Source organism: Scyliorhinus torazame, chromosome 2 (genome assembly GCF_047496885.1).
Source record: "Scyliorhinus torazame isolate Kashiwa2021f chromosome 2, sScyTor2.1, whole genome shotgun sequence".
Classification (NCBI taxonomy): domain Eukaryota; kingdom Metazoa; phylum Chordata; class Chondrichthyes; order Carcharhiniformes; family Scyliorhinidae; genus Scyliorhinus; species Scyliorhinus torazame.
In genome coordinates, this window is record NC_092708.1 from 229978839 (window position 1) to 230454324 (window position 475486).

The following is a 475486-nucleotide window of genomic DNA, read 5'->3' on the forward strand; positions in this document are numbered from 1 at the left end:
AAATGGTTGAATAACATCAACTGAGAGAAGGTGGAAAGTATTTTTTTTTTAATAAACATTTTATTGAGGTATTTTTTTGGCATTGTAACAGCAGCAATATAAACAATGTACATGAAAATATAAACACAGTGCAAATACCACCTCCCTCCCCAACAGATCCCACCATTAATTAACCCCCTACGCTAACCTACCCCCTCCCCCCTCCTTCCCCGCCCTCTGCTGACGATTAATTCTCCGCGAAGAAGTCGATGAACGGTTGCCACCTCCGGGCGAACTCTAACAGTGACCCTCTCAAGGCAAACTTAATTTTCTCCAAACAGAGAAAGCTAGCCATGTCCGATAGCCAGGTCTCCGACTTCGGGGGCCTTGAGTCCCTCCATGCTAGTAATATCGGCCTCCGGGCTACCAGGGAAGTAAAGGCCAGAACGTCTGCCTCTTTCTCCTCCTGGATTCCCGGATCCTGCGACACTCCGAAACTCGCCACCTCTGGGCTCAATGCCACCCTTGTTTTTAATACCTTGGACATGACGTCAGTAAACCCCTGCCAAAATCCCCTCAGCTTTGGACATGCCCATAACATGTGGACATGGTTTGCTGGTCCTCCCATACATTTTACGCATCTGTCTTCCACCCCAAAGAATCTGCTCATCCGGGCCACTGTCATGTGGGCCCGGTGAACGACCTTGAATTGAATCAGGCTGAATCTGGCACAAGTTGCGGTCGCATTGACTCTACTCAACGGGTCCGCCCAGATGCCCTCCTCTATCTCTCCCCCCAGCTCCTCCTCCCACTTTCGCTTCAGTTCCTCAGTCTGCGTCTCCTCTGATCCCATAAGTTCCTTGTAAATGTCAGAAACACTCCCCTCACCACCTATCTATCCTCTGGAAACTACCCTATCCTAAATCCCCCTTAGCGGCAGGAGTGGTAAGGTTGATACCTGTCTACGCAGAAAGTCCCGCACCTGCAGATAATGAAATTTGTTCCCCCCACCAATGCAAACTTCTTCTCCAGCGCCCTCATACTCAGAAAGCTCCCCTCTATAAAAAAGTCCCCAATCCTCTCAATCCCCACTCTCCGCCAAATTCGGAACCCCGCATCCATCCTCCCCGTGGCAAACCAGTGATTATCGCAGATTGGGGACCAGACCGAAGCTCCCACTGCTCCCACATATCTCCTCCATTGCCCCCAGACTCGCAAGGCCACAACCACCACGGGGCTGGTGGAGTACCGCGCCAGCGGGAATGGCAGAGGCGCAGTTACCAGCGCCCGCAAACTTGTGCCCTTGCAAGAAGCCGCCTCTATACACACCCATGCCGACCCCCCCCCCCCCCCCGCCACCACCAGCCACTTCCTAATCATGGCTCTGTTAGCCACCCAGTAATAATTGCTAAAGTTCGGCAGCGCCAGCTCTCCCTCTCCCCGACTCTGCTCAAGCATTACCCTCCTCGCTCGCGGGGACTTGCCCCCCCCCCCGCCCCATACAAAGCCCGCAATAACTTTATTGGCCCGCTTAAAATAGGACCGCGGAATGAAGGTGGGGAGACATTGAAATACAACCAGGAATCTCGGGAGGACCGTCATTTTCACAGGTTGGACTCTCCCAGCTAGAGACAACGGGAGCGCATCCGATCTCCGGAAATCATCTTTCATCTGATCCACCAACCGGGCCAAGTTCAGTTTATGTAGCCGGTCCCAATCCCGCGCCACTTGGATACCTAGGTATCTGAAACTGTCCCCTACCAATCTAAACGGCAGTTCCCCCAGTCACCTCTCCTGACCCCTCGCCTGGACCGCAAACATCTCGCTCTTCCCCATATTAAGCTTGTACCCCAAAAATCAGCTGAATTCCCCAAAAATTCCCATGATTTCTTCCATCCCCTCAATTGGATCTGAAACATACAGAAGCAGGTCATCCGCATACAGCGAGACTCTATGCTTCACCCCCCCACTGGACCAGCCCCTTCCAGCCCCTTGAGGCCCTCAGAGCAATTGCCAGCGGCTCTATAGCCAGCGCAATCAGCAGTGGGGAGAGGGGGCATCCCTGTCACGTCCCCCGGTTCAGTCTAAAATAGTCCGAAGTCGTCCTGTTCGTCGGTACACTTGCCACACGAGCCTGGTACAGCAACCTGACCCAGTCAATAAAGCCCCTCCCAAATCCGAACCGCCCCAGAATCCCCCATAAATAATCCCACTCAACCCGGTCAAAAGCTTTTTCCGCATCCATCGTGACCACTACCTCCACCTCCCTACTTTCCGGGGGCATCATGATCATGTTTAACAGCCTTCTTACATTGGCCACCAGCTGCCTGCCCTTAACGAACCCCGCCTGATCCTCCACGATGACATTCGGTACACAATCCTCAATCCTGGAGGCCAAAATTCTGGCCAACAGTTTGGCGTCTACGTTCAACAGGTAAATCGGCCTGTAAGACCCACATAGCTCCGGGTTCTTGTCCCGTTTCAAGATAAGCAAAATCGTGACCTGTGACATCGCCTTGGGCAGAACCCCTCTTTCCCTTGCCTCATTAAACAACTTCATCAGCACCGGTCCCAATATCACGGAGAACTTTTTGTAGAACTCCGCTGGTTGCCCATCCGGGCCCGGGGCCTTACCCGACTACATGGCCTTCAAGCCCTCCACTATCTCCTCCAACCCGATCGGGGGCCCCCAGCCCTTCTACCAGCTCCCCGTCCACCTTCGGGAAAGTCAGCCCCTCCAGGAAGTGCCTCATCCCCTCCGGCCCCGCAGGGGGTTCCGACCTGTACAGCCTGCTATAGAAATCCCCGAACGCCTTACTCACCCCCGCCGAATCCACAACCAAGTTCCCATCCCCGTCAATAACTTTCCCTATCTCTCTAGCCGCCTCCCACTTTCTGAGCTGCTGTGCAAGCATCCTGCTAGCCTTCTCACCATGCTCGTAGATCGCCCCCTCGCCTTTCTGAGCTGCTCCACTGCCCTCCCTGTGGTTAACAAGCCAAACCCCGCCTTTAGCCTCCGCCATTCCCTTAAAAGCCCTATCTCTGGAGTCTCCGCGTACCTCCTGTCGACTTGTAGAATCTCTTTTACCAGTCGGTCCGTCTCTGCCCTGTCCGTCCTGTCCCTGTGAGCTCGGATCGAGATCAGCTCTCCTCTCACCACTGCCTTCAGCATTTCCCAGTACTTCCCCCGTATCGTTTACCTGCAGGTAATTTTGTATGCATTTCCTCAACGTCTCGCACACAGCTTCGTCCGCCAATAGCCCTACATCTAACCTCCAGTGCGGGCGTTGATTGCTATCTTTACTAACCTGCAGGTCAACCCAGTGTGGAGCATGGTCCGAGATTGTGATCGCCGAGTACCCCGTGTCCACCACCCCTGCCAGCAAGGCCCTACCCAAAACAAAGAACTCGATCCGAGAGTATACCTTATGCACATGGGAGTAGAAGGAGAACTCCTTCACCCTCGTCTGCCTAAATCCCCATGGATCCACCACCACCACCCCCCCCCCCCCCCCCCCCCCCATCTGCTCCATGTACCCTTTCAGTTCCTTTGCCATTTCTGGCACCTTGCCCGTTTTCGAGCATAACCGATCCAGACCGGGATCAATAACTGTATTAAAGTCCCCTCCCATGACCAGCCGGTGCGAGTCCAGGTCCGGTATCTTCCCCAACATCTTCTTTATAAATTCCACGTCATCCCAATTTGGCACATATACATTAACCAGCACTACCTTCATCCCCTCCAGCTTACCACTAACCATAATATATTGACCCCCAACATCCGAAACTATTCTTCTCACCTCAAATATCACCCGCTTATTAATCAAGATCGCAACCCCTCTAGTCTTTGTGTCCAGCCCCGAGTGGAAGACCTGACTGACCCAGCCTTCCCTCAATGTAACCTGGTCCACTACTCTAAAGTGCGTCTCCTGCAACATTACCACGTCCGCCCTCAGTCCCCTCAGATGCGCGGACACACGTGCCCTCTTAACCGGCCCATTTAACCCTCGAACATTCCAGGTGATCAGCCTAGTTGGGGGGCATAGTGACCCCCCCCCCCCTCCGCCGATCAGACATCCCCTTTCTTGGGCCCGCCTCCAGCCCATGCATCGCGCCTCCTCCGGCCCGCCCCCCCCCCCGGCAGCCCCAGCCACCGACCTCCACTCTGTCCCTCAACCGAAGTCCCTCCCTTGTCAGCAAAACAACTAACCCCCTCCCCCCCTAGCAGCACCACCCTAAAACCTAACCCATACAATAAACTAAACATATGCACACCCCCCACTGCGCTTCCGTGAGCTAGCTCACCCAGCTGGCTTGGTGGCCCCTGCCCCCGGCGCCAAAATGCCTCCCACCTATTGTTCTCTCACTCCCCTCCCCCGGCTCATACAAACAAATTCCCTCATCTAATGATCCCACACAATCACCCAACCGAAAGAAAAACACCGAAACCCAAACAAGCACGTCTCCATCCCACAAAAGTGCACATCAAAGAAAAAGGCATTGCCAACATTCACCAAAAAGACAGCCCGAAAACGAAAAAACCTTTTCCGCCCCTTCTTAAACAGAACTCAAAAACAGAAGAGAAAAAAAAACAATATGAGCCAACAAGTTGCATCAAAGTTCGAGAGTTCTCAGCCCACCACCAGTCCTTTTCTTTACGCGAAGTCCAGCGCCTCTTCGGGCAACTCGAAATAATGATGCTGGTCCTCATATGTGACCCAGAGACGAGCGGGATACAACAGTCCAAACTTCACCTGTTTCTTGAAGAAGATTGACTTAACTTGGTTGAAGCCTGCCCTTTTCCTCGCCACCTCCACACTCAGGTCCTGGTACACCCGCAGGATACTGTTGTCCCATTTACTGTTGTCCCGATCGCTTGGCCCACTGAAGAATACATTCCTTGTCCGGGAACCTGTGGAATCTCACCACCATTGCCCTCAGAGGGTCCCCCGTTCGCGGCTTCCTCGCAAGTGCTCTGTGCGCCCTGTCCACCTCCAAGGGTCGGGAGAATGTCCCCTCCCCCAGCAGCTTCTCAAACATATCCGCTACGTATGCCCCAACATCAGCTCCCTCAGACCCCTCCGGGAGCCCGACAATTCTTAAGTTCTGCCGGCGGGACCTATTCTCTAGGTCCTCCACCTTCTCCAGAAGTCTTTTCTGCTGGTCCCGCAGCATCCCCACCTCCAGCTCCACAGCAGTTTGATGCTCCTCCTGCTCAGCCAGCGCCTTCTCAACCTTCTGGATCGCCTGATCCTGGGCGTCCAATCTGTGCTCCAGCCGATCAATCGACTCTTTAATCGGGTCCAGGCAGTCCCGTTTCTGCCTGGCAAGGCCGTCCTGGATGACCTGCATCAACTGCTCCGCCGATCGCTGGGCCGACACCCCAGGGGTCCAGTCCTCGGCCATGCTGTCTCCTGCTGCAGCTTCAGCACAGCCCTTGCCTATCTTTCTATTTCTGACTTTTCGTGCACTTCTGGTTCTTTTCTCCATACACCGATATGTGGAAACGATGCCCAATTGCCTCAGCCTTCGACTTTACAGCTTAAAACCGGAAAAACGTCAGGGGGAAAGGTCCAAATATCTGACCAGAGTGGAAGCCACCAAATGTGCGACTTACTCCTTCATAGCCGACACCGGAAGCAGAAGGTGGAAAGTATTGACTAATAGCCAGAGCAAAGCTGTCAGAAATCAAATCTCATTTAAATTCAGGCAGTTTGATCAAGCTAGAAAAATCTGGCAAGAATTCAGTGAGATGATCGTGGTGACTCTACATTTAAGTCCCATTGATTCTGCTTTGTGGTGTGCACACCTCATGTGATTTCATTAGTTTCAGCTGGGAACAGCTCGACAGAGTTTCATATCGAGCAATCTCTGCATTTAAAATAGAAATCTGGTCAATCTCTTACAGTACTTTTGGGAAGAAAAATCTTTGCAGGGTCTTAACTCTGTCTGAGCGACAGAAAGCAAAGAAGGGAATTGCTATTTTAAAAACGGCGGATAGGTTTTTGTGAAGTATAAGCCTTGAACAATCTAAAACATTCTCGACTGTGTTTACAATATTACATTACTGTCATATTTCATCTTCTGGTCTGAAGCACGATGCAGTTTTTTAATCTATCACAATCCAACTCTTGGTGTATAAGGTTTCAGTTTGTTTTTCTGTCCTTTGTGTTTTCCAATGTATTAGGAAATATTAACCATGTTACCTTGCAATACAGTCTCCCTGCTCCTTGTGTAACCATGCTATGTGAATTTATATTGTCTTGTACGGTTCACATTTTCTGCTATAAAATAGAAATATTCAAATCTCCATTTGTAGTATTCTCAGCAAGCCTCTAAAGAGCTCAGTTTGTTTTAATTTCAATCTTACTGCATCTAATTGTCCATCCATGCTTTCCTCATCATGCTGATTTAATGCAGATTACTCTCCAGTGTTTGCTAATTTGCTGCGCTGCCTCAGATTACTGTGCCCTATATTTGCAGGGGAAACTGATAAAGGGCACAGAGATCCTTCTGAACAAAATGGCAGGACCTCATTGTCCTTGTTTTCCTTTGGTTTCCTGTCTGTCGATGGATATATTACTGTAGCTGACAGTTTACCAAGGGAGAAAATCAACGAAGGCTGGCCACAGCCACAAGTGCTTGGGTAGATACCTGGCAATGAGGAGGGCAAGGTCTTTGAGTGCTTGAGGCATGGGGAGGTTGGCAATCTGGGTTTGTGGGAAGTGGAAAAGGCTGAAATCAGCTGGAGAAGGGAAGGCCAGTGATCATTGCAAAGTGGGAGAGAGAGGGGGACCTCAATGGTGGGGGAGAGGCTGAAGGTTTTCTTGAAGGGCCAGAGAGTGTACAAACCTGCTTCCTCCATGTCATCTGAACATATGAATTTACGAACAAGGAGCAGGAGTCGACCATTCAGCCCCTTGAGTCCGCTCCACCATTTAATAAGGTCATGTCTGAGCTAATAGAAACCTCAAATCTCAATCCTGCCTATCCCCAATAATCTATCACCCCCTTGCTTACCAAGAATCTATCCACCTCTGCCTGAAAAAATTAGAAGAATTTGCTTTCACCACCTTTTCTAACTAGATTTTCTAATTAGAGGAAACAGCCTCTCTACATCCACCCTGTCAATAACCCTCAGGATCTTATATGCTTGAGGGCAGCACGGTGGCATAGTGGTTAGCATTGCTGCCTCACGGCGCCGAGGTCCCAGGTTCAATCCTGGCTCTGAGTCACTGTCCGTGTGGAGTTTGCACATTCTCCCCATGTTTGCGTGGGTTTTGCCCCCACAACCCAAAAATGTGCAAGCTAGGTGGATTGGCCACGCTAAATTGCCCCTTAATTGGAAAAAATGAATTGGGCATTCTAAATTTTTTTTTTAATGATCTTATATGTTTTAATCAAGTCAACTCTTACTCTTCTAAACACCAGTGGACACAAGCCTAACCTCTCCAACCATTCCTCATAAGACCATCAGCCCATTCCTGGTAGTAAACCTTCTCTAACTGCTTTGAATGCATTTATATCCTTCCTTAAATAAGGTGACAATAGCCTATACATTACTCCAGATGTGGTCTCACTAGTGCTTTGTATAATTGAAGCATAACCTCCCTAATTTTGTCTTTAATTCCCCTCATAATAAATTATAACATTCTATTAACTTTCCTAATTCTTACTGTACCTGTATACCGGCCTTTTGTGATTTATGCACTAGGACACCCAGATCCCTCTGCACCTCAGAGCTCTGCAGCCTCTCACCATTTAGATAATATGCTTCTCTTTTATTTTTCGTGCCAAAATGGACAATTTCACATTTTCCCACACTATACTCCATTTGCCAGATCTTTGCCCAGTCACTAAGCCTGTCTATATCCCGTACCAGCCTCCCCGAACAGGCGCCGGAATGTGGTGACTAGGGGCTTTTCACAGTAACTTCATTTGAAGCCTACTTGTGACAATAAGCGATTTTCATTTCATTTCATTTTTCCTTTTGTAGCCTCCTTATGTCCTTTTCACAACTTACGTTCCTATCTACCTTTTGCATTGCCTGCAAATTTGACAACCATCTCATCCTCCCTTCATCCAGCTAATTTATATAAATTGTAAACAGTTGAGATCTCAGAATTGATCCTTATGGCTCGTTACATCTTGCCAACCAGGAAATTACTCATTTATGTCTACTCTCTGTTTCCTGTTAGCCAACCAATCTATCCATGCCAATATGTTATCCACTATACCACAGGCTTTTATTTTCCACAATAACCTTTGATATGGCACTTTATCAAATTCCTTCTGTAAATGTTAGTACAGTACTCCACTGCTTCCCCTTTATCCACAGCACATGTTACTTCCTCAAAGAACTCCAATAAATTGGTTAAACCTGATTACCTTGAACTTATCCAAGTGACCTGCTACAGCTTCTTTAATAATAGCTTCTAACATTATGCCTGTGGCAGATGTTAAATTAACTGGCCTTTAGTTCCCCACTCTCTGTCTCCATCTTGAATAATGGAGTTACATTTACTATCTTCCAATCTAATGGGACCTTCCCTGAATCTGGGGAGTTACAGAAAATTAAAACCAATTCATCAACTGTCTCACGAGACACTTCCTTTAAGGCCCTAGGATGAAGTCCATCAGGAGTCTGGCATTTGTCATTAGTATTATCACTGGAATCTGGAAAGCAGAGCCTTGACATTCAACCCCCGTGATGGCAGAAATGGTGTTAAAAATGAGAAACATTGGGAACATTAGATATTAGGTCACCGTAGTGCTGAATAAGGCACTTTCTGCCAGGCACCCTGATCCCAGGGAAAGCACGCAGCAGCTGTAAAATTTAAATCAGACTTCCAATTCCGCAATGAGAGTCTGGTTAAATATGTTAATGAAATGCCCGGCCTTTCTACATCATTAAAATCCCAAAATATTGCCCCCATACAGACAGCAATAGACATGCATGTGGTGGTTGGGGAAACATTCCCAATTTCTCTCATTTTTAAACACACTCCTGCCATCATGGGGGTTGACTACTACCGGTTCTAGTTTCTAGATTCCAGCATTAAAACTAAATATTCTTTTTGCTGCTAAAACCCTCATCCCTGCCTTTTTTATCTCTGGGCCTGACTATTCCAATACTCTCCCATGTTCCAGCCAGTCCGATCTTCCACCTTGAGCTCTGCTACCTGGGCCTTAACTCTCACCAAGTGCCATCCACTGATCATCTCTCTGCTCGCTGAGCTGGATCGATTCCTCATCCAGCAACACCTTGATTTTAAAATTCTCATCACTGTGTTCAAATCCTCCATGGCCTCATCCCTTCCTACCTCTGTAACCGCCACCAGACTTGCAACCCTCCCAGATCTCTGCGCTCCTCCGATTCTTTTATTTTTCTTTCTATAAATTTAGAGTACCCAATGTTTTTTTCGAATTAAGGGCCAATTTAGCGTGATCAATCCACCTACCCTACACATCTTTGGAGTTGTGGGGGTGAGACCCACGAAGACACAGAGGGAATGTTTAAACTCCACACGGACAGTGGCCCAAGGCCGGGATCGAACCCTGGTCCACAGCACCGTGAGGCAGCAGTGCTACCCACGGCACCACTGTGCCACCCCAGCGCTCCTCCAATTCTGATCACACCCGTGAATCACCTCACTGCTGGTGATGTGGCCTTCAGCTGCCGAGGCCCTAAGCTTGCAGGGAGGTTTATCATGGGCCTTTAACGCCCTAGAATATTGTATTAGTTTTGGTCAACATACTTCAGGAAGGATGTGAAGGTTCTTGAAAGCATGTAGAGGAGATTTGAAGGAATGCCAGAGATGAGGGGATTTTAGCTACAAGGTTCACGTGGAAAAGCTGGGATTTGTTCCCATTGGAGCAAAGGTGGTCTGTCAAATCTGTCAGAGGTGTATAAGAGTATGACAGGTTTGGATAAGGTAGACAAAGAAAATCTGTTCCAATCAGCTGATTGTACAATGACTGGGCCATTCAGATTTAAGGTTTTTGGATGAGATACAGAGGGAATGTGGGGAAGGATGCTTTTATGCAGAGACCTGGAACTCACTGCCTATGAGAGAGGGGGGTACAGTCGAGATAATCGATGATTTCAAAAGGAAACTTGATGGGTACTTGAAAGGAATTAAGTAACAGGGCGATAGGGATACAGCAGGGAAATTAGATTGTCTGGATTGTTGTAAAGAGCCAGTATAGACTTGATGGGCTGAATTACCTCCTCCTGTGCCTTTAATGACACAGTTGGCTGGGTTTTACACTCCCCCACTAGTGGGTTTGGAAGTGGGGGGGGGGGGGGCAATGGGACTGTGCACAGTTGGGGGGTCTGTCACATGGGCACCTTTAACTCTGGGAGCTGGTGACATGAAAGAGGGACATTATTTGCTAGCTCCTATAGGTGCTATGCACCTCCGGGGCCTGGTCCAGCACCCACTCACTACCAGCCTGCCAGCCTCCTTGAGACATATCTTGTGGCATCTGTGCCTTCCACACCCTCTGGCAAGCCAACAAGACACAGGTTTTGCTTTCTGGACCTGTATCCTGCTCTTCCGTGTGGTGATATGCCTATGAGTAGTTTTGTACATAATTAATAATGTGACATCCAACCAGTTGGTGGCGTCAGACATCGGTCATATGACGGTCATAGTAAGGCATACATCATGACAGTCGCACATGGGTAGTTGCAGGAGAGTTCACGGAACTCACATAGTAACTTTGTCTGTATAATATTCTGTTTGTTATCTTTCCACATGTTCATCAATAAATCATTGTTCTAGTTAAGTCACCAGATGTTCAGTGTGCATCATTGCAATGGCAAGGTCACAGAGTACAACATGGTACCAGGTGTGCAGAAAATTTAAAGGTAGCAACAGAAAAGACAAGGCGAAACAAGCTGAAGAACAAAAAGAGAAGATTCTTCCACCGGCTTGGTGAACTACGGCCATCTGCAACTTAATGCAGTAAACGACTGTGAAGTTAGAGATGCAAGGTTTAAAGGCACCTCACCAGCTTCTATTCTCAGGTGCCATTTAAAAAAATTGGAGTTCTTTTAAGCAGCAATTTGAATTCTATATTGTAGCCCTTGGCTCACAGGCACAGCCTGACAAGAGGCTTATTGTGTTGATGCTCATGGTAGGAGCTCCTCAAGCAACAGAATTATACAATACCTTTGCCTGCGACAGCAAAGAGGAAAGCAAGAGCTACGATGAGGTGATAACGTACTTGGATCAGTATTGCCTCTGAAAAAATACAAAGCATCTGACCGTTACACATTTAGTACACGTACTCAGAAAGAAGAGCTTCAGTCAGAAAACCATACCATGATGTGCTATGCAAGTGAGCTGGCTGCACAGCAGATCAGCACGCTCAACCAAAAACATTTTGGTGTCAACGTGGAAGAAGATGCCAGCACCATCAGCACTGTGACACAGTTCAATAAAATACGTGGAGCGGGATACTCCGGTATCCGCCGGGCGGGCCGTACCAGCACCAAAGAGTGGCGTGAACCACTCTGGCGTCGGGCCGTCCGGAAGGTGCGGAATCCTCCACACCTTCGGGGGCTAGGCCGGCGCTGGAATGATTGGCGCTGCGCCAACCACTGACAAAGGGCCTCCACCGGCCGGCGCGAGTTGGCGCATGCGCAGGAACGCCAGCGTGTTCCCAGAACCGCTGGCATGATTCCTGCGCATGCCATGGCAGAGCCTTACACAGGCCGGCACGGAGGGAAAGAGTGCGCCCACCGCACAGGCCTGCTCGCAAATCGGTGGGCCCCGATCGCGGGCCAGGCCACCGTGTGGGCCCCTGGGGCCTGATCCCCCCGCACCCCCTCCCGAGGACTCCGCAGGCCGCCCTCAGAGCCAGGTCCCGCCAGTACAGACCTTGTGTAATTCACGCCGGCGGGACTGGACGAAAACGGGCGGCTGCTCGGCCCATCGGGGACCGGAGAATCGCCGGGGGGGGGGCCACTGCCAATGACCCCCGACCGGCGTGGCGTGATCCCCGCCCCTGCCAAAAAACCGGCGCCGGAGAATTCGGCAGCCAGCATTGGAGCGGCGGGGTGAGATTCATGCCGCCCCCCGGCGATTCTCCGACCCGGCGGGGGGTCGGAGAATCCCGCCCCCCCCGTCTCAGTGTGGGTGGCCATTTTAAGCAGCCGACCGAGTCCTCCATCTTATGACAGAAATGTGGCAATCGACATGGTCCACGGCAATGTCCAGTATATGGAAAAGTATACTCCAGGTGCGGTCGTACAATTCATTTTGAGAAACGTTTTTCACGTCCTACAGTAGATCTAATCAGATCAGTCGACGCAGTTGATATGCCTCCGGAAGAACAGTTTTTCACTGATCTGATTTCAACCAAGGACCAGATGAGTCGACCATGAATAGTGAAAAAGCATTTCTGAACAATCGTGACAATAGTAATGGCAAACCTGATGCCATTGAAATCAAATGGACAACTCTGGTCCAGGCGGAGGACGACAAATCAGATGAAGAGATGGAAGAGCCAAAGAGAATTCCAGACTTCTAGTTAACAGCCTTCCAGAAGGTGTATATACTCAGTGATATGATACAGGAGCATGATGAGCCTACATTAAAGCATCTATAAGATGTGAATTTTCAGAGCTTGAACAGCCAATGAGCTTCACTCTGGAGTTTAAGTTTGAGCCAAATGAATATTTTACAACTGAGGTAATTATACCAGCTAGAATCACGGCCTTACAAGCTCGAATTCTCATTCTTTGATGAACCAGAAACCGTGGGATGCACAGGGTACCAGATCGACTTGAAGAAAGAAAAAAATGTCACACTGAAAACCATTAAAAAGAAGCGGAAGCATAAGGGTCGGAGTACTTGTAAAACAGTTACGAAAACTGTACCAAATTACTCTTTCTTCAATTTCTTCAGTCCTCCTGAAGTTCCACAGCATGGAGTGTTAAATGAAAGTTCTACAGCAAGACTCGCTGCTGACTTTGAAATCGGTCGCCTCCTGCGTGAAGACATAATTCCATGTGCAATGTCGTACTTTACAGGAGAAGCCATTGCAGATGATAGTGACTCCAATGATGATTACTGCGATGATATTTGCGAAGACCATGAATACGATGAAGAAAGTAAAGGCTCAGAGGGTGAGCCAGATGAGGACGACTATGAAATGTTAGTCAGGTTGTTTCGCGGGAGAGATGGTAAACTAAATGAGGAAACCTGTGAAGCGCTATTCCGGTGGTTTGGCGGGAATGACGAGGTGATCACAAGGGACGCCCAGTCTGTGCAGAACACCGAGTGTGAAAGCTCTAAGATGGCCTTTGCAGAGACTGAAAGTGAGATTGCAGGAGCAGACACCTCGGGTGAAAACGACTCAGCTGCGGACAAACTAATAATGGAAGATATAATACCCATTCTGGAGAAACTGGATCCAGAGGCATAGGGTGAATCAGCTCAGGCCTATAAAATGGTTCCGGTAGTGGACTCCCCAATACTTGAGGCCACTCCACCAAAACGGTGAGTTAGAGGAGCAGATAGCTGTATCTGCATGGAGCTCCACAACAACAGGTGATACTTATACCATGTTACCAGACGTATGCAGTTCCACAAAGTGGGAAGATATGTATATAATATTACAAGACGAGGATGAGCCATTTCTTGGTTCCTCAGGAAAAGATGACCCATGCATTATCATTTTGAGTGATGAGGACTCATCATTTGGGCTCAAACACAGGATGAAGGAACAACACCCAACGTTGGGGATGTGGATCCAACCCAGGTACCAGTGTGCGAGGCTCTGCAGCCCGCTACTGAAGGTGTACACTTGACCATGACCGTACAGTCCCTCAGAGATATGCAAACACGGGACGTCTCAGCAGACGAGCCACAGGCAACTGCTCCCATGGTGCAGGCCAATGGCAAGACGGGTGCGACCAAAGCCAAGCGGAAAAAGAGGAGCAGTCACAAAATCAGTCACAAAATCGCCCTCACAAAAAAAAAGAGGAAGAGAAGGAGAGACACCTTGAGTCCCGCCTATGACACCAAACAAGAAGACATCGGCAATGTGGCGACAGGCCAGAAAGTACATGATGAGACAGCGGCAAAAAGCATTGCATAACAAAACGAAAAAGGTGGTGACGCAGAAGCTGGTGACACAGGCATGGCCAGCAAGGATACCGGTCTTCAGGACGCATCGTGTTAAAAGGCGAAGGCAAAAAAGTCCTGCGCAGAAACCAATCTTCAAGAAGCAAAAGTGGCGTCAGGAAGCTGATAAGAACCATGAAGATCAATGGGGTGATCCTGTCAGAGATGCACAATGAACTGTGCACCAGGGACACATTCAGGCAAATCATATTAACTGAAGCACAGTTGAATCTGTATATACATATATTGTATATTTTAAAGGATAATACAAATCATGCTTTTTGTATATAAATATTAAAATCTCCAAAGGAAGAGGGATGTCGTGATATACCTGTGAATATTTTTGTACATAGTTAGTAATGTGACCTCCAACCAGTTGGTGGTGTCAGACATCGGTCACGTGACGTGAGACACTCGCCAGTTTGGAGAAAGGCGTACAAGAGGACAGTCGTACATAGGGTAGTTCCAGGAGAGTTCACTGAACTCACATAGTAACTTAGTATAGTATTCTGTAACACAGTAAGACATCTTACAACACCAGGTTAAAGTCCAACAGGTTTGTTTCAAATCACTAGCTTTCGGAGCGCTGCTCCTTCCTCAGCTGAATGGCCTCAATGGCCTTTGACTGATCTTCATGCATCTCCTTTCGCTGCTGGTGGAACACCTCTCTAATAAACACCATCGACTGCTCCATCTTTTCCAACTTGTGACAACCCTTCCCTCTCTGCCATCTTTCCAATTGCTGATGCGCCGCTGGTCTCCTCCTTCTTCTGCCTGGTCTGATAACCAGCAGACTTGCCACTCCCGGGGGGAACTTCTCCTCCACATCTTCAGCTACACTTTCCTGTCAGAATTCCCCCATTTTTGGGTAAAAAGAGCTCAAACCAATGCCTTCGAGCCGGAGTTGCACTGTGTGCGACCACTCACTGCTTGGCCGCCCCCGGAAGTCCGCTCGCTCTCAAATATTTAAGCATGGCATCGGGATCAACATAAATCACAACTTTGGCTCCTCTTATTTTCCCAAGTCCTTCCTGGAAAACATCAGGGTACTTGCTGATGACATCATACAGTCTCCCCACGCCCAGCCTGAATGATTCCAACCAGTTCAACCTGATTACTGGAATCAATCTCTCCCATTAGGCTTGGTCCTTGCCCCGCGCAACAATAAGTGGGAGTCGGGCTGGTTGCTGCCTGTGAATCACTGGGGTCATTCTGGTTCCCTTTATTCATAATGTTTCCCCCATGTAGGTGGCTAGTCTGGCCTTCGTGTCTTCTAAGCTCAACAGTTGAATACCAGTTTTGAGGTTATCATATGTCTGTTCATTGATAACGGAGACTGTAGTTCTCATGTCCACCTCCATTTTCAATGGATCACCATTTACCACCAGTTCCACCATCACTGGGTCGACCTTAATTGTACTCGTGCGGTTTAGTTGTATTGTCACTGTTTCTGGAAGTGGGTGTACCTGCATGGTACAGGTTTGTACAGGCCTTAGCTTCTTCCCTGAACAGCACACGTTTCGTCCATTCCTATAACTTTGCCTTGGCTATGCCCTTTGGCTGTGCTTGCAATAGCCCATCATCTGGCATCTGCAGCCTTCCGGAACATGTTCCCTAGCATTCTTGAGTCATCATTGCATTTCCATGACTGCCGGGTAATGAGAGTTGAGCTCCGATGCTGCATGGACGATCAGACATCTTACTTACACAAATGCCCTCAGTTGAGGAATGGTCACTGTTATACGAGGCACCTCCCACTAACCGGAAGACATTTCTTTCTGATGCCCCTTGTAATTCCTAAGCCCCTTTTTCTGCGCTGTCCAGTGATTGAGCTATTTCAATGTGTTTTTTTAAATCCAGGTTGAGTTCCGTCAATAATCTATTTTGAGTTGTCAAGTTGTTTATTCCACATACCAATCTGTCTCGCAACTTGGCGTTCAGGAGTGGTCCGAATTCACAATGTTCTGCCAGTTTTCATCACATGGCCAAATATCCAGTGACAATTTCCCCTGAGGTTGTCCCTGCTATGTTGAAACAATATCTCTGGAATAAATCAGAGGGCTTTGGATCATGATGGTTTCTTACCAAGTCTACTAATTTGTTAAAAGTCTTTGAGTCAGGGGCATCTGGATAGGTCAGATATTTTGTCGCGCTGAATGTCAGGACCCATCATGTCAGTAAGATAACTCTCTGTTTCTCAACTCTCTCAATATCATATGCCTGGAAGAATTAACAAATATGCTCTGTGTACTGGGCCCAGTCTTCTCCACTTATACCAAAGGGTTCAAGTTTACCAAAAAGAGGCATTTTTGGTCCTTACTGGAGAAGCCATTTGTCCTTGACATTGAAGGTTGATTGGAGAAAAAAAAAATGTGTTTACTCCTCGTCGCCAATGTAATATTTTCACCAAGGCCAGTCTTCTAATACCATATCCTTTTATTTACTAACAGAAATGTCAGCAACCATGGCTTCCAGCATTCAAATCCAAGCCCGAGACCAATGGAATGATGGCCTGGGTGGAAACAGTGGGTTTTAAACTCCCTTTGCTTGTTTCCCATTGGGTGAGCTCCTGCCGCTTTGACCGTATTCAACAGGAATGTTCATGCTCCACGAAGTCCACAGGGAGATCCATTGATGATCCCTAGTGTCCTTCATGGCCACCACAACACAGCTCCAATGAAGTGGATCCCAGACTTTGAGGTAAGCCCATGGTCTTGCCAAGGCCAGGTTGGCAGGGCCCAGTGAGGGAGGCAAGTGACTAGGTTTGAGAGGCCAGCAGGGGAAAGTAAAGCACGTGTAGAGGAGAGAACATGTGGGGTGGGTCCCTAAGGCAGAAGTCGAGAGCGGGGGAGCCGTCAAGGGCGCAATTGTGAGGCTTCATAAATTTGTGGAGAAGGAGAAGATCCTGTGCTGGGCCAGGGAGAGGTGGAACTGAGAATGGGAGGGGAACAGGCTTTGAATCTATCAGGACACTGGAGCACCAGGTTCAACATGGCCAAAGCAGTTCTATACCGAAGGCAGATCTGGTTTGGGGTACTGTACCCAGCGAAACTGTAGGTGACTTTTGAAAGCCAGAAGTACTAGTTTGAAACCCAAGAGGAGGCCAATTATTTCATTAGAGACCATAAACTGGGGAGAACTGAGTGCTGATGGGAGACAGAGGGGCTGGAAGAACAGAGATCGAAAGATGCGGGTATTGTGGGAACCGGAGGGTGGGCGGGCTTTGGCTCAGGTTGGGGGGGGCTGATTTTGCCATTGTGATTGTTTGCTAAGGGGCAACAAGTATGTAAGGGGGCAACTGCGTGAACCCCTCCCTGTCATTTGTGGTGTTTTTTCTTTTTGGAGGGTGTGACCTGTGGTTTTGGATCTGTCTTTGTTTATGGGTGGAGTTCACGGGAGCCATTTGCACAGACCAATGAGGGAAAGGTGGGGAGGGTTGGAGGAGGGATAGGAGGAGCCTTCGGGCAGGAGCTGCCACTCCTGGCAGATAATGCTTGTGAACAGAAGTGTGGTGGGGGAGGTGGCCGCAGGGCTTGGTCAAGTGGGGGAGGGGATGAGGGGTTGGGGGGGAGGGGCGTGCGACATGGCAGTGTTGGAGAATGACTGGTGTCATGGGCGGAGAAGGGGGCCATCTTGGATGGGCCCGGTTTAGGGCATAATTACAGGAGGCCGGTGAACAAGCCTCAGTTCATTGCGCACTTGAGGAGCCTGAAGGCGGGGATGGTCTTTCAAAAGGAGTCACATCTCCGGGTGAAGGATCAGGTCAGGTTGAGAAAGGAATGGAAGGGTCAGGTATTTCACTCGGGTTTCAATTCAAAGTCGCGGGGGTGGGGGGACGTTCTGCTGAGCAAAGGGACCGGGTTTGTAGAGGCCAAGGAAGTACGGGACCCGGGTGGGAGGTATGTGATAGTGAGCGGGGCGTAGGAAGGGACACTGGTGGTGTTAGTGAATGTTTATGCACAAATTGCGACAACGTGGGGTTTGTGAAGGGGTTGCTGGGAATGATTTTGGACCTGGGCACACATCAGTTGATTACGGGGGGGTGGGGTGATTTTAATTACATCCTGGAACCGAGAGAGGATAGGTCAAGCCCTAAGTCAATGGGAAGGTTGAGGATGGCAAAGGAGCTGGAGGATTGTGGTAAACCACTGTTGCACCTGTATTAGGTGATGTAAGGTGGGACCTGTACTACAGGTTCGCCGGTAGTCCCTGCCTGCTGGCTCCGCCCAGTAGGTGGAGTATAAATCTGCGTGTCCTCCATTCAGCAGCCATTTCGCCAGCTGCTGTGGGAGGCCACACATTTTAGAGCAATAAAGCCTCAATTGTATCCAACTCTAGTCTTTGTTCAATTGATCGTGTCTCAATTTATTGCTCTAAGATTTTCGAAAAGATGGACCTCCGAATCAAACCAGATCCCCTGCAGCTGGATCCGCAATCAAGCAACGCCAAAAAGGACTTGAATCACTGACTAGCTTGCTGCGAGGCGTACATCAACTCAGCGACCACCCCTGTTCCAGAGGCTCAGAGGATACAGATCATGTACTCAAGGTTGAGCTCCAACATGTTTCCGCTGATCCAGGACGCCCCGAACTACGCCGACGCCATGGCGCTTCTCAAATAAAACTACGCACAGAAAACGAACACGCTCTTCGCCAGGCACGTACTCGCCACTTGCTCCCAACTCCCTGGTGAGTCCATAGAAAACTTCTGGCGGGCCCAAATCCCACTCGTCCGGGACTGTGACTGTCAGGCCGTTACGGCCACCGAACATTCCAACCTTCTTATGCGGGACGCGTTCGTAACGGGGATTGAGTCGGACCTCATACGCCAAAGACTGTTAGAAGGGGCCACGCTCGACCTAGCTGAAACAAAGAAGCTAGCGCTCTCCATGACGGTTGCCTCACGTAACATTCAGGCCTACCCCGCCAGCCACGCGGCCCACACCTCCTACCCCTCATGGACCCCACAGGCGGCCGCCCCAGCGGGGGCCTTACCCAGCCAGTATGCCTGCGCCACACGCCAGCCCCAATGTTACTTCTACGGCCAACAGAAACACCCTCGCCAATGCTGCCCGGCCCGCGCTGCCCTTTGCAAGGCTTGCGGCAAAAAGGAGCACTTTGCAGCGGTGTGCCAGGCCGCACAGTCGCCGCTATCGCCCCCACCCCCCTAGCCTACGCACAATGGGCGCCGCCATCTTCATCTCCCCGGACTACGCGCGGCCAGTGGGCGCTGCCATATTCACCTCCCCGGACCACACGCGGCCAGTGGGCGCCGCCATCTTCATCTCCTGGGGCCACGCGCTGCCAGTGGGCACCGCCATCTTCGCCCCCTCAGTCCATGTGCGGCCCATGGGCGCTGCCATCTTGTCCAACCCCCGCAACGTGCGGCCCATGGGCACCGTCATATTGTCCCCCGCAGGATCTTCAGGCGCCGCCATCTTGTCTCCCCCACGGGACATGGACACGGACAGCATTCCAGGACCTGGGCCCCCCCAGGCTCCCATCATCTGACGTCAGCGACGACCGACCACCACTCGCCTCAGTGACGATCGACCAGTCTCGTCCGCACAACCTGGCCACCGCACCGACCAGTGTGACCTCTTGCCTGCTGGACTCCGGGAGCACCAAAAGCTTCATACATCCGGATACGGTAAGGCGCTGCTCCCTCGTGGTACACCCCGCCAACCAAAGAATCTCCCTGGCCTCCGGATCCCATTCCGTCACGTTCCGGGGGTTCTGCACGGTCACACTCATGGTCCAGGGCGTAGAATTCAGCGGCTTCCACCTTTACGTCCTCCATAACCTCTGCACTGCCCTACTACTCGGCCTGGACTTCCAGTGTAACCTCCAGAGCCTAACCCTCAAATTTGGTGGGCCCCTACCACCCCTCACTGTGTGCGGCCTCGTGACCCTAAAGGTCGATCTGCCTTCCCTCTTCGCCAATCTAACCCCGGATTGCAAACCCGTCGTCACCAGGAGCAGACGGTACAGCACCCAGGACAGGACCTTCATCAGGTCCGAGGTCCAGCGGCTGCTTCGGGAAGGCATCATCGAGGCCAGCAACAGCCACTGGAGAGCCCAAGTTGTAGTCGTTAAAACTGGGGAGAAACACAGAATGGTCGTGGACTACAGCCAGACCATCAATCGGTACTCGCAGCTCGACATGTACCCCCTCCCACACATATCTGATATGGTCAATCAGATTGCACAGTACCGGGTTTTCTCAATGGTAGACCTCAAATCCACCTACCACAAGCTCCCCATTCGTAAATCAGACCGTCCATACACCGCTTTCGAGGCGGACGGTCGTCTCTATCACTTTCTCAGGGTTCCCTTTGACGTCACTAACGGGGTCTCGGTCTTCCAAAGGGAGATGGACCGAATGGTCGACCGGCACGGTTTGCGGGCCACCTTCCCATACCTAGACAACATCACCATCTGCGGCCATGACCAGCAGGACCACGATGCCAACCTTGCCAAATTTCTCCACACCGCCACTCTTCTCAACCTCACATACAACAAGGAGAAGTGCGTGTTTAGCACGACCCACTTAGCCATACTCGGCTATGTGGTCCAGAACAGCGTTCCGTGGCCCGATCCCGACCGCATGTGCCCCCTCATGGAGCTTCCCCTCCCCCACTGCCCCAAGACCCTCAAACGCTGCTTGGGGTTCTTCTCGTAATACGCCCAGTGGGTCCCAAACTATACGGACAAGGCCCGCCCACTCATTCAGTCCATCCATTTTCCCCCGATGGCCGAGGCTCAACAGGCCTTCGCCCGTATCAGAGTCGATATCGCCAAGGCCGGGATGCACGCAGTAGACGAGACACTGCCCTTTCAAGTAGAGAGCGATGCATCGGACGTCGCCCTAGCCGCCACCCTCAATCAGGCAGGCAGACCCGTGGCATTCTTCTCCCGCACACTTCATGCCTCAGAAATTCGGCACTCATCCATCGAAAAAGAGGCCCAAGCTATCGTTGAAGCTGTGCGGCATTGGAGGCATTACCTGGCAGCAGGAGATTCACTCTCCTCACTGACCAACGGTTGGTAGCCTTCAGGTTCAATAACACACAGCGGGGCAAGATCAAAAACGATAAAATCTTGCGGTGGAGGATCGAGCTCTCCACCTATAATTACGAGATTTTGTATCGACCCGGCAAACTCAACAAGCCCCCAGATGCCCTATCCCGAGGTACATGTGCCAGCACACAAGTTGACCGACTCCGGGCCCTGCACGACAGCCTTTGTCACCCGGGAGTCACACGGTTGTACCATTTCATAAAGACCCGCAACCTGCCCTACTCCGTCGAGGAAGTACGGAAAATCACCAGGGACTGCCAGGTCTGTGCGGAATGCAATCTGCACTTCTACCGGCCGGACCGTGCGCGTCTGGTGAAGGCCTCCCGCCCCTTTGAATGCTTCAGCGTGGATTTCAAAGGCCCCCCCCCCCCCCCCTCCACCGACCAAAACACGTATAGTCCCAGTGTGGTCTATGAGTACTCCAGGTTCCCCTTCACCATCCCATGCCCCGACATGACGTCTGCCACCGTCATCAAAGCCCTAAACACTATCTTCGCTCTGTTCGGTTTCCCCGCCTATATCCACAGTGACAGGGGATCCTCATTCATGAGCAATGAGCTGCGTCAGTTCCTGCTCAGCAGGGCTTTCGCCTCCAGCAGGACGACCAGCTATAACCCCCGGGGAAACGGGCAGGTGGAGAGGAAGAATGGGACGGTATAGAGGGCTGTCCAACTGGCCCTACGGTCCAGGAACCTCCCAGCCTCTCACTGGCAGGAGGTCGTCCCTGATGCACTCCACTCCATTCAGTCACTGCTGTGCATCGCTACTAAACAACACACCCCATGAACGTCTTTTTGCCTTCTCCAGGAAGTCCACATCCGGGGTGTCGCTCCCGACTTGGCTCGCAGCTCCAGGACCAGACCTGCTCCGTAGGCACGTCCGCCGCCACAAGGCGGACCCATTGGTGGAAAGGGTGCAATTGCTCCATGCCAACCCCCAGGATGCCTACGTGGCATACCCCGATGGCCGCCAAGATTCTATCTCCCTCAGGGACCTGGCACCAGAAGGTTCCACGCACACACCTCTCCAGCCCGGCGCCACCCTCCCCTCCCCCGGTGCTCCCAGCATTAACCCCACCAGGACCATCCGTCCTTCCCCTGCCCACGCCCGAGGATGAAGAGGATTTTGGCACGCACCCGGAGTCACCGAACATCAGGCCAGCATTGACATTGCCGCCACCGCTACGTCGCTCCCAGCGGAACATCAAGGCACCAGACCGGTTAAATCTCTAACAGGCCCCGGACTTCAAAAGACATTTTTTCTTCTGATCAAATACTGTAAATATAAATTCATTGCTGTATATAGTTCTCCACCACCCCCGCCGGACTCAATTTTAACAGGGGGTAAACCACTGTTGCACCTGTATTAGGTGATGTAAGGTAGGACCTGTTTACAGGTTCGCCGGTAGTCCGTGCCTGCTGGCTCCGCCCAGTAGGCGGAGTATAAATATGCGTGTCCTCCATTCAGCAGCCATTTCGCCAGCTGCTGTGGGAGGCCACACATCTTCGAGCAATAAAGCCTAAGTTGTATCCAACTCTAGTCTTTGTTCAATTGATCGTGCCTCAAGGACTTATGGGAAGGATGGGAATGGTGGATCCATGGAGATTTAGAAACCCGGGGGAGGGGGAGTACTCTTTCTTCTTGCACCTGTACAAGATGTACTCCAGAATTGACTTTTTTGTAGTGAGTCGAGCAGTATTGGTGGCGGTGATGGGGACAGAGTATGCGAGAATCATGATCTCAGACTATGCGCTGCACTGGCTGGAGGTTAGACTTAGCTCAAGGCAGGAGCAGAGGCCAGGATGGAGGTTAGTCTCGGGTCTTCTAGCAGACAAGGGGTTCTGTGAGAAGGTGCAGTTGGTGATCAGAGACTATGTGGAGTTGAATCAGAATGGGGAGGTATTTTCGGAGGCATTGAAGACGGAGGTTCGGGGGAGGGCATCTTGTTCAAGGCCCACAGAGATAGAAGGAGGTAGGAGGAGTATGGACGGTTGTTAGGTGAGATAGTCGAGATGGACAGGAAATATTCGAGAGCTCCCACCAAAGAGGGATTGGTGGAGAGAAAGAGGTTACAGGGGAAGGCTGATGACGAGGAAGGCAGTTGGGCAGCTACGGAGGGCACGAGGGGGGTGCAGTATGAATATGGACAGAAGGTGAGCCATATGCTAGCCCATCAGTTATGGAGACAGGCGGCGTCCAAGGAAATTCTGAGGGTACGGATAGGGAAAGGGGAGATAGTATCGGAGCCGGGGAAGATTAACAAGGCGTTCAAGGAGTACTATGAGAAGTTATATAGGGCTGAACCAGGTGGTGAGAAAGGGGATATGTGGCGTTTTATGAATGAGCTGGAATTCCCAAGTTAGATTAGGAGAGGATGCAGGAGCTGGAGGAACCGCTAGGGCTGAGAGAGGTGATAGATAGCATAAAAGGGATGAAGTCAGGGAAGGCCCTGAGGCCGGACGTTTATCTGATGGAATTCTACAAGGAATTCATGATGGAGTTGGCACCACATTTACTGGGGATGTTTAGTGAGGCGCTGGAGAAGGGGGACCTGTCAGAGACACTCACCCAGGCATCATTCACGCTAATCCCGAAGAAGGGGAAGGACCTGTTGGAGTGTGGGTCATACAGGCCCATATCACTGTTGAACACGATGTGAAAGTGTTGGCTAAGTTAGTGGCAGAGGGGATGGAAGGATGCGTTTTGGGGGTGCAGAAGACCAAACGGGTTTTGTAAAGGGCAAGCAACTTTCCAGCAACATTAGGCGGTTGGTAAATGTAATCATGACAGATGTCGAAGGGACGGGTACCGGAGGTGGTGATCTCTATGGACACAGAGAAAGCTTTTGACTAGGTGGAGTAGCGGTATCTATTTGCGATTTTGAGAAGGTTTTGGTTTGGGTCGAAGTTTGGATGTTGCCCCAGTGGCGAGTGTACAGATAAACGAGATGAGTTCAGGAAGCTTCGGGTTGCACAGGGGAATGAGGCAGGGATGTCCGCTGTCACCGCTGCTGTTCATGCTGGCGATAAAGCCCTTGGCGATGGCCCTTAGGGGGTCAGTAGAGTGGCAGGGGATTGTGAGGGGGAGTAGGGAACACCGGGTGTCACTGTATGCAGGTGACCTGTTGCTGTTCGTATCAGACCCATTGCAGAGTATGGGGAGAATTATGGACATACTAGAGTGGTTCCGGCCTTCTCGGGCTATAGGCTGAATGTTGGAAAGAGTGAGGTGTTTCCAGTGAGTCGGGGAGCTAATCTTGTGTGTTGCCATTTAGGGTAGCCAGGGACAGGTTTAGGTATTTGGGGGTTCAGGTAACAGGGGAGTGGGTGAAGATGTACAAATGGAACCTGACAAAGTTGGTGGAGGAGGTTCGGGAGAACTTTAGTAGATGGGATACGTTACACCTGACACTGGTGGGGAGGATCCAACGTTCTGCCAATGTTCTTGCTTATATTCCAGACCCTCCCGATCTTTGTTCCAAAGGCCTTTTTCTGGAAACTGAATGCAGTGATCTTGGAGTTTATATGGGCAGGGTAGGGACCTAGGGTGAAGAGAGCCCTGCTACAGAGGCAGCGGCAGAAAGGGGCATCGGCGTTACCGAACCCGCTGCACTACTACTGGGCGGCAAATGTGGAGAAGGTGTGGTGGTGGTGGGAAGGAGGGGGGGTTAGAGTGGGTTAGGATGGAGGAGGAGTCTTGTTGGGAGTCCAGTCTGAGGTCCATGGTAACAACGGCATCTCCACTGGCACCGAGGAGGTACATGGAGAACCTTGTGGTACAGTCCACGATTAGAGTGTGGAAGCAGTTGCGGAGGCACTTTAGGATGGAGGGGCTGCCAGTGCTGACACCGCTGTGTGGGAACCATGGGTTTAAGCCGGGGAGACGGTGGCATGTATAGGAGATGGAGAGAGCTGGGGGTGGTGAGGGCGATGTGAAGTGAGGTGATGTGCAGGGTGAATTCGACCTCCTCGTGTGCGAGGATGAGATTGATTCTGTTTAAGGTGGTGCATAGCATGCATATGACTTGGGCGAGGATGAGTGGGTTCTTCCAGGGGAGCCGAGTGTGGAAAGTGTAGGTGAAGATAAGCAAATCACGCGTATCTGTTCTGGGACTGCGATAAGTTGGAAAGATACTGGGAGGGAGTGTTTGGGGCGTTATTAAAGGTTGTGGGGTAAAGGCCGGGCCGAACCCTATGGTGGTGATTTTTGGGGTGTTGGAAATGCTGGAGCTGATGAAGGGGAGGAAGGCTGATATTGTGGCCTTCACTTGTCTCGTTGCCCAGTGAAGAATTCTGTTGGAATGGCGATCGACAACTCCACCGGGGTTGGCGGCCTGGCCGGGGGACCTGTATGGCTTTCTCTGGCTGAAAAAGAACAAGTTCGAATTGAGGGGATCAGTGGAGGGCTTTGCGATACAGTAGGGACTGTTCATGACCATGTTTGAGGGATTGTTTGTCACGGTGGGCTCGGGGGTTGGGGAGGACAGAGAGCAGGGGTGAAAACCGGGGTGGGGGGGGGGGGAAACTTGCACAAACCGTGAACTTTAAGATGTGGAGAATCTTTTCTGATTTATTTATGTTTTTGTACCTTTGAATATGTTTGGAATAAAATATATTTTTAAAAATACATATATTTTAGAGCCGTTTCCATATTCCCTATTAAAATAGGTGGAAACTGAACTTGGGCATCTGGAAAATCTATGCATAATAAGGCCCGTAGAGTTTGCAGGGTGGGCAGCGCCTGCCGTCCCTGTCCTTAAACCAGACAAATTGGTCCGCCTCTGTGAAGATTAAAAGCTAACGGTTAATCGGGGTTCCAAGCCATAGAGATACCCCATGCCTCATTAGTAGGTTGCCAGATGTTCATTAAGTTGGATATGAGCCACTCCTACCTTGAACTTGAATTAGATGAGCCTTCCTGGAAGTATGTTACAATCAACACACTCAAGGGCTTATATGAGTACACTCGCTTGCCCTTTGGGGTTTCATCAGCATGCGCCGTATTCCATGGAGAATATATTCCAAGGATTATCCAAAGTGGTGGTGTACTTGGATGACATCCTGGCCACGGGGGCTTCAGATCAAGAGCACCGGGCAAAACTAGAAGAGGTCTTGCAGAGACTCTCGGGAGCTGGGGTACACCTGAAGAAAGGAAAATGTGTTTTTCAAGTAAATGAAGTGACCTACTTGGGCTATTGAGTGGATAAGAATAGTTTACATCTAGTAGAGGACAAGGTAAAGGCCATCAAGGAAGCACCAACTCCAAGAAATACCACAGTTAAAATCATCCCTGGAATTAATAAATTCTTACAGGAAGTTCACCCTGAATTTGGCCTCCTTACTGATCCCCTTGCCTACACTACTATGGAAATACCAAAGATGGCCTTGGGAGGCACCATAGGTGGAGGCTTTCAATAAAGTGAAACAACAATTGGAAAGACGGAACAAAATTGTCTATCGCATAAGCATCCAGGACCTTTTTGGTTGCTGAGCAGAGGTATTCTTAAATTGAGAAAGAGGGCTTGGCGGTTGTGTTTGGTGTAAAAAAGTTCTACCAATACATCTACAGTAGGTGTTTTATATCTGTAACCTGTCTCAAGTCCTCATTGGGATTTTTTAAAGAGGAAAAGGTAACTCCCCTGTTGCCTCTGCCCAGATACAGGGTTGGGCCCTGTTATTTGCAGCAGCTGATGAATATCTTTTCCAGCACCGCTCTGGAACCCGGACAGCTTACGCCAATTCATTGAGTCGCCTTCCGCTGCCCATTGGTCTGTCTCCTTTACCAGCATTGGAAGAGGTTGCGATGAACCAACATTTTTTAGAGACTTTTACGGTGACCACAATTTAATTAAGGCTTGGATGCAAAAGGATCCAATTCTGTTTCAACTTAAGTAAATGATCCTGAATGGTGGATTCCGAGGACAACCCTCAGAAGAAATGTAACCCTATCTGACAAAGGTGAGCTCAGTGTTGAGGATGGTATCATTCTCTGGGGATCCTGAGTAGGTGACATCCACCATGATATCCAATACTTATGGAACAATATACTGGTCACCCTGGAGTGTCAAAATTGTAAATGCTTGCCAGGAGCTACGTCTGGTGGCTCGACATCGACTCAGACATCATGGTCTTGGTGAGACAATGCGATCTCTGCTCGGAGAATCCCAAACTCCCTCTCTCAGCCTCCCTACATCAATGGGAGTGGCCAGGCAGGCTGTGGATGCGAGTGCACGTGGACTTTGCTGGGCCTTTTATGGGTTCCATGTTTTTGACCCTGGTAGCTGCACACTCCAATTGGTTGAAGATAGACCTCACGAGCTCCACTACCTCCCACGCTACAATCGAGAAATTCCGACAGAGTTCATGCACGCACAAAATACCAGACATCCTGGTTTCCGATAATGGCTCTGCCTTCACCAGTGGTGAGTTCCAAAGCTTCATGCTATCCAATGGCATCAGACACATTAGAACAGCAACATATCACCTGTCATCAGATGGGCTGGCAGAACGGGCGGTGCAGAGTTTTAAAACTGGCATCAAGATACAACCTGTGGCATCCAGACAGACCAACTTGGCATGGTTAGTATTCAATTACAGGACCACTCCTAACACAACAACAGGAATCACCCCAGAATCTTTGTTCGAGACTATGCCAACCATTCCCAAATGTGGCGGGGAGGGCGGAGTCTCAACAAGAGAACCAGAAAAGAAATCTGCAGGAACAAAAAGAACATTCAAAATGGTCGATCAGGTTTACGTGATGAGCTTTCGAGATGGCCCCAGCTGGATCCCTGGGATCCGAATGGAGAAAACGGGACCAGTGTCGTACAATGTGAAGGTCCAGAGTAAGGTCATAAAGAAACACTTGGACCACCTTCGTGACAGGGTGTGTCCCCCCGAGCAAGCATCGTTACCGGCCATGGAGGTGGCCACTGTCAGTACCAGGCAACAGGTCAAAGCTGACCCAATGTCAGTCCCTTCCGGATAACAGGGACACAGACTCTGAGATGGACGCAGAGGAAGCTGGCGCCCTGACTGAAGCAGACCCCGAAGAGGAACCTGCGTCTATAAGCCTTTGGTGCTCCCTCCGGTAACAAAGGTCCCCAATTCGTTTCACATCACCAGATCCGGGCCACAGACCGATCGCCAAGCGGCAGAGGGGAATAAATCTCCCCGTGGGCTTCATGGAGTAAGAACCTCCCTATCGAGCGGCAACATGCTTGCTCAACGGGAAGTGAGCAGCGGGAGTTTAAAACCCACTGCTTCAACACAGGCCCGTCTATACGTCCACATGTTTGGCTAACAGCAAATTACTGCGGATGCTGGAACCTGAAACCAAAATGAAAATGCTGGAAAATCTCAGCAGGTCTGACAGCATCTGTAGGGAGAGAAAAGAGCTAACGTTTCGAGTCCAATGACTCTTTGTCAAAGCTAACAGACAGAGAAAGTGGGAAATATTTATACTGTGGAGTGAGAATGAAAGATGAGTCACAGCCAGAGAAACCCAGGGAAAGGGAGCATAGCCACGTGTTTGGACTTGTGCACAGTAAGTCATGGCTGCCCTCTTTTCCGTTATGTAATTAAAAGAGTATGGGTGTCAGAAGACTGACCCTGACAGGAATGTTTCTTTTTTACACGTGCAATGTCTCAGGTGAGTTTTATTTTTTTAAATGAACATTTTATTGAGGTATTTATGGTTTTACAACAACGACAAAATAAACAATGTACATGAGTCTATAAACATAGTGCAAAAAGCCTGCTTCCTCCCTTACAGGTCCCACCTTTATTAACCCCCTACTCGAAGCTAAACTAACCCCTCCCACCCCTCCCCTTCTGCTGACGATTAATTTTCTGCAAAGAAATCAACGAACGGTTACCACATCCGGGTGAACCCTAACAGTGACCCTCTCAAGGCGAACTTGATTTTCTCCAAACAGAGAAAGCTAGCCATGTCAGACAGCCAGGTCTCTGACTTTGGGGGCTTTGAGTCCCTCCAAGCTAATAATAGCCGTCTCTGGGCTACCAGGGAAGCAAAGGCCAGAAGACTGCCTCTTTCTTCTCCTGGATTCCCGGATCTTCCGACACCCCGAAAATCGCCACCTCCGGACTCGGTGCCACCCTTGTTTTTAACACCGTGGACATGACATCCGCAAACCCCTGCCAGAATCCCCTAAGCTTCGGACATGCCCAGAACATGTGGACATGGTTCGCTGGCCATCCCGCACACCTTGCACACCTATCTTCTACCCCAAAGAACCTGCTCATGCGGGCCACTGTCATGTGAGCCCGGTGAATGACCTTAAACTGTATCAGGCTGAGCCTGACTCTACTCAACTCAACGCATACGCCCAGAGACCATCCTCTATCTCTCCTCCTAACTCCTCTTCCCACTTGCGCTTCAGCTCCTCAGTCTGCGTATCCTCTGACCCCATGAGTTCCTTATAGATGTCAGAGACCTTCCCTTCTCCCACCCACACTCTGGAAACTACCCTATCCTGTATCCCCCTTGGTGGTAGGAGCGAGAAGGTTGAGAACTGCCTACGTAGGAAGTACCGCACCTGCAGGTACCTGAATTTGTTTCCCCTTGCCAATCCAAATTTCTCCTCCAGCTCCCTCAAGCTAGGAAAACTCCCCTCTATAAACATACCCCCCATCCTCTCAATCCCTGCCCTCTGCCATCTCCGAACCCCCCCATCCATCCTTCCTGTTATGATATAATGAGATACAGACAGGCAATAACAGACACCCAGTACAGCCAATAAACACACAGGACAGAACACAACCAATCACCAGACAGAACACTAGAAGGTGGTCTCCCACTATAAAACACACGAGGCATCAACACTCTGCCTCTTTCCACTGGTGACAACTGGAGTGACAGTCAGAGTGTATATATCATTTAGCACCTTCAACACGTGGCTCAGAGCTAGTCTGGTCTAGTTAGTTATAGTGAGCACGCTTAGATTAGTAGAGTGTCAAACCCACAGCGAACTGTGTGCACTGCTTAACAAGTTCAATAAAGCATATTGAACCAACACCAAAGTTTGGAGTCTACTTTCAAGTACAACTGCATCCAGTTGCAGTCCGTGTTACCCCTGGGTGATTAACACGACATGGTACCAGTAGTCTACTATCCCTAAGTGGCTTACCTCGAGTGATTCCATGACGACCAGCCAGTGCCTTCCAGCGGCATGGAGAAGATCCGGGCCCCTCCACAGCTACGGATCTCCGGCAATCTCGGCACCAACTGGCGGGTCTTCAAGCAAAGGTTCCTTCTCTACATTGAGGCCTCAGGCCTCGAGGATGCGTCCGATGCCAGAAAAATCGCGCTGCTCCTATCAACTACGGGGGACCAAGCCATCCAGATTTTCAACTCGCTTAATTTTACCGACGGCCAGGACAAGACCAAATTCAAGACCGTTTTGGAGAAGTTCGACAGTCACTGTGAAGTCGAAACAAATGAGACCTTTGAGCGCTATATCTTCCAGCAACGCCTTCAGGGTAAGGATGAACCGTTCCAATCCTTTCTAACTCCTCTCCGTATATTAGCGCAGTCCTGCAATTATGGTGCAACCGCTGATTCCATGATCAGGGATCAGATCGTGTTTGGGGTGCACTCCGATTCCTTGCGGGAGCAACTCCTCAAAATTAAGCACATGACCCTGCCAGTCACAATTGAGACGTGTATAGTGCATGAGCGTGCGAGAAATCGGTACTCCCGTTTCAAACCTGCAGAACGCAAAAAACTTGCCTCCCACGAGGCAGAGAGTGTACAGGCCATCGCCCGGATACAGCACCTCAGTATCGATGATAGCAGCCATTTCACGCGCTTTTCCCGGGGCCCCATGCATGCGCAACACGAACGTGAGAACGAAGCGGCCGAAAACCAAACTGCTCCGGTGCGAACGTCGGCTGACCGCACCGCGCATGTGCGACGACGCACGGAGCGTAACGCCATCAACATCATGACGTGCCCGAACTTCGGCACCACCCACTTAAAGCGGCAATGCCCTGCAAAAGGCAGGCAATGTTTAAATTGCGGGAAGCCTGGACATTATGCATGTCTGCACCACCAGACGAGGGCCAGCGATCCCAATTCCAACGCAGCGCGTTCGATGTGTACAGCAAGGTTTACTGGATTCTGATCCTGGTAGCTCTATGGAGCCAGAGGACGACTGCCTGGAGTCCCCGTATCATGTGGGCACCATCACTACATGTGAGTATGCCTCCTCAAATTCAGCAAGACGCCTATCTATCCTCAATGTGGATTCCGCGGACGAATGGCGTGCTGTCATACAAGTTAATCAATGCTGCATCCAGTTCAAGCTGGACACTGGTGCTTCTGCCAATCTCATCTCTCAAGTTGATTTTGACCGCATTAAAAATCAACCCAAAATTCTTCCGCCAGTCTGCCAGCTCCTCGATTATAATGGCAATGCCATAACTGCACTAGGATCTTGTCATCTACTTGTCTCCAACGAGACCATCAATATCACACTGCGATTCAAAATCGGCAAGCGTGATAAGGCATCCCTGCTTGGTGCCCATGCATGCCAGCTACTCAACCTCGTACAGCGAGTCCATGCAATGTCTTCTTCCAATGTGGATTTTCAGGCTGACATTGATGACATCCTTGCTCAATATCCAGAGTGTTTGATGAAATGGGCACTCTGCCATACTGATCCTACTCAGGCCTGATGCCACGCCTGTAATCCATGCACCACACCGGGTGCCGGCTCCTCTGACGGAACGTTTAAAGGCACAGCTACAGGAGCTTCAAGACCAGGGCATCATCTGCAAAGTGACGGAACTGTCTGACTGGGTCAGCTCGATGGTCTGTGTGAAGAAGCCCTCAGGAGAGTTGCGGATAGGCATAGATCCCAAAGATCTTAACCAGAACATAATGCGGGTACACAACCCGATCCTGAAGCGGGAGGAACTGACCAGTGAGATGGCACACACCAAATTCTTCACGAAGCTAGATGCATCGCATGGTTTCTGGCAGATACAACTGGACGAGTCCAGCAGGAAACTCTGCACGTTCAACACAGCTTTTGGCAGGTACTGTTATAACCGTATGCCGTTCGGTATTGTCTCAGCCTCTGAAATCTTCCACAAGATCATGGAGCAGATGATGGAGGGCATTGAGTGTGTGCGTGTCTACGTAGATGATGTAATCATATGGTCCACGACGCCCGAGAAACACATATCTCGTCTCAAACAAGTCTTTCGAAGTGTCCATGCAAACGGCCTCAAGCTGAACAAGGCCAAGTGCTCCTTTGGCATGTCAATCATCGTTCTTGGGCGACCAGATATCCCAGCAGGGTGTGCGACCAGATTCAGACAAGGTGAAGGCCATTAACCCCATGAAGACTCCGGAAGACAAGAAGTTTACTACGCTTCCTCGGAATGGTGAACTTCTTGGGAAAATTAATTCCCAACTTGGCCTCACACACCACGGCTCTCAGGCAACTGGTGAAGAAGTCCACTGCATTCCAGTGGCTACCCACACATCAAGCAGAGTGGCTCGAGCTCAAAGCAAAGCTCACCACTGCTCCGGTACTAGCGTATTTTGACCCGGGCAGGGAAACAAAAATCTCCACGGACGCAAGCCAGGACGGCATTGGTGCGGTGCTCCTCCAGAGGGATGACTCCTCGTTTGGGGCTCCAGTTGCTTATGCATCAAGGGCCATGACTCCTACTGAACAGAGGTACGCCCAAATAGAAAAAGAGTGCCTGGGCCTCCTAACCGGCATTGTAAAGCTCCATGACTACGTCTATGGTCTGCCTACATTCACAGTAGAGACTGACCACAGACCCTTGGTCCATATCATTCATAAGGACTTGAATGACATGACGCCCAGACTTCAGTCCTTTTTCATTCGACTCCGAAGGTACGATTTTGAGTTAGTATACACACCAGGCAAGGAGCTGCTAATTGCGGATGCCCTGTCCCGCTCCATCACCTCACCCTGTGAACAGGTTGACTTCATCCACCAGATTGAGGCACAGGTGCAGCTGTGTGCCAGCAACCTCCCGGTCTCAGATGAAAGAGTGATCAGCATTCGTGAAGAGACTGCCAAAGACCCTCTTCTGCAGTGTGTAATGCACCACCTCGCAAATGGCTGGCAAAAAGGGCAATGCCCTCAGTTCTTTAATGTGAAGGACGACCTGCGTCGAGGGGATCCTCCTCAAGCTAGATCGTATTGTTATTCCTCACAGTCTGCAGAGCTTAGTGCTCAAACAAATCCACAAGGGACACCTAGGTGTTGAAATGTGTAGACGCAGAGCCCGGCAGGCTGTCTATTGGCCTGGAATAAGCCAGGACATATCCAATATGGTCCTCAATTGTGCGACCTGCTAGCATGTCCAGCCTGCTCACCCAAAAGAAACACTCCAACAACACGGGATCGTGACCTCTCCGTGGTCCAAGGTGGGAATCGACATTTTTCACACCAACGGGCGTGACTATGTGATCATCATAGATTACTTCTCAAATTACCTGGAAGTTGTGAAGCTGTCAGACCTCACATCAAGGACTGTCATCAAGGCCTGCAAGGATACATTTGCCAGGCATGATATTCCACTCACTGCCATGGGTGACAATGGTCCCTGCTTCCACAGCCAAGAGTGGTCCAATTTCGCCAAGTCGTACCAATTCAACCACATTACCTCAAGCCCACACTACCCGCAGTCCAACGGGAAGGTTGAGAAAGGGGTCCATATAGTGAAGCAACTGCTCTGCAAGGCTGCGGACTCTGCTTCTGACTTCAACCTTGCGCTTTTGGCGTACAGGGCAACCCCTCTGTCCACCGGTATGTCTCCTGCTCAACTCCTCATGAATAGAGACCTGCGGACGACTGTTCCAGCCATACACTTACCAGACTTGGATCACCTCCCAGTGCTGCAAAAGGTGCAGCAGCTCAGGAACCGGCAAATGCTGACGTACAATGTTCATGCTACTGAATTGCCTGTGCTATCTCCAGAAGGTGCTGTTCAGATTAAGCTACCTGATGGAGGCTGGTCAGCTCCAGCTGTTGTTCGACCGGCTGCCCCCAGATCGTTTGTGGTTCTTGTGGCTGATAGCTCCATTGTCAGGTGCAACAGAAGGGCACTGCGCAAAGTTGCCTGCCCACCACCAAATGATACTTTTCCATATGTTGTTGTGCCTCCTCCGGACACCTCTCACCATGAGGCCACCAATCTGGCAGCAATCCCGCCTGTCAAGGTGCCGTCGTCCCCACCTCCACCTCACAGGCGGTCGACAAGGGTCAGACGCAAGTCCCAAAGATTGGACTCCTAGACATTTCTGTTGTAATTGTTGTTCTGTATCTGCACGCTAGACACCTCTTATGTATATATTCATCCACTCGCTTTCATCCACTCGCCATTTAATGTAAATAGTTCTACATGTAAATACGATCGCATATGCTCCAAGCAACCAACATTTTTTTTTTTTTAAAAGGGGGAGATGTCATGATATGCATTCATGTACATAATGAGATACAGACAGGCAGTGACTGACACCCAGTACAGCCAATCAACACACAGGACAGAACACAACCAATCACCAGGCAGAACACTAGAGGGTGGTCTCCCACTATAAAACACACAAGGCATCAACACTCTGCCTCTTTCCACTGGTGACAACTGTAGTGACAGTCAGGATGTATATATCAGTTAGCGCCTTCTACACGTAGCTCAGAGCTAGTCTGGTCTAGTTCATTATAGTAAGCACGTTTAGATTAGTAAAGTTTCAAATCCACAGCAAACTGTGTGCACTGCTTAACAAGTTCAATAAAGCGTATTTAACCAACACCAAAGTTTGGAGTCTACTTTCAAGTACAACTGCATCCAGTTGCAGTCCGTGTTACCCCAGGGTGATTAACACAACACTTCCCAGGGCAAAAAGACCGTGGAATAAAGATGGGGAGACACTGGAACACAAACAGGAATCTCGGAAGGACCAACATTTTCACCGTCTGCACCCTCCCAGCTAATGACAACGGGAGCCCGTCCCACCTCCGAAAATCGTCCTTCATTTGGTCGACTAGTCGGGCCAGATTAAGTTTGTGGAACCATTCCCATTCCTGCCCCACTTGGATCCTTAGATACCTAAAGCTTCCCCCTACCACTCTAAACGGCAGCTCCCCCAGCCGCCTCTCCTGTCCCCTTGCCTGGACCGCAAACATCTCGCTTTTCCCCATATTTCGTTTGTACCCAGAAAACCGGCCAAATTTCCCCAGAATCCTCATGATTTCTTCCATCCCCTCACTGGGTCTGAAACATACAGGAGCAGGTCGTCTGCGTAAAGCGAGACTCTGTGTTCCGCTCCCCCCCGGACCAACCCCTTCCAGCCCCTTGAGGCTCTTTGTGCAATTGCCAATGGCTCTATAGCTAACGTGAACAACAGTGGGGAGAGGGGCCATCCCTCTCTCGTCCCCCGGTGTAGCCTAAAATAGTCTGATGTTGTCCTATTCGTCCGTACGTTTGCCACAGGAGCCTGATACAGCAACCTGACCCAGTCAATAAAGCCCCGCCCAAATCCGAACCATCCCAATACCTCCCACAGATAATCCCATTCTCCCCGATCAAAAGCCTTCTCTGCGTCCATTGCGACCACTACCTCCCTACCTTCTGGGGGCATCATGATCGCATTAAACAACCTTCTTACATTGGCCACCAACTGCCTTCCCTTAACCAATCCCGTCTGGTCCTCCCCAATCACGTCCGGAACACAATCTTCAATCCAAGAAGACAACATTTTGGCCAGCAGTTTGGCGTCCACATTCAATAGGCATATCGGCTTGTAGGACCCACACAGCTCCGGATCCTTATCCCGCTTCAGGATCAGCAAGATTGTGGCCTGTGACATCGTCGAGGGAAGCACCCCTCTCTCCCTAGCTTCATTGAATGTCCTCATCAACAGCGGCCCCAATATCCCAGAGAACATTTTCTAAAACTCCACTGGGTACCCATCCGGCCCCATGGCTTTACCCGACTGCATGGCCTTCAGTCCCTCCGCTATCTCTTCGATCCCAATCGGGGCCCCCAGCCTTTCTACCAGCTCCCCGCCTACCTTCGGGAAATTCAGCCCCCCTAGGAAGTGCCTCATCCCCTCCGGCACAGATGGGGGTTCCGCCCTGTGCAGCCTACCATAAAACTCCTCAAACGCCTTATTCACCCCTGCTGAGTCTCCCACCAGGGTTCTATCTCCATCCTTTACTTTCCCTATCTCCCTGGCTGCCTCCCTCTTTCTAACCTGCTGTGCAAGCATTCTGCTGGCCTTCTCTCCATGCTCATAGATCGTCCCCCTCGTCTTTCTCAGCTGCTCCACCGCCCTCCCTGTGGTTAGCAAGCTGAACTCCGCCTGTAGCCTCCGCCGTTCCCTTAAAAGCCCTTCCTCTGGGATCTCCGCATACCTCCTGTCGACCTGTAGTATCTCCTTTACCAGTCGGTCCGTCTCTGCCCTGTCTACCTTCTCCCTGTGGGCCCGTATTGAGATCAGCTCCCCTCTAACCACTGCCTTCAATGCCTCCCAGACCACCGCTGCCGAAATTTCCCCTGTGCCGTTGACCTCCAGGTAGTTCTGAATACATTTCCTCAACCGCCCGCACACCTCTTTGTCCGCTAAAAGTCCCACGTCTAACCTCCAGTGCGGGCGCTGGTTACTGTCTTTACTAACCTGTAGGTCAACCCAGTGCAGGGCATGGTCTGAGATTGCGAACATCGAGTACCCCATGTCCACCACCCCCGTCAATAGAGCCGTGCTCAGAATAAAGAAATCAATCTGGAAACTACTCTTCCCGCCTCAAACACCACTCGCTTGTTGATCAGAATCGCGACCCCTCTAGCCTTCGAGTCCAGTCCCGAGTGAAAAATCTTTCTGACCCAACCTTTCCTTAGTCTAATCTGATCATCTACTCTAAGATGCGTCTCCTGCAGCATTACCACGTCCGCCTTCAGTCCTCTCAAAATGCGCGAACACGCGTGTCCTCTTGACCGGCCCATTGAGCCCTCTTACATTCCAGGTGACCAGTCTAGTTGGGGGTCTCATGGCCCCCCCCTTCGCCGATCAGCCATCCCCTCTCTTGGGCCAGTCGCAAGCCCATGCCCCATGCCTCCACCGGCCCGCCCCCAGGCAATCTCCGCTCCCGACCTCCTCTCTGTCCCTCAGCAAAAGTCCCTCCCTCATCAGCAGAACATTTTTCCCCCTCCCCCCTTGTAACAGCACAAAGTAAATCAACCCCTTTGATAAGTCTAACATCTGCTCACCCCCCACTCCGCTTCTGTAAGCTAGCCCGCCCAGCTAGCTTGGTGGCCCTCGCCCCTGGCGCCAGACATTCTCCCACCTATTGTTCCCTCCCCACCCTCCCCCCCCCGCTCATACATACATATTCAAATGAAACACAATCCCAACACAATTGCCCTACAGAGAAAAAAAAAAAGTTGAACAAAGAAAAGATCAAGCAAAAGATCCAGCATCTGAGCAAACACACCTCCATCCCCCAACAGTGCAAATGCAAACTTTAACTCACTCAGCTCTGCAACTGGCCCCAGATCAATACAGAAGGCATTACAAATAACGTCCGCAAAATGAAAAACAAGAAACTTTTTTTAAACATAAACGTTGCAGCAAAGTTCAAAGTTCTCAGTCTGACACCAGTCCTTTCCTTTTCACGAAGTCCAGCGCTTCCTCAGGCGACTCAAAATAGAAATGTTGTTCCTCATATGTGACCCAGAGGCAGGTCGGATACAACAGCCCGAACTTCACCTTTTTCTTGTAAAGGGTCGACCTGATCTGGTTAAACCCCGCTCTTCTCCTGGCCACCTCCGCACTCAGGTCCTGATAGATCCGCAGGATACTGTTGTCCCATTTACAGCTCCGTGTCTGCTTGGCCCACTGTAAAATACGCTCCTTATCCAAATATCTGTGGAATCGCACCACCATTGCCCTCGGGGGGTCTCCCATTCGCGGCTTCCTCGTGAGGGCTCTGTGAGCCCTGTCCACCTCCAAGGGTCAGGGGAATGCCCCATCCCCCAGCAGCTTCTCGAACATGGCCGCTATGTACCCTGACGAGAATGTAATAGAGTGTCTGTAGTCCCAGTATTGGCAACCAGCCCCAATGACATTGCCAGGATGAGGGAGCTGCCAGCCAGCCAACTGTCGGCAGCACCCTGGGGTGGTAGTTCCTCCCGAGATAAAGGCGGGTGTCCACCTCCAGCCACTCGATGCCGCTTGCCATGTTAAATGACTGGAGGACAACCTCCGGCAGAAGGAGCAGATTGCACTCCCCCCCCATCCCTTGGGATATCACTTGAAAAGAGAATATGCTAATTGCTATGTAGTGTTGCTCGTTTTAGCCTTAGTTTAATTGCTCTTGTTCTATCACCTTTGCTCTTGAGTCGCCAGGTATCTTTCTGATACCGCCACGTGGTTCAAGTCCGAGTAATGATCAATAATCCAACACACCGCTTAGTAAGAGTTAAATCAACGCACATTTATTATATAAAGTAATCAATACTTATACAGTAAATCTATTTCTAAGCTACTTCCTACAACTAACAGGCCAATACTTAACTTTGGAAATGGCCCACCAGGTCAGGGAAACAAATGGCCTTTCATATGGGTTCTGAGCCTGCGGGATTCAAAGCTGGTACAGGTCGATAGTCAGGAGTGCCTATCTCGTAGCGAGCATTGGAGTAAGACTTACTGTTTCTTGCGGCTGTTGTAGAAGGTCAGCAGAAGGGTCTCGAAGGGTGCGGAGAGGAGAATAAGGGTGCAGAAGGGCCGATTTGAACTTGGACTCTATTCTTATAGTCCCCAGGGGCTTCCCGCCTTTCGGGGCGGACCCTGTACCTGGTTTCAAGTGATTGGACTTCGTCGCAATCACTTGGTTCAATATTCTCCAATGCTGGAGCGATTCCTTGATCGATGGGCGGTTTTGGGGTGGTCATTCACCTCTCTTTTGTGTAGGCTCCTGCTGGCGCCGAAAAGTCTGGGTTGGCTTTGTGTGTCTAATTTGTTGCACATTGTTCCTGGGGATTGCTAATTTATATTCAGATGGCTGGTGTGTTGTTATGTTGATGGCTGCAGGTATCGATTCTGTCTGGCCTCCCCAGAGGCGAATACACAGTTTTGCCTGCAGTTGCCTGATTGAGTCCTGTTAGCTGATTTTCCCATCAGCCTCTTCCGTTTGCCATTTTAAACCGGGGTTTGGCCATTCTAATCGTGAGTCAGCCATTTTAACTGGCTACAGTAGCCAGGATGTAGACCCTTGTCATCAGCAGACATTGTTCAGACGAGCTTTCAAATTAGCTAGCAACGTGTGGCGTGAAGGAATTGCAACTTGCAGTTCCGGTTCGTAATAGTTGATGAAACGTTCCAGTGAAACCATCCACTGAGCAATCCTGTGCCACATCTTCAAATAAATGGAATCTATATTTAGTCTACCAGACCTGTGTGAGATTGGTAGGCTTGTATTAAGCAAATATAGAAATACAACACTCCCAACATTTTAGTCAGTGGGCGGGAACCATTAATCCCCTTAAATCCAATGCCCTAACTCTATTCCCCCTCCCCTCAAGCTCATTGCCTTTACTTTCCCTATCTTTCAGTCATTTGTCCTATTATCTCAGTGTCAAATCTCAGTGTTCCTGTGAAGAATCTTTGGATAGTTTACTATGTTAAAGGGCTGCTGATTAAGTTTATATTCTCCATTCTCAATCTATGAGAAGGTGAACTTGCAGCTACGAAAGCTGCCACAGTTCTGTTCTGGAACAGCTCAAGAAAGGCTTTCACATTTAATGCATTCATCATTTAAGAATAGGAATCTGGACAATCTCTTATAGTGCATTAACTTTTTGAAAGCCCTTGTAGGATTGGCTGCAGAGAGTTTACAGTGTGCATGATGTGTCACTGTATCAAAAACTGCACAAGACGATAGTGAGAGCAATTACAATAGCCTAACATTCCATGGAGCAGTGTGACTTCTCCGCCAATCTTACCCAGCCCTGAGACCACTTTAAAGTTGCATGCTCGAGTTCAGTAGCACAACTCTCATGTAAAATGTGTACTAATGCTGGAGGGGGTCAGACTTAGAAATTATGATTGAAGCCGTTGAAAAACCAAGAATGCTTGGGGCTTACCGCCTCAGGACAGTGAATGACACCGTGAGGTGATTGTCAGGAAGCTCATAGTGATTTTATGTCACTTTTGAAGCATGTCTCCTAGGGGAGTTCCTGGCAGAGATCCCCAAAGAATAGAGGCTGAACTTGTTCTAGTGCAAGGGGTTCTCCTCAGCTGAGTTTAGTAGATTGGCACATTCCAAGGACCAGGAATGTGTGCTGAAGGATGTACTAAAACTTGCGGGTTGCTGTTGCAAAGGTGCCATGGGGAAAGGTCATCATCTAAGGTCTTTTAGCCAGAGTGTACCAAGAGGCTGGAAACTGTGTCAAGCCCCTTCGGCTATATGCCTGACATGGAATGTATATTGCCAATATCAAGGCTTACAATTGTACTGAGGTGCCTTATGCTGTACGGAGAAAATTTACATTTCATTGCACTTTCAGCAATATTCAATTTGAGATGTTTTGAAATGAAATCTTGTGAATAAGATATATTTTTGGAAAAACAGAAAGGAGGCTGTAATCAACAGCACAGAATTACATTGAGGTCGAGCTGTGGCTGCTACTTGATGAGATGCAGAAGAGGTGGTAATGACTGCTGGCTGCTCATGGGGGAAAGTTCATGCAGTTATATTCCATGCGGAGGGAGATGGCAGTGTCCCTCACTGAGAATGATGGGAAAGGTACCACATTGGCCACTCTCCCATTCCTTTCTTCCTGGGGCCCCATGGGCAGTGATATACTTTTTGACATCTAAAATTAATAGCTGCTTACATAGCCTTTCACACTGATCTGTAGTTAAGAGGTGCCCTAATGCAAGATCTTACAACATGCTTTGCCATTTCCCCTGACTGTAATTACTTGCAAGCGGAACTTTGCAAACCCCCTCCCTTGCTTTATGAAGTTTAGAGGAGCAGATCTCATATTACAATGTTTGTAAGATCATTCTGTTTTGGAACTGATTGTTTAATTTGAGGCAAAATGGAAGGCTGAAGGGGGTCATGTGATCTGCACTGAATTCGGTTGACAAGAAGCTTGGGTGCTTTGATTGTTAAAGTGGGCCCCAGGTCATGTTATTGGGTAAAGGTGTGATATATTCACACCCATAAACAATGACCATGGCAGTTGTGCTGACAGTGGATAGACTGTTAGTCTCTAGTCCCAGGGAGTTGTTAGGAATGTCAGGATTTATAAACAATTACACTTTAAACTGTTTATTTAATTCCAAGATAGAATGGAGTTAGGGGTCTGAAGGATGGCTGATTAGTATTCTACCTGGATACAAAGCCCATGTGATTCATATTGCCATGGTGATAGACTTAGAGGGGGAAAGTCCATTAGAAACCATTGTATGATAGGATTGCAGGTTTTCCTAAGATATTTCTAAACTTCCAGTTTGGCAGCTAAGTTGCCACATTTATCACCACTGGCAATATGGCAGGGCAGTAGGAGGACATGGGGCACCCTTACTGACACCTCATCCTGCCTATTTTGCCATCCCTCTTGTCTCCCTGCCCAAAATTAATGGGCTGCTAAAATTCAGCCCAAAGTTTCAGGTAATCAACTTTCATCAGAACTGATGTTTGATAGGATGATTCTCGTGGATAATGATGAAGACAATGATAGTGAGAATGCCCCAAGAGGTTGAAGACAAGGTCACACAGGAGTTTCAGAAATAAAACTTTCCTTATTCAGGTCATTAATGGAGCATGCAACAGCTTCATCAGGAACTATATTAGCTGCACCTGCTTCTCACAATATCCATGCCCCCCGCACCCCCACCTGAATTTCTCCATTGTCTTGTTTCCTCCTCCTTCTCACTTAAAATGGCAAACGAAGGACAGTCATTGGGAAACCCATACCTAGTCTTTAGAACACTCTGTATTGTGGACAGAAATACCCCAATGAAATCACAGCCCATCAGGCAGCTCAAGACTAGTCAGCATTGTCTAGGTGAGATACCAAAAAAGAACACTCCGGAAATTTCTTTCTCAACTTCAGTTTTGTCCAATCTTCAGGCTTGCATGCTTGACACCTTTCCCAGTCTTGGCAAAAAGTACATCACGGTTATCTCATTCTTATTTAACCCCTTTGCACTGTCAATATAACTAAGGTTTTAGCATAACCCTGCTGCTGGTCTCATGTTTGTGAATTTACGTTGGTTCTTTGTGACATTAAGGATAGATCATGGACATAACACACCCATCGCAAACCAAAACACTTCAGGATTTGTTGGAAATGTTTCCCATCGCAGTTCGGAAACCTGAAGGTAGAAATTCACTTGGGGCGAGAGTGTGGAATGGGCAATATCGTACGAGTAGCCCTTTTTATTTTATGTTCAATCCCTGAGGCGGGATTTTACGCTCCCCCCACGGTGTGTTTTGTGGTGATGGGGTCTTTTGGTCCTGTTGCTATCAACGGGACTTCCCATTGTTCACACCCTCCGCCGCTGGGGAACACGCATTTGCCGTTGGCGGGCCAAGAAGATCCCGCCAGCGGGTACAGCCAGAAAATCCCACTCCTAGTTTTCAGTCTCATTGCAGTCAATGGAATTAAATATCAGAATTGTGTATAACCAGCAGCAGATCCAATCACATTTGTTTTGTGCTCCTTCCAGCATGAATGACTACTCCCTGAAGTTGCTGTTGCAATATTTAAACATGAAGAATGCATGAGAAACAACAAATCAATTCCACCATAGTCAATGTGCCTTGTTTTGCAAGTAGGCCAAAATATTACTTTACATCTAAAAATCCATGGACAGTATCGCTATTTTCAATTTTATTAGTTCCAGGTGTATTTCTAGTTCACTAAGTAATAGTGCTCAGACTGTTCAAGAAATAAGAAAATGAACAAGGGGCCCAAGACAATTTCCCACTGCCAGAAGTATTTTATGAGCGACACAGTGGGCTGCATTATTACTATTGGAAAAGCAAAGTGAGCTTTTCATCCTCTATGGGCCAAAAATTGATGCCAGTGAGATAGGTCATCAAATTAAAATCATCTGGTAGATATTGTATATTGAACAGACAACTGATAATATTTTTAAAAGGAAAGAAAAATAGGGCAAGGCACCAAAATGACTTTATTCTCAAGTATTAATTTCTGCTTATTTTCCTACTGCTTTATTTTGCAGTATTCATCCTAAATATACTCCTCTGCATAATCACTGCTTTATTTTTATTGAGGGCTAGAACATTCACTGGTAATATCCACTTCACAGCCAACTTTCAGCTTTTCAGATAAGTATTCAGACAGTGAGAAGGTTTTGATTGTTAACATAAACTAACTAAAGACACAGTGCTGGCTGAACAAAGTGACTGAGGGTAAAGGTTAACCTGCATTGCTATCAAGAGGTGTGGATCACCATTTCTCAGTTATACTTCATGAGCTGTGTGTGGTGCCACCCTGCCCCTCCTTTGGGTGCACTTTCCACTTCTTCATGAACAGGTAGCTTCACATTTTTTTATTTGGACCAAATTCAATACAGCAGTTGGCTTTCCAACCAGAAGCATCATCTCCAGACTGCTGAATTCAAAAATGTGGGCTGGGACTGGGGGGGTTGTAATTGTAAAAAATTCATGGAGTGTCAACCCAGGAGTCTTAACTGCAAAGGCCTGACAACAATGAACTCTCATTATGATGCAGCCTGAGTAAGAAGGGTAGGTATTAGCCGAGACTGTCCCTCATGCAGAAAGTAATTGTGCCCTCTAACAATCTTGAAACTCATGCCCATCAAACTAATGGGCCCTCATGTGTTAACCCTTAATAATGTCAGCTGCCCACATTCTCAAAGTCAAAGAGAGTGGTGATAACTCATGGTTCATGGATAAACACTTGGGTGCACGGGGTTGAGAGGAATTGTTTTTGTATAAGGGCAAGACCCAAGTGCCTCCCATTGAGGATCTATTAGCCCTGAAGGTGGACAGAACCGTCCAGCTGATCCTGCCCATGAGGAAGACCAGGAGGAATTGGAGAAAGAGGCCAGAGAGGATCCAGAGGATGGAGGTCAGGCAGGGGGTGAGGGTTTGCATGGGTAGAAGGACCATGGCTGCCCTCATTGCATCCCACTTCACACTGTAAGAACACTGTGTTTTCCGACAGCTCATTCACACTATAGGAACACCATATTTTCTGACATATTTTCACAAAGGCCATGTTAATCCCTGCACAACCACAGAAGGAGGGTCGCAGTTAACCTTAATCATTAGGGTGCTGGGCCTGCGGGGCCCTTGTACCTGCTGATCAGAAAATACAGGAGGGTGATGATGATTCAGTGAGGAAAGCTCTGTGATGCTCCTCAGCTACTGCTTATGTCCAACTCCTGTCCGTCTGTTACCAGCAGGCTGACCCCCTGGCTCATGGGGATCAAAGGATATGGGTGGGAAGGTGAGATTAGGTTATTTCATTGGATGATCAGCTATGATCTTAGTGAATGGCGGAGCAGGCTCAAAGGGTCAAATGGCTTCCTCCTGCTCCTATTTTCTATGTTTCTATGTGCAAGTGAGATTTGGTCCTAATCCTTTTGTTGCACAGCATTAAAGGGGATTAGGGGCAAGGGTCTAGGGCTGACTGATTAATGCACAAGTCCTTTCACAAATTATGTTATTTGCACTTTGAGTGGGCCAGTTTGCCTGACTTTGAGGGCCTGTGTGAAGGACTGTGTCCAGATGGGGTGAGGCATTATCCAACTGGGAGGAGGGTCAATGACAGTGAGACCTTAAGATCTGAAGAACAAGAGTTTTATATGCGATAACATGTGCATTTGTTATGATGTGGCGATGCCGGCGTTGGACAGGGGTGAGCACAGGAAGAAGCCTTACAGCGCCAGGTTAATCACCTGAGGAAGGAGCAGTGCTCCGAAAGCTAGTGATTCGAAACAAACCTGTTGGACTTTAACCTGGTGTCATGTACATTTGTGACATTGGAAAAAAAACTCCGGTTATCTGTGACTAATGTAACCCATGCCCACTCTATGTCCCTACAATTCCTAAGCCTTGAGAACCCTCCCACTATGTTTAGGTGTATTCCCAGGATGCACATCAGATGTGGGGGCAGCATGCTGCCTTCCACATCCTGTTACCTCAGATGCCCTTGGCAGGCACCTTCTGGAGGGTAGGGACACAAAGGGCCCTGGTCCCGTCTTGTGTGGCACTGGTGTTGCTGCATCACACTGTTCAGCCCACTGCCCCTGATGTGGGCCGGTATCGGGAGTGGGGGAATCCAGAAGGGCTGGTCATGCCTATGGTCTCCTGGGTAGAAGCCCCTGGGAGGTAGTTCAGAACTTCCTCCTCCCTCTGGGTGCTCATGGGTCCCTGGGTCCCTACCATTGTCTGGACCATGGTGTTGAACCCCTCAACCATGGTCCTCAGGGGTTCACAGTCGTGGATCTGAACTCTTGCCCAAGGCTTTCCATTGCAGCCACCAGCCTTTCAGTATTGGCCTGGGTGCGATGCATCATTGGTAATATCTCCTGTGATGGAGTCTTTGAGAGCCCTCAATCCAGCAGTCACAGGAATGTCACTTGACAACCCTTCCTGGCATTCCCGGCTCTGCCATTGCATCCCCAGCAGTTGAGGGATGAACATGTCCAGAGGCACAGGTGAGTCCTGGGATTCAGCAGACCTCCGAAAGTCCAGTGCATGGGACATTCGTTCCTCCTGCTGATGTGCATCAGAAACAGTATGGAGCACACCAGAAAGAGACCCAGAAACCTGCCTGCCAAGTTCACCCACCAAGGTGTGCACCTCTGTGATGGTGGATGGTGCGTGTGATAGCTGTGATGCTTGATCCATGTCCTCCTCTGAGATCTCCTCTGAAATGCTGTTGAGGGTGGCCTGGGGAAGGGGGGGGGGGGGGGGTGGTTTGCATACTGTTGGTTGATGGGCTGGGCTCCCCATTTGATGTTCCTGCAAGGTATTGGACATGGTTTTAGTGCATGGCCTCATCAAGGGTTTGGACAACAAAACACTCATTGAAACTGATCATCTGGATGAAGATGTAGGGTTCCTCACTTTTCTCCCGCAGGTCAACCTCGCTCTCAGTGCAGACTTGCTCCTGGTCCTCTTCTTCTTCCGACACTGCACTCTCATCCTCTTGGTCAGGCTGCTGGTACTGACCAGTCCTGCCACTGTCTCCAGGCGTGATTCATGACCTTGCTGGTGGATCTCCTGCCAGTTTGAGATGGATCGTTGCCCTTCTCTCCTCCACAGCATCCAACATTTCGTGTGAGCCACCCTCTTGGTGAATCATAGAGCTGGCTTCTTGGCTGCCATCCTCCAGGCTTGACGGTGAGCAAGTGGTGTGGGGCCATTTAAATGCAGCGCCCCCTTGACTGAAGTGCTCAGATGAATCCCCCGCCCCAGGGGCGGGCGCATCAGACGCTTTGAGCCTCAGGCGCGGTGTTTCTCACGTGGGGGAAAATAATTTTTTTAAGTGCCTAAAGATTGCAATCTAGACATGCCGCTAGGTCTGACAGGATTCACGGTGATTTTTTACACCAAAAGCGACACTTTGTCATTTTCTGGGAAAATTCCGCCCATGTAGTCTGAAATCCTATGCTTTGACATTCAGCATTGCCGTCGAGCAAACTTTATTGCTTCATGTCAAATGATTGCCAATTCTAATATTGCACTTAACCATAATATTTACCTCGCAAAAGGATTGTAGCGGATGTTCGATGCACATTAATCTATATGACCATATGTTTAAAAATTGTTCTTGTGATGTGATGCTGGCAAGACCTCATTTATTACTTTCTTGTGGTTTTTCTGTGAAGTTGATGGTGGATTTGCTCTGGACTTCCTGTAGTTCTTGTTGTGATGGCACTCTCACAATGATATTGGCTAGGCCGTTCCAGGGGATTGATCCAGCAAGAGCGAGGGAGTGACAATAAATATCCAAATCAGGATTGTGCGTGACTTGATTTTTAGAATAAGAATTATTGTCACGTGTACCGAGAAACAGTGAAAAGACTGCGTACAGTCCAGGCAGATCGTTCCATATACGAAAAACATACAACATACGATAAATACACAATGTAAATATTGGATGAAGCACTCGGAGTGTTGTTGCACACAGTAGAGAAGATCTGTGAAGAGATCAGTTCAGTCCATAAGAGGGTCATGCAGGAGTCTGGTAACAGCGGTGAAGAAGTTGTTTTTGAATCTGTTAGCGTGTTTTCTCAGACTTTTGTACCTTTTGCCCATGGAAGAGATTGGAAGAGAGAATGCACCACGTGGAAGGGGTCTTCGATTATGCTGTCCACTTTCCCAAGGCAGTGGGAGGTGTAGACAGAGGCAATAGATAGGAGGTGGGCTTGCGTGATGGACTGGACTGTGTTCACGACTCTCTGTAGTTTCTTATGGTCTTGGGCCGAGCAATTGCCATACCAGGCTGTGATGCAGCCGGATAGGATGCTTTCTGTGGTGCATGTGTAAAAATTGGTAAGAGTCAATGTGGACATGCTGAATTTCCTTAGTTTCCTGAGGACGTATAGGCGCTGTTGTGCTTTCTTGGTCATATCATCGATGTGGGTGGACCAGGACAGATTATTGGTGATGTTTATACCTAGAAATTTGAAGCTTTCAACCATCTCCATCTCTGCACCACTGTCACAGACAGGGGTGTGTACAAAGTCAATGACCAGTTCCTTAGTTTTGTTGGCATTGAGGGAGAGATTGTTATCATTACACCATGCCACTTGGTTCTCTATCTCCCTCCTGTACTGGTTGTTTGAGATCCGACCCACTACGGTCTTGTCATCAGCAAACTTGTAGATGGAGTTGGAACCAAATTTTGCCACACAGTCGTGTGTGTACAGACAGTATAGTAGAGGACTAAATATGCAGCTTTGCGGGGTCCAGGTATTGAGGACTATCATGGAGGAGGTGTTGTTGTTTATCCTTACTGATTGTGGTCTATGGGTCAGGAAGTCGAGGATCCAGTTGCAGAATGAGGAGCCAAGTCCTAAATTTTGGAAGTGATGTCTTGCTGCCCTTGTCCTTCTCAGTGGTAGAGGTCACAGTAGATAGAGATGGCATTGAAGTGGCATTAGTGAATTGCTATAATGCATGATGCAGAATATAAATATGGCATTCATAGCGTATCAATGGTAGGGGGGATGGAAATTGTGTCTGGTGGCAGAAGCATTGAAAAATAAATTTTTCTGTCCAGCTACGTGAGTGTTATTGTGATGGCACCATTCTAACAAGTGCTTCATCACTTTTCTCGCTTGAATCTTGTAGATGTTGTGAGAAAGTAAGCCATGTGTTGCTCTGTATCCAGCCTCGACCTTCTCTTGTGGTTACCGTGATCATATGCCTGTTCTGTTCAGGTTCAGGTTAATGGTCACTCCCGTGATGTCAACGGGGCACCAGTGATTTTGGAGACAGTGGGGCCAGGGGAGCTGCCTGGATTTGCTCTCGATTGAGACAGTCATTACCTGTGGAAGCTGGTCATTATGATGTGAATGTTACCTGACACTTGTCAGCCCAAGGCTGGATCTTATCCAGGTCTTGCTGTAGGCTGACAGGGCAGTTTTATTATCAGAGGAGTTATTAATGGAGCTGAACACTGTAGAATTGTCAGCGAACAGCCTCACTCTTGACAAAATAAATCATAAGTAATAATTATATTATGTCGAGCTTAGGTTTTAAAAGCCTCAAAATTGTGGGAGAAAGGAAGGCATGAGGGAGCTAAAGAGTTGCGTAATGTTGAGATCCTGGAATGCATTAGTGTAGAAGACATTGTGGCGAGACTTCATCATTAATGACTCAATTATATGCAATTGGAGGGCAGGACTTACAACAGCTTCCCTTCAAAATGCTTTGGTGCATGACTATGTTGTGACTGTTTAGTAAGGTAAGCTAAGCAGGGGGAAGATAATATTCAGTTTTATTGTTCTTCTTTTAGATATTATACCTAGCCTAGTAATAGTGACTCCTGCAATAGAGATCAAGAGGCCAGGTATAAGGATAGTCAAAGTTGGGGTAGAAGCAGAGAGGGGGTTCAAATTTAAAAAAAGGCATGTTTGAAAGCATTAATCAAAGACAGTTGGACAAGTGGGTAGAAACGAGTGTACTGGGAAGGTAATAAAAAGGTGTAAAATAATAAAAGACCATTCGCCTTGTTAGGTTTATTTCACCTGAAGGATTAGGTTGAAGGTAGCTTGATACATTGATTTTTTTTCAGTCTCACCACTCAAATTCCACTTATTGTTTCATCCAAGATTTATGTTTATACCTAACTTGTACCTTCTTCGAGCAGAACTCTATCGAGCTTCACTTACAGAAAAACGGTGCTGTCTTGGTATTGTGCTATCTCGTAAATGATCCTGCAAGTCTGTGACTTTAAACCAGCGGAAGGTATCTTTGTATTTCTGTGGTTTAGGGATGTCTAAGTTTGCCCTTTCGTCTCACATTATAGATTTAGTTCAAATATTTTTCATTACATTTGATCTCCGCCCACAATAAAAGTGATGTATATCTTCTATCACAGGGAATGTAGCCAGAAGAGGTGAAGGTTAAGAAAAATTCAGAGCCAAATGTGAACACTTTCAGTTAATTCATCAATAACTGAATTTATGGGGCAGCACGGGGGCGCAGTGGGTTAGCCCTGTTGCTTCACGGCGCTGAGGTCCCAGGTTCGATCCCGGCTCTGGGTCACTGTCTGTGTGGAGTTTGCACATTCTCCCCATGTTTGCGTGAGTTTCGCCCCCACAACACAAAGATGTGCAGGGTAGGTGGATTGGCCACGCTAAATTGCCCCTTAATTGGAAAAAAAATAATTGGGTACTCTAAATATATTTTTTAAAATAACTGAATTTATGTCAATGGATTATCTCTCAAAAGTACTCTTTTCACATTCCATGCTGCCATTTACCATATCTTGTTTTGCTTTCCTGACACCACGGCAGTTAGCTCGGAAGTTGATTTAGTCTGTGGTTAGAACCACAGCAATGTAGGTAAGAATGTTTTTAAGGTTCTTGACAGATGACTAATGGGGCTTTCTGCGTACTCTTGTAGGAAGTCGAATTCCTGGCAGTACAATGGACAAGGGGATTCATGGCAGGATATTATTTCTTAACAATTCGAACTGCGAATGATTCAAATGCATAACACAATGGAAGTTGCCTTATGTGGATACAATGGCATTTCACCTAGCTCACGTTCGCTTTTGCATCCATTTAGATGGAATAACTATTCCACTCTAACTATTGTAATATGTCAGCATTAATTATCCTGGTTTCAGACACTAGCAGTTGTTAACTTCAACTGAGGGATCAATAGAAGCTGCTAACATAGTTAAATAGAATGCAATTTCTGTATGTAGACAATGAATATGTCATTTCACTTTTAAAATAAAATGCTCAGTCGAATTTGGTTGCAGGAAATATTGATTATACCCTGCTCTTCTAAGGAAAACAGGGGATGCATCTGTTTTTAAAGCAAATTTATCACCCGATCACTGAATTGTGGGAACGAGTATGTCTGTGTTAGGAATGTTAATATGGTCACCCGATCATCTTATTTGTGCCTACATGGTGTCCATAACTATTTGGCCACTTGGTAGAACTTAAGTAGCCCAGTCACCTGCCTGTTTTAGAAGGCAGAATTATTTCAATATTTAAACAGGTGTTCATGTTGACAGGAACCCATTGTAATTTAGCCACTTAGGGGCTGGGTGAGGGAGCTGACCAAGAAGCTGAGCAGTACAGAAAGCAAACAGAGTAATTTAAAAGGGCATTGAAATGGATTATTGTGAATGGCTGCTGGAAACAGCCTGAGCCAGGTTTCCCTGGCTTCTTTGAAGGGCGTGCAGGCCTCTGCGCTTTTTGGAGTCCTTATGACAATGATAAGTTCTTCCAGCACTTATCTGAGTGGCGAAGGAAGTAGATCAGCAGCAGAAAGAGAAACAGCAGAGAGGCCAAGCTGTTTCTCAGGAAGCTGCAGGGAGAATGACAGGATGGGGGCAGGGGAAGGTACCCTCCAATCTGGGTGCACAGATATCAGGCCACTTAGCTCAATGGGGAGCAATGTTTTGGGAGTTTCTGATTCAGCAGCAATACTGAAGCCTGACAAGGACTCTGCCCTGAGACACAGCAAGGTGCTTCCTGCTGTTGCCAGGCCTGCTGCCTATGGAAACACATTCGTGCCTGCTTTTCGGAGGGAGTGCTACAGTGCTGCCTTTGAACAACAGATCCCCGTTCTTGCGTTTTTTCCAAGAGGTCCGACCAGTGTGTGGATGGCTGCTTAGTGACCAGAACTACCTACCAATTACCTGGTTGATGAACAACTTGAACTGTCAAAGAGCAATAGCGATTCACTCAAACCCCTGTTTCCATAACCCCCTCCAAAACCCTATCAATCTAACCCAGTCCTTCCATGACAATATGCCCAGAGTAATTTGGTTCAGGCAATTCCTGAGATTGCACAGATAGAATGGAAAAGAAGTCAAGCGACGGTGCTGTTGGGGTAGTAATTGTCTTCCAATTCAAATAGCTGATGAACCACTTAACTATATACACACATTGAAATCTTAATGAATACAGTTGTGAAGTCTGTTAGACTGAAACTAAATAACTTCAGGGATGCCGTGCATGCAAAACACCTTCTAGATTCACGCTGTCCGATCCAACGCTTCGGTTGTGTGATGTCCGACCAGACGCAAAGAGGGTCCAGCGCACAGATGTCGGAGGGTTCTTTGGACTTTGGAGGGAGGGATGTTATAACTCACAAGTACCTTAGGGGTAGGAACAATTAATTTCCCCGTGGACCATATGAGCACCCCCGTTAAGAGGGTGGGGGACCTCTAAACAATCTCTAGTTGTATGATATATAAAGCCGGATAGTTTGGCACCGGTGAGACAGAACCAGTTAGGATCTATCGTGTGACGTATATAAAAGTTATTTTAAATAAACTAAGTTCCTTTGAACTACTCTGTGTGGACTCTTTTGTGGCCTTATAAAGCTTAATATCAAGTTTTGCTTTGTTGACCTCTGCTGCTGAGAAACACAAATAGATTTCTGGAATGGTAGAATGACACCTTCCTGTATAAAAGAAGAAATGAAGGCAACAAGAGGTTGTGAGCGTGACTCAGCAGTTTTAAAATTAAGTCCGGTTTGGGCACGTTTGCCGACGTGTTTCTTGGCGGCTGTATTGCCGTGATTCACCCCGCTATCCTCTGGCACTTTGCCAGTTTTCTGGGCCTCGGGGAGTTTCTCCCAGCTGAGGCCACACTTTAGTCGATTTCTTGCAATGGTGAGCTCAGCTCACCAGCAAGAATGGCTCCTCGCAGGTGGGGGAGCCACTTTGACCGGCTGCTCCAACCTCTGCACCCCCTTTTCAGGAAAGCTCCCCCTTCACCCCCTCAACCTTCTTGAGGCATCTGAAACCCCATCCCCTACCGCCCCTCTAACCAGCATGGCCTCCCCCAGGCCCGACACCTGGCAATGCCAACCTGGTGGCCAGGTACTGCCAGGGTGCCCAGATGGCACTGCTAGGATGCCAGGCTTCATTGCTAAGGTACCCGGATGTACTAGGCTGCTACCCTGTCCTATTCCCAACCACCCTGGGGTCTCTTATGGCCTGTGAGACCCCCCCCCCAATGTGATGTTACCCCTGGTCCAAGTTTGTGGAAACCAGTGATAAATGGCACCCGAATGAGGTCTCACAGACACAGTAGTTGATTCCCAGGCGCCGAGTGAAAGTGCCGACTGTGTATTTAAATGAGCCTCATGGCTCATTTAAATATACTGATCTGGATCATGGTCAGTGAGGGTGAGATCCAGATCGTGCCAGGGTGGAGTGACTTGGGTGACTCACAATCGGCTCGACGCAGAGCCCGATGTGGGGCTCTCACGATATTCACCCGTTGCACCCGGCTCAGTGCCGGACGAAACTCAGTGGCTGAATTGTGCCCCAGATCTCGGGAGGTTTGACAAAAATGACATGATTTTGTGAAGTGCAAAAAGAATATTGCAGAATATATACAAAAACAATTGAAAGTAATGATGTTAGCAGTATGTGGAATATTGCTGTAAAGGTTTACTGACACTGTAGAAAATTTCAGGGTTATGCAAATTAAGCAAGCAATAATGGGGAACTTTATTTACTGCAGGAATAAACATCCATGGGGAAAAGCACAAAGGATGTACCTTGTTGCACTTTTTTGGGGGACATAAAAATGGCGATACAGGGGCCTGTTTTGGAGACCAACATCCGAGGCCCAAGGGCAGCTGTAAATCACCTAATGCCTCTTCTAGGTGATATTCAGGACAAAAAGATTTGTCTGACACAACTTCAAACAGCATCAAGGATGGGTGAACGATTCTTTCCTTATATAGAATGAATGTGTGTTCTGAGTTGTTGTATGTTGCTAACTTTTGGTTGGTTCAATTTGCTCTGTTTTATAACCTTTGCCCTGGAGTCGCCAGGTATCTTTATGATACCGCCACGAGGTTCAAGTTCAAGTACTGATCAATAACTCAACACACCAATTAGTAAGATTCAAATCAAAACACATTTATTATACACAGAATATCACTACTCATGCATAAGCTCTACTTTCTAGACTATTCTCTATCACTAAAAGGCCTATACTTAGCTTCGGAATTGGCCCACCAGGTCAGTGGAACAAATGGCCTTTCGTTCGATCTGAGTCTGCAGGATTCAAAAGCTGGTATGGACTGGTAGCTAGGAGCGCCTATCTCGTAGCGTGCATTGATTGGAGACTTACTTGGTTGATGCGGCAGCTTGGGCAGTTCACTCGCAAGGGTTGATTCGCTGCTGAGTGACCCTGCCAAGAAGGACGATTTGAACTTGGGGACTCTACTTTATAGTCCCCAGGGGCTTCCCGCCCTTCGGGGTGGACCCTGTACCTGGTTCCAAGTGATTGGACAGTGTTCCGATCGCTTGGATCGATTTCTCCAATACTGGAGCTGTTCCCTGATCGCTGGGCGGTCCCTAGGTGTCCGTTGGCCTTCCTTTGTCTTGGCTCCTGCCGGCACCGAGGAGTCTGGCTTGGCCTTATTCACCTTAAGTGTTTCAATTGTGCCTGGGGATCGCTCATTAATATGCCGATGGCTGCTGGTTTCAGTGCTGTCTGGGCTTTTACAAATTCTAATACACAGGATTTCTGCACTTGCTGGTTTTTACCTGTGTTGGCTGAATTTCCCTGCAGCCTTTGTGGATCTCCATGTTAAGTAGGGAAGTGGCCAACCCAGGTGGCTATATGTGGATGCAGAGGAGCCTGGAGCTGATGGTATATGTGTGGCGGTAAAAGGAATGTTGTGCTCTGGATTGTCAGTGCAGTGGTGGATATTTCATTTCATAGAATTTACAGTGCAGAAGGAGGCCACTCGGCCCATCGAGTCTGCACTGGCTCTTGTAAAGAGCACCCTACCCAAGGTCCACACCTTCACCCTATCCCCATAACCCAGTAACCCCACCCAACACTAAGGGCAATTTTGGACACTAAGGGCAATTTTAAAAATCATGGCCAAACCACCTAACCTGCATATCTTTGGACTGTGGGAGGAAACCGGAGCACCCGGAGGAAACCCACGCACACACGGGGAGGATGTGCAGACTCCGCACAGACAGTGACCCAAGCCAGAATCAAACCTGGGACCCTTGAGCTGTGAAGCAATTGTGCTATCCACAATGCTACCGTGCTGCCCCCGAATTTGGATATGGCAGTCAAGACTAGATTTCCTATGTTAAGAACCCCGCTGATGTTACCTGTGAGAGTTTCTCAAAACCCTGAAGTATAACTTGAAACATGGTTCTTTGTGGTGTATATTTGTTTGGAATAATGTGAGGAACACTGTACAACCCAGTTAGGAACCAGTCCAGTCACTGTGTAAACAATAAATGAAGAATATGTATTCAAGTAAGAGAAAAGAAAAAACACAGGACAAAAGACTAATATACACTCTGACACTTAACTATATGACTAACTAAACACACCGTTTTATCTGAAGCTACCTCTTGTTCCCAAAGTGAACCCATGTTCCCTGATCTCACTTAATATACCATTTTTCCCAAGCAACATTCAATTTTAGAAACCCTATAAAGATCAGATCCAGCTAATATTTACCACCCAGTACTGCTTAGGTCTGGGAAAACATCTCTTCCTGGTTCAGTGGAGGCACAAAACTGTGTCTTACAGAGGACAATATCTGCAATCTGCTGTGGCTCTAAATGTGAGATGGAACAGACCCCATGGCTTGGATCATAGATGGAACAGGCTGTCTGACTGTTGGATGGAGCACTAGCCTCCTTCCACAATGAGGGTGCTAGCAGTTACACTGTTCAGTCTCTTTGATGTTCCCCCTGTGGATTCTGCTGTCTACCTCACTCAAATTCCTTGCTTTCTTTAGCCCCACTGATCTTTGGTAAACAATGTTTCTGATATGACCATTCGCACCGCAATGTCTCTAAAGTCCTGCTAATCTTGTTGCTGGGCAAATCATATCTCATCATTCCTCTAGATGCCTGCGAGTGTTCTTACTTTCTGTTATTTTATTTTCATCTCAAATCCACTGTTAATCTCGTTAACTTCCCACCTTCCTGACACCTATATGAGAATGGTAGGTTTGATTTGGTACTTCACACTGATATTCAGCTTCAATCTCAATAAAACTAAATGTGAGATGGAACAGACCCCATGGATTTGCCCAGCAACAAGATTAGCAGGACTTTAGAGACATTGCGGTGCGAATGGTCATATCAGAAACATTGTTTACCAAAGATCAGTGGGGCTAAAGAAAGCAATGGACAGCACGGTAGCATTGTGGATAGCACAAATGCTTCACAGCTCCAGGGTCCCAGGTTCGATTCCGGCTTGTGTCACTGTCTGTGCGGAGTCTGCACATCCTCCCCGTGTGTGCGTGGGTTTCCTCCGGGTGCTCCGGTTTCCTCCCACAGTCCAAAGATGTGCGGGTTAGGTGGATTGGCCATGCTAAATTGCCCATAGTGTCCAAAATTGCCCTTAGTGTTGGGTGGGGTTGCTGGGTTGTTGGGATAGGGTGGAGGTGTGGACCTTGGGTAGGGTGCTCTTTCCAAGAGCCGGTGCAGACTCGATGGGCTGAATGGCCTCCTTCTGCACTGTAAATTCTATGAAAACCAAACTGAACAGCACCAATTTACCCTGCTACCCCAGTCACCTCCTTCATTGTCCAACCAGTAACAAGTTGAAAAAATGTTCATAAATGTACTGTTTTCATGAAATAATTGAACTTGGTGCTGCATTAATAGTTTGAATTAGAAAATTATATTACTCTAAATTTGGGTTCATTCAGAAAGATTCAGGGAAAACCAAATTCCTTTGAATCTTATTGGTTCAATTTTTTCGCTAATCTATATATGGAGTTTGGTCACAGATCAGCCATGATCTCGTTAAATAGTGGAATAGGCTCAGGTGGCTGAATGGCCTACTCCTGTTCTTATATCTCATCTGCATTTTGTGTTTTGTGTGATTACTGGTTTCATATTTCGAAAGACCCAATCATAAGAGTCTTCAACATTTGTCCCAGGATAAAAGGAGGTAGGTCTTTGCCTGTGATTACATAAGTGCTCAACAAAAACAATATTCTGCATTTCTATAGTGCATTTAGTGTAGTTAAATGCCTCAAGATGCTTCACAGGAACTCAGACAAAATTTGACACCATACAACAGAACGGATATCTGGACAGGTCACTTAAAGTTTGGTTAAAGAGGTAGGTTTATATGGAATGTCTCAAAAGAGAAAGTGAGGTCGAGAACATTTGCGGTTTAGGGAGGAAATCTCAATGCTATGGATTTAGGCAGCTGAAGGCTGCCATTGCTCGACTGATTAAAACTGGTGATGCTCAAGAGACCAGGATTGGAGGAGTGCTGATCTCTTGGAGAATTGCATGGCTGGAGGGGACCTTGAAAGCCTTGAAGATGGGCAGCACGGTAGCAGAGTGGTTAGCACAATTGCTTCACAGCTCAAGGGTCCCAGGTTCGATTCCCAGCTTGGGTCACTGTCTGTGCAGAGACTGCACGTTCTCCCCGGGTCTGCGTGGGTTTCCTCCGGGTGCTCTGGTTTCCTCCCACAGTCCAAAGATGTGCAGGTTAGGTGGATTGGCCATGCTAAATTGCCCTTAGTGTCCAAAATTGCCCTTAGTGTTGGGTGGGGTCACTGGGTTATGGGGCTAAGGTGGAGGTGTGGACTTGGGTAGGGTATTCTTTCCAAGAGCCGGTGCAGACTTGATGGGCTGAATGGCCTCCTTCTGCACTGTAAATTCTATGATAAGATGAGGCCTTGAAGGGATTTACAAACAAGGATGGGAACTTTACAATCAAGGTATTGCCGGACTGGGTACCAATGTAGGTAAGAAAGCAGGACATTGATAGACAAGCAGAACTCAGTGGGAAATAGGATATAGACGGCAGAGTTTTGGATGAGCTGAAATCTACAGATGGTGCAAGATGGCAGGTCAGCTAAGAGGACATGTTCAGTCCATCATGTCAGTCTTCATTTATAAGGTACCTGGATCTGCATCTGAAATGCTGTTCCCTGCAAGGCTACAGACCAGGTGCTGGAAGATGGGATTAGATTAGGCGGCTAGTTTTTCATTGTTTATTTTTTTCGGCTGGCACAGACCAGATAGTCTGAATGGCCTCTTTCTGTGCCGTTCTGTTTCATTGGAGGTAGAAATAAAAACAAATTAACTTGGAGAACTCTCGTTCATCTTCTCTTAGCCAAATAAAGATGAGTAGCTGGAAGTTGTTTGCCTGCCTTTTAAGGTGGGGAATCGAAGGAAACGTGAAATTAGGAATTTGACATCAAACTGAGACCGCTAAAAGACACAGTGCATCACATAGTGGCTGCATTGCAAATGCAAGCGTTACATTCCCAAATTTTAGAAAGGGACAATACTTTTCTAACATTACAGATTTCATTGACCCGTGAGCAGGATTCTGCAGCTGCATTGAATAATGTGAAATAGAAAAAAAATGCTGGAAGCACTCAGCAGGTCAGGGAGCATCTGTGGAGAGAGAAACAGAGTTACAGATCAATGAATTTTCAGAATTCTGACAAAGGATCATTGACCTGGACTGTTAACTCAGTTTCTTTCTCCACAGATGCTGCCTGGCCTGCTGAGTATTTTCAGTTTCTTTCTGATTTTATTTCCGGCCATCTCTAGTACACTGCTTTTGTTCCATTGGAATTATTTGTACTGAGCTCTATTGTCCTTGATCTAAGCGTGGTTCAAATGGGCAGCATATCTTGGGTGCTGTCCACGAACATTAGTGCCTGCAGCATATTCGGCATCAATATGCTGACTAATCTCCTAGATGGGTTCAACTAGGTTTTAACCATGGGAAGGGTTTGTTGGAGGCAAGTCTCTTACAACACTGTGGCTTTCTTGCTTTTATTCTTGTGCATTGACCTTTCTTTTTCACTGAGCAGCATTTACTGCTTGCTTTATAAAGTAAACTAGCGCAGCAGATGAAAGGTTTATATTGAACTCATGCCTTAGAGTCAGCATGCAGAATATAGGTAATCAATTCATTCAAATTGAAAGTTGAAAATAATGAAAAAGTCTATTGACAGACAGTCAGTTTTTAGGATCATATCTGCTAAACGATGTCACAATATTTTTGCCAACTATATTTTTCTCAAATGTTGCAGAGTGCTGAAGATGGCACCATTTTCATTTTAAACCTGTTTTAAAATTATAAATTGATATAAACGATATTGCTTACTCGGTTGTTTTTTTTGCACTCCATTACCCAAATGAACAATTGTAAGAGGGGGTAAGCCTGTGTAGATAGGACAACAGGCAGTAGTTGTCTGGGTTTATGATGAGAGCCTTTAGTAGCCTGTGATGTCAATCACCTCATTATAAAACTAGTAATCTGCAGGAAGCCTGGCATTGAAAGGTACAGCACATCCCATAACACCCTGCCCTGACTGAGATGATTGCAGCTTTTTCTTAAAAGTGATTATTAAGAGACTGAAGAGCACAACTGAATGCTTTATGAATATTTCATGTAAATGAAAGAACCGGGAGGAAATAGCACTTACTGGAGGGGCTCCTTGATTGATACAAGAGTGGCACTAAACACCTTTGACTTTGAAGGGTTTTAAACTCCTGTTTTCTCAATGACTGTTTCAAGGGCTTCAGCTAATGGTGAAATAAAGTTGCATTGAGGTGAAGAGCTCTTCATTATCAGCCAGCATCAAACAAAAGCATGGATCTAAAACTTGCTCCAATGAAACCGAACACAAAGGGTTCAGCATTGCTTTGGGAAAAGTCCCCATAAATCAAATAAAGCAGTTCGGGACTTTCTGTGTTGGACTAACCATCATTTTATCTTTGTATGATCTATTCTGTTTATTATCTGTTCCCCTAATTGTATACAGACAGGAATGGTGTTCGTGGGCAAGACCAGTTTTATCTGCAATGATGTGTGAAGTGTATAAGGAAACAACATCTTTTCTCGCACAGCTTATCTTCCCCAGTGACCACTGATGTCTGCTCTTGTAAATATACACATCTTTGTTGAAATCTGCCTTGAAACTCTTTAATAAGGTGACCTTGAAATATGAGCAGTTTGGGTTTTGAGAAAATTAGCAGCAAAGTGTATTTCGATATTGTTAGATGGGCGTGAACTGCCAATCAAGAGAGTGGAAATAATCAGTACTGCAGTGTGCTTCATTGTCTAAATCTCTCATGCAGCCTGTCATAGTGTCATTTCAGGCTTAACAAGGAGACCTTTTAAAAGGTCTCACAGACAAGAGAAATGTGTGCCTTGTTGAAGACCTCCCAAGCCTTGCAGACTACAAGTCTCAGAGCATGATAACCCTCTGCAACTAACAATTTCTTTGCCTGCAGTCAGTATCTTCTTGTTTTTACCTGTTGTACACTGATCAAATACAAAACTTAGTTATCAACTAAAATGCCCAAATTGAATTTGCCATTTTCGCCTAATTGTAGAATACAAAAGGGTTATCTGAGAATCCATTCTAACTGGGATTAAAATGATCAATTGGAGCACAAGAAGGTGCAACTTGATATTTCAAGTCTTAAAAGTACAGTTTCAGTCTCTGGCAAAATGAGCAGACAGGGGCAAGATTTTAAGGTATAATTTTATAATCGGTAATTATATAGGCGATAGTAAATGTTTTCACAAGTGTTTATTTTCTCGCAAGGTGAAAGGAGTGCTATTTTCATGCATTGTGATTTTGTTATAATAAGGCTGCAGGAACGAAAATAACTGTGCATTGGCTATGTATGGCCTGTATTCAATTATTGGTGCATTAATGAGACGCAAAATAGGTTCTTTTACAAGCAAATTTGTCATCTTCTACAATTTCGAGCTGTATTTGACATAATTGTTAGGTGACAGTGTCACCTTTCACAGCATGATCGGATTTTCTTACTTTTTTTTGAATATTCAGGAACTGCTTTTGTTGCAGTTATAAAATGGATATAATGTGATGTTGGACTTTGGACACCATTCAAAGGGAAAGCACGGGTCATAGAACTGTGCATGCAGCTGAATTTTGATCAGCTGCTAAGAAGGAACTTGACTGTTTTACGTCTGTGCAGATCCAAAGGCTTATGTATATGAGACAAAATAAAGTGACTGAAGATCAATGACCATTTGAAGAAAGAAATGTTGGACATAGTGGTAAATATTTGCATCCGAGGTTTCAGTGGATCAGGTGAAGGAACAAGATTTAGCTTGCTGTGTAAATGCACTGGACACCTTCAGAATAAGTGATAACCATATTAAACTCAAGGCCAAAGTGGTGGAGGACTTTTGCATAAGATGTCACTGGGATTTTCAAAGTCTTCTCAGCACTGGTTATGACAGATAACGGAGGCAGGGACCAAATCTTGTTGAGTTGTGATACTGAGCTAGAAACGGAGTGATTTCACGAGAAGAGGTAAGCAATGGTGGTGCACAATCATATGAAGAGTACCAGATGTGGAAACATATGTTTCTGCGGCAATAATCAAATGAATGCACTCTGCCTCCAATTCCATTTCCACTATAGCTGTGCAAAAGTAATCCCTTTATTCTAATTTGCTCCAGCCTCCACACAAATCTGCTTGTAAAGTCATGTACAATTGTGCTCAACTTTATATGTTTGTCTGTTACATCTGCACAAATGTATGAATGTAGGTATACATGAAATATTAACTGTTTTTAACTAATGACTGCATAATAATAATCTTTATTAGTGTCACAAGTAGGCTTTCATTGACACTGCAATCCCCGGGGGGCGGGGTGAATCCCGCCCCGCCACTCCGATGCCGGCTGCCGTATACTCCGGCGCCGGATTTCGGGCAGGGATGGGGATCACGCCACGCTGGTCGAGGGCCATTGCCAGCGGTCCCCCCGGCAATTCTCCGGACCCCGATGGGCCGAGCAGCTGTCGATTTCTGGCCAGTCCCACCGGCGTGGATTGGACATGATCCCACATGGCGGGACATGGCTGGTAGGCCGGCTGGTGTGGTCCTCGGGGGAACGCGGGGGGATCCGACCCTGGGGGGGGGGGGGGGGCATGGTGGCATGGACTGTGATCGGGGCCCACTGATCCGTGGGCGGCCCCTGTAGGGCTCCGCCACGGCCGACGCAGAGATGACACCCCCCTCTGCATGCGCCAGAATACGCCGGCCAGACTGCGCATGCGCTGAACCATGACGGTGGTTCTGCACATCATAGAATATAAAGTGCAGAAGGAGGCCATTTGGCCCATCGAGTCTGCACCGGCTCTTGGAAAGAGCACCCTACCCAAGGTCAACACCGCCACCCTATCCCCATAACCCAGCAACCCCACCCAACACTAAGGGCAATTTTGGACACTAAGGGCAATTTATCATGGCCAATCCACCTAATCTGCACATCTTTGGACTGTGGGAGGAAACCGGAGCACCCGGAGGAAACCCACGCACACACGGGGAGGATGTGCAGACTCCGCACAGACAGTGACCCAAGCCGGAATCGAACCTGGGACCCTGGAGCTGTGAAGCAATTGTGCTATCCACAATGCTACCGTGCTGCCCCTAACGGCATGCGCTAACTCGCCCAGTTCCTTCGGCGCCGGCTCACGCGCCGCCAACCACTCCGCCGCCGGCCTAGCCCCCGGAAGTGCGGAGAATTCTGCAACTTCCGGTTGGCCAGGCGCCAGAGTGGTTTGCGCTGTTTTTTACGCCAGCGTCGGGCCACCTCGCTGATCCGGGATAATCCCGCCTCTGATGTCTCACTACACTGAGGAGTTCCGGCGAGCGGAGCTCCTCGCTCCTCGGTGTAGAAAACGGAGCTATGTTCGACCTCGGCCGTTATAGCTAACCGTTATAGTTACAGCGAACTGTCTCATGTTGTTAATGAAAAACAATAGGTAATAAGGCGGCATGATGGCACAGTGGTTAGCACTGCTGCTTCACAATGGGGCAGCACGGTAGCATTGTGGATAGCTCAATTGCTTCACAGCTCCAGGGTCCAGGTTCGATTCTGGCTTGGGTCACTGCCTGTGCGGAGTCTGCAGATCCTCCCCGTGTGTGCGTGGGTTTCCTCCGGGTGCTCCGGTTTCCTCCCACAGTCCAAAGATGTGCAGGTTAGGTGGATTGGCCATGATAAATTGCCCTTAGTGTCCAAAATTGCCCTTAGTGTTGGGTGGGGTTGCTGGGTTATGAGGATAGGGTGGAGGTGTTGACCTTGGGTAGGGTGCTCTTTCCAAGAGCCGGTGCAGACCCAATGGGCCGAATGGCCTCCTTCTGCACTGTAAATTCTATGATGATCAATGCTAGGGACCCGGGTTCAATTCCTGCCTTGGGTCACTGTCTGTGTGGAGTTTGAGCATTTTCCCTGTGACTGCGTGGGTTTCCGCAGGGTGCTCCAGTTTCCTCCCAAGTCCAAAGATGTGCTAAATTGCCGTTGGTGTCCTAAAAGGTCGGGTGGGGTTACGGGTTACGGAGATAGGATGGAAGTGTGGCTTGGGTAGGGTGCTCTTTACAGGGGCCGGTGCAGACTTGATGGGCCGACTGGCCTCCTTCTGCACTGTAAATGCGATGATAAATGTATAGAATGCAATAATTTTCCCAATAGAATTTACAGCTGATATAGTTTCCAACTTTCCTAAACATCTAAGACATAATGTCCAACACAAGTAAATAGGCCCATAGCATACCTGCTGTTACTGCAATTATTTCTTTCCGCCTAATGGAATTGTAATAAGATATTTTGTAAGCAAGGTGCTGCAACCCAAGTTGGGTTGCATGATGTTCCATCTGCACTTCCTATACATCCAGAAATTCATAGCATGAGTCAGAATTTTCAAACAGGCTGTTGCAGTCATCTTTATTCCTATTCTGGAAAAGGATTGGTGAATAAGCTGAAGATATAAACAGTAACAATGTTGATTATGCGCCGCAACTCAGTCAGAAGACCTCCAGTATGACCTGTGACAGTTTTGATAAAAGGTCCCACGCGATCCATCACCACCATCTCTCTCAGGTGCTGATCGATATGATGTGCACTCCCAGCATATTCTGTTTGTATTGTGGATTTCTGGCATTATTTTACTGCAAATACTTCCTTTGCTGCATTCTGTGCTGAGATGTTACAGAAACTGGTCAAATGGGCGATTCCGTTTTATCCTCACTCCCAATCCTGTATTGTGTTGATCAATATTTCTCCTGCATCATTGGAAGAAATGGTTGAGTGACACGATGATTCAACATCCCTCACTGCGAGTTCCTTCCAAGTCTCCACCAAATCATGTGAATACACAAAGTTGATTTGGACTGGTGCTTACACTTAAAATAATAGACTCGGGCGTTCATCTGTTTCCAATTTTTAGCCTCCTTTTTCTCAAGCCAGAGACAGGAACCTCCCATGTCAACAGGTTTTAAATTTAGGTTTTTAAACAAAAATGTACAACTTATTTACAAAGTCTGTTTCTTGTCATTGTTTTATTTTATGTATTAATAATTTACAGCATGTGCTTTAATTTGCCTCAGCTCCCACTTGGCCTGATGGTATTACAATCATAGAATCCCCACAGTGCAGAAGGAGGCCATTCAGCCCATTAAGTCTGCATCGACCTTCTGAAAAAGCATCCTATCTAGGCCCACGTCCCCACCCTATCCACGTAACCTAATAACCCAACGTAACCTTTTGAACACTAAGGAGCAATTTAATATGGCCAATCCATCTAGCCAGTACATCGTTGGACTGTGGGAGGAATCTGGAGCACTCGGAGGAGAGACACGCATACATGGGGAGAACGTGTGTGATAGTCACCACTGTTGTATTATATTGTATATACTGCACTGCATATGAGGGTATTACGGTAAGGCCCCTGAACTACAGGTACGGGGGTAGATCCCTGCCTGCTGGCTCCGCCCAGTAAGCAGAGTATAAATGTGTGTGCTCTCCGAACTGCAGCCATTTCAGCAGCAGCTGTAGGAGGCCACACATCTCTGTGTAATAAAGCCTCGATTACTCTCTACTCTTGTCTTGTCGTAATTGATAGTGCATCAATTTATTACACAGAGATTTTACAAAGATGGATCTCCGCATTAAGCCGGATCACCTCTAGCTGCATCCTCGCTGCTGACCTCACGAACCAGCTGGCCAACCCACTGAGCTAAATGGAAGCCTCCAGCTGCATCCTCAAGCAGACAACGCCAAAAAGGACTTTGCACATTGGCTAGCTTGTTTTGAAGCGTACATCGGATCTGCGACAGACCCAATCCCAGAAGCACAGAAGCTCCAGATTCTGTACACGCGGCTGAGCTCCGATGTCTTTCCCCTCATCCAGGACACACCTACCTTCGCAGAGGCCATGGCGCTACTGAAGGAGAACTACGCTCAGCAGACCAACAAGATCTATTCCAGGCACCTCCTGTCCACGCGGCACCAACTTCCCGGTGAGTCTGTGGAAGATTTCTGGCGTGCCCTGCTCGCCCTGGTGAGAGACTGTGACTGCCAGGCCGTTTCGAGACGCGTTCGTTACGGGCATAGGGTCTGACTACATCCGCCAGCGCTTCTTAGAAGGGGCTACGCTTGACCTCGCGGCGACCAAGAAACTAGCGCTCTCGCTCACAGTCACCTCACGCAACGTACGGGCGTATGCCCCCGACTGCACAGCCCACCCCTCCTGGGCATTGTGGACCCCGCCAGCGGCCACCCCATCGTGGACCCCATCAGCGACGGCCCCCAGCCAACCCCACGCCTGCACCGCGCGGCAGCCAACCAACCCCGGGGGACCCAAGTGCTACTTCTGCGGACAGACAAAACACCCCCGGCAGCGCTGCCTGGCGCGGAGAGCACTCTGCAAGGCCTGCGGCAAGAAAGGACATTTCGTTGCAGTGTGCCAGGCCCGCTCAATCGCCGCTATTGTCCCCGCACCACCTGCGTGCAGCCAGGGGGCGCTGCCATCTTGCTCCCCTCACAACACGTGCGGTCCGTGGGTGCCGCCATCTTGCTTGCCTCACAACCAAGGGGCGTAGCCATCTTGTCTGCCCCAGGACACGTGCGGCCCGAGGGTGCCGCCATCTTGCCTGCCTCAGGACATCTGCAGCCCGTGGGCGCTGCCATCTTCCCCGCCTCAGGACCCCTGCACGTCAGGCACCTCATCGGGCCGCTCATCGCCTGCAACCGCCGACGATCAGCCGCGTCTCGCCTCTGCCACGATCGACCAGTCCCGACCGCACAACCTCACGACCACGTCGACAAAGGTGAAGGTCGACGGACATGAGATATTCTGCCTTCTGGACTCCGGGAGCACTGAGAGCTTCATCCACCCCGATACAGTAAGGCGCTGCTCCCTCGCGGTACACCCCGCTAACCAATGAATCTCCCTGGCCTGCGGATCCCACTCCATGGCGATCCGGAGGTACTGCATCGCCACCTTCACCATCCAGGGTGTAGATTCCAACGGCTTCCGGCTCTACGGCTTCCCAACCTCTGCGCTGCCTTGCTACTCGGCCTGGACTTCTAGTGCAACCTCCAGAGCCTAACCCTGAAATTTGTCGGGCCCCTACCACCCCTTACTGTCTGTGGCCTCACGACCCTTAAGGTCGACCGCCTTCTTTGTTTGCAAACCTCACCCCGGATTGCAAACCCGTCGCCACCAGGAGCAGACGGTACAACACCCAGGACAGGACCTTCAACAGGTCTGAGGTCCAGCGGCTGCTGCGGGAAGGTATCATCGAGACCAGCAACAGCCCGTGGAGAGCCCAAGTGGTAGTGGTGAAAATGGGGGAGAAAAACAGGATGGTCGTTTATTGCAGTCAGACCATCAATCGGTACACGCAGCTCGACGAGTACCCCCTCCCACGCATATCTGATATGGTCAATCAGATTGCACAGTACCGGGTCTTCTCGACAGTGGACCTGAAATCTGCCTACCACCAGCTCCCCATTCGCAAGGCGGAGCGCCAGTACAGCGCGATTGAAGCGGACGGCCGCCTTTACCATTTCCTTAGGGTTCCCTTCGGCGTCACTAACGGGGGCTCGATCTTCCAACAGCAGATGGACCGAATGATTGACCGGTACGGACTGTGGGCCACTTTCCCGTACCTGGATAACGTCACCATCTGCGGCCACGACCAGCAGGACCACGACGCTAACCTTTCCATATTTCTCCACACCGCCAAACTCCTCAACCTAACCTACAACAAGGAGAAGTGTTCAGCACAAACCGATTAGCCATCCTCGGCTATGTGGTTCAGAACAGAGTTCGAGGGCCCGACTCCGATCGCATGTGCCCCCTCATGGATCTCCCCCTTCCCCACTGCCCCAAGGCCCTCAAACGATGCCTGGGGTACTTTTCGTACTACGCCCAGTGGGTCCCTAATTATGCGGACAAGGCCCGCCCAGTCACCCACTCCACCGTTTTCTCACTGACGGCCGACGCTTACCAGGCCTTCAACCGTATCAAGGCCGACATCGCCAAGGGCGCGATGCACGCAGTCGATGAGACACTCCCCTTGCAAGTCGAAAGCGATGCATCAGACGTCGCTCTGGCCACCACCCTCAACCAGGCAGGCCCGTGGCATTCTATTCCCGCACCTCCATGCCTCCAAAATTCGGCACTCCTCCATCGAAAAGGAGGCCCAAGCTATCGTTGAAGCTGTGCAGCACTGGAGGCATTACCTGGCCGGCAGGAGATTCACTCTCCTCACAGACCAATGGTCGGTTGCCTTCATGTTTAACAACACACAGCGGGGTAAGATCAAAAATGATAAGATCTTGAGGTGGAGGATCGAGCTCTCCACCTTTAATTACGAGATTTTGTATTGCCCCGGTAAGCTCAACGAGCCCCCCCCCCCGATGCCCTGTCCTGAGGTACATGTTCCAGCGCACAAGTGGACCGACTCCGGACCCTGCACGACGATCTCTGTCACCCAGGGGTCACCCGCTTTTATCACTTCATTAAGGCCCACAATCTGCCGTACTCCATCGAGGAAGTCAGGGCTGTCACCAGAGACTGCCAGGTCTGCGCGGAATGTAAACCGCACTTCTACTGGCCAGACCGTGTGCACCTGGTGAAGGCCTCCCGCTCCTTTGAACGCCTCAGCATGGATTTCAAAGGGCCCCTCCCCTCCACCGACCGCAACACGTATTTTCTCAATGTGATCGACGAATATTCCAGATTTCCCTTCGCCATCCCATGCCCCGACATGACGTCTGCCACCGTCATCAAAGCCCTCAACACCATCTTCGCTCTGTTCGGTTTCCCCGCCTACGTCCACAGCGACCGGGGATCCTCATTTATGAGCGATGAGCTGCGCCAGTACCTGCTCAACAGGGGCATTGCCTCGAGCAGGACGACCAGCTACAACCCCCGGTGGAGTGGGAGAATGGGACGGTCTGGAAGGCCGTCCAGCTAGCCCTGCGGTCCAGAAATCTCCCGGCCTCCCGCTGGCAGGAGATCCTCCCCGACGCACTTCACTCCATTCGGTCTCTCCTGTGCACGGCGACTAAGGAAACCCCCCATGAACGTCTCTTTGCCTTCCCCAGGAAGTCCACCTCCGGGGTTTCACTCCCAACGTGGCTGGCAGCTCCAGGACCTGTTCTCCTCCGCAAGCACGTGCGGCTCCACAAGGCGGACCCGTTGGTTGAGAGGGTACAGCTACTCCACGCAAACCCGCAGTACGCCTAAGTAGCGTACCCCGACGGTGCCAAGACAGGGACCTGGCACCAGCTGCCCACCCCCCCCCCATCCCCTCTATCCCGGCGCCACCCTCCTTCCCCCAACGCACCCCCCACAGCTCCCGCTCCAGGACAGTCCTTCCTCCCCTTGTTCCCACCCGGGGATGAAGAGGATGTTGACACGCTCCCGGAGTCACCGATGACCGAGCCGACGCCTGACTCGCCACCAGCACTGCGGCGCTCTCAACGGTGGATCAAGGCACCCGACAGTCTAAATTTGTAACCTTCTCTGGAATTTTAATGACGACCTGTATGTAAATAGTTTTCCACCACCCCCGCTGGACTCATTTTTAACAATGGGTGAATGTGGTAGTCACCACTGTTGTATTTTATTGTATATACTGCACTGCATACGAGTGTATTACGGTAAGGCCCCTGTACTACAGGTACGGGGGTAGATCCCTGCCTGCTGGTTCCGCCCAGTAGGCGGAGTATAAATGTGTGTGCTCTCTGAACTGCAGCCATTTCGGCAGCAGCTGTAGGAGGCCACTCATCTCTGTTTAATAAATCCTCGATTACTCTCTACTCTCGTCTCGTCATAATTGATAGGGCATCAACGTGTAAACTCCACGCAGTCACCCAAGGCCGGAATTGAACCCGGGACCTAAGCACTGTGAGGCAGCAGTGCTAACCACTGTGCCATTACACCGCCCTATTATTAACTATTGTTTTTCATTAACAACTTGAGACGATGTTGATCAACAAACGAGTGGCATTCGAGGCAGGGGGAACCGTGTCAGACTAAGGGGGGCAGGTACGTAATGGTGAGTGGGAAGCTGGAGGGGGTGCGGGTGATACTTGTGAACATATATGCTCTGAATTGGGCGATGTGGAATTTATGAGGCGGGTTTTAGGTAAGATCTCAGACTTAGAGTCACATAGCCTGATCATGGGAGGGGACTACAACACAGTCATTAATCTGGAATGGGACCGGTCAAAATCCAGGACATGGAGGAGGCCAGCTGCGGAAAAGGACTTGAAGGGGTTTATGGAACAGATGGGGGGAGTAGACCCATGGAGGTTTGCACAGCCAAGGGCGAAGGAGTTTTTCTTTTTCTCACATGTTCACAAGGTATACTCTCGCATCAACCTTTTTATTCTGAGCAGGGCGCTAATACCGGAGGTGGTGGATACTGAGTACTCTGCATTCGCAGTGTCGGATCATGCCCCACATTGGGTGGATCTACAGGTTATTGTGGAGAGAGGGCAAAGCCCACTGTGGACACTGGATCTGGGGTTGCTAGCGGATGAAGCGATCTGTGGGCGGGTTAACAAGTCCATCCAGAACTAACTGGGCACAAATGATGCGGGGGAGGTCTCCACAGCGACGGTTTGGGAAGCTCTGAAGGCAGTGGTCAGAGGGGAATTAATCTCGATACGGGCCCGCAGAGAAAAGGTAGAATGGGCTGAGAGGGATAGGTTAGTGGAGGAGATACTCCAGGTGGACAGGAGATACTCGGAGGGCCCGGATGTGGGGCTACTCAGGGAGCGGCGGAGGTTACAGGCGGAGTTTGGCCTGTTGACCACAGGGAAAGCGGTGGAACAGTTGAGGAATGCAAGATGGGCGATTTATGAGTATTGGGAAAAGGCAAGCAGAATGTTGGCGCACCATCTCAGGAATAGGGAGGCGGCCAGGGAGACAGGTAAAGTAAAGAGTAGAGGCGGGAATACTGTCCTGGACCCAGCGGGGGTGAACGAGGTGTTTAAGGACTTCTGTAGTAAATTATATGAGTTGGAACCCCTGGCTGGGGTGGAGGGGATGAGGCAGTTTTTGGATCAATTGTGGTTTCCGAGGGTAGATGAGGATCTGCAGGAAGGGCTGGGAGCCCCAATTGAGATTAAAGAAATAATCAAGGGGCTGGAGGGCATGCAGTCGGGCAAGGCCCTGGGGCCTGATGGCTACCCGGTGGAATTTTATAAGAGGTTTTCAGAGATATTGAGCCCACTGGTGGTGAGGACATTTAATGAAGCAAGAGAGAAGGGAGTCCTTCGTCCAACAATTTCGCAGGCCTCGATCTCATTGATCCTGAAACGGGAGAAGGATCCGGAGCAATGAAGGTCATACAGGCCAATTTCTCTACTGAATGTGGACGCCAAACTGCTGGCTAAGATACAGGCCACAAGTATAGAGGACTGTGTCCCGGGGGTGATAGGGGAAGACCAGACGGGATTTGTAAAGGGCAGGCAACTCAAGGCCAATGTTCAAAGGCTTTTGAATGTTATTATGATGCCCTCAGAACGAGGGGAGGTGGAGGTAGTGGTAGCGATGGATGCGGAGAAGTCTTTTGATCGGGTGGAGTGGAATTACCTGTGGGAGGTGCTGGGAAGGTTTGGGTTTGGTGAGGGCTTTATCGACTGGGTGCGATTGCTCTATCAGGCACCAGTAGTGAGTGTGCGTACGAACCAGCTGAGTTCAGGGTACTTTAAGCTACACCAAGGGACAAGGCAAGGGTGCCCCTCTCCCCGCGACTGTTTGCTCTGGCCGTAGAGCCATTGGCCATGGCGTTAAGAGCCTCTAGGAACTGGAAAGGGCTTGTTTGGGGGAGGGGGGGGGGGGGAGTACCGGGTCTCGCTTTACGCAGATGACCTACTCTTGTACATTTCAGACTCATTGCAGGGGATGGGGGAAGTAATGCGAATCTTGGGGGAATTTGGCAATTTTCAGGGTATAAATTGAACATGGGGAAAAGTGAGATGTTCGCGATCCAGGCAAGAGGACAGGAGAAGCGACTGGGGAGCTGCCGCTTAGAATGGTAGGGAAGAGCTTTCGATATCTGGGAATCCAGGTGGCCTGGGAATGGGAGGCACTGCACAAGTTAAATCTATCCCGGCTGGTAGAACAAATGGAAGGGGACTTTCAGAGATGGGACATGCTCCCGCTATCACTGGCGAGGAGGGTACAGACCGTGAAAACGACGGTCCTCCCCAGATTTCTATTGGTCTTTCAGTGCCTCCCCACCTTCATCCCAAAGGCCTTTTTCAAGCGGGTGAATAAGGTTATTTTGGGCTTTGTGTGGGTGGGTAAAACCCCGCGAGTGAAGAAAGTGTTGCTGGAGTGCAGTTGGTGGGGGGGGTGGGGGGGTTGGTGCTGCCGAACTTCTACAATTACTACTGGGTGGCTAACATAGCCATGATTAGGAAGCGGGTAGTGGGGGAGGGGGAGGCATTTGAGTGGATGGAGGCAGCGTCGTGCAAAGACACCAGTTTGGGAGCACCGATAACGGCACCTCTTCCGTTCTCGCCGGCCCGATACTCCACAGGTCAGGTGGTGGTGACGGCTTTGAGAATCTGGGGGCAATGGAGGAGATATAAGAGAGTGGAGGGAGCATCGGTTTGGACCCCGGTTTATAATAATCATCTGTTTGTACCGGGTAGTCTAGATGGTGGTTTCCGGAGATAGAAAAGGGAGAAATTAGAAGGATGGGGGATCTATTTATAGAAGGCTTGAAAGCCTTGGAGGATAAATTTGAATTGCCAGCAGGGAATGGGTTTAGGTATGTGCAGGTGCGAGACTTGCTGAGAAAACAGGTGCCGGCCTTTCCACTGCTGCCGCCATGGGGGATACAGGACAGAATAGTCTCCAGTACCTGGATGGGAGAGGGGAAGGTATCGGATATTTACCAGGAGCTTTCAGAGGCGGAGGAAACTCCGGTGGAGGAGCTTTCGGGCAAGTGGGAGGACGAGCTAGGAGGAACGATAGAGGCGGGTCTATGGGCGGATGCCCTAAGCAGGGTTAATACCTCCTCTTCGTGTGCCAGACTTAGCCTGATACAATTTAAGGTAGTCCACCGGGCACACATGACAGTGGTGAGGATGAGCAAGTTTTTCGGGGTAGAGGGTAGGTGTGTGAGGTGCGCGGGAAGCCCAGCAAATCATGTCCACGTGTTTTGGGCATGCCCGAAGCTTAGAGGGTTTTGGCAGGGTTTAGCTAAGGCAATGTCCACAGTACTAAAAACACAGGTGGTGCCAAGTCCGGAGGTAGCGATCTTTGGAGTGTCGGAAGATCCGGGAGTTCAGGGGGCGAAAGAGGCCGACATCCTGGCCGTTGCCTCCCTGGTAGCCCGGAGACGGATCTTATTAATGTGGAGGGACTCGAAGCCCCCGAGTGTAGAGACCTGGGTTAGTGACATGGCTGGGTTTCTCAGTCTTGAGAAAATAAAGTTTGCCTCAAGAGGGTCAATGTTAGGGTTTTCCCGGAGGTGGCAGCCGTTGGTCGACTTTCTTGGGGGAAATTAAAATGTCAGCAGATGCAGAATTCCAAGGGGAGGGGGGGAGAAGGCCGGATTGTTGTTTTATGGTTGGGGTCTGTGAAGATTGGGATGGGGGGGAAATGTCTATTATACCATGTTGATGTCATTGTTAATGTTAATTTATAAATATTTTCAAGTACCTTAATAAAAATATTTGTTTTTAAAAAATTGAGACAGTTCGCTATAACTTATGTGCCACAGATTTAAAGAAACTTTTAAATATATAATCTAAATGACATGATTGCAGAAACCATTAGGTGAGAACTAATAGTAATTTACTAATTTTATAAGAATACTAATGAAACATTACATACTTACACATAGATTGGAGCAGTCAAACTTGAACACTTTTACCAAAGGAACTGTTAATTCGTGATGAATCTCATCAGAATATTAATCAGTTTCAATTGTCCCAGCTTTCTAAAATTCTACCTATAATAATGACTAAAGCAACAGCCTCGAAGTAGACAAGGGCGGGATTCTTCGGTTCCCCAGCTGTGTGTCTCTCGGCTGCACGTCGTTCCCTAGCAGCGGGATTCTCTGCTCCCAGTGCTTGTCAATGGGATTTCCCATTGTGGCCACCCTACGCACTCAGGAAAGCCGCAGGCGGGGTTGGACTGCTGGCGGGAACAAAGAATCCTGACGTCAGAGAATTCCAGCCAAAGAATCCAAAAACTTTCCACCACTAGGGCGTCCCTCATTTCTGGACTAATTGCCAGAGATTAATTGGTATGATTATTCGGCAACTCCATTGTGAGGACCAAGCTGGATGAAAAAGGATGGACACGGTTTTCATCATCTTACTATCTTACTACATGGAAATATATTAGTTTACGATAACAATTTTATAATGAATGAAAACTAGGACAGATTAGTAGTTCACTGTTTGAAAAGATACGCAAGTTGCCTACATACTTCCGATGAAAGGGACACCGACCTTCTGCAGTGAAACGGGTGCTCAGCAAGATAAGAAATCATGGTGTTGCCATGTTGCACTGCAACATTTCCAGAATAGCTGTTCTGGCAGGGCAGTCAAAACATACCTCATCCCCACAGGGGGGTAATTGAGACGAGGCTCATCCCCACAGGGGGGTAATTGAGACGAGGCTCATCCTCACAGCGGGGGGTATTTGAGACGAGGCTCATCCCCACAGAGGGGGGTAATTGAGACGAGGCTCATCCCCACAGGGGGGTAATTGAGACGAGGCTCATCCCCACAGGGGGGTAATTGAGACGAGGCTCATCCCCACAGTGGGGGTAATTGAGATGAGGCTCATCCCCACAGGGGTGTGTGTGGTATTATCAGGTATTACTGTACCTGAGGGGCTGAAGTGCCATTGGTTAAACCTAGGGGTTTTACCATTGGCTGTAGAGTATGGTAGCTCTGCCCCGATAGGCGGGGTATAAGAACCCGTGCCTTCCCAGCAGCCATCATTCTGTACCTGAGCTGCTGGGGAACACTTCTAGCTTATTAAAGCCTTCAGTTGTACTACAACCTCATTTTAGTAGTTATTGATCGTGCATCAATTTAATAAGCTAGAATTAAGTAGAAAGGATGGACCTCCGAATCAAGCCGGAGTGTCTGCAACTCAGTCCCCACGTGACAAACTCAGCGGCCATCTTTAAGCACTGGCTGGCGTGTTTTAAAGGCTACCTGGAGACGGCTGAAGGCACACCCTCGGGGAAGCAGAAACTGCACGTCCTGCACTCAAGGGTAAGCCCAGAGATCTACATCCTCATCGAGGAGGCAGAAGATTTTGATGCAGCAATCAAACTTTTAAAAGGACACTATATTCGCCCAGTAAATCAGGTCTACACTCGTCACCTGCTTGCAACAAGACGACAAAACCCCGGGGAATCGTTGGAGGAATTCTACCGCGCACTATTGGTCCTGGGCAGAAACTGTGGCTGCCCGCAAGTTTCGGCGAGCGAGCACATGGAACTCCTAGTCAAGGACGCCTTTGTAGCAGGTATGAGCTCTTCAGAAATCCGCCAGCGTCTTTTAGAGAAAGACACCCTGGGACGTAGGGCGGCACGGGCCCTTGCAGGGTCCATGGACGTTGCCTGCAAGAATGCCCGATCCTACGTGCCCGACCATCCGGCGGCCCCCTGGGCAGCGTGGAATCCCACAGCGGCCGCCCCAGAGACCTTCCCCGCTTCCCCGCAGGCCTGCGCTGTAAGGCGGCCCGCCAACCCCGATGGACCCTGCTGCTTCTTTTGTGGGCAGGAAAAACACCCCCCGCCAGCGCTGCCCGGCCCGCACATCCATCTGCAGGGGGTGCGGCAAAAAGGGCCATTTTGTGAGGGTCTGCCAGGCACGAACGGTGGCCACGGTCTCCAGCAGTGACTCCGGATTGCCACAGCGAATGTCTCCAGGGGCCCCTGGCGGGCAGCGGTCACCGCCACCCCCGTATCCCAGGCCCACGTGCGGATCCCGGGCGCCGCCATCTTGTCCCTCGGACACCACGCTGGATGGATGGGCGCCGCCATTTTGTCCACCCCCGACCACCATGTGCGACCAATGGGAAACGCTTTCTTGGATGCCCCAGGACCCCAGCTCAGTCGACCACACACTGCCTGAACAAAATCCACAACTACTGCGTCTGGCCTCGGTGACCCTGGACCAAACTCGACCTCGAACACTCTCAACAGCAACGACGACCGACTTCATCAACGGCCACGAGACATCCTGCCTGATCGACTCTCGGAGCACGGAGAGCTTTGTACACCCCGACACAGTAAGGCGCTGTTCCCTCTTTATCCACCCTGTTAATCAAAGAATCTCCCTAGCCTCTGGTTCTCACTCTGTAGAGATAAAGGGGTTCTGTTTAGCAAACCTCACAATCCATGGAAGGGAATTCAAAAATTTCCGCCTTTACGTCCTCCCCCACCTCTGCGCGGCTACACTCCTGGGTTTAGACTTCCAGTGTAACATGCAAAGTCTGACCTTCCAATTCGGCGGCCCTATACCCCCCCTTACTGTCTGCGGCCTCGTGACCCTTAAGGTCGACCCGCCTTCCCTGTTTGCGAACCTCACCCCGGATTGCAAACCCGTCGCCACCAGGAGCGGACGGTACAGTGCCCAGGACCGGACCTTCATCAAGTCTGAGGTCCAAAGGTTACTGAGGGAAGGGGTCATTGAAGCCAGCAACAGTCCTTGGAGAGCTCAAGTAGTGGTGGTAAAGACCGGGGAGAAGCATAGGATGGTCATCGACTACAGTCAAACCATCAACAGGTTTACGCAGCTGGACGCGTACCCTCTCTCCCGCATATCCGACCTGGTAAACAGGATTGCGCACTATAAGGTCTTCTCCATGGTGGACCTCAAGTCCGCCTACCACCAGCTACCCCTCTGTACTAGTGACCGCAAATACACTGCTTTCGAGGCAGACGGGCGGCTCTATCACTTCCCTTCGGTGTCACTAACGGGGTCTCGGTCTTCCAGCGCGAGATGGACCGAATGGTTGACGGGTACGGTCTACGGGCAACGTTCCCGTATCTCGATAATGTCACCATCAGCGGCCACGACCAGCAGGACCACGACACCAACCTCCGAAAATTTCTCCAGACCACTAAAATCCTTAACCTAACATACAATAAGGATAAAAGCGTATTTAGCACCGACCGCTTAGCCATCCTCGGCTACGTAGTGCGAAATGGAGTTATAGGCCCTGACCCTGAACGCATGCGCCCCCTTATGGAGTCCCCCCTCCCTCACTGCCCCAAGGCCCTGAAGCGCTGCCTAGGGTTTTTCAGTTACTACGCCCAGTGGGTCCCCAACTATGCAGACAAAGCCGGTACCCTGATCCAATCCACAACTTTCCCCCTGTCGATAGAGGCCCGCCAGGCCTTCAGCCGCATCAAAGCAGACATTGCAAAGGCCACGATGCACGCCATCGACTAGTCCCTCCCCTTCCAGGTCGAGAGCGATGCGTCCGACGTAGCTCTGGCGGCCACCCTCAACCAAGCGGACAGACCCGTGGCCTTCTTCTCCCGTACCCTCCATGCTTCCGAAATTCGCCACTCCTCAGTCGAGAAGGAGGCCCAGGCCATAGTAGAAGCTGTGCCACATTGGAGGCATTACCTGGCCGGCAGGAGATTCACTCTCCTCACTGACCAACGGTCGGTGGCATTCATGTTCAATAATGCACAGCGGGGCAAGGTAAAAACGACAAGATCTTGAGGTGGAGCATCAAACTCTCCACCTACAACTACGAGATCTTGTATCGTCCCGGGAAGCTAAACGAGCCTCCTGACACCCTGTCCCGCGGCACATGTGCCACCGCACAAGTGGACCGCCTCTGAGCCCTCCACGAGGACCTCTGCCACCTGGGGGTCACTCGCTTTTTCCATTTCGTTAAAACCCGCAACCTGCCCTACTCCATCGAGGAGGTCAGGACAGCCACCAGGGACTGCCAAATCTGCGCGGAGTGCAAACCGCACTTCTACCGGCCAGAGAGAGCACACCTGATCAAGGCTTCCCGTCCCTTTGAACGCCTCAGCATGGACTTCAAAGGCCCCCTCTCCTCCACCGACCACAACACATATTTCCTGAACATGATTGACGAGTACTCCCGATTCCCATTCGCCATCCCCTGCCCCGACATGACCGCAACCACTGTCATCAAGGCCCTCCATAGTATCTTTGCACTGTTCGGTTTCCCCGCTTACATACACAGTGATAGGGGGTCCTCCTTTATGAGCGACGAACTGCGTCAATTTCTGCTCAGCAAGGGCATCGCCTCGAGCAGGACGACCAGTTACAACCCCCGGGGAAACGGACAGGTAGAGAAGGAGAACTGAACGGTCTGGAAGACCGTTCTACTGACCCTACGGTCCAGGTACCTCCCAGTCTCCCGCTGGCAAGAAGTCCTCCAGGATGCCCTCCACTCCATCCGGTCACTGCTTTGTACGATCACCAATCAGACACCTCACGAACATCTCCTTGTCTTTCCCAGGAAGTCCTCCTCCGGGACCACGCTCCCGACTTGGCTGGCAACACCCGGACCCATCCTGCTCCGAAAACACGTGCATGCGCACAAGTCGGACCCGTTGGTCGAGAGAGTTCATCTGCTACACGCTAACCCTCAATACGCCTACGTGGCGTTCCCTGACGGCAGACAAGATACGGTCTCCCTACAGGACCTGGCGCCCGCCGGAACCCCATGTACATCCCAGCCACCAGTTCCACACCCCCCCTCCACCGCAGCACCTTACAGGAGGATCAGTCCTCCCGCCGCCCCTGCCTAGGCCCCCTCCATCCACCAACGCCCCCTACAGGCACCCCCTTCCCGTTTTTTCCAGCAGCGCCGTCTAGGGGTGACGAAGCTGCCATGGAGATCGAAGCCATGCTCCTGGAGATGCAGATTCCCAAGCCCCCACCGGAGTCACCACCGAGGCTCAGACGATCACAGAGAACGACCAGGGCACCCGACCGACTGATTGCAACATTTTAACTGATCTGTAAATATTAAACACTGAATGTACATGTCTGACATGCTTGTAAATAATCACTAAACACTGTAAGGAGGTATCACGGTACCTCCATAACTGATTATACTATGTTGTTACATTTTGTAGTTGCTAACCACTACCCCAGCCGGACTAGGGGGTGAATGTGGTATTATCAGGTATTACGGTACCTGAGAGGCTGAAGAGCCATTGGTTAAACCTAGGGGTTTTACCATAGGCTGTAGAGTATGGTAGCTCCGCCCCAATAGGCGGGGTATAAGAACCCCTGCCGTCCCAGCAGCCCTCATTCTGTACCTGAGCTGCTGGGGAACACTTCTAGTTTATTAAAGCCTTCAGTTGTACTACAACCTCGGTTTAGTAGTTATTGATCGTGCATCGGGGGTAATTGAGACGAGGCTCATCCCAACAGTGGGGGTAATTGAGACGAGGCTCATCCCCACAGGGTGGGTAATTGAGATGAGGCTCACCACCACAGTGGGGGTAATTGAGACGAGGCTCATCCTCACTGTGGGGGGTAATTGAGAAGATATCCTTTTCCACAGTGGGGGTAATTGAGACAAGGTCCTTTTCCACAGTGGGGGTAATTGAGACAAGGTCCAATTCCACAGTGGGGGTAATTGAGTAGAGGCCCTTTTCCACAATGGGGTAATTGAGACAATGTCCTTTTCCACAGTGGGAGTAACTGAGATGAGGCCCTTTTCCACAGTGGGGGTAACTGACACAAGGCCCTTTTCCACAGTGGGGGTAACTGAGACAAGGTCCTTTTCCACAGGAGGGGTAATTGAGACAAGGTCCTATCTTCGAGGAGCCGGTCCTGTTGGCCAGGAAATCTACTGAAGTGTGGCCTCGGCAGGGCGAAACTCCCCAAGGCCAAAGAAAACCTGCAGGCCGAGAAATACCCTGCCAAACACGCTGAAAGCGGACTTTGTTTTCTGCCCGCTGAATCACACCCTTGATGCTGCGGAAGTAAGTCAGGCATTGATGATTCAGGCATTGGTGATTCTAAGTAGAGACGGTATTTTGGATCTTGTACAGTCTTGTTACACTGGCTCAGTACTTAGAGTAGCATGGCAGTAAGACATTGTCCCAGTGATATCGCATCAAATACATGTCTATAAATATAACCTTACCAACACAGCTCTTGCAATTTGATTTAAACCTGATTCAAGACCCTCAAAAGGGTCCCACAGCAGCTTTATTGGATGAGCAGAAATTGGATAAATATTGCAGGAGAACTGCAGAAGTATTGGGAATCCTGGTGCACATGTTGTGGAAATTTCCAAGTCATTACCTCTGTACTGGCATTGGAAATTCCTGGAGGACTTGGCATGAATTCATGTCCTATATAAGCTTGCCTTGATGATTTTGGGAGACTTGCCTTTTCTAATCAGGCTTCAACAAAGGAAGGCTTTGACTTTGTCTGCAATGATAGCACACTATATGCTGAATTTATTACCGCAGAACAGACAAGTGTAATTGGGCAGTTGGTGGTCTTTGTTTTCTGATACAAGCCTTTCCCTCTTGTCTCGTAAAGCAAATATCGCTGGAGGAACTTGGAGGCCATTGTGACTCCTCCCCAGGCTCACCTTTAATTCCTTTCCCTCATCTCAGCAAATTCCATCTTTATAGCAAGTCGTTTGAACTTGTGTCCTAAGACCTCTCCCCATGTGGTCTCTCAGCTGAAACCATTTCAATCCTTTTTTTGAGGATTTCCCTTTTGCTCCACTCTCTCAATTTATGATTTGTGGCTTTTTTCCGTCTGTGGACCGCTAGCAGTTTTGCACCGTTTATTTACTTCATTTCTGGGGGTTAGAATTATACTTTTTTTCCGTTTCTATTTTATGGTCGATGATTATGTTGCCAAACATGCCTGTTATAAAAATGTCAAATTTCAGTGACAGCTTTAAATAAAACAAACAATCTGCAGATCCAAACCCTGCAGGCAACCATATCACATTTGTTTGATTGGTCTGATTCAGTCTAGGCGAAGACTCACTCCTTCCTGCAATCAATAAATCACTTAGTCATGCGTCACGTTTTGCTTTAAAAACAAATGTATGCAGATTTACACAATGTGGACCAATTTGGAAAACATTCTGATTAACTCTGTCAGACTAGTTCTGGATCAAACCTGGAACCAGTGCCTCAGGTGGTGAAGTGCAATAAGGTGGCACACTCATATGCCAGATACTGCGCCACCCCTGTCAAGGGCACTAACCTATATTTAGAATTGAATGTGTCGAACTCCAGACAGCACTCTCATAGATTTCTGTCTTCACTTCCATTTTAAGTTTTGTACTTGATTTTTAAAAAAATCACATTTGTACTGGCATTTTGTGACTGAAACAAACACGATGGAAATATAACTGAAGATGAATTAGAGCTCAGTTTGGACTCTTATTCATTAATTGATAAAGAAAACACATCTTCCAAGTTTGCTCTATAAATGTCTGACGCTGCTGTCTTTCAGCATCAATACATTCACAAAACGTACATTATCTGCTATTTCAAACAGAGGACAAAATTACGTAATGTAGAAATATGAAACATTTCATCAATTTAATCTTTCTCCCCTGAATAAACTTGACTGTTGTAATCCTGTGATATTACAAGGTATTGTGAGCAATGTAGCAGTTCCCAATGGGTTAATATCGGCATGTTTATTTCCAGTTTCGTTTGCTGCAGGAGTGGAAAGGGCCATTAGGGATTGTTTGGTTTAAATGTATTTCAGAAAGAGCTTCATGTCATTCTGAATTGTCCCTATCACATGGTGCAGCCAGCTGACGTGTCTGCACTGTTTGCACTGTGTTTGGATTTACAGTAACTGATTTAATTATATCTCAAAGTATACGGAGTGGAACCACTTAATGGGGAATTGTTTGTCCTGATCAAATTTCACCATAACAGGAATTCACTGCAGCAAGAGCAGATTCATTGAGAATTAGTGTTAAATTAATGAACAGGAAAAGCATACGCTTCTGCTTTGTAAAAGATCCTGGGCCCCATCTAGAATATCTAACTCTGGACCCCCACATGGTACAAGACATAGAGGCCCTGACATAGGTTCTGAGGATTGATACATCTTTATTGATACGTGATATAAAGAGCCTTGACCATCACCGTAAGCTTGGAAAAATGAGTTGTTTTTTTCACATGCATGCTTGTTACATAAGTGTAAAATGGAATTAGCTGTCAGGAGGTTTATGTTTTTCACACAAGAGGATAATTGACCTTGAGACCATGCAGTTGGTGAGTTGTACTGTGGGCACCGAATGTTCAAAAGTAGCAGGAAAAGCTCATGTGGAGGCGTGGGGGGGGGGGGGGGGGGGGGGTGTAATAAGACCCCCAAGGCCAGGCTTCATACTAACTCTAATTTATTTGGGTAACAGTCTGGGTCTTGACTGTAGGATTTAAACTCCTACCAAATAGTTCCTATTGGGCGAGTGTCCGCCCACTCAATAGGGGAAGTCTATCGACGATGCCCAGTGGCCTGATGGTCATCATAACATATCTCCTCCCTCAAGTCCGTTTCACCATTGAGGCTTCCATGGTGAGGAGGTCTCCTCTGTTTCTTCACACACGGCCTCAAGTCTGTGGCAGACAGAGCGGGATTGGGAGGTGTGAAGCGGATTGGCGATCTTCACCTCTTCCGGGAATGCCTAAGAGTCACTGACGTGTGTTCTTCTTTAGTATTGGCTATCGGGGGAACCTCCAATTTCTCAGGCTCCATATCTGAACCCGAGTCCTCACAATCGGGAGAGACGGGTACAGGGTTCCTACGGGTGGTAACCCTGTGCCAGTGAAAACCACCGCAGGGGTCAGAGGCAATGTCTCAATGGAGGCATGCTCCCTACTTCTGAGGTGGCCCAGCTGCTTCCTCAGAACTTTGTCTTGGATCGTCACCATATACGGTACAGTTCCCATTTTTTCTAATATGGCTCCAGGGACCCAACTGGTGCCATCTTCGAGACTCTGTACATAGGCTGTGTCACCAGTCTTAAACATTGTGGCATTGTGATTTTCCTGTTGCGACTTCACCATCCCTGCCAAATTCATAAATAACAAGCTTAACCTGGTGCGAAGCTGTCATCCCATCAATAGTTCTGCTGGGGCGACACCCGTCATGGTTTGGGGAGTGGTTCTGCAATCAAATAACAACTGTGCCAACTTAGTCTCCATAGATGTGGCCTGTTGCGGTTATAGAGGCCATGCGATATACCTCCATCCACTTGAAATGCGTATCTACCAATATAGGAACATAGAACCATAATACGCGTATTGCTGAGTCCGGCAACATTGCCATGATTGTGCCTTGGGCGGTGCTTTTTGTAATCCCATAGCTGGCACTTGCATTCCTCCAGAGTGGTTTCTCCGGTATACTTGGGGTTATCATGTGGTTTCCTCAACTGCCAGGGAGACACTGCAGTGTTTTGGTTAGGCAATGGACAACTCCCATAGGCATCTTGAAATGATAAATGAAAATCACTTATTGTCACAAGTAGGCTTCAAATGAAGTTACTGTGAAAAGCCCCTAGTCGCCACATTCCTGCGCCTGTTCGGGGAGGCTGGTACGGGAATTGAACCATGCTACTGGCCTGCCTTGGTCTGCTTTAAAACCCAGCTATTTAGCCCAGTGTGCTAAACCAGCCCCTTCATCTAAAGTGTGGGCCTTCTTGTGCGAGGCACCGTCCCCCAACCTGAGGACACTACTGTCCGATGCCCCTTGTAGTTCTTGAGCCCCTTTCCCAGTGTTCTGCAGGGGCAGGTCTATCTTGATGGTCTTTATCAGGTCCAGATTAGGCTCTGCTAGTAACTTCTTTTGAATGATAACATTATTTATTCCACACACCATTCTATCGCATAGCATCTTGGTCAGGGATGGACCACATTTGAGGAATTACACCAATTTTCACAACCTACTGAGGAATTCATTGGCAGAGGGCGGGATTCTCCCAACGGGACTCTAAGTGCCGACGCCGGAGTAAAAACCGGAGTGTTTTACTCCGGCATCGGTGCCCGTTCCCAGACCCCTATTCTCCCCCCTCCGTGGGGCTAGCAGGGGCGTCGTGCGATTTACGGGGGTGGGGCCTCGGTGCGGCGTCAGAGTCCCAGCGCCGCGTAAAAGACGGTGCCTTGGGTCCCGCGCATGTGCATGGGCCGGCGGCAACTAGCGCATGCGCGGTGACCGTCCTCCACCAGGCCGCCCACACAAACATGGCGGTTGGATCCAGGCTCGCCGGTGGAAGAAAGGAGGCCCGCCGACAGAGAGGCCGGTCCTCTCGCGTACCAGGCCACTCGGAGCCCCCTCCCGGGAACGGAGCCCCCCTCCCCCCCTCCTCCCCTCCCCACAGGCCGCCCACCAAGCCTTCGCGAAGAGTACCCGCCTGCAGCGACCAGGTGTGGACGGCACCATCGGGACTAGGCCGTTTACGCGCTGCTGCTTGGCCCTTCCGGGCCAGAGAATCGCTGCTCGTTGTTTGCGGCGGTTCTCCGAGCAGCCCGGCGCAATTCGCGCGGCGCTGGTTTCGGGGGGGGGGGGGGAGAGTCGCGTGCGGGGGTCGGGGCGGCGTGGAGCGATTCGCGCGGCGCCCCGGCGATTCTCCCACCCAGCGGGGGGGGGGGGGGGGGGGGGAGAATACCGCCCAGTATCTTTGGAAGATGATTGATGGTTTTGTGTCATAGCTATTTCACACTAGCTTGTCAAATGTTTTTGAGTCGTGGCATCTGGGTAGGTTAGGCTTTTTATTATGGTGAACATTGAGTATCCGTAACCTGTCAGAAGGATTGCTTTCTGCTCTCATCTCCCACAATGCTATTAGCCTGAAATAAATAACGCATACACCCAGTATACTAGGCCTAGTCTTCTCCATTAATATTGTACGGCTGGAGTTTACCGAAAAAAACGCATTTTGCAATGCTTACTGGAAAGCTGTTTGTTTAACTCTGAAGGCTGCACGGGAATCTTGTTTATACTCATTGTCGCCAAAGTAATAACTCTGCCAAGACCAAGCTTCATACAAACTCTTGTTTATTTGAACAACAAAATTGGTGGTGTACAATGCTTGCATCCCAGCCCGGGGACCATCAGGAATGCCAGTCGGTGTCTGGGCTGCGGGTTCTAAACTCCGGCAGAATGGTTCCAATTGGGTGAGCTCTGCCCGCTCAATAGGGTAACTCTTAATCCACAAGCCCCACGGGGAGACTTAGCGACGATCCCCTGCAGTCTTCGTGGTCGTCAGAACAGGGCCCAACTGATATTGTTGTATATTAACCGAAAGTGGAATGTTGGCAGATGTAACTTGTGGTTATTACATGGAACTCATTTTTTGTCACCACTTGCCTTGGTCAAAATGGATTTTGCTGAATTTTTCTTTCCATGAAATGCCCACAGATTCTCAAGATATTTTTGCATCTCCCAGGGCATTGCATGGCTGGTGGAAGGTGGGGAGTTCTTAATGGTCGTGCTACCTCCAGTTGCCTTCTGGAGTAACTCTGTTCAGTTTTCATCACCACGTTCTCACGAAAGATATGGGGCGGTATTCTCCACCCCTCTGCCGGGTGGGAGAATCGCCGGGGCGCCGCGTGAATCGTGCCACGTCACCCTGACCCCCGCACGCGATTCTCCCCCCCGCCCCCCGAAACCAGCGCCACACGAATCGCGCCGGGCCACTCGGAGAATCGCCACAAACGGCAAGCGGCGATTCTCCGACCCGGATGGGCCGAGCGGCCGCACGTAAATGGCCTGGTCTGCCGGCGCCATCCACACCTGGTCGCTGCCGGCGGGTACTCGGTGCGAAGGCGTGGGGGGCGGCCTGTGGGGCAGGGGGGCTCCGTTCCCAGGATGCCCTCCAGAGTGGCCTGGTACGCGATGAGGACCAACCGGTCGGCGGGCCGGCCTCTCAGTCGGCGGGCCTCCTTTCTTCCACCGGCGAGCCTGGATCCATCCGCCATGTTTGTGCGGGGTGGCCTGGGGTAGGACGGCCACCGCGCATGCACTAGTTGGCGCTGGCCCAGCTGCGCATGCGCGGGACCGAAGGCGCCGCGTAAAAGACGCCGCGCCAGGTCTCTGACGCCGCGCCGAGGCCCCGCCCACATAAATCGCGCAATGCCCCTGCCACCCCCACGGAGGGGGGAAAATAAGGGTCTGGGAACGGGCGCCGACGCCGGATTAAAACACTTAGACTCCCGTTGGGAGAATCCCGCCCATGAAAACAAAAAGTGCTGGAAACACTCTGCAGGTCAGGCAACATCTGGAGAGAGAGAGACACAGGGTTAATGGAATTTCTAGTTGATGATATCAGAATTGAAGTTGGGTCGAAAGTCGAGAGGTTTTAACCAGTAGAAGAGGGGAGGGGGCAGGAAGAAGAAAAGGGAAGGTCTGTGAGATGATGGAGGACAGAAGAGATTAACCAAGGAACAATTACATGATGCAAAAGCTAAAGAGAGAGGTAATGGGTATAGTAAAGAAATAAAAGCCCATCTGATAGATAGCAGCTGAGTGCAACATGAAGCGATAAAGAAAGAAGATGCTTCCTGACCTGCTGAGTTTTGTTTTGTTTTTATTACAGTTTTCAGTACCTGCAGAATTTTGCTTTTGCAACAGAAATACGTGTCGGCCTCAGAGAAATAGCAGTTCAGGTTCCCGGAATGATACTGAGCTTAAGAATAGCACTGGTTGCATAAATATAATTTCTAAAGCATAGAGCGAGAAGTTTGAGTCATCTAAACGAATGCCATGATTTAATGGCCTCATTGTGCATGACTTGATGACGTGACAAGGCCAGTCTCTCGCGAGATTCGTGGCGCTCGGGACATCTTGTTAGATCTTCCGAGACGTCGCAATCTAGATCTTGCCCTCACTGGCCGAGATCCAGATGAACATATTGAAATGAGCCATTGAGCTAATTTAAATATGTACACTGGATTCTCCTGAGGCCTGGGAAAAAACAGCCTCGCCTGGGAGACCTTGCCATGACGCTGTTTAGTACTGGTCCACACAAACGTGGACCAGGTTCAATGCCACCTGAGGAGGGTCTCCCAAGCTATTGGAGGCTCTTCGGGTGGTTGGCCTCTCGATAAGGTAGTACCTTGGCACTCCTGCTGCACCTTAGCACCTTGGCACTGCCACTTGGGCACTCTGGCAGTGCCAGCCTAGCACTGCCAGGATACCTAGGTGGCACTGCCAGACTGGAAGGGGCACTACCAGGGTGCCAGGATGGCAGTTCCAAGGTGCCCTGGTGCCAGGTTGTCCGTGCCAGGGTTGGGCCCAGGATTGCCCTGCCCTTAAGAGGGGTGATGAGGGGTGACTGGAGGACCTCCTAAGAGGTAAGCTGGGGCAGTGAGGGGAGGTCCAGAGGCCGAAGTGTGGTGACTGAAGGGGGTCGGGCGATTGGTGCATTTAAAAATGGCGCCCTAATCTCTTCCTGCATTGGTGAGCTGAGATCGTCAGTGCAGGAAATTAAGTAAGTACGACCTCAGCAGGGTGTTCCCCGCAAAGGCCAAAACAAATGGCAGAGTCCCGTTAGATAGCAGGGTCATCCTCGACACTGCAGGTGCCGAGAAACATCCCGATAAACACGCCCAAAGGGGGACTCTTTTTTTAATTAAATCATACCCGAAGTGTTGAACCCTTCAAGTCAAAGGGACATGAGGTAGAGACAGTGAATCTATTTGTGGCATAAAGTCCACAGAGAAGGGGCAAAGGAAATGGAGTTAGACCATTCAGGGGAAACAGTTTTCCAAACAAAGGGCTGCGGAAATCTGGAACTCTCCGTCCTCAAGGCAGCGGATGTTGGGGGCCAATTGAAATTTTCAAGATTGAGAGCAATGCACTTTTGTTACAAACGCCTATAAAAGCATTTGAATTGAAGACACGGGGAAGCCATGTCAACACCATATAATGTGCAATACATTATTCCGCTGCTCAGCTGACTCTGCTTGGAGTTGACCTGTCCCTTTAAGAGTTTATAATCCTAATTGTTGTAAATAAGTGGAAGCAGGAAATCAATTAGAGTTTAATTGCAGCACTGAAGGGAGTTTGCAGATTGGCAGGTGCCCTCCAAATTTGAATTCCTGGTCGACTTCCTCCACTGACAATTAGTCACCTCCAATTAATCTTTACAGGCAATGACTGGGTTTCTTTTTTTTAAAACATTGTTCAGTTGTGACTTGATGGTGATTGAAGCACTCAAATCTATCATAAAAATAGACATGTAGACACACATTCACATGGTATAAAAGCAGATTCATTCTGAAATCTAGCTTCCAATATGTATTAACAATCTGTGAACATCCCATTGCTGCCAGAGGCAAGCCCTAATCCTGGGAAACTCTCACATCAGTAGGGATCTGGATGCTTGAGGAGTCCTGGAGGTGGAAAAATCCTTGATGCAATGCACATGATTCCTGTTTATGTCACCTGTTCTTCCTGATGATATAATAGGGTTGATGAGCATACAATGAACATCAACAGGTACCTATTCCCAGTCTCCTTCCATGCCCAGTAGGTGCTGCAGTGGTCGGAGTGCTTTATTGACCCCTTTAAACACATTTTGATTTGATGTTTGGCAAGTTTCCATTGCTCTTTGTTTTGTTTGGGCAATGTCCCAACCAGGAGCAGCCCCTTTTATTTTGTCCATCAGCTTGTTTCTGTTAGTATATTAAATTCTACCCTGTTTCTCTGGGTTTCTGCGGCTATGACTCATCTTTCATTTTCACTCCACTAAGTATAAATATTTCCCACTTTCTCTGTCTTATAGGTTTGACAAAGGGTCATCTAGACTCGAAACATTAGCTCTTTTCTCTCCCCACAGATGCTACCAGACCTGCTGAGATTTTCCAGCATTTTCTCTTGTGGTAGTATATTAAATTGATTGGCCCCAAAATAATACATACTGTCAATCTTCAGTTAACTGAAACTGAAGGATTGAGAGAAACCTCACACCAATAGAAATTGTCATGAGAATGTCGCTTTAAGAAATGTTTGGCTGCTTGTGTTACAGCAGTGATGTCAGAGAGTGGGTGGAGCTGAGCTCTGGTTCTGCTTTTTAGTTTCACTTTGAGAAAAGCTTGGGTGTGACTGTGTCTTTTTGGTTTTGCTTTCAGAGCTGGATAGCTGCAGTCACAGCTAGAAGGTGTATGAATCTCTCTCTGTAATTTAGAGACTGTAAATCGATCCTTTGGTGATTTAAAACGAATAACTGCTCGCAATAGTGACTTTAACCTGCTATGCTTCTGTTTAAAGGTTTGTTAAGTCTTCTGGGTGTTAAAAGGACAGTTTACAGATTACTTAGTGTTGTATTCTTTGGGGGGTGTATTTGATTTACTGGTTGCTAAGATGTTCACTGTTTGTTTTAGAAAGGTTAACTTGAGTTCATAGAATAAACATTGTTTTGCTGTTTAAAAAAATACTTGTCCATTTCTGAAGTACCACTTTGTAGAGTGGGCCCTGTGCTCCCCATACCACAATCTATTAAAAGTTGTGGGTCAGGTGAACTCTATGATACACTTTGGGGTTCTCTAAACCCTGGCCCATAACAAAATGGACCGAATCTTTTAAAAGTAGCATTTGGCAGATAATTAGGCAAATAACACTAATTGTGTGGATTTGTTTCTGAAACTGTTGCATTGTGTTCTGTAAATTGCTTAAAATTGTAGAGTTTCAACAGAAACAGTCATTATAACAGAATTTGTGTATAGAGTCTGGCGATGATTCTGCTAATAGTGAGTAGCAGTATTTCAGCTGCAGGAAGCTTTCATAGAATCTACAGTGCAGAAGGAGGCCATTCAGTCCATTGAGTCTGCACCGGCCCTTGGAAAGAGAACCCTACTCAAGCCCACGCCTCCAACCTAACCCCGTAACTCCACTTAACCTTTTTGGACACTAAGGGCAATTTAGCATAGCCAAACCACCTAACCTGCACATCTTTGGACTGTGGGAGGAAACCGGAGCACCCGGAGGAAATCCACGCAGACACGGGGAGAATGTGCAGACTCCGCACAGATAGTGACCCAAGTCGGGAATTGAACCTGGGACCCTGGAGCTGTGAAGCAACTGTGCTAGTCACTGTGCCACCGTGCTCCCTCCTATACTCTGAATGTGAGGTGTCTGTCTGTCATGGCTCAATGGATATCACTTATTGAATCTGAAAGTTTTTGATTTATGTCCCATTTGAGTGAGTACTTCTCTGTTGGCGATGCTGTCTTTTGAATGAGATATTAAACCAAGACTCTGGGCCCATTAGCACGTGTTTCTTGGCCATTCGCTGGCAGTGTGATTCGCTGCTCCTAAAAGCCACCCCATGTTGCCGGGAAACCCATGGGTGAGGGTGCGCTGCCAGAGGGATCAGAGAATCCCGCCACCAGCGAATGGCTGAAGAATTCCGGCCTCTACCTGTCCTATTGGTTGAATGTAAAAGACTTCTCTAGTGGTCCTGAGGTTGTGATAGGTGCTTCAGAAATGCAAGCCTTACTTCTTTCCCACTAACTCTTGACAACGTTAGCTGGGCCCATGCTGGGGGAAACCCGTGGGTGCTGTCTTGATGTACCTGCACAATTATGTCATGAGGACCTCCAGAGTCTTCCTTAAAATTTGCACTTGGTAATTTCAGCTTTGCCCCAAAACCTGGGCTTGAAGGTAATCTTTTTGCCCAGAGCTGTAGCAGTGTTCTCCTGGATGTCTCTCTTATTGATATTGATGTTACACCTTCGCAAAGCACGAGAACCAGGGACACCAACAATAATTGGCTGCTCTGTGATATTATGAGCTGTTTGGGGCAAATGTGCCCTTCATCTCATGATTTCTGAGTTACAGCAGATCCCTTCAGCTACCTGCGACAACTTTGCAGGTGTGAGGGCAGCTTGGTCCTTATGTTGGCATCTTCAAAGTAGGTATTTGAGAGGTTGGCTGGAAAGGTCACAAGGGCTGTTACCAGAAGTTTGGCTAATATCTTGACCATGATATGGAGATGCCGGCGTTGGACTGGGGTGAGCACAGTAAGAAGTCTTACAACACCAGGTTAAAGTCCACCAGGTTTGTTTCGAATCACTAGCTTTCGGAGCGTCGCTCCTTCATCAGGCAAAAGGTGGAATTCACCTGAGGAAGGAGTGACGCTCCGAAAACTAGTGATTCAAAACAAACATGTTGGGCTTTAACCTGGTGTTGTAAGACTTCTTACTCATATCCTATGACAGCCATGTCACTTATATTGATGTCTGGATCTGAATACTCACTAACCAGGGGAGGACGGTGATGATGGCATCAATTGAACCTTATAAACCTTGAGAGGTCATATGCAGAGTCCCTTGCAAGCTAGCTGTTTACAGTCCTCTTCAAACAGTACTCTCACAAGTGGTTGAGTTATCCATGTGTGATTTATTGCTTGTTCTGGAAGCTTCTCTATTAGGATATATGAGGAATATTCCACTCCCCCCCCCCCCCCCCCCCCCCGCACTTCTCTGCAGGAATATTCCAACCCCCCCACCCCAGTGTATCTGAGATGTTGCCAGCTGGATTTGCATGGCCTGTGCTCCTCTCCATATATTAATTAATTGATCTTGTAATTTAGTACTGAGACATTGGGCAGGAGCTTCTCAACTCAGTCTCTGCCAGAAAGGAGAGATCATTTTTGTGTCATGAACCCAATTTCCTAATGGAAAGGCTTTGATGAGGTTCTTTCCCACTATTAGCAAAAGCATCTGGCTCCCCAACCAATTAGGGCGGGTGAGAAGACTGACATGTCTATTTTGTTAAAGGAAGGATATCCGATGAAACAAATGAATGCATGAGTTCCACAAACTGCAGAAGCAGGGGTAAAGGAGAGGAGATCTGGGAAGGCTGCCACCTGGCCTCTCACTCTTACTGATGGTCCTGACATGGGATCAAAGGAACTGAAGTGAGGTGAGTTCTCCCAAGAATGGGGGATAGAGAACAGCTTCTTCAACCAAGCAAGTGTGAATGGAAGTAAGCAGCAAGAGTGTGCTCTCTCCAACCAGGAAAGAGTGCACCTATAGGATCCATCACCTCCGGAGGCTATGAATGGCTATAACACCTTTTCAGTATTCTCCTTCACAACACTCCTTAGATCTGTACACCTTGTAGCTCCACTTATTCGCCCCTCTGTTGGCACCTCACATTCCTGTCCAAAAAACCAAGACTCCGACTCAAACCCAGCATATTCCCCATTTGTACCTCATGCCTCAGCATGCTGCTGGTGTCCTTCCCTGCTCTCTATACAAACCCGTTACGGAGACTCAGGCCTTTCTGCTTTCTCTCCTGAGAGGAGAAGAGAGGTCACAACCTAGTGAGAGACAGAGACCTGGACTGTGGGACGAAACTGGAGCTCCCGGAGGAAACCTATGCAGAACATGGAGAATGTGCAGATTCCACACAGACAGTCATCCAAGGTTGGAATCGAATCCAGGTCCCCGGAGCTGTGAGGCAGCAGTACTAACCACTGTGCCGCCCTTCTGCCTGTAGAAAATGTGTTGAGGGTCTCGCCTCCTTCCAACTAGATCTCAGTGTCTATCTTCTCTGTCTGTGGAGGGACATGAGGCTGAGGCAAGGGTAGCTGGTACTGCTTGTTGTGTTCAGTGTTCGATATCTAACAAGGAATTCTTAGAACAGCTTGTGACTTGTCCAAACCAGGATCTGTATTAATACACACGTGGTAAGGTAACGATCTGATGCAGAACCGGTTATCATGGGATTTCTTTATACCCCCCTGGAACTACCCATGTGCACGACTGTCCTCATGTACATCTTTATAACCATCTGAGGGTCACCGGATCCGCCCTCACTTATGTGCATGGCCAATCCACCTAACTCGCACATCTTTGGACTGTGGGAGGAAACCGGAGCACCCGGAGGAAACCCACGCACACACGGGGTGAACGTGCAGACTCCGCACAGACAGTGACCCAATCCGGGAATCGAACCTGGGTCCCTGGCGCTGTGAAGCAACAGTGCTAACCGCTGTGGTACTGTGCTGGCCCTAAACTTCTTTCTTTTTCTCTTCTTGCCACAACGCTGTTTGCTGCTTCTCCATGTGTTTCCTTTTTCTTGTGTCTCTGGTCTGTCAGCCATGACCTCATTTTCTCCTTTTTTACTTTTGTCAGTGGGATGAGCTAGCTCTCCCAGTCTTCTCCTCTTCCTCTTCTGACAATGGGTTTATGAAGTGTTTTGTGTTTATGTTGAAGCTTGGCAGCCCTTGGTGCGGTGCTGGTCTGCACCCTATGCTCGGAGGTTTGCAGAGTTTCTGGTGGATTCCGAGGCGCTGATCTGTCATCACTGGGCTGTGTGACCCCGGCCACTTCTGCGGCCTCAACAGGATGTTGGAGTGCCTTGCTTTCTGGTGCCTGGGTGGAGGTTAAATCTACGGCAACAGGTGCCGCCCCTTCTTGGCTGGCTGGATCATCGCTCAATGGCTCCTCTTCACCCGAAATAACTATGCTAACACTCTCTGGTCGTGATGATGCAGGCTTTGGGCCATCATGGTCTTGTTTGAAAATATGAGTGATCCGTTGAGCTGCATAGCGAGATTGTCATCAGCTCCTCCACTGTTTCACTCTCAGAGTTGTCACTCTCTTCAACATTGCTATCATCATATTCATCATGGGTGTCTTCCCAGTCATCCACAGTATCCGCGAGGATCAGGGAGCCAACTACCGGAATAATTTCAGAGGTCTGAAACGATTCACCAAGTACCTCTGGAGCACGCTTCCTTAAGATTGGCACGATGCCATCTGTTTCTAGCTTGTTAAGTGGCTGGTCCTCTGTGGTATCAACAACTGCGATCTCCGTTTTTATTTTGGAGTGCACCAGCTCAGGGCTCCTGCTCTTCTCTCAGATTCCAGCACGGTCTGGGCGTCCCCCGTGACCATCTTATCATTCCTTCCAAACCACCTGAGCAATGCTTGGGCCTTTTCATTCAACCCGTCCTTGCTCCTGCGAAAGAGATCTACGATAGTTCATACTGGTCTTCATCTCGCTCACCTTCCACACCATTACTTTCCTCAATCTTCAAAGTCATCATATATATCTTCATAGTACCCATCATTGGATTCAGCATTGTCTGCAATGATTGCACCTGTAAAATACAACATTGCACACTGAATTATGTGTTCATGCAGGAGGCCGCCAAGTTCAAAATCAGCATTGAGTTTGGCTGCCGAACGTTTGCTTAACGTTTCACGCTGTGGAACTTCAGGAGGACTGAAGAAATTAAAGATTCATTGGGTACAGTATTTGTGACTGTTCTGGGAGTGCTTTGAACTTTGTGCTTCGGTTCAGTTTTAATTGTTTTCAACGTGACATTTTTGCCCTCCCTCCAGTCGATCTTACAGCCTGTGCACCCCATAATTTCTGGTTCATCAAAGAATGATTCCAGCAGCCGCTAATCCATCTGATATACTTTCGTGATCACCTTTATTTGTGAAATATTCATTGGGCTCGAACCTAAATTCCAGAGTGAAGATCCTCGGTTTCTCAAGCTCTGAACATTTAACATTCACATCTTGCAGATGCTATAATATGGGCTTGCATGCTCCTGTATCATGCCACTGAGCACATGCACATTCTTGAAGACTGTTAACCAGAATTGCAGAATGCTCGCTGGCGTTCCGTCTCTGTCTGATTTGTCATCCTCCACCAGGATTTCTTCTGAATCCTCATCAAATGTGCACACTCTGATATCTTGTAGGATTCTGTAGTATTCAGCTGGCCACCCGTCTTCTGGGACACACAGTCGCTCAACAAATTTTAGGGATTCACATGAGTCCGCTCCGATGATGGACTCAGGACTCGATGTCCATATCTACAAAATGAAACAGTAACATGTGACTCATGTCATCCACGGAGAGCTCGAGTTCACATTCACCGAAGTCTCCATCTTTTTTGTACCGTAATATACCGGCAGTCCCGGCCAATCAGCGACTTTCAGCTACGTGTTCAGCTTGTGAAAGCGAACCGACTGAGGAAGTTGGCCCTCATTTTAATGTCAAAGTTGCATCGTAATAATGAGTTATTTAGGAACACCATCAATTTCCATCTGGTTTTGATGGTTTCTGGCGAGTTCTTACGAGCTTCATTCTTTTTTGAAATTGTGTCTTCCTCATTTTTGTTTGGACTCTTCTGGTCTTTGGTTGCAATGAGATCGATGAAGAACTGTTCGTCCTGATGTATCTCATCAGCCACATTTACTGATCTTATTTGGTCCATTGTAGGATGCACAAAACAGTATTTCGCAAAATAAGCAATATGGCCGCACCTGGAACAAACTTTTCCAAAGGCCGGACATTGCCGTGAGCCAAGTAGAGTGCCAAACTTTTGGCACAAGATGGCGGCTCCTGTCGTCTGTTTAAAATGGTCACCCGCACTGAGACCACATTTCTTCATGATGTACGCCACAGCACTAATGGCCCTGGCGTCTTCCTCTGTGTTGGCGCAAAATGTTTTTGAGCAGAGTATGCTGATTTGCTGTGCAGCTACCTCGCTCACCTGTCAAAATCTTTATTGCTTGTTCCAGCACCAAATCATCTTCCAGCAGCAACCTCTCACGTAGCTTATCATTTGATACACCAAAGACAATTTGGTCGCGGATCATAGAAGATTTCAGGCTACTGAAGTTGCATGACTGGGCCTTCAGCCTCAAGCCAGTGATAAAAATGTCAAACGATTCACCAGGTTTTTGGGTACGCGTACGGAACATGTATCTCTCAAATTTCTCATTCTTTTTGGGGGAGCAATGCCGATCAAAGTACCGAATGACTTCATATCTCTTGCCATCCTCCTCATTGTCAAAAGCAAAAGTATTACACAGTTCAATTGCTTGTGGACCTGCCACCGTTAGCAGTAACGCTATTCACCTTTCATCAGGCTGTGCCTGCAGGCCAAGGACTGAAATATGGAGGTTAAACTGCTGCTTGAAGAGCCGCAGTTTTCATCTACATTACCAGAAATCTGAAGCTGGTGGGGGGCTTTCAGCCCTTCCATCTCGAGCTTCTGTGTCTTCTACTATGTTGAGTCACCAGGTCGGTCCTTTCACCGAATTCTAACTTTGTCACTGCCGTTGTTATAATCTTCAGCACTCTGGTACCATGTTGTGCTCGATGTCTAGCAAGGAATCCACAAAAGAGCTTGTGACTTGTCCAAACCAGGATCTTAATACACACGTGGTAAGGGAACAATCTGATACAAAGCAAGTTATCATGGAGTTTCTTTATACTCCCCTGGAACTACCCCTAGTGCACGACTGTCCTCAGGGACGTCTTATAACCATCTGAGGATCACTGGATCTGCCCTCACTTATATGTGAGTGTCTTGTCACATGACCACGGTCTCCAGACTGCATGGCGTGTCTGTACCGCCATCTGCTGCTTGGAGGTTGCTCCACCACTCATCTATAATATTGTTTACAGGCATATCGCCACATGCTGATGGTGCCCCTGCTCCTGCTGGTGCTCCTGCTGCTGGTGTGGTTGCTCCTGCTGGTGTGGCTCCTGCTGGTGCAGCTTTTGCCCTTGCCCCTCACCAGAGTTGGAAGGTAGAACTACTAAACTGCTCCCACATCATGATGAAGGCTGGCAGCATGGAGCTGATAGATCCAAGTGCCATTCAAAAGTTGGGTATTACTTGTGCAGCAGTGAAAGCACTCCCCCCGAGAGAAAATGTGCTTTCAAGAACAGTCTCTCCATGAACATGGCTGGAGCTCTTCACTCTAACTGATCGAAACCTTCCCAGCTTCAATATCGAAGTGCATTTGCAACTGTGACCTTGGCTAAATTCAGACACAGAATGGGCTGTTGGGGAAAAAAGGAATTCATATTAACATGGGTCTCAGTTGACTTTTTGATGAGCTCAGTTACTCGGACCCTAGGGGGCTGCCCACTGAACTCTGAAACCATACTGAAGATAACTGGAGGAGAATGGAATGACTTTGGGATCCTGGCTGGGAAAATTGTTGCCAGTCATGATGAGCAAAAGTCCTTCTTCACCTTCCTTTGCTATCTTATACATTTTGGGCTCACATATCTAACTCCAACTGGCATACCATTTTTCATTGTACTCTCAGCTTTAAAACTGTTAAGGGGCATGTAATGGAATATATATAAAATAAAGGCCACTTACTTAGTTATCACTGAATAACAGGAAGAATCATACAATACCATACTCCAGTACCAATAAAAATCCCAGAAATCCATTTAATTAAAATATGCATTGATTTATTCAGTTGAACATTATCCCTTGCATGGAAGAAAAGATGCATTGTGATCAATATCACTGGAGATCTGCAAGTATTCAATAAACTGCCATTTGTCATTGTTGAAGCCATTGAACTCTCATGATACAATTCCCTACCTTTGGTTTAATTTATTCCAACATGGAGTGCTCATACATGGCATCCATACGCTCGGACTTTTCCCACTTCAATTGCTATTGATCCATCAGGAAGGAGAGATGTTAAATAACTTGTTGCTCTGATCCACCAACCAACCATCTCTTGGACCAACAAGAGGAATCTAATTTCCTGAACTGGTTTAATGGGCTACTCTCTGGGATTGTGAACACAATCCCGATTGATATTCATAGTTCAACATTAGATTAAAAGTTCCAAGGAGCAGGTGTTATCTTACCCTTGGAATTTGTTAATTGGTATGAGGCAGTTACTTTCATCAGTTAGATTTAGAGGTATTATAGTGAGAAGCGAGAACAATAATTGGCTGCTGGAACAATCGTTGGATAAATCCTTATATTGAAACAAGCAAGGGTGTTGCTGGCAAAGCTGTTGCAATTATAAAATTGGTAAATGTGTGGCAGATAGTTTGAAGAGCTTGTCCACAAACTTTGTTCTTCTTCACAAGCATGTGCTTGGTGAGAGTTAGATAGTTGTCATGTAGTTCCATTCTGGCAAAATAAAGACTTATTTTCCAGGATCACTACTTTTTAGGTTCATTTATGTAACACAAGGTAAGAGCTGCCATTGGCTTTGCTACTTGGTGATTGAGTCTGCCTGATATTTTCCTATTGTGGCATACAGCGATATATCTTAACAATGCAATTCATTATTATTAAATAAGTAAATGCTTGCTATTCGTTCATTAGGGAAAATGTAATCAGGCTGTAATGCTCACTGTAATTCTAGTGGTGGTAATAATGGCAATGCTGTCTTAAATGTTGCTCAGACAAAAGTACCAGTGGGAAAATGTAATCCATGATGTTGAACAGATTAATTCTTTTACAGTCATAAATTAGTAAATGAAGATTAAAATCACAGTGGTTTACAAGATGAACAATTATTTGCGGTGGCTAAGTTTTAATAGGTATTGGTCTCTAGATAACCTTATTGTAAAGATCACTTTCCCCTCCTGCCTTCTCTACAACCTTTGCATGACTTGCTAAAGGTTTATAGATCCACTTTACTGCATTTTGCTTTCAAATGCTCTGGGAAAGCCTTCACACACTGATCGCTGTCGATGAATTTCAAAATGCATGGGTGAGGTTATCCAGCACTGACTCATTGCCTCTGTCAGTCTCCTGCTTCCCTTGTTAATGCAGGAAGCTGCTGATGTCAACTCTACCGAAGGAATATATTGATTTCAATACGCCTTCTTTTAGACAGGTCCAACCAAATGGCTTGCAGTTTTTTTTTAAGACAAACTCTTCTAATTAAAAGCCCAATAAATTAATTTAATACAAAGTAATAAATAAATGAACTGTAGCCTCTGTTTCTCTGTTATGGCAGATACATCATTTAGAAAATCACTTCAGTTCACTGAAGCCAAGTTAAGGTGGAGCGGCTCAGTAACTTTCTCTTTCTGTCATATTAACCCAGTCTTCTTTTGAATGATTTTCTAATTCCTCAATCTCCCTTTGGTCACACCACTTGCTCCTCTATGGTCACCTCTGAGAAGATTAACCCTTTCATTAGAAAGCCTGACCAGGGTCAAACTGCTGCTTGGCTTCAGAACTCTTGCTTCCTTTGATCTATCAAGGAAGGAGAAATTATTAGCAAATTCTAAGCCTTCCCATGTGATCAGTTTTTTGTAAATTTGTAAAAATTATTCCTAATCCTATTATGTGGCCCAGGCCAAACTTGCACTAAATATATGAGACCTTTGTTATGCAGCAGCAAGATGATAAAGGAATTCGGAGTCTTGTCTCATTCCGAGTTATGGGAAGCTGGACACTTCATCAGCATTCACTAATCCTTTGCCACAGCCAACACCTTTGATGAATGCTTTCATTTATGACCATTGATGCTACTCACTTAATATTGCAAGGCAAAAAAGTAACACTTTTTCTTCGGTTTGTAATAGATTTTAATGCACTTATATACAGTATCATCTAATAATGAAAGCTTCTGTAAGATACCTGTACGCTCATTATTCAGCCGGGTACCTTTATAATCACAGATAGGAAAATTAGAATTTTGCATCTCCCAACTCTCTTTTCAACACAGACACCTTGCAGACAAAAGTCACTGTCTTAACCCAAATTCTAGCTGACAATGCGTATCAGCCCTTGCTATTTTCACTCATTGTTGTGCCAATCTTGTATCTACCCACGGACATTTTTTCAAAGAAAGAGTAGATTTCCTAGAGACACTGCCCCACGCAACTTCCACAGCTTTTACTACAGAGAAAGGAAAACCTGTATCTTTTCTCTCCTGTTTTAGAACTGCCACTGAGTGGGTCACTCTTGCTGATTAAACCAGCCTTTCACAATTAAGACAGTGTGTCTACGTTTACTGTTTGTTTGCAAAGAAAAAACCCTTTCAAAAGAAAAGGTGAGCTTCTTATTTCTAAATTGTTCATACCACTTTTATTATAACATTTTGTTGGCAGTGGGAGAATGCAATGAGGATCTAATCTACTGAAGCCTTTTGTAAAATCCTGCAATATAATTCATCAAATATTTTCTTGCCGGGGATGGTGGATAACAGAATGTGGGGAAGCTGCTTGAGCTGGAAGGTAGTATTTTTGAGTTTTATTTAAAACGGGAAAATGTAACAGATATACAATTTGCATAATTTAAGCGAGGACTCTAGAAAGATGTCTAGAAAAGCTTCTTTTTACGTAAAGAGAAAGGTCTGTCTGGCAATTATTGCTTAACCCAAGACAGTCAGAGGAATAGTGAATATCAGTGCAAAATGCCTTTGATTTCTAACCGACTGGACCATGAATAGTGTCACATATAAATGTATTTTTGGAAAAAGGCCATTTTTGTTTTAAAATGCCATTATTATTAAATAAGGAGTCTGCCTCTGTGAGAATCTCAATCTTTTGTGTTTGCCTAGTTGGGGGGGGGACCTTTAATTTCAGCAGTGGCAGCAATTTAAGATTATTGCTCACAAAGTCCTCTGCTTTGTTAACCCTGTTGGAAACTACAGTTTGCCTGTTAAAATTGATACTCCCATTTATTTATCGAGATGCTTTCCGCTGATCCTCAGCATTATAATTTCATGAGAGATTAAATTTTTCAGGCAGCATCACATTAGTTTTTTCCGCATGGACGACTCCATGCCTGCTTGAAGTGAGTAATGTTTAAAAAAAAAATGAGCCTGAGGTAAGTGTGTAACATTTAAAAAATATTATTCCCTAAAGCGAGTACATTTTTAAACAACAGTAGTTCTGCAGCGATATGGAACACAGAAAATGATTGAGGGGCTGAGTCTCCTTCAAAACAAGGTGCCGTTGATTTCTCTCAAGTGTATTCAGAGGGAGCGAATAATAAACTTGTCTTGACAGTTCTTGCAGCAACTTGTGAGCATGGCTAAGACATGCTGGTGCAATCCTTCCAGCACCAGTATCCTTGCATTTACAAGGCTCCCTTTCTACTCTCATTCTTAATCGACTGGACAATTTTCAGTCCTTCAATTTAAAAGAGCTACCCAGCCCACTTGTGCCATAAAAGGCAGCAAATGTCTGTTCCTCTGCACCCACCAGGATTAACCCAAAGAGGTATTATTTCATGAAGAGTTTCATTTCCCGTTGAGCTAAATGGAAAATGATGCCTTGCAAATACTGACATCACCGGTTCATTTTCTTAACTCTTGTCTGTCTTATATTTGCAGTCACATGATATTCACGATATGGGTTGTGCGTCCTATTGTTAGGAATAAATCAATGGAGCAGGTTCCGTTACCTTCATCATTTTCAGTTTTGCTTTAAAATGTGAACTTCATTTAAGGTTAAGGAAACATAAACGAGGATGACAAGCTTTACTAGCTGCAATGAGTTTGTGTTTAATGGACAGTTGAAAGTTTAAGACAATAAATGGCTGGAAGTTGAACTCCAGGAACGCCTTGACTTGAGCTGCAGATGAGTGATAGCAGTACTCTCGTGAACTCAATGCAGAGTGCAGACTTCACTTTTGCCACTAGATTATGGCATTAGGTACACCTATCCATATTTTTTAATTAGATGTTTGTATTTATTCTCTTGTGTTGCCTATGGTTTTATTTCTTAACTCCATAGCAGCAGAACAATAATCTAATTAATTACACACAAACGAGGGTCAAGACTTAGATTATTGTGGGGATTTCAGATTAAAATTTCACTCTTCAGCACAGCTCAAAATTAGCTAGACTAGTCCAAATTCCTCAGCTGAAGGAAAGATAAATGAATGCCGTTACCATGCCAAGCAAATGGGCATTTTGAATACACAGCATCAGACATTTCAGGCACTGAGTAAATCCTGGGAGTGCCAGGGAAACAAATGTACTGAGTGAATGGCACCCTCCCAGGCCATTAGGCAAATGGATAGCCACAGGACCTTCCTGGAGAATGGACCAGGGTCATACATATGCAATATCAAAGTAAATTAGGCTCATTTTAGAAAGAAAACATAAAAGCCACCAAGCTTTCGCTCCCTTATATTTGTTGGTTTTGTAAGTCAGCAGAGGCCACTAAAAGGTTGATCCCACTATGCACACATACATTCACTGTTCGAAAGAGACAGACCCATTCAGACGTCAGGCCTGAAATTAAATTCAATTTTTATGAACAAATTCAGATTAATTTGTATTGACCCCAAACCTACCTATAACTTTGTTGCTTGAGAGTTGTATAATCGGATTCGTTCCGAAAGAAAACATTTCAGCATCATCCTGTGCTATATCTTCGTCATCTGAATAAAAATAATATCATCCCAGGAAACCAGCTCTTTTATTTATTGAGACTTTTATCAGAAGATCAAAACACAACCAAGAATTAGCACAGAGAAGGAAGGTGGAGATCTTGCAGGAAAATGTTGTCGATAAGAGTTTCTGATTTGAAACCAATGTCTGCTTGAAAAATACTATTAAAAGTAAAGAGAGTTATCAGCCCATTGATAAAATCAGTGGTGTCCGTCTATCAAGCAGCAGAATGCAGTAAGCTTATTAACCGTTCCCCTGTTTCACAAATGGGAAATCCTTGAGGTGAGCACAACAAATGCTATACGAGGCATTTAATGGCATTGTGACATTTACGATGGTTCTCGTTTTGAGTTGCTCTTAAATTAAAAGGAAAATGTTTTTCCTCTGACGAGATGTAAATGACAGTACAGAATGGTTAACAATCTGGTGTTCACCTGCTACATTTCATTTGGCTGTAGATACTACACTAAGATTAAACTGCAGAAATGAATGTGGCATCAAAGCTAGTGAAATGAGCAAGAGCTATCAAGAAACATTTTGTGCATGTTTCTCAGCACTAAAGCTTGATTGCATTCATTTTCAAGAGTAAAATAAGCATGGCAGGTAATTCTAGAACGTGCAGGAAAGAACTTTGTGGAACAAAAATAACACTGATTACACTACAAAGCAAAATGTACCAAGACAGAAAAAATCTGCAGAAATAAATCTTACATGGATTGCAGTAATCTAGATTTAGTGGAGTGTGTAACTTCCTCATTCATTCTTCATAAAGAGGCCCTACTTGTTAGGTTACCTAACACCAAATCCGTTTTTGTTTAATCCAGCTAACATTTGCAGCAATTAATCTTCCTGCATTCCAAAAGTGAAATGAATAGCTAATAATGACATCTTCAAAGTGTCACCATTTATTTATATGCACAGCGTAAATGTTAATGTTTTATTTGCGAATGGTGCAAGATTTGTGAGAGTTCCAGCAATGCTTCACTGCGCAAGTAAAAATACCATGGTCAGGACTCTCCGTCCGGAGCACCCAAAGGAAGACCAGTTCCATTGCCTCAAAAGTGGTGTCAATGTGTTTTACTCCTCACGTACAGTAAGCGCCGTTGGCATGCCATTAACGGGCCCAATCTAGTATTATCCGGGGCCTCCATGATGCTCCGCCTCAGCCGGGAGGAATTACCGACGGCGAGGTTCGCTTGTGGTTTTAAAAATCAGGAAACAGGCATCATGGCTGCTGAGGTAGGGAGAGGAGGTAGGTCATGGTCCCAGAGGCACGACCATCAGCTGCCATGGCTGGCTGGGAAGGGGGGACGCACGTCTGCCAGGACCGGAGTGGGGAGAGTAGTGGGTGTGACCTGGGGATGGGCCGTGGGGTCGGAGTGACCCCTTCCCACCCTAGAACCATTGCCATCTTGCTGCACACTCCACTGACCGCCAGCCGTGGCCCGTGGTTGCACAGAGTGACACCGGCCATATGAGTGCCCCCCCACCCCCACACACCACCCCCACACCAGCCCCTACAGGAGGGCACCGGACGAGGGTTATGGATGCAGTGTGGAGGAAGGAGTCCGAGATGCTGTTGTGTTCCAGCACCTCCCCTGCTGGAGTCACCGGCATGAGCCCCATCACCACCTCTTCCCTCGGGGTGCCTGATGATGGCCTGGTGCCCTGGGCTACTCCTTGGGGTGAAGGTGCGAGCGAAGGAAATTCCTGGGGCTCCCCCACCACCTGACGCTGCCAGTCCTGGATGTTCGCTCTTGTCTTGACCAGGGTCTCCACGCTCGCAGCCATGGAGCACAGGGACTGGGCCGCCATCTCTGGGGCTGGCTCAGGTCAGCCAGCTCCAAGCAATGTCGTTGACACCCGCAGCCATGACCTATTGTGACTGGGCCAAGCTCAGGCAAGCTACTACAATGTCCAGGTGTCCCTTATACATAGCTGCCTGTGACAGGGCAGCCTTTTCCTGTGCCACCGCCTGCAGAGACTGCCCCAGGCCTTGGACATCGTGACCCATGGTCGATACCTTCACCCACAAGGCCTCCACCTTGTGGTGTTGGCTTGGGTAACATGCATGGTTGGCACCGCCTCCTGCCCCTGCAGGTAGCTGGACTCCTCCAACTGCACCTACAGGCACTGGATGGTCCCTGACACCCCCTCATGTAGTCCCCAGCTTTGCGACTGTATCTCCATTATCGATGGGACCACCCTTTCCAGAAGTCCGAGACACGTCTGGATGGCAGCTAGGCCCTGGGGCCAGGCCGCCCTCTGACCGTCTGCCCACCTGCCCGAGATGGGTGTCTCTGTGATGCTGGATGGGTTCGTGGGTCATTGTCAGTTGCTGCTTCGTTGCTGGGGTTGGGGTCTGGGGTTGGGGACACCAGAAGGGCCCACCTTGTCGTCAGGTGATCTTGCAAGACACACGACATGACGCATGGTTGGATCGCACATGGGGTGGTGGGTGATGCAGGGGTGATGGTGTCGGGGTGCTGAAGTGGAGGTGAGTGGGTGATGAGTGTGGTGTGGGGGTGGTGTGAAAGATGTGGGTTGGGGATCATGCCATGTGTGCCATAGGGACACTGCAACTCAGCGGGGGCTCACTTTGTTGCCCAATGCTGACCTCTGCATCAGCGACTGCCGTCTCTCCGGGCCCACCGATCGGGTCCAGTGCCCGTTGCTCCTTGACGGTCTGGGGCCGCAGCACTGGCAGTCCGCCTCCGGACTTCTCCCTCTCTTCTATGTGCCACCTTCTTCTCGGGAAGGGGGTGGAGGCAGAAAGCGCACAATGTTAAGCAGTCTGAAGCGGGCAGCACAGGAGTTGAGCAACTGGTGGCCTTTGTGGCCAGGGCACCTAGCGGGCGGTATGTGTGCTGGCATGTGGTGCAGGGTGGGGGTGTGCTCACACTTCCGGCAGGTGGGGTCGGTCGTCCTTTGCTTGGGGGGAGGGGGTTACAGGTGTGTGGGATGGGGATTGGTGCCAGGGGCATTGTGCTGTCTGCTCACCCTAGCTGCCCTGAGGAGGTTGTGCAGCTTCTTTCTGCACTGCTGTCCAGTCCAGGCGGTGGAGCCTACGGTGATCACAGCCTCTGCCACCTGCGCCCAAGCCCAATGTATGACAGTGGGTGGCAGCTTTTTCTCAGCCTGGTGAACACGGTGGCCCACCTCTGCTCCACGGCATCCAGCAGGATCTCGAGCTCTACGTCCGTGAACCGGGGTGCTGCTTTTCATGCTGCCATCTTGTTATTTGGGATGAATTTAATTGTCATAGAAGTCCACCGATTCAGTCCCAGCGCCAACACTTAGGGCTGGATTCTCCGAATCTGAGGCTGTGTCCTGAGCATGCGTCTAGTATTACAACCAAAAAGTCAGTGCCAACCCCCACTATGCTCCGCCTGGTAGAATTGCCGGGTCCGTTGCCGCGCATGTGCACGACGGCGACCTTCAGCGTCGCGCGTACAACATGGTGCCGGCCGCGCACGGACACAGCTTGCCAAGTAGTGCCCCCTGTAATCTCTCTCGCCATCCCAGGGCCAACCCCCAACAGTTCCCCCCAGCCTCCGCCGAAGCCCACCTGGCCAGTGGAGCGGCTTCCCCTCCCCCTCCGGCTGTGGTGGCGCTGGACACAGTCCGCATCCGCCACGCGAGGTTGACAAAACCTCAGACCACAAGTGATCCACGCCGTCGGGAAGTTGGACCATCGGGGGTGGAGAATCGGGGGGGGGGCCTTCAGGTGTCGTCCTGAGGCCATCCCAATGGCGTGCGGCGTACTCAGCGATGACGCTGTTTTGGAGGGAGCAGAGCATCTGAAAACGGGCGCCGTCCCTGATTACAGTGTCAAAGGGGATTCTCTGGCCAATTGCCGAATGCGATTTCAGTGTCAGCAATGTGAGAATCGGTTTCTCCGATTGTGAGGCTATGTCCTCACGGCGGCGTGGGAATGGTGGCGTTTTACGCCCGTAAATTCGGCACAAAATGACCACCAATCCTCTATGTATCTGGGGGCTAAAATGGCGGCAGAGCATAGAGCACCCAGCTCTAGCTGCCAATACAGCCCGGAGAATTGCCAGGTCCGTGGCCACGCATGCGCACGGCGGCTGCACCATGCAACATGGTGGCGACCGCCCGCAGACCCGGCCTGCAAAATAGTGCCCCCCCCCCCCCCTTTGGCTGGCTCGCGAGTCCCGGACCATCCCCCAATAGTGCCCCCAGCTCCTGATAAAGTGCCCCCTGCCCGAGGAGCAGCCCTTCCCCGACTGTTGCGGTGCTGGCCTGAGTCCGCGGGTGAGACCTTGAGAGACCCACGCCGTCAGGAACTCAGCTGGTCGGGGGCGGAGCATCGGGGGCTGGGTCTCTGGCAATGTCCTGAGGCCATCTATATGCCGCTTTTGAGGGGGCAGAGCATCATGAAAGCGGCGGCGGTCCCGATTTGGTCGTGAACGGGGATTCTCTGGCCGATCGCCGAAGGCGATTTCGGCATCGGCGAGCGGAGAATCCCACCTTTAGTCTCTGAAATGGAGAACCCCGCCCTGTATATCTCTACTTATATTTGTTATATATCTTTACTTATATTTGTTATATATCTTTACTTAGATTTGTTTTATATAATTTTACCTTCCGAATTGAATAATCTCCAATTACAACGGCTGTTTTACTTGTATATAGCTGAATATTTTAAAACATTGACTGCATTAGTTTAAATGCCCCAGTTTCATGTGTGTGATCTAGCATGGGGGAGGGGGTGGGCAGAGGCTGTCCTTGATCATAAGTGACTTATACAAGAAAAAATACACTACTTATCATCAAATTGCTTCTTTCCTGAGTCTAGCAGTTTAGATATTAGATTATCGACTCATTTTTATAAGAAAAACTTCCAGAGCCACGATCCCTTCTCCTGTTATATACTTCAACTACCTGTGTAATAAATTAGCCATAATATAAATGTGAAGAGGCACTGTGAGGTTTTAGGAGGCTCTCTGGCTTCATCCCTGGAGAATCTAAACCCTACTGTCATTTATTTGCTTTGGCTTAAGGTGACATATATATACGAGAAGGAAAATCTCTTTATTACAGATAAGGTCTACACACTGCTCCATGCAGTGAGTCCAACACCTGCACAAACGTTCAAGAGAAAACATTTAAACTAGGAATTTAAACCACATTTTTCTAATAAAGATATTCCTGGAGGGGAAATAGAATACCTTAGTTACAAAAGAGGTAGATGTTTTTAAGTTGATGTACATTAATATATATCTGTTGTAAATAGACTGGGCATAATTAGATGTAAAGCACATTTGCAATTAAGCTGAGACAACTGAGGTATTCAAGATGGATGGGGATGAAAAATGATCAGTGGCAGATCTTTGAACCACCTAATACTAAATGACCAGCCATAAATGCCGAAGGGCCATTGGCTGCCCATAATATAGGGAATGGTAATTGGCACCCATTATATGCCCTGTGGTCAGTGGCTGTCCATTATGCAACCATTGGTCAGTGGCTGTCCACTCTGCCCCAATTGGTCAATTATTTAGGTAAATCACATGGGGCTGGAATTTGCTGCACGACTGCAGATATCTTAATGGCCTCTCACAATCCAATGTTTTTCCAACTCGGGTGACGTTACCGAACAGTAAATTGTTCTGGTTCCCAGTTTCCTCTGTTCCATTAATTCCAGACTTCTTGGAAATTTCTCTAGTTTTCTTAACGAGCTGGACTTTAGATTTTCGATGCCTCATCTGTTAACTATTACTCTATAGTATGACTTTTCTTCTAGCAAGGCTGAGAGCAATGTTCCTGCTTTCGCCTTTTAAAACCAACTACTTCTAGCAGAGCTGTGAGGGCTACCTTCTCTCTCACTTCCTATCTCCAACGACAATCAAATTCGCTAAATTATAACTTCAGAGCTTCTCCAGCTTTACAGGACCCGGTTGCTAAACAGCCACTGCTGGTTCATTTACTTTTCAAGCTGTAGCCCTTTCTAAGCACAATAGAATCAATCACTATTCAACAAGTTTTTATTCATAGGAATGTTTAAATTACAACATTCCATACCATCCATCATCTTCTTAATTTCTGCCATTTTGCTTTTAAGTTCAAAAATCTCATTGTTATTCTCATGATGAGGTTCTAAGAGTCAATAGTTTTGCTTTTTATCTCTGCTTTCAATCATTCTGATTTACCAGAATCTCCTTTTCTTGTTCAAGCATTTTCCACAAGACTTCATAAATTCATCTAATGCTTGAAGTTCACCCAATTTTAACTGAAGACCAACCTTTGTTAAGTTTGCTTTTTCAAGTATTTCATTGAGACTGTTTAAGTCCTCAGTCGAATACTACACTTTTCCTGACTGATTCTCATCAGTTCTATTTTTTTCATTCACCAACTCCTCTTTCATACATGAAAGTTGATTTTTCTGTGTTAATAACGTTTTCCTTCAATTGTTCGTTATCTGCAATGAATGTCTCATTTTCCTCCACAGTAGTTTTCAAAAGATTGTTAAAGTCACCATGATCAACTGCCTGTTGCAATACAGTTGTCATTGCATTACATTCTCTGCTAGCCAAATTATTACTTAGGATGGAATCTATTCCTCCAATAGATCATTTAGGAATAATTCCCACTGTAACAATTCTATTTACAAAATTACTTCTTACTAACTTTACACAAAGAAACATGTCCATCCCTTCCATTAATACCTCTTACTAATACTTTTTATATCATAAATCTCCCTGCAATGCAAATTGTATCATCAGGTTCCATCAATGATTGATCTGCTTCAGTATCTCTCTTATTTTGTTAGACGAGTAAGGTAAACTTGTCCCTTTGAAACAAAACATTTTTGCCAGCGCTGAAGCATTTTTCTGAACTATCTTGAGTTGTATCCTCCTTTCTCATTGATTCTGAAAGAGCACACTTTACCTGAATTACTGCTATAGTTTTAACACCATTTATTATTCATACACTTCCTTTTCTACTACTGCAACTAGTCTTCCATTTAATTTCCAACACCTAATGTGTCCCACTTTGTTACTCTGAAAAGATTTAGGCCTCCAAATATCACTTCAGTCCTCGGCACCTTCCATTTTGATCTGATGTGAAATTTCCTGACCATTCCCAACAGTTCCATGTTTTCCTAGCTATTTGTTTTCTTTTCTCCTTCCCATCTTCTATCCTTTTCATGTTTAAAAGGATGACGGAAAAAATGCCTGGTTCTATGGGCAAGTTCATAACCATCAGCCAGCTCTGCTGCCTGTCTAGTAGTTTAAAATTTTTGTCCCGCAACATGAGTCCAAATAATCAAAGGAAATAAATACTTAAATTATTCTAAGCCTCTCTAAGGGTTCCATATGTTTTCTCCATCTTTAATGCCGTTTCCAATTATCAAAAGTATTTTGCTTCACTCTCTCAAATTTAAAATGATTTTGCCCAGGCTGTTTTCTTATGTTCCATAATTACTGCCTGTAAGGCTCAGGAACCAACACGTATGCATTAAGGATAGCTTTCTTTATTTTATTTTCTTCAGAGCTGATGAAGAGTCATCCAGACGCAAAACGTTAGCTCTGTTTCCTCTCCACAGATGCTGTCAGTCCAGCTGAAATTTTCCAGCATTTTCTGATAATCTACAGATTCCTCTTCCGACAATAATTCATATGCTAGCTCGACCTACCAGGCTACTTTCTAAAAGTATTTTCAAAATTTATTTTGAAATCTTCAGAGGTTTTAGCTATCTTTTCAAAAGAAAGAAAGGAATGCTTCCACATCTTTTTCCTCACATTTTGGAAAGATTAATAAATATAAACATTTCCCCATTAGATTTATGTCTAGAATTACTCCAGGATGTCGGTGTCACTGGCAAGGCCAGAATTTATTGCCCATCCTTAATTGCCTTTGAACAGAAGCCATTTCAGAAGGCATTTAAGTGAAAACCGCATTGTTGAGGTCTGGAGTCACATACATAGGCCAGACCCAGTAAGGACAGCAGATTACCTTCCCTCAAGGACATTAGTGAAGCAGATGGGTTTTTACAACAAATGGCAATAGTTTAATGGTCACCATTTGACTTGTAATTCTAGAATACATTTTTTTAAAGTCCAATTTCACCATTGCCGTGGTCGGATTTGAACCCGGGTCCTCAGAACAATGCCATTATATCACCGCCTGTCCTTCCTTAACCTCCTCTGGCAGGGTAGCACAGTGGTTAGCACTGTTGCTTCACAGCACCAGGGTCCCAGGTTCAATTCCCGCTTTAGTCACTGTCTCTGCAGAGTCTGCACGTTCTCCCTGTGTCTGTGTGGGCTTCCTCCGGGTGCTTCCGTTTCCTCCCACAGTCCCAAAAGACGCGGTGTTAGGTAATTTGCACATTCTTAATTCTCCCTCTGTGCACCCAAACAGGCGCTGGAGTGTGGCGACGAGGGGCTTTTCATAGTAACTTTGTTGCAGTGTTAATGTAAATCTACTTGTGACAACAATAAAGTTATTTATTTTGTTATCATGCTTCTGCTTTAACGTCCAGCATTTTAAATTAAAATTCTCTCTCTCTCTCTCTCTCTCTCCCCTTTTCTCTTTCTTCACTTTCCATTTCCACATTGTTTCCTCAATTAATTTTCCTTTTGAAAAGCTCCCGCTCTTTCTTTTTCCTCTTGCCTTTCCAACATTTCTAGTTCAAGTTTTTAATTCATTTATTTTTCTTTATCTTTTTTCCTTTTCTTTATCCAACATTTCAAATTGTTCAATATGTAATTGAATTATAGCTAAGTCAATGACCTCACTTTTCAAAATACTTGGTCTATCTGACAATTCTTGAAATTTTAAATGTTTCACTAAGCTTTCAATAGTGTCAATTTACTTTAGCCCTTCAGGTAATCCAAATTCATTTATCTGCCAATTCAGTGAACTAACTCTTGGTTATTATCTGTAAACCAGTCAGAGTTACATATTCCATCTCAAGAAAAGTCTCAGCAATTCCCAACACCATTTTGGATTCTATCCCATACAATATACCTCACAGTAATGCCAATTCTTTTGTCCAGTACCTCAGTACCCCACTTACTCTTTTTTAAGGATTCACAGACCCCTCCATTTATCCAAAAATCCTAGAACATGTTTTACTATTCAACATCCACATTTCAAAATATATCAATAAAATTATTACTAATCAGTATCCAATAACCCTTTCTCCACGTTTTCAAATCCCGCAAGAGCCCCCATGTTTGTTATGATCCCAGTAGATGTTCTAACTGGAGGGGAAAGTCCCAGAATGGAACATTGGCTGAAAATACCGCCAGCGGAATTCTCCCCGCCAGAAATTAAGTGCTGACTCCAAGACTGAATCGGTGGCATTCTACGACAGCAAAATTGGTGCATTCCCAGATCAATCCACCGACCGTTATAGGGCTAACACCAGCACCACCTGGAACACAACCGATTCCAATGAAAAATGGTATCTGATAGCCAGATTCAGGATTGGTACTCGAGAGGCTGACAAGCTGCAGCCGCATACAAACACTCCACTCCCCACACTAACTCACCCCAGACGACAAGGTGGCAGCAAGGAGAGCTGGAGACCCGACAAGACGTAGTGGAGGAGAGGCGTGCCACCTTATACCCCAGGGTGGGGCGGCGATTGCCATCTGTCACCGTGCACCGGGCCAGGGCACAGGTAGGAGAGGTCATGACCGCCATGAGCAACAGCATTAGGACTGGCCAGCAGTGCCAGAAGAAACTGTTTCGACCTCCTCAGTGCGGCCATGGTGAGTAGGCAGCACTGTGCCCCTGGTATTAACCCTTGCCCCACACACCTGTAATCCCACCTCTTCACGATGGCCACCAGCCACTCACCCACTGTGCTGCCTGAACATAGAACATAGAACATTGCAGCGCAGTACAAGCCCTTCGGCCCTCGATGTTGCATCGTCCTGTGAAACCACTCTAAAGCCCATCTACACTATCCCCTTATCATCCATATGTCTATCCAATGACGATTTGAATGCCCTTAGTGTTGGCGAGTTCACTACTGTTGCAGGCAGGGCATTCCACGCCCTTACTACTCTCTGAGTAAAGAACCTACCTCCTACATCTGTCCTATATCTATCTCCCCTCAATTAAGCTATGTCCCCTCATGCTAGACATCACCATCCGAGGAAAAAAGCTCTCACTGTCCACCCTATCCAATCCTCTGATCACCTTGTATGCCTCAATTAAGTCACCTCTTAACCTTCTTCTCTCTAACGAAAACAGCCACAAGTCCCTCAGCCTTTCCTCATAAAATCTTCCCTCCACACCAGGCAACATTCTGGTAAATCTCCTCTGCACCCTTTCCAATGCTTCCACATCCTTCCTATAATGCGGCGACCAGAATTGCACGCAATACTCCAAATGCGGCCGCACCAGAGTTTAGTACAGCTGCAACATGACCGCATGGCTCCGAAACTCAATCCCTCTACCAATAAAAGCTAACACACCGTACGCCTTTTTAACTACCCTCTAAACCTGGGTGGCAACTTTCAGGGATCTATGTACATGGACACCAAGATCTCTCTATTCATCCACACTGCCAAGAATCTTACCATTAGCCCAGTACTCTCTCTTCCTGTTATTCCTTCCAAAATGAATCATCTCACACTTTTCTGCATTAAACTCCATTTGCCACATCTCAGCCCAGCGCTGCAGCTTATCTATGTCCCTCTGTAACTTGTAACATCCTTCCGCACTGTCCACAACTCCACCGACTTGAGTGTCATCTGCAAATTTACTCACCCATCCTTTTACGCCCTCCTCCAGGTCATTTATAAAAATGACAAACAGCAGTGGCCCCAAAACAGATCCTTGTGGTACACCACTAGTAACTGGACTCCAGTCTGAACATTTCCCATCAACCAGCACCCTTTGTCTTCTTCCAGCTGGCCAATTTCTGATCCAAACCGCTAAATCACCCTGAATCCCATGCCTCCGTATTTTCTGCAGTAGCCTACCGTGGAGAACCTTATCAAAATCTTTACTGAAATCCATATACACCACATCAACTGCTTTACCCTCATCCACCTGTTTGGTCACCTTCTCAAAGAACTCTATAAGGTTTGTGAGGCACGACCTACCCTTCACAAAACTGTGTTGACTATCTCTAATCAAATTATTCCTTTCCAGATGATTATACATCATGGGCGTCATTCTCCGACCCCCCGCCGGGTCGGAGAATGGCCGTTGGCCGCCGTGAACCCCGCCCCCGCCCCCGCCGAAGTCTCCGGTACCGGAGATGGGGTGGGAATCGGGCCGCGCCGGTTGGCGGGACCCCCCGCTCAATTCTCCGGCCCGGATGGGCCGAAGTCCCGCCCAGAAATTGCCTGTCCCGCCGGCGTAAATCAAACCTGGTACTTACCGGCGGGACCAGGCAGCGTGGGCGGGCTCCGGGGTCCTGGGGGGGGGGCGCGGGGCGATCTGACCCCGGGGGGTGCCCCCACGGTGGCCTGGCCCGCGATCGGGGCCCACCGATCCGCGGGCGGGCCTGTGCCGTGGGGGCACTCTTTACCTTCCGCCTCCGCCACGGCCTCCACCATGGCGGAGGCGGAAGAGACTCTCCCCACTGCGCATGCGCGGGAATCTTTCAGCGGCCGCCGACGCTCCCGCGCATGCGCCGGGAAACTGTCAGCGGCCGCTGACGCTCCCGCGCATGCGCTGCATTTCCGCGCCAGCTGGCGGGGCAACAAACGCCACTTCCGCCAGCTGGCGGGGCGGAAATCCCTCCGGCGCCGGCCTCAATGTTGGGGCTAGGCCGCCAAAGATGCGGAGCCGTCTGATTGGCGCCGTCTTTGGCGCCAGTCGGCGGACATCGCGCCGTTGGGGGAGAATTTTGCCCCATATCTCTGATAAACCTTTCCAAGATTTTGCCCACAACAGAAGTTAGGCTCACTGGTCTATCGTTACCGGGGTTGTCTCTACTTCCCTTCTTGAACAAGGGGACAACATTTGCTATCCTCCAATCTTCTGGCACTATTCCTGTAGACAAAGATGACTTGAAGATTAAAGCCAAAGGCTCAGCAATCTCCCCTCTAGCTTCCCAGAGAATCCTAGGAAAAATCCCATCCGGCCCAGGGGACTTATCTATTTTCACACTTTCCAGAACTGCTAACACCTCCTCCTTATGAACCTCAAGCCCTTCTAGTCTAGTAGCCTGAATCTCAGTATTCTCCTCAACAACATTGTCTTTTTCCTGTGAGAATACTGACGAAAAATATTTATTTAGCACCTCTCCTATCTCCTCGGACTCCACGCACAACTTCCCACTACTGTCCTTGACTGGCCCTACTCTTACCCTAGTCATTCTTTTATTCCTGACATATCTATGGAAAGCTTTAGGGTTATCCTTGATCCTACCTGCCAAAGACTTCTCATGTCCCCTCCTGGCTCTTCTTCGCTCTCTCTTTAGGTCCTTCCTAGCTAACTTGTAACTCTCGAGCGCCCTAACTGAACCTTCATGTCTCATCTTTACATAAGCCTCTTTCTTCCTCTTGACAAGTGTTTCGACTGCTTTAGTAAACCACGGTTCCCTCGCTCGACCACTTCCTCCCTGCCTGACAGGTACATACTTATCAAGGACACGCAGTAGCTGTTCCTTGAACAGCCTGCGTCTGCCTGCCTAACACTGCATATTCTGTCTCTCTATTTTCCCCCCCCCCCACACTTCTAGGGGAAGCTGCCGCACAATCACCAGAAGCGGGGAAAGAAACGGAGGGGGACCGCTTGACCTGTGGCTCCGCACCACGCACAGCAACAGGCCCTGGACCTGATCGGCGGGCTCGGGGAGAGGACAGTCACTGAGGCAGAGGTTGGCATCGGGTGAGCAAGTGGGATCCTGCTGAGCTGCAGTTCCCCATGGCACATTCGCCACACCGGCCCCCCACACACTGCCCTGGCCACCCCAAGCCGCAGTCCCTTCATGCGTCTTGTCTTGTGTTTTTCAGGATCACCTGATGACCCCTGACCCCAAACACAAGCAGGGAGCAGCGTGGAGGAGGACAGGGACACAAAGGGAGCCCTCGACCCACAATGGAAACACCCGGGAGGACCGGTCCTGCGATGACACTGACTTTCCATCACAGCTGCCTCCAACACTTTCCCCAATCCAAGAGACACTCACGCCAGTTGGGCAATTTGGGGAAGAGGCTCCTGGGGCACTACCTGGTACACACCACACACCTGTTGCAGTACAGCAGGTGGAGGTAGGAGCCCCCGAGGGGTTGGATGTTCGGAGGGTATCCCGACTAGCTGCTGTCTGGATGGGTTTCGGACTTCCGGAAATGTCGGTCCCATCAATAGTGCAGATGTAATCTCAGAGCCAGGGACTACATGAGAGGGTGTCTGCAACTATCCAGCACCTGTAGGTGCCGTTGGAGGAGTCGAACCGCCTGCAGAAGCAGGAGATGGTGCCAAACATGCATGCCACCCAGGAAAACACCGCACAAGGTGGAAGCCTTGGGGTCGAAAGTTCGGCCATGGGTAAAGATGTCATAGAATCATAAAATGTACAGTGCAGAAGGAAGCCATTCAGCCCAGTGAGTCTCCACCGGCCCCTGGAAAGAGCACCCTACCTAGGCCCACACCTATCCCCGTAACCTAGTAACCCCACCCAACCTTTTGGACATTAAGGGCAATTTAGCATGGTCAATCCACCTAACCTGCACATCTTTGGACTGTGGGAGGAAACCGGGGCACCCGGAGGAAACCCATGCAGACACGGGGAGAAGATGCGGACTCCGCACAGACAGTGACCCAGCGGGGAATCGAACCTGGGACCCTGGAGCTGTGAAGCAACAGTGCTAACCACTAAGCTACCATGCCGCCCATGTCCAAGGCCTGGGGCACTCTGTGCAGGCAGTGGCCAATGCCCAGGACAGCGCGGTCTGCTCATCAGGCAGTCAGAGCCACCTGGACATTGCAGCAGCGCTCCCGAGTGTGGCCCAGTTACAGTGGACCATGACTGAGGGCATCGGCAGTATTGCCCAGGCACTGGCTGATGTGGCACAGACCCGAGGGAGGAGGAGGTGCTGGCGCCCATGCCGGTGACTCCCACAGGAGGGGTGCCGGAAAAGCACAGTGCCTCTGACTCCTCCCGCCTCCCCTCCTGTCCCTGACACATCTGGGGGGCAGCGGGCAGAACAGGGTGGCACCATACCACCTGACAGTCAGGCGCATCCAGGCCCGGTCGCCCCAGAAGACAGCTGCCAAAGGGGACCCAGGTCACAGGGCGGGAATTGCAGCAGGCTGCCTCCACTCCTGATGTACCTACCGCCTGGGGATCCACCTAGAGGTAGCATTTGGGCTCGTAAGTCCAGAAAAATAGACACCAGTTAAGTTGGCACGGGTGCAGAACACAGAATAGCGTTAGGGGCTAGGACACAAAGCTGTATATATTTGTTTACATTAATCACCTGTGCACAACATTACAACCTGCCTGAATTCTCTGTCAGAAGGGTGTGAGGGATGGGCTATTCTGGACTGGTTGCAGGGGGCGTGAGAGTGGGGATGATGGCCGCACGTTGTAGGTGGGCTTGGCCCAGGGACCACAGTTCAGCTAGTACTCATCACTCCAGTGTCCCACAAACATCCAACCATCCCCACCTCCACCACCCCAGGGATTCATTGGGACTGTGTAATGGAATGGCCAGCTCGCATGTAGGAATCACCAAGGTGGACGTTGGAAAGTGCGACCGTGGGCAGGCGTCAGACTTTGTCGAATGATGTGGAGCACCAGTGCTCATCCTAGAGTGGGTTGTCATCATCTTTCATCCCATTGACCAGACCCACTGTTACTGCCAAGCCAGGCCCTGCACCCATAGTGAGGCAGGCAGGTATCACGGAGAGGGTAGCAAGGGATGGGGGGAGATTGTGGGAAATGCTCTGAATACAAAGGGTTAATGTCATATCAGAATTAACTACTCGATCGAGCTAGATGTAGAACTATATAAAGCACTGACTCACAGACTTCTGGTAGAAGGCTGGAGAGGAGCGCATCAGAGTAGTGAGAGAGATCAGAGTACAGTTATAGATGAGTGTAGAGACTAGTGTTAGTTGAGTGTAGATTACCAGATTATTGTTGACTATAAGAGTAAGTGGTCGAACTTTAATAAGTAGTGTAAATAAATGTTAGCTTTGTTAATGAATTTAGCTCCTGTAGTCTTTGTGAAACAACATCCATCCTGAGAACAAGAATCACAAAGAACACAAAAGAGGGAGGTTGACGGTGGGGATGAGATGTCGTGCCATTGGCCAGTCCCCTGAGTCGGTGAACCTAGAGGCGATTAGAGCGTCCCGTGCTCTCCGGCCCAGGAGCACATGTTGTGTGGCCTTCCGTGCCTGCCTGGGCCCCATGTCCCGCCCGTCCTCGCCCTCCCTCACATCCTCTTCGTCGGACGAAGCCTGCCATTCATCTCCCTCCTCTAGTACGTCGCCCCTCTGCTGCACGATGTTGTGGAGGATGATGTGGGAGACTGTCCAAGAGCCATACTGGAGGCCCCCTCCAGAGCAGTCCAGGATGAAGCTGTTGTGCACACTGCCCTTATATCGGGTACAGGCGTCATGCGCATCTCATGGTCACACACCATGCTTCACTTTCATCGAGTGGAACCCCTTCAGCTTGTGAAGACCGGCCTGTCATGGGCCGATGCTCATAGGGAGTCATGCATCCCATCGATCAATGGGGTGCAGGGGGTGGTGGGGCGGTGGCAACCATACGACGGTGTCACCCTGTACAACCAGGGGCCACGGTGGGGGGTCAGTGGGGTGCGCAGCAAGATGGCTGCCTTGCAGGCTGCAGCAATGGCGGTCCATGCTTGGACACCCCGGTCCTGCGGGGGGTCCCTGACCCCCATGCCCCCCCCCCCCGCTGCCCTGCCAGCAGCAGGACCGGCAGTTTCTCCGTGTCCTACCTCCACTCTCCCTCGCTAGCCATGGTGCTTGTCCAGTATTAGGCAGACCTTGATAAGTGCTGCGGGGCATGTCCCAATCTCAGCTGGACATAACTGAGGTGCTCCAGAGCATGATCCAGTCACTGAGGAGCATTGCCGAGGGCATTGACACTGTGCTGCAGACATTGGGGGATTGCCAGATCCAGATGATGCAGGGGCAACCGGGGCTCAATCCAGCTGCCCCTCCACCTCGAGGTGAACCCCAAGGCCCTATGACAGAAACCGGGAGAAGGCAGCACTGGATGCCAACGGTGGCCACCTGCTCCCCGCGACTCACTCCCCTGACAACGGCGCATCTCGCAGTCAGCACCCGGAACAGGGTAGCATGGCAGGGCATGTGCCACCAGCAAATGCACCGAGGCCATCCAACCCCAGAGCCCCCAGAGGACACCCACCAGGGACATCGAAAGCCACGGTACGCGTTAGGCAGCAGGCTGCCTCCACCTATGATGTGAATCCTGGGGACACATGAAATGAAATGAATATCGCTTATTGCCATCTCTGCGCAGTGAGAGAGCACGGAAGGCTAAGCAGGTCGGGAATCACAGAGGGCACAGGGGAGAGGGGTTGTGGGTAAGGAGGGGAGAGGGTGCGTTGGGGGTGTGAAAGAGGTAGAGGGAGGGTCTGGGAGAGTTGGGTGGCACCATCGTGGGATTGGGGCACTTGAGAACACATGTGTAAATTATGAAAACTCGTTGACCTTGATCAATAAGGCGCCTCTGGCACTTTCTTCCGCAATGTGGGCCGAGCACCCATCCATGCCCCATCTTCCTGGACATGGAGGTCCTGGGTGGAGTGAAGGAGGGGGTTGGGGAGAGGGGGAATGACAGATGAGGCCACGTCCTATGTGAAGTGGGCAGGATGAGAGCCTCCTTGGCCCACTGGGCTTGCCGGACCATCACCGCTGCAGCCTGTCCATCCTCCAGTTGGTCCTGTGGGTCCTCATTGGACTCATCCTCCAGCCCCTCCTAGTCTGGCACTTCCTCGTCCTCGAACTCCACCTCTGAGGTGGCTACATCTTCCTCCGCCTCCACCTCCAGCACGTGTTCCTGCTGCTGTGCCAGGTTGTGGAAGACACAAAAGACCAGCACAAAGCGGGCGACCCTCTGGACGGTGTATTGGAGTGCACCACCAGACTGGTTGAGGCATCGGAGCCGGCTTTTGAGGAGTCCGATGCATGGCTCAATCACAGCCAGGGTGGCCACATGGGCCTCGTTGTACCGGGTCTCCGCTTAAGTCTCCGGCCTCCGTACTGGTGTCAATAGCCAGGTCATCAGTGGGTACCCCTTATCCCCCAAGAGCCAAACGGCCATCCTGGGGTGGTCCTTGAAGAGACCGGGGATGTCCGACAGCCCCAGGGCGTAGCTGTCGTGGACACTCTCCGGGAAGCATGTGCACATGTGCATGATCTTCATGTGGTGATAGTACACAAGCTGCATGTTTAGGGAGTGGAACACCTTTCTGTTAATGTTGGGCACTCCCTGATGGCCGGGTGAGTGCAAGGCGACTTGCGTGCCATCCATTAGCCCCTGGACCTGGGGCATCCCGTCGATGGCAGAAAATCCTGTTGCCTGGGCATCTTGTTGGGGCTTGGTCCATGTCACGTTTATATAGTTCGAGCTGCCTTGTCAAACAGGGCACCCATGACTTCACGGATGCACTTGTGGGCTGTAGCATATGAGATGCCACATAAGTTCCTGCTTGAGCCATGGGATGATCCTGAGGCATAAAAGTTCAGGCCTGCAGTAACCTTGACGTGCACCGGGAGTGGGTATTATCCTCCTCCACGTGGTGCCAAGTTCGCGAGGACATGGCACAGGTGCTGCACCAGCCCCTTGTTGAGTTGGAGCCTCCTGCGGCACACGCTCTCTGCCATCTGTTCAAAAGACCAGAGACACCTGTACACCTTGGGCCATCACGGGCCTCCACCTCCGGGTCCCCCCTGGTCTGATGGGTGGACGGGTCCTCACGGTGTAGGACAGGGCCTCACACCTCTGTCGATGCTACTGCAGCTGCCTTCTCCGCCGTCTGGACGCCTGGCCTGCCATCAGCAACGTGAGGGCGGCTTACACGGGATTTGAATATCTGTAAGGAATTGGGAGAGGGTGTGAGACTGACAACCAGTGGTCTCTTCCACCCCGGGACCCTCCAGTCCCCCCATTGGTCGCCCCTCTATCCAGCACCTCCCAACCATGCTGCACGCGCCCACCCTCTTGTTGCAGAAATGTCCCCAGTGCTGGGGCCAAGCCCCTGGGTGTTCGGATGTTGGTCGCTGTGTCCTAGATGTTGCCTCTCGTAGTGCTCAGGCCCAGTGTCCAGGCATCATGGTCTGATTGGGATTCTGGGTAATAACCTCACATTCTACAGGGCCAGCCCACCCACGGGGATCTACTTGGGATCTGTGGAGTGCTCACTTAACCACGATTGCCAATTCCTATTAGCAATAGCCTTCAGCCGACGGCCAGAAGCCTCCAAGGTCAGTGGGAGTTGTGGGTGGTCAGCGGGGCAGGCAGGCTGGGGTTGTCCCTGGAACGGGACCACACGGTCCAGGGGTTGGCATGGCAGACCCCTGGGCGCTGAGACACCCATCTCTCCTCATCCCAACCCCAGCTAAGCATATGGGTGTCCACACCCTCCTGCTCTACAACAACCCCCCCCCCCCCGCCCGACGGTGGGCCACCTCGGCTGGGCCCCCCCCCCCCCCCCCCCCCGCAACCCCCTCCGAGCACCAGGACAGCAACCCCAGTGCTCCCGAACTCTTTGCTTGAGAGTGAAGATGGCAACTCACCTCCTTGGTAATCGATGTCCGTGTGACCACTTCCTGGGGAGACCGTTACATCATTGGAGGGCCGTTAGGTAGGGGGTAGCTCCTGTTAGTTGTATGGAGATTGGGCTTAAGTAGTGATTATTGGTTTCTCACCATGCTATGGCCGGATCCTGATTTCGCCAACGAGTGTGGGCCAGTTAGACTGCAAACAGATCGGCGCCCGACACGGTTCTCGATTTTGGTCTCTCCCATGATTTAACAGCCTCTTCCTGCTCTTGTTTAAGTGCAACATGACCATTAAACTACGCCCAATAGCTTTCAATTACTAGTTAAACAATGCTTGACAATACAAAGAAACAATCCTAACTGCTATCTTTATCGCCATTCAAACAAAACCCATCTCCGGTCACAATCAACTTTCAAATACAGTTAGCAGACTCAGGAATAATTTCTGTCAAGAGACATCTTGGTTAGACCACTTTGAGAAAGAGAGATCATTCAGGAACCAATAGCTGATTCTTGCCGAAGTCAAACTATTGGTTAACCTGCCAGCCTTTCCAGACACTGTTGTTCTATTCATAGGCAAAATCTTTTTAACTCACTGTTTTGAGAGAGTAAGCTAATTTGTTCACAGAAAACTCTAAAACTGAACTGAACCTTCAGAAACTGTTTCAGTCCCTGGCTCCTCCCATTGCCTACATCACCTTACCAAGCTGAACACAATGCCTCTAATTATCTACTCCCGGGGAACCCTTTTAATATAAACAAAATTTCATTCGACCACATTATGCAAATAATATCCCTGGCTGGAATTAATTATGATCTTACTTTTACAATGCTTTAATTACACATCTCTTTAAAAAGTGTCTGCTGCCTTTCAAACCAGGATTTTTAAAAACATGATGGCAGCAGTCACATACTAACCAGACTATTAACCCTTACTGTCCCAAATTCATTTAATACAATATATCTGAAATTCTTACATTCATCACAAAAAATTAAATTAAATTAAATTAAAATCACTTATTGTCACAAGTAGGCTTCAAATGAAGTTACTGTGAAAAGCCCCTAGTCACCACATTCCGGCACCTGTTCGGGGAGGCTGGTATGGGAATTGAATCCGCGCTGCTGGGCTGCCATGGTCTGCTTTAAAAGCCAGCTATTTAATACTGTGCTAAACCAGCAACCTTTGTCTTAAAGACTTCAGCACAAACTCTGAGGTCCAGCAACGGATTTCTACAATTATTTCAAATAATGTCTTCATACAAATAGTTTCTCACAAACATTCACACTACTGCAGATAACTTTCTGGTCTTTCACAATCAAATGGTTTTTCAACTCTCTGTGACGTTACTGAACAGTAACCTGTTCTGGGTTCCCATTTCTTTTCTTCCGTTAACTCCAGGCGTCTTGTAACCAACTCTTCATTTCTCTAATTTCTTTAACTAGATGGACTTTAGGTCTCCTGTATCTGTTCTCTTAACCTCACTCCATAGTATGGCTTTTCTTCCAGCAAGGACGAGAGAGATGTTCCCATTTTAGCATTCTAAAATCAACCAATCAACCACTTCTATCAGAAAGGTGAGAGCTGCCTTCTCTCTCACTACCAATGAAATGGGCTCAACCAAAATTGAAAAGCTTCTCTACATTACAATAACACAGATGCAAAGCAGCCATTGCAGGTGAATTTACTCTTCATGCAACAGGCCTCCCTAAGCACAACAAAATCACAGTTGGAATTGAAATCAACAACCACACATACAAAAACCTAACTATATGTTTTACCTTTACAGGCGCAAAAAGATTAAATTAAACATACTTAAACCTTATTTCGCATATTCACCAATACAGGGGGCAGAGAATGTGCTTGTGATTGGGAGATGGAGCAGAGTATGTTTGTGATGGAAAGATGGAGCAGAGAGTGCAGTGGATGGAGAGATGAAGCGTGTGTGTATGTGATGGGGTAATGCAGCAGAGCGTATGAGTGATGGAACAGAGTGTGCATGATTGAGAATGGAGCAGAGTGTGTGTGATAGCGTGATGGAGCAATATGTGATGGAGAGATGGAGCAGTGTGTGTGCATTTGTGTAGGATAAAGTGCTGGAGCAGCACATGATCTGTGGAGCATTGGAGTCAAAGTGCCATCACGTGTCGTTGCAGTAGATTTGATGTTCTCGACAGCCTTGAAAATTTCAGTGAAGCTGCTATGGCTGAGGTGCAGTAATGTGCCAGCAAGTGCTGGGAAATGTGTCAAGTGAATTATCTTTTGTCTATATTGCACCTCCTAGTGGTTGAATGTGAATTGCACTGTGGTGAGCCCCAGTGGCTGTAACGTGTATCTTGGCTTTGGGAATGAGTGGAAAAATCACCTGTCTCTTAAAATTTCAGTGTCACTTTTTAAAGTGCCATTTGAATGTCATTATTAAGTCGCAAACAGTCCCTGAGATAATGTTAACCAAATATTTTTGTTGTTAAATCTATCTGCTGGTTCGCACCATCACAGGTCCCACCAGTTCATATTTTGGAAAGCCCAGTGATTTTGTGCCACAGTTTTACCTGGAAAGGCGACAAGTCCAACTGTGTGAACCTGAGAAGACCAGGTTGCAAAATGATGAGCAAAATTGTTATTATTTTTTTAATTTAGATTACCCAATTATTTTTTCCAATTAAGGGGCAATTTAGCGTGGCCAATCCACCTACTCTGCACATTTTTGGGTTGTTGGGGCGAAACCCACACAGACACGTGGAGAATGTACAAACTCAACACGGACAGTGACCGAGAGCCGGGATCGAACCTGGGACCTCAGCTCCGTGAGGCAGCTGTGCTAACCACTAGGCCACCGTGCTGCCCAAAAGATGAGCAAAATGCTGGAAATACCCAGCACGTCAGTACGTTTCTGTAGATAGAACAGACAGGTATATGTTTCAGGTGTGGCCCCCTTTTACTTAAATGTTCGTTATTGAAATTTCCCATTCAGCACCACTGCGTCTGCACCATGCACCGGACATGTCAGCAAGATCATGGATTTTGTCTTTCTTTATTCCGTGGTGCAGAAATAAAAATACTCCTTACCTTTGTTGATTTATTTTTTACACCTGGAGAAATCATGAGGGGCCTTTAGCAATTTGTCTAGTTTGTCTATCCCTTCAGCCACAGTCAATGGCATCACTGTTAGCACCAGAGGCAGAATCATTTCTCCTTGTTGTCCTTGACAGCACCCGACCAAAATCAGTCACAAATCGGTCTGATGTACTTACTCCCAATGGGAAAATCAAAACCAAAATTCTTAAGGGCTGTATTACACTGAATGCGTGCTTTGTATGGCATTTAAAGAAGGTGCGTAATCTCTTTTGTAAAGACTGGTAGATTTTTAAATCTTCCATCATTTTATCCATCTTCAACCCGTTCTCCCGAAAGGCTGAATAACCTGCACTTTGAAAGGAGTAAGAACATACAGCCATTTCAATGCATAAATAAATCTTCAAAAAATTGATCAGATGCACATGTTTATTTATTTATTTTTATTTCCTTAATAAAATGAAAGCTTGGTTGCAGTTCAGATTTACCATAGGAGACTGTGTCACGCAGATTTTTTTATTCTCGTGTTTTTTTTTTACATTCGCTGGCTTTGCAGGAAGGAATGTAATGGCATATTGAGGTCAGTGCTTTGGGGGAGGGAGAATGTACCAGACACTACCTGACACAAGTGAAGTACATGCTTCCTGTAACATGCTGTGTTTCAATATAGATTTGGATGTAATCCACATTCCACCACATTTTGTAGATATTATATATACAAATATATATATATATATATATATGTATATGTATATATATATATATATACGTGCAGTGGAATCCCAAAATGTTCTTGCATATGGGAAATGCCTTAGTATGCTTACAGCTACACAAAACATTTTTTAATGTCCCTTCTGGGAGTAGTTGATGAAATTGTTTTCCTTACACCTTGGGGTGGTTTTCTTCGACGTTTAGGTGTTGCATAAATTCAAAAGTTGTTGTTGTTGGTCTTAGGTACACATTGACTTTACTTCTGAAAGAATCAGCCAACTGGCGTATTCGTTGTTATTGAGTGCTACTACAGGGCTCAAATTGTTTTGTGGAAATTCGACCGTGGGTATAGCAAAAAAGAAGGTAACCGCTAAATTAATGAGCTGTGGTGAATAGTAGCAAGCCAGTGTTTTGTACTGTTAAAATCAGTCCAATTGTACATAGGCTTTGAGCTGTGTACAGTGGCAGTGATTAAATCGGGAATATGTTCTGACATTGAAGACCTTGTTTTACTTTCTGGCTGTCGGCTGGGTGTTTGTTGGACCAGGTGGGGCATTCACATGAATAGAAGGTCTTTAGCCAGAGCATATCCTGCACAGCACACCTGGCCCATGTTTGGAAAAGAAAGTCGCCCTTGTTTCGTTAGGGTGAAAGCCATAAAAGCAGGCAGCTTAATTTATCCCAAAAGAATGTTGTGTTCAATAGGAAGGTTCATCACAGGTGATTCATTTCAAATAGTCTGAAGATTTTAAAGGTGATGTAAAGAGTAGAAAAATATTTTTTAAAATATACTTACAGATTCATTTTAATAATTTTAATAATATATATCAAAAACAATGTTCCTTCAAAAATACTATATTATTGAAGAAAGTAATATTTTTTAAGAAACCGAAAAGTACAATTAATAGATCAGATAATATTCCCAGCAGATTCATGCAGTTTAAGTGTCAGGTTGAGAAAATTGTTTTGTGGCTATGTTTAACAGTGAATCTCAACGCAATATGTGTGTGTTGTTTATAACATCTAAAAACAGTCTGCTTGGAAAAAAAAATAGATACTGGACAAATTTTATCCCAATCTTTGTAGGAATTTAGAGAAACGAGATGTTGTCTGTCATTTCATGCTATCTTGCAACAAGGTATTCTCAGTGGGACAGTTTGATCACAGGATTCTCATTCACAAACAGACAGGTTAAACACTTAAATGCTAGCAAATCCTGCACAGCCCTGTGGGAAATTTCAGTTTAATCCCAAACTTATAGGAGGACAATCAAAGCCCAAAGCTGGGGTAACAAATCTGATCCTCTGTTACAATCTGTGCCCTCTTGGGACAAGGCAGTCACTCCCTATACAAGACCAGGATGGATAAATACCTAAATGATGAGATAGAGTGGGAATGCTGGAGAAGAATCTAGCGTTGGCCATTCACTTTCAATTTCACATTACAGCCTGAGAGGCAATTCTTTCCCAGAATATAGCAGACAGTCCTGATTATTATAAGTTGAAGTGTGGTTTAAGGAATGATTAATGATGGTGTCAGAAGAAAACAAAGCTGAGTGAGAGTTATCTCTAATCCGCCAGTTTGCAGATGGGAAGGAAAATGGCCCCAGCATGCCCTGATATTAAAACACCAAAAGGGAAGGTGTTACGCTGTAGATATGTATGAAAAAGATAACATGTCATGCATCCAAGCTTTTCTTACCTTAGATAAATCATTATCCTATAAATGGGGCTCACTGTGTGATTAGTATTACCAACACAGTGGACTTAACATTACTCAAGTTTGAAAAAAAAGATCAGACCAAAGCAAGTCCCTCTTGTACTGATACTAATGTTAATGGACAGGAATTTGGAAAGAAAGTCTGTGTTTGACAAAAGGGATTGTTGCAAACCATTTGTGGGGGGAGTGTGTTCAGCAACAGGGCAATGATGCCCCCGTGTGTACCTTCCCGGTATAGCATGGAACTCCTCAAAGAGAGACGAAGCAATCGGGTTTAATGGAGGAATCAAGCAAACTCCATTGTTTCAAGGGCTACGAACCGTCATCTGTTATCTTGAAAATAGAAGATACTAAACACCAAACCACTGGACCTTAATGCAAACAGTATTCAAACGGATGAGCCAAAACGCTTTTAACTATTTGTATTCTTATTTGTTTGTTAAGATTCCATCATAGCAGGTAGATTGGGCAGGGCATGAACAATAAATATGACTCCATTATGCCACTATATTTCTGTTGTGGAACAGAAAGGGACGATGTTTTGTGAAAAAGGGTCAAATCTGATGGAGAAACAAAAAGGGAATGAGAAGCCTAATTATTAACATTTGTCTGAAGGCACGGGCCCTGAAGGATGGGATTATGAGGATTAATCTGTGTCTGTCTGTCAAAAAAAGCCTCAGTCATGACTAATTGTATTGTTCTTCTCACAATCAAACTCCATTAGCTAAACCCTGGAATATGTGTTACCTCTGGCCATTTTAGTGAAAACCTTGCAGAAGAACCACTTGCACACGAGGATGTCGAGATGTATCATACAACCACATCCATTCGAGAAATGGGGCTGCAGTTTCTCGTTGTTTCCTTTTAGACCCAATGATAATTTCCACTGGTGGTATGGTGGTGCAGTGGCTAGCACTGCTGCTTCACGATGCTGAGAACCCGGGTTCAATCCCGGTCCGGGGTCAATGTCCATGTGGCGTTTGCACATTCTCCCATGTCTGCGTGGGTCTCACCACCACAACCCAAAGATGTGCAGGTTAGGTGGATTGGCCACACTAAATTGCTCCTTAATTGGAAACATTTTTTAAAATATAATTTCCACATAAAGGCCTGTGCCCTTGGAAATAATATTAACAAGTTAAAATGTTGTTGGATTCATATTGTTAATATATTTTGAGTGTTTATTTTTTTTGGAGAAAAAGATGTGATGTTATCAGGATTGTATGGTGTCACGCTCAGTCAGGGGTGCACATGATATCCCAACATTTCAATTAAGTCAGGATTACATATCTATCTCAGCAGAATTTCCTTATAAATTGACCCCACTTTTCCAGTGCCAAAAAATCAGATTTTTGAAGATACTTTAAAAAAAAAATTTTGAGTACCCAATTCATTTTTTCCAATTATGGGGCAATTTAGCTTGGCCAATCCACCTACCTGCACATCTTTGGGTTTGGGGGTGAAACCCACGCAAATACAGGGAGAATGTGCAAACTCCACACGGACAGTGACCCACGGTTAGGGTTCGAACCTGGGACTTCGGCACCGTGAGGCAGCAGTGCTAGACACTGCACCACCGTGCTGATACTTGCCATATAGTGAACCCCCCTTTTCAGCCACAACATGCCATACTCACATTAGTATCCAGCCTCAATTTTGCACCCCACAAATGCACGCTTTACTCACCGGCATCTGATAACTGGGCAAAGTGATCAAGCAGGCAATATAGGCCATCTTATGAAGATGTATGAGAATTTAAAATATGCCCAATCTTTGCATTGGATACTGGCCATTTCAAAATGGTGAACACTCACACTTAGGCTAGTAGTTCACTTTTATACCAGTGAGGGATTTTTTTTGTTTGAGGCTTCAATTGTGACTTCTATGCCAACATCTATGAAAGATTAACTAATAGGGCAAATAGAGATACAACATTTAGATTTATTTAAGCAACATTAGAGAGACATGATTACAAGGTTGGCAGCACAGCATTTTGAAAAGATAAGCAAAATGGAAAAGGAGGAGTGGTAGCCTTGATAATAAAGGATGACATAAGGCCGTTGGTGAGAAAGGATTTTAGCTCAGAAAATCAGGCATCAAATCAGTATACATGGAGATTAGGAATAGCAAGGGTCAGAAAATTTCGGTGGGAGTCTATTAGTATTTATGCCATTGGACAGTTCATTGAACAATAAATTATTGAATATTGTGACTAAAGCAACGTAATAGTTGTGGGGACTTTAATCTTGATATAGATTGGGCCAATCAAATTCACAAAAGTGGTCCAGAAGATGACTTTGTAGAATTCTTTCATGACAGTTTCCTGGAGCAATATGTCATGGAACCATGATGCTATTATGGTATAATGCTGCATTAAATCTAGTGCAATAAGGCAAGGTTAATTAGTATTGTCCATTGGGAAATAGCAATCATAATATAATTGTATTCCACATTAAGTTTGAAGACAACATGAACCATAGATTTAAGCCAGGGAAGTGGGATGGAACTTTTCGGAGATGGAAGGAGAAAGGAATTAGGACACTAAAAGATTTATTTCTTGGGGGTCATTCTGTGGGATTGAAGCAGCTGGGAGCGAAGTATGTGCTGGAGCACGGGGGAAATATTTAGATACCTGCAGGTTCGAGACTTTGCCAGAAAGGAGCTACGGAGCTTCCCAGTAGGGCTGGCTCCCACGTTGCCAGAGGAGGTGCTGACGACAGGGGGACTGGAGAAGGGGGTAGTATCGGCAGTTTACGGGGCTATTTTGGAGGAGGAGAAGGCGCCGCTAGAAGGGACCAAGGCAAAGTGGAAGAGTTGGGAGAGGATATAGAGGAGGGGTTCGGGTGTGAGGTGCTCCGGAGGGTGAACGCCTCCACCTCGTGAGCGCGGTTGGGGCTGATACAGCTGAAGGTGATGTATAGAGCGCACTTATAAGGGCGAGGATGAGCCGGCTCTTTGAGGGGATAGAAGATGTGTGTGTACGTTGCGGGGGGGGGTGGGGGGGGGATGTTTAGGGTAATCTCTAAAGTGGTGCATGCGAAACTGGACCCAGGCCCTCGGGAGGCCAAATTCTGGGTGTTGGATCAGCCGGGGTTGGAAACGGGCGTGGAGGCAGATGTTGTAGCCTTTATCTCGTCGATCGCCCAGAGGCGATCAACCTCTCTGCCCTGTGCTCTGGCATGGCGGGGGGACCTGCTGGAATTCATGACGCTTGAAATTATCAAATTTGAACTGAGGGGAAGGATGGAGGGGTTCTACAATTCATGGGAGTTATTCATTATGCACTTTTGAGAATTGGATCACATTGAACATTATGGGGGGGGGGGGGGGGTGGCGCGGTGGCAGGGAGGGTTGGGGGGAGAGGGACTGTATGTGTTACTGGTGATTATGGGTGATTCCTGATTCCTTTTTGTCATTTGTTTATGTTAACATGCGGGCGAATGTTTGGGGTTTGGTGGGAGGATGGGATTGTTGTTATTGATATGGGGATTGACATTACATTCATTACTGATTATTGTTTTTTGTTGGGTGTAAATTTGGGAGAAAATGTGAAAAAGGAGAATAAAAAATATTTTAAAAAAGAAGTTTGAAAACAACATACTCCAAATCATGAACAATGATCAAAATTTAAACAAAGCCCACGTAAGTATGATGAGGGAACTGGCTAAGATTGATTGGGTAAATAGATGTAAAGGTGTGGTGGTAAATAAATAGCGTGAAACATTTAAAGAAACAATTCAAAATGTTCAACAATAAACAAACTACTGAAAAACAAAAGTTCTGAGAAAAAGCTTGTCCTCCCTTGTGATCTCGTTTGCAGTTTTAAAAATAGAACTGCTCAATGTACTGACTCCAATCTTTAACTTCATCGAGTTTACCAATGATAGGCATTTCCACTCAGGATTTAAATGATTCTGACTCTACTTTCTCAACTGTCCCTTTCTTCCCCCCTCAATTCACAATGACAGTCAGCAGCGATCAAAAACCTTTACCTAGTTGTCAATGTGGTGGCTTGAGACAAATACTGCAGGCTTCCAGGAGTTATCAAAGGTTTGTTGATGAAAGACAATGGCAGTTAAGTAACAGGCACCAAACACAATATAACAGGTCCTAATACTTCGTCTCTTTGGTCCATACTGCCTGCTCGCAGGGACTTGTGCAAATTCTCCACCGGCTGGGGTTTGCATGCTCAACATGATTGGCCCCAAGCCGGTCATGTGGGGTTGAGTGAGGTAATCACAAACACCCGGCCAGAGCGGGAATGTGTCGACTGCCTTCTCCCGCCCTTCCTCCGAGGTAAAGTGGGTAGCCCATACAATGCTGCAGCCACCCCCTGAAATGAGGTACTGGCTGAAAGATTGAAGGGGACAGCAGACTGATGCAGAATGAAAGCATCACGGCTGCTCCCACCTGCAGGATATATTGTTGCACACCAACTGCATGTTCAGCGTGCAAAACCCTTTGTGATTCAGTATATCTCAGCATTTATATGTGACACCCACAAAGCCGTGTGCAGTCAATGAAATCATACACGATGGGAAAGCTCACTATTCCTGTAAAGCCACATGCAAGTTCCACCTCCTCTCTGTCCAGAGAGAGCACAATGGCTCAAAGCAGTGTATCTGCTGCCTCTCTGCTGGGAGGTGTTACATATTGCGTGCTCCAGCCTGGTATGATCCTGATGCAGAGAAATTCAAGGCCACCGTCATCCTCACGGCCACTGGCAACAGCGTCCTTGTGCTGCTCTGAGGCTGAATGTCCGACTGCAAGAAGTGGCAGAGTACTGAGAGCACCTCTGTCGTTAAATGTTCCCTCCCCCCTCTTCCTCGCTCTGAGTGCAGCTTGACATCGTCACTGCAGCCAAGAGGAATTACAACTGAAGCACTCATGACTGGGAGCATATGATCTGATCACAGCCCTAGTAGTCACAAACCAGGCCTTCCCCATGTCCAACTCTCCTGTTGACTTCCATTACTTTAACCAACCATTTAAACCACCAAGAAAAAAATAGTGTCCGATTTCTATTTCAATGCAGAGTGCCTATCTATCAATGGAAAGAAACAGTGCAGAGACTTTTTTCAACCTTCAAAAGCAGTGCTTTTCTTGATAGCTAGAGTATCAATCAATTCAAATGACAGCACAAAACATGAGACCAGAGACTGCCAGGGCTTTCTTTTACATTTTTAATGCATTATGGCACTTTCTTCAATAGAAAAATGTATTTGATGCATGACAACACTTATAAATGGTAGCCAATGTAAGGATCAACTTAACTTTGCAAGTCACATCACCATGATGAATCACTGCATTAAAAACACGTCCACATTACATTCAATAGCATCTCATAGTGACATCTGAAGGTGTCAAAACATTTTACACTTGCCTTTCAGAATGTTTCTGACTCCTCAGCAAGCTTCTAATGGTCACAAGTTCTACAAGGAGGTTGCTTCCAAAACCCACACTAGCACATGAAAATTGTGCACGGGAGGAACTGCAATTTCACTGAGTTCCTCACATTGGGAGCCCGAGCGTCTGCATAAACCCTGTCACATCAGGCTCCTCCTCTGAGGATGTAGAACGGTTGTGCCAGGCACAGTAGACCACAACAATTCTACACCCCTTGCTGCTACATTCTGAAGCTCAGACCCCAGATCTGTCCAGGAAACGAAATGATATCTCCTTCATACAAATGTCTCCCTCAATGACCATTCTTGAGCTCATCTGGCTCCAGTTGTAACTTCCCCGTTCATCGGTTGTAGAGTTCCATACTGCTGTAATCAGCCATGTCATTACAGGCAGCTCTTGGCCCTGAGGAGTCAACCATTCACTCTGCCTGAATTTGCAAAGATTAGTGGGAGGTATGATTGGTTCAGAATGAAGACAGTGCGGCAGCTTCCAGGATATCTTGCACAGAAGTGTATGCATGCTTTCCAGTGGTTACATGCCAGCTGATGGAGTGGAATTCCCATCGAATGATGGACACTGCTGCATGTTCTGAGGGTGCTTTGGTTGCCACATGGATACGCAGTATGGCTCCCTGTACCTGTGGCCATCCAGGGAGGTAAGAAATATGAAAGCCTTCCTGTTCTGATTGGCCCCATCTGGAGCAAAGTGGACGTAAGTGACAGCCTTGGCAACATGGCATCTCAAGGTTGTGAAATCCTGCAGATGTCACCCGCAGATCCCTAGAAGCAGTCGGAATTGAAGAAATGCAGGCCATGGTGACATTGACAGTCACTGGCAATACATGCCCACCTGGCCCACTGGGAAAGTGTCTTGTTTCAGGAGGCTGACCATGCTATCAGAAATCTGCCGAGCATGCTTCAGAGATGTCCATATACTCTGTGTTGGGGCATCACCTCATTTGAGCAGGAGCTCTGTGTCCATCTCCCTTGCCTTGTGGAGCAAGGCAAAGGCAGCTGCTGCACCTGGTGTTGCTGGTTCTCCCTGCTGTTCCTCATGAGCTGCATTAGTTGCCCCCATGCAGGTGCGAATACTGTCAGGAGGGAAGTGCAGATTCAAGTCAAAAAAGTCCAAGATTTTGGAAATCACCTCCAAAGTGATAGTATTCACATCCAAAGCAGTGGAAGTACATTCTCAGAACAAATCCTGAGCGAAAAGCTTTTCATTCAGGCGGGAAAGCAGCTTCCCAGATTCAGTATTTGGCATTTTTTCAGCTTGTCAATTTCATAGCTCCGCCAACTCTTGCCGTACTCTCACCTTGTTAGCCTGACGCAAGTTTCAGACAGCATGGGAAACCCATGTGCTGGCATGTTACACATTATAATCACTGAACTGCCTGCCTCATGGAGGTGTCTCCAAGCGCACACACCATTTAAAGGCATAAATCAGCGGAATCATGTCAAGTTTCCGACATGCTAATTTTGTTTGCAGCTTTAATCTCCTGCATGCACTGAAACTCACCCCTCTCTCACCTCGTACAGGTTAAAATTCCCCTTCCCCTGTGTACATGAGAACGATGTGGGAGAGAACCAAGAAGATAAAGTCATGAGAATAGACAGTATACACACAGACACATAAGAATATTGTAGTTTTCATCAAAAATGCACTAAATGGGCAACAAAAGGAAAAAGGTAAAATGCGGCACAGCTGCCAATACCCTCAGGACACACCGGCTCAGAGTAGCCGGTCAGTGCTGCGTGTGTCCGACGGGGTTCGCATTGCTGCCTCACAGCACCAGGGACCCAATTTAAATTCTGGCCTTGGTTGACTGTGTGGAGTTTGCACTTCCTCCCTGCATCTGTGTGGGTTTCCTCCCGGGTGCTCCGGTTTCCACCCACTGTCCAAAGACTGCAGGTTTAATGGATTGACTATGCTAAATTCCCCTTTGTGTCCAATGATGTGCAGGTTAGGTGGGGTTGCGGGGATGGGGTGGTGGAGTGAGCTGAGGTAAGATGCTCTTTCAGAGGATCGGTGTAGACTCGATGGGCTGAATGGCCTCCTTCTGCACTGAAGGGATTCTACGGTTCTATGGTCTGTCAGATTGTTACACCTTTCTCAGCAGTAAACAATTCAAGAAGGCCTCAAATACACAAGATGTGCACCATTTTAACAAACTGGCACTTCAAAATATGAATTCTTCAAAATCGCAAAAGAATTCGTATTGCTTCAGATTTTGAAGAATATTCAGAACCTACCATATTTAGGAAACTTTAACATTGAATTCAATGCATCAGCTTTGGGTCTTGCATTTCAGTATTCTTCCTTCAATGTTCTTGTTCAGCTGTGAAATTCAGCACAGTGTTTCCTGAGTCAGTGCTAACAGTGATTCAGTGCTAACTGAATCATCCAATTTGCAGAGCAGTAAAATATTAAAAGTCACTTTTGATGGATTTGGTTTTATCTCTCAAGTATTGTCTTCTCTCAAAGCTTCCTTGCGCAAATTTGGTATTTATAATACTCTGTTGCTTTACAAATAGGCAACGGAAAGTTTAATATTTGAACTTTAGAAGCAAATGGAAAAATACAAAGCATTCCAAACTGCCGCCTCTGTTTTGTAAGCATTTAATCCTAATTTAACTCACTTGATATTTACAGCAATGTATGCACAACAAAGAGTTTTTATTCTGGTCACTTTTCTTTCATTCATAACTTTCAAGCAATCATTTTCATTGTGGCATACAATTCCTTTATGAATGATATGATACAAATGTATGGGGATCTTCGCGGAGCTACCTGCAATCAAACAAATACAGATGGATAAAACTATACAACAGAATCGCTTCTTTTTCACTGCAATTGTGCCTTTCCCACTAATCATCTTTTTTGTCAGATCTTTGGAGTGAGAATGTGGAACATCATATTCAGCATTATCCAGGATAAAGAATAATGAACCAGACAGATTACATTCATCTGAAGGTGAGTGTTAGGATAGTGAACCAGACCTCAATTTTTGTTAGGTTACCGGACGAGAACCTCAAACAATTTTTTTTAATTTGTAAAACTATGAGGAAAGGATACTTCACTCTAGGAGTAATGATCCTGACCAATAGGTATCTTTATGTTAAAACAAACTTTAATTTATACACAGAATTATTCACATTAACATCAAAGAAATAGCTTTACAATTATCAGTCAGACAATTCCCAGATAAAAGGAAACATTTTAACTCACTATCTACACCTGCCACCATATATATGCCAACTAAACAACCCAATACAATTCAAAATCCACTCATAAATAAAGTTAGCAATCAGTGTTACTTGCTGTTCTCTGTGCAGACCTTTGGAGAGAGACACTTTCGGGAACAGCTTGTCTTAGAACATAGAACATAGACTGCAGAAGGAGGACTTCGGCCCATCGAGTCTGCACCGACCCACTTAAGCCCTCACTTCCACCCTATCCCCATAAGCAAATAACCCCTACTTTTTGGTCACTAAGGGCAATTTACCATGGCCAATCCACCTAACCTGCATGTCTTTTGACTGTGGGAGGAAACCGGAGCACCCGAAGGAAACCCACGCAGACACGGGGAGAACGTGCAGACTCCGCACAGACAGTGACCCAGCGGGGAATCGAACCTGGGACCCTGGTGCTGTGAAGCCATAGTGCTATCCACTTGTGCTACCGTGCTTCCCCTCAGACTCAAATCCAATGACCAAACTGCCAAAACCACAGACAGACCTGGTTTCTCCCATTAATTACATCATCTGTATCGCATTAAGATGATGACAGGGATTCATGGTGGTGCAATGGTTAGCACTGCTGCCTCACGACGCCATGGTCCCGGGTTCAATCCCGGCCCCGGGTCACTGTCCGTGTGGAGTTTGCACATTCTTCCCATGTCTGCGTGTGTTTCACCCCACAACCCAAACGATGTGCAGTGTAGGTCACGCTAAATTGCCCTTAATTGGAAAAAAGAATTGGGTACACTGAATTTATTTTTTAAAAGATGTCCTGTGGCCTTTTTAGCTAGGACTAAATTATCGACACCCCAGGGAACCTCCTTTCCATAAAGAATATTCCATTGGTCATCTATATGTAAACAAGTAAATGGTTAGAGTCAATGATTACCTCCACCTTTACGACTCCTCAATCAGAGCTTTAACAGACATCGTGCCTGTATGTATTCAAACCCAGGGTTTGTAATAACATTACTCCAACAATATATAAAATATAATATATAATGGCTGGGGATTATCTTTTCCAACTGGAAGCGCACCCCTCCCTGCAGGTTTCCCAAAGATGTGGCGTGGCTTCAATGGGAAGTTCCACTGATAAGTGTCTACTGAGAACTGTTGAGTTACATGCCTTGCTTCCACCTTCATCTCCCACATGTAAAATAGTTTTTAAGGACCTCAATAGGCGTCAGATTGGCGGACCATCAAGGACCTCCTTGCCTACTGTAATTTAAGAGACTGGTCAAGGATGGTGGGAAGGAAACCACTTTATTCGATGAGCTATCTTAGCTTCAAATACGCCAGGGGAAGGCCATAAAATCTGCTTCCTGGTGTTTCCACTTGTCCAAAAATCTACAGACACAATTACGTTATCAGGGCAGAGAGAGGGGCAGATTAAGTAAACACAAATTAGAGAAAGAACAGGAAAGGTTTTTGTAAAGGACACCAGAGGATGACTTAGAGTCCATCCTTTCCTAAAACAAAAATCTAATGGGTGATAAATTCCACAAGTATAGTTCAGTTGAAAACTAGCTAAACAATTCCAAAAATAGCCTCATGGTACAAACCATGTAGGTAGCTCTCCCACCCCAATGCATTTCAGTGACTGCACCTCAGCCTCCTGCTCAATGACTCTGAAACAAAGCTCTGCAAGTCACAAACACTTACTGCAGCCATGCTTTCCCTGGATCATACTGGTACAGTATGGAGCTCCCACATGCTGCAGCCTTGACACATCACCTGTTCTGACATCTTTATGGACTTTGATAAATTACTCAATTATTTTATCCAATTATTTATTTTCTTTTATGTATTTTATTAATCTTACCACAAATTGCTGTTGTTTTAAACCTGGGAGTAAAATAGGCCTTAACCACTTACAGGATACACTCTAATACAGCTCTCTTCTTCCCCTGTAGTAAAGCAAGAACCAGTTCCTACAGGGTGAGAAAGTTTGTATAATCATAGGAGCACCACCCTCCCCACCAACGTCCCTGAACTCACCAGACTCTCACACTCCAGAGAATCCATAGAATCTTCACAGTGCAGAAGGAGGCCATTTGGCCCAATGACTCTGCACCAACCATCAGAAAGAGCGCCCTACCTAAGCACACTCCCCCACCCGATCCCCGTAGCCCCACCGAACCTGCATATCTTTGGACACTAATGGTCAATTTTTTTTTACCATTGCCAATCCACCTAACCTGCATATCTTTGGGCTGTGAGAGGAAACCGGAGCACCCGGAGGAAACCCATGCAGACACAGGGAGAACATGCAAACTCCACACAGACAGTCACCCAGAATCGGAATCGAACCGGGCCCTTGGTGCTGTGAGGCAGCAGTGCTAACCACTGTGCCACCATACCGCCCTAAATGAAAGTTTCACAGAGAATATTTGAATTTATATGTTCTGAAACAAAGGCGCTCACTGAATCCTGTACAGCAAAAACCAGTTCAAGCTGGTTTCCTTAATTAACTATCAATTAATTATTTTTCAATGATTATACTAATAGTTATAATAGTTATTAACTACAAACGAATTATTTTAAGCTTGGTCATAATGATTTTTAGAAGTGAGAATTATAGAACCTTATTGATGCATCTGTTGAAGAAAGTTCTAAAATTGACCACGTAAATGTATTGAAATTAAATATGAATCATTTGAGCTATACTTGACCAGACTGTGAAACTGACATATGGCATAACTTACTAAGTTGCTACGTGACTGCTTCTTTCCTGAGTAAAATTATCATCATTATGGGGATCAAAAGTAGATCGCCTGGTAGCCATTAAAAACATACTGCTGTGCCCTACTTAGAGGATTGCTCCAGAGCAATGGATACCACCATCAAATGATTTTTTAATTCATTTGAGTATATTTTCCTAGATTTTAGCCAGGGTGCTAAGGAATAAAATTAAGCTCAGTGCCTCACATTAATCAAAACTAAAATATGCTGGGCCCAATCCTCTCCTGGAAGAATGTACCTTCTACAAAAAAATCATCGACCAATAGAAGAGTGACAGACAAGAACTGTGATTCTAAAGATCTTTCTAGCTGGGGGATGAGGTTAAATCAGAAGTACACTAAAACAGGGTTGTTTAAAAAAACTGACAGAAACAACATGTGGTTTGCATAATTAGAAAAACTAGGCTATGTGTACATACAAGTTGAAAACAAGAGCTTCAGTTGCAAACAAGTACCCCACCTAAATTCCAGTGTGTTCAGATGGTGCTCAATCAGCATCTTAAACAACAGAGGTCCCTATTAACTGCACACAGCTCCAGCAAGACAAAGGGATATTAGCACACAAGCCATCTAGCTACAGAAGGTGTCAGTGTCACAAAACAACTTCACATTTTGCAGGTTTCCTATAATACTTCTTTTAAAAACCCTGAAAGCACTGCTGTTTAGAGGTTTTAGCAAAGCAAGGGTTAAATGGGGGAAAATCATAACTTTCAAATAGTTTTGAAAGTAACCTAGGGCGCAATTTAACGAGACAAAAAGAGTCCCATTTCGGCCCCATTTAGCGGCGTGTTTCCCAGCACCTGCAGCGCCGATAAAGACCCCGCTACTTGACGCCACTTTGCCCTTTTCTATGGCCTCAGCTGGGATTGCCCCATCGAGGCCGCACTTCCGTCATTTACTGCACTAACGAGTGAGTGCTTAGCCCAGTGAGGGTGAGATCCAGATCGTGACATCTTGTGAGATTCTGTTGAATCTTGCGAGACATTTTGAGTGTCGCAAACCTTGCAAGATTCAAAGGCCACGTCCGTCGCCAGGTTGGGTACAGCGAGGCCATTAAATCACGCCCCTAGTGTAGTTAACATGTAGTTTTACGAGACTCAGACGATATAATGTTGTAAAAGGTACTCAACATTAATTTTCCCACTTATTAATAACCTTATTTTAATTTACTTTTGTCAATCAATTTTTAATTTTAATACAGTACCATAATTTCTTTATTTTATCAGTTGTATCAAGGTCTTCAAGGATAAATAGGTTTTGCCTTTGAACCTGTAAATTTTCAATTGACCAGTAGTGGCATAATCACCAGTAAATAAAAACTATTCAAACTGTCAAAACTTGCAAATCTGTTGTAAGATGTCATACAAACGCAGATGGTAAAAGATTACAGTTTGATGTTCATTACTTCTGATTTTGGGGTTGTCCTAATTGCAACCAAATTTCCCCACAACTGTTCCTTGCTAAGGAAGTGACCGTGAGACATCATAGTCTGTGACATATGGAAATTTACAACTTTATTTCTTTGAGCTTGGAGATAACTTAATATGGCCCATTCACTTTCTCTGCTATGCATCCATTTCAATGTAAAATTAGATTTTTGATTCAGACATATTTGAAATTAGTTTATGCAGCATTTACAATGTCACTACCAGTCTGAAACTGGTTTATGCTGAATTGATTCCAGTCTGGAGGTGACTTGAGTTATACAGCATGTCTAAAATCAGACCGGAAAGAAAATCTGCATGTTTCAGGATGGTAAATCCTAAATATTTTGAGAGTGCAGACAGGAGTATTCACTAACTCAGAACATTAAAAATAATAGTCTAGGAAGAGACTTTTGGGAAACATACACCAATGTTTAAACCAGGTTTGACACTGAACTAGAGTCCTACTTAAATGCTGTGTCAAAAACAAGACTGCACCCACAAGAGGGCCTCACAATGCTCTACCCCAGTCATATTAGGACCTGACTCCAGATTTAAAGACGGTAACTTCAACTCCAAAATGGTAATGTCGGGGTTAAGAATATGAAAATATTTAAAATCGCAAATCTAAATTTCAACCCACTTACAACTTGCCGACTTTCTTATTTGACAGAAGCTAATAAGCAACAAACCCACTCCCAGAAGGTGGTTTGGCTATTTAAATATTATAATGAGACTGGTAAACTACTTTACATCTTTAGCCCTGGCCCTCCCAATTTTGCTGACCTCCGGATGCTTAGGAGTTCAAGGGAGCAAAGGACAGCTTTAGGAAAAAGTTTAGTGTGTTTACAACACTGCTCGTGAGCCAAGAGGAACAGGAATGCTTCCTCTCAACCTTATCATTTTCTCTGTCTTCAGATACCCACCCTCCCTCTGGGATCTGTCTCCTGCCTCTGGGAGCAGGAAGCACACCCTACACCACAGTCAGGTCACAGGCCCCCTCCTTCCACACTCCCACTGACAAAGTAGTAGCCTCCCTGCATGTTCCTGAAGCCTCCTCCAGACTGCTCCTCACCTCCTTTAACTGTAGCCTTTTGAGGGCTCCCAATTTGAATTGCTCCACCATTGGTGGTAATGCCTTTGGCTGCCTAGCTCATCAGCTGGAAGTCTTCCCCTAAACCTCTCTGACTTTCTACCTCTGTCATCTCTTTTAAGATGCCCCTAAAGCTTATCATTTGACTAACCAAGTTGGAATTACGGAGACATGACTCCAAGGTGGCTAAGGATGAGAACTAAACATTGAGGGCTATTCAGTTTTTAGGAAGGACAGACAGAAAGGAAATGGTGATGGAGTTGCATTGTTGAATAAAGAAGATATTAAATAAGTTAAGAGCCCATGGTGTTAAGGGAAAGATCCTGGCAAGGATAGAGGATTGACTGACTGGCAGAAGGCAGAGAGTGGGGATAAAGGGGTCTTTTTCAGGATGGCAGCCGATGACTAGCGTCAGGGGTCGGTGCTGGAACCACAATGTTTCACAATATACGTTAATGATCTGGAAGGAGGAACTGAAGACATTATAGATAAGTTTGCAGATGATACGAAGATCTGTAGAGGGACAGGTAGTATGGAGGAAGCAGAGGGTCTGCAGAAGGACTTGGACAGACTAGGAGAGTGGGCAATGAAGTGGCAAATGAAATACAATATGGAAAAGTGTGAGGTTATGCACTTTGGAAGGAGGAATGGAGGCATAGACTATTTTATAAATGGGGAAATGCTTAGGAAATCAGAAGCACAAAGGGACTTGGGAGTTCGTGTTCAAGATTGTCTTAAGGTTAATGTGCAGGTTTAGTCGGCAGTTAGGAAGGCAAATGCAATGTTAGCATTCATGTCAAGAGGGCTCGAATACAAGAGCACAGGTGTTCTTCTGAGGCTGTATAAGGCTCTTGTCAGACCCCATTTGGAGTATTGTGAGCAGTTTTGGGCCCCGTATCTAAGTAAGGATGTACTGATCTTGGAAAGGGTGCTGAGGAGGTTCACAAGAATGATCCTTGGAACAAAGAGCTTGTCATATGAGGAATGGTTGAGGACTCTGGGTCTGTACTCGTTGGAGTTTAGAAGGATGAGGGGGGATCTTATTGAACCTTACAGAATACTGCAAGACCTGGATGGAGTGGACGTGGAGAGGATGTTTCCACTTGGAGGAAAAACTAGAACCAGAGGACACAATTTCAGACTAAAGGGACAATCCTTTGAAACAGAGATGAGGAGGAATTTCTTCAGTCAGAGGTGGTGAATCTATGGAACTCTTTGCCGCAGAAGGCTGTGGAGGCCAAATCGCTGAGTGCCTTTAAAAGACAGAGATAGATAGGTTCTTGATTAATAAGAGGATCAGGCATTATGGGGAGAAGACAGGAAAATGTGGATGAGCAAAATATCAGCCATGATTGAATGGCGGAGCAGACTCGATGAGCTGAGTGGCCTAATTCTGCTCTTTTGTCTTATGGTCTTATATTGATTCAATATTGAGGAAAGATATTCACACAGACGATATGGAATCTGCATGGGTAGAGTTAAGAAACACCAAGGGGCAAAAAAATCATTCGTAGGGGTGGTATACGTTTTTGCACATTTAAGGAGTTTGAAGACGGACGTTGTGTTTCTTCAGCAGACCCACCTGAAGCTGGGGGACCAGACGAGGCTGAAGAAGGGTTGGATGGAACAGGTGTTCCACTCTGGGCTGGATATGAAAACGAAGTGGATGGCGGTGCTGGTCAACAACAGGATGGCCTTTGAGGTCGGCAGTATTGTAATCGATCCGGGGGTAGGTTCGTGATGGTTAATGGGAAGCTAGAGGGGACGCCGGCTGTCCTAGTGAATGTATATGATCCAAATTGGATGATGTGGATTTTTGAGGCAAATTCGAGGGAACATTCTGTACTTGTACATGCATCAGAGTCATGGGGGGAGATTTCAATACGGTTCCAGATCCTAGGTTGGACTGGTTGTGCCCCAGGTCACTGAAGGTTTTGGCTATGGTGAGGGCGTTTATGGAACTGTGGTATTAGAGGTATTACGGTACTTGATAGGCTGGAGCACCATTGGTGGAAACTGTATGCTTTCTATTGGTTAGGATGTATGGTAGCTCCGCCCTGCTACGTGGGGTATAAGAGCCCGTGCCGCCCCAGCAGCCTTCATTCTGTACCTGAGCTGCTGGGGGAAATATCAAGCTTATTAAAGCCTTCAGTTGGACTACAACCTAGCTTTAGTGGTCATTGATCATGCATCAATTTTATAAGCTAGTTTTTTGGGGGAAAAAAGGATGGAGCTCCGAATCAAGCAGGAGTGTCTGCAACTCAGCCCCCACACGGCGAACTCAGCGGCAATCTTCAAGCACTGGCTGGTGTGCTTTAAAGGGTATCTCGGGATGGCCGAAAACATACCCACTGGAGAGCAGAAAATGCAAGTTCTGCACTCAAGGATGAGCCCGGAGATTTACACCCTCATCGAGGAAGTGGAAGACTTTGATGCAGCAATAGAGCTGCTAAAAGGACATTATATTCGCCCGGTAAACCAGGTCTACATCCGGCACCTGCTTGCAACAAGGCGACAAACCCCTGGGGAATCACTGGAAGGATTCTACCGTGCACTCCTGGTGTTGGGGAGAAACTGCAGTTGCCCGCAAGTTTCGGCGAGAAAACACACTGAACTCTTGGTCCGGGACGCTTTCGTGACAGGTATGATATCCTCACAAATCCGCCAGCGACTGCTAGAAAAAGACACTCTGGGTGTCAAGGAGGCACGGGCCCTTGCCGGCTCTCTGGACGTGGCCTACAGGAATGCCCGCGCTTACGTTCCCGACCGCGCGGCAGCCCCCTCGGCAGCGTGGAACCCCTCCACAGCCGACCCCGAGACATCCCTCATCCCCTCACAAGCCTGCGCTGCAAGGCGGCCTGGCAACCCCGGGGGCCCGCGCATCCACCTGCAAGGGATGCGGCAAAAAGAGTCATTTCATGGGGGTATGTCAGGCCCATGTGGTTGCCGCGGTCTCCGGCGGCGAATGCGGACCACCACCACAAACCTCCCCACGGCCCCCATGCGGCCAACAGTCGCCGCCATCTTCCTATTCCAGGGCCACGTGCGGACCCCGGGCGCCGCCATCTTGCCCCGCGGACGTCACGTTAGAGGGATGGACGCCGCCATTTTGTGCACCCCCAGCCATATGCGACCAATGGGAGCCGCCATCTTGGATGAACCCCCAGGACCCCAGCTCGGCTGACCACGCACTGCCCGAAGAGAACTCTCAACTGCTGCGATTAGCCTCGGTGACCCTGGATCACTCCCGGCCTCGAACACTCTCAACTGCTACAACGACTGTATTCATCAACGGACACAAGACATCCTGCCAAATCGACTCTGGGAGCACGGAGAGCTTCATACACCCCAACAAGGAAAGGCGCTGTTCTCTCCTCGTCCACCCCGTTAATCAAAAAATCGCCCTGGCCTCCGGTTCACACTCAGTGGAGATAAAGGGGTTTTGTGTAGCAAACCTCACAGTCCAGGGAAGGGAGTTCAAAAATTTCCGTCTCTACGTCCGTCCCCACCTCTGCACGGCTACACTCCTGGGTTTAGATTTCCAGTGTAACCTCCAAAGTCTAACCTTCAAATTCGGCGGCCCTATAACCCCCCTTACTGTCTGCGGCCTCGCGACCCTTAAGGTCGACCCGCCTTCCCTGTTTGCGAACCTCACCCCGGATTGCAAACCCATCACCACCAGGAGCAGACGGTACAGTGCCCAGGACCGGATCTTTATTAGATCAGAGGTCCAAAGGCTACTGAGGGAAGGGGTCATTGAAACCAGTAACAGCCCCTGGAGAGCTCAAGTAATGGTGGTAAAGAGCGGGGAGAAGCATAGGATGGTCATCGACTACAGTCAGACCATCAACAGGTTTACGCAGCTGGACGCGTACCCTCTCCCCCGCATATCCGACCTGGTAAACAGGATCGCGCATTATAAGGTCTTCTCCACGGTGGATCTCAAGTCCGCCTACCACAAGCTCCCCATCCGCACTAGTGACCGCAAATACACTGCCTTCGAGGCAGATGGGCGGCTCTACCACTTCTTAAGGGTTCCCTTTGGTCTTCCAGCGCAAGATGGATCGAATGGTTGACCGGTACGGTTTACGGGCAACATTCCCGTATCTCGATAATGTCACCATCTGCGGCCAGGACCAGCAGGACCACGACACCAATCTCCGAAAATTCCTCCAGACCGCAAAAATCCTTAACCTTACATACAACAAGGATAAATGCGTGTTTAGCACCGACCGCCTAGCCATCCTCTGCTACGTAGTGCGAAATGGAGTTATCGGCCCCGACCCTGAACGCATGTGCCCCCCTTATGGAGTTCTCCCTCCCTCACTGCTCCAAGACCCTGAAGCGCTGCCTAGGGATTTCCAGTTACTACGCCCAGTGGGTCCCCAACTATGCGGACAAGGCACGTCCCCTGATCCAATCCACAGCTTTTCCCCTGTCGCTAGAGGCCCCCCAGGCCTTCAGCCGCATCAAAGCAGACATTGCAAAGGCCACAATGCACGCCATCGACGAGTCCCTCCCCTTCCAGGTCGTGAGCGATGCGTCTGACGTAGCTCTGACGGCCACCCTCAACCAAGCGGGCAGATCAGTGGCCTTCTTCTCACGTACCCTCCATGCTTCCGAAATCCGCCACTCCTCAGTCAAAAAGGAGGCCCAGGCCATAGTAGAAGCTGTGCGACATTGGAGGCATTACCTGGCCGGCAGGAGATTTACTCTCCTCGCTGACCAACGGTCGGTTGCTTTCATGTTTGATAATGCACAGCGGGGCAAGATAAAAAACTGCAAGATCTTCCGGTGGAGGATCGAACTCTCCACCCACAACTACGAGATCTTGTACCGTCCCAGGAAGCTAAATAACCCTCCTGACGCCCTGTCCCGCGGCACATGTGCCACCGCACAAGTGGACCACCTCCGAGCCCTCCACGAGGACCTCTGTCACCCAGGGGTCACTCACTTTTTCCATTTTGTCAAGACCTGCAACCTGCCCTGCTCCATCGAGGAGGTCAGGACTGCCACCAGGGACTGCCAAATCTGCGTGGAGTGCAAACCGCACTTCTACCGGCCAGAGAGAGCGCACCTGGTAAAGGCTTCCCGTCCCTTTGAACGCCTCAGCATTGACTTCAAAGGCCTCCTCCCCTCCACCGACCGCAACACGTACTTCCTGAACGTGATTGACGAGTACTCCCGGTTCCCATTCGCCATCCCCTGCCCCGACATGACCGCAACCACCGATCATCAAGGCCCTCCATAGCATCTTTGCACTGTTCGGGTTCCCCGCTTACAGACACACTGATAGGGGGTCCTCCTTTATGAGCGACGAACTGCATCAATTCCTGCTCAGCAGGGGCATTGCCTCGAGCAGGACGACCAGTTACAACCTCTGGGGTAATGGACAGGTAGAGAGGGAGAACGGAACGGTCTGGAAGACCGTCCTACTGGCCCTACGGTCCAGGAATCTCCCAGTGTTCCGCTGGCAGAAAGTCCTCCCGGATGCCCTCCACTCCACCCGGTCATTGCTTTGTACCACCACCAACCAGACACCTCACGAACGTCTCCATGTCTTCCCCAGGAAGTCCTCCTCTGGGACCTCGCTCCCGACCTGGCTGGCAGCACCCGGACCCATCCTGCTCCGAAAACATGTGCGGGCACACAAGTCGGACCCGTTGGACGAGAGGGTCCATCTGCTCCATGCTAACACCCAGTACGTCTACCCCGACGGCCAACAAGATACGGTCTCCCTACGAGACCTGGCGCCCACCTGAGCCCCACGCACACCCCAGCCACCAGTCCCATCCTCTCCTCCACCAGGGCACCTTCCAGGAGGATCAGTCCTTCCGCCGGCCCCGTCTAGGACCCCCACCCACCGACGTTCCCCGCAGGTGCTCCCTTCCGAGGTCAACCGATTTCCCCACCAGCGCCGTCTAGGGGTGTCGAAGCTGCCACCGAGATCGAGGCCACGCTCCCCGAGTCACAGATGCCCGAGCCTCCACCGGAGTCACCACCGAAGCTCCGACGATCACAGAGGACGACCAGGGCCCCCGATCAACCGATTGCTTCATTTTAAATTGTAAACTGTAAACTGTAAATTTAAATCATCAATTGTAAATAGCTATCAGAATTGTAAATAATTACAAAACACTGTACGGAGGTATTTCGGTTACTGCATAACTAATTCTACCACGTTGCCATGTTTGTAGTATCAGGCCACCACCTCCGGCGGACTCTTTTTTAACAGGGGGTGAATGTAGTATTAGAGGTATTACGGTACCTGATAGGCTGGAGCACCATTGGTGAAAACTGTATGCTTTCTATTGGTTACGATGTATGGTAGCTCCGCCCTGCTAGGCGGGGTATAAGAACCCGTGCCGCCCCAGCAGCCTTCATTCTGTACCTGAGCTGCTGGGGGAAACATCTAGCTTATTAAAGCCTTCAGTTGGACTACAACCTCGCTTTAGTGGTCATTGATCGTGCATCAGGAGCGTATGGGGGGCACCCATGACAGTTTAAGAGGCCGAAGGCGAATGAGTTTTCGTACCTCTCTCACGTGTACAGGGTGTACCCCCAGATTGATATCTTTATGTTAGACAAGGCAGTGTTTGCGGGGCTGGTTGGATCAGAGTACGCGACGATTGTGGTTTCTGACCACGTGCCGCACGGTTGGATTTGCGGGTGGTGCAGGGGAGGCTCAGCGGCCGCAGTGAAGGTTGGATGTGGGATTGCTGGCAGACAATGGCGTCTGTGAGAGGGTGAGGGTGGCCATCCAAAATTATGTGGAGCTGATTAAAGCGAGGGAGGTTTCTGCCGCCACGTGTGGGAGACACAGAAACCGGTGTTAAGGTGGGAATTTATATCATTTGGGCGCACAGAGAGCGGAACGGGCAGAGAGGCTGAGGTTGGAGGAGGGCATTCTGAGGGTGGACCAGAGATATTCGGTGGCGCCTGAGGAGGTGTTACTAAACGAGAGGCAGAGGTTCCAGATGGAGTTTGGGATGGTGTCCAGTGGAAAGGTGGTGGGACAGTTGTCTGGAGCCAGAGGGGTGGTTTATGAGTATGGGGAGAAAGCGAGTAGGATGTTTGCCGATCAGTTGAGGAAGTAGGCGGTGGCGAGAGAGAGATTGGAAGGGTGAGGGATGACAGGGTGTTGGAGCCGGAGGGGGTGAATGGGGTTTTTGAGGCCATCTATTGAAGGTTGTATGACTTGGAGCCTCTGGTGGGGGATGAAGGGATGAGGCAGTTTTTGGACAGGTTGGAGTTCCCGAAGTTCGTGAAGGGGCAGCAGCTGTCGGTGAATGTACGGAGGCTGCTTAATGTTATTATGATGCCCTCTGAAGGCCGAGAACTGGAAGTGGTGGTGGCAGTGGATGCAAAGAAGGAGTTTAATCGAGGTTGAATGGGCATATCTGTTTGAGGTGTTGGGTTGATTCGGGTTTGGGCAGGGGTTTGTGGTTTGGGTTCGGTTGCTGTACAAGGCACCTAAAATAAGTGTTTGGACAAATAAGGTTAGTTTGGATTCATTTGGGTTATGTTGGGGGACAAGGCAGGGATGCCTGCTCACTCGTCTGTTCTTTGCCCTAGCAATTGATCCGTTGGTGTGATGATTGGGGGGGGGGGGGGGGGGGGGGGGGGGAAGGGGGTAGAGGGGGATTGAGTCAGGGGGGTGGGGGGGGGTTGGTTGTTGTCGATCACCTAGTTCCTTTGTACACAGATTACCTCCTGTTGTATATTCCGGATCCGATTGAGATCTTCGATAGGATCATAGAGATTCTGGGTGAGCTTGGCCACTTTTCAGGGTACAAGCTGAATATGGGGAAAAGCTAGGTGTTCCCAATTAATGCATGGGGACAGGAGAGGAGGCTGGGAGAATTGCCATTTCGGGTGGTGGAGGCGAGCTTTCGCCATCTTGGGACACTGATGCCGCAGAGTTGGGCACGCTGCACAAGCTGAACTTGGTGTGGCTGGTAGAAGGGATGAAGGCGGATTTTAAGAGGTGGGATGTGTTGCCATTGTCTTTGGTGGGGTGCGTGCAGACGGTGAAGATGACAGTGCTGCCGTAGGATATGTTTGTATTTCAGAACCTCCTGATTTTTCTTCCCAATTCCTTTTTTGGGAAGGTGAATGGTTGATTTTGAGGTTTGTGTGGGCGGGGAGGGCCTCCGTGGGTGGGGAGGGTGTTCTTGGAGATGGATGGACAGGGGGGGTTGGCATTGCTGAGCTTGTTGAATTACTACTAGGCAGCAAACATTGCAATGGCTAGGAATTGTGTGGTGGAGGAGCGGTCAGTTGGGGGGTGGATGGAGGCTGCGTCGTGTAGGGGGACCAGCTTGAGGGCCCCTTCCGTTCTCACTGGTTGGATACTCCACAAGTCTGGTGGTGGTACCAACACTAAGGGTTTGGAACCAGTGTCGACAGCACTTTGGATTGCATGGCACGTCGCTGTGGGCGCTGATTTGCGACAGTCATAGGTTTGTGCCGGTGAGGTTGGATGCGAAGTTCCGGTGGTGGCGGCAGGTAGGGATAGAGTACTTCAGGGATCTGTTTGTGGGTGAAAAGTTTGCAGACCTGGAAGAGCTCAAGGAGATGTACCAGTTACCAAAGGGGAATCAGTTCAGGTATCTGCAGGTTAGGGACTTTGTTAGGAAGGAGGTGCTGCATTTTCCGGCGCTCCTGCTCCCGTTGTTCTGGGAGAAGCTTTTCTCCGAGGATGAATTTGGGGAGGGCAGGCGGGCATGTATGGGGAGCTAATAAAGAGGGAGTGTGCTCCCGTGGAGAAGGTCGGGCACAAGTGGGATGAGGAGTAGCAGGAGGCGTTGGCGGCCGGAGTGTGGAGGGAAGCTTTGTAGAGGGTGAATGCATCCTCATTGTGTACTAGGTTAAGTCCTATCCAATTTAAGGTGGTGCGTAAAGCTCACATGACGGTGTCCAGGATGAGTTGGTTCCTTTCCCACCAGGGGTGGAGGATAGATGTGGCCAGCAAACCACATGCGTATGTTTTGTGCTTGTCCAAGATTCAGTTAGTTTTGGAAGGGATTTTAGGGCGTAATGTCAAAGATTTTGGGGGTAGCGGTAGCTCCGAGTCCAGAGGTGGCGATATTTGGGATGTCGGAAGATCCGGAAGTTCAGGTGAGGAGAGAGGCCGACATCTTGGCCTTTGCCTCCCTGATAGCTCGGAGACGGATTTTGCTGGGTTGGTGGGACACAGAGCTGCCAAAGACGGGGGTGTGAGTGAGTTTGGTAGAGTAACTGCATTTAGAAAAAAAATTTGTTTGGGGGTTAGATAGGTTGGAAAAGAGAGTCGGGTACTGAGGTGGCAGCAGGATGAGTGGGGGCTGTGGTTTTCGGGGGGATGCAGGGAGGAAGGGGTTTTGTTACCTGTTGCCACAGTTGGCTTTTGCATTTTTGTGAATATGAAGCTTCATAAAATGCCTTCAAAAAAAAATCAAGGATTTCACAGCACAGCATTTGGAAAGCAGTGGTGTAATCAGACAAAATCAGCATGGATTACAAAAGGAAAATCATGCTTGACAAATCTACTAGAATTCTTTGAAGATGTAACTAGTAGTGTGACCAGGGAGAACCGGTGGATGTGGTTTATTTTGACTTTCAGAAGGCTTTCGGAAAGGTCTCACATAGCAGATTAATTACTCTGTAAAGTTAAAGTGCATGGGATTGCGGGTAGTGTCTTGAGACAGATAGAAAGCTAGTTAGCAGACAGGAAGCAACAAGTTGGAATAAATGAGTCATTTTCCGATTGGCAGGCAATGCCTCGTGGGGCTCCACAGGGATCTGTGCTGGATCCCAACGTTCACATCATATAATGATTTGGATGAGGGAACTAAATGTATTATCTCCAAATTTGCAGACGGTACAAAGTTGGGTGGACAGTGAACTGTGAGGAGAGTTGTTTCAGTGGGATTTGGACAAGCTGAGTGAGTGGGTATATGGTTGGCAGATGCAGTATAATGTCGATAAATGTGAGGTTATCCACTTTGGTAGCAAAAATAGGAAGGCAGATTATTATTTGAATGGGTGTAAATTGAGAGAGGTGGATAGTCAGCGAGACCTTGGTGTCCTCATCCATCAGTCACTGAAAGTAAACGCACAGGTACAACAGGCAGTAAAGAAGTTAAGTTGTACGTTGGCCTTCATAGCGAGAGGATTTGAGTATAAGAATAGGGATGTTTTACTGCAATTGTGTCAGGCACTGGTGAGGCCACACCTGGAGTATTGTGAGCAGTTTTGGTGTCCTTATCTGTGGAAGGAAGGAGTGCAGCGAAGGTTTACCAGGCTGATTGCTGGGGTGGCCGACTGTCATATAAGGAGGGACTAAGTCGGTTCAGATTATATTCATTGGCATTTAGAAGAGTGAGAGGCAATCTCATAGAAACTTATAAAATTCTAATGTGGGAGGCCACACATCTGACACTAATAAAGCCTCAGTTTGGATTCAACTTTGTCTCCAGTCAAATTAATCGTGCCTCAATTTATTAGTGTCAGATTCAGAAGATGGGCCTCCGGATTAAACCAGATCGACTGCAGCTGGATCCACACGCAAGCGACGCCAGAAAGGACTTTCAGCACTGGCTAGCTTGTTTTGAAGCATATATCAACGCGGCGCCGACCCCTGTTCCAGAGGCTCAGAAGATCCAAATATTGTACTCCAGACTCAGCTCCAAAGTCTTCCCGTTGATCCAGGATGCACCCAATTACGCTGATGCCATGACTCGACTCAAAGAAAAACTATGAGCAGAAGACGAACACGCTCTTCGCCAGACACGCGCTCGCAACGCGTACTCAACTACCTGGTGAGTCAATCGAGGACTTCTGGAGGGCCCTGATCCCACTAGTGCGGGACTGTGACTGCCAGGGACGTTACAGCTAAGGAGCACTCAGATCTCCTTATGCGAGACGCTTTTGTAACTGGATTGGGTCTGATGTTATCAGGCAGCGGCTCCTAGAAGGGGCAAGGCGCGACCTTCGCAGAGAATAAAACACTAGCGCTTTCCATGACGGTCGCCCTTCTTTTTAAAAAATATATATTTTATTAAAGTTTTCAAACACAATTTTTTCCCTTACAAATCAAAGAAATAAAAATACAAGTAACATGATAACAGCAATATAACATTGTGTAACTAAACATGGTAAAACTAACCAAATAACACGAAATAATACTCCCCCCCCCCCCTCTCCCCCTCCAAAAACCCAACCCCCCCCCCCCCCCCCCCCCGCCCCCCCCCCCCCCCCCCCCCGGGTTGCTGCTGCTGGTCATCTATCTTCCCTCTAACGTTCCGCTAGGTAGTCGAGGAATGGCTGCCACCGCCTGGTGAACCCTTGAGCGATCCTCTCAGCGCAAACTTCATCTGCTCCAGTTTTATGAACCCCGCCATATCGTTTATCCAGGCCTCCAGTCCGGGGGGTTTCGCTTCCTTCCACATGAGTAAAATCCTACGCCGGGCTACGAGGGACGCAAAGGCCACGACATCGGCCTCTTTCGCCTCCTGCACTCCCGGCTCATCCGCAACTCCAAATAAAGCTAACCCCCAGCCCTGGTTTGACCCGGACCTTCACCACCTTCGAGATCACTCCGTCACTCCCCTCCAATACCCCTCCAGTGCCGGACACAACCAAAACATATGTGTGTGGTTCGCCGGGCTTCCCCCGCACCTCCCACACTTGTCCTCCACTCCGAAGAACCTGCTCAACCTTGCTCCCGTTATGTGTGCTCTATGCAGCACCTTAAATTGGATCAGGCTAAGCCTGGCACACGAGGAAGAGGAATTTACCCTGCTTAGGGCATCAGCCCACAAACCCTCCTCAATCTCCTCCCCGAGCTCTTCTTCCCATTTTCCCTTCAGTTCGCCCACCAACTCCTCCCCCTCTTCTCTCATCTCCCGTATATCTCTGACACTTTGCCCTCCCCGACCCACACCCCCGAAAGCACCCTGTCCTGGATCCCTTGTGTCGGGAGCAGCAGAAATTCCCTCACCAGTTGTTTCGTGAACGCTCTCACCTGCATATATCTAAAGAAATTTCCCGGGCAGCTTATACTTTTCCTCAAGTGCTCCCAAGCTCGCAAACGTCCCGTCTATAAATAAATCTCCCACTCTCCTGATTCCTACCCGGTGCCAGCTCTGGAATCCTCCATCCAGCCTCCCTGGGGCAAACCTATGGTTGTTCCTGATCGGGGACCACACCGAGGCTCCCAGCACACCCCTCTGTCGCCTCCATTGCCCCCAGATACTTAATGTTGCCGCCACCACTGGGTTCGTGGTAAATGTTTTTGGTGAGAGCGGTAGTGGCGCCGTCACCAGCGCTTTTAAACTCGTCCCTTTACAGGACTTCATCTCCAATCTTTTCCACGCCGCTCCCTCTCCCTCTATCATCCATTTACAAATCATCGCCACATTGGCGGCCCAGTAGTAGTCGCCCAAATTCGGCAACGCCAGTCCCCCCTCTGTCTCTACTACGTTGTAGGAACCCCCTCCTTACCCTCGGGACCTTCCCTGCCCACACGAAGCTCGTGATGCTCCTATCTATTTTTTTTAAAAAGGCCTTAGTGATCAGTATAGGGGGACATTGGAACACAAATAGGAACCTCGGGAGGACCATCATCTTAATTGCCTGCACTCTGCCCGCCAGTGACAGCGGCTGCATGTCCCACCTTTTGAAATCCTCTTCCATTTGTTCCACCAGTCGTGTCAGATTAAGTCTGTGTAAGGTTCCCCAGCTCCTGGCTATCTGAATCCCCAGGTATCAGAAGTTTCTTTCCACTCTCCTTAGCGATAGGCCATCTATCCCTCTACTCTGGTCCCCAGGGTGTTTCACAAAAAGCTCACTCTTTCCCATGTTAAGACTATATCCTGAGAAATCTCCAAACTCCCTCAATATCTGCATGACCTCTGTCATCCCCCCTACTGGGTCTGTCACATACAGCAGTAGGTCATCCGCGTAGAGTGACACTCGGTGTTCCTCTCCCCCTCTAATCACCCCTCTCCTCCATTTTCTGGAGTCTCTCAGCGCTATGGCCAGTGGTTCAATTGCCAACGCGAACAGTAATGGGGACAACGGGCATCCCTGTCTTGTTCCCCTGTATAGTCGAAATACTCCGACCCTGTGACCACACTTGCCGTTGGGGCCCCATAGAGGAGTTTAACCCAGCTGACAAACCCGTCCCCGAACCCGAACCTCCTCACCTCCCATAGATACTCCCACTCCACCCTATCAAATGTCTTCTCTGCATCCATTGCCGCCACTATCTCTGCCTCCCCCTCTACTGGGGACATCATTATCACCCCTAATAGCCGTCGCACGTTGACATTTAGTTGTCTCCCCTTTATGAACCCTGTCTGGTCTTCGTGCACCACCCCCGGGACACAATCCTCTATCCTCGTTGCCAGCACCTTTGCTAGCAACTTGGCGTCCACATTTAGCAGTGAGATAGGCCTATAGGACCCGCACTGCAGCGGATCTTTTTCCCACTTCAAGATTAGCGATATCGTCGCCTCCGACATTGTCGGGGGTAGGGGCCCCCTTCTCTGGCCTCGTTAAAGGTCCTTACCAGCAGCGGGGCCAACAAGTCCACATATTTTCTATAAAATTCCACCGGGAACCCATCTGGTCCCGGGGCCTTCCCTGCCTGCATGTTCCCCAGCCCCTTGGTAACCTCGTCCACCTCCTGCTCCTCCACCCTCGGGAACCTTAATTGGTCCAAAAACTGCCGCATCTCCTCTTTTACCTCCGGGGGTTGGGACCTATAAAGTCTCTCGTAAAAGGTCTTAAACACCTCGTTTATCTTCCCTGCTCTCCGCACCGTAGCTCCCTTTTCATCCCTAATTCCCCCTATCTCCCTCGCCGCTGTCCTCTTTCGCAGCTGATGGGCCAACAGGCGACTCGCCTTTTCCCCATATTCATATCTCATCCCCTGTGCCTTCCTCCACTGTGCCTCCGCCCTCCTTGTGGTCAACAGGTCGAACTCCGTCTGGAGTCGTCGCTTCTCCCTGTATAGTCCTTCCTCCGGGGCCTCCGCGTATTCTTTATCTACCCTCAAAATCTCCCCCAGTAGTCTTTCCCTTTCCTTGGCCTCTATTTTCCCCTTGTGGGCCCCGATGGAGATCAGCTCTCCTCTGACCACCGCCTTTAGTGCTTCCCATACTACTCCCACTCGGACCTCCCCGTCGTCATTGGCCTCCAGGTATCTTTCGATACATCCCCGCACCCTTCTTCAGACTCCCTCATCCGCCAGTAATCCCACATCCAGTCGCCAGAGTGAACGCTGCTCCCTCTCCTCTCCTAGTTCCAGGTCCACCCAGTGTGGGGCATGATCTGAAACAGCTATGGCTGAATACTCAGTTCCTTCCACCCTCGAGATCAGTGACCTTCCCAAAACAAAGAAATCTATCCGGGAATACACCTTGTGAACATGGGAGAAGAAGGAGAACTCTTTGGCCTTCGACCTAACAAATCGCCACGGATCCACTCCCCCCATTTGGTCCATAAACCCCCTAAGCACCTTGGCCGCTGCCGGCCTTCTTCCGGTCCTAGGTCTAGATCTATCTAACCCTGGGTCCAACACGGTGTTGAAGTCCCCCCCCATTATCAGGTTTCCTACCTCCAGGTCCGGGATATGTCCCAGCATCCGCTTCATAAATCCCGCATCATCCCAATTCGGGGCATATACGTTAACCAACACGACCTCCATTCCCTCCAGTCTGCCACTCACCATCACATATCTGCCTCCGCTGTCTGCTACAATGTTCCTAGCTTCGAATGACACCCGTTTCCCCACCAGTATGGCCACCCCTCTGTTCTTTGCATCCAGCCCTGAGTGAAACACCTGTCCCACCCATCCTTTCCTTAACCTAACTTGGTCCGCCACCTTCAGGTGCGTCTCCTAAAGCATAGCCACGTCTGCCCTCAGTCCTCTCAAGTGCGCGAACACTCGGGCCCTTTTAATCGGCCCATTTAGGCCTCTCACGTTCCACTTGATCAGCCGAACTGGGGGGCTACCTGCCCCCTTCCCGTGTCGACTAGCCATCACCCTCTCTAGGCCAGTCCCACGTCCCGGTTCCGCGCACCCACCCATTCCCCAGGCGGCGCATTCCCGCCCCGAACACCCTTTCTTTTACCAGTTCCTCTTTGATTTCCGCAGCAGCAACCCAGTTATCCTCCCCCCCCCCCCCCCCCCCCCCCCCGCTAGATCCCCATCTAGCATGATTGCTCCCCCCATATTGCTTCCGAAAGTCAGCTGACTTCAACTGACCCCGGCTTCTCCCGCTCTCTCCTTGACCCCTCCATGTGGGGAACTCCCATCTACCTTGCGCCTATCTTCCCGCCATCATCTTTCTGGCGCGGGAACAAGAACAGTAAGCCCCGTGTTCTCTATAGGTGTCCCACCCCTTGTGGCGCAGCTCCCTCTGCCGCCCCATTCCCATTCCCCATCCCCCGCCTATATCTCTTCTTCCCCCCCACCGGCGCCCACATTTCTTAGTGTCCCCCCCTCCCCAATTTACATCTCTATATACATCGGCATTGTCATTTCCCCTCTAACATCAGTCCCTCAGTTCTGATCCAGTTTCTCGTTTTTAATGAAGGTCCATGCTTCTTCCGCCGTTTCGAAGTAGTGATGCCTCTCCTGGTGCGTGACCCACAGTCGCGCCGGCTGCAACATCCCGAACTTCACCTTCTTCTTGTGTAGCACCTCCTTGGCTCGATTAAAACTCGCCCTCCTTCTCGTCACCTCCGCACTCCAATCCTGGTACAACCCGTACCACCGCATTCTCCCATCTACTACTTCGTACCTTTTTGGCCCATCTCAGAACCACCTCTCTGTCATTGAAGCAATGAAATCGCACGATCGTCGCTCTAGGTGGTTCTCCCGCCTTTGGTCTCCTCGCAGGGACCCGATGAGCCCCTTCCACTTCCAAGGGGCCCGAGGGGGCCTCAGCTCCCATTAGCGAGTGTAGCATCGTGCTCACGTAAGCCCCGCCGTCCGCTCCTTCCACTCCTTTGGGGAGACCCAGGATCCGAAGGTTCTTTCTCCGTGATCTGTTTTCTAGGACTTCAATAATTTCAATGCACTTTTTGTGGAGCGCCTCGTGCGTCTGCGTTTTGACCGCCAGGCCCAGGATCTCGTCTTCGTTGTCCGTCACCTTCTGCTCCACCACGCGGAGCTCCATCTCCTGGTTCTTTTGTGCCTCCTTAAGCCCCTCAATTGCCTGTAGCATCGGGGCCAGCACCTCCTTCTTAAGCAGCTCCACACACCGTCTCAAAAATTCGTCTTGGTCCGGCCCCCATGTCGCCTGGGCTCTCTCCGCCGCCATCTTGCTCCTTTTTTCTTCTGCCCCTGTCCTCGAGGATTCTTCGCGATCTGGCCGCCGCCGCCGATATTTTTCTTTTTCGTTGGGGGGGGGGACTCCCTGTTGTCTCACCCCACACCGGGTTTCGTCCCGAAAAAATTCCCCGTTGGGGCTCTTAAAAGAGCCCGAAGGTCCGTTCGAGCTGGTGCCGCCGAAACGTGCGGATTAGCTGGTCATCGGCGCAACCGGAAGTCGACGGTCGCCCTTCTCAATGCCCAGTCCTACGCTCCCAACCGCGCGACCCACTCCTCCTACACTTCATGGGCCCCACAGGCAGCCGCCCCAGCAGGGGCGCTACCCACCCAATGCGCCTGCGCTACGCACCAACCAGTGATCTCCGGGGGGCCCCGATGCTATTTTTTCGCGGCCAGCAAAGACACCCCCGCCAACGCTGCCTAGCCCGCGTTGCCCTTTGTAAGGCCTGCGGGAAGAAGGGCCACTACGCAGCGGTGTGCCAGGCCCGCTCAGTGGCCGTGGTCGCCCCCACACCCCCCCTGTGACGGACAATGGGCGCCGCTATCCTGCTCTCCTCCCAGGCCATGTGCGAGCAATGGGCGCCGCCATCTTCTTCCCCACGCAACACGTGCGTTTCATGGGCGCCGCCATCTTGCTCCACCCCCGCAACGTGCGTTCCATGGGCGCCGCAATTTTGTAATCCCCAGGACCTCTGGGCGCCGCCACCTTGTCCACCCCGCAGCACATGGACACCAACAGCGTTTCAGGACCCCCCAACTCAACGGCCCCTCACTACCCGACGATCCACCACGGCTCGCATCCATGGCAATCGACCAGTCCCGACCACATACGCTGACAAACGCATCCACCAGCGTGAAAGTCAACGGCCTTGTGACCTCCTGCCTACTGGACTCCGGGAGCACCGAGAGCTTTGTACAACCGAATACAGTAAGGCGCTGCTCCCTTAAGGTACACCCGGCCAATCAAAGTATCTCCCTGGCCTCTGGATCCCATCGCGTGGCGATCCGGTGGGTACTGCACGGTCACGCTCACAGTCCAAGGCGTAGAGTTCCACGGTTTTTGCCTCTACGTCCTCCCTAACCTCTGCGCTGCACTTATCCTCGGCCTGGATTTTCAGTGCAACCTCCAGAGCCTGACCCTTAAATTCGGCTGACATTTACCACCCCTCACTGTGTGCGGCCTCGCGACCCTAAAGGTCGATCCTCCTTCCCTCTTTGCCAATCTAACTCCAGATTGCAAACCCGTTGCCACCAGGAGCAGACAGTACAGCACCAGGATAAGGCCTTCATCAGGTCCGAGGTCCAGCGGTTGCTTTGGGAGGGAGTCATCGAGGCTAGCACCAATCCCTGGAGAGCTCAAGTGGTAGTGGTTAAGTCTGGGGAGAAAAACCGAATGGTCATGGACTACAGCCAGACAATCAACAGGTACACACAGCTCGACGCGTACCCCCTCGCACGCATATCTAACATGGTTAACCAGATTGCACAGTACCGGGTCTTCTCAATGGTGGACATGAAATCCGCTTACCACCAGCTCCCCATCCGTAAATCGGACCGGTCATATACCGCCTTCGAGGCAGGCGGCCAGCTATATCACTTCCTTAGGGTCCCCTTCGGCGTCACCAATGGGGTTTTGGTCTTCCAAAGGGAGATGGACCGAATGGTCGACCGGTATGGCTTGCGGGCCATGTTTCCATATCTACACAATGTGACCATCTGCGGCCATGATCAGCAGGACCACGACACCAACCTCGCTAAATTTCTCCGCACCGCCACTCTCGTCAACCTCACGCAGAACAAGGAGAAGTGTGTGTTCCGTACAAACCGCTTAGCCATCCTCGGCTACATAGTCCAGAACAGAGTTCTGGGGCCCGATCCCGACCGCATGCGCCCCCTCATGGAGCACCCCTCCCCCACTGCCCCAAGGTCCTCAAACGCTGCCTGGGGTTCTTCTCGTATTACGCACAGTGGGTCCCAAACTATGCGGACAAGGCCCGCCCACTCATCCAGTCCACTCATTTCCCCCTGACGGCCGAGGCCCAACAGTCTTTCGCCCAGATCAGAGCTGATATTGCCAAAGCTGGAATGCACGCTGTAGACGAAACACTTCCTTTCCAAGTAGAAAGCGACGCATCGGACGTCGCCCTTGCCGCCACCCTCAACCAGGCAGGCAGGCCCGTGGCATTCTTTTCCCGCACCCTCCATGCCTCCGAAATTCGGCACCCATCCGTCGAAAAGGAGGCCCAGGCTATCGTTGAGGCTGTGCGACATTGAAGGCATTACCTGACCGGCAGGAGGTTCACTCTCCTCACTGACCAACGGTCGGTTGCCTTCATGTTCAACAACACACAGTGGGGCAAGATCAAAAATGATAAAATCTTGTGGTGCAGAATCGAGCTCTCCACCTATAACTACAAGATTAAGTATCGCCCTGGCAAACTCAACGAGCCCCCCGATGCCCTATCCCGAGGTACATGTGCCAGCGCACAGGTAGACCGACTCCGGGCCCTGCACGACAGCCTTTGATCACCCAGGGGTCACTCGGTTGTACCACTTCATTAAGGCACAAAATTTGCCCTACTCCGTCGAGGAAGTAAGGACGATCACCAAGGACTACCAGGTCTGTGCGAAGTGCAAACCGCACTTCTACCGGCCGGACCGCGCGCACCTGGTGAAGACCTCCCGCCCCTTTGAACACCTCAGCGTGGATTTCAAAGGCCCCCTCCCCTCCTCCGATCGACACACATATTTCCTCAGTGTGATCGATGAATACTCCCTGTTTCCCATTGCCATCCCATGCTCCGACATGACGTCTGCCACCGTCATTAAAGCCCTTTATTCTATCTTCACTCTGTTCGGCTTCCCCGCCTACATCCACAGTGACAGGGGATCCTCATTCATGAGTGATGAGCTACGTCAGTTCCTGTTCAGCAGGGGTATCACCTCCACCAGAACGACGAGCTACAACTCCCGGGGAAACGGACAGGTAGAAAGGGAGAATGGGACGGTATGGAGGGCCGTCCAGCTGGCCCTATGGTCCAGAAATCTCCCGGCCGCCCGCTGGCAAGAGGTTCTCCCTGATGCACTACATTCCATTCGCTCATTACTCTGCACTGCTACTAACAGTACACCGCATGAACATCTTTTTGCCTTCCCCAGGAAGTCCACCTCCGGGGTATCGCTTCCAACTTGGCTCCAGGAACCGTGCTTCTCCGTAAACATGTGCGGCTCCACAAGATGGATCCGTTGGTGGAAAGGGTGTACCTGCTCCACGCAAACCCACAGTACGCCTATGTGGCCAGGATACCATCTCCCTCAGGGACCTGGCACCAGCAGGTTCCACCCCCACACCATCCCCGGCGCCCCCGGCGCCACCCTCCCCTCCCACGCCACCCCCATCACACCCCCTAGGACCATCCATCCTCCCCCTGCCCACCCCCGATGATGAAGAGGATTTCAGCATGCTCCCGGAGTCAACTTCGACCACGACAGCACCAACATCGCCGGCTCCACTTCGTCGATCTCAAAGGATCATCAAGGTGCCGGACCAGCTAAACCTCTGACCAGCCCGCCGGATGCGAAGAGACATTATTTTTACTGCTCTGTAAATATTAAAGGTTGCTAATTGTATATAGTTCTCCACCATCCCCAGCCGGACTCAATTTTAACAGGGGGTGAATGTGGTAAATCACTGTGTTCTTATGTTAAGGGTTGTACGGTAGAACCTGCACTACAGGTTCACCTGGGCCCCTGCATGCTCGCTCCGCCCAGGAGCCGAGTTATAAATATGCGTGGCCTCCAGCTCGCAGCCATTTCGTCAGCTGCTGTGGGAGGCCACACATCTGATACTAATAAAGCCTCAGTTTGGATTCAACTTCGTCTCCAGTCAAATTGATCGTGCCTCAAAAATGTTGTGTAATTTCAAGAAGGAATTAGATATCGCTCTTGAGGCTAAAAGGCGGGATCAGGGTATTGAATTTGATGATCAGCCATGAGCATAATGAAGGGCGGAGCAGGCTCGAAGGGCTGAATAGCCTCCTCCTCCTATTTTCTATGTATGTTTCTGTGTAAGTCTTTGGTCATCGTCTTAACTGGCTTGGCTTCAAATTTCCGGGTGGAGAACGTGACTGGAAAAATAAATGCCCATTAGGGATGCAAAAGTCCACAGCATGTTGGGAAATTCGATCTTTCATGTTCCTCAAACAAAAGTCCAAAACCCTGTGCCTTCCACACACCCTACTCCTGCCAACAAATCACTAGCACTTACAAAACTCACCCCTGTCCAATATTGATGCCAAACTATCACTTGTGGTTCTCTTTGATATAGGAATCATTTTCCAGGAGTATAAGATGTCAACATAACTGCGCTCATCAAATTGTTTCAGATCCTTCTTCATGGAGGAGCGCAAATACAAATCCTAAAGGATATCATGTAACTAACTGAGGACACTCGTCTGAGAACTAAAATGTAGTTGTTGCATTCTTATACTTTGAGCAATCAGGTAATCGCTGATCTCTTGGTTAAAAAAAAAAGTGATGATATGATGAATCTTACAATCATAAACTACATTCTCCAAGTGTTTAATGGGGCATCAGGAACGGTGAAACCTATTGGTTGGTTAGTTGCTGCTTTAGTCAAGAGAACTGCTCCCTGTTTTAATTTCACACATTCACATTCATTTCTTTTACTAGAATATTGAATGACACTTGTTATTAATCAGTCAAAATAGTATGTCGCAAATTAAGTGGAATTTACATGCTGCATGTCAGTCAAAAGCCATGCTGGATATCTCCCATCTAATTGAGATGGGGAACATTTTATCTCACTCAATTGTTGCATAGTTCTTTGTTTGTTGTTCGTGTTTTAGCAAATTGGAACGAAAAGTAAAAATACCTATTGCAGTACAGTCCACATTTCATAATTCAAAGCTACATTTTTCACAAGTCGTGTTGAGTTGTCCAGTACTTGAAGGGAAGTGGAAATTTAATATTAAAATTGACTTGTTTGGGTAAAGATGAGGTTAAAGACAGTTTGGGTAGAGACAAGGAATGGTAAAGGCAAGAAGTCACTTGTGGGAGTGCTAAACAGACCCCTAACAGTACCGGCAGTAGGATGCAGTATAAGGAAAGAATTAGTGGGAGTTTATCAGAAAGGTACGGTGATAATCATGGGGAACTTTAATCTATCTACAGACAGGAAAAATCAGATGGACAAAGGTAGTCGAGCTAAGGGGCGGGATTCTCCGTTGGCTGACGGCGAAATCGCGAAACGTGATTGGACGGAGAATAGGTTCCGACGTTAAAATCGCACCGGGCACTGATTTGAAGCCAAATCACAATTCTCCGTCACCTTGACAGCGGTGTCAATGCAGTCTGGAAAGCACATACAGTAAAAACATTTTACATGTCATTAGCGGGTCTGACCCGGTATTCTCCAGAGCCTCCACGGTGATCCGCCTCCGATGGACTGAGTTCACTTGGGCACGCTCCAGCACAACCAGTGTCATCTTGTTCTCTGGGATGAGTGTGTGTGGGGATTCTAATGTGTATATACGGCTGCAGCTTATCAGCCTCCCGAATGTCAATCATCGACCCAGCAAATCCCGCACGTTTTTCATTGGAATCGATTGTGTTCCACGTGGCACCGGTGCTAGCCCCTCCATAGATGTTGAATCGATCCAGGTTCGGCGCCAGTTTTGCTGCTGTGAAAGTCCACGGATTCTGTGTCGGTGTCAAAACTTAGTCTCAGAAACAGAGAATCCCGTCCAAGGTATTTTTAGAAAGTTTTCAGGATAGTTTCTTCGAACTCCACATTTCGGAGTCGACCAGAGAGCTGGTACTGGGCAACAAGGTCAGGTTAATTCATGACCTCACAGTGAAGGAACCACCAGGTAGCAGTGATCATAATATGAGTGAACTTACATTCAGTTTTAGGGAGAGAAGAGTGAACACAAGAAATAGAAGCAGGAGTAGGCCGCCAGGCCCTTCAAGTGTGCCCCACCATTCAATGTGATAATCACTGATCTATACCAGCCTCAATTACTTTTCTGTATCCCCAAAGCCCTCTAATCCTTGATATGTCAAATATTTATCCACCTCCACTTTAAATACTTCCAATGATCCAGCCGCCACCACCCTCCTGGGCAGAGAATTCTGTGGGGAAACATTTCTATGCAACTCAGTTTTAAATGACCGGCCCTTTGTTGTGAATCTATGTCCCTTTGGTCGAGACTCTCCCAATAGTAAAAACATCTCATCTCTCTCATCTACCCTGTCAAGTCCCCTCAGAATCTTATGTGGTTGAATAAAGTCATCCTTCACTCTTCTAAACTCCACGTAATATCGATCAAGACTATTTAGTCTCTGTTGATAGGACAACCCTCTCATCCCAGGAATTAGCCTGGTGGATCTCCTTTGGACTGCTTCCAATGTTACTATATCCTTTTTTTAGGTAAGGGAACCAAAACTGTGTGCAGTCTTCCAGGTGAGGCCTCACCAACACCCTAAACAATTGCATCAAAACCTCACTATTTTTAAACTCCAACCCCATTGCAATAAATGCCAAAATGCTGTTTGTCTTCTTTACTTGGTGTACCTGCCTGCTAGCTTTTTGTGATTCATGCACTGGAACACATGGATCCTCTGAGCCTCACTCAGCTGCAGTCTCTTTTCATTCCGATAATAATCTGCCTTTTGATTCCTCCTACTGAAGTGCAAGACCTCCCAATTCCCCACATTAATCTCAGTTTGCCAGGTTTTCGCCCAGTCATCTAATCTACCTATATCATGCTGTAGAATCACAATATCCTCATCACAACATGCTTTTCCACTTATTTTCGTATCAGCGGCAAATGTGGAAACCTTACATTCTGTTCCTTCCTCCAGGTCATTAATGTAAATACTGAACAATTGCGGCCCAAGTATTGATCCCTACAGTATTCCATTAGTTACATTTTTCCACTCTGAAAGGTACCCATTTATTCCCACTTTTTGTTTTCCATGTGACAGCCAGTTTTCAATCCATGCTAAAACTTCCTCCCATTCCATGGGCTTTTACTTTATGCACCAGTATGCGGCACCTTGTCAAATGCCTTTTGGAAATCTAAATAGACTAAATGCACTACAGCTGCAGGTTCCCCTCTATCTACTCTCCCTGTAGGTCCAAGACTTGCATTTTAAACTTAAATAAGGGCAATTATGAGGCATGGAGTCAGAGACAGCTAATGTGAATTGGCAAATTAGGTTAAGAGGTAGTTCAATGGAGATGCAGTGGCAGACGTTGAAGGGGATGCTTCAAATTACACAGAATTGATACATTCCAATGAAAAAGAAAAATTCAAAGAGGAGGACCCACCATCCATGGTTAACAAAGAGTTAAAGATGGTATCAAACTTAAAAGGAAAGGCATATAATTCCACAAAGATGAGTGGCAAATCAGAAGGGTGGACAGAATATTTAAGAAAGCAAAGAATGGCAATAAGATTAATATAGAGCGTGCTAGCTATAGAGCCGTTGGCAATTACTCTGAGAGGCTCAAGGGGCTGGAAGGGGCTAGTCCGGGGGCGGGGGTGTGTGGAGTGGGGGGGGGGGGGGGTGTGGAGCACAGAGTCTCACTCTATGCAGACGACCTGCTTCTGTATGTATCGGACCCAATAGAGGGAATGGAAGAAATCATGAGGATTCTAGGGGAATATGGCTGGTTTTCGGGGTAGAAGCTAAATATAGGGAAAAGTGAGATGTTTGCGGTCCAGGCGAGGGGACAGGAGAGGCGATTGGGGGAGCTGCCGTTTAGATTAGTAGGGGGAAGCTTGAGGTACCTAGGCTTCAAGTGACGCGGGAATGGGACCGGCTGCGTAAATTAAATCTGGCCCGACTAGTAGACCAAATGAAGAACGATTTTTGGAGATGGGACGCGCTTCCGTTGTCACTGGCTGGGAGGGTGCAGACGGTGAAGATGACGGTCCTCCCGAGATTCCTGTTTGTGTTTCAATGCCTCCCCATCTTTATTCCGCGGTCCTTTTTTAAACGAGTCAACGAAGTGATCACTGGCTTCGTTTGGGCGGGCAAGACCCCGCGAGTAAGGAAAGTAATACTTGAGCGGAGTCGGGGAGAGGGCTGGCTGGCGCTGCCAAATTTTAGTAACTATTACTGGGCGGCGAATATAGCCATGTTCAGGAAGTGGGTGGTGGCGGAGTGGTCGGCATGGGATCGGATGGAGGCGGCTTCATGCAACGGCACCAGTCTGGGGGCGTTGGTAACTGCGCCTCTGCCGTTCCCGCCGGCACGGTACTCCACCAGCCCCGTGGTGGTGGCAGCCCTGAGAGTCTGGGGGCAATGGAGGAGACATGTGGAAGCAGTGGGAGCATCGGTCTGGTCCCCAATCTGTAATGATCACCGGTTTGCCCTGGGGAGTATGGATGGGGGGTTCCGGATATGGCGGAGAGCAGGGATTGAGAGGATGGGGGATATGTTTATAGAGGGGAGCTTTCCGAGTATGAGGGCACTGGAGGAGAAGTTTGGGTTTGTGAGGGGGAACGAATTGGGCAGCATGGTAGCATTATGGATAGCGCAATTGCTTCACAGCTCCAGGATCCCAGGTTCAATTCCCAGCTTGGGTCACTGTCTGTGCGTAGTCTGCACATTCTCCCCGTGTGTGCTTGGGTTTCCTCCGGGTGCTCCGGTTTCCTCCCACAGTCCAAAGATGTGCGGGTTAGGTGGATTGGCCATGCTAAATTGCCCATAGTTTCCAAAATTGCACTTAGTATTGGGTGGGATTACGAGTTATGGGGATGGGGTGGAGGTGTGGACCTTGGGTGGGGTGCTCTTTTCAAGAGCCGATGCAGACTCAATGGGCCGAATGGCCCCCTTCTGCACTGTAAATTCTATGAATTCAGGTATCTGCAGGTGCGGGACTTCCTATGTAAACAGGTGTCAACCTTCCCGCTCCTACCGCTAAGGGGGATTCAGGACAGGGTAGTTTCCAGAGGGTGGGTAGGAGAATGGCGAGTCTCAGACATTTACAAGGAACTTATGAGGTCAGAGGAGACGCAGACCAAGGAGTTGAAGCGCAAGTGGGAGGAGGAGCTGGGAGGAGAGATAGAGGATGGTCTATGGGCGGACGCATTGAGTAGAGTCAAAGCGTCCACAACATGTGCCAGGCTCAATGTCGTTCATCGGGCTCACATGACAGTGGCCCAGATGAGCAGATTCTTTGGGGTGGAAGACAGAAGTGCAAAATGTGTGAGAGGACCAGCGAACCATGTCCACATGTTCTGGGCATGTCTGAAGCTTTGGGGATTTTGACAGGGGTTTGCAGGTGTCATGTCCAAGGTGTTAAAAACAAAGGTGGCACTGAGTCCAGAGGTGGTGATTTTTAGGGTGTCGGAAGACCCGGGAATCCAGGAGGTGAAAGAGGCAGACATTCTAGCCTTTGCTTCCCTGGTAGCCCGGAGACGGATACTATTAGCTTGGAGGGACTCAAAGCCCCCGAAGTCGGAGACCTTGCTATCGGACATGGCTAGCTTTCTCTGTTTGGAAAAAATCAAGTTCGCCTTGAGAGGGTCACTGTTAGGGTTCGCCCGGAGGTGGCAACCGTTCGGCGACTTCTTCGTGGAAAATTAATCATCAGCAGAAGGGGGGGGGAGGGGTTAGTTTAGCTTAGAGTAGGGGGTTAATAAAGGTGGGACCTGTAAGGAAGGTAGACGGCTTTTGCACTATGTTTATAGTTTCATGTACATTGTTTATTTTGTCGTTGTTACAATACCAAAAATACCTCAATAAAATGTTTATTTTTAAAAAGATTAATATAGAGGGAAAAATTTGACTACGAGAGAAAGCTAGCTTGAAATATTAAGACAGATATTAAAAGTTTCTATTGATACTTAATAAGAAAAGAGTTAACAAAGTGAGAGTTGGTCCTATAGTCAGCGAGGCTGGAAAATCTATAATGGAAAATCGAGTTGGCAGGTGAATTGAACAGATATTTTGCATCAGTCTTCACCATGAAGGATATAAGTAATATCCCAGAAATGTTGTAAATCAGGAAATGGAAGGGAGGGGGAAATTCAAGAAAATTACAATCACCAGGGAAGTGATACTGAGCAAATAGTTAGAGCTGCGGCCTGACAAGTCCCCTGGTCCAACTGGATTTCATCCTAGGATCCTTAAAAAAGTGGAAGGTGTGATATTGATGTGTTGGTTTTAATTTTCCAAAACTCTCTTGATTCGGGGAAGGTTTCATTCGATTGGAAAATCGCGAATGTAACTCCTTTATTCAAAAAGGGAGGGAGACAAGAAGTAGGGAACTACAGGCCAGTTAGCCTAACATCTCTCATAGCAAAGATATTAGAAGCTATTATTAAAGACATTACAGCAGGGCACTTAGAAAAATTCAAGGTAATCAGGTAGCGTCAACATGGTTTAGTCAAGGAGAAATATTGAAGTTTAACCAATATTTCTTTTGAATAAAGGAGTTACATTCGCTATTTTCCAATCGAATGAATCCAGAAGGAGAAAGAGGCAGACATTCTAGCCTTTGCTTCCCTGGTAGCCCGGAGATGGATACTATTAGCTTGGAGGGACTCAAAGCCCCCGAAGTCAGAGACCTGGCTGTCTGACATGGCTAGCTTTCTCTGTTTGGAAAAAATCAAGTTCGCCTTGAGAGGGTCACTGTTAGGGTTCAGTACAGAGCAGTCGCAGGCAGGCACAGATCTAGCTCATTAAAACCACTGTTCACTTCTACTAATCGTCTCATGTGTATTGATGGTCGTATCAATTTAATAAGTTAAGATATCGCAATGGAAGCCGCCCTCAAACCTGATCGACTGGTACTCGATCCACAGGCAGCTGAAGCAAAAGGAATCTTTTCACACTGGCTCCGCTGCTTTGAGGCCTATCTCGCCACATCCTCCTCGCCCGCCATCCCTGAGGCACAGAAGCTGAGTCTCTTCCACGCTCGGGTGAGCCACAGAATCTCTGTACTAATCAAAGACGTGACCACGTACGCAGATGCGGTCGCGATCCTGAAAAGACATTACGTGAGGCCGGTGAACGTAGTGTTCGCGCGGCATCTCCTCACCACACGTTGTCACCGCCCCGGGGAATCGCTGGAGGAATATCTACGCGACCTGAGGGTACTCGCTCGAAACTGCAACTACAAGGACGTCACGGCCTCGCAGCACATGGAACTCGCCATCCGGGACACCTATGTGGCTGGAGTCCGGTCCAACTATGTCAGACAGCGCCTGCTCGAAAAGGGCGCCCTCGACCTAGAAGAGACGGTAAAGCTATCCACCTCATTAGAGGTAGCCTTCCAGAGCCTAAATGCTTTCCCCTCCGACCACACAATTTCCTCGCCGAGGGTGTCCCAGGCCTGTGCCGCGCGACTGCCCGCCCAAACAGGGGGGCCGCTTTATTATTTTTGCGGTCAGAACCAGCACCCCAGGCTGCGCTGCCCAGCTCTGAACGCAACCTGCAGCGACTGCAGCAAGAAAGGGCATTTTGCCAAAGTCTGCTTGGCCCGACCCAAAGTTCCAAAATCGCAGGCCTGACTCACAGACTCACAGGCCCACAGACCCTGCAGCGTGGCTGCATGCCTACTGGTAACGCCCCCTTCTGATACGCCATCTGCCTCGTGCTATCCATGGGGGCCGCCATCTTCAACGCCACCCGACACGTACGACCGACGGGGACCGTCATTTTGGCCGCCACCTTCATCGCTGCTCAACACGTGCGACCGATGGGGGCCGCCATCTTGGGACCACCCCGCGACCACCGACCATGCTGGCTACCCACAACTTGGCGCTGTCACTCTCGACCAGTCACGGCTCAAGCACCTCAAGAACTCCATGATGACCGTCTGGGTCAATGGGCACGAAACGCCCTGTCTGTTTGACTCTGAGAGGATGTCAAGGCCCTGAAAAGATGCCTCGGGTTCTTTTCCTATTATGCCCAGTGGGTCCCCAACTATGCGGACAAAGCCCACCCACTTATCAAAGCCACCATCTTTCCCCTGACAACTGAGGCCCGCCTGGCCTTCAGCCGCATCAAGGCAGACATTACCAGGGCCGCGATGCACGCGGTGGACGGGTCCGTCCCCTTCCAGGTGGAGACCAAAGCGTCGGATGTCGCCCTAGCTGCTACCCTTAACCAGGCAGGCATGCCCATGGCCTTCTTTTCCCGTACCCTCAACGCCTCTGAGATTCGACACTCCTCTGTTGAAAAGGAAGCTCAAGCTATTGTGGAAGCTGTGCGGCATTGGAGGCACTACCTGGCCGGTAGGAGGTTCACCCTCGTCACCGACCAACTATCGGTAGCCTTTATGTTCAACAACACACAGCGGGGCAAGATCAAGAATGATAAAATCTTGAGGTGGAGAATCGAACTCTCCACCTATAATTACGATATTGTGTATCATCCTGGGAAGGTCAATGAGCCCCCAGATGCCCTGTCCCGCGGCACAAGCACCAGCGCGCAAGATGACCGACTTCGGGCCATCCACAATGACCTCTGTCACCCGGGGGTCACCCGGCTTCTCCACTTCATCAAGGCCCGCAACCTGCCCTACTCCACCGAGGAGGTCAGTGCCATGGCCAGGGACTGCCAAGCCTGCGCGGAGTGCAAGCCGCACTTCTATCGGCCAGACAAGGCCCATCTGGTGAAGGCATCCCGCCCCTCGATTTCAAAGGGCCCCACCCCTCCACTGACCACAACGTGTATTTTCTCAACGTCGTTGATGAGTACTCCAGTTCCCCTTTGCCATCCCATGCCCCGACATGACCGCGGCCACTGTCATTAAGGCTCTGCACAGCATCTTCACCCTGTTCGGTTTCCCCACTTATGTCCACAGTGACCGGGGCTCCTCGTTTATGAGCAATGAGTTGCATCAGTACCTGCTCGGTAAGGGCATTGCCTCGAGCAGGACTGCCAGCTACAACCCCCGGGGGAACAGACAGGTGGAGAGGGAGAACACGGCGATATGGAAGGCCGTCCTTCTGGCCCTTAGGTCTAGACGTCTCCTGGTTTCCCGCTGGCAGGAGGTCCTCCCCGACGCGCTCCACTCCATTCGGGCGCTCCTCTGCACAGCCACGAATGAGACCCCTCACGACCGTCTATTTGTCTGCCCCAGGAAATCCACCTCCGGGGTCTCGCTTCCGTCCTGGCTGACAACACCGGGGCCTGTCCTCCTCCGGAAGCAGGTGAGGAGCCATATGTCCGACCCCCTGGCCGAGAGGGTCCAGCTCCTACATGCCAACCCTCAGTATGCCTACATGGAGCACCGTGACGGCCGACAAGATACAGTCTCCCTCCGGGATCTGGCACCCGCCGGTTCCCCAGCGACCATCACCTACGCCCCCTCCCACTACATCGAACACCGCCCCCGCCCCTACACGGTCTGCACCGCCCCTCCCCCCCCATCGCCGACCCACCGTGATGAAGCTCCAAACGACACACTCCTGGAGTCAACGAGCCCAACACCCGTGCCCGCAGCGAAGCCGGAGCTGAGGCGATCACAGAGAACAATCAAGGCGCCGGACAGACTCGATCTGTGAGCCCACTTCACCCCCACTGGACTTCAACTTTTTAACAGGGGGTGAATGGAGTGAATGTATTGCTGCTACAATTCACCACTGTATTGTATTGTATTATGTTGATGCCCTTGTGGGCTCCACCTGTGGCTCCACCCCCTAGGGGGTGGTATATAGATCTCAGCACAGAGCAGTCGCAGGCAGGCACAGATCTAGCTTAGTAAAACCACTGTTCACTTCTACTAATCGTCTCGTGTGAATTGATGGTCGCATCACAGATTTGGTTACCCTGGTAGGCAACCTTTTTGACTCAAAACCACCGCTAATTGTCCGCTATTTTCGTTTCCACATGGATGCGCAGAACCTGGGAAAATCTGTAACCAAATTCTCGGGCTGTTTACGGAAATTCTCCGAGTTCTGAAAGTTTGGCAGAACGTTATCTGAGGCTCTCAGAGACTGGCTGGTCTGCGGTATCCGGGATGTGGTAGCTCAAGATTGTTTGTTGGGAGAGACCCATCTTGACCTGAAAAAAGCAACCAAAATAGATTTGTACTGGGAGGTTGCTGAATGCGGTGTCCAGGAGCATTTGGGAATGGTTATCCTAAGCCTAGGACGCCCAGCAGGGCATGGAGCGCTCCTCTCCTGTGCTGTAGTTCCAGACTCCCACCATTGGAGATGCACTGCAGGAGACCAGGATCAACGACAACACTTTCCCGGTCCGGCCGGTAGAAGTGCGGTTTGCACTTCGCACAGACCTGGCAGTCCCTGGTGATCGTCCTTACTTTCTCGACGGAGTAGGGCAAATTTTGTGCCTTAATGAAGTGGTACAACCGAGTGACCCCTGGGTGACAAAGGCGCTCTGGGCCCGGAGTCGGTCTACCTGTGCGCTGGCACATGTACCTCGGGATAGGGCATCTGGGGGCTCGTTGAGTTTGCCAGGGCGATACTTAATCTCGTAGTTATAGGTGGAGAGCTCGATTCTCCACCGCAAGATTTTGTCATTTTTGATCTTGCCCCGCTGTGTGTTGTTGAACATGAAGGCTACCGACCGTTGGTCAGTGAGGAGAGTGAATCTCCTGCCGGCCAGGTAATGCCTTCAATGTTGCACAGCCTCAAAGATAGCCTGGGCTCCTTTTCGACGGATGAGTGCCGAATTTCAGAGGCATGGAGGGTGAGGGAAAAGAATGCCACGGGCCTGCCTGCCTGGTTGAGGGTGGCGGCAAGGGCGACGTCCGATGCGTCGCTTTCTACTTGGAAAGGACGTGTTTTGTCTACAGCGTGCATTCCAGCTTTGGCAATATCAGCTCTGATCCGGGCGAAAGCCTGTTGGACCTCGGCCGTCAGGGGGAAATCAGTGGACTGTATGAGTGGGCGGGCCTTGTCCGCATGGTTTGGGACCCACTGAGCCTAATACGAGAAGAACCCCAGGCAGCATGAGGGGGTGCATGCGGTCAGGAACGGGCCCCAGAACTCTGGACCAGGTAGCCGAGGATGGCTAAGCGGTTTGTACGGAACACACACTTCTCTTTGTTGTACGTGAGGTTGAGGAGAGTAGCGGTGCGGAGAAATTTAGCGAGGTTGGCGTCGTGGTCCTGCTGATCATGGCCGCAGATGGTCACATTGTCTTGGTACGGAAACGTGGCCCGCAAGCCGTACCGGTCGACCATTCGGTCCATCTCCCTTTGGAAGACCGAAACCCCATTGGTGACGCCGAAGGGGACCCTAAGGAAATGATATGGCCGGCCGTCTGCCTCGAAGGCGGTGTATGGCCGGTCTGATTTACGGATGGGGAGCTGGTGGTAAGTGGATTTCAGGTCCACCGTTGAGAAGACCCAGTACTGTGCAATCTGGTTAACCATGTCAGATATGCGTGGGAGGGGGTACGCATCGAGCTGCTTATACCTGTTGATGGTCTGGCTGTAGTCCACGACCATTCGGTTTTCCTCCCTAGACTTAACCACTACCACTTGAGCTCTCCAGGGGCTGTTGCTGGCCTCGATGACTCCCTCCCAAAGCAACCACTGGACCTCGGACCTGATGAAGGCCTTATCCTGGGTGCTGTACCGTCTGCTCCTGGTGGCGATGGGTTTGCAATCTGGAGTTAGATTGGCAAAGAGGGAAGGAGGATCGTCCTTTAGGGTCGCGAGGCCGCACACAGTGAGGGGTGGTAAGGGTCCGCCAAATTTAAGGGTCAGGCTTTGGAGATTGCACTGAAAATCCAGGCCGAGGATAAGTGCAGCGCAGAGGTTAGGGAGGATGTAGAGGCGAAAACGGTGGAACTCTACGCCTTGGACTGCGAGCGTGACCGTGCAGTACACCCGGACCGCTACGCGATGGGATCCGGAGGCCAGGGAGATACTTTGATTGGTAGGGTGTACCTTAACGGAGCAGCGCCTTACCGTATTTGGATGTACAAAACTCTCGTTGCTCCCGGAGTCCAGTAGGCAGGAGGTCACATGGCCGTTGACTTTCAGGCTGGTGGATGCGTTGGTCAAAGTATGTGGTCGGGACTGGTAGATTGCCATGGATGCGAGTCGTGGTTGGTCGTCGGGTAGTGAGGCGGCCGCTGAGTTGGGGTCCTGAAACGCGGTTGGTTTCCATGTGCTGCGGGGTGGAGAATTTGGCGGTGCCTGGAGGTCCTGGGGGTCACAAAATGGCGGCGCCCATGGAACGCACGTTGCGGGGGTGGAGCAAGATGGCGGCACCCATGAAACGCACGTGCTGTGCGGGGTAGAAGATGGCGGCGCCCATTGCTCGCAGAAGGCCTGGGGAGGAGGGGAGGATAGCGCCGCCCATTGTCCGTGACCGGGGGGGGGGGTGGGGGGGCGACCGCTGCCGTTGAACAGGCCTGGCACACCGCTGTGTAGTGGCCCTTCGTCCCAGCAGTGCGTGCCGGGCAGCGTTGGCAGGGGTGTCTTTTTTGGCCGCAGAAATAGCATCGGGGCCCCCCGGAGATCACTGGCTGGCACGTAGCGCAGGCGTATTGGGTGGGTAGCGCCCCCACTGGGGGCTGCCTGTGGGGCCCATGAAGCGTAGGAGGAGTGGGCCGCGCGGTTGGGGCGTAGGACTGTACATTGCGCAGGGCGACCGTCGTGGAAAGCACTAGTGTTTTTGTCTCTGCGAGGTCGCGCGTGGCCCCTTCTAGGAGCCGCTGCCTGATAACATCAGACCCAATCCCAGTTACAAAAGCGTCCCTCATAAGGAGATCTCAGTGCTCCTTAGCTGTAATGTCCTGGCAGTCACAGTCCCGCACTAGTGGGATCAGGGCCCTCCAGGAGTCCTCGATTGACTCACCAGGTAGTTGAGTACGCGTTGCGAGCGCGTATCTGGCGAAGAGCCTGTTCGTCTTCTGCTCATAATTTTCTTTGAGTCGAGTCATAACATCAGCGTAATTGGGCGCATCCTGGATCAGCGGGAAGACTTTAGAGCTAAGTCTGGAGTACAGAATTTGAATCTTCTGAGCCTCTGGAACAGGGGTCGGTGCCGCGTTGATATACGCTTCAAAACAAGCTAGCCAGTGCTGGAAGTCCTTTCTGGCGTCGCTTGCGTGTGGAGCCAGCTGCCGTCGATCTGGTTTAATCCAGAGGTCCATCTTCTGAATCAGAGACTAATAAATTGAGGCACGATCAATTTGGCTGGAGACGAAGTTGAATTCAAACTGAGGCTTTATTAGTATCAGATGTGTGGCCTCCTACAGCAGCTGACGAAATGGCTGCGAGCAGGAGGTCACGCATATTTATAACCCGGCTTCTGGGCGGTGCTAGCATACAGGGGCCCAGGTGAACCTGTAGTGCAGGTTCTACTGTACAACCCCGAATATCAGAACACAGTGGTTTACCACATTAGGTAGTCTACTTTGTCCACAGAGTAGACAAAATGAGTTATATCCGGTGGACGATAAGGTATGGGCAATCCAATAGGCACCAGTGACAAAGGATCAAACAGAAGTTCTTTCTTGGACCTTATAAATTATTGCGGCAAGTTCATCGCAAATTTGGCAACAGTATTGGCCTCACTGCAGAAGTTGTTCAACAAGGTCCGACGTTTGGTTTGGGACCCACCACAGCAGGTAGCTATCAACGAAGTAAAGCAACAACTATCATTTTTGCATCTACTGAGGCACTTCGACCCGTCCAAACCTTTATTGACAACATGCGAACCCTCACCCTACGGCATCGGGGCTGACCTGGCACACCAGATGGACGAGTGGCCCAATGCATTCACTTTACCCACTTTGGTGGCAACAGAGTGACATTGTGCCCAAATAGGAAAGAAGGTTTGTTGCTGGTTTCCGTACTGAAACAGATCCATTAGTATGTCTATGGATGTACATTTATACGGACTATAAGTCCCTATTAGGGTTGTTCAAGGGGAAAGGGTGATCCCCCATGGCGTTCGCCCGCATTCAGTATTGGGCTCTGCTCTTGGCAGCATATGAGTACATCGTGGAACATCACCCAGGGATGAAGATGCCGCATGCCGACGCCCTCAGCTGCCACCCTCTGCCCACCAGTACACCAACGCCGACAGCGTACGTCGAGGTGATCACTGCCCTGCACTTTATGGGCTCACTGTGATGGCAGCCCAACTAAAGGCAGGGACACAGATAGACCCACTATTAGCCAGGATCCGCCACATAGTGCTGTACCGAGCCCAGCATCATGCGCTCCCAGAGGATCTACGTGCTTTTACCCAAGAGTGACCAAACTCACCGTGGTGGATGGCATCCTACTGTGTGGTTCCCGAGTGCCATTCCCAAGCGCCCAGGGGGTGGCCTTACAAGACCTCCACAGACTCTAAAATGAAAATGTTGGCCTGAAGCTACATAGGGTGGCCTAGAATAGACGCAGAGATTGAGAAGTTAGCAGAGCAATGCCCATGTTGCCATGAACACCAAAAGCTCCCCCCAGCAGCTTTACTTCACCCATGGGAATGGTCGGGCCAGCATGGTCCAACCTCCATGTGGATTGAGCAGAGTTTTTTCAAGGGGCGATGTATCTAATCATTGTGGATGCACATTCCAAATGGACGGATGTTCACCGAATGATCTCGATGACATTGCAAGGCACTACCGAGTATCTCCAGCAAACCTTTAGCGTTCACGAGGTATTGGTATTGGACAATGGCATCGCCTTTACAAGGCCGGTGTTGGCTGATTTTCTAAAACAAAATGAGGTCTGTCATGTTCGGACCGCACCCTACCACCGCCATCCAATGCGTTGGCCGAACGAACGATGCAGATGTTTAAACTCAGGATGCGGGAACAGACCTCGGGTTCCCCAGAAACCTGCCTCACCCATTTCCTTTATTACAATAGGACCACACCGCATGCAACCACCAGGATAGGGCCCGTAGAGCTTCTGAAGGAACGTCGGCTGCGCATGCGGTTGAGCCTCGTTTTACCGGACATCGGACCACAACCAACAGAAACAGGGCAGAAAAAAAAAAACTAGACCGATTCGGGAAGTTCTCGGGGACGACGCTGTTTACGTCAGAAAGTTTGCAGACAAAGCACTGAATGGTAATAAAACGGTCTGCTCTCATATTCTGTACAGGCACGAGGAAAGGTGTCTCGCCGACAAGTGGACCATCTCGAAAGCTGGGCTGTACAGGTGCCCAAGGACCGACTGAGGCCCCAAGGCTGGTAGTGCCCCTTCCTCCAGAACAACCACTGTTGATATCCAGCGAGGCGGCTGAGCCCATCGATTCAGAGATGCAGGAGGCTGAGTTGTTTAACCCAGAGTCAGACATGGAGACTTTATCCACAGAAGTCGAAACAAGTCCAGTGGTGACCGCAGGGCAAAGCAGAGCAGACCCATCCAGACATTTGGCCAGAAAAAATGTTCCACGGCCCATTATACCCCTCCAGGCCCGGAACAGCAGATGCTGAATAGACATCCCCGGTCAAAGAGAGTGTTATATTACTTGGGAGTAATATGTGTTACTCATTTGTTATGCCGAGTTAAACTTAACTTTGACGATGAATACTCAAAGTCTTCCAGTGATGACAAATTATTTATTGAGTTACAAATTAATTTACTTGTGAGTTCTTTTCGTTAATACTTTTACTAGTAGTCAAATTAAACAAGATTGAATTAGATTAACAATGAATATAGTACTCTACACTCAGAGCTTACTACACTTCTGTTCTCTAGCTACAACACACACGAAGAGAGCGGGAAAACAGCTTGAGCTTGCTTATATGCTCCCTGTGAGTGTTGCCCTCTAGTGATCCTGTGACTGTACAGACTACACATTAACACTTTATGTATATGCATATACAGAGATCACTACAGAGAGCAAATGCTTTTATTCCTCCTGCTGTTGAAATGGAAGATGTGTTGGACTTGGGCGGGTTGGGTGGAAGAATATTATAACCCTACAGGAGGCCCAGGCATCTGCAACCTCCGAGTCCCTGTGGCCTCACCTGAGTATGATCTACCCAGATGAGGGGGGCTGAGCTACCCCTTAAACCAGAGACTGCTGGGAAATAAATACCCCGGCCCAAGTGTGGGCCAGGAAAGGGAGACTTCAGGGAGTAGGAGGCGTAAATATATAAGGAAATAAATCTAACTTTTTCTACAGTCGTTGTTTCCGACTGATCGCTTGCCTGAGACTTTACACTATGTAAATGGTGAGAGATTGCAGAGTGATCTGGGGGTCATGGACTGAAGGGACAATCCTTTAAAACTGAGTTGAGGAGGACAGAGGGTGATTAATCTGTGGAACGCATTGCCACAGACGGCTGTAGACGCCAAATCACGAAATGTCTTTAAGACAGAGATAGAGCAGCACGGTATCATAGTGGTTAGCACAGTTGCTTCACAGCTCCAGGGTCCCAGGTTTGGTTTCTGGCTTGGGTCACTGTCTGTGTGGAGTCTGCATGTTCTCTCCGCATGTGCGTAGGTTTTCTCCAGGTATTCTGGTTTTCTCCAACAGTACAAAGATGTGCAGGTTAGGTGGATTGGCCATGATAAATTGCCCATCGTGTCCAAAAAGGTTAGGTGGTGTTACTGGGTTACAGGGATAAAGGGGATAGCGTGGAGGCATAAGTAAGGTGCTCTTTCCAAGGGCCGGTGCAGGCTCAATGGGCTGAATGGCCTCCCTCTGCACTGTAAATTCTGTAAAAGATCTGTAAAAAGATTGATTAATAAGGGGATCAGGGGTTATGGGGAGAAGTCAAAAGAATGGAGATGAGAAACATATCAGCCATGATTGACTGGCGGAGCAGACTCAATGGGAGGCACGGTAGCACAGTGGTTAGCACTGTTGCTTTACAGCACCAGGGTCCCAGGTACGATTCCCGACTGGGTCACTGTCTGTGCGGAGTCTACATGTTCTCCCCGTGTCTGCATGGGTTTCCTCCGGGTACTCCGTTTCCTCTCACAGTCCAAAGATGTGCAGGTTAGGTGGATGGACCATTCTTAATTGTCATTCATGTCCAAAATGGTTGTGTGGGGTTGCTGGGGATGGGGTGGAGGTGTGGGCTTGGACGAGGTGCACTTTCCAGGAGCCGGTGCGAACTTGATTGGTCAAATGGCCTCCTTCTGCACTGTAAGTTCTATGAATGGCCTAATTCTACTCCTGTATCTTATGATCTTGCGCATAAATCACAAAAGGCTAGAATATAGGTGCAGAAAATAATTAGGAAAGTTAATAGAATGTTGTCATTTATTGTGAGGGGAATTGAATACAAAAGGAGGGGGGTTAGTACGCAGGTACAACAAGTAATTAAGATGGCTAACAGAGTTATTATTTATTGTGAGAATGGAATACAAAAGTAGGGAGGTTATGGTTCAGTTATACAGGGCATTGTTGACACCACATCTGGAGCATTGTGTACAGTATTGGTCTCCATATTTGAATGCATTAGAAGCAGTTCAGAGAAGGTTTACAAGACTAATACCTGGAATGGGTAGGTTTTCTTATGAGTTATTTTTGGACAGGTTAAGCTTGTATCCGCTGGAGTTTAGAAGAGTGACAAGCAACTTGATTGAAACATATAAGATCCTGAGGGATCCTGACAGGGTGGATATGAAGAGGATGTTTCCTCCAATGGGAGAATATAGAATCAGGGGTCACTGTTTAGAAATAAGGGGTTGCTCATGTAAGACCGAGATGAGGAAAATGTTATTTTCACAGAGGGTGATGAGACTTTGGTGCTCGCTTCCTTAGGTGGTGGAAGCTTTGTCTTAGAATATTTTTAAGACAGGGCTAGATAGATTCAAGATAGGGTGAAAGGATATAAGGGGGAGTGTAGAGAAACCAAATCGACAATGGTCTTACTGAATGGCGGAGCAGGCTCAAGGGGCCGAATGGCCGACTCTTGCTACTAATTCGAATGTTTGTTGAATTATTAGATCATTTAAATTAAGAAACTTTGACCACAGTAGACCATATGCCATGCTTTACTGTTTTTAAGAAAAGCACTGCTGCCACACAGCGCCAGGGACTCGGGTTCAATTCCGGCTGTCAGAGTCACCACCACCCTTTTTTTTTAACAAACAATTTTATTGAGGCATTTTTTGGCATTGTAAACAGTTACAGATAACAGAAATGTGCAAACATCAATATAAAACCAATACTTCAATCAAACCATACTGCACATGCCCGCTCCTCTCCCCTAGACACTACCCGCCTATTTATCCCTCCTACTCTACTCTAATCTCCCCTCTCCCCCCCCCCCTCTTCCGCCCCCCCTGCTGACGTTCACTCTCCCGCGAAGAAGTTGATGAGCAGTTGCCACCTTTCGGCGAACCCCAGTACTGATCCCCTCAAGGTGTACCTAATTTTTTTCCATACCCAGAAAACTTGACATGTCCGAAAGCCATCGTTTGGTCTTCGGGGGTTTTGAGTCCCGCCATGCCAGCAATATTCGCCGCCGGGCTATTAGGGAAGCAAAGGCCAGAACATCTGCCTCTTTCTCCCCCTGGACTCCCGGGTCTTCCGAAACCCCGAAAATTGCCACTCCTGGACTCATCACCACCCTTGTTTTCAGCACCCGGAACATGACCCCCACAAATCCCTCCCCGTACCCCATAAGCTTAGGACATGCCCAAAACATGTGAACATGCTACCATCATGTGGGCCCGGAGAACGACCTTAAATTGAATCAGGCCGAGCCTGGCACATGTTGCGGTTGAGTTCACCCTACTCAGAGCTTCCGCCCACAGCCCGTCCTCCATCTCCGCGCCAAACTCCTCCTCCCATTTGAGTTTCAGTTCCTCCGTCTGGGACTCTTCCTCCTTCATGAGCACCTTGTAGATATCCGAGACTCTACCCTCTCCTCCTTCTCCTCTAGAGACTATTCTGTCCTGGATCCCTATTGACGGGAGGCGTGGGAAGGATGGGACCTGTCTGCGTACAAAGTCCTGTCACCACCACCCTTAAGATTAGTTTTTGTCTCAGGCTCCTTGCACACAGTTACAATAGATTTCACCCAAATCTCCCAGTCTGCAGAGCAGGGCTTCAGCAAGTAGTTCACCACTGCTCTATTTGTCACGGACAACTAAATACAGCAATGGCTTGCCTCCCTCATGTTCTGGGTGTGTGAAGAAATTATAGCTTTCCTTTCAGTCTTGCTGTGGTATAATGTGAGACAGGTGTGTGTGTGTGTATGTGTCTCTAATTTAGTTAAGCTGAAGATAGTTCGGCCGCAAGGTTTAAGTCATCCAAATGGCGAGGTGTAAAGCAAGCATGTTGATGCACTATCAATTACGACGAGACGAGAGTAGAATATAATCGAGGCTTTATTACACAGAGATGTGTGGCCTCCTACAGCAGCTTACGAAATGGCTGCTGTTCGGAGAGAACACACATTTATACTCCGCCTCTTGGGCGGAGCCAGAAGGCAGAGAACTACCCCCGTACCTGAGTACAGGGGCCTTACCGTAATACCCATATATACAATATAATACAACAGTGGTGACTACCACATTCACCCCCTGTTAAATATGAGTCCAGCGGGGGTGGTGGAAAACTATTTACATACAGATTGGTTTTAAAATTACAGAGAAGGTTACAAATTTGGACGATCGGACGCCTTGATCTGTCGTTGAGAGCGCCGCAGTGCTGGTGGTGACTCGGGCGTCGGCTTGGTCTTCGGTGACTCCGGGAGCGTGTCAAAATCCTCTTCATCCCCAGGTGGGAGCAAGGGGAGGACGGATTGTCCTGGAGCGGGGGCTGCGGTGGGGTGCACCGGGGGAGGGGAGGGTGGCGCCCCGGGGGGGGGGGGGGCGGGGGGTCCCAGCTGGTGCCAGATCCCTGAGGGAGACTGTCTCTTGGCGGCCGTCGGGAAAAGCTACGTAGGCGTACTGCGGGTTCGCATGGAGTAGCTGTACTCTCTCAACCAACAAGTCCGCCTTGTGGAGCCGCACGTGCTTGCGGGGGAGAATGGGTCCTGGAGCTGCCAGCCACGTTGGGAGCGAAACCCCGGAGGTGGATTTCCTGGGGAAGGCAAAGCGACGTTCATGGGGGGTTTCGTTGGTCGCGGTGCACAGGAGCGACCGAATGGAGTGAAGTGCATTGGGGAGGACCTCCTGCCAGTGGGAGGCTGGGAGATATCTGGACCGTAGGGCCAGCTGGACGGCCTTCCAGACCGTCCCATTCTCCACCTGCCCGTTTTTCCTGGGGTTGTAGCTGGTGGTCCTGCTTGAGGCACTGCCCCTGTTGAGCAGGTACTGGTGCAGCTCTTCGCTCATAAATGAGTCTCCCCGGTCGCTGTGGACGTAGGCGGGGAAACCGAACAGAGCGAAGATGGGGTTGAGGGCTTTGATGACGGTGGCAGATGTCATATCGGGGCATGGTACGGCGAAGGGGAATCGGGAATACTTGTCGACCACATTAAGAAAGTACGTGTTGCGGTCGGTGGAGGGGAGGGTCCCTTTGAAGTCCACGCTAAGTTGTTCAAAGGGGCGGGAGGCCTTCACCAGGCGCGCACGGTCTGGCCGGTAGAAGTGATGTTTACATTCCGCGCAGACCTGGCAGTCTCTGGTGATAGCCCTGACTTCCTCGATGGAGTAGGGCAGATTGCAGGCCTTAATTAAGTGGTAAAAGCGGGTGACTCCCGGGTGACAGAGATCATCGTGCAAAGTCCACTTGTGCGCTAGCACATGTACCTCGGGACAGGGCCTTGGGGGGCTCATTGAGCTTACCGGGGTGATACAAAATCTCATAATTGTAGGTGGAGAGCTCGAACCTCCACCTCAAGATTTTATCATTTTTGATCTTGCCCCGCTGTGTGTTGTTAAACATGAAGGCAACCGACCGTTGGTCAGTGAGGAGAGTGAATCTCCTGCCGGCCAGGTAATGCCTCCAATGTCGCACAGCTTCAATGCTTGCTTGGGTCTCCTTTTTGACGGAGGAGTGCCGGATTTCGGAGGCATGGAGGGTGCGGGAAAAGAATGCCACGGGCCTGCCTGCCTGGTTAAGGGTGGCGGCCAGAGCGACGTCTGATGCATCGCTCTCGACTTGGAAGGGGAGCGTCTCGTCGACCGCGTGCATCACGGCCTTGGCAATGTCGGCCTTGATACGGTTGAAGGCCTGGTGAGCCTCGGCCGTCAGGGGGAAAACGGTGGATTGAATGAGTGGGCGGGCCTTGTCCGCATAGTTTGGGACCCACTGGGCGTAATACGAAAAGAATCCCAGGCATCGTTTGAGGGCCTTAGGGCAGTGGGGAAGGGGGAGATCCATGAGGGGGTGCATGCAATCGGGGTCAGGCACTAGAACTCCGTTCTGAACCACATAGCCGAGGATGGCTAATCGGTTCATGCTGAACACACACTTCTCCTTGTTGTAAGTTAGGTTGAGGAGTGTGGTGGTGTGGAGAAATTTGGAAAGGTTAGCGTCATGGTCCTGCTGGTCATGGCCACAGATGGTGACGTTGTCCAAGTACGGGAAAGTGGCCCGCAGCCCGTACCGGCCAACCATTCGGTCCATCTCCCGTTGAAAGACCGAGACCCCGTTGGTGACGCCAAAGGGCACCATAAAGAAATGGTAAAGGCGGCCGTCAGTTTCGAACGCAGTGTATGCGCGGTCCGCGTTACGGATGGGGAGCTGGTGGTAGGCAGATTTCAGGTCCACTGTCGAGAAGACCCGGTACTGTGCAATGTGCAATCTGATTGACCAAATCAGATATGCGTGGGAGGGGGTTCGCGTCGAGTTGCGTGTACCGATTGATGGTCTGACTGTAGTCAACGATCATACTGTTTTTCTCCCCGGTTTTCACTACGACCACTTGAGCTCTCCAGGGGCCGTTGCTGGCCTCGATGATACCTTCCCGCAGCAGCCGCTGGACCTCAGACCTGATGAAGGTCCTGTCCTGGGTGCTGTACCGTCTGCTCCTGGTGGCGACAGGTTTGCAATCCGGGGTGAGGTTTGCAAACAGGGAAGGCGGGTCGACCTTGAGGGTCACGAGGCCGCAAACAGTAAGTGGTGGTAGGGGCCCGCCAAATTTCAGGGTTAGGCTCTGGAGGTTGCACTGGAAGTCCAGCCGAGTAGCAAGGCAGCGCAGAGGTTGGGGAGGACATAGAGCCGGAAGCCGCTGAACTCTACGCCCTGGACGGTGAGGGTGGCGATGTAGTACCCCCGGATCGCCATGGAGTGGGATCCGGAGGCCAGGGAGATTCTTTGGCTAGCGGGGTGTACCGCGAGGGAGCAGCGCCTTACCGTATCGGGGTGGATGAAGCTCTCAGTGCTCCCGGAGACCAGAGGGTAGGATATCTCGTGCCCGTCGACCTTCACCTTTGTCGAAGCGGTCGCGAGGTTGTGCAGTCGAGACTGGTTGACCGTGACCGAGGCGAGACGCTGCTGGTCGTCGGCGGTTGCCGACGATGAGCAGCCCAATGAGGCGCCCACAGGCCGTACGTGTCCTGAGCAGGCAAGATGGCGACGCCCTCGGGCCGCACGTGTCCTGAGGCAGGCAAGATGGTTGTGCCCATTGGTTCTGAGGCAAGCAAGATGGCGGCACCTACGGGCCCACGTGTTGTGAGTGGAGCAAGATGGCGGTGCCCACGGGCCACACGTGGTCTGAGGAGAGGACGATGGCGGCGCCCACTGGCCGCACGTGGGTGGTGCGGGGACAATAGCGGCGATTGAGCGGGCCTGGCACACTGCAGCGAAATGTCCCTTCTTGCCACAGGCCTTGCAGAGCACGCTCCGCGCAGGGCAGCGCTGCCGGGGGTGTTTTGTCTGTCCGCAGAAGTAGCACTTGGGTCTCCCGGGGTTGGGTGGCTGCCACTTGGCGCAGGCGTGGTGTTAGCTGAGGGTGGTCGCTGATGGGGTCTATGATCGGGTGATCGCTGGCGTAGTCCACGATGCACAGGGGGAGTGGGCCATGCAGTCGGGGCCTAAGCCTGAGGCGACCGTGAGCGAGAGAGCTAGTTTCTTGGTCGCCGCGAGGTCAAGCGTGGCCCCTTCTAAGAGGCGCTGGCGGATGTAGTCAGACCCTATGCCCGTAACGAACGTGTCTCTCATTAGCAGGTTCGTATTTTCAGTGGCCGAAACGGCCTGACAGTCAGTCTCTCACCAGGGCGAGCAGGGCATGCCAGAAATCTTCCTCAGGCTCACCGGAAAGTTGGTGCCGCGTGGATAGGAGGTGCCTGGCGTAGATCTTGTTGGTCTGCTGAGCGTAATTCTCCTTCAGTCGCGCCATGGCCTCTGTGTAGGTAAGCGCATCCTGGACGACGGGAAAAACTTTGGAGCTCAGTCGTGTGTACAGAATCTGGAGCTTCTGTGCTTCTGGGATTGGGTCTGTCGCAGATCCGATGTATGCTTCAAAGCAAGCTAGCCAATGTGCGAAGTCCTTTTTGGCATTGTCTGCTTGAGGATGCAGCTGCAGGCGATCCGGCTGGATGTGGAGGCCCATCTCTGAAAAATCTCTGTGTAATAAATTGATGCACTATCAATTACGACGAGACGAGAGTAGAATGTAATCGAGGCTTTATTACACAGAGATGTGTAGCCTCCTACAGCAGCTTACGAATTGGCTGCTGTTCGGAGAGCACATGCATCTATACTCCGCCTCCTGGGTGGAGCCAGCAGGCAGGGATCTACCCCCGTACCTGTAGTACAGGGGCCTTACCGTAATACCCATATATACAATATAATACAACAGTGGTGACTACCACACATGTGAAGTGCAGTTGACCAAGCTGCGGTGGGACACAAGTAAATACAACCTGAGTAGAAATTTGTATTAGGAGATAAGTGACAATTGGAATTTTAGCTGTTGAATTTCAAAGAGAAATATAAAGCAGATTTACGAATGACAAAGATCATAAATTAATAAAGCAAAGTTATTAAGTTTATTTTACTCAAAAATAGTAGCCATTCGGAAAATATGAAAGATTTTTATATATGGAAAGGCAACTTCCAAAGAAGTTAGAACAATGGGAGAGATTTTCAGCCCACATTAGCTGTCAGCAAGAACGGCAACACAGGCAGAAAATTCCACGGATCGGAAAAAGCGATTCCACAAGGATCGAAAAAAGCCAGCAAGATCGTGTTTTCCAATTTTGCATGCCCCTCAAAGGTGGCGCAACGAGGTTTACACCCAGATTCATAGAATTTACAGGGCAGAAGGAGGCCATTCGGCCCATCGAATCTGCACCGGCCCTTAGAAAGAGCACCCTACTAAGGCCCACGCCTCCACTCTAACCCCATAACCCAGTAACCCCATCTAACCTTTTGGACACTAAGGGGATTTAGCATGGCCAATCCATATGGCATGGCATATCTTTGGACTGTGGGAAGAAACTGGAGCACACGGACGAAACTCACGCAGACACGGGGAGAAAGTGCAAACTCCACACAGACAATCAACTCCCAAGATCAGACTTGAACCCGGATCCCTGGAGCTCTGAAGCAGCAGTGCTAACCACTGGTTAGATAATAGGAAACAGATTAGCCATCAATAGTAATTGTTCTAATTGGTTAACTGTAACTAGTGAAGTCTCCCAAGGTTCAGCCTCAGATACTTGCTGTTTGCAATATTCATTGTCTTGATGAAGGTAGGGAAAGCAAAACTTTTTTAGTTGTTGGATAATACAAACCTCGAAAATGGAAAAGAAATCAGGAAGCTCCTAATAAATGATGTTCATTGACATCTATAATGGTTTATGTAATGAGATAAATTATGATGATATTGAAAAACAAAGATTACACAAAGACTATATTCAATAACCTGACAGCAAAACAATTTGTATATAATGTGCAACAGTAATTACTAATCATTTTCTCTTTGTTTTAACTCCAACCCAGAGCATTTGCACGTTTACCTTTTTAGGCCCAGACAGACTGTTGGTTATCCTGATGAGGACTGGGCTACACTTGTCCCTTTGGCCCCAACTTAGGGTCGAGTCAGTCTTTTTTTCCTGAGACAGGTCTCCCTCTCTGACTGTTTTTGTTGCTGCGGAACTTTTCTGAGGACAAAGGTGACCCTGAGTCTCCCTTATGGGATGACAGTTCTGTGATCCAGCCCCCGGTGTACCACTTCTCTTTTATCTCCCTTGTGGGGGTAGTGTTAGTTCTGGTGCTGGTTTAGCATGGTGGTGTTTTAGGGGATGTCAGGTGGGGAGGTCCAGCCCTCCTCCCAGGGTGCCCACGATGTGGGTGCCTTGACAGTTTTTCTTCCTCTGTGCTGGAGTTCCCCATTGGTTGGGGCCTGTCCTCTCTTCCGTGGTGGGCAAAGTAATGCCTTGTCTGGACTAGAATTGGGAAGCTGTAACCTCGGTGGGGTGTAAGGGTTGGGGTTTGTGGAAATTCCTCAGCTCAGAATCTCCTGCATTTTATGATGGCACTAGGTTAGGCAGGCTTGGCACTATGTTCACTATTCTGCTGTCCCCAAGGAATCGGAGTGTCCTTTCTTGGCGTGCCCGTGGGGGAGCCAGTGTGGCTGGGCCTGGCACTGATGATTTTGGGGTGAACTGAACGTTATACCCAAGGATTATCCTTTTCTTTCTCCCCAGGGTAGGAGTGATGTCCCCCTGTGGTTCAATTAGTCGGCTTTTGTCAATTTTTAAACGCTTCTAGCAGTCAACCGGGCAGCTTTATCAACTGAATAATTCGTTCTGATAATTCCTGTTCTTCCTCCTTGTTTTTTCCTTTCTCTTGAGAGACCTCAAAGGTGGAGCTTCTGTTGAGTCCTTCTCCTTGTTCTTGGTTTTCTTCTGGGCATGTGCTTAAGGAGGCGGCTCTGGAAATAGTGGATGCATTGGTGGTCATCTTCCGGGATCCTATAGACTCTGGGACTGTCCCTGCAGATTGGAGGGTAGCTCACGTCACTCTGATATTCAAAAAGGGAGGTAGAGAGAAAGCAGGAAATTATAGACCAGTAAGCCTAACATCGATAGTGGGGAAAATGCTTGAATCCATTATCAAAGGCTTTATAGCGGAACATTTAGAAAGCAGCGGCAGGATCAGTCAGACTCAGCATGGATTTATGAAGGGAAAATCATGCTTGACAAAACTGTTGGAATTCTTTGAAGATGTAACCAGTGCAGTCAACAAGGGGGAACCAGTCGATGTGGTATATTTGGACTTTCAGAAGGCATTTGACAAAGTCCCGCATGAGAGATTATTGTGCAAAAGTAAAGCACATGGGATTGGGTGATATGTATTGAGGTGGATAAAAAACTGGTTAGCAGAGAGGAAACAAAGAGTAGAAATTAATGCGTCCTTTTCAAATTGGCAAGGTGTAACTAGTGGGGTACCACAGGTATCGGTGCTGGAACCCCAGCTATTCACAATATATATTGATGATTTGGATGAGGGAACAAAATGTAACATCTCAAAGTTTGCAGATGATTTCAAATTATGGGGGAGGGTGAATTGTGACGAGGATGCAGGGACCCGACAGCAAGATCTGGACAGGTTGGGCAAGTGGGCAAATCAATGGCAGATGCAGTATAATTTGGATAAGTATGAGGTTATTCACTTTGGAAGCAAAAACAGGAAGGCAGATTACTACCTGAATGGTTGTAAATTGGGAGAGGGGGGTGTGCAGCGGGACCTGGGTGGCCTTGTGCACCATTCGCTGAAGGTAAGCATGCAGGTGCAGCAGGCAGTAAAGAAGGCTATGTTGGCCTTCATTGCGAGAGGTTTCGAGTATAGAAGCAGGGATGTGTTGTTGCAATTATACAGGGCCTTGGTGAGGCCACACTTGGATAATTGTGTGCAGTTTTGGTCTCCTCTGAGGAAGGATGTTCTTGCTCTCGAGGGAGTGCAGCGAAGGTTTACCAGACTGATTCCAGGGATGGCGGGACTGTCATATGAGGAGAGGTTGACTAGGTTGGGATTGTTCTCGCTGCAGTTTGGAGGAATGAGGGGGGATCTCATAGAGACTTATAAAATTCTAACAGGATTAGACAGGGTAGATGCAGGGAAGATGGGTGTGTCCAGAACCAGGGGTCTGAGGATTCAGGGTATACCATTTTGGACAGAGATAAGGAGACATTTCTTCACACAAAGTGGTGAACTTGTGGAATTCATTACCACAGGAAGTAGTTGATGCTAAAACTTTGAGCATATTCAAGAGGTGGCTGGATATAGCACTTGGGGAGAATGAGATCAAAGATTATGGGGAGAAAGCAGGATTAGGCTATTGAGTTGGATATCAGCCATGATCGTGCTGAATGGCAGAGCAGGCTCGAAGGGCCAAAAGGCCTCCTCCTGCTCCTATCTTCTATGTATGTATCTATGTACATGTGCCAGATGTCAAGATGGCAGGTCTTGGTGCCATGCGTGGCCCTTTTTGGTAAGTCGTCTGTGGTTGCCTTTACTTCATTTTTTCTGAGTGATCCTGGTTGACAGGGTGGGTTCCCGATGCTTTGGGGCATAGGTCGGCTGCCTCCGTCCCAGTGCACCCCCCCCCCCCCCCCCCCCCCCACCCCACCTTTCCTGACGTGCTCTGACAGCTTCTCCCTAGGATAAGGTTCTCCTTTTCCGGCTGGGGTCTGTCGATATCCGTCTTGGCCTTGTGGCTGCTCTGGTGCTCCCCGAGGGGATGTGTTGTTGTTCGTTGATCCAGTAGCTTGTTCATCCTTTAGACCTGGGGCCTGGTAGATGGTATTTGGTAGCAAGATCTTGCTTGCTGTTTGTTCTTACTTTTTAATCGCTTCTTAATTTTCTATGGGAGACCCGGGGTTTGAGGTCAGAGGTCTGAGGCCTGGAATTTCCTTAGACATGTGGTCCTCGACACACTTATTGTCTTATTGCTATATTATGGTTGTCTGTTCTCTGCTGGGCCTGGAAGAGAGTTTGATAAAATTGTGATTGTCAATATAATCCCCCTTAGCTCAGAAGTTGTTGTTTTTTTTTATGTCTCTATTATATTTGTTCAAAGCTGTGAGTATGACACAACTGTGTTGCTGACTGTATCCAGCTTGTGCAGACGAATCTTGCAATTGTATGAGGAGCAATTGGGATTTTTTTCCTCAATTTATCCGGTCTTATTGGTTGCTGTGTTGGCAATGCCCTTTTGCTGTTATGTGCTGTACTTGTTCTGCATTGATACCTATGGCTTTTTTCTCCTTTTCTTTTGTTCTGATGCGACTACTATTAAAAACTTGAAAAATTCAATAAAAATATATTTTAAAAATATCCGGATAAGTTTAATTTTACAGCTTGTTTATGATGAGCAAAATTGGAGGGGAATTCAGATATTTAGCTTTGGTTTGAGTCTTAACGAACAAATTATGCCAGCGTTCAGATGACTGAAATGGCTGTGAAAAATTAACTTTCCAATTCAGTGGCCGAATCCCCTCGTTACTTCAGGACGAACGGAACCCAGTTACGTTTTTTAGCAGATGTAGATCATTGGTTGATGCAACTTCACACAAAATTACCTTTGATGCAGTTAGAAATCTAATAATCTTGAATCCTATGTGTTGGCAGCAACGTGTCTGCTCACTTCCGGAACACCATCATCATTTCTTGTTTCACCTTCTATTCCACAGATTTATCATACTTTAAACCAAAAAAAAGTTTCACAATTTTCCACTTGATTTTATTCATGCTTAATTCAAAACTACTTGAATTTCATACATGGAAGAAATACCTATCTGGATCCAAATTTTCAAATTCCTTCATAATCTTAAGACTTATATTGAATCATCTATCAAGTATTCTTTGAGGGGAAAAGTGCCAAGTAGCCAACTTCATCTTCTGAATCTGTGGCCTTTTATTTTTTAAAACCAGGAGAGCAAAATTGTGCTACTTCACCCCCCTGAGGTCTTATTAACGGCAGGTATCATTGTAGAATTTACGCTCTGAGGGAGTTTGACAGTTCGATGCTAAGGGGACTTTTCCTCCCTGAGGGCGAGTTTAGAGCTAGAGGACACAGCTTCAGTATAAGGGGTCTTTCATTTAAGTCGGAGTTGAGGAGGAATTTTTTTCACAGCGGGTTCTTAGCCTGTGAAATTCGCTTCCCCAGAGAGCGTTGGAGCCTGGGGCATTGAATACATTCAAGATTGAGTTGGGTCAATTCTAATTGTGTGATATGCCAATGAGGCACAGTATACATCATCAAAGGAAGTGATGAATGTCTCATGATCTTGTTCCCTTGCGATTAAGATGGAGTCACCCTTCGAGATGTTCCGATAAAGTTAACGTTTTCCTTAGCCTCTGCACTCTTTATAAATAGGCCCCAATCAAGCAGAAGTGTGGCTGAACTGGTGCCAAAGATTTACCAGGTGAACAAGAGTCAGTGCTAGCCAGGTGTGCTACCGTGCTGCGAGTTCCGGGCAGCACGGTAGTACACGTGGCTAGCACTGTGGTTTCACAGTGCCAGGGTCCCAGGTTTGATTCCCCGCAGGGTCACTGTCTGTGCGGAGTCTGCACGTCTCCCCGTGGGTTTCCTCCGGGAGCTCCAGTTTCCTCCCACAGTCCAAAGACGTTCAGGTTAGGTGGATTGGCCAGGATAAATTGCCCTTAGTGTCCAAAAAGGTTAGGAGGGGTTATTGGGTTATGGGGATAGGGTGGAAGTGAGGGCTTAAGTGGGTCGGTGGGCTCGATTGGCCGATTGGCCTCCTTCTGCACTGTATACTATGTATCTATGTATCTACCCAGCAAGGTCTGAGAGATGACCAGCAAGATTCAAATTCCCAATCTCCTCCAAAGGAACTGAGGACCTGTTCAGGGAGACTAATGAAAAACCACAGCACTAGTCGATCTGGGGTAAGATGTAGTATAATGGGGAGAATCAGGGATGTGGTATAAGGGGTGAATACTAACTGTGATATGCCAATGAGACACAGTGTACAACATCATAGAAAATGACCATGATCTTGCTCTCTCTTGTACAACCTCATTGTTAATATGTAGTCACCATTCAAGATGTTTCAACACAGTTAGTGTTTCCCTTTCCTGAGTAGACTCTAAATAGTCTGTGTTAATGAATAGAATATTATCACCTGTGAGAGGAATTGATTACAAAAGTAGGGAGATTATACTTCAGTTGTACAAGGCATTGGTCAGGCTGGATATTGTGTACATTATTGGTCTCCTTATTTAAGGAAGAATGTAAATGCATTGGAAACAGTTCAGAGAAGCTTTACTAAACTAATAGCAGGCATGAGCAAGTTGTCTTATGAGGAAAGATTGGACAGGCTAGGCTTATATCCACTAGAGTTTAAAAGAGTAAGAGGCAACTTGATTGAAACCTTTCAGATCCTGAGGGGTATTGACAGGGTGGATGTGGCAAGGATGTTTCCTCTTGTCAGAGAATCTAGATTTGGGGGGGTCACTTTTTAAAAATTAGGAGTCACTCATTTACGATGGAGCTGAGGAAAATGTTTTTCTCCCAGAGAGTTTTGAGCTATTGGAACTCTCTTCCTCATAAGGCAGTGGAAGCAGAATCGGAATCTTCGAATACTTTTAAGGCAGAGCTAGATGATTAACAGGAGGGTGAAAGGTTATCGGGGTAGGCAGGAATGTGGGGTTGAGGTTACAATCAGATCAGCCATGATCTCATTGGATGGTGGAGCAGGCTCGAGGGGCTGAATGGCCAACTCCTGCTCCTAATTTGTATGTTCATATGCTAACACAATGAGACCAAGAGTATTATAAATTGGATCGATTTTTGACCAACAGGCGAGCAGGCAGGAAAGTGAGGTTCAGGCCACAATCGGATCAGCCATGACCTGTATTGCATGGTGGAGTGGGCTTGAGCGTTTGAAATGCCTGTTCCTGCTTCTATTTCTTACATTCTTTCTGTTTGCTTTTCTAACAGCCTCTGAATATTTTAACAATAGTTTCAATGACTTATCTATCGAACCTGCGAGATTTTCTTTCCCTGTTGTGACACTTCAAACACATTTCCATATAGGATGGGATCCACATTAGCCTTCTCTTTCTCAAATCTCATAAACTTTAAATTTCTCTGTCTTAAACTGTGCCCATCGTTCCTCTGCAAACAGACCTCGCTTTTCTGGATCCTTATGGATAATCATCGTTTGCCAAAGCTCATAATCTGATGTAATTTCAAAATAACTAACGTCGTACTTTCAGAATATCCTTCCTGTGTGATGGGATTGCAAAATCTGTGTCCTATAAGGGAGTGAGGGTCCAATAGTCTTCGTTAGGTTCTAGTTGATTTTCCCATCACTTTTCTAACCACTCAGCTATGGGAAATATTCACTAATCTATTTTCCCCTCATGTTTTAAACATACCAAATCATCTCCTTCCTGCTCTCTGGTCTAAAGTTGTTAAAATAGAATTGCTCTTTATTGCCAGTTGTCTGATAAATTCCAATACCTAGTTGCATCGTTAATGTATATTGGCTGAAAATTCAGGCCTTATACATTACACATTACAAACCCAGCTCCTCGATAACGGCAAATTCCTAAATTAGCATCACAACCATTGTTTCCCTTATTAAAGTTTCTGGAAATTAAATGCAGTCAGTGAATTGATCTTTGTTCCCGACTGCACGTGGACAGTTGTCTGTGTCGATGCGAGGTACTGAGGAATATCTACTACCTGGTGGAGGATACACATCTTGCAAAGCTTTTTGGCCATGCCTCCTCCATGCCATCCTCGAACTTTCAGCTGCCATTAAATGCCAGAAGAACCTGGGACAGGATTCTCTTTTTCTGAGACTAAATGTTGACGGCGACGCAGAATTCGAGGAGTTCCACGACAGCACAATCGGCGGTGCACGTGGACGGATTCCGCTACGGTTAAGAGGCGAGCACCGGCGCCACGTGGAACACAATTGATTCCAATGAGAAATAGTGTGGGTTTCGCCGGTTTCACGACTGACATCAGCAGGCTGACAAGTTGCAGCTGTATATACACACTGCACTGCGCACACACACCATCCCAGCCAACAAGATGGCAGTAAGACACGTGGCCCAACATTTCTCGGATGCAGAGCTTGAGACCCTCCTGGAAGGCATTGAAGAGAGGTGGATGACCCTGGACACCCGGCCCGGGATGGAGGCTGCCAGCCGCCGCCATTTCCCGTGCTTGGGCTCAGGTTGCAGAGCCCGTGAGCGCTACTAACAACACCATCCAGACCAGCCACCAGTGCCCCAAAAAACTCCTCAAGGCAGCCTGGGAGAGTGGGCAGCACTGTGCCCCTGGCACCAATGCCCATCCCATAAACCCGTAACCGCCCCCCCCCCCCACAACCCAGAGGGCAGCCGAAACCCTACCCTGCACTACATGCCGACATCTACACCAGCTGCCATGGCCAGGTGCCCTAGCCACTGAAGCCACCAGTTACATAACCCCTGCATGCGTCGGACGGTCTAACACAATCATTTTCTGCTTGCCTCCCCGCCCAGGAGAAGGACGCCCATAATTGCTGGAGTGGGAGAAGGCTGGAGGGGGGACATTGACCTAGTGGCCCATCACCATGGCAGGACAGAGGGCCCTGGGCGTGGCCAGCTGGCTGGAGGGAAGGGAGGTCGCCGGGGTGGAGTTCGGCCGTGGGCGAGGAAGTGAGACCTTGCTGAGTTGCGGTTCCCCATGACACGTGTGTTAATGCCCCCCCCCCTCCCAACACAACTCCACACCACACTCATCCTACACCACCCTCACCCCCCACCCCCACCCCCACACAACCCTCATCCCCACCCTCACCATCACACAACCATCACCCCCACACCACACTCAACCCCACACCAACCCTCACTCCCATGCTCATCCCCAGTACCCCCCCTTGGTCAACGGTCCAGTCATGCATCTTGTCCTGTGTCTTGTGGGAGCACCTGGAGATGGGGCACGGTCAGCGTACTGCTTGCCAGCGGTATGCTCCACAGCCCACGATCGGCATCCTCGTAAGGGCTACTGTGGGCGTTGTCCTTGGGTGGGCTGCCTGATGCCTATCCAGCGGGTGGCAGCCGGGTGGGGGGGGGGGGAGGGAGGGTGGGGTGGGGGTGTAGGGTTGGGTGCACCCGTATGGCCCGTGACACTCCCCTCCCCCCCTCCAGACCCTGGCAGGCCCCTCCCCACCCCAGCCAGCTCGGCCCAGTGTCTGGCCCGGCAGCCTGCAGTCGCTGCTCACTGTGTTCCACCTCCGCTCTCTCTCTCATCAGCCATGGCACCAGTTTCACGATTTTTAAAAGCACAAGTGAACTGCGCCGTCGGGAACTCTGCCCACTGGCGGTGGAGAATTGCGGAGGCCCTGGAGAATACCGGTTCGGCCTGCTAATGACATGCAAACGGTGTTTACTGTACTTTTGTTCCGGACCACATTGATGCCGCTGTCGCGGTGACGGAGACTCACAATTTATCATTTGACCTCGGAACCGATTCTCCGCCCAATCGCGTTTCGTGATTTTGGTGCCAGCCAACGGAGAATCCCGCCCCTGGTCTTTTGTAACCATAAAATGTACTGCGAACCAGACATGGTGGAACAACTGTATTCACTAGTAATGGACAGGCTACATCTGAACTGTTAATGCTTATACAGAACTGCTGGCAATCAGCTGCTGTTGGATGCATCTATGAAGCTTGTTTCTGGGCAGCCCAATGAATATCTCCCTATGGTCCTTTGAGAGGGGGAGGCCGGAGGAGGCACATGTTGCTGGCCTCCGAGACAGGGAGGTTCACTGGAGGTACCTGGATTTGTAATACTGCTGATCAACAACATGAATGTGCTAATGTAGCTATCAAATCCTGAAAGCCCCTGACATATTCAGGCATTAAAGCTGTTCTGGATTGGAAGTTTTGGACTGCAAAGTGCTGTCTATTCTCTCCCTTGTTCCCACTGCAATCTTTACTTCCCTGGAACTGAAGGCATTGACTAGTTCCCAGCTGTTTCCTGTTTGCTGAGTCCAATGATGCTGAAGAACTCTATTAGTGCATACCACAAAGAAAGAGCTTCACTGATGTAATCATAAATAAGAGCTGTAGACTTGACACCAGTCAGTTGCCATAGATCACCGGTGACTTGCCTCAGAGCCTAAATTCCTCAAACATCTTCGTTTTCCAATGAATATTTATGAGTTCTGGGTCACACAGCTCTGAAGTGCATGAGCAGACCTCTCCTCAATCTTTGAAGAGACTCTGGAGCATCCTCATCTGTTCTTCACTCGTCCAGTTTTACTGATGGTCTGTGAATCACTGGGTGCCATTTCCCCACTACCTATTTCATTCAGATGAAGCATCTGAGGAACTGATGAAAGGATAAAGGCACTGGATTCATAAAGGTTGGAGCAGAGAAATGTAGGCCAGGAGGTCTCATCAGGAGCCCTTGGGTTGGCTTGACTCTGACTTCAACTTTGTGTTCATTCTCATCTCATCTGCACAGTCAGAGTTCACAAGGAGTAACTATGTCACTCCTCCATCTCAGCTCAGTAAGAAGTCTTACAACACCACGTTAAAGTCCAAAAGTGTTGTTTCGAATCCCTAGCTAACGGAACACTGTTCCTTCATCAGGTGAGTCAAGGATTCAAGGAGCTGTGCTCCGAAAGCTAGTGATTTGAAACAAATCTGTTGGACTTTAACCTGGTGTTGTAAGACTTGTGCCTACCTCAGTCCAACGCCGGCAACTCCACATCATGGCTACCATCTCAGCTGATAGCACTCTCACCTCTGAGTTAGAAGGCTCCAAGTTCAAGCTTCACGTGGGCTTGAGCACAAAAATCAATGCTGCCAACTCCAGTGTAATATTGAGGAGTGCTCCACTGTTGGAAGTGCCATCTTTCAGAAGAGACATTAAGTTGAGGCTCCACCCATCTGTTTGGATGGATGTAGATGATCCCATGGGACTATTTTGAAGAAGAGCAGGGGAGTTATCCCTGATGTCCTGGCCAATATTTATACCTCAATCGATTATCTGGTCATTATCACATTCCTGTATATGGGAGCTTGCTGTGCCCAAATTATCTGCTGTGTTTCTGACATCACAGCAGGGACCACTCTTCAAAAAGTACTTCATTGGCTGCAAAGCATTTTGAGAAGTCCTGTGTTCATGAAGTGCTTTAGAAATGCAAGTTTTTCTTCATGCTTCTGCTCTACCCTGTCCATCCCTGCACTGAATCTACAGAAAAAGAGTGCACAAGTTATGAATGGTTAGCCAATATTCCCTTGAGATTAAATGACACTTAGAAGAGGATAAAATCTTGTGGCTATGTAATTCTTCAATATCATGTCGCAGTGACAGTGTAGCGTGAACCTAACACTGCCAAGAGCTCCCTAGAGTGATCCTTCCGGAATTCCAAGACAATTCTCTCTGAATTCCCAGACCGGGGCCTAATAGGATTTGAGATGATTCAGGTCTGGGATGGTCTTTCTGATAGCTTGTATGGCATGGACATTTTGTGATATTTCCCGCTGCAGAAACAATTGAGCAACTTACGTGGAAGCTAACAATTGAAGAGTGTGCAGCAAGGTAAGGGGTGGCATGCAAGAATAATAGGCAGTTATAGCATAGACTCCTGCTTTAATGCACTCCATAACTGGGGAGCATTGTTAAGGGGTAGTTGCCGAATTCTGCAAAAGCCTCAAAAGATATTGGGCTTGCTGGAGGGTGGCTGCCTGGGCTGGGGGCAGTACTGGGGAATTCCTTGGTGCCAAGTCCGTGGACTTGAGCTCGCTCCCTTGGGATCAGGTGGCCTGGTTCATTGCTGCAGTATGTGTTTTAAATGCTCCCCTCTGGTGCTACCTACAGGCTCCTGGCTGGTCACACTGCTGAGTGCTCACTGTATCCTTTGAATGCTAAGGGAGTCTCTGGTCATCTGGGAGATCATCCGGACCACCTCTCTGGATATCCGCATACCCCAATTGTATCATCAAGGGGCTAGGCATGGCCAAGCTCAATCAGGGGCCCACCAGGTGTTGGCATGCCTCAGAGCGCTGCCCCAATGCAGAGGAAGCAGGGGATCAACGGAGATCACCCCAACTAAAGAACATCTGTATTGTGGCCTTTGGAACCCTCCCTAGTTCTCTGCCCCTCTCAAGAAAGAGGCCTCACCAGTGACTTGCACCCCTCTGGATCACCAGCTGACTCTTCCTGATGAGACTGGCAGCACCAGCTGCCTCTTCCACCACGTTGCAGCTGGTTTAAGGAGGGCAGGTTTGTGTCTGTGGCCCACCCTCGGGAAGAGGGTGTCCCGCCTCTCTTCACTGGCATGGAGCAGAGGGCCCACCTTGGTCCCCCAAACTCAGAGGGGGCAGGTCTTCTGTGAGCCATCTTGGTGGCTGCAGTGGATGTGTGGTAAGTGGAGCGCCTTAAAAACAGCTCCAGCTGCCAGGCTCTTTATCGCTAACTCCAACCCTAGTGGTTAGAATGCCTGCTGGATGGGGAATTGCTCTCAATTCGCGTTGGCAGAGTGCCGGCCAGATTTGATGGCCTGACTCGCTTCCCAAGTATTGCTCCCAACAAAAACGCATATCGCACACAGTGCAGTCCAGGCGGGAACATGTGTCTCCCCAATGGAGAATTCCAGCCAAGAAAATTATTTAGGTAACATAGGGAAGAAGCTTGAAATCTGGAGAAAAACTCTTTGTAACCTGGAAGCAGTGGATATGTCTCAAAATAACAGTTAATTACATTAGAACTCAGCAATCGCCATGATTGAAGTGTGTTTGGTCATCATTGTCTGCGGCAGTGAATGGATTTATATTAAATGATCTCTAATAATTGAAAGTTACAGTGAAAGTAAATAGAACCGACTGCATTTATAAACAGTGCCAGCATATTATACAAACCAGTGAAATAATACTTTAATTAACAATGCATTATGACAGGCAATGTGACATAATGTAAATTCAGGTGCATTTTAGTAATTTATGAATGAATGAATGTCATCAAGGAGAGCTTGTAAACTCAACAAGGTAACCTCATCATTGCATCGGTATTATAATAAGGGACCAGTGCTACATTAAATAATTCCACAATGGGATATGAGTTCAAACAGTTCATCTTTTATTTCAATTTTTATGATTTGTGATCTGATTCAATGGTGTGGAGATCTTTAATTCAATCACATTTAATAGTCAGAATGGAAAGTTATTACTTATTGTGTTGGTTGATATCTTCCCTCTGCTCTTTTTCATGGATCAGTAAAAATGTCTTTGCTGGAAGGATTTTTTTAAATTATGTCACTGATTCCTCTACCCGATAGATAATGTAACGGTAAAACCTGACTGGTTGATGGTGGGTATTAAAGCTGAAAACACTCCCCCTTTGTAGAACCAAGTCCACTGGCTAGGCTGAATAATTCCATCAGAATTTAATTTTATTTGGCTAAATATCATCCTAGAACTGTTTGATGAAAGTTGATTGAACAAATTTAAAGGAAATAAAGGGTAGAATGTTACACCTGGACCATTCATTATTAGCATGATAGGCAGAGCATATTCATTGTTAAATATGATGTTTGGATTTTCAGTTCCAAAAGCAAATCAATAGACTTGAAGTCTATTGAAATAGAAATAGAAATGAAATAGAAATTACATTTAGCTTCAGATGAGAATTCCACTTGTATTTTATACATTTGCAATCTTATTCACATGATACCAAAGAATGGCTGAAGCCACTGGATACCACAAAGGCTATCGGCCCTGATAGCATCCTGGCTGTAGTGCTTGTGTTCCAGGACTAGCCAGTACCAAGTCAAGCTGATCCAGTATAAGGATTTACCACACAATGTGGGAAATTGCTCAGGTCACATCGTCAGCGACCCGGGTTCAATTCCCTGCTTGGGTCACTGTCTGTGCGGAGTCTGCATGTTCTTCCTGTGTGGGTTTCCTCCGGGTGCTCCGGTTTCCTCCCACAAGTCCCGAAAGATGTGCTCGTTAAGTGAATTGGACATTCTGAATTCTCCCTCAGTGCACCCGAAGAGGCAACATAGTGTGGCAACTAGGGGATTTTCACAGTAACTTTGTTGCAGTGTTAATGTAAGCCTACTGGTGACACTAATAACGATTATTATTAGTAGTAGTAGAGCTGAGGACACAGATAGATATTTGAAATATGATATTAAAGCTATTACTGGAACATGGCTGAAAGAAGGTCCGGAATGGCAACTCAGCACTCCTGGCCACAATATTTTCAGATGAGAAAGGGAGCATTGTGTTACTATGTTTGCTTATATGCAAATTTGCCAATCGCACACAGGACTGGTAAACTAAATGTAGGTTTGGTTTATTTGAAATTGTGGTCCAGGATTGCTCAGCAGACAGGTTTACTATAAAGATTAATCAGCTATTGTTAACACAAAAGTTAGAGCAACTCCTTCACACCATATGTGACGACTAAACAACTTGGGGAATTTTGCTGATGATTATGTCAAACATCTCCTAGAACTGATCCTTTATGTCTGTAGCAGAGCACAGGGTTGCAGTATGGGTTCCCATGAGGTTGACTGGCCCTGTTAATATTGAGTGGCAAATGGAGAGACACATTCAAAGCCATTTATGGGGGTTCTGTTATCAAGAGTATCAAGTTCCTTATAGCAAAGCCTACACCTTTCTCATGCATTTCCTCTTCATCTTCCTAACGCGGTCTTCATTGCAGTGCAGATGAAGCCAAGCCCCCTTTTTAAGGCACTAGCTGCAACTGGTAAGATTAAATGTCCTAGCCACTTAGGAGAGAAGGCGTTGGTCAGGTGGGGGAGCATGGGGCTGGTTATTCATATAGTCGGGGGAGTGGTAGGGTAGTTAGCTGCTCATGGAGTTAGTTGGGGGGGGTGAGGTGTTGAGGGTTCAGGGGAGTAGCTGAGTGGGCAGTGGGAGGGACCAGGAATCTGGTGGTTGGGGGGTTTAGTTGGGTGGTCAAGGAGGGGTGGGTATTCAGTTGGACAGGAAGAAGAGGGTAGTCCAGGGTGAGGGCTTAGTTGGGTAGTCAGGGAATCTAGGGATGGGGTGTATAGTTGGAGGGAAGGGGAGGTCCAATGGGGGGGTTCAGGATGGTCAGTACTATTGTTACCCAGGAATTGGAACTGATTTTAATTCCTCTAATATTTCCTGGGCAACTATTCTACTAAGAGTCAGAACCTTCCAAGTCTCAGACTTTAATTTGGAGTTTCGGATTAATCCAAGTTCTGGGAAATTGCCCAATGGAAGGTGAAATTTCCCTGGCAATTTCCATATAGTCGGTGCATGGAGGTTCTGAGTGGGTTTCCCTCTTGCATTTTCTGGGGTACAACCCTCCGGAGATACGGAAGATTGACCATAATGTTTTTCTGTGAATGATCAACTCTCAGTGACATGGTCTCATAGGGTTTGTATGAGGAGATCAAAAAAGGCAACCCTCCATCAGCAAAGGAAACAACTCCACTGAAAACAAAGATCGGGGTGGTCATCACTGACAGCAATAAGCAGCTGGAGTGTTGGGTGGAATACTACCTTGAATTGTATTCCTGGGACAATACTGTCACCAAGGAAGCTGTGGACACCATGAGAAGCCTGCTTGCCATGGCAGACCTGGATATCGAACATACAGTGGAGGAGCTTAGCAGATCTATTGACTCACTTGTCATGGGCAAAGTTCCGAATGCTGATGCTATATTGGCTGAACTCACCAAACATGTTTTGACCATCATTATCAGAAAGACACATGTCATGGTCCAAGATATTGCTATACTGCCAGCTATCAGCATTGACAATGTGACACTGGAGGTTGTTGGTAGCTTCACATATCACGGTTCCACAATAACCAACAATCTGTCACCCAATGCTGAAATCAACATACACATTTCAAAAGCGGCAGCTGTTCTGTCTAAGCTGAGTAAGACAGTGTGGAACAACAGTGACCTGCCTGAGAACACCAAACTGTGGGTCTATTCAGTCTGCAATTTCAGCACATTACTCTACAACATATGCTGGGTAGGAGAAAAGACCAGATTCCACCTTCACTATCTCAAACGTATCCTTGGCATCTTTTGGCAGAACAATGTCATCAACTCCTGAGGTCCTGAAGTGTAATAATTGTGACTGCATACACTCTTTGCTAAGCTGATGACACTTGCATGTTCATTGCATGGTTGATAGCCATGTATCCAAAGACCTTCTGTATGATGAACTGGTCACTGGGTTACAATCTCCTGGGCCTCCACTACAAGGACACCTGCAAGTGAGATATGAAGATAGCGGTCATTGACACTGACAACTAGGTGACACTTGCTGACGGCCTTGGCCTCTGGAGGCTGACTGACAGGAAGGAAATTGGAATAGACAAGATGAAATGAATAGCTCGGCTGGCTGAAAAGATGGCCCTGAGAAAATAGAGGTTTGTAAATCGTACACCTCAGCTCGCTCTCTTCCTCTGCAATAATGCGGCAGAGACTGCCATGCCAGAGTGGGTTTGTGATCTGCACTAGCTGAAACTTAACAAAGAGTTGACCACCAGGGCACAAAACGTCCTCTCATGAAACGGAAGCTGTCACAATATGGGGTGGGTAGGTCAGGCGTTTTTAAAATCTTAAACCCCATCTCGACATGCCTCAAACATCTACTTGCAGGTTTAATGGTGATGGAACAAGGAGCAGGCGGTCAACATGCTGCCGGGGTCAGTTTGGCCATTTCAATATATTAAAGAGGCTGATAGTTTCAGCTCTATGGTTTAAACCCTGTTTGACTGTGTTTCCCAGGCCTCTTGTAACCTGGCAGCTGCAGGGAGGTGAGGATAGCTAAGTGCCTTTACAGCACTGCAGTTGTCCAGGAGGATCAGAAGTACTCCCTCCTTTCTCCGGACTGTTAGGATTAAGACACCCACGCTCCCAGTGGCAGCTACAAACTCTCAACCTGGGGCTGCAACCTACTCTAGAGTGCTCCCAGCCTGACGGGAAGATAAACTTCTCGACCATATTGACCTTCGGTCATGGATGCTGACAAAAAGCCTGCTCCGATACCATTTTCATTTCAGGACATGTTTCAGATCTAGAAGGCTGGAACAGACAAATCCCTTGAAGAATATCAAGAGAATAGGAAGGAATTTAAGCAAGCAGTTAGGAGAGGTAAAGGGGATCATGAAAAGTCTTTGGCAAACAGAATTAAGGTGAATCCCAAGGCATTTTATTCATATATATAGAGCAAGAGGGTAGCCAGGGAAAGGGTTGGCCCGCTCGAGAACAGAGGAGAGAATCTATTCATGGAGCCAGAGGATATGGGCGACGTACTAAATGAGTACTTTGCATCCGTATTCACCAAAGTGAAGGACTTGGTGGATGATGAGTCAGGGAAGGGTGCGTAGATAGTCTGGGTCATGTCGATATCAAAAAGGAGGTGTTGGAAGTCTTAAGCCACATCAAGGAAGACAAGTCCACAGGGCCTGAGGGCATGTTACCCAGAATATTGAGGGAGGCAAGGGAGGAAATTGCTGGGGCCTTGACAGAAATCTTTGTATCTTTATTGGTGACAGGTGAGGCCCCAGAGGACTGGAGAATAGCCAATGTTGCTCCATTGTTTAAGAAAGGCAGCAGGGATAATCCAGGAAATTATAGGCTGATGAACCTTGCATAAGTGGTAGGAAATTATTGGGAAAGATTCTGAGGGACGGGATTTACTCACATTTGGAAACAAATGGACTTATTAGCAATAGGCAGCATGGTTTTGTGAAGGGGAGGCCGTGTCAAGTGTTTTTTAAATAATCTTTATTGTCACAAGTAGGCTTATATTAACACTGCAGTGAAGTTACTGTGAGGAAGTGACAAAGGTGATTGTTGAAGGTAATGCAGTTGAGGTTGTCCTCATGGACTTCAGTTAGGCCTTTGACAAGGTCCCTCATGACAGACTGGTATAAAGGTGGAGTCACACGGCATTAGAGGTGAGCTGGCAAGATGGACACAGAACTGGCTCGGTCATAGAAGACAAAGGGTAGCAGTGGAAGAGTGCTTTTCTGAATGGAAGGTTATGACTAGTGGTGTTCCGCAGGGATCAGTGCTGTGACCTTTGCTGTTTGTGTTATATATAAATGATTTGGAGGAAAATGTAGCTGGACTGATTAGTAAGTTTGCAGATGACACAAAGATTGGTGGAGTTGAAGATAGTGAAGAGGATTGTCAGATACAGCAGGATATAGATCGGTTGAAGACTTGGGCGGAGAAAGTACACATAGCGTTTAATCCAGACAAATGTGAGGTAATGCATTTTGGAAGGTCTAAATCAGATGGGAATTATAATGTAAATGGCAGAACCCTTAGGAATATTGGCAGAGAGATCTGGGCGTACAGGTCCACAGATCACTAAATGTGGATGAGGGAGTCAAGAAGGCATACAACATGCTTGCCTCATCGGTCATGGCATTGAGTATAAAAATTCGCAAGTCATGCTGCAGCTGCACAGAACCTTAGTTAGGCCACATTTGGAAGATTGTGTACAATTTTGGTCGCCATACTACCAGAAGGATGTGGATGCTTTGCATAGGATACAGAAGGGGTTTATCAGAATGTTGCCTGGTCTGGAGGGTATTAGCTATGAGGAGATAAAGTTCGATAAACTTGAATTGATTTCACTGGAATGACAGAGGTTGAGGAGCGACCTGATAGAGTTTTACAAAATTATGAGTAGCATGGGCAGAAGCCTTTTCCCAGGGTGGAAAAGTCAATTACTAGGAGACATAGGTTTAAGGTGCAAGGGGGAAATTTTGAGGAGATGTGTGAGGCAAATGCTTTTACTCAGAGGGTGGTGAGTGCCTGGAAGTATGCCGGGGGAGGTGGTGGACATTAGCGACATTTAAGAGGCATCTTGACGAATACTTGAATAGGATAGGAAAGAAGGATATGGACTCCAGAAGTACAGAAGGTTTTAGCTTAGACAGGCATCAATGATTGGAGCAGGCTTGGAGAGCAGAAGTGCCTGTTGCTGTGCTGTACTGTACTGTTCTTTGTTCTTTTAGCTCACACACTATAATCATCGTATAGTGTCATCGCCTCCCAGCAGAAAGAAAAAGAAGAGACAAATATAAAGGAGCGAAAGTGTGAAAGAAAACAAAATTGCAAAATGGAGACAAGAACAACTTCTAAGACTCACCATTTGCAACTGTGTGGAAAATCTATTCACAATTATCTGTTCCCTGTTTCTAGGGACATGGCAGGTTGAAATTTTATTTCAATTTTATTTCAGTGATATTTTTATCCATTTGTGAGTTGGATACGGTATGTGGCGGAACATATGGTGATGCAGAGTACTTGGTGGCCATGGAAATGGAATTGCCATGGTTACAACTGGTGGATACTGATGGTTAGACTGAGTGTGGTGAGCTTCCTGAATTTGTGAACTGCTGTGAAGAAAGTAGTCCTTCTCCGGTTATTACTTTGTCTGTCTTGAGGTATTTTGTTTAAATACACACAAGGGTCAAGCAGTGAATATTGTAGAAGATGCAATTAAAAATGCTTAATAACTAGGCATGAAACAAAGATAATTGAATATTAGTGATGTTACTCGCGTGAAAGATGTTTAACTTTCTAACACCTGCCATGGACATGGTCTATTGACGTTTTTCACTTGTTCGACTCCGTGGGCTGGATTCTCCGTTCTGGAGACGAATCCCCGGGGCGGAAGCGAAAATCGCGCCCCGCCGCCCCGACACCGGCTTCCCGATTCTACCCCGCCGATTCCTGGGCACCCGCGGGATTCCCGCCGCGACGGCCTGGGGCCATTGAAAGCGCCTCCGCCCCGGCGATTCGCCGGACCCCAATCGGCCGAGTGGCCGGCGAGTTCGGCCGAGTCCCGCTGGCGTGGATTACTCAGGTCCCACATGGCGGGACCTGGAAGGTGAGTCTGCGGGGGCCATCCTGGAGAGTGGGGGGATCCGACCCGGGGGGGGCACCCACGGTGGCCAGGCCCGCGATCGGGGCCTACTGATCGGCAGGCGGGCTGGTTCCGTGGGTGCCTATGTTCCTCCACCCCGGGCCCCTGTAAGGCTGTGCCATATTGTCCGGGGCCCGGCGCGGAGAAGGGAACCCCCGCGCACGCATGTAATCACGCCGGCCATAGCGCCCATGTGCAGAAATGCACTGGTCGTAACGGCATGCGCGAACCCGCGCGAACCCGCGCGAACCCGCGCTGGCCATTCCGTGCCGGCTGGAGCTGTGAGGACCACTCCGGTGCCGACCTAGCCCCCTAGGGAGGGGAGCATTCCCCATTATCGGGGACTGTTGACTCTGGAGTGGTTGGCGCCACTTTTCACGCTGGCGTGGGAACATAGCCTCGTTATTGGAGAATCCCGCCCTATGTGTTGACACCATTGTTAAAACTGTAGGGTTTCACGACGGCAAAAACGGTGGCACAGGTGAAGCTATTCAGACACTGCAAAGGGGCTAGCACGGGCGTCAAGCGAAGTGCCACACTCTGGAAGCGGAACGCCAGCGGATTCGCTGGTTCCGTGATTGCCGCACAGCTGCAGCCGCACTTAAGGGATTCTCCTGCTCCCACCCACAAGTATCGCAGCCAACATGGCCGCAAAGAAAGCAGCACCATGCTTCCACGATGCCAAACTGGAGACCGTCCTTGACTCCATGGAGAGAGGCGGCTGGTGCTGTACCCCTGCCCGGGAGGGAGGTCCTCAGGCGCCACTGTTCGCCGTACCTGGACGGACGTGGGAGCCGGCATGAGCGAAGTTGCCCGGATTGGCAACCAATGCCCCAAAAAACCTGCTCAACCTCCTCAGGGCGGCCAGGGTGAGTAGGCAACACTGTGCCCCTGGCACCAACCCCCCACACACATGTGACCCGGACCCCCTGCTCCTCATGCCAGCACCCATGCCAGCCATAATGGCCATGTGCCCTTGCCATTGATGCCATCATCTATCCAACCCCTGGGCTGCATGTGCCGGACTGTATAACAGTGCCGTTGTTTGTGTTTCCTCCCCCCAGGACAAGGCCGCACACAACCGCCGGGAGCGGGAGAAGACCGGAGGGGGACCACCAGACCTGTGTCCCCTCACCGTGCCCGAGCAGAAGGCACTGGACATGGTCGGCGGCCCGGAGGAGAGGGAGGTTGCCGACGCAGAGGTCGGCGGCGCACCACAAAGTGAGACCCCCTGCCTGGTTGTGGATCCTCATGACACATGTGTGCCCCCCAACCCCCCTCTCCCCACCCCAACCCCCCTCTCCCCACCCCAACCCCCTTCACGCTACCCCTCACCCCTCACCTCAGCCCTCACCACATCACGATTCGGCCCTGTCCGGCTGTCTAACCATACATGCCGCCTTGTGTCTTAGAGGACTTGCTGGAGATGGCGCGGGTCCATTCAGAGCCCCCCAACCCCAGCCAGTGCCAGAGCCGGTGCCCCCCGGACGGCAGAGCACCGATGGGGGCAGCAGTTCGAACACCAGCCCTCTGCCTGAGACTCAGGATATCCCAGAGTTCGGGTCGGATGAGGACATTGACTTTCCATCACAGCTGTCTCCAGCACCCTCCACCATCCCCGAGACTATCACCTCGGTTGGGCCAATTAGTGAAGAGGCTTCTGGGACACTCACTGGTGCGCACCACACAGTCATTCCAGGTGGAGGTAGGAGCAGCCGAGGGGCCGGGCGGTCGGAGGGCAGCCCAGCCCCTGGAACCAGCTGCCGCCCAGATGGGTCCCGGGCTCCTGGAACATCTAGTCCCACCCATAGTGCAGGTGCAGTCACAGACCCAGGGACTACAGGAGGAGATGACGGCCGTCTTACAGCACCTGAAGGCGCAGGTGGAGGAATCATCTACGTGCAGGAGTGGGGAGTGGTGCTGGTCATGCGTGCCACCCAGGCCGACACCACACGGGTGGCATCCGCGGTGGAGGTAATTGGGGCAACAGTGTCGGACATGGGTCAGCGTGTGCGAGGCCTGGCCATTCTGTGCAGGCGGAGGCCGAGGCCCAGGGCAGGGCTGCCCTCTCACAGGCAGCCATGTGCTGAGGCCAGCTGGAGATTGCAGCGGGTATCCTCAGCGTGGCCCAGTCCCAGCAGGCCATGGCTGAGAGCATCGGTGCCATTGTCTAGGTTCTGGCCGGTGTCGCACAGACACAGAGGGAGGTGATCCAGTCCCAGAGGCACGTGGGCCACTCACTGGCTGCTGTGGTACAGTCAGAGTGATGTGTTGCAGTCCCAGATGGAGATGGGCCACTCACTGTGCTCCATGGCCACTAATGTTCAGACCCTTGTCGATACCAGACTGGGCCTCCAGGACTGGCAGCGCAAGGAGGCCTTGAGGGATGGCTCCGCTCGCACCGCCATGGAGAAGCTCGGGTTCATCGGGCACCCCGAGGGAGGAGGCGGTGATGGGGCCCGTGCCGGTGGTTCCCGCAGAGGAGGTGCTGGAATACCGCAGCACCTAGGACTCTCTCCCTCCTGTCCCTAGTGAATCTGGTGGGCAGAAGGCAGAACAGGGTGGCACCACGCCACCCGGGATGCCCGAGGTGCTGCCGGGTCCATCCAGGCCGGGCTGCCCCAGGAGACGTGGGCCAGCGGGGACTCTCGTCACAGGGCAGGAGTCACAGTAGGCCGCCTCCACTGCTGCTACACAGCCTGGGGAACCACAAAGGCGTAGTGGTATGGCCCGTAAGGCCAGAAAGTTAGACACCAGTTAAGTTGGCATGGGTGCATGGCACAGTGGAGCTATAGGGGCTAGGGCACAGACTGTATATTTTTGTTCACAATAAACACATGCTAACACCATTCAAACCTGCCTCAGTGCTCTGGCTGATGGGTGTGGGAGTGGGGGTGGGGCGGTGAGTGCTGGCCACTGGGAGGGGGGATGGGGGACGGCTGAGGCCCAATGGGTGCACTGTGTAACCCCGCCCCCCTCCCAACCCCCAGCCGTCCACAGCACCCCCTCCCCAGCTATTCAACAGGGCGATATGATGGACTGGCCAGCTCGCATGCAGGGATCACCCAGGTGTAGGGTGCAACTGTGGGCATGGTTCAGACATTGTGATGCACTAAGCGTCAAGAACCACAAAGACATGTGAGACTTTAACTAAGGCTTTAATACACTACATAGGAAGCTTACCCGACACAGACGACCCCAGACAAAATGGGTCCGGTCTCAGAAGTTGGGTCTTATACTTAACTCCCGGGGGAGTGGCTAAGGCGGAGCTCTCCGTGGCCAGGTCAGGTTACATACAGGTGACCGAACCTCTACAGAGCTACAGTACAATACACAGTACCATACACAGGATTACAGGGCCACGTTACACACAACTATTATATAACTATGTACAATGCTAGGGAAGTACAGTGGTGTATCACCACATTCACCCCTTGTTTAGAAGGAAGTCCGGAGTGAAAATATGGAGTAGCAAACACAGTGAACAAATAGGGAGTAACGAACAGAGTCCATCAGGAGGTTCCGTGTCGTCAGAGGTCGAGATGAACGATGGGTTTGGTCGATCTCTTTGAACGTCGGAGCTGCGGCGCTGAGATAGTGTCCGGTGGTATCCGTGCGGTCGGTGGTGCTGGGTCGCGAGGCGGCATGACGTCCCCCACCACTTTGGCTGGCTCGAGGCGAAACTGCGGGATGACAGCGTCTGGCACGGAGTAGTAACAGGCCGAGGAATCGACGGGAGCAGAGAGGGAGCGGGATGGAGGTTGCGGGGCGGGGGCGGCAGGGGCCCCAGAGGGGGCCAGGTCCTTGATGGAGACGGTCTCCTCACGCCCGTCGGGGTAGGCTATGTACGCATACTGTGGGTTGGCGTGGAGGAGACGGACTCGCTCCACCAGGGGCTCCGCCTTAGAGGTCCGCACGTGCTTGCGGAGCAGGACGTCTCCCGGGGACAGGAGCCTGGACGGAAGCGATGTCACGGATGCCGATCTCCTGGAGAAGAGAAACATCCGCTCATGAGGGGTAGCATTCGTTGCAGTACACAAAAGGGACTGGATGGAGTGGAGTGCGGCAGGGAGGGCCTCCTGCCAACGGGAGACTGGTAGGCCTTTGGACTTGAGGGCTAGCAGCACGGCCTTCCAAACTGTCGCGTTCTCCCTCTCCACCTGTCCGTTCCCCCGGGGGTTGTAACTGGTCGTCCTGTTTGAGGCAACGCCCCTGGCGAGCAGGTACCGACGCAGCTCCTCACTCATGAAGGAGGAGCCCCGGTCACTGTGAATGTAATTGGGATAACCGAACAGCATGAAGAGGTCGTGCAACGCTTTGATGACGGTGGCGGAGGTCGTGTCGGGGCAGGGAATGGCGAAGGGGAACCGCGAGTACTCGTCGATGATGTTGAGGAAGTACGTGTTGCGGTTGTGGGTGGGGAGGGGCCCTTTGAAGTCAATGCTGAGACGTTCAAAGGGGCGGGTATCCTTGATTAGGTGCGCCTTGTCTGGCTTGTAGAATTGCGGCTTGCACTCCGCACAGACGTGGCAGTCCCTAGTCATGGGCTTGACCTCCTCGACTGAGAAGGGCAGGTTGTGGCCCTTGATGTAGTGGTAGAGCCGCCTGACGCCCGGGTGACAGAGGTCATTATGTAGTGCCCGCAGTCGGTCATCCTGTGCTTTGGCACAAGTACTACGGGACAGGGCATCAGGAGGATCATTGAGCTTACCTGGCCGGTATAAGATAGTATAATTGTAGGTGAAGAGTTCGATCCTCCACCGTAATATCTTATCATTTTTGATTTTACGTCGTTGTTTGTTGTCGAAACTGAACGCAACTGATCGTTGGTCAGTAACGAGGGTAAATGGTTTTCCGGCCAGGTAGTGCCTCCAGTGCCGGACGGCTTCCACTATGGCTTGTGCCTCCTTCTCAACAGAGGAGTGGCGGATCTCGGGGCCTTGGAGTGGCGATGGGCCTGCCCACCTGGTTGAGGGTGGCACCCAGGGCAAAGTCGGAGGCATCGCTCTCGACTTGGAATGGTGCAGACTCTACCGCATGCATGGCGGCTTTGGCGATAGCGGTTTTTAGGAGGTGGAAGGCCTGGCAGGCCTCGGGCGGGAGGGGGAATGAGGGAGAACGGAGGAGGGGTCGGGCCTTGTCAGCGTACTCGGGCACCCACTGGGCATAGTAGGCAAAGAACCCGAGGCATCGCCTCAGTTCTTTGGGGCAGGTGGGAATGGGGAGTTCGAGAAGGGGGCGCAGACGGTCGGGATCGGGGCCGAGGACACCATTCTCCACCACGTAGCCGAGTATGGCGAGGCGGGTGGTGCCGAAAACACATTTTGCCTCGTTGTACATGAGATTGAGGTGTTTGGCAGTTTGGAGGAATTTAGTGAGGTTGACGTCATGGTCCTGCTGGGTGTGGCCGGGTGGGCCATGACTTGCAGGGGTTGTTGCCGGGCGGGCGGCAGGGAAGTAGCGGCCACGTAGGGAACGTGGGCAGGCGTATAGGAAGTTCATGCAGGCATGTAGGATGCAATATTGTCATAGGCTGCCTGTTGGGCCTCTGCCATCGTGACTGCTGTGCCCAGAGTCAGGGTAGTTTGAGCCAGTAGGAGTTGGCGAATTGGGACAGAAGCGACGCCAGCTACAAAGGCATCGAGCGCCAGGGCCTCAGTGTTCTGCTCAGCGGAGACTGCTGGCGCGTTGCAGGTGAGCGCGAGGGCACGGAGGTCCCGAACGAACACGGATAGGGGTTCACCCGGCTGCTGGTGCCGGGAGGCGAGGCGGTGGCGGGCGTAAATAGAACTAACAGTTCGTGCATACCGGCTTTTGAGCTTCACGATGGCGTCGGCATAGGTCATGGTTCCCGTGATGAGGTCGAAAAGGCCGTAGTCGAGCCGTGAGCACAGGAGATTGAGTCGGTCAGCGTCCGTTTTGGCGAAGGCGGAGGATGCTTCCAGGTAGGCCTCGAAACACCAGAGCCAGCAGGTGGAAAGGTGATCCGCGCGTGGAGCGTGGGGGTCGAGCGAGAGCTTGTCGGGTTTCAGAGCAGCCTCCATTATAACTGTAGTGTATTCAATTGATGCACTAAGCGTCAAGAACCACAAAGACTATCATATAACTATGTACAATGGTAGGAAAGTACAGTGGTGTATCATCACACATTGTCAAACAATGTGGAGCACAGAGCTCATCGCAGAGCGGGCTGTCATCATCCTCCATCCCATGGGCCAGACCCACTGTCACTGCCAACCCAGTGTCCCCAGCCGGTAGGGCTGCGGGTAGAAATGACAGAGGGGTTGTACATGCGGGTGGTTTGGTGGTGTGGGACGTGAGGAATTTGGGTGATGTGGAAGGTGAGAGGTGTGATATGGTGGAGTCCGTGCCCCTGGCCAGTAAACCTCCCTCCAACCCCCCCCCCCCCCCCCCCCACCCCCCAGTCTGTGAAACATGTCTACACGAGGACGTCCCATGCGCGCAGGCCCTGGCGATAGCATAGTGCGGCCTCCCATGCCCAGCCAGACCCCATGTCCCACTCATTGTCCCCCTCCCCATCATTCTCCTCACCTGACGAGGCCTGCCCTTCCTCCTCATCCTCCTCCAGCACATCGCCCCTCTGCTATATTGTGAAGGACGCACCAGACCAAAACAATGTGGCCGATCCTCCTGGCCTCGTAGTGGAAGGCCCCTCCAGACCGGTCCAGGCACCTGAAGCACATTTTCAGGACCCCAAAGCACCTCTTGACCACACCCCCGGTCGCACAATGAGCATCATTGTACCGGGTCTCCACATCGGTCTGTGGCCTCCATATAGGCATCATCAGCCACGACCGCAACAGGTAACCCCTGTCACCCAGCAACAAGCCCTGCAGCCGGGGGGGGTGTCCCTCAAACATGTCTGGGATCACCGAGTGAGCAAATGTGAAGGAGTCATAGAACATAGAACATTACAGCGCAGTACAGGCCCTTCGGCCCTCAATGTTGCGCCGACCTGTGAAACCACTCTAAAGCCCATCTATACTATTTCCTTATCGTCCGTTTGTCTATCCCATGACCATTTGAATGCCCTTAGTGTTGGTGAGTCCACTACTGTTGCAGGCAGGGCATTCCACGCCCTTACTACTCTCTGAGTAAAGAACCTACCTCTGACATCTGTCCTATATCTATCTCCCCTCAATTTAAAGCTATGTCCCCTCGTGCTAGACATCACCATCCGAGGAAAAAGGCTCTCACAGTCCACCCAATCTAATCCTCTGATCATCTTGTATGCCTCAATTAAGTCACCTCTTAACCTTCTTCTCTCTAACGAAAACAGCCTCAAGTCCCTCAGCCTTCCCTCATAAGATCTTCCCTCCATACCAGGCAACATTCTGGTAAATCTCCTCTGCACCCTTTCCAATGCTTCCACATCCTTCCTATAATGCGGCGACCAGAATTGCACGCAATACTCCAAATGCGGCCGCATCAGAGTTTTGTACAGCTGCAACATGACCTCATGGCTCCGAAACTTAATCCCTCTACCAATAAAAGCTAACACACCGTATGCCTTCTTAACAACCCTCTCAACCTGGGTGGCAACTTTCAGGGATCTATGTACATGGACACCGAGATCTCTCTGCTCATCCACACTACCAAGAATCTTACCATTAGCCCAGTACTCTCTCTTCCTGTTATTCCTTCCAAAATGAATCACCTCACACTTTTCTGCATTAAACTCGATTTGCCACATCTCAGCCCAGTGCTGCAGCTTATCTATGACCTTCTGTAACTTGTAACAACCTTCCGCACTGTCCACAACTCCACCGACTTTAGTGTCATTTGCAAATTTACTCACCCATCCTTCTATGCCCTCCTCCGGGTCATTTATAAAAATAACAAACAGCAGTGGCCCCAAAACAGATCCCTGTGGTACACCACTAGTAACTGGACTCCAGTCTGAACATTTTCCATCAACCACCACCCTTTGTCTTCTTCCAGCTAGCCAATTCCTGATCCAAACTGCTAAATCACCCTGAATCCCATGCCTCCGTGTATTCTGCAGTAGCCTACCGTGGGGAACCTTATCAAACGCTTTACACTGCCCGGGAATCGGGCACGGACGTGCAAGATCCGCATCTGATGATCACAGACCACTAGAATGTTCATCGAATGGTGCCCCTTTCGGTTGGTGAATAGCAGCCTGTTATCCGCCGGTGGCCGTAGGGCGACATGCACCCCATCGATTACCTCCTAGACCCGGGGCATCCCGGCGATGGCAGCGAAGCTCGCTGCCTGGGCATCCTCGTGGCCGTGGTCCACAGGGTGCTGAATGTACCAAAATGCCTGGGCATACAGGGCATCAGTGACTGCACAAATGTACCTGGGAGATGCCTGACAGGTCCCCACTCGGCGACTGGAAAGACCCCATCGCGTAGAAGTTGAGGGCCACCGTCACCGTGACGGCCACCGGCAGCGACTGTCCTCCCCCATTCCCATGCGGTGCCAGGTGTGCCACCATGTGGCAGATGTGTCTCACTGTCACCCTGCTCATCCGCAGTCCCCGTCTGCACTCCGGTCCGGGAGGTCCTCCTCCTCGTCCTCCTCCTCAGCCTGTCAGGCAGGCGGCCCTCAAGCCTGAGAGGCTGTCACCTGCCCCGCTGCAGCCCGCTCCTCTGCTGCAGCCACCGCATCCTCTCTGCGCCGCCCCTGCTCACGCTGCCACAGGGCTGCATGCAGAGCGGCGGCCATCGCCACGGCGGACAACATCGCTGGTTGATGCCCAAAAGTCATAATTCACTGCAGTCGGTGAAAGGCAAACATGTAATCATGGCGCATACACCCGTGCCCAACCAGGTGCCATGGGCTACATGGTGGCCCCAGTTGTCGCCGCGTGCCCCTACCACGCATGCCGCCCCCAACCCCAAACCCATCCCTGCTGCCAGGGGCACAGTTGGATGGCACTCCTCATTGGTCCTTGCCATCAGCATGGCCTTGGGTGGTCCCCCGGTGAGTGCTGTCGGCTGGATGGGGCGGTGTGGGGGGCGTGCACCCACCAATACGGCCAATTTCGCCGCGTGCACCCAGGGGCCGGGGTGGGTGGCCAGCAAGATGGCCGCCGTAATGGCGGTCCGTGCCTGGACACCGCCCCTGTCCTGTTGGGGGCTCCCTGGCCGCTCGGCCTGTCTCCACCCCCTTCCCCTGCCCTCCCCCGGGGCCCTGTCAAGAAATCAGCCCATCGGAGGCGCTGGATTTCTGAGGGTCTGGTGACTTGGTTGTCAGGACTGATAATGAGATGCATACTGTACTTCCGGGTCGCACAGCGGGCGTCGCGATTTCGTCGTTTTTGGGGGGCAAGAAGAATGCCAATTCGGCGCGAAACCGACGTAAGGCTCGATTTCGGTATCGGAGCCGATTCTCCATCCGATCACATTTCGCGATTTTGGCGTGACCTAATGGAGAATCCAGCCCCATATCGCACTTATTTGCAAATTAGCTAGTGAGAAATGATTCAACTTTAAAAAAAATAAATTTAGAGTACCCAATTATTTTTTTTCCAATTAAGGGGCAATTTAGCGTGGCCAATCCACTTTTGGGTTGTGGGGGTGAAACCCACGCAGACACAGGGAGAATGTGCAAACTCCACACGGACAGTGACCCAGGACCGGGATGCGATTTATTCAACTTTTTAAACAACGTTGAGCATTCTGTATTTTAATGATGAAGGAGTTTCTCGATAAGTATTGATATCTCCATCTACCCGAATCCTCATGAGGTATCGCTCTGGAAAATGCTGCTGTTGGCCTATTTAATATCTCCTCTGATGTGACATGATAAAGTGTGCCATGATAAAATGGGACAAACTGTACTCTTGCTGACATGCAAGCAGTTTCTTAAAATGACATGTAACATGGCCACGGCAATGTAAATGGTACAGTAGTCTAATTTTTCTGGTGCTGGGAGAGATGGGAGTGTAGCGATTATGTCACTCGGCTGGCAATGCAGGTGCTCAGACTCATGCTCTATGGCAGCTGGTGGAATTTAAATTCAACTAATAAGATCTGGAATTTTTAAAAATTCATTTACGGGGTGTGGGCGTCGCTGGTTAGGCCAGCATTTATTGCCCATCCCGAATTGCCCTTCAGATGGTGGTGGTGAGTTGCCTTCTTGAACCGCTGCAGTCCTTGAGGTGCAGGTACTATGCTGTTAGGGAGGGTCTTCCAGAATGTTGCCCCAGCGACAGTGAAGCAATGACGATATATTTCCAAGTCTGGGTGGGTGAGTGGCTTGGTGGGGAACCTCCAGGTGGTGGGGTTCCCAGGTATCTGCTATTCTTGTCCTTCTAGATGTTAGTGGTCCTGGGATTGGACGGTGCTATCCGAGGAATCTTGGTGAGTTACCGCAGTGCATCTTGTAGGTAGTACACCGACTGCCACTGTTCATCGGTGGTGGAGGGTTTAAATGTTTGTGGAAGGGGTAGCAATCAAGCGGGCTGCTTAGTCCTGGATGGTATTGAGCTTCTTGCGTGTTGTTGGAGCTGCACTTATTCCATTGCACTCCTCACTTGTGCCTTGTAGATGGTGGACAGGCTTTGGGGGGGTCAGGAGATGAGTTGCTGTAAGGTTCCTAGCCTTTAACCTTCCCTGGTGGCCACAGTATTAATGTGGGTAGTCCAGTTTAGTTTCTGATCAATGGTAACCCCCAGGATATTGATTGTGGGGGATTTAGCGATGGTGATACCATTGAAAGCTAGTCTCAATAATGGTGACCATAAAACTGTCATTGGTTGTTGCGAAAACTCATCTGGTTCCCTATTGCATTTTAGGGAAATAAATCGGGCATCCTTACCCGGTCTGGTCTACGTGTGATTTCAGATTTCAGACCCACAGCAGTGTGGTTGACTCTTTGCCTCTGATATTACCTAGCAAGCAAGGGGCAATTAGGGTTGAGCAGCAAGTACTGGCTTTGCCAGGGACATCCACATTCCATGAAAGAAACAAAAATTCCAGTCGCGATCCAGAAGTGATAAATTCAATCTCAAAATAATAATATGAGATTGAATTTCATAGATGTAATAATTTGTGGGCTAGCATGAGAAGCTACAGATTTGGTGTAAAAACCTGATTGGTTCACTAATGTCCTTTAGGGAAGAAACTTGTTCTGGGCGGAATTCTCCGTTGGCCGATGCCAAAATCGTGAAATGCGATTGGACAGAGAATCGGTTCCGACGCCAAATCGGTATGCTCCAGCCCCCCGAAAATGGTGTAAATGTGTCGCTCGCCGCCCGGGCTAAAAGTACAGTAGGCATATTATCAGTGGGCCTGACACACAATGCTCCGGGGGCCTCCGCGATTCACCGCCTCTGATGGGCAGAGTTCCCGACGGCTTTGTTCACTTGTGCTCTCACAAATTGCGAACCTGCCGTTCTGGCTGCTGAGTGAGAGGGCGGCGGTAGCAAATGGCGTGGAGTGACTGCGGGCTGCTGGCCCGGACACCACCAGAGGACTACCCAGGCCCACACCCAAGGCAGCCCCCAGTGAGGGCAGTGCCAGCCAACAGTGCCCCTGGCAGCAGGGACGGGCGCCAGGACTGGGGCACCAGCAGATAACAGGCCGGGGGTGAGGGGGTGAGGCAGGAGGGCGAGGGCTGTGGGCATCCAAAATGACCGCCCGCATAGATCGATGGGAAATTTGTCAACACAGAGAGGGAGACAGGCTGAAGCCTGGACCTTGCAGAAACTGACACAGGGAAAAGGCCGTTGAAAGGCCATCCAGGGTCAATGGACTCCAGGTAGAAAGTAACAATATTTGGCAGACTTGGTAGCATTGGTTTCCTTATTTGGGAAGGCCTATGTGCCTCGGACACTAACGACCATGGCCGACAGGGACCCGCCCCGCCATCGAGGTATCCATCACCAATTGGTTGAGATCGATCAGGGTGATTGAGCCCTCATCGATCTATTGGACATCTACCTGGGACCACCCAAAAGCGCGCATAACCTGCAAGGGATAAAAGGTGCTGGGCAGCCCACCACCCGCTCTCTCGACCACCGATAAGAACAATGGTGAACCCAATACCAGCCAAAGAGGGGACCATCCACGCCATCCACAGAGGGACCAGAGCCGGAGACACCGACGACCAGCGACAGACATCCAGCACTGCCAGACGACGGATTCCAGATGAGGTCATATCTGCGCTGCACATGCCAGCCACCTGGAAGTTAAGTTCATCATTCTTGTGTATTAGTTTAGAGTCCAACCTGTATGTGTGTGTGATTGACTAATATTAACTTTGTGTGCAATATTACTATTTCAATATACACACAGAGCTGGCCAGCTGTAACAGGACTCCAGCTCAGGGTGTCTGTTGCTTGCCGGGAACATGGTAATGAGGCCAATCCTTAAAATTGGCTGGGCCTCTTACTGGTGTGAATGGGTGAGTATTCTGCCCACTGCCTACTCAATCGATGCCTGAAGTTAAAATCGATGTGTAGCTGTGTCAGTATTTTCCTACATCGAATAGCCCTGGAAATTACTTCCATGCTGTAAAACACTTGCGGTCATTATGAAACTGCCATAGGAATTATATAGAACAAAGAACAAAGAAGAGCACTGGAACAGGATCGTGGGCCATCCAAGCCTTCGCCGATCATGATGCCTGCCTGAACTAAATCTTTGGGGTCCGTAAGCCTCTATTCCCAACATATTCATGTATTTGTCAAGATGCCTCTTAAACATCGCTATCGTAGCTGCTTCCACCACCTCCTTCCCTGGCAGCGAGTTCCAGGCACTCACCATCCTCTATATAAAAAAGCTTGCCTTGCACAGCTCCTCTAAACTTTGCCCTTCTTTATTGTTGGGTGGGGTTACTGGGTTATGGGGATAGGGTGGAGGTGTTGACCTTGGGTAGGGTGCTCTTTCCAAGAGCCTGTGCAGACTCGATGGGCTGAATGGCCTCCTTCTGCACTGTAAATTCTATGATAATCTATGATAATCTATGATTGTCTCCTAGTAATTGACCTTTCAACCCTGGGAAAAAGCCTCTGACTAGAATTGTCGCGTTCCATCAGGTCATCCCCAAACCTTCATCGTTCCAGTGAAAACAATCCATGTTTATCCAACCTCTCCTCATAGCTAATGCCCTCCAGACCAGACAACATCTTGGTAAACCTCTTCTGTACCCGCTCCAAAGGCTCCACATCCTTCTGGTAGTGTGGCGACCAGAATTGAACACTATATTTAAATGTGATCTAACTAAGGTACTATACGGCTGCAGCATGACTTGCCAATTTTTATACTCAATGCCCTGAACAATGTAGGCAAGCATGCCGTATGCCTTCTTTACTACCTTACCCACCTGCATTGTCACTTTCAGTGATTTGTGGACCTATATCGCCAGATGCCTCTGGCTGTCAATACTCCTAAGGCCCTCTGACATAGGGGCAGCACGGTAGCATAGTGGTTAGCACAGTTACTTCACAGCTCCAGGGTCCTAGGTTCAATTCCCGGCTTGGGTCACTGTCTGTACGGAGTCTGCACATTCCTCCCGTGTGTGTGGGGGTTTCTTCCGGGTGCTCCGATTTCCTCCTACAGTCCAAAGATGTGCAGGTTAGGTGGATTGACCATGATAAATTGCCCTTAGTGTCCAAAAATGTTAGGTGGTATTACTGGGTTACGGGGATGGGGTGGAGGCATGGGCTTAAATGGGGTGCGCTTTCCAGGGGCCAGTACAGACTCGATGGGCCAAATGGCCTCCTTCTGCACTGTAAATTCTATGACTATGAATGCTCCCTGGAGCTAGGCCGTGGATCCCTGAAGTAAGATTTTTACACTCACTGCCCTGATAGTCCACCTCCAAGACTGCTCCCTGGAATTAGGCTGCAGATCCCCGCGGTAAGGTTTTTATACTCACCGCTCTGGTACTCCAACTCCGAGACTGCTCCTTAGAGCGAGGCCGTGGATGCCCAAGGTAAGGTTTTTATGCTCACCACTCTCATACTCCACCTCCGAGACTGCTCCTTGGAGCTAGGCCGGGGATCCCCGAGGTAAGTTACTCTATATACTCACCACTCTGGTACTCTGCACTCCGAGACTGCTCAATGCAGTTAGGCTGTGGATCCCCGAGGTAAGGTTTTGATACTCACCGCTCTGGTACTCCGCCTTCTGAGGCTGCTCCCTGGAACTCAATTGCACATAATGCAATTCTTTCTTTCCTCATGAATAGCATCCGATAGCCTGATATGAACATCAGATCCCAGCATCCGATAGTATGATATAGAACGTAGAACATAGAACAGAGAACATTACAGCGCAGTACAGGCCCTTCAGCCCTCGATGTTGCTCCAACCTGTGAAACCATTCTAAAGCCCATCTACACTATTCCCTTATCGTCCATATGTCTATCCAATGACCATTTGAATGCCCTTAGCGTTGGCGAGTCCACTACTGTTGCAGGCAGGGCATTCCACGCCCTTACTACTCTCTGAGTAAAGAACCTACCTCTGACATTTGTCTTATATCTATCTCCCCTCAATTTAAAGCTATGTCCCCTCGTGCTAGACAGCACCATCCGAGGAAAAAGGCTCTCACTGTCCACCTTATCCAATCCTCTGATCATCTTGTATGCCTCAATTAAGTCACCTCTTATTCTTCTTCTCTCTAACGAAAACAGCCTCAAGTCCCTCAGCCTTCCCTTATAAGATCTTCCCTCCATACCAGGCAACATTCTGGTAAATCTCCTCTGCACCCTTTCCAATGCTTCCACATCCTTCCAATAATGCGGCGACCAGAATCTTACCATTAGCCCAGTGCTCTTCCTGTTATTCCTTCCAAAATGAATCACCTCACACTTTTCTGCATTAAACTCGATTTGCCACATCTCAGCCCAGCGCTGCAGCTTATCTATGTCCCTCTGTAACTTGTAACATCCTTCTGCACTGTCCACAACTCCATCGACTTTAGTGTCATCTGCAAATTTTCTCACCCATCCTTCTACGCCCTCCTCCAGGTCATTTATAAAAATGACAAACAGCAGTGGCCCCAAAACAGATCCTTGTGGTGCACCACTAGAAACTGGACTCCAGTCTGAACATTTCCCATCAACCACCACCCTTTGTCTTCTTCCAGCTAGCCAATTTCTGATCCAAACTGCTAAATCACCCTGAATCCCATGCCTCCATATTTTCTGCAGTAGCCTACCGTGGGGAACCTTATCAAACGCTTTACTGAAATCCATACACACCACATTAACTGCTTTACCTCATCCACCTGTTTGGTCACCTTCTCAAAGAATTCAATAAGGTTTGTGAGGCACAACCTACCCTTCATAAAACCGTGTTGACTATCTCTAATCAAATTATTCCTTCCCTGAGCTTACTGAAATATCTAAACCCCGGCACCTGCAACAACCATTCCTGTCCCTGCTCTTTCATGTCTCCGAAATGGCCACAACATCGAAGTCCCAGGTACCAACCCTGGGTTGGCAAGTTCACCCACCTTATTCCAGATGCTCCTGGCATTGAAGAAGATACACTTTAAACCACCTTCCTGCCTACCGGTACACTCCTGCAATTTTGAAACCTTACACATGACCTCACTACTCTCAATCTCCTGTATACTGGAGCTACAATTCAGGTTCCCAAGCCCCTGCTGAACTAGTTTAAACCCTCCCGAAGAGCATTAGCAAATTCCCCCCCCAGGATATTGGTACCCCTCTGGTCCAGGTGTAGACCATCCCGTTTGTAGGGATCCCACTTGAGACCCCAAGAGTGAAGAAATGGTATGACTGTAAGTGATGCTCAGTGTATGTAAGGTGCAACACAGCTCGAGGATTCTGATCGAATTGTGTGCAATTCTTTGAACCTTGCTCTCATGGTCTTACGATGTCAGAATTCTCTTTTGATAATTGTCCATGGCAACTTTTACAAAAGAGGTGGCAGTGGGATAAATTCCTATTAAATGTGATGGGCAGGATTCTCCGTCGGCCGCTGCCGGAATTGCAGAACACGATTGGTCGGAGAATCGGTCGTGAAGACAAAATTGTGGTAGGCGTCGGGCGCATGCCAGAATGCTGTGCTCCGGCGCCTTGACAGCAGCGTCAATGCATTCTACTCTGCATGTACAGTACATGCCGTTCGCATATCATTAGCGGACCTGACCCGGTATTCTCCGGGGGGCCTCCGCGATGCTTCACCTCCACCGGGGGGATTACGACGGCAGTTCTGAAAATCGGGAAAGAGGTGCCATGGGCGATGTGGGAGAGGAAGGAGGTAGGACGTGCAGACGCATGACCGTAGACCGCCGGCACTGCCACTGGCTGGGCTGGTTGGGGGTGGGGGGTGCGCAGAGAACGTCTGCCAGGCCGGGGTGGGGGGGGGGGGAGTGGGGGTTGATGGGGGGGTGACCAGAGGATGGGTCAGTGGGGTCACAGTGACTCCCCACGGGACCGGGGCATCCAGGCATGGACCGCCATGGCTGTGGCCTACAAGGCAGCCATCTTGCTCCGCCCCCTTCAGACTGCCCACCATGGCCCATGGTTCTGTCCAGTTGCACCAGCCAGCATCCACTGGAGGGGCAGCACACTGCCCACCCAAGGGCAATGTCCACAGTAGCTCCTGCAGCAGGGCGCTGGATGGGGACCGCAGTGCGTCCCGCTGGCATTGTAGCACCAGCCACCGCTACCATTGGCAGCAGGAATGAGCACCAGGGCCAAAGGCCCCTATGGTGCCAGGCTCAGATGGGGCCAGTACTGTGGAGGACAGAGTGCCAGGGGAAATGGCTGGGTTTGGATTTGGGGATTGGGGAGGAAGGGGGCATTCGGGCACAGGGTCTGCAGTGCAGACTATGGTCACTGTGTAGCCCGCTGGACCTGGTTGGGTACAGGCGTACGCACCATGCTAACATGCCTGACTTTCACCCCCTACAAACAATGGACTTTGAGCTTCTACCAGGAATGGTGGCCTTCATTCTGCTTGCCGCAGCCCTGGGGGATGCACTCAGGCAGTACAAACAGGAGCTGCTCGAGCAGGGTCCTGCAGCAGCGCAGCCTGCCCCAGAGGAACAGGAGCAAGCCGGTGAGGATGGAGAGCCAGACGCCCAACAGGCTAAGAGGAGGTGGGAAGGAGGTGAACGTTCACACCACGGGGTCCTTCCAGGCACCGAGTGGGGACCTGTCAGGGATCTTCCAGACCTCGGTTCACAGGTGCATCCGTGCCATTACGGAGGCCCTATATGCCCAGTCGGTGCAATACATCATTCAATATGAGCTCATCAGGATGCCCAGGCAGCGGGGTTCACCATCATCACCAAGATCCCCCAGATCCAGAGGATGATTGACGGGATGCATGTCAGCCTATGAGCACTGGCCCATGACAATCCGTTCTGCACAAACCGAAAGGGGTTCCACTCGATGAACGTGCAGCTGATGTGTGATCATGAGATGCACAATATGCAATTCTGAGCCTGATACCCTGGCAGTGTGCCTTCATCTGGCACACTTGATGATTCCTGACCTCTTCGAGGCGCATCCCCGGCTTGACTCCTGGGCGACAGGCGTTATTCGCTGTTCCCGTGGTGGATGACGCCTATCCGGAGGCCACAGACTGACATGGATACCCGCTACAACAGCAACCAATCTGCAACCAGTGGCATGATCGAGCGATGCTTCAGCATCCTGAAGGTGAGGTTCAGTTTCCAGGACCGCTCTGGAAGGGCCCTCCAGTATAGCATTAGGAGAGTCTCCCACATCTTGGCAGCCTGCTGCATTCTCAACATCACGCAGCAGAGAGGCGACATGCTGGAGGAGCGGGGTGAAAACCAGGCCTTGTCCGACGACGAGGATGTGGAGCAGGGCAAGGATGGGCAGGACATGGGGCCGGGGCAGGCACAGGAGGCCACACAACGTATGCCCTTGAGTTGGCGCGCATAGGACGTTCTAATCACCTCCAAGGCCTCCACCGCGGACTCCACCTGTGCGCTGTTGGCTTGTATGGCATATATAGCCAGCACCACCTCCTGCTCCTGCAGGCTATTGGACTCCTCGAACTGCACCTGCAGGTGCTGGATGTGCGCCGACATCCCCTCATGTAGTCCCGGACTTTGTGTCTGCATCTCCACTGTAGATGGGACAGCTCTTTCCAGAAGCCCAAACCCCGTCCATACAGCAGCTCATTGCTGAGCTTGGGCCACCCTCCAACCATCCGTCCCCTAGGGGGTTCTTACCTCCACCTGATGTACCCCTGCACGTCTGTGGTGCGCACCAGATAATATCCCAGGAGCCTCTTTGCTAACATGCCCAATCGAGCGAGTGTCTGTGGGATGATGGAGGGTGTTGGAGACAGCTGTAATGGAAAGACTGGTGCTCCAGGGTGTCTCGGGCTGCAGGTCGAGGGCTCCCGTAGCTGTCTGTATCCTCCTCCTCACCGCTCTCCTCCTGGGGCTGTTATTGGGGTCGGGGGCAGGGGGCACCAGAAGGGCCCATCTCATCGCCAGGAGATCCTGCAAGACTCAAGACAAGACGTACGATTGTATGATTGGATCGTGCCTTGGGTGGCGGGGGGTGTGTTAGTGGTGGAGGGGGGTTGTGGGTGGTGCTGGGGTGGCGGTGATAGAGGCAGGGTGGTATGGGGGTGGTGATAGTGTGGGGTGTGGATGTGGGGAGTGGGGGTGGCGACACACATGTCATAAGGAACCGCAACTCCAGTGGGGTCGCACTTGCTTATCTGATGCGGACTTCTGCCTTGGTGACTGCCCTCTCCCCGGGCCCACCAATCAGGTCCAATGCCTGCTGCTCCGGACAGCTACATCTGCTGCTCTGCTGCGGTGAGGGGTCGCAGGTCAGGCAGTCCCCCTCCGGTCCTTTCCCTTCCCCGCAATTGTGGGCCGTCCTCCTGGTGAGGGGAGACAGAAAACGCAGTGTTAGACAGTCAGACACATGCAGCACAGGGGGTGGGTAGCTGGTGGCCTTTGTGGCCAGGGCACCCGGCTTAGGCGGCCGGTATGGGTGCTGGCCTGTGGTACAGGGTGGGGCTTTGGTCGCCCTCCAGGTGGTGAAGGGGGTGGTGTGGGGTTACGGGTGTGTGGGTTTGGTGTTACTATTGGGCACAGTGATTCCTACTCTCCCTAGCCGCCCTGAGGAGGTTGTGTCGTTTCCTACGTCACTGCTGGCCGGTCCTGGCTGCGTTGCACATGCCGCTCACCGCCTCTCCCTCCTCCCCACCCTGGGGTACGGGGCTAGTTTGGGTCATAGTACACCACCGATTCAGTCCCGGCATCAACATAGAGGGGTGGGGGACCCTCGGCTGGGGGTGGGGGACCCTCAGCTGGGGGTGGGGCACCCTCGGCTGGGGGTGGGGGTCATCCGCAGGGGTGGGCCGCCATGGGCTGGTGGGAGGGGGGGGGGAGACACTGGGGGGGGAAACCAGGGACCCACCACCATGCCAACCACTGGATCGTGTGTACCCATTCCGGTGGTAACCCTGGTCCCTGCCCGTCTGCCCCACCAACCATCCATAACCCCATTTGACTGCCAAGGCTGCTGTCCTTGCGGCTGAAGGATATCGCTAATAGGGAATTGGGAATCATGGTTAAATGAGCACTTCACACATCCTATGTGGATCCCCGTAGGTGGGCGTCCATGTAGCATATGGGGGGAGGTAGTGAAGGAAGGGTTGAGAGCGGTTGAAGGGAGAGGGGAGTGGATGGAGGGTTGGGGGTCGCATGAAAAGTTGGGGGGTGGATACTTGCATGGGAGCGGTAAGGCCTCGGAGAGGGGTAGTGGGCACTGGTGTCTACTCACTCATACTGCCTGGTGTAGGTCGTTGACCTTTTTCCGTATTGTAGGCCAGTCCTCCTGGTCACACTCCTGGTGCTCACAGCTGCTGCTACCCAGTCCCAGGCAGCACTGACTGCCCTTTGGCTGACCCTCCGGGACCCTTGGGGCAACAGAACATCTCTCCTGGCCTCCACTGCGTCTAGGAGCCTCCCCAGATCTGCATCCCCTAATCTTGGGGCCGGTCTCCTGGGCGCCATTGTTGTTAGCTGGCTGGGGTTGGGTGAGCTGTTTAAGTGCTGCTCGATCTTAGGGAGGGGGGGGGGGTGGCTGGCGAGCGCAGTTCCAGAAAATCAATAGGCGAGCCTTCATTTGCGGCTAGAAACCCATGAGATCTCGTTAACTTGACCAATTAATCTTGAATAGCGTTGCCGACCTCACTGGGCCGAGCACCAGGAAGCTCGCGGCAGTTCCTGAACGCTACCACACTTAGAAATCTTTCCGGAGAATCGCACCCTTAGTTTCTGAAACGGAGAATCTCGCCAGATGTCTTTGAAATACTTCAGGCGGGATTCTCCGTTAACGACCCCAAAATCGTACTCGCCGATCGGGCGGAGAATCCCCGTTTGTGACCGAATCGGGGTCGGTGCTGTTTTTCAGATGCTCCGCCCCCTCCAAATCGACGTCAGCGCATCGCTTTGAGGCCTTCCCCGATGCTCCGCCCCCGATGGGCTGAGTTCCCGGCCGCAAGGGTCACGTTTGGTCTGAGTTTTCGGAAACCCGACATGGCGGCTGCGGACTGTGTCCAGCGCGTGGCCGGCGCCATGTTGTACAGCATGACAGCTGCAGGTCGTCGCTGTGCACATGCACAGCCACGGACCCGTCAATTCTCCAGCCATTAATGTCGGGAACGCCGGGAGTTTTACATGGCGCGGACTGCTAACCCCCCACCTGGCGCAACATGGGTGCAGGGTGGCGCCAACTTTTTCATTATAAACCCTCCTCCGGACATAGACTCAAAATCGGAGAATCCAGTCCTTCATTCTGAAAGTTCCCCATCTGGTGCTGCAGATACGATACATTTCCCAAAATTTAAGTTTGCATCAGGTCAAAATTAAAACCTTGACAAGTCCTGCCAGCATGAATTAATTGTGGTGTGAAATGAGATTTACAGAATTATTCATGGACATGTGATTTAAATATGTATTTCTGTTGCAAAAATGTACGCGTTATAGTTTCAGTACCTGGGCATAAGGTAGCCAAATATTAAAATATAAAGAAATTTTAGGTAATTAGACATAATCCTTTGACTATTTCTAATGAATGGCTTGGATGAAGCTTCTAACAAAAAACATTAAATATTAAAGCTACCATATTATCCAGATCTATTCCCATTGTCATGTAGGCAAATCTCTGCTGCCTTCATGTCTTTGATGATCAAATTACTCCTTATTGTTTAATTGACTGTTTTAAAAGCTTCAAAGAGGTCAGAAGGGCTCCTTATGAGAGAGCGATTATCCTCTCAATGCTGTTAAATGCTGATACCTTCCTGCAGATAGTAATTCTTCAGGTGTCTGTCTGAGGATTACTAATATTTCAGTCATTTTACATCAAAAAGATTGCATGAGTAATGTAAAGATTAGTGAATAAAGGCTTGTCTCAGGTTTTGGGAGATATATTGTTACACCAACTGAGAGCCACCTTTTCAGAACAATCACGTCTGGCATCATTAACCCTTTTGATCTTTAGAATTGTTCCAAAACCATACTGTGGGGATATAAGTTAGATTTAGAATTGTCATCTGCACCGAGGTACAGTGAAAAGTATTGTTCTGCATATAGTCCCAGTGGATCGTTCCATACATGAAAAACATAGGACATATGATAAATACACAATGTAAATCACAGATATCGGGTGAAGTACATGGAGTGTAGTACTACTCAGTAGAGAAGATCTGTGGAGAGATCAGTTCAGTCCATAAGAAGGTCATTCAGGAGTCTGGTCACAGCGGGGAAGAAACTGTTTTTGAATCTGTTAGTGTGAGTTATTTTGTATCTTCTGCCTGATGGAAGAGGTTGGAAGAGAGAATAACCCGGGTGGGAAGGTCTTTGATTATGCTGCCTGCTTTCCCGAGGCAGCAGGAGGTGTAAATAGAGTCCATGGATGGGAGTTGCATGTGGCACAACCGTTAGCATATTCAGATCATCGAAGATGGTCTTAGCTGCTGAGGCTTCTGCAAGTATTATCAGCCACTTCCAATACATTGGTTTATTATAGATTGAATCGACTCTGCCTTTTCTCCGCCTTCCCTCTGTGCCTCGGAATAGATGTTTCTCAGGGTGGTGTTTAGGTATCATTGTGTTGTCAGTGTCTGCCAGTATCAGCAATGGCTCAATGGCAACACTCTAATCACCCACTCCAGTGACTTGACCACATAATCTAGGCTGATACTCCAGTGAAGTATTGAGTGAATGCCGCACTATTGAGGGTGGAGCATCCTTTGAATAAGGCTTTTAAATCCAGGCCTTGACTTCCCTCTTGGCTGGCTGTCAAAGATTCCATGGTACTACTCAAAGAAGAGCGAGGGACCGTTCCTGTTGTCCTGGCCAATATTTATCCCTCAATCAACATCAATTTTATTTTAAAAAACACAGATGCTTTGCATTGCTGTTTGTGAGATCTTGCTGTGTGCAATTTGACTGCTGTGTTCCCCACATTGCAACATGACGGCACTTCAAATGTGCGTCATTGGCTGTAAGATGCTTTGTGACATCCTGTGGCCATGAAAGGCACTATATCAACGCAAGTCTATCACTCATTCTTTCATGATAAAGGATTGCAGAGTGTCGTATTCTTTTGAACTTCATTATCTTGATTCAGTACTTGGTTGCTTTGCTTTATATTTTTACATGCATCACCAGTTACATTTCGGGAAGAGATGTGCACAGCACAGGAGAACTTTTTAACTTATTGATATTCCCTTTTGCCGGTTCTTCAAAGATAACAATCATGGATTTGAGTGTTAGTGACAAAGAAATTAGGCAGTATATAACAACAACTTGTGTGCACATTTAAAGCTGCTTTGGCTTCAAACAATGAATGGGGCGATTAACAAAATAATCTCCATTTAAGTCAACATTGGTTGGCGAAGTAATCAAAACAGAAATTGTGAAAATACTCAGCAAGTCAGGGAGCACCTGTGGTGAGAAACCGAGTTAAGTTTTTGGTCTGTGACCTTTGAACCAGAAGATTCTGCCAGAAATTATTTCTGTTATTTTCTGTTTTTATTTGGGATTTCCTGCATCTGCAGTATTTTAATTTTGCATGTATTTGCTAAGAGCTCGGCTGAATTCTCCTGTCTGGGACCATGGACGCAAATGCATCACACCCAAAAGGCAGCACGGCGCGGCCGGTAGATGCCGGAAGATCCCTCTTCCGGGATCTACCCAACTCGTCACGTCTCCCGAGATCTAACTTGATCTTGCAAGACGATGCAATGTGAATCCCACCAGTTGTGGGCGGGATCACTATTTTCCAATTCTCATACTAGTGTGAGACAGCTAATCTCACTCTACTATGCTCTCCCATGATCTGCCCACGGTATTGGTATCTAACCCCTTCGCCTCGGAGAACTTGGGTGAGCGCTGTTCCTTGCTGGTTTCCACAAAAGGTGACCTGATGGGATGGCCCCTGGTGGTCTCCCAGGGGATCAGAGATCCCAGCTGCTTTCGCTCTGGCATTGCTGGTGCCACCTGGGCACCCTGGCTCTGATAGCCTAACACCCTGGGAGTGCCATCTGGGTGCTGGCCTGGCACTGCCAAGGTTCCCAGGTGGCACTGCTAGCAACAGGGATCGGGTCGGGGTGCCCTGTGTGGGTGGGTGGGGAGGATCTGAGGACCTCCAAATAGGTGAATTGGGGCTTTTGGAGGATTTGGCGGTCGCATCGGGAGGGTCACGAGTTCCTCAGAGGAGTTCCTCGGTGGAGCTCTTCAGTGCAGGAAACAGAAATGCGGCCTTGGTGAAGCGTTCTCCACTGAGGCCCAGGATAACAACAGAGTCCCGTTCAATAGCATGGTCTTGCTCAGCCCTGCGAGCCGGGAAACATCCAGACAAACACAGTTGTTGTGGGACTCTAATTCCCATTCGGTTAGATCGCACTCTACGTCTCATGCCGGGGGCAGGGACAGGGTGTTTTCCATGCAGAGGGCGATGTGAAGCCACACCATGGGCAGCATTCTCTCTCTCACCGCACCTGTTTTCTGGTGCGGCGCGCCCCCACCGGCATCGGGATCCCCCGTCCCACCAGCCGGCCAATGGGGTTTCCCATTGTGGGCACCCCAAGCCGTCGGGAAATCCGCAGGCGTGAATGCTCTGCCGGCGAAATGGAGGATCACGCCGATGGAGAATCCAGCACCATACCTTCCATCCCTGGAGTAATCAATTATGTATCTGAGGGTTTTGCGCCACCTCATATTTGGGTGCCATATTTAAAAGGTGCCCGTCATTACCAACCCATCATTGCAAAAGGAAGATGGACCTCCTGAGAAAGAAGGTGGATACCCAAGAACAAACACACGTGTAGTTGGATGATTAGTTGCTTCGAGGAGACTAAATCTTGAAGATCCCACTGATAGATTCTCCCCCTCCACCCATGGCTGTGGTGTTCCAGGGTTGCTGGTGGCCTCCATCCAGCACTCTGGAGGCAGCCCCATCCTTCTTCAGGTAAGGCCCGGCTTCTGCACGCCATATTGGTCCAGGCGTATTCTGGACTGGCGTGCGTTCCCGTTGGCAGAGAATTGAGAGTGGGTGGGTGGGCGGGAAGATTCCAGTCAAGTCATTCGCGGGATGCAAATCGGGTTTACTCCGGCCTCCAGTGGGATTTCCAATCTACCGTGGTGGACACCAGCGGAAGATCATGCTGTCATTTCATGGCAAGGGGCCAACAATTATTATGCCACGCACTGAATCCTGCCCCCTCATCCCCGCACATCATTGATCCCACCTGCAGGGATCCCTTGTTAAATGTGGTAAACACCACTAGTAACACATTGCATGTATTACGGTACTGCCCATGTATTACAGGTACGACGGTAAATCCCCGCCTGCTGGCCCCTCCCAGCAGGCAGTGTATAAAGGTGTCTACTCTCCTGTGCTGCTTCCATTCTAGTTCCAGCTGCAGGAGGCACAACATCTTGTGCAATACAGCCTCGATTGTTTCACCATTCTCGTCTCGTGGTAATTGACAGTACATCATTACTAATTTGTGATGTGAAATATATGCTGGGTGAAGTAAGTAAATAGGAACTATGGTAAACTGTGAGGTGGAGTAATTATAATTGCGGAGCAGCACGTGAGAGGGTATTGGAGGGATTGACATGGGATTGTGTCAACTGCCCTGTTACGTCAATGCCATAGATAGATAGTGACACAGTTTCCTTTCTTAATGGAACTCATAGTGCTTTCAGAAGAGATTTTGCTGGCACTTCATCATTGTTCAGCTTGAGGTTACACTCACCTTTTTCCATTCCTAGTTATGCATTCTTAGCCATTGCAGTGTAATGTAATTGTGACAATAATAAAGATTATTATTATTATAATTAGAAAGGAAAAGAAAATTGAACTTTAAATCAGACCTGAGTGTTTTTCGAAATGGACGACAAGCCACTGGTTGAATTGCTGCAGGATGATTCTCCAAAGAACAATGGAACCCCACCTTGTTATCAGGAAAGATACTTCTCAAAATCATCCAGAAACTAATTTCCATCAGTGATAGAGACAACAGTAATCTCATCAAGTGGTTTCCCGTGTAATGCCCAGACAGAATTCTCTGGATTCGCCTTCCCACTTGGAATACACAAAGGATAGGTTAAAAGCCAGCTGCAAAGCTGCCCCAGCTGTCTGTCGGTGTGTGTGTGTGTGTGCTCTGTGAGAACACGTGCTGGAGGTTTTGAAACATAAATAAAAGCCAGTAAGCACACTCACAGGACTCCTGCAAATAGCCATTTTGCAGGAATATCTCCCTCTCTCTCTCTCTGACCTGTGGAAGTCAGTTAAGTCAGCAAAGACCGCGGCTGAAAACAGAACTGGGAAGTCTATTTGCCAAACTACAGAGCACTGGAGTCACAAACCACTATTCACCTGCTGAAGTCAACTCTCTCTACTGGAATCTCGAATTGCAATGGCCGCAATGCTCAATTATCTCCTCACGAATCAGGGGGTATTCCATATATCTTTTTTTTAAATATTTAATTACTTGGAACTCAATTCTCCTTTCTAACCTGTATGAATGTATATTCATGTGTGTAATGATATGTATATTGACTGGGATGTAAAGAGTTAATGGCAAGTTAATGATAATGCTTCTTACCACGAGGGGAAACCACAAAACAGTCATATATATATCATGTGACTTCAGGGATTCTGGGAGTTAGAAGGTAGTAGAAGATGGTGAGGCATAGGATCAGTTGTGTGCTTGGGAGTTCTGTAGTTAGAGATAGCATAGTTTGATATAGTAACCTTGTACTTTAGGAATGTGAACAAATCTTAATTAGTAGTATAAATAAATTTATTGTTTTGTCCGTTGACAAAACTAGGTGTTCTTTATTCAATACTACGCATCCAAGCCATCCAGGTAAAGCAGAATAGAGAACACAACAATGTGTTTGACATTTTCTTGCCTTTAGAAATTAACAAACTCAGTCTATCTACTCAAGAAATCCTTGTTAAATTTACTCCTTTTTAAAAATTGAGATTGGGAAAAGGGTGTCCACGGAAAGAGATCCATTTTAGATTAAATTTTGCGGTAGCCGACAGAGGTGATTTAATAAAGACAGGAAGCCAGTTCATCCCTCCCCAGGATTGTAACAATTTGAGGATAACCCAACCGGACGATGAGGGGTCTTGCCCTGATCAACCAATTAGGGGAATCTTACCTGGGGTGGTTCGAAACACAGCGGATCACCTGCAATGGATTCTCCTTCAATTCTCACAATGTCACCTCTGGTGTCCCCAAGGGTCTATCCATTGCCTCTTCCTATTTAGCAGCTACACGCTGCCTCGTGACAACATTGTCAAACATTACGTCAGTTTCCACATGTATGCTGACAACACCCAATTCTACCTCACCATCACCTCTCTCAAATCCTTCACCATCTCTATATTTTCAGAGTGCCTGCCAGGCATCTATTGCCAAGTGAGCAGATATTTCCTCCAATTAAATATTGGGATGATTGAAGCGATTGTCTTTGGTCCCTGTTCTGAGATCTGCACCCTAGCCATTCGCTTCATCCCTCTTCCTGGCAACAGTTTGGAGCTGTTGACCCCCAAGATTATCTTTCAATCATCAATCTGTACATCACTGTGACCACCTATTTCTGCCTCCAGACCACCGCCCAACCCTGCCCCTGCCTCCGTTCACCTGCTGAAACCCCGATTTGTGCCTTTGGTTACTTCTGGGTTCGTCCGAATCCTCGCTAGCTGCCTTCTCCCAGTCTCTGAACAAACCCTTACAGAAAGCCAGTGTGGCTTCTGACTAAACTGTGGAACAGCGGACATGATTTTCACTGCTCTGCAATTTCAAGAGAACTGCCAGGAGTAACATCAGCCACTCTACATGTCCTTCATTGATCTGACCAAGACTTTTACTCAGTCAATCAAGAAGTGCTATGGAAGATCCTGTCAAAAGCCAGTTGTCCAGAGAAATTCATCAATGTCCTTCGATGACTCCATGACAAGATGTCAGTGACAGCCCTCGTCGACTAAAATATGACAGAAACCTTCAAGGTCAAGACTGGAGTCAAGCAAGATGTATCATCACCACCACCGCCCACCCCCTCCCCGCCCCATTCTCTCCATCTTCATCTCAACCATCCTTCACCTTGCCAAGAGGAAGCTTCTCAGTGCAGTAGATATTGTCTATAGGATGGACGGAAAACTTTTCAACTTCGACCGGTTGAAATTCAAGAAGAAAACAATATCGACATCGCTCGGAGAACTTCAGTATGTGGATCACATCGCCACCTCGATTCTCTGAGAAGAGAATTTCCAAGCCATGCTTTATATCTTCACGGAAGCATACCAAAGAATCAGTCTCAGCCTGAACCTCAAGAAGCCTCAAGTCCTTCACCAACCCGTCCCAGGGCAAGATCCGGTCTCTTCCCTCCTCAGGATCAACAAAGAAGCCTTCCCAAATGTGGAACATTTCCCAGACCTGGGGAGCTACCTCTCCTCTGAGGTTGACATCAATGTGGAGATCCAACATCGTATCCAATCCATGAGCGCTTCCTTCGGACACCTAAGGACGAGCGTCTTTGAGAACTGCAACAATCTTACTGACAGCAAAATCCTTGTGATCAAGGCAATTGTCCTCCCAACTCTTCAATACAGCTCAGAAACTTTCACTACGTACAGATGCCATCTCAAGGCCCTGGAGTAGTACCATCAATGCTATCTGTGATGGATTCTCCGGATCAGCTGAGAACTCAGGCGTACTAATGTCAGAGTCCTTGAGGAGCCAAGAGCACCAATATCTAGGATATGATCATCCAAAACCAACTCTGCTGGACCAGTCATATGCTTAGGATGTCAGAGTCATAACTTCCAAAGCAAATTTTATTTGCCTATCTCAAGGAAGACTTCTGAACAAAAGGAGGACAAAGGACACGTTCAAAAGAAACTCTGAAGGTTTACCTCTCGAAATGCAACATCGACCCTTGCTCAGAAGAGACGTACTTGGAGGAACATCATAATTGAAGAGACACAATTCTTCGAGGACACCCAACGACAACAGGAGGCCTGGAAAAGGAGCCTGAGAAAGGAATGCAGGCAATCTGGAGTCCAAGGACTGATCTCACCTCCCGGAAACACCTGCCAAGTGAATGGTCGAAGATGCGTCTCTAGGATGGGGTTCGTCGGCCATGCAAGAACCTACAGAACCCGTGACCAGAAACATGGAGTTTCTTAGGTGGACAAATATACTCGTTAGCGAGAGATGGCCAAAGGAGAAGACTTCTGCGCTTGACTATTCCAATACACTCTTGGTTGGCCTCACATTTTCAACCCTCTGTAAATTTGATGTCATCTAAAACTTTGTTTGTGTCTTAACCTGCATCAACTCCTGTTCATCAATCAGCCCTGTGTACGCTGATCTACATTGACTCCCGGTTAAGTAATGCCCTGATATTAAAACTATCACCTTTGTTTGCAAATCCCTCCATGGCCTTGCCCCTCCCAATCTCCATAATCCCTTCAATTCTCGATTTGTAGTCAAAAGGCTGCTCTTCAGGACTCAGTTATTAAGCATGTTGAAGTCCTGGTGTAGAGAATCTCAGAATATAAATGTTGTAATTCACTTCTTCAAAGGCTAGCAGCAGCGAGTGTGATTGAATCACAAGCGACATATCTGTTGTGCAGAGCAGTGTTACTCTGCAATTGTAGGAAGTGCTCTAATGGAAAATCAGTAAACTACAATCATCCTGAGGGGAGGTTGAGCTGTGTTTAACAGGCTAATCTGACTTTCCAGTCCTTACAAGCTATGTATGCTTGGATGAATCCTTTGTATCATTTCGGATGAAATGACATGCCTGCATTAAACTGATTGACAATATGCAGACTGGTGTAAATGGCACCGTTTTGCGAGCTTTCAGACTAGGTCAATGACCCTTTTCCATGGTACATGGTTAAAGGAGTTGGATTTATTCATCACAATGAGGAAAACATGAAGATAAATGCTTCAAACCTAGCGTGGGTAGATAAATCCATAAAAAATGCCAATCGAATTTTGGAATTATAAATAGGGACAAGAATAATGAAGTAATGATGAATTCATACAAAACATTGGTTACACCACAGTAAGAGCACAGTGTGCAGTTTGAGCACCCCATTATAGGAAGGATATTAAAGCCGCAGAGAGCATTCATCTGGATGATACAAGAGATAAGAACTACAGTTGTAATGTTGAAAAAAAAAGAGTCAGTTTTGTCAAAGCTTTTTGTCTTGCATTCTCAGGACAATTCACAAGCTTACAATGCAAGATCTCACGATACCCAGCCTCACTTGCCCCAGAGTCACACCACCATTGAAATTAACTTTTATTTTGAAATGCCCACGACCCTAAGCCACCCAATAACTACAATCACCAGGTTTGTAAATTTAAACACAATTAACATTTTATTATTATGGGCGGCACGGTAATGCAGCGGTTAGCACTGCTGCCTCACGGCCCCGAGGACCCGGGTTCGATCCCAGCCCCGGGTCACTGTCTGTGTGGAGTTTGTGCATTCTCCCTGCAGCTGTCTGAGTCTCACCCCCACAACTCAAAGATGAGCAGGGTAGGTGAATTGGCCACACTAAATTGCCCCTTAATTACAAAAAAACAACATTTTATTATTATTAACAACAACTAAAAATAGGCAACAAATACAACTGGTGAACTATTATCTAATCTCTAACCCTGCCCCCCCAAAAAACCTTTAACTTGCCCCACCCTCTACATATACACACACAAACAAACTTAGAGGGGAAAGTGGGGTGTAAAGAAATGATTTAAATAAAAGCCTTTGTTTCAGACAGACATCTTCCAGTTAGTTCCAGTTAGTTTCTTCTTCAGTCTTGGCGTTTAGGTGGATGGTATCTTTTCTTTCAGTTTGTAATGGTTTTTACTATAGACTCACAGAAAGAGCAGGCAGCCAGCATTCGAGAGAGCGAGAGAGAGATAGTTTATTCTTTCATGGTCTAGAAGCTTCTGCCTTCAAACAGTAGGTAGCAGAGCAGAGATAGAGAGAGAGAGAGCACGCAAGAGAGTGAGAGAGAGAGAGAGAGAGAACTGCTTGAGGGTCCTGTGGCTTTTCCTGGGTTCTCTCTCCAAAAATCCCCATCTGACAGGAACCAATTGCTGTTGGTTGCTGTGCAGAATACTGTCCTTGGCCAATCAATTGACACCAGCCAACCAATCAAAACAAACCCTCCAATCTCTTGGGTGCCATAAGGTCTGGCTTCTTCTGCCCAGTACACAAAACCTTTGAGCAGTGTACTATTTTGACACTTTGAGCTCCTTACATCCTCTGTTCGATTTAAAGGTATGTCTCCATTAACGATCTATGGACCAAAAACAATAAAGACAATATAAAAGAATTAGAAAGTAAGGAAATCAACAGAAAGGGCCCTTCCAAAGGGAGACCAAGTTTATCTGTATGAGAAGAGAGTGCTGATTGATTGGCAAGTGGACTCTGATTTGTAGAAGCATTTCCATAGAAAATGTAGCTTGACTCTGGTGAAGGCATTGCCCTGAGGAATGATCCAGCAAATGGCTGTCACTTTCTTTGTTTAGCTGAAACAGGTGCAATGTGTGTAATTGTTCTTTCTGCCTGCAAACAAAGCCCTGTGTATTAATACAAGTAGTTTCTAGTATACACAGATGAGCCACACCCAGAGCCCGACTGACAATCTTAAATTGATTAGCAGCATAATTATTAGCACACTGAGGATTATTCAGTCCCGGAGCAATAGGTCAGAAGGTGAAAGCATTGAGGGAGAACTAGGGAATAGCGCCAGTATGGCTCTGAGGAAGAGCAGACAGGGAGATGTTGCTGAAAACAGCGGGTCTGGTGGCCTGAAGTGCATACGTTTTAATGCAAGAAGTATTACGGGTAAGGCAGATGAACTTAGAGCTTGGATCAGTACTTGGAACTATGATGTTGTTGCCATTACAGAGACCTGGTTGAGGGAAGGACAGGATTGGCAGCTAAACGTTCCAGGATTTAGATGTTTCAGGCGGGATAGAGGGGGATGTAAAAGGGGTGGCGGATTTGCGCTACTGGTTAGGGAGAATATCACAACTGTACTACGGGAGGACACCTCAGAGGGCAGCAAGGCTATATAGGTAGAGATCAGGAATAAGAAGGGTGCAGTCACAATGTTGGGGGTTTACTACAGGCCTCCCAACAGCCAGTGGGAGATAGAGGAGCAGATAGGTAGACAGATTTTGGAAACAAGTAAAAACAACAGGGTTGTTGTGATGGGAGACTTCAACTTCCCCAATATTGACTGGGACTCACTTAGTGCTAGGGGCCTGGACAGGGCAGAGTTGTAAGGAGCATCCAGGAGGGCTTCTTAACATGTAAACAGTCTAACTAGGGAAGGGGCTGTACTGGACCTGGTATTGGGGGATGAGCCCGGCCAGGTGGTAGAAGTTTCAGTAGGGGAGCATTTCGGGAACAGTGACCACAATTCAGTAAGTTTTAAAGTGCTGGTGGACAAGGATAAGAGTGGTCCTAGGGTGAATGTGCTAAATTGGGGGAAGGCTAATTATAACACTATTAGGCGGGAACTGAAGAACCTAGATTGGGGGAGGATGTGTGAGGGTAAATCAACATCTGACATGTGGGAGGCTTCAAATGTCAGTTGAAAGGAATTCAGTTCCGGCATGTTCCTGTGCGGAAGAAGGATAAATACGACAAATTTCAGGAACCTTGGATAACGAGAGATATTGTAGGCCTCGTCAAAAATAAAAAGGAGGCATTTGTCAGGGCTAGAAGGCTGGGAACAGATGAAGCCTGTGTGGAATATAAGGAAAGTAGGAAATAACTTAAGCAAGGAGTCAGGAGGTTTAGAAGAGGTCACGAAAAGTCATTGGCAAACAGGGTTAAGGAAAATCCAAAGGCTTTTTACACATACATAAAAAGCAAGAGGGTAGCCAGGGAAAGGGTTGGCCCACTGACGGATAGGCAAGGGAATCTATGTGTGGAGCCAGAGGAAATGGGCGAGGTACTCAATTAATACTTTGCATCAGTATTCACCAAAGAGAAGGAATTCGTGGATGTTGAGTCTGGAGAGGGGTGTGTCGATAGCCTGGGTCACATTGAGATCCAAAAAGACGAGGTGTTGGGCCTCTTGAAAAATATTAAGGTAGATAAGTCCCCAGGGCCGGATGGGGTCTACCCCAGAATACTGAATGAGGCTAGAGAGGAAATTGCTGAGGCCTTGACAGAAATCTTTGGATCCTCACTGTCTTCAGGTGATGTCCCGGAGGACTGAAGAATAGCCAATGTTGTTCCTTTGTTTAAGAAGGGTAGCAAGGATAATCCAGGGGACTAGATCTTCCAATGGGAGATGGACCGATTGGTTGACCGGTATGGTTTGCGGGCCACGTTTCCGTACTTCGACAATGTCACCATCTGCGGCCACGACCAGCAGGACCACGACACCAACCTCCGCAAATTCCTCCATACCGCAAAAACCCTTAACTTGACCTACAACAAGGACAAATGCGTGTTCAGCACCGACCGTTGCATGATGGAGTCATAGGCCCAGATCCTGAACGCATGCGCCCCTCATGGAGTTTCCCGTCCCCCACTGCTCCAAGGCCCTGAAACGTTGCCTGGGATTTTTTTCATATTACGCCCAGTGGGTCCCCAATTATGCGGACAAGGCCCGCTCACTAATCCAATCCTCAGTTTTACCCGTCGGCAGAGGCCCGCCAGGCCTTCAGCCACATAAAGGCGGACATCGCAAAGGCCACGATGCACGCAATCGATTAATCCCTTCCCTTCCAAGTCGAGAGCGAAGCGTCTGACGTAGCTCTGGCTTCCACCCTCAACCAAATGGGCAGACCCGTGGCCTTCTTCTCACGCACCATCCATGCTTCAGAAATCCGTCATTCCTCTGTGGAAAAGGAGGCCCAGGCCAAGGAGAAGCTGTGCAGCACTGGAGGCATTACCTGGCCGGCAGGAGATTCACGCTCCTCACTGGCCAACGGTCGGTAGCTTTCATGTTTGATAATGCACAGCGGGGCAAGATAAAGAATGATAAGATCTTACGGTAGAGGATCGAGCTCTCCGCCTACAACTATGAGATCCTGTATCGTTCCAGGAAGATAAATGAGCCTCCTGATGCCCTATCCCGCGGCACATGTGCCAACGCACAAGTGGACCGACTCTGGGCCCTCCATGAGGACCTCTGCCACCCGGTGGTCACTCAATTCTTCCATTTTATCAAGACCCGCAACCTGCCCTACATCCTCGAGGAGGTCAGGACCGCCACCAGGAACTGCCAAATCTGCGCGGAGTGCAAGCCGCACTTCGACAGGCCAGGGAAAGCGCACCTGATAAAGGCTTCCCGTCTCTTTGAACGCCTCAGTATGGACTTCAAAGGGCCCCTCTCCTCCACCGACCGCAACACGTACTTCCTGAACATTATTGAAGAATACTTATGATTCTCATTCGCCATCCCCTGCCCCGACATGACCACAGCCAGCGTCATAAAAGCCCTCCACTGTATCTTTACCCTGTTCGGTTTCCCCGCCTACATACACAGCGATAGAGGGTCCTCCTTATTGAGCGACGAACTGCATCAATTCCTGCTTAGCAAGGGCATCACCTCGAGCAAAACGACCAGTTATAACCCCCGGGGAAACGGATGGGTAAAGAGGGAGAACGGAACGGTCTGGAAGACCGTCCTACTGGCCCTACGGTCCAGGAATCTCCCAGTCTCCTGCTGGCAGGAGGTCCTTCCCGATGCACTCCACTCCATCTGATCACTGCTGTGTACCACGACAAACGAAACACCTCATGAACGTCTCCTTGTCTTCCCGAGTAATTCCTCCTCCGGGACCTTGCTCCCAACATGGTTGGCAGCTCCTGGGCCCATTCTGCTCCGCAAACACACCGGCCGTGCTTTCTGTGGCGGGAGGGGAGGGGGGGGGGGGGGCCTGGGGCCTGCCAGGGCTGGGGGAGTGGAGGGGAAGGGGGGGACAGGCCGAGCAGCTGGGGAGCCCCCGACAGGATGGTGCCCATGCACCGAGAGCCAGTAAAGCGGCTATCTTGCTGGCCACCCAACCCGGCCCCTGGGTGGACGCAGAGAAAACGGCCGTATGGGTGGGTGCACCCCGGCCACCCCACCCAACCGGCACCACTCACCGGGGGACCACCCAGGACCACACTGACGGCAGCCCCCAGTGAGGGCAGTGCCATTAATCAGGCGCCAGGACCGGGGACACCGACGGGGCCGGGGTGTGGGGATGGGGGGAATGCGTGGCAGTGTCACGCGGTGACAACTGGGGCCACCATGTAGCCCATGGTACCTTGTTGTGCACGGGTGTATGCGCCACGATGATCGTCAACCCCTTCAGATAGTTATGTTCGGTCATCAACCAGCGATGTTGGCCGCCATGGCGGGGGCCACTGCTCTGCATGCAGTCCTGTGACAGTATGAGCAGTGGTGGCTCAGACAGGAGGAGGAGGCTGCAGCAGAGGAGCGGGCTGCAGAGGGGCAGGTGGCAGCCGCTCAGGCCGTGGGGCTGGCCGCCCGACATGACGGGGAGGAGGAGGAGGAGGTGGAGCCAAGGAGGCGCCGGATGAGGCCACCTGTATACCACGACTGCATGTCCTTTGAGGAATTCCTGGACCGGGCATGCAGGAGGAGACTGTGGTTGAGCAGAGAGACACGCCCACCAGGATGCCTGGGCAGCAGGGTTTCCTTGCAGTTGCCTGGATGCCCCGGGTCCAGGAGGTAATCGATGGGGTGCATGTCACCCTACAGCCACCGACCGATAACAGGCCACTGTTCACCAACCAAAAGGGGTACCACTCAATGAACATTCAGGTGGTCTGTGACCACGAGATGCGAACTTGCATGTCTGCGCCCGGTACCCTGGCAGTGTACATGACTCCTTCATACTGGCACAATCTGTGATCCCCGACATGTTCGAGGGACCCACCCCCCTCCGGCTGTGGGGCTGGTTGCTAGGTGACAGGGGTTACCCATTGCGGTCGTGGCTGATGATGCCTATACGGAGGCCACATACCGACGCTGGGCACTGCTACAATGATGCCCATTGTGCGACCAAGGGTGTTGTCGAGAGGTGCTTCGGGATCCTGAAGATGCGCTTCAGGTGCCTGGACTGCTCTGGAGGGGCCCTCCAGTACGAGGCCAGGAGGGTCGGCCGCATCATTGTGGTCTGCTGCATCCTCCACAATATAGCCCAGCAGAGAAGGATGAGGAGTAAGGGCAGGCCTCGTCAGACGAGGAGGACAATGAGCAGGACATGGGGGCTGGCCAGGCACGGGAGGCCGCACTGTGCTATCGGCAGGGCCAGCGCGCACGGGATACATTAATCGAGACACGTTTCACCAACTGGGGGGGTGGGGGTTGCACGGCAGGGGCACGGATACCACACCCCTTCACAACCGAACCCCCTCACCTCCCACCACCGACCACCCTCACCTCCCACACCACCAAACCCCTCCCCCCACCATTATGTATACCTGCGGCACTACGAGCCGGGGCACTGGGTTGGCAGTGACAGTGGGTCTGGTCCATGGGATGGAGGATGATGACAGCTCTGCGATGAACTCCGTGTTCCACATCGTTTGACAATGTCTGACTAATGCCCATAGTAGCACCTTCCACCTGGATGATCCCTGCATGTGAGCTGGTCAGTCCATAACATGGCCCTGTTGAATAGCTGGGGACGGGGTGATGGCGGCGGTTGGGGTGGGGGGGGGGGGTGGTGGGGGGCTGCACAGTCCACTCACTGGGCGTCACTCGTCCACCACTCCTCACTCCAAGTGGCCATCACTGACCGCCCCTCCCCCACACCCATCCAACAGAGCACCAAGGCTGGTTTTAACGGTGTGAACATGTGTTTATTCCGAACAATTGATTATATACAGTCTGTGCCCTAGACCTTATAGCTCAACTGTGCCCTGCACCCGTGCCAACTTAACTGGTGTCTAACATTCTGGCCTTACGTCTTTGTGGCTCCCCAGACAGTACAGCAGGAGTGGAGATGGACTGTTGTGACTCCTGCCCTGTGACGAGGGTCCCCGTTGGCCCACGTCTCCTGGATGGGCCAGGCTGGTCTTCGGATGTCTCGGGTGGCGTGGTGCCGCCCTGTTCTGCCCGCTGCCCGCCTGATGCACCAGGGACAGGAGGGGGGGTGAGTCCGAGATGCCGCGGTGTTCTGGCACCTCCCCTGCACGAGTCACCGGCATGGGCCCCATCACCTCCTCCTCCCTCGTGGTGCCCGATGGCCCCTGAGCTTCTCCATGGGACATGGTGGGGGTGCAAGCGGAGCCATCCCCTGAGACACCCCCAACACCTGGCGCTGCCAGTCCTGGCTGCCCGCTCTGGTATCGACAAGGGTCTGAACGTTCACAGCCATGGAGCATAGGGAGTGGGCCACCTCTCTCTGGGACTGGATCACCTCTCACTGTGTCTGTGCGACACCGGCCAGCACCTGGACAATGGCACCGATGCTCTCAGCCATGGCCTGCTGGGACTGGGCCACGCTGAGGATACCCGCTGCAATCTCCAGCTGGCCCCAGCACATGGCTGCCTGTGAGAGGGCAGCCCTGTCCTGGGCCTCGGCCTCCGCCTGCACAGAATGCCCCAGACCTTGCACATGCTCACCCATGTCTGACATCGTCGCCCCCATTGCCTCAACCGCTGACGCCACCTGTGCTGTGTCGGCCTGGGTGGCATGCATGACCGGCACCAGTCCCTGCTCCTGCACACGGATGGTCTCCTCCATCTGCCCCTGCAGGTGCTGGAAGCCGGCTATCATCTCCTCCTCTAGTTCCTGGGTCTCTGCATGCACCTGCACTATGGGTGGGACTGGACTTCCAGGAGCCCGGGACCCATCTGGACTGCAGCTGGTTCCTGGGTCCGGGCTGCCCTCCGACCGTCCAGCCCCTCGGCTGTTCCTACCTCCACCTGCTGATCCGGATCGACTGTGTGGTGCGCACCAGTGAGTGTCCCAGGAGCCTCTTCACTAATTTGCCCACCAAAGTGATAGTCTCTGAGATGGTGGAGGGTGTCGGAGACAGCTGTGATGGAATGTCAGTGTCCTCCTCTGACCCGAACTCCGTGGTGTCCTGGGTCGTCTAGGACAGAGGGCTGGTGTTCCAGATGCTCTCCCCATCGGTGCTCGGCTGTCTGTGGGGGGGGGCACCGGCTCTGGCGCTGGTTGGAGGTGGGGGGCCCTGGATGGGCCGGGACCATCCTCGGCTTGCCCTGTAAGACACAAGACGGCATGTAGGGTTAGACAGCGGGACGGGATGAGGCGTGAGGTGATGAGGACTGGGGTGAGGGGGGTTGGGGTCTGGGGTGAGGGGGTTGGGTCGGGCACACATTTGCCGTGGGCAACCCCAACCAGGCAGGGTGTCTCTTGACCTTGGGGGGGGGGCGGGCAAACACAAACAGCACCAGTGTTAGACGGCCCGATGCATGCAACCCAGGAGTTGGGTATCTGATGGCATCAGTGGCCAGGCACCTGGCCATTGCGGCTGGCATGGGTGCAGCCATGTGGGTCAGGGTGGTTGTCCGGCTGTCCCCCTGGCAGGGGGGGGGGCTCCTTGTCACGTGTGTGAGGGGGGAGTACTGGGGGTTTAGTGACAGGGGCACAGCGCTGAGTACTCACCCTGGCCGCCCTGAGGAGATTGTGCAGTTTCTTCCTGCACTGGTCTCCAGTCCGGGCCACCCCCCCGGCGGCGCTGACAGCGGCTCCCACCTCCACCCAGGCACGGCAAACAATGGCGCCTGCTGACCTCCGTCCCGGCCTGGGGTACAGTACCAGCCTCCTCTCCGCCACAGAGCCAAGGAAGGTCTCCAGTTCGGCTTCCCGGAAGCGCGGCGCTGCTCTCCTTGCGGCCATGTTGGCTGCGACCCTTGTGTGTGGGATGGGGACAATGGATTATGTGCAGCCGCGGGGTCGCGTCAATCATGGAACCGGCGAATCGACCGCCGGTCCGTTAATAGCTTATTGAGTTTCACGATACGCCCATACTAGCCTTTTGGGAGCGGTTGAACCGCTGCAGCTGTGGACCCGATCACGCCGTCGTGAAACTCCACCGTTTTCACGGCGGCGTCAACACTTAGTCTCCAGAATGGAGAATTCAGCCCCGTGTTTTGAGTTTTGCAAGCGCCTGCTGGTTGGGTACAGTCTGTACCTTGCCCATTGTGAACAGCAGCTGGGACGTGTTGTTCGATACGATCCACCTGTCTTTGAATGTACGACCTACATAATTGGCATCACGTCAGCACTCAAACTCATAGATCACGTTACTCATTTGTGCGATAGGTAGAACATCTTCTTGGCTTGACCGCAGCACCCTGTTCATGCCAAAATCAGTCCCAAATAAATGGGAAGAGATAGTTGCTGAGTTCAAATTCCTCAATTCCCAACTATCCCATCACAAACCACTGAAGATGCTGACTACTTGAAAGTGCACCGAGGTGATCAAGCACACTCGTATTATGGGATTCTGAACAACATGTCTGATTTTTATATGCACCATTAATGTCTTACAGCATTGCAATGCCTCAAGACCAACGTGGACATCCATATCAGTAAACCTGACAAAGGAACGGGAAGCATCATCTTTTACAATCCTTATCAACAAAATCCCGCCATTCTTAATGATGGGTTCAAATTCATATCCATTGGACCTGTTGCTCAACATGAACAGGCCTTGCTTGCAAGTAAGCTAAAAACATACCTACTGGACTTGTGTAAGAGTAATGAGCTGCCTTGTGATATATATGACAGACTTCATTCTTACAGCTCGCTGCATCTGTGCATGTATGACCTGCCCAAGTTACATATAAGTGATGTCCCTTTGCTATTTTCTCTTATCTATGACCAGTTCTGCACATCATGTATTGGTCAAATGGTTGGGCAAATTGTTACAACCAGTTTTGAGCAGATTTTCCACATGCACGGTGAAGGGTTCCTTTTCATTCACCATCAAGGCCATACAGGACTTTCATATCAATAGCAATGCTGTGTCTATAGGCTCATTTTTGACATTGCTAGTCTGTTCACAATGTTCCACTCGAGGAAGTCAGATATTTGCACTGCAACAGTATATCATGATGATCTAGACCCACCACCATTGCATGATTCAGAATTCATGGAACTTATGGATTTGGCAAATTGTGCATTTGACTTCAGTTTTAATGTCACCACGTCTGTCCGAATAGATGGTGTTGCCATGGGATTCCCTCGAAGTCCAGCTCTCACAAACACCTTTGTTGGGTTCCATGATAAAAGTGTCCTCAATGGAATAAAATCTGACATCCTATCCCTTGCATAATTTTGATACGCGGATGATACGTTTGCTATCTTTAAATCTGCCGCTGCATGTAATGATTTTCTTACATTAGGGTTAAGGTAGTGGCCAATATACATGGTGGGTTTCTTATGTTCCACGCACTATAAGATTGGCCTAATTGTCATCTCATAAATAGGGCCAAAGCTCACCCTGCAGGCTTGATGCGGAAATAGGGTTGCATCCTGATCAGGTAATTTTGTGCTGTATATCACAAAAACCCGTGAGTGGGCCTATCATTGTCACTTTCAGCCCTGAAAAGTGCCCCGTCTACCCCAAATTACCCTGGAAGGGTAAGACAGCTCAAAAATAAGAGAAACAGGTGAAGCTAGCTGTTTCACGCTACTACTGTGCAATAGCAACATGAGTGAAATTCGCCACTAACAGGATGCTGCCATCAAGCCAAAAAGATGTTCTGCCTATTACACAAATGAGTAGTGTGGTATATGATGAGTGCAAGTAGAAAAGCTTTGACAAAAGTGTCTCTTTTTGCCAGTAATACACAAGTTATGTACTGCCAAACGACTAAGTACAGTTGTGATGACAGTCATTTTGAGACTATTTGCAGAATGAAGGTTAAGAGGATATTGAATAAAGCTTTTATATTGTGAGAAGAATTTTGATGGTGAGTAAGCAATGATTATTTCCTCTGCTTCAAGAAACATTGGCGCGGGGGTGTGGGGCGGGTGTGGAGGGGTGCATTAATTTAACATATCACTAAGAGATCAAGGTGAAAGGTTGGAGAAATTTCTTTACACAGGTTGTTAGAACATTGGAATGCTTAACCACATTTCCTGTTTTAAGGAAAAATTGAATAGTTCCGTGAAGTGGAGAAAGTAAGTTCTGGGTAGAAAGCAGGGCAGTCGAATCAGTTTTGATTTCATTCAATGAACTGAATAAGCTTGTTTTGTGCTGCAAATATCTGTTCTTCTAACTAGTACAGGATGGGTTCTGTTATACATGACCTGAATATCTTCAGTTTGTTGGAAGTATTAATGATTAGGAATCTTTTATTGGGTGCAACAGAAGCTGTAATTCTAGAACAAGAACAAATTCTTTCAAAGTTTTTAATTTCCTTTATGGTAAGGTGGATGTTTCTTAGCATCGCTATTGTGAAGCACAAGCCTTTCTCCTTTACCCTTTTGCAATGTAAGAGAAAAGTGATTGTCTGTATTCTTTGTGTCTCCACCTTAGGTTTACAATGAGCCCTTGAAATCAAATGGCCGCCCATTCTGAGAACTATTCTATTCAGAACTGAGAATTGATGCAAAGGCAAAAGGATTTTATAGTTGAAAACAGGTAAGACTTTCTTCTGCTTAGATACACAATTCCACACCAGGAAATTGCAAGTCAATAGATACTTGTCATTTTTATTTGAGCAAAAGGTTTATTATTGGATGGAACAGACCCTTAACCACCACCGCCTCCCCCCCCCCCCCCCCTCCACCATCTGAGCAGATAGGTTGAGATGGGATAGAATCCCTACAGTGCAGAAGGAGACCATTCAGCCCATCAAGTCAGCACTGGCCCTTAGAACGAGCGTCCTACTTAAGCCCATGCCTCCACCCTATCCCCATAACCCAGTAACACTACCTATCCTTTTTGGATAGAACAAAGAACAAAGAAAATTACAGCACAGGAACAGGCCCTTCGGCCCTCCCAGCCTGCGCCGATCCAGATCCTTTATCTAAACCTGTCCTCTATTTTCCAAGGATCTACTTCCCTCTGTTCCCCGTCCGTTCATATATCTGTCTAGATGCATCTTAACTGGTGCTATCGTGCCCGCCTCTACCACCTCCGCTGGCAAAGCGTTCCAGGCACCCACCACCCTCTGCGTAAAAAACTTTCCACGCACATCTCCCTTAAACTTTCCCCCTCTCACCTTGAAATCATGACCCCCCTTGTAATTGACACCCCCACTCTTGGAAAAAGCTTGTTGCTATCCACCCTGTCCATACCTCTCATAATTTTGTAGACCTCAATCAGGTCCCCCCTCAACCTCCGTCTTTCCAACGAAAACAATCCTAATCTACTCAACCTTTCTTCATAGCTAGCACCCTCCATACCAGGCAACATCCTGGTGAACCTCCTCTGCACCCTCTCTAAAGCATCCACATCCTTCTGGTAATGTGGCGACCAGAACTGCACGCAGTATTCCAAATGTGGCCTAACCAAAGTCCTATACAACTGTAACATGACCTGCCGACTCTTGTACTCAATACCCCGTCCAATGAAGGCAAGCATGCTGTATGCCTTCTTGACCACTCTATCGACCTGCGTTGCCACCTTCAGGGTACAATGGACCTGAACTCCCAGATCTCTCTGTACATCAATTTCCCCCAGGACTCTTCCATTGACCGTATAGTCCGCTCTTGAATCAGATCTTCCAAAATGCATCACCTCACATTTGCCTGGATTGAGCTCCATCTGCCATTTCTCTGCCCAACTCTCCAATCTATCTATATTTTGCTGTATTCTCTGACAGTCCTCCTCGTTATCTGCAACTCCACCAATCTTAGTATCATCTGCAAACTTGCAAATCAGACCACCTATACCTTCATCCAGATCATTTATGTATATCACAAACAACAGTGGTCCGAGTACGGATCCCTGTGGAACGCCACTAGTCACCTTCCTCCATTTTGAGACACGCCCTTCCATCACTACTCTCTGTCTCCTGTTGCCCAGCCAGTTCTTTATCCATCTAGCTAGTACACCCTGAACCCCATATGACTTCACTTTTTCCATCAACCTGCCATGGGAAACTTTATCAAACGCCTTACTGAAGTCCATGTATATGACATCTACAGCCCTTCCCTCATCAATTAACTTTGTCACTTCCTCAAAGAATTCTATTAGGTTTGTAAGACATGACCTTCCCTGCACAAAACCATGCTGCCTATCACTGATAAGTCTATTTTCTTCCAAATGTGAATAGATCCTATCCCTCAGTATCTTCTCCAACAGTTTGCCTACCACTGACGTCAAGCTCACAGGTCTATAATTCCCTGGATTACCCCTGCTACCCTTCTTAAACAAAGGGACAACATTAGCAATTCTCCAGTCCTCCGGCACCTCACCCGTGCTCAAGGATGCTGCAAAGATATCTGTTAAGGCCCCAGCTATTTCGTCCCTCGCTCCCCTCAGTAACCTGGGATAGATCCCATCCGGACCTGGGGACTTGTCCACCTTAATGCCTTTTAGAATACCCAAAACTTCCCCCTTCCTTATGCCGACTTGACTTAGAGTATTTAAACATCCATCCTTCGCCTCAATATCCATCATGTCCCTCTCCTTGGTGAATACCGATGCAAAGTACTCATTAAGAATCTCACCCATTTCCTCTGACTCCACGCATAAATTCCCTCTTTTGTCTTTGAGTGGGCCAATCCTTTCTCTAGTTACCCTCTTGCTCCTTATACATGAATAAAAGGCTTTGGGATTTTCCTTAACCCTGTTAGCAAAAGATATTTCATGACCCCTTTTAGCCCTCTTTATTGCGCGTTTGAGATTTGTCCTACTTTCCTGATATTCCTCCAAAGCTTCATCAGTTTTAAGTCGCCTAGATCTAGAAACTCAGTGGTTATTCAGCATGTCCAATCCATCTAATGTGCACATCTTTGGACTGTGGGAGAAAACTGGAGCACCTGGAGGAAACCCACGCAAACGCGGGGAGAAAGTGCAAACTGCACGCAGAGGCCGGAATTGAACCCTGGCCGCTGGAGCTGTGAGTCAGCAGTGCCACTGTGCAGTCCAAGTGAAAAAGGTGGAAATTTCAGCATGGCTACAAGCCACCTTCAGTAGGCCTTCTTTTGGCTTTGGAGGTTGGAGGTTCATTTGGCTACATAATGAGTAATCCACTTGCTGGAGTGCATTGATCATTAGGACATGTCATGGGTTGGGGGAGGGCATGAGGAGGGAAATGGGTTTAGGATTCCATCACAGGGTCGGTAACGTACTCACTTTTCCTGACCTGGTCAGATCATTAACCTTCTTCCTGCATTGCAAGCAAGAACATGGCACAAATCCCTGCTTCTCTCCTCAGCCATTTCCAAACATTCCTTTTAAGTGACAGCTGCATGTTTCTTCCTCCTCTTAATTGGGAAAATTATGGTTCTTCCTTCTCTGTAGAATGTCTAGCTGTAGTTCCTACGATGCATCATTAAAGCCAAGCATTGGCCTTGCTCATCCTGTCTCAATGCTGAATACATACTGGCTCCTCCAAATTCCATTTCTGCATTGGCCCCTTAAATAGTAGACTTCTGGTCACATCACGCAGGAGTTCACATTCCAGCTGCACAACTCGGAGTTGCAAAACCCAAGAGGAGAATTTCAATCAAGCTGAAATTGGAGAATCCGACTTACTAATTGCATTCCTGGTTTTTGTGGTGATTGTCCCTTTAAGGGCAACACAGCAGAGTAAGGGTCACTTGGTCTAGGTGACCAATCAGGACTCAAGAGTGTGGAATCACCCGATAGTAAGAGAGACTCCGAGACAGAGACATTTTGGGAGCTAACTACAGCCATTTGGCTGTTGTACAATTCTTATTAACAAATACATTTTATGTTCGCTAATGAAGTCTGTGAAAATGCCTCTTTAAAGTTTTTGCCCAGGAAATTCAACTCTCACCCTGGCCTCTGCCTCTTCATTTTCTTGGGCCTTAAAGAGATTTCAGCAAATTGACACACATTCCTGAAAGCTTGGCTGGTTTTTCATCAATATAAATTGTGTGCCGATCTGACAAGATAGGGAATAATTGGTTAGGTAGTTGACAATGGCCAGTGATGTTCTCCTGCTAGTTATACCACAGTCTGATATGAATGCATAAGGATTTACTGACTAAAATGTGTACTGCTTCCATTTCACGAGACAGTCACTGGATGAGAGACACTGGGGGTGATATTGCAGTTGACTGGGATTCGGAGCATTGCCTGCCTCTGTGCCAGATGAGCTGACCTTGCACCATGTAACAATCTTTCAGGGGTTCACAACACAGCATATGGTATGCCACAAGGGGCAAGGAGTAGAATCATAGAATCATAGAATTTACAGTGCAGAAGGAGGCCATTCAGCCCATCGAGTCTGCACCGGCCCTCAGAAAGAGCACCCTACCCAAGCCCACACCTCCACCCAATCCCCCATAACCCAGTAACCCCACCCAATACTAAGGGCAATTTTGGACACTAAGGGCAATTTAAAATGGCCAATCCACCTAACCTGCACATCTTTGGACTGTGGGAGGAAACCAGAGCACCCGGAGGAAACTCACGCAAACACAGGGAGAACGTGCAGACTCCGCACAGCCTCCGACAGAATTTCAGGCATTCATGCCCGGCCTCAATTTATAGGCTGGTGGGGGCGAGTCAGGGCAGGGTGAGAAACCGAGTAATGGATGAAATTGCATCTTGTGCGGGAATGGGGGTGGGGGCGATGGGAGAGAGAGGAGCACCTTCCCTTACGGGATCTGGGAGCTCCAGCCCACTTTCCCCAACTGGCCTACACCCTGATGCTAAGATCGCCCTCTGCCGACACCCCCACCCCTCCACCCCAACCATGGCATCCCCTATCCTCCCGCCATCAGGACCCCTAGGACATACCGCAAGTGCGGTTCTGGGAATCAGTTCCAGGCAGAGCATTACAATATATTTTGTGGCCACTGAAACTATGTACCCGTACGGTCTCGATCAAGTTGGTTGACAGCTTTCCAAGGCGGGACTTCCTTCCAAGGACGGATGGAAGTCCCGCCTACCGCCAATCAGAGCTCAATTGAGCATGAAATGGCAGTGGACCTGTGGAAGCTAGCAGATATGGGTCACGCTAAGCACTCACCATCCTTGAAACTTTTGCTCATTGCGTCAATAATGTTCCATAAGCCCCAAAGTGTTTATCTTCATTTATACTATATTTCACATATAGTAGCCTATGGTACATTTCTGAATGAATATCGATCCTTATTTGCAACCATGCAAAATTCCAAAATATGTATCCATCTGTTGATTAACTATTCATTTTTTCCATATGATTTTTCACAATTGCCTATTTTGTATCATGCAGTTGTGCTATGTTACGATTAAGTGTGTGCATTTTCATGGAAAACTCTTATCTTTGATTAGAAATATTGACTTCAAAATATATGTCAAATAATGTCAATTCTTAAAAGTCAAACGTGTCAGTCAGCCAATGATTGATCAGAATATGCAGTCACTTTAACCATTATGTCTGGTCTGTTTAAAAATTACCTTTTTGATAGTTACTTTCAGTAACAGATTTCACAATTTAAAAAAATTCTTTACCATCCCTTATTATGAATCCCATCTTGTTTTAAGGGCTTCCCTTATTTTGGTGCACAAGATTTGTTTTTTAAACATCCATGTATTTTCAAATCTGACCACATGTTGGGGCTAGAGATTCACTTTTGAAAAGGTAACCTATTCCTTTCCTCAATGCTTTCCTTAGAAAATACCAAATAAGGTGGTTGAAAGTATATAGGTTGGAGTTTAAAGGCCCAATATTAATGGTTCCACATTAGGCCACTATTAGGCGACCACATTCGCTTAGGGTTCCTGGCCCTCTAAATCGTCCTCGAGTTTCCAGGAGTTACAGGTTAATTTCAGAGGAAGCTGGAATCACATATAGGCCAGGTAATGATGGTAGTTTTCCTTTGCTAAGGAACACTGGTGAACCAGATGGGTTTTTACAACAATCAATGATTGAGATTAGCTTCTATAGCTGAGATTTATAGATTGATCTGTGGAGAGATTTGAACCTGTGCTCCCAGATCATTAGCCAGGACCATTGGATTACTAATCTGGTGATGTTACCACTATGTCAACACCTCCCCCAAACTAACGAGGGAAGGAGTTAATGAACTCTGCTACAATATGTCCACCAATGTTAGAAACATTGGGCGCGATTCAGTGGACATGAATTAAAGTCCGCTGAACGGCACGGTTAGCGGGGTGTTGTTCGGCAACTGCAGCACCAAGAAACATCCAACTATTCAATGACACTTTGCCATTTTTTGGCCTTGGGGAGATTTTCTCCACTGAGGCCACACTTAGAGACATTTCCTGCTGGTGAGCTGAAGGCTCCTCGCAGATCGAGATGCCATTTTGATCAGCTGCCCTGATCTTGCCCCCCCTCTCACCCCCCCTGCCCCCAACTCTATCTGTAAAGGCCCCCCCAGGCCTGATCCTTGGCAGTGCCAAGCTGGCACCCAGGTACCTTGGCACTGCCAGTGTGCCCTGGTGACACTGCCAAGGTGCAAAGATGTCAGTGCTAAGGTGCTCAGGTGCCGGAGGAGTGCCAGGGTGCCATTCTTCCCTGTCCCCAACCACCCAGGGCTCTCCAATGGCCTGGGAGACCCTCCCCTAGGTGCTGTTACGCCTGGTCCATGTTCGTATGGACCAATACTAAACAGCGCCCTGGCAAGGTTTCCCAAGCATGGACAGCGAGTCTTTAAATTAGCCGTACGGCTCATTTAAACATGCTGATCTGGATCATGCCCAATGAGGGCAAGATCCAGATCGCGACATCTCGCAAGATTCCACTGAATCGCGCAAGACGTTTTGAGCGCCGCAATTCTTGTGAAAGGCCTATCGTGAGATTCAATGGCCTCGTCCCGACACCAAGTCGGGCGCAATGAGGCCATTGAATCGCACCAATAAAAAATATGAGCAAGTGGAGGCCATTCGGCCCTTTGAGTCTGCTCCGGCATTCATTATGGCCATGTCTGATCTCCCAACTCAACAGCCTGATCCCGCATTCCCCGCATATCCTTTGATCCTCATCACCCTAAATGTTTTATCTAACTGCTTCTTGAAAAAATACAACATTTTGGGCTCAACTGCTTCCTGTGGCAGCGAATTCCACAGGTTAACCACTCTCTGCATGAAGAAATTTCTCCTCACCTCAGTCCTAAAAGGTTTACCCCATATGCTTAGACTGTGACACCTGGGAACATCCTTCCTACATCTTCCTTGCTAAACTAATATTTGTGCCAAGGCAGTATATGCCAGGAATCAACAATCTAGCATCTGAACACTCTCAATGAGAAATTGAGAGCAGCTTTAGCGCCTTGTTCCACACTGCTTGGGCTTTGCACTTAATGCGGATTAATTCAGTCCTTTTGCTGATTTCTTTATGGTCTTCAGGCCTAATAGGAATTTTCTAAACTGACTTGCGGGATTCTCCACTTCCCCAGTGTCCTGCTTCTCAGCGGCGCACCATTCGCTGGCGGCGGGATTCACTGCTCCCGCCGCTTGTCAATGGGTTTTCCCAACGAATCCACCCCACGCCACTGCTTAATCCGTAGACAGGGATGTGCTGCCAGCAGGAAAAGAAAATCCCAACGACTGGAGAATTCCGGCCAATGTTTATATTCTAAGTGAAGCAATGCTCCCACCCACACTTTGGTAGTATTAAATATGACCTGCTCAGGGAACAGAACTCTGAATATGTTTAGGCATGTGCACAGCACTCCTTTGTTCCTGGCTGAAGTCCTCTGACTAGTCACTGTAATACATAGATATACAATCAGACAGCAGGATTACATAGAATTACACAGGATATATAAACATAAACAGACCATTTGAGCCAGTGCGCCTTTGCCTGTGTTTGTGATCCACACGGATATCCTCCTTTCTTACTTCATCAAACCCCATCATCATATCCTTCTATTCATTTCTTATTTATCCAGCTTCCTCTGAAATGCATCAATGGTATTTGTCTGAATCACTCCATGCGGTGACGAGTTCAACATACTCACCAGTCTCTCAGTAAGGATCTCTCACACGACAGCGCTTCCTGCCTGAAAGCAATAATTATTTCTCGGATGAGTTCACTCAGCTGCTTTTTTCTTGGTGGACTTTAATTTTACAAAACCTATCTTTGCTCTTGAACATTTTATTCTGCTTGACCTATTCCTGACCCAGTCTTTCAATGTGGCCATTCAAATACGTACGATTCTTTGCTATACTGCCCCTGGAATGAAGAAATGTTTTATGAAGAGTGGGTTGAACAGCTTGGGCCTATGCCCATTGGAGTTTAGAAGATTGAGACCAGGGGCGAGATTCTCCAACCCCCCGCCGGGTCAGAGAATCGCCGGGGGCTGGCGTGAATCCCGCCCCCGCCGGTTGCCGAAGTCTCCGGCACCGGAGATTCGGCGGGGGCGGGAATCGCGCCGCGCCGGTTGGCGGGCCCCCCCGCGTGATTCTCCGGCCCGGATTCTCCACCAAGGCGGAGGTGGAAGAGAGTCCCTCCACTGCGCATGCATGGGAAGCTGTCAGCGGCCGCTGACGCTCCCGCGCATGCGCCGCCCGGAGATGTCATTTCCGCGCCAGCTGGCGGGGCACCAAAGGCCTTTTCCGCCAGCTGGAGGGACGGAAATTCGTCCGGCGCCGACCTAGCCCCTTAAGGTTGGGGCTCGGCCCCCAAAGATGCGGAGCATTCCGCACCTTTGGGGCAACGCGATGCCCGTCTGATTTGCGCCGTTTTGGGCGCCAGTCGGTGGACATCGCGCCGTTTCCGGAGAATTCCGCCCCTGATCTTAAAGATTCTGAGGGGCTTGACAGGGGAGATTAGTTTATAAAGAACTACAAATTACATTTGTCTAATGGTATTTGTGTAGCTGAAAAGGTGAAACAAAATGATATCGCGTACATATAAATGAGGCTGTAAATGCCCAGAACTAGGTGGACTAGCTTTGAAATAAGTGGTCTCCTATTTCCTCCAGGTGGAGGAATTTTCTCTCTCAGAGGGTCCTTTAATTTTTTTAATTTATTTACGGGATAATGGCACCTCCGGCTAGGCCAGCACTTATTGCCCACCCATCATGGCCCTTGAGAAAGAGTTTATGAGCTGCCTTATTGAACCGCTACAGTCCATCTGGTGTAGGTACATCCACAGTGCTGTTAAAGAGGGAGTTCTAGGAGTTAGCCCCAGTGACAGCGAAGGAACGCCAATATATTTCCCAGTCAGGTTGGTGAGTGGCTTGGAGGGGCACTACCAGGTAATGGTGTCCTTCTAGATGGTGGCGGTCATGGTTTGGAAGATGCTGCCTAAGGAAACTTGGTGAGTTCCTGCAGTGCACCTGGTAGAGTGTACACAGAAGCTACTGTTCATTGGTAGTGGAGGGAGTGAATGTTTGTGGAGGGTATGCCAATCAAGCAAGGCTGCTTTGTCCTGGGTGGTGTTGAACTACTGGAGTGTTGTTGGACCTGTACTCATCCAGGCAAGTGGAAAGTATTTCATTACACTCCTGACTTGTGCCTTGTAGATAGTGGACAGGCTTTGGAATTAGGAGGTGAGTTACTCACCACAGGATTCCTGGCCTCTGACCTGCACTTGTAACCAGAGTATTCTTTTTTTCAATTTAGGGTAGCCAATTATTTTTTTTTCCAATTAAAGGGCAATTTGTGTTGTGGGGGTGAAACCCATGGAGACACAGGGAGAATGTGCAAACTCCACATGGACAGTGACCCAGGGCCGGGATTCAAACCCGGGTCCTCAGCACCGTACTCCCAGTGCTAACCAATGCACCACGTGCCACCTCTTTGTGACCATAGCATTTATATGGCTAGTCCAGTTCGGGTTCTGATCAATGGTAACCCCCCGGATGTTGATACGGGAGGATTCAGTGACGGTAATGCCACTGACTGTCAAGGGATAATGGTTACATTCTCTCTGTTGGAAAAGTTAATTGTCTGGCACTTGTGCGGCATGAATGTAACTTGCCACTTGTCAGCCCAAGCCTGGATATTGTCTGTGGTGATATGCATCACTGTAAAGACACAAGGGGTTAATGTAAATGCATGTAGACTAGCTAGACACTAGAGGGAGCACCAGAGACATGACACACAGATACTCAACCAATAGAACAGTTAGATAGGACACAACCAATGGGCATTCACAATACACACAGAGGTGACATGACCACAGGAGGGCATTACACCAACCCATATATAAAGGACACAACACATGATCTTCCTCTTTCCAGTGGAGACAGTCAGTGAGTAGAGACACAGGGTTGATTCAATAGTACACCCACCACATGGATTGTAGCAGACTGATAAGTCAGTCTGAGTAGCTATAGTAGGATTAACAGTAGTGGCAAACCCGAGTAGGAGAAGTGTAAATAGTTTAATAAATGTGTTGAAGTTATCTCCACGTCTGAACCTTTCTTTGTCAAGTGCACCACAAGGAAGCCGCTTATGCTACGCCTAGAGCATAACAAGACATTGTCCATGTCTTGCTGCATTTGCACATGGACTACTTCAGTGTCTGAGGAATCGCAAATGGTGCAGAACATTGTGCAGTCATCAGCGAACATTTCAATTTTAACCTTGTGATGCAAGGAAGATCATTGATGAAGCAGCTCAAGGTGGGTGGGCCTGGGACACGACCCTGAGGAACTCCTGCAGTGATGTCCTGGAGCTGAGATGATTGACCTCCAACAACCACAACCATCTTCCTTTGTGCTTGGTATGGCTCCAACCAATGAAAGGTTTTCCTTCTTCCCATTAACTCCAATTTTGCTGGGACTCTTTAATGCCATACTCGGTAAAATACTGCCATAATGTCAAGGGCAGTAACTCTCATGTCACCTCTGGCACTGAGCTCATTTGTCCGTATGTGAACCAAGACTGTAATGAGGTCAGGAGCTGGTGACCCTGCAGTAGGCGGTAAAGAAGACTAATGGTATGTTGGCCTTCATTGCAAGAGGTTTCGGTATAGAAGCAGGGATGTGTTGCTGCAATTGTACAGGGCCTTGGTGAGGCCACACTTGGAGTATTGTGCGCAGTTTTGGTCTCCTTCCCTGAGGAAGGATGTTCTTGTTCTCGAGGGAGTGCAGCGAAGGTTTACCAGACTGATTCCAGGGATGGCGGGACTGTCATATGAGGAGAGATTGACTATCTTGGGATTGTTCTCGCTGGAGTTCAGAAGAATGAGGGGGGATCTCATAGAGACTTATAAAATTTTAACAGGACTAGACAGGGTAGATGCAGGGAAGATGTTACCAATGATGGATGTGTCCAGAACCAGGGGTCACAGTCTGAGGATTCAGGGGAAACCATTTTAGACAGAAATTAGGAGACATTTCTTCACCCAAAAAGTGGTGAACCTGTGGAATTCATTACCACAGGAAGTATTTGATGCTAAAACTTTGAATATATTCAAGAAGCGGCTGGATATAGCACTTGGGGAGAATGGGATCAAAGGCTATGGGGAGAAAGCAGGATTAAGCTATTGAGTTGGATGATCAGCCATGGTCGTGATGAATGGCGGAGCAGGCTCGAAGGGCCAAAAGTCCTCCTCCTGCTTCTACATTCTTTGTATCTATATGTAATCCTAACAGAGTGTCAGTGAGCAGGTTATTGCTAAACAAGTGTTGCTTGAAACCACTGTTAGTGACCCCTTCCATCTCTCTGCTGATGATTGAGAGTAGGCTGACCAGGCAGTGATTTATCAGGTTGGATTTGTCCTGTTTTTTGTGTACAGTACTGTAGTGTAGCACCATCGATCACACATGAGGCGAGACGTGGAGAACTTCAATCGAGGCTTTATTGAGCAGACTTGTTCCCCAGAAGCTCAGTTACAGAATGCAGCTGATGGGAGAAACCGGGTTCTTATACCCCGCCTATCTGGGTGGAGCCCAGTAGGCAGCAGATCCAATCAGGACCCAGCATCTGTCCTCCAATAGCTCCTCGGCATCATGGTGTACCGTATTACCTCTAATACATACCACCACATTCACCCCTTGTTAAAAAAAAGAACGCGGCGGGGTGGTGGGTGGTATGGTGGTAGGGGTTTACAGGGTCGGTGCCTTAACCATTTAACTATATACAACCATGCCGCTCTTACTGGGCCACTGAATTATTTACACCTTAACCCGATTCGCAGCATTAACTATTTACAACAATGCCGCTTTACTGGGCCACTGAATTATTTACATCTTAAGCCGATTCGATGAGTCGAGATGGTGCCCTGGTCGCCCTTTCCAATCGTCTCAGCCTGGGTGATGGTGGTGGTGCTGGCTCGGGTCCGGTCGACTCTGGGAGCATAGCGCTGTCCATCCCTGTTTCCTTACTCCTGGACGGGCCTGGGAGGAAGACCGATCCCCCCGGGAAGGGGGTGGCTGTGGGGTGCACCGGCAGGAGTGAGGGGGTGGTGATTGGTGTTGGGGTGGTGTGGGGAGCTCCAGCGGGCGCCAGGTCCCGCAGAGAGTCCGTGTCCTGTCGGCTGTCTGGGTACGCCACGTAGGCGTACTGCGGGTTTGCATGGAGTAGATGTACCTTTTCCACCAGTGGGTCTGATTTGTGCGCCCGCACATGTTTCCGGAGCAGGATGGGTCCCGGGGCTGCCAGCCAGGTCGGAAGTGACATTCCAGAGGCGGACTTCCCATGGAAGACAAGGAGGCGCTCGTGAGGTGTTTGGTTAGTGGTGGTGCACAGCAGGGACCGGATAGAGTGAAGGGCATCCGGGAGGACTTCCTGCCAGCGGGAAGTTGGGAGACTCCTAGACCGTAGGGCCAGTAAGACGGTCTTCCAGACCGTTCCGTTCTCCCTCTCTACCTGCCCGTTCCCCCGGGGGTTGTAGCTGGTCATCCTGCTCGAGGCTATGCCCTTGCTGAGCAGGAATTGACGCAGCTCGTCACCCATGAAGGAGGACCCCCTATCGCTATGGATATAGGCGGGGAAACTGAACAGGGTAAAGATGGTGCAGAGGGCTTTAATGACCGTGGCCGCAGTCATGTCGGGGCAGGGGATGGCGAAGGGGAAACGGGAGTATTTGTCAACGACGTTAAGAAAGTACGTGTTGCAATCGGTGGAGGGGAGGGGGCCTTTGAAATCCAAACTGAGGCGTTCAAAGGGACGGAAAGCCTTTATCAGGTGCGCTCTATCTGGCCTGAAAAAATGCGGCTTGCATTCTGCGCAGATTTGACAGTTCCTGGTGGCTGTTCTGACCTCCTCGACGGAGTACGGGAGGTTGCGGGACTTTATGAAGTGGTAGAAACGAGTGACCCCTGGGTGGCAGAGGTCCTCGTGGAGGGCTTGGAGACGGTCCACTTGTGCGTTGGCACATGTGCCGCGGAATAGGGCATCGGACAGCTCGTTCAGCTTTCCGGGACGGTACAAGATCTCATAGTTGTAGGTGGAGAGTTCGATCCTCCACCGCGGGATCTTGTCATTTTTTATCTTGCCCCGCTGTGTATTATCAAACATGAAGGCTACCGACCGTTGGTCAGTGAGGAGAGTGAATCTCCTACCGGCCAGGTAATGCCTCCAATGTCGCACAGCTTCCACTATGGCCTGGGCCTCCTTTTCTACTGAGGAGTGGCGAATTTCGGAAGCGTAGAGGGACCGGGAGAAAAAGGCCATGGGTCTGCCCGCTTGGTTGAGAGTGGCCGCCAGAGCTACGTCGGATGCGTCGCTCTCGACTTGGAAGGGGAGGGACTCGCCGATGGCGCACATCGTGGCCTTTGTGATATCCGCTTTGATGTGGCTCAAAAGATAAGAAAAGAAGCCCAGGCAGCGTTTCAGGGCCTTGGCACAGTGGGGGAGAGGGAACTCCATGAGGGGGCACATGCGTTCAGGGTCAGGGCCTATCACTCCATTACACACTACGTAGCCCAAGATGGCTAGGCGGTCGGTGCTAAACACGCATTTTTCCTCGTTGTATGTGAAGTTCAGGGCGTTAGCGGTCTGGAGGAATTTTTGGAGGTTGGCGTCGTGGTCCTGCTGGTCGTGGCCGCAGATGGTGACGTTGTCGAGGTACGGGAACGTGGCCCGTAAACCGTGCTGGTCAACCATTCGGTCCATCTCCCGTTGGAAGACCGAGACTCTGTTCGTGACACCGAATGGAACCCTTAAAAAGTGGTATAGCCGCCCGTCTGCTTCGAAGGCAGTGTACCTGCGGTCACCGGGGTGAATGGGGAGCTGGTGGTAGGCGGACTTAAGGTCCACGGTGGAGAAGACCTTGTACTGTGCAATCCGGTTGACCATGTTGGATATGCGGGGAAGAGGGTATGCATCTAGCTGCGTATACCTGTTGATGGTCTGACTGTAGTCTACGACCATCCTCTGCTTCTCCACGGTCTTCGCAACTACCACCTGGGCTCTCCAGGGACTATTGCTGGCCTGAATTATGCCTTCCTTCAGCAGCCGTTAGACTTCGGACCTGATAAAAGTCCGGTCCTGGGTGCTGTATCGTCTGCTCCTAGTGGCGACGGGCTTGCAATCCGGGGTGAGGTTCGCAAACAAGGAAGGCGGTTCAACCTTGAGGGTCGCGAGGCCGCAGGTAGTCAGTGGGGGTATAGGGCCGCCAAATTTGAATGTTAAGCTCTGGAGGTTGCATTGGAAATCCAACCCCAGGAGGGTGGGAGCGCAGAGGTGGGGAAGGACGTACAGCCGGTAATTTTTGAACTCTCCCCCCTGCACTGTTAGGTTTGCGATGCAGAACCCTTTGATTTCAACGGAGTGGGACCCCGCCGCCAGGAAAATTTTTTGGGTGCTTGGATGAATTACAAGGGAACAGCATCTTACCGTGTCCGGATGAATAAAACTCTCCGTGCTCCCCGAGTCGATCAAACACGGCGTCTCGTGCCCGTTCACCAGCACCTTTGTCGTTGTTGTCTGGAGCGTCCGGGGCCACGACTGGTCCAGGGTCACCGATGCCAAACGTGGTTGGTGCATCTGGTCGTTGTCTTCAGGCAGCATGGAGCCGTCCACGCTGGGGTCCTTGCCTGTCAGCCAAAATGGCGGCATCCATGGATCGCACGCGGTCGGGGGTGGACAAAATGGCCGCTCCCATGGGTCGCACGCGGCCGGGGGTGGACAAAATGGCCGCTCCCATGGATCGCACGCAGCCCGCGGGTAGGAAGATGGCAGCGCCCGTCCCCCCTCGTGATGTCCGTGGTCCAAAATGGCGGCGCCCGTTGGCCGCACATGGGTCGCTGGGGGGGTTGAGACCGTGGTCCCGTTTCTTCCCCAGAGATAGCGGCGACCCCACGGGACTGGCACACCGCTGCGTAGTGCCCCTTTTTGCCGCAGCTTTTACAGGTGGCTGAGCGGGCCGGGCAGCGCTGGCGGGGGTGTTTCAGCTGCCCGCAAAAATAGCAGCGGGGTTCCCCCCGGGTGGTCTGGGATTCTGGCCGCGCATGCCGGGGGGTCAATCGCGGCGGGGGTCCATGGAGCCCAAGGGGTTGTAGTGCGGTTGGGGGCATAGGCGCAGGCATTTTGGGAGGCCACGTTAAGGGAGGCTGCAAGGGCCCGTGCCTCTGTGAGTCCGAGAGAGTCTTTCTCTAAAAGTCTCTGGCGATTTTGCAATGATGCCAAACCTGCTACATACGCGTCTCTGATCAGGAGCTCCGTGTGTTCATTCGCCATTACCGCTGGGCAGTTGCAGTTTCTTCCCAGGATCGTTAGAGCATTGTAGAATTCGTCTAGTGATTCCCCGGGGATTTGTCGTCTCGTCGCGAGCTGATAGTGTGCATTGACCTGACTGATGGGCCGAATGTAGGTCTCTTTCAGCAAGGTGATTGCCGCTGGGAAATCTTCCGCGTCCTCGATGAGTGAGTAGATTTCGGGGCTCACCCTGGAATGCAGGACCTGCATCTTCTGGTCTTCTGTTCATCTGTCGGGGGCCGTTCGGAGGTATCCCTCAAAGCACGCCAGCCAGTGCTTAAACGCCGATGTTGCGTTAGCTGCTTGGGGGCCGACTCGCAGGCACTCCCGGACAATCCGGAGCTGCATATTCCTTTTTTAAGTCTGCTCAATAAATTGTAGCACCATCGATCACACAAGAGGCGAGACGTAGAGAACTTCAATCGAGGCTTTATTGAGCAGACTTGTTCCCCAGCAGCTCAGTTACAGAATGCAGCTGCTGGGAGAAACCAGGTTCTTATACCCCGCCTATCTGGGTGGAGCCCAGTAGGCGGCAGATCCAATCAGGACCCAGCATCTGTCCTCCAATAGCTCCTCGGCATCATGGTGTACCGTATTACCCCTAATACATACCACCACAAGTACATACCGAGACAACTTTCCACATTGCCGGGTAGGTATCAGTTCAGTAGCTGTACTAGAACAGCTTGGCTAGGGGTGCGGCAAGTTCTGGAGCACAAGTCTTCGATGCTATTGCCAGAATATTGTCATGGCCCATAGCCTTTGCAGTATCCAATGCCGTCAGCCATTTCTTGATGTCACATGGGGTGAATCTGATTGGCTGAAGACTGGCATCTGTGATGTGGTGGACCCCTGGAGGAGGCCAAGATGGATCATCCGCTTGGCACTTCTGGCTGAAGATTGTTGTGAATGTTTCAGCCTTGTCTTTTGCACAGATGTGCTGGGCTCCTCCATCATTGAGGATGGGGATATTTTTGGAGCTGCCTCCTCCAGTGAGTTGCTTAATTGTCCATCGCCATTCACGGCTGGATGTGGCAGGTCTGCAGAGCTTGGATTTAATCCGTTGGTTATGGAATTGCTAAACTCTGTCTATCGCTCGCTTCTTATGCTTTGGGCATGTATGCCGTCCTTGTTGAAGGTGCACCATGTTATCACCTCATTTTTTGGTATGCCTGGTGTTGCTCCTGACATGCCTTCCCAAACTCTCCATTGAACCAGGGTTGATCCCCTTGCTTGGTGGTAATGGTAGAGTGGGGGATATGCCGGGCCATGAGGTTGCAGATTGTGGTTGAATACAATTCAGCTGCTTCTGAAGGTCCACAGCACCTCATGGATGGCCAGTCTTGAGTTGCTAGGTCTGTTTGAACACTATTCCATTTAGCATGGTGGAGGGTATCCTCAAAAGTGAAGGAGGGAGTGGTGGGGCAAGGGACCGTGGTCGTTGGAGCCTGGTCGAAGAGTTTCGATGGACCTGGGTGGTGTGACTGGTGGGGGAGCGGATTGATACTGGGTGATGTGTTGCAAGAGGAAGTGGATGGGGGGATTCCGGAAGGGGGGAGGGGGTCGACGGTAACAAAAGGATGCGGCGGGTCCAGCCGCATTGGCGGGCCTGGGGTAATGGTGATGGTGGATAGGGCGGTCGGAGGGCGGGGTGAGAGTCCCCCGGTCAGAATGATGGTGTGGAACTTGAGGGGGTTAGAGGGACCGGTGAAGAGAGCGAGAGTGTTTGCGCATTTGAGTTTAAAAGCTGATGGGGTGATGCTACAAGAGACCCATCTGAGAGTGAAGGACCAGATGAAGCTGAGGAAGGGTTGGGTGAGCCAGGTATTTCATTTGGGGTTTGATAGTAGGCCTCGAGGGATGGCAATTTGGTGGGTAAGCGGGTGAGGTTCCAGGGAAAAAGCTGGTGGCAGATCAGGGGGACAGGTATGTGATCGTAATGGGTGCACTGGACGGGAGGTTGGTGGTGTTGGCTAGCATATATGCCCCCAATTGGGATGACACTGGGTTCCTGAAGAGAAGATTGGCTGCCATTTTGAATCTGGATACCTATGAGTTGGTATTGGGGGGATTTGAACACAGTGCTGGAGCCGAGGGTTGATAGGTCAGGAAGGGCAAAGGTGTTGGCCAGGCTCATGAGGGAGATGGAGGCAGTGGAGAGTTTTACACCCGAGGGACTGGGAGTATTTTTTATTCCCAGGTGCACTGGGTGTTCTCAAGGATTGACTTTTTTGTGGTGGGGAATGCGCTGAGTTAAGAGTTAAGGGGGCAGAGTATTCGGCAATTGTGATCTCAGATCACGCTCCGCATTGGATGGACGTGTTACTGGAGAAGGGATCCACCCAGAAGCCGTAAAGATTAATATTTTGCCGTGATTCCTGCTTTTGTTTCAGTGCCTGCCGGTCTTTTTGCCTAAGGCATTTTTCAAGGGGGTAGATAGGCTAATCCCCTCATTGGTGGCGAGGATAGGAAGGTGATATTGCAGAGGGCACTACAAGCGGGGGGAGGGGGAATTTAGGCCTCCCGAATTTGATGTATTATTATTGGGTTGCAAATGCAGAGAAGGTTCAGGGATAGAATAGGGAGGTGGGGGCTTTGAGGGTGAAGACCGAGGAGGTCTCATGTAGGAGGTCAGGTTTCTGGGCGCTGGCAACAGCTCTGCTCCCAATGGCCCCAGGGAAGTATTCAGTGTGTCCTGTGGTGGCAGCCCGCTGAAAATCCAAAGGCAGTTTTGGCAGCATGTTAGATTTGAAGCAGGGTCGGGGGGGATGCCAATCAGCGGAAATCACGGGTTTGAGCCGGTGAGGATGGATGAAAGGTTCTGGGAATGGGAAGACAAGGGGATGAGGGAGATGAAGGAGACAGTTTTTTAGAGGGCGGTTTACGAGCTTTGAGGAGTTGGATGAGAAGTTTGGGTTGGCGCGCGGTGAGAGTTTGGGGTACATGCAGGTGCAGGACTTTGCAAGAGGGTCTTCCTGACCTTCCCGATATCGCCCACCTCCTCGCTGTTGGAGGCGGTGCTGTCAGCAAAGGGGGGGGGGAGGGGATTTGGAGAGGGGGGGGTCACCTCGGCGATTTAAGGGAGAATTTTGCAAGAGGCTAAGGGGCGGGATTCTCCAAGCCCACGCCGGGTCGGAGAATCGGCAGGGGGGACGGGGACGTGCGAATCCCGCCACGCCGCTCCAACGCCGGGCCGCCGATTCTCCGGCGACCGGAGAATCGGCGGCAATCGCACCAGTGCGGTCGCTGCGGCGCTGGTCGGGGGCGGTGGAAAGCAGCCCCCGCGGCAATTCTCTGCACTCGATGGGCCAAGTCCCGCCGGCGTCGTTCGCACATGGCCCTATCCAGCGGGACCTCAGCGTTCTGGCTGCGGGTGCTGTCCTGGTGGGGGGGTGGGCGGAGCCGACTCCGGGGTCGGCCTGCACGGTGGCAAGGCCTGCAATCTGGGGCCAACGATTGGCGGGCGCGCTAATTCCGGCGGTGGCCTATGTTCCTCCGCGCCGGGCCCCTGTAGGGCTCCGCCATGTTGCCCGGGGACCGGTGCGAAGACGGCCGTGATGCACATGTGTGGACCCGTGCCAGCCTTATAGGGCCGACTTTCGGCACCGGAGCAGCGCACAACAATCCGGCGCCGTTCTAGCCCCCAAGGAAGGGGAGAATGACTGGGCATGGAGGCCCGTTGACGCCAGCGTCGCTCGCGCCTGTTTTGAGGCCGGCGTCAACACTTGGCCGGGATTTCGGAGAATCCCGGCCCCGGTGTCCATGGAAGGAGTGTGGTAGTCACCACTGTTGTATTATATTGTATATATGGGTATTACGGTAAGGCCCCTGTACTACAGGTACGGGGGAAGATCCCTACCTGCTGAGTATAAATGTGTGTGCTCTCCGAACCGCAGCCATTTCGTAAGCTGCTGTAGGAGGCGAAAACATCTCTGTGTAATAAAGCCTCGATTACATTCTACTCTTGTCTCGTCGTAATTGATAGTGCATCAATTTATTAGACAGAGATTTTTCAGAAGTGGACCTCTGCATCAAGGCAGATCGCCTGCAGCTGCATCCTCAAGCAGACAACGCCAAAAAGGACTTCCAACATTGGCTAGCTTGCTTTGAAGCATACATTGGGTGTGCGCCAGACCCAATCTCAGAAGCGCAGAAGCTCCAGATCTGTACACGCGGCTGAGCTCCAACGTTTTTCCCCTCATCCAGGACGTGCCTACCTATGCTCTGGCCGCCGCCCTCAACCAGGCAGGCAGGCCCGTGGCATTCTTTTCCCGCACCCTCCATGCCTCCGAAATTCGGCACTCCTCTGTCGAAAAGGAGGTCCAAGCGATCGTTGAAGCTGTGCGACATTGGAGGCATTACCTGGCCGGCAGGAGATTCATTCTCCTCACTGACCAATGGTCGGTTGCCTTCATGTTTAACAACACTCAGCGGGGTAAGATCAAAAATGATAAATATTGAGGTGGAGGATCGAGTTCTCCACCTACAATTACGAGATTTTGTATCGACCCGGTAAGCTCAACTAGCCCCCCGATGCCCTGTCCCGAGGTACATGTGCGAGTGCACAAGTGGACCGACTCCGGACCCTGCACGACGATCTCTGTCACCCGGGAGTCACCCGCTTTTACCTGCCTTACTCCATCGAGGAAGTCAGGGCTATCACCAGAGACTGCCAGGTCTGCACGGAGTGTAAACCGCACTTCTACCGGCCAGACCGTGCGTGCCTGGTGAATGCCTCCTGCCCCTTTGAATGCCTCAGCGTGGACTTCAAAGGGCCCCTCCCCTCCACCAACCGCAACACGTACTTTCTTAATGTGGTCGACGAGTATTCCGATTCCCCTTCACTGTCCCATGCCCCGATATGACATCTGCCACCGTCATCAAAGCCCTCAACACCACCTTCGCCTTGTTCGGTTTCCGCACCTACATCCACAGCGACCGGGGATCCTCATTTATGAGCGATGAGCTGCGCCAGTACCTGCTCAACAGGGGCATTGCCTCGAGCAGGACGACCAGCTACAACCCCCGGGAAAACGGGCAGGTGGAGCGGGAAAATGGGACGGTCTGGAGGGCCGTCCAGCTGGCCCTACAGTCCAGAAATCTCCCGGCCTCCCGCTGGCAGGAAGCCCTCCCTGACGCACTTCACTCCATTTGGTCGCTCCTGTGCACGCCGACTAACAAAATCCCCCATGAACGTCTCTTTGCCTTCCCCAGGAAGTCCAGGAAGTTGGGTTTTGCTCCCAACGTGGCTGGCAGTTCCAGGACCCGTTCTCCTCCGTAAGCACGTGCGGCTGCACAAGGCGGACCCATTGGTTGAGAGAGTACAGCTACTCCGTGCGAACCCGCAGCACGCCTACGTAGCGTACCCCGACGGCCACCAAGACACAGTCTCCCTCTAGGACCTGGCACCAGCTGGGTCCCCACACAACCCTGCCCCCCCCCTGCCCCGGCGCCACCCTCCCCTCCCCCGGCACACCCCACCGCACCCCCGCTCCAGGACAATCCGTCCTCCCCTTGCTCCCACCCGGGGATGAAGAGGATTTCGACACGCTCCCGGAGTCACCGAAGACCAAGCCGATGCCTGAGTCGCCACCAGCACTGCGGCGCTCTCAACCACAGATCAAGGCGCCCGATCGTCTAAATTTGTAACCTTCTCTGGAATTTTTAAACCAATCTGTATGTAAATAGTTTTCCACCACCCCCGCTGGACTCATTTTTAACAGGGGCTGAATGTGGTCGTCACCACTGTTGTATTATATTGTATATATGGGTATTACAGTAAGGCCCCTGTACTACAGGTACGGGGGTAGATCCCTGCTTGCTGGCTCCACCCAGTAGCCGGAGTATAAATGTGTGTGCTCTCCGAACAGCAGCCATTTTGTAAGCTGCTGAAAGAGGCCACACATCTCTGTATAATAAAGCCTTGATTACATTCTACGCTCGTCTCATCGTAATTGATAGTGCATCAAGGAGTTAAGGTGAAGTGAGAGGAAGAGCTGGGGGTGGCACTGGAGCATGGATTGTTGTGTGTGCTGCGGAGGGTGAATGCCTCAACTGTGTGTGCGAGGCTGGGGCTGATAAAGCTGAAGGTGGTGTACAGAGCACACCTGCCAGAATCAAGGATGAACTGGCAGTCTGAAAGGGTTGAAGATGTCTGTGGGCAATGTGGGAGGGGCCCGCGAACCATGTACAAAGGCTTTGGTACTGCCCGAAGCTGGAAAGGTTTTGGAGGATGGTTTTCGGCACCATTTCGGTGGTTTTACTTGGGGAGGTGGAGCCTGGTGCTCTGGAAGCCATATTCAGGGTTTTGGACCGGTTGGAGTTGCAGATGGGTGCTGGGCAGATGTCATGGCCTTCACCTCGCTGATTGCTCGTAGGCTGGTCTTGTTGGGGCGGAGGGGACCTGCTGAAGTTTTTGGCCCTGGAGAAAGTGAAATTTGCTCTAAATGGGTGGGAGGGGGTGGGGAGGAGGAGGGGGGGGAGTGATGGGTTCTACAATAGTTAGGGTTTGTTTATTATTCATTTTGGAGAGTTGGTTACTGTTGGACTGCTGAGGGAGAGGCGGAGGGAGGGAGGGAATGTGGGAGGAAGTATGGGGGTTGGGGTGTTTAATGCGTTTCGTGGGTTTTTTGTTTGTTGTAAATTGTAAAAATGTTGAAAATTTGGAATAAAAATACTTTTAAAAATAGAGCCAACCACATTGCTGTGGATTTGCAGTCACATGAATGGCACGTGAAGATGGCATATTTCCTTCCCTAAAGGACATTTTTGTCTTTTGAGGTAGGAACAGAATAGGAAAGAGAAATTAAAAGCTCAAAGGTTGATTCTAACTTCCCTTTCACATGAGCCACATTGACAGGAAAGCTGGTGCCGTCAGCAGTGAACCAGAAGAGTTTTTACAACAATTGACAATGGTTTCTCGATCGTCATCTGCCGTGGTGGGATTCAACCTCGTGTCACTAGAGCATTACATTGGATCTTTGTGACAATACCATTATGCCACTGCCTCCCCCATAAAACAGTGAAAGCTGGGTCATTGAATTAATTCACAGCTAACTTAGATTATTGATCAACAATGGAGTTAAGGGTTACAAGGGGCAGGTAATAAAGTGAAGTTATGGTCAACATCAGATCAGCCATGATCCTACTGTATCGCGGAGCAGGTGCAAGGGCTGAATGGCCAAGACGTCCCACTTATTATTTTCTTGTGCCCCCTGTTTTGTTTCTTTTGAATTTTTTGTAACAGTTGATATCTTGGTCATCTCATTGGGTTGTGTAGCACGTCGTCGGTCAGTCTGCACCGGTATATAAAACCACATAAGGAAGTAACTTCCTCTTAATGCCTGTTGTCACATTTCCACCCCCAATACTGAATAAAGGCCCAATCTGAGGGTGACCAAAATGTATCACAGTTGATACTGACACCTAGCTGGCATAAGCAACTGAACAACACAACCACTTTGGTGTTGCAATGTTTTGTGCCTCTATATTTTTTTAATTTCCTGTTTCTGGTACGTAGAACATAGAACATACAGTGCAGAAGGAGGTCATTCAGCCCATCGAGTCTGCACCGACCCACTTAAGCCCTCACTTCCACCCTATCCCCGTAACCCAATAACCCCTCCTAACCTTTCTGCACACTAAGGGCAATTTATCATGGCCAATCCACCTAACCGGCACGTCTTTGGACTGTGGGAGGAAACCGGAGCACCCGGAGTAAACCCACGCAGACACGGGGAGAACGTGCAGACTCTGCACAGACAGTGACCCAGCCGGGAATCAAACCTGGGACCCTAGCACTGTGAAGCCACAGTGCTAAGCACTGTGCTACCGTGCTGCCCGTAAGAACACACAGACCTATTTGATTTATGGATTTTGTGATTATTTATAAATGTTTTTAATAATTCAGTTCAAGATGTCAGAATAGGAAAATTAGCTGAACAAATGCATTGGCCTATTAATGATTGACCTTAATATCATCCTCCAAATGGTCATTCATTGATAAATATGTGTACGGGCTTGCTCTGTATCTCACAAAGAGGTCTGGAGGCCTGTATGGCTTAAAATTAAGGGAGTGATTGTCCATCTCTTTCCAGTTTCCAGCCCTTCCACATCTTCCGGTCTTGCTAAATGCACCCCCCCCCCACCCATCATCCGCCCCCACCTCCCCACAGCAGGTTCCCCGGTGGCAGGTTGGGCAAGCCTTGTAAAACGCCATAGACATCGACGGGGCCAGATGGTCTCTCCAGCGGCCAATAGCGAGCTGTCTCTGTGGAAAATCCTGCCCAAAGTGTTTATTCATAATGCAGAGAGATATACATCTCGACAATGGGGGACCACGTGATGAGAGGGCAGGACGGGTTGTGTTTTCACGAGCTCCGGCTCCAATTTTTCAAGCGTTATTTTTATCCTTGTGCGCATCTCTTTTATGTATTTTTTCAGTTTACATGACTTTTACCATGTACTGATATTTGTTGGTGTCAGCATTTTTGATTGGAGACAATACACTTTAATCCCTGGTGATTTGTGGCGGGTGGACTGATTTGGGGTGGGGCCTGGTACTTGGTGGCATAACTGCCTCTGAGATTTTTGCCGCCCTGTCGATGTGGTGCACACCGGTGGATGATGGCTGCTGGTGATGAACATGATCCATCTCATAGCCTTGGCTCTGTGGTGCAGGATGTTAAAGCCCAATTTTAAGAGTTGTGAGGTGTCTTAATTGAGGTAATGGCAGTGCACAAGACGGTTCTTGTAACAGAGAGAGCACGGTCTCTGGTGGAAGCTCGCCTCCGCACAGTTGAGTTTCTGTTGCATGGCCTGTCCTGTCAGGTGAGGATGAAGAAGAACCGATGATGAGTACAGTCACGCCTGGTGTCTCCAGTGACGTGATGGAGATGTTCCCAGCCATGTTTGAGAACTAGCTGCCATGTATCAGGAATCTCAATCTGGAAGCCAGGCAGCTTAAATTCAATGGAGTACATTTAATCCTGTCTCCGAGGCCTGGGGTCGGGTTGGCCTTTCAACCTTTGGCTCTGTGTGATTGAGAAGGGTTGGGATTGCCTTAACCAGCCACACCCAACCCATCCCCTGCAGGAGCCTGGGTAGTTGACCGCCTGGACTCTGTCAAGTCAGCATGTTGGAACTAATAAGGTTAGTGTTCCAATCATTGGAATCCTGGGAAGATCCTGAGAGTGCTCTACATTTCAGATCCTGCGTTTTCCTGGATGTCTACTTTCTTTGTGCGCCAGTGGAGTGGTCTTCATCCTGATGACAGCCTCATCCTCAGTTATTATCCCTGATGACCATGTTGTTTACTCCCTGATGACAATGTTGTTGGCTGTTAATGCTGTCAATTTATCTATTTGCAGGGAAGTAAATATTTTGGGTGTGATGACCTGCACCGTTCGTTATACGGTTTTTTCAAGTTGAGCTGAATTTTCATTTCAGGATTTGTGCACCGTTCTTGCCCTAATTTTACCCTTGGGGGGAGGGTGATTAGAGCCAAAGTCGGGGCAGGGGTGGAGAGTATGGGTAGCTTGGTTAGTTCTGTCGTCGCTATGTTCAAGGAAGATGCCCCATAATTACAGTTATTTTATTTTTGACTGTGCTTTTTTCTTCTCCAGTCCCAGGCAGACTGTGTTTTATCCCGCTGTGGACTGGGGTTTGTTGGATTCCCCTTTAGGGGGTAGCCAGCTGTTTCTCCTGATGTGGATCTCTTTTTTGACTGTTTTATTAGATGGCAGGAGATGGTGTTGAAGGGTGAGCCTTGGTGTCATGGACTTTCAGATACAGATGTATGTTGGCTTTTGGGTGGCCTAATCCTTTCCACTGTTTTGAGTGGTCCTAGTTCGGGGGCTACCGGGGTGGGAGCAGTGAGTCAGCCCTTCCTCCCAGGGTACTCCCTGATGCATGATCAATTAGACTCGAAGACGAGGTTGTATCATAACTGAAGGCTTTAATAGACTAGATCTGTTCCCCAGCAGCTTCGGTACAGAATGAGGGCCTCTGGGGCAGCACCTGTTCTTATACCCCACCTGTCAGGGCGGAGCCACATACCAAATAGCCAATGGTAAGCTGCTAGGCTTACCCAATGGTCTACAGCCTCTCGGGTACCGCAATACCTGATACTACCACATTCACCCCCTGTTAAAAAAGAGTCCGGCGGGGGTGGTGGCCAGTGGTTACAATTGCATTGAACATGGTATGATCAGATAAGGAGGTACCGTGAGTATTTACAAGTGTGGAAGATATATACAGTCAGTGTTCATGTACAGTTACAGTTACAGTGTAGCAATCAGTCGGTCGGGTGGCCTGGTCGTCCTCCTGGATCGTCTGAGCCTCTGTGATGGTTCTGGCGAGGGTCCGGGCGCCTGCGACTCCGGGAGCGTGGCTTCGTCGTCCATGGCAGCTTCGTCACCCCTAGGCGGCGCTGGTGGGGCAAATAGTTGACACGAGAGGGGGGCGCCTGTAGGGGGCGTCGGTGGATGGGATGGTCTAGGTAGGAGCGGCGGGAGGACCGACCCCCCAGTGAGGTGCTGTGGGGGGGAGGGGGTGGGGGCAATAGTTCGGGTGCACGTGGGGTTCCGGCGGGCGCCAGGTCCCGGAGGCAGACTGTATCTTGCCGGCCGTCCGGGAACACCACGTAGGCGTACTGGGGGTTAGCGTGCAGCAGGTGGACCCTCTAGACAAACGGGTCCGACTTGTGCGCCCGCACGTGCTTCCGAAGCAGGATGGGTCCAGGTGTCGCTAGCCAGGTTGGGAGCGAGGTCCCGGAGGAGGACTTCCTGGGGAAGTCAAGGAGACGTTCATGAGGTGTCTGATTGGTAGTTGTACAGCGCAGCGCCCGAATGGTGTGGAGGGCCTCCGGGAGGACTTCCTGCCAGCGGGAGACTGGGAGATTCCTGGACCGTAGAGCCAGCAGGACGGTCTTCCAGACCGTTCCGTTCTCCCTCTCCACCTACCCGTTTCCCCGGGGATTGTAACTGGTCGTCCTGCTTGAGGCGATGCCCTTGCTGAGCAGGAATTGACGCAGTTCGTCGCTCATAAAGGAGGGCCCCCTATTACTGTGTATGTACGCGGGGAACCCGAACAGTGTAAAGATACCCTGGAGGGCCTTGATGACAGTGGTAGTGGTCATGTCGGGGCAGGGGATGGCAAACGGGAACCGGGAGTACTCGTCAATCACGTTCAGGAAGTACGTGTTGCGGTCGGTGGAGGGGAGGGGGCCTTTGAAGTCCATGCTGAGGCGTTCAAATGGACGGGAAGTCTTTATCAGGTGTGCCATTCTCTGGCCGGTAGAAGTGCAGTTTGCACTCCGCGCAGATTTGGCAGTCCCTGGTGACTGTCCTGACCTCCTCGATGGAGTAGAGCAGGTTGCGGGCCTTAATGAAGTGAAAGAAACGAGTGACCCCCGGGTGGCAGAGGTCCTCGTGGAGGGCTTGGAGGCGGCCCACTTGTGCGGTGGCACATGTGCCGTGGGACAGTGCATCGGGAGGCTCGATTAGCTTCCCAGGACAGTACAAGATCTCGTAGTTGTAGGTGGAGAGTTCTATTCTCCACCGCAAGATCTTGTCGTTCTTTATCTTGCCCCGCTATGCCTTATCAAACATGAACGCTACCGACCGTTGGTCAGTGAGGAGAGTGAATCTCCTGCCGGCCAGGTAATGCCTCCAGTGTCGCACAGCTTCTACTATGGCTTGAGCCTCCTTTTCGACCAAGGAATGGCGAATTTCTGAAGCATGGAGGGTACGGGAGAAGAAGGCCACGGGTCTGCCTGCTTGGTTGAGGGTGGCGGCCAGAGCTACGTCGGACGCATCGCTCTCAAGCTGGAAGGGGAGGGACCCGTCGATGGCGCGCATCGTGGCCTTTGCAATGTCTGCTTTGATGCGGCAGAAGGCCTGGCGGGCCTCCATCGACAGGGGGAAGGTTGTGGACTGGATTAGGGGTCAGGCTTTGTCTGTGTAGTTGGGGACCCACTGTGCGTAATAGCTGAAAAACCCGAGGCAGCGCTTCAGGGCCTTGGGGCAGTGAGGAAGGGGGAACTCCATAAGGGGGTGCATGCGTTCAGGGTCGGGGCCTATAACTCCATTTCGCACTACGTAGCCGAGAATGGCTAGGCGGTCAATGCTAAAGACGTATTTATCCTTATTGTACGTTAAGTTAAGGACTTTCGCGGTCTGGAGAAATTTTCGGAGGTTGGTGTCGTGGTCCTGCTGATCATGGCCGCAGATGGTGACGTTATCCAGATACGGGAACGTTGCGCATAAGCCGTACCGGTCAACCATTCGGTCCATCTCGCGTTGGAAGACCGAGACCCCATTAGTGACACCAAAGGGAACTCTTAAAAATTGGTAGAGCCGCCCATCTGCTTCGAAGGCAGTGTACCTGCGGTCACTAGTGCGGAGGGGTAGCTGATGGTAGGCGCACTTGAGATCCACCATGGAGAAGACCTTGTAGTGCGCGATCAGGTTCACCAGGTCGGATATGCGGGGGAGAGGGTACGCGTCCAGCTGCGTAAACCTGTTGATGGTCTGACTGTAGTCAATGACCAACCTATGTTTCTCCCCGGTCTTCACCACCACTACTTGAGCTTTCCAGGGACTGTTGCTAGCTTCAATGACCACTTCCCTCAGTAGCCTTTGGACCTCTGACCTGATGAAGGTCCGGTCCTGGGCACTGTACCGTCCGCTCCTGGTGGCGACGGGTTTGCAATCCGGGGTAAGGGTTGCAAACAGGGAAGGCGGGTCGACCTTAAGGGTCGCGAGGCCGCAGATAGTAAGGAGGGCTATAGGGCCACCGAATTTAAAAGTGAGGCTTTGCAAGTTACATTGGAAGTCCAACCCCAGGAGTGTAGCCGCGCAGAGTTGCGGCAGGACATGAAGGCGGAAATTGTTGAATTTCCTGCCTTGGACAGTGAGGTTTGCTAGGCAGAACCCCTTTATCTCCACTGAGTGTGACCCGGAGGCCAGGGAGATTCTTTGGTTTATAGGGTGGGTAACAAGTGAACAGCGCCTTACCGTGTCGGGGTGTATAAAGCTCTCCGTGCTCCCAGAGTCGATCAGGCAAGACGTCTCGTGGCCGTTGGTGAAGATCGTCGTCGTTGCTGTTGCGAGTGTCCGAGGTCGATTTTGGTCCAGCGTCACCGAGGCCAGGTGGAGCAGTCATGGGCTATGATCGGGCAGCATGTAGTCGGCTGTGCCGGGGACCTGGCGCCCCATTCAAGATGGCGTCTCCCATGGATCACACATGGTGGTCGGGGATGTACAAAATGGCGGTGGGGATGGACAAAATGGCGGCGCCCAAGCGTCCAGCGTGGCGTCCTCGGGGCAAGATGGCCACAAGATGGCCGTGGTCCTCGGATAGGGGGGTGGCGGTGAGTGCTGGCCGCCTGGGGCCCGAAGGGAAGGTTGTCGCGGCGGTCTGGAGTCGTTGGAGACCGCGGCCACTGCTCGTGCTTGGCAGACCCCCACAAAATGGCCCTTCTTGCCGCACCCTTTGCAGGTGGAGGTGCTGGCTGGGCAGCGCTGGTGGGGGTGCTTCGCCTGCCCGCAGAAGAAGCAACGGGGCTCAACAGGGCTAGCGGGCCGTCTTACAGCACAGGCCTGCGGGGACACGGGGAAGGTCAGTGGGGCTGCCGCTGCGGGATGCCACGCAGCCCAGGGGGCCGCCGCGTGGTCGGGCACATAGGACTGCGCGTTTCTGGAGGCAACATCCATGGACCCTGCCAGGACCCGTGCTTCTCTCAGTCCCAGGGTGTCCTTTTCTAAAAGTCTCTGTCGGATCTCTGAAGAGCTCATACCTGCTACGAATGCATCCCGGATTAGAAGTTCCGTGTGCTCGCTGCCCGAAACTTGTGGGCAGCCACAGTTTCTGCCCAGCACCAGTAGCGCATGGTAGAAGTCCTCTAGCGATTCCCCGGGGCTCTGCCGTCTATTTGCAAGCAGGTGACATGCGTAGACCTGGTTTACAGGGCGTATATAATGTCCCTTTAACAGTTCGATCGCATCATCATAGTCATCCACCTTCTCAATGAGGGAGAAGATTCCAGGGCTTACTCTCGAGTGCAGGAGATGCAGTTTCTGTTCTCCTGAGGGGGTGCCTCCGGCCGTCTCGAGGTAGCCTTTAAAGCACGCCAGCCAGTGCTTAAAAATCGCAGCCGAGTTCTCCACGTGGGGGCTGAGTTGTAGACACTCCGGCTTGATTCGGAGATCCATTCTTTCAGCTCAGGAGTAGTCTATTAAATTGATGCACAATCAATTAGACTTGAAGACGAGGTTGTATCATAACTGAAGGCTTTACTAGACTAGATCTGTTCCCCAGCAGCTTCGGTACAGAATGAGGGCTGCTGGGACAGCACCTGTTCTTATACCCCGCCTGTCAGGGCGGAGCCACATACCAAACAGCCAATGGTAAGCTGCTAGGCTTACCCAATGGTCGACAGCCTCTCGAGTACCGCAATATCTGATACTACCACACTCCCCAGTTTGGGGGTCGCTCTGATAGCCCTCCCATCCTGGCGTGGATTCCCCCCTGTTCAATGAATGGGGCCAGTCTATATTCCTTTTGCTTCTTGGCCCCACCATATCCGGTTGTTCTCTTGAGGGCAGTATGGTGGGCTGGTGCTGAGTATTATGGTTTAGTTGTGCTGGGTCCTCTCTCTTTCTTTGTTTTACCACGTTGCTTTCCCTAAGCTATAGGCTGGCTGCCTCTGCCGGTCCGTATCTGGAGAAAAGTTTAAATTGCATTCTATGAGTTATTCGATTGCCCCTTAGCACTGGGACTCTCGGGATATTGTTTTCCCTCTGTCATTTTGTTGTGTAGATTTTGGTGTGATGTAGGTCTATAATGTTGCCTGTACCCTGTTTGGGTGCAGACAGGATACAGGCAACATTTACCTGTGGAATGAACATGTTGGGGGTTTTATTCCTGATTCATCGAGTTTTATTTGCTCTCAATTATGCAATGACTATTATTTGTGCTGTACCTGCTGTGCGTCAATACCTCTAGCTATCTTTATGCTTTTGTCTATTTGAGGCAAATCTCTGAGAAATGGAAAATTTTAATAAATCGGCATTTCAAATAAAACCTGTACACATGACCAAGGTATAGCCCTGACTAGGTGCCATCTCCATGCTGGTTTCTGCCAGACTACTTTACCCAATCCATTATCTCTACATCACAATGTAGATGGTACAGTTCTCCAGTCCCACATTGATCTTTGCTTTGCCGAAACCTTTATACCACTGTCTCAACTATGTGTGGGCTTTTGCCATGTCGGCCCCATCATTAGTGCAAAGAAAATAAGTTAAAATGTAACTTGCATGCATGGAAATCATTTTCTGGAAGGTTTCCAATCTGGGAGATCAAATTTTAAGATTGTACCGTTCAATTTCAATTTTATGATTCAGGTTTTTTTCTGAACATTTTTGCCTTCACAATGGAAAGGGCGTTTTTGGAAATGCATTGGTTAGAAACTGGTTCAAAGCTGCTGCAAACTAGGTGGCAAAACTGATCCCTGCAGCAGAATGGGTTAGCCCGTCGCACCTCTGTCCTCATTGGCTGAAGGGCTGCAAGTTACCTGCTGGACAACCCCAGGCAACCCACTTGGGATTTTGATTCTGGCTTGCTGAAGCATCTGTAGCCCTCGTGGACAATCTTAAAAATCGATCTCCCAGATTGGAACGCTTCGTTAAAATGAATCCCATGCGCAAAAGTTACATCTTACAGTTTTTGTTTGCCCTAATGGCTAAATGGGCAGGGTCTGGGAAAGAGCACATGGAATGATCAGGAGGAAAATGGGCAGCTTCCATAGAGGAAGCTGCAAATGGTAAACAGAATAGGAGTGGTGGGGTGGTGGGGGGGGAGGGTATCAGGGTGTGTAATTGTTGTAGTGGAGCCAGGAGAAGCACTCCTGCACTTTCCAGCTCCATATTCAAGTCAGTATATTTTTTTAAGACTTGGTTAGGCCGCATGTAGAGCTGAAATTTGGAATGATTTATTTTGTCCAGAGGAGATTACTTGGCTGAGTTGCTAAGTCTGCAATGGCTTGTGGTTAAGCAGGGATGCATAGTGAGTATTTAAAAACTCCAAGGACTACATTACCGTTTGCTATTCAGACTTGTGGAATTAAGGCGTCCATCACAAGTCAACATTAACTGGAGTTTTAATATATCATAAAACACCCACTCCCAATGTCTGTCCTGTTTAATTTAATGTGCAGCACTAAAGGAAATCTTTTTGGGGAGGTTAAATTCACTTTAATAACTTTAATAGCTTTGCTGATGCAGATGTCTTCACATTATATCATTCAAAAACCTCACACTATCTCCATCTGAATATGTAAAACAAAGAATAGAGTTGACTTTAAACTCGATTTAAGAAAAGCACCTCCAGCACGCACAGTGGTAATGCAGAGTAAATAAAGGTTCAGAGCAAACAAGCTGACAACACAATCAGTGAGTTGTTTTTTCAACCAGACACTAATGCATATTTCTGTTTATTATCTACTCATAACTGCTAACAGTTACCCATAGAAAGTAAATAATTTATGCAAACAGTTCGATGAGTGACAGACTTACTTGCACATTGTCAGTGAACATCAATTGCCATTGCCGCCCCATATTATTTTCATGGTGGATTTGTTCAATCTCTTTCATGGGGGCCAGTGTTTAGTTGTTAATGGAAATGTCATCCTCGTGCTTTAGCAGGTGTTATACTAAAGTAGCAAATAAGGAATGTTGTAGAGGCTAGATAATTAGATGGATAGATAGATGGATAATTAATAAATCTATGAATATATGGATGGATGAATGAATGGCTGAATGAACGCTGTTAATTCCTATTGTGTTTGACCCTGACTGTCAAGAATCACAGAATCACAGAATTGTTATGGTGCAAAAGGAGGCCATTCAGCCCATCACGTCTGCACCGGCTCTCCAAATGAATATCATGACCTAGTGCCATCCTCCTGACCTTTCCCCATAACCCTGCACTTTCTTTCTATTCAAATAATCATCCAGTACCCTCTTGAAAACCTTGATTGAACCTGCCTCCACCACACTACCAGATAGTGCATTCCAGACCCAAACCACTCATTGTGTGAAAAGGTTTTTTTTCTCACATCTCATGGGCTTCTTTTGAAAATCACTTTCAATCTGTGCCCTCTCATTCTGGATCCTTTTAGAAGTGGGAACCATTTCTTCCCCATCTACTCTGTCCAGCATCAAGTGAAAATAATTTGTGGGTGATGATCTAGCAAAAGAGTTTAAGAAAGAAAGTTTTGAGTTTATATAGCACCTTTTGGGATGTCAGATCATGCCATGGCACTTCACAGGTGATCCTGTTGTAACGTAGGAATCCAATGTCTACGCCGCAAACTCCCACAAAGAACTGTGCGATTGTAAACAAATAATCTGGGGGGGGTGGGTTGTGATTTTTAAGTTAAAAATGCGAAACCAGACAAATTACATCCAAATCATGTTAAATCTGGAAAAGCTTAAGTGTTTACCTTCCTGCTGTAGAGTACAAGGCTCTTAAGATGTCTTCCTCCCTTGATGTGTGATTGGATCGTCACGAGGAGTGAAGACATATCACTGCAATGCCTGAGCTGATAAGTGAACTTCTGAGGCCCAATTTAAGGCCCAATCGGCCAGTCCAGAGAGTTTTATCAGAATCAGAGTCCAGTCAATCTGGGAATGTTCAACGCTAATCCTCTATCTAGGACAATTAGTTTTCATTTTGGAGTTACTCAGGGTGCAATCTGACAGCCGCGTTCCACCGGGGGTGAATCTGAACGGGCTGGTTCAATTAAGGGTAGAGTACAAAATCGGGAACCGCACTGGGTGCCGATCAGTTTCCGAACTAACCGGCCCTCTCCCGTTGACGAGATCAGGATCCCTCCGCGACATGGCGAGAAACAAATAATCACCAATTAAGGATAATCTCATCCCATTAACGGGAAGAACCCCCTATTGAATGGCCTCTCGTGATCTAACCAGCTCCCCAGCGAGCGGTCACGTGGGTGCCCTTCAGCTGACCTATTTAAGAACATGAAGCTTGCATAATGGCTGCAGTGGGGATCGGAGGTGAGTTGGCAGAGCAGCCCGAGCGCACTGGGGCCACTGTCCCAGTGTTCAGGGCGAGGGGGGAACCCCAGGGGTGGGCGGGTCTGACATGCCACCTCTCAGATCGTGTATACCCATACCGGGGCAGCTCCAGGCTGCTGCCTGTCCGTCCGTCCCACCAAACACGTCCAGGACAGAGCTCCATCCGTCCAAATATGGTGACGGTCACGTTAACTGACACCGACCATGGCGGCCTCTGGCCACTCAGCTGAAGGCTATCACTAATAGAGAATTGGCAATGTGAACACTTCACAGCTCCCAAGCTGTGGGTAGACGATCCATGTTGCATGCCTAGTGCTCCAATCAGACCGTGAGATCTGGCCACTTTGCCTGAACACAGTGGCAGCACCAAGACCTGGGCTTCAACACTGGGGACATTCCCTCGACCAGAGGGTGAGTGTGTGGATCTGGGAGGGAACCTGCGCGCAGTCCAAGCGGAGGTTTGGGCTCCGGGGTCTGGTGCTCAGGGGCCCCTGTTGTGATCGGAGGTGCGCTTGCAGGATGGGGTCCCCACACACAATCGGCTCATTGGATGACACCCTGAGAGATGGCAGGGAATAAGGGTGGAGAGCCTGGGGGACCCACGGGTGCGGGGGTGTCAGCCATAACCGGTTGTCAGTCTCCTACCCTCTCCAATTTCTTACAGATATCACTTGATGGATGATATTGTAGACCCGCAGCAGCTGCCTTGAGGTGCTGGTGGCAGTCCAGGCGGCCTGACACCAGAGAAGATGGCGGTAGCAGTGTCAACATGGATCGAGGTGGCAGCCCATGTGAAGGGGCCCGCCCCACACCCTGAGGGCCCGGCCGCCCATCAGGCCAGGGAGGGACCCTGAGCGGCTCAAGGTATACAGGTGTCACTGGTCATTTGAAGAGATGTCAGACAGCATGTGCCGCAGGGACGGTGTGGCACCTTTGCCATGTACTTGCAGACTTGGCACCATATGGAGGAGGATACCCAATCCTGGTGGCCATAAAGGTCTCCGCAGCCCTGAACGTTTACACCTCGGGTTCATTCCAGAGCTCGAGCGGGGATTTGTGTGGCATACCCCAACCAACAGCCTACAAGTGTCCCGTGACACCTGTGGGGCATCATTGCAGAGCCTTAATTGGCATTAGATACTGGTACGGGTCAGCCGTCGGGAAGCACCTGGCAATTTCTGCACGCGACTGCACATAGGGAGCGATTTAACGGAAAGGTTTCTAAGTGTTCCTTATTCCTCCAATAACATCCTTCAATCTACTGCCCTCCTCCCGCTTAATTAAAAGTGTAACAAAAAGTGCAGAATTTTGTGTCCCTATACGAGAGTGAGTGCGGAGGTAGACAGCCATGGAAATTGAATCTCCAGCTTTGATAGCCCACCCATTGAGAGCAAGCATGCCTTCCGGCCACTCCCTGTCAGGTGTCCATTCCCCAAACTGTGTGGGGTCTGGATCGCCTTTTGACCCCAACCTCAGGGTCACAACCCCAAGGCCCAAATTCTTCTAAAGTTACTTGTAAAAGACAGAGAAGGTGCACACTGCAATGTCATTACCACACCGCTCCGTTTAATTACTTCACTTTAAAATCACTTTGTAAAACTTGAGCCCCTTTAAACTAAGGATGTGAGCTCAAAGCCAGTTTCCTCTCCATGAAACATTCACATAGAAGCTAACCCTTACGCATAATAAGCTTTGGGGGAACAAGGCTCTGAAAAATGCAGGACATAGTGTCTCTTCGGCTCGCAAGAACTACAGATATGAGTCAGCAATCACTTTAAATATAAAAGAGGAAGTGTTGTAGTTTTTCGGGAGTTTAGATAAACAGGCTGGAAGCAGAGTGAACAAATTGCTGTGGTCCCTGTCCCAATATTTTCAGACGAACTGACAATTATGAATCATGCTGTATTTTACTGCTGGTAATGTTGTGATTGTTTAAGGATGAACTTGTGACTCCAAACTGACCAACTTAGGGATTTGGTTCCTGTCGGCAGCGCACCCCCGCCCACGGGGTTTCCCAGCGGCGTGGTGTGGCTTCGATGGGAAATCCCATTGACAAGCGATGGGAGTAGAGAATCCCGCTGCCAGCGAATGGCTTGCCGGCAAGAAACACGCCGCTGGGAAACCGGAGAATCCAACCCGTAATTTTTTAATAATATTCTTTCAGTGGGCCAGAGAATTTAGAGATCCTGTGAGCAGGACTTATCATATTCACAGGCAAACCTCCTCCGAAACCTCGTCCCTGTGACTTACCTTGGTCATTGGTTCCTTTGGTTACCACCAACAACCACCTACTGTCTAATATTCTGTTCTCCATCTCAGACAGGCATCTCACCAGAGGCATGCAGATAGGAATAAAGAATCATTGCTACAATTGTACAGAGTTTTGATGAGACCACCACTTGGAATACTGTGTGCAGTTTTGGTTTCAATACTTAAGCACATGTGTGCACGTTTCCCAGGGAGCATGCATGACAACCATACCCTGGAGCACTCGGAGATCCCCGGCATCTTTGAGGATCACCCCACTGATGGGGGATAAGGGATATCCGCTGAGGTCCTGGCTGATGACGCCAGTGCAGAGGCCAGAGACCAAGGCAGAGACCTGATATAGTGAGGCCCATCTTGCCACCCGTGCTGTCATTGAGTGGTGCATCAGACAGCTGAAAACGCGATTCTGATGCCTGGACCGCTCTAGTGGCGCATGCAGTGCACCTCCCAAAGGGTCTCCCGCTTTGTGATGGCCTGCTATGCCCTCACAACCTGGCACAGCAGTGGGACGATGTGCTGGAGGAGGAGGAGGGACATGGGGTCTCATCTGAGGAGGATGTGGAGGGGCCGGACCTGGAGGGGCTGGAGGACAAGCCCAGAGAGAACCCGTGGGAGTAGCTCGAGGATGGTGGACAGGCAGCAATGAGGGTTTGGCATGCCCGGAGGCCAGGGAGGCCCTTACCCTTGCCCGCTTCTCAGAGAGTGAGATGTTGTCTGTCATATCACCCGCTCCCCCCCATAGCTCCCCGCATTCACCCCCTCTCCCTATTGACTGCCTCCACCCTCCTTCCCCCCTATTTCCCTCCTTCCTTCCCCCCCCCCCAATTCCCTAACCCTCCAGTGCTCACTCCTCCCAGATGGTGCTCATAGAGCACTGGGGTCTCCATGGGACAAAGGGGTAGCTGGAATGAGTCCAACGGCCTTTGCGTCATCCAATTCTACCAGTTCTGGTGCCTCCCCATTGCCTGCACCATGGTGGTGACGCCCTCAGCGATGCTCCTCAGTGCTCTGGAGTGCCTCTGCAATGTTCACCTGTGTCTGGACACTCTCTCAGTGACTGGGCCATGATGTCATGGCCCTCAGCCTTGGTCGTCACTGACTGAGCCGTACCTTGGACACCACCACTCAAGGCACTGATGTCGTGCTCCAGGCTTTCCAGTAAGGTCGCCACGCGAGCAGTGTTGGCCTCCGTGCCACACATTACCAGCACCATCTCCTGCACCTTTGGGACTCCTCCAATCGATTATGTGCTCACTGTATTGTCACTGACATCCCCTCCTAAATCTCACGGCCGTGTCCGTGCTTCGGCTCTGGGATAACCTTGCCCAGAGGGCGCGACACCTGACTGGGATTCAGCTGAGTCCTGGGATCCAGCAGACCTCCGATCGGATGTTCCTGCCTCCACCTGACATACATTAGCAACTTTGTGGTGTTCACCAAATTATACCCTAGCAGCCTGTCCACTGGTGTCACCCACTGAGGCGTGGGCCTCTGTGCTGGTGGAGGGTGGGCAAGACTCCTCAATGACAGCTTCCTCGGAGATCCCCTCCGAGGTGTCCTCTTGTGTGGTGGGGACCCTGGTTGGGGGGAGGGGGGGGCAACCATGGATGGCCTGGCCCCATCAGGTGGAGATTCTATGAGCGAATTGACATGCGGTCAGTGAGAGAGAAGGATAATTGTTTTCTGACATTAACAACTCACTTGAGGCAGACTATCTGGGTGAAGGGGCAGTGGATCCTCACCTCTGCGGTATAGGCCAACCTCACTGACTGTGACTGCTCTCTCCTTGACTAACCCTACGGCCTCCGGGGCCCGTTTCTCATCGGGAGTGAGGACTCTGTCTGGAAGTCAGCCAAGCATCTGGGCGCTTTTACACCTATTATGGGCTCATTTCTCCTCCGCGGACACCGGGAGCATTGTGAACTGCACGTTTAGTGCATTGGGGGAGCCTATAGAAGGTGACATGTGTGGGCACCACACCTGGACATGGAGAGAGTGTGCTGATGGATGTCAGGATGTGGTGGAGCATGAGCGTGGTGATCGGATGTGGGGAGGTTGCAAGGTGCCAAGTGCTGACCTGTTAGGAGGGGTTGATGTCGGGGGTGGCAGGCGGAACTGATGCCAGGGGGCCGGCGTTAACCTATCCTTGTCTCTGTGTGGAGTTTGCACATTCTCCCAGTTCCTGTGTGAGTTTCACCCCCACAACCCAAAGATGTGCAGGTTAGGGGGATTGGCCACGATAAATTGTCCCTTAACTAGAAAAATAAATAATTGGGTACTCTAAATTTTTTTTTAAAAAACTTACCTTTGTGGCGCGGAGGAGGTCTTCTTCCTGCACTGTACGGTGGTCCTCCTGGTCATGCTGCCCAAACTGACAGTCGCTCACACTGCCTCCCAGTTGGCATTGGCAGTCTTGCTGCTAGTCCTCCAACCCCCCTGGTGGAACAGGTTGTCCTTTCATCCCCGAGCGTGGAGCAGGTCTGCATTGTGCCATGCTTGTGCGCTGATTGGAAGTGAGTTCAGAGGGAGCATTCAAAAGCAGCTTCCTCTTGTTAGCAGGGAGCTGCCTGAGCGCGGGTCTGATGAATCAGCTGGTGGGACAGCCAGTACTGGTGGGAAGCTCATGAGGAATCATTTTGGGCACTAAATGCCGTTAAATACGGGCCACAGTCTTGTCTGGTCGGCCGTCAGAAACCCCTGGGAAATCAGGCCCGTTATGACACTTTTTTCCATCAAATTGTGCCCAATGTCTCTCATTAATTACTCCAAGGGGAACCTTCTTAATTGAAATAACAATCCATTAGCCCAAACTTTTAGATGCTTTAATTGCTCCTCTGGCTACAAAAGGCCTGGGCGGGATTCTCCGAGCCCACGCCGGCTCGGAGAATAGGCGTTGATGCGGAAATGGCCCGCGACGCCGGTTAGCAAAGCTCCAAACCCCCGAAAACCACGCGATCGTGGCGGGCGCCGCACGGCCTGAAGAATCGCGAGAGGTAGCCGGACGAGCGATTCTCCAGGCCCCCAACGATGCTGCACCCCGGATGGGCCGAAGTCCCGATGGCATGGCCAGTTGTGCTGGCTGACGATGCAGCCAGAGGAGGTAGGGGTCGGTGTGGGGGGACCTGGGCAGGCGAAACGGGCATGGCTATGGCTGCGAGCAGGGGGGGGGGGGGGGCTGCCGGGGGGGGGGGGGGGGGGGAGCTGGGGAAGGCAGCTGCAGAGGCCGGGAACGGCCTGCCATGATATGGCGGCACCAACGCCATAGACGCCATTACGGCGGCCACGCTGATGGGCATCCACCCCGGGCGCTGGCCCAACCCAGGATGCCGCTTTGGAGGGGGTAGCACATCGTGAAAGCGGCATCACCCCCGATTCCGTCGCAAACGGGGATTCTCTGACCGATCGCCGAACGTGATTGTGGCGTTGGCGACCGAAGAACCCCGCCCAATATAACTGAAATTCTCACATTCGTCACAACAATTTATTTGTAAGTGAGTCTGTATATTTTATTCTTCAGTAGCTAATTCAATTAAAAAATAACCCAGCAGCAAAGCCTCTTTATTTAAAAAAGAAGCAGTTACTTTATTTCACTCTTTTGCTCTTTACCAACACATGCGCGCATAAAAATAGTTAAAAATGAAGATAAAATGATACTTATAAACATAAATCAAGATTAGTCCATATTCAGTGCAGGTTGGATATGTTTTAACGTTGAAGTGTTGCATTGTCTGATGTTTTAAGGGTCGTCTCTGCAGCTGAGAAAGCATGTACTGTTGAATTGGCAAAAGCTGCTTTAGCATGTGTTCCTATCCTCGTAGGTGGAATCAGGGAGGAAGGGAGGCTCCTTATATCTGTTCTGCAGACACAGCACTTTGAGCTGCCTAGTTACTTCACAGCAGACCAGAGTTGTATTTAGATACCTTTCACTCTCTCTCCCTCCTCGGATTGAAGCCTTTTCAAGATTGTACACATTTCCTGCCCTACTCACTGCTTTTCCCAGGTAATGGCAACCATTATCAGGTGACCTGTAAAACAATGCTGAATCAGTGTCCATATAAGGCAAATGGTAATTCCATTACAGCTATCTAAAGTCTCCTTAACCCTGTCATGTTCAAAAGGATCAACAGTGTTCACATTTTGCAGTGGCTTATCAGTTAGTGAGCGGAATTTTCCCAAAGAATGGCAAAGTGTCAGGTTCAGTCAGAAACCTTTCTCCCGAGAGATACAGGCAGGTTTCCCAACAAGATCTTCCCACGCTTTGCCATTTTTTTTCCAGGGAGAATGTTTTTCTCCATCATTAGGAGAGGTGGGGCTGAATCATGCCAGAAAGGCCAGCTTCACAGAGATCGGTGTACCAATTTTTAAAGGGTGCCCCAAACTCACAATTGTCGTGTCGGGTGTTCTGGTTCACAAACAAGCCAACAATGCTGGAAGTGGTGTAACGCTATTTTATTAACTGTTCAACTATGCTAACATACTGTAAACGTGGGTATAAGCAATACCAGCTTAACTGTGGGCCCTTTCCTATCACTAGCTTTGGTGAGGCACTCAGCACATGGCGAATGTCTGTGATGCAGGCTGTGAGCTCTGTGCTCTGAGCTGGCTGCTGCTAGAATGAGCGGGAACTCTCCTGCCCCCTGTCTTTATAGTGCATGTCTCTCACTGGTGATTGGCTGTGGTGTTATGTATGCTGGTTGGTCCTACTGCATGTCCATCAGTGTGTGTATGTGATTGCACCATTATGTACTGATGTGTATTATGACAATAGTGAATTTAAACCCCCCTCCTCCCATAGACATTGTGATTCCCAGCCCACCACTGATGGTATGTTCCCCCCCCTGCCCCCCCCACCAAAATTGATCACTGGCATGATCTCCACCCCCCCCCCCCCCCTCCACCAAAATTGATCACTGGCATGATCTCCCCGCCCCCACACCCCCCGAACATTGATCGCCGGCATTGGGGCATCAATTGAATGCCCTTCATGCTTCCATGCCCCACCCCATTCAAGCTATACTACTTCAGGCCATGCCCTAATTGTCCCCCTGGCACTCTGGCAGTGCCAATGCCAATTTCACACTGCCAGGGTGCCAAGAGGCAGTGCCAGGCCACTGCCTGTCATGTCCACGACCAGCCTGGGCCTCCAATGGTCTCCAAGCCCCCGGCATGGCCATCACATCTGGCCTCCGCATGTGGAGACCAGTAGTGATTCCTGCCGGCACCAAGTCACGCCAACAGGTGGGAACATAGCACGTTTCCAGAAGATTCAGCATCAAGCCTACTTTGGGTATTAAAATGTATTTAAATGCATGGTAATCAGGTTCATAAACTCGCTGGGCATGAACCTGATTACGTGTGGTGGGAGGGCCCGGTAACATTGGTTTGGTGCTCAGCGTAAATCCCGTTTTAGGGCTCTCCCGGTATTTTCCCAGCCTAGCGGAATTTGCACCAGGCACAACGTGACCAGAAAATCGCCCTCAGTGTCTTTTGTGTTTGGAGGAAAAGCCATCAAGTCAATGAGTTTCTGTTTAGTCTTTTGGAATGCTCATTGAACTTTAAATGTATACTTCTGAGGAATGTACACTGGGCTCCTCAGGTAGGAAGAGAAATAGGTGCTCGAAATCCACATTTCTGTCTGGCGGCCTGGTGCCATTTTGAGAACAGTCTTTAAACCTCAGCCCAATGATCTTTAAAATGCGACCTCAGAACATTTCTTTCCTAAAATTTTGTAATAAAGTAACTGCTCATCGCAACAGATGTAACAGGTTTACAGCATGGACTAACCCAGCAGAAGGAGAGTGGGAAGAAACTAACCAGGTCTGTGATGGAGTGGAAGGCAGCAGTGATTAAGTGATACAAGGGATGATGGTGAAAGGCTAAAAGAAGATATAATATTTACTATTTTGATGGGTGCAGAATTATCTCCAAATGTAAATTGGTTTAATGATATAATGATCAGACTACTTTTGTTCTTCATTCAATGTTTTGATTGTCATGAAATATGTAACATATGTAACAGTTCCTAGCTGCACAAGTAACTATTTTAGGGCAATTAGGAATTTAGGAATGGACAATAAATGCAGGCCAAGCCAGCGAAGCCCACATCCCTTGAATGAACCTTGAACAAAATCAATGGCCATTCTAAATTAAAATGATACATTACAATTGTCCTAAATGGTGAGTAATATAGCTTGAGAAAGCTTCAGAAAGATTTATGTATGAACCTGCTTCAATATTTAAAATTGAATGGTTGAGAATCTTTTAACATTGAATGGTTGAGAATTTTTTTTCACAAACCAAGCATTTACTTTGAAATTTACTATTAATTCAGTAGTCAAATTTAATTCATTAGCTTGTCTTCATAGAATCATAGAATCCCTACAGTGCTAAGGAGGCCATTTGGCCCATCGAGTCTGCACTGACCCTCTGAAAGAGCATCCTGCCTAGGCTCACAGCCCCCAAACCCGTAACCCCACCTAACCTTTGGACACTAAGGGGAAATTTAGCATGGCCAATCCCCCTATCATGTGATGTGTTGGGTATGCCGGGTCTGCGAGGACTGCGTTTATTGCAGCAGTGAGAGAGAAAGGCTTCCAACACTTGAAGAAATGCAACTCGATTTTATTGAACTCTTAACTATCGTAAATACTTTAACTGTGGGTTGACACTATGCTGACTTGGCTGGAGACCTGAGGCTAACCTGACCAGACTATCTTACTACCACATGGTGTATGTTCTAGTTGCAACGCACGGGCTCTGGCTGTCTCAGAGGCTGGATCCCAAGAGCCAGGGAAAACTAGTGCCCTCTGGCTTTATAGTGGTCGTGCCCTGTCTGGCGATTGGCTGCTGTGTTCTGTGTGTTCACTGGTCATCCTGTGTGTCAATCACTGCCTGTCTGTGCACCATCATATACCTGTGTGTATATTATTACATCTCCCCCACCCTTTTTTGTGTGTATGTCAATAAATAGTGAGTGTGTGTGTGTACAGGAGCCTGACTATATACAAAGTATGTTAACGGATTTACATGGGAAGGTGTCTAGTGCAAATAGAGGGCAGATAACAAATTACAAAGAAACAATATGTACAGATGGGTAAACGGATCACAAGGTAATACAACATTCAGTCTATAAATTCAGTCTCTGTGGTGGGCGACGAGTTCTGGTTGACCGCCTCAAGGTTGGGTCAGGGGCAGCCTGCACTTGAATGGGCGGAACTGCCTCCAATGTAGAGGCCGGTAAAAGAACTGGCAGATCGGTGGCCTCGTGGAAAGGCGCGTCCTGAGGAACCAGCATGCGAGGCGGGACATCACGATCAGGTTGCGGGCGTGGAAGTAGCCACAGTGCCGAAGAAAGGAGCCATCATGCATTCGAACGAGGAACGATCTCGGGGCCACTTGCTTAACCACCACAGCCGTGGCAGACCAGCCACCGTCAGGTAGCTGAACACGAACTCGGTCAGCAGGAACCAGAGCAGGGAGATCTGTGGCGTGGGCGTCGTACGCCGACTTGCATTGATCCCGAGACTGTTGCATCCTCTGCAGGACCGGAAAATTGTCAAGGTCCGGGATGTGGATAGCCGGCACCGTCATCCATAGTGTGCGGTTCATCAGCAGCTGTGCTGGGGTTAGGCCAGCGGACGAAGGAGTCGCCCGATAGGCTAACAGCGCTAGGTTAAAATCCGAACCCAAGTCAGCAGCTTTGCACAACAGTCTTTTAACAATGAGGACCCCCTTTTCAGCCTTCCCATTCGACTGGGGGTATTGGGGGCTTGAAGTGATGTGCGTAAAATTGTACAGCCGAGCAAAATCCGTCCACTCCTGGCTGAAGAAACAAGGGCCATTATCAGTCATAACTGTAAGTGGAATGCCATGACGGGCAAAAGTCTCTTTGCATGCCTTGATGACCATTGCTGATGTGAAGTCAGTCAGTCTTACCACCTCGGGGTAGTTGGAAAAGAAGCCCACGAGAAGGACATAGTCTCGGCCCTTTGCATGAAAGAGGTCAATACCAACTTTGGACCATGGGGAGGACACCAGTTCATGCGGCTGTCGAGTCTCTTTGGGCTGAGCCGGCTGGAACCTTTGACACGTTGGGCAATTGAGGACCGTGTTGGCGATATCCTGACTGATGCCTGGCCAATATACTGCCTCTCGGGCTCGACAGCGACACTTTTCGACCCCCAGGTGACCCTCGTTGGTTTGGCCGAGGACCAGCTCTCGCATGCTCTGTGGGATTACTATCCTGTCCAGCTTCTTTAATATGCCGTCCACTACCGCTAGATCGTCCTTTATATTATAAAACTGGGGGCACTGCCCCTTTTGCCAACCATCCGTGAGATGTTGCATTACCCGCTGGAGTAAAGGATCCCTGGCCGTCTCCTGACGAATTTGCACGACCCTTTCATCAGTGGCCGGAAAGTTGGATGCACAAAACTTCACCTGAGCGTCTATCTGACAGACAAAGTCCGACTGTTCACACGGCATGGTGATGGATCTAGAGAGTGCGTCGGCCACAATGAGTTCTTTGCCCGGGGTGTCAACCAGGTCGAAATCGTAGCGGCGGAATTTGAAGAGGATACGTTGTAGCCGTGGCGTCATATCATTGAGGTCTTTTTGGATGATGTGAACCAATGGCCTGTGGTCTGTCTCGACCGTGAATTTGGGGAGTCCAGACACGTAATCATGGAATTTGTCAATCCCTGTGAGGAGGCCCAGGCATTCTTTTTCAATCTGAGCGTATCGTTGCTCAGTAGGTGTCATGGCTCCAGAGGCATATGCGACTGGGGCCCAGGAGGAAGATTCGTCCCGCTGGAGGAGTACTGCCCCAATGCCAGCCTGGCTCGCGTCGGTGGAGCTCTTCGTCTGCTTGGCGGAGTTGAAAAATTCCAGTACTGGGGCCTTGGTGAGTTTCACCCTGAGCTCATGCCACTCTTGCTCATGAGCGGGGAGCCACTGGAAGCCCGTAGTTTTTTTGACAAGATTGTGGAGAGCTGTGGTGTGATGCAAGGTTGGGGATAAACTTCCCAAGGAAATTGACCATCCCTAGGAAGCGGAGGGCCACCTTCTTGTCCTCCGGGGTCTTCATGGCGTTGATCGCCGACACCTTGTCTGCATCTGGCCGCACACCGAACTGCGAAATATGGTCGCCAAGGAACTTTATTTCTGCTTGACAGAACGAGCATTTGGCTCTATTGAGTCGGAGGCCATGCTCGTGGATCCTGTGGAACACTCGCTTGAGGCGATCGATGTGCTCCTGAGGAGTTGTGGACCAGATAATAATGTCATCGACGTACACTCGCACCCCCTCGATGCCCTCCATCATTTGCTCCATTATGCGGTGGAACACCCCCGAGGTGGAGGTGATGCCAAAGGGCATCCGGTTGTAACAGTAGCGACCGAACGGGGTGTGAAATGTACACAACTTTCGACTGGATGCGTCCAGCTGTATTTGCCAAAACCCCTTGGAGGCATCCAGCTTCGTGAAAAGCTTGGCGTGAGCCATTTCGCTGGTGAGCTCTTCTCGTTTAGGTATAGGGTAGTGTTCCCTCATGATGTTACAGTTCAAATCTTTGGGGTCGATTCAAATGCGAAGTTCCCCTGACGGTTTTTTGACACAGACCATGGAACTAACCCAGTCCGTGGGTTCAGTGACCTTAGAAATGACGCCCTGGTCCTGGAGGTCTTGCAGCTGCTGCTTGAGGCGGTCCTTGAGTTGTGCCGGCACCCGACGTGGTGCAGGAACCACAGGTGTGGCATTCGGCTTCAGCAGTATCTTGTATCGGTAAGGTAGTGTACCCATACCTTCGAAGACGCTGTGGTATTGTGCTATGATGTCATCTAATTGGGCTTGGAAGTTGACATCTGGCGAGGCCGTTGCCTCTGCGGACGACATGGTGTGGTCGAACGATGTGCACCTGCGCAGTTCAGTCGTCGGCCTCGCCGTCCCCTTGGCGCAGGAGGCCAGGAAAAGCACGCAAAATGGCCGCCCTCATCTTGACTCAGGCCCTGGAGCTGTTTTATGGCCTGCACCCGCTCCGCATCATGGGGGCCTTGCCGTGCTATCTCTGCTGCCTTGGTATGGGAGTACACCGGTTAGCGTGCTTGTGGAGGACGCAGGTTTCAATGGCGATGGTAAGGGTGAGCTGCTTAACTTTAAGGAGCTGCTGGCGAAGGGGATCAGAATGGACCCCGAAAACGATCTGGTCGCGGATCATGGAGTTGAAAGTGGAGCCGTAGTTGCAGGAATGCGCAAGGATACGGAGATGGGTTAAGAAGGACTGAAAAGGTTCATCCTTACCCTGAAGCCTCTGCTGGAACACAGCGTTCAAAGCTCTCGTTGACTTCGATGTCACAGTGGCTGTCGAACTTCAACAGGACTGTTTTAAACTTTGTCTTGTCCTCGCCTTCAGCAAAGGTGAGGGAGTTGAAGATGTGGATAGCGTGGTCCCCGGCTGTAGAGAGGAAGAGAGCGATCTTCCTGGCTGTGGTAGTATGCATTAGGGGTCATGTGGGACTGTGAAGCCGTGATGTAATTGGCTGACAGATCCCGGGTCCTGGTTGGACGTTGACCTCTAGCTCCGCCCTGAAGGCGGAGTATAAGTACCAGGAGTCCTCCCCCGCAGGCAGTCTACTACTGAACTGCGGGGGAACAGTCACGCTTAATAAAGCCTCATCGACTTCACTCTATTCGTCTCTCGGAGTCTTTGTGCGCTACAATTTATTAAGCGTGCCTAAAGGACTATGGAGCTCAGGATCATCCCTGAATGCCTGAGGATCAGCCCCCACGCAGTGAACGCAGCAGCAGCTTTCAAGCACCTGCAGACTTGTTTCGAGGCCTACCTCAGAACGGCCACCGGCCGGGTCACAGAAGACCAAAAACTACAGGTCCTGCACTCGGGGTTAAGCACGGAGATTTTCTCTCTCATCGAAGACGCAGAGGATTTCCAGATGGCGTTCGCAGCACTAAAAAGTCTCTATGTTCGCCCAGTAAACCAGATCTACGCTCGCTATCAACTCGCAACGAGACGGCAAAGTCCCGGAGAATCGATAGATGAATTCTACGCCGCGCTACTAATTTTGGGACGAGCCTGCAGCTGCCCGCCGGTGAACGCAAATGAACACACGGACATGTTAATGCGCGATGCTTTTGTGGCAGGTATGAACTCCTCCCAAATCCGCCAAAGACCTCTAGAAAAAGAGTCGCTAGGACTCTCAGAGGCACGGGCCCTAGCAGCCTCCCTAGACGTGGCCGCGCGAAATACCCGCGCCTACCGCCCCGACCGCGCGGCAGCCCATTGGGCTCCGTACGCACCCGTCGCGACAAACCCACCCCCCCCCCCCCCAGACACCCCACAGGCTTGCGCGGTCCAAACGCAAAGTCGCACCGGGGGAGCACGCTGCTATTTCTGCGGCCAGGCGAAACACCCCCGGCAGCGCTGCCCGGCCCGCGCAGCGATCTGTAAGAGCTGCGGGAAAAAGGGCCATTTCGCGGCTGTGTGCCGGTCCCGCGAGGTCGCCGCTGTCCCGGGAGAACAGGGAGCCCTGCGCGCCGTTTACTCAACCCAACCCCCCCAGCGCCCCATGTACGACCCGCAGGCGCAACCACTCTGGGTCCCGACCACCGCTCTCCCCGGAGAACAGGGAGCCCTGCACGCCGTTTACACTCCCCAACCCCCCCCCCCCGCGCCCCATGTATGACCCGCCGGCGGTACCACTTTGGGTCCCGGCCACCGCTGTCCCCAGAGAAGAGGGAGTCCTGCGTGTACCCAATGCTCCCCAACCCCCCCAGCGCCCCATGTGCGACCCGCAGGCGCCGCCATTTTGGGTCCCGGCCACCACGAGGGGAGGAAGGGCGCCGCCATCTTGGACCACCCCAGACCTGTGCGACGCATGGGGGTGGCCATTTTGTCCACCCCCGCCGCCATCTTGTGACCCCCCAGCCATGTGCGATGCATGGGGGCAGCCATCTTGTTCACCCCCGACGCCATCTTGGACGGCAACAACGGACCCCAGTGTCGACGGCTCCACGGGGTTCGAAGAAGACGCTCAACCATTACAACCACGTCTGGCTTCAATGACGCTGGACCAAGCTCGGCCCCGGAAGCTCCAGACGACGACGACAACGGTGCTGATAAACGGGCACGAGACACCATGCCTAGTCGACTCCGGGAGCACGGAGAGCTTTATCCACCCCGACACGGTAAGACGCTGTTCTTTGACCATCCGTCCCAGCGCACAAAAGATTTCCCTAGCTGCAGGATCCCACTCCGTACAGATCAAAGGCTTCTGCATAGTTACCCTAACGGTGCAAGGGAGGGAGTTCAAAAACTACAGGCTCTACGTCCTTCCCCAACTCTGCGCCCCCACATTACTGGGATTAGACTTCCAGTGCAATCTACAGAGCCTAACCTTCAAATTCGGCGGCCCAATACCCCCACTCACTATCTGCGGCCTCGCAACCCTCAAGGTGCAACCCCCATCCTTGTTTGCAAACCTCACCCCGGATTGCAAACCCATCGCCACTAGGAGCAGACAGTACAGCGCCCAGGACCGGACCTTCATTCGGTCCGAAGTCCACCGGCTACTAAAGGAAGGCATAATCCAGGCCAGCAATAGTCCCTGGAGAGCACAGGTGGTAGTAGTAAAGACAGGGGAGAAGCAAAGGATGGTCATAGACTATAGCCAGACCATCAACAGGTACACACAACTAGACGCGTACCCTCTCCCCCACATATCCGACATGGTCAATCGGATTGCCCAATATAAAGTCTTCTCCACCGTGGACCTCAAGTCCGCCTACCATCAGCTCCCCATCCGTCCAATTGACCGCAAGTACACAGCCTTCGAGGCAGACGGGCGATTATACCATTTCCTAAGGGTCCCATTTGGCGTCACAAACGGGGTCTCGGTCTTCCAACGAGAGATGGACCGAATGGTTGATCAACACGGGTTACGGGTCACGTTCCCGTATCTCGACAATGTAACCATCTGCGGCCACGATCAGCAGGACCACGACGCCAACCTCCAAAAATTCCTCCAGACCGCTAAAGCCTTGAACCTCACGTACAACGAGGACAAGTGCGTCTTTAGCACAAACTGGCTAGCCATCCTGGGCTACGTAGTGCGCAATGGGATAATAGGCCCCGACCCCGAACGTATGCGCGCCCTCATGGAATTTCCCCTCCCGCACTGCTCAAAAGCCCTAAAACGCTGCCTGGGGTTCTTTTCATACTACGCCCAGTGGGTCCCCCAGTACGCAGACAAGGCCCGCCCCCTAATACAGACCACGACCTTCCCTCTGTCGACAGAGGCTTGCCAGGCCTTCAGCCGCATCAAAGCGGATATCGCAAAGGCCACGATGCGCGCCATCGACGAGTCCCTCCCCTTCCAGGTCGAGAGCGACGCCTCCGACGTAGCTCTAGCGGCCACCCTTAACCAAGCAGGCAGACCCGTGGCCTTTTTCTCCCGAACCCTCCACGCTTCAGAAATCCGCCACTCCTCAGTGGAAAAGGAAGCCCAAGCCATAGTGGAAGCTGTGCGACATTGGAGGCATTACTTGGCCGGCAGGAGATTCACTCTCCTCACGGACCAACGGTCGGTAGCCTTCATGTTCGATAATGCACAGCGGGGCAAAATCAAAAACGACAAGTTCTTAAGGTGGAGGATCGAGCTCTCCACCTTCAACTACGAGATCTTGTATCGTCCCGGAAAGCTGAACGAGCCGTCCGATGCCCTATCCCGCGGCACATGTGCCAACGCACAAATTAACCGCCTCCAAACCCTCCACGAGGACCTCTGCCACCCGGGGGTCACTCGGTTCTACCACTTTATTAAGTCCCGCAACCTCCCATACTCTTTAGAGGAGGTCCATACAGTCACAAGGAACTGCCACATCTGCGCAGAGTGCAAACCGCATTTTTTCAGGCCGGATGGTGCGCACCTGATTAAGGCTTCCCGCCCCTTTGAACGCCTTAGTCTGGATTTCAAAGAACCCCTCCCCTCCACCGACCGCAACATATACTTCCTTAATGTGGTAGACGAGTACTCCCGCTTCCCATTCGCCATCCCCTGCTCTGACATGACCGCGGCCACAGTCATTAAAGTCCTGAACACCATATTCACACTGTTCGGTTGCCCCGCATACGTCCACAGCGACAGGGGGTCCTCCTTCATGAGTGACGAGCTGCGCCAGTTCCTGCTCAGCAACGGTATAGCCTCGAGCAGGACGACCAGCTACAACCCCCGGGGGAACGGGCAAGTAGAGAGGGAGAACGGCACGGTCTGGAAGACCGTCCTACTGGCCCTGCGGTCCAGGGACCTCCCAGTTTCACGGTGGCAGGAGGTCCTCCCGGACGCCCTCCACTCCATCCGGTCACTACTGTGTACTAGCACTAACCAAACGCCTCATGAGCGCCTCCTTGTCTTCCCCAGGAAGTCCTCCTCTGGAACGTCGCTGCCGACCTGGCTGGCGGCCCCAGGACCCATCTTGCTCCGAAAACATGTGCGGGCGCACAAGTCGGACCCGTTGGTCGAAAGGGTTCACCTCCTTCACGTGAACCCGCAGTACGCTTACGTGGAGTACCCCGACGGCCGACAGGACACGGTCTCCCTGCGAGATCTGGCGCCCGCCGGCAACACACACACCCCCCCGACACCAATCACCCAACCCCCCCCCTTCCTGCCACCGCCGCACCCCGCGACCGCCCCCTTCCCAGGAGGATCGGTCCTCCTCCCAGGCCCGACCAGGAATGTAGCCCAAGCTGAAACCGTAAGGCTCCCGGAGACGGCAACACCGGAACAAGCACCACCACCACCACCGGGGCCGAGGCGATCGACACGGACGACCAGACCGCCCGACCGACTCGTGGTGTCGATCTAACAGTACAATATGTGGACTTTTAACGAGAACATTTTGTCTTTTCCTGACGATTACTGTAAATAGTTCGAAACAAAAAAAACACCTTGTACATACTGTAATAACATGTGAAAGTTTTCCTCCCAGGACCAGCCTTGTAAACCCTTACCACCATGCGAAGCATCACCCCGCCGGGTTCATTTTTAACAAGGGGTGAATGTGGTAGTATGTATTAGGAGTCATGTGGGATTGTGAAGCCGTGATGTCATTGGCTGACAGATCCCGGGTCCTGGTTGGACGTTGACCTCTAGCTCCACCCTGAAGGCGGAGTATAAGTACCAGGAGTCCTCCCCCGCAGGCAGTCTACTACTGAACTGCGGGGGAACAGTCACGCTTAATAAAGCCTCATCGACTTCACTCTATTCGTCTCTCTGAGTCTTTGTGCGCTACACTGGCATCTGATGCGGTTTCGTGGTCGGTGGCATCAAGATACAGCTGGAACTTCTGCTTGAAAGTCTTCCAGTTAGCACCGAGGTTGCCGGCGATGCGGAGCTGCAGGGGAGGGCGGACACTGTCCATGTTACCGGATGGCTGATCGCTGGTCAAAGGCAAACTATCTCAAGGTAGGTCCGTCAAAGTCGAGCATGACTCACTGGCACCATGATGTGTTGGGTATGCCAGGTCTGCGAGGACTGCGTTTACTGCAGCAGTGAGAGAGACAGGCTTCCAACACTTAAAGAAATGCAACTCGATTTTATTGAACTCTTAATTATCATACATACTTTAACTGTGGGTTGACACTATGCTGACTTGACTGGAGACCTGAGCCTAACCTGACCAGACTATCTTACTACCACATGGTGTATGTTCTAGTTGCTACGCACGGGCTCTGGCTGTCTCAGAGGCTGGATCCCAAGAGCCCGGGAAAACTAGTGCCCTCTGGCTTTATAGTGGTCGTGTCCTGTCAGGTGATTGGCTGCTGTGTTCTGTGTGTTCACTGGTCATCCTGTGTGTCAATCACTGCCTGTCTGTGCACCATCATATACTTGCGCGTATATTATGACATCATGCACATCTTTGGACTGTGGGAGGAAACCGGAGCACCCGGAGGAAACCCACGCAGAGACACGGGGTGAAGGTACAAATTCCACACAGTCACCCAAGGCAGATTCGAACCTGGGTCTCTGGCGCTGTGAGGCAACAGTGTGCATAAGGAGATAAAAGTGGAGACAGAAAGGCAGGCACACAGGCAGGCCTGTAGTCACTCGGGTCTTTTAAAAGAGAAAACAGCAATGACAAACTATGGCCAGGCTCAGAAGGAAATTGGGGGAGGATGGTCAGTGGTTAACCTTTCTAAGGAAAATAAAATGATCCACTGATGAAAAAAGTAACCTGTTCATTATTTTGTAAAGATATTTTGTGCTGACTGAATTAAGTGAGATTGCTTACTGTGAAATAAAGCAGTTTGATTATTTCTATTTGCCATCACCTAACCAGAAGAATCTTTAGATCTGCTATTGAAGAATTTGGAGAAGCATAAGGGAACAGATGGAAAAGGCAGGAATATCCAGTTCAGTTCAAATGAGGTTGCCACTGCTACAGCACAAGGTTGCCCGAACCCATCATTAGTTATTGGGTAATGCAGTCTATTCTGGGCCATAAAGAATGTTCACAGAAATAACTAACACCACTGAAACCAAGGAATTATCTACAACCGAACCTGAATTTGTAACAGATATCCTCTTACGGGTCTCCGAGAAATGTCACATGAGTCATAGCTACAGCATTGAAAGAAACATTTGGCCGATTTCCATTGGCAGGTTATAATATTGAATAGATATCACCACAGTATTATAGGTTCACCGTATCGAAACTGAAGTTAATTCCGTTCCAGAAAACTTGGAACCAATACAAAGAGGAAGAGGGACTTTGAAGAGCAAGGATCAAAAGCAACAGATGAACTTAACCTTCCAGGACATTGTGGCATTGTTTGAACAATGAATACGCCATAAAACCAGCAAAATAAATCCATATGCAGATTCACTTGGATAAAACACAGTTACAGCAGAGCCCAGTCTGTAACATAACAGCACAAATACATCAATACAGAACCTGTCTTCACTCCAGTATGTAATAGATAAATATTGACCAAAGAAATCTCTTTGAAAGCGATTTCTACATGTGATTTCTACATGGACAAGGTAAGCCCACACTTGTTATAAAAATAAATTCCACTCCGGCAATTAATTTCAGAATAATACCTTCGAAGCTGACTAATTTCTTAGTATGCACATAAAATTTGAAGTCTTTTCATTTGAATGTAAAAATGAAAATCATCATCCACTTCCCTCTGCTATTGAAGTCCAGCCCAAGAAAGGGCTGTAAACTGGATTCCAAAATTAGTGTTCTCATTCTGTGACCAAAGCTCTTTAGCCAAAGGTTGACGTATCTTGGCTTACTAGCCAGGTACCATTCTACTCCCCAAATTGTGCCCACAATTGCTCTTCATTGTTGCACTTCACTTTGGCTCGCCCTGTATTTCTTCCCAGAATGTATTAGATTGACTAATAGTCAATAATAGTGTTTGAAAAAGACAACGTGAGTGGTGACTAATGCTCTGAAGTGCGGGCAGGATGGATTTGCGGACCTGGCTTAGTCTTCAGAAATATTTGGAGGATGAAAAAAGGCAAGTGTTCGAATGGGTTGCTGAGGCATGGAGTTCATGTCATTTTCAGTAGAGGAGTTCTTCAACGTTTTGCAATGCAATATGATGACACAGGGGAGATCTCGTGGTGCAGTGGAGAGCGTTCCTGTTTCTGAGCCAGAAGATCCAGGACCTTGTGCTTCTCAGTGGTAGAAACTACAGATTAGGATGGTGCTGTCGAAGGAGCCTCGTTGAGTTGCTTCAGTAGATTATAGTTGCTGCTACTATGCGTTGTGGTGAAGGGAGTGTATGGGTGGAATTTTCATTCGGTGAACAGAGTGCTGGCCAAGGCAAGAAAACCGGCGTGCCGTTCACAGGCTGCTCAAACTGGATTTTCTCTCCAGATAATCCAGTACTCTGCACAACATATCTGGGGTGTGTGTGGCCCAAGTTTTCATACTGGTGGGCCGGGGACAGAAAAAGTCGGCAGCCTGGAATGGTGCCCCAACATCCGATATAAACAAAAGTACTACCCCATGAATCAGAGGACTGCCCCCCCAACCCCCCACAGGAATGGGGGACCCCTCCCACATGCACAAGGGGATCCCCCACCCAACCAATAAGGGGAACTCCCTCCAACGGAGCTCCCCAAAGGGTATGCCTGGCACTGCCCCCTGGCATTGCAGAAAATGTTTACGAATGATTCAGCCTTATGTTTTGCCCCGATCCGCTGGGCTCCTTCATCATTGATGAAGGGGATGTTCATGGAGCCTCCTACCCTGTTAGTTGTTTAATCATCCACCACCAGTCACGGCTGAATGTGGTAGGACTGCTGAGCTCAGATCTAGTCCATTGTCGTGGGATCTCTTAGCTTTGGTCGTGGCATGATGCTTCCACTGTTTAGCAGACATACTGTCCTGTTGTAGCTTCACCAGGTTGGCACCTCATTTTTACGTATTCTGGTGGCGCCCCTGGCATGCTCTTCTACACCCTTCATTGAACCAGGGTTAATCCCCTGGCATGTTGGCAATGGCAGAGCAAGGAATATCTCAGGCAATGAGGTTGTATATTGTGGTTGAATACAGTTCTGCTGCTGCTGAAGGCCCACAGTGCTTCATGGAAACCCAGTTTAAAATTGCTAGACCTACTTTGATCATTCCTATTTAACACAGTAATGACACTACATAACACAACGGAGGGGATCCTCAGTGTAAAGAAGAACTTCTCTAAAAGGACTGTATGGTGGTCACCCCTTCCAATATTCAAGGACATATGCATTTGCAACAGGTAGAATGAAGATGATGCGATCAAATAGGTTTTTCCCTTGCATTGATTCTCTCAGGCTCAGTCTGACAGCTATGTATTTCCAGAATCACCAGTCTGTTAATAATGGCACTACAAAGCCATACTTGTTAATGGACATTGAAGTCCCCAACTGGTGTGCGTTCTGTACCCTTGCTGTCATGCTTAACATGGAGAGCCATGGATTAGCTGCAGGGTGTTACAGGCAACAAGCAGGAGAACCTACATGGAAATTCACCTTCCATGATAGCCAGTTTAGACCACGAGAGGAGTCTATTGTTTCAACTCTGAGTTATAACATTGTATAATTACTTATTGGGCCACCATACATCGACCTGAAAGCAGATATTCGGAGTGCATACAAAAGTGACAAGCCACCATTGCAACTACAATATGCTTTTTTTCTTATTAAATATGTAAAGAGTGATTTGATGCAATTGAGAGGCTTGCAGGCAACAATTTATTTTTAGGTGCCGGGTGGCTTCTGTATTTAGTATAATCAAGATGATTCTGACTGTTACTCCATATGCTCATCTATTCTTTGCGGAACAGAAAAGCGGCACAATTCACATCTGCCCTCAGTTTACTGAAGGATACAGGCAAAAGACATGGGGAAAATGTTTGCAGTGGTCCTTTGTGTTCATCGAATGTAGAGACAAGGGGCGGGATTTTCTGAGCCTTCACACCGAAATCGTGCTCGGCACGGGGGCAGAGAATGGTGCGTCAGACCCACGATCGGGTCCGACTCCTTCCCGCGATTCTCCGCAGACCGGAGAATCACCGCCAGTTGCACACACGTGGTCGACGCGGCGCTGGCCGATGTGGCGCCAGTCGGGGGCCATTGAATGAGGCCCCCGCGGTGATTCTCAGCCGGTAGCTGGCCGAGTTCCCGCCAGCGTGGTTCACTCATGGTTCCACCCAGCGGGAGTTCAAAGAGGCGGCTGGGGACCCAGTCCGCAACCGCCTTGGTGGGGGGCGGGGGGTTCCGTCACCACGAGGGACCTCCAGGACGGACAGGCTTGCGATCAGGGGCCACCAATCGGAGGGTTCCGCACAATCTGGGGGTGCCTATATTGTTGGGGCCAGCTTGCTGTTTGGGTCCGCCATGTTGCATGGCCGCCGCGCGCATTCGTGGACCCGTGGCCGGAAGTGCAGGGCCCTGTATCGGCAGCCGGAGCTGCGAGGAGCACTCCAGGGCCCTGCAAGCCCCCATCAAAATGGAGAATCACCACAGAATCACTCGGGACTTTCTCCAGGAAAGTCCCAAGTGATTCGCGCCCGTTTTCTCGCGGGCGTGGGACATGGGAACCGGTGACGAGTGGTGTCCCGCAGGGTTCAGTGTTGGGGCCACAGCTGTTCTCTTTATATATTAACGATCTAGATGACGGGACTGGGGGCATTCTGGCTAAGTTTGCCGATGATACAAAGATAGGTGGAGGGGCAGGTAGTATGGAGGAGGTGGGGAGGCTGCAGAAAGATTTAGACAGTTTAGGAGAGTGGTCCAAGAAATGGCTGATGAAATTCAACGTGGGCAAGTGCGAGGTCTTGCACTTTGGAAAAAAGAATAGAGGCATGGACTATTTTCTAAACGGTGACAAAATTCATAATGCTGAAGTGCAAAGGGACTTGGGAGTCCTAGTCCAAGATTCTCTAAAGGTAAACTTGCAGGTTGAGTCCGTAATTAAGAAAGCAAATGCAATGTTGTCATTTATCTCAAGACGCTTGGAATATAAAAGCAGGGATGTACTTCTGAAGCTTTATAAAGCATTAGTTAGGCCCCATTTAGAATACTGTGAGCAATTTTAGGCCCCACACCTCAGGAAGGACATACTGGCACTGGAGCGGGTCCAGCGGAGATTCACACGGATGATCCCAGGAATGGTAGGCCGAACCTACGATGAACGTCTGAGGATCCTGGGATTATATTCATTGGAGTTTAGGAGGTTGAGGGGAGATCTAATGGAAACTTACAAGATAATGAATGGCTTAGATAGGGTGGACGTAGGGAAGTTGTTTCCATTAGCAGGGGAGACTAGGACCCGGGGGCACAGCCTTAGAATAAAAGGGAGTCACTTTAGAACAGAGATGAGGAGAAATTTCTTCAGCCAGAGATTGGTGGGTCTGTGGAATTCATTGCCACAGAGGGCGGTGGAGGCCGGGACGTTGATTGTCTTTAAGACAGAAGTTGATAAATTCTTGATTTCTCGAGGAATTAAGGGCTATGGAGAGAGAGCGGGTAAATGGAGTTGAAATCAGCCATGATTGAATGGTGGAGTGGACTCGATGGGCCGAATGGCCGTACTTCCGCTCCTATGTCTTATGGTCTTATGGTCTTATATAGCCCCATTTTCAGAGTATTCTGCCCAAGATCAACTTGGTCCAAATTTTCCATTTAGCCAATCAAAGAATTGTCTGTCATCTTCTTTCTTTTTGTTTGTTTGGTTGGGTTTTGCCCAGCGCAATGTTGAGTGGACTCACTAACCTCCAAGTACCAGATGGACAATGGCAGGCCACACTTTACACATTGGGGGCTGACGACATGAGCCAGGCAGCGGCTGACCAGTGGGATCTGATGGCTGGTTCTACCGTCACAGAAAGCTCGTAGTGCCTGTTCTCCACATCAGTCAGGTTGGGCTTATCACTCATAACTACTGTCTCCTGTGTTGTGTTAACGCTCTGCGGCAAAACTGGAATGTCCTCTCCAGGGTGCCAGCCCAGGCAACATTTTTGGGGACGCTGAGCTGCCCAAACGTTAGGGTGCCCCTCTCAACCTTCCCAGTTGGGTCCAAAGGAATGTTTGCCATTGGCTTGCATGCAAGAGTTGCTGAAAGAGTGACATATTTAGACATCTGTCTACCTAGCAGGGAGTTTGATCCATCAACGCCAGGGTGTGTCCACACTGCACGTCTGGGTGCCCAACCTCTCCAGAGTATCTCTTGAAGCTTTAACCTAGGGCCACAAGGGGCCCATTTTCCATGTATTATCACAAGGAGGCACAGTTGAAGACTTGCCAATGGAGAGGCTGTGTGCTGACAGGGTGAGATTTACACATTTGGCTCTCTTTGTATTGCTTCTAGCCAGGAGTGTAGGCTGAAAATGAGTAGTGGCCTGGCACACAAAATGCTGGAAGTGTGTTAGCTCACTTCACCCACACAATGCGTGTCACATTGACCTGTTGGGCACACCTTTCTCTCAAGAATTAGGACTACAGCACCAGGTTTTTTTCAGTCTTTCCTTGTATCTATGTCCATAATGGACTCTTCTCTGTACTACTTCCAAGGATTACATAGATCAGTTAATCTTTCACGTGTTAAACCTACTGCAAAACTCTTCAAACAAGGGTCTTAGCCCAAAATATTAGTCAGACCTGGTCTCCACAGGTGCTGCCTGATCTGCTGATCGAGCATTTTCTGCTCTTGGTTCATACTTACAGCATCTGCGGTTTTTCTTTTTCTTTTCCAACGGACTGGATGTTTGCCTTATAGTTTTATTATTAAAACAGAGCACAGTACCCAAGGTGTAGTTTGGAAAAAGCAGTTTTAATATGACATCATCTGATTTGTTCTCAGTTGATCTGCTTTGAATTTCCATTTGCTTTGTTTATTTCTGCTCCACGGTGAATTAACGCATTACTTACTGAATCTCCTTTCATACCACATCCTTTTCCTCCTCACCTTTCTTTACGGATTGTATTTTATTTATGATTGTTAATTCTCACTCGACTTTCTTCCCTCTCTTAGAACCAAAGAACCATAGAATCCCTACAGTGCAGAGGGAGGCCATTCAGTCCATCAAGTTGGTTTAGCACACTGGGCTAAATCGCGGGCTTTTAAAGCAGACCAAGGCAGGCCAGCAGCACGGTTCAATTCCCGTACCAGCCTCCCCGAACAGGCGCCGGAATGTGGCGACTAGGGGCTTTTCACGGTAATTTCATTTGAAGCCTACTTGTGACAATAGGCGATTTTCATTTCAAGTTTGCACCGATCCTCTGAAAGAGCACCCTGCCTAAGCCCACTCCCCTGCCCTATCCCCTACTTGCCTAATGTCACCTAATGTGCACACCTTTGGACTGTGGGAGGAAACCGGTGCACCCGGGTGAAACCCACGCAGATAAGGGGGAGAACCTGCAAATTCCACACAGTCACCCTAGGCCGGTACAAAACCTGAGTCCCTGCGCTGTAAGGCGGCAGTGCTAACCACTGTGCTACCATCCCTGCACTGATCTCTATGGCACTCCATTCAAAACAGCCCTCTCCAATTTGACATTACTTCCCAAATAAATACCCACGACCATCTTATATCTTACTGTGTTCCAATATTTAGGTTTTGCCCTGGAATCCTGCTGCTTTCAATTTCAGTAGTACTGTTTTCAGCAATCTAAACACAGTGGGCGCAATTTAACTAAATGGGAACAAAGTCCCATAGTGCGCGTTAGCTGCGTGTTTCCCAATGCTCACAGCGCCGAGAAACAGAATGCTGTCGAACAGCACTCAAGTTACATGGGGGGCCTCAGCGGGAAGCGCATGGCCCCATTTTCTGCACTGAGGACCTCCGCTCGCTGGAACTCCTCAGTGTAGCGAGAGATCGGGACGCTATTTTTAACTTGTGCCCCAATCGCTGGAGCCCCCGATTTGACCCCCGAACACCCCCCCTCCACCCCAATGGGCCCCCCTCCCCTTGGGCACACCCAGCCCAATCACCACCGCATGACAAATGTCAGCTTGGCACGTTGGCAGTGCCAACCTGATATGCTGGCAGTGCCCCTGATTGCTGGCAGTGCCACCTGGGCACTTTGACAGTGACATTCTGGCACCCAGGTGGCAGTGCCACAGCGCCAGGCTAGCAGTGCTATATTGGCATGCACCTGGGGGCCTCTGATCCTCTGACTGGCTCCCACGAGTGCCGTTCCGCCTGGCCCCATTTGTGGAGACCAGTACTGAACGGTGCTCACCCGAGGTCTCTGAGACAAAGGGGGTAGATCCCAACAACTCAGGTAGATCGGGAAACTGCATATTACAGTGCGACTAGCTGTCTCGCTCTATTATGCAGATTTGCCAAAAAGTGATCCCACCCACAATCGGTGGGATTTAAATCGCAACGTCTTGCAAGATTGCACGAGATCTCACGAGGCGTTGCGAACCAGTTAGATCCCGGTAATGGGATCTCCCGGATTCTAACGGCCACATTGCGCTGCGGCATGCTGCTTTTCAGGCGCAGCTTGGCCATTCAATCGCTCCCAGTATGTTATACAATATCCCACTTATTCTATACAACTATAACGTCCTTCTTAACTGCTGAAAAGAGAAGCTAGTTGTTGAAGCTTTACATCCTTCATTCATCAGGACAAATGCAAGAATGCCAAATTTCAAACTATCACAAGAATATATATTACAGGAGAAATGGGTGCTGATTGGTTGTCAAGTTGACTCTGGCATGGATGAGTGCAAGATATAAAGCTTCAATGTCATGATACTTTTGCAGTATTCAAGTTCAAGCAATTGTTCTGCCACAGCCTTTCCCCCACCATCGGGAAAAAATATAATTGGCTCCTACATTAAAATGAGATGCTACTCAAAATTAGAAATGAAACATATTCCCCTAATTGGTGGTAAGATTGCAAAAAACAACACCTTTCGTATTGACTGCAGTTGGAAGATAAGTATATCATTTCCTGAACAACGTTAGGAGTCCTAGATTAAATAACAAAACCTCCAACAAATTTGTTTGAAAGAATTGCCAAAGAAATGGTACATCTCAATCTTTCTGTTGCCTAAGTAAGTACAGCTATTTATCTCCTGATTAATACAGACAGTTTTATGGCTGGACATAATAAAGTCATTTCATGGCTGCCAATAATGTTCCACGTGTCCCCTAAAACATGCTGCAAAGAAACAGCCTTCAGACCAAAGATTCATTTTGATTCTGTTCTCATATGCCCACTGTTGTATCTGCGGGGCCTGCAAAATGTAACTGCTGCAGCACAAGGAACAAAGACACCATTCAGTATGGAGAACAGCTTCCCTTCCGCACCACTGTGACCACAGAGTAGTCTGGTGCTGCATGCTATCTGATCCACATAGATTCCCACTCACAAAGAATTCAGTCTCATCGTTGTGTTCAGTGTATTCTGTTTAAAAAGCATTGTCAGAGTAAAGAGCTGAAAAGTTTGACTATCTGTTACTTTTGACTCTTCGGTGTTTTGTGTATATAAATGACCCTTATATCTGAAAGGTTACATTTATTACTCGGCTGTTAAGCAGCTAACCCCCCCCCCCACCCCCATCCCGCCAATCTTTGTATTAATGGTACGTGCCAGAGTTACAGAAGTTGTATGAAGACATTGTCTCCAATCTGGCTGCTTTAAAAAGCCCATCGCAAGGGTCATTTCCGGACTTTTGTGGGACTTTTTGACAGTGCCCACAAGATTCTTGTGCCCTTGAGTGACTTTGCACAGACAACAGCAGTATTTTTTCATCTTGTAAATTTAAAACACACATTATTGAAAATTAGACTAAATCTGAGCACACCATACATGGTCTGCACTTCCTTTTATTTTCTAAATGTATTCAGATCCCTAATATGAGTTATTTTGCAGTTAGGGCTCTACTTGTTGGTGTTTGAAATGCGAGGCATGTATCCTGCATCACCTATAAATTTGCTAAATATTTTAAATAACTTCTTTGGACGTCAGAAAAAGTATGTTTGTGTTTGTGATGTTGGCAATGTGTGTATACATTATAGGCTGTGAGAAAATGCTTCAGAAGTAATTTACTCCATGGAAAGATCCCCGAATTGTCTATGCAGTTAACAAAGCGTTCTAATTGCTTATAAACTAAAGGCAAATGAACCCGAAAAAAAAGTTCTATACACTTTTAACACAGATAAATTGCATATGTACCGCAGCTTTTCATTCCCTGATTAAGGAAATGAGATAGAGAAAAGACTAATTAGGCCACAGAGGGTCTGATGCATGAAAGAACATATATCAGGAATCATACTCGAGAGACATTTGCAAACCAGCCAGCTGACTTATTTTTCAGCTTGTCGAAGTACCTCACCTTTAGTTTCTGACGAGTCAGTTGCTACAGTTCTTATTTGTACATGGGTACAGAAATAATGGTACAGCCTTACAATCACTTCAAATCTAAAATTAAACAATTATTGAAATTGTCGTTATTCCTTCAACACTGCTTAAACAAGCATGCTGCACTTTGCTCATTAAAAACTAAAATCTTGCAAGTGGCTGTGACCAACTACAAAATGGAGCATTCCCTCTCGATTTCTAACAGTTGAACTCTGTCATGCCCAAGTGGGCATTATTAAGTAAAGATTTTGTTAAACAGTATGTGACAGCTGATACAGAATTTGTTAACGTTATCTTTTCAACATATACACTTTTGATGGAACATGCTGCTGTTTTTATTTTTTCGCTTTTATTCTTCATTCCTTTCGTCTGTGTAAAACTGAAAACACCACAAGCAAGCCGCTGAAAGTACTAGTTGGCAGTTATAGGGAAAACCTGCAACTCTCGCTTGTGGACATGCTCTCTACTTCTTTTACTCAGCTCATAACGTAAGGATAGTTGGGTCTTGTACTGTACTGACTTTTTAAAATTCTTTCATATGCAGGTGTCACTGGCAAGGCCCAGTATTTATTGGCCATCTGTCGTGGTTTAATTGCTTGGCCATTTCAGAGGGCAGTTAAGAGTCAACCATATTGTTTTGGAGTCACATGTAGGCCAGACCAGGTAAGGAAAGCAGATTTACCTTCCCTAAAAGGCATTAGTGAACCAGTTGGGTTTTTAAACAATTGATGATATCTCAATTTCATGTTTTTATGATTAATTGTATTTAAATTCCAATCAGCTGCCATGGTGGGATTTGAACCTATGTACATCAGACATTAAGCTGGGCCTCTGGATTACTAGTACAGTGATATTTCCACAGCAGCACCATCTTCTCATGGAAGAGGGATGTTGTTCATGGATTGATCATCCAAACATTCTGGCTGCCATTTCAGAGCGACATTGGTAATTATCACCTGTCGACTCTCTCAAGTTTCGTGACTGAGGAAGTCAAGAAACAACTTCTTGTCTTAATTTTTAAAAACTGAATATGCGTAATATTGTCATTTTAAAGCTTTGTTTGATGCCAAAACAATCGTAAATTTGACTGCAATCCTTGTAAGATCTGTCTCGTGGTCAGATGTGAGGTGCTGGGGTTCACATTCAGCCATCTCGATGCTGAGTGTTATTGCAGTCAGTTGGTCAGAATGCGTTGTGTCATTGCAAGGATAAAACACTCATCTTTTTTTTTTTTTATTAAATATTTTATTGAAATTTTTGGTCAACCAACACAGTACATTGTGCATCCTTTACACAATATTATAACAACACAATTGCAACTGCTTTGTCACAAGTAACACTCTCCAAAAATATAATTTAACAGTCCAATATATAATTATCTGTAGCAACGACCTATACATACTATACAGTATATATTAACAACCCTGAGAGTCCTTCTGGTTCCTCCTCCCCCCCCCCCCCCCCCCCCCACCCCCCCCCCCCCCCCCCGATCCTGGGCTGCTGCTGCTGCCTTCTTTTTTCCATTCCATCTATCTTTCTGCGAGGTATTCGACGAACGGTTGCCACCGCCTGGTGAACCCTTGAGCCGACCCCCTTAGGACGAACTTAATCCGCTCTAGCTTTATAAACCCCGCCATGTCATTTATCCAGGTCTCCACCCCCGGGGGCTTGGCTTCTTTCCACATTAGCAATATCCTGCGCCGGGCTACTAGGGACGCAAAGGCCAAAACATCGGCCTCTCTCGCCTCCTGCACTCCCGGCTCTTGTGCAATCCCAAATATAGCCAACCCCCAGCTTGGTTCGACCCGGACTCCTACTACTTTTGAAAGCACCTTTGTCACCCCCATCCAAAACCCCTGTAGTGCCGAGCATGACCAAAACATATGGGTATGATTCGCTGGGCTTCTCGAGCACCTCGCACACCTATCCTCCACCCCAAAAAATTTACTGAGCCGTGCTCCAGTCATATGTGCCCTGTGTAATACCTTAAACTGAATCAGGCTTAGCCTGGCACGCGAGGACGACGAGTTTACCCTGCTTAGGGCATCTGCCCACAGCCCCTCCTCGATCTCCTCCCCCAGCTCTTCTTCCCATTTCCCTTTTAGTTCATCTACCATAGTCTCCCCTTCGTCCCTCATTTCCCTATATATATCTGACACCTTACCATCCCCCACCCATGTCTTTGAGATCACTCTGTCCTGCACCTCTTGTGTCGGGAGCTGCGGGAATTCCCTCACCTGTTGCCTCGCAAAAGCCCTCAGTTGCATATACCTGAATGCATTCCCTTGGGGCAACCCATATTTCTCGGTCAGCGCTCCCAGACTCGCGAACTTCCCATCCACAAACAGATCTTTCAGTTGCGTTATTCCTGCTCTTTGCCACATTCCATATCCCCCATCCAGTCCCCCCCGGGGCAAACCTCTGATTGTTTCTTATCGGGGACCCCCCCAAGGCTCCAGTCTTTCCCCTATGCCGTCTCCACTGTCCCCAAATCTTCAGTGTAGCCACCACCACCGGGCTTGTGGTGTAGTTCCTCGGTGAGAACGGCAATGGGGCTGTCACCATAGCCTGTAGGCTAGTCCCCCTACAGGACGCCCTCTCTAATCTCTTCCACGCCGCTCCCTCCTCCTCTCCCATCCACTTACTCACCATTGAAATATTAGCGGCCCAATAATACTCACTTAGGCTCGGTAGTGCCAGCACCCCCCTATCCCTGCTACGCTGTAAGAATCCCTTCCTCACTCTCGGGGTCTTCCCGGCCCACACAAAACCCATGATGCTCTTTTCAATCCTTTTTAAAAAAGCCTTCGTGATCACCACCGGGAGGCACTGAAACACAAAGAGGAATCTCGGGAGGACCACCATCTTAACCGCCTGCACCCTCCCTGCCAGTGACAGGGATACCATATCCCATCTCTTGAAATCCTCCTCCATCTGTTCCACCAACCGCGTTAAATTTAACCTATGCAATGTGCCCCAATTCTTAGCTATCTGGATCCCCAGGTAACGAAAGTCCCTTGTTACCTTCCTCAATGGTAGGTCCTCTATTTCTCTACTCTGCTCCCCTGGATGCACCACAAACAACTCACTTTTCCCCATGTTCAATTTATACCCTGAAAAATCCCCAAACTCCCCAAGTATCCGCATTATTTCTGGCATCCCCTCCGCCGGGTCCGCCACGTATAGTAGCAAATCGTCCGCATACAAAGATACCCGGTGTTCTTCTCCTCCCCTAAGTACTCCCCTCCACTTCTTGGAACCCCTCAACGCTATCGCCAGGGGCTCAATCGCCAGTGCAAACAATAATGGGGACAGAGGGCATCCCTGCCTTGTCCCTCTATGGAGCCGAAAATATGCAGATCCCCGTCCATTCGTGACCACGCTCGCCACTGGGGCCCTATACAACAGCTGCACACATCTAACATACCCCTCTCCAAAACCAAATCTCCTCAACACCTCCCACAAATAATCCCACTCCACTCTATCAAATGCTTTCTCGGCATCCATCGCCACTACTATCTCCGTTTCTCCCTCTGGTGGGGCCATCATCATTACCCCTAACAACCTCCGTATATTCGTGTTCAGCTGTCTCCCCTTCACAAACCCAGTTTGGTCCTCGTGGACCACCCCCGGGACACATTCCTCTATTCTCATTGCCATTACCTTGGCCAGGACCTTGGCATCTACATTTAGGAGGGAAATAGGTCTATAGGACCCGCATTGTAGCGGGTCCTTTTCCTTCTTTAAGAGAAGCGATATCGTTGCTTCAGACATAGTCGGGGGCAGTTGTCCCCTTTCCTTTGCCTCATTAAAGGTCCTCGTCAGTACCGGGGCGAGCAAGTCCACATATTTTCTATAGAATTCGACTCGGAATCCATCCGGTCCCGGGGCCTTTCCCGCCTGCATGCTCCTAATTCCTTTCACCACTTCTTCTACCTCGATCTGTGCTCCCAGTCCCACCCTTTCCTGCTCTTCCACCTTGGGAAATTCCAGCCGATCCAAGAAGCCCATCATTCTCTCCCTCCCATCCGGGGGTTGAGCTTCATATAATTTTTTATAAAATGTCTTGAACACTCCATTCACTCTCTCCGCTCCCTGCTCCATCTCTCCTTCCTCATCCCTCACTCCCCCTATTTCCCTCGCTGCTCCCCTTTTCCTCAATTGGTGTGCCAGCAACCTGCTTCTCCCCATATTCGTACTGTACACCCTGTGCCTTCCTCCATTGTGCCTCTGCAGTGCCTGTAGTCAGCAAGTCAAATTCTACATGTAGCCTTTGCCTTTCCCTGTACAGTCCCTCCTCCGGTGCTTCCGCATATTGTCTGTCCACCCTCAAAAGTTCTTGCAGCAACCGCTCCCGTTCCTTACTCTCCTGCTTCCCTTTATGTGCCCTTATTGATATCAGCTCCCCTCTAACCACCGCCTTCAACGCCTCCCAGACCACTCCCACCTGGACCTCCCCATTATCATTGAGTTCCAAGTACTTTTCAATGCACCCCCTCACCCTTAGACACACCCCCTCATCTGCCATTAGTCCCATGTCCATTCTCCAGGGTGGGCGCCCTCCTGTTTCCTCCCCTATCTCCAAGTCCACCCAGTGTGGAGCGTGATCCGAAATGGCTATAGCCGTATACTCCGTTCCCCTCACCTTCGGGATCAATGCCCTACCCAGCACAAAAAAGTCTATTCGCGAGTAGACTTTATGGACATAGGAGAAAAACGAGAACTCCTTACTCCTAGGTCTGCTAAATCTCCACGGGTCTACACCTCCCATCTGCTCCATAAAATCTTTAAGTACCTTGGCTGCTGCCGGCCTCCTTCCAGTCCTGGACTTCGACCTATCCAGCCCTGGTTCCAACACCGTATTAAAATCTCCCCCCATTATCAGCTTTCCCATTTCTAGGTCCGGAATGCGTCCTAGCATCCGCCTCATAAAATTGGCATCATCCCAGTTCGGGGCATATACGTTTACCAAAACCACCGTCTCCCCCTGTAGTTTGCCACTCACCATCACGTATCTGCCCCCGTTATCCGCCACTATAGTCTTTGCCTCGAACATTACCCGCTTCCCCACTAATATAGCCACCCCCCTGTTTTTCGCATCTAGCCCCGAATGGAACACCTGCCCCACCCATCCTTTGCGTAGCCTAACCTGGTCTATCAGTTTCAGGTGCGTTTCCTGTAACATAACCACATCTGCCTTAAGTTTCTTAAGGTGTGCGAGTACCCGTGCCCTCTTTATCGGCCCGTTCAGCCCTCTCACGTTCCACGTGATCAGCCGGGTTGGGGGGCTTCCTACCCCCCCCCCTTGTCGATTAGCCATCACCTTTTTCCAGCTCCTCACCCGGTTCCCACGCAGCTGTATCTCCCCCAGGCGGTGCCCCCCCCCCCCGCCCATCCTCTCCCATACCAGCTCCCCCCTCTCCCCAGCAGCAGCAACCCAGTAATTCCCCCCTCCCACCCCCCCCCCCACTAGATCCCCCGCTAGCGTAATTACTCCCCCCATGTTGCTCCCAGAAGTCAGCAAACTCTGGCTGACCTCGGCTTCCCCCCGTGACCTCGGCTCGCACCGTGCGACGCCCCCTCCTTCCTGCTTCTCTATTCCCGCCATGATTATCATAGCGCGGGAACCAAGCCCGCGCTTCTCCCTTGGCCCCGCCCCCAATGGCCAACGCCCCATCTCCTCCACCTCCCCTCCTCCCCCCATCACCACCTGTGGGAGAGAGAAAAGTTACCACATCGCAGGATTAGTACATAAAACCCCTCTTTGCCCCCCACATTCGCCCCACCACTTTGTTCGAACGTTCTTTTTAATAACCCGCTCATTCCAGTTTTTCTTCCACAATAAAAGTCCACGCTTCATCCGCCGTCTCAAAGTAGTGGTGCCTCCCTCGATACGTGACCCACAGTCTTGCCGGTTGCAGCATTCCAAATTTTATCTTCTTTTTATGAAGCACCGCCTTGGCCCGATTAAAGCTCGCCCTCCTTCTCGCCACCTCCGCACTCCAGTCTTGATAAACGCGGATCACCGCGTTCTCCCATTTACTGCTCCGAGTTTTCTTCGCCCATCTAAGGACCATTTCTCTATCCTTAAAACGGAGGAATCTCACCACTATGGCTCTGGGAATTTCTCCTGCTCTCGGTCCTCGCGCCATCACTCGGTATGCTCCCTCCACCTCCAACGGACCCGCCGGGGCCTCCGCTCCCATTAACGAGTGCAACATCGTGCTCACATATGCCCCGACGTCCGCTCCCTCCACACCTTCAGGAAGACCAAGAATCCTCAGGTTGTTCCTCCTTGCGTTGTTTTCCAGTGCCTCCAACCTTTCCGCACATCGTTTCTGATGTGCCTCCTGCGTCTCCGTCTTCACCACCAGGCCCTGTATGTCGTCCTCATTCTCGGCTGCCTTTGCCTTCACGACCCGAAGCTCCCGCTCCTGGGTCTTTTGTTCCTCCTTTAGCCCTTCGATCGCCTGTAGTATCGGGGCCAACAGCTCTTTCTTCATTTCCTTTTTGATCTCTTCCACACAGCATTTCAAGAACTCTTGTTGTTCAGGGCCCCATGTTAAACTGCCACCTTCCGACGCCATCTTGGTTTTTGCTTGCCTTCCTTGCCGCTGTTCTAAAGGATCCACTGCAATCTGGCCACTTTCTCCTCCTTTTTCCATCCGTATCCAGGGGGGATTCCCTTCTGGTTTACTGCACAGTGTTTTTAGCCGTCACAATTGCCGTTGGGGCTCCTATCAAGAGGATATATTGCCGCACCCGGAAGTCTAAAACACTCATCTTTAGTAGTCCTGTTGATCAGAGACAGAGTGAAATTTTAACACACTCGAAACTTATTCAGTTACTCGGAGTTAAAATTGGACCAACATGTTTAATGTTGAGAGCATTGCCAAGGTTTTGACCCTGCCCACAATATCTAACATAAATATATGTGACAGCAATAATTGAAGTAACAACAACCATTCTGAAGAAGTATTTTTCAAAAGTTAATGAACTTTTGCCTGGGCTGCCGAATATCCTGCGATGGGTCCCGTCACAGCGAGGATGGAAAATCTCGGGCATCAACTCTGTCATTCTCTCCTCACAGATACTGCCAGACCTGCTGCGTTTTTCCAGCGCATTCTGCTTTTATTTCAGATATTCAGCAACTGCAGTATTTTGTTTTTATTGTAACATCCATTTCTGACCTCTTCTCCCCCTTCTCCCTAGCCAGGATCCATCCCCACCCCATTTGGTCGCTTCTGTTAGCCAGCTGTATCCACAGCTGGACAATCTTCCACAGTCTGAAGCTGATGGGTGGGGACAGAGCATCCCTAATGGCACCCGTGGCTTAAACTGGAAAGTAAAACTGATTTCAATGTCCCGACTGTGGCCTTGGGCAGGTGTTGTAAGTACAATGCAGGCTTTGCACTTCTTTTGGCCTGAGGTTGAATTTCGTCTTTCGGAATGGGTGGCCGTCTTTGTGTTAATGCTAAATGAAAAAAGAGAAATAAAGAACTTACATTTTTATGGCGCCTTCACAGCCCCAGGATGTCCCAATCCACTTGGCCGTGAATGAAGGACATTTTTGAAGCAGCCACAGTTGTCATGTAGGGAACGTGGTTGTCAGTTGTGAAAAGTTAGATCCCAAAAAACAGGTTATAATGATCAGATAACCTTTTTTTCAGTGATGGTGGGAGACTGGAGAAAACCTCTTTATTCCTAAAATTGCCTGAGAGATCCTTAACACGCACTTGGACTTAGGTTTTACGTCTCATCCTAAGTGTCCATCAAACACTTGCTACTGTGATATTTATGCATGATTACAAATGCCAAAAAGCATTATTGCATCTTACAGGAGGTTAAATAACATTATCTGAATGGGAGCTGCTCTCATCCTCAACCTTCAGGCTGGACAAGAACATTTGTCAGGCACTCACCAAGGCACTTCACAAGAATACCCAAGAGTACAAAGTGAAACAACTACTTATATTCTACGAGAAGACAATTCTGACTGGTTGACAAGTGGACAATGCTTGGCAGTTATCGATCAGTCAACATTAATTGTTGCAATCATCACAGAAACAGGCATAGAAAATAGAGGCAGGAGGAGGCCTTTTGACCCTTTGAGCCTGCTCTGCCATTCAGTATGATCATGGCTGATCATCAAGTTCAATACCCTGATCCCGCCTTCCCCCCATATTCCTTGATCCTTTTAGCCCAAGAGCTATATCTAATTCCTTCTTGAAATGACACAACGAATCATGGGAATCATGGCTATGTCTCTCCTAATCAGAGTCCACTTGCCAACCAATCTTCTCATACAGTATGAATTGTTGTTGTCCACTTATAAAGGTATTCTTGGTGAGTGCACGATGAAAAGCTTAGACTGCCTCTTTTTTTCACCTGTACTCATGTTCTGTACAACCAAACTATTAATTATATATTCTTTGTAAATATGGCTTTTGAGTTCCTTGTTACAAAAGGGAAAATACGATAGGACAGCTAAGATGATCAGCCAGATTTTCCCTTCCTGAGACTAAGTGATGATGCCGGGGCAGGATTAGTAAAGATCTATGACAGCAAAATTGGCGCCGCACCTGGACCAATTCATCGACTGTTGAGGGGCTAGCACTGGCCCAACATGGAACAGGATCGATTCCAATGGAAAACTGTGCTGGATTCACCGGGGTCGGATTGGCACTCAAGAGGCTGAGGAGCTGCAGCTGCATATTAGCACTCCACTCCCCACACACAAACATCCCAGCCAACAAGGTGGCAATGGTTGCAGTGGAGCGCGCCCATCCCGTTGATGAGTTGGCTGTGACCAGAGGGTAGCTAGTGGAGTGGTCTGGGGGGGATACCCATACAAACAGTGGCGCTAAGTTCACAGTGGACAGTCAGCGGCGTGCGCAGTCGCATGACTACCTGGCAGGCTCCGGCAATGGTGTTCCATGTACCGTCCATCTCAACCCCACAACCAAACTCCTGGCCACCCCCGCTACTGCTCCCGGCCCTGTCAGAAGCCTCGGCCTTGGCACAACTGTCAGCACACTGTGGCGAAGTTGGACACTTTCCGTACCCCTCTCTCCCCCTCATCAGGCATGGCGCCTGTTTCACGATATTTGAAAGCACAAGTGAACCTCGCCGTTGGGAATTCCCTCCGTGGAGGCAGGTGATCGTGGAGGCCCCGGAGAATACCGGGTCAGGCCCGCTGATGATATGCCAATGGCGTTTACTGTACGTGCGGAATGGAACGCATTGACGCCGCTGTCGAGGAGCAGGAGAACTTCAATTTGGCGTGAACCCGGCACCCGCCCGAATTCAGAGTTAAAATTGATTCTCCACCCAATCACTTTTCGCGGTTCTGGCGCCAGCTGACGGAGAATCCTGCCCAATGTCTTTGATAACTGTACACTGAAAGTGTAATTTACTTTTTAGAGCAATTTTAATATTTAAAACAATGTCACTGTGGGGTACAAAAACCTTACTATCTCCTTCTTTCTTTTGTTCAAAGTCAGAAATTATTATATTCTGATCTCCACAGCCAGATTTGGTCTGTAATTTTGGAGATCGCATAGTAATGATGAGTTACAGATCCAATTGATGCACCATCAATTACTACAAAGACGAGAGAAGTGCATCAATTTATTGAGCAAAGATTTTAAAACGATGGAACTTTGCATCAAGCCTGATTGCCTACAGCTGAGCCCTCAGGCAGCCAACGCTACGTCTGCTTTTGACCACTGGCTAGCCTGCTTCGAAAGCTACCTCCGAACATCCACTGAGGAACCCTCGGACGCACAGAAACTCCAGGTCCTTTATTCACGGGTGAGCCCTGACATTTTTTCCCTCGTCTGGGATGCGCCCACTTACACTGAAGCAATGGAGCTCCTGAAAGGACATTACGTTCGGCCAGTCAACAAACTATACGCCAGGCACCTCCTGTCCATGAGACAGCAACTCCCCGGTGAGTCCCTAGACGATTTCTGGTGTGCCCTGCACATCCTGGGGCGGAACTGTGACTGCCAGGCCATTTCGGCAGTCCAGCATACAGAACTTTTAATCAGAGACGCCTTAGTTACGGGCATGGGGTCGGCGTACAACCGCCTGCGCCTATTGGAAGGGGGTACGCTTGATCTTGCGGGAACCAGGCAGCTCGCCAATTCGTTAACAGTGGCCTCCCGTAACGTCCAGTCGTACGCCACCGACCACACGGCACCCTCATGGGCATCATGGGCCCCACCAGCTATCGACCCCAGCCCACCGCAAGCCTGCGCCGCGTGGCAGCCAGCCAACTCCAGGGGCCCAAATGCTACTTCTGCGGGCAGAACAAACACCCCCGGCAACGCTGCCTGGCGCGGAAAGAAGGGAAAGAATTTTGCTGCTGTGTGCCAGGCCTGGTTGGTCGCCTCTGTTTCTAGGCCCAGCGTTCCTACACCCCCCACGTGCGGCCTACGGGCGCCGCCATTTTCCTCCTCGCAAGCCACGTGCGGCCCGCGAGCACCGCCAACTTCTTCTCCGCAGGCCACGTGCGGACCGTGGGTGCCGCCATCTTTAATGCTGCCCGCCATGTGCGCCCCGTGGGCGCCGCCATCTTCAGCGCCATTTTGGACGCCGCCTCAGGACCCCTGCTCGTCGGGAAGCTCGCCTGGCCGTTCATCGCCTGCCACCACCGCTGACCAGCCCGGGGCCTCCCAGCATCGGCCGCAGCTCGCCTCTATCACCTTGGATCAGTCCCGGCCCCACAACCTCGCAACCGCAACGACAACAGTGAAAATCGATGGGCACAAGATGCCCTGCCTTTTTGACTCCGGAAGCACGGAAAGCTTCATCCACCCCACGACGGTAAGGCGCTGCTCCCTCGCAGTACACCCCATTACCCAGAAAATATCCCTGGCCTCCGGATCCCATTCTGTGGAAATCCGGGGGTACTGCTTCGCGACCCTCATCGACCAAGGGGTAGAGTTCAGCAACTTCCAGCTCTACGTCCTCCCCCACCTCTACGCTGCCCTGATACTCGGCCTGGACTTCCAGTGCCACCTCCAAAGCTTAACTTTAAAATTCGGCGGACCCCTACCCCCTCTCACCGTATGCGGCCTCACGCCCCTTAAGGTTGATCCACCTTCCTTGTTTGCAAACCTCACCCTGGATTGCAAACCTGTCACCAGCAGGAGCAGACGGTACAGTGCCCAGGACAGGACCTTCATCAGGTCTGAGGTCCAGCGGCTTCTGCGGGAAGGCATCATTGAGGCCAGCAACAGCCCCTGGAGAGCCCAAGTGGTAGTAGACTGGGGAGAAGCACAGGGTGGTCATTGACTACAGTCAGACCATCAATCGGTACATGCAGCTCGACGCGTACCCCCTCCCACGCATATCTGGCATGGTCAATCAGATTGCACAGTATCGGGTCTTTTCCACAGTGGACCTGAAGTCCGCCTACCACCAGCTCCCCATCCGCCCGGAGAACCGCCAATATACTGCGTTCGAAACAGATGGCCGCCTCTATCACTTCCTTAGGGTTCCCTTCGGCATCACGAATGGGATCTCGGTCTTTCAACGTGAGATGGACCGAATGGTTGACCGGTATGGACTGCGGGCTACCTTCCTGTACCTAGACAACGTCACAATCTGCGGCCACGATCAGCAGGACCATGACGCTAATCTTCTAAAATGTCTCCACACTGCCAAACTACTTAATCTCACGTACAATAAGGAGAAATGTGTGTTCCGCACCAACCGCTTAGCCACGCTTGGCTATGTCGTGGAAAATGGAGTTCTAGGGCCCGACCCCGACCGCATGCGCCCCCTCATGGAACTCCCTCTCCCCCACTGCCCCAAGGCCCTGAAACGATGCCTGGGGTTCTTCTCCTATTACACCCAGTGGGACCTTACCTATGCGGACAAGGCCTGCCCACTCATTCAGTCCACAGTCTTTCCCCTGATGGCTGAGGCCCACCAGGCCTTTAACCACATCAAGGCAGACATCGCCAAGGCCATGATGCATGCAGTCGCTGAGTCCCTCTCCTTTCAGGTCGAGAGCAATGCATCGGACGTAGCTCTGGCCGCCACCCTCAACCAAGCAGGCAGGCCAGTGGCATTTTTTTCCCGCACCCTCCATGCCTCCGAAATTCGGCACTCCTCCGTCGAAAAGGAGGCCCAAGCCATTGTGGAAGCTGTGCGGCATTGGTGGCATTACCTGGCCGGCAGGAGATTCACTCTCCTCACTGACCAACGGTCGGTTGCCTTCATGTTCAATAATACACAGCGGGGCAAGATCAAAAACGATAAGATCTTGAGGTGGAGGATCAAGCTCTCCACCTACAATTACGAGATTTTGTATCGCCCCGTGAAGCTCAACAAGCCCCCCGATGCCCTATCCCGCGGTACATGTGCCAGCGCACAAGTGGACCGACTCCGGGCTCTACACAATGGCCTCTGTCACCCGGGGGTCATCCGGTTCTTCCACTTCATCAAGGCCCGCAATCTGCCCTACTCCATTGAGGAGGTCAGGGCTGTCAGCAGAGACTGCCAGGTCTGCGCGGAGTGCAAACCGCACTTCTACCGGCCAGATCGAGCACACCTGGTGAAGGCCTCCCGCCCCTTTGAGCGCCTCAGCATGGATTTCAAAGGGCCCCTCCCCTCCACCGACCGCAACACGTACTTTCTGAATGTGGTCGATGAGTACTCCCGGTTTCCCTTCGCCATCCCATGCCCCGATATGACTTCTGCCACGGTCATTAAAGCACTCAACAGTATCTTCGCCCTGTTCGGTTTCCCCACTTACGTCCACAGCGACTGGAGATCCTCTTTTATGAGCGATGAGTTGCGTCAGTTTCCGCTCAGCAAGGGCATTGCCTCGAGCAGGACGACCAGCTACAACCCCCGAGGAAACGGGTAGGTGGAGAGGGAGAACTCAACGGTCTGGAAGGCCGTCCTGCTGGCCCTACGGTCTAGAAATCTCCCAGTCTCCCGCTGGCAGGAGGTCCTCCCCGACGCGCTCCACTCCATCCGATCGCTCCTCTGCACCACAACTAACGAAACCCCCCATGAACGTCTCTTTGCCTTCCCCAGGAAGTCCACCTCTGGGGTCTCTTTCCCAACATAGCTGACAGTTCCTGGACCCATCCTCCTTCGCAAACACGTGCGGACCCATAAGTGGGACCCGTTGGTCGAAAGAGTCCACCTCCTGCACGCGAACCCGCAGTACGCCTACGTGGCGCACCCCGATGGGCGCCAGGACACAGTCTCCCTCCGGGACCTGGCATCCGCTGGATCCCCACCCACGGCCCCTCATCTGACAGCCCCCCCCCTCCGGTTGCCCCATTCAACCCAGCGTCACTCCCCCTCCCACCAGCGCACCCCACCGCAGCCCCCGCCCCAGGAGGATCCGTCCTCCCACTGGTTCCACTCGGGGGTGACGAAGACGAGGACAACACGCTCCCGGAGTCACAGGTGACCAAGTCGGCGCCCGCATCACCACCAGGACTGAGGCGATCACAGTGGAGGATCAAGGCCCCCGACAGACTGAACTTGTAAAATTTTTTCCCCTGCCCCCGCCGGACTCTTACAGTTAGTGGTGACTACCACACCAATAATGTACAATTGAATCTAACTGGACTCGAACATCTGTAGTTCCACCTTTGATGTTGATTCACTGCCAGACTGCAGCACCAGCTGCAATGGGGAAAGGGTTGCACATATGACAAATGCTATGTGAGGGGGGAGAAAGAGCAGATAGAAAGATATGAGCGGCTTGACAATGATCACATCTAGTTATTGCAGAGCAGAAATTAACAAGCCAGACAAAAAGCTGTATAACAAGCCAGATCAGCAAAGTTTTAAGTTTTAGGAAATAAGAATGAAACTGTAACGTGCAATAGCCAAACCACACTTTGAATACTATTGAGGCAGAAGGGAAGCATTTTGAAAGCAACAACAACTTGCATTTATATAGCATCTTTAACCTCGCAAAACATCCCAAAGTATCTCTCAGGAGCGCTATCATTCATAATAGAAATGGTTAAACTTTTTGTTACATCTATGAAAGAAGGGGATGAGAGGCAGTGATCAAACAAACACAATAGAATCACCTGTGAGGCAGTTTCTAGTACCCCTGGGACAAAGAGAGAGACACTGCCAGAAACAGAGACATGCCAGATGGATGATCAGCGACCTTATTTATTTCTTGGATCATAGGAAACAACAGGAGTAGATAGGAAGGGAAGGTGGGCATTAGAAGGAAATTGCTCGAAAACAGGGCCGTTTTCCACCTGTCCTTGGCTCCTGATCCCGCTCCTGGCTAACGGTGGTCTGCTTCCCACCGCCGAGAAACATGGCGCTAGGAGGGCAGAGAATCTCACCCAAAGTTATGGGCTGGATTCTCCATTGCCCGACGCCGATATCGTAATCGGCGATCAGACGGAGAATCGACTCCAACGCCCAAATCGGGGCCGGCGCCGGTTTGACGCCGGTCAGCCATGCTCCGCCCCCTCGGAAATGGTGCAATCGCGTCACACGCCGGGCGCCATTGCAGTGGCATTGGCGCATCATTGGCAGGCGCTCGCACAATGCTCTGCCCCCGATGGCCGAGTTCCCGATGGCATGGGACACGTGTGGTCTCAGCGGTCAGGAACCCAGCGTGACAGCTGCGGACTGTGTCCGGCGCCACCATACTTGGCCGGGATCCGTGCCGCTGGCCGGGGGGGGGGGGGGGGAGTTTCCGCGAGGGCTGGGGGACTGGTGGAGGGTGGCCAGGAGGTGGCCTGTGGGGTCGCGGATGGCAGGTCGGGTCCGCGCACGGTTGCCGCCATGTTGTACGGCGCGACAGCTGCATGTCATCAGCCGTGGACATGTGCAGCCAGGGACCCAGCCATTGTCTGGCCATTTCTGCCGCGGGAGCCATGCGTTCATCCAGCGCCACTCCTAGCCCCTCACCCATCTCGGAATCGGTGAGGAGTCAACGGCGATTTTGTGATCGTAAACCTAACGCCAATACTCCGTTCGAGCCGACACCAAGCCGCTGAAATCCAGCCCAACGTGTCTTCTTTAAAGGAGAAGAGGAGTCAGATTGGATTCAAAACCATAACTCTTTTTTTTTCTCTCCACAGATGCAGCCAGGCTTTTCCAGCATTAAGAGAGTGTCCAACTTACTTTAAACATCATGGGAAATTGTTAATTTTATATACTAGTGTTTCATGTATTTTGTCTGTTACTGTTTAGGCATTATATTTTACATTATAAAAACTGGAATGTGCTAACACCTGTATTTTCAGGTTCCACATGCATTAAACCAAAACAAATTACAAGCGATGTACCAATTCAATGCTGCAGAAGTGGTTTCTTCAAGGAAATTGTAGCAATAGTAATTTTAGCTGTAATCCAACTAAAGCAAAGTGCAATTTATCTAACGCAATGGGCTGGATTCTCCAATTCTGTCCGCAGGTTCCGTCTGGTCTTACGACCAGAAAGTCGGCGCCACCCCCGCACTGATCTTCCACCTGGTGGGGGGCTAGCAGCCGTGCAGCGTAGGATACGGCCAAGAATGGACGGGTCCGTGGCCGCGCATGCGCAAGGCGGCGGCCTGCGGCTGCGGCGCCGGATACACGTGGACCCGGACTGCCAAAGATTGCTCACCTGTAATCCCCCTCATCGCCCCCAGACCACCCCCCCACCCCAGTCCCCCCAGCCCCGGCCGAAGCCCCTCTTGCCAGTGGAACGTCTCCCCCCCGACTATGGCGGTGCTGGACACAGCCCGCAGCCACCACACGAGGTCACCGAAAGTTGTGAGGACACGCGCCCCACACCTTCGGGGACTCGGCCTATCGGTGGCGGAGCATTGGGGGAGGGCCTCAGGTGACGTTCTGAGGCCGTCCATACGGCCTGCGGCGTACTCCCGGAGCATCACAAAAACGCTGTCCCCAATTCCAGCGTAAAATCGCCAAATGCGATTTTGGCGCTGGCAATTGGAGAATCCCACCCAATAGAACATAGAACATAGAACGATACAGCGCAGTACAGGCCCTTCGGCCCTCGATGTTGCACCTCACCACTCTTTGCGTAAAGAACCTACCTCTGACCTCTGTCCTATATCTATTACCCCTCAGTTTAAAGCTATGTCCCCTCGTGCCAGCCATTTCCATCCGCGGGAGAAGGCTCTCACTGTCCACCCTATCTAACCCCCTGATCATTTTGTATGCCGCTATTAAGTCTCCTCTTAACCTTCTTCTCTCCAACGAAAACAACCTCAAGTCCATCAGCCTTTCCTCATAAGATTTTCCCTCCATACCAGGCAACATCCTGGTAAATCTCCTTTGCACCCGCTCCAATAGATGGAGTTCGCTCTAAAATGCCAAACACTCAATCCAAAGGGACTTTTCTTATAGTGACGAACTCAGTCCAAGAACTGATTAACAGTTATTGATTAATTTTGGTGCAGCTGGGAGGTGGGAGGTAGGCCGACCTGGACAGTTGATGAAGGAAAATCTTCGGGACCCACAAGCGGTGTTGTGGCTTCTTGTGCACTGGGGACGCAGTGACAGAGTCATATTGTCACTGGACTTGGAATCCAGAGACCCTTGGCAAGATCTGGGGACCTGGGTTCAAATCCCACTGCTGCAGATGGTAAAGATGATTTTAATTATCTGCAAGTAATAGTCTAATGATGACAATGAAACCATTGTTGATTGTCATAAATCCTATCCTTTAGAGAATTTTTTAAAATTGAAGTAACATTAACATGAAGGCTGCCTCTCTCTTCTAACTTCTCAGTTCGAATTTCTACATCTTCTGAAGGATCTTGAACACACAATCTACAACAGGTGTGTAATCAGAACCCTGATATTTTTGGTTGTCTTTTTTTTGCACACAGACACAAACACCACATCCACAATGGTATGCTGTTACTTTCCAAAACAGTCATAAATGTTACTGCAAAGTTTTTTTAATTTGCCTTTGAAGAAAAGTTACTGGGTAGAAAGTTTGGAAACTTAAAGGAAAATATCTCATCAACACCATATGACCGTAAGGTATAGAAATAGAATTGGGCCATTCGGCCCATCGAGTCTGCTCCGCCATTCGATCATGGCAGATATATTTCTCATCCCCACTCTCCGTCTTTCTCCCCATAACCCCTGATCCCCTTATTAATCAAGAACCTATTGATCTCTGTCTTTACGACATTCAGTGACTTGGCCTCCATAGCCCTCTGGCTGAAAAAGTTCCTCCTCATCTCAGTTTTAAAGGATCGTCCCTTCAGTCTGAGGCTGTGCCCTCATGTTCTAGTCTCTACTACTAATGAAAGCATCTTCTCCACGTCTACTCTATCTAGGCCTCTCAGTATTCTGTAATTTTCAAATAGATCCCCCCTCATCCTTCTGAATACCATCGAGTTGCCCTGTACTATAGCATCGAAATGCACTCCACATGCTCAAACTTCATAAGTCAAATTCAGTTCCCAGAGTCACAACTGAAATGGTGCCACTTGGCACAAGGATGTCATTGCTGCGTGAAAAGTTTACAGTCAGTTAATTTTATTAATAAGGGCTGGCATAGGCCCTCTGATGTCCAGGAAATTATGAGGGGTCTGGACAGATTAGATGGGAAGAAATTGTTCCATTGGAAGAAGGATCGAGAAACAGAGGACACTAGGTTAAGGTAATTGGCAAAAGAACCAACAACAAGAGGAGGAAGAACGTTTTTACACAGCGAGTAGTTAGGATCTGGAATGCACTGCTTGAGAGTATGCTAGTGGCAGATTCAATCATGCCTTTCAAAAGGAAATCAGATAATTATCTGAAGAGAAAAGAATTTGCAGGGCTGTGGGGAAAAGTTGGGGAATGGGATTAGTTGTATTGCTCTTACACCAATCCAGCATAGACACAACATGCTGAATGGCCTCCTTCTGAGCTGTAACCACCCTCTGATTCTATAACTATAAACAGAGGTAAGATTATGAACACACACTGGTGTAATGTTAACCTACTAGATCTAATATTATTCCATTTGCTTATAGTTGATTGAACATTATGACCTGGTAGAAGAATTTGAGTAGCCAGTAGTACTAAGGGATCTTAATTGTTTGGATGAACATTAAGCCAGGCAGCCCAATTTAAATCCCGTCTACCACTGCTTTGTCCATCTGACCAATCCATTTTTATCTTGCTGTAGCCTACGACCCTCTTCTTCACTGTTAACCACCCTACCAATCTTGGTAAATATTTCTTTTGTTTTTACCATTTGAAGGTGATGACAGTTCAATTGATATATAAATGATTAAGCATTATGAAATACCTGGCGAGTATTAAATGTCTTTAATCTTATTCAGGGGCCACGGTTAGTGAACAAGTCTGATTTCAATCTTGTGGCCCACTGAGATGGAGGAGGGCCTCTCACGCAGCCCATTCACCAGCCTAAGTTGCCCATCATTGATCTAGAATGGATAAAACTGAGACATGGAATATATGTCTTTATTGTCTGCTCACCATAGTGAGGGGAATGGAATATTTTATTTTGTGTAAATGTCCTTCCATTTTATTCCTTTATTTCCCCTCTCTTTTATTTTGCTATGACATTTTTAATCCAAGGCTTATTAATGGACATGTCACTTTAAGGCAAGCAGCCTGTAAGCAGCCTGTATCTTTAATTCAAGCAGGAAGAATCCGGAAGGCTGTGCTGGTTTAAATTGGAAGCTGCAGACTGGCCGGCATCAGTGACAGAGAGGTGGGTTGGGTCTCGTTGTGATTGATTTGGCTGGTGGCCAATGAATTGGCCAAAAGGGCTGCTCTCTGCCCGGTAATAGATGGTGATTGGATATTATTCCACTGGAATCCTTTTCAGAGTCCTGAGGTTCCATTTTGGTTTCAGTTTTGATTCTGGCAGCATGATGAAGAGATACACTAACTCTCTCTAGAAAGATCCAGCTAACTCTCTCCAGAAGGACACTGTGAGGGCTGACTCACTCTCCAGAAAGCCACTCGGTGCTCTCTCTTGGAACTGTACAGAGGCCTGAAGACAAACCACGAATGAAAAGCAAAGTTTGGTGTAGAATAAAGAGCCTTTCTAGGAAATGCTACAAGCAATATAACTCTCTCCAGAAAGCTGCTGGGAGCATTATAACTCTGTCCACAAATCTGCTAAAAGTTGTCAATGCTGCATTCTTAAAACCACAGATACCTGAATGAATCCACAGTGAAATCCTTGTACTGAAGACCCAGATTGAAGCAATGTTGTTTAAAACAAAACACCATCTGAAGAAAAGACTCTTACCTTTTCATTTTCATCCTTATTATTTTTCACCCCTTCCCCCTCCCCTGTGTTTGTTTGTCTTCTGTGCGTGGGTAGAGGGTGGGGGAAGTTAAAGTGGGAGTGAGAAGTTAAATTATAGTTAACCAGATGTATTTACTGCACATTTTGTGATAGTTCTTGTTATAAATAAACAGTGATCGTGTTTATATTTGCAACCCTGGTGACTGTGATTATTGGGCAGCCAAGGGCAAAACTATACTTTGGGTATTTTTATAAGAATTAATGGTTAATTCACTTGTGTTGTGACTCCGGGGCATGTGGGGCTGGAATTGACCACGCACTAGCCTAGGGTGTCATAACATTTGTAAAATCAGAATTAACATTAAAACAATTCCTTAGCCAGTCAGAAACAGGGTTAAATTGTTTAATCTCAACATGTCTGTCAATGCTTTTAATTTGACAGCTTCAACCTATGGAAGCAAATATACCTTCGTATTGATTCTGAACTATTTTGGTTAAGAAACAATCTTGAAATAAAAAGGAAGTACATCATGAAAACCAGCCCTTGGCATGTCAGAAACAATCAATTCATTATAACGTTTATAGGAAGCATCACATCATAAGCACAAGAAAAAGGTGGGATTAATCCCTATAAATTCCATTTTGTATAAATGTAATGCTTTGAACAGTTTGGACTGTCTTCTAACTGTAAAATTACAGTGTGACATATTCTTTCAATAATAGTTTTGAGCAGGGTCACCTTTTTCATATTAATGAAAATGTGTTTGTTCTTTAACCACATTATAAGAACTAAACAACACAATGTAATTAAAGTAGTAAATGGTGGAAATGTAAAATTCTGAGAACTTCTAATGTCAGGGACAACTCATCAGTGGAAACATCTGTGGAAGTGAGGAAGATGAGATGTTGTTCACCTCAGAACCCATTTTCTATTTAGGCAGGCCGCTTGGTGATATTACCTCCTTCACTTGAAAATTTCTCATTATGGAAGGCGAATGCAGCTCTTTGTACATGATTCAATTCACTGTCCCCAGTTTAAGCCCAGTTGGCAAGCAACCTCCATGAAAAGGTGCTGTTGCTGCCTCTAATACAGATCCAATCGGAAAATGTGTATTGACCTACATATCAATAATCTTGTCACTGAACTGAAGTCCTGACTTGGCCTCAATGTGATTTTTCGAGTTTTCCACCACACTTGGAAATGCTGGGCGCCTGTTGTCTAGTGGCATTCCTGACGTGCGGCGTTGCCTAGGCGGTAATGATGGAAAATGTGAGCAATTACCTCATTCGATAGTTACCATCTAATTAGGGAGTATGCCAGGCCATATTAGGGCAGGCATTGTTGGTGCTGCCTGGCATTTCAAAAGAGAAAATACAATAAGCGCAAAACTAGGCAGTGATCCAGTGCAGTGAGTCATCGCCAAACTTTCAATGACCACTGTCCCAGTATCAGCACAAAACCCATGAGGAATGAGAAGAAAATCCTTCCTAGGGTGCACGTCCAGCATGCCCTGTTTTGATTTTATATTTTGTGCACTCGCAATATTTTTTCCATCAATTACCACAATGTATTTTCAGACACTGATAGCACCATTTTGGCTGCTTATGATGCTGCATTCTACATAGTCAATAATTTTAGCCTTCAGAAAACTCCAGGGAATTCCACATTTTCCGGAACAATCATTTAGGTCTGGATTCTCTGTTCTGGAGACTAGTGCTCTCACCAATGGATAGTCGGGACTGGTCTCCACTGGCGCTGGGAGTGGGGCTCAGGTACAAATCTCTCTCCTTAACCATGCAAATATATGCATAGGGAGAGTTCACCTGATTCCGTTGGAATCCCAGTATCGGGCCACCATTTTGAGCGGACGGTCCGATCCCAAGGTCCGGCAGTGGTCCCCCTCCCCCTAATCCTGCCTGCCCCGTTGACAAGGAGGGGCATCCTTCCTCCCACCACAAGAATAGCCGGTCACGCCCACGCATACATGAGGGCGATGCGAGCCCCCCCTTGCCACCGAACTCCCCTATCAGAGGCCCCCATCAGAGCCTCCATCAGTCCCACCCTATTAGAGAAGACCCTCACCAGAGACCCCCATCAATTACCCTTGCCTGAGAACTGCAGAACAATCCAGGCAATATAGTGAAAGATCACTGCATTTTCACTTACCCTTTCCCAACATCTGCTGCTCGGTGGATTTCCAGCTGTGCAGGTCGGTGCATAATGGGTGGGGGGAGGAGGGGTGGTGAACCAGGCTTCAAACCCATTAATCAAGTTCAAATGGATGTAAATCAGCAATTTGCATTCCCCTGCCGGCATGGGCGGGTAGCGCGCTGAGGTCACCAGCGGGGGATCGGAGCATTGCGACAGCCGTTTTTTGGGTGATGCTCCATTCTCGGCCGGATCGAGAATCCTGTTGCGGCGTCAGGCAATGGAAAATCCGCCCTGTCATGTTTCTCCTGTTTTCACTTCGAACATAGTAATGCGAAAATAAGTATCATTACTGTAATCAAGCCATTCAAATGTTACGAGTAGTTTTATTATTGGCATGTTATTCGAAAAGTTAAAATATATTTCAGGCTCCTCTTGTCTTGGCTACTCTTCTCCATTTATTCTCTTTTGAACTCTCCCTTTTCTAATCTATACTTTCTATTTTAAATTTAATGCAATTCTTGGTTTTATTTAATTTCCCTTCGCCCGCCCCCACACCACCGCTTATTTTTAAAATTTGAATTCTTCTCATCCTGCTGACGCTTCTCTTGCAGTCTCCTATTTTGGATCCAGTTCTATTTTACCTAAAATCTAGAACAGTCCTAGTTAACTGCAAAAAGCTCAGAAAGCTAGTGTGTAGCCAAGTTAAACTCATTGGCTAGACACCCGCTTATAACTAAGACCGGTTGATAATAGTGAAGCCTTTTGGGTTTTTTGGTAAAGATCCAATGGCCAAAACCATCTTTCTGTAATGATTATCACTACTTATGGTCTTGAAACAAATATTTAAAAATGGTCATTGCAGATAATTGTTCTTCCCATTTCATTACATTGCAATTTGCGTTGGACTGTAGGAGTGTTTGACTGGAAGTCCAGTCATCAATGTTATTTTGGGGCAATGTTAAATACAACCTCCAATCGTTACAACATTGAAATAGTCTGAGACTTCTCCTTTTGCATTCCCAAATGAAGATTTCAGAACTTTATTGGGCCAACAGTTCTCATCCGTTGAAATTTGAACTGTTCCTAAATGTCCAGGAAACTATTCAGTCATATCTGAAATATTAAAGTCTTTTAGGTCTCTCTATTTTTGCATGATACTTTTATCCAGCCATGCAATATATGTATAAGACATCTTTAAACTTCGAAAATCAGAAAAAGTTGAGAAAAAATCATCAATAAAATATTTAATTCTGGAGTCTGAGAGTTACTTTCTGATTGCTTTTTGAAAAATAACCGAATAGCAATAAAGACTGGTTCTCTAATGCAATTCTAGTCTTAGTTACTGGTGAAAATAAGCAGAAATGTACCTGTAATTATTTTTTACTTAGACAGAAATATCTTTGGTATCTTCATCAGCTGTCACGGCTTGAAACATGTTTTCCACCCCTTTGCTCCCACACACTTTTTAAACAGTTTTCCTCCTTCTCTAGGTCGGGAGTCGTTCGACAGTTTCCCCGGTATTAGGTGTCGTTATTCCCTCAAGCAAAGTGCTCATTCTTCATCTGGAGGTGCGGAGGCTAGACAGTGGAAACACCAACTGACTTCATTTACCCAACCCCACCCACCCATCACCCCACCCTCCCCGTCCCCTTCTGCAGAAAACTCAGTCACACAAGATCGTGCATGCAAATGTATCTTTCACCTGCCCCTTCACCTCTTCCATGCTTAACATCCCAGGCCCAAAACACTCATTCCAGGTTCAGCAGCGTTTCACTTGCACCTCTTTCAGTCTGATCTATTGCATTCGCTGCTCCCAACGTGATCTCCTCTATTTCGGAGAGACTAAACGCAGCCTGGGTGATCGCTTTGCTGAGCACCTTCGGTCTGTGTGCATTCAGGACCCAGACCTTCCCGTTGCTTGCCATTTTAACACAAGACCCTGCTCCCTTGCCCATATGTCTGTCCTTGGCCTGCTGCAATGTTCCAGTGAAGATCAATGCAAACTGGAGGAACAACATCTCATCTTCCGGTTAGGCACGCTACAGCCTTCCGGTCTCAACATCGAATTCAACAACTTCAGATGATTAGCTCTACACACCTCGACCCATTTGTTTTCATCCCATTTCATTTTTACTGTTTTTTACCATTTCTTTCTCTCTTGTCTTTCTTTAGAGATATTTAACCCCCCTCCCCATTCTTATCCACCTTTCCTTACCCTTTCTCCCCTTTGCTTCCCCTTCCCCTGTCCCCACATCTACATGTCCCACCTTTCCTGTACTGCCCCGTAGAGATGCTCCGAGGGTGCACTGCAGAAACGGAGCCGTGACCTGTTGCCTTCTCCTGCTCATTCTTCTTCCCGTTAGCGACAGCCTGTCCATGTGCCATTTAAATACGGTGCCTGGGCACGAACTCGACTTCCTACCGCCCTGCCACGAGACTCAACATAAGCTGCCCCTGCATGGCTAATGAGATGGGGAGCAGAATATTGCATACGAAACCCCATCCTGTTCCACGACAGGAACCACTCCAGCTGTCTGAGCCCTCGGCAATGCTGCCCATGTGTGGGCGCATTGCTTAACTTTTGTACTTTACCAGAAGTATTTGCATGTTTCAATTACATTAAAACAACAACAGAAAATGAATGAGTGAAGTGTTCGATTTATTCAGCTTAAAATAGATCCTGTACTATTGGGGGCTAAACTGTGTTGGAAAACTTAATGGGAGCGATTCTCTGTAAAGATGTCTAAGAGTGGGAACTGCTGCAAGTTTCCCGGCAATGCTGTTCAACGTTAATTGGTCTACTTAACAAGGTCCCGTGGGCTTATTGCCGTATATGAAGGCTTGGCAGCCGATTTGCCCCAACCCCCCTCCCCACTAACAATGTCAAGCACCACTTAAGCAGAACTTGCTCAGCCAACCCCAGTGAGCTCACAGCAACGGCGCCCAGGCGACTGGCCCCAAGATTCATGGACATTGATCTGAGGAGGCTCCAGGACGTGGTGGAGGCCAGGAGGGATGTCGTTATCTCCCGAGGCTCCTGAAGGGTCAGCCACAGGGCAGCCAGTGCTGCCTGGGACGAGATGGCGGCGGCTGTAAGCTCCAGGTGTGTGACCTGGAGGACTGGCCTCCAGTGCCGAAAAACACCGGGCAGCATGAGTAAGTAGACACTCCTCCCCAAGACCTTTCCACCTCCACACGAGTACCCACATACCAAACACGCCATGCAACTCCAACCCTCCCTACACCCCTCTCCCCTTAACCCTCCCCACACCCCCACCCCCTCTCCCCTCAACCCTCCCAACCCATGTTTCACACACACCCCCACCACTGTGAACCACACGTGTGGCTAATTATGCCATTACTGTGTCTACTCAGGAAAAGCTCGCCCTCAATCGCCGGGAGATGGCTCGGACTGACGGTGGGGTGCTCCAGGGTCCCAGGTTCGATTCCCGGCTTGGGTTACTGTCTGTGTGGCGTCTACACGTTCTCCCCGGGTCTGCGTGGGTTTCCTCCGGTTTCCTCCCACAAGTCCCGAAAGACGTGCTATTAGGTCATTTGGACATTCTGAATTCTCCCTCTGTGTACCCGAACAGGCGCTGGAATGTGGCGACTAGGGGCTTTTCACAGTAACTTCAATACAGTGTTAATGTAAGCCTACTTGTGACAATAAAGATTATTGTTATTATTAATATTATTATCACTCAGAGTTGCTCTTCTTAATGCTTGTCATTAACAGTGTTTCAATGATGGGCCCAGGTTAGAAGATGTGGGGCATTTTCAGCGATGGGCCGAATGGCCTCCCTCTGCACTGTAAATTCTATGAAAACAACCTCTATGAAAATAAATCTTGTGGTAATATACATCACTGTAAGTACACAAAGGGTTAATGTACATACACTACACCTAGCTATACACGAGAGGGAACACCAGAGACATGACACACAGACAGTCAACCAATAGGTCAGTAAGATAGGACACGACCAATGGGCAGTCATGATACACACAGAGGTGACACTACCACAGGAGGGCATTACACCAACCCATATAAAAGGACACATCACACATGCTCAGTCTCTTTCCAGTGGAGATACTCAGTGAGCACAGACACAGGGTTGATTGAACATCACTCCCACCACGTGGATTGTAGCAGACTGGTTCGTCAGTCTGAGTAGCTATAGCAGGATTAACAGTAGCGTCAAATCCAAATAGGAGAATTGTTAATAGTTTAATAAACGTGTTAAAGCTATCTCCAAGTCTGAACGTTCCTTTGTCAGAGTGCACATCAAGGAAGCAGCTTATGCTACGTCAAGAGCATAACAAAACAAATCTGGATGGCCAAATTTAGCCTGAAAATCCAGACTCATTCCTCTCCTCAACTGGAAAGAAGGAAGAAGAAAAGTATGCCAGGAAACAGTAGCTCGAGAGGCTACAGGGAAGCCAGAAATGGTTGAAAAGCGCAAGAGCAGCGAGCGAGTGAGTCACCAGACCCACGAGGCGACCGGCCCCAGGCCACCCCCGAGACAGGGAGACGGATGACCCGGACAGCGGGCCCACTGTCCCCCAACCTGGAGAGGGATGGAAGACATTCCTGACTAAGGAACTGCCCGTGATGAAAGAGAGACTGGGACTACCGAATGGATAGGAACGTCTACATTTATACATCAAAAACTTTCTCTGCAAGAAGACAACAAGGTACTCAATGGCCCCGAGAGTTAGAGGAGTTACTGGACACGGACAGTATGAGAAAGGGGATTTGAGGGGACATATACAGACGACTTTCAGAAAGTTCACGCTCCGCACTGGACGAAACATAGGATTATAAAATCATAGAATCCCTACAGTGCAGAAGGAGGCCATTTGGCCCATCGAGTCTGCACCGACCCTCTGAAAGAGCACTTGACCCAAGCCCACTTTCCCACCCTACTCCTAAACCCTTTAACCTAACCTACTCATCCCTGGGCACGAAGGGGCAATTTAGCATGGCCCACCTAACCTGCACATCTTTGGACTGTGAGAGGAAATGGAGCACCCGGAGGAACCCATGAAGATATGGGGAGAAAGTGCAAACTCCATACAATCACCCAAGGCTGCAATTGAACCTGGGTGCCTGGTGCTGTGAGGCTGCAGTGCTAACCACTGTGCCACCATGCTGCTCACAAGGCAAAAATGGGAGGACGTGCTAGGAATGGAAGTTAGGAGGAGACTCTGGAACGAAACATTGAACAGGGCCAACTCCACCTCCTCCTGTGCACACCTGACAAGAGCCCGAATGAGCAGGTTTTTCCCAGAGCTGGAGGATAAATGTGAACGGTGCCAGGGAGGGCCGGCCAACCGTGCCCACATGTTCTGGGCTTGCCCCAGACTTGTTGGGTTCTGGACTGCCTTCTTCAAGGTGATTTCCAGGGTTGTGGGGGGAAGCATGGAGCCGAGCCCTGGAGTGGCTGTCTTCGGGGTATCGAACCAGCCAGAACTACATATGGGGAAGAGGGCTGGCGCCATTATCTTTTCTTCCCTAATTGGCTGCTGGAGAATCCAGTTCGGCAGGTGATCAGCAGCACCACCCACAGCTGCAGACTGGCTGGCAGACGTGTCGGGATTTTTCCACCTGGAGAAGACCATCTGAGGGTCTGAAGATGGCTTCCACAAAGCGTGGGGGCCATCCACCAGACTGCAGGACCTGTTCAAAGCCAACAACTGATAGAGTGCGGGGGGGGGGGGGGGGGGGGGGGGTGCATGGGAGCCACTGGGACCACAGAAAGCAGACAGGAAGGTGTGGGGGGGCAACAGGGGAGGGGAGAGACTGGAGGTAACACCAAGGGGAAGGCCAGAGAGAGACCAGGACTGGGACAAGAGGGCCCAACACAAGGCCACACGAAAAAGAAACCCCAAAAGGCAAGCAGACAACAGGAGGGGAAGAGCGGAAAAGGGTGCGGAGGCCAAGCGACAAGGGGAGAGAAGGCAGAAGGAGGGCATTATCCACAGACAAATACCAAACAACCACCTACGGTGAACTCAAGGGCCTCGGATAATGCCCATAAACAGCAGAAGAGGGGAAATAGGAGCGCGGGGGGGGGGGCTGCAAAGGGAGGACGGAGGGGGGGTGCCAAAAGGAACAACATGTAAACTGTAAGCGTCTCATCTATTTTTATGTACAGTGTAAGAATATAAACTTTAATTAAAAAAATATATATTTTAAATTAGCAGTATTCCAATTTAATTTGGGCAATAAATGTTGCTGCTTGCTAGTGATGCCCACATTCCATTTTCAAAAACAGGTACGCCAGGACCATTTTTCAAATCTATCATTACTCACAGGTAGTCTAATTGTGTAGTTGAACTACAAACCTGGCCTGTTCCTTTTAAATCAAGTACCCTGAATAGAAAAGTGGTCAAAATAGTGAAAGTAGTAGATCAATCCATGTAGCTACAGTTGTTTGTAAGCTCCTGAGATCATTGTAACTGCTTATAAATTTATCTTCCAGATTAGCAGCGTTTATGTTTTCTCTGTTAAGATTATGTTGAATTATTAATGAATGCATGACTGACGCACAGCAGGTAAAATACTTTTATATCTATACGAGCAGCTAGATTCTCCCTGGAGCTTTGCTGATGGTGAAATCAGTGTTTATCCATTTGCAAGGAGTTGCTGTTAGGGTCAGAAACACAAGTATATGTCTTGAGTAAAACAAATCAGAAATGAGATTTTAAATAGTTCTTCACAAAGATCATGCAGCAAGTGTTCTACGTTATTAATACTGAGGCAAGATACTAACGATTTATTTTCTATCAACTGCAGCTAGCTCATTTAAAAAATGGCACACCACCAAAATGTACTTACTAACAACCATTTTCAAATTGTTACAGCGCAGAAGAAGGCCATTCTGCCCAATGTGTCTGTACCAGCCCTCCGTATGAGCATTCTGGCTTAGTGACATTCTCCACCTTTGCCCCATACCCCTGCACATCATTTTCACTCATCAGTATTCACAAAGGAGAGGGATATGTTGATTGTGTCTCAGCACTTTAGAACAGGTTGTTATTACGACGGAAGAAGTGTTAGGTGAGTTAAAAAGCATTAAGGTAGACAAACCCCAGGGCCAGATGGCATCTATCCCAGATTACTGAGGGAGACACGAGATGAAATCGCTGGCCCTATAACAGAAATCTTTGTGTCCTCGTTGGCCACAGGTGAGATCCCAAAGGATTGGAGGATAGCCAATGTTGTACCATTATTTAAGAAGGTTTGCAAGGAATACCCGGGCAATTATAGGCCAGTGAGCTTGACGTCAGTGATAGTGAAATTGTTGGAAAAGATTCTCAGGGATAGGGGGCTGGATTCTCCAATTTAAAGACTAAGTGCTGACGCCGGCATGGGAACAATGGCATTTCCGCCAGTAAAAATGGTGCAAAAGCTGCATCGATCCTCCGTCTGGTGGGGGGCTAGCTGGCACACAGCATAAAGCCCTCGGCATTACCTGCGGATAGGGCTGGAGAATTATCGGGTCTGTGGCCGCGCATGCACATGGCTGTGGCCTGCAGCGGCTGCACCGTGCAACATGGCATCTACCGCGCATGGACCCAGCCTACTACATAGAGTCCCCCAGTAATCCCCCTCACCAACCCCGGACCACCCCCCACCAGTGCCCCCAGCCCCCGCCAAAGCCCCCCTGCCCGGGGAAAGGCTCCCCCCTGACTGTGGCAGCGCTGGACGCCAGGTTGACAAAAAAGAAATTACCATGAGTGACCCATGCCGTCGGGAACTCGGCCCATCGGGGGCGGAGCATCAGGGGAGGGCCTCAGGTGACATCCTGAGGCTGTCCAAATGGCATTATTCTTCGAGTACATTGTTTTTCGAGGGGGCGGAGCATCGCAAAAGCGGCGCCGCCCCCGACTTTGGCGCAAACGAGGATTCTCCGGCTGATCTCCGAACGTGATTTCGCTGTCGGCAACCATAGAATCCCACCCAGGCTCTATGCACATTTGGAAGTGAATGGTCTTACTAGCGACAGACAGCATGGTTTTGTACGTGGGAGGTCATGTCTCACTAATTTAGTTGAGTTTTATGAGGACATGACAAAAATGATTGACGGGGGAAGAGTTGTGGATGTTGTCTACATGGACTTTAGTAAAGCTTTTTTAAGGTCCCTCATGGCAGGCTGGTGCAAAAGATTAAGGGCTGGTTTAGCACAGTGGGCTAAACAGCTGGCTTGTAATGCAGAACAATGCCAGCAGCTCTGGTTCAATTCCTGTACTGGCCTCCCCGAACAGGCGCCGGAATGTGGCGACTGGGGGCTTTTCACAGTAACTTAATTGAAACCTATTTGTGACAATAAGCAATTATTATTAGGGGCTGGTTCAGCACACTGGGCTAAATCGCTGGCTTTTAAAGCAGACCAAGGCAGGCCAGCAGCACGGTTCGATTCCCGTACCAGCCTCCCCGAACAGGCGCCGGAATGTGGTGACTAGGGGCTTTTCACAGTAACTTCATTTGAAGCCTACTTGTGACAATAAGCGTACTTTACTTTACTAAATCACATGGGGTCAGGAGTAAACTAGCTGGATGCATTCAGAACTGGCTTGGCCATAGAAGACAGAAGGTAGCAATGGAAGGGTGTTTTTCCGATTGGTGGTCTGTAACTAGTGGTGTTCCGCAGGGATCAGTAATGGGACATCTGCTGTTTGTAATATATATAAATGACTTGGGAGAAAATGTAGCGGGTCTGATTAGCAGTTTGCTGATGATACTAAGATTGCAGGAGTTGCGGATAGTATTGAACATTGTCAGAGAATACAAGACCATCAGGAGCATAGAGACACAGAGAGAGCTGGGTGTGCAGGTCCACAGATCCTTAAAAGTGGCAGCACAGGTGGAAATGGTGGTAAAGAAAGCATATGGCATGCTTGCCTTCATAGGACGGGGTATCGAGTATAAAAGATCGTAAATTATGTTACAGTTATATAGAACATTGGTGAGGCCACATTTGGAATTCTGTGTTCAATTCTGGTCACCGCACTACCAGAAGGGTGTGGAGGCTTTGGAGAGAGTACAGAAAATGTTTACCAGGATGTTGCCTGGTATGGAGGGTATTAGCTATGAGGAGAGATTGAATAAACTGGGATTGTTCTCCCTAGAGAGATGGAGGCTGAGGGGCGACTTAATAGACTTTTATAAAGTTATTAGGGGTATAGATAGGATGAACAGTTGGAGGCTTTTTCCCAGGGCGGAAATGATAATTACAAGGGGGCACAAGTTCAAGGTGAGGGGGGTTAGGTTCAGTGGAGATGTGCAGGGCATGTTCTTTACACAGAGGGTGGTGGTGGCCTGGAATGCACTGCCAAGTGAGGTGGTTGAGGCAGACACGTTAGCAACCTTTAAGACTTAGCTGGTTAGTATTAAATTAAGGTTAGTATTTGATCCAAAGAGGAGCCATATAAAGTTGCTAAAAAAAATAGCAAGCCTGAGGATTGGAAGCAGTTCAGAATTCAGCAAAGGGGTTCCAGAAGATTAATTAAGAGAGGAAAGTAGAGGACGGGATTTACCAGCTGTTCACGCCGGCGGGAAAGTCCGGTCCCACTCCGGCGCACGGGTTTCCCGGCGATGAGGGGTGCTGCCAACAGGAAATCACGTTGACAACGGCGGGACTTAACTGAAAAACCCACGGTGGGGTGATCGATAAATCCTGCCCAGCGTGTGAAGTTAACTTGCAAATAACATAAAAATGGAGTGTAAAAGCTTGTATAAGTGTCAAAGAACAATAATTGTGAAGACAAATGTATCCCTTACAGTCCGATACAGGAGAATTTATAATAGGGTACAAGGAAATGGCTGAGCAATTAAACAACTATTTTAGTTCTGTCTTCACGGAGGAAGACACAAATAAGTTCCCAGAAATTCTCGGGAATCAAGCATCTAGTGAGAAGGAGGATTCAAGAGAAATCAGTATTATCAAAAAATATTCCTGGAGAATTAATGGAACTGTAAACTAATAAATCCCCAGGGCCGAGTCAGCTACAACCCAGGGTACTAATGGTGATGGTCATGGAAATAATGGATGGGTTGGTTGTCATCTTCCAAAATTCTATAGATCTTGGAATAGTCCTGGCAGATTGGAGGGTGGCAAATATAACCCTGCTATCTGAAAAAGAAGAAAGGGAATTACTGACCGGTTAACCTAACATCAGTTGTAGGGAAAATGCTAGAGCTTATTACAAAGGATGCGGGAACAGAACACTTTGAAAATATCAATGGGATTAGACAGAATCAATATGAATTGATGAAAGGGAAAACATTTTTTTGAGAATGTAACTAGTAGAGTAGATAAGGGTGAGCCAGTGGATGTGGTGTATTTGGAATTTCAGAATTTTTTTGATGAAGTCCCACATATGAGATTAGTGTGGGATTAGGGTAATATATTGGCATGTATTGAAAATCAGTTGACAGTAAACAGGGTAGGAATAAATTAGTATTTTTCAAAATGGCAGACCATGACTAGTGAGGTCCAGCAGGGATCAGTGCTTGGGTCCCAGCTAATCACAATATACATCAATGATTTAGATGAGCGAAACAAAAGTAATATTTTCAAGTTTGCTGGTGGCAAGCAACTTGATGGGGATAAGTGGTGAGGAGGATGTTAAGGGGCTTCAAGGTGATTTAGACAAGTTGAGTGAGTGGGCAAATAAATGGTGCAGTATACATGGATAAATATGAAGTTATCCATTTCAAATGGAGAAACAGGAAGGCTGAGTATTATTTAATGGTGTTACAGTGCAAAATGTTGATGTACTGAGGGATCTGGGTGTCCTAGTACACAAATCATTGAAAGCTAGCATGCAGGTAGAGCAAGCAGTTAGGACGGCAAATGGTATAGTGGCTTTCATTGCATGAGGACAGGAGCAAGGATATAGTACTGCTTTGGTGAGAGCACACCTGAAGTATTTTGTGCAGTTTTGATCTCCTTATCGAATAAAAAATATACTTGTCATAAAGGGAGTGTAGCAAAGGTCACCAGACTGATTCCTGGGGTGGCAGGTTTGTCATATGAAGAGTGATTGGGTCACCTGGGCCTGTATTCACTGGAATTTAGAAGAATCTAAGGGGATCTAATTGAAGCATAAACATCTGACAGGGCTGAACAGACTGGATGCAGGAATGCTGTTTCCTCGGGCTGGGAGGAGGTCGAGAACAAGGGATCACAGTCTCAGGATACGAGGTGGACCATTTAGGAGTAAGGTTAGGAGAAACATCTTCACTCAGAGGGGTGGTGAACCTGTGAAATTCTCTATCACAGAAGGCTGAGGTGGCCGAATCATTGAATGTATTTAAGAAGGAAATAGATAGAAGAGGTTGAGCGAGGGAACCGTGGTTTACTAAAGTAGTTGAATCACTTGTCAAGAGGAAGAAGGAGGCTGATGTAAAGATGAGACATGAAGGTTCAGTTCGGGTGCTTGAGAGTTACAAGTTAGCCAGGAAGGACCTAAAGAAAGAGCTAAGAAGAGTGAGGAGGGAACATGAGAAGTCCTTGGCAGGTAGGATCAAGGAAAACCCTAAGGTTTTCCATAGGTATGTCAGGAATAAAAAAATGACGAGGGTAAGAGTAGGGCCAGTCAAGAACAGCAGTGGGAAGTTGTGTGTGGAGTCCAAAAAGATAGGAGAGGTGCTAAATTAATATTTTTCATCAGTATTCACACAGGAAAAAGACAATGTTGTCGAGGAGAATACTGAGATACAGGCTACTAGATTAGACGGGATTGAGGTTCAGAAGGAGGAGGTGTTAGCAATTCTGGAAAGTGTGAAAATAGATAAGTCCCCTGGACCGTATGGGATTTATCCTAGGATTCTCTGGAAAGCTAGGGAGGCGATTGCAGAGCCTTTGGCTTTGATCTTTATGTCATCATTGTCTACAGGAGTAGTGCCAGAAGACTGGAGGATAGCAAATGTTGTCCCCTTGTTCAAGAAGGGGAGTAGAGATAACCCCGGTAACTATAGACCAATGAGCCTTACTTCTGTTGTGGGCAAAGTCTTGGAAAGGATTATAAGAGATAGGATTTATAATCATCTAGAAAGGAATAATTTGATTAGGGATAGTCAACACGGTTTTGTGAAGGCCGTGCCTCACAAACCCTATTGAATTCTTTGAGAAGGTGACCAAACAGGTGGATGAGGGTAAAGTAGTTGATGTGGTGTATATGGATTTCAGTAAAGCGTTTTATAAGGTTCCCCACGGTAGGCTATTGCAGAAAATACGGAGGCATGGGATTTCGGGTGATTTAGCGGTTTGGATCAGAAATTGGCTAGCTGTAAAAAGACAGTGGGTGGTGGTTGATGGGAAATGTTCAGCCTGGAGTTCAGTTACTAGTGGTGTACCAAGGATCTGTTTTGGGGCCACTGCTGTTTGTTATTTTTATAAATGACCTGGAGAAGGGCGTAGAAGGATGGGTGAGTAAATTTGCGAATGACACTAAAGTCGGTGGAGTTGAGGACAGTGCGGAAGGATGTTGCAGATTACAGAGAGACATAGATAAGCTGCAGAGCTGGGCTGAGAAGTGGCAAATGGAGTTTAATGCAGAAAAGTGTGAGGTGATTCATTTTGGAAGGAGTAACAGGAATACCGAGTACTGGGCTAATGGTAAGATTCTTGGTACTGTGGATGAGCAGAGAGATCTCGGTGTCCATGTACATAGATCCCTGAAAGTTGCCACACAGGTTAATAGGGTTGTTAAGAAGGCGTACGGTGTGTTAGCTTTTATTGGTAGAGGGATTGAGTTTCAGAGCCATGAGGTCATGTTGCAGCTGTACAAAACTCTGGTGCAGCCTCATTTGGAGTATTGCGTGCAGTTCAGGTCGCCGCATTATAGGAAGGACGTGGAAGCATTGGAAAGGGTGCAGAGGAGATTTACCAGGATGTTGCCTGGTATGGAGGGAAGGTCTTATGAGGAAAGGCTGAGGGACTTGAGGCTGTTTTCCATAGAGAGAAGAAGGTTAAGAGGTGACTTAATAGAGGCATACAAGATGATCAGAGGATCAGATAGGGTGGACACCATCCTCAGATGGTGATGGCTAGCACGAGGGGACATCGCTTTAAATTGAGGGGTGATAGATAGAGGACAGATGTCAGAGGTAGGTTCTTTACGCAGAGTGTAGTAGGGGCGTGGAATGCCCTGCCTGCAACAGTAATGGACTCGCTAACATTAAGGGCATTTAAATGGTCTTGGATAAACATATGGATGATAATGGAATAGGGTAGATGGGCTTTAGATTGGTTTCACAGGTCGGCGTAACATTGAGGGCCGAAGGGCCTGTACTGCGCTGTAATGTTCTATTGTCTATTTCGAGATTCTGAAGGTGTCCAGTGTTAAGGGGAGAGTGCTGGAGTATGGCATTGAGATAGAGGATCAGCCATGATCACAATGAATGGCGAAGCAGGCTCGAAGGACCGAATGGCCAACCCTTGCTCCTATTTTCTATATTTCTATGTTTCCACAACAGCAGCAAGAAAAATAACCTTGAATTAACTTTGACTCAGTTTCACTCAGGGAGTTTGTGTTGCTCTGGTAACATGCACTTTTTACATGTGTGCTGTAGTCTGGAGCAGATAGTGATCAAGTTTATCTGTTGATACTCAAGTTTGGCCACATTATGAACACACCTTCTTTACCCATCCAGTCTTAATATATTCCCCATGTTAAAAAGCACAACGGTAGAATTTAATGAATCAGTGTTCTGAAAAGTTGTTCCTGTTGCTTTCTATCATATATTCAGACCATTGGCAATGATGGCTTTGTCAATCTATCATTGAAATGATTACCTTAATGTGTGGAAATAAAGTGATCATAACACTCCAAAAATCACTGCTGAAACCAACAAAGAACTCCACTCAACTTTAGAAATATGCCACATTTATCATTGCTCTATAAATCGTTATATTTTATGTTAAAACTGATCATCTGATGTGCACCACAACTGCATTCAGACAAATAAGGCTGGGTTCTCCGTTTGGGAGACAAAGTTCTCCTGCCGGAGTAGAATCGTTCCTGGTATCCGCTGGTGCTAGAAGCCCTCTCCTTTGCAATGCAAATTTATGCATGGTGGGGAGCTCATGGGATTTCATCAGAATCCCAGTATCGGGTTGCTGTTTTGAGCAAAGTGCTTTGATTTTTTTTCTTTTTCACAGCAGAAAGCATTCAGCTGTTGTTGATGTGGTGAGGAGCTGTTAATCCTAGCAAGTGTTTATAAACATTATGGGTAGCATCAAAACAGGATAATGGAGATGCATTCAAGCGTGAAGAGAAAGATCAATGAACAATCCACCAAGCAGCTATCTCTGGAGTAATAAAACTGTCATTTTCTAGCTAGTGCAATACATTCCTGTGAGAAATTGAATGGATTTCAAAGGATGGCAAGGGATATCAAGCCCGTTCAAATGTACTGGGCTTTCGAGGAAGCCTCTGACAGTTGTAACAACTGATGCTTTTCGTCTGAGGCAGTAGATTTTCGGAAAAGGTAAGTGAAAATGGAGTGATTTTTCAACCTACTGCCTGGACTGCTCTTTAGCTTTCACACAGGGGTCTCTGATCAGGGGGTATGATGGGGGTCTCTGTTGGGGGGGGGGGGTTTCTCTGTTGGTGGATTCTCTATTGGGGGTCTCTGTTGGGGGTCTCTGTTGGGGGGGGTCTGATGGACATCTGATGTGTAGGGGTGTGATGGAGGGAATCTGTTGAGGCGCTGGAGGAGTCTAATGAGGGGGTCTGATGGGGAAGTTTGGGGGGGTAGGACTTGCATTGTGGGGGGGGGGAAGCGGCCCTCTGATGGGCATTGGGGGTATGTTACACACGTACCCCCTTAACCTACCGCGGGGTCCACTGCTTCAGAGCCATGCTTTAAAGTATCTGCACCAATCTATGTCTGCATCAATCTAGACTGAGAGGCCTGGAGAATCGGGCTTTGAGCCCATTAATCGTAAATGGGTGCAAATGACCTACTTGCATCCTCCCACTGGTGCAAGATGTATAGCCCGCTGCTGCCGCCGACGGGGTATTGGAGCATCTGAACGGAATCAGTGCCGGGCTTCAATCCCATTTTTTTTTTTCTAAATTATTTTTATTCAGATTTTTATCAAAACATAATTTTTGCATAACCATTAACAACATTTAACACAACAAGGTAAATGCTAACATTATATACAGAAAAAATAACAAGAATATGTAACATTTCCCTCCCCCCTCCCCCCCCCCCCCCCCCCCCCCCCCCCCCCCAACCCCCCCTCCCCCGAGTTGCTGCTGGCATTTAGTGCTCTCCTAGAAAGTCGAGGAACGGCTGCCACCTCTGAGAGAACCCCGTCATGGACCCTCTCAAGGCAAACTTTATTCTCTCGAGACTGAGAAACTCAGTCATGTCACCAATCCAGGTCTCCACGCTCGGGGACTTTGAGTCCCGCCACATTAAAAGGATCCGTCTCCAGGCTACCAGGGAGGCAAAGGCCAACACGTCGGCCTCTTTCGCTGTCTTAACTCCCGGATCGTCTGACATACCAAAGATCGCTATCTCGGGACTCAGCACCACCCGCATGTCTAAGATCTTGGGCATTGCCTTGGCAAATCCCTGCCAGAATACCTTAAGAGCCGGGCATGCCCAGAACATATGGACATGGTCTGCTGGGCTTCCCGCACACCTCGCACATCTATCCTCAACCCCAAAGAATTTGCTCATTCTGGTTGCCGTCATGTGTGTCCGGTGGACCACCTTAATCAATCCCATTTTTAACCCAACACTAGATATTCCACTGGATTGGAAACCCTGCTACTGGCGGCGGGTGTCGGAGATTCCACAGTGGGAAGACCCTTTTGTGAAGAAAATTGAATTGTCCACGCACTGGTTCACATTTCGGAAAGTTCACAAAGACGAAATGTACTGGAATTTGTGGTCTATGAGGGTGGTGGAACGAGAGATGACCAATCATTTCAAAAGGGCATTTCAGGCAAACAAACTTACAGGGCTATGGTGATGAATAGAGGAATTGGATTAACTGGATTGCTCTACAGCAGGCTGGCATAGCTTGATGGGTTGATAGGCCTCCTTTTCTACAAATAGCTCCATTGGAATATATAGTCTGAGCCAAGTACAAGCAACTAGTTGTCTTTCCCCCTGAGGTTTATTTTTACTTCCTATTGATGTTGTAAAACTCAGTGGAATTCCAGCACACACATGGTCAAAAAAGTCTCTGAACTTTGTGGTCAGATTGAAGTTATATTACATTTATGATTCTGTATATTACACTTCTCTGTTTTAAATTTTAAATGATCTTTATCTTCTGAGACTGGCGGTGTCCCCACTGAGAACAGTTGGTGTATTTTACAAAAGGATTGCCATGTGTTTCTGTGGCATGGTGATTCCAGCTTGCATCGTTGCGTTTTTAGTTCAGCGGTGGGACACCATTCTTCTTGCTTCCTGTAGTGTGCTTCTGGCCACATGTGCTTAGTCAGTTTGCTATAAATAATCTGCCAGAGGATTCAGCCTCTCAAAAGCTAAGATTGGTCAATGACACGTGCTTCATGCTACTTTACAAAATTGTGCTTATGAGTCAACTCATGAAATTTGTGACTTAAAATAAAATGTTGGGTGAGACCCTCCCTTAATGAGTGAGTTCATCAGAATACACACACTTAGCTTCCCCCAAGAATTAACGTCTCTCTTTCAGGAAGAACTCAAGAGGGCGGCATGGTGGCACAGTGGTTAGCACTACTGCCTCACAGCACCAGGGACACAGGTTCAAATCTGGCTTTGGGTGACTGTGTGGAGTTTGCACATTCTCCCTGTGTCTGCATGAGTTTCCTCCGGGTGCTCCGGTTTCCTCCCACAGTTTCCTCCCAAAGATGTTCAGGTTAGGTAGATTGGCCATGCTAAGTCGCCCCTTAGTGTCCATAAAGAATAGGTTCAGTTACGGACATGGGGTGGGGATGGGCCTCGGGTGGGTTGTCTTTCGGAAGGTCGGTGCAGACTCAATGGGCTGAGTGGCCTCCTTCTGCACTGTAGTGATTCTATGATAAGAGTCCTGCGATGACTTGTAGACCTAATTTGCTGGCAGAAATACTGTCATTGCAGAATTGCTCAATGCTGTGGCCAAAACATGTGACACCTTCCAAGGCTCAACCTCGAAGATACACACAACAGTGGACCATTGTAGAAAACGCTGAGAACACTCAACAGATTCATCAGTATCTGTGGAAAGAAAAGGGTTGAAAATGTTGGTAGCAGAGCAATATAGGTGCCATCTCAGGACTAAGATGGCATCCGAGCTGCACCGGCATTCTTCTGGTCCTGGTCATTTTGGGACAACCATCAACGCAGGCGCTGGAAGTATGTAGAGTAGGCATTGTGATGTCAATAAGCATGTAATGATGGTTTGACTCTAGGCAGTGCTGTTTTCAAATTGAAAGTTCCAGCTAATGCCCCCTCTTAAATACACAGAGTTGAGCATGCATTCAAGAACAGGATGAAATCCCACGCCCCCTCCCCCAGTGCTATTTAAAAGAATCATAAACCACTTTCAGGTTCGTTGCTGATTGATTCGTAGAAGCGTTTGGTGGTTTCAACTGCTGTTTAAAGTTGGCGAAGCCTAAAGGCGGTGTGGATGTGGTGAGAACATTGATTCTCAATTCAAGTGTGCTGCTCAGACCACTAGCTTCCAGCCATGGGTGCTGTAGTTTCCCCTCGGCCCTCAGCATGACAGGGAGAATGAACAGAAGTGACATAGAGTAGGGAAAGCTGCTGGAAGAGGGGCAGGGGGGAAGGGCTCTCAGTGAAAGGCTATCTCGACCCAGAGTCTTCAGGAAGTAATTCTCCTATCCCGAGCTCTGCGAGGAACAGTGTGTGTGATGTCTTCAATTCAGTGAGATGATGTCCCTGTGGAGGTGAAGATCACTGTTGCCCTTTTGGTCTTTGCAACTAGTTCCTTCCAGGCAGTAGCTGGCATGATTAGCAAAACCCCACATTTTGCCATCTGCAAAGATATCTGGGAGGTGTCAGAGAAGCTGTGCAGGAGAAAAGGGGACGTTATTCTCTTCTTTCTGAGGACGGAAGACCTGGACGAATGAGTGTGTAGATTCACCAGGATAGTGGGGTGTTGGGTACCGTCAACTACACACACTTGGCTCTACGGGTACCCCATGTCTATGGAGAATAATTGGAAGGGCTGCCACTCAGTCAATGTGCAGTTGGTCTGTGGCCCCAATAGCACTCATGATGCCTTTATCATGCAACAATCAGCAATTCCCAACATTTTCTGGTCTCAGGACAGGCCTTGGGATGGCTGCTGAGCAACAAGGTCTGCCTCCTCCATACATGACTCAACCTTCTCCCATCATCAATCCAGGGTCAGGGAGACTTCAGCAAGGGCCATGGAGCCACCCATGGATCAAGTTAGCGGACTGCTAAAACAGAGATTTCTTTAGGTCACTCTGGAGGGATCTCTGCAGTACACAACCAAGAGGATCTCCATGTTTGGGGTAATTTGTTGCGTTGTGCACAATCTCTCATTTATGAGGGTCCTGTTACAACCTCCTGAGATCTGAAATTAGCCTGAGAAGGAGAGGAATGAAGCCAAATGCATCATGTACAACTGCACGGAGTAAGAGGGACCACATAGTGAAACTTTGCCTCAGTTAAAAAGAACGTCTTCAAGTTCTCCTTGCATACAGCTATTTCAGACTCCCCATGATAAAGTCTCGTTACTCCATATCACACAGCAAAAAACAGCAGCAAAAAGCCTTTACACGACAGCTTTGTCCAGCAATAATAAAAAAAACAGAACTCATCATCCATGTGTATCTCTTCAGTACCTGTCTTGTTTGTGGTTTGTTCATAGTTCATAGAATTTACAGTGCAAAAGGAGGCTATTCAGCCCATCAAGTCTGTGCCGGCCCTTGGCAAGGGCACCCGACTTATGCCCATGCCTCCACCCAATCACCGTAACCCAGTAAACCCGCCTAACCTTTTGGACACCAAGGGACAATTTAGCATAGCCAATCCACCTAACCTGCACATCTTTGGACTGTGGGAGGAAACTAGAGCACCCGGAGGAAACCCACGCAGATACAGGAAAAAGTGAAAACTCCACACAGACAGTGACCCAGAATTGAACCCGGGACCCTGGAGCTGTGAGGCTGCAGTGCTAACCACTGTGCCGCCCACTACCATTATGTTGGGTCACCCCTGTGGTTGCAGCACAGCTACTGGATAGTGGTTGACTTTAATAGGGGAGAGTGCAAGTGGCCTTTTCCTTGAGGCAGCTCTGGGCCTAGTCAGCCCAGCTTCAGAGTGTAGCATCTCAACATGGGGACAGCAGTCTGAGCTGGTTGACTGATAAGTAACAGCAAGAGCACTGGCAGAGTGACAGTAGGAATATAAATACTGTCATCCTCAGAGAGATTAGTGCTCCACGGTGTGACTGATGTGGGATGCACCTCAGCAACCCTAGCAGCCGGTTGGAGCATGGATTGCTGGGTAGCTGTGGGAACCTGGCCCTTTGTGCACTGAGATCCACAACCATGATGGCAGCTGTCTATGCCTGGATGGCACAAGCCTGAGCCTGCCTGCTAACAATCAGCGATCACATGACGTCTGTCATAGCTTCCAATGCACCACTGGTCCGGGTCTCTGCCTGTACCACAGTGGAAACTGTGATAGGGGTCACCAAACGTTCCCCTGTGGGTCAGTCTGCCGGTGTTACCATGTGTTACGACAACCTGGGCTAGTGCGTGTTCAGTTCTTAGCTCCACATGACCGGGAGTCGCAACACAGGTAAAATTAGATTTTATATTCATACCTGAGGCTGTGGTTGAGTTAAACTTACTACAGTCACCAGGTTTGCAAATTTAAATACAAGTAACCTTTTATTATTCGCGTAATTATAATTAAATAGGAAAAAAAATACAACTGACTATCCACTACCTGATTCCCAACCCCCTCCCCCCTTTTTAACTCACCCCACCCTCTCTACAAACACACATACATACACACACACAGACAAACACAGAGGGAAAGGGTGGTGGGAAGGGAAAATAAATAATAATTAAACAAAAGGATAAAGGATCTTTGATTCAGATGGGTGTCTTCTAGTTAGTTTTGTTCTCAACGTCAGGCCTTCAGTTGGATACTTCAGCTTGTAACAATCTTCACTACAGACTCATAGAGACAGCAGGCAACCAGCAGCAGAAAGAGGGAGAGAACACAGCTCCTCTTCCTTCAAAGGTCTAGAGACCTCTGGCAAGTTCTCTCTGGAAAAAAAACACCTGGCAGGAACCAATCATTGACTGTTGTCAGGCAGACCACTGTCCCTGGCCAACCCACCAGTAGCCAGTTAGCAAATCGAACCGACTTCCTCCAAAACTGGTTCCTAAGATTCACTCGGTGCTGATGAGTTTGATTTCTCCTCTCCAAAATACAAAACTTAGGAACATACTACCCTGGCAAGCATTCTTCTGCTTAAAGGCACATTCCGATTATGGGTCCACGAAAGAAAAATAATAAAATAAAGTAAATGGGAACAAAGGAAATAAACAGGAAGGGCTCTTACACATGGAAATGCCCACTGCTTTCACAATGGAAAGGATGTGTTCCAAGCTCTGCTTGATGCCCTCAGCCATGATAGATCTGGACTCTTAGCCAGTGGATGAAGGCTATCTGAGAGGTCTGTCAATGCAATAAATGGGTAGGATATTACAGGTACTGGAGTTTACTGCACCATGGCTATATGAGTTACCATAAAACCTTTCCCTAATCTGGGAAGCTGCCATGCAGCCATTTAACACACTGAGCTGTGTTAATCCCTGGAGACAGGACATTTGTCCCTACCTGAGGAGGAAGTCCCGCCCCCAATCCACTAGCCAAACTGATTGGTCATCAGCTCTGTGGTCCCTGGGCAGCACGGTGGCACAGTGGGTTAGCCCTGCAGCCATACGGCGCCGAGGTCCCAGGTTCGATCCCGGCTCTGGGTCACTGTCCGTGTGGAGTTTGCACATTCTCCCCGTGTTTGCGTGGGTTTCGCCCCCACAACCCAAAAGATGTGCAGGCTAGTGGATTGGCCACGCTAAATTGTCCCTTAACTGGAAAAAATGAATTGGGTACTCTAAATTTTCAAAAAAAGCAAAAAAAAGCTCTGTGGTCCCTGCAGCTCCATTGGGAGTATTGGCCACTACTGGGACTGCATACAGTCTCCAAAGAATAAGAGCCAGGAGCTGAATAGGTTTAGGATGTACTTGGTGGGACCAGGATAGGAGGCCCCCTGGTGCGGGGGAGTTGTTCAGGAGGATGGGGGCAGGGATGCACAGCCCCAATGGAGGGAGGGGGAGGGGCAGGTGCAGCCTGGAAACCCGGTGAGAGGCAGACCTTGGAGAAAAAAGAGGGAGGCCCATGAAGGAGGCCCCCTACCCCAAGCACTTACTTGCAGGGATGCCCACCCATTACCGACCTCCTCCGGCCAGGCCGGATGGGAAGTGACTAATGGCCACGTAAGGGCCTCAAAATTGCCGTGAGCGCAGGTGGGCCACTTGAGGCATGGCTTCCTGCTCACTAAATCACAGCCAGGTAGGTTAGGGGAAAGGAGATAGGGGTGGTCGGAAAGGCGATCACAGAATTTTATTGCCCTGCTCCCCTCCCCACCTGCAAACCTCTCCATGGCGCACTACAAACATTTTCCCAACATTTGGGTGCCTATCCATGTTCATGTTTCCTTGTCGTCTTCTCAAAGAGGCCTTCACCTGAGTCCCAGGCAACATAAGACATCTCCAGCCTCACCTTCTGGGGAATTCACTCACCAGCCGACCTGACCCTCTACCCGGGCTGCAGGCCATTCCGGCTCGGTGATTCAACACATTCAGATCCTGACTCGAACTGTCCGGCTGGGACAGTATCTGAGCTGGTGGCTATATGAGTTTGGTAGTGTGACGGTGCTTTTTCTTGGAGCTCTCCTCCTCCTTTCTTCCACTTGAAGCTGGGTAGTTAGCATTTCTTAAGCATCTGGAAGCACAAAGGATAAGGGAAGGAAGGTGGAGAGAAACAGAGGAGGTCCATGGTTACTCCATTAATCATCCCTATTTCATGGCACCTTTCTGGATGTAGGTGAGAAGAGAGTGGGAAGAGTGCAGAAACCTCCCATCATCCAGAGTTGCCCCAATAGTGCCGAGTGTCTGCTTCTACTGCACCAGTGCCCATGATTCTGAGGACAATCTGCTCGAGTGAGCTGGGGAAGTGGATTTGTGTCACCAGCCAATTCACTGCCTTTCCCACCTTTAATGGGTGACCTTCTCCAGTAATAGAAACATTGAAGCAGAACATAGGAGCAGGAGGAGGCCATTCGGTGCTCCCAGCCTGCTCAACTGTTCATTATGATCATAGCTGATGATCCTCCATAGTAACCTGTTCCCGCTTTCTCCCCGTATCTTTTGATCCCTTTAGTCCCAAGTGCTATATCCAACTTCTTCCTAAAAACATCCTGGGCTGGATTCTCCGATTTTGAGGCTAAGTGCCAACGCCAGCGTGGGAACTGTGGCATTATACGACGCCAAAATCGACGTCGACCCCTCACCGATCCCAGACTGGTGAGGGGCTAGCAACCATGCCGGGTAAAACTCCCAGCTCCTATGGCAAAGACAGCTGGAGAATACCCGGGTCCTGGCCCGCATGCGCATGGCGACCCGACCTGCCAAATGCTGCCCTCCTGGCAACCCCCTGGTCACCCGCTAGCCACCCTCCACCAGTTTCTCCAGCCCTCACGGGAACCCCCTCCGGCTAGCAGCACGGCTCCCGGCCAGCTGTGGCGGTGCTGGACACAGTCCGCAGCCACCATGCCGCGATCCCACCAGCTGAAACCACACGACCCACGCACGCTCGGGAGCTCAAGCCATTGGGGGCAGAGCATCGAGGGAGGGCCTTCCGATGATGCATCAACGCCGTTCCAATGGTTTGTGGCACGCAATGCAATGATGCCATTTCGGAGGGGGCAGAGAATAGAAAACCGGCGTCAAGCCAGCGCCGCACCCAATTTGGCCATCGGAAGGGATTCTCCAACCAATCACCGAATGCAATATCGTCATCGGGCAACGGAGAATCCCGCCAAAAATGTTTTGTCCTCAACTGCTTTCTGTGGTAGTGAACTCCACAGGTTCACCACTTTTTGGGTGAAGAAATTTCTCCTCATCCCATTCTTAAATGGTTCACCTTATGTCCTTCGACTAATTAAATGACCAGAATGTTAGTGGGTAGGATTCTCTAACCTCCCCGTAGTGTGTTTCTCGGCGGTGGAAGGCAGCCCGCTGTTGGCCGGTGGCTGGATCTTCTGGTCCCACTGCTGTCAACGGGATATCCCATTGAATCCGCTTGGGGCCACTGGAAAACCCATTGCGGGCGGCTTACCTTCTGCAGGGCTGGAAGATCAGCAAATTTGTGAACAGCCGGAAGATCTCAATCAATGTCTGTGTGTTTGGGCGTTGCACCTGCCATAGCTGAATAGCGGGAGGAATGTAGAGTAAGTGAGATGTGTGACTGATGTTGGCAGTATTGGTAGGTGAATGTGGGTGAGCTGGAGTACCAGTATGTTGAGGAAGAGTCCTCAGTCAGGGAGTGCTGTCAGGGGCGTGAGGGGGGGGTGGGGTGGTGGCTCTTTGAAAGGTCTGGTGTTTAGACATATTCATTCACCCTGACCAATAGAGTGGGCAAAGTCTGTGTCTTCCAATCAAAGTGGACACACATAACACATCATGATCCCATGCCAAATAAAATCAAGGCAAATGAATTTTGTGCCAACAGACTTTTGATAATTCCTACCTCCATCACAGATGGTAGTTCAATATAGCTTCTATCCAATGTAGCTCCTTTTTCCAGTGGCACTGCCATCAGTATTCAGACTTGTTGTGATAAGGGGTAAATGGTAGCTACTCAGATTAACCCAAGTCATACTGTCATGTGAGTGTCCCTTTAAGGAAGGTTTAGTCTCTTATCATGGGACTTGTAGTACATTGGGCTGTGGCAGTCAGGTGAGAGGGTTTTATTTTAGGTTTCAGTTTCAGTTTGACTGCTTTGGACTGCAGAAGGAGAAAGAAGTGTTTGCCCTGTTTCTCTCTGTTTTCATTTTAAAAGCTGTTCCAGTAAAAAGCCCATTGGTTGCGGCTAACTGCCTTGGTAACTTTAAAAATATAGTTGCTTTCCGGAAGGGGTTTGAATCTGCTGATTGGAACTGGATCAGAATTTCAGGAAAAGGACCAGTTCCATTCAAGTGAGAATACAGTGAGCTGGGCCACGCCCTTGAAAAAGGGGTTTTGTTTTAATTGGATTTTGTTTTTGAATTGGAACAGCTAAGGGGATTCATTAAGTGTTATATACATAGATTACTGTAGCTGTGTGGTGTCTTTATGTTTGTAATTGATAAAAATTCTTGTTGTGTTTATATATATAAGTTAACTACATTCTTAGAATAAAACTTGTTTTGATTAAAGTGTCTAGGAAGTCTGATTAATCACACCAGCAAATGAAGGCTTTTGTGCTCATCCTAAAGGTTGTAGTCAGGTGAACTTCGTAATGCACTTTGGAGTTTCTACGCCCTGGCCCATAACAAAATCCAACAACAAGAGACCAATGGCTACAGAAATCCGAGCAGGGCTAAATGTTATGTTCCCACCTGCCCGAGCGAACCAGACACAAATTTACGCTTGAGTGGGCAGGGCCTCAGGTGGGAAACCCACCCTTTCACCTACTAAGGCCTTTAAGTAGCTACTTAATGGTCATGTGAGGGCCTTGTCCCACTCAGCCTTAATTTCGAGGCCAGCAGGTGCATGTACAGGGAGGGTGGGAAAGCGGCATTTAAACTGTTCCCATCTCGGGCGAGAAGAAGGGGGCCAGCCCACAGTGTTGGGGTACCGTCCTCTCCAGGACCCGGAGCTCCGGGACACACCCCCCCTCAGCGTAACCCCCCAATGCCACAAGCGCCCCTCCTGACCCCTGATCGACCGAAAGCTCTCACAGGCGGGAATTCCTTCCAAGGACGGACAGAAGTCTCACCCACTGCCAATCAATGCTCCCGTGAGCATTAAATGGCAGTGGGAGTTCAGGAGTCGGTGACTGCATGGCAGACATTGATTCATCGCTCGCCATTCTTAAAATCCTACCCTTTGTGTTTATACCCATGTAGACTATACTTTCTTTCAAAAATACTTTCTTTTTGGGTATATGGGGCGTCATTCTCCGACCCCCCGCCGGGTCGGAGAATGGCCGTTGGCCACCGTGAATCCCGCCCCCGCCCCCGCCGAAGTCTCCGAAGGGAGAAAAGTCGGCGGGGCGTTAATGGCGCCGCTGCCGCGGAGAATGTCACGGGTCTGCGCAAGGCAGCCGATTTTCGGCCTGCCGATATTCTCCCTCCCGGATGGGCCGAAGTCCCGTTGACGTGATGACCGTTCACGTCGACGTGAATCAAACCTCCTTTTCATCGGCGTGACCCGGTGCTCCAGGCTCACGCCGACCAGCGAGGAGGTGAGTGACGGCCTGGGGGGTTGGCTCTGGGCAGGAAATGGCGTGGCCGCAGACTGATTGCGTGAGGAGAGGTGTGTCTCGGCTTGTGTGTGTGTGTGTGCGGCGGGGGGGGGGGGGTGGTTAGAGTAGGCTGGGCTCCGGGGGAGTGCCGGGAGGGGGTCCGTGCCGGGGTGGAGGTTGGGGGTTGGGGGTCCGTGCCGGGGTGGAGGTTGGGGGTTGGGGGGGGGGTCCATGCTGGGGTGGAGGTTGGGGAGGGGGTCCATGCCAGGGTGGAGGTTGGGGGTTGGGGGGGGTCCGTGCTGGGGTGGAGGTTGGGGAGGGGGTCCGTGCCGGGGTGGAGGTTGGGGGTTGGGGGGGGTCCGTGCTGGGGTGGAGGTTGGGGAGGGGGTCTGTGCCGGGGTGGAGGTTGGGGAGGGGGTCCGTGCAGGGGTGGATGTTAGGAGTTGGGGGAGGATCCGTGCTGGGGTGGAGGTTGGGGAGGGGGTCCGTGCCGGGGTGGAGGTTGGGGGTTGGGGGGGTCCGTGCTGGGGTGGAGGTTGGGGAGGGGGTCCGTGCCGAGGAGGGTGATGGGAGAGCAAATGAGTTGGTCCACCTGGCCAGGTGCCAGCCTTCAACAGTTGGACCCATGCGGTCCATGCCACCTGGCTGGGGGGAGGAGGGGATATGGGCAATGATGACATGTCGTCGTTCCCCTCCCCCCCCACCAGGCCGTCATGCTTTCAGATCATCCAGCGATGTTGGCCGCCGTGGTGGCAGCCGCTCATGTCTATGTTGCCCTGTATGAGGAGGAGGAGGAGGAGGAGGAGCGTGCCAGAGAGGCGGCGCAGGCTGCCGCAGAGGGGCAGGCGGCAGCCGCCCAGGCTGGAGGGACACCTGACCGACAGGACGAGGAGGGGGAGGAGGACGTCGCGGCCCCACGGCAACGGAGGCACCCGAGGGCGCCCCGTGTGTACCGGCCCCGGCAGTCATACCAGGACCTCACGGACCGGGAATGCAGGAGGAGACTCCGGATGAGCCGGGAAACCGTGGCACACATCTGCCACCTGCTGGCACACCTGTCACCGCGTGGCACTGGCGGGGGACACCCTCTCCCCGTGTCCGTCAAGGTTACGGTGGCCCTGAACTTTTATGCAACGGGGTCATTCCAGGCACCGAGTGGGGACCTGTCCGGCATATCGCAGACATCGGTGCATCGGTGCATCCGGGCAGTGACAGATGCCCTTTATGCCATGGCGCACCACTACATCCGCTTCCCCGTGGACCGGGCCAGCCAAGATGCCCGGGCCGTGGGCTTCTCTGCCGTTGCCGGGTTCCCCATGGTCCAGGGCGCGATCGATGGGATGCACGTCGCCGTGCGGCCACCTGCAGGTAACAGGGCCGTATTCACGAATAGGAAGGGGACCTATTCGATGAACGTACAGGTGGTCTGCGACCACCGCATGATGATCCTGCACGTCTGCGCCCGTCACCCAGGCAGTGTACACGACTCATTCGTGTTGTCGCGGTCATCCATCCCCGGCATGTACGAGGGACGCCATCCCCGGCTGAGGGGCTGGTTGCTGGGCGACAGGGGCTACCCATTGCGATCGTGGCTGATGACGCCTATACGGAGGCCACGCAATGAGGCGGAGAACCGCTACAATGATGCCCATGTAGCGACAAGGGGAGTGATCGAGAGGTGCTTTGGCGTGCTGAAGATGCGTTTCAGGTGCCTGGACCTCTCTGGGGGCGCCCTCCAGTATCGGTCAGATAGGGTCGGCCGCATCATTGTGGTGTGCTGCGTCCTGCACAACATAGCCCAGCAGAGGGGCGATGTGCCGCAGGCAGAGGAGGGCGGAGTGGAGGAGCAGCAGGAAGAGGCACTGTCCTCCCAGATGAGGGGGATGGGGGCAATGGTCAGGGCAGACGGGGTAGACACAGGCGGGTGGCTGTCCACCGTTACCGGCTGGCCCAGCGGGCACGGGACAGACTGATAGCCGCCCGCTTCACTGACTAGATGGGCGTGGGAATCGGGTAGTATGGCCACAGACCGCACACCATGGCAACAGCCGACCACCCACACCCCCCACCCATCCACCCACCCAGCACCCTCACCCCCCTCCCCAACCCCACACACCCCACCCGCATGCACACCACCCCCCCCCCCCAATTGCCGATCCACCGGCGGCACAACGGGCCGGGCTCACCCAGTTGCGGGTGGACGCGTGTCTATCGCAGGCCATGGAGGATGATGACAACCCGCCCTGCGATGAGCTCCTGGCTCTACATCGTTGGACTATGTCTGACCCATGGCCACAGTACCACCATCCACCCGGACCATCCCTGCATGCGGCTGTGACACTGCAGCGCACGGTCCCGTCCTCTGCCCGGGGGATGTTGATGGCGGCCCAGGGAGAAGGGGGCAGACTCACCTGGGGCTGAGGTAAGACCACCCGTCACACACACACTTGCGCTCAACGTACATGACACGCCCGCACACTTTGGACAGAGCACAAAGGCAGCTTCGGTAGGTGTAACATTGACTTTAATAACCAAAGGAGTTCATGCACGTGCCCTAGCCCCTAAAACTCATCTGTGCCCTGCACCCGTGCCAACTTACTCAGTGTCTAATTGTTTGGCCTTACGGGCCCTTTGACTACGTCTACGTGGTTCCCCAGACGGTACAGCAGAACTGGAGGTGGACTCCTGTGATTCCTGCCCTCTGACACTGGATCCCTTTGGCGGCCGTTTCCTGGGGCGTCCTGGCCTAGATGGGCCAGGCTGCGGCCCGGGCGACTGGGATGGCGAGCTGCCAGCCTGTCCTGCCCGTTGCCCACCCGATGCACCTGGGACGGAAGGGGGGGAGTCCGAGGTGTCGCAGTGTACCGGGACCTCCCCTACAGAGGGAGCCGGGACGGACCACACCACCTCCTCCTCCCTCGGGGTGCCCGATGGCCCCCAGGCCTCTACATGGGTGGGGGATGCGAACGGACTGGCCATCCGACGCGCCCCCGACATCTGGCGCTGCCAGTCCTGGAGGCCCGTGCTGGTATCGACAGGGGTCTGCAGGTTTGCAGCCATGGAGCCCAGGGGGTTGTCAAACCCTGTCTGTGACAGTGCGACGCCGGCTCGCACATGGCCACTGGCGCCGATGCCCTCAGCGATGGCCTGCTGAGACTGGGCCATGGCCTGCTGAGACTGGGCCATGGCCTGCAGAGACTGGGCCATGGCCTGCTGAGACTGGGCTATGGCGTTGAGCGCCTCTGCCATCTGGCGCTGGCACTGGCTCATGGCCTCCTGTGAGAGGGCAGCCATTTCCTGGGCCACAGACGCTGCCTGCACGGAAGGCCCCAGGCCTCGCAAACCGTTCCCCATGTCTGACACCGTCGCACCCATTGCCTCCACCGCGGACGCCACCCGTGCGGTGTCAGCCTGGGTGGCACACATGACCGGGACCACTCCCAGCTCCTGGACGCGGGTGGACTCCTCCACCTGCGACCGCAGCCGCCGCAAGCCACCCGTCACCCTATTCGCTCGTCTCCGTGTCGGTGGTTGCATCGGATCTATGTGTGGGTGTGGTAACTGCAGGAACCCGGGATCCATCTGGGCGGCAGATGTTCGCTTGGCCTGGGCTGCCCTCCGACCGCCCGGTCCCTCTGCTGCTCCTACCTCCACCTGCTGTACCGGGACGGCTGTGTTGTGCGCACCAGTGAGTGTACCAGACGCCTCATCACTAAAGTGCCCAACCGTGGTGAGTGTTTCTGCGATGGTGGAGGGTGTTGGTGACAGCAGTGGCGTTGTGTCGTGCTCTTCGTCCCACTCTGACTCCATGGCACTTTGGGGTGGGGGTTCGTCTCCACCCATCCACTCTGAGTCACTGTCCGGTATTTCGTCTCCCCGGGTAGGGGTGTCCAGGGTAGTGCTGTCCCGGGTAGTGCTGTCCCGGGTAGTGCTGTCCCGGGTAGGGGTGTCCTGGGTAGTGCTGTCCCGGGTAGTGCTGTCCCGGGTAGTGCTGTCCCGGGTAGGGGTGTCCTGGGTAGTGCTGTCCCGGGTAGTGGTGTCCCGGGTAGGGGTGTCCTGGATAGTGGTGTCCTGGGTAGTGGTGTCCTGGCTCGGATGTGACGGGGGCCTGTGGCTGCCCCCCTCATCGCTGGGTGGTCGCTCCCGCACGTGACGGGGGTGTCGTCTCCCTGTTGCTCCAGGTCTCTCCGTCTCCCGTGGTGTGCGAGGGGCATCCTGCGGGCGTCGCATGCTGGAGGGTCCGGGTCTCTCCGTCTCCCGTGGTCTCCGAGGGGCATCCTGCGGGCATCGCATGCTGGAGGGTCCGGGTCTCTCCGTCTCCCGTGGTCTCCGAGGGGCATCCTGCGGGCGTCGCATGCTGGAGGGTCCGGGTCTCTCCGTCTCCCGTGGTCTCCGAGGGGCATCCTGCGGGCGTCGCATGCTGGAGTGTCCGGGTCTCTCCGTCTCCCGTGGTCTCCGAGGAGCATCCTGCGGGCGTCGCATGCTGGAGGGTCCGGGTCTCTCCGTCTCCCCTGGTCTCCGAGGGGCATCCTGCGGGCATCGCATGCTGGAGGGTCCGGGTCTCTCCGTCTCCCGTGGTCTCCGAGGGGCATCCTGCGGGCGTCGCATGCTGGAGTGTCCGGGTCTCTCCGTCTCCCGTGGTCTCCGAGGGGCATCCTGCGGGCGTTGCATGCTGGAGGGTCCGGGTCTCTCCGTCTCCCGTGGTCTCCGAGGGGCATCCTGCGGGCGTCGCATGCTGGAGGGTCCGGGTCTCTCCGTCTCCCGTGGTCTCCGAGGGGCATCCTGCGGGCGTCGCATGCTGGAGGGTGCGGGTCTCTCCATCTCCTGTGGTTTCCGAGGGGCATCCTGCGGGCGTCGCATGCTGGAGGGTGCGGGTCTCTCCGTCTCCTGTAGTCTCCGAGGGGCATCCTGCGGGCGGTGTGCATCTGCGGGGATGGGTGCCTGGACGTTTGGTCCTGCGATACACAATGAAGCATGCATGGTTAGACATCAGGCAGTGATCAGGTGATACGGGGGAGGGGGTATAGGGGAGGGGGGATATGGGGATGGGCTGTTGGTGGCTCACTTGCTCGTGGGCCCCCGACCTCTGCATCAGCAACCTCCCGGTCCTCAGGTCCGCCAGCCAGTTCCAGGGCCCTTTCCTCGTGTACGGTCAGTGGCCTCTCATCAGCGGGCCCTTCTCCAGTCCTCACATGCTCCCTATTGTTGTGTGCGCGCTTCTCCTGTGGGGGGGGGGGGGTGGTGGCAGGGGTAAAAGGCAACAGTGTTAGGCAGGTATATGAATGCACGCCATCGGTTGTGCGTGCATTGCAGAGGTTAAGGTTAGGGCTGGATTCACTTGGGGATATGGGGGATATGGGGGAGGGGGGATATGGGGGATATGGGGGAGGGGGGATATGGGGAGGGGGGATATGGGGGATATGGGGGAGGGGGGATATGGGGAGGGGGGATATGGGGGATATGGGGGATATGGGGGAGGGGGGATATGGGGGAGGGGGGATATGGGGGTTATGGGGGAGGGGGGATATGGGGGAGGGGGATATGGGGGAGGGGGGATAAGGGGGATATGGGGGATATGGGGAAGGGGGTTCTGGGGGATATGGGGAGGGGGGATATGGGGGAGGGGGGATATGGGGGATATGGGGGAGGGGGGATATGGGGGAGGGGGGATATGGGGAGGGGGGATATGGGGGATATGGGGGAGGGGGGATATGGGGGATATGGGGAGGGGGATATGGGGGATATGGGGGAGGGGGATATGGGGGATATGGGGGAGGGGGGATATGGGGAATATGGGGGAGGGGGGCTATGGGGGATATGGGAGATATGGGGAGGGGGGATATGGGGGATATGGGGGAGGGGGGATATGGGGGATATGGGGGAGGGGGGATATGGGGAGGGGGGTATGGGGGATATGGGGGAGGGGGGATATGGGGGATATGGGGGAGGGGGGATATGGGGGAGGGGGGATATGGGGGAGGGGGGATATGGGGGATATGGGGGAGGGGGGATATGGGGATATGGGGGAGGGGATATGGGGATATGGGGGATATGGGGAGGGGGGATATGGGGGAGGGGGGATATGGGGGAGGGGGGATATGGGGGATATGGGGAGGTGGGATATGGGGGAGGGGGGATATGGGGGATATGGGGGAGGGGGGATATGGGGGATATGGGGGAGGGGGGATATGGGGGAGGGGGGATATGGGGGATATGGGGGATATGGGGGATATGGGGGAGGGGGATATGGGGGATATGGGGGAGGGGGATATGGGGGAGGGGGGATATGGGGGATATGGGGAGGTGGGATATGGGGAGGGGGGATATGGGGGATATGGGGGATATGGGGGAGGGGGGATATGGGGGATATGGGGGAGGGGGGATATGGGGGAGGGGGGATATGGGGGAGGGGGATATGGGGGATATGAGGGAGGGGGGATATGGGGGATATGGGAGATATGGGGGAGGGGGGATATGGGGAGGGGGGATATGGGGGAGGGGGGATATGGGGGATATGGGGAGGTGGGATATGGGGGAGGGGGGATATGGGGGATATGGGGGATATGGGGGAGGGGGATATGGGGGATATGGGGGAGGGGGGATATGAGGGAGGGGGGATATGGGGGATATGGGGGAGGGGGGATATGGGGGAGGGGGGATATGGGGGAGGCTCACCCTGCCTGCTCTGACGAGGTCGTTCACCTTCTTGTGGCACTGGGTGCCTGTCCGTGGTGTCAGGGCCACAGCGGTGACGGCCTCTGCCACTTCCCTCCACAGACGCCGGCTGTGGCGTGGGGCAACTCTGCGGCCGTGCCCGGGATACAGGGCGTCCCTCCTCTGCTCCACCGCGTCCAGGAGCGCCTCCACATCGCGTGACTCGAACCTCGGGGCTGAGCGACGGCCAGCCATCCAGTCGGGTGTTGCGGTCGGGTGATCTGGTCGGGTGGGGGGGAGCTGCGCGGCCTTATGAGCCGTCACGCCGTGCAGCGCGTATGACGCTGCACGGCGTGAACCACTGCGCAAGCGCGGATCCCGTTACGTCGCTGCTAGCCCATTTCGGGCCGGAGACTATCGTCCCATTTTTATGACGTGACGCAAGTGGGATTTGCGCCGTTTTGTGTGCCGATCGGCGGACTTTCCGCCGATAACGGAGAATTTCGCCCATGGTGTGTGTAAATTTACCCGCGCCACCTGATACCAGGACCACTAACCTTCCAAACGTTTTCTTCTCTGACTCACCCCCAACTTGCTGCATAGTTAACTCCACCAAATTTCCATAAGCTTCAGTGGTTGAATTGGTCTGTTAACAGGCATAGGCCAGTTGTAAGAGATGGCAGAGTTTCTTTTGAAATGCAATAAGTGAAATACTGGCTGAGGTCAAGAGCTGACATGTCCACACGGCACCTCTTTCCAAGGCTTTCCTCCAGGGTGGGGGAACGGCAGAATGGATGAAGAAATTTGACTCCAAAGGTCTAAAAAACAAATACTGCTCTACTTTTGAGGCTGTGAAGTAAATTGTTACACTCAGTTTACAGAAATAGGTATTGTGTAACAATCCATTACTCCTTAGGCTCCAGACATAACACGTTTTCACCTCTAAACATAATTCAACATTATTCTACTTCAGTACTTGTCTAGTGGAAATAATAATTCTTTACTGTTGTAGCCAAAAGTTTGCATAAGTGTGCTGTTTTATCTTGTCCCCTTTTCTGAGGCACACAGCTTCAAAGCAAACCACAGATTTAAGAGCAAGCTTCATCCATTAACATGGTTCCATGAATTCCTTCACTTGTTCCATTAACAGCAAGGCTTAGCATGTTAATATGGCCGAGCTTGCACCAGCACAACACCAGCTTGTCACAAATTGGAACTCCTTGCATCTGAGTACGCTTATCTGAGCGTTTCATTGGTTAAAGGAAATACTTGTTATTTTTAGCACACCATGATAATAGGATGATGAAATGGTCAGTCTCCCAGCAGCTGGTTGGCTTTAAAAGCTTCAGGACAGACAAGTGGCGGATGAAAGACCTCATTGAAAAATATCATCAAAATGCTAACCCAATAATTCTTGATATCCTAGAAAGTTTGGAGTTTCGCTAACATTGACGAATGTGGCTAAACGCTATTGTCGTTTTTATTTTATTGATCTGAGAGTGTGAACCAAAGGCAGTAGGATATGGGACCTGGAACAGTCAGTCATCAGTAAGCTTGCTCAGTGGAAGGGAACCCAGGATAAAAAGATACAATTCTGTAAAAGAATTGAACATGGAACAGTACCTCAAGTTTTTTTAAAAAGGAGCCAGGCCCAAAGTGAGCGAAACATAAACACTGAGAAGGGCAGGAAACTGGGACAGAGAGGAACAGGACCAGACAAGTAAACTAAAGCTAGAAAATGTTCAAAAGGTTTATAAAGTACAATTAATCAGCATTAAGGTCTAGTGATTTGTGTTTTTGTTTTGAAGAATGAATGTGTCTCAAGCTGCCAAACCCTTTAGTTCGTTTTAACCTTTGTAGATTGCATTACTCAAAAGCTTTGTCAAAATTGTTAGAGAAATGAGAGTGTGGCAGCATGCCCCTTTCAGGGGGCGTGTTCTTGGAGAGTCATGTGACGCCGTAGGGCCAATCATGCCAGAGCGCACGAATCCCGAGGCTGAGTGCGTGTTCTACCATTAGTTAAGAGTTTGGAGTCATGGAATACGATAGCCTTTATCTCACTCTCTATAAATGTTATGCAATGCTAGTTCATCCTACCTGTTGAGTCCAACAATGTGAATTATGAATTTGCATTGCAAGCCTTCCTCAAAATCACTGGAGGGTCTGTGATCAGGAAACTGATGTTGCAATCACAATTTTTCAACAATTGTGTATATGCAAAATACTGTAATGCCCCCCACAATAGAATGCAATTCATGCAACCAGGTAGTAATGGCAGCACAGGAAGTTAGGGACCGTGCCGTCCATTACAATTCTGCCAAAAAGTACATCTGCAGATGTATTGAGATTCAAAGTCATTTCAAAATAAAGTGTGAATCAGGAATGGAGTCTATGCGCTGTTAATGGGATATCATGGCAGGTCACACGTCCTGGCAATTTATGTTGCAAAATGAGCTGCCTGTGTCAGCCGTGAGAAAATGAGGAGAAGAAAGAAAATTCAGAGGCCAAACTGAGACATCTGGTTTAATGTACTCTTAATATCTGATAGATAAGAAATCTGCAGACATCTTTGCATCCTGCCCGTCATCAATCGTGTAAAGTGTGAGGTGCCTAAATGCCCAAGCATATGAAGAAAATCAACAAAAAAAGACAGCTTGGGAACTGTGTTTCATTGCACAGAGAGCTTGTAAAATCTGTCCTGTATAATGACCCTAGATGCAACAAAGTGAAATACTTCAAAACATTACCTTCCAATTCCCTAATGTATCTTAACCTATTCCCAAAAACCACAAGCCCAGTCTCATCCTCATCCTGTTTACAATACCGGTGTGTGTAGAGTCTGAAAATAGGAACCCATACGGCAAGACTTGGCAGCAATCAAAGCTATTTACTTTGGCAAAGCTCAAGTTTAGAGAGGATATGATTGCGATTTCTTTTAAGGAAGGGCTCAGATTCTATCCAATTCGATAGGTTGCTTTATTAGTTAGGGATGATAGAGCTGTAGGTCATGTAGATTAAATCTGTTGGGAATAAGTTAGGTGAGACGCCAGAAAATGTTTTTTATTTCTTGCAAAGAGCCACTGGCCTCTGGAAGCTATGTCTGAGACATCTGGGCCCTGATATTTACTCGGGGCCTTTCAGAGAGCTGGGGGAGCAGAAGGATTTCCGGACAGGAAACCCGGAAGTAAGGTTTCCTGACATTCTACAGGATTTAACTGCAGGATGTCTTTTAGATCTTTTCGAGTAGCTTTCCTGTGGGACAGCCAGCCCAGTTGACATATTGGTTGCCTGCTAGGTAGAAGAGCAGTCAAGGATGCCAGGTAAATGATGGGGGGAGTCAGAGATTGGGGTGAGGGTATAATGGTTATTAGAGGATCATATCAGGGGGAGGATGTTGGTCACAGGAAGGTACAGAGTTACCATATTGGGCTTGAAGGAAATGTGTTTGCTGCTCCCAGCCCATAAGCAGTGCTATAAATGCACTTACCTTATGGCTATTCCTGTCTCCTTTTACTTTTTGGGGTTCCTGAGCCCCAGGAAATGCAGCAAATATCAGGTAAAAATGAAAAGCCCGTTAAATGGAGGCACGCATCTCCCTTAAAAGATTTCAGTTAAATACCTTCCTCCTGAGAGCTGATTGGTCTCCCAATGAGTCCTCAACATTGACTCTAGACCCCATGAGATCTCATGGCATCACATCAAACAGGGGCAAGGAAACCTCCTGCTGGTTACCACCTACTGTCCCCACAACCACCCTGACCCGTATTCCCCCGTACACCTCCATGTTGAACAGGACTTGGAGGAAGCACTGAGGGTGGTAAGGGCACAGAATGTAGTCTGGATAGGGGAACTCAATATCCATCACTAAGAGTGGCTTGATAGCACCACTACCTACCTAACTGGCTGAGTTCTAAAGGACATAACTGTTAGACTGGGTCTGCGGCAGGTGGTGAGGGAACGAAAAAGAGGGGAAGACATATTTGATCTCGTCCTCAAATCTACCTGACGAAGGTGCATCTGCCCATGACCGTATCCATAGTAGCGCCCATCACACAATCCTTGTATAGACCCATCTTCATATTGAGGATACCTTCCATTGCGTTGTGTGGCACTATCACCATGCTGGCTGGGGTAGATTTCAAACATATCTAGCAACTCAAAGTTGTGGACTATCAGCAGCAGCAACAGCAGCATTTTATAAAACCACAGCCTGTAACCTCATGGTCCAGCATATCCGCCACTCTGCCATTGCCTCCAAGCCAGGGGACCAACCCTGGTTCAATGAAGAGTGCAGGAAAGCATACCAGGAACAGCATCAGGCATACCGAAAAATGAGGTGTCAACCTGGTGAAGCTACAACACAGGACTACTTGCATTCCAAACAGCGGGAACATCCTCTTATAGATAAAGCGAATTGATCCCACAACCAACAGATCAGACCAAAGATCTGCAGTCCTTTTTTTAAAAAAACATTTTATTAAAGCATTTATAATTTTATGATAATAACAGTAAACATACAAATATAAACATAGTGCAAAGACCGCCTCCCTTCCTCACAAGTCCCACCTCCTCTAAACAATAATCTAACCCTCCATCCCCCCACCCCCCACCTCTGCTGACAGTTAGTTTTCTCCAAAGAAGTCAACAAATGGCTGCCACCTCCGGACGAACCCTAGCGTTGACCCTCTTAGGGCGAACGTTATTTTCTCCAGTCTGAGAAACCAAGCCATGTCACTAAGCCAGATGTCTGAATTCGGGAGCTTCGAGTCACTCCACACTAACAATATCCGTCTCCGGGCTACCAAAGAGGAAAAGGCCAAGACGTCAGCCTCTCTCACCCCCTGGACTCCCGGATCTTCCGACACTCCGGAAATCGCCACCTTTGGACTCGGCGCCATCCTTGTTTTTAACACCGTGGACGTGACATCTGTAAAATCTTGCCAAAATCCCCAAAAGCTTCGCACATGCCCAAAACATATGGACATGGTTTACTGGCCCACCCGCACATCTCGTACACCTGTCCTCTATCCAAAAAAGGTTGCTCATCCGGACCACCGTCATGTGTGCCCGGTGGACAACCTTAAACTGAATCAGGCTGAGCCTGGCACATGTATTGACTCTGCTTAACGCATCCACCCAAAGACCTGCCTCTATCACCCCCCCTAGCTCATCCACCCACTTACGCTTTAGTTCCTCAGTCTGCGTTTCCTCCGACTCCATGGGCGAGATTCTCCACTCCCGCGCCGAAGAGGCTGCGCCGTCGTGAACGCCGTCGAGGTTCACGACGGTGCGAAACGGCCCCGGTCCCGACCGATTCAGGCCCTGACAATGGGCCAGGATCGGGGCCGCGTCATCTACACGCGCCAGGCCTCGTCGCCCGCGTAAAAGCGGCGCCGCATAGATGACGCGGCCGGCGCCGCATAATGGGCGTCATCTGCGCATGCGCAGGTTGTCGTCCTCTCTAAATCCGCCCCGCAAGAAGATGGCGGACGGATCTTGCGGGGCCGCGGAAGGAAGGAGGCCCTCCTTCAGAGAGGACGGCCCGACGATCGGTGGGCACCGATCGCGGGCCACCCCACATCTGAGGTACCCCCTGGTGTAGGATCCCCCCTCGCCCCCCCCGCAGGCCGCCCCCCCCCCCCCCCCAGCGTTCACGCACCGCTCACGACTGCAGCGACCAGGTGTGGACGGCGCCGGGGGGAGCCCGTCGTTTTGGCCTGGCCGCTCGGCCCATCCGGGCCTCAAAATAGCGGGGGTGCCGGAGAATCGCCTATTCCGTGTCTCCGGCGATTCTCCGGCCTGCGGCTTGCGAAACCCGACCGGGCCGTTCCCGCCGCTTGGGAGAATCGCAGGAGGGCGTCGGACCGGCATCCCGGGGAATTTTGGCGGCCCTGGCGATTCTCCCAACCGGCGTGGGAGTGGAGAATCGCGCCCCATGATTTCTTTATAAATATCCAAAACCTTCCCCTCTCCCACCCCCCCGTTCTAAAGATCTGCAGTCCTGCCACATCCAGTTGCGGATAGTGGTGGACAATTAAACGTCTCACTGGAAAAGGAGGCTCCACAAATATCTAAATCCTCAATGGTTAGGAGGCCCAGTACACCAGTGCAAGAAACAAGGCTGAAGTATTTCCAGCCAGCTTCAGTCAGAAGTGCCGAGTAGATGTGCATCTCGGCCTCCTCCAGAAGTTTCCAGCACCACAGACGCCAGTCTTCATCTAATTCGATTCACTCCAAGCGATTTCAAGAAAAGGGTGAAGGCACTGGATACTGCAAAGGTTATGAGCCCTGACAATATTCCAGCAATAGTACTGAAGGCCTGTTCTCCCGAAATGGCCAGGCCCTTCGCCAAACTGTTCCAGTACAACTACAACACAGGTATCTACCCAGCAATGTGGAAAATTGCCCAAGTATGCTCTGTACACAAAATGCTGAATAAATCCAACCTAGACACTTGCCAATCTACTCTCAATCATCAGCAAAGTGATGAAAAGGCTCATCGACGGTGCTATCAACGGTGCTTTCTCAGCAGCCTACTCACTGATACTCAGTTTGGATTCCGCCCGGGCCACTCAGCTCCTAACCTCATTAAAGGCTTGGTTAAAAATTGGTCAATAGAGCTAAACTCAAGAGTTAAGGTGTGAATGGCTCCCTTAACATCAAGGCAGTATTTGAATGAGTATGACATCAAGGAACCCTATCAAAACTGGAGTCAATGGGACTCAGGGGAAAGCTCTCCACTGGCTGGAGTCATACCTGGCACAAAATAAGTTGTGGTTCTTGGAGGTCAATCACCTCAGTGCCAAGCCATCACTGCAGGAGTTCCTCAGGGTAGTGTCCTAGGTCCAACCATCTTCAGCTGTTTCATCAATGACCTTCCTTCCAACATAAGGTCAGAAGTGGGGATGTTTGCTGATGACTGCACCAATACACAATTCCTCAGATATTGAAGCAGTCTGTGTCCATATACAGCAATGATGTGGAGATGCCGGCGTTGGACTGGGGTGAGCACAGTAAGAAGTCTTACAACACCAGGTTAAAGTCCAACAGGTTTATTTGGAATCATGAGCTTTTGGAGCCTAGCTCCTTCATTGGGTGAGTCACAACATTTTGAATACAAAACACCAATAAAAAGGAATCATCATTAATTTATACATTCCAACCCCCCCCCCGCTCGAAAGTTCGATGCATAGGTTTCCAGTTTCTTGAGTGTTGTTGGAGCTGCACTCATCCAGGCAAGTGGGGAGTATTCCATTACATTCCTGGCTTGTGCGCTGTAGATGGTGGACAGGCTTTGGGAAGTCAGGAGGTGAGTTATGCGCCACAGGATTCCTTGCCTCTGACCTGTTCTTATAGCCACACTAATTATATGGCTACTCCAGTTGAGGTTTTGGTCAATGGTAACCCCCAGGATGTTGATTGTGGGGGTATCAGTGATGCTGATATTATGTTGGAAGGAAGGTCATTCATGAAGCAGCTGAAGATGGTTGGGTCTACCCTGAGGACACTACCCTGAGGAACTCCTGCAATTATGTCATGGGATTGAGGTGGCTGGTTTCCAATAATCTTCCAGGGCAGCACAGTGCAGTGGTTAGCACTGCTGCCTCATGCTGCCTAGGACCCGGGTTTGATCCCGGCCCCGGGTCACTGTTCATGTGGAGTTTGCACATTCTCCCTGTGTCTGCGTGGGTCTCACCCCCACAACCCAAAGATGTACAGGGTAGGTTTTCGGGATCCTTAAGGGGGAGGGGGAGCAGCCCCAAGTCGTGGTCCACATAGGTACCAACGACATAGGTAGGAAAAGGGATAGGGATGGAAGGCAGGAATTCAGGGGGATAGGGTGGAAACTTAGATCTAGGACAAACAGAGTTATTATCTCTGGGTTGTTACCCGTGCCACGTGATAGTGAGATGAGGAATAGGGAAAGAGAGGAGTTGAACGCGTGGCTACAGGGATGGTGCAGGAGGGAGGGTTTCAGATTTCTAGAAAACTGGGGTTCATTCTGGGGTCGGTGGGACCTCTACAAATGGGATGGTCTACACCTGGACCAGAGGGGTACCAATATCCTGGGGGGGGGGAAATTTGCTAATGCTCTTCGGGAGGGTTTAAACTAGTTCAGCAGGGGCTTGGGAACCTGAATTGTAGTTCCAGTATACAGGAGGTTGAGAGTAGTGAGGTCATGAGTAAGGTTTTAAAGTTGCAGGAGTGTACCGGCAGGGAGGAAGGTGGTTTAAAGTGTGTCTTCTTCAATGCCAGGAGCATCCGGAATAAGGTGGGTGAATTTGCGGCATGGGTTGGTATCTGGGACTTCGATGTTGTGGCCATTTCGGAGACATGGATAGAGCAGGAACAGGAATGGTTGTTGCAGGTGCCGGGGTTTAGATATTTCAGTAAGCTCAGGGAAGGTGGTAAAAGAGGGGGAGGGGTGGCATTGTTAGTCAAGGACAGTATTACGGTGGCAGAAAGGACGTTTGATGAGGACTCGTCTACTGAGGTAGTATGGGCTGAGGTTAGAAACAGGAAAGGAGAGGTCACCCTGTTAGGGGTTTTCTACAGGCCTCCAAAAAGTTCCAGGGATGTAGAGGAAAGGATTGCAAAGATGATTCTCGATAGGAGCGAAAGCAACAGGATAGTTGTTATGGTGGACTTTAACTTTCCAAATATTGACTGGAAACGCTATAGTTCGAGTACTTTAGATGGGTCCGTTTTTGTCCAATGTGTGCAGGAGGGCTTCCTGACACAATATGTAGATAGGCCAACGAGAGGCGAGACCGTATTGGATTTGGTACTGGGTAATGAACCAGGACAAGTGTTAGATTTGGAGGTAGGTGAGCACTTTAGTGACCACAATTCGATTACGTCTACTTTAGTGATGGAAAGGGATAGGTATATACGCAAGGGCAAGAGTTTTATCTGGGGGAAAGGCAATTATGATGCGATAAGGCAAGACTTAGGGTGCATCGGATGGAGAGGAAAACTGCAGGGGATGGGCACAATGGAAATGTGGAGCTTGTTCAAGAAACAGCTACTGTGTGTCCTTGATAAGTATGTGCCAGTCAGGCAGGGAGGAAGTGGTCGAGCAAGGGAACCGTGGTTTACTAAGGCAGTCAAAACACTTGTCAAGAGGAAGAAGGAGGCTTATGTAAAGATGAGACATGAAGGTTCAGTAAGGGTGCTCGAGAGTTACAAGTTAGCTAGGAAGGTCCTAAAGAGAGAGCTAAGAAGAGCCAGGAGGGGACATGAGAAGTCTTTGGCAGGTAGGATCAAGGATAACCCTAAAGCTTTCTATAGATATGTCAGGAATAAAAGAATGACTAGGAAAAGAGTAGGGCCAGTCAAGCTCCGTAGTGGGAAGTTGTGCTTGGAGTCCGAGGAGATAGGAGAGGTGCTAAATGAATATTTTTCGTCAGTATTCACACAGGAAAAAGACAATGTTGTCGAGGAGAACCCTGAGATTCAGGCTACTAGACTAGAAGGGCTTGAGGTTCATAAGGAGGAGGTGCTAACAATTCTGGAAAGGGTGAAAATAGATAAGTCCCCTGGGCCGGATGGGATTTATCCGAGGATTCTCTGGGAAGCGAGGGAGGAGATTGCTGAGCCTTTGGCTTTGATCTTTAAGTCATCTTTGTCAACAGGAATAGTGCCAGAAGACTGGAGGATAGCAAATGTTGTCCCCTTGTTCAAGAAGGGGAGTAGAGACAACCCCGGTAACTATAGACCAGTGAGCCTTACTTCTGTTGTGGGCAAAATCTTGGAAAGGTTGATAAGAGATAGGGTGTATAATCATCGGGAAAGGAATAATTTGATTAGACATAGTCAACACGGTTTTGTGAAGGGTAGGTCGTGCCTCACAAACCTTATTGAGTTCTTTGAGAAGGTGACCAAACAGGTGGATGAGGGTAAAGCAGTTGATGTGGTGTATATGGATTTCAGTAAAGCGTTTGATAAGGTTCCCCACGGTAGGCTACTGCAGAAAATACGGAAGCTTGGGATTCAGGGAGATTTAGCAGTTTGGATCAGAAATTGGCTAGCTGGATGAAGACAAAGGATGGTGGTTGATGGGAAATGTTCAGACTGGAGTCCAGTTACTAGTGGTGTACCACAAGGATCTGTTTTGGGGACACTGCTGTTTGTCATTTTTATAAATGACCTGGAGGAGGGCGTAGAAGGATGGGTGAGTAAATTTGCAGGTGACACTAAAGTCGGTGGAGTTGTGGACAGTGCGGAAGGATGTTACAAGTTACAGAGGGACATAGATAAGCTGCAGCGCTGGGCTGAGAGGTGGCAAATGGAGTTTAATGCAGAAAAGTATGAGGTGATTCATTTTGAAAGGAATAATAGGAAGCCAGAGTACTGGGCTAATGGTAAGATTCTTGGCAGTGTGGATGAGCAGAGAGATCTCGGTGTCCATGTACATAGATCCCTGAAAGTTGCCACTCAGGTTGAGAGGGTTGTTAAGAAGGCGTACGGTGTTAGCTTTCATTGGTAGAGGGATTGAGTTTCGGAGCCATGAGGTCATGTTGCAGTTGTACAAAACTCTGGTGCGGCCGCATTTGGAGTATTGCGTGCAATTCTGGTCACCGCATTATAGGAAGGAAATGGAAGCATTGGAAAGGGTGCAGAGGAGATTTACCAGAATGTTGCCTGGTATGGAGGGAAGATCTTATGTGCAAAGGCTGAGGGACTTGAGGCTGTTTTCGTTAGAGCGAAGAAGGTTAAGAGGTGACTTAATTGAGGCATACAAGATGATCAGAGGATTGGATAGGGTGGACAGTGAGAGCCGTTTTCCTCGGATGGTAATGTCTAGCACGAGGGGACATAGCTTTAAATTGAGGGGAGATAGAAATAAGACAGACGTCCGAGGTAGGTTCTTTACTCAGAGAGTAGTAAGGGTGTGGAATGCCCTGCCTGCAACAGTAGTGGACTCGCCAACACTATGGGTATTCAAATGGTCATTGGATAGACATATGGACGATAAAGGAATAGTGTAGATGGGCTTTAGAGTGGTTTCACAGGTCGGCGCAACATCGAGGGCTGAAGGGCCTGTACTGCGCTGTAATGTTCTATGTTCTATGTTCTCGGTGGATTGCCCCTTAATTGGAAAAAAATAGTAATTGGGAACCCTAAATTTTTTTTTTTTTAAACCACAACCGTCTTCCTTTATACCGGGTATGACTCCAACCAGAGGAGATTTTTCCCCCTGATTCCCGTTAACTCCAGTTTTGCGAGGGTTCCTTGATGCCACACTTGATCAAAAGCTGCCTTTACGTCAAGGGCAGTCACTCTTACTTCACCTCTGGATGCTTGAGCCAAGGCTGTAATGTGGTCAGGAGCTGAGTTAGCCTGGCGGAACCCAAACTGAGTGTCAGTGAGCAGGAAGTGCTGCCTGAAAGCACTGTCGATGACCCCTTCCATCACTTTACTAATGAATGAGAATAGACTGATCGGGCAGTAATTGTTCGGGTTAGATTTGTCCTGCTTTTTGTGTAGATCATACCTGGGCAATTTTGCACGTTGCCGGGTAGATGTGTTGCCTTTTCTTCTCTTACTCTTCTACTCTGTCCTTTCTGTGGCTCTGTGCCAATTATGGCAATCAGTGAATTTGTCCTTCTTTCTATGTTATCTATGCCCCAATGCTTAGAGTTGGCAGGTAACAAATGGTACCACCACAAGTTTCAACTGGTTTCGATACCGCCTGGACTTCTTGCTTACAAATATGCATTTCAGGCTCTGAGCCTGCCTGAGTCTTAGCTTGTCCATTTTACCCGCTAGGCTTTGCGAGTTTCCCTGTACCTAGTTGGAAGTGGCCATCCCAGATGGCTACAGATGCCAGTATTATAGCTGTACTGGAACATCTTTGCCAGGGGCATGGCAAGTTCTGGTGCACAAGTCTCCAGTACTATTGCCAGAATACTGTTAGGTCCCATAATCTTTGCAGTATCCAGTGCCTTCGGCCTTCTCTTGATATCACGTGGAGTGAATCGAATTAGTGAAGACTGGCGTCTGTGATGATGGAGAAATGGTGGTGTAGTGGTAATATCACTGGACTAGTAATCAAACAGACCAGGGTAATGCTCTGGGGACCTGGGTTCAAATCCCACCATGGCAGATGGTGAAATTTGAATTAAATAAAATTCTGGGATTAAATGTCTAACTGTGAAATCACTGTCAATTGCTGTAAAAACCCATCTAGTTCACTAATGTCCTTTAGGGAAGGAAATCTGCCGTCCTGGTCTGGCCTCCAAGTGACTCTAGACTCACAACAATGTGATTATGCCCGCTAAACAAGGGCAATTAGGGATGGTCAATAAATGCAGGCCTCGCCAGCGACACCCATAACCAGTGAATGAACAGAAAAAAAACTCTGGAGGAAGCCGAGATGGATCATCCGCTCGACACTTCTGGCTGAAGATTATTGCGAATGTTTCAGCCTTGTCTCTTGCACAGATGTGCTGGGCTCCTCCAGCATTGAAGATGGGGATATTTGTGGAGCCGCCTCCTCCAGTGAGTTGTTTAATTGTCGACCACCAGTGACGACTAGATGTGGCAGAAAAGCAGAGCTTAGATCTGATCCATTGGTTGTGGGATCACTTAGTTTTGTCTATCACTTGCTGCTTATGCCGTTTGGCAGACAAGTTGTCCTGTGTTGTAGCGTTACCAGGTTGGCATCTAATTTTTCGGTATGCCTGATGTTGCTCCTGGCATGCCCTCCTGCCCTCTTCTTTGAACCAGGGTTGAATCCCCTGGCTTGGTGGTAATGGTAGAGTGGGGGATATGCCGGGCCATGAGGTTGCATATTGTGGTTGAATACAATTCTGCTGCTGCTGATGGCCCACGGCGCCTCATTCATGCCCAGTCTTGAGTTGCTGGATCTGATCCGAATCTATGCCATTTAGCACGGTGCCACACAACTCAATGGACGGTATCCTCAATGTCAAGATGGGATTTCATCTCCACAAGAACTGTGTGGTGGACACTCCTACCAATACTGTCATGGTCAGGTGTATCTGGAGCAGACAGGTTGGTCTGTGGTCAAGTATGTTTTTCCCTTTTGTTGATTGCCTCACCAGACCCATTCTAACAGTTATATAATTTAGGACCTGGTCAGCTCGGTCAGTAGTGGTGCTACTGAGCCACTCTTGGTGATGGACATTGAAGTCACCTACGCAGAGTAGATTCTGTGCCTTTGCCACCCGCAGTGCTTCCTCCGTGTTGAATTTGGAGAAGTACTGGATTTTCAGCTGAAGCTGGACAGCACGTGGTAATCAGCAGGAGGTTTCTTTGCTCATGTTTGACCTGGGGTCCTGAGACTTCATTGGGTCCAGAGTCGATGTTCAGGACTCCCAGGGCAAGTGGCCCCTGACAGTACACCACTGGGTCACCACCGCTGCGCCGCCACCTCTGCTGGGGCTGCCCTGCCAGTGGGACAGGACATACCTCGGGATGGTGTCTGGGATGTTAGCTGTACAGTATGATTCGGTCAGGCTGTTTCTTAACTAGTCTGTGAGACAGGTCTCCGAATTTTGACAGAAGCCCCCAGATGTTAGTGAGGAGGACTTTGCAAGGTTGACAGTGTTGAGTTTGCCATTGTGGTTTCAAAGTGCCGAGGTCAATGCAAGATTGTCCGTCCACTTTCTTTCCTTGTGCCTAAAGGACAACTGAATGGCTTGCTGGGCCAGTTCAGAGGGTATTTTAAGAGTAAACCACATTGCTGTGGATCTGAAGTCACATGTAGGCCAGACCAGGTGAGGGTGGCAGATTTCTTTCCCTAAAGGACATTAGTTTGCATAGTTCATTGGATGGGTCAAGATTTGGGTAGGTGAGCAATCATTTTCACATTTCTTTCCCTCCATGTTCACACAATCACAGTGCCCACAGTCCAAGCTGCTAGGAAGTTAAATAGCAAGATTCACCAGAAGCAGCAGGGGATAAAACACAATCAGCAAAGCTTTACCATTAACCACAGTTAAGAGTCAACAAAGCTATATTGGCACAATATGAATATAAAGTGCATGTTATTTTCACTGTTTTATATAACACAACCTTTTCCTGAGAACATGCACTCCAGTTTCAGAGTTTTGATGACTTTCTAAATTCCTCAGGCTTCACCTCATTGGTGTTTGGCAGCTCAAGACCCACTTAATTATGTAACTGCCTTTTAATTTCAGAACATGGATCATAACATCTGAGTGGGTGGAATATTTGCTGTGAAATTGTGACCTATACTTTTCAACTCTAGCACATAAACACCAGAATGAACACAGGAGATTTTGAATATTGAACCTTCCTCCACTGTCTGTGACTCTTGGCAAAGCAAATAATTGCTCTCCAGCTCTCTTCGAGGGCATTTTCTGATCTTCAATGCACATGATCTCCTGAAAGTTCGAGTGACTGGTCAAGGAAAACCAATCAAGGAACGATACTTTATGGGCAGATTCTCAAAATTGCAAATGTTCCGGCCAGGAGGCGAGGCCCAAACTTGGCCTTTGAATTGTTTTTCATTTCTGCAGGCCTGCCAGAATGTTCCTCGACCATTTCCGTTGGTCATTAGCAGACAGTTATTGGTGCCTGTGATTGAAACACAGAATCAAAGATAGGTAGTTTTTTTCCAATTCTACATTTCTGATTATTCAGTGGTCTATTGAAGAGTGATGTGCCAGCTGTCTAATTGCAATAGCGGATTCCAGTTCTGCTTCGTGCTCGACGACGGATGAGTAGGTATTTCTTCCCTTTTGGGACAGCAGTATTCTGCATTTTCTGTCTGCACGTATATTATATACCATAAATAAAAAGACAAAAATAGATGATAATATGTATTTCTTTACGTATATTTAGAGAGAGATCTCAAGCTCAAAGTGCCGAGATCTCAAGATCTCTCTAGCCCTCACATAATATCAAGGTGGGAGATTGCTGCTCACCCTGAACCCACAGGCTGTACACATCTGAAGTGGAAGCCACCTCTCTAAGAATGAGAAGGCAACATTTCAAGACAATGCATTGTTAAATGGATCCCAAGCCAGGTGACGAAGTACAAGGCTAGACACAAATCCTTTCCTTGATTGTAGATTTATTCACAGAATGCAGCGTTACTTATCGCTCTTCCTACTGACCAACAACCTGTGCCCCAGAAGTCTTGTTTCATGCTCTTTTAAGAGATTGTAAACAAATTAACAACCCTATTAAAGAGGCACTACTATGTTATTGCAACAAGAAACAACATTTTAAAGAAAGTTTGTCAAATTAAAATAATATTACCGGGGGTAGGTAGCACGGTGGTGCAATGGTTAGCACTGCTGCCTCACGGCACTGAGGACTTGGGTTCGATCCCGGCCCCAGGTCACTGTCTGTGAGGAGTTTGCTAAATTGCAACTTAATTGGAAATGTTTTTTAAAAACATTACCGCCAGTGATAACGCACCCCAGCCACCTCATATCACCTCCCCCAACCCACCTCCTCTACCCTACCAAGTGCCCACAGGTCGAGGAAGGCCTCAAGTGTACCAGTGAACACAGTGTGCACCCACTCCAGAGACACCTGTGCCCTAACCACAGAAGAAGGGCACGAGGTCAAGATGAATGACCCACTCAACCACCTCCTGCTGCAACCTGTTTATGGTCACCTTGGCCAGACCCAGGAAAAGGCCAACAAGGATGTCCTTCAATCTGCCTGAGCCCTCTCTGCACCAGGTGCCCAAAGATCAGGAGGGTAGAGCTGAAGTGCAAACAAATCATGAGTCCCAGCCCCCTCAAATGGTGGTTTATATTATGATCCTGGAGCAGATCCCCCAAGTTTATGCTACGACACTGCTAGAGACCAGAGTCTTTCTGTTTAAAGTAGACAAAGTTTGAGATCTCATGGACTCACAAGGTGAACAAAGCCACAGGATTCCATGGGGTGAAATTATACGGCCCCTCCTGTCGGTAGGATCTTCCGGTCCCACCGAAGCAGTTGAACAGTATGTCGCATTTTCCATCCCAGCCGCTTCCTCCCTTACATTCTAGCATTCAGGATTTGTATGAGGTAACTGTGAATTAGCAGGCATGTTGTGCTCTAACGCCCACACCATGGGCGCAATTCAGCAGACTTGAGTTAAAGCAGCGCCAAGAAAGACCCCGCTATTCACCGGAATTTTGCTCTTTTTTTTCTCTTGCCGAGGAGCTCTCCATTGAGGCTGCAACTTAAATAATTTTCTGCACTGCATTGGTGAGCTGAGTTACTCACAGATCCTGGCACCATTTTTAAAAGCAGCCCTGATCTTTTGACCACCCTCAGTGCCCCCACCATGGCCTCAGGACCCTACCCCTCCCGCCACTTTACCCAACTTACCTCTTCCAGGGCCCTTGAGCCCCCCCTCACCCCATCTCTTATGGGCAAGTCCCCCTTGGCCTGACCACTGGCAAGGGCAACCTGGCACCTTAGCACAGCCAGCCTGGCACCCTGACAGTGCCCCTGTCAAGGTGTCTGGGTGACAGTGCCAAGGTGCATGGGTGGCAGTGCCAAGGTGCCCAGATGCCAGAGGGAGTGCCAGGGTGCCATCTTTCCCTGTTCCCGGCCACCCAGGTCCCCAATGGCCTGGGAGATGCCCCCAGTGCCATTATGACTGGCCCACGCTTGTGTGGACCAGTACTAAACAGCGCCCTAGCGAGGTCTTCCAGGTATGGCCGTTGAGTCCTGGGCTGTTTAGCACAGGGCTAAATCGCTGGCTTTGAAAGCAGACCAAGGCAGACCAGCAGCATGGTTCAATTCCCGTAACAGCCTCCCCGAACAGGTGCCGGAATGTGACGACTAGGGGCTTTTCACAGTAACTTCATTTGGAGCCAACTTGTGACAATGAGTGATGTTCATTTTCATTTCATTTTCACCAGGTAAATCAGCCGAACATATATTTAAATGAGTCCAATCACCCAGTGAGAAAGAGATCCAGATTGCAATGCCTCGTGAAATTCAATGGAATCTTGTGAGACGCTTCAAGCATCATGAATCTCGTGAGATTCAATAGTCTCAACCCGACACCAAGTCAGGCGCAATAAGATCGCTGAATCGTGCACTATATATTAAATAGCAGATGCAACCAAGACAGATCCCATGAGTTTCTCAGTAACCCATCCAGACATCAGTGTCTACTGGAAATTACATAATCTCATTAAAACCTGTTTCCTTTATGAGGGATTCCAAACTTTAAACTTTTGAAAATCATGGGTGGGATTTTCCTCCCCTCCGGGATATGTTTTGCATCGACCCAGGACTACAATCTTTGGGCCATATAAATGTATTTCTTCTATGGCAGCTCGTAGATGGCAGCAACGGGCATTGATATAGTCTGCACACATGTAAGATGTTAGAGCAGCATACAAATGCTGATGCTTTGTCACAATTGTCATTACAAATCTAGCATGACCCTAAAGAACATTTGGCCAGGCGGACAATCCCCGCGACCGGCGCGGTTGGCACCGCAGATCGGAGAATTGGCACAATTGGCGCTGGCGTGGTTGGTGTAGCGCCGGTCGGGGTTTGCTCTATGCGGCCCCCCCCCCGCCGATTCTCCGTCCGGGATGTGCCGAGCGGCCGTCGTAAAAAACCTGAGTCCCGCCGGCGCCATTTACACCTGCTCTCAGCCGGCGGGACCGCGGCGTGGAAGGGTCTGGGGGCGGCCTATGAGGGGGAGGGGGAGTCCGACCCCAGAGGGGGCCTCCGATGTGGCCTTGCCCGCGATCGGGGCCTACCGATTGGTGGGCCGGCCTCTCTGGCTGGGGGCCTCCTTTTGTCCGCTCCGGCCCCTGTAGCCCTGCGCCATGTTGCGTCGGGGCTGGCAGGGAGAAGGGGGCCACTGCGCATGTGCACATTGGCGCCGGTGCCACTGCACATGCGCGGATCCCAAGGCGCTCAGTTCACGCCAGGATCAGCAGCTGGAGCGGCGTGGATTGCTCCAGTGCCGTGCTGGCCTCTGTCGGGGCCAGAATGTTGATCCTGAGGCCGTGTTAACGCCGTCGAGAAACGCAACAGCATTTCCAACGGCACAACACTTAGCCTCAGGATCACAGAATCCCGCCCCTTGTATTCCTCGCTTATGGATATTGGACCTGTGACTTCAAGTTCAAAGATATACAAGAACTGATCCAGTAATGAAGAAGGTGATGGACTTGGTCCAAAAAGGAATGCTGTCAGACATTCATCTTTGGGAATGGCCAACCCAGCCATGACAGAAAATACACATTGATTCTACACATTGACTGGCGGGTCATATGTTCTTAGTGATTGTGAACGTACATTCAATGGCCAGAAGTTACTATAATGAAGTCAACGACAGGTGAGCAGCCTATTAAGAAGCTAAATAAAGTATTCGCAAGATTTGGAACACCTGAGTAGATTGTCAGTGATCATAAAACACAATGTACTTCGAAGGAGTTTGGGGACTACTTTCACACCATATCAAGTCAATTTCATATCATCCAGCAATGAATAGATTGGCTGAACATTTTGCATAATCATTAAAGCGTTGTTTCACAGCCTTGAAGGACCAGGGAATATTATCAAGAGTAAATACATTTATAATATCTTATCAGAACGCGGAAATGCTACCACGCAAAGTTAACCGCAATAAGGGTCAGCACGGTGGTGCAGTGGTTAGCACTGCTGCCTCATGGCATGAGGATCGAGCTTCGATCGCGGCTCCAGGTCATTGTCGGTGTGGAGTTTGCACATTATCCCTGTGTCTGCGTGGGTCCACCCCCACAATCCAAAAAGGATGTGCAGGGTAAGTGGATTGACCGCGCTAAATTGCCTCTTACTTGGAAAAAAAGAGTTGGGAACTCTAAAATTATTTTAAAAGTTAACCGTACTGCTGTTGTTCAAGAGGAAACCGCGGGGGGGGGGGGGGGGGAGGGTGAACAGCCAGCTGTCGTGGTGCACATAGGCGCCAACGATATAGGTAAAAAACGGGACGAGGTCCTACAAGCTGAATTTAGGGAGTTAGGAGTTAAACTAAAATGTAGGACCTCAAAGGTAGTAATCTCAGGATTGCTACCAGTGCCACGGGCTAGTCAGAGTAGGAATGTCAGGATAGATAGGATGAATGCGTGGCTCGAGAGATGGTTCAAGAGGGAGGGATTCAAATTCCTGGGACATTGGAACCGGTTCTGGGGGAGGTGGGACCAGTACAAGCCGGATGGTCTGCACCTGGGCAGGACTGGAACCGATGTCCTAGGGAGGGTATTTGCTAGAGCTGTTGGGGAGAGTTTAAACTAATGTGGCAGGGGGATGGGAACCGATGCAGGAAGTTGGAAGGTAGTAAAACAGGGACAGAAACAAAAGGCAGTAAGGGGGAAAGTGTAAGGCAGAGAAGCCATAGTCAAAAATCAAAAAGGGAGACAGTACAAGGTACACTGACTGAAGGGAGCTCAGTGAATAGGACCAGGAATACTAAAAAGAATAAAACGGGAAGTGAAAACATTAATGGTAAGCGACACGGCAGGTTGTTACATGAAGATATGGGTTCAACGACAAGGAAAATTAGGAGAAAGGTTAAGAGGAAATATAACTTAGGAGAGGTTACTGATCGAGGTGTTAAGATTCAGAACAGAGGTAAAAAAGCCAACATAAGTGTACTTTACCTGAATGCTCGTAGTATTCGGAATAAGGTAAATGAGTTGATGGCGCAAATCATCGTGAATGACTATGATTTAGTGGCCATTACTGAAACATGGTTAAAGGATGGTCCCGACTGGGAGTTAAATATCCGAGGGTATCAAACTATTCGGTGGGACAGAGTGGATGGTAAGGGAGGTGGTGTAGCTCTGTTATTTAAGGATGACATCCGGGCAACAGTAAGGGATGACATAGGTGCTATGGAGGATAAGGTTGAATCTATTTGGGTGGAAATCAGGAACAGTCAGGTGAAAAAGTCACTTATAGGAGTAGTCTATACGCCACCAAATAGTAACATTATGGTGGGGCAGGCAATAAACAAAGAAATAACTGATGCATGTAGAAATGGTACAGCAGTTATCATGGGGGATTTTAATCTACATGTCGATTGGTTTAACCAGGTCGGTCAAGGCAGCCTTGAGGAGGAGCTTATAGAATGTATCCGCGATAGTTTCCTAGAACAGTATGTAATGGAACCTACGAGGGAACAAGCAGTCCTAGATCTGGTCCTGTGTAATGAGACAGGATTGATTCAGGATCTCATAGTTAGGGATCCTCTCGGAAGGAGCGATCACAATATGGTGGAATTTAAAATACAGATGGCGTGTGAGAAGGTAAAATCAAGCACTAGTGTTTTGTGCTTAAACAAAGGAGATTACAATGGGATGAGAGAAGAACTAGCTAAGGTAGACTGGGAGCAAAGACTTTATGGTGAAACAGTTGAGGACCAGTGGAGAACCTTCCAAGTGATTTTTCACAGTGCTCAGCAAAGGTTTATACCAACAAAAAGGAAGAACGGTAAAAAGAGGGAAAATCGACCGTGGATATCTAAGGAAATAAGGGAGAGTATCAAATTGAAGGAAAAAACATACAAAGTAGCAAAGATCAGTGGGAGGCTAGAGGACTGGGAAATCTTTAGGGGGCAACAGAAAGCGACTAAAAAAGCTATAAAGAAGAGTAAGATAGATTATGAGAGTAAACTTGCTCAGAATATAAAAACAGATAGTAAAAGTTTCTACAAATATATAAAACAAAAAAGAGTGGCTAAGGTAAATATTGGTCCTTTAGAGGATGAGAAGGGAGATTTAATAATGGGAGATGAGGAAATGGCTGAGGAACTGAACAGGTTTTTTGGGTCGGTCTTCACAGTGGAAGACACAAATAACATGCCAGTGACTGATGGAAATGAGCTATGACAGGTGAGGACCTTGAGAGGATTGTTATCACCAAGGAGGTAGTGATGGGCAAGCTAATGGGGCTAAAGGTAGACAAGTCTCCTGGACCTGATGGAATGCATCCAAGAGTGCTAAAAGAGATGGCTAGGGAAATTGCAAATGCACTAGTGATAATTTACCAAAATTCACTCGGCTCTGGGGTGGTCCCGGCGGATTGGAAATTAGCAAACGTGACACCACTGTTTAAAAAAGGAGGTAGGCAGAAAGCGGGTAATTATAGGCCAGTGAGCTTAACTTCGGTAGTAGGGAAGATGCTGGAATCTATCATCAAGGAAGAAATGGCGAGGCATCTGGATGGAAATTGTCCCATTGGGCAGACACAGCATGGGTTCATAAAGGGCAGGTCATGCCGAAGTAATTTAGTGGAATTTTTTGAGGACATTAACAGTGCGGTAGATAACGGGGAGCCAATGGATGTGGTATATCTGGTTTTCCAGGAAGCCTTTGACAAGGTGCCACACAAAAGGTTACTGCATAAGATAAAGATGCATGGCATTAAGGGGAAAGTAGTAGCATGGATAGAGGATTGGTTAATTAATAGAAAGCAAAGAGTGGGGATTAATGGGTGTTTCTCTGGTTGGCAATCAGTAGCTAGTGGTGTCCCTCAGGGATCAGTGTTGGGCCCACAACTGTTCACAATTTACATAGATGATTTGGAGTTGGGGACCAAGGGCAATGTGTCCAAGTTTGAAGATGACACTAAGATAAGTGGTAAAGCAAAAAGTGCAGAGGATACTGGAAGTCTGCAGAGGGATTTGGATAGGCTAAGTGAATGGGCTAGGGTCTGGCAGATGGAATACAACGTTGGCAAATGTGAAATTATCCATTTTGGTCGGAATAACAACAAAAGGGATTATTATTTAAATGATAAAATATTAAAACATGCTGATGTGCAGAGAGACCTGGGTGTGCTAGTGCATGAGTCGCAAAAAGTTGGTTTACAGGTGCAACAGGTGATTAAGAAGGCAAATGGAATTTTGTCCTTCATTGCTAGAGGGATGGAGTTTAAGACTCGGGAGGTTATGCTGCAATTCTATAAGGTGATAGTAAGGCCACACCTGGAGTATTGTGTTCAGTTTTGGTCTCCTTACTTGAGAAAGGACGTACTGGCACTGGAGGGTGTGCAGAGGAGATTCACTAGGTTAATCCCAGAGCTGAAGGGGTTGGATTACGAGGAGAGGTTGAGTAGACTGGGACTGTACTCGTTGGAATTTAGAATGATGAGGGGGGATCTTATAGAAACATATAAAATTATGGAGGGAATAGATAGGATAGATGCGGGCAGGTTGTTTCCACTGGCGGGTGAAAGCAGAACTAGGGGGCATAGCCTCAAAATAAGGGGAAGTAGATTTAGGACTGAGTTTAGGAGGAACTTCTTCACCCAAAGGGTTGTGAATCTATGGAATTCCTTGCCCAGTGAAGCAGTAGAGACTCCTTCATTAAATGTTTTTAAGATAAAGATAGATAGTTTTTTGAAGAATAAAGGGCTTAAGGGTTATGGTGTTCAGGCCGGAAAGTGGAGCTGAGTCCACAAACGATCAGCCATGATCTCATTGAATGGTGGAGCAGCCTCGAGGGGCCAGATGGCCTACTCCTGCTCCTAGTTCTTATGTTCTTATGAACACAGTTTGATTTGGTAATTCCGCCTGATACTCAAGAGATTGTCAAATGACTGCAACAAACAAAAATTGCTCGGAGGGAGAAAATCTCTAAAAGATTAGTATTCAGCCAGGGAGAAAGAGAGTTACACCACTAACGAGAAATGGGTACCAGCAATGATCCTAACACAGACATATATCGTACACCGTACAGATTGATGATGGAAGAGATTGGCGACGTCATGCTGATCAGTTACTTGCTGCATGAAACTTCTCAAGGTGTTCTAACTTTAGCACATCTGGAGAGCTATACTTTGGAACAGAGATCAGAGACAGCGATGAGTTTCTGTGTCTGAGGACTTTTCAAAGCCTATAGTGACAGATACCAAAATAACTACTCAAGAAGTACCATCTACTGAAAGGAATGAGAATCTTCTGAAATGGCCGAGTTCAAGAACACCAAATTCTACCAAAAAGGAATGGTCGTCCACCACAGATATTGGGCGGGGTTCTCCCCTACCCGGCGGGGCGGGGGGTCCCGGCGAGATGGAGTGGCGGGAACCACTCAGGCGTCGGGCCGCTCCAAAGGGGCGGGTTTCTCCGCACCTTTAGGGGCTTTGAGGGGCTAGGCCCGCGTTGGAGTGGTTTCCGCTCCACCAGCTGGCGTGGAAGGCCTTTAGCGCCACGCCAGTCGGGGGCGAAAGTACTCTGCCGGCCGTGCTATTCCGCGCATGCGCGGGAGCGTCAGCAGCTGTCATCCCCGAGCATGCGCGGGAGGGGTGTCTCTTCCGCCTCAGCCATGGTGAAGGCTGTGGCCGAGGCGGAGGGAAAAGAGTGCCCCAACGGCACAGGCCCGCCCGCCGCTCGGTGGGCCCCGGTCGCGAGCCAGGCCACCGTGAGGACACCCCCCAGGGCCAGATCGCCCCGCGCCCCCCACCCCCAGGACACCGGAGCCCGCCCGCGCCGCCAGGTCCCGCCGGTAAGAGAGGTGGTTTGATTCTCGCCGGCGGGACAGGCATTCCAGCAGCGGGACTTAAGCCCATCGCGGGCCGGAGAATCGCCGGTGGGGGCCGCCGACTGGCGCGGCGTGATTCCCGCCCCCGCCGAATATCCGGTGCCGGAGAATTTGGCAACGGGCGGGGGTGGGATTCACGCCAGTACCCGCGATTCTCCGACCCGGCGGGGGGTCGGAGTACCCCGCCCATTATCTTATTAAATTGTATGTATGTATAGAAATAACATATCAGGGGATCGGTTGTATAAATATTAATTGTTGATGTTGCGCTAATGACATAAAGAGGGAGGACTTTTACATATCTGGGAATACATTCTTGCTGGTTCTGTGAGATGTGATGTGTAGTGACATTAGCACAGTGTTCGCGTGCGCTTTGAGCAGATCACCATCTTGAGTGTATTGAGCTTTAATAAACCTCTCATCGTGTTTTACAAGAATCCAGATTCTGGGCACCTCCGCGGCATCAAAGAAATATAACACCTTCCATAATGTCACTTAACAGCGCCAGCAACTAAGGCCTGCCCGTGTCGCTCTGTGATAACATCACCAGGCCTGCGTACAGTGACATCATCAAACCTGCGCAGACCCAAAATCGACAAATGGAATCTGTGCGTTGATAACATCACAGTGCACGAACATGATGATGCCACTAAAGCCAAGAACAAAAGGGAAGATCTGTGATGGTTAATCTCTCCTGCCCTCCATGCTCAGAAAATATTTCATGATACAAAAACCAAAGAGAGTGGTAATGGTTGTAGTTAAGACGCAAAGGTTCAGATGAGGTGTGAATAAGCTGTTGAGTTCAATATTCAGTCCAGAAGGCTGTAGGGTGCTGAGATGAGACGTGAAGCTAGTATTGACCTCGAGCTTGTATTGACCTTCATTAGAACACTGTAACAGGCCAAGTCAAAGGTCAGAGTGCGAACGATGTGGAAAATTAAAGTGACAAGCAGCAAGTAGCTCCAGGTCATGCTGCAGACTGAAGGAGGTGCCCTGCAAAGCGAGCGCCCAGTCTACATTTTGTTTTCCCAATGTAGAATAAACCACATTGTGGATAGCGAATATATTAATTGAAAGAAGTACAAATAAATCAATGTTTCACAAAGAAGTAGTGTTTGGGGTCTTGGATAGTGAGAGGGAGGTGGTGAAAGAACAGGTGTGGCATCTCCTGTGCTTGCTTAGAAAGGTGTTGTAGGGATGGGAGAAGGTGATGGGGTGACTGAGGAGTGGACCAGGGATGATCCTGGGATATTTTGAGCCGTGGACTTTGGCTAAATAGAACTTCAAGCTGTGGGAGCCAAACTGGTGTCCCAATGCAGCTTCCCTGTTTTTGAATCTTTGGGATTGTGACTCCAATGTTGATCCAGTCTTTGAAATGAGGGAGGTGAGGGGGTGCCGGGTGGGGGTAGGTGAACACAAACAGACAGAGGGCTGCAGTATATATAACTTGCAAAATGTTTTGGGGCGAATGTTGGAGAGCAAACAGCTGTGGTAGCCTGCTTCATTCCAGGTTATGGCTGAAGTATTTCAGAGGAAATGCTGTGGGAAAGAGATCCCATTTCATGGAAACTGACATTAGTACTGCAACAGGGAGGAACTGTATGTTAGGACAGGTTCCACCTGATCCAGGTAGGAACCAGGATCTGCATAGAAAGATAAACAGGGTAATCACAAGGACATTAAACTCGTAAATAGGGGGGAGGCTCAGATGGGAAAGGTAGTGTAGATGTTGATATAGCCCTTTATGGCACCATTAACACTCCCTTTGTCTTGTGTCCATGGCATCTTTGTCAATGTCTCCTTTGCTGCACCCTATCCCTGACCTTCTTTTCTGCCCCACCTACTCCACCCACTTCTCCAACTATATAATCCATTACATTTCTACCGCTCTTCAGTTCTAATGAAGAGTCATACGGACTCAAAACATTAACTCCGCTTCTCTCTCCACAGATGCTGCCAGACCTGCTGAGTATTAATTTTAGCATAGGTAATAGTTTCAAAACAAACAAAAGGAAGAGAGTAGAGTGACAGTCAACAATTGTGTGTTAGGCACTGCAGTTATAGAGAAAAGTAAAAGGTTTAATGTATTAAACCAGGAGAGAGAAATAGGAAACGTGAGTAACATATTAAAGCAGAACAGGTGTGAGTGCCCATGTGTTCACCATGTGCACAGGGTTTAAGGAACAATTGGAATGAGTTGCAGGTGGGAATTCAGCTCTGAAGGTATGTTATGGCAGCAATGACTAAAACATGGCTGGAAAATGGTCAGGACTATGAGCTAAATATCCCAGATTATAAGGTCTACAGGAAAGATTAGGAAAATGGCAGACGAGGAGGAGAAAATTCAGTTTTTGAAGTTGATAAGAGAGGACATAACTTGAGGTAAGCATGCATTGGAGATGTTATGGGTTGAATTAGGAAATCTCAAAGAATTTAAGACTGTAGTGAAAGTTGCATTCAGACTCCAGGGAGAAGTTGTGCTGTGGTAGCTTTCCTAAATGCAGGAATCAGACAAGCACATAGTAAAGACAGCGTGCATTTTAACTTTCATACTGATTGGGTTAAACAGAATCGCAAATGCCAGAATTGCAGTGAATTTCCTGGGTGTGTCGGGGATAGTTTTCTGTGTAAACATGTCCGAGAGCAGACACGTGGATATGCCATATTAGATTTAGATATGAATGATTAAGTAGATTTAGTTAACTGCCTAATGGTGCATGAACATTTATCAAATAGCGATCATAATATGATGAAGTTCTTTTTTTAATATAAATTTAGAGTACCCAATTTTTTTTCCCAATTAGAGGGCAATTTAATGTGGCCAATCCACCTAGCCTGCGCATCTTTGGGATGTGGGGGTGAATCCCACGCAAACACGGGGAGAATGTGCAAACTTCACACGGACAGTGACCCGGGGCCAGGATCGAACCTGGCTCCTCAGCGTCATGAGATGGCAGTGCTAACCACTGCACCACTGTGCCACCCAATGATCAAGTTCAATGTAGTGCTTGAAAGGGAGGAATGTGAATCAACTCCTAAAATTCTAGGTTTAGGTAAGGCTGAATTCAATGAGATAAGACAGGGATAGTCCACAGTAAATTAGATTAGTCTGTTAATGGGTAAAATGGCAAAGAGCAGTGGGAAATGTTAAAAAAAAGAATTTAAAGTGATATAGACCTGATTGTACCCCTATAGGGCAAGACTTCTACTGGCCAAGAAAGGTACCATGGGCAAGTAAAAAGGTAAGAGACAACAAAAAACGAAAAGAAAAAACATACAAAAACACAAATTGTACCACAGGCCTTGATGCCTAGGAAATATACAAATAACAACAAAGATTGGCAAGCAAATAGTAAGAGCTTCAAGAAGGAAGCATGAAAGGGAACTTGAGAGAGATATTAAAATCAACACAAAAGGTTTTACAATTACATAAAGAAACAATATGCTGGTCAGAAGCAACGTGAGTGCCTTTAAACCTGATGTTATGGGCGAGGCGTTTTCAGAACCCCAAAATGTATCATGGAGTTCAACCAACCTCTCCCTTTAATGGATTTGTTGCTTTTCCTAGCACATGGCTTTTTCCCTAGGAGTGGGATTACAATTATGGACACGTGGGTTTTTAAACACAAAACACTGTTTATTCTATGAACTCAACTTAACATCTTAAATAAACATTGGATCTCTTAACACCCCTTACTTCAAAGATAACTCAGAAAATATTGCAACAGTAAATAATTCCTTAAAATGTTCCTTCAAACTTCCAAGAGACTTAACACCTTTAAACAGCATCACATCAGGTTAAAGGATATATATATTTTCTGTAGAATGGCAGAGATATATTAACTTGGTTGACTTCAGCTCCAGCACCTTGCTTTCTTCCTGCAGCTCTCTGGGAACACACAGACACACCCAAACTGCTTTCTCAAAGCTGACTTTCTCCCTTCAAGCAGATCACAGCGAACCAGAACTTCTCTCAAGCTGCTGTCTCAAACTGGCTTTCTACTTTTAAACTGCTCTCAGCAAAACCAGTCAGGCACCTTTTAGCTGCTCTCAGCAAAACCAGCCAGGCACTTTTTAACTGAAACTTCAAAATGGCTGAACTGAGCTGAGCTCCACCCACTCTATGGCATCACTGTTTTCTTAAAGGTACATTGCTTAAACATCCAGTTCTTAAAGGTACTCTCACATGACACCTCCCCCAAGAAAGAAAACCATCAACTTCATGATGGTTTCATTTTTCACTTTTGCACCATCCACTAAGAAATGCACACAGTAAATATACATTTTCATTTAAAGAAAACAACACACGCAAACAGGTATAATAATATAGTCAATTTTTCTTTGTTCTTCTTCCTCCAACCGAATGCCTTCTCAATTGATGACATTCGTGACAAAGCATCGGCTATCACATTTTCCCGTCCTGCCACATGTACTATTTTTAAATGAAATGGCTGTCACAATAAACTCCAGCGAAACAGCCTTGCATTGTTATTCCGGAATCGCTCCAAAAACGTCAAAGGGTTATGATCCGTATATATAACGGTGTCAGATGGATTGCTGGTCACATAAATGTGAAAATGTTGCAAAGCCAGCACCAAACTCAAAGTTTCCTTCTCAATCATCGAATACTTTTTTCTGGTGCGAATTCAATTTCTTTGAAAAATAACCAACAGGCCGCTCTAGCCCTTCGCCGTCGTCTTGTAGAAGCACCGCACCTACGCCCACATTGCTCGCATCAACAGCCACTTTGAAGGGTTTGGTATAATTTGGGATGACTAACACAGGAGCAGTGGTTAACACAGCCTTCAGGCCGTCAAATGCCTGTTGGCACTCCGCTGTCCAGTGAAATTTGTTACACTTCTTGAGAAAGTCCGTCAGTGGAGCGACCACACTGCTAAAATTTGGTACAAATCTCCGGTAAAATCCACTCATACCAAGAAATCGCATTTTTCCCTTTGTGTCGAGGGTATCGGAAACTCCCCAATAACTTTCGTTTTCACATCCCGTGGGACCAGTCGACCCTGCCCGATTGTATGGCCAAGGAAAGTGACTTGGGCTTTTCCAAATTCACTTTTGGCTAGGTTTATCACCAAACCCGCCTGCTGAAGTCAATCGAATAACTCCCTCAGACGTTTTAAATGTTCTTTCCATGTCTGGCTGGAAACTACCAGATTGTCGATGTATACTGCACAATTGAGTAATCCTGAAACAACTGTATTAGTTAACCGTTGAAATGTGGCTGGGGCGTTTTTCATGCCAAATGGCATAACTTTGAATTGGTATATACCATCTGGAGTCACAAAAGCTGAAATCTCCTTCGCCCTTTCCGATAAAGGTACCTGCCAGTAACCTTTCAGTAAATCCAATTTGGAAATAAAAGCGGATTGTCCCACTTTCTCAATGCAATCCTCCAAACGTGGGATAGGATAAGAGTCCGTTCTTGTAACTGCATTCACCTTTCGATAGTCCACACACAACCGTTGGGTACCGTCTGGTTTAGGTTCCGTCACTATGGGTGAGCTCCATTGGCTGCAACCCACTTCAATTATGCCATTCTTCAGCATACTCTCAATCTCTGTTAACCTGTGCCAATTTGAAACGATTAAGTCTATATGGATGTTGTTTGATAGGAACAGCATTTTCCACAACTACATCATGTATAGCCATTTTAGTACTTCCCAATTTATCTCTACAAACTTGCCCATGTGATATCAATAACTCTTTCAAGTCAGTTTGTTTTTCCTGTGGAAGGTAACTTAACAATTCATCCCAATTTTTAAGAACATCCTCATTTTCCAATTTAATTTGAGGTATGTCAAATTCACAGTCATCTGGATTTGGTTCGTCACTTTGAGTTAGAATCATTAAAACCTCCTTTTTCTCACCTTCCCTTTCAAAGTACCTTTTAAGCATATTCACATGACACACTCGGTGAGTCTTCCTTCTATCTGGTGTTTTTACTACATAATTCACCTCACTTAATTTCCTTTCAATCTGATACAGTCCACAAAACCTAGCTTTTAAAGGTTCACCTACCACTGGTAACAACACAAAAACTTTATCCCCACTGGCAAAACTACGAACTTTGGATTTCTTGTCCACTACCCGTTTCATCACATTTTGTGCAACTTTCAAATGTTGTCTAGCCAATTCACCTGCTCTATTTAATCGTTCCCTAAAATTTGAAACGTAATCCAATAGTGTAATTTCCAATTTCTCACCCACCAATTTTTCCTTAATCAATTTAAGTGGTCCTCTTACCTCATGACGAAAAATTAGTTCAAAAGGAGTAAATTTGGCAGACTCATTAGGTGCATACCTAATTGCAAACAATACGAATGGGATTCCTTTATCCCAATCCTCTGGATAATCTTGACAATGCGCCCTCAACATTGTCTTTAATGTCTGATGCCACCTTTCTAACGCTCCCTGCGATTCTGGATGGGACGCAGTTGATTTAAATTGTTTTATTCCAAAGCTATCCATAATTTCTTTGAATAACATTGAAGTAAAATTTGTTCCTTGATCCGATTGAATTTCTGTGGGTAGTCCATATCTAGTAAAGAATTTAAGTAACTCCTCCACAATCCTTTTAGCTGTAATATTACGTACTGGAATGGCCTCTGGAAACCTAGCAGACACATCCATTACAGTCAATTGATATTGATTCCCACTTTTTGTTTTAGGAAGCGGTCCCACACAATCGATTAGGACCCTTGTAAAAGGTTCCACAAATGCTGGAATGGATATTAAGGGCACTGGTTTTATCACTCCTTGAGGTTTCCCTATCACTTGACATGTGTGACATGATTGACAAAATTTAACTACATCTTTATGTAGTCCAGGCCAATAAAAATGTTTCTGGATTTTAGCTTGAGTTTTCCTTAGTCCCAAATGACCTCCCACTGGTACCTCATGTGCAACTCGCAACACCTCCTTTCTATCCCCTACCGGCAATACTACTTGATGAACTTCTGCCTACTTTTCATCCGCCTTCATATGTACAGGTCTCCATTTTCTCATCAAGACATCATTTTTATGGTAATAACACTCTGGTATACTCTCAGATTCCTCTTCCGTATATGCTTTCTGATATATCCGTTTTATTTCTACATCTTTCTATTGTAACTCCGCCAACTTTCCTGAACTAAAAATATCCGCCTCATCCTCCACCTGTTCTTGTTCTTTTTCAACCATCTGATCAAAAATCGTTTTTGATAATTGCACTTCAACTTCATCTTCACTCTTTGATTTCTCCTCTTGTCTTAACCTGTGACTTTGCGACCTTGTTACTACACAATCCGGAAAAATCCCAGGATATTCGTCCTTCAACACTTCAGGTGTCTGATTTTCCACTGGCTTATCAACTACAGTAGGCACCACTCCCACCTGCGATTCAGCTATATCATTACCCAAGATCAACTGTATTCCTGGACGAGATAGTTTATCTATTACTCCTACTACCATTTCACCACTCTTCACTGGACTTTCCAACCTTACCTTATATAATGGAACTCTACTCCTCTCACCCTGAATTCCACATATCACAACCTTTTCTGGCAACATTCTTCCCAAACTACATAATTCCTCATCTCTTACCATTAAAGATTGACTAGCCCCTGTATCTCTTAAAATTGTGACTTCTTTACCTGCTCCTCCTGATACACATGAGTAAACTTTACCCACACAAGTAAATTCTTTTAAGACATCTGGCACCTTCTTAACAATTACTTCTTGAACAGGCTGTACAATCGTTTGCACCTCCTTCACTTCCCTTGGGCTTTCCTTTACCACTCTAATAAACCCCACCGTCTGATCCTGTTTTACCACATCAGCCTTTCCAGTGCTTTTCTTCAACCGCCAACACTGTGACTTTACATGGCCTAGTTTATTACAGTGAAAATATCTGAAACTTTTCATTTCTTTTTCATCCTCCTGGATTTCTTTTTTAATCTGAGGTACACTCTCTTTATTGTCTCTCATCAGATCACCTTTACCTTTACCACTTGAGTATTTCTCATGTCCCCAGTTTCTATCCCTCACCGGCTGAAACTGATGTCAGAAACCAATCTTTGATTTATGAACTAATTCATAATCATCTGCCATGTCCGCTGCTAATCTCGCAGTTTTAACCCTCTGTTCTTCCACATGAGTTCTCACTACATCAGGAATTGAATTTTTAAACTCCTCCAAAAGTATAATTTCTCTGAGAGCTTCATACGTTTGGTCTATTTTCAAAGCCCTTATCCACCTATCAAAATTACTCTGTTTGAGCCTTTCAAACTCCATGTATGTTTGACCAAATGTTTTCCTTACATTTCTAAACCTTTGTCTGTGAGCTTCAGGCACTAGCTCATATGCACTTAAGATGGATTTCTTCACCTCCTCATATGTTCCAGGTACCTCCTCCGGTAGTGATGCAAACACTTCACTAGCTCTACCTACCAGTTTTGTTTGAATCAGTAACACCCAAATGTCCTGTTGCCATTTCATTTGTTTAGCTACCATCTCAAATGAAATGAAAAAGGCTTCCACTTCCTTCTCGTCAAACCTTGGCAATGCTTGGACATATTTAAATAGATTCCCACCAAGCCTTCGACTATGACCCTCTTTCTCACTATCCTCATCACTATCATCCAACTGTACATTTCCCTTTACGTCTGCCAATTTTAACTGATTGTCATGTTTCATGGCCATTTTCTGAAGTTCAAACTCCCTCTCTTTATCTTTTTCCCTAATCTGTATCTCCCTTTCTTTTTCTTTTTGTTCTGCTCGGGCTATTCATTCTTTTCTCCTTTCTTCTCTCTCCTTTTCTTTTTCCTCTCTCTCGCTTTCTCTTTCTTTTTCCTCTCTCTCTCTTTCTCTTTCGTTTTCCTCTCTCTCTCTTTCTCTTTCTTTTTCCTCTCTCTCACTCTCGTATGCAAGCCGCTTTAATTCTTTCTCATGTTCCATTTGTTTAATTTGCAACTGAATTTTTGCCATTTCCAATTAGTCAAACTCTATCTCAGGCAACTTTAAATGCTTAACCACCTCCATAATTACCTCATCTTTTCGCATTTTGTCAGGTAATGTTAACTGCAATGTTCTTGCCAAATCTAACAGTCTGCTTTCCGCTTCTGTCCGTAAAGTACTATGTGTGACATTCTCCACCCCCAAAAACCTCTGAGCCTCTGAAAGAGCCATTGTTCACAACACTCTCCCCACTTAAACTAAAATACCACACCGGAAAAGCAACAATCCTTCACTGGCTTTAAGTTCACAAAAGCCAATCCAATAGATAGACTTTTATCCTCCGTGAGCCCCCAATTGTTCTGGCGAGGTTTTTTCAGAACCCCAAAATGTATCATGGAGTTCAACCAACCTCTCCCTTTAATGGATTTGTTGCTTTTCCTAGCACATGGCTTTTTCCTAGGTGTGGGATTACAATTATGGATACGTGGGTTTTTAAACACAAAACACAGTTTATTCCATGAACTGAACTTAACATCTTAAATAAACATTGGATCTCTTAACACCCCTTACTTCAAAGATAACTCAGCAAATATTGCAACAGTAAATAATTCCTTAAAATGTTCCTTCAAACTTCCAAGAGACTGAACACCTTTAAACAGTATCACATCAGGTTAAAAGATATATATATTTTCTGTAGAATGGCAGAGATATATTAGCTTGGTTGACTTCAGCTCCAGCACCTTGCTTTCTTCCTGCAGCTCTCTGGAAACACACAGACACACCCAAGCTGCTTTCTCAAAGCTGGCTTTCTCCCTTCAAGCAGATCACAGCAAACCAGAACTTCTCAAGCTGCTGTCTCAAACTGGCGTTCTACTTTTAAACTGCTCTCAGCAAAACTAGCCAGGCACTTTTTAGCTGCTCTCAGCAAAACTAGCCAGGCACTTTTTAACTGAAACTTCAAAATGGCTGAACTGAGCTGAGCTCCACCCACTCTATGACATCACTGGTTTCTTAAAGGTACATTGCATAAACATCCAGTTGTTAAAGGTACTCTCACATGACACTGATAACGGTGATACTATCAATGAAAATAAGGAAATGGTGGACCATTTACTCTGCATCAGTGTTTACAGTGACGGAAGAGGTCAGCATGCCAGACATCCCAAGGAAACAATTATTAAATTATGGACAGGTACTCAAGAAAATTAAAGTAAGGAACATAACAGTAATGAAAAATTTGTTCGAATTGGGCCTCGGGGATTGGGCCTGGTAGGGTGCTCTTTCAGAAGGTTGGTGCTTACTCAATGGGCCAAATGGCCTCCTTCTGCACTGTAGGGATTCTATGGTGAAAGAGCACCAAATCCCTGGGTCTAACTGGTTTCCATTCCAGGAGCAAAGTGGCCTAAGTGGTGGAGGTAAACATGGATTTGGTCACCGGGAGATGCACCTGTGGACATCAGTTTGTGAAATCATGCAGATATCACCAGAAAGTCCCCAGGAGGTACAGGAGACAAAGAAATCCAGGCGGTCATGACCTTGATCGACAATAACAAACAATGCATGTTCCTGCTGAGAAATTCTGAACTTCCTGAGGAACGGGTGTTCAGTTATATCCCAGAAACTGAACCTTTACTAGTAGAGCTTGTGTTGGGGTATCACCTCCTGGCCACTGAAGCTCTGTGTCCATCTGCTCCGAACTGTGGAGCAGCAGCTGGCTGGGGAGAGGACCTGTTACACCTGCTGGTCTTATTCCTGCTGTTGATGTTCGTGTTGCTGCTCCATTTGTGGCTCATCTAAGGTTCAAAGTAGAGCTTTACAACAGTTGGCTTCAGCTTCCTGATCTCCCTGGCAGCATGGTTAGGCCTTTGCCACATCCACCCTGTCTCTAGCAAAATTGAGTGAACTTGTTGGTCCACCGACCCACATTCCTGTTCTACCTTCCTTCCATTTCCACCTCTAGGGTTGAGTGAGAATGAGGAACTTGGTATTCATAAATAAATAGTGCTGGAGTAATTAATGGGCTTAAAGGCAATAAATCCGCTGTATCAGATGGCCAATATCCGAGGGTTTTAATAGAGGTGGCTGCCTAATAGTAAATACACAGGCATTGATCCTTCAGCATTCTCTAGATTCTCGAACAGTCCCCATAGATTGGAAGGTAGAAATGCAATCCCAATATTCAAGAAAGGAGGGAGAGAGAAAACAGGGAAGTACAGGCCAGTTACTCTAGCTTAAGATGTAGGAAAAGTGCTAAAATATATTATTCAGCATGAGTAACAGGGTACTTCGAGAACCATGTTATTATTAGGTAGAGGCAACAAGGATTTAAGAAAGGGAAATTGTATTTGATCAATCTGTTGGGAGTTTGTGTACTAGCCACATAGATAAATGGAAACCAGTGGATGTATGTAGAGAAGCAGACAACTCAACGTGTGTACAGACATCCGTACACCGACACCTAAAAAAAACCCTTTTGCTCTATGCTTCTGCTGCACCTTCCGCCTGCTTTATATCCTGGCCCACACATTGTGCTGTTTCTCATCTTGGCTTCTGTGAATTATCCCTCCCTTTCTTTCTCTCTCACCGTGGTTTCGCTGTTGGCATTACTAAATCTCAACCTTTACTCCTTACTTCATCTATCACCTTTAGGCGCCTCCTCAGAACATATGATTCAACATCACTTTAGATCACCTCTATTAACTCTATCAATTCCTATCTATCGCATTTCTTCCTTCCATCATAAGATCAGGTGTGGGGATGTTCACTGATGAGTGCACAATGTTCAGCACTATTTACAACTCCTCAGATTCTGAAGCAGTCTTGGCTCCAAATGCAGCAAGACGTGGACAATATCCAGGCTCGGGCTGATATAGCGTCAAGCAACATTCGCAGCACACAAGTGCAAGGCAATGATCGTCTCCAACAAGAGACAATTTAACACCCACCCCTTGATATTCAATCACATTACCATCACTGTATCCCCTGTCATCAACATCCTGGGGGTTACCATTGACCAGAAACTGAACGAGATCAACCATACGTACACTGTGGCTACAAGAGCAGGTCAGAGGCTGGGAATTCTGTGGTGAGAAACCCACCTCCTGATTCTCTAAAGCCTGTCCACCATCTGCAAAGCACAAGTCAGGAGTATGATGAAATCACTGCTGCCTCACGGCACTGCGGACCCGGGTTCGATCTCGGCCCCAGGTCACTGTCCGTGTGAAGTATGCACATTCTTTCCATGTCTGCGTGGGTCTCACCCCCACAACCCAAAAAGATGTGCTGGGTAGGTGGACTGGCCACGCTAAATTGCCCCTTAATTGGAAGAAAAAAAAGAATTGCGTAGTCTAAATTTATTTTTATAAAGGAGTATGATGGAATATTTTCCACTTGCCTTCCCGAGTGTGGTTCCAACAACATTGAAGAAGTATCCAAGAAGTACACCATCCAGTACAAAGCAACCCACTTGATTGGCACCACGTCAACCACCTTATGTATTCAATTCTGCTACTCTCAATAAAAATATATACACATGGCACTGAAATTAATTCCCTTTTGGCTTTATCTTGTGTCTTTCCCTTTGAAACATGTACCGTACTCATGAGGCTGCATGCTAACAAAAAAAGAATTGTCAAATACAATGATGCCTCTCATTTTTTTCTGCCCATTTGTGGAATGAATTTTGTTATTTGTACCAACACCAAAGTAGTGTGTGGGTGTATGCCATATAACATATGAAAGCCTTTTTAAAAGCCTATATATAATATATCTCTTTAATATTTAGTTTGAAATAGTTTGAAATAGTTCCCATAGGCATGGAAGAAAGAATATTCACATAAGGGGTAATTAACAAGATGCACTGTTTAAGATGTTAATTTGGTTAATAAAAAAATAATTAACACTGCTGAATCTCCAGTAGCCTTTTCAAATGTTACATGTCTGTATTCCTTTGAGGCATAAACCAAAATTATCCAGTTTCTTGTCATAGAAAACAAAATATTTTAGCTGTACTAAAACGAAAACGGACATAAAATAATTTCCACTCTTTCTTTATGCTTGGTATTACCAATTCTTAATAACTTGCCTCCTGCTTGCTACTTTGCCCTCCATCTCACTGCCTCTCCCAACTAAAGTCTGTCCACCATCTACAAAACACAAGTCAGGAGTGTGATGGAATCACTGCTGCCGAGGACCCAGGTTCAATCCCGGCCCCAGTTCACAGTCAGTATGGAGTTTGCACATCCTTCCCGTGTCTGCGTGGGTCTCACCACCACACCCCAAAAAGATGTTCAGGGTAGGTGGATTGGCCACGCTAAATTGCCACTTAATTGGAAGAAAAAAAAGAATTGGGTAGTCTAAATATTTTTTTTTAAAAGGTGTATGATAGAATATTCTCCCATGAAAGGGTCCAGAGGATGTTCACAAGAATGATCCCTGGAATGAAGAACTTGTCATATGAGGAACGTTTGAGGACACTGGGTCTGTACTCATTGGAGTTTAGAAAGATGAGAGGGGATCTTATTGAAACTTACAAGATACTGCAAGGCCTGGATAGAGTGGACGTGGAGAGGGTGTTTCCCCTTGTAGGAAAAACTAGAACCAGAGGACACAATCTGAGACTAAAGGGACGATCCTTTAAAACAGCGATGAAGAGGAATTTCTTCAGCCAGAGGGTGGTGAATCTGTGGAACTCTTTGCCGCAGAAGGCTGTGGAGGCCAATTCTCTGAGTGTCTTTAAGACAGAGATAGATAGATTCATGATTAATAAGGGGATCGGGGTTATGGGGAGAAGGCAGGAGAATGGGGATGAGAAAATATCAGCCATGGTTGAATGGCAGAGCAGACTCGATGGGCCGAGAGGCCTAATTATGCTCCGAAATCTTATGGTCTTATGGATCGTCCCACTTGTCACCTTTCCTGAACACAGCCGGTTCAGTAAACCCTCGTGTTCTCGGTCCACACTGGATCCTTATCAGCCACTTTTGAGCAGCTGCATCTTTGGTGGGATAACATCAGTCAAACCCAAAATTATGCCTCTGAAACAAATAATTGTGCCCACAGAATTCAGGGTGGGGCCCTCAGAAACTACGCATTGGTTTGCATTGAGTCAGCCAAACTCCTCAGCTCCTCAAATGACAGTTCCTTTTCTCCACCATCTCCCACTCCTAGAGCGCTCTCTGTCACTCTCTCTCTCTCTGCCCTCTTTCTGGGCAAGCTCACAGCCATTCAGCTGTTGGCAGTGGCCTGGTAGGCTATATTAAGCAGGATCAGGCACTCATGGAAAAGCAGCCATGCATGACATCACAGCTTCACCCAGCATCGACTGGCGGAGCAGCAGGATACTCTCCATCTGCCGTTAGAGTGGTGCTCATAATCAAGCACATGGCCCAATGACAGACGGGTGTATGACCATACAGGCCCACAGCTTAGAGGGGGTTAGGTCACATAGTTCCTTCTCTGTGTTTATTTCATATTTTCACACAATGTTAGTTCTCAGTTTTCTTTTAACTGGATTGTAAATAGTAATTTGATCTTTTGACCATTGCTGAAGTTGCCTAAAAGATTGCAATTGAATACAAAGGAATAGAGAGTGCCTATGATGTTGCTAGTATGAATCAGCCCCAGCCTCAGGAGGTGAATACACCATTCAGCCAGACTGCTATCAAAAGATCTGTATGGACACTGAGTCATTTCATTCTTGGTGCAGTTCGATAATTGTGTTCTGAACCAATCAAAATCCTCGATTTGCTTGCTGATTCAGAAGGTCCATAAAGTTACAGTAGAAACATGAAGCAAAAATCTGTCATCTTCCTCTTGTCAACTGACTCATCAGCTCTGCCCAGAAAATAGTTTTCAGCCATTCTTTAATAATTGTATGCCTGGCTTAGCAAATATACTATAATTAGGCAACTAGTTGAATTCAATGGCAGCAATTTACTCTGAAAAACTGAATAGAAATTAGCGATGGAATGTGACAAATCATGTAAACTCTCTCACTAATTAATATCATTTTCTGGCACAGAATATCTTTTGCGCCAAAGCTCTGCATCAGCATAAAGTCCAGCATCAGAAATCACCCATAGCATAAATGCAGGCACAGCAGCAAGCAACAGCTTAGCCCCATATAGAACGTATGACTCATTATTTACAGCTTATAACAGAAGATGCAGAGACCTTTCCAGTATGACACTGTTCAGACAGCCATGTACAATTACACTCTGAGATCACTCTCTGACTAATATACTCATCTCCAATGAGTCCGTGGGCAACAGTGAGAAACTCAATCCCAACGTATTTCAGCTTGTTACATTCAGAATTACAGTAGTAGCGGTATCTGTAAATAAAACAATTGTCACCTCCACAATTTTTATGGTAATACCCTGAAAATTTAAAGTAGAAGCTTTAATTCTTACTGGAAGTTTATCCTCTGTATGTGATTGTAATCCTTGGAGGAAAAAAGACTAAAGAAAGAGTTTGCAGTTACATCGAGCTTTTCAGTGAAATATGAAGTATATAATCATGGGGAGGCAGTGGCGTAGTGGTATTGTCACTGGACTAGTAATCCAGAAACTCTGGGCAATTAATGCTCTGAGGACTAGGGTGAAATTTGAATTCAATAAAATTCTTGAATTGGAAGTCTAATCATGGCCATGAAACCATTGTTGATTGTCTTGTTTGCTAATCTCCTTGAGGGAAAGAAATTTGCCACCCTTACCCGGTCTGGCCTACCTGTGACCCTAGACCCACAGCAATGTGGTTGATTCTTAATTGCCCTCTGAAATGGCCGAGCAAACGACTCAGGGCTGTTGACAGTGGCCGATAAGACAAAAAGTTATAAAGCAGGAAACACAACCCTGACCCCAGCAAAAAATGAAAAATTGTAGAATTACATTTTAAATGAGTTAAAGAGTACTGCAGGAAAATATATTTGGTCTTTTCTTCAAATTCTTTCATGGAATGTGGGTGTCGCTGGCTAGATACTGCACATCCCCAATTTCCCTTGAACTGAATGGCTTACTGGGCCATTTCAGAAGGCAGTTAAGAGTCAACCACATTACTGTGAGTCTGGAGTCATATGTAGGCCAGATCAGCTAAGGATGGCAGATTTCCTCCTCTGTAGGACATTATTGAAGCAGATGGGTTTTTCCTGACAATTGATGATAGTCGTCATGGTCACCATCACTGAGACGTGCTTCAATTCCAGATTTATGAATTGAATTCAGATTCCACCAGCTGCCGTTAGTGAGATTTGAACCCATGTCAGAAGAGCATTATGGACCTCTGCATTATGAGTCCAGTGACATTACCACTACACCACCATCTCCTCTGAATGTATTGTTATGAATACTGGCTAGACCCCGGGTCATGGGGTGGGGGGGGGGGGGGGGGGGTGGGAGATGCAGTTCAGGACCAAAGTAGATCAAGTTTGAGTTTCAAGATGCTTACTCTGTGAATAAACCCACAAGGTTCCATAAGTTTTGAACAAACCAAAATAACCTTTACTATACAAGATCAGAAAGACAAACCAATTCACAATATCTATTTTATACTCTAACATTAGGGTAAGTATGAGGCACATATGAATTAGCAGGCCAATTGTGGTCGAACACACAACACTGAAGTCACTAAACCCGTTTCCATGGATTTCTCAACAACCCAGTGACGAAAAACACATGGCTATTCAACGCGATTCGCTTCGAATAATGGGCCTGAACAAGGACCGTGCAGCCGAGACCGCACACAGCCTCGTTTTTTACAATGGGGAGCTCCGCTCACTGGAACTCCCCATTGCAGCGAGAGATCGGGATGCCATTTTTAAAAGACGTCCCGGTCTCCAAAGCCCTGAAAAGAATCCCTGACCCCCCATCCCCCAGCCCAAACGCAACATGGAATGGACCCCCAGAACCCCATTCCCTCCCCCCCCCCCCTCCCCAACACCCACACCGGGCAAATCCGGGCCAATAGTGTGCACGCAAACAATGCCAGCTTGGCACAATGGCAGTGCCACCTGGTAACATTGGCGGTGCCAGGCTGGCATCCAGGTGGTACAGCCAGGGTACCCATGTGGCACCGGCAGTGCCAGGGCACCACCCTGCCCAAAGGGCATGCAGCTGGGGGGGTCTCCAATCCCCTTGGAGACCCCAACAGGTGCCGTTCTATCTGGTCCCTGTGTGTGGGGACCAGTACCAAAAGCAGCTCACCTGAGGGCCCCGAGGCAAAGAGAGTGAATCCCAAAGCCTCAATTACCTTGGGAATCTGCACATTAGAGTGAGGCTTATTGCCTCGCTCTAATATGCAGCTTTGCTAAAAAGTGATCGCGCCCATTGTGGGCGGGATTCCCCTTGCAACGTCTCACGAGATTGCGTTGAATCTCGCGAAGCGTTGCGAGCCGGCTGGATCCCCAGTGCTCGTTTTTTCGGCCCGGCGTGGCCGGTGGATCGTGCTCTCTAAGTGTGGACTAAACCAGTGAGGAACTCCCCAAGGCCAAAAGAAAGTGACCAAGTGTCATTGAACGGCAGAGCTGGCGAGAAATACCCTGAAAAACCCGCCACAAATTAACTTAGAAATATTTTGGGAGAATCGCGCCCTAAGTGTTGACACCAGGGCTGAATCGGTGGTCTTCTAGGACAGCAAAATTGACGTCGCTCCCAGACCGTTTTCATTCACCGTTGAAGGGCTAGCACCAGTGCCACATGCAGCATGATCGATTCCAATGAAAAAGGGTGACCAGTTTGCCAGACTCGGGATTGACACTTGAGAGGCTGACAAGCAGCGGCTGCATATAAGCACTCCACTCCCCACACGCACACTCATTCCAGCCAACAAGATGACAGCAAGAAAAGTGGCACCCCAGTTCACTGATGCTGAACTCGAGACCTGTTGAACATGTGGAGGAAAGCGAGCCACCCTGTACCTGGGAAGGAGGTTGCCACTCACCGCCATTCACTAGGCCTGAGCGCAGGTGGCAGTGGTCGTTCACATCATGTGCAACATCACCAGGACTGGCCAGCAGTGCAGGATAAAACTGCCCAACCTCCTCAGAGCGGCCAGGGCGAGTAGGCAGCACTGTGCATCTGGCACTAACCCCCTTCCCACTAACACCAGTAAACACCTGCCCCACCCGGAGGGCAACTGAACCCCCACTCTGCACCACATGCCAGCACCCATGGCCGGGTGCCTTGGTCACAAAGGCCTGCAGCCAGCCACCCCCTGTGTTGCACACATCTGACTGTCTAACACTGTGGGTTTTCTGTCTCCCCCCCCACCAGGAGAAAGTGGCCCACAACCGCCAGAAGAGGAAAAAGACTGGAGGGGGACCGCCAGACCTGACGCCCCTCACTGCAGCAGAGCAACGGACACTGGACCTGATCGGTGGGCCCAGAGAGAGCAGTCACCGAGGCGGAGGCCAGCATCGGGCGGGCAAGTGAGACTCCCATGGCATGTGTGCCGCTAGCCCACCACCACACTGTGGTGAATGTGTAATTACTGATAATTCACCAGTGCACTATGTTACATTATGTTATTAACCCTGTGGGCTCCACCTATGGGCTATTTTGTGGCTTCACCCATAGGGGGATATGTTGGGGCATGTACGGGCCCCGCCCATGACTCCACCCCTTTAGAGGAAGTATAAGAGCTGCTGACCTGCGGGGCCGCCTTCAGTATTGTACCGGTCGCAGGCAGGCACAGTTCTAAGCTGATTAAAACCACAATTTACTTCTCCACGTGTCTTCGAGTGAATTGATGGTCGCATCAATTTAATCAGCTTAAAATACTACTCTGGAATCAGCCCTCAAACCTGACAGACTGGAACTCGATCCACAGGCCGCGGAGGCTAAATAAATTTATCGCATCGCATTTCTGTCCAGCTCGACAGAGGCCCTCGCACTTCTCGAACGCCTCTACGTGTGGCCTGTGAACGAGGTCTACGTGCGACACGTCTTCATCACTCGCCGCCAGCGCCCCAGGGAGTCATTAGATGATTACCTACGCGACCTCAAAGCCCTCGCGCACACTGTAACTACCAGGTCGTTACGGCCACTCAGCACATGGAGCTCGCCGTCCGAGACGTGGCGGGGGTCCGATCGAACTATGTGAGACAGCGCCTGCTCGGAAAAGGGGCCCAGGACCTGGACGACACGGTAAAACTGGCTACCTCTCTGGAGGTCGCTTTTCAGCGCTTTACTGCGTTCCCGGCCGACCACGCGACCCCCTCATGGGCCCCCAACCAGAGACTACCCCAGGCCTGTGTCGCGCGGCCGCCCGCCCATCATGGAGAACTACCCTGCTATTTTTGCAGCCAGTTCCAACACCCCCGGCAGCACTGCCCGGCCCGCAACAGGAACTGCAGCAGCTGCGGGCGAAAAGGACACTTCGCCAAGGTCTGCCTGGCCAGGTCTAAGAACTCGAACTCACAGACCCGATCCACAGACTCACAGGCCCGCAGACCCCGAAAGGTGGCAGCGTGTCTGCCGACTCCGCCTCCGCACAACACGTGCGACTCATGGGGGCCGCGATCTTGGCCATCCTCCCCCACGCGGCCGGCCACGTGCGATCCATGGGGGCCGCCATCTTGGGCGCCATCTTCCTCACCACCCGCCACGCTCGTCTAACGGGGCCGCCATCTTGGTCGCCATCTGCTACGCCGCTCGACGCGTATGACCTACACCGACAGCCATCGTGTGGCCGCCCCAGCACCTCCGATCACCAGCTACCCACAACTCAGCGCGGTCACCCTGGACCAGTCGTGACCTAAGCACCTCCGGAGCTCCATGATGGCCGTCTGAGTTAACGGGTACGAGACACCTTGCCTCTTCGACACCGGGAGCACAGAGAGCTTCATTCACCAGGACATGATAAGACGCTGCTCGCTCCCAATATTTCCGACGCAACAAACCATCTCCCTCGCCTCTGGGTCGCACTCGGTGCAAATCCAAGGGTGCACTACTGCAACCCTAGCGATACAGGGCGCTGAGTACGCTAATTTTCAACTATACATGCTCCCAGACCTCTGCGCTCCTCTCCTTTTGGGACTCGACTTCCAGTGCAACCTCAGGAGCCTAACTCTTAAGTTCGGGGGTACCCTGCCCCCACTCACCATATGCAGCCTCACGATCCTAAAAATTGACCCCCCCCCCCCCGCCCTTCGCAAACCTCACCGCCGATTGCAAGCCAGTAGCCACCAGAAGCAGGCGGTATAGCATGCAGGACAGGATATTCATTAGGTCCAAGGTCCAGCGTCTCTTGCAGGAGGGGGTCATCGAGGCCAGAAATAGCCCCTGGAGAGCTCAGGTGGTGGTTGTCAAGACCGGGGAAAAGTTCCGGATGGTGGTTGATTACAGCCAGACCATTAACCGCTTTACGCAACTCGATGCGTACCCCCTTCCCCGGATTGCAGACATGGTAAATCAGATTGCGCACTGCCGCGTGTTCTCCACAGTAGATCTGAAGTCTGCATACCACCAGCTCCCAATCCGCCCGGAGGACCGCCACTACACGGCGTTTGAGGCAGACGGCCTCCGGGTCCCTTTTGGCATCACGAACGGGGTTTTGGTGTTCCAACGAGCGATGGACCGAATGGTGGACCAGTACTGGCTGCGGGCCACGTTTCCGTACTTGGACAATGTCACCATCTGCGGCCATGATCAGCAGGACCACGACGCCAACCTCCACTGATTTCGCCAAACCGCCCAAAAACTCAACCTCACCTACAGCAAGGAGAAATGCGTTTTCTGCACAACCAGGCTAGCCATCCTCGGGTACACCATGGAAAACGGGGTCCGAGGGCCCGGCCCTGACCGCATGCGCCCCCTCCTACAACTCCCTCTCCCTCACTGTCCCAAGGCCCTGAAGAGATGCCTTGGATTTTTCTCCTATTACGCCCAGTTGGCCCCGCAGTATGCGGACAAAGCCCGTCCACTATTCAAGGCCGCCCTCTTTCCACTGGGAGCCGAGGTCCGCCAGGCCTTCAACTGCATCAAGGCGGACATCGCCAAAGCTGCGATGCGCGTGGTGGACGAGTCCGTCCCCTTCCAGGTGGAGAGCGACGCCTCAGAGGTTGCTCTCGCCGCCACCCTCAACCAAGCAAGCAGACCGGGAGCGTTCTTTTCACGCACCCTCTGAAATTCTACACTCCTCGGTCGAAAAAGAGGCCCAAGCCATCGTGGAAGCCGTACGGCACTGGAGGCACTACCTCGCTGGTAGGAGGTTTACCCTCGTCACCGACCAACGATCGGTTGCCTTCATGTTTGACAATACTCAGTGGGGCAAGATCAAGAATGATAAGATCTTGAGGTGGAGGATCGAACTCTCCACCTATTACTACAATATAGTATATCATCCTGGGAAGCTCAACGAGCCCCCAGATGCCCTGTCCCGGGGCACATGCGCCAGCGCGCAAGGTGACCGACTACGGGCTATCCACGATGACCTCTGCCACCCGGGGGTCACCCGGCACGCCCATTACATCAAGGCCCGAAACCTGCCCTACTCCACCGAGGAGGTCAGAGGTATAACCAGAGACTGCCAAATCTGTGCGGAGTGTAAACTGCACTTCTATCGACCAGATAAGGCCCACCTGGTAAAGGCATCCCGACCCTTTGAATGCCTCAGTATCGATTTCAAAGGGCTCCTCCCCTCCAAAAACCACAACACGCACTTCCTTAACATCATAGATGAGTTCTCCCGCTTCCCATTTGCCATCCCCTGCCCCGATTTGACCACCCCCACTCTCATTAACGCCCTGCATAGTGTCTTCACCCTGTTTGGTTTCCCCAGTTATGTCCACAGCGACAGGGGCTCGTCGTTCATGAGCGACGAACTGCGTCAGCACCTGCTCAGTAAGGGCATCGCCTCGAGCAGGACTACCAGTTATAACCCCAGTGGAAACGGGCAGGTGGAGAGGGAGAACGTGACGGTCTGGAAGACCGTCCTACTGACCCTACCGTCCAGGAATCTCTCAGTTTCTCACAGGAAGGAGGTCCTCCCCGATGCACTCCACGCTATTAGGTCCCTCCTTTGCACGGCCACAAACCAGACTCCTCATGACCGCTTGTTTGTTTTCGCTAGGGGAGCTACCTCAGGGGCCTCACTTCCGCCCTGGCTGATGACACCGGGTCCAGTCCTCCTCCAAAAACACGTTCGGAGCCATAAGACCGACCCCCTGGTAGAGAGAGTCCAGCTCCTGCACTCCAACCCACATTATGCGTACGTCGAACACCCCGATGGCCGGCAAGATTCCGTCTCCCTCCGGGACCTGCCGCCCGCAGGCTCCACCACCACTGCCACTACTGCATCCCCCACGCTATGTCCCGTCCAACCTCCCATGTTCAGCGCCCCCACCCCTAACTGGTTCCCGCGCTCCCTCCCACCCGCCGAACCGGTCCACAGGAATGATGCTCCGGAAGAGCCGCTCCAGGAGTCCATGCCTGTGCCCGCTCCAGACCCACTTGCACAGCCACCCGAAGCGGCCGCAACACCAGTGCTTCGGCGGTCGCAACGTACGATCTGGGCACCGGACCGACAGCATCTATGAGCCCGTCACCCCCGCCGGACTTCATTTTTAAACAGGGGGTGAATGTGGTGAATGGATAATTACTGATAATTCACCAGTGCACTATGTTATGTTTTGTTATTAACCCTGTGGGCTCCACCTATGGGCCATTCTGTGGCTTCACCCACAGGGGGATATGTTGGGGCATGTACGGGCCCCGCCCATGGCTCCACCCCTTTAGAGGAAGTATAAGAGCTGCTGACCTGCGGGGCTGCCTTCAGTATTGTACCGGTCGCAGGCAGGCACAGTTCTAAGCTGATTAAAACCACGGTTTACTTCTCCACGTTTCTTCGAGTGAATTGATGGTCGCATCACACACCCACTCCCCCTTCCACTCCACCACCACCCCACCGCCAACCCCCCACCACCCACCATCCAACCCACGATCCAATCTTGCGACATGTCTTGTGTTTTGCAGGATGTCCTAGTGATGAGGCGGGCCCCAAAACCCTTGCCCTGGTCACCCCATGACCTCCCCCCCCACCCACCGCTGCCTTCCTCCGGGCCTGGTTGAGGTCTCTCCTCCACCCAGACGGCCGTGCCATGGGCATGTCGAGCAGCCCACAGCCGTGCCACTGCATGTCCTATCTCCTCTCTCTCCCTTGTCAACCATGGCGCCTGTTTCCCGATTTTTGAAACCATAAGTGAAACATGGCATCAGTAATTCCCCCAGGTGGAGGCGGAGCATCGCGAAGGCCCTGCAGAATACCGGGTCAGACCCGTTAATGATATGCAAATGCCGTTTAATGAATATGCGGAGTAGAAAGCAATGAAGCCGCTGTTGAGGCACTGGAGTATGGCATTCTGGCGGGCACCTAGCGCCCACCACGATTTTGGCTTCATGACCAATTGCCTTTCTCGATTTCGACATTGGACGACGGCGAATCCTGCCCAGGAGACATGAGCTTCAGCGTGAATCGAGCCCCCAACCTCCGAACTCAGCAAGCTAAGTATCGGTTTCATCACAGTATCAATATTGGAAATCAACTTAAAATAACAGATTTGTAACACTTAGCATTCTGAGAAAATCTCTTCCCATGTGCTTTAGATCTGGGCATTTACAGGAATCTAATGATCCAGATGGTAAATGAAAAATATATCTTTTGAAACTGAAAAGGGATAGAAGTTTTTTTTCTGGTAATTACAAGTTGTCTGTATTTTTCCCAGAATATTGTCATTTGATTTATTTTCCAAAGCACTCCAAAAGTGGAAAGTCCGTTTCATAATTACATCACCACAGCTGAAGAAAACTTCAATGTAACATTGGACACGCTTACCAATCAACAAAAAGGAAGTCTGCAAGTCTGTGTGCTTCGAAACACCAGCAGTGATATGCTAAACCTTGGTTCCCCATTGAACAGAAATGAGAAATGCGCTATTTTTTGTGTTATTTCTTTTTTTATTGTAGTCAGCTTTCAAATCAATTGATAAATTTTGGAAGCCTGATTACTTTTTCAGAGGTTTGGAAAGAAAACAGCTAAATGACTCATTGCACGATTCTTGTAATTCTTTTTACAGAATCATGAACTGAAAGACAGCTCCAGCGATGCCTGGAGAAATGGGACAAGGGTTCGGAGGTCAGCCGCATTGCGGAGGAAAATGACAGAGACGTCATAATGGTGGTGCACAAGGGTGTTTAATGTGTAATACAAGTCCCCACTCTCCCATGGTGCCGCCCCCCCACCCTCCCAACCCCACCCTCCAGCCCCCCTCCCCACTGCCTACCTACACCCCTGCCCCCTCCCCTCACCCTCCACTGGTGCCCTCAGTGATCTTCGATATGCTTTGCCCTCCTAGCTCTACCACTACATTCACGTGTCTCCCCAGGATGCACATCAGAGGTGAAGGCAGCCAGCTGCTTACCTTGTCCGTGGTGTTCGATGCCCCTGGCAGGTGTCGTCAGGGGGCTCTGGGGCCGCAGGGCCCCGGCGCACTTGTCGGCGGCACATGCACAGCCGTGCTGCCCTGTTCCGGGTGCTGCCTGCAAGACCCGGCTTCATCAGAGGGGTGGAACTTGGGGGAACTGATGGCCACTGTCGCCACTCCATGGGACGGGTCCGGGTTGGCACCTAGCGCCCCCTCCTCCCGTTCGGTGCCCATAGGGCCCTGGGATTCACCTTGAAACGGAGGGGCAGCTGGTTTGAGCCCCTGTTTCTGTATCATCTGGCACTGTCAGCCTGGCAGTTCCCCATGGTCTGCACCATCATGTCGACGCCCTCGGCGATGCTCCTCAGTGATTAAGACATGCTCAGCAGTGCCTCGGCAATACCCACCTGCGACTGGGACAAGCTCCACAGCACCACGGCCATTCCCATCTGAGAGCAGGACATGTCCAGAGAACTTCATCAATGTCAGCCTGGGACTGGGTCACACCCCCAGACATTCTACCAAGATCCTCAGCTATGGCCGTCACTGACTGCGTGGCTCCTTGGACACCTTCAGTAATGGTGCACCAGATTCACCTCTGCGGTCACCCACCGAGCAGTGTTGGCCTCGGTGCCACGTCTTGCCAGCGGCATCTCCTGGACCTGTCACCTCTGGGACTCCTCCAATTGGTTATGGATCTGCTGGAGTGATGCTGACATCTCTCTCTGAATGTCCCTTCTGCTCCCTATCGTCTCCATCAGCTCCCGGTAACTCTGTTCCACCAGCTCAGCATCAGGCTGGGACCCAGCTGGGTCCTGGGATCCAGCAGCCCTCCAACTGCCGTCTCGCCTGAGGGCTCCTGCCTCCACATGATGTGTATCAGTAGCAGTGTGGTGCTCACCAGATTGTGCCCCCGAAGCCTGACCACTAACATTTCCCACCTGCACTATCTGCGCTGGTGGAGGTTGGGGATAACAGTTGTGCAGCAACTATAACGGTGACATCAAAGAACAAAGAACAATGCAGCACAGGAACAGGCTCTTCGGCCCTCCAAGCGTGCGCCAACCATGGTACCTGACTAAATTAAAACCGTATGCACTTATGGAGTCCGTATCCTTCCATTCCCACTCTATTCATATATTTGTCTAGATGCCCCTTAAATGCCGCCATAGTACCCGCTCCCACCACCTCCCCAGGCTGCGTATTCCATATGTTTCCCACCCTCTGTGTAAAAAACTTGCACATCTGTTCTAAACTTTTCCCCACACACTTTAAACCTATGTCCCCTAGTACTTGACTCGCCTACCCTAGGAAAGAGTATCTGACTATCCACTCTGCCCATGCCATTCATAAGCTTGTAGACCTCTATCAAGTCACCTCTCAACCTCCATCGTTCCAGTGAGAACAGACCGAGTTTATCCAACCTCTCCTCATTGCTAATGCCCTCCATACCAGGCAACATCCTAGTAAACCGCTTCTATACCCTCTCCAAAGCATCCACATCCTTCTGGTAGTGTGGCGACCAGAATTGTACACAATATTCCAAATGTGGCCTAACTACAGCTGCAACATGACTTGCCAATTTTTATATTCAATGCCCTGACCGATGAAAGCCAGCATGCCGGATGCCTTCTTGACCACCTTATCCACATGCGTTGCCACTTTCAGTGATCGGTGGACATGCAAGACCAGATCTCTCTGCCCTGTCGGTACTCGCAAGAGTCTACTATTTATTGTGTAATTCCTACATGTATTGGACCTTCCAAGGAGCATTTCCTCACACTTGTCCGGATTAAACCCCATCTGTGATTTCTCCGCCCAAGACTCCAACAAGTTTATATCCTGCTGTATCCTCTGACAATCCTCTTCTCTATCCGTAACTCCACCAATTTTTGAGTCGGGATCAGTTCTGGGCCTTTGTTGTTCGTAGTGTATATAAATAATTTGGAAGAAAATGGATCAGTTCAGTCGGCAGTTGAGAAGGCAAATGCAATGTTAGCATTCCTGTCAAGAGGGCTAGAATACAAGACCAGGGATGTACTTCTGAGACTGTATAATAAGGCTCTGGTCAGACCCCATTTGGAGTATTGTGAGCAGTCGTAGGCCCCGTATCCGAGGAAGGATGTGCTGGCCTTGGAAAGGGTCCACAGGAGGTTCACAAGAATGATCCCTGGAATGAAGAGCTTATCATATGAGGAACGGTTGAGGACTCTAGGTCTGTACTCGTTGGAGTTTAGAAGGATGAGGGGGGATCTTATTGAAACTTACAGGATACTGTGAGGCCTGGATAGTGTGGACGTGGAGGGGATGTTTCCACTTGTAGGAAAAACTAGAACCAGAGGACACCATCTCAGACTAAAGGGACGATCCTTTAAAACTGAGATGAGGAGAAATTTCTTCAGCCAGCGGGTGGTGAATCTGTGGAACTCTTTATCGCAGAAGGCTGTGGAGGCCAAATCATTGAGTGTCTTTAAGACAGAGTTAGATAGGTTCTTGATTAATAAGGGGATTTGAGGTTGTGGGGAGAAGGTAGGAGAATGGGGATGAGAAAATATCAGCCATGATTGAATGACGGAGCAGACTTGATGGGCCGAGTGGCCTAATTCTGCTTCTATGTCTTATGGTCTTATGGTCTTATGACTGGCTCAGGGCCAATTGTGTGAAAGCACGTGTACCTTGGTCAATAGGGAGTTTGCACAGGCCCTAAGAGTAGAACCCCGGGCAGTGTGGACCAGGGAGCTGAAGTATTAAGACCTATTATATTGTATTTGTGCCTGTTACTTACTTGCCTTTCATCAATCAACTCCTTTGTTAATTACTGAAAGCCTCCAGTGTACATCGCGAGGGGCCACATTGGCGACAAGGTAACAGTTTTCGATCGCTGCCGACAGTCGTCGTGAATTGAGGTTCGTGGGGGGAGGAAGGAATGATTCTTTAGCAAGAGTCGGAATCACTTAAACCATGAATGAAAATGCCTATCATTCATAAACTAGACCCATTTGAGCAAGAGGCTGAGGCTTGGAGTCAGTATATCGAAAGGCTCTGCTATTTAATTTTACTGTGAACTAGATCACAGGCGAGGAACGGGAAAAAGATGGATACTTCTAACAGTTTGCGGGCCCCAAACATATAATTTGATTTAGAAACCTCATGTCCCTGGAGGTATCCGACTCGAAGACCTTTGACCATAGTGAAATTGGTTAAAGAACATTTCAACCCAACAGGACCATGAAAAGTCTGTCACAGCTCCCGTAGCCAGTGAATTTTTTTCTGTACTCTATCCTGTGCCTTCACTAAAGCGCGGCGACCAGAACTGGACACAGTTCTCCAGCTGAGGCCAAACTAGTGTCTGATACAGGTTTAACATAAACTACTTGCACTTGTACTCTATGCTCTTGTTAATAAAGCCCAGAATACTATATTCTTTATTAACTGCTCTCTCAACCTGTCCTGCCGCCTTTAATGATCTATGCACACATACATCCAGGTCCCCCTATTTTTTTTTACAGACTCTCCATGTTCTTTCTACCAAAGTGAATCATTTCACACTTCTCTGTATTGAGCTTCACCTGCTGCCTGTCCACCCATTCCACCAACTTTTCTATGTCCTTTTAAAATTCTACACCATGACCTTCACAGGTCACAATCGTTCAGAGTTTTGTATCATTCGTAAACTTTAAAATTATTCCCTGTACACCAAGATCTAGGCCATTAATGTACATCAGAAAAAGCAAGAATCTCAACACTGAGCCCTGGTGAATACCCATGCAAATCTTCGTCCAGCCCAAAGAAACATCCATAATTACAACTCTGTTTCCTCCCACTCAGCCAATTCCATGCCAATGTTGCTACTGTTGCGTTGATTCCATGAGCTCTAACTTTGCTCATAAGTCTGTTGTGTGGCACTGTATTGAATGTCTTCTGGAAGTCCAGCAACAGCATTGCCCTCATAAACCCCCCTCTGTTATCTCTTCAAAAACACTCCAGCAAGTTAGTTAAGCATGATTTTCCCTTCACTAACCCATGCCGGCTTTCCATTTGTTCGCTTGCATTTGTCCATGTGAATTATTGATTTGAGAAGTACCACTACCAAAGTTAAATTGATTGGGCTATAGTTAATGGGCTTATTCTTGCAGCCTTTTTTGAACAAGGATACAAAGTTTGCAATTCTACAATCCTCTGCCACCACCCCGGTGTCTAAGACTGAAATATTATGGCCACTGCCTCTGCAATTTCCACACGTGTGTCGCAGTATCCTTGGATGGATCTCATCTGGTCCTGGTGCCATATCAACTTTAAATACAAATAACCTATCCAATACATCTTTTTTTCAATTTAAAACCCTTCTGGGTGTCTGGATTACCTCCTCTTCCACCATAGCATGGGTAGCACCTTCTTTCTTGGTAAAGACAGATGAAAAGTATTCATTTAAAACCTCAGTTTGCATGTGGTAATTCCCATTTTGTTCCCTCATCATCACTACTTCTCCTTTTACCGCCCATTTACAATTTTTATGTGCTTATAGAGTATTTGGGGATTCCTTTTTATGTTAGCTACCAGTCACTTTTCACTCTTCTTCACTTCTCTTATTTAGTTCTTCACCTCCACTCTGAACCTTCTGTATTCAGCCTAGTTCTCAATTCTCAACTGACACCCGTCAGAAGCACACCTTCTTCTTTCTCATAATTTCTATCCCCTTCGTCCTCCATGGAGATCTGAATTTCTTTGCCCTACCTTTCCCTTTCATGGCAATATACCATGATTGTAGCTGAATTATCTCTTTTTTTGATGGTAGCCCATTGTTAAGCTCCATTATTCCTACCAACATTTGACTCCAATTAATTCAGCCCAGCTCCGTTCTTACCCCATTAAAGTTGGCTTTCCCCCAGTGAATTATTCTTGCTCTGGATTGTTCTTTGTCCTTTTCCTTAGTCAGCCTGAACTTGATGATATAATAATCATTCTCCCCTAAATGCTCCTGTAGTGACACTTGATCCCCTCGGCCCACCTCATTCCCAAGACACAGGTTTAGCAGTACTCTCCTTGTTGGACTGAAACCATACTGCTGTAGAGAACTCTTGACACTTCTCTGCCCTTTAAACTATTACTATCCACCTCTGCATTTGGATTTTAAAGTCTCCCATTTTAAGTGCTCTATAATTTTTGCATCGCTGTAATTTCCTTGCAAATTTGTTCCTCTTCCATTTTCTCACAAGTAGGTGGCCTATTAACTACACCGTGCAATGTAATTGCAACTTTTTTGTTCCTTGTCTCTAGCCAAATGGATTCTGTCCTTGACCCGTCTGGGTCATTCTCCCTCTCCAGCACTGTAATGTTCTCCTTAATCAATACCACCACCCCTCCTTCTGTTCTTATCTTCCTGAAAAACCTTATAAGGGGTGTGGACCACTTAGGACTGTGATGAAGTGAAATTTCTTCAATCGAAGGGTTGCGAATCATTAGAATTTACTACCCCAGAGGACTGAGGCTGTTCAATCATTGACCATATGCAAGACGGAGATCGATAGATTTGGGGAATACTATGGGAGTCATGGCAATAGAGATAGCATAGGAAAGTAGAGTCAGTTTTTGAATGGCAGACCAGGCTCGAGTGGCCAAAATGTTCTACATCTGCTTGTTTCCTATGTTCTTATATCCATCATATATTATTTGAGATTATATAAGTATTGAAACTTAAGCTGAAACTGCAAATTTAATGTCAATGGAAATGCAATAATCAGGTTTAAACCAACCACAAAGCAATAATTTGTCTCATCAGGCTAAGGAAAGTTAAAGGCCCAATCTTCCTCCCCAAAGGAGCATAATTCCATCAAATGCAACCATCCCTTAGTCCAGCATTTTCAACATTAAATTGGCTACTGCGCAAGATTTCAACCTCATTTCCCCTTCTCCATTGAACAAGATTTTGACTTCTTGCATTGCTTATTCCAACCCAGCTGCTGGCCTGAAGGTTTGATTGTCTCTTCCCCCATTCCGCACTGCCTTTAAATGCCTGTCTGTTTTCATTCATTTTCCCATTTACAGTAAACTACCTAAATACATTCCCCATCCACAGCAACCCCTACTTGTCATGATATCCACATTAACATATCATGGTGCAATCACACACACACACTGATGGACCGGTAGTTGGACCAACCAACTCACACACGACATTGCAGCCAATCACCAGTGAGAGCACAGGCACTATAAAACAGGGAACACCACAGTTCCCGTTCATTTTACCAGGATATAGCTTAGAGCACAGAGCTCACAGTGTGCCACTCAGACATACACCATGTGCTGAGTGCCTCACTAAGATAGTGCTAGGGCTGGGTCCACAGGTTAGCTGGTGAAGTACGAACCACAGCCAGAAGTTAATAGTTATTATTGTACAGAATAATAAAACAGAGTTGTACCATCTACAACCGTGTTGGTTCGTTTGTGTATCGGAACACCCAACACGACATGATACCAGGTCTGGAAACTCGCCAGCGACTATGAGACCTACCTGCACCTCTTAAGAAACCCGACATCCTGCGCCATGGAAACCATCAGCCTGCCACAGCTGCTCCGGATCGCTGGAAATCTTGGCGTCAACTGGAAGCTGTTTAAACAGGGCTTCCAACTCTTCTGAGAAGCCACAGACAGGGAGAATGCATCGGACACCAGGAAGATCGCCCTCCTCCTCTCCACGGCGGGGCAACACGCCATCCACATTTACAACTCCCTGGCATTCACGGAAGGCGAGGACATGACGGTCCTTCTAAAATTTGAGGAACACTTCAGCATGGAAGTTAATGAGAGCTTCGAGATGTACCTCTTCCAGCAGCGCCTGCAGGGTAAGGATGGGCCTTTTCAATCTTATTTGACACACCTCCGTATCCTCGCGTAGAACTGCGGCTATGAGGCCACCTCCGACTCCATGATGTGGGATCAGATAGATTTTGGGGTCACCTCGGACACCCTACGCCAGCAGCTCCTCATAATAAAGCGCCTCACCCGAGCAACCGCCATTGAGACCTGCGTCCTCCACGAAAACGCGACCAGCCGGTACTCCCAAATCCAGGCGACTGAATTGGCACGGCAGGGGTCCTACGAGGCCGAGCGGGTCCAGTCGATCGAGTTCCTCCCGGCCCGCGGCCCGGACGAGGGCGGCCATTTCGCGCGCTTTCCGAGGCCTCCCGCGCTTGTACGCGCCAAAGGAGGGGACGTCAACGCAGAGGGACGGGATGCGCAGGCGCGCTCTACGCAGGACCGCACCGCGCATGCGCAGTGGCACAACGAACGCCATGATGTCATGACGTGCGGCAACTATGGATCCGTACACTTAAAGCGGCAATGTCCGGCCAAAGCGGGACAATGCCTCCGCTGTGGCAGGATGGGCCACTACGCTGCCTGCTGTCGAGCAGCTCAACCTGCCAACTCTCCATAATTCCACCAGCCTCGCAGGGACGTGTGGGCCATTCAGCCCCCATCCACCGAGTCATACCCTGACGACGTGCAGACCGGTGATACCGACGACCGGGAACCCTTCCGCGTTGCGGTAATAAACAAGAACCGGATGTCCCCAAGTCGGACCCACAGCACAGCATTAATCCGGGCGATGAATGGTGTGCCACCCTAACGGTCAACCGATCACCAATCACATTCCGCTTAGACACTGGTGCCTCCGCCAATCTCCTTGCATGGTCAGCCTTCTACACCTTGAAGGTTAAACCACTGATTCTGCCATCCCACTGTCAACTGGTTGATTATAACGGAAACGTTATCCCGGCCATGGAGTCCTGTCAGCTCGAGGTTGCACACAATTCACATACAGCCACACTGTCTTTTGAGATAGTTGGATCCTCGAAGGACTCTCTGTTAGGCGCACAGGCGTGCAAGATCCTCCACCTCGTTCAGCGGGTACACACTCTGTCTCCAGAAGGCACATCCGATTTCCCGGATGCAGACTTTAGGGCACAGCTCCACTCGCCCCTCGCCCACAACCAGGAGTTTTTCGAGGGCATGGGCACACTGCCCTACACTTACAGAATACGGCTCAAACCGGATGCTACCCCGGTCATTCACGCACCTCGTAGGGTCACAGCATCACTCAAGGGCCGCCTCAAGCAGCAGCTGCAGGACCTGCAGGACCAAGGAGTGCTTTCCCGGGTCACGGAGCCCACACCATGGGACAGCTCCATGGTGTCCATAAAAAAGCCCTTCGGAGAGCTCCGGATCTGCATCGACCCAAAAGACCTGAACAACAACATCATGAAGGAACACTACCCCATACCCAAATGGGAAGAAATCACGAGCGAAATGGCCCGGGCTAAAATATTCACCAAGCTTGATGCCTCAAAGGGTTTTTGGCAGATTCAACTGGATCAATCCAGCAGGAAGCTGTGGACTTTCAACACTCCCTTTGGCAGATACTGCTACAATAGGATGCCGTTTGGCATCATCTCGGCATCTGAGGTGTTCCATCGCATCATGGAACAGATGATGGAGGGCATCGAAGGGGTACGCGTCTATGTTGACGACGTTATCATCTGGTCCACCACATCACAGAAGCACATCAGTCGTCTCCAGCGTGTCTTTGCACGGATACGAGATCAGGGACTGCGCCTCAACCGAGCCAAGTGCTCTTTTGGCCAGACTGAGCTAAAGTTTCTGGGGGACCACATATCCCGGTCAGGGGTGCGGCCGGATGCCGTCAAAGTGGCAGCCATCGCAGCCATGCCACAGCTGGCAGACAAGAAGGCAGTGTTTTGCTTTCTCGGGATGGTCAACTTCCTGGGGAAGTTGATTCCCAACCTTGCCTCGCACACAACGGCTCTTCGCTACCTGGTCAAGAAGACAACGGAATTCCAGTGGCTGCCCGCACACCAGAAGGAATGGGAGGAGCTCAGGATCAAGCTCACCACCGCCCCGGTATTGACGTTCTTCGACATTACTCGGGACACAAAGATCTCGACTGATGCCAGCCAGTCCGGCATTGGGGCGGTACTCCTGCAACGGGACAACACTGCATCATGAGCCCAGGTCGCCTCTGCCTCGTGGGCCATGACCCCCACAGAACAGCGCTATGCGCAGATTGAAAAGGAGTGCCTGGGTTTGTTGACCGGCATCGACAAATTCCACGATTATGTGTATGGTCTTCCGCAGTTCACTGTGGAGACCGACCATCGCCCCCTGGTCGGCATCATTCAGAAGGACCTCAACGATATGACCCCTCGCCTCCAGCGCATTCTGCTCAAGCTCCAGAGGTACGACTTCCAACTTGTCTACACCCCGGGAAAGGACCTTGTCATCGCGGATGCCCTATCCAGAGCAGTGAGCACACCGCTCGAATCGGAGGGGTTCGTCTGTCAGGTCGACACACAAGTAGCCTTCACATCGGCCAATCTGCCGGCTACTGACGCACGTCTGGCCCACATTCGCCGTGAGACTGCGGCTGACCCCCTTCTACAATGTGTGATGCACCACATGACGGAAGGGTGGCTCAAGGGGCAGTACCCACAATTCTACAATGTCCGGGACGACTTGGCCGTCATTGATGGTGTCCTCCTAAATTTGGACCGGATTGTGATCCCACACAGCATGCATAGGCTTGTCCTCGAACAATTGCATGAAGGCCATCTCGGACTTGAAAAGTGCAGGTGGGGGGCCCGAGAGGCTGTGTACTGGCCGGGCATCAGCGATGACATCGCCAACATGGTGCTCAACTGCCCCACCTGCCAAAGATTTCAGCCAGCGCCACTCCCTGAGACACTTCAGCCCCATGAGTTGGTCACGTCCCCCTGGGCAAAGGTGGGTGTGGACCTCTTTCATGCGCTCGGCAGGGACTACGTCATTATAATTGACTATTTTTCAAATTATCCGGAGGTCATACGCCTGCACGACTTGACATCATTAGCTGTCATCCGAGCATGCAAAGAAACCTTCGCTCGCCATGGAATTCCGCTCACCGTCATGTCTGACAACGGGCCCTGTTTTGCGAGCCAAGAATGGTCTTCTTTTGCCGCTTCATACGACTTCACACACGTCACGCCCAGCCCTTTGCATCCCCAGTCGAATGGCAAGGCGGAAAAGGGCGTCCATATCGTGAAGCGGCTCCTCTGCAAGGCTGCTGATGCCGGATCTGACTTCTGTTTAGCCCCGCTGGCCTATCGCTCGGCCCACTGTCCACGGGCCTCTCGCCCGCCCAGCTGTTGATGGGTCGCACCCTCAGGACCACTGTGCCGTCCATTCATGTTCCTAAACCCGATCATGCTCCAGTACTGCAAAGGATGCAACAGCAGCGTGATCAGCAGAAGGTGGCACATGACGCTCGGGCGACTGATCTTCCTGCCCTGGCGCCTGGAGACAACGTCCGCATACACCTACCGGAGGGTGGCTGGTCGCCAACCGCCGAGGTTCTCCGCCGCGTGGCTCCCCGCTCGTTCCTAGTTCGCCTGCCTGATGGCTCCATTCACCGGCGTAATCAGCGGGCCCTTCGGCTGCTTCCACGCTCGCTACGTGATCATGCACCGGTGCCACGTCCTCCTGTTGTCCCTGATGTCGACTTCGTTGAGCTTCCTGCCACTCTGTCTATTCCTCTCTCGCCCGTGGCCAGGCTCATTCCTCAGCCGGTGGATCCTGACCCACCCTTGAGGCGGTCAACCCGAATTTGTCGCCCACCTGATAGACTGGACTTATGAGCCTGTTTGCACATTGGACTCACTGAATTGTTTTGCAATACTGTCAACGTGTTTCTTTCTTGTCGTTCCAGAAGTTCTCTTTCGATATTTGATGATTGCACTTGTTTTGTTTGTGGTACAACCTCGTTGCTCTGTTGCACCTGACACCTTCCTATGTATATAGTTTAGCCTCATGTACATGTTGTAAATATTGCACACACATACTCAGATGCACTCAGTACACACCAATATTTATTACCATGTAGGCACATATCATTGTGAAAAGGGGGGATGTCATGATATCCACATTAGCATATCATGGTGCAATCACACACACACATTGATGGACAGGTAGTTGGACCAACCAACACACACACAACATCGCAGCCAATCACCAGTGAGAGCACACGCACTATAAAACAGGGAACACCACAGTTCCTGCTTATTCTACCACGAGATAGCTCAGAGCACAGAGCTCACACCGTGCCACTCAGACATACACCATGTGCTGAGTGCCTCTCTAAGTTAGTGCTAGGGCTGGGTCCACAGGTTAGCTGGTGAAGTACGAACCACGTCAGAAGTTAGTAGTTATTATTGTACAGAACAATAAAACAGAGTTGTATCATCTACAACCGTGTTGGTTCGTTTGTGTATCGGAACACCCAACACGACACTACTCTGCTCTATTTCTTTTCTCCAATGGTTGACTGTCCCATAGTATAGATCGCTGTCCATCACTGGATTTCATGAACACTTACTTCCTCCTCCCTTCCCGGTCTCCTCCTTTTCCAATATCTTCTCCTTCCAATTCTCAATCCCCCCCCCACCCCCCGTCACTTCCCTACGGCTCACCACCTTCGCTTTCCTGCCCCCACCCCCTCTCCAATTTACCGCCTCTTCCCTTTTCTAATCTCCCATTCCGTGGATACTGGTGCCAAAATTCCCACCCTCTACCGCAGCTTGACATTAAACATTTAAATTTGTCTGGCATACCCATATGCGTTGCCATGGGGATTAGAAGTTTATCCAAGCATATTTTCTGCAAGTGTCTTTTTCTTTTTTTTAATTTGGAGTACCCAATTATGTTTCTTTCCAGTTAAGGGGCAATTTAGCATGGCCAATCTACCTACCCTGTACATCTTTGGGTTGTGGGAGTGAGACCCAGGTAAACACGGGGAGAACATACAAACTCCACACAGACAGTGACCCGGGACTGGGATCGAACCCAGGTCCTCAGCGCTGTGAGGCAGCAGTGCAAACCACTGTGTCACTGTGCTGCCCTGCAAATGTCTTTTTCCATCATGTATTAACACCTCCACATTTATAATGTGGGCAGCACGGTAGCATTGTGGATAGCACAATTGCTTCACAGCTCCAGGGTCCCAGGTTCGATTCTGGCTTGGGTCACTGTCTGTGCGGAGTCTGCACATCCTCCCCGTGTGTGCGTGGGTTTCCTCCGGGTGCTCCGGTTTCCTCCCACAATCCAAAGATGTGCAGGTTAGGTGGATTGGCCATGATAAATTGCCCTTAGTGTCCAAAATTGCCCTTAGTGTTGGGTGGGGTTACTGGGTTATGGGGATAGGGTGCGGGTGTTGACCTTGGGTAGGGTGCTCTTTCCAAGAGCCGGTGCAGACTCGATGGGCCAAATGGCCTCCTTCTGCACTGTAAATTCTATGATAATCTATGATAATGGAAACTGTCTATGTAAACTTCCTAACAGTGGAGCGGTTAAATGGGTGGGCCACTAAGCTACTTACAGTCTGGCAAGTGTGTATATGCAGCTTCCACTATTATTGTGGGCATGAGAATCTATCATATAAATATAAAAATAAAGGCAGAATACATAACTTTAGGATAGCAACTGAATGATATTGTCTGACTGTTCCTGGGCCTCAAATGTCCTGCACCTGAAGACGATGGGCGGAACCTTAGCAAAATGGTCAATCGATGCCAATCCCACCGGTGCCAACAGCGGGAAATCTCACGGGATATTGAGCCTCTTTAACAATTTTCTTTCCCCACATGAATGACGCTGCGCACATGGAGGGTTTCCACTAATTCGCTCACCCCTGGGCAATCAGTGGGGAGTTCCATATAAACGCCTTCTCAGCAATCGTTCCTGATTCAGTCGGTGGGATGGCTGCCAATCAAACAAACTGAGGGACAAATTAAAGAGACAGTAGCTTAAAGGGAAACTGCCTGAAGCAAAAACAAAAACAAAAATGAAGCTTAAAAAACATCAAACTAAAATGTGATTAATGGGGTCAATAAGGCACCTCAACCCCTGAGGGGGCCAATAGGCAGTAAGGTCTCAAGGGTGCCAGTGGATACCGCATGTTCCCTCTCCAGGGATACCGGGCCGCACAGTTAACAGGGTTAAGACCATGGGTCCCATCAGTGGCACTTATGTTTAGCTCTGCTGATTTAATTGGCACATTTGACTAGTCAGGGAAGGGTGAGGAACCTGGGCAACTAGCTGCCTCTTATGGCAGATGAGGTGTAGCTGATTTGTGTGAAGGCTGCAATAACGATGACCAGCTTATTCCTGAGGTTCGCCCTCATTCTCCTATATTCCAAGCGCTGCAAAGTTCACCAACCTTCCATCAGCCACAGCTATTCAATTTTGCACTAATTCCTGACACCCAAACCTCTCTGACGTGTGGATTTTAACTTCACGGCAGCTATTCCCCTTTGTCATAACAATGCTGCCTCAGTGGGGGTTTCTAACCATACTGCAGTCATCGACCCCCCTCCACTTTCCCAAGTGAAAGGGTTATTAGGCTCATGATACTGGGATGCAGCCCATTCCTGAGGCCCCCACTCAGCCCTTACAGCCTGGCCTCCTATGGTCCCCCACCCTGGTACCGCACAGTCGCCCCCAGTGTTGGCCCTGTGTTTTCCCCTATCTTCCAGCTCCCACTAACGGCAGGCACTCCCTCAGTGGTGATTTGGACAGAAGCCCAGCAAGGAGGAAATGGGAAGCGTTGCCTGCGTGCTAGCCTACAGGCACCCTTAAAGCAAGGAGTGCCCAAAGTGAATGGAAAGTAAGGCCTTCAAATGACCTCGCCCCACCATGAGATTGTGAGACTGAACCTTACATCTGGCTCCAAGTTGAACTTTAAAAAAAATATTTTTTATTCTCCTCCTTTTTCACATTTTCTCCCAAATTTATACCCAACAATAAACAATAATCAGCAACAAATGTAATGTCAATCCCCATATCAATAACAACGATCCCATCCTCCCACCAAACCCCAAGCATTGGCCCGCATGTTAACATAAACAAATGACAAAAAGGAATCAGGAATCACCCATAATCACCATTAACACATACAGTCCTTCTCCCCCCAACCCTCCCAGCCCCCAACCCCTCTAATATTCGATGTGATCCAATTCTCAAAAGTGCATAATGAAGAACGGCCATAAATTGTAGAACTCTTCCATCCTGCACCTCAGTTCAAATTTAACCTTTTCAAGCATTAAGAATTCGAGCAGTTCCCCCCGCCACGCCAGGGCACAGAGTGGAGAGGTTGCTCTCCAACCTAACAGGATCTGACTTCGGGCGATCAATGAGGCGAAAGCTACAACATCTGCCTCCGCACCCGTTTCCAACCCCAGCTTGTCCGACACCCCGAATAGCCTCCCGAGGGCCCGGGTCCAGTTTCACGTGCACCACTTTAGAGATTACCCCAAGCACCTCCTTCCAGTAATCCTCCAGTTTTGGACAGGACCAAAACATATGAACGTGGTTTGCAGCCCCCCCCCCCCCTCCTCCTCCCCACCCCCCTCCCCCGCAACGTTCTCACACATCTTCCACTCCCTCAAAGAGTCGGCTCATCCTCGCCCTTGTGAGGTGTGTTCTGTACACCACCTTCAGCTGTATCAGCCCCAAACTCGCACACGAGGTGGAAGTGTTCACCCTCCGGACCACCTCACACCAGAAACCCTCCTCCATACCCTCTCCCAACTTTTCTTCCCACTTTGCCTTGATCCCTTCTAACGGTGCTTTCTCCTCCTCTAAAATAGCCCCGTAAACCGCCGATACTACCCCCTTCTCCAGTCCCCCTGTCGGCAGCACCTCCTCCAGCAATTTAAGCTGGGAAGCTCTGTATCTCCTTTCTGGCAAAGTCTCGAACCTGCATGTATCTAAATATTTCCCCCTGCTCCAGCCCATACTTCGCTCCCAGCTCCTTCAATCCTGCAAAACGACCCCCCCAAAAATAAATCTTTTAGTGTCCTAATTCCTTTCTCCTCCCATCTCCCAAAATTTCCATCCCACTTCCCTGGCTCAAATCTATGGTTCCCCCGAATCGGCATTTCCCTTAACCTGGCCCCAACCTGAAGTGCTGTCGAAACTGCCTCCAAGTTCTGAACGAAGCTATTACTACCGGACTCCCTGAGTATCTCCCCGGGGCCGTTGGGAGCGGCGCTGTCGCTAGCGCCTTCAATCCCGACCCCCCTACCCAAACTCGCCTCCATTCTGACCCATTGGGAGTCAACCCCTCTGACCCAGCTCCGTACCTTCTCCACATTCGCCGCCCAGTAATAATACATCAGGTTTGGAAGACCCAAACACCCTGCCTGCCTTCCCCTCTGTAGCAGCACCTTTCTAACTCTGGCCACCTTCCCTCCCCATATGAACGAGATAATCATCCCTTCTGTCATGATATTCAGATAAACATATCATGGTGCAAACACACATGCACACTGATGGACAGATCAACGGACCAATCAACACACACGCAACATCACAGCCAATCACCAGTGAGAGCACACGCACTATAAAACGGGGAACACCACAGTTCCCACTGATTCCAGCAGGAGACAGCTCAGGGCACAGAGCTCACAGCGTGCCACTCAGACATTCACCAAGTGCTGAGTGCCTCTCTAAGATAGTGTTAGGGCTGGGTCCACAGGTTAACGGGTAAAATACGAACCACAGTCATAAGTTTACAGATGTTGTTATCAAGAGTAATAAAACAGATCCCGGACCTGGAGATGGGAAAGTTGGTAATGGGGGGGACTTCAACACGGTGCTGGACCCAGGGCTGGACCGGTCCAGATCTAGGAGGCCGGCAGCGGCCAAGGTGCTTAAGGGCTTTATGGAGCAGATGGGAGGAGTGGATCCCTGGAGATTTACTAGACCAAGGAGTAAAGAGTTTTCCTTCTTCTCCCATGTCCACAAGGTGTACTCCCGGACAGACTTCTTTGTCCTGGGAAGGGCGCTGATCCCGAAGGTGGCAGGAACGGAGTATTCGGCTACAGCCATTTCAGATCATGCCCCACATTGGGTAGATCTGGAAGTAGGAGAGGAAAAGGAGCAGCGCCCACTCTGGAGATTAGATATGGGACTGTTGGCGGACGAGGGGGTATGTGTAAGGGTGAGGGGATGTATTGAAAGGTACCTAGAGATCAATGATGACGGAGAGGTCCAGGTGGGAGTGGTCTGGGAGGCGCTGAAGGCGGTGGTTAGAGGGGAGCTGATCTCCATAAGGGCCCATAAGGGGAAACAAGAGGGTAAAGAAAGGGAGAGATTGTTGGGGGAGATTTTGAGGGTGGATAGGCAATATGCGGAGGCTCCAGATGAAGGGCTATACAGGGAAAGACGGAGATTGCACACGGACTTTGACTTGTTGACCACGGGTAAGGCAGAGGCACAATGGAGGAAGGCACAGGGAGTGCAGTATGAATATGGAGAGAAGGCGAGCCGGCTGCTGGCCCAACAACTTAGGAAGAGGGGGGCGGCGAGAGAGATCGGAGGGGTTAGAGACGAGGAGGGAAAGATGGAACGGGGAGCGGAGAGGGTGAATGGGGTGTTTAAGGTATTTTACGAGAGGCTATATAAGGCTCAACCCCCGGAAGGGAAAGAGGGAATGATGCGTTTCCTAGACCAGCTGGAGTTCCCGAAGGTTGAGGAACAGGAGATGACAGGACTGGGAGCACAGATTGAGGTGGAGGAGATGGTAAAAGGAATTGGGAACATGCAGGCAGGGAAGGCCCCGGGACCGGATGGGTTCCCGGTGGAGTTCTATAGGAAATACGTGGACCTGCTGGCCTCACTTCTGACGAGAACCTTTAATGAGGCTAGGGAAAGGGAGACACTGGAGGCGACGATATCGCTGATCCTGAAAAGAGACAAAGACCCGCTGCAGTGCGGGTCATACTGGCCCATCTCCCTCTTGAACGTAGATGCCAAGCTTTTGGCCAAGGTGATGGCGACGAGGATAGAGGACTGTGTCCCTGGGGTGGTGCATGATGATCAAACGGGGTTTGTTAAAGGGAGGCAATTGAATGCTAATATACGGAGGCTGTTGGGGGTGATGATGATGCTCCCAACGGAGGGGGAGGCGGAGGTAGTGGTGGCGATGGATGCAGAGAAAGCATTTGATAGAGTGGAGTGGGACTACCTGTGGGAAGTACTGAGCAGATTTGGATTTGGAGAGGGGTTCATTAGATGGGTTCAGCTCCTGTACAGGGCCCCGGTGGCAAGTGTGATTACAAATAGGCAACGATCAACTTCCGGGTGCGGCGATGACCAGCTGAGTCGCACGTTTCGGCAGCTCCCTGTGAAACGGACTTTTGGGCTCTTGATAGGAGCCCCAACGGCAATTTTAACGGCTGAAAACACCGTGCGGTAAACCAGAAGGGTGTTCCCCCTGGACACTGATGGAAAAAGGAGAGGAAAGTGGCCGGATTGCAGCGGATCCTTTGGAACAACGGCAAGGAAGGCAAGCAAAAACCAAGATGGCGTCGGAAGGTGGCAGTTTCATATGGGGCCCTGAACAACAAGAGTTTTTGAAACGCTGCGTGGAGGAGATAAAAAAGGAAATGAAGAAAGAGTTGTTGGCCCCGATACTACAGGCGATTGAAGGGCTGAAAGAGGAACAAAAGACCCAGGAGCAGGAGCTTCGGGTCGTGAAGGCGAAAGCAGCAGAGAATGAAAACGACATACAGGGCCTGGTGGTGAAGTCGGAGATACAGGAGGCACACCAGAAACGATCTGTGGAGAGGTTGGAGGCACTGGAAAATAACGCAAGGAGGAACAACTTGAGGATTCTTGGCCTTCCTGAAGGTGTGGAGGGGGCGGACGTCGGGGCATATGTGAGCACGATGCTGCACTCGTTAATGGGAGTGGAGGCCCCGACGGGTCCGTTGGAGGTGGAGGGAGCATACCGAGTTATGGTGCGAGGACCGAGAGCAGGAGAAGCTCCCAGAGCCATAGTGGTGAGATTTCTCCGTTTTAAGGATAGAGAAATGGTCCTTAGATGGGCGAAGAAAACTCGGTGTAGTAAATGGGAGAACGCGGTGATCCGCGTCTATCAAGATTGGAGTGCGGAGGTGGCGAGAAGGAGGGCGAGCTTTAATCGGGCCAAAGCGGTACTTCACAAAAAAAAGATAAAGTTTGGAATGCTGCAACCGGCAAGACTGTGGGTCACATATCAAGGGAGGCACCACTACTTTGAGACGGCGGATGAAGCGTGGACTTTTATTGTAGAAGAAAAATTGGAATGATTGGACTACGAAAATGAACGTTTGGACAAAGTGGTGGGACGAGTGGGGGGGGGGGCGAAGAGGGATTGTATGATTAATCCTGCGGTATGGTAACTTTTCTTTCTCCCACAGGTGGTGAGGGGGGGAGGTGGGGAGGGAGAGGAGATGGGGCGTTGGCCATGGGAGGCGGGGCCGAGGGAGAGGCGCGGGCTTGGTTCCCGCGCTATGATAATTATGGCGGGAATAGAGAAGCAGGAAGGAGGGGGCGCCGCACGGGGCGAGCCGTGATCACGGGGGGAAGCCGAGGTCAGCCAGAGTTTGCTGACTTCTGGGAGCAACATGGGGGGAGTAATTACGCTAGCGGGGGGTCTAGCGGGGGGGGGGGGGAGGGGGGAATTACTGGGTTGCTGCTGCTGGGGAAAGGGGGGAGTGGGTGCGGGAAAGGATGGGCGGGGGGGCACCGTCTGGGAGAAATACAGCCGCGTGGGAACTGGGCGAGAAGCTGGAAAAAGATGATGGCTAACCGGCAAGGGGGGGGGGGGGGAAGCCCCCCAACTCGGCTGATCACGTGGAACGTGAGGGGGCTTAACGGGCCGATAAAGAGGGCACGAGTACTCGCACACCTTAAGAAACTTAAAGCAGATGTGGTCATGTTACAGGAAACGCACCTGAAACTGATAGATCAGGTTAGGTTGCGCAAAGGATGGGTAGGGCAGGTGTTCCATTCGGGGCTGGATGCGAAAAACAGGGGGGTGGCTATATTAGTGGGGAAGCGGGTAATGTTCGAGGCAAAGACTATAGTGGCGGATAACGGGGGCAGATACGTGATGGTGAGTGGCAAATTACAGGGAGAGATGGTGGTGTTGGTAAACGTGTATGCCCCGAATTGGGACGATGCCAATTTTATGAGGCGAATGCTAGGACGCATCCCAGACCTAGAGACTGGAAAGCTGATAATGGGGGGAGACTTTAACACGGTGTTGGAACCAAGGCTGGATAGGTCGAAGTCCAGGACTGGTAGGAGGCCGGCAGCAGCCAAGGTGCTTAAGGATTTTATGGAGCAGATGGGAGGGGTGGACCCGTGGAGATTCAGTAGACCTAGGAGTAAGGAGTTCTCGTTTTTCTCCTATGTCCATAAAGTCTATTCACGCATAGACTTTTTTGTGTTGGGTAGGGCATTGATCCCGAGGGTGAGGGGAACGGAATATACGGCTATAGCCATTTCGGATCATGCCCCACACTGGGTAGACTTGGAGATAGGGGAGGAAACAAGAGGGCGTCCACCCTGGAGAATGGATATGGGACTAATGGCGGATGAGGGGGTGTGCTTAAGGGTGAGGGGATGCATTGAAAAGTACTTGGAACTCAATGACAATGGGGAGGTTCAGGTGGGAGTGGTCTGGGAGGCGTTGAAGGCGGTGGTTAGGGGGGAGCTGATATCAATAAGGACACATAAAGGGAAGCAGGAGAGTAAGGAACGGGAGCGGTTGTTGCAAGAACTTTTGAGGGTGGACAGACAGTATGCGGAAGCACCGGAGGAGGGACTGTATAGGGAAAGGCAAAGGCTGCATGTGGAATTTGACTTGCTGACCACAGGCACTGCAGAGGCACAATGGAGGAAGGCGCAGGGTGTACAGTATGAATATGGAGAGAAGGCGAGCAGATTGCTGGCACACCAATTGAGGAAAAGGGGAGCAGCGAGGGAAATAGGGGGGGTGAGAGACGAAGATGGAGAGACGGAGCGGGGAGCGGAGAGAGTGAATGAAGTGTTTAAGACATTTTATAAAAAATTGTATGAAGCTCAACCCCCGGATGGGAGGGAGAGAATGATGGAGTTTTTGGATCGGCTGGAAATTCCCAAGGTGGAAGAGCAGGAAAGGATGGGATTGGGAGCACAGATCACGGTAGAAGAAGTGGTGAAAGGAATTAGGAACATGCAGACGGGAAAGGCCCCGGGACCGGACGGATTCCCAGTTGAATTTTACAGAAAATATTTGGACTTGCTCGCCCCGCTACTGACGAGGACCTTCAACGAGGCAAAGGAAAGGGGACAACTGCCCCCGACTATGTCAGAAGCAACGATATCGCTTCTTTTAAAGAAGGAAAAGGATCCGCTACAATGCGGGTCCTACAGACCAATCTCCCTCCTCAATGTAGATGCCAAGGTCTTGGCCAAGGTAATGGCAATGAGAATAGAGGAATGTGTCCCGGGGGTGGTTCATGAGGACCAAACTGGGTTTGTGAAGGGGAGACAGCTGAACACGAACATACGGAGGTTGTTAGGGGTAATGATGATGGCCCCACCAGAGGGTGAAACGGAGATAGTAGTGGCGATGGATGCCGAGAAAGCATTTGATAGAGTGGAGTGGGATTATCTGTGGGAGGTGTTGAGGAGATTTGGGTTCGGAGAGGGGTATGTTAGATGGGTGCAGCTGTTGTATAGGGCCCCAGTGGCGAGTGTGGTCACGAATGGACGGGGATCGGCATATTTTCGGCTCCATAGAGGGACAAGGCAGGGATGTCCTCTGTCCCCATTACTGTTTGCACTGGCGATTGAGCCCCTGGCGATAGCGCTGAGAGGTTCCAAGGGATGGAGGGGAATACGTAGGGGAGGAGAAGAACACCGGGTATCTTTATATGCGGATGATCTGCTACTATATGTGGCGGATCCAGCGGAGGGGATGCCAGAAATAATGCGGATACTTGGGGAGTTTGGGGATTTTTCAGGGTATAAATTGAATATGGGAAAGAGTGAGCTGTTTGTGGTGCATCCAGGGGAGCAGAGTAGAGAAATAGAAGACCTACCGTTGAGGAAGGTAACAAGAGACTTTCGTTACCTGGGGATCCAGATAGCTAAGAATTGGGGCACATTGCACAGGCTAAATTTGACGCGGTTGGTGGAACAGATGGAGGAAGATTTCAAGAGATGGGACATGGTAGCATTGTCAATGGCAGGGAGGGTGCAGGCAGTTAAGATGGTGGTCCTCCCGAGATTCCTTTTTGTGTTTCAGTGTCTCCCGGTGGTGATCACGAAGGCTTTTTTCAAAAGGATAGAAAAGAGTATTATGGGTTTTGTTTGGGCCGGGAAGACTCCGAGAGTGAGGAAGGGATTCTTACAGCGTAGTAGGGATAGGGGGGGGCTGGCACTACCGAGCCTAAGTGAGTATTATTGGGCCGCTAATATTTCAATGGTGAGTAAGTGGATGGGAGAGGAGGAAGGAGCGGCGTGGAAGAGATTAGAGAGGGCGTCCTGTAGGGGGACCAGCCTGCAGGCTATGGTGACAGCCCCATTGCCGTTCTCACCAAGGAACTATACCACGAGTCCGGTGGTGGTAGCTACACTGAAGATTTGGGGACAGTGGAGACGACATAGGGGAAAGACCGGAGCACTGGGGGGGTCCCCGATAAGAAACAACCATAGGTTTGCCCCGGGGGGAATGGATGGGGGATATGGAATGTGGCAAAGAGCAGGTATAACGCAATTGAAAGATCTATTTGTGGATGGGAAGTTTGCGAGTCTGGGAGCGCTGACCGAGAAATATGGGTTGCCCCAAGGGAATGCATTCAGGTACATGCAATTGAGGGCTTTTGCGAGGCAGCAGGTGAGGGAATTCCCGCAGCTCCCGACACAAGAGGTGCAGGACAGAGTCATCTCAAAGAAATGGGTGGGGGACGGTAAGGTGTCGGATATATATAGGGAAATGAGAGACGAAGGGGAGACTATGATGGACGAACTAAAAGGGAAATGGGAAGAAGAGCTAGGGGAGGAGATTGAGGAGGGGATGTGGGCAGATGCCCTAAACAGGGTAAACTCGTCGTCCTCGTGCGCCAGGCTAAGCCTGATTCAGTTTAAGGTATTACACAGGGCACATATGACTGGAACACGGCTCAGTAAATTTTTTGGGGTGGAGGATAGGTGTGCGAGGTGCTCGAGAAGCCCAGCGAATCATACCCATATGTTTTGGTCATGCCCGGCACTACAGGGGTTTTGGATGGGGGTGACAAAGGTGCTTTCAAAAGTAGTAGGAGTCCGGGTCGAACCAAGCTGGGGGTTGGCTATATTTGGGGTTGCACAAGAGCCGGGAGTGCAGGAGGCGAAAGAGGCCGATGTTTTGGCCTTTGCGTCCCTAGTAGCCCGGCGCAGAATATTGCTAATGTGGAAAGAAGCCAAGCCCCCGGGGGTGGAGACCTGGATAAATGATATGGCGGGGTTCATAAAGTTAGAGCGGATTAAGTTCGTCCTAAGGGGGTCGGCTCAAGGGTTTACTAGGCGGTGGCAACCGTTCGTCGAATATCTTGCGGAAAGATAGATAGGGGAGAACAAAGAAGGCAGCAGCAGCGGCCCAGGACTTGGGGGGGGGGGGGGGGGGGATGGGGGGGGGGGTGTGGCCTGAGACAAGGCAGTTGCCAATTAGGGCTAGTTTTTTTTTTTTTTTTTTGTTATTTAATATTTATTTATTTGTTGTTGTTTTTGTTTAAATTTAAAAAAGGTCATTATTATCTGTATTGTTACAATGTTGTGTAAAGGATGCACAATGTACTGTGTTGGTTGACCAAAAATTTTCAATAAAATATTATTTAAAAAAAACAAATAGGCAACGATCTGACCACTTCCGACTATATAGGGGTACAAGACAGGGATGTCCCCTGTCCCCGTTACTGTTTGCGTTGGCAATTGAGCCATTGGCCATAGTGCTGAGGGGGCTCTAGTAAGTGGAGGGGGGTACTTAGAGGAGAAGACCATTGAGTGTCATTATACGCGGATGATTTGTTGTTGTATGTCGCGGACCCAGTGGAGGGGATGCCTGAGATAATGCAGACACTCAGGGAGTTTGGAGAATTTTCAGGATATAAATTGAATATGGGGAAGAGTGAACTGTTTGTGAAGCACCCCGGGGAACAGGGCAGGGGAATAGACGATTTACCGTTGAGGAGGGTAATAAGAGATTTCCGGTATTTAGGGATCCAGGTGGCCAGGAACTGGGGAACCTTGCATAAGCTTAACTTGGCACGACTAGTAGAGCAGATGGAAGAGGACTTTAGGAGGTGGGACATGGCGCCCCTGTCATTGTTGGGCAGGGTGCAGGCGGTTAAAATGGTGGTCCTTCCGAGGTTTCTTTTTGTGTTCCAGTGCCTCCCTGTACTGATTACAAAGGCCTTTTTTAAGAAGGTGGACAAGAGTATTATGAGCTTTGTGTGGGCTGGAAAGACCCCAAGAGTAACGAGGGGGTTCCTGCAGCGCAGTAGGGACAGAGTGGGACTGGCACTGTCGAGTCTAAGTGATTATTATTGGGCCGCCAACGTGTCAATGATATGTAAGTGGATGAGGGAAGGGGAAGGAGCGGCGTGGAAAAGACTGGAGATGGCGTCCTGTAGGGGAACTAGCTTCAAAGCACTGGCGACGGCGCCGTTGCCGTTCTCCCCGAAAAAATACACCACAAACCCAGTGGTGGTGGCAACTCTGAAAATCTGGGGGCAGTGGAGACGACATAAGGGAGTGACGGGTGCCTCAGTGTGGTCCCCGATAAGGAACAACCATAGGTTCGTCCCGGGAAGGATAGATGGGGGATTTAAATCTTGGCAGCGAGCAGGAATTGCGAAATTGAAGGACTTGTTCTTAGACGGGACGTTCGCGAGTCTGGGAGCACTGACAGAAAAATATGGGTTGCCACCTGGGAATGCATTTCGCTATATGCAAGTGAGGGCATTTGTGAGGCAACAGGTGAGGGAATTTCCGTAGCTCCCGGCGCAAGAGATCCAGGACAGAGTGATTTTCAGGGCATGGGTGGGTGATGGTAGGGTGTCAGATATATATAGGGAAATGAGAGACGAGGGGGAGACGATGGTAGAGGAGCTGAAGGGAAAATGGGAGGAGGAGCTGGGGGAAGAGATTGAGGAGGGGCTGTGGGCAGATGCCCTAAGTAGGGTAAACTCTTCGTCCTCGTGTGCCAGGCTCAGCCTGATACAATTCAAGGTTCTACACAGGGCGCATATGACGGGAGCAAGGCTGAGTAGATTTTTTGGAATGGAGGATAGGTGCGGGAGATGCGCGGGAAGCCCGGCGAACCACACCCAAATGTTTTGGTCATGTCCGGGATTGTATGGGTTCTGGGTGGGTGTGGCAAAAGTGATTTCAAAGGTGGTGGGGGTCAGGGTCGAACCAAACTGGGGGTTGGCTATATTTGGGGTTGCAGAAGAGCCGGGAGTGCAGGAGGCGAGAGAGGCCGACGTGTTGGCCTTTGCGTCCCTAGTAGCCCGGCGAAGGATTCTACTTATGTGGAAAGAAGCTAAACCCCCGGGCGTGGAGGCCTGGATAAACGACATGGCAGGGTTTATAAAATTGGAGCGGATAAAGTACGCACTAAGAGGTTCGGCTCAAGGGTTCACCAGGCGGTGGCAACCGTTCCTCGACTATCTCGCAGAGCGATAAGGGAAAATAGGAAAGGCAGCAGCAGCAACCCAGGTGGTGCGGGGGGGGCTCATTTGGGTCCTCAGGGGTTTTATGTGTGTTTATATATTAGTTATTTATATTTGATTTCACAAAGTTACTATTTTAGTTATTATTTCTGTTGTTTCTTATTTTGTTGTTGGCAGTTGCCGTTAGTTAGCATATTATTTATTTAAAAAACGATCAATGTATATATTATTACAAAGTTGTAAAATGGGAAATTTTTGTTTGATCGAAAAACTTTAATAAAATATATATTTTTAAAAAGAGTAATAAAACAGAGTTGTACCATCTACAACGGTGTTGGTTCGTTTGTGTAGCGGAACACCCAACACGACACCTTCAATCTCTCTAAAAATGCCTTTGGCAGGAAAATCGGCAGGCATTGAAAAATAAACAGGAATCGCGGCAGCGCATTCATTTTAACCACCTGTACCCGACTCGCCAATGACAGAGGGAGACCATCCCACCTTGCCAGATCAGATTTCACCCTCCCCATCAAACTAGAAATGTTGTACCTACGGAGTCCTGCCCCAATCCCGAGAAACCTGCACCCCCAGGTATCTAAAGTGATTTCCTGCCTTACGGAATAGCAGCCCCTCCCACCCCACCCCTGCCCCCACCCCTGGCCAAGACTCCACAAAATATTCACTCTTGTCCAGATTTAATTTGCACCCTGAGAAAGACCCAAACACCCGAAGCAGCTCCAGTATTCCCCCTATTTACACACTTTGTTCCGACACATGTAATAACAAGTCATCGGCATAAAAGGACACCCTATGCTCTATCACGCCACCCCCCCCCCCCCCCCCCCCGCACTATCCCTTTCCATATCCCCAAACTTCTTAATGCGATGGCCAATGGCTCAATTGTGAGTACAAACAGCAGGGGGGACAAAGGACATCCCTGCATAGTCCCACGGTGGAGAGGGAAGTATTGCGAGCTGATGTTATTTGTGGGGACACTGGCCCTTGGATCCTTATATATTCGCTTTACCCAGTCCACAAATCAGGGTCCAATTCCAAACCGCTCCACAACTGCCATAAGTGCCCCCATTCTAACCGGTCAAAAGCTTTCTCAGCGTCCAATGCCACAACCACCTCTGTTCCTTCCCCTCCGTCGGTAGCATAACCACATTCAATACCCTCCTAATGTTCGAAAAGAGCTGCCTCCCTCTCACAAACCCCGTCTGATCTTCACCTATCACCTTCGGGACGCACTCCTCCAGCCTACCCGTCAGTACCTTCGCCAATATCTTTGCGTCCACATTTAAAAGTGATATGGGCCTATACGACCCACACTCGGTTGGATCCTTATCTTTCTTAATTAACAGGGAACTCGATGCCTGCCCCAAAGTTTGTGGTAACACCCCCTTCCCTATCGCCTCCTCAAACATCCCCACCATCAGCGGTACCAGCTTATTTAGAATTTTTTATAATCTTCCGCCGGATACCCATCCGGCCCTGCCACCTTCCCCGACTGCATCCTCCCAATCGCATCTTTTATCTCCTGCTGCATTATCGCCCCCTCTAATGTAGCCCTGACCCCCTCCCCTAACCTCGGGTACTCCAGCCCATCTAGAAATTCCTGCAGCTCCCTGCCTCCCGAGGTGGCTCTGACCTGTACAACCTCTCATAGAATTCCTTAAAGACCTTGTTAATCTGATCTGGAGCTACCACCAACTTCCCAACAATGTCCCACACCTGGACAATTTCCCTTGCCGCAGCCTCCCTACGGAGCTGACCCGCCTACTCTCCATGCTCGTAAACTGCCCCCCTTACTTGCCTCAATTGGCGTACTGCCTTCCTGGTAGATAATCGGTCAAAGCTCCAAGTTGAACTTATCAGTGCCCCCTGTGTCCTCTCCAGTGCCCCCTGAGAAATTAACACCCTGGAGGGTGATTGAGAGCTCAATGTCTCAGGTTTTAGTTGAAAGTATGTATGTACATAGATTGGCAGTTTCTTTCCAGGAGTTCAGAAAAGCGTTATTAGAAGGTGAGCTGAAGCAGCGTCTGAAGAAATACCGCCAGATTTTCTGCATGATTCTGACAGTGTTCAGTTCTCTTCTTTAAAACCGTCTTAAAGAACATTTCTGTACAGCAGGTATTCTTTGGGGCATCGGAAATGCTGGAGCTAATGGAGAGGAAGGGGGCCGATGTTGTGGCCGTCCCCTCTCTAATTGCCCGGCGGGGGATGTTGTTGAATTGGAGGGCGGATAGGCCACCGGGGGTGGCAGCGTGGCTGGGGGACCTGTATGGCTTTGTCTAGTTGGAAAAGATCAAATTTGAGTTGAAGGGGTCGAGGGAGGGCGTTGAGACATGGTGGGAATTGTTCATGACAATGTTTGAGGAACTGTTCGTCACAGGGGAGGCAGGAGGGTAGGGGGTAAAATGGGGGGGGAAATTGTACAAACTGTGGATTGTGACGCTATTGAGTGTGTTGTTGTGTATGTCACTGTTTGTAATAAAATATGTTTTTAAAAATTAGCATTGTTTTTGCAGTAATTGTAAACAGTTTTCTGGTGTGATGTTAAAAGATTTTAATACTGTGTTGGTAATAAAGTTTGTTTTAATATACCATATCCCTCTTTTTCGTGAAATCACTCCTGGAGTGAGGCATTAATGGTCTGGATTGAATTTATTCTGGTTCCTGAAGACTGCACAAAGCTGGGCAATTTTTTGAAGGTGTTGACTCAGAATGGGACACATTATGATGGCAGCACCTTGAACCTTGTACAAAGCGCTGTTCTTCATGTGTACGGCTGTACAGTTAGTGTTAGAGGTTACTCATGAAGGCCCGACTTCTCAACCTTGTCCCTCGCCTGAGGTGTGGTGATCCTCAGGTTAAATCACCATCAGTCAGCTCTCCCCCTCAAAGGGGAAAGCAGCCGATGGTCATCTGGGACTATGGCGGCTTTACCTTTTATCGAGTGTTGGAGGACACAATACCTATCCCTAATCATACAAGATTGAAACATACAAGGTTCTGAAGGGGTTTGATAGGATGGAAGCTGATTGTTCCCACTGGTCGAGGAATCTAAAACACGGGGGCACATTCTCAGCATAAAGGAGTCAATCATTTAGGTTTCAGATGAGGAAACATTTCTTCACTCAAAGGGTTGTGAATCTTTGGTTTTCCCATTCCCAGAGGGTTGTGGATGCTCCATCATTGAACATATTTAAGGCTGGGACAGACAGCTTCTTAGTCTCTCATGGAATCAAGAGATCGGGGGGGGTGGGGAATGGAGTTGAAGCCCAAGATCAGCCATGATCGTATTGAATTCAATACATTTAAAATATGACCCCCATTGCAGCATTATGTTCTTCATCATTAATGAGTTGACCTTGCCGCTGACCTTCCCACATAAAGTCAAGGTTATTATTCCCTCTCTGTCGGTGTATTGGATTTTTCTTCAGCATGTGAGCGGGGAATATGGGTCAGGGAGCATCTACGTTGGTGTCAGAAAAGCAGATGTGGCCAAGACTTATAATGTAGCCTCTCCTTCAGTCCTTGTTCTAAATCAGCCCTGTGCAGCTCAACCACTTCTTAGATATTCTACTGGGAGAATGGAACAACGGCCTAACTTAAATTAAAGGAGCCTAAAAGATTTTGGACATAGTTTATCCGCATACTCCACCAATATTGCGCATGTTACACTCTCAGGACCATCATTGTATTATTTATCCAATAATATTTTATCTCCTTATTTTATGATGTGACTAAGGCACCAGAGAGATGGCATAGACGTATAGAACTCCAGTTTTTAAAATGCTATATGTGAAATAAGTTAAATAATTTAAAAATCCCAGCAATGCAAAATATTTTAAATAATAGATTTTCTCTTTTGCGTTGGGCCATTTGGCGATGCTATAACATATGCATGACTTCTTGGCCATATTTTATATATAAGTTTTTAGTGCGGCCTATGTGACTTATACACCTTGGGACTGTGGAACACTGAAGAAGAACATGATAGAAACAAGTAATGGACTGACACAGAAGCTTCAAATCAAACATTTTACTGTTAAAACGATTCCCAAATGTGGCAATGAATTTCCAACATATCTTTAATGCTCTTTAAAGTGGTATAAATTAAATCACAAGGAGTACAAGAGCAAGGAGGTTGGTGTTGCACTTATATAGGACACTAGTTAGACCTCTGCTGGGCTATTGAGTACAGTTCTGGGTGCCACACTATAAGAAGGATGTGAACGTGCTGGAGAGAGTGCAGGAGAGGTTTACAAGAATGGTCCCAGGACTGAGAAACTTCAGTTATGAGGATAAATTGGAGAGGTTGGGACTGTTCTCCTCGGAGGGAAGAAGGCTTAAGGGGGGATTTGATAGAGATGTTTTAAATCATGAGGGGGCTGGACAGAGTAGATGGGGAGCAACTGTTCCTGCTCGTAAAAAGATTGGGAATGAGAAGGCACAGATTTGAAGTGATTTTCAAAAGAAGCAAATACAATGCAAGAAAAAATGATTGGTTCGGATCTGGAATGTTCTGCCTGGAAGTGTGGTGGAGGCAGGTTCAATTGAGGCATTCAGAGGACATTAGGTGATTATTTGAATTGAAACAATGTGCAGGTGAAAAATGAAATGAAAATCGCTTATTGTCACAAGTAGGCTTCAATGAAGTTACTGTGAAAAGCCCCTAGTCGCCACATTCTGGAGCCTGTTCAGGGAGGCTGGTACGGGAATTGAACCGTGCTGCTGGCCTGCCTTGGTCTGCTTTAAAAGCCAGCAATTTAGCCCAGTGTGCTAAACCAGCCCCCAGGTGTTTGGGGAAAAGGCAGGAAAATGTCACTAAGTCATAACGCATATCCAAAGTGATGCAGACATGGTACAGACACCATGTAGATACAATGGGCCAAAAAAGAAAGGCCTCTTTCTGCAACATAACAATCATCCTGTGATATGAGAAATAAATTGTTGTTTCATAGGCATTCCTCTCTCATGTCAACTCTACAATGCCTCTCTCTCTATTGCAATCTTTCTAATCTTTCTCTGCGGTATTCTACGTTGATCAGTACTACTCTGAATTCTCCTCCAAACCTGCAAGTGTGCCACAGAGCACAAACTGTGATGTTGAACTGAAGACGTATTGCACAGCTTCTCAATTTAGTCCATTCTTTCCCAGATCAAAATAATTTACTTCCCTTAATTTCATCTTCCTTCCTAACAATCTTCGTGCTTTTAAAAGCCATGGCATTATCTATTCACTATGTTTGATCTATTCCCTCTTCTCTTTCTGTTGACTTTGAGGGAGGCCTATACAATAGGTTTCCGCACTTGTTCATCATGTATTCTCAATAAATTGCAACTGTACAAATAAAATCTTAAATCAATTACTAAAGATATACTGCATACTGAATATCACTAAAATATATTTATGTTATAATTATCGGGGAAAGTAGAGAATTAAGGTTTACACATCCAGCTGACCTGATGGAGCAAGGTGCGGAATTCTAATTTTATTTATGTTTTGAATTCACGACCGGATTACTCTCCAGCAGCTTGTTATCTTGTAATAGTTACAAATATGTGAAAAGAGCCCATTGAGCTAAAGAATTCTCTCATGCTCACATGTCTGTTCTTGGCCTGCTGCAATGCTCCAGTGAAGCCCGGCATGAGCTGGAGGAGCAGCATCTCCTCTTCTGATTAGGCACGTTACAGTTCTCAGGACTCAACGTTGAGTTCAACAACTTTAGACTGTGACCTTTCTTCTCCATCTCAAACCGCCTTTTTAAAATATCCCATATTTGTATTGCCTCAATGCAACCCCCTCCACCCCCACCACAACACAAAGAACAAAGAACAAAGAACAAAGAAATGTACAGCACAGGAACAGGCCCTTCGGCCCTCCAGGCCCGTGCCGACCATACTGCCCGACTAAACTACAATCTTCTACACTTCCTGGGTCCGTATCCTTCTATTCCCATCCTATTCATATATTTGTCAAGATGCCCCTTAAATGTCCCTATCGTCCCTGCCTCCACTACCTCCTCCGGTAGTGAGTTCCAGGCACCCACTACCCTCTGCGTAAAAAACTTGCCTCGTACATCTACTCTAAACCTTGCCCCTCTCACCTTAAACCTATGCCCCCTAGTAATTGACCCCTCTACCCTGGGGAAAAGCCTCTGACTATCCACTCTGTCTATGCCCCTCATAATTTTGTATACCTCTATCAGGTCGCCCCTCAACCTCCTTCGTTCCAGTGAGAACAAACCGAGTTTATTCAATCGCTCCTCATAGCTTATGCCCTCCATACCAGGCAACATTCTGGTAAATCTCTTCTGCACCCTCTCTAAAGCCTCCACATCCTTCTGGTAGTGTGGCGACCAGAATTGAACACTATACTCCAAGTGTGGCCTAACTAAGGTTCTATACAGCTGCAACATGACTTGCCAATTCTTATACTCAATGCCCCGGCCAATGAAGGCAAGCATGCTGTATGCCTTCTTGACTACCTTCTCCACCTGTGTAGCCCCTTTCAGTGATCTGTGGACCTGTACTCCTAGATCTCTTTGACTTTCAATACTCTTGAGGGTTCTACCATTCACTGTATATTCCCTACCTGCATTAGCCCTTCCAAAATGCATTACCTCACATTTGTCCAGGTTAAACTCCATCTGCCATCTCTCCGCCCAAGTCTCCAGACAATCTAAATCCTGCTGTATCCTCAGACAGTCCTCATCGCTATCCGCAATTCCACCAACCTTTGTGTCGTCTGCAAACTTACTAATCAGACCAGTTACATTTTCCTCCAAATCATTTATATATACTACAAACACCAGGCCATGTGTCTCAAAGCTGCTACATCTTGTTGAAATCTCTCACAGCTACACTTCAATAGCTAACACATTCTCCCTCTCTTGATTTCTGATGAAGAGCCAGAAGGACTCAAAACATTAACTCTCGTTCTCGCCCTTACAGACACTGCCAGACCTGCTGAGTTTATCCAACATTTTCCAGCATCTGCTGTATTTTGCTTATTTTAGAGTTCAAGAATGCATTGAAAAACCCAACAACAAAAGAAAGAAACGTAAATAGTAGCGAAGAAAATTCAATATTAGTTTGCTATTGATTAACCACTGGTTCTATATAATTAAATAGGTTTGTTTTTAATTATTGTGGGCATTAGGATATTGGATCAGAATTGGAGCATTATTCCACCAAACAAAACAAAACCCTGTTTTTTGGGAATACTATTTCCCATTGTTTCCTCTCCTATTTGCTAGCTGTGATAGCATTGCCCCTTTAAGGTGTGATACTTTGTTGGCCACGTGACAGGCTCTGACCCTATGGGAATGGAGCATGCGAACCATAGCCTATCAAGTGCTCAGGCACGGATCTGGCTATTGGGTTTGACCAGAGTTAACCTGGGAGTCATGGGAACATGACCTGTGTAGTCATTGTGCTTCCTGTGTATAGAATTCTTCTGAGTTAAATAAATCACTTTTGTGACCGAAGACTGCTTCATCGATTGCCACACAATACAACATTGGCGATGAGAATAAATCAAGCCAGTCGAAGGAAACTCGTCAAAAATTGGAAGGTGGGGTGGGGAAGAGTGGCGTCTCAGCGTCCTGAAAAGGTAAAAGATCGTCAGCAGACGAGTAGCTATGCATTATTCTGGAAAATTGATCCGTTTGATCCAGAGGTTGAAAGTTGGGGTTAATATTTCAAAAGGCTTTGATGCATTTTTACTGACAATTAAATCATAACAGAAGAGAAACAGAAAGTAATATTACTCATGTTTGTGGTGCACAAACATATAACTTCATGCAAAGCTTAACATCTCCAGGGGCTCAGGACTCCAAGTCCTTTAATCAATTGGTGCAATTAGTGGGAGACCATTACAACCCCAACCCTCCATTATTATGTAGCACTATAAATTTTATACAGCCAGGTCCTAGAGAAACAGTATCCACTTTTGTAGCCAGACTTAGATAAATGTCAGGACATGAACATGAAAGGGTGTGATGCTTGATCAATAACTCCTGAGACGAGATTGGAGACAATTGAAGGCTTTATTGCACTAGATGTTTCCCCCAGCAGCGCAGGTACAGAATGCAGCTGCTGGGGAGACTCAGGCTCTTATACTCCGCCTTACTGGGCGGAACCAGCAGGCAGGCTTCACCAATGAAAATAGCAGTCTCAGGTACCTCCCACAACAATGGTCTTACAGCATTATTCAGGGTACCGTAATACCCCGAATACCGACTACCACATTCACCCCCGTTAAAAAAAGAGTCCGGCGGGGGTGGTGGTCTTGCAGTGGTAGAGGTGTAGGTTATGGTGGTACCCGGTATACATTAGCACAGTGTTTTGCCTTGTTACATGTCGCAACTATTTACAGTAATTATTTAGTCAGAGTGAAGCAATTAGTCGATCGGGGGCCCTGGTCATCCTCTGCGATCATCGTAGCTTCAGCGGTGATGCAGGCGCCGGCTCGGGCAACCGTGGCTGCGGGAGCGTGGCTTCGGCTTATTCAGCTGCTTCATCACCCCTAGATGGGACTAGTGGAAGGACCGATCCACCTGGGAAGGGGGCGGCTGTAGGGTGTGCCGGTGGGAGGGAGGATGGGGTCGGTAGTGGAGGTGTGGGTGGGGATCCAGCGGGTGCCAGGTCCCGTAGGGAGACCGTATCCTGTCGGCCGTTGGGGTACGCCAGGCGTATTGAGGGTTAGCGTGCAGGAGGTGGACCATCTCGACCAATGAGTCCGACTTGTGTGCCCGCACGTGTTTGAGGAGCAGGATGGGTCCAGGAGTTGCCAGCCAGGTTGGGAGCGAGGTCCCGGAGGAGGACTTCCTAGGGAAGACAAGGAGACGTTCGTGAGGGGTTTGGTTGGTCGTGGTACACAGCAGTGATCGGATGGAGTGAAGAGCATCCGGGAGGACCTCCTGCCAGCAGGAGACTGGGAGATTCCTGGACCGTGGGGCCAGTAGGACGGTCTTCCAGACCGTTCCGTTCTCCCTCTCCACCTGCCCGTTTCCCCGGGGGTTGTAACTGGTCGTCCTGCTTGAGGCAATGCCCTTCCTGAGCAGGAATTGACGCAGTTCATCGCTCATAAAGGAGGACCCCCTATCGCTGTGTATGTAGGCGGGGAAACCAAACAGCGTGAAGATACTGTGGAGGGCTTTTATGACGGTGGCTGCGGTCATGTGGGGGCAGGGGATGGCGAATGAGAACCGGGAGTACTCGTCAATCACATTCAGGAAGTACGTGTTGCGGTCGGTGGAGGGGAGGGGCCCTTTGAAGTCCATACTGAGACATTCATAGGGACGGGAAGCCTTTATCAGTTGCGCTTTCTCTGGCCTGTAGAAGTGCGGCTTGCACTCCGCACAGATTTGGCAATTCCTGGTGGCGGTCCTGACCTTCTCGATGGAGTAGGGCAGGTTTCGGGTCTTAATGAAATAGAAGAATCGAGTGACCCCCGGGTGGCAGAGGTCCTCATGGAGGGCCCGGAGGCGGTCCACTTGTGCGTTGGCACATGTGCCATGGGATAGGGCATCAGAAGGATCGTTTAGCTTCCCGGGACGATACAAGATCTCATAGTTGTAGGTGGAGAGCTCGATCCTCCACCGTAAGATCTTATCGTTCTTTATCTTGCCCCGCTGTGCATTATCGAACATGAAAGCAACCAACCGTTGGTCAGTGAAGAGAGTGAATCTCCTGCCGGCCAGGTAATGCCTCCAGTGCCGCACAGCTTCAACTATGGCCTGGGCTTCCTTTTCAACTAAGGAATGGCGGATTTCTGAAGCATGGAGGGCCAGAAGAATGCATGGTGAGAAGAAGGCCACGGGTCTGCCCGCTTGGTTGTGGGTGGCCGCCAGAGCTATGTCGGATCCGTCGCTCTCGACTTGGAAGGGGGGGGATTCGTCGATTGCGTGCATCGTGGCCTTTGCGATGTCCGCTTTGGTGTGGCTGAAGGCCAGGCGAGCCTCTGCCGACGGGGGAAAAACTGTGGATTGAATTAGTAGGCGGGCCTTGTCCGCATAGTTGGGGACCCACTGGGCATAATATGAAAAAAAATCCCAGGCAACGTTTCAGGGCCTTGGAGCAGTGGGGGAGGGGGAACTCCATGAGGGGGCGCATGCGTTCGAGATCTGGGCCTATAACTCCATCATGCATTACGTAGCCGAGGATGGCTAGACCCTCGGTGCTGAACACGCACTTGTCCTTGTTATATGTTAGATTAAGGATTTTTGCGGTATGGAGGAATTTTCGGAGGTTGGTGTCGTGGTCCTGCTGGTTGTGGTCGCAGATGGTGATGTTATCGAGGTACGGAAACGTGGCCCTCAAACCGTACCAGTCAACCATTCGGTCCATCTCCCGTTGGAAGACCGAGACTCCATTTGTGACACCGAAGGGAACCCTTAGGAAGTGGTAGAGCCGCCCAGCTGCTTCGAATGCAGTGTATTTGTGGTTGCTAGGGCGGATGGGGAGCTGGTGGTAGGCGGATTTTAGATCTACCGTGGAAAAGACCTTGTATTGTGCAATCTGATTGACCAGATCAGATATGCGGGGGAGAGGGTATGCATCGAGCTGCGTATGCCTATTGATGGTCTGACTATAATCGATGACCATCCTACGCTTCTCCCCGGTCTTTACAACCACTATTGAGCTCTCTAGGGACTGTTGCCAGCCTCAATAATACCTTCCTTCAGTAACCGCTGGACTTCCGACCTTATGAAGGTCCAGTCCTGGGCACTGTACCGTCTGCTCCTGATGGCGACGGGTTTGCAATACAGGGTGAGGTTCACAAACAGGGAAGGCAGATCGACTTTGAGGGTCGCGAGGCTGCAGACAGTGAGGGGGGGTATAGGGCCGCCGAATTTAAAAGTTAAGCTCTGGAGGTTACATTGGAAGTCTAACCCTAAGAGCGTGGCAGCGCAGAGGTGAGGAAGGACGTAGAGCCGGTAATTTTTAAACTCCCGTCCCTGGACCGTGAGGTTCGCTATGCAGAACCCTTTGATCTCTCCGAGTGAGACCCGAAGGCCAGGGAGAATTTTTGGTTGACTGGGTGGATGGGAAGAGAACAGCGGCTTACAGTATTGGGGTGTATGAAGCTCTCTATGCTCCCTGAGTCGATCAGGCAGGATGATTTATGCCCATTGATGAGCACGGTCGTCATCGCAGTCGAGAGTGTGCGTGGCTGAGACTGGTCCAGGGTCACCGAGACAAGTCGTGGCAAAATTTGGATGTTTTCCTCGGGCGGCGTTTGGTCATCTGAGTCGGGGTCCTGAGAGACCAGCCAAGATGGCGGCGCCCACTGGTCGCACATGGCTGGAGGTGTACAAGATGGCGGCGCCCATCCGTCACACATGGTCCCCGGGGGACAAGATGGCAGTGCCCGGAGGCCGCACATGGCCCTGGAGAAGGAAGATGGCGGCGCCCGCTGGCCGCACGTGGCTCGTGGAGAGAGTTGTGGTGGCAGTCCCGGTTCGCCCCCGGAGACCGTGGCGACTGCCCGGGCCTGGCATACTGCCACAAAATGGCCCTTTTTGCCTCACCCTTTGCAGGTGGATGAGCGGGCCGGGCAGCGCTGCCGGTGGTGCTCGGCTTGCCCGCAAAAATAGCAGCGGGGCCCCCCGGGGTTGCCTGGCAGTCTCGCAGCACAAGCTTGTGGGGGGGATGGGGGATGCATCGGAGTCGGCCGCGGGGTGGTTCCACGCTGCCCAAGGTGCTGCCGCGCGGTCAAGGACTTAAGCGTGGGTGTTTCAGGAGGCCACATCCAGGGAGCTAGCAAGGGCCCGTGTCTCCTTGAGGCCTAGTGTCTCTTTCTCCAGTAATCGCTGGCGGATTTGGGAGGACAGCATACCTGCAACGAAAGCGTCCCAGATCAAAAGTTCTGTGTGGTCGCTGGCCGAAACTTGCGGGCAGTCACAGTTCCTCCCCAACACCAGGAGCGCACGGTAGAACCCCTCCAGTGATTCCCTGGGGATTTGTCGCCTTGTCGCTAGCAGATGTCGGGCGTAGACCTGATTTACAGGGCGAATATAGTGTCCTTTCAGCAGGGTCATTGCGGCCTCGAAATCGTCCGCATCCTCGATGAGGGTGTAGATCTCTGGGCTCACCCTCGAGTGGAGAACTTGCAGTTTCTGGTCCTCCATAGGTTCAGTCGTGGCTGTCCTGAGGTACCCTTTGAAACACGCTTCCAGTATTTGAAGGTTGCCGCTGAGTTTGCTGCGTGGGGGCTGAGTTACAGACACTCCGGCTTGATTCGGAGCTCCATTCTTTAAAATCTAGTGCAATAAATTGATGCTCGATCAATAACTCCTGAGACGAGATTGGAGACAATAGAAGGCTTTATTGCACTAGATGTTTCCCCCAGCAGCGCAGGTACAGAATGCAGCTGCTAGGGAGACACAGGCTCTTATACTCCGCCTTACTGGGCGGAACCAGCAGGCAGGCTTCACCAATGAAAATAGCAGTCTCAGGTACCTCCCACATCAATGGTCTTACAGCATTCTTCAGGGTACCGTAATACCCCTAATACCGACTACCACAGGGTGGTAGAGGCAGGAACCCTCACAATGTTTGAGAAGTAATTAGATGAGAACTTGAAATGCTATAGAGTGCAAGGCTACGTGTCGAGTGGTGTAAAATACGATTAGAGTAAATAAGTGCTTGATGGTTGGCACAGCCATGATGAGCAGAAGGGTCTCTTTCTGTGCTGTAAAACTCTGACTCAATGATGAATTTGGTGCTTCCCTCAGCGATATGCTGCATGGTCGGTTGATCTGTGCAGTCAACAACTTAAATATTCAGAAGAAGTTGCTGGCAGAAACCAAGATATCCTTGGACAAAACAATTGAGTTGGCTCAAGCGACTGAAAATGCTGAGCAAAGTGCTTTCGATCTACAAAGCGTGCAGAGTGAGGTGAACCAGTTATGAAGGGTAGTGGTGACCACTCAAGGCTCCCAAAGCGAGGGAGCAGTGGAGCCAGAGAAGAGGAATAGTGACCAACAGTCACAAGGGTTAGAGGTTTATTACTGCTGTGAGGGAGACCGTTCCCAAGACAGACACAAATATAAGGGGCTGGATTCTCTGTTTTGGGGACTATGTGAAAGGGTCACATATTCATAACCCTGCAGGGGGATAGCAGGGACCCGGCGTGAAACTAGCAACTTTAGCTGTAGATACGGGCCCCCGCACTTCCGGGTCAGAGGCCACGCATGCGCACGATGGCAGCATCCAGCGGTCATGCTGTGCACCATAGCAGACTCAGACCGCAGAGCTGGACCTCCCAAATAGTGCCCCTGGTCTGTCACGTGCCCAACCCTGACCGCCCGCCCCAAAATACCTCGGGCCTATATGAGGCCTCCCCTGCCCTCTGATCGGCCCGCCCCCGATCATGGCGGCCACGATCTGAGTCCGTAACCGCCACGCTGGTATCCCGACCGGCAGGACCATGAGTGGTCCATGCCGTCGGGACTTCGGCCGCTCAGGGGTGGAGAATAGCGGAGCGGGCCTCCAGCAATGGCCGCAGGTGGGTGATACGCAGCGTGGCCCGGAGAAGTGGGGAACCGGCACTGGTCCCGATTCCCTGCTCGGAAGTGGATTCTCCGCCGCGGCACCGGACGCGACTTTGGCATCTGGGTGCAACGAATCCGACCCAAGGAATTCAGCTGTTTCAGATATAATAAGGAAGGCCATCTACAAGCCAAATGCAGAGGCAGACAGTCGAATACAAGTTCGCCAAAAAAAGACAGCGACTCCACTGAATTCTTAAGGAAGACCCTGAAGAAAAATCAGAAAATGTACAAGGTTGATATGGTGAGATTAAAACAACCCCCATTGAGATTATCCTTGTCGTCAATGGCCATCCACTTAAAATGGAAGTCGATATAGGGGGAGCTGCCACAGTAGTGGACAAGCAAATGCTTAAGTACCCCCAGGGAGGGCTGCAGCCTGTGAATATCAGCAGTACTTCAGGCACCTTGGCCACCTATACAGGCGAGGCACTAAAGATATTGGGGATGGCACTCACACCGGTGCCTTATGCTCTACACCAAAAATTGGAGGTAGAGTTGAAGTATCTGGAAGACTTGAGGATAATTAAGCCAGTGCAGTTTTCAGAATGGGCAGCGCCAATCGTCCCAGTGTTGAACCCGACGCACTTGCATTTGCGGTGACTATAAGATGATGGTGAACAGGGTGGCTAAAGTAGAGAAATGTCCTATCCCCAGGTTGGAAGATTCATATACCAAGTTGGCAGGAGATCTTAAGTACACCAAATTGGATTGAAGCCATGTGCACCAGCAGCTTGAACTGGAAGAGGAATCAAGAAAGATCATTACCATAAATACCCACAAAGGCTTGCTCCAATATACGAGATTGTCTTTGGGTATTTTGTCAGCCTGTATGATGTTCCAGTGCACAATGGAAAGCCTATTGTGGGGAATTCTGAGAATTGCCATGTCCCTGAATGATGTCATAGTGACAGAAGCAACACCAGAGGAGCACAGAGCAAATTTGGAGAAGTTCTCAAGAGGTTTCAAGAAGCCAGTATTCTGGTTAAGCCAGTTAAAGCGAGAGCAGTGCATATTTCAGGCTGATGAAGTTACGTATTTAGGTTTCAGAGCTGATGTGAAACAGGTTACACCGTCTCAAAGATAAGATAAAGGCAATAAAAGGGGTCCCAGAATCAAGGGACATGTTGGAATTGAAGCCCTTTCTAGGGGTGGTCAATTATTACGGCCGCTTTCTGCCTAACTTGTTGACCATTTCTGCACCCCTGCATCAACTGCTAAAGAAGCACCAAAGTTGGAATTGGAAAGATTCCCAGAGGAAGTCTTTTGATCAGGTCCAACAGGCCCTGCAGTCGTTGGCCTTGCTGGTCCATTATAGCCCAGATAAATCCATCGTAGTCACATGACATCACCGTATGGCATTGGTGCGGTGCTCTCACACAAAATAGACGATGTTGTGGAAAGGCCTGTTGCCTTCGCATCCAGAATACTGAGAGAAAATAATCCCAGATTGGCAATGGAAGCCTGGCAGTCATTTATGCCATAATAAATATATATATTTTTTAATAAATTTAGCGTACCCAATTCATTTTTTCTAATTAAGGGGCAATTTAGCGTGTTCATTCCATCTACCCTGCACATCTTTGTGTTGTGGGGGCGAAACCCACGCAAACACGGGGAGAATGTACTAACTCCACATGGGCAGTGACCCAGAGCCGGGCTCGAACCTGGGACCTCGGCGCCGTGAGACAGCAGTGCTACCACTAGGAACCTGCTACCTGAGGAAGGAGCAGTGCTCCGAAAGCTAGTGACATCGAAACAAACCTGTTGGACTTTAACCCGGTATTGTAAGACTTTGTACTGTGCTCACCCCAGTCCAAAGCCGGCATCTCCACATCATGGTATAATTAGTTATGGAGGTACCATAATACCTCCGTACAGTGTTTAGTAACTATTTACAAGTCTGGTAGCTATGTACATTTGGTGTTTTATATTTACAGATTACAGTTAAAATGAAGCAACCAGTCGATCGGGGGCCCTGGTCGTCCTCTGTGATCGTCGGAGCCTCGGTGGTGACTCCGGTGGAGGCTCGTGCATCTGTAACTCCGGGAGGGTGGCTTCGATCTCCATGGCAGCTTCGGCACGCCTAGACGGCGCTGGTGGAGAAAACGGCTGACCTGGGAAGGGGGCGTCAGTAGGTGGGGGGGGCCTAGACAGGGGCAGCGGAAGGACCGATCCTCCTGTAAGGTGCTGCGGTGGAGGGGAGGGTGGGACTGGTGGCCGGAATGTGCGTGGAGCTCCGGCGGGCGCCAGGTCCCATAGGGAGACCGTATCTTGTCGGCCGTCGGGGTACGCCACGTAGGCGTACTGGGGGTTAGCATGGAGCAGATGGACCCTCTCGACCAACGGGTCAGACTTGTGCGCCCGCACGTGTTTTCGGAGCAGGATGGGTCCGGGTGCTGCCAGTCAGGTCGGGAGCGAGGTCCCGGCGGAGGACTTCCTGGGGAAGACAAGGAGACGGTCGTGAGGTGTCTGATTGGTTGTACAAAGTAGTGACCGGATGGAGTGGAGGGCATCTGGGAGGACCTCTTGCCAGCGTGAGACTGGGAGGTTCCTGGACCGTAGAGCCAGTAGGACGGTCTTCCAGACCGTTCCGTTCTCCCTCTCTACCTGTCTGTTACCCCGGGGTTGTAACTGGTCGTCCTGCTCGAGGCGATGCCCTTGCTGAGCAGGAATTGACGCACTTCGTCGCTCATAAAGGAGGAGCCCCTATCGCTGTGTATCTAAGCGGGGAACCCGAACAGTGCAAAAATGCTATGGAGGGCCTTGATGACGGTGGAGGCGGTCATGTCGGGGCAGGGGATGGCGAATGGGAACCGGGAATACTCATCAATCACGTTCAGGAAGTACATGTTGCGGTCGATGGAGGGGAGGGGGCCTTTGAAGTCCATGCTGAGGAGTTCAAAGAGACGTGAAGCCTTTATCAGATGCGCTCTCTCTGGCCGGTAGAAGTGCGGTTTGCACTCTGCGCAGATTTGGCAGTCCCTGGTGGCAGTCCTGACCTCCTCGATGGAGTAGGGCAGGTTGCGGGTCTTAACGAAATGGAAAAAGCAAGTGACCCCTGGGTGGCAGAGGTCCTCGTGGAGGGCTAGGAGGCGGTCCACTTGTGTGGTGGCACATGTGCCGCGGGACAGGGCGTCAGGAGGCTCATTTAGCTTCCCGGAATGATACAAGATCTCGCAGTTGTAGGTGGAGAGTTCGATCCTCCACCGCAAGATCTTGTCATTTTTTCTCTTGCCCTGCTGTACATTATCGAACATGAAAGCAACTGACCGTTGGTCCGTGAGGAGAGTGAATCTCCTGCCGGCCAGGTAATGCCTCCAATGTCGCACAACTTCTACTATGGCCTGGGCCTCCTTTTCAACTGAGGAGTGGCGGATTTCGGAAGCATGGAGGGTACGGGAGAAGAAGGCCACGGGTCTGCCCGCTTGGTTGAGGGTTGCCGCCAGAGCTACGTCGGACGCATCGCTCTCGACCTGGAAGGGGAGGGACTCGTCGATGGCGTGCATCGTGGCCTTTGCAATGTCTGCTTTGATGCAGCTGAAGGCCTGGCGGGCCTCTATCGACATGGGGAAAACTGTGGATTGGATCAGGGGACGGGCCTTGTCCGCATAGTTGGGGACCCACTGGGCATAGTAGCTATAAAACCCTAGGCAGTGTTTTAGGGCCTTAGAGCAGTGAGGGAGGGGGAACTCCATAAGGGGGCGCATGCTTTCATGGTCGGGGCCTATAACTCCATTTCGCACTACGTAGCCGAGAATGGCTAGACGGTCGGTGCTAAACACACATTTATCCTTATCGTATGTTAGGTTAAGGATTTTAGCGGTCTGGAGAAATTTTCGGAGGTTGGTGTCGTGGTCCTGCTGGTCGTGGCCGCAGATGGTGACATTATCGAGATACGGGAATGTTGCCCGTAAACCGTGCCGGTCAACCATTCAGTCCAACTCGCGCTGGAAGACCGAGACTCCATTAGTGACACCAAAGGGAACCCTTAAGAAGTGATAGAGCCGCCCGTCTGCCTCGAAGGCAGTGTATTTGCGGTCACTAGTGCAGATGGGGAACTGGTAGTAAGCGGACTTGAGATCCACCATGGAGAAGACCTTATAATGCGCGATCATGTTTACCAGGTCAGATATGCGGGGGAGGGGGTATGCGTCCAGCTGCGTAAACCTGTTGATGGTCTGACTGTAGTCGATGGCCATCCTATGCTTCTCCCCGGTCTTCACCACCACTACTTGAGCTCTCCAGGGGCTGTTACTGGCTTCAATGACCTCTTCCCTCAGTAGCCTTTGGACCTCTGACCTAATAAAGTTCCGGTCCTGGGCACTGTAGCATCTGCTCCTGGTGGCGACAGGTTTGCAATCCGGGGTGAGGTTCGCAAACAGGGAAGGCGGATCGACCTTGAGGGTCACGAGGCCGCAGACAGTACGGGGGGGTATAGGGCCGCCGAATTGGAAGGTCAGACTTTGAAGGTTACACTGGAAGTCTAAACCCAGGAGTGTAGCCGCGCAGAGGTGGGGAAGGACGTAGAGACAGAAATTTTTGAACTCCCTTCCCTGGACTGTGAGGTTTGCTAAGCAAAACCCCTTTATCTCCACTGAGTGGGAACCGGAGGCCAGTGAGATTTTTTGATTAACAGGGTGGATGAGGAGGGAACAGCGCCTTACCGTGTCGGGGTGTATGAAGGTCTCCGTGCTCCCAGAGTCAATTAGGCAGGACGTCTCTTGCCCGTTGATGAAAACGGTTGTCGTAGCGTTTGAGAGTGTTCGAGGTTGAGACTGATCCAGAGTCACTGAGGCCAATCGCAGTAGTTGGGAATTCTGTTCAGGCAGTGTGTGGTCGGCCGAGCTGGGGTCCTGGGGGTTCATCCAAGATGGCGTCTCCCATAGGTCGCACATGGCCGTGGTGCACAAAATGGCTGCGCCCATCCCTCAAGCGTGGCGTCCGTGGAACAAGATGGCGGCGCACGGGGTCCGCACGTGGCCCTGGGATAAGGGGGTAGCGGCGACCGCTGGCCACACGGGGCCCGTTGAGAAGTTTGTGGTGTCGTTCCGGATTCGCCGCTGGAGACCGCAGCCACCGCTCGGGCCTGACATACCCCCACGAAATGGCCCTTTTTGCTGCATCCCTTGCAGGTGGATGTGCGGGCCGGGCAGCGCTGGCGGGGGTGCTTGGCCTGCCTGCAAAAGTAACAGAGGGGCCCCTCGGGGTTGCCAGGCCGCCTTGCAGCGCAGGCCTGCGGGGGAACGGGGGAAGGCTCGGGGTCGGCCGCTGCGGGGTTCCACACTGCCAAGGGGGCTGCCGCGCGGTTGGGAACGTAGGCGCGGACGTTCCTGGAGGCCACATCCAGGGAGTCTGCAAGGGCCCATGCCTCCCTGAGACCCAGGGTGTCCTTCTCTAACAGGCGCTGGCGGATTTGTGATGAAAGCATACCTGCCATGAAAGCGTCCCGGACTAAGAGTTCCGTGGTGTTCGCTCGCCGAAACTTGCGGGCAGCCGCAGCTTCTGCCCAGCACCAGGAGTGCACGGTAGAATTCCTCCAACGATTCCCCAGGGGTTTTCCGTCTTGCTGCAAGCAGGTGCCGGGCGTAGACCTGGTTTACCGGGCGAATATAGTGTCCTTTTAGCAGCTCAATTGCTGCATCGAAGTCTTCCGCTTCCTCGATGAGGGTGTAAATCTCCGGGCTCACCCTTGAGTGCAGGACATGCAGTTTCTGCTCTCCCGTGGGTGCGTTTTCGGCTGTCTCGAGATACCCTTTAAAACACGCCAGCCAGTGCTTAAAGATTGTCGCTGCGTTCGCCGCGTGGGGGCTGAGTTGCAGACACTCGGGCTTGATTCGGAGCTCCATCCTTTCTTCTTAAAAATCTAGCTTATTAAATTGATGCACGATCAATGACCACTAAAGCGAGGTTGTAGTCCAACTGAAGGCTTTAATAAGCTAGATGTTTCCCCCAGCAGCTCAGGTACAGAATGAGGGCTGCTGGGGTGGCATGGGTTCTTATACCCCGCCTATCAGGGCAGAGCTATTATACACTCTAGCCAATAGCAAGCATACAAGTTCTACCACTGGTACTTTAGCCTCTCAGGTACCGTAATACCTATAATACCACAGAGAGAAACTGTAGTCCCCACAAAGCAGCAGATGGACCCAATTCCAGCTACCAGTATACCGAGGCAGTTGTTTTAGAACCAAGACCTTTTTAAGGGTGTGGTGGTATGTATTAGGGGTCATGTTGGACTGTGAAGCCGTGATGCTATTGGCTGACAGATCCCGGGTCCTGGTTGGCTGTTGACTCCTGGCTCCGCCCTGAAGGCGGAGTATAAGAACCCGAGCTTCTCCCCACCACTTCATTCTGTTGCTGAACTGCTGGGGACAAGTCTCGCTTAATAAAGCCTCATCGACTTCATCACTACTCGGCTCTCTCGTAAGTCATTGAGCGCTACAATTTATTAAGCGAGACTTGTCCCCAGCAGTTCAGCAACAGAATGCCATCTCCGGGAGCTTTTCGGAATGCCTGCGAATCAGCCTCCACGCAGCGAACTCGGCAGCAGTATTTAAACACTGGCAAGCATGTTTTGAAGGCTACCTCCGAACGGCCCCCTGCCGGATCACAGAAGACCAGAAAATGCAGGTCCTGCATTCGAGGGTAAGCCCGGAAATTTACCCTCTCATAGAAGACGCAGAGGATTTCCCGACGGCGCTCGCATTACTGAAGAGCATCTACGTTCGCCCCGTGAACCAGGTCTACGCGCGCTACCAACTTGCAACGAGACGGCAAAGTCCCGGAGAATCGCTAGAAGAATTCTACGCCGCGCTGCTAATTTTGGGACGGGGCTGCAGCTGCCCGCCGGTGAATGCGATCGAACACACGGACATGCTAATTCGCGATGCTTTTGTGGCAGGTATGAACTCTCCCCAAATCCGCCAAATACTTTTAGAAAGAGAGTCGTTAGGACTCTCAGAGGCACGGGCCATTGCAGCTTCCCTAGATGTGGCCTCGCAAAACGCCAGCGCCTATGGCCCCGACCGCGCGGCAGCCCCTTGGGCTCCGTGGACCCCCGTCGCGACAAACCCCCCCCTCACAGGCTTGCGCGGTTAAAGCGCCAGACCATCCCGGGGGGGCCCGCTGCTATTTCTGCGGGCAAGCGAAACACCCCCGGCAGCGCTGCCCGGCCCGCGCAGCTATTTGTAAAAGCTGCGGCAAGAAGGGCCATTACGCGGCTGTGTGCCAGTCCCGGGGGGTCGCCGCAATCCCCGGAGAAGAACGAGCCCAGCACATCCCAAACGCTCCCCAACCCCCCCAGCGCCCCATGTGCGACCCGCGGGCGCCGCCATTTTGGGTCCGGGCACCATGAGGGGAGGATGGGCGCCGCCATCTTGTGACCCCCCAGCCACGTGCGATTCATGGGGGCGGCCATTTTGTCCACCCCCGACCACGTGCGATCCATGGGGGCGGCCATTTTGTCTACCCCCGGCCGCGTGCGATTCATGGACGCCGCCATCTTGGATGACAACAAAGGACCCCAGCATCGACGGCTCCAAGGGGTCCGAAGAAGACGCCGCGACACTACGAGCACGACCGGCTTCGGTGACTCTGGATCAATCACGGCCCCGGACGCTCCAGACACCAAAAGTTTAATTCACCCAGACACGGTAAGACGCTGTTTTCTGACCATCCATCCAAGTACGCAAAAGATTTCCCTAGCTGCAGGATCCCACTCCGTAGAGATCAAAGGGTTCTGCATTGCGAACCTAACGGTGCAAGGGAGGGAGTTTGAAAACTACAGGCTCTACGTCCTCCCCCAACTCTGCGCACCCACATTATTGGGATTAGATTTCCAGTGTAACCTGCAGAGCCTAACATTTCAATTCGGCGGCCCAATACCCCCACTCACTATCTGCGGCCTCGCAACTCTCAAGGTTGAACCGCCGTCCTTATTTGCAAACCTCACCCCGGATTGCAAACCCGTCGCCACTAGGAGCAGACGGTACAGCGCCCAGGACCGGATATTTATTCGGTCTGAAGTCCAGCGGTTGCTGAAGGAAGGCATAATCCAGGCCAGCAATAGTCCCTGGAGAGCCCAGGTGGTAGTAGTAAAGACCGGGGAGAAGCAAAGGATGGTCATAGACTATAGCCAGACCATCAACAGGTACACACAGCTAGACGCGTACCCTCTCCCCCGCATATCCGACATGGTAAATCGGATTGCCCAGTATAAGGTTTTCTCCACGTGGGCCTCAAGTCCGCCTACCACCAGCTCCCCATCCGCCCAGGTGACCACAAGTACACAGCCTTCTAGGCAGGCGGGCGTCTATACCACTTCCTAAGGGTCCCATTTGGTGTCATGAACGGGGTCTCGGTCTTCCAACGGGAGATGGACCGAATGGTTGACCAGCATGGGTTGCAGGCCACGTTCCCGTATCTCGACAACGTAACCATCTGCGGCCACGATCAGCAGGACCACAACGCCAACCTCCAAAAATTCCTCCAGACCGCTAACGCCTTGAACCTCACATACAACGAGGAAAAGTGCGTTTTTAGCACAAACCGGTTGGCCATCCTGGGATACGTAGTGCGCAATGGGATAATAGGCCCCGAACCTGAACGCATGCGCCCCCTTATGGAATTTCCCCTCCCCCACTGCTCCAAAGCCCTGAAACGTTGCCTGGGGTTCTTTTCATATTACGCCCAGTGGGTCCCCCAGTATGCAGACAAGGCCCGCCCGCTAATACAGACAACTACCTTCCCCCTGTCGACAGGCTCGCCAGGCCTTCAGCCGCATCAAAGCGGATATCGCAAAGGCCACGATGCGCGCCATCGACGAGTCCCTCCCCCTCCAGGTCGAGAGCGACGCATCCGACGTAGCTCTGGCGGCCACCCTTAACCAAGCGGGCAGACCCGTGGCCTTTTTCTCCCGAACCCTCCACGCCTCAGAAATCCGCCACTCCTCAGTGGAAAAGGAAGCCCAAGCCATAGTAGAAGCTGTGCGACATTGGAGGCATTACCTGGCCGGCAGGAGATTCACTCTCCTCACCGACCAACGGTCGGTAGCCTTCATGTTCGATAATGCACAGCGGGGCAAAATTAAAAATGGCAAGATCTTAAGGTGGAGGATCGAGCTCTCCACCTTCAACTACGAGATCTTGTACCGTCCCGGAAAGCTGAACGAGCCGTCCGATGCACTATCCCGCGGCACATGTGCCAACGCACAAATAGACCGCCTCCAAGCCCTCCACGAGGACCTCTGCCACCCGGGGGTCACTCGATTCTACCATTTTGTAAAGTCCCGCAACCTCCCCTACTCTGTGGAGGAGGTCCATACAGTCACCAGGAACTGCCACATCTGCGCAGAGTGCAGACCGCACTTTTTCAGGCCGGATAGAGCGCACCTGATCAAGGCTTCCCGCCCCTTTGAACGCCTCAGTTTGGATTTCAAAGGGCCCCTCCCCTCCACCGACCGCAACGCATACTTCCTGAACGTGGTGGACGAGTACTCTCGTTTCCCCTTCGCGGCCACAGTCATTAAAGCCCTTGGCACCATATTCACACTGTTCGGTTGCCCCGCATATATCCATAGCGACAGGGGGTCCTCCTTCATGAGTGACGAGCTGCGCCAGTTCCTGCTCTGCAAGGGCATAGCCTCAAGCAGGACGACCAGCTACAACCCCCGGGGAAATGGGCAAGTAGAGAGGGAGAACGGCACGGTCTGGAAGACCGTCCTGCTGGCCCTACGGACCAGGGATCTCCCAGTTTCCCGGTGGCAGGAGGTACTCCTGGATGCTCTCCACTCCATCCGGTCGCTGCTGTGTACCACCACTAACCAAACGCCTCATGAGCGCCTCCTTGTCTTCCCCAGGAAGTCCTCCTCCGGAACGTCACTGCCGACCTGGCTGGCGGCCCCATGACCCATCTTGCTCCGGAAACATGTGCGGGCACACAAATCGGACCCGTTGGTCGAGAGGGTTCACCTTCTCCACGCGAACCCGCAGTACGCCTACGTGGCGTACCCCGATGGCCGACAGGACACGGTCTCCCTGCGGGACCTGGCGCCCGCCGGCAACACACACACCCCCCCCGACACCGATCATCCCCTCCCTACCACCGGCGCACCCCGCGACCGCCCCCTTCCCGGGAGGATCGGTCCTCCTCCCGTGCCCGCCCAGGAGTGAAACAGGAACGAACACCGAAACGCTCCCGGAGACGACAATGCCTGAACAAGCACCTGCACCACCACCGGGGCTGAGGCGATCGACGAGGAAGACCAGACCGCCCGCTCGACTCGTGGCATCGGCATGACACCAAGAATGTTGTTGGATTGTAACAAAAAAAAATTTTTTCTCTTACTAATATTGTAAATAGTTTCACAAACTTTGTACATAGCCCAGTGTAGGGCTAAAACTGTAGTAACATGCCCGAAATTTTCCTCCCAGGACCAGCCTAGTAAACCCCTACCACCATGCGAACCACCACCCCGCCGGGTTCCTTTTTAACAAGGGGTGAATGTGGTGGTATGTATTAGGGGTCATATGGGACTGTGAAGCCGTGATGCTATTGGCTGACAGATCCCGGGTCCTGGTTGGCTGTTGACTCCTGGCTCCGCCCTGAAGGCGGAGTATAAGAACCCGAGCTTCTGCCCGCTGCTTCATTCTGTTGCTGAACTGCTGGGGACAAGTCTTGCTTAATAAAGCCTCATCGACTTCATCACTACTCGTCTCTCTCGTAAGTCATTGTGCGCTAAAAAGGGGAATCATCAGGGGCCAGAGAAGGAATTGAAGAGGTAATCAATACTGTGTGGAATATAAGGAAAGTAGGAAGGAACTTAAGCAAGGAGTCAGGAGGGCTAGAAGGGTTCACGAAAAGTCATTGGCAAATAGGGTTAAGGAAAATCCCAAGGCTTTTTACACGTACATAAAAAGCAAGAGGGTAGCCAGGGAAAGGGTTGGCCCACTGAAGGATAGGCAAGGGAATCTATGTGTGGAGCCAGAGGAAATGGGCGAGGTACTAAATGAATACTTTGCATCAGTATTCACCAAAGAGAAGAAATTGGTAGATGTTGAGTCTGGAGAAGGGTGTGTAGATAGCCTGGGTCACATTGAGATCCAAAAAGACGAGGTGTTGGGCGTCTAAAAAATATTAAGGTAGATAAGTCCCCAGGGCCTGATGGGATCTACCCCAGAATACTGAAGGAGGCTGGAGAGGAAATTGCTGAGGCCTTGACAGAAATCTTTGGATCCTCACTGTCTTCAGGTGATGTCCTGGAGGACTGGAGAATAGCCAATGTTGTTCCTCTGTTTAAGAAGGATAGCAAGGATAATCCAGGGAACTACAGGCCGGTGAGCCTTACTTCAGTGGTAGGGAAATTACTGGAGCGAATTCTTCGAGACAGGATCTACTCCCATTTGGAAGCAAATGGACGTATTAGTGAGAGGCAGCATGGTTTTGTGAAGGGGAGGTCGTGTCTCACTAACTTGATAGAGTTTTTCGAGGAGGTCACAAAGATGATTGATGCAGGTAGGGCAGTGGATGTTGTCTATATGGACTTCAGTAAGGCCTTTGACAAGGTCCCTCATGGTAGGCTAGTACAAAAGGTGAAGTCACACGGGATCAGGGGTGAGCTGGCAAGGTGGATACAGAACTGGCTAGGTCATAGAAGGCAGAGAGTAGCAATGGAAGGATGCTTTTCTAATTGGAGGGCTGTGACCAGTGGTGTTCCGCAGGGATCAGTACTGGGACCTTTGCTGTTTGTAGTATATATAAATGATTTGGAGGAAAATGTAACTGGTCTGATTAGTAAGTTTGCAGACGACACAAAGGTGAGTGGAACTGCGGATAGCGATGAGGACTGTCAGATGGTACAGCAGGATTTAGATTGTTTGGAGACTTGGGCGGAGAGATGGCAGATGGAGTTTAATCCGGACAAATGTGAGGTACTGCATTTTGGAAGGTCTAATGCAGGTAGGGAATATACAGTGAATGGTAGAACGCTCAAGCGTATTGAAAGACAGAGAGATCTAGGTGTACAGGTCCACGTGTCACAGGAAGGGGCAACACAGGTGGAGAAGGTAGTCAAGAAGGCATACGGCATGCTTGCCTTCATTGGCCGGGGCATTGAGTATAAGAATTGGCAAGTCATGTTGCAGCTGTATAGAACCTTAGTTAGGCCACACTTGGAGTATAGTGTTCAATTCTGGTCGCCACATTACCAGAAGGATGTGGAGGCTTTAGAGAGGGTGCAGAAGAGATTTACCAGGATGTTGCCTAGTATGGAGGGCATTAGCTATGAGGAGCGGTTGAATAAACTCGGTTTGTTCTCACTGGAACAACGGAGGTTGAGGGGCGACCTGATAGAGGTCTACAAAATTATGAGGGGCATAGACAGAGTGGATAGTCAGAGGCTTTTCCCCAGGGTAGAGGGGTCAATTACTAGGGGGCATAGGTTTAAGGTGAGAGGGGCAAGATTTAGAGGAGATGTACGAGGCACGTTTTTTACACAGAGGGTAGTGGGTGCCTGGAACTCGCTACCGGAGGAGGTAGTGAAAGCAGGGACGATAGTGACATTTAAGGGGCATCTTGACAAATACATGAATAGGATGGGAATAGAGGGATACGGACCCAGGAAGTGTAGAAGATTGTAGTTTAGTCGGGCAGCATGGTCGGCACGGGCTTGGAGGGCCGAAGGGCCTGTTCCTGTGCTGTACATTTCTTTGTTCTTTGTACTGCCCCTACTTCTGACTCACCCAATTTACCTGCCCTTGTAGACTCAGGTGCCTCCAAGAGCCAGTGGCAAAGTTGAGACGTTTGCCAAGAGTTAGGAAGTCACCTGGTAAACTTACTTTATGAAATTTGTTTTGACCTTCCTTCCATTAATCCTCTTTAAACATATATAATTGTAAATAAGAGTTTTAATTTTTTTGTATCTCAAGGACCTATAAGGGAATGGGGAGGAGTGATGTGGTAGTGTTGCCTCTTTAAGGGGCAATACCTCGTGGGCTACATGACAGGCTCTGAGCCTATGGAACGGAGGGCGCGAACGTTAGGCTATCAGCTGTTCAAGCGCGGACCTGGCTAGCCCAGGAGTCGTGGGACCAAGGGCCGGGATTCTCCAATCCCGCGGCAGAGTGTCCATGCCGTTGCAAACGCCATCGCGTTTTATGACGGCGTGAACAGGCCACTCCTACGACTAATTCTGGCCCCTACAGGGGGCCAGCACGGCTCAGGAGCGGTTTGCGCCGCTCCAGCTGCAGATCCCACGCGAACCGCTCCTGCGCCGTGATGGCCCCCTGCAGGAGCCAGAATTAGTCGTAAAATGCGACGGTGTTTACGACGGCATGGACACTCACGCAGCTCCGGCTGCAGATCCCGGCGCGAACTGTGCGCCGCGGGATCCCCGCATCCGCAGTTGTGCTTGCGCCAACGAGGACATGCGCAGTGGCGCCGGCGCCAACGCACGCATGCGCAGTGGCCTCCTTCAACGTGCCAGCCCCGACGCAACATGGTGCAGGGGCTGGTGCGTTGGAAAGGAGGCCCCCAGCCACAAGAGGCCGGCCTGCCGATCGGTGGGCCCCGATCGCGGGCCAGGCCACATCGGAGGCCCCCCCCCCCCCCCAGGGTCGGACCCCCCCCTCCCTCCCAAAGGCCGCCACCCGACCCTTACACGCCGAGGTCCCGCTGGCCCAGAGCAGGTTAGAACGGCGCCAGCGGGACTCGGCTCTTTTCTTATGGCCGCGCGGCCCATCCGGGCCGGAGAACCAGCGGTCCGGCCGCATAGAGCGGCCCATGACCAGTACCACGCCAACCACGCCGGCGCCAATGGCGCCGATTCTCCGCACTCTGGAGAATCGCGTGCCGGCGTCGGGGCGGCATGGCCCATTCTCGGGGATTTTCCGGCCCGGCCCAGGGCTGGGAAAATCCCCACAAGGCCTGTGTAGTAGTAGTTGTGTTGTCCTGTGTATATAGTTCTTAGTTAAATAAATCACTGTTGTGATCAAACACAGCCTCATCGCTTGCCTTGCAATACAACACTAGCCCTCTTGCTCACTATTTCTCAACTAAGATGGCAGGTAGGAACATAGGAAGATTGGAATTAGGAGCAGAAGTAGGAAATTGAGCCCTTTGAGCCTGCTCGCCATTCAATCAGATCATAGCTGATCTCTTCCTGGTCTCAAATCCACCTCACTACCTGTTCCCCATATCGCTTTAACCCGTTTTTAAAATCAGAAATACCTCTATCTCCTTCTTGAAACCATGAAATGACTCCGAGTCTACTGCACTATGGGGCAACGAGCTGCACAAATTTACCACCCTCTGCGAGAAGTAGTTCCTCCTCATCTCAGTTCTAAATCTACCGCCTCTCAACCTATATATGTGACCTCTCATTCTAGATTGCTGTACAAAGGGGAACATCTAGTCTACGTTTACTTTCACAATCCCTTTTAGTATTTTATACACCTCGATCAGATCCCTGTCGTGTTAAGCACACTGGGATAACACGGGCTGCAACTGGATGCAGCTATAACTGAAATAGACTCCAGACCTTGAAGTTAGTTCAATTTGATTTATTGAACCTGTTACACAGTTAGCACAGTTCTCTGTGAGTTCAACTCTCTGCTAACCTAAGTGTGATTACTCTGTCTGACTGAACCAGACTAACTCTTAGCCACGTGCTGTAGGCGTTACGCGATATATACACCGGACTCACTCTGTAAATGTCCCTAGGTGAAAGAGGTGGAGTGTGAGTGCCTCATGCCTTTAATAGTGGGAAACCACCCCCAAGTGTCCTGCCTGCTGATTGGTTATGTCCTGTTCTCTGTGTTCATTAGCTGCCTGTCTGTATCTCATTATGTGCATGTCTGCATATCATGACAATCCGCACTCAATCTTCTAAACTCCAGTGAGTATCAGTCCAAACTGCTTAATCTCTCCTATATAAACACAGACACAAAGCGCACTCAGTTAGCTTTGCGCACGGTGAAGTCGAGACATCCTGAGTGAGGAGACAGCTAAAGTGAGGTTGAAACTTGGTAATTTGATGCAGTGAGGTAAATCGGTGCAGAGTGGGAGGAGGTGCGTTTTTGGTATCGTTTTGTTTTCCTTCTTCTGGCTTGTAACTGTTAATCTGTTAAATTGGTTAAAAAAAAACATTGAAAAAGAAATGTAATTAATCTTATCAATAAACTAGGCGGAGGAGTAACTAAGCCTGAGGGCAGAGATTAGTATTTAGCATTTAATTTTATAGTAAAAATCTAGGCCGGGACTCTCTAAAAACGCGGCTAGGTGTTGACGCCAGCGTATACACCGGAGTGTTTCACGCCGGCGTCAATGGGCCTCTTGGCCCAGCGATCCTTAGCCCACAGGGGGCCAGCACGGTGCCAGAGTGCTCTGTGCTGCTCCAGCTGCCGTACACGTACCTGCACTGCTCGCCTACAAGGGAACAGGCAATTCTGGATTTAGTGATGTGTAATGAGGCAGACTTGATTAGGGAAATTAAGGTGAAGGAGCCCTTAGGGAGCAGTGATGTAAATATGATAGAATTTACCCTGCAGTTTGAGAGGGAGAAGCTGCAATCAGATGTAACGGTATTACAATTAAATAAGAGTAGTTACAAAGACATGAGGGAGGAGCTGGCCGGAGTTAATTGGAAAAGGAGCCTAGCAGGGAAGACAGTGGAACAGCAATGGCAGGAGTTTGGGGGGGTTATTTGGGAGGCACAACAGAAATTCATCCCAAGGAGGAGAAAACATGCTAAGGGGAGGACAAGGCATTCATGGCTGACGCAGAAAGTCAAGGACAGCATAAAAGCTAAAGAAAAAGCATACAAAATGGACAGGATTAGTGGGAATCCAGAGGATTGGGAAGCCTTTAAAAGTGAGCAGAGGATAACTAAAAAAGCAATAAGGGGGGGAGAAGATGAAGTATGTGTGCAAGTTAGCTAGTAATATAAAGGAAGATAGGAAGTGTTTTTTTCAAACATAAAAGGTAAGAGAGAGGCAAAAATAGACATTGAACCACTGGAAATTGAGCCTGGAGAAGTAATATTAGGAAACAAATTAAAAGGCAGACGAACTGAATAGTTACTTTTTATCAGTCTTCACAGTGGAGGACACCAGTGAGATGCCAGAACTCCAGGAGAACCAGGGGGCAGAGTGAGTGCAGTGACCATTACTAAGGAGAAGGTTCTGGGGAAACTAAAAGGTCTGAAGGTGGATGAATCACGTGGACCGGATGGACTACACCCCAGGGTTCTAAAAGAGATAGCTGAGGAGATTGTCGAGGCATTGGTGGTGATCTTTCAGGAATCACTGGAGGCAGGAAGGGTCCCAGAGGACTGGAAAGTGGCTAATGTAACACCACTGTTTAAGAAGAGAGGGAGACAGAAGACCGGAAATTATAGGCCGGTTAGCCTGATTCGGTCATTGGTAAGAGTTTAGAGTCTGTTATTAAAGATGAGATCGCGGAGTACTTGGAAGTGCATAATAAAGAAGGGATGAGTCAGCATCGCTTCGCCAAGAGTAGGTCATGTCTGAAAAATCTGTTAGAGTTCTTTGAGGAAGTAACAAGGACGTTAGACAAAGGAGAACCAGTGGACATGATTTATTTAGATTTCCAGAAGGCCTTTGACAAGGTGCCGCATAGGAGACTGTTAAATAAGTTAAGAGCCCATGGTGTTAAAGGTAAAATCCTGGCATGGGTAGAGGATTGGCTGACTGGCAGAAGGCAGAGAGTGGGGATAAAGGGGTCTTTTTCAGGGTGGCAGCCGGTGACTAATGGTGTGCCTCAGGGGCCTGTGCTGGGACCACAACTTTTCCCAATATACATTAATGATCTGGAACAAGGAAATGAAGGCACTGTTGCTAAGTTTGCAGATGATATACAGATCTGTAGAGGGTCAAGTAGTATTGAGGAAGCAAGAGGGCTGCAGAAGGACTTGGACAGGCTAGGAGAATGGGCAAAGAAGTGGCAGATGGAATACAATGTGGAAAAGTGTGAGGTTATTTTGTAAGGGCCACGAAGAATCCAGCACGGGTTTTAAGGATACAAAGTAATAACATTTATTTACTATAACATATATACATAACAGTAGCAGTAACTTCCCTTGCTACATACTCCTTCCTGCTGGTTCCTGAACTGGCCAGCTTTATTTATACTAGGAATTTTGTAGTGGTTTCTCCGCCCCCCTCATTGGGGAAGCTCATACTCCCACAGGATTATGGGATAGTCATTAGTCCCCAGCCAATGGTACGTAGGCAGGTTATAACAGGTTATGCACTGTGGAAGGAGAAATGGAGGCATAGACTATTTTCTAAATGGGAAGATGCTTAGGAAATCAGAAGCACAAAGGGACTTGGGAGTCCTTGTTCACGATTCTCTTAAGGTTAACGTGCAGGTTCAGTCGGCAGTTAGGAAGGTAAATGTAATGTTAGCATTCATGTTGAGAGGGCTAGAATACAAGACCAGGGATGTATTTCTGAGGCTATATAAGGCTCTGGTCAGACCCCATTTGGAGTATTGTGAGCAGTTTTGAATCCCGTATCTAAGGAAGGATGTGCTGGCCTTGGAAAGTGTCCAGAGGAGGTTCACAAGAATGATCCCTGGAATGAAGAGCTTGTCGTATGAGGAACGGTTGAGGACTCTGGGTCTTATGGTGGTATGTATTAGGGGTCATGTGGGACTGTGAAGCCATGATGCTATTGGCTGACAGATCCAGGGTCCTGGTTGGCTGCCGACTCCTGGCTCCGACCTGAAGGCGGAGTATAAGAACCCGAGCTTCTCCCCGCAGCTTCATTCTGTTGCTGAGCTGCTAGGGACAAGTCTCGCTTAATAAAGCCTGAATCGACTTCATCACTTCTCGTCTCTCTCGTAAGTCATTGTGCGCTACAATTTATTAAGCGAGCTTAAAAGACTATGCAGCTCCGGATCGCCCCGGAATGCCTGCGGATCAGCCCCCACGCAGCGAACTCGGCAGCAGTATTTAAACACTGGCAAGCGTGCTTTGAAGGCTACCTCCAAACGGCCCCCGGCCGGATCACAGAAGACCAGAAAATGCAGGTCCTGCATTCGAGGGTAAGCCCGGAAATTTACCCTCTCATAGAAGATGCAGAGGATTTCCCGACGGCGCTCGCATTGCTGAAGGGCATCTACGTTCGGCCCGTTAACCAGGTCTACGCGCGCCACCAACTCGCGACGAGACGGCAAAGTCCCGGAGAATCGCTAGAAGAATTCTCCGCCGCGCTGCTAATTTTGGGACGGGGCTGCAGCTGCCCGCCGGTGAACGCGATCGAACACACGGACATGCTAATTCGCGATGCATTTGTGGCAGGTATGAACTCTCCCCAAATCCGCCAAAGACGTTTAGAAAGAGAGTCGCTAGGACTCTCAGAGGCACGGGCCCTTGCAGCTTCCCTAGATGTGGCCTCGCAAAACGCCCGCGCCTACGGCCCCGACCGCGCGGCAGCCCCTTGGGCTCCGTGGACCCCCGTCGCGACAAACCCCCCCCTCGCAAGCTTGCGCGGTTAAAGCGCCAGACCATCCCACGGGGGCCCACTGCTATTTCTGTGGACAAGCGAAACACCCCCGGCAGCGCTGCCCGGCCCGCGCAGCTATTTGTAAAAGCTGCGGCAAGAAGGGCCATTAAACGGCAGTGTGCCGGTCCCGGGGGGTCGCCGCAATCCCCGGAGAAGAACGAGCCCAGCACATCCCAAACGCTCCCCAACCCCCCCAGCGCCCCATGTGCGACCCGCGGGTGCCACCATTTTGGGTCCCGGGCACCACGAGAGGAGGATGGGCGCCGCCATCTTGTGACCCCCAGCCACGTGCGATTCATGGGGGTGGCCATTTTGTCCATCCCCGACCACGTGCGATCCATGGGGGCGGCCATTTTGTCCACCCCCGGCCGCGTGCGATTCATGGACGCCACCATCTTGGTTGACAACAAAGGACCCCAGCATCGACGGCTCCTCGGGGTCCGAAGAAGACGCCGCAACACTACTACCACGACTGGCTTCGGTGACACTGGATCAATCGCGGCCCCGGACGCTCCAGACGACGACAACAACGGTGCTGGTCAACGGATTTGAGACGCCATGCCTGATCGACTGTGGGAGCATTGAAAGTTTTATTCACCCAGACACGGTAAGACGCTGTTTTTTGACCATCCATCCAAGCACGCAAAAGATTTCCCTAGCTGCAGGATCCCACTCCGTAGAGATCAAAGGGTTCTGCATCGTGAACCTAACGGTGCAAGGGAGGGAGTTTAAGAACTACAGGCTCTACGTCCTTTCCCAACTCTGCGCGCCCACATTACTGGGATTAGATTTCCAGTGTAACCTGCAGAGCCTAACATTCCAATTCGGCGGCCCAATACCCCCACTCACTATCTGCGGCCTCGCAACTCTCAAGGTTGAACCGCCGTCCTTGTTTGCAAACCCCACCCCGGATTGCAAACCCGTCGCCACTAGGAGCAGACGGTACAGCGCCCAGGACCGGATATTTATTCGGTCTGAAGTCCAGCGGTTGCTGAAGGAAGGTATAATCCAGGCCAGCAATAGTACCTGGAGAGCCCAGGTGGTAGTAGTAAAGACCGGGGAGAAGCAAAGGATGGTCGTAGACTATAGTCAGACCATCAACAGGTACACGCAGCTAGATGCGTACCCTCTCTCCCGCATATCCGACATGGTCAATCGGATTGCCCAGTACAAGGTCTTTTCCACCGTGGACCTCAAGTCCGCCTACCACCAGCTCCCCATCCGCCCAGGTGACTGCAAGTACACAGCCTTCGAGGCAGACGGGCGTCTATACCACTTCCTAAGGGTTCCATTTGGTGTCACAAACGGGGTCTCGGTCTTCCAATGGGAGATGGACCGAATGGTTGACCAGCACGGGTTGCAGGCCACGTTCCCGTATCTCGACAACGTAACCATCTGCGGCCACGATCAGCAGGACCACGACGCCAACCTCCAAAAGTTCCTCCAGACCACTAACGCCCTGAACCTCACATACAACGAGGAAAAGTGCGTTTTTAGCACAAACCGGTTGGCCATCCTGGGATACGTAGTGCGCAATAGGCGCAATAGGATAATAGGCCCCGACCCCGAACGCATGCGCCCACTTATGGAATTTCCCCTCCCCCACTGCTCCAAAGCCCTGAAACGTTGCCTGGGTTTCTTTTCATATTACGCCCAGTGGGTCCCCCAGTATGCAGACAAGGCCCGCCCGCTAATACAGTCCACTACCTTCCCCCTGTTAACAGAGGCTCGCCAGGCCTTCAGCCGCATCAAAGCGGATATCGCAAAGGCCACGATGCGCGCCATCGATTAGTCCCTCCCCTTCCAGGTCGAGAGCGGCGCATCCGACGTAGCTCTGGCGGCCACCCTTAACCAAGCGGGCAGACCCTTGGCCTTTTTCTCCCGGACCCTCCACGCCTCAGAAATCCGCCACTCCTCAGTGGAAAAGGAAGCCCAAGCCATAGTGGAAGCTGTGCGACATTGGAGGCATTACCTGGCCGGCAGGAGATTCACTCTCCTCATCGACCAACGGTCGGTAGCCTTCATGTTCGATAATGCACAGCAGGGCAAAATTTAAAATGACAAGATCTTAAGGTGGAGGATCGAGCTCTCCACCTTCAACTATGAGATCTTGTACCATCCCGGAAAGCTGAACGAGCTGTCCGATGCCCTATCCCGCGGCACATGTGCCAACGCACAAATAGACCGCCTCCAAGCCCTCCACGAGGACCTCTGCCACCCGGGGGTCACTCGATTCTACCATTTTGTAAAGTCCCGCAACCTCCCCTACTCTGTGGAGGAGGTCCGTACAGTCACCAGGAACTGCCACATCTGCGCAGAGTGCAAACCGTACTTTTTCAGGCCGGATAGAGCGCACCTGATCAAGACTTCCCGCCCCTTTGAACGCCTCAGTTTGGATTTCAAAGGGCCCCTCCCCTCCACTGACCGCAACGCATACTTCCTGAACGTGGTGGACGAGTACTCCCGTTTCCCCTTCGCCATCCCCTGCCCCGACATGACAGCGGCCACAGTCATTAAAACCCTTGGCACCATATTCACACTGTTCGGTTGCCCCGCGTATATCCATAGCGACAGGGGGTCCTCCTTCATGAGTGACGAGCTGCGCCAGTTCCTGCTCAGCAAGGGCATAGCCTCGAGCAGGACGACCAGCTACAACCCCCGGGGGAACGGGCAAGTAGAGAGGGAGAACGGCATGGTCTGGAAGACCGTCCTACTGGCCCTACGGTCCAGGGATCTCCCAGTTTCCCAGTGGCAGGAGGTCCTCCCGGACGCTCTCCACTCCATCCGGTCGCTGCTGTGTACCACCACTAACCAAACGCCTCATGAGCGCCTCCTTGTCTTCCCCAGGAAGTCCTCCTCCGGAACGTCGCTGTCGATCTGGCTGGCGGCCCCAGGACCCATCGTGCTCCGGGCGCACAAATCGGACCTGTTGGTCGAGAGGGTTCACCTTCTCCATGCGAACCCGCAGTACGCCTACATGCGGTCTACCCCAACGGCCGACAGGACACAGTCTCCCTGCGGGACCTGGCACCCTCCGGCAACACACACACCCCTCCGACACCGATCATCCCCTACCCGCCACCGGCGCACCCCGCGACCACCCCCTTCCCGGGGGGATCGGTCCTCCTCCCGTGCCCGCCCAGGAGTAAAACAGGAACAAACACCGAAACGCTCCCGGAGACGACAACGCCTGAACAAGCACCTGCACCACCACCGGGGCTGAGGTGATCGACGAGGAAGACCTGACCGCCCGCTCGACTCGTGGAATCCGTGACACCAAGAATGTTGTTGTAACAAAAAACATTTTTGCTAATATCGTAAATAGTTTCACAAACTTGCACATAGCCCAGTGTAGGGCTAAAACTGTAGTAACATGTCCGAAATTTTCCTTCCAGGGCCAGCCTTGTAAACCCCTACCACCATGCGAACCACCACCCCGCCGGGTTCCTTTTTAACAAGGGATGAATGTGGTGGTATGTATTAGGGGTCATGTGGGACTGTGAAGCCGTGATGATATTGGCTGACAGATCCCGGGTCCTGGTTGGCTGCCGACTCCTGGCTCCGCCCTGAAGGCGGAGTATAAGAACCCGAGCTTCTCCCCGCAGCTTCATTCTGTTGCTGAGCTGCTGGGGACAAGTCTCGCTTAATAAAGCCTGAATCGACTTCATCACTTCTCGTCTCTCTCGTAAGTCATTGTGCGCTACAGGTCTGTACTGGTTTGAGTTTAGAAGGATGAAGGGGGATCTTATTGAAACTTACAGGATACTGCATGGCCTGGATAGAGTGGATGTGGAGAGAGTGTTTCCACTTGTAGGAAAAACTGGAAGCAGAGGACACAATCTCAGACTAAAGGGACGATCCTTTAAAACAGAGATGAGGAGGAATTTCTTCAGCCAGAGGGTGGTTAATCTGTGGAACTTTTTGTTGCAGAATGTTGTGGAGGGCAAATCACTGAGTGTCTTTAAGACAGAGATAGATAGTTTCTTGATCAATAAGGGGATCAGGGGTTATGGGGAGAAGGCAGGAGAATGGGGATGAGAAAAATATCAGCTATGATTGAATGGCGGAGCAGACTCGATAGGCCTAGTGGCCTAATTCGGTCCTATGTCTTATGGTCTTATGATCTCCTCCTACATCAACCCCTTCATCCCTTGAATCAATGTGGTGAATCACCTCTGAACTGCCTCCAATGCCACCACATCCTTGCTCCAATAAGGAGACCAAAACTGGACACAATACTACATATGTGGTCTCACCAGCACCCTATACAATTGCAACAACACTTCTCTACTTTATACTCCAGTCCTTTTGCAATAAATCTAACATTCAATTTGCCTTTTTAATTACATGCTGTACCTGCATACAGACTTCCTATGATTCATGAACAAAGACACACAGATCCCTCTACCCAATCTGCTTTCCATTTTGAGAATAATTTGCCTTTCTATTTTTTGGCCAAAATGAATAACCTCACACTGATCTACATTGAACTCCATCTGCCAAATTTTGGCCCAATCTCCTAGCTTATCTATATCCATCTGTAAAATTTTTATCATAGATCATAGAATTTACAGTGCATAAGGAGGCCATTCGGCCCATCGAGTCTGCACCGGCTCTTGGATAGAGCACCCTACCCAAGTTCCACACATCCGCCCTATCCCCATAACCCCATAACCCAACCCACCACTAAGGGCAATTTTGGACACTAAGGGCAATTTATCATGGCCAATCCACCTAACCTGCACATCTTTGGACTGTGGGAGGAAACCGGAGCACCTGGAGGAAACCCACGCACACACGGGGAGGATGTGCAGACTCCGCACAGACAGTGACCCAAGCCGGAATCGAACCCAGGACCCTGGAGCTGTGAAGCAATTGTGCTATCCACAATGCTACCGTGCTGCCCGTGAATACCGTTATCGCCTCTCATTGCCTGTTTTCCACCTATTTTAGAATCAACCACAAATTTTGCTATGTCCCTGTTTGCAGATTAGTTATATAGATTGTAAAAGTTGAGGCCCGTAGACTGACCCTTGGGGCACCCCACTAGTTACTGTTCGCCAGGCCCAGAGAAGGATCCATTTAACCCGACCCTCTGCTTTCTGTCAGTCAGCCAATCCTCAAACCAATCAAATACTCTACCCCCAACACCCTGCTATCTCACCTTCTGGATCAGACTTTTATGTAGTACCTTGTCAAACGCCTTCTGGAGGTCTAGATATACCACATCCACAAGTTCCCCATTATCCACTTTGCTGCTTACACCCTCAAAGAACTCAATTACAAGGGTAAGAATTACTTACCCTTCATAAAACCATGCTGACAATGGGGGATTTAGCTTTGTCTTTCCAAATGTTCAGTCATCTCCTCCTTAATGATTGATTCCAGCAACTTTCCCACTACAGAGGTCAAGCTAACCAGTCTATAGTTTCCTATTTTTTGCTTCTCTCCCTTTTTGAATAGGGGCATCACATTAGCATGTTTCCAATCCACCGTGATCCTTTCAGAATCCAGGGAATTCTGAAATATCATAACCAATGCATCCACTGTCTCTGCTCCCACCTCCTTTAATACCCTAGGGTGCAGGCCATCAGGTCCCGGAGACTTATCTGCCATTTATCCCATTGTTTATTCAATACTGTCTCTCAAGTGATGGTTATTGAATCAAGTTCCTCTGCATTAACTGTAGATTTGTAAAATTTTTATTCTCTTCTACCACGAAGACAGAGGCAAAATATTGGGTCAGGTAGGCCCGTTGCTCCTCCCCATCAGAACAGTTCCTGTTTTGGAGGAAATGTATAATGGTTTATTTGTACCGTACAGTTCCTTTCAGTCTGTGTGGTCAAGGAACACAAAGAAACTGATGACATGGAGCAGTATTTTTCAAACATTTTTTTCCCGGAACCCACTCTTATCAACCGGCTGACATTCGGGACCCACGCTGGCCGACCTTCGCGACACTCACAACATTTGCTTACCTTTAATGCAAAAGCCTTTTGGTTCTCAGGATCTCACTCCAATCAAGTTCACAGGAGGAGAGGGCAATGCGCATATTGGGTGCAGAGTTCAGCCAATTCTTTTGTACCATCTTCATCTTTGGGAGAACAGAAAATCCAACCTCAAACATGTAAGTAGTTGTGAAGGGCAATAGCAACAACATGCTTGTTTTACTCAGCACTGGATACTCCTGGGAGATGATGCTACTCTAGAATGCTGACAGCCCCATGAACATTTGGTGTGTTTTTAATGTGCTGTCACAGATCAGGTACAGCAGTTTAGTCTTTTCATTTGGAGTCAGTTGTAAGTTAATAACTGGCTGTGGGGTCTCAACCGCAAAAGGAATTTTTCACCCACCACTTCTCGTTCAAAATCTGAAACCTCTCCTCTCATTTGCAAGTATTTCCCTACATATAACACACAGGGGCTTTGCATCCTTATTTGCATTGGCACAATTAACAAAACCATATTCAAGAAATCATCTTTATACTGCTTTGTTCCCAAGTTAAGTTTCTTCTTTATAGACCGTTCACCAGATACCCTAGAGCTCTGTACAGAGATAACACTAGCACTGTTCTGTCCTGCCATGGACTCTCCTGAGCAATTTTCTACAGCAGATTCAGAAGTGAGATCCTGTTCCATAGGTACACTGCCTATATGAGTCTTTGGCCATCTCTTCCTTGTAAGAAAACGATCTATCTTCACAGTCCTCTTGCCTTCCTTGCTAGCATATAGAAAACGGAAGAAGCACTCCTCCTTGATTACGCACTAAAATAACGTCCGTACAGGGCACTTGATATCAAGTGTATGTGCAGGATGCACTGATCTGCTTACAGCTGCCACTTATGATCGGAAGACTGCACACAGCCTTATTTCATTCTCATTACAAAGCCGATAGCAGCTGCCATCCTCAATTTAAATGCCAGCGTGATGGTATGCCTGTACATAATTCTGTATGTACTTAGCAATGCGACCTCCAACCAGCTGGTGGTGATCTAGATCTATTACGTGACTCAAGATATCCACAAGTTGGTAGTGAGACATACAAGTAGATAGTCACACTTAAGAGTAGCTCCAGGAGAATTCACTGAATTCATTTAGTAGCAATCATCTGTATAGTAGTTCCTTAGTTAGCTTTTCCCCATGTTTATTCATAAATCATCTTTATAGTTGAACAACTATATGTTCTGTGTACATCATTATAATGGTTACAACACAGAACACAACATGGTACCAGGAGTGCAGAACACTTACAGATAACAACGGAACAGATGGAGCGAAATAGGGTGAAGAACGAAAAGAGAAGATTCTTCCGCTGACCTGGTGAACTACAGCCATCTGCGACTCAATGCAACAAAGAACTCTGCAGTTAGAGATGGGAGGTTTGAAGGCACCCCACCAGCTTCAAGTCTTGAGTAACGTAGATGAAAATTGGCGTGTTTTCAAGCAGCAATTTAGACTCAACGTTGGAGCCTTTGGCCTGCAGGCACAGCCTGACAAGAGGCATATTGCGATGCTGCTCATGGTAGCAGGTCCTCAAGCAATAGAAATATACAATATCTTCACCTTCAACAGCAAAGAGAAAAGCAAGAGCTACGATGAAGTGGTACAGTACTTCAATCGGCATTGCTCTCAGAAAAGATATGAAACATTTGAACGTTACATATTTCGTATGCAAACCCAAAAACCTAGCAAATCTTTTGATAGCTTTGTAACCGACTTGCGTCTGTTGGCACAGTCGTGTAATTTCAGTACTCTGAAGTCATTGATGATCCGCAACCATATAGTGTTTGGGATATCAAATGAGAAAGTATGTGAGAGATTATTATAGGAAGAAGACCTGAAATTAGAAAATGCTATCAAGATCTGCCGTGTGTTTGGACCCGGGCCCTCGGGAGGCCATATTCGGGGTGTCGGACCAGCCGGGGTTGGAAACGGGCACGGAGGCAGATGTTGTAGCCTTCACCTCGTTTATCGCCCAAAGGCAGATCCTGTTAGGGTGGAGGTCAACATCTCCACCCTGTGCCCTGGCGTGGCGGGTAGGCCTGCTGGAATTCTTGATGCTTGAAAAGGTAAAATTTGAACTGAGGGGAAGGATGGAGGGGTTCTACAGTTCATGGGAGTTACTCATTATGCACTTTCGAGAATTGGATCACATCGAACATTAGGGGAATTGGGGGCTGGGAGGGTTGGGGGGAGAAGGACTGTATGTCTTAATGGTGACTATGGGTGATTCCGGATTCCTTTTTGTCATTTGTTTAAGTTAACATGTGGGCTAATGTTTGGGGGTTTGGTGGGAGGATGGGATCATTGTTATTGATAAGGGGATTGGCATTACATTCGTTACTGATTATTGTTTATTGTTGGGTGTAAATTTGGGAGAAAATGTGAAAAAAGGAGGAGAATAAAAAAAATATTTAAAAAAAAAAAGATCTGCCATGTGAGTGAGCTGGCTGCACAGCAGATCAGTACGCTCAACCTGGAAACAGTTGGCGGCAATCTAGAAGAAGACGCCAGCGCCATCACCACTGTGACACTGTTCAATAAAAACGTGGTCTCAGTGCGGGTGGCCATTTTAAACAGCCGACCGGGACCACCACCTTGTGCCAGCGATGTGGCAATTGTCATGGGCCATATCTAGCATTTGGGAAAGTATGTTTCAAATGTGACCATACAAATCATTTTGCGAAGCAATGTTTTTTGCATCCTACAGTGGACCAAACAGGGTTTGTCAACCCAGTTGATGAAATGCCGCTTGAAGAACAGTTTTTCATTGATCTGATTTCAACCACAGACACGATGAGTCCAACTGAGGAAGTTGTACCGACCAGTTGTGACAATAGTGATGATGAAGCTGATACCATCGAAGATAGATGGACAATTCCAGTGGTGTTGAACGAAACATTGATAAAATGCAAGCTCGACACAGGAGCGAGGGCCAACCTCCTCAGTCTGTTCGATTTGCACGGGCTGTGGGTTAAACCGAAAGTCGGCAATCAAACATGACTGCTGAAAGACTACAGTGGGAATGAGTTTGAGACGCTGGATGTATGTGAATTCGAAGCATGGGTACATAACAGAAGTCACATCATACCATTTTTCATTGTGGACACGAAACACGAGTCCATCATTGCAGCGGACGTGTGTGAGGCTCTGAACCTAGTTAAGCGGCTGTACATTCCAGTCAGTGCTGCGACAGAGGATCACTGTGACTGGCAACGAGATATAATAGCGCTGATATCCGATGAGATACATGCGAAAGTTAAAGTGGAGGATGACAAACCTTTTGAAGAGATGGACTTGCCAAAGGGAATTCCAGACTTCTGCTTAACAGTCTTCAGAAATGTGAATTTGCGCAGTGGCATGATCCAGGAGCATGATGAATCCATATTAAAGCATCTACAAGATGTGAAGGTTAAATATTTAGAGCTTGAACAGCCAATGAGCTTCACTCTGGAGTTTAAGTTTGAGCCAAATGAGTATTTCACAAATGAGGTAGTCACGAAAGTCTAGCAGATAGAGTGCTTTTTCAATTTCTTCAGTCTTCCTGAAGTTCCACAGCATGGAGTGTTAAATGAAAGTTCTACAGCAAGACTCGCTGCTGACTTTGAAATCGGTCACCTCTTCCGTGAACACATAATTCCATGTGCAATGTCGCACTTTACAGGAGAAGCCATTGCCGATGATAATGACTTCGATGATGATTACTACGATGATATTTACGAAGACCATGAGTACAATGAGGAAAGTAGAGACTCAGATAGTGAACTAGAAGAGGACGATTATGAAATGCTATTTAAGTGGTTTGGCGGGAGTGACGAGGTGACTACAAGGGCTGCCCAGTCTGCGCAGCACACCGATAAGTGTTAAGTGTGAAAACTCTAACTTGGCGTATGCAGAGGCTGAAAGTTGGATTGCAGTAGCACACACATCAGATGACAGCAACTCAACTGCGAACAGACTGATAACTGAAGAAATAATCACCATTCAGGAGAGACTGGCTCCAGAGGCATATGGTGAATCATCTGATGCCCAAGAAATGGTTCCTGCAGAAACTCCCCAACACTCAAGGCCACTCCACCCAGAGATGTGCTAGAAAAGCAGATGTGTACATCTGCGTGCAGTTCTACAACAACAGCCCAAACATATATCATCCTATGAGATAAAGATAAGCCACTAATTGGCTCTTCAGCAAAAGACAGCCCATACATCGTTATATCAAGTGAGGATGAGCCACCAATCGGGGCTCAAACACAAGATGAAGGAGCAGCACCCAGCGTTGGGGACATTGATCCAACCCAGACGCCAGAGTGCGAGGCTTTGCAGACTGCTCCTGACGTTGCAGACTTGACTGCGACCACACAATCATCCAAAAGTATGCCGACACTGGACGTTTCACCAGGTGGTGGGCGCGCAACTCAGCGTGTGGACACAGCCATGGATCAACCAAAACTCATCGGTCCAGCTAAGGCTCCGACAACAGCAATGGTGGCAGAAGAGCAAGGGCCTGCCTGCACAATAAATGACCCACAAGAAAATAGTCCCATGGCGCAGTCCAGCGGCATGACGGGTGCCACCAAAGCAAAAAAGAAAAAGAAGTGTCATCAAAAGATCCCTCCTATGAAAAAGAAGAAGAAAAGGAAAGTGGAGGATACTGTGGGTCGCACCTGCGGTACTGAAAATAAATTTATTGAAAATAAGATCGATAAGCCAGAATGTATACAATGATGCAGCAAGAAGCATTGTGGTAGAAAATTTAAAAAGCTGGTCACACAAGAAGACCAGCAAGAAAACCGGTCTTCCAGACGCATCGCTTCAAAATGCCAAACAAGCTGACAGTACCCAAACGACCTGCCAGAAAAACAGTATTCCAGAAGTTAAAGAGACATCGACCAGCTGATAAAAGTTCAGACGACCAACAGGACGATGTCATCATGAATGTCACGCAAGCTGTGCACCAGGGACACGTTCGGAAGGCATATTATGTTATATGAAGCACAGGTGTATCTGTCTGTATGACATGTGTAAAATGGTAGTACAGATCATGTTTTGTAAGAAGCAGTTATGCTTGAGTATAGATGTTAACATCCCCAGAGAAAGGGGAATGTAGTGATATGCCTGTACACAATTATGTATGTAGTTAGCAATGTGACCTCCAACCAGTTGGTGGCAACAGAGATCTATCACGTAACTCAATCGTCTGTATGGTAGTTCTTTAGTTATCTTTTCCACGTGTTTATTAATAAATCATCTTAATAGATAAACAACTATATGACCTGTGCACATCATTACAATGGTTACAACACAGAACACAAAAG

The 475486-nt window shown here is 49.4% G+C and overlaps 1 long non-coding RNA gene across 2 annotated transcripts; it reads left to right on the forward strand.

Moving 5' to 3' along the window:
- The first annotated feature begins 60887 nt into the window (after positions 1-60887).
- On the forward strand, positions 60888-322874 carry LOC140407856 (uncharacterized). Of its 2 annotated transcripts, none has more exons than XR_011939842.1 (4): positions 60888-61253; positions 244607-244711; positions 306617-306735; positions 313289-313447. It is a non-coding gene; the product is annotated as an uncharacterized lncRNA (long non-coding RNA). The 2 variants fall into 2 exon arrangements; XR_011939843.1 differs by lacking the exons at positions 60888-61253; positions 313289-313447 and adding exons at positions 98930-99038; positions 322825-322874.
- Positions 322875-475486: the final 152612 nt, after the last annotated feature.